A 562,988-nucleotide genomic window follows, 5' to 3' on the forward strand; every position below is an offset into this window, starting at 1 on the left:
CAAAAGTAGGGTGGGTCGTAGAAATATACACCCCAAGCATCCACAGCCAGGGTAAAACTGTATAATGATGTAACCATGTGCATCTCTGTGGGGAGGGAGTTTCACAAACAAGGGGCTGCCACAGAGAAGGCCCTCTCCTGGGCTCCCACCCCTTCCCCCAGTTTCTGAGGGTGGTAGAACTATCAAGAGGGCCTCCTCTGTTGATTTTAATACCTGGGGCAAGGTCTGTAGGGAAGGAGGCTATCTTTCAGATATTTGGCACCCAAGTTATTTAGAGCTTTAAGTACAAATGTTAGCACCTTGAATTGGGCCTGGAAATTAACTTGCAACCAGTGCAGATGTTTTAAAACAGGGGTTATGTGAGAGGAATCTGGGCACTGCTTTTCAGACTAATTGAACGTTTAGAGTGCATTGCAGTAATCCAATCTGGAAGTTGCCATAGCTGGAAAACCAACAGGAGCTGCAAATAGGCACTCCAAGCTACAGAGGCCAACTGAGTCTCCAGTGACAGGGCCGAATCCAGGAGCATCCTCCATCTGAAATAGGCTGTCTGCCCACCTCCTGGCCATTCTTTGGAATGTAGCTGTTCAAGTGACTTACAATGAATTCACAGAATCAAATGATCCAATACAAAAGAAAAAGGGCAGCAAGCAGTTGAAAATTCAGCCTGAAAGCAGCGCTGGCTGCTGCTGATTGGGAATGGTAGATCGGAAGACTGGAAGACCAACAGCAGGTGGCGCCAGAGCCTGTGAGAGGCCACCCACTGATTGGCTATAAGCAATAAGACAGGCAAGTGGGGATTGGCTGAAGGCAGAATGAGGTTGGCGGGTCATTAATCCATTTGCCCTAATGGACCAGCTTCCACCACCTAAAACCTACCGTATATAGGTAAAGGGACCCCTGACCATTAGGTCCAGTTGTGGCCGACTCTGGGGTTGCGGTGCTCATCTCGCTTTATTGGCTGAGGGAGCCGGCATACAGCTTCCGGGTCATGACTAAGCCGCTTCTGGCAAACCAGAGCAGCACACGGAAATGCCATTTACCTTCCCGCCGGAGCAGTACCTATTAATCTTCTTGCACTTTGACATGCTTTCGAGCTGCTAGGTTGGCAGGAGCAGGGACAGAGCAACGGGAGCTCACCCCGTTGCGGGGATTTGAATTGCCGACCTTCTAATCGGCAAGTCCTAGGCTCTGTGGTTTAACCCACAGTGCCACATGATGTTAAAACACTCTAATATTTTTGCTTGGTGAAAACCAGTACAGTATTTGCTTGCTATACTCCAAGCATATTGAAGCTTATTTGATTTTTAGGTTGCTTTGGGTCACCCTGGGCAGGATAAAGAGACTAGCAAATTTAATAATAATAATAGTAAGATAAGATCAAAGAATTGGTTTTGAATCTATGAAAACTCCAAATGTTTTGGAACTAGAATGCAGGCAACCCTGCATTTTGAACGGGGGTTGTGTTCTGGGACATCATGTGCGTCAGCAGAGCATACATAAGCCTGCCCCTTTCTGCCCATGCCCCGCCCCTGTTCTGGGTCCAAAAACGGCCCACGTGTGCATGGCTGCCAGTGCTTTGAATGAGTGGTAAATGGAGGTTGCTTGTTCTCACATGAACCTGCTCACCAGTTAAGAGTGGCCTCATACCCTCTGAAGTGAGGCAGGTGCTGATCAGAGACAGGACCTTCTCTGTTGTGGCACCTCTACCTTTCATTTACCCAATTCTTTAGGTCTTGTTTTTGTTTTGGACTTGTAAGGTAATAATAGCTTTCTGGGAGATGATATATAATGAAATGGGGAAAATGTTTAAAATAACCTTTGTTAAAAAACAACAACACAGAAGCTTTTTAATTAGGAATAACAGGTACCGACATTCCAAAGGAGAAGAAAAGATTTTTTATGTATGGAACAACAGCCGCCCAGATGTTACTAGCCCAGAGATGGAAAGTTTACCAATTTGATGGACTATGCTGAAATGGCAAAACTGACTGGAAAACTCAGAAACCAATGGGACAAAAACTTTATAAAACCACTATAAGCAGATAGAAACACTGGCATGATTTCAAGGACGTTTCTTTACTCATACATTGAATAAGTTGTAGGGAGTAACTTTGTTTCATTTAATGAGCCAGGCACAGGTCTGAAACATTTCCCCCAAGCGTAACATTCTCCTTCCTCCCATAGGAGTAAGTGAAAGGTAAATTCAGGACACTGCTGGGAATGGGTAAAGCATGCTGTTGTGCAGACCCCCCCCCAAATAATACAGCCATGTATCATGGCTAAATAGAACCTCCATATTCAGAGATGGTCTACTACTGAATTCCAGTTGTTTCCTACTACTTAGTCATCCTGCAGGGGCAGGCAACATGTGGCCCTCTGGTTGTTGCTGGGACTGCAATGGCCACCATCCCAGAATGTTGTTGTTGTTTAGTTTAGTCATGTCCGACTCTTCGTGACCCCATGGACCAGAGCACGCCAGGCACTCCTGTCTTCCACTGCCTCCCGCAGTTTGGTCAAACTCATGCTGGTAGCTTCGATAACACTGTCCAACCATCTCCTCCTCTGTCATCCCCTTTTCCTTGTACCCTCCATCTTTCCCAACATCAGGTCTTTTCCAGGGAGTCTTCTCTTCTCATGAGGTGGCCTCAGTAGCATGTTGGACACCTTCCGACCTGAGGGGCTCAACTTCCAGCGTCATAACTTTTATATGCCTGTTGTCTTTGTCCATGGAGTTTTCTTGGCAGGGATACTGGAGTGACTTGTTGGTTCTTGCTCCAGGTGGATCTCCTTTGGTCAAAACTCTCCACTAGACCTGTCTATCTTAGGTGTCCTGCTGGGCATAGTTCATAGCTTCTCTGAGTTATTCAAGCCCCTTCACCACGGCAAGGCAGTGATCCATGAAGGGGCCATCCCAGAATAGAATAGGATTATTGGCAACAGATACACAGGTGCAGTGTGAATTCCTTTGCACGGTTTACCCAAAGGTCTCACTGAACTCAAGGGGGCCTTACTCCCAAGCTCTAAGTAAGTGCGCATAAAGAGGACTGTGACCTTATTTGGAAGTAAATTCCTTGGAACAAAATGGGACTTGTTTCCAGCTAACCACAGATAGGGTCGAGTCCTAAGAGTATATATATGTTTTTTAAAATGGGCTTTTGCTTATTTTGGCCACAGAACTTTTGCTATTTTTTAATGCTCTGTTCTGCTCTCTTCTTTAGCAACAACACAATCGGACTTGCACAGTAGCATGCCAGGATACTTAGGCAGTGTTCAATCCCTTCGCGAGTTTACTCAGGAGTAAGCCCATCGAGTTCAGGAGGGCTCGCTCACGTCGCTTTGTAAAGGGCAGCGGGATCCTACGCGCATCGTTTTAAAAAAGACAAATTAAGGTTAAAATTTACTCCCAAGTAATCGCGCCTGCAGAGGATCGCACCCTTGCACCCGATCCTATGCGGGGGGGGGGGCTCTACGCCCCGGTGACTTCAGTGCGACTTCCTCCCGCGTAAATGCAGATATAGGATCTCAAGGGAACTTTGCGTATTTTCACAGCCGCTTGGGAAAGTGCCTTGGGGCGTGGGGGGAGCGCTTTTAAAAAAGAAATCATTCATCATCCTGCAGGCTTTCGCTTTACGCGGGGCCTTTTATTGTTCGCTTCCCACGTTGCTCTGGACCGGCGCGCGAACGGGTTAACCCCGGAGGGGAGCCGCGAGGGCGGCCAAAACAATGGGCAGAATCAGAGCATGAATAATCCCCGCGCGGCGGCCACTCCTCCTCCTCCTCCGCTCCCCCCGTCGATCCCACCCACCCCAACCCGCCTCGGATCCCGCTATATCCCCTCCTCCTGGGGCGAAACGGTGCGCCTCTCTCTCCAAGTCGCCAAGTTGGTGAGGCTCCAGCTGCAGGTTGATGCGTCGATTGCGCAGCCTCGTTGCTACTGGCTTGGAAACCGCCGCAGCCGGGAAACTTTTCCCTTTGCGTCCTGGCGCTGCTGCCGCCGCTGTCTCCTTTTCTCCTCGGCTTTGGGGACTTTTAGCCCTTTGATCCTCAGCCATGGCTCTCCGGGGGAAACCCTAGTTGCTCCTTCCCATTCCCCCCGATCCCAATTCCCTCCGGGATTTCTCCTTTCTTTTTTTGCTTTATTGCCAAACGCGAAAAAATGGCGAGGGCGCCGGGGAAGGTCCGCTGCGCGCCGCCAGTGGTGCCGCCGCCGCTGGTGCTGCTGCTGCTGCTGGCCGCGGCCGTGCCCTCTGGCTCGGAAGGGCAGCCGGTCTCCTTCCACGCGGATGTGAACGGCCACAGCCTGCACCCACCTTACTTCAACCTGGCCGAGGGGACCAAGATCTCGGCCACCGCGACCTGCGGCGAGGAAGACTCCGGAGCCAAGACTCCCAGAGCCGTGGAGGATTTGTATTGCAAACTCGTGGGCGGGCCGGTAGCGGGAGGGGACCCCAACCAAACCATCCAGGTACAGTATTTTCATCGGAGGCTTCCTGATTTCTAGTTTCCATATGGCCGCATCTTGCATTGTTTTTACTGTGGCTGTAATTAAGTGTTTTGTAATGATGAGCTTGAAATTATTGTAACCCGCCCCGGGACCTGCTGGCGACCTGCTTATATCACGAAACACGCGCGAATCTTTGCATCGTGGAGAGCGCGCAACTTGAGGATTCATTCCTGTGCCGCCTTTCCTGGGAGTAAGCCCCGTGGACCACGATGGGACTTTTCTCTCAGGTGGGCTGTTACAGGATGAAGGAAGAGGGTGGGGGGAAATATATATCCTGGCTTTGCAATTATTTATCACAGCGCATAACTTTGGGCTGGCTCCTCCGCCAGTGTGGGCTCGAAATCTCCCCTCCTCCTTCCTCTTTTGTTATCTCCCAAGTTGACTTGAGGTTGGTGGATTGATTCTCAGTTAATGGGGCAGGCACACAAAAGGTCTGGGGAGGAAGTGTCTCTCGCAAGTGTGTGTTTGTGTCTGTTTGCACACTCACAGAGCACATGTTTGCTCTGCGCTTCATAATGTGGACTTCTGAAAGGAGCATTGAATTTAGCAGACCTTTTTAGTGACTCTGGACTGAATGGCCGTGCCACCTTCCAGTTTTAAGGAGGGATGCAATTACTCTTCTTTTCGCCCCCACCTCCATTGACTGTGTACAGACAAACCATCTGCCAAGAGGTAACTTCTCAGCTGCTTGTTAAGCTTGGTGTGTGAGCTCCTCTGCCAAGTGGAAGTCATAAAGCACTTAAATAGCTGATCAGAATTCTAGTGTTGTGAGGGGGGCAGTAAGATTCTGTTCACGTTTGGCAGGACAACACACACACACACACACACACACACACACACGGTTAGCAAGTGGTTACTGCTGGGTAAATTGTGGCCCATTCATTTTACGGTTAGACCCAACGTGCTCAAACTTACAACAAAACTCTGATTTATGTGCTTTATTAGTATCCTCGAATGCAGTGGGTGCTCGCTGCTTCCCTCTACATAAAAAAATCAACTTCTGTTTTCTCAAGTTGAGGGTGCCCATTTGCCAAAAAATAATAATATTGCGATCATCCGGTCAAAGTTAAGCGTTGGCTTAAAGTAAAAAAACATCAATAAAGACTGGTTGATTGTAGTGGGGGAAAGTTTAAGCACTTATTTTTCGAAAATGCTGACCTTTAGACAATCCTGGCTTCAGGGTTGGGTGTTTTTTTTGGGGGGAGCAGTTCTTGGTCAAGATGCCACCCCCATACTCTCTGCTTTTCCTGCCCCTTTGGGCACAGTCCCTGCAACTTTCTAGGAGAGGGCAAAGTGAGAGATGGTCTTTCTTCTTGCTCACATGCTTAGAGGGGCCAGGTGATCAGGAAGCGTCCATGAGGAGGAGGGGCAGCAGGGCTGGGGGGGGCCTCTTGGATTTGACAGTGCACCCCATTTTGGGGCATGGGACTGAGCAGTTGCCCGGCAATGCCAACCTCTGATTGAGACTGGCCCTGAATACAAATGTGATTGGCCACTGAAATGCATTCTTTTTTTTGTCAGGCGTACAAAAGAATTCCAGTGCTTTTTTTAAAAAAACAATAGCAGAAAACCTGTGTTGAAGAAAACACATCAGCCTATTTCATGCTACGTGTGTGTGTGTGTGTGTGTGTGTGTGTGTGTTGCTCAGAGACCTAATGTTCATTTCCTTACAACCACCCTGTAAGGTTGGCCCAGTGTTGTTATCTGTGGGGGCTGAGGCATAGCAGCCTGCCTTAAGGTTACCGCCAGTTGAGTTCATGGCTAGAGACCCAGCTATGAATATTCCTCTTCATTTCATAACTATTGTGTTATGGGGCTTCCACATCTACAGCTCAATATCTGTGAAGTAAACCTGCTTTTCAGAGCGGCACAGTTGGTCTGCCCTTTTCTAAGCACCTTTTCTTTTTCCTTCCTTGCTCAGAATTCGGAGTTCTGTGTTTTCACTGGATCGGCTATAAAAAAAGATACATAGAGGAGAGAATTTAGGTAGCTCAGCTGGCAAGAGCGTGAGACTCTTAATCTGAGGGTTGTGGTGGGTTCAAGCTCCACTTTGGGCAAAAGATTCCTGCATTGCAGGGGGCTGAACTAGGTGATCCGATTTGTCCCTTACAATTCTATGATTGGCTTTTTTTTGGAGTTGCTTCTTTGTGCTGAAAACGTTTGACTGTTAAGAGGGATCTTTGCATTTTCTCAAAACAGGAGCTTCTCCAGTAAGTATAAGCAAGTCCTCTAGAGTTTTACCTTGGCTTGCCTAGGTATCTCCACTCATAGTTTAATGACTTATAAAAGAACAGTACAGGCAGTTGGAAGGCACCAACATTTTTGCTAGGATAGCACAAATGCAGCATCTGAAAGATGGGGAACCTTTTTCTTCCCACTAGGGCAGCATTCCCTACATGCTAGTGTTGGGCGTAGAGGCGGATTTTGGTGTGAGCAGTTCCACCAAACTGGGCGCCAAGCCTTGAGGCTGTTGCAGGGCATCGCGCCTAGGAGGCAGTGAATTGAGCCAGAACGGAAGGTGAGAGGCAGGAGTGCTGAATTTTAGTCTTGCACAAGGTGCCACTGAGACTTGAGAAAGGCCAGAGACTGCCCCGGAGGGTAGGTCCGGAAACAAAAAGTGTACAGGGCAATGTATATGAGTCTTAGTATAGTAGGTTTTCTAGCCATGGGGAAAATAAAATCGAAGGTTTCTAAACACAACACACACTCCCCCATTGAGCAAGCAAGAGGAATCGCCACAAGTTCAAGGACACATTCTGGTCATACAAAAGCACTCAAAGAGGTGATAGTAGAGCTAGAGGGGAGTGTGGCTTGGGGAGGCCTGAGGCCTGGATGGCTGCGTTTGGTCCCTGGGATGGAGGTTCCCCAACCCTGCTGTAAACATTGAGCCCAAACGTAGGGAAAGTTAGGTAAAGGTAAAGGTACCCCTGACCGTTAGGTCCAGTCACAGATGACTCTGGGGTTGCGGTGCTCATCTCGCTTTACTGGCTGAGGGAGCAGACGTTTGTCTGCAGACAACTTCCGGGTCATGTGGCCAGCATGACTATGCCACTTCTGGTGAAACACAGCAGCGCACGGAAACGCTCTTTACTTTCCCGCCGGAGCGGTCCCTATTTATCTACTTTCACTTGTCGTGCTTTCGAAATGCTAGGTGGGCAGGAGCTGGGATCGAACAACGGAGCTCACCCCGTTGCGCGGATTTGAACCGCTGACCTTCTGATCAGCAACCCTAGGCTCTGTGGTTTAGACCACAGCGCCACCCGCATCCCATTGGCAAAGTTAGTTCTGCTTAAATCCCCTGGAAAGTGACCAGGCAAGTAAGTTGCGGCTAATTTATTCCACGTTAATTTCATTCAGACTCTATGGTTTATTGTGAGAGGAATTTAGCTAGCCTTAGGAGATTGGCAGCTTTTCCCCAGTTTCAGTTAACAGTAATTTAAACACGACATCTAAACTTTAAACTATGGTTAATTTTAATTTTGTTGCCAGCTTCCTAAACCATAGCTTGAAGTTGGGTTGTTTTGGACAAACCATAGTTAAAATTAACCACAGTTTGTTGGACAACCCAGCAAGTTATGGCTAATCAAAAACAGAACCAAACCTTCTGAGCTTTGTGTATGCATTGAAAGAAGAGGGTGGGGTGGGGAGGCTGGGCTCCTTACTTTCACAATAACATGGTTTATTGTGACATCTGAACACACCCACTGGTTAATTCTCTTTTCATTAGGGCCCATATAACATCCCATACATGTTTGCCCTAACAATGGACATTTAAGGGAAATCATAATCTTAGAAGTAGCTGTTAGTAACTTGGGACATAAAGGTTATTCTGTATGACAGCTTCATAAACTCTTGAGACAGCATTAAACTTGAGTTGCCAAATCTGGATGTATGGCCACCCTAATTAAACAAAAAAAATACACAGATCGGGATGTAATGTTAACCCATAGTTTAGCTTTCCAAGAACAAGCCTAGAGTCTTGGACTGGTGCCTCTGGCATGGCCACAATGAAAATCCAGAAACTTTTGTTAATGGTTTAACTTTCCTGGACAAACTATGATAAATCTTAGTTCATGAGGTTGGCTTGTTTTCACTAACCACAGTTTAGGTTTTCAATGTAATGGTAAACTGTGGTTAATTTAAAAGTAAGCTGAAGCTTCTGAACTCCTCTGTGGATGAGAAGAGGGGAATACACAATCCAGAGACTTGCTGTGGCTTATATTTACAATCCTAAACTTTATGTTAGATCTGAACTGGGCTTCTAAATAAACCCTAAAATACAGAGGAACCACCTTTCGCTCTGCTTTGATAGCACAAACTTTGTTGGGTTGCTTCTCTTCGTTGGTGTGGACCACCAGGAATATTCAGGGATCAGTCTGTTACAAATGCTTCTATGCATATTTACTTACAGGTTTGGATCTGGTATTCTTCCAAACCATTTCAAAACAGATGTGCAGGTGTACACTACTTTGGGGATAGACAGTAAATATTTTTTATGGGAGCTGAAGGTGGTGTGATACAGGCATTGTGGTGTGTAGCAAATCAACAAGAGCTGGGAACAGAGAAAGGTTGAGTCTACACACCAGGCACAACAATGCTTCTGTTCTGTAATACCATGTGCAACACTTTGGAAAAAGTGCCTCTGTTACCCAACACTAAATGGAGAGTGTTGAATGTTGAGAATATAGGTGTGAATAAGTCCGCAAATTGTTTGAAGGAATGTGGGTGGGAAAGAAGGGTGTGTTAAGGATAAACAATTATTACAGGCTTATGTCAAAGTAAATGTCTGCTTAAACTGGGACCTGACTGAGAGGCCACATGCACCCAAGGCCAAGAATTTCCTAGGAATGTGGATGGCAAAAGTGTACCGCTGTTCAAAGTGACTTGTGCTTTGCGAAGTGCTTAACAACTGTGGACATCTGGGTTGGAGGGGAGACCAGTTGCAAGAGAGGATTTGCTAAAGGTTGGGGTGGGGCGGGGGGAGCAAGTGAGCTTTTACTTCCCTGTGTCCCAGGCCTGTTGTAAATCCTGCAAGGGCAACCATAGGAGTTGGAAAGCAAGTGGAATTTGAAACCTTCCCCAGTGTGCAAAGAAAGTCTTAAGACAAACCTTAGCAGCAGGGACCATTGTGGCTCGTGCTGGGTCAGGAAGAAGTTGAGATCCCAGTTCACCTGGCGCCCTTCCTCTGTGTAAGATTAAGAAGGATTAAATTCATACATTCGCAGTCGAAGACACTTGACTCACATAAGTGAAAAATTAGCACGGCAGAAACCATTTTGGCTTATGTTTCTGTTTTATGGTTGAATTTGGATATAGGTTTACGTATTCTGAAGGGTCAAAGCTTTAGCTGCTTGCAATCTCCAGCTAACAATCAACCCACCCATGTTTTGGCTTGCAAGTTTGTGTAGAACAGCGGTGGCCAACTCCCAAGTGACTGCGATCTACTCACAGAGTGATCTGGGGGTTCAGATCAAAGTCGTTGAGCTTTTTTTAGGAATGAAAGCCCTGTTTCTGTTGGGGGTGCAGGTGTTGAGCTTTTTTTTAGGCGAGCCAAAGTTGTTGAGCTTCTATGGGGGGAGCCAGTGATCTACCAGTGATCTACCGGTAGATCATGATCTACCTGTTGGATGTGCCTGGTGTAGAACATGTAAAGAACAGGGTAAACCCAGGGTAAACAAGAAAATTTTAAATCAGAAAAGGAAGCAGGCAGTTACCATACTGATGAGGAGGAGGGTATGCATGCATGAGGGGGTACCTGGATGCCAGGGTACCTGAAATGTTGGTGCTGATGCCTTATTCAGTTGACCTTGTTTGTTGGTAACTGGCACAGTGCAGCCCAAATTGTGTGCCTGGGGAGGGCACCTGGCCAAACACAGAATGGGTTGTGTGACGTGGCACATGCCCCAAGCACATAAGTGCACCATTGTGGTTTCCGAAGTGACAATCCCCCTTTGAGTCTGGATTTTCAAAAGGGCTTCTCTCCTTGTTGTCTTGTTTTAGTGTTAAGCTGAAATGAGAATCTGGGATTAGGTGAAATGTAGACACTAATAAAAGTTCAGCTTCATTGAAAACTATTCTTTTATTTTGGGGTGAACCAGCCACCCTTGAAAATGGGGCTTTGGATTTGGTCACCACAATTTATCCATTTGGTAACTTATTCATTCAATAAGCTGTTTTTTTGGGGGGGGGAGGCTTATTGCTTCCCAAGAACAAGGGCAGCCGATTTGTTTCTTTTATTTCAGTCTTTGCTGAACATACCTGATAGTAACCACCACCCTTGAATGCTAAAAGAGCGATAGCTAAGAGAGACTTGTTACATGTTAAAGACTACGTGTTTGACAGGCAATGCTTGTTTAACCGTGAGGCTATCATGCCAGATTCTCTATAACTAGCTATGTAATACCTGCACACAAGAGGCTTATGTCAAGCTCCCAAATTCTCATGACAACTCTTTATGCCTCTTTCACCAGGGCTGATTTGTGCCCTTCCAATTGCAGCCTTGCACCATTCATACGTCCTTTCTTGGATACTACCAGCAACTTCCAATTAAACAAGCTTTGGCTATTCATAATGCTGAGCTGGATTGTGGTTGCTGCTCCCCTTCGTGTTCTTCTGTATGGCTTTGATACTGCTGCCCCTTTGATGTAAGCCGTACTTCCTAGACTGATTTTTCTCTGGCCAATCTGTAGTGCTTTGGTAAAATCCTTTTGTGGCTGGTTCCTTCCCATAACAGTGGGCAGTACTGAAGGGGGGGAAAGGGAAGGCATAGGAAAGGAGGTATTAAGTTGAAAGGTCACCGTTCTTAGTTCATTATCTTTAGGGATTTCAACACTCCCTAGTGACTAAATCAACGATGAAGGCATGGAGAAAAAGAGGGGGATGTGTGTTCAATTTCCGTTGGCTGACGTAAACATAATGAACGCATGCGTTGGTTTGTAGAGTTCTCCAAGTTGCACCACTTAAACTTGCTCTCACCCTTTCACCTTCACTGCCTTGTATATTATTCCCCAGTGGGACACACCCACGGGCTGGAAAACTATGGAGAAAAACCATGGAAGAGCTAGAATAGTTGCTTCCATGTTGTTGTTGTTGTTTAGTTGTTTAGTCGTGTCCGACTCTTCGTGACCCCATGGACCAGAGCACGCCAGGAGCTCCTGTCTTCCACTGCCTCCCGCAGCTTGGTCAAACTCATGTTCGTAGCTTCGAGAAGACTGTTCAGCCATCTCGTCCTCTGTTGTCCCCTTCTCCTTGTGCCCTCAATCTTTCCCAACAAAAGGGTCTTTTCCAGGGAGTCTTCTTTTCTCATGAGGTGGCCAAAGTATTGGATCCTCAGCTTCACAATCTGTCCTTCCAGTGAGCACTCAGGGCTGATTTCCTTAAGAATGGATAGGTTTGATCTTCTTGCAGTCCATGGGACTCTCAAGAGTCTCCTCCAACACCATAATTCAAAAGCATCAATTCTTCAGTGATCAGCCTTCTTTATGGTCCAGCTCTCACTTCCATACATCACTACTGGGAAAACCATAGCTTTAACTATACAGACCTTTGTTGGCAAGGTGATGTCTCTGCTTTTTAAGATGCTGTCTAGGTTTGTCATTGCTTTTCTCCCAAGAAGCAGGCGTATCTCCCAAGAAGTTGCTTCCATAGGTGTATCAAAATAGCCACCTGAGGATAGAGTTTCACATCATGTGTTCTTTCTTTCTCACCTTCAGTTTGCCAGAGAATGGTTAAAGCACAAAGTTCTTACACAGATCATTTTAACTATAGTAGACAATGACACTTCAATTTATTTATTATTTTTACATCCCACTTTTTCCTCCAAGAAGCTCAAAGTAGTGTGCATGATTCTTTACAACCTCATTTTATTGTTGCATCAATCCTGTGAGATACATTTGCTTGAGAGAGAGAATGAATGGATGAAGATGTAAATCAGGGACTCCCAGGTCAACACTCTTGACCATGATACCTCATGGGTTCTTTATAGCCATTTATCTTTTTTATAAAAGTATTTATATACCACCCATTCACAAAACAGCAACATAAAAATGTTTAAAAGCAGTACAGAGCAAGCATCAAAATGAATGGCTACCTCGCGTAGGCCTGTCAACTTGTAGCATCCTTCTATTGTCCATGTCACATCATTGTTGTAAATAAATATATAAGGTCGGGGAAGGGGGAGCTATTTCAGTGGGAAGATACCACTGTGTGAAATCATGCAGAGGCAATACTGAACGACGTAAATCAATGGGTTGACTCAGTAAAAGACAATGCCCTATTTTTCCTAAGATTGAGGTAAACCCTCCCCCAACAACAGCTTATTATTGGGTTGTTGTTTTTAACCGCTACGGTATTTAGTAAAAAAACCTTAAACACTTCAATATTAGTAGTAGTAGTAACAACAACGGATCTTTTTATTCTTGTACTTCCAGTATAATTATTCGTGCGTTAATCTCAAGGTGGGCAATTCTTATGAATTCAGTGTAGCAGTAAGTGCAGAAATCCAAATTGAAAGCCATTTTTTAAAAAATTGAGAGGTTGCATTGCATCGTGCCCTCAGGGGTTTATCATATTTTCTGCCCTGCTCTTTACTACTGCCCTTTTTCTCCATTTCCTATACTAGTGGTTGGAATGTCAGTACAGTAACTGGGAGGTTTGTGTGTGCATGGGGTTGTTTCATTGGCTGTCTACTATGAGAGACCCATGAGAGACTAGTGTCTCTTACTCAAGAGAAAACTTAGGGCACATAGTGAGCGCTTTTAAGTCCCGTTGATTTCAGTGGGAGGGTTAAACTGAGCAGGTTTTGGACAAAAACCAGAAGCAGTTTGCATGCATTCCCTTTGATTCCCCAAATTCCCTTTGAGCCATTTATGAGTCATGGTGCCATGAGTTCTGTGCCTCTGATGGAGGGGCACTATGTAGCTGATAGTGGAAGTTTTAATGGCAGAGAGAGCTTGATCTTTCTCTCTGTATGATATTATACCTTGGGCTGTACTTTTCCATCCTTAAACAGTTGGCCTTTGTATTTTTATTTTTTTATATACTGTTGGTGAGGTATTCTGCTCCCTTGCAGGCTAATCCTGCTATAATGGTTGAACCAGCAGCAATTGGCACAGTTGATACACGGCTTATGAGTATTTGAAATCCTGGTTTGCCATTGTGGCAGTAAGCTGATCACTCCTAAAAGCTCTGTGCGGACTGGAGAAAGCAGATATCTGAAAGGCCATTCTGATTCAAGCACGTTGTGTTGAAAAAAAAAAATGCAATAGTAGCAGCACTATGTACAGTACAGTGTACAGTGGCCAATGTGGTTGCATGTTGTTTTAAATGGTTTTAATGTTCTGTTTTGAACTGGGACTTCAGGGTGAAGGGCATTTTATAAATAAAAATAATAGATAATAATAGTGCAGCACATTACAGTTGCTAGAATAACCTTTAAGTGGTCCACTAAGGCCCTCAGCATTTTTCAAGTGGGCCTAATCCATCAACTGATGTACAAAATGGACCTGTGTGGACAGTAGCTTTTGGACTGACACAATGCAAGAATGCTAGAAATTTGTCCCATCAGTTTTCCCGGTTCTAACGTACTTCCTCACAGGTTTCTATTACACCCTGCAAAGACCTCAACAATCCCTTTGCTTTAAATGGGAGATTTAAAATGAGAGAAAGGATTAGATTTGAGAGGAAGCTCTTCCATTCAAACCCGCTCCATTATCTCAGTTTGCTCTGATTGCCGAGGTATTAAATTCCACAACCCTTTTTGTAACTTCCTTGTCTGCTGCTGCAAAACCTTTCTAGGTCTCCCATCTCTTTTTCCTGAGAAAAGCCTATTGTTGCAATTTTAACCTATCGTTGCAATTTGCTTGGATCTACAAGGTTGATGGGATTTGTTTTCTCAGGACTTTCATAAACATGATGCGCAGTTTTATCTTGCTTGTGAGAAACCAAACACCACCTCACGCTCCCACATACATTTTTCCTTAATGGGAGAAATGATGTTGTTTATTTAATATGATAGATGAGCAGCGTTGGCAAACGTTTGATCTTGGTGGACTAGAACGGCTAGTGATCTTGGGACAAATCTCAACAACAACAGCAAAAGTTTTTGAGGTATTTTTAATGAAAATTGCCAAAATCTACACTACCAACATGGGATGCCATATGTCTGGATTTTCCCAGACATTTCAGTCATTTTCACCCGGACGTTGCTTAAGGAGGCTGAATACCGACTTGGTTTGGGAAAATTCCGGACGAATGGCAACCCTATTGCTGCAGCAAATCGATTGTCCCATTTTCCCCATTAAGTGTTGGCTTCATTTCCTTCACAGAAGAGCCAAAGGCCTGAAAGAAGTTGACAGTTCGGCCTGGTGTCATGCTGCCGTTACCATAGCAGCCACCGGCAGGCCTACATGGAGGCACTGATCCAGTCTACTGCTAGAGCAGAAGGCCATTAATCCTGCTAGGAAATTACGCCCCTGCTGAGATCCTACTTTTGACCTAATGCTTCACTTTTCCGAAAACATTTAAAACAAATAAACAAAAGAACTCTCTAGGTTCGATACAAATGTCACGCTTATTTTTAGACCAAATGTGCTTGGCTTGGCATTACTAGCAACATATTTATTTCAGCCCATCCTAACTCTAAGGCTCAGGGCAGGTTGCTTCATTTAAAAAACTCTCTCCAACCACACAACATGTTTTCTTCCATTTTTTCCACACGAGGAATACTCGGCTCCCAAGCTTGTTGCCCAGATTTACCCAGTCAGTCCATAGTTGTGCTGGACCGTTAACTTAGATATTCCATGTAACTCATATAGTTACTCTTCTACAGTTCATCTCTTTTATTTTATAGTAGCAGCAGCCTCATACCTGATGTTGCTCAGAAATTCTATTAAAAAACCCCACAAAAAAAATCAGTGCAGTTTTGAAATCGGTGGATAAAATCTGTGCAACTTTCAAAGGTTCAGCCCACTATTTTGATTCAAAATGGTGTCCAACTATATCTAAACAGATGCTTCTTGATTTCAGGAAACATCATGCAGAATTGTGTTACTGTTATTTTAAGAGGTGTCCAAAGAGCAAGCAAACAACTTCCTAAAATGCATAGCAGATATGACTGGTTCGGTTTATCTTTTGTTTTTCTCCAGACAGCAGGGATATCGTCACAGAACATTGTTGGAATGTATGCATTCTGCATTTCTAGAGACAGACTATGGGGAGGGTGGAAAAAGCTGTTCCTGAAGCCAAAGAGAATCGTAGAAGCCTTGTGGCCTTTATCTGGGTATAGGAGGAACTGTGAGAAGAGATATTGGAAAGAGTCCTGGTATCTTGTGACCAGAACTCAGAGTGGACCACAGTCATCCCTTAAGGAATAATCTACCTGGCTGTGCTGCTAGAGTAGGTTGCAAAGCGACACAACACTGGTGTGTGAAGTGGGATCAGAGTTTATGAGACAGTGTAAGAGAAGAGTTTTTACTTATCAATCGGTAATTGCCAGATACCAAGATGACACTTAAGATGGCTTAAGGTTAAGATCAGCATTTTGACTTTGGCCCCGTAGCAAACTGTTAACTAGCTAAGATAACTAACTGGACTGATGTACAACTGATGGATTTGTTTTCCCAGGACTTTCATAAATATGATGCACAGTTTTTTTTATCTTGCTTGTGAGAAACCAAACACCACTTCTCACAGGCCTTCGGACAGAATAACCTCTCCATTCTCTCTCTTTTCACTGTGGCTTAGCACTGCATGAATGAGATGCATGAATGAGCTTGCACATTCTCTCCATACCAGGGAGGAGAACTTCAGCAGCTTTTACTTTCAGTTTTTGTCACATTTTTCACTTTCTCTACTGTGCGCATATATATAGTGTGTGTACTGCGATAAAGGCCACGAGAAGATTAAGATGTATTTGTTCCATTGAGGATAAGGTCTGGGGAGGAAGTGTGCAATCTCATGGCCTGCTTTCAATCTACGGTAGTTATGGTTGAGAGCCTCCCTATTGCCCCTGGGCTGCTTGGAGCACTGAATATGGTCCATGTTTATGATCATGGGTGTGGAATGAGGGTGTGGATCCATAATCTTCCTGAATAAAAATTGAAACCTTTTCTCTGCTTTGTTTTTTTTTTACCACAGGGTCAGTACTGTGACATCTGCTCATCGGCCAACAGCAACAAAGCCCATCCCATCACCAATGCTATCGATGGCACCGAGCGCTGGTGGCAAAGCCCTCCTCTTTCACGAAGGCTGGAATTCAATGAGGTCAACGTCACCTTGGATCTTGGACAGGTAACTGCAGGAAAAGGGCCTGAGGTTTATACGGCATCCTCCTTGATCAAGAGACCCTTTTTACTTTGCAGAGATATCGATAGACAAGAGAGTACTTATTTGTTCATTGATTTTTTAGTTACACAACAGGACACACTGGAAATCCTGCAACTTTCCTTAGCTAACTACAGTCACTGTATTGTTTGGTGGCCCCCAAAGTCTTGTCCAGAAGACAACGGAATCATACAGAGCTGTAGCACTACATATATAAATAACAAGGTTACCTTGTTTGCAAAATACTTCAGATGTATGTGCAGTATATATATTGAACAGAATCTTACTACTTCAGCCTGCATGAGGGGCTGAGCTGCATATTTTACTGCTCTCCAATGTGAGGCATCTCTGCACCTAGACCAACAGCATTCCTGCGAGAAAGCTGTGCTTGAACCCTTCTCCTTGCAACAGGGCAAAGCTTTCATCTTGATTCTAGGGATAAGCCAGCCATAAGGGAAATTTCCATAATGGCCATCATACATATATTCCATATATTTAATTGGATGTATTTAATGGGTTTGAGACCTTGCGGTTGAAGGGAAGTCACAAAGTCAATACTGGCCTGTTCTTTGTTAGTGAGATCGTGTGGACATTTGAGCTTTCGAGATCTTTTTCCGCAGGCGGGATGAAGCATCTGAAAGGTGACACGCCACTTAAATACAAAAGAAAGCAAATAACTGCACTTTGAGAAGTCACTTCAGGGATTTTAAAGCAAATTGCTGATATCCTGTTGTTGAATGTTAGCTCAAACCTTTGGGGATCAGAGTTCATACTGGCCTGTCAAGACCAAGTGTAATGATTTGAATGTGAAAAGTATCTGGTGTCCAATAACCTTTCCTTCCTTTTGATAACCTGGTTTCTGGGTCACTGTTCATATCTTAAGAAACAGTGGTTCTCTCGGCCCTTTTGTGTGATATAGGCTGCTGGAACATTGTTTTATATTTTGAAGAAAAGTTTGATTTATGTTTGAAGTATTATATATATTTAAATGGGGACCCCTCCCATATTATCAAGAGAATACCCTTAAGAATAATACAGTGGTACCTCGGGATACAAACACTTCAGGTTACAGACTCCGCTAACCGGGAAGTAGTACTTCAGGTTAAGAACTTTACTGCAGGATGAGAACAGAAATTGGCAGTGGGAGGCCCTCAGGTTAAGAACAGTTTCAGGTTAAGAACGGACCTCCGGAACGAATTAAGTTCTTAACCAGAGGTACCCCTCTGTATCAGCATGTATCAGCAAACTGAACTGGATTAATCAGAGAGTATACACTGTATAACGATGCTCCTGGTTCTTTGTTAAACTTTTCCCAGACAAGTGGAGCATTCCAAGAAGCACAGTGTTTGACACCAGCATGCAAGGGATAACACAAATTCTGCAAAATAACACTGCGTGTGTACGATTGCCATATAATTTTTGTGCGTAGGAAACCCTGACTGGTTGTGAGCCTTTGGTTTTAATGGATCTGCCAATCTTATCTGCAAAAATCTCCACAAAGGAATAGTTAGACACTGTTTTCTCTTTGCAAGTGCAGGGACTCAGTAAGAAAGGTAATTTCCAGGTGCCTTTTGCAGTTCTATGACCTAGGGCCATGGGCTTTGCCTGTTTGTGGACTAGTTCTCGTTTCAAAGCAGGCAGCTTCAGCTTGAAACACTCTAGTTAAATATTTAAACAAAGTTCCAATACACGGAGGAAGGAGGGCAGCTGTCTAGAATGAATGCCTGGGGATGGAGGCAGTTGAATATCTCCTTGGAGAAAGCTTTTTCCATCGCTGAAAGGTCTGACAGTAACCTATATGCCAGCCTTTCATTTCAATTGCACACAAAATGTGACAGGCAAAGCGTCTGGGGGAGAACTAGCTTACCAGTTGCTTGCTGAATAGAATAGGCGGAGGAAGCAGTCTGTGTTGTAAACAATTCCCTCCTTGGAATTCAGTGAGTCGAGCATTCAGTTCTGGAGTGTGATTTTGATGATGTAGCATTTAAAGGACTATAGTGTCCCAGCAGGCAGACTGGAGGTTTACTGTTCTATCCTACTGGCTTCTGCAACATTTGGGTTCAATTTTCTAGAAAACACTAAATGCAAAGGCAGACACGACATTTCTTTTCTAACAGCCTGGTCTGTTTACTTGTGGCTTCGGAAATTCCACTTGTGTGTTGTTTTTCTCGTGCGAAGTTGATATATCAGAATTCTGCCCATTTTTTGTGGTGGTGTAATTCAAACTAGGTTTCAATGCCACTTTCCTGCCTGTAAGTTCTATGTACTGCGAGGAAAGTTTGCCTCTCTCCAAAGGTTGCAGGTGTATGGATCACTACGGTCTTCAGGAACAATTCGGTTACTTGTTTTATTCCTATCTGCAAACTGTTAACTAGGATAACTGGACTGATAACCGAATCGTCTCACATCAGATGAAAATGCTGCTATTGCATCCTGCACCGCTAGAAATAGGAAAATCAAAACCTGGAGGATGCAATGCATTTCTAGTATCAGTAGTTGAGTAAATTATGGGAGACGGCTTCTTAGCTCAATTGGTGACATCAACAGCTGCAAAATGGGACGCGGATGGCGCTGTAGGTTAAACCACAGAGCCTAGGACTTGCCGATCAGAAGGTTGGCGGTTTGAATCCCCGCAACGGGGTGAGCTCCCGTTGCTTGGTCCCTGCTCCTGCCAACCTAGCAGCTCGAAAGCACATCAAAGTGCAAGTAGATAAATAGGTACCGCTCTGGTGGGAAGGTAAATGGCGTTTTCGTGCGCTGCTCTGGTTCGCCAGAAGCGGCTTAGTCATGCTGGCCACGTGACCCGGAAGCTGTCTGTGGACAAATGCTGGCTCCCTCAGCCAATAAAGCGAGATGAGCGCCGCAACCCCAGAGTCGGTCACGACTGGACCTAATGGTCAGGGGTCCCTTTACCTTTTTAACAGCTGCAAAATAGTTGCTGTTGGGGTTTGCCGCTGTGCTATCACCACCTATACTTGTGGCAGTGGCTAAGATTTCCAAGGAAGGAGCTTGGCGTCCACATCCCACGATGCCTTTGAATGATGGGGATATGGCCAGGCAAAGCAGAAAAAGTTGCCCATCCTTGCATTTTGCAGTTTCTTTTCTTTTTTGCTGCAATTGATAAGGTTGTTACTGATGATGGTGATTCCTTTCTGTAGCCGTTTTCAGTGTACAAAGTGCCTGGCAACTCTTGCCTCGTTTACCCTCACGACAACCCTGTGAATGAGGCTGCTATTATTCCCCTTTAACAAGCTGTTCTTTTGTTTGTGCCCTTTCCTGTTGCCTGCCCATCTGTCCTGAGTAGCAGGGCCACAAATAAAGAAGCAAGGAGGAGCACTGGAATCCCCAGCCAGTGAAAGACAACCTGAAAAAGAGAAAAGGGAGGGGGGAAATAAAAATAAAAACTGAAGTGGCAGGCCACCCAGCCTGAGTAATTTATATAATAGACTCACATCATGTAGTGAATGGCCTGTGATGGCTTTAAGTTTACAGTTCTCTGGCAGGGGAGGTCAAGGAGGTTATGCGAAATAATGGGAAGGGCTATTCATTTGATTATCTATTTGGAGGTATCTGTTTTTGGGTGGGGGTGGGATTGTAACTGTTTCAGCTCAGCTGCAGACATTTGTGTATCATCAGCGAGAATGGTTGATGCTAACCTGTGATCATCAGAGGCAAGCTGTAGCCTGGCATCTTGATGTCCCCTGACTACTGGTTATAAAGCGAGCAAATTGGTTAGGAAACTCTCAGTGGATTGAGCAAAAAGAGAACAATATTTCGTCTTTGTAATCAGTAAAAAAGGTAAAGGTAAAGGTACCCCTGCCCGTACGGGCCAGTCTTGACAGACTCTAGGGTTGTGCGCTCATCTCACTCTATAGGCCGGGAGCCAGCGCTGTCCGCAGACACTTCTGGGTCACGTGGCCAGCGTGACAAGCTGCATCTGGTGAGCCAGCGCAGCACACGGAACGCCATTTACCTTCCCGCTGGTAAGCGGTCCCTATTTATTTACTTGCACCCGGAGGTGCTTTCAAACTGCTAGGTTGGCAGGTGCTGGGACCGAACGATGGGAGCGCACCCCGCCGGGGGAATTCAAACCGCCGACCATGCGTTTGGCAAGTCCTAGGCACTGAGGTTTTACCCACAGCGCCACCCACATCCCTTTGTAATCAGTAGTAAGCATTTAACTTTTGGTGTTGGTTAAATTGGTAGCTCTTAGAGCTTGTAAATGTTACAGATGTTTGGTTGGATCCCTGGTCAGTGGTTCTACAAATGCAGGATATTGTGGTAGTGGCTGCAGAATTTGAACCCTTGAAAACCTTTTATTATATAATTTAAATACAGGTTGCTATGTCTTAGAATGACAGATATATGGAACATGTCTGTGGAACTGGCCAACTGTTGTGTCCAGCAAAACGATATGTCCTTTTCTGACATTCTACTGTCTCTCCTTTGCTGGAAAATCTAAAATTGGGGGGGGGGGAGAGATGTACAGTTCTGAATAAAGAAAATGAACAATTTTGTGCCAACTGATATGTACTTATTGATCATTACTAATCTTATGCTAAACAAGGTGATAGTTAGGCCTATAGTTCAGAATTTCCTCACCCTTTAGGGACATATCCCCAAGATGATGGTGTTTAGGTACCCCTTAAATCAACATTAACTTAAGACTACTCTAGTGGTTATTCCCCCCCCCCTTTCTGTCAATGCTTGGTTATAGGTGAGGTGGGGATTCTTGCCTACAATGGTTGTCCTGATTTCAAAACGAACAGATCCAATAGGTATAAGGGAGTTGTGATGTAGCAGTTGTCCTTAGTAGCAAAGAGACTAAAGTGCTTTAAGGAATATTGAGGAGCTGGCTTCTTTCCAGATCCCTGACATCTGCTCCCATGAAAGTGATTCCAGGCCAGGACACCACAGAAAAGTTTATATGATGTTAGTATTTTGTGGATAGCTGCGTGAAGAGAAATGCTTAAGGGTCTTGGAAAGCAACAAAAAGAGAACATTCATGCCAGGACATGCTTGCAGCTAAGTGTTGTTGATTGTAGAGGCTGTTGCAATCCTCCTTAAAAGGAGGTATTGGTTGTGAGTTATACTGGCGAGACATGTGACGGTCCTTGCATGTGAAGATTGGGAGCCTATTTGGGCCACAGACTACACCACTTGGTGTGTGTTCACAGCCAGAGGGTGATAATGTTCTGAAGTACCAAATCCTCTTCTATTGTGACACACAAGGAAAAGTTTAGCCCAGAGCGATTTAGTGTTTTTCACATGCGCAAAGTGCGATTTAGTGTATCTGTGCATGCACGAGCATGAGCACCAAAACCCAGAAGTAACCCGTTCTGGTCCTTCCGGGTTCGGCACTGTGCACAACCTGAAATAGTGTCACCTGAAGCGTCTGTAACCCGAGGTACCACTATATATGTGTGCTACCATTCTGCAGGTACATCTGCAGATTGTGGTATTGGGCGTACGACTTCATAAGATCTCAGCTTGCAGTTTAAACATAAAGTAGGTTTCTAGCTCTTGTGGCTTTGAAGACATGCACAAAAGTGCACTGGACAATGCCTGCTAAAATGGCACAACTCGGAGGAATGGCACTTTGTACCCTACATAGACAGATTCCCACCCCCCCAAGCCGAAATAATTTGTGAAAAGCAATAAAAAATGGAAGTTATGCAAAATAAGCAGAACTATACAACATATGATTTTCATAATCATATGCAGAATTTAGCTTTTATTGGCAAGAATTTTTAATTTTTAAAGCATGGAGCTAACATAGTCCTGTATGCTGTCTGCTTGCACCTTCAAATCCTATATTTGTCTGAGAAGAGAAAGGTACGCAAAAGGGAGCTGCAGCAGTTACGCCTTCAGCACATGCAGCACTAGTTGTGATTAGAGGAGATAAAAGTGGTGCTTGTTGGCAGCTTTCAGAAAAAGAAGAAAGAACTAGTTTTCTTCCTCCAGGGTCAGTTTAATGTCGTTTCCCTTAGTGATTGTAATAAAATGGTGTTCTCTATAGAAAAGAATCATTTGTCTTCTTCCCTATGAAGCGTCTTTGGTTTTCTGAAAGCCACCACAGTTGAAATCTTTCAGGAAAAGCTCATCCATGGAGGCCATTGTGGTCTAACCTGTTAACTCCCCCCCCCTTGCTTTTAAGAACAATTACCAGTCTGTACGCTTTATGCTGTTTCCTTTCTGCCTTTCTATCCAAAGGAAAGTTTACTCTCAGGGTGAAAAAACAGTTTCTGGAAAGACGTGGCATTTGGGGTTCTTTCATATCAATATTGTCTTTATTCTTATGGAATTAAAGAACAATCTATCCACTTAGTACTAAAATAATACCACCCCCAAAATTAATAAATCCAATGCAGGCCATTGGAGGTCCAGCGCCGAGGGCCTTCTGGCAGTTCCCTCACTGCGAAAAGCAAAGCTACAGGGAACCAGGCAGAGGGCCTTCTCAGTAGTGGCCTCTGTGGTGGGACATCCCATCAGATGTCAAGGCAATAAGCAACTATCTTACTTATAAAAGACATCTGAAGGCAGCCCTGTTTAGGGAAGTTTTTAATGTTTAATGCTGCATTGTGTTTCTAGTATTCGGTTGGGAGCCGCCCAGAGTGGCTGGGGAAACCCAGCTGATGGGCAGGATATAAATAATAAATTATTATTATTATTTCAGTCTTTTTTTATCAAGGTTTTTTTAAAAAAATATAATATATTTTGCTTTGTTCAGTTATTAAAGGATGAATAGACTCCAAACTGCACCTGGGAGTTGCTAAGCATGGTTTCTCCCCCCCCCCTCACCCCACCCTCTCCCCAGGCCAGCCACTTCTGTTACACACACTTGGATTCTTCAAAGATTAGGGGCAAAGCACCCTGAGGTGAACTGTGTCCAGAGCAAGGTCAGACATGTCAGTGAAGCTGGGAATTTCAGGGGGCTAGGTCTGTAATTGTTAGGAAGATGTGAGCGATGTGCCGTTTTCTTGCGAGCTGCGTGATAACTGGCTGCTCTTGGCCTGTTTGAAAATGTCTGCAACTGGAGGAATGACGACAGCTGAGCACGTCAAAGCAGACATTTCCTTTTTTAAAAAAATATTTAAGTTTTCAAGATTATACATAATAACAAAAAAAGGGGGGGGAAACAACAATACAAAAATACAAAAAATTAAAAACAATTTAAAAAAACAAAAACAGAAAGACAGAAAAAAAACGTGTATAACTTCCATTTGCATTTTTTCTTTTACCTTACTTTCTAGACCTCCTCATACCACCCTTTCTTATATTCCATTTCAAAATTATTTATTCAGCAAGTCCTCACTGTTAGATCTTTTGCTTAATTCAAATCCTTATTTTCTATTTCTTAAGCATTACAGCTGAAAACCACTTAGCTACCATCCAGCATCCCTCTAACATTCCTTAATTTTGCAGTGTTTCTGTAAATAGTCTTTAAACTTCCTCCAGTCTTCTTCCACCGACTCTTTTCCCTGGTCTCGGATTCTGCCAGTCATTTCTGCCAATCCCATGTAGTCGATCATCTTCATCTGCAGACATTTCCTCTGCTGGACATTGTTACTGCTGAATCAAGGATCTCTGGACTTTCAAAGTTGGAGGAAGAATTCTACAGTAGTTGGTAGGGTTGGGCCAACAACACATTTGGGCGCATTCTCCCACTTGCCTTTGGTAATCAGAACCATGCTTCCCCATCTTAGAGAAAGGATGTGAAACAGTTTGTAAAAGAAGAGAAGGGGGAACATGTTCCTGTTGCCAAGGCGACCTCTGCTCCTTTGCAATGGGATGGACATCCCATTCCAAGTAATGCAGTTCAGAGGAGTGACATCAGTTGTGCATCTGAATGCAGCTGATGTTCCTTTCACCCAGTGTTCCTTTCGGTGGAATTCCCATCTTGATGTGTATCAGGGCGAGAGGTTGAATTTACCACTCTGGGCAGTGACAGGCTGGGAAACATAGTTTGCAGATGTGAAGGAAAAAAAATGTGCTAGAGAGTGGAAGGTTGGGGGTCTTCCCCCCCAAGCATTTTCAGGTCTCCTGATTGGCAGCTTTCACAGAAAAAGTCGAGCCTCAGGAAAATTTGGGAGAGTACTACCAGAGATGGTGCATTTTATTGTATATACAGTATTGATGATGTTCTAGGAGAGATAAATTTTTAAAAGTGCATTCTTCCCTGTGATCTGGCTTTCTGCATTGCCTGCCTTTTGAAAAACCATGTGAAGGCAGATCCGTGCTGAGTGGCGAACCCAACAACCATCTTAGGTGAGAAGAATGTTTGAACTGCAGTCATCAGTATGTCTGGATTGTCTTGCCAAAATGGGACCATGTAGTCATCTATCACTGCTTCCAGTGTAAGCTGCAAAATCAAACTTGACAAAGAGTTTTGTCAAGCATGTGTCCCTCTGTTTCAGAAGCATGCCTCAGGTAGTAGGAAGTTATTCTATATGGTGAATTTTCATAGTAAATCTGAATGTTTGTTGGCATGATTCTGATTGTTTGAGCAGCCACCTGTACAACTTTAAAAGAAAAGGCTGGCTGATCTCAGATCCTAGCAGAAAATGTGCCTAATTAAAGGCAATTTATTAACACAAGTCTCTTGATATAGAAATGTCTGCCCTTTTCTGCAACATATATGCATATAGCAGCTTGTATGCCTGGTCAAGGCAAATGAAATCTCTGACTTTTTGCGTTAAGCGATATTCACCTCTGAGTCACAGTCTGGGAGTGTTGTAAGACATAGAAGTCAGCACAAGAACTGGCTGAATGCAGCTGAACAGTCCCATTTATGGTGACCCTCTAGGTCAGTGGTTTTCTTGAATGATGGGGTTTCTGGAATGATGGTCAGGGGTGCCATGGGCAACACTGGCCTCTGTCCCTCTTTCCTTCCTTCCCTCCTCTGATTCCCTCTTGTGTCTGATTCACAAAGGCATGCACAGCTGTTTATTGAAGCAGCCCTGGCTATTAGCTCTGCAGGCGAATGGTGCCTCTGTGACTCACCTCTCTTTCTGGTGGGGTGGGCAGCTCAGAGACCAGGGAGGGCAGCTGTGGCTGCCTGGAGGGCTTCCAAGGAGAGGGGAGAGGAGGCTGAGGGAACACTCCACAAGGGTGGGTGTTTGAAAAAGGGTGAGAGGCTGCCAGCTTTGCAGGCAAGGGGTGACATAACTAGGCTCCTGAGCCCTACAAGGGTGCCACAGAAAGAATGTAGTTGGTGAAGGGAGCCATGGACTCAGAATTGTTGAAAACTTCTGCCCTAGGTGTTTGCTGTTTTCTGCCTTCTTGGGAATCCCGAAACCAGACTTCACAGGCCACAGCATATGGCTGTACCACTCAGGGCAAGGATGAAGACTCTGGCCCTCAATGTGTTTCTAGAGTTCAGTTCCCATCCTTACCCATTGGCCCTGCTGAGATTTGGAGCCCAGCAATATTGGGCAGGTTTGTTGGCTGAAGCAGAGGTTCCTCACCCTTGACTTTGGGCTTGTGCTTTGTCAGTCCCCGGACAAAACTGACAGTCCAGGGAGTATTCAGAATTCTGAATGTACAAATTGTGATGGTTATTGGGAAGGAGGCAGTCTCTTGTTCCAATGAATGAAGGGCCCAAGCTGATCATTTAAATACATTCAGAAATGTGCATGTTCTGTAATACATTGAACATACAGAACTGAGGATTCCTGGGCACATATTGTGGTTTGTTTTTGGCAGGGAGCTCACACAGAACTGCCAAAGCGGTCAGTCTGTGCCAGGTGATTCAGGTTCAGATAAATATGTAACAATATTGAGTTTTCCTAGAAAGGGGAAAGAGGCTTGCCCTTTCAAAGTCTTCACACATTGTCTCCAATTGCAAACACAGACTCAAGACTGCAAACATAGATCTGTTCTCCAGCTTCATCATTGCCTTGCTGTTATTGCTGCAAAACTGTTTGCTGCTTAATCTCCCTTCAGTCCCTCACAAAGGCTACACCCACCCAGGCTCAGTGCGAACTCTGGTCCTGGCCAGAATCCAGCTTGCCTTTTCAGGCCTTTGTGTAACTGTATGCGCTGCCAGTGAACCTGGGTTTTAAATTCTTCCTGAAAACACACCACAAACCTTTGTTTGCCTCCGTCTCAAGCCCAATTTCTGTGTAGCAGTCAGAGGCAGCAGCAAAATGATGATTTGTAACTCGTGTGCTTTTGAAATCTTGGGTTGAATTTGCTTTGAGCAAATCTGGTTGTTGCTTAAGTTTCATTATCATTTCACTGTTGCTAGATCAGGGAGAGGGCCTCTCCTGTGGTTATTCTGCAGCTAATTAAGTACCTTCAGGGTTTGTATCCTGCCTTTCCATTTTAGCAACAAAGTACCCCAGGTGTCGTAACATCAAGAGTGGAAAAACTAGTCATGGCAATATTTGTTGTTGTTGTTTTGTCGTATAGTCGTGTCTGACTCTTCGTGACCCCATGGACCAGAGCACGCCAGGCACTCCTGTCTTCCACTGCCTCCCACACTTTGGTCAAACTCATGCTGGTTTCTTCGAGAACACTGTCCAACCATCTCGTCCTCTGTCGTCCCCTTCTCCTTGTCCCCTCCATCTTTCCCAACATCAGGGTCTTTTCCAGGGAGTCTTCTCTTCTCATAAGGTGGCCAAAGTATTGGAGCCTCAGCTTCAGGATCTGTCCTTCCAGTGAGAACTCAGGGCTGATTTCCTTCAGAATGTAGAGGTTTGATCTTCTTGCAGCCCATGGGACTCTCAAGAGTCTATCTTAGTGAGGGACCTCTTGCAGTCCATGGGACTCTCAAATATAGCCATCTTTAACCAGTGGTGGAAGGCATGATTTGGCTGCACTGATATCATTGCCTCTGGTGACCCTGATTCCTTGATGCTAGCAAACTTAATAGAAGCCACGGACAACGAGGCAACATCTGTGTATATAATTTTGCCCATTACTGTACTCCCCTTCTGATTATGACAAAAATGACTAAATGTTGGGACGCTAGCAATGATGTATATAGAAGGTAATGGTCCATTAGCAAGATTCTCTCAATTTGGAGGTCACTGAAAATAGTTTTACCAAAAGCGTTAATTCCCCCGCCGAATCACTTACGGACTCCCTGTTAAAGACCGTGTTCATGGAAGACAATCTTACTCGGCTATGAGTGATCACCAAAGAAATCATTTTAAACCTAGCTTGGTTGGATTTTTGATTCCTTTGCTGACAGTTTTTTAATTGCAAATTTGTGATGGGGTCATGTGTGTTGGCATGCCTGGACCAATGTTGGGTGTTTAACAGGAGGCCAGCTGTTTTATAGGGGTATCATGGGTAAGTTCGAGATTTGATAGTTACACACACACACACACACACACACACACACGGGGTAGGGATGGAGAAAGACAGGTTTGGTGCATGAAAACTGTTTTTGCCAGGGAATTGTACCAGCTGTGCCTTAAGCTGCTAGTCTAATTGAGAGGATGATACTTGCTGTGAGTGAACTCATATCACATTGCCTAGAAAGACAGTGAGGGTTGCAAGCAAGGCAGCCTGGGGACGGGGTCGGATTGGTTTTATCTCACTTTCAATCTCCCATTCTTTCCTAGTGCCTCCTTTCTTCCAAGTTATTTCAGATGTTTGAAGTTTTTCACAAATACTTCCAGTGGCACATATGCACTGAGCAGCCTCTCCTGTTTTGCGCGCGCGCGGCGCACACACACACACACACACACAGAGAGTTCCTTGGAGCTAATTAGTTCACAAAGAGCCACTTCCATTATTTGTTCAGCAAGCAGCTTTTGAAATTCCAATCACCACCTAGTTTATCAGATCAGAGGCTGATAAGGAAATGCAGTCAGCCATTGCTTCCCCCCACCATCACATCCCCTCACTATTAAATGACACATTTCCCTCCCAGCGCTTTTTCAAAAGCCGCACCTTTCCTTCAGGCCCTGCCTTTGTTCTTCCTGAAGGAATCTCCTTATCTGGGTTCAGGCCAAGGGCTGGGGATGACAAAAGCAGGAGCCCTTCTGCTAGATTTTGAGCTGGTGTTTCTTGCAGTCTCCGTGGGCTAGATCACAGTTCTTCAACCTGGGGGGTCCCAAATGTTGTTGGACTACAACTCCCATCATCCTCAGCTGCTTCAGCCAGTGGTCAGGAATCCTGGGAGTTTTAGTCCCAACCAGTGGCGTAGCGTGGGTTGTCAGCACCCGGGGCAAGGCAAGTAATTTGCGCCCCCTAACCCGTGGATTTGCGCCCCCTAACCCGTGGATTTGCCCTAACCCCAGATGTTGCGCCCGGTGCGGCCGGCCCCCCCTGCACCCCCCACGCTACGCCACTGGTCCCAACATAATCTTGGGACCCAAGGTTGAAGAAGGCTGTACTTAGACGTATTGCATGGGATATGATATGTTATGGCCACTAGGCAAGGGATTGTTTTTTTGTTGCCCCCCAAAGCAGCATATAGCTGCATTAAACAAATACAATAACAGTTATGCAGCAGCTGCAGCTTAGAATGAGATGGACAGGACTAAAATATCATATATTACAAACATTCTCCTGAGAGAGATCTTCCAGTGCTCTCCATTCCCATTGTTGTCCCCTAATTTGAGGGTATTAAAAATAATCTTATTTTCTTACTTTTATATCCTGCCTTCTGCTATGGAACATATAGCAACATATAGGCAGTTGCTTATCCAGGCACTAGCTAAACTTAAACCTCCTTAGCTTAACCATGGCGGTGACCTCACGTGCCTTCAGACTGTATTCTGGGTAGACAACCTATAACCTGTCTGCTAGTTGCAACCCGCCCAACCCAATTTGGTAGTCTGATAAAGAATTTGTGTTTCCAACTTGGGTAGCTGGGGGTCATGTCAGCCCAGCCTGTGTGATGCTGAGCATTAGTCTGCTCATCATTGTCAAACCCCACAGGTTTATGTTGTGATAATCGCATTTTGCCAAATAGTCTGGGCTTGCTGTTAAAAGTTGCAGTCTCTCCCTCTGCAGCTCTCTTAAGAAGAAAACGGAGTGATTGCACATCTGGACCCATATCCCATGCACACCAGCTGCTTGTGCATGAGGGTCAGGCGGCCAGTTTTTCTTTTTCTTTTTTTAAAATGATATTTTATTAGATTTTACCAAGAAAAAGTTACAATTAAAAAAAAATACATACAACAAACATCAAAACACCAACAAATACCAACATTTAAACAGCAAAAACAAAACCAATAAAGCACAGCCAAAAAAAGAGAAAAAAGAAGAATATTACAAACATAAAAAACTTTAAAAAGTTGACATAAAAAAGAAAAAAATACCTCTTTTCAAATTCTTATCCTTCATAACCTTATTTTCCTGACTTCCACCCGCCTTCCTTTCTTGTATTCCACTTTAAAATTAATTTAGCAAGTTCATTCTTATTAATTTTATCCTTTAGAAATTCCTTCACATGTTGTACTGTTCAAATTTTCGTCCATTATCTATCCCTTCTTTCATACTCTTATTTACCTTATTCACTAGAACCCCTTCATTTCATTTCAATGTCCTCAACATTCAAAAATTTTACAATGTTTTTGTAGGTAGATTTTAAGCTTCTTCCAGTCTTCTTCCACCTGCTCTTCTCCTTGATCTCGTATTCTGCCGGTCATTTCTGCCATTTCCATGTAGTCCATTACTTGCATCTGCCATTCTTCCAAGGTGGGTAGATCTTGTGTCTTCCAGTGCTTTGTGATGAGAATTCTTGCTGTTGCTGTAGCATACATAAAGAAAGTCCTATCCTTCTTTTGCACCAATTGGCCGACCATGCCCAGGAGAAAGGCCTCTGGTTTCTTCAAGATGGTATATTTAAATACCTTTTTCATTTCATTATAAATCATCTCCCAGAAAGCCTTAATCCTTGGGCACGTCCACCAAAGGTGAAAGAATGTACCTTCAGTTTCTTTACATTTCCAGCATTTATTATCAGGCAAATGGTAAATTTTAGCAAGCTTGACTGGGGTCATGTACCACCTGTACATCATTTTCATAATATTCTCTCTTAAGGTATTACATGCCGTAAATTTAATTCCAGGCAGCCAGTTTTTCATTTGATTTGAATTTTTGAGCATACATGAGTGGTAATTATGGGCTGATGAAAGCCTGCCCATTTATACCTCTCGGTAGGCAGTTGTCAGATGTAAATAACGTGAACTTACCATATTTTTTGCTTTATAAGACTCACTTTTTCCCTCCTAAAAAGTATGGGGAAATGTGTGTGCATCTTATGGAGCGAATGCAGGCTGCGCAGCTATCACAGAAGCCAGAACAGCAAGAGGGATTGCTGCTTTCACTGTGCAGCAATCCCTCTTGCTGTTCTGGCTTCTGAGATTCAGAATATTTTTTTTCTTGTTTTCCTCCTCCAAAAACGAGGTGCGCCTTGTGGTCTGGTGAGTCTTATAGAGTGAAAAATACGGTAAATGTATGCTTTGGCTGCAATCCTGCTCCCTCAGACTCTGTACATGCTCAGAGAGCAGCAGTTCCTAACAGGAGCCATGCACAGTCCACCCCTCTCTCCATGCACCACTGTGCAAGGAAACACAACTTGCCATACCAGCTTGTTTCGTTGCAACCAGACAATATATTTAAAGCCAAAGCATTTCTGCATCTTGCATGCATGGGACGAACCAGTATCATATCCACTACCAGACCCTACATCTCTGCACCTGTTTCTTGTTATAGAGTATCCTTGTTATAAGAATTTTAAGGTCTTAGATATATAATAAATGTTCATAAATGTACCAACCAAGCACAAACATAGATATGTGGACCACATGTCTGGAGCAGCATAGGAAGACTGCCCTGAAACCATTTTGACTCCCAACAACATTCAAATTTCTGTTGTAGACCACCTTTTCTGTGATGTAGGTATGATGTTTGTGGGGGGTGGTCTTGGGTTATACCCCTTCTGTGATGTATGTATGATGTATGGAGGGGTGGTCTTGAGATCCAGGGCAGGGAATTTAAAATGTCTATATAAGGGCAGGCACACCTTTGTTCTGGTCCTCCTCCTTTCCTGCGTGTGAGGGGAGCACCCTGTTGCAACAGTTCAATAAAGATCAGGCTTACGAGCTGCTTTGCTTTTCAATATTCTCTGGTTGGCCTCTGTTATTTTCTCCGACCGATGGAGAACCTACAAAGGACTCGATAAGGGCTCTTGTGTTCCCCGTAAGGGAATAAGGGCAGATTGTTGTTTATTCCATCCTGCCAGCCTGGAACTGGGGCAAGAGCAATTTACTGAACATCCTATGTAAAATGCATAAGGGTTTCTCGAAGTACACCCTCTAGTATACTCTTGAAGTGCACTGCGTAGCCCCAGTGGAGTGCTCTGCCTTGGCGCATGGTGGGACTGGTGGTGTTTGGTTTTGCTTGACTCCTATCTCGAACCACTCCATATAGCCTGTTCTCTGTACGTGCACACAAGCACGATGAGAGCACGATTGTGCCCATAGAGTAGTTTCTCCTGCATGGGCCTCCCTGAATGGGCAAGAGCCACTTGTAGTATGTGTTCGTTTTGGAGATTGGAATGTTTTCTGTGCTCATGCAGTGCTATTTGTTTTAATGTACGGTAGGTGATGCAGGACAAGTTGGACCACAGGCTTTGTGTCCTTGGAAACTCAAGAGGCTCTGCATGAAACTCCAGTTGTAAGAGAATAGTGCATGGTGCTGGTTCACCTTATACAATTTGGCCAAAATTGCTGGAGCAAAGAATTTTGTAAGCGTTGCAAGTGAAGCATGTGAAGTAAATGTATGTTAACTTGTTTAAACATTCCAGGTGCAGGGTCTGATGTTTCTGGTAGTACAATTTGGGATATTTTCAGTGCAGAAGCACAGGTGTTCTGTAAATTCCCCAGTCTGGGGGTGAAGCATAGATAGCTCATTTACTGTTTCGTTTGTTACAAGACTCGCCAGTTTGGAGCATAAAGCCTTTTGCATAGTGCAGTTGTACTCTGTGCCTTTGACTGATGGGTAAGTAGCCTTGGATGGTATTACGTTTACTCAGTTTCTGAAGGCATTTGATCTTTCTTTTGTCAAATCTTTCAACAAACCAATTAAAACCCAACTAGGGACCACCCAGTGCCTGAATTTAGAGCCATCACTTCAAAGAGCGGGGGGGGGGGGAGGGCAGTGCTATAACCCTAGGTAACATATTGATTTCATGTGCTGTGACAGAAAGGTGGTTCTGAAGCTGATTTCTGCCTTGTTTAGCTCTCAGCTTAGCAGAATATGAGTATTTCCCTCTTGACAGCAGAGGCACCGTAACTTCTCTGAATAGATCTGATTGCTCAAGGCTGTGAATGTGACATATGCCCCGTGACAGTAAACTGAGTATTTGGTAGAGAAGGGGTAGTATTTGGATGTCATACGTAAGCAAAGCTGCTGTTGAAAAAGTCCAGGGAAAAATATCTGCCGCCCCCCATTCTTCCTGCTCTGACAGGCGAGCTGGAAGGAGGGAGGGTTGCTGTTAATTTCATATAATTTACCTGGTTACCAGGTGACTTCCCCACCTCCATTGTTAGAAGGGGGATCTACACAAGAATCCACACAAGAGTTGGAGAAATCGTTATTTAGAATGTGTTTTTTTCTTTTGCAAAGTGATCCAAAGCTGCAAAGAACATAAACAAAACCAGCCAATATCACAATGCCAAATAGCAATCCGATAGACAACAATATTGGTGCTAAAGAGAGCAATGTATAAAAGCGGTACTGGTGATAATGGACCTGTTATTTCACTTGTATGGTACTTGAAGTGTTGCTTATGACAGAGAATGTGGTCGATAAATTCTGAAGTGTGTCTATATATATTTAGTAGAGCGTTTCATTTGGATATGTATTCAGCTCCTTCCTGTTTAGCTTACTGGATAACTTTTAGCTTGCCTCTCAACTCTCCATGTGTAAATATGAAATATCATCTACCTTGCAGGTTTGTGCCGGCTGATATATGGAGTGAGAAGCACTTGGGTGTGTGATGGAGGTGTTACCTTTTCTCAGTCATCCTGAGAAAGGGATGATAGAACTTCCTGTCTTGTGCAGTTCCACCTTTAATCTTGGAAAGAGTTGCATGTGTACAAGGGACCAGTGGGATGCTGGGTGATCCAAGGAGAGGTGCTGAAGGCAGGGCATGGTTATGGCAAGTGTGGTGCAAGGAGTTGGCAAGTCTTTGCTTTGAGAACTTTATTAGCAAATGATTAAAATAATGGCTAGTGATATTCATAAAGCCTGTTTTATAAATCAGTGTGGTCCAACGCAATGTAATTTAAGTAACTTTAGTGATTTCACTGCAGTGGACAGCAAGATGAATAAGGAAGTTTTAGGCACAATGTGAGCTGTAGGGGAACTGTGCTACATATGATGGATAGAGGGTGGAATGGAAAAAAGATGCTGTCTTGCATCCCTACCAAAGGGTAGTAGTATTCTAAGGACTGTAGCAGGCTGTGCTTCTGATGCCAAGTGTATCCAGTGCGAGTGCTGCAGTGCAAATTCCTAGGCCAACTACTTAGCTGTTATGAACCCCACCTTGCTGAGAACTTGTTCATAGTCCTTTAAGTGTGAAGTGGCCTCTGGCGTGCTTTAATGATAGAGTTAAAACTCTGGAATGCTTGGCAGTTGGCTTCGCCAGGGTAGGTCAGGAGGTGAGCTTTGCTTTGCAGCGCTGGTGGTCGCAGGTTTCTCTGCTGTGGACCGAGGCCAGCTGCTCATGGCGTGCTGCGTGTTTTAATCCACAAAACACACACTGTATATGCATAGCGTGGTTTTGAATGGCTGTCCATTTTTCTTGTCTAGAAAGGTAATAAATCCTTCTGGGAGGAGACCGGGGCACGATGTTGGGCATTTAGGATCAAACGGGCCCTTTTTGAACGTTGCTACTTGGCTACAGTGAAGGGCAACCAAAGTTGAATTACAGTGGTACCTCGGGTTACATACACTTCAGGTTACACATTCCACTAAGCCAGAAATAGTGCTTCAGGTTAAGAACTTTGCTTCAGGATAAGAACAGAAATTGGGCTCCGGTGGCGCGGTGGGAGCAGGAGGCCCCATTAGCTAAAGTGGTGCTTCAGGTTAAGAACAGTTTCAGGTTAAGAACGGACCTCCGGACGGAATTAAGTACTTAACCCGAGGTACCACTGTATCGCTAGAAGTAGCAGCAGTGATTGTTCTTTTTTTAAAAAATACAAAAGCTCTGCCTACCTTTCCTCCTGCAATACAAGTTAAAAACTTGAGGGGACCTGTGTCCCCATTTTCTGTCCTGGGTGATAGACATTTTCCAGTGCACATGTTGCAATACATCTGTGTGTGCTACTCAGCACAGTCTGTGCCTGTGGGCAGGATGTGAGCAGAATAACTGTTCTATATAAGATTACTGAGCTGACAAGGGGAGACAGCTGCACCGAACGGCAGCCTCTGAGATTAGAGTGCCTCTGAATAGAAACTTCTTCCCTGGTTTAAAAAGCTCGACGGGACGTTTCACCTGAAAGTGTGCGCATTCTGTCTAAGCATTTTGGGAGATTTGCTGGACAGAGCTGGAAGTATCCTTCCAGGGGGTTAATTACACTGAAATGTGAATTTCTATCCATCAGGCCTCCGCTCAGGCTGGGGGCAAACAGAAGGGAGGCGTCCCAAAGCTGTGGCTTCTACTGGAGCTCATTTAATGCTTCTGTTTCTAGTGTCAGTGAGAAGAATTAAAATAGCAGGGCATGGAGCAAGAAGGGAAGAGGAACACAAGAAGCTTCCTTATACTAGGTCTACCCATCTTTCTAGGCCAGCCTACTTTGACTGGCATCAGCTCAACAGGGACTCAAGACAGAGGTCTTTCTTTTCACCTGCCACCTGAGCCTCTCAACCAGAGATGCCAGGGATTGGACATGGAACCTTCTGTTCGCAAAACATGTGCTCTGCTGCTTGAGTTATGGTCCTCCTTGTGTGTTCCTATTGGAAAACGGTAGAGTGACTTTGACCTTCTGATTGTAGCAGATGCAGCACATCCTGGCCATGCGGTGGAGACACAGCAAGGAGATGTGTGGGGTTACGTTTAGGCTGTCAGGCTGGTAGTGGAGCTCCACCCATAGCTCCACCTATCCATGAAGCTCAGTGGGTGACCTTGGCTAGTAAGAATCTGCCTTAGTCTAGGCCTACCTTTCACGATTCAATCAAATCAATCATTCTCCTTACAGTGGTACCTCGGGTTACATACGCTTCAAGTTACAGACTCCACTAACCCAGAAATAGTACCTCGGGTTAAGAACTTTGCTTCAGGATGAGAACAGAAATTGTGCTCTGGCGGCGTGGCAGCAGTAGGAGACCCCATTAGCTAAAGTGGTGCTTCAGGTTAAGAACAGTTTCAGGTTAAGAACGGACATCCGGAACGAATTAAATACTTAACCCGAGGTACCACTGTATTGGCATGCAGAGGAAACAAAAGTCAAAGCATAATATGGGTCTCTGTTCATAAAAGGAGATACAATGGTACCTCGGGTTAAGAACTTAATTTGTTCTGGAGGACCACTGTACTTCAGGATAAAACTAATACAGGGGGCCAGTGTGGTGTAGTGGTTAAGAGCTGTAGACTCGTAATCTGGTGAACCGGGTTCACTTCCCCGCTCCTCCACATGCAGCTGCTGGGTGACTTTGGCTAGTCATACTTCTCTGAAGTCTCTCAGCCTCACTCACCTCACAGAGTGTTTGTTTTGGGGGAGGAAGGGAAAGGAGAATGTTAGCGACTTTGAGACTCCTTAGGGTAGTGATAAAGCGGGATATCAAATCCAAACTCCTCCTCCTCCTCTTCTTCTTCTTCTACAGACATAGTAAGGTTAAAAAAGTGCCTTTCAAGTCTTATAGTGATGTAGTTTCATGACATCTCAGAAGTTTCGCTACTTTCTCCATAATTCCTAGGACTGTTCAGTACAAAGGAAACCCTGGAGAAGTCAGGACAATCGAACCTTTCTTTCATCATGGAGTTTAGATATTGATTGCAATTTTTTGCATAAAATGGGCCGTAAAATAAAACGCATGCAATGGTTCCAACCTGTTTTATACCTTGCAAGGTTGTTGCAGGGATAAATGGGGAGACCATGTATCCTGCCCTGAACTCTTTGGAGCAAGAGTGGAATTTAATTGACGATAGATGAGGTTTTCACCAAGGTTTGGGACTCCCGGTTAAATTCACATAACAACTGTCAGCCACCTCTCCTGCAGAGCCTGCTCTCCCAGGCCTCACGCTCAGACATTTCCTGTTGTTAGTTAAAACAACATAGGGCCTTTAAAAGCAAACTCTCACTAATTCTACCACTGACGAATACAAAGCTGTCATTTTACAAAGCTGAATTTAAGAAGAGGTTTTGTGTTTAAAGCGGAAATGTTCCTGGTACTTTAAGATGACGGGGATTTCTAGTGTTTATAAACTTTGTGAGATTCATTCTGAGCGCCTGCGAATGAGTGTTGGCAGCCCTGCACAACCCTTGATGAAATGAGAGCTGCAGGGTCTTCCTACAGGAAGGTTAAAAGCCGTCTTAAAATGTCAGACAGTAAGACGTTTTGGGTTGACAAGCTTTCCATGTTGGACCTGACATAATAAGATGCAGGCACACCCATTCTCATGCTTGTATGGATGTAATAGTAACAGAACGTGTTAATTTAACAGAGCTGGGTGACACATACAGTGGTACCTTGGTTTTTGAACACAATGCGTTCCAGGAGTTTGTTTGAGCCAGTGTGGTGTAGTGGTTAAGAGCGGTAGTCTCCTAATCTGGGGAACCGGGTTCGCGTCTCTGCTCCTCCACATGCAGCTGCTGGGTGACCTTGGGCCAGTCACACTTCTTTGAAGTCTCTCAGCCCCACTCACCCCACAGAGTGTTTGTTGTGGGGGAGGAAGGGAAAGGAGAATGTTAGCCGCTTTGAGACTCCTTAAAGGGAGTGAAAGGCAGGATATCAAATCCAAACTCTTCTTCTTCTTCTTCCTGAAACCATTTGAAACCACCGATTTTCGGTTTGGCTTCCAAAAATCGTTTGAAAACCAGAACACCCACTTCTGGGGGTTGATCGTTTGGGAGCCGATTTGTTCAGGAGCCAAGGCATTAGGCTTCCAAGGTACGACTGTAGGCACTTTATGCTTCTGGCAGGCAGAACATAGATTGGGATCTAGTAGCAGGAAATCACTGAGTGATTTGTAGTAGATTGACAAGGGTTCTTGTCTTCCGGTCGTGTAGCAATAGCTGGACTTACGTTAATACTGCTTATCCCTTCTCGCCACCTGGAAAATATCAGCATTAATGGAGTACTTTGTCACCAAGACTTTTTGCAGCTGTGCTGACCAGTTTTAGAGTTTTGTGTTGAAGTCTCTGGTCTGCAGGGACTCCGAGCAGTGGTGGAGAAAGGGGGGGTGGCTCTCCATGGGTGCCATCTCTGGGGGGGGGATTGACAAGGTGTCACCCCATGGGGGGCTCGCCCCGCCACCCCCGGGTGCCACCCCCGAGCTGCCACCATTGCACCACCACTGCCACAAGGTGTTTCACCATACGTAGTGGTACTGCACATGTGCTGTATGTAGTGGCACTGCGCATGCGCCCCTGGGCAGTTTGCCCTGCCCCGCTGCAGCCACGAGCGGTGGATCCCGCCACCGTCCGTACGGCACACAGTTCACCCCACCCCTTGATACTCTGCACAGGGTGCCGGAGGGCTTTCCTTCGCCCCTGACTCTGAGGTAGGTTCGTACTTGTGCATGCAGATCACCCTTAGTGTGTGGCTCAATGGGTGCAAGAGGACCCCCTGAGTTAGTATTTTGATCTGGGTCTGTTCCCAGCCACTGTTTTGCACTATCAAGCTCTTCTGTTAAAAACAAACACACACAAAAGTAGAGCCTGTGAAATCTTCCCACCTCAATGCTGCAGCAGCGAAGCGCTTCACATTTGCAACAACCCAGCAAGGCCCACCTAGTGAGTTCAACACTTGAGGCAAAATTCGAGCTAGGGACTTCTCAGCCTAAAACTCAAACAAAGTAATTAGAGAGACGTATTGCAATTTTCCAGAGCGTGTTTTTGCCAGGGAATTGTGTTTCGTGGGGCTGGGATAGGTGAGTTTCATTCTGCAGGTGTAGGACGGGGGCAAACTGAAAGAATACGAATTCCTTATGAGACTTTTTATGATATGCAAGTGATAGTTGAAGGAGCTGTGCCTGGATGTGTATAACGAATGATTTTGGCCCGGTAGTAAATCCTTTAGCATCTTGGGGCCAGTTTACTTGCAAGATCACCTTATGCCATATAGGACCACTTGACTTATTTGAACTGTGGAACTGGCACATTTGGAGGTGCCACATAAAAGTCATTCCTCATTTGGAAGAAAGCAATCTTTTAGTGCGGCAACACCCATTCCCTGCCCATTGACATCTCTGGACTCTCTTCAGCAACTGCTTAAAAACATTTTTATTGAGGCAAGAGTATCTAGACATGTAGAATGTTGACATATGTTTTAATCTGTTTTTAGCTGATCATTGACTTTAATTTTCTTTTTAAATTTCATTGGATTTTTTTTGGGGGGGGGTTTAAAACCTCTTTGAGGAGCAGTTGTTTTACGATCAAGCAGTATACAAATCAACTAGATAAGCAAATTGACTGCAACTGGCTTTAGCTTTCCTCAGAGTGGATTTGATTTAAATCAAATCAATTTAAATCGCTAGTCAGTAAGACTTGATTGAAACTTTTTTTTTTTTTTTTTTTTTTACAGAAAGACTCACTCTAGTGGGTATAGTCTTAACATTTACAACCAGATGAAGGTTTCATTTTTGGAGTATTAAATTTTCAGAGTATTTTTTACAGTTACATCAAAAGATACTGATTTGGTTATACTATTAGAAATGCATAGACAGATAATTATGAAATTATTGTGAGGTTTAATAAGTTAACTGTTTATATTTGGACAACCTTTCTGCTGTACTTTATTGGAAGGAGGAAAATAATCATTTCCTTAATAACACTTTAAACAATTTAATTAATTAAAGCAATAGCATTCTAGCATATGTATCCATGCTTGTTATCTGATGCGGTTAAACATTATAGCATATGTGTGAGTTTTAGCACACATGAAAAACTGAAAACAAATCCTTATTTCATGACGAATAGCCTTTGGACTATAATGTAACTTAAATAGAAAACTATGTTTAGAAAGATTTTTCCTCCAAAAGCATTTTATTCTAAAAATCTGATTTAAATAAAAAAATCTGATTTTATTTTTATTTTTTAAAATCATTGACTTTTACCCACCCTGGCTTTTCTGGACTTTAGCTTTTCCCAGAGCAACCTATGAGCTGAAATGGTTTTTAGGTAGGATACCTTCCTCCGATGGTCAGGAATGGGAAGGGTGTGCTCTAGCCTGGGAGCTCGCACTCCATCGTCGGAAATTAAACTTCCTATTCCCTATTCAGTATGAAAGATGGGATGAGAGCCAAAGCTGCAAGTCTAAAAAACCTTTTGAACTCCGGGAGGGTTTCAGTCACAAAGCTCGGAACGGCTTGGTGTGCCCAGTGCTCTGCAAGATTGAACAAATGAACAGTTAAAGAGCCTGTTGTTCACCTTTCCCCCACCCTTCCCAATTCACTTGCTCGCCACTTTTAAAGAATGGCAAAAGTACTACTCGCTCTTGGAAGCAATTGGGACGGATTTGGGGCCTGGGTACAAAAGCTGCCATGAGAATCAAATTACAGGAATTGGTGGAGACGGCTCAATTGACTAGCAAACTCAGAGGAATTTCAAAGCAAAAATTTGTGCAGAAAAATGGGGTGGTTATAGAAGATATGTTCAAAAATGCAATAATAGTTTTGACTGTGCTAGCATTTGAGTGATAAAGGAAATAAAGGAGGTGGACAACAATTAAGGACTTATGATGTTTTCAGAATGTGTTGGAAAATTTATATACAAAGGTTTATTGTTTTGTGTACATTTGATTGTAAGATAAAATATATGCAAAGGGACTTGACAGGAAGTCCAAGTTGAATAAAAGATTTTGTAAGATAAAAGGGGGAAAATATTTACTTTCATTATTATCATTTTGGGTGTGGGTGTGTGGGTGTCTGCACATATGTGTGTTTTTATTTCTTAATTATATTTAGTAGTGGTATGGTTGTATTGTTTTTTGTAACATAAAATCATTTAATAAAAATTATTTAAAAACAAAAACAAAAGCTGCCATGAGAATAAATGCAGAGCATGGTATGAAGGGTCTTGCCATAGTTTCCACAGAGGACACGTTCGCGGTGTGAAGAAACTTTTTATGGAAAGTATAGTCATACCTCAGGACACGGGTGGCGCTGTGGGTTAAACCACAGAGCCTAGGACTTACTGATCAGAAGGTTGGCGGTTCGAATCCCCACGACGGGGTGAGCTCCCGTTGCTCGGTCCTCGCTCCTGCCAACCTAGCAGTTTGAAAGCACGTCAAAGTGCAAGTAGATAAATAGGTACCGCTCCAGCGGTAAGGTAAACGGTGTTTCCGTGTGCTGCTCTGGTTCGCCAGAAGCGGCTTAGTCATGCTGGCCACATGACCCGGAAGCTGTACGCCAGCTCCCTCGGCCAATAAAGCGAGATGAGCACTGCAACCCCAGAGTCGGCCACAACTGGACCTAATGGTAAGGGGTCCCTTTACCTTACCTTTATAGTCATACCTCTTGTTACGTTTGCTTCATGATACATTTTTTCAGGTTATGTCCGGCAGTGGCCCGGAAGTACCGGAAAGGGTTACTTCTGGGTTTTGGCACTCACGCATGTGCAGACGTGCAAAACGACATCACATGCATGTGCAGAAGTGGCGACCCATGCATGCACAGACACACAGACGCGGATTGCATTCCTTTCAGGTTGTGAACGGGGCTCCGGAACGGATCCTGTTCTCAACCAGAGGTACCACTGTAATCCAATGATCCAATGATGCTATGTGGTTAGAGATTCAGGATGAACCAAAGGAAGTGGACTTCATCACGCAGCGGATAGGTAAACTATGGAATCCTTTGCCACAGGATGTAGCAATGACTGCGACTTGGAGGGCTTTAAAAGGGGATTTAAGAAGACTATCCATGGCTTATGTTGGCTGTATTGTCTCCATGCCGAAGGCAGTTTGCTTCTGTATATGAGATGCTTGGGAGCTCAAACTGGAGAGAGGTATTGCGCTCATGTCATGCTTGGCCACTGTTATACTAGATAAGGCTTTTGATTTGATCCAAGAGGGCTCTTCAGGTCTCCTTAGGAGGATTAGATTGGCTGAAAAGTTGGGAGCTAGGTCACTCACTCTCTCTCTACAGGTGCCAGTCTGGTATCTCTTCAGTCTTGGAGCAGGGCGGCAGCATTTGGGTTGCTCTAATGCAGGGGTCAGCAAACTTTTTCAGCAGGGGGCTGGTCCATGCTTTTGAATTATGGTGCTGGAGGAGACTCTTGAGCGTCCCATGGACTGCAAGAAGATCAAACCTATCCATTCTGAAGGAAACCAGCCCTGAGTGCACACTGGAAGGACACATCCTGAAGCTGAGACTCCAATACTTTGGCTACCTCATGAGAAGAGAAGACTTCCTGGAAAAGACCCTGATGTTGGGAAAGATGGAGGGCACAAGGAGAAGGGGAACACAGAGGACAAGATGGTTGGACAGTGTTCTTGAAGCTACCAGCATGAGTTTGAACAAACTGCGGGAGGCAGTGGAAGACAGGAGTGCCTGGCGTACTCTGGTCCATGGGGTCACATAGAGTCGGACACGACTAAACAACAACAATGCAGGGGTCAACAAACTTTTTCAGCAGGGGGCCAGTCCACTGTCCCTCAGACCTTGTGGGGGGCCAGACTATATTTTGAAAAGAAAAAAAAATATGAACAAATTCCTATGTCCCACAAATAACCCAGAGATGCATTTTAAATAAAAGGACACATTCTACTCATGTAAAAACACTCTGATTCCCGAACCGTCTGCGGGCCAGATTTAGAAGGCAATTGGACCAGATCTGGCCCCAGGCCTTAGGTTGCCTACCCATGCTTTAATGATTACTCTCCATCTTCCATGAGGAGCTGCTATGGAGGAGAGTGATCTGCAGAGTAACCTTCACGTAAGAGCTCCCAGACCATACCCGAACCTATGAGTCACGAAGAACGTAGTTCAGCTGAACTAAGTGTCAATAACCCGTGTGCAAGAGGGAGGCTGTGTGTTTTTACCATTTCTCTTGCTGGAGATTGTAGAGGGACAGAGGGGAGAGGTCATTCACCATCCTACAAAGCCTGGAATGAAGAGGGAAGATTCCTGGGTGTCTCTACTGAGGGAGAGGTAGGGCAGATATGAACAAAGGCCTTGCTGCTTAAGTCACTGTCAGAGACCATAATAAAGTGTTCTGTCTGTGGGAGCTGTAGGTTTTATTAAATCAAAACAGTCTTTTCTTTTCCTCCTCAAACTGAGAGGCCAGAACTAGACCGAGAAAATGCCGTTGATGTGATCTTATTGGGTCTTGCTTGCTAACTTCAACAAAGCGTAATTGGAATTTTCTGCCTTATCTCCTTTCCCTGCCCCAAACGGACTTTCCCAGATGTTTGAACAATTTTACACTGCAGAGTTTTCTTTGGCCAAGTTTTCAGCATCCAGCTGTTGATTATAAAAATACGGTTTTCATTACGCCCATGGGAGATGCATTTTGTCTTTCAGATCAGGTTTTCATAAATACCCCAAGTTCTTTTATTTCTTTTGCCTTGTAAATTAAATGTAGAGAAGTGTGTCTGTACCATTTTTTATCTCTGTGATGAGAGAAAGATGCTTTATGGGTTGGGGAGTCCCTAGCGGACAGAGCATTCCTGCCAAACATTTTGCAAGCCCTAACTAGAGCTGTGTATGTAGTACATGAGTTTGGGTCTTCTGCACCTGTGTGCAAGCGCAGAATCTGGTACTGGGTGCAGAATACAGCACCTGAAGCAGCTCTTCTTGTTTAAAAAGGCAGTGATTTAGAACTGGGAATACAGTGGTACCTCGGTTTACAAACTCAATTCATTCCGGAAGTCCGTTCTTAAACCAAAGCTGTTCTTAAACCAAGGTGCACTTTCCCTAATGAGGCCTCCTGCCGCCAGTGCCCTTCTACCGTTCGGCTTCCGTTCTTAGACCGAGGTAAAGTTTGCAAACCGGGACCCTGCTTCCATTTTGCGGAGTTCGTAAACTGAATCTTTCGGAAACAGGGCAGTTCTTAAACCGAGGTACCTCTGTATATTATGCAAAATGTGCATTTGAGAGCAGATCCTCAATGTTTCCAGTATGAGTGGAGAGTTGGAGGAACAGAACCTGATGTGTGCATGTACGCACATGTGTGTTTGTATGTGTGTGAGAGAGGCATTAAGCTTTGTATGCAGATAATATTTTCTGCAGACTTCCTTCTTCATGGCCTTTGTGTAATCCAGCATATGAATTTTGTACCTTCACAGAGTCAGCTCCAGAACTGTAACAGCTCTAGCTAAGTTAGTGTCATTCCTGCTCTTCTCTGAAGATCTTTTTAATCTATTTGTTCACCCTTGCAGGGTAGTGGGGGAGGCGCTGAGTTCTCTGATGAACCCCAAGGAACAAACACTAGCTACAATTTTCCTCTTAGGCAAATTGTTGTGTTTTTTAATTTGGTTGGGCGGCACTTTCTGCAAAGAAGACCTTGTCTAAAACTCTTCAAGCAGGTATGATTTAACTGATCTTGGTTAGCAATATGAGACAGAATAGTCTCCATGTGAAAGAAAAATCCCATTCAACTTGATTTCATTAATTTCTAGTTGTTGCTTCTGTTGTTGAATGCTGAGAAAGCGACAATTGTCTTCTTCTTATTCATTGTATTTTCTATTTGGCACATTATGACCCCCACAGTGGCTTTTAAAATCACATATTAAAGAATCACTCCAGAATTATCAATTTGAAAGCCAATAAATGAAGAAAGACTAATTTAATTACCATTTATACTTCAGAAAGTTTACCCAAAAGGAAAGTCATTGCAAATTTTCCAAACATGTTCCTCCTCCTCCTCCTCCTCCTCCTCCTCCTCCTCCTCCTCTTCCTCCTCCCCTTTTCAACTATAGAAGTGATGACCCAAACGGCTGCTGGTTTGCTCTGATCTGGTTCAGGTTAACCGCAGGATAGATCTGAGCCAATGCCCAGTCCCTCTTTTGACCTTTGCAGCGTTGCTGTAATTCGGTTATTCTTTTAACCATAAGGTTCCTTGTGCACCTTCTCAGAGACAGATAACCTCACAGTTTATGATAATGTACTTGTGGTATTCTTTTATCTCTAGTACAGTGGTGCCTCGCAAGACGAAAAGAATCCGTTCCACGATTCTCTTCATCTAGCGTTTTTTTCGTCTTGCGAAGCAAGCCCATTGACGGCTTAGCGGATTAGCGCTATTAGCGGTTTAGCGGCTTTTAGCGGCTTATCGGCTTAGCGGATAAGCGGATAAGTGGCTTAGCGGCTTAGAAAAAGGGGGGGGAGGTGAAAAAATCCGCAGGAACTCGCAAGACATTTTCGTCTTCTGAAGCAAGCCCATAGGAAATTCGTTTTGCGAAGCACCTCCAAAACAGAAAACTCTTTCGTCTAGCGAGGTTTTCCGTGTTGCGAGGCATTCGTCTTGCAAGGCACCACTGTACACTTAGAACAAAGTGCTGAGTACAAATGTCTTGGGAGAACATTTTAGGAGAACAAAGGAACAGGCCTTGATCAGGCCAAAGACCCATCTAGTCTAGCACCCTGTCCTCACTGTGGTCAACTTGATGCCTGTGGTAAACCTGCAAGCAGGACCTGAGAGCAACAGCACTGTTTCTCCATTATTTGATTCCCATCAACTTGTAGTCAGAGGCATACTGCCTCCCAACAGGGGAGGTGGAACACACTGTATTTTTCGCTCCATAAGACGCACCTAGTTTTTAGAGGAGGAAAGGGGGAAAGCCCCGGTTTTTTGAGGATCAGCTCACAGTTGTGCAGCTTCTTTTGCAAAGGGGAAAAGCCCCATTTTTGGAGGGGGGATCAGCTCACAGTTGTGCAGCTTCTTTTGCAAGGGGGAAAAGCCTCATTTGGGGGGGGATCAGCTCACAGTACAGCTTATTTTACAAAGGGGGAAAGCCCCATTTTTTTTAGGATCAGCTCAAAGTTGTTGAGCTTACTTTGCGAAGGGAAAAAATCCTGTTTTTATGGGGTTCAACTCACAGTTCTGCAGCTTCTTTAGCAAAGGAAAGGGGGGTGTTTCTACAGTTTCCAGACAGATAATCTAATCAGCCAGTCACATGTCGCTGGGGAAACAAACAGCCACCATCTGCAGAACATTCAACAATGGAGGCCTGGGCAAGGGGGCGGGGCCAGAAAGGGAGCCAACAATCGACCACACATTCGCTCCATAAGATGCACAGACATTTCCCCTTACTTTTTAGGAGGAAAAAAGTGTGTCTTACGGAGCGAAAAATACGGTAGCCACCGTGGTTATTAGCAGTTGATAGTGTTTGTTTAAGTCTTCTTTGAAGCTGCCCAAGTTGGTGGCCATCACTAGTGAATTCCATAGTTTAACTGTGGCCTGCGTGAAGAAGTATACTTACGTTTGTTTATCCCGATTCTTTCACCATTCAGTGTTATTGGATAACCTGGGGGTTTTATATTATGAAGGATATAGTGAGTCAGTATTAACAGGAATAAATAGCATTGTTGGTCAAGACCTCCCCATGGAGCCTATTGTAACAATATCTGGATAACGCCAAAGCATCATTCAATAGGAAAATCAAGAAATGGTATCCTGTTTATGAACAGCAACAAAACCAGAAAACTGGAAAAACCCTTTCCCACCATCAATAAATTCCTGGCTCCCTAGAGTTTGGGAAATAACCTTTACGGCTGCAAAACTAATACCAGTAAGTGTGAAAGAAGGTAGGCAAATAGAAGAGAACACCATTGAAAAGTAGAGTTAGTTTATACTGTACTGGAGTACTACTGCGCTCAGACTCCATGCAAATGCAGTGTTGTGATGTGGCACTACATATCCTCCAATGGGGGCTGTGTGACGACAACCTTGCATTTTTATGTATATAGGAGTATTTAAGTTATTTATACCTGTTTTTAGGTAGATTTTACAGCGGTTTACACAAGATTACTACAACATTAAGCACTGACAAGATGGCTGTGCAAAAACAGTTACTCTTGTGGGGAGACAGTTGCATTTTCAGATTTCTGTTGCCTGTTTCATTACCAGAATTTTTTGTTTTAAAGGAAGCTCAGCTGAGAGTATGAGATCTTTACTGGCTGTAATGGGCTTACTATAATCTCTTGTTTTCGTGAATAATTTTATCCTGAGCAGTGTGGAAACGGGATTTGCCTTGCAAAGATTCCCTAGATGATCTTTTCAGCAGTTGGAGTCCTGAAAAATTAAGCCCAGCAGCCTTGGAAGTTGGTTTGCATGTTACCATAAAGGAGGCAGAGTGGATGAATAGCCCACAGTGCATTCTGATAATCCTAACCCTCAGATTGATTTTTTTTGGATATGCCTAATTGGCTACTGATTTTCATTCACATTGAGGTTGGGCTATAGCCCCGTCCTCATCCTTTCTCTTTCTTGAGCATATTTCTTCCTTTAATGCAGAAATAGATATAGAGGACAGTAGCCCTTTAAAGGAAATTTTAAAACTTCTAATGTGGCCTATTATTTTGGTCCCAGGGAAAATTTATATCCATAACAGACCTCAGAATTTTCTTTAGTGAGTTGTATTTGGCCGGGTGCCATAAGAAATGATTTATTCTTGGTCTCTTCAAGCAGGCTTTTTAAAACTGACATTAAGAATCTTCAGAGAGGCAGTCCAGGTCTACATAAGAATATTCTTACAGCAGAGACTTTGAAACCAAGTAGTTAATAGTTCTTCTCCCTGTTCTCCTGAGTTTCCTAAAAGTTTACACAGTACTTTCTGCAGTGTAATCTGTGGTGTGTCGTACTTGTGTTTCTGTCATAGTAGAGGTCTCTGGAGATGCACTCATAGCTTGGGACTGAATCACTGCCTGTAACTCATCATTTATGAATTCCGTACATCTGGTGGCTAAGCTCTAAAACAGGCATAGGCAAACTCGGCCCTCCAGATGTTTTTGGCTTACAACTCCCATCACCCCTAGCTAACAGGACCAGTCTCTCCATAGTTTCTACCCAAATGCGATTTTGGTTTCAAACACAGTGTAAGGAGTCTCTATGGGAGTATATTGCATTTAAAAATGGGGTATCAGAGTTTTTAGGGGGCTAACCAGGTTGGGATAGCTGGGATAGCCGGCTTGTTGGGTTTTGAATGTTTTATGTAGATTTTTCAATTTCGTTGTTCTGTACGGGACAATGACAAAAAAAGATTATCGTATCGTATCGTTTTGTTTCCACGGAATAGGATATTAATAAGGGGTGCATGAGGTGATGGAAATGTTGGGTTAGCTTTAGGGTCTCAGTTCACACGTCTGGTGCTTGTCTTTCTGTGGCCCAGTTCAGAAATGTGAAAGTGGGCTCAATCCCCTCCATCCTCAATGTCAAAAATGTATTTGAACATAAGAGCCTGCTGGATTAGGCCAGTGGCTCATCTGGTCCAGCATCAAGTCCTCACAGGGGCCAAACATATTCCTGTGGGACAACAGCAAGCAGGACCCAAGCACAATAGCACTCTCCCCTTTTGTGGTTTCCAGCAACTTGTATTCAGAAGCATTGCTGCTTCCATCCATTGAGGCAGTACATAGCCATCATGACTAGGAGCCATCCATAGCCCTCTCCTCCATGAATTTGTCTAATCCTCTGTTAAAGGTAAAGGGACCCCTGACCATTAGGTCCAGTCGTGACCGACTCTGGGGTCGCGGCGCTCATCTCGCTTTACTGGCCGAGGGAGCCGGCGTACAGCTTCCGGGTCATGTGGCCAGCATGACTAAGCCACTTCTGGCGAACCAGAGCAGCACACGGAAATGCTGTTTACCTTCCCGCTGTACCTATTTATCTACTTGCACTTTGATGTGCTTTCGAACTGCTAGGTTGGCAGGAGCAGGGACCGAGCAACAGGAGATCACCCCGTCACGGGGATTTGAACCGCCGACCTTCTGATGGGCAAGTCCTAGGCTCTGTGGTTTAACCCACAGCACCACCCGCGTCCCATAATCCTCTATTAGAGCCATCCAATTGAAATGGAAATTGAACTGTGCTCTGAGAGAACTCATCTTTAAAGCTAGATTTTTCTCCCTCCTTGAGTTAAGAAGAGCTGAGCCCCACTTTTCTGCCATGGGTTCAATGGACCAGAGAGGATATGGGCCTTGAGCATTTGTGCCAGTGTGGTGTAGTGGATAGAGCTTCAGACTAGGGAGACACGGAGTCAAATTCCTATTTCAACTTCGGCTAGTTATGCTCTCTCATCCAAACCATGGTGGGGTCAACCAGGCAATCAAACAAAGCATGGCTTGTTTCTCCAAAGTTTGTTTCGTGTTTCAAGCTGCTCTTGCCTTTGAAGTTTGGTGAGCAAATGGGGTGGGGTGGCGAAAGAAACCAGGGTTAAAGAAAGGTGCAGAGTTGACATGAAATATCAAGCTGTAGTTTAAACAAACCAAGGTTTGCAGGCCATCAGCAAACTATGGTTTCGGATTGTAATTTGTTGGCAGTAAGCAAACCATAGTTAAGCCACTGGGCAGGGTTTGAACATAACACTAAGCCATTGTTGAATAAATCTCAAGAAAGTAACATTTTCTTCTGGCTGCCTTGAACTACCTCTCTCTAAGGAATTGTCCCTTTGATGTTCTGGGTTGGGGAAGCTGCTATGATATTTCATAGAATCATAGAATCCTAGAGTTGGAAGAGACCACAAGGGCCATCGAGTCCAACCCCCTGCCAAGCAGGAAACACCATCAGAGCACTCCTGACATATGGTTGTCAAGCCTCTGCTTAAAGACCTCCAAAGAAGGAGACTCCACCACACTCCTTGGCAGCAAATTCCACTGTCGAACAGCTCTTACTGTCAGGAAGTTCTTCCTAATGTTTAGGTGGAATCTTCTTTCTTGTAGTTTGGAACCATTGCTCCGTGTCCGCTTCTCTGGAGCAGCAGAAAACAACCTTTCTCCCTCCTCTATGTGACATCCTTTTATATATTTGAACATGGCTATCGTATCACCCCTTAACCTCCTCTTCTCCAGGCTAAACATGCCCAGCTCCCTTAGCCGTTCCTCATAAGGCATCGTTTCCAGGCCTTTGACCATTTTGGTTGCCCTCCTCTGGACACGTTCCAGTTTGTCAGTGTCCTTCTTGAACTGTGGTGCCCAGAACTGGACACAGTACTCCAGGTGAGGTCTGACCAGAGCAGAATACAGTGGCACTATTACTTCCCTTGATCTAGATGCTATACTCCTGTTGATGCAGCCCAGAATTGCATTGGCTTTTTTAGCTGCCGCGTCACACTGTTGGCTCATGTCTTTCCAGCTGTTCAGGAGGAAGGGGCTTCAAATTGTTCTGAAGCATTTTCTTCCTCCACTTTCCCCTTGCTTACCTGCCTTAACTTTTCCCATGAGCAACAAAGAGCGAGCTCAGTCAAAATCCTATTCCACCCAAGCAAATATGGAAATGACTTCTGTAGTGATTGAGACAGGAAGGCTCTGGAGATAAGGGAATGTAACAGGAGTTATTGTCAAGTTGTGGGAGCAACACGGGTTGTGCTAGACCATGTTTTCTGAAGTGTACAAGCTGCCAGCTTTCAGAGTTCAAGGAGAGTCCAGCTGTTCCCTGATAACGCTGACTTCCTCTTTAAGTCTCTATTCTCGAGTTTCTTTTTACCGGCTGGACATGGTGCTTGTGCTGTACAACACTGGGGTTGCATTGCAAGCCAGCAGTGTGATGCTCTTATGCACAAAAAGGGCAACTGCTGTTTTGGAAGGCATTGTTTACAAAGCACAAGTTAGACTGTATTCTGCTCTATCCAAAAGGGTGCCATTGAGAGGGAGAACATCACTGAAAGAACACGGAGCATTGGACCTAAATCATTGGGCACTTTTCCTTTGGGGAAGGAGTGTGTTCTTGTTGTTGTTTAGTCGTTTAGTCATGTCCGACTCTTTGTGACCCCATGGACCAGAGCACGCCAGGCACTCCTGTCTTCCACTGCCTCCCACACTTTGGTCAAATTCATGTTTGTAGCTTCAAGAACACTGTGCAACCATCTCGTCCTTTGTCGTTCCCTTCTCCTTGTGCCCTCCATCTTTCCCAACATCAGGGTCTTTTCCAGGGAGTCTTCTCTTCTCATGAGGTGGCCAAAGTATTGGAGCCTCAGCTTCATGATCTGTCCTTCCAGTGAGCACTCAGGGCTAATTTCCTTAAGAGTGGATACGTTTGATCTTCTTGCAGTCCATGGGACTCTCAAGAGTCTCCTCCAGCACCTTAATTCAAAAGCATCAATTCTTCGGTGATCAGCCTTCTTTATGGTCCAGCTCTCGCTGAAGGAGTGTAGCTCAGTAGTAAAGTCATCTGCCTTGAATGCAGAAGTTCCCAGGTTTAATCCCCAGAAGCTCCAGGTGGGGATGGAGAGACTACCTGTCTGGAATCCTGGAAAACCTCTGCAAGTTAGTGTAGACATTTCTGAGCTAGGTGGGACCAGTGAGACTGACTCGGTATAAGACAATTTCCTACGAATACAGGATAGAGCAAATACAAAATGTGGCTTAAAACAAAGGTAACTTGCTTGAACCATGAGAGTTCTTGTCTCTCCCCACCGCCCCGCAAAAATTGGTGCACTTAAGTGAATCTCTCTGCATCATTTAACCACTAAACCCTATCCGTTAGTCACAAGGTCTCTTTCTTAAGCCTCCCATGCATCTGCATTCCCATTCTGCTAATCTGTCTTGTGATGTCTAACATTCAGTTCTTCAAAGGGGAAAGGAGCCATCCGTCTTCTGCTGTGCACTTCAGTTTAGCTTCACCTTAATTTGTTAGGACATGCTTCACATCCGGAAAGAGGAATCTTAACCTGGGGAATTTGTTTTCAGGTCCCCACTCTAGTGACCGCCTGCAACCCCTTGACTACGTAATATATATTGAGCAGCCTGAAATGGAGTTGATTCTGCCTAGTGCATTTTTCAAAATAATATCTGGTTTAGCTAATATAGTGACAGTTCTTTTCGTCCACCTACTGCTTGCACTCTTCCCTGAACACTTCAGAACTCTATACAAATATTAAGCTGTTGTTATTAAAACCCGATGGAAACCAGAGGGCCAGATCTACTGCTTTGGCAACTCTTTCACCCTATTTTGTTACCATGGCAGAATCAATAATAAATAATAATAATAAATTTTATTTATATCCCGCCCTCCCCAGCCGAAGCCGGGCTCAGGGCGGCTAACAACACTAAAACAATACAACATTATAAAACATTATAAAAATGAGTTAAAAACAAAATTAATGGCAACCATAAGCTAAAGTCTTGAAAAGATTGCCAAAGGAGGGAGTCAGGCTGCGCCCTAACAAAAGGCCAGGTGGAACAGCTCTGTCTTGCAGGCCCTGCGGAAAGATGTCAAGTCCTGCAGGGCCCTTGTCTCTTGTGACAGAGCGTTCCACCAGGTTGGAGCCGCAGCCGAAAAAGCCCTGGCTCTGGTTGAGGCCAGCCTAACCTCTCTGTGGCTTGGGACCTTCAAGGTGTTTTTATTTGAAGACCGTAAGTTCCTCTGTGGGGCATACCAGGAGAGGCCTCTAGGATGCTGAATCATTATATGTCTCTAGAAAAGAAAATACAGCTTGCATCATAGACTGTGATATGCAAAGGGAGCAAGAAGGGTCGGGTGAGGTCTTGAAAAGTTTCCTATCAACCTACACTAGGGCATAAGGTTGTAATTTGTGCAGGTTTCCTAGGCAAACACGGCTGTTTGATTTGGCGCTAACATGTTTATTGTGGTTTGATCTCAAAACCACAGGCTTTTTTGTCTCTAAGCAGAACCAGGCCAAGTGGTGGAAATGTAAGGTGTGCAACAAAATCCCAAGCCAAGAACATTTTTGGGGGGTGATTTTTAAAAATCCATGTGCACTGTGTTTCAGCTATAGACAGCTGCTTACTTGGGGGCAAGGACTGAATTCCCTGTTTAGGGAAGTTTTTAATATTTAATGCTCTATTGTTTTTAACACTCGATTGGAAGCTGCCCAGAGTGCCTGGGGAAACTCAGCCAGATGGGCGGAGTATAAATAATAAATTATTATTAAATTATCATTATTTGCTAAATAGATGACCATTTCTGAAGCATTTGCTATCTAGGCCAGGAATCAAAGAGCTATTTTAGGTTTACCTACATGGTCCCTGTGGGATTTTTAAAGTAGGTTTTTTTATACCAAAAAATTAGGTTTAAAATTGGGGCTTGTCTTATATATGGGTGGGGCTGAGGGGTGTTTTCTTAATTTGGAGTCCCCCAAAATAGGGGGCGTCTTATACATGGGGGCATCTTACACATGGAAAAATACGGTACTGTTTCGTTGAACATCAGATTTCCATATATTTTCTTTTACTTTTTAAATATTTTTCTATTTATACCCTATCTTTTGTCCAAGGAGCTCAAAGTGATGTATGTGCTTTTCCCTGCCCTCATTTTATCCTCACAACCACTTTCTGTGGTAGTTTTACACTGAGAGATAGTGGCTGGCTCATGGCCGCCCAATAAGCTTCTTGACTGCCTGAGGTTCTGCTCCCGGATCTTCCAGGCCCCAGTCCAACACAATGAATCATGGTATCACACTGGCTGTCAGCATTTTTCTTCTTCTTCTTTTTAAAGATTGCATTGAAGGTAAGAAAAAGGGTAGAGCTTCATTCATTTGTTGCAAGCAGGAAGATAGGGTGGCTGCTGTTTGAGAAATTGTGATTCCAGCCTTCTAATTGGAACCAGCGTGGAATGGTTTATTTATTTCAAACACTTATCTGCTGCTGTCTTCCGATATTTTCCAGCCTCGGAAAATATTTTCGAGGCAAGTTAAGGTCAGGAAAATAAATATAAAAAACGATAAAAACAACCATTGAAGCAGCCTTCTCTACAGTATTAGTATTTTCTCTTCGACAGCAGTAAAATGATCTAAACATTTAAAGCCTTGGAAAACAATAATGTCTTGACCTAACATATAAGAGATGCCAGAATTGGCGCCTGTTGAACTGAAAAGGCAGGGGAGCCCCAGAGCCAAGCTGCAATCACTGTAAACATTCAATATTTGGTAGCTACCTACTGCACCTCCGAAGCCAGGGCACCCAGAATCAGTCCTTTTAGTAGCCAGGCAAGTTCATATGGGAATAGCTGACCTTTCAAATATCCAATGGCTAGACTATTTAGGGCTTTAAAAAATCTACCACTTTGAATTCTGCCTCAAAACCAATCTGGCAGCCAACTCCTGACAAGATACGTTGAGTCTTGCAGCTGTATCCTGGAGCAGTTGACATTTACAGTTTTTATAGGCACTCCAAATACATCACGTTACTTGTTTGGTTCTTTGGATCTTGGCCAGAATTATTACTGCTACCAGTTTAAAAGTTCCTTTGGGAGTAGAAGGGCTGCCTCTTTGACTCATAGTTTTTGCAGGAATTGGGGGTTACCTGTGACACTTTCCAGAGAGTGTCTACCTTCTCAAATCCCCATATAAGCTCCATGGCCTAGCTTCTCATTTTGACCATTTCTGAACAGGAACATGTTTAGGAGGTCAGTGATGATGATGATGTTATTTGTACTCCACCCATCTGACTGGGTTGCCCCAGCCGCTCTGGGGCACATGGGCCAAGACATCTCTTTGGGGAGGTTACTAGTCTAATAAATTAATGGCTTTAAATACTTCACCAACCTAATATCCTCCAGTGTTTTCAATTGCAGCTCCCCTTAGCTCCAGCCAGCCTGATCCTTTTGCTGTTGTGCAGGTGTGAGCTAAGCTGTGGTTTTGGCTTAGCGTGTCATGCAAACCCAACCTCATACTTTGTTCTTGGGTTTATGGTCCGTCTAGAGCAGGCATGGCCAAACTTGACCCTCTGGGTGTTTTGGGACTACAACTCCCATCATCTCTAGCTAACAGGAACAGTGGTCAGGGGTGATGGGAAAGGTAGTCCCAAAACATCTGGAGGGCCAAATTTGGCCATGCCTGGTCTAGAGGAAGACAAAACAATGGTTTCAGCTTTTTTTAAAAAAAATCTGGAGCAGGATAAATCTTTATTTCATAAATTTATATACCCTCTTTCATCTGAAGATCACAGGGGGGTTTACAACATAAAAAATGAAAAATAAAACATAAGATATATATTGCAATAGTAAAAACAACAACAACCCAATAAACCCATTAGGTTCAGGCGGCAAGCTACGCCCAACCATGGTTTTAGCTTGCAATGACTGGACAATGAGAAAACGGGCCACTGTTTTCTCTCTGGGAGCCTGCAAGCAATGCCAATCTCCCACTACCCACATTTTCATTTCATTGTGAGGGTTCAGCACCTCTTACCTTTCTACCTGGTAAGGTAAGCTGAATTATGAGCTGACTCATAATTCTCTGTTTGGTGTCTGCAGCACTGTGGTCAATTATAAAAATCCCCATTGTGATGTAAAGTGATGTAAAGTATTCTGAATCTATGTTGATCCTGGGGACAGGCCTTTCCTTACTGAAGCCCAGGGCTTACTCACTGTACAATCCAGCCCATTCCCTGCATGCAGCATTGCTACTTAGAGCACTGCCCATCTTTTCAGGTGGTTACGAATGAGTAGCTGCAGTGCATTGATAAGTTTATTTTGGTATCCTGCTTGCCCCCATCCCCTGACAGTGTTGGGTGCATGTGTCAAACCATGCTGGTGAACGGCATGCACAAGTTTGAAACCGCTGATGAGACATTTCCACTTGGATTTCTGTTGGGACTCTCCATCTCTCTGCTCCTTAGGGTACAAACTGTGGGTGTGAGGCATGTATGGTTGCTAGCTTATGCCTTTTGGGCTGGTTCTGGAGTCAGGAATCAAGGCCACGGACTGCCCTGCCAAAAGCATAGATATGGAATTGGACATGTCAAAATGTTAACTCCTTTTCTGACGAGTTTCATTCTTTCCCAAGCACATTCCAAAGATGACCAGAAATGATACTGCCAGTGGCGGAATCCTCTGCTGGAAAGTATTCTGGGGTATGTTAACTGCAAACAGACCTCTTGATTCCTTGGAGAATTTTCTTTCTTTTCTTTTTTTGTTAAAGGGGGTTGAAGTAGTATGACATCTCTCATTTGAAAGGTCAGAGTTTGAAATTCCTCATGTAGTTGCAGCACAGTTATCACAGCCAGTCGTTATCTTTCGCATTTAAAAAGATGTTCCAGGGAAGAAGGGTCAGTAGCAGCTGCCGTTCTAGACCTGGACCGATGTTTGCAACAGGCACAAAATACTACTACTACTACTACTACTACTAATAATAATAATTTATTTATACCCCGCCCATCTGGCTGGGTTTCCCCAGCCACTCTGGGTGGTTTCCAACAGAACACTAAAATACAATAACCTATTAAACATTAGAAGACTAGGAAACATAGATAGGGGGACCTGACACACATGACTGGTGGAAAATGCACAGGGATTCTTCTGACAGGGCTTGTTAGCTGAATCCTACACATTGTTTTTAAGACATCAAAAAAGAAGCGTCACATAACCAGATCAAACTAACAGCTGGGTTTCACATCTCTAAACCAAAGCGCAGGTGGATGGGAGCAAAAACTGTCTCAACCCTTGCGTTTCAAGTTGGCACCTTGCACCTGCCATCTGTTCTTGCAGATGTGTATCCTGCCAGAAATGAGCTAATGATCTCTGCCAATATGCTGCAGCAAGTGGCCCATTAAGCAGTGGCGTAGCGTGGGTTGTCAGCACCCGGGGCAAGGCAAGTAATTTGCGCCCCCTAACCCGTGGATTTGCGCCCCCTAACCCGTGGATTTGCCCTAACCCCAGATGTTGCGCCCGGTGCGGCCAGCCCCCCCTGCACCCCCCACGCTACGCCACTGCCATTAAGCATGCTTTATTGCTAAGAGAGTTCTCTGGACTGAGAAACAGGACAGCAGGCAGGGCTGGGTTATTCTGAAGAGAGATTTACATCATGAGTGAGTACAGGGTACTACAGATATTAAAAGCACAAGAGACAGTGGAGGAAAAAGCACTAAGGCTCCTGTTTATGAAGTGTTGCCTACCCTGCCCAGGAGAGCAACTCTTCAAGTTACACGCTTGTGCCAACAAGTGCGATCCTGGCAACCATGAATGCAGTCAGTAACCATTTTTGTGTGTTTGTGGGAGTGGGGCAAAGGACTCCTAAGTTGCCTACAGAAGTTGTTTCTGGCTCTATGAGATTCATGCACCGCACTTGTCCATAAAAGCACATTCCTGGAGAGGGCAGATCACACAAGCAGAAAATATATCATGCAAATTGGCTGTGTAAGTGTATGCATCTCTGAACAGAGAGATCGGGTTTGAGTTTCAAACCCAGAAAGGTTAGGCATGCCATTTCAAACTTATGGAAGGTAAGGCTTTCAATGGCTACTTTTCACAATGGCTCTGTTACCTCCAGTATGAAGAGGAGAGTGCCACTTCCCTCGCATCCTGCAGGTGGACTTGGTTGCCCACCTGTGAGAACAGGTAAAGGTGAAGGTAAAGGGATTACTGACCATTAGGTCCAGTTGTGACCGACTCTGGGGTTGCGGCGCTCATCTTGCTTTATTGGCCAAGGGAGCCGGCGTACAGCTTCCGGGTCATAGAATCATAGAATCATAGAATCATAGTTGGAAGAGACCACAAGGGCCATCGAGCCCAACCCCCTGCCAAGCAGGAAACACCATCAGAGCACTCCTGACATATGGTTGTCAAGCCTCTGCTTAAAGACCTCCAAAGAAGGAGACTCCACCACACTCCTTGGCAGCAAATTCCACTGTCGAACAGCTCTTACTGTCAGGAAGTTCTTCCTAATGTTTAGGTGGAATCTTCTTTCTTGTAGTTTGGATCCATTGCTCTGTGTCCGCTTCTCTGGAGCAGCAGAAAACAACCTTGCTCCCTCCTCTATGTGACATCCTTTTATATATTTGAACATGGCTATCATATCACCCCTTAACCTCCTCTTCTCCAGGCTAAACATGCCCAGCTCCCTTAGCCGTTCCTCATAAGGCATCGTTTCCAGGCCTTTGACCATTTTGGTTGCCCTCCTCTGGACACGTTCCAGTTTGTCAGTGTCCTTCTTGAACTGTGGTGCCCAGAACTGGACACAGTACTCCAGGTGAGGTCTGACCAGAGCAGAATACAGTGGCACTATTACTTCCCTTGATCTAGATGCTATACTCCTATTGATGCAGCCCAGAATTGCATTGGCTTTTTTAGCTGCCGCGTCACACTGTTGGCTCATGTCAAGTTTGTGGTCAACCAAGACTCCTAGATCCTTTTCACATGTACTGCTCTCAAGCCAGGTGTCACCCATCTTGTATTTGTGCCTCTCATTTTTTTTGCCCATGTGGCCAGTATGACTAAGCCGCTTCTGGCGAACCAGAGCAGTGCACGGAAACGCCGTTTACCTTCCCACCGGAGCAGTACCTATTTATCTACTTGCACTTCGATGTGCTTTCAAACTGCTAGGTTGGCAGGAGCAGGGGCCGAGCAACGGGTGCTCACCCCATCGAGGGGATTTGAACCGCCGACCTTCTGATCGGCAAGTCCTAGGCTCTGTGGTTTAACCCACAGCGCCACCCACATCCCTTGAAAGATTATAAAGCTTGATTAAAAGATTTAAAGATTATAAAGCATGATTAAATAGTTTCATTTGTTTATTGAACTAATAATAATAATAATAATAATAATTTATTATTTGTACCCCGCCCATCTGGCTGGGTTTCCCCAGCCACTCTGGGCGGCTTCCATAAAAACCAGTAATACATTAAAATATCACAGATTAAAAACTTCCCTGAACAGGGCTGCCTTAAGATGTCTTCTGAATGTCAGGTAGTTATTTATCGCTTTGACATCTGATGGGAGGGCGTTCCACAAGGCGGGTGCCACTACCGAGAAGGCCCTCTGCCTGGTTCCCTGTAGCTTTGCTTCTCGTAATGAGGGAACCGCCAGAAGGCCCTCGGCGCTGGACCTCAGCGTCCGGGCAGAACGATGGGGGTGGAGACGCTCCTTCAGGTATACAGGTATAATAGTACCCTCCTCAGCCCCTTTAAAGAAAAAGCTTATAGAAGCTTAGATGGGGGCTTCCATTTAGGCTCAGATCGGGTTCATACTTCCTTAGCATCACCAGGTGCCCATCTCCAGGTGTTCTCTGGCTTGTAGTGAGGAGCCAGTTGGTAGAGCATGAAACACTTAATCTCGGCATCGTGTATTCAAGCCCCACGTTGGGCGAAATACTTTCCTTGTACTCGCTCCCAGCTCTACAGTCCTATGATTCTAGTTTAGAGAGTTGCAGTGGCATAACTTCACTCATCAAATGTTTAGGCCCTCGGGGCATAATGAATATATGTAACAAAATAGTCACACGGTGGGTTTCATTGTCCTGTCACTGCACTGGCAAAGAACGGAAGGGTCTTTGACATTGCTTCAGGGCCCTTCATCTGAAAGTGGCAGTCTGAATGGACAACTGCAGAGGCTCCTTTATGTGCTACACCTCCCTCTGTTCGGTGGTCAGCTGATGGAATAGCTTGAACGTCAAACGCTTCACTAAGTAACCTAGGAGACACGACTTCTTAATTTCATGGAAAGACTTCATGCTGGTCCAGGCTCTACCAACTGAGAACTCATGGCACCAATCTGCCCCTGCTGAGCTGCATGCTTAAAAATCTAGTATTTTCTCCTGGTGGAATCAATTCTTCACCAAATGCCAGTAACTGATTTCACCCCCAGTAGAATCAGCAGTCGAAGTGGGTTCTGTCCAAGTGGGGGGTGATGTAGGCCATCAACAACGTAATTCCCCACCCGCACCACCTGAAATTGCACTACTGGAGTTAAGAAGGCTTAGGGTAGCCAGGAGTATATTTTTGTGTGAATGGACTATGACCTCCATTCTGTTCTGGTACTCAAAACAAAATCCTGGGCTCAGAATTCTCCTTTGCACCAGACTCTTTTTGATGGATCAGAGTTCTAATAAAAAGAGGGAAGTGGATTCTCAAGCCTGAAGTCTATTCTACGCTGGTGTAGCCTCTCCCCCCCCCTTGCTTGCAAAGTATTTTGTTTGTTTGTTTGTTTGTTTGTTTGTTTGTTTGTTTGTTTGTTAAGATCATTAGCATTATTACTATTTGTTGCCTGAGTCCTGACCACCCCTTTTACCTTCAGTTAGGCTTTAACATCATGTCTTGTTTTGCTCTCCCCCTGAAGTTTCAGCAGTAATATACAATGCAGAGAGGATCCCTTGTGAAAATAAAAAAGGGAGAGGCTTGATTTGTATTCCTTTCCAGCTGGATTCCTCCATAATTAACCTACTGTAGAAAGATAAGAGCAAGTTCACCTTCTCAGGAATGTAGGTCTGGAGATATATATGTGTGTTGTGTGGGTGTGTGATGAGGCTGGTGGGCATGAGGCACCTAGGAGGGTATTGTGTGTGCTCTCACACATGTAGATTGCTTTTGCAACAAAACTTAGTATTCAAAATGGATCTTTATGTGCTTTTCAAAAGTTAAATTATGCAGGGACCGTAAATCTTACTGAACAGGGAAGAAAGTTAAAATGTTTTAATTCTTATAAACTGGCCTTTAGCAAACTGCCTCACAGTCTGTTTTTTTTTGGGGGGGGGGTTATATATGTTTAAGAGAAACGTTGCGTTAGCCGTACCCATGCTGCATTCTCAAAATACAATGTTTAATGGGGAAACTGTTTGGGCTTATATTCTATCTGTTGACTGATGAACAAGTGAAGTTAAAGGAAAACTATCAAAAAAGCAAGACAGAAGTGGAGAAGTTCAGAAACTCTGAGATGATCTACCACAACTTTCTCCAACCAGGTGCCCCCAAAAGGTTTTGAATTGCAACTTTCATCATCTCCAGACACCACACACCTGGATAGCATGTGATCTCTCAGCACAGTCATGAGAAAGAAACAGGAACTCTTAAAATATGTGGATTAATAAGGTTTCTGCGTAAATATGTGCTCAAGGGTGTTTATATTTTTCTGGAAGAGTGCATAGTCAAGAAATGGCTATAGGAGTAACAGTGCTACTGCTGAACAAAAGAAATGACAAAGTCCTTGATTGATGGACACCTGCATAAGTGTTTTACTGTTTGAAAGGAAGTATAAATCACCAGTTGCCACCAGCAGCAATATATATAAACAGATACAAATAGACTCCATCCTTCGTATAGAACTAAATAAGTGCATGGACTGGTCTTTTCCCAGGGAACTGTTATTATTATTATTTCATGTTGACGGGCAGGCTATAAATATTATAATATTAAAAATAAATAGAGTGAGCTATCGTTGTAATACATGCAAATACACAAGAACTTGCTGGATCAGGCCAATGGACCAACTGGTCCAGCATTCTGTTCTCACAATGGCCAGTCAGATGCCCGTGGGAAACTCGCAAGCAGGATTTGAGCACAAGAGCGCTATCCCTGCCAGCAGTTTCCAGCAACTGATACTCAGAAGGATCCTGCCTATGTAAGTATATGAAGCCAAATAAATATTATAAAGGGACGCTGGTGGCACTGTGGGTTAAACCACAGAGCCTAGGGCTTGCTGATCAAAAGGTTGGCAGTTCGAATCCCTGCGACGGGGTGAGCTCCCATTGCTCAGTCCCTGCCGCTGCCAACCTAGCAGTTCGAAAGCACAAAGTGCAAGTAGATAAATAGGTACCGCTCTGGTGGGAAGGTAAACGGCGTTTCTGTGCACTGCTCTGGTTCGCCAGAAGTGGTTTAGTCATGCTGGCCACATGACCCGGAAGTTGTACGCCGGCTCCCTCGGCCAGTAAAGCGAGATGAGCGCCGCAACCCCAGAGTCGTTCGTGACTGGACTTAATGGTCAGGGGTCCTTTTACCCTTTACTAAATATTATAAAGGGCCATTTCCATGAGTCAGCTGAAAGCCAAATCACTGTGGCTGTCTGGGACGGATCATTTTACCCGTGTTTTCATCCCACTGGACCATTCTCACCACTCTGACGAACAAATATTTTCTCCTCCATTATGCAGTGGTTGGCATGGCCAAAAGCGCAGAATGCAGACTGTATGACGTGGCTTGCCCCCTGCTGCCATATATATGCTTTCTTCTCTTTGCCATATATAGCAGTTTATAGATTTATTCAAGTCTCCTCCTGCTTAACTGGCTTTGACATTTTATAATAATAGCAATAATAATAAAGATTGCTATTATTACTGTAAAAACAGCACCTATGAACTATGATATGCCTGACAATAACTCTGTAATTAGGGTAACGTTATTATCACCATGTTGCAGCCATGCCAATTAATTCTGCATGGGCAATTAGCTGTCCTCCATTTCTCTCTGTTGAGAAAATGTTTGCTTGAGTCTCCAGAGATATTGAGGAAAATATGAGCTAAATAAAGTTTCTCTCTCTCTCTCTGTGTGTGTGTGTGTGTGTGTGTGTTTGGAGGGATGGGTCAAAATGCAGACGTACTTCTTGCTATATTAGAGGTTGGCCAGAAAAGCAGAAATAGGCTAAATTTGGCATGCAAGAGTCTGCATTTCTTGCCAGTTCCCTCTTATTTTTAGTCTTTGGAGCCCTGTGAATTTTCTCAACATAAGCTCACTTGATAACAAGCATCCTGGCTTTATATCCCCATCCTCTGCCCTGTGAGTTCTGCAGGATGTGAAGGAAATAGAGAGTTCATTCCATGTAAAAACAGTGTTCCATCTCCATTCTTCACTTTATACCATGGGATACAGCCAAGTGCAGATAATAAAAGATTTGTATACTGTGTATATATATATTGCAATCTGTACAGTTGAGGACAGAGCAGGACAAGGAACGTGGGTGCGTGAGGGGTGGTAAGGAAGAGGAAATAGATATGGTCCTTACAGAATAAGACCATTAGTTCATATAACCCAGTATTTTCTACCTTGATTGACAACAAGTCTGAAACAGGGGTCTTTCCCATTACTAGCTTCCCAGTCCTTTTAGATGCCAGGGAGCGAACCTAGGAACTTCTCCATGCCAAACATGCACACCCCATGAAGTTGTGGTCCTTGACAAAACAGGGGGAAATGGCCACCAGCCAAAAAAAAACCCCCCACAGAAACATCAGTTTGGAAAGTGGTTTAGTTCCTCAGAATCTGCATAGGGAAGGCCCCATAGCTCAGTGGTAGAAAATCTGCTTTGCATGCAGAAGGTCTCATGTTTTGATTCTCAGCATCTCCAGCTGGGCTTTGGAGAGACTCCTTGTCTGAAATCTTGGTAGTACAGTGGTACCTTGGATTACAGACGCTTCAGGTTACAGACGCCGCTAACCCAGAAATAGTACCTTGGGTTAAGAACTTTGCTTCAGGGTGAGAACAGAAATCGGGCGGTGGCAGCGGGAGGCCCCATTAGCTAAAGTAGTACCTCAAGTTAAGAACAGTTTCAGGTTAAGAACGGACCTCCAGAACGAATTAAGTTCTTAACCCGGTACCACTGTAGACAGTACTGAGCTATATGGTCTGGCTTGGTATGAATTTGAAGAATTAAGTATGAAATGACTACTTAATCCCATTGTCATGTCGTACAGTCAGCCAGAAATAGGAATAATTAGTGCTTCGTGTGCTAAATCATGACCAAGAAATAATTTCCACTGGGGAATAGAAATGTGAAGGCAAGAAAAAGTTTTGGGAATCCTCTCCAGCACCACCCTCCTCCCCAACCTAGCATCTTCACCCAGTGGAAAAATTGGAAATCTGGGGGGTGGGGAGAGAACCTTCATATGAGCTGTGTTCTTCTCTACTGGAAAAATAATTGCAATACTTTTAAAGTCAAGGTTTCAAAAACAATGTTTTACCTGCGCTTTGCTATTTCAAATGTTTGGGTTTTTAAAAACTAACCCTGCCAGATTATGTACAGTATCGGGCGATTTCAATTTCTGCACACTATAGGCATGTGTGTTCAGCCATTCAAACATTTATTATAATATAAAGCACAATGCAAAGTATACAAAATCACAGCCTCGGTGAAACTGATTGTTAAGTTGTTGATCATGGCAGGGAAGGCAACACTCAGATACATTGTTAGCTGCTTGATAATGGATGCATTGATCCCCTTGAGAAAAATGCTCAGAAGGGTCCTTAAAGATTGACCAGGAAACCATCTGACAGGGGGATATATTATGTGTTCCTTAACATATGTGCAAGTCAAATCCTACCTGCCTTTCCCAAGCCAGCGTCATCCCACCAGCCCCAGATAACATGGCCAATGTTCAGGGATTCTGGAAGTTGTGGTCCAACAATATCTGGAGGGCACCAGGTTGGGGGAGGCAAGAGACAAACATTTTATGGGGTGGCTGGGGAAACCCAGCCAGATGGGCGGGGTACAAATAATAAATTATTATTATTATTATTATTATTATTATTATTATTATTATTATTATTATTATTTATACTTCTAAATTGAATAAAATATAGGAAAATATAGTTCTTTCTTATGACACAAAAAGAATTGTGTATAAATTAGCTGCCACACAAATTTCTACTAGTTTGTGTGGCAGCTAATTTGTACAAAATTCATTTTGTGTCCTAAGGGAACTAAATTAAATTTAGAACTGATAGAAATATAAGTTTTGCATATATTTTTCCTGAAATTTCCACTTATTCCAATCAACACTGCCTATCTTCCGATGGTGACTGTCTGCTGATGGAAGGAATCTGTCAGCAGAATGGAGAGGGGGGCACATTTTGCCAATTCCTCCCTTCCCCCCGCGACTCTCCCAAATCTGCCCCAGTGGGTCTCCAGTTCAAACTGTGGGATTGCCAAAAAACTGGCCTCTCTCTTTTTTTTGATGATGACTCCACACTCTTAGATACCATCCCATGTGTCCCACCTCATGGTGTCCAAATATAACAGGGTGGATTATTTTATATTTCACTACATGTTTATGGAAGTATTGTCACAACCCTGTATATGTTCTGGCCTGTTATTGCAGTGCTAATCAGAATTGCCAAGCAAGCCTTTAATCTCTGCTTGGAAATCCATTTTATTACTCTTACTAATACTCTGATTCTTATGAACTAAAGCATAGTTGATTGAAGCATGTTAAGGGGTGTCTAATCTGTATGAAAAGATCTTGAGAAAGTGCCTTTGTCTTTGGACACAGACCTGCCATGTAATTGTCACCCGAAAGAGACCACCCTGTACAAAGTCTCAGATGTTAAGAGTGCCAAGTTGCGTGTCGTTTTCCTCTCGGCCAGTGGATTTTGTGGGAAACTGAAAAAGGAATAGCGAATCCCATCATGCCAGAAGCCATACAAAGCTCTGGCAGGGATGTTAAGTTATTCCCCAAAGAGTGAAGCCATTCCAGGCAAGAATTTACAAAGCAAGAGAATGCATAACTTAGTGGGCTGGTATTTAGCCATGATTCCGTTGCCAAAAGAACAGTTGTAAACCAGTGAGAACTGAGTCCTCAAGGAAAGCAGCTGACTATAGAATCTGGCCTGGGCGGTTCAGCTTAATGAGTGGGTAGATGAGACTAATTAGGACCCTTGGCATCTGTTTGCATTCATGACATGATGGGCTTTGCAGCAGTCCTGTGGGTAAAAGCAAGGATGAAGTATTGCTTCTGTGATGTTCTGAAAAAATCAAGCAGCGATTGGAAGCCTCAGATTTGCTTTTCCTCTTGGTGGTTGACCCATTGTAGGAATGTTAAAGCTTTGGGGGGGGGGTTCCTGTTTTGTCTCTCTATAGCAGGGCGGTCCAGCCTCTCGGACCAAGTGGGCTGCAAGTGTAGTTTGACAGTTTTGCCTTGTTGCGTGTGCAAGCCCTAAATTTGATGCCCCCACCCAGCCCTTGCGCTGCCTTCCCAAAGCCAGGTAGGCAAGGCACAGGATTCTGGGAACGAGGTGCAAGACTCTGGCAGGGTCCTAGAGATGTCCTGCTTCCAGGGCCGTCTTAAGCATATCCTGCGCCGTGGTGCAAAGATCCCTCTGGCGGCTCCCCAGAAACTCAACAAGGGAGGGAGCGTTGGGAAATGTCCTCTGCCTCCCCCACTGTCCTGATCCCCGGTGTAGTGGTGGTGGACATGCTCTCTGGTGTCGGGACGCCTGGGAAGGCTGCATGCCATCTTTTGCCAGGAAGCAGGAGGAGGACAACAACCGGGAGCAGGGCCGTCTTTAGCAAATACAGAGGCTTGGGAGCTTCCCTCCTAAGCCTCTGCGGGGATCGCTTACCTCCTGCGGAGGCTTGGGAAGGAAGCTGCACGCCCGCCAGCCATATACAGTGGTACCTTGGGTTACAGATGCTTCTGGTTACATACGCTTCAGGTTACAGACTCTGCTAACCCAGAAATAGTACCTCGAGTTAAGAACTTTGCTTCAGGATGAGAACAGAAATCGTGCTCCAGCGGCACGGCAGCAGCAGGAGGCCCCATTAGCTAAAGTGGTGCTTCAGGTTAAGAACAGTTTCAGGTTAAGAACGGACCTCCGGAACGAAATAAGTACTTAACCTGAGGTACCCCTGTAGTTGGCAGGGCACAGCTGGCGGGTGTTTAGGGAAAGGGGAGGCTGCCGGCAAAGCCACGCAGCTCCCCCACTCACTAGGGCGCCCCTGAGAGGCCGGCGCCCTGGCGCAACGAACCACCAAGACCAATGGGAAAGACGGCTCTGCCTACTTCCCTCCCAAAGCTGGGGAAACACTAACTAGGCTTTGAGAAGGAGATGGGTGTACTCGCCTGTCCTTCTCAAAACCCAGCACCTTGCTTACACGCAGGGTGGATTTGCTTTAAATCAAATTGATTTAAATCACGATTTAAATCACTAGTCAGTAAGACTTGATTTAAATCTTTTTTTTTTTTACAGAAAGACTCATTCTTGCAGGTATAATCTTAATATTTACAACCAGATGAAGGTTTCATTTTTGGAATAATAAATGTTCAGAGTAGTTTTTACAGTTAGATCAAAAGTTACTGATTTGGTTATACCATTAGAAATACATAGACAGATAATTATGAAATCATTGTGAGGTTTAATAAGTTAACTGTTTATATTTGGACAACTCTTCTGCTGTACTTTATTGGAAGGAGAAAAATAATCATTTCCTTGATAACAATTCAAACAATTTATTTAACTAAAACAGTAACATTATAGCATATGTATCCATGTTTGTTAACTGATGTGGTTAAACTGTTTTTTTTTTTAAAAAAATAGAGTTTTAGCACACATGAAAAACTTAAAACAAATCCTTATTTCCTGATGACTATAATATAACTTAAATAGAAAAGTGTATCCCTCCTCCAAAATCATTTTATTTTTAAAATCCAATTTAAATTAAAAAAACTGATTTAAATAAAAATAATCCAATTTAAATTTAAAAACCATTTTTTATTTTTTTAAAAAAAAACATTGATTTTTATCCACCCTGTTTACATGGCTTTCGGAAGGCAATTCAATAGCTTGTGGGGGCGGGGAGAGGCATCAAATGTTGCCTTTGGGCAGTGTGTTTGACTACCCTGTTCTAGAGGATACCAGTTTTTGTATGGGTTACTCTGGGCTGGGGAATGACCATCAAAACTAGGATAATAGCTGTTGTCTGAAATTCTGTGTACAGTTTCCTTTGTTAACAAATATCAAATTCGCAGCCAACTAACATGTTCTGTCAATTCAGTGAGTTTTGCTTGAGCTCCCCAAATTGCTTTTGGTTTTCTCCAACCCTCCAGAACTGATTGGGGGAGGCATAGGATACATGCTGGGAGTAGACCATTGTGCAAGCAGAAATCTTTGTGCTGGCTGAAAGACCTCAGTTGGATACTGTTCCAGCCAGAGTACACCAATTAGCTAAGTTAGTAAGGTGCATTAATTTTAAATGGTCTGCTCTTAAGTAGGACTAGCATTAGCTACAACTCTATGAGGGCAGTTCTAACTATGGGAAGCCAGTGTAGTTTACGCCAGATCTTGTTGAAAGAGGAAAAACAAGCATTTAAAATACAGCTTGACATGCATCGCCCTTTTTGCTCGTGCAAATTCCACCAGGTGCCTATGTCATGGAGTTAGGATCAGAATAAGTCCTTTTCTGCTCTGTCCAGCCCCTGCTCACATGGCCAGAAGCTCCTTTTTGGAGGCTTCCATTGGTGTTGGCTGCGGTTGAGCTGAGTTAGGATGGGGGTTATACCCCAACAACAACTTCTTCTTCTTCTTCTTCTTCTTCTTCTTCTTCTTCTTCTTCTTCTTCAAGATTTTCTTGATTTACAAAAGTGTGTGCAATGTCTCTCTCTTGTATTTACCCCCCCCATGTAACATTTTTACAAATCAGTTTCATTTGTTGAGACATTAGGAAGAAAAGGGGGAAGGGGGGGAGCGTTGGGGGGTGAGGTCGGGTGGCAAAGTTTCTATTTTACTTACTATATGTAGTGTTTGGTGTCAGCATTGCTTGTGCAGGTTCTTTGTTGTTCCTTGTGTTCCTTTGGTGGTGAGAGAGGTTGGGGTTGGCCTATGGTGTGGTTATTCATTTGTGGTTGGCTGTGGTGGTCTTTGTTTTCATGTGTGAGTGAGGTGGGTGGGTGTTTTGGATCAGGTTAGCCATATTGATTTGTATGCTGTTGGTGGATTTTTGTCGTTGTCTTGTTGGGCTGTGTATGTGATAAAGGCGAGCCATACCGGGGCGAAGGCATCTTCTTCTGTTTGTCCCCATGTCAGTTTCAGTTTATTGGTTAATATTTCTAGTAGGGCTGTTTCCCATACTATTTGGTACCATGGGTCCATGCTTACTCCTGACAGGTCTCTCCAGTGTCTGGCTGTGATGCTTCCGGCTGCTGAGAGTAGGTGGGTTATGAGTTCTTTGTGGTGTAAGTGGGCGTTATTGTCTTGGAAGATGCTTAGTAAGGCCAGTTCTGGGGTGATTTCTAATACTTGTTTGGTTATTTTACTTATTTCATGTATGGTTGTTGTCCAGAATAGTTGGGTTTTGGGGCACTCCCACCACATGTGGAGGTATGTGCCTGTGGAGGTGCACCATTTCCAGCATTTTGGTGAGGTTCCTGGATGTATTAGAGCTAATTTTCTTGGTGTTAGGTACCACCTGTAGGTGAGTTTCAGAGTGAGTTCTTTTCATTGATTTACAAAAGTGTGTGCAATGTCTCTCTCTTGTATTTACCCCCCCCCATGTAACATTTTTACAAATCAGTTTCATTTGTTGAGACATTAGGAAGAAAAGGGGGAAGGGGGGGAGCGTTGGGGGGTGAGGTCGGGTGGCAAAGTTTCTATTTTACTTACTATATGTAGTGTTTGGTGTCAGCATTGCTTGTGCAGGTTCTTTGTTGTTCCTTGTGTTCCTTTGGTGGTGAGAGAGGTTGGGGTTGGCCTATGGTGTGGTTATTCATTTGTGGTTGGCTATGGTGGTCTTTGTTTTCATGTGTGAGTGAGGTGGGTGGGTGTTTTGGATCAGGTTAGCCATATTGATTTGTATGCTGTTGGTGGATTTTTGTCGTTGTCTTGTTGGGCTGTGTATGTGATAAAGGCGAGCCATACCGGGGCGAAGGCATCTTCTTCTGTTTGTCCCCATGTCAGTTTCAGTTTATTGGTTAATATTTCTAGTAGGGCTGTTTCCCATACTATTTGGTACCATGGGTCCATGCTTACTCCTGACAGGTCTCTCCAGTGTCTGGCTGTGATGCTTCCGGCTGCTGAGAGTAGGTGGGTTATGAGTTCTTTGTGGTGTAAGTGGGCGTTATTGTCTTGGAAGATGCTTAGTAAGGCCAGTTCTGGGGTGATTTCTAATACTTGTTTGGTTATTTTACTTATTTCATGTATGGTTGTTGTCCAGAATAGTTGGGTTTTGGGGCACTCCCACCACATGTGGAGGTATGTGCCTGTGGAGGTGCACCATTTCCAGCATTTTGGTGAGGTTCCTGGATGTATTAGAGCTAATTTTCTTGGTGTTAGGTACCACCTGTAGGTGAGTTTCAGAGTGAGTTCTTTTCATTGATATGGATTTAAAGGGGGGTTTAGACCATTGAGACCCCAACGTATTTCTGACAGAGCCAGGGTGGGGAACCTATGTGGATATCTGCCAGTTCCTAAGTTGCTCATCCTGTCAGATACTGGTCTTGATTGTCCTCTATAACTGGGACTTTCTTCTGTTTGGGGCTCAAGGTCCATAGGCTTGAATGACACTTTGAAGCATTTGCTTCCCACTGTGTGTGTCCTGCACAATTTAGTTCACTGTGTTGGACTCGAAAACGCACGCCATTGTAAGCATTATATTTCCTCTGTGTGTTGATCTTGCAGCGTTCTTACCAGTAAAAGAAGCTTCCCTCCCAACCCACCCTGCCTTTTAAATATCAGTTTTTGACAGGATGATAAAGTGAAGATTTTTGGAGAGAGCCAGTGCCAGCTTGTGAAGGGAACTTCTGTTGCTGAGTTTGTTTTTTCCTAGTGCTGACATTTTAAAGCTGTACATTTATTTCAGTCTTGGCAAGGACGTGGTTGCATAAATCAGCATTCAAACTAATTGGGAGCAGCTCAAGCGGAATGCTAAGAAGGCCTTATCAGAAGCTACTTGTTGCTCTTGCCTATGGAACTGGCTGGGTGTTTTATAGAGTGCATTCTTTCCTTTCCATCTGTCTGGACTGGCAAATGCAGAATTAACTGCACCAAGGAGTAGCTTATTTCAAGAGCAGGAGTCAACCCTACTACAAATTGATAAGCTGATATACAAGTCTCCAGAAGCAGAGGAAGTGGTTTCTAGAATTCTTCAAGGTTCTAGATGAGATTACTGAAACTTTTTTATTATTTTATGCCTGGCTTGTTGTAGTTCATGATTAAGCCCCCCTGCCTTTACCCCCTTAGCATGCAAATCTAGCTGTGTACGAAATTGCTCTCGCCTTGGTGGTCCACAGTGTTTTGAGTAACTCTGCTGTGTTTTTTCAGGTTTGATTTGTGACTTTTTTTTGCAGGCGGTACTGTTAAGACACTACCTTGTAAGCTTGTTAAACTTTTCAGGGCTCTTGAATAGAAACGCTCTATTTTTTCCTGTTGATTGCTGATTAATAGCTTCCCTAAATTGACCAAGCATCAGTTCCCTTGGGGGAGTGGGGCGGCATTAATTAATTATTTGTTCTTTGGTTGTTGTTCTTTTTGGAAAAATATAAGAGAAAAACAAGAGTTAATTAGCAATTAAGGGCTCGCTCTTTTTCCCTCTCCAGGAAGTGAAACTGGAACTAGGGCAGTCTTAGAATGAGCATTCAGGGGCAAATCAATCTATTACTAATTCACCAGCCCATATCTACAGGAAACAAACAGAGGTTGAACCTGCAACCAAAGGCTTTCAAGTAGCATTAAAGAGGAACTTTGCTGAATGGCAATTACTCATGAGTAGACATTATAGAAGGCAATTTGCCATGAGTCCCAGCGTTTCTGGATAACACAGCAGTATATTAAGTACTTGTGGAATCTCTATTTCAATTCTTCTCCCTGCATTTTATGTAATGAAAATTGCAAACGAATCTTGCAAAATGTCTGAGAAACACCACAAAGGAGGATAAGGCAGTGATACTCACAATCTGGTTTTGATTCATGATTAACATTGAAATAAAAGCTTGGCAAAAGTGTCTTCATCGTATATTCAAAGTGCTGCTCTGTGCATCTGTAACATAATGAAGATTTTGTGCACTGCTTTTTATCTCAGGCTGAAATTCACCTCTGTTTCTTCTTTCTCTCGCAGCTCTTCCATGTGGCCTACGTCCTGATCAAGTTTGCAAATTCCCCTCGCCCTGACCTGTGGGTGCTTGAGCGGTCAACGGATTTTGGACTTACATATGAACCTTGGCAGTACTTTGCCTGTGAGTATGAGAGAAAAGTCGAAGGGATGTGGGAGTGGAGCCACATTCACCAGGGGAGGGGAGCCTCCAGTCTTGGCCTGCCAGGGATACAGGTTGGCCTGCAAGGCCATTTCCCCCAACGGCACCCACCTTGCCCATCAGCTGATGTCTCTTATGATGTCATCTGATGGACAGCAGGGGGTGGACTAAGTTCTGTGTTGGCTGAGTGTGCCAATTCCCGGGGGGGGGGGGAGCAAGGTGTGCAGCCAAACTGAGCAGGATTTAACCCCTGATCATGAGCTATTGAGAGACGTGGGTGGTGCTGTGGGTTAAACCACAGAGCCTAGGGTTTGCTGATCAGAAGGTCGGCGGTTCAAATCCCCGCGACGGGGTGAGCTCCCGTTGCTCAGTCCCTGCTCCTGCCAACCTAGCAGTTCGAAAGCACGTCAAAGTGCAAGTAGATAAATAGGTACCACTCCAGCGGGAAGGTAAACGGTGTTTCCGTGTGCTGCTCTGGTTCGCCAGAAGCAGCTTAGTCATGCTGGCCACATGACCTGGAAGCTGTACGCCGGCTCCCTCGGCCAATAAAGCGAGATGAGCGCCACAACCCCAGAGTCGGCCACGACTGGACCTAATGGTCAGGGGTCCCTTTACCTTTTACATGAGCTATTGGGCTCAGTTTGTCAAGATTCCACAAAACCTCTTCCTGATTCCCTTTGCATTGGAATCCCTTGCTATAACAAAGGCTTCCCCCCTATGTTTCAGTAGGGTTTTTGATGGAGTTTACATTGAAAGCCCTGCTTAAACTGAAGCGAAAGCATTTGTTTTAGCAGCAACTTGTACCTGCTATCATTGTGACACCAGGTGATAGACGGGTGGGCATCCCCACCCACCCGCCACATTTGGCCGACGAGGCTGATCCTAGTAAGGACCTGGCCTGTGGAGCAAAAAAAAAGTTTCCCACCTCTGACCTACTCCAGTGGCCCTGGAGCGAAAAAACAGCCAGCATTTCAGGACGTAGGTAAAGCTCTGTATTATTTCTCCCCTTTGCTTACTTATTTATCATAGTGGTATATAGAATCTGCTGGTTCAATTGAATGACAGTTGATGGAGAACTACAACAGAAGAAGCTAGTGCTTCCAGTTCTTTCTTGTAGACTTACCAGAGGCTTCTGGTTGGCTACTATAGCAAGCAGGCCTGGATGAACCTTTAGTCTGAGCAATCAGGGCTCTTCTTATGTCTATATCCCAACCAGAATGCCCTTGCATCATACAAAATACCTTACTGTACAGTCAGCCAGATTTTCCACATTAACGATCTAGCATCTTGAAAAGGTGCATAGATGAAGGAATTTTGGCAGGTGTAATTTTCCAAATCAACACAGCAGAACTGTGACGTGACAAGTTGCTTCAAGTTCCTTCCTTAACTGTTGTGCAGAAGGTGCAAGATCCCTAAAACAGCTGCTTCTGACCTGGGGTGCAAGGGTTTCAGTGTGTGATAGGCTTTCCTGGAAGAGATTCCTCACCCGGCGCCTCTCAAAGTGGATTTTGGTTGGATCAGGAGGCATGGTTATCAACCCAAACTACCCTCTTGTACAGTGAACTGTTGGTTGTTTCATTTCCTTAAGATAATGTGACTGGTAGTCAGTTGATGGAAGGGTTCAGGCTGGATCAGACCTGCAAAGCCTCTACCTGGGCAGCCATAGGGCCAGGATTCACAAAGGCATTGGTAGGATTGCTGACATTTTTCTCGGATGACTCTTGTGCTTGTAACAACTGCATGACAAACAAAAATGCAGCAGATGGAGTATTTTGTGGCCTGCAGAAACAGGAACAGTGGAGGGAAAGTTACCGTATTTTTTGCTCTATAAGACTCACTGTTTCCCTCCTAAAAAGTAAGGGGGGGATGTGTGTGCGACTTATGGAGCGAATGCAGGCTGCGCAGCTATCCCAGAAGCCAGAACAGCAAGAGGGATTGCTGCTTTCACTGCGCAACGATCCCTCTTGCTGTTCTGGCTTCTGAGATTCAGAATATATTTTTTTCTTGTTTTCCTCCTCCAAAAACGAGGTGCGTCTTGTGGTCTGGTGCGTCTTATAGAGTGAAAAATACGGTACTTGTTGATTTTCTTGCATTATGCAGCTGTTAAAAGCAGAGGCAGCTAGCCAGAAAAAAAAATAGAGGAAATATAAAGTCCTATAAGTACCATCTGGACCTGTTCTGGCAGTTCAAGAGGTAAGGAGGTCTTGCAGCAATTAGTAGGTGAACATGTTGATCAAACAGCTATTAAATCCTCATCTACAGGGACTGGTTGAAAATATGGCAAGCGTATTTGAAACTTGTTCTTGACTTGTGTTCTTCTGCTCAAGAACACACTCTACATACACTTAGCATGCTGTATTTTTTTGGAAATGTATTGTGATGGGATAGTTGGGTGCCTAGTGAAGAATGTGTTTTTCATCACTGCTGACTACTCAGAAAACGTGTAATGATTGAAAAAATGAATTATGTTTTGAGTCTCAAGTGTGTTGTTTTTTTTTTACTTTATTTTTAACGAGGAGACTCAGAATGACTGAGGTCGATAATATCTGCAATATTGCATCCTTTCTGGAATGAGGGAAAGGAATGTTCCCCTGAAGCTAACAACAAAGGGGTTTGTTTGTTTGTTTGTTTGTTTGTTTGAATATACTGCTTGATGGTTAAAAAAACCCTAAACCTCAAGAAGAATAAATGAATAAATTTATTGCAGGTAAAACAGTTGAAAGCTGCAATATGAAATGTTCAAAAAATTAAAATGAGAAATAAACTCAAATAATATTAAAACACACATCAATGTTCTAGATATTGGGGAGGCTTGTCCAAACAACAGGTTTCTAAGCAGGTGCTGGAAAGAATACAGTGAAGATATCTCTCTACCTGATGTCAGCAGGCAGGGAATTCCAAAGTGTAGGTGTTGCCATACTAAAATAATGATTTCTTATCAATGTATTCTGGTTTGTGGAGTTGCCAAGAAAAGGTGTGGGCTAATGGTGCAAATGCAAGTGTAGAAATACAAGCCAAAATATTCCAGGTCCTGCATCTATACAGTGGTACCTCGGGTTACATATGCTTCAGGTTACATACGCTTCAGGTTACAGACTCCGCTAAGCAAGAAACAGTGCTTCAGGTTAAGAACTCTGCTTCAGGATGAGAACAGAAATCATGCCCTGGCGGCGCGGCGGCAGCAGGAGGCCCCATTAACTAAAGTGGCGCTTCAGGTTAAGAACAGTTTCAGGTTAAGAACGGACCTCTGGAACGAATTAAGTATTTAACCCGAGGTATTGTATTCTGATAACAGAAAGAGGGGTCCAGATACGTATAGTGAAGAGCTCATAAGGGAATGGTTTTTCATTGCTCACTCGTTTTATCTGTGTTGTTGTATCCTGGATGTAAAGAGTTTTATATATTTGCTTAAGGAAGTTGCTTTATAGGTTTGGTCCTGACATGATAAGCACCCAGACATTCGCCTTGTCTTTCCTAAATCTCTGCAGTTAAAGATTAGAGCAACCTGCAAGGAGGTTTCTGTGTATCTTTCTGTGGTCTCCAATTGTGATGTTGTCTTCTTCCTGCCTTTTACTTTCCTCATCCATCACTCCTAGCATTTATTGGAAAGCTAACATTTCAGCCAGAAACTCTGTGAAAGCTTGGGGGCATATCCTGACAGGAACAACTCGCCAGTTGTTTCTGAAAGCGGTCACAATTAGGAAGTGCCATTGCTCCTTAGGCAGAAAGAATCATCTTCAATCATTGAGCATCTGGGGGAATAAGAGGGATCCTCAAACTTTGGCTAGCCTTGGTCATGAGCCCAGATTTGTGGTTGCCACAACTCTGCCCTCCCACCAAATCAGGGGAGGGTCAAGAACCTCTCTCTGACCTTCAGAGGTGCGTGGAAAACCTCCAAAGAGCAGCACGAGGGGAGAGAAAATTCCCAGCTCCCCTTCTCAGGGCCAAGCTCTGGAAGATGGAGGGAACTCATATCTTTAGTTGCATATTGCTTTGGAGGTTCTCAAAAAATGCAGTGTGAGATGCCTCCAAGCCTGTCATTCTTGTCCCAGAGGTGATTCTCAGCAAGGCAAGTGTTATGAAGAACTTTGCAGGTCCTTGTGGATTTGGTGGTCTCTGTGATTATGTTAGTCTCTTTTTATCTCTCCTCCCTTCTGATAAGTGATATGGATAAGCAGCAGCAGCAGTAGTAGTAGTACAGTGGTACCTCGGGTTAAGTACTTAATTCATTCTGGAGGTCCATTCTTAACCTGAAACTGTTCTTAACCTGAAGCACCACTTTAGCTAATGGGGCCTCCCGCTGCTGCCGCACATTTGCAACCCTCAGCGTTCACATCCCGCAGCGGTGCTTCTGCACACGTGTGGGTTGTGATTCAGCGCTTCTGCGCATGTGCGACTGCCAAAACCCAGAAGCAACCCATTGCGGTACTTCTGGGTTTAGGTGGGTCCGTAACCTGAAAAAATGCAACCTGAAGCATTTGTATCCCGAGGTATGACTGTATTTTATATTCAGTTTATTTTATTTGAGTGAATGTTTTTCATCGGGGGCAGCTGTAGACATTTTTGCAAAGAATTCAGTCTTCAACAATGGATACAGAACACAGTTTTCAGATAGAAATAACAGTGGGCTCAAAAAACGCTATGCATTTCAAGTACAGTGGTACCTCAGGTTAAGTACTTAATTCGTTCCGGAGGTCCGTACTTAACCTGAAGCTGTTCTTAACCTGAAGCACCACTTTAGCTAATGGGGCCTTCTGCTGCCGCCACGCCGCTGGAGCATGATTTCTGTTCTCATCCTGAAGCAAAGTTCTTAACCCGAGGTACTATTTCTGCGTTAGCGGAGTCTGTAACCTGAAGCGTATGAAACCCGAGGTACCACTGTAATAGTAATACAGTCATACCTCGAGTTGAATGTGCTTTGGGTTGAGTGCGTTCGAGTTGCGCTCCGTGGCAACCCAGAAGTAACGGAGCACATTACTTCCAGGTTTCGCTGCTCACGCATGCGCAGACGCTCAAAATGATGTAATGCGCATGTGCGGGAGCGGCAAAACGTGACCCACGCATGTGCAGACGCATCGTCGCATCTTGCGTTCCGTTCGGGATGCGAATGGGGCTCCAGAACAGATCCCGTTCACATCCCGAGGTACCATTGTAATAGTGTAAGTTCTTAACATTCTTACATCTTGTCACAAGACTTCACGTCTGCTGTGTGAAGTTAAGATTAATACTAGTGTTCCCCCATCACTGTATCTGAATGTCACAAGTATATTAAATTTTGTATTTCAGAATTTTTTTAAGTCTAATGTGCTTCTGAATATCTCACTCATTTTCAGAGTAAGCTGGAGTAGTTAGCTCCCTCCCTCTCTGAACCCATAAGTATCTTTCACAAACACCTTCTTACTTTTGATCACAAGTTTTGCATGCTGTTTGGGCGTATGCTTTGAGTGGCGAGATGGTTCAACGCCTTGTCTTTGTTTTCACTCAGAAGCAGATTTTTCACTTAGCACAGTATCTCTCTTATTTGCACAAAATGGCCCTGTGTGGAGACGCACCCATCTTTGACCTCTGTGGCGCTAAGCCCAGCTGTGTCACTTCTTGGCAGACATTTTTATCTAATTAGTTGGCAGTGCCAAGACCAATTTGGCAGGACCGTAGCTATATCAATTTATTATAGGACATGGGAAGAAGAGGTGAATGTTTTTCTGAAGTCTCGTTTCCTCATTGTTTGTGGTCCCAAGTTGGCTTTGGAAGAGGAGGCTATTTCTGTTTCCTGCAGCCTAGACAATTGGTATTGCCGGCCAGACATTTAGGGCTGTCTGTTGTTCCTCCGGTAGTTCCCTGGGAAAGGGAAATTAAGGAAATTGGACAAGAGAATCTATTTCTAAGTTTGATGTTGCCTGCTGGTTTCCAGAGCAGAATCTGAGACATGCTTTACCAAGGAGCGCCATCTTGTTCTGCAAATATATCATTATGAAGTTCGCAGAGAGCAGCCAAGCTACTCTGAGCATGTCAGGCCCCAGGTTCTCCCGGGAGCCAAAACAGTAATTGGTAGAAGATGTGAGATGATCTTTACTGTGATCTTTTAAACAGAAAAACCTGGTGAAGGAGTGCCTGGAAAGACTATACGGTGAATTATCCCCTTGGGTGTGATTCCATCCCTAATTTCTATGACAGTGTGTATCTGTGAGCTCGTTAGGTTTCCTTTGTGGATAGGAGAACAAGAAGCATGTTTATCTTAAAATGAGTTTCCCTCTCCCAAATAGTAGCGGAATATTTTTATTTAATGACTCACATTTTATTCATTTATTCATTTTCTTCCTGTTTCAAAAAACCTTCTGCAGAAAGATGCCCAAGGGCTATCAGTGGTAGCTAAGGTGGTCCTTTCTCTTCTGTTCACTGTCTCTTAACTCTAGTTTCTTCTTTATGGTCTCTGTGCAGGTGCATTCATTGCATTCTGCACATGTGCAGAGTATAATTAGCCTTCTAGATCTTAAGTCAGTGCATTTTTGGTAGGAGGTACACTCAGAATTGTCTAACACAGGCTTCCTCAACCTCGGCCCTCCAGATGTTTTGAGACTACAATTCCCATCATCCCTGACCACTGGTCCTGCTAGCTAGGGATCATGGCAGCTGTAGGCCAAAAACATAGAATCATAGAATCATAGAGTTGGAAGAGACCACAAGGGCCATCGAGTCCAACTCCCTACCAAGCAGGAAACACTATCAGAGCACTCCTGACATACGGTTGTCAAGCCTCTGCTTAAAGACCTCCAAAGAAGGAGACTCCACCACACTCCTTGGCAGCAAATTCCACTGTTGAACAGCTCTTACTGTCAGGAAGTTCTTCCTAATGTTTAGGTGGAATCTTCTTTCTTGTAGTTTGGAACCATTGCTCCGTGTCCGCTTCTCTGGAGCAGCAGAAAACAACCTTACATCTGGAGGGCCGAGTCTGAGGAAGCCTGGTCTAACATAATAGAGGTGCTTCTATACTTATGGAATATTTCCTGTAGCAATGGGACAAACCCAAATCTAAGGTTACCAAAAGTTTTGGATTATGCTCCTAGGGTGTACAAAGTCTCCATTCAGTTGCAAACCAGTACAGTGGTGCCCCGCAAGACGAATGCCTCGCAAGACAAAAAACCCGCTAGACGAAAGGGTTTTCCGTTTTGGAGGCGCTTCGCAAAACGAATTTCCCTATGGGCTTGCTTTGCAAGACGAAATGTCTTGCGAGTTTTTCCGACTTCCCCCCCCCTTTTCTCCCCTTTTTCTAAGCCACTAAGCCACTTATCTGCTTATCCGCTAAGCTGATAAGCCGCTAAAAGCCGCTAAGCCGCTAATAGCGCTAATCCGCTAAGCCGTCAATGGGCTTGCTTCGCAAGACGAAAAAACCGCTAGACGAAGAGAATCGCGGAACGGATTATTTTCGTCTTGCGAGGCACCACTGTATTGGGTGTCATAGCCAGCAGTTAGCTTGCAAATGAATTTCACATGAGAAAGTCAATCATTTTAAATTGGCATTTTTTTGCTTAGCAATTTAAATCATGATGTTTCACATATTGTGGTGATCCGAAAGGTTTGTTGTGTGTTTGGAAAGAAGAGCCACCCGTCACAACAAAACCCCTCCTCTTCCTCCTCCTCCTCCTCCTCCTCCTCCTCCCCCTCCCCCTCCTCCTCCTCCTCCTCCTCCTCCTCCTCCTCCTCCTTCTTCTTGGATATGGCTCTGCAGACCCCATCAGCCCATGACTTTCCTTGCGCAATTGATAGGTGAACACACATCATTGGCCCAGTGCTCTCCAGCATCTTCCAGTCTCCAGAAACCAGAAGCTTATCTGCCCACCCACCACTCTCCCATTCCGTTCGCTAGCTGTTTCTGCCACAACAGAAGAGTCAAAGGCATTTGTCCTTCCTGCATCCCACCCTCCACTCCTTTCTGCACATTTATTTTCCTCTGCTATCAATTCTTCCCAGGGTGGTCTCCTTTGAAACCGACCACCAAACCTCCCTCTTAGCATGATAGAAGTTTGCATTTCAAAGGGGAACCAGACTTTTATAGAAAGTAACAGAGCCTGACCTTGCATTCTGCAAGCCCCCATTCCACCTGTCGGCCATGGAGCAGTGCCATGTGGCTGCCGGTTGCCAGGTGTATCTGGACACTTAACCAGCATGACTCGCAAGGAGGAGGAGAAAGAATTTGGCATGGTGGGGAGAGTGAGAGTTGGCAGCTGGTTCTCTCGTTGCCTCCTTGGCCGCTGCATTCTCCAGACATTAGTGCCTCTCAAATGCACAGCAACTGAAGTTTCAAAACACTGCTCCAGAAGGATGAGGTACCTCCTGGGCTTTAGCAAAAGTTGTGGCGCTAACTAGATGTGATGTTAATTGTGTATAGTCAAATAATGTGCACTTAAATATATAAGGGTGATTTTCTTCAGGGATGTTTGTGTGTGTTTGTAAGAGTTAAAACCATCCACACCATGACCCTAGTCCTTCTCCCTCTCATTTGCTATTTCAGTTTTTCATGTGCCCGCACACAATTACCCTCAGACCTAGCTGGAACCTCAGTTGCGGATTTTGAGGAAATGCCAGTGGTCACAACATCTCTTTTCAGCCAATTCAGGATATTTTGTTGTGTGAAGCTATACCAGCTACTTATATTAGGCCCTCTAAATCTATGTAGCCTACGCTGAAATGCTGTCTTTCGTGGTGATCACTTTACTTATTTCCCCCCCAATTTTTTTTATTGATTTTCACAAAATTATAAACACACTAACAACTAAACGAACAAACAAAAATCAAACCTTATTAAAACTAATCTTATTAACATTAAGTGACTTCCTCATATCCCCCTGGTTGAATTTCAATGCATATCATTTTAATGGTTTTCCAAATCAAAATTCTTATAAACTTAACTTAATCACTTAACATCATTCTTATTTATTTATTTATACCCCACCCATCTGGCTGGACTTCCCCAGCCACTCTGAGCAGCTATCTTCCATTAAAGAAGCACTGTGGTGTCAGTTTCAAGATTTGGAGGTGGGTGGTGGATGGGGAGTTCGAGGGGCACTGTAGCATGTCTTCCTTAGCGTAGCCATTCTTGGCAGGAATCAAAAGCTCGGTTCCTTCTGCAGCTGTTTCTGGACGGGCCTTGAGGGAGTGGGTTGGGACCTGTGCCTGGGATAGTAAGATTTCCAGCTCCAAATCTGCATGGGGCTTGCATTCTTGTAAAAGCTGCATGGATAAGGGAGACAGGTCCATCTTCCTTTGCACCAGCATGGCAGGTTTTCAGACGCTTTTCAGAGTGCCAACTAATGGCTCTTTTGCAAATGCATAGGAATCATAAGATGAGTCAAGCCATTGGTCCACCTTGCTCATTTCTGTCTACACCAGGGGTCTGCAACCCGCGGCTCCGGAGCCGCATGTGGCTCTTTTACACCTTTGCCGCGGCTCCGGGGCAGATACTAGCGAGGGGAGGAGGCGCATTGTGCGCCCCGACGCTCCCCACTGTGGCGGGCGCTGTACTGGCTGTGACGTCGCATGGGGGCAGTGCGTGCGTTAGTCACGCACCGTCCCGACGTCACCTTCCCGCCCGCCCGCCCGCTACATTGAAAGGGGGCATGTACGCTGGTCACTGTTTTGAAGGGGAGTGAAGAACACACACACACACAATGGTAACTTGTTAATTTAACATTTATTTCTATGAGGATGAATAATTCTGAGGGGTCAAACAAAGAAATAATAAAAAAGTGACAAAAAAGTTATTTTTATAATGACGAGTTTTGCGGCTCCCAGTTTTTTTTTCTTTGGAAACGGGTCCAAGTGGCTCTTTTTGTCTTAAAGGTTGCAGACCCCTGGTCTACACTGTCCGGAAGTGGCTCTCCAGAATTTCACACAGGTACCTGGAGATGCTGGGGATAGTATCTGGTACCTGCTGCATGCAAAGCAGATGCTCTCATTGCATTGCAACCCTTCCCCAAAGCAGCCACCGTTGCACTTTGTAGGATATTCCCTAAACAAATCTCACTGTCTGAGCTTGATTGAGCTTGATTATTGAGGGGAAGTGCGTGGAACAGGTCTCGGTGTTTCAATTTCTGGGAATGGAGTTGAGAGACGACCTAACCTGGGGAGAAAACAGCAAAGACCTGGTGAAGAGAGCACAGCAGAGGTTATATTTTCTGAGAATCCTCCGGAAAAATAATCTCTCAAAAGACCTGTTGGTGGCATTTTACCATTGCACTGTGGAGAGCGTATTCACTTATGGTCTGTGTGTGTGGTTTGGGAGCTGCACGCCCAGGGAAAAAACAATGCTGTCTAGGGTTGTAAAGACTGCAGAGAGAATAATTGGGTGCACTCTTCCCACCTTAGATCAAATCTATGCTGCCAGGTGCCATACGAAAGCTGCAGAGATAACGCAGGATAGTGCGCACCCCAGAAATGATCTCTTTCAGCTTCTGTCTTCTGAAAGAAGGTATAGGGTTATAAAGGCCAGGACTAGCCGCCTGAGAAACAGCCTCTACGCAAATGCAATTCTGGTTCTAAACGCAGCATAAGGGGTTTCTATAGTATAGTGTATTTTAAAATGGGGTTTCAGAGTTTTTAGGGGTTTTTGAATGTTTTATGTAGTTTTTCAATTTCATTGTTCTGCATGGGACTATGACAATAAAGCTATCATATATTGTATATCACTGTGAATCCCTAGTGCTCCATGTCTGTTTTCTGCGTTTGTCCTATCTTATGCTGGAGAGCTGGTGTCGTGTCCTATCAAAGAAATCAGGGAGTTCTTTTTTATACTTGCCTCTGCCACAAACTCACTAGGTAGCCTTAGGCAAGCCACTCTTCCTCAGCCTCAGGAATTATAGAATCGTAGAATTGTAGAGTTGGAAGGGACCCTGAGAGTCCTCTAGTTCAGCCCCCTGCAATGCAGGAAACTCAGCCAAATCATCCATGACAGATGGCATCTAACCTCTGCTTTAAAAACCCCAAAGGAAGGTTTTCAAATATACTAATATTGGAAGATAATATTGATCTGCTTTACAGGGATGACATGAGGATTACACTCAAGTAGATGAAGCGCTTTGAATATTTGGAAGTTCTAATACAATTGCAGAATATTATTAATATTTCATTTCACACAACTAAAATGTTCACCTCTTGACTTCTCTGCTCAATAGCTTCCAAGAGAGATTGTATAGAGAAATTTGGCCTGAGGACTCTGGAACGGATAACCAAAGACGATGACGCCATCTGCACCACTGAATACTCCCGAATTGTCCCCTTGGAGAACGGCGAGGTAAACTCTTTAATTTTTTGTCTGGCTGTGCATCAAAGCAGTGATGTGGGTTCTATTTTTCCCCTGTGCTTAATTTTTCTGCAAAAAAAAAAAAAAAAAAAAAAAATCTGCTTTGTAAGTTCAATAGTAACTATGAATGGATTTGACAAGCATAGCAGTTTGAAACTTTTTAGCATTCTATAATAAATACGAGTAAAATGAGCATGCTTAATTTGATCTATGACACCAGAAACTATGCAAACTGACAATTTTCAGGTGCAAATTAGCCTAATTTTTGTAGGATTTCTCCGCCCCCCCCCAAAAAAACCCACATCACCCAGTTCAAGTCCTGTATTTAAAATGATCAATGCTGAATTAACATAAGGTATGAAGGATACCCCCCAGGTTTCCATATGTTGATGTTTCTGAGAGCATGAACCTGTAGACAGAGTGTTGAATATTATTACTGGGTAACCTCGGACAAACCTATCTATACTATTGGAATTATAGAGTGGGAATAAAATGACTTGCCTTACAGGGTTGTTGTGATATCAAAGAGATGTCAAAGAGAGAAACAACTACCAGACTTTTAGAAGACATCTGAAGGCAGCCCTGCTTAGGGAAGCTTTTAATGTTTGACACACTATTGTATTTTCATATTTTGTTGGAAGCCGCCCAACAAAATATGAAACCCAGCCAGATGGGTGGGGTAATAATAATAATAATAATAATAATAATAATAATAATAATAATAATTTGTTGTTGTTGTTGTTATTCATGGGGGGGGGGAAGGCACTTCAAATAAAGAACTGTATAGAGCCTTACAAGCCATTGTAAGTTCTGTCTAGCCTTTGGTTTCTAAATCTCCTTCAAGCATTAGCTGTGCCTTTCCAAACCATATTCTGTGGCCATGAGACATAGAAATTATTTAAAAAAATGAAAGATTGGATTTTTGGGATCTCAAACGCTGTACCGTCTGTCCAATTCCATTCTTGCCCAGAAGAGTCATGGAAATGGAAGATAGGCTCTGCGGTGATATTCCTTTCTCTTGGGAGATAAGCAAGCTGTCGCCCTGTCCAGTGAACTTTACCTTTCTGAATGTTTCTTGAGTTATCCAAAGCTGATAATAGGCCATGGGATATTGCGCCTGGGAAACTCTGGCACATCCTGTTGCTAAATTCTGCTGTAATCTTGAGTCATGCTGGCGGAACTCCTCCAGCTGTGCCGATGCTGTGTTCCAGGACAGAAACTCTGCTGCAATTGGTAAAGGGTTGCGGTGGGGTGTAAAGAGTTCATTCAACCACAGACATGCTTGTCCTCAAAGCATTCTGTTTAAGCAGGAGGAGGGGCCGATTTATTGCAGGGGGGGAGGGACACAAGGTCTGGGAACGCAAGGAAGTGCAGAATTATTTTGGTTAATTTTTACCAAAGGGATTAATTCAATTTTTTAAGGGCATGTTTGCATTTTTCAGCACTGGGTGAAATAATAAAGAGAGATTTGATTAGCAGCTGCTCAGATTGGAATGGAGTGCAGCTCAGTTGAAACAGATTCATCCATGTATGGGATTTTGTTCGTTGCAGCTAAGGTCTCTGTTGCCTTGTGCCTAAAGATGCCTTATTCATTCCCCACATACCCTCTGAGATACCTTGCATTTGTGACAATGGCAGAATGTTTAAATGAAGAAATCCAGAATTGTATGTGATATTGGCATGACATGTTAAGTTTGCCATATCGAATGCTGAAGTGGATTACAGCTGAGATTTTTTTTCATTGCTTGGCGACATGGTGTATGTTGAATTGAATCCCTTTGGAATGAATTAGTGGGTCTTAAATCCTGACTAAGTTATCGCACTGATCTCAATAAGAATGTAAGAACATAAGAACCCTGTGGCATCAGACCAAAAGTCCTATGGACAGCTCACAAGCAGGACCACAGTCCAACAGTGCTCTTACCACTTGTGATTCCCTCTAGCTGCTGTTCAGAGGAATACCACCTCCAACAATTGAGATATCACATAGCCATCATGGTTAGTAGCCATTGACAGCAAATGTGAACCTTCAGCTAACTTAGCTTGGATCAACCTGGTTATACCAACCCCACTTACTTTTCAATGGCAAGCTATAACTGACTGGTCAGTTTACTCTTCTGTAGTTTGTACGTTCCTATTTTGTGTGCAGGAGTCAAGTTGATAATTGCTTACATTATTGAAAGACAATTTACAGAGAACCAGTGATATCTTTTGATACGAATGTTAGATCTAGACCTGGAAAGCTTTTGACATTTCAGTTGAGCCACGAGCATGGCGTTCCATGAGTCATAATCTTTTGTCCTCAATTCCTTATCTGTAAAATGGGAGCAGTTGTGACTTACCTCGGAGATTTGCTGCATGGAGGAATAAGATAAGAACATATTGGGCTGGATTCAGTTAACAGGTCCCACTAGCAGAAACCCACTTCTGCTAGTGCAATGGGGCTTCCTCCCTCTTCCCCCACCCCCTAAATTAACTCTGGGGGGGGTAGGGAGAATCCCTAGAACAGTGTGGTGTGGGAGGAGAGATTGTTCTGTTGTACAAGCAGAAATGCTTGTACTGATGCAGCATTTTTAACAGTGCGATGCTGAATTCCTCCCATTGTTACTTGCTCTGATCATAGTAGTATAGTGTACAGTGGTACCTCGGGTTACAGACGCTTCAGGTTACAGACGCTTCAGGTTACAGACTCCGCTACAGACTCCAGAAATAGTACCTCGGGTTAAGAACTTTGCTTCAGGATGAGAACAGAAATCATTCTCCGGTGGAGCGGTAGCAGCTGGAGGCCCCATTAGCTAAAGTGGTGCTTCAGGTTAAGAACAGTTTCAGGTTAAGAACGGACCTCCAGAACGAATTAAGTTCTTAACCCAAGGTACCACTGTAATTTAAATGAGTAGATGAGAATTGTATTGATCCACTGCTATGGTGAAGCATATTTCCGGACTGAGAAACACACACATTTTCTATCACCTAAAATATTCCTCTCTTTCTCACTCTGCTTCTACAGATTGTGGTCTCTTTGGTGAACGGGCGTCCGGGAGCCATGAACTTCTCTTATTCTCCTCTGCTAAGGAATTTCACCAAAGCCACCAACATTCGATTACGCTTCCTGCGGACTAACACCCTACTTGGGCATCTGATGGGAAAGGCCTTACGAGACCCGACCGTGACGAGGAGGGTAAGATGCTTCTAAGCTCCTCTTTGCTTATCAGTCAAATCTGCGTGGGAGCAGTAGCTTTTGGAAACATTAGAGAGATGAGTAAATGGTACAGAGTACTATGGTATCCTTCCAATGGAAAAGGTTCTACACATTTATTCATCTTCCAAATGACTACCGTGAATAACAGGGTTGTATCCAACTAAGTTTTAGCCAGAGTAGACCTACTGAAATTAATGGACCTTCATTAGCCATATTCATTAATTTCAGTGGGTCTTCTCTGAGTAGTTCCTGTTCAGGACAAGCAGAAAACAGTTAATCAATGTTGTTATTAGATTAGATTCACTAATGTTTAATAGTGATGATGATGATGATGATGATGATGATGATGATGATGAAAAATATATCTCAAGATTAAAGGTAAAATTAGGGCATCAGTAGACTGAGTGGTCTACAGGACTTGTTCCTGGGTGACCTGGATTTAAATTGCACTTTGCATGTTACCAGTTTCCCATACGGAAGTGAGGGCGTGTTGTAATAAATGGCAATACTATGTGCATGTAAATGGCTGCAGTATATAGAACAGGATTTATATATTGCATTTGGGCTTGATTTTCTCTGCTTGCAATAAAGTGCACATGGGGTAAAGAGAGTTCAACACAGGAAAAAATGTCAGGGCCGGCTTATTAAAAATAGCACGTAAAATTCATCAAAAAGATTTTAAAGTTCTGTCATGCACTGGATATCCCTTTGGAATATATGCTCAGTGGCACATTCATATATGAGTTTAAGCCTATTCTGAACCTATTAGGATCAAAATTATTTAACATATTATAAAAAGAAATTTAATAAAAATATTAAACTAAAAAAAAGTTCCTTGATCAACTAAAAAGTTCCTAACCCTTTATACATATGTGTGATACTTTGTTAGGTAACATTCCCACCCACAAACCCAATTATGCATGACCAACAGCTCAACCCTTCCTATGGAGAGACATTTTGGACTTTGAGATCATTGTTGCAGTCTATCAAACAGCGCAGTTGTGGAGAGTGTTATATGCAGATGTCTAGAGTAATAAATCTGCAATCTGCTTGGGGGTGGTGGGGAGAACGTTGGTTGCCAACAAACAAACAAAGCCACCCACCCAACAACACCCGAGGCATCTGCTGATTGCTACACACAACATCCTTGGCAAAGTCCAGCATGGGGGATATCCCAGTCTGCTTGTTTGTTAGCTCTGCAATAACCAGCAGGTGTTACTTACTGTAGCCTGCACTGAAGAGGCTTTAAGTCTGCAGTTGGTGCTGCCAGACGAAGGAAGAAATGCCCCAAAGTATTGTTTAAAGAAATAAAACCTATTGGTTCACCTTGGTAGGGGTGGGTGTTGTCGTGCTACTCCCACACAAAATGAGAGAGATTAACTAGGTCATTAAATATCTCCTCAGAGGCTCTGCAGATTTCAAAGCCCTGTATGCTTTTATCCAGGAATCCAGTATTTATTGATATTGTTCAGAATGATGGTGGTCTGCTCTTAGAACAGAGACAATAAAGAGCAAAAGTTGCAAATTGTTTAGCCTTGCCTGGCATAATGTCCTGGGCTGTCAGTTTTACTAAGCCAGGGGGATGGGACTTCAGCCCTAGAGGCTGAATGCCCTGAATGCTTTCTGTCTGGCCCTTGGAGCCTTCATTAGGCCATATACCACATTGGACCTGCTAGTGCCTCTATCTTGTCTGTTGCTCAGTACACAGCCCATGACGTTTCTGTGATGTCACCCTAAAGCTGCATTGTGATAAGCAGAGTTATGAATACTGTTGCCATGACACCGTAAGCCTTTGATCCTCTCTCACACCCTGTATGAGAGTGTGGGCAATTACCAGGCAGGGCAGAGGTGCTAATATTACTGTGCTCTTCCTGTAAGGAATACTTCTTTGACTGATGGATCCATCATTCAACAATAATTTCGTAAAGGATGTGTCAGATGGAATCCTATCACTGACAAAGTTTGAGTTATTTATCTTGAAGTAGCTGGGCATTTGTGTCATGAGGTTATTCCTTTGTATGGGAGAGAATATATGGCCGATGTCTGCAAAGTGACAAGGACAAACCATTCTGCGATCTTTTAGTATTACTACAGTATCAAAGATATCAGCATTGGAGGACGGTGCGTATGCCATGGTCACGCTGACGTCTGTGATGCCAAAGACCCTACGGATCCTTATAGGTAAGACTTCTGTTGGAAAACACCATGCCAAGATAGACTGATATGTAAAGAATTGAACTAAGAAGGATAGTTGGTGAAAGGGAAACAAGGTTCATCATGCAATGGAGGGACTGAAAGATGAATTTTGCTGTAAGTCAGCAGAGCCAGTTGTGTCGAAAGGCAAGGTGTAATGTGATAGATAGATAGATAGATAGATAGATAGATAGATTAGATTAGCTGCATTCTAAAGCAAGATTCTCCCCTTGTTAATTTGCACTTTACTCCATCACGACAACGGCTTCCTTGATTGCCAACATCACCTAGATTATGTTGTCCTACTGACCAAATACAGCGGCTCATGCAACATTCAAATATAAGTCAAACCAAATCACTTGAACCAGAGCCATGTGCTACCCAGAACGGCGGTCAGTTAGCTTTTAGTTGCAAACCCATAACTGTTTATTGAGCTGATATAAGAAAAAATGTTTTCTTAGTCCTTCAACAGAACTTAAAAGTCTCTGACAAGTAGAAGGAAAGAATACAGTGGTACCTCGGTTTAAGAACAGCCCTGTTTACGAACTATTTGGTTCACGAACTCTGCAAAACCGGAAGTAGTGTCCTGGTTTGCAAACTTTACCTCGGTCTAAGAACAGAATCTGAATGGTGGAAGGGCACCGGCGACGGGAGGCCTCATTAGGGAAAGCGCTCCTTGGTTTAAGAACGGTTTCAGTTTAAGAACGGACCTCCGGAACAGATTTAGTTCATAAACCGAGGTACCACTGTATAACATTCAGAACAGAATTTCAGTGATTCAGTTCAGTATATAAACCAGTCTCACATTGATCCAATTCTGAAGCATACAGGGTTGATTTCACAGTGTGTAAAACAAGGATTTCATGAGAAGATGTGAGTTGGGTGATCACACTGGCTGTCCAGAGCAAATAGGAGAAGATAAGAGGAGCCTTTCTGGGTCAGGCCAAAGTCCCACCTAGTCCAGCATCCTGTTTCCACAAACAGCAGCACTGTGCTCTCTCTCTTGCAGTATTCAGAGGCATACTGCCCTCCAATTGCAGGAAGCACATAGCCATCAAAGCCAGTAGCCTTCAAATTTGTGACTGTTTACTATTAATATAACAATTGGCCAGGATAGGCACCTTGAAGAACACTGCTAAATATGTTTACTTGCTGCAGACTGGCACTATAAATTTCCTGTCTGTTTTATCTGTGGCTTATTTGGAAGTTCCACACCTCCACAACTTCCCATGTGATCACGAGCAATAAATATTTCTTTGTGAACATCTACTATTTCACAATTTGCATTACACTTTGCATTATATATGTAGCATATTACATACCAGTTGCCTCATGCTTCCTTTCTTCTCTTTGATTGATCTAGTTCTACCATCTGCATTTGATTTCTTCCTTAAAGATGATAGACCATCACCCTGCTTTTATGTTTGGCTTTTAAGCATTTCATCTACCTTCTTCTTTGTTTGGTTTTCTAAGAACTTCAGCCTTAGGCTTCAATCCTAAATGCATTTACCTAGTAGGATTTACATCTGAGTAGATCACTGCAGATGGTGACAGCAGTCACGAAATTAAAAGACGCCTGCTTCTTGGGGGAAAAGCAGTGACAAACCTAGACAGCATCTTAAAAAGCAGAGACATCACCTTGCCAACAAAGGTCCGTATAGTTAAAGCTATGGTTTTCCCAGTAGTGATGTATGGAAGTGAGAGCTGGACCATAAAGAAGGCTGATCGCTGAAGAATTGATGCTTTTGAATTATGGTGCTGGAGGAGACTCTTGAGAGTCCCATGGACTGCAAGAAGATCAAACCTATCCATTCTGAAGGAAATCAGCCCTGAGTGCTCACTGGAAGGACAGATCCTGAAGCTGAGGCTCCAATACTTCATGAGAAGAGAAGACTCCCTGGAAAAGACCCTGTTGTTGGGAAAGATGGAGGGCACAAGGAGAAGGGGACGACAGAGGACGAGATGGTTGGACAGTGTTCTCGAAGCTACCAACATGAGTTTGACCAAGCTGTGGGAGGCAGTGGAAGACAGGAGTGCCTGGCATGCTCTGGTCCAGGGGGTCACGAAGAGTCAGACACAACTAAATGACTAAACAACAACAACAGATCTGCTTAGGATTGCATTGTTTATATCTAGAGTTCACTGTTGCAAAGGTGGCTTTGTGTTCTGCAGTATTGTTCCTTGGCCAGGGGGTAGTTTAAAATACGGTTCCCAAGAGCAATAGGGAAAAAAGTTTTCATTGGGCATTTTTAGCTCTCATAATACCTACTCACAGAAAAGCTTCAAAGCACATGATTAGCGGGAATCAGAGCCAAAACTTTGTTCTTGAGGACACAGGAGCACAAACTTGGTTCCAGTCCCTGGCCATCATCATGTCTGGATTTTTAGACACTCACATATGAATGATAAGAGACGGCTCATATCCCTATCACCTAAATTTGTCGGGAGATAATGAGAATGGAAAATGTTGCCTTATTCCTTGCATTTGGAAAACGAGTAGGGGCTGAAATGAGACTTTGCTTTTGTAGTTGCCTCCTTTTATGTTTTGCTCTTTCTCACTCTGCCTCCCTGTCCCTGTCCCTGCAAACGACAACAGATTTGCTCCCCTTTCTGCTTCCCATCAACACAGTTGTCTGATGTCTACTACGTTGTTTCTTTAACATCATGGTCCCAGATTGTGAACAAGAGCACGACTTAATTCTAGAGAGGAGAACAGTTGCCTTGAAAGCCTGAGAAGTTTAGTCATAGGTACTGCAGACTCATTTATTTGGTTTATAGCAGACTAAACATAATTTAGAATAGGAGAGACTGAACTATCCGTTTGTTGGTAAAGAATTCTTTCAAGGTCAGAGTTTTCATAAATAACTGCCACCATACTTTATAGGGTCCAATATTTCCACCGTGAGCCTGTCAAAATTAGGATAAGTGTTTGAGAATCCAAGTTCTGTAATATTGGGCACCGTGCCTGGCTATTCATTCAAGTGGACTCTTTCCGTTCATTAAGAGTGAACTTTGTCAATCTCCTAAATGGGAGCAAACTGTGAGAATTACAAACTCCTTCTTTAAATCCTTTCCTCTCCAGCATGAATCTCCAACTCCCCCATAAGACACACATGTAAGCATAACACCATCGTAGGCATATAACTGCAACTACCCCAAACCAAGGTTTTCTTCTTAACCAGTGTTTGAATCCAAGGTTTAACTAAGGACAGCTGTGCTGATCCACATCTCTAGAGCTAAATGGCCTATACTAGGGATGTGGGCAGGGATCTTCTCTGGTGCTGTTTTCTGTTGCTGGTACATTGAAACCCCAAGCACCCTGGAGAGAATGGGAGGGCTGTTCATTCCAGCTCTGCTTCCTGAGGTGAAATGTTCCTGTTCTCTGATGTCAGCCAGCTCATTATGCAGGAGTCCCTATTCCATTGCAGTGAATTGGTGAGAAGCAAGCCTCATTCCTTCTTGGTATGGATATGGCGGTCCTCAGCATGTATTTGAGGCCAAAATGGGAACACATCTCGTCTGTGTTTTGAAATAGCACAGAAAAAAACAGGGGGCGAAAGTTCCGCTCTCCTTAACACAATACAACTTCAAAAAGGCAGACTTACCTAAAACACTATGATGAAACATACAGACAAATACTAAGAATGCACTTCTGTATTCTACCTATAGGCCAGATTACATTTAGAAATAAGTGCTATTTAGATGAATCAGCCAGAAAGCTTTCGAAATAAAGTCCTCTTCAGGAGTCAAGCCTTTGTCATCCATGGGCTTCAATATTAAAAATTCATTAACTCAAGTAGATATAAAACTTGTCCAAATGGAAGAGATTTAAACACCCTTTGGTTTCTAATCCCAGTGCAAGCATCCAAATAAAGATGCTAATGCTTTTCAAACCTTTTTTAAAAAAACTCTTGCAATGTGTATAGATCATGAGTGTATAACTTTTAATTGGACATTTTACCGTAACTCTTTTTGAAAGCGCACTAAGGCAGGAATTCCTTGCATCTCCAGAAGGTTTAGCTCAGGACGGCACAGAACCTCCACCCTCTGTGTTGTTGATATGACCATACAGGCAAAGTGTTGGGTCAGGTGACTGTTCCAAAAAGGAGCTGTTAACTATGAAGTTTTTGGTCAGCTGTTTTGCAGGGTGCATTTTGGCAAGCTGCCCCCCCCCCTACTCTCAGACTTTGCCATGTGCTCATGATAATGAATGGAATTTCCCTTTATTGATAAGAAGTGTCTGGCTTTGTAAGTAAGGCCTATTGTCAGCCATAGCCCATAGTAGGAACCCATGTGTAGCATTCCAGGTCCGAAAACAGCCCGTGTGTGCATGGTTGCATGTTCTATGAATGCACACAAAATGGCTCAATTACTAGATTTTAGTACTTTTCTGGAGTTCAGTAGCACCCTGAAATTCTGTCGCCTGAGGCACACTCCCCCAGTCTGCCTAATAGTAGGGCCAGTCCTGACCAGAACTCAATTTCAGTCTAGAAACTCAAGAATTTCCAGACGTTTCTGCCTAACTATTGAGTGAATAAACTTCATTGTTTAAAGCCATAGGCCACCACAATACAAGTGCAGCAAACAAACGTTTTGACACATTCAGCAAATCTATATATAAAAAAGAAACAGAACAATAATACAATAAAAAAGAAACAGAACAATAATACACCCCCCAAGTGTAAATCATGCATTGCCCCTCTACAGTAAGCTGTCTAGGTATTCAAAATAACTATTGCCTAACTATTGTTTCGCAAAATTTTCATGGCCTTGTTATTCTAAGAGTTCAGGATAAGTTACCCAGTGAGTTTTTCAGGGTCTTCACGGTCTAGGCACTGAAAAGGCAACAAGGCTCAAAGGACTGCATGTCCCTTCCTACAAACAGTGGTTTTATTTTTCTCCCAGCCATCTTCTAACATACGAGTCTAGTGGTCTCCAGCCAATATTGAATCAGTAAAAAAGAAAAGAAAATGAAAATAAAGAGAGTTCTTGTCTGAGTTTGGCACCTCTCCCTAAACTGAAAGAATAAATAAAAAAAAGTATTGATTTGATTCCCCCTTGTGCTCTAGCAATGCTTGGATGTGTCTCTTAGCAATATTGTATAATGAAGCAGCTGCACCACCCAAAAAGATTTCTTGACAGGGAGATACCACACTTTACCTGCAGTCTGAAAGGCATTTTTTGGGGGAAAACTCCAGGGATTCCCTGCTGAACTTGGCAGAGGTTCCACTAATGACTTCAGCGAAATTCGGATGCTACTGTCTATGCATTCCCTGCCCCCAATGGGTGTGTCTAATCGCAATGTGAAAACGGACATTCTTTTGCGCTGTATTCACATAGATGCGGCAGGGGTAATACATGGATAATCAGTGCTGTGGGTGGACAAATGAAGGCATGGATTTGGGACACAGAGAAAGAGCGCCATCACCCAGCACGAAGATGGACTCAGCCAGTTTTGATTTCTCTGCATCCCAGTCCCCTTCCAACGCTGCCTACCTCATCTGACGATGGGGAGGGCACTGCTGATTCCAAGCAGCCTTCCTGTAGGGTAGCATATCTCTTTCCTGCTTCTTATGGGTAGCCTTTCAGTTAGGGAAGTTAAAGAAATTTTGGCAGGGGCTGTGTGTTTACTTCTTGAAAGAGATGTGTGGCTTATGCATACAGCTGTACAGTGGTACCTCAGTTTAAGAACAGCCCTGTTTACGAACTATTTGGTATACAGTGGTACCTCGGGTTACATACGCTTCAGGTTACATACGCTTCAGGTTACAGGCTCCGCTAACCCAGAAATAGTACCTCGGGTTAAGAACTTTGCTTCAGGATGAGAACAGAAATCGTGCGGCGGCAGTGTGAGGCCCCGTTAGCTAAAGTGGTGCTTCAGGTTAAGAACAGTTTCAGGTTAAGAACGGACCTCCAGAACGAATTGAGTATGTAACCAGAGTATGTAACCACTATACTTTTGTGAATTGTTATTAAGGAAATGATTGTTTTTCTCCTTCCAATAAAGTACAGCAGAAAGGTTGTCCAAATATAAGCAGTTTACTTATTAAACCTCACCATAATTTCATAAATATCTGTTTTTGTATTTCTAATAGTATAACCAAATCAGTAATTCTTGATATAACTGTAAGAACTACTCTGAAAATTTATTATTAAAAAAAATGAAACCTTCATCTGGTTGTAAATATTAAGATTATACCAGCAAGAATGAGTCTTTCTGTAAAAAAAAAACCGTATTTTTTCACCATAACACTCACTTTTGTCCTCCTAGAAAGTAAGGGGAAATGTCTGTGCGTGCTATGGAGGGAATGCCTATGGGTGGCATGCCTATGGATTTTCCTCCTCTAAAAACTACTTGCGTGTTATGGTCGGGTGCGTGTTATAGAGCGGAAAATACGGTAAAAAATTATTCAAATCAAGTCTTACTGACTAGTGATTTATATCTATTTGATTTAAATCAAATCCACCCTGAGCCATAGGTAGCAAATACTGGTAGTTATATCGGCCCGTTTTAGTGATTACTTTGCCAGCAGATTTGTTTAGCTCATTTGCATGATTTCCTTTGGCAAAAAGTGCAGAGAAAATAAAACTCACAAATTTGCAGAATATATTCAAAATAAAAATGCGGGTTCAAAATGACAGTAACATTATAAACTCATTAATACTGGAAACATTGGGGAAAAGACAAAATTTATTTGTCAGAATTTGAGCAAGGATGATGTTTGCAGCACAGAAGCGAATTGCCTTTAAACTGGGTGTGTGTGCTGTGCTGGCCCTTCAGCCTTTTAAAGCATTTTCATTGCTTCACAGAATGTTCCTGAGTCACATTTCACGTCAATGAGAAGGGCAATGGTTACAGTAAAGAAGTGCATTCCTGGTTTAGCCCACCAAAGTGTATATATTCAATCAATGAAATATGTAAACACTGAAGTAAGCACATTGATGTGTAATTCATTACACAGAGCACTTGACATATGAGGTGCTATGGAGTTTCAGTAATGGACACGCATGCTGGATGTCTTTGCTTATCTCCACCAGCAATGTAAACTATTTCTGGGTTTCTAGACTTCTAGGCATGTTCTCTGTGCTAAAGACACCAGTCCTTGGATTGAAAGGTAGGAAAGGTATCAGGACTGGCTATAGGTACCTCAGTAAAAGTATTTGGACTGGTTTGCTGCTGTTGTTGTTTAGTCGTGTCCGACTCTTCTTGACCCCATGGACCAAAGGACTTCCTGGCTCTTGCTTACAGGGTTGCAAACTATCTGATGTTGACTGCCCAAACAAGCTAATTTTCTTTGCACAAATGCTGTGAATTGTCAACATGGCAAGGTGGGATGGGGTTGCTCATGTTGCAGTAAGAGCGAGGTTTGTTATTAAAGGCATTCGTAGCCTTTTATCGGAGTGAATGTAGAGTTATAGCTTTGGTTCAGCAGCGAATGAATCTGCATCATGCAATGCAGTTCCCAAAGGCCCTTTCCAAATCTTCAGAGCAGAGTTTTGCAGAGTGCAATCCCCTCCATGCATCATTCTTTTCCTTATTTCTGAATAGGGAACTTCCAGCTCTTCTTGTTCCATTGCTAATGATGTGAGGCTATTAGCATGACCTTTGCATCCTGCCTGGGAGATTTAGAAGCTTCTGGTTTGTTGCTGCTAGAAACAGAAAGTTATACCTTGGCCAGATCCAGGAAGGTGGTGCATGTAATCTTAATTTCTCTCTCTCATGAAGCTCAAGAGTGTTTCTTTTGTCCCTCTTCTTTGCTCTTAAGGCTCACCATTCCTTTTTATAAACATTTCTTTGTGGTCCAGTTCATATTTATGGGAAATTTATAAATTGAGCTGGGCTCCTGCTTGAGGAGCCCACTCAGTCTGGCTATCTATTTTTCTCAATGAGCTCTCACACAGAACTTGACTCAGAGAATGTGCCGACTTCAGCTGTTCCTTTATTCTTCTTTACGTGGTTCCTGTTTATACAGTGGTGCCCCGCAAGACAAATGCCTCGCAAGACGGAAAACCCGCTAGACGAAAGGGTTTTCCGATTTGGAGGTGCTTCGCAAAACGAATTTCCTATGGGCTTGCTTCGCAAGACGAAAATGTATTGCGAGTTCCTGCGGGGTTTTTTTTTCCTTTCCCCCCTTTTTCTAAGCCGCTAAAAGCCGCTAATAGCTGCTAATAGTGCTAATAGTGCTAATCCGCTAAGCCGTCAATGGGCTTGCTTCGCAAGACGAAAAAACCGCTAGACGAAGAGACTCGCGGAATGGATTAATTTCGTCTTGCGAGGCACCACTTTAATAGGTAAGCACGTTTCTGCATATCCTCATTAACGTGTATGAGTTTGCAAAAGTTCTGCAGGTTTTACCAATACTGTTGTGTGCAGCTATTGTCTGAATTTTGGCCAGTGAAGAAGGTGCAAGACATTCAGCTAATGCAACATGTCAATGGAAAACTGCTCATACAATGGGGCCTTTCAAAATTTGTGTTTCAGTCTCAGAAGTGATAATCCTTATCCCACTTTCCTCCCACAACCAAACTGCTGAATCTTAAAACACACACTCACCACTTTTGGATATTACCGTAAACCCGGGATATTCATCATGGTGCCCTTCAGATGTTGTGAGCAACAGCTCCCACCATCACCTACTATTGACATTTCAGGTTTTAGCTGCATCCTCTGGTCTGCAGTGAGACAAGGCATGGTGCCAGGCAGCACTCAGGCTGGATGCAAGGAGAGGTTGAGCAAAGCAAGGCAAGACGTGAGGCAAGGCTCATCCTGTCCTATATGACTGCAGGGCTCTCTTGTTGCTTCAGCAACAAACTTCAGCTCAGCCCTCTACAGTGGCAGCATGCCAGAACCTTGTACTCCACAGTGCCATTTTACCCACCAAACAAAAATGCTGTCTGTTGTGTCAGACTGATGGGTAATACAGTTTTGTCCCGGCTTTTATCCATGCAATTACTCATTCCCCCCTCCAGGCTTGCCTCTCCCTCCTATGGCACACGCACGCACTGTTCTCTTGTTCAAAACAAACGGCTTAAAAATACATGCACTTTATTAAAGCTATCACAAATAGACAGGGAGGTATACAGCCTGCTTTAGATGCACGCTCATGTCTTTCCATCAAAGGCACAAATCACAGTTGTTAGCGCACGTTGCACTGGAAGGGACTTTTTCAGTTAAATAGGCCAACTGCAGTGGTCTCCCACTGTGATGGAGCAGCAGGGGCCTCTGATCTTACTGGGCCTTCTGCAATGGGCCACCAAGTCTGAGAATGGCAGTAGAATGGGCTGGAGGGATACTGGCTGCACAGGCTCATCTGGTGGAAGTGCTTCTGCGGCTGGCCCTGTGTGCCCTTCTACTTGTTCAGAGCTCTCAACTTCATCCCATGAAGAAGACAAATCGATTCTGGGGTTGTGACAGGTTGATTGGAACGGAGGGCACCATGTCTGCTATCCCTGTGCTAACCATAATTTGGCACAACTAGAATAAGTCTAAGTGAGCCTTGGACTCACATCTTCTGAGCTTGTGTTTCCAGTTTTCATCTGTTGTTGTTTAATCGTGTCCAACTCTTCGTGACCCCATGGACCAGAGCACGCCAGGCCCTCCTGTCTTCCACTGCCTCCCGCAGTTTGGTCAAACTCATGCTGGTAGCTTCGAGAACACTGTCCAACCATCTTGTCCTCTGTCGTCCCCTTCTCCTTGTGCCCTCCATCTTTCCTAACATCTGGGTCTTTTCCAGGGAGTCTTCTCTTCTCATGAGGTGGCCAAAGTATTGGAGCCACAGCTTTAGGATCTGTCCTTCCAGTGAGCACTCAGGGCTGATTTCCTTCAGAATGGATCGGTTTGATCTTCTTGCAGTCCATGGGACTCTCAAGAGTCTCCTCCAGCACCATAATTCAAAAGCATCAATTCTTCAGCGATCAGCCTTCTTTATGGTCCAGCTCTCACTTCCATACATCACTACTGGGAAAACCATAGCTTTAACTATACGGACCTTTGTTGGCAAGGTGATGTCTCTGCTTTTTAAGATGCTGTCTAGGTTTTTAAGATGCTGTCTAGGTTTGTCATCGTTTTTTTCCCAAGAAGCTGGCGTCTGTCACCCTCTGCAGTGATCACGGAGCCCATTTTTCATTAGCCACAGTTTATTGTGTCATCTGAACAAGAAACCCCTGTTATTGTTTTGTATGGTGTGCTTCCAAATTTCTTGTGAGTTTAGACAACATGACAAGACTTGATAAATCAGAAATCGGAAGCTAAAGCTTCTCCTCATGGTTGCACCAGAGGAGGGGGGTGTAGCATGAGAGTCTAACAATAACAACAGTTTTGTTACTTGCACCCCAGCCACTCTGAAGCTTAATTAGGCTTGTTCTTGTCACTGTAAACTGTGGTTTAGTGTGATGTCTGAGCATGGCCAATCAGAATACCAATGATTCAGTATTCTGATAACCAGAGAGAAATATACAGGATACAGAATCTTTACTAATTACTGTAGCATTTGTTCAGTCATGGTGGAAACTTAAAAGCTGATGCAGATTACCTTCCTCCACGGTTGGTGCGAGTGCCACGAAGTTGATGTTGGATGGTTATCAATTTAATAGTCCCATTTGCACCAGGATTAGTTTCCTCTATCTACTCATGTGCTATCACCAATTGTTCTTCAGGGGGGTGAGGGAACAGATTTAGGGGGCATGTGAAAGGAGGGGAGAGCATTCTGTTGTGAAATCCCTTGGGCTGATGGAACTGTAGCCTTGTTGAGTACAACCCATTGTCAGCTGCTACATATGGTGGTTGGAGGACCATCTTCTGCTCTTACCCCTACTGTCTGACTATCGGCTCTGCATGCAAACCCAGGGACTCAATGGAAATACATGGGTGTGTACCTGAAACAGGCTGTCTACCACAGCTCCCTGTCTATTTCTTACAGCTTTTATAAAAGCTGGTATCTGAAGAAGTGTGCATGCACACGAAAGCTCATACCAAGAACTGACTTAGTTGGTCTTTAAGGTGCTACTGGAAGGAATTTGTTTAGCTTTTATAAAATGCATCTATTTTTAAGCCCTGAGTTTTGAATGAGCGAACTGTACAGGCGTGTGCCATAGGAGGGTGAGGCATGCCTGGAGGGGGAAATGAGTAATTGCACAGATAAAAGCTGGAGCAGAACTGTATTATCCATCAGCCTGACACAACAGAGCACATTTTTGTTGGGTGGGTATAATGGCACAGTGGAGTGCAAGTTTATGGCATGATGTCACCTTACCTAATAAATCGGCACCATGGCCCAGTCAGGACAAGATTCTAAGTCTTGCCTGGCGCCTCTAGAGCTGCCTGTTTAGTCAGAGCAAACCTCAGCTAACAAAATCACAGGGAAGGCGTAATCCGCCAGGAATTTCTCCTGCAGATTTCCCATTGAAATGAATGGCATTTGTGCAGCAATGTACTGCTCCAACCACTGCTCCCACCCATCCTTTGGGCAGCTGCCACTCATTTGTCCTTGTCCAGGGGATATTCTTGGTATTAACATTCCAATGCTGTTAAACTGAAGTGCAGTGATACAATAGGGTTGTTGTTATTAATTCTTTAAAGAAGTCAAGTGGAAGTTTTTGAGAAGATGCAGTAAGAGAGGAGGAACACAGTTTTCTAGAGATAGTCCCAATACCAGTCATTAGTAGCATGCAAATGACTGTACTGTATAAAAGTATAGATGTGCCCTTAAAAGTTTTACTGACCAAAAATGAATTACACAGAGATCCTAGTAATACTTGTATTTCCTTTATGGCATTCTTCCTCATAGTTGTCAGATAGGAGCCCAATGCATTTTGCTTTTTGTGGCAAAGTATTTGGATCCTGCCCCTTCCCACTCCTTGGCAGTGTGCACCACATCAGAACTTACTGGTGCATTGTGAGACGCATTAAATAAATAGCCTCACACATCCACTGGGGGCTCTGTTCTGTAGTAATGCTTGTAAACGTAGGATACAGCATTCTCTGACACGCAGTATTGTGTGGACAAGCTGCCATTACTGTTCAAAATATTTAATTTCTGTGATGCCACTTGCAAAGTAAAGATGTAAGGCCAACGATACTGCTTAGGTTCATTCTTATAATAAAAAATCGACATGTTTGGGGCCATTCACTAACCTACTCCAAGAGTAATAAGCACGCTCTGTCTTCACTTGCCAGGTTACAGTGTGACTGTCAGCACAACACCTGTGGAGCATCATGTGATCGATGCTGCCCAGGCTTCAACCAGATGCCATGGAAACCAGCCACAACCGACAGCGCCAATGAATGTGAATGTAAGTTTTATCTTCCTATATACATAAAAATGTAAGACTGTCATCAGGCAGCCTCCATGGGAGGATTTGTATTTCCTCATCACAATGCTGGATTTGCATGAAGTCAGGGTGGCCTAGGGGAGTGGAAGAGAAGGCAGTTTGCACAACACCAGTGGGTGATTTAGACGTTTTGAGTAAAAAAAGGATAGAGAGAGCTGAGAGGAAAGTGGTGGTTTTAAACAGCAGAGATTGGAGTAAATAACCTTCATTCAGTGGAATATGTGAGGGGGAAAGGTTGAGTATAGCAAGAAGGGAGAGACACTAAAATGAAGAAGTTGCTTGTTTTAAACTGCCATTTTCCTCTTTCTCTGCCACTGCTTTACTCCAACTTCTGCTGTTGTTTAACTACAACAGGAAGGAAGGGATGCTGAAAGGGGAAAAAAAAGTCTGCTTTAAACTTTTCCCTCATGTGAGAGAGATAAAGGATGTGGAGCCCTCAAATATTCCATAGTACTTTCCCACAATCATGTATTCCACTCCTAGTATCATGTGTTGTCTTCAACATGAAGCTCCAGTTTTAATGTAGTAATTTGGATGAGATATGTATTGACAAGGAAACAGTTAGTGCAGTGTCCATCAACTGAACTTGACCTCCAATTGAACAAGCTAACTGGCAAGCTTGCACTTGAGATTCAGCTCATCTTCAAGATGCAGTAACATATATCAGCATGGGATGTGCTGTCAAAGTGGGCTGCAGAATAGGAGAGAGGAGGTGGCATGGAAATGGAAGGTTGGTCCATGTGCAAGGGAGAGTTAAGAAGAATGAGGAAGAGGGGGAAAGGGTGTTGTAGAAAAGGAGGGAGTAGAAGGCATAGGAGGGGGGGTTGAAGATGGAAGCAGGGCCATGAAAGGGTCTGAAGAACAGGAGGGGATGGTGGCTTCATAGTTGGGTGGAAAGTGAAAAAGGGAGCTCAGGAGCTGCTGTGTGCGGGCGGAAGACGATGCAGGAGGTTACCACGGGGGCGGTTTGTGTGCAAGGTGGGGGATTGCACAAAATGGGGGAGCAGCGTGGAAATGGAGCGAAGGTGAAAACAGGTGCAAAGCAGGACTGAAGAACAGGAGAGTGGATTCAGAAATGGGTTTGGTCAGGTGCAAAACAAGCTTAGTAGTTGCATGGGGTAGGAAGGGAAAGCTCCAGTGGTGTAGGAAGGGGGGTGCGGGTCGCCCCGGGTGTCATCACTGAGGGAGGGGTGACGAAATGGCAAAAATATGTGTTTTTGAAAAAATAACTCCTGCACGCCCCTTCCTACGCCACTGCAGGAACACTTACCCCTTGAGTGATTTCCAGAAACCAGAAGCATTGCTACCTCCAACCAGCCTTTATGGCCAGTAGCCTTCGACAGCCCTCTCCTCCATGAATCTGCCTAATCCAGAGGCGTAACTACGTGAGGCAGGGGGCACTGGGTGTCACACCGCGGGGCCTGCAGTGTGCCTGAGCCACGCTTCTCTCCTGAGGCGGGCGGACTGCCTGCAAGCTCTGCACTGCTTTTTCAAGCAGTGTGGGGCTTGCGTCTGCCCACCTACAGCTGAGAGGGAGGCTGCAGAGAGGCTCCACACAGATACGCCACTGGGAAGCTCTAGGGGAGTGTTTCTCAACCCGTGGGTCCCCAGATGTTGTTGGACTACAACTCCCATCATTCCTAGCCAGCATGATCAGTGGTCAGGGATGATGGGAGTTGTAGTCCAACAACATCTGGGGACCCACAGGTTGAGAACCGCTGCTCTAGGGGGAATGCAACGAGCACAGTAAGCACAGGTACAGCCCCTAGTAGAATTTTTTATATATAAAAAAACCCCCGAACTGGTTCATTCAGCTGTTTAATGTTACAGGCAGTTGCAGAACCAGAAATGAACGCACTTGATTTACCTGACGGTCGGTGTTGGCCTGCGTTTCACTCACATGCAGGGTTCAAAGAGAACGGAAATCTGACACGCTCATGCTTCGTTGGCTTTTGTTGGAGTGCAGTGGGGAGGATTCTGAAAACGAGTTTAAACTTAACATCTTGTTCACTAGCCTAGCAGTGTGCGCGCTTCGCCCAGCAGATGCAGCTGATTCATTCTGTACTTGAGTATTAAATTAAAACAGTCACAACGCAGAGTACTAACCACTATACAATCACTGCCAAAAGAAGAAGAAGCAGAGAGCGGGAAGAAGAAGAGGAGGAAGTTTTCACAATGGAACAAAAGTAAACAATGGGTTCGTGTATTGGACCCTGAGCTGCTATTTAAGTTATTCATTATACATTATCCCGAGCTTGGTAAGCAGTGAGGTAGCTGGGTTGATACAAAACTGTTCCAGCTCCAGGAACTTCTGCAATCTGGTTGAATGGGCAGAAAGCATCATTCAAAACCCAGCAGTTAATTTTACTACTGCAAAAGGAAGAATATGTAAATCAGAGGCTGCGTCAGTTCTAACTCCCCTTTTCTTGTCATCTCAGCCTGCAATTGCAACGGCCATGCCTATGACTGCTATTATGACCCAGAGGTGGATCTTCACAAGGCCAGCACAAATCGTGATGGTCAGCTTTCAGGTGGAGGTGTATGCATTGACTGCCAGGTAAGTCTTGGCTGGAAGTGCTGCAGAACAAAGGGCGTTTGTGTCTCTTGGGTTGCTGTTGGCGTTGCCAGTGAAACTACTGCACTGGCCGTGAGAAAGCTGAGACCTGTTAAGAGGAAATGTGAGCTCTTAACGTTATCAGATTATATCCTAGAGGAAAATAACTGGAAAGGATCTGAAAAGAATATAATACAGACTCTTACGGAGGCAGGATCCTTTAGGGATGGCCCATTGATCATGACATGCAATGCAGATTATAGCATATCTCAAGTATCAAGAGCTGCTTCACTCCTTATGTAATTAGTGAGTGAACTCTCACCTCGCTGTGAGCCAGTGTGGTGTAGTGGTTAAGAGCGGTGGACTCGTAATCTGGTGAACCGGGTTCGCTTCCCCGCTCCTCCACATGCAGCTGCTGGGTGACCTTGGGCCAGTCACACTTCTTTGAAGTCTCTCAGCCCCACTCACCTCACAGAGTGTTTGTTGTGGGGGAGGAAGGGAAAGGAGAATGTTAGCCGCTTTGAGACTCCTGAAGGGGAGTGATAAAGCGGGATATCAAATCCAAACTCTTCTCCCAAATGTACTGCTAGAGGACCCTGTAATGTGCAAGGCCTATATTAACACAGGCTACCTTTGAATTGGGTGACTGTCCATATGAACTCCAATCACCATCTGAGGCCCATCTTCATCCACCTCTCCATGAGAGATCTGGAGGGTGGCAACATGAGAACGGGCCTTTCCTGTGGTGGCTCCCCATTTGTGCAATGCTTTCCCTTGGGAGGCTCACTTGGCTCCTTCATTACATATCTTTAGGCGCTAATCTTCTCTGCACCATTCCAATTTTTAGTATATGTGCAGCCGAAGGTGAAAACATTTGTCTTCAGTCAGGCCTTGGGTTGCTTAATATTCTGTGATCCTTTAAATGTGTTTGTGGGAGAGGAGTTAGTCGTTCGTTTTTGCTTTATTATGTGTTTTGTGTTCTCGTTTTGCGTTTTTATGTTGTGAACCACCCTGTGATCTTTGGATGAAGGGTGGCACACAAAATTAATTCATCATCATCACTGAAAATCCTGGACTTATTATTTTTCAGCATCACACAACAGGTGTCAATTGCGAGAGGTGCAGCCCAGGATACTATAAATCCCCAGACCATCAAATAGATTCACCATACATTTGCTATCGTGAGTATGCTGCCTCATGTACATCATAGATACAGTCCAGTATCCAAAAGTGACATGTACAGTGTTGTGTGCATGAGTACCTTTGCCTACCCCCCAAATGTTGGGGGCTCTGCAGAGCAGAACCCCATAAAGTGCTGTTGAGGGAGGGAAAAACTGAGTTTCTGCTACGTCTTGTGTGCTCTGAAGCAGTTTTCTAAATCTCCATGTCTTAAGTTTCAGTTACACAGTGCCAAGGTAACAAGCTCTTCTTATGTTCTTACCTTGCCCATAGTTTCTGGATTGTATTCTTAATTGCTGGGGTTGATTATTTCATGCCAAATAGTGGTGGTGATGGGATTAGGATTTTTCAGAAACTGTATTGAGACGCATCTGCTGATATTGTGGTTTGACCAGAGTATGTTTTAGGCAATGCAGGAGAACGGGCAAGAAATCTTTATGGTTTAGGAAGGGTCAGGATATCATACACCAGACGGATGAGGTATAAATAATAAATTCTTCTTCCTCCTCTTTCTTCCTCCTCCTCCTCCTCTTCTTCTTCTTCTTCTTCTTCTTCTTCTTCTTCTTCTTCTTCTTCTTCACCTTAGCCCATAGTAAATGTGGGTCTCCCTTTGAAGAGCAGCCCTGCTAACCATACCGTGGACCAATGTTTACTTTCTGCCTCTGGTTTGAACTGGCAGAGGGAGTTCATTGTAATTTCTCCCCTTCTAGGTTGCAATTGCGACTCAGACTTCACAGATGGCACCTGTGAGGACCTCACTGGCCGCTGTTACTGCAAGCCGAATTACACAGGGGAGCACTGCGACTCGTGTGCTGATGGCTACATGGAGTTCCCGCACTGTTATCGTACGTATTGCTCTCACAGCCCATGAGGCCTTTCAGCATAAGCTAAGCGCTGTGAGTTTCCAGAGGCCAGCATTCTGGTCCTTGCCATGTTTGTGATGGAGCCTGCTTCAGGCTCTCTTTTTTGGATTACTGCACAGCAGCTTTGACTTCTGGCTTCCAAAAATCTGCTTCTTACAGTGTCTTGCTAAACCTTTTAATGGGATTACTGGTGGTGTGCGTGTGTGATTTAGAGAGCTACAGAGCGCTTAATTTCTGAACTGTAACAAAAGTAATATTTTGGAACCTGGAAGGGCTTATTTACAGAGGACTGGATTTATTTTAGACTAATGCATAGTGATGAATTTGTTATTTCTCTTGAGCATGGAACTAACACTTCCATTTTCTTTCCCTTCATTTAGCTGAACCAGTTTACTCATACAATGACACTGGAGAGCAAGTCCTCCCAGCTGGGCAGATAATAAGTAAGCCCGTTTTCTTGTCCCCCCATCCCTACTTTTAAGAAATGACTATGCCTCCTTTTACTATGGTTGGTCCCTTAAGATCATTGCAGCAGTAACTTGTTGGCAATTGGGAGTCCTGGTGTACCATGCACACATTTAGCTTAATCCTGTTTTCTTCCCTCTCGCCATTTTCCAGACTGCGACTGCAATGTTGCCGGGACAAGAGGGAACGCCTGCCGGAAAGATGCTCAAACGGGGTTGTGTTTGTGCAAACCCAACTTCCAAGGGACTCAATGTGACCAGTGTGTGCCTGGGTACTATGGACCAGGTTGCCAACGTGAGTAAACAAAGCCAACGGGTTCTGCTGAACTCATAGGCAGCCCTCCTGTTTTGAGAGTTGAGAGAGTAGGCTTGCTTTTGTCGTTGTGGTGCTGTGGTTGCAACAGAGCTCTCAGTTTGCAGAGCTTTTCATAAGCCAGGGGTGGCCAAACACCGCCCTCCAGCTGTTTTGGGACTACAACTCCCATCATCCCGAGCTAACAGGATCAGGGATGATGGGAATTGTAGTCCCCAAACATCTGGAGGGCTGAGTTTGGCCACCACTTTCATAAGCCAAAGTTACAACCCTTTGTCTCCAAGGAATGTATAGTCTAAAGGTGGGATGGGCAGGCTTCTGAGAACATAGGAGCCAACTCTTGGGGGCTTCAGCCTCCACAATGTAATATTTGAGGGAGCGGGACGACCCTCCCCCCAGTTGATGGACATTCCCATGCAAATGGTGTGTGTGTGCCACATCATGTGATTGATTATGTGGGACGGGGCTTACTTGGGCCCTCGCAATATTTTATTCAGGTTGGCCCTCCTGTCTGAGATCTACTTCGTTTTTCACCAGAACCACAGGGTCTACCGATCAGTAAAGGTAAAGGGACCCCTGACCATTTAAGTCCAGTCATGACCAACTCTGGGGTTGCGGTGCTCATCTTGCTTTATTGGCCAAGGGAGCCGGCGTACAGCTTCCGGGTCGTGTGGCCAGCATTACTAAGCCACTTCTGGCGAACTAGAGCAGCACACAGAAATGCCATTTACCTTCCCGCCAGAGTGGTACCTATTTATCTACTTGCACTTTGATGTGCTTTCGAACTGCTAGCTTGGCAGGAGCAGGGAACGAGTAACGGGAGCTCACCCCATTGCGGGGATTCGAACCACTGACCTTCTGATCGGCAAGTCCTAGGCTCTGTGGCTTAACCCACAGCGCCACCCATGTCTGAGATCTACTTCGTTTTTCACTAGAACCCCAGGGTCTACCGATCAGAGCCTTATGCAAAATACATTGTGGGCAATATCCAGCTAAGTCATACTCAGAGCAGGCTCTTTAAAATAAATGGACAAGATACTTAAGGCTATTTATTTCAATTGGCAACTATAATCCACAGTTTAGAATTCGCAGAGCAGGGTACCCCTTAGCCTAGGAATTCATTTTGAGTACCAGAAGTGAAATCTCAAGTTTTGTCCCTTAGGATGTGAAGAAAAACTTGGAATCAGATATGTCTACTAGTAGCTGTTTTACAGCGAAGTGCACCCAAATAACCGTTTGTTTGTGTTTTGCTCCCACAGCATGCCAGTGCTCTGGCCCTGGCTACTATGATGGCACATGTGACAGTGAGACTGGGCAGTGTCTTTGTCGAGCTGGATTTGAAGGCTACACGTGCGATCAGTGTGCCCCTGGCTACTTCAACTACCCACTGTGCCAGCGTGAGTTTTCAAACACATCACCACATTAATCACTGTGGGCTTTGGCAAGTGTATGTTCTGCAAATGCCTGCATCTTTCTCAGTTCTCACGAGTGTACAGTGAAATCTCTCTAATGCTCAGTGGCTGTACTTGTGCCCTTCCTCATCCTTTCACTAGAATCCTGTTTGGGTTTGTTCCTTCCCACTTGCTCTGCCACTATACCAGTATTAGTCAAAAAGCTGAACATTATTTGAAAAACACAAAACTGGAAGCAGAACAAATTCTGCTAAGCCAACTAATTATATGAAAATATTTTTCATTGTCTAATGCCAATAGAACGACAATATTTTCATTTCCTTAGTACAAAATTTGTGTTTATTTTTTAAATGCAGCATAGATTCTTGAGTATGGGTTGGTGGGTGCAGATCCCGATTTCATTAGACCTGGAATTGTTTTGTCCCTTGTGTGCTCCCAAACACCTATCCTGCTAGTCTGTTTGGCCCATACTTAACCTTTGCAGTGATGCTCAGGTCCTCTATTTGAGACCCCAAAGTTCTGAACCCTGGATATTATTTTCGTTGCAGTTTGTGGCTGCAGTGCTGTTGGGACATTGCCAGAAGGCTGTGATGCCTCTGGAAGGTGCTTCTGCAGGCCTGAATATGTTGGGCCTCACTGTGACCAGTGCAGCGTTGGATATCACTCATACCCTCACTGCCAAGGTATGCCAGGTTGTGAAAAGGCTAGCAGGGAAGAGGCAGATTCTGTAATTAATTGACACAAAAGAAAGAAGTCTCTCTTCTTTCAAATCGAGACCCAAGGCAAGGGTGTTATCTGCCGCTGTTGTGAAGAAAATCTCAGAAATGGGTGCAATGCATCTGCTAAAACCTGGGGTATTTCCCCTCCCCCCCCATGTGCATTAGATACCTCCAAGTGGAGCTAGTTTCCTCTATTGCTCAAAGGCAGAGAACTGTGACTTCAAAGGACACTTTAGGCTTTCCCTTCCTGTTGACGTCTGAGTTCACTTCCTGCCTTTGTTCGGAGCAGAACACAGCTCTCCAACTTAAGATCTGCCCTCTTTTCCTTGTGATTCTTCCTTTTGTCTTTCTGACTCCTGTGCTTTTCAGATTATGTATACCTTGCCATCCTTTCTGATTCAGTAGTATCGGTGTTCTCTTCAGAAACAGGAATGTTACCAAGCAGTATTTGGGGAACTCGTACCTGCATATTGCCTGTAATTTAAAATGGGGGAGAAGGTATCCGGACACATTAAAGCCCCCTAAAAGTATTTATGTGACTTAATGCCAGCTATCACATGGCCCTGCCACCTAATAGGTACAAAGGCTCATAAATGCTAGTCAGCTGTGTGTATGGACATGGCTATTGGAACCTGCTTGTTCTAGAACAGTGTGAGGAACCTTCACCCCTCCAGGTCTTGTTGAATGACAGCTCACATCATCCCAGGTCCTTGATCCTGCTTGCTGGGTCTGCTGGGCATTAAGAGTATAGAATAGAATCATGGAAGGGACCATGAGGGTCATCTAGTCCAACCCCCTGCAAAGCAGGAATCTTTCCCTCAACGTGGGGCTTGAACTCACGACCGTGAGATTAAGAGTCTCATGCTCTTCCAACCGAGCTGTGGTTCAGCAACATCTGGAGGGCCAAGGGTTCCTTCTACAAGGAACGATAGCTTGTCTCGGGAGGGAAAGTTCAGCTGCCTGTTAAGAGACTGTGGCATTTGGTTTGGAATGAAATAATTTTACAAGCAGACAAAATAATCAATTTTTCCAAGCGTGTGAAAAGCATGTTGGTGCCCTCGCTTATTGACTTCTACAACCTCTTTGTGTGCTTTCCTCCCATCCCCCACAGCTTGTTCCTGTGACCCCCGGGGTGCTCTGGACAACGACTGCAGCCCTGTTGGTCAGTGCCATTGCCACTCAAATTATGTAGGCCATACATGCAACCAGTGTGCCCCAGGCTTTTTTGGGTACCCTACCTGTACAGGTGAGTCATGTTGCTATACCAACTCTGCAGTTCTTTGTGTTCACATGGGTCTTTGTGGTGTTCTTTGTGTTCACATGGGCCAGTGTGGTGTAGTGGTTAAGAGCAGTGGAATCGTAATCTGGTGAACCAGATTCGCTTCCCCGCTCCTCCACATGCAGCTGCTGGGTGACCTTGGGCCAGTCACACGTCTCTGAAGTCTCTCAGCCCCACTCACCTCACAGAATGTTTGTTGTGGGGGAGGAAGGGAAAGGAGAATGTTAGCTGCTTTGAGACTCCTTTGGGTAGTGATAAAGCGGGATATCAAATCCAAACTCTTCTTCAATCCCTTTTATGATTTGGTTCACGTTGCAGGAGTATGTATGCTTTATTACATGAGTTTTTTGTGTTTGCTTCTTTGAAAATGATGTGGAAAAAAGGAGTAAGAGGTTACACAGGTAAATGGCTGGAAAGGTCATAGGATTAGGATGCTATTCTCCATGCATTATTAGCCATCCTCATTCCATTCAAGATGGTATACAATGCAAATATGCACACGTGGTTCCTCGTTAGATTTCATCGCTCGTTATCAAAGAATTGCTGTAGGATGCACTGTCCCTGAGTCACACAGCTGAGAGCTTCTAACACTTTTAATATTCTCTTCCTCTGCTAAATGTGGAAAACGTCATCTCTGGCCAACTGGCTTGGCATTAGCTTCCAGTGCTGATATTGGCAGTGTGTTTTTGAAGAGGCTGGAAGCTTAGATCTCGCTGACCTGGTGGAATAAGACCATTCATTTATTTTGTTCCTCATTTGTTAGCACCTAAAAAATGCATGGTGCAATAGAAACAAGTATTGAGAGAGGAACATAGGCACGATGCAGTGCAAAGTCTTAAAGGCCATAAATTGACTTACTATAATAAAAGAATCAAACAAGTTCTTTAGGTGTTAAATGTAAAAAAAAAATATTGCATGCCCATTTTAGAGTTTCATTCACTCAAGGCAAGGGGGAGGGAACCTTTCTAATCCCAAGGGCCTCATTCCCTTTTATGCAACCTTCCAAGGGCCACATGCCAATGGTGTGCGAAGCTAGAGGCAAAAGTGAGCAGAATATTAGATGCGAGTTATACCTTTGTCCTACAGGATGTGGGTGGCGCTGTGGGTTAAACCACAGAGCCTAGGACTTGCTGATCAGAAGGTCGGTGGTTCAAATCCCCGTGACGGGGTGAGCTCCCGTTGCTCAGTCCCTGCTCCTGCCAACCTAGCATTTTGAAAGCACATCAAAGTGCAAGTAGATAAATAGGTACCGCTCCGGCGGGAAGGTAAACGGCATTTCCGTGCGCTGCTCTGGTTCGCCAGAAGTGGCTTAGTCATGCTGGCCACATGATCTGGAAGCTGTACGCCGGCTCCCTCGGCCAATAAAGCGAGATGAGCGCCGCAACCCCAGAGTCGGACACGACTGGACCTAATGGTCAGGGGACCCTTTACCTTTACCTTTATACCTTTGTGTGGCAGGCTAGTTGCTTCACTTACACACATCCCTCTCTGTCTCTCATACAGGCAAATAAGAAGCATCATTAGAGTTCAAGGACACATTCCAGCCAGGCAGAAACACTCAAGGAGGGTACAAAGCAGGGTTGATGAGGAGTGTGATCTAGGGAGATTACTCAGGGCCAAATGGAGAAGCCTGGAGGGGGCTGCATTTGCCTCCTGGTCCTGAGTTTTCCATATTTGACTAAGGGTTTGCTTAGAAAGGAGAAGAGTCCAGCCTGCTGTCTTTTGTTAAACAACAGCAACAACCCCAAAACATTTGGTCCTACCTAGAGGACATGAGCTGCTCTTGGGTTGCGTAGTGTATACAACTGGAGTTGCAAAAATGCAAAAATGTTGAGTTCATTTATCTATACGCTTTTCCCAAGGGTGTAAAGCAATGCTTTGGAATGAAGAAAGTACTGTGCACAGCAGGTGCTGTTTTTAGATAATGTGCACATGAGTTACAGTATGCACCATGTTATAATAGACTTTCCCTTGTGCATGATAAAACAGGAGAGTGCCTTTTTTCATGATGGTGGAAACAAAGGGAAGAGGCACCTTGGATCGCCATAAAAAAGAGAGAAAATATCCACCAAGAAGGGGGTGGGAGACGTGCATTTAAGGTCTCTCCCCCCCCCCCCCACTTAAGAGCTTCTTAAGCCAAACAGCCCCTGAGCAAAGAAGTCATTATTGACATCCATTCCCGAAGAAGGAATGAATCCTTTCCAGAAATGTGTCGGCCACCCGGTGCTTTTTTTCCTAGAAAAAGAGGTGCCAGTACTCACCATGAACTTGTTATAGTAAGTGCCACACTTTTTAAGGTGCTGGTTTTGACCTTTAAAGCCCTCTGCGGCCTAGGACCCACGTACCTACAGGACCGTCTTTCTTGGTATGCCCTGCGGAGGACCTTAAGGTCCGCAAATGACAACATTTTGGAGGTCCCAGGTGGCAAGCTGGTTAGATTGGTCTCAACTAGGGCCAGGGCCTTTTCAGTACTGGCCCCGACTTGGTGGAACGCGCTGTCACAAGAGACTAGGGCCCTGCGGGACTTGACATCTTTCCGCAGGGACTGCAAGACAGAGCTGTTCGCCTGGCCTTTGGTTTGGACTCAGTCTGACCCTTATGATTCCCTCTCCTTACGGTTTTGATCTATGGGCTACTTTTAAAATGAGGCTGCATTTTAAAATGCATTTTAACCTGTATTTTAAATTGCCCCCCCCCCCATTATGTTTTTATTGTAATTTTACTGGTGTTAGCCTCCCTGAGCCCGGTTCTGGCCAGGGAGGGTGGGGTATAAATAAAAGTAGTAGTAGTAGTAGTTATTATTATTATCAACAACAACAACAACAACAACAAAAAGAGGTGCCGGTACTGCATTCCCTTGAGTACTTTCTGGGGGAAGCACTGCGGGCAGCTATATAAAAAACGGAAGTTCTTAAGAAGAAACAGTTGCTTTCTCTCCCGTTTTTGTGGCATTTTATGATGGTGCTGCCAACCATGGTTGACATTGGGTCCTTACTTTAAAAGTCTTACTGTCTGTCCTAACACTTCCTGGCCTCTTTTTTTGCATCCTCCTCAGCTTGCCACTGTTCCCCAGAAGGCTCTCTCTATGGCACCTGTGATCAGGAGACGGGGCAGTGCAGTTGTCGGCAGAGAGTAATGGGGCTGCGCTGTGATACCTGCATTCCTGGGGCTTACGGTTTCCCGCAGTGTGAAGGTAGCTCCGCCTATTCCACTTGCCGTGAAGCTTTCTGTGTCACACAACCATGAAATCTTGATGTGAATGTAGCTCACCCTTAGGAACCCAAAGCCCCAGGCAGCATCAGCATGGCTTGATTAAAAACAAAAAAAGTAAATAAACGTGAATAGTGTGGAAACGAAAAATTGCTAAAATTAACAGATTTTAATGCAGAGCTCATTTTAATGCAGATCAATTTGCTTTTCACGTTTTTTGTAATATTTTTTTACTGGTTTTCATCAGTGTATAAACAGAACAAGACGTTTCCCCCATGCTTTTCACATTGTTAAGTGCTGCTTAGAGTGGTTTTGCCTGACCTCTGATACCACTTATTCTTTTGCTCAGTGCCAATCACAACTCAGTAGCTGCCCCACCAGATCCACAATACAGTTAAAGTATCTTCCAGGAAACCTCTGCATTTCTTTATCCTATTTTATATTGAATTCATTTATATACGGCTTAACATTTTCAAAGACAAACAAAAACAAAAACATTTCCTAGGTGGTTTTACACCCCATGTTAAAAACAACAAATAGAACATTGGAAAATATTAGAATAAATGAAAATCAAATATAAAATTTAAAAACCCCACAAATTTAAAGCATTATAACTAACAAGAAAACAAAAAAAATATTTTCTTAAACATAAGGAACAATCAATACAAATAAACTCTAAAAACAAAAACACAATAGAAAATCCACGCATAAAGTATTAATAGTGACTAAACTGCATCTAATCTTTCCCCACTTAGCTGATTCCATTTGTTATATGAGTGCCAGCTCTTATTTGTGTGTGTGGTTGTTTTTCTTTCTCTGTTTCAGTGGGCTCTTGTAATCCTGCAGGGCTTGCAAATGCAGACCCTTCTCTGCCAGGGGTGAGTACTTCCTGTTTCTGTTGGATCTTAGTTTTGATTATTATTATTTTTATGCATCATGCTGAATTTTTAAAATTTATTATACACCTCATTGAGCGTCATGAAAACTGGCATCTCTGCATCGTCCAAAAGAGTGGATGCTTTGCATGCAGAAGGTTCGAGGTTCAATCTCTGGTGTCTCCAATTGAAAAAACAGGTAGCAGATGATGGTGAAGAAACTTTAGGCCTGATTCCTCTACCCAGTTCTGTAAGCAGAAACCAGTAAAAGAATTCCTTCTAGTGCATCAGGGCTTTGCTGCCACCAGAACCAAGCACAAGGGGAAGAGATGTGAGCCAGTGTGGTGTAGTGGTTAAGAGTGGTAGACTCGTAATCTGGTGAACCGGGTTCGCTTCCCCGCTCCTCCACATGCAGCTGCTGGGTGACCTTGGGCCAGTCACACTTCTCTGAAGTCTCTCAGCCCCACTCACCTCACAGAGTGTTTGTTGTGGGGGAGGAAGGGAAAGGAGAATGTTAGCCACTTTGAAACTCCTTTGGGTAGTGATAAAGCGGGATATCAAATCCAAACTCTTCTTTGTCTTCCTTTGGGCAAGCAGGCAGATCAAGGAAATGATCTCCTTAGCACAACGTTGAATTCCACCCTCTGCCTGAGGCTCTGAATGGTGCCACTGCCAGAGAGTAAACAATACAGGTCTAGATGGACATAAGGCAGCTTCCTGTGTTCTTAATCTGCATTGCCTTTGATTGTCTTGATCTAAGGCCTGGGGGCCAGATCCGGCCCATTCGCTTTTTAAATCTGACCTGTGGACGGTCTGGGAATCAGCCTGTTTTTACATGAGTAGAATGTGTGCTTTTATTTAAAACGCGTCTCTGGGTTATTTGTGGGGCATAGGAATTCGTTCATCTCCCCTCTCCAAAATATAGTCCACCCCACCCCAGCTGAAAAAGTTTGCTGACCTCTGGTCTTGATTCTCAGTACGCAATTTCAGATCTCTCTCTCTCTCTCTCTCTGCCTCCCCCTTTCCCCTCCTCCTCAGGGGTCCTGCGAATGTCGAGCCTACGTGGAAGGTGAAGCTTGTGATAGGTGCAAACCGCTCTACTGGAACCTGACTCCAGATAACCCCTTTGGATGCATGAGTAAGACCCTTCCCATGTCATTCTTCCAGGAAGCCTCTCATCCAAGCCGCTCTGGTGATTTAAGGAGAAGAGGGTCCCCATTTCTCCTCTTCATTTTCTGAACACATTGCGAAGGCGAAGCAGCTATGGGTCAGGGGTCTGGGAAGCCTTTGGGCGTGGGCCACAGCCAAACAGAATAGCTGAGGTGCTCTGGTATCCTTTAATGCTGAATGGAAACAAGGATCAGCAGAGCAAGTACAGGAAGCCAGCAAAACTTGTGCTATCTTAAATTAAGGTGGGATAAGTTGCCCTTATTTGAAACTCTATTCAGGAGTGCTGGCAGAGTTAAAACAAGATACTGCAATCAAGTTTGATTTACTCCACTCTTTTTGCCAGTTTCTCTCTCACTGGTTATATCTACCTATCTGTCTGTCTTTCTGTCTGTCTATATATCTTGGGGGAGCCACCAACTGTCCTGGGGTAGATTAGTACACAGCGTTAATTTAGACCATCTCATTCCAAGTTTTTGCTGAATGTCCTCTTTGCCCTTACATAGCAGATCAAGAGTTTACAACCACGACTGTGACTTCTGTTTGGGGTTTTTACTGTCCTGCCATTTTTGCCTGCCTGCCTGCCTGCCTGCCTGAGGATTAGCTGGCATCCAGCTAACTTCAAGTTAATTGCTGGATAGACTTGAGGAGTCGTCTAACTACCCCTTTCTGTTTCCCCTAGGCTGCCAGTGTGACACCATGGGGACAGTTGCAGGTGTTGCTGAATGCCAGCAAGTAAGTTTCACACCCTGTGATGAAATCCACTCTGAGGTCCCGGCTAGAACCCAGGTCCTGCCAGGAGAAACACTCGCCTTGATGCCTTTTTTACCTTGAAACATATCATCCCTAGTGGAACAAGCCATTATAAATCTCATCTTAACTCCTGCTCTACAGAGCAATCCTGCTGCTTCCTGACTCTTTACCAGAGTGCATTTTGGCAAATGCACAACAGATGACAAGAAGCATTCTGGAGATATTTTACTTTTCGTGCAACAGCTTTATTACAACACTGATTTATATAGAAATTTGTTGCCTGCTTTTCATTATCAAGTAATCCCCAAACAGGGCACAGTCCTAATAAAACACAATCTGATCGTACAACCAATCAGTGAACAATGAAGCCGTCAAAACAGGCAAGAGCACAAAGATATAAACTAAGTGTGGCGTCACAGATTTAATCAACAGCCTGAGTGAATATGTTGATCCTCACCTCACTTGGCACAAAAAGCTTATAACTTTGTGCCAACTGTCTCTAAGGTGGGAGTTCCATGATCGAGGTGCCTCTTGAATTATACTTGATTTATTCCAATGGAAGGCATGGGCAACAAAACAGGCATTGCTTTTATTTTCTATTGCTTTCATAAGGTTTCAGTAAATGACACAATGTTCTTCAAATATTTCTGTGAGCATTAGGGCTACAGCAGAGGTTTCTGGTTGTTGTTCTTAGGGCAAAACAGAGCAGCTGCTGTTGCAGTTCGCAGCCTTTGTCCCCTTTCTCATTCTTTCACTTCTCATCTTTCTTTGCCCATACAAGAAAAGCCAGCTAAGGACAGGGAGGTTAATTTTGGGGAGCTGCTGCAGACTGATTTTAACATGTGGTCTCCTAGGGCGACGGACACTGCTTCTGCAAGCCCAATACCTGTGGTCAGTTCTGTTCAACTTGCAAAGAGGGATACTACAACCTGGAGAGCGGGAATTACTTTGGCTGTCAAGGTGTGTTCTTTTTTTCCTGTATCATGCTGCTATCTGTTAGCCATTGGGTGGGGACAAAAGTCACAGAGCCCATTAGCTGGAACAGTTATCCTGTCAAGATGGGAAGCAGGGTTCCAGTGCAGGGGGACATATTAAGGGAAAGAACAGATTTACTCAAGACTTGGTCTCTGTTAGATTAAGAATAATGATAGAGTGAATCTTTCTCTCTCTCCATCCTTCTGAAATTTTGACTGGCTATATGCTGTGTTGTCCTTCCTCCCAGGTATTGCTTTGCATTTTGTGGGTTGGCTTAGAAATCGTTTCCCCCTCCTTTCCAGTTATTGCCAAATTTGTGCACAGCCAGTCATGCACTTCTTTTATATACAGATACATATATACACCTCCAACCCTCGTATACACCTTGCTCAAACCTCGTCAAGGTAGTTAAAAAAAGACGTGGGGGGGAGGAAGATCTTGACAACTTTTAAGGAGGTCAGCTGTAGCATCAGATCAAAAGAAAGGAAGGAGGTAAAGAAGTCTCTTTAGAGAAGATTGATGGAAAGGTTGGAGGTGTGGTCACTCAGGCCTTAAAAATCAATTTCAAAAAAGTCTAAAAGGTAGAGGAGAAAGAGCAAGTCCAGATGAGAGGAGTTGGAAAAGGTTTATTGAAACAGGCATTACTGAGAGACGTTGATTAAACTGGTACCTATTTTATGATATACGGTATTTTTCCGTGTATAAGACTAGGTTTTCCCCTAAAAAATAATGTCAAAAATTAGGGAGCGTCTTATACACAGGGCCATCTCCCCCCCCATTTTCTTAAATCTGAGTCCCCCAAAATAGAGGATGTCTTATACATGGGGGCATCTTATAGACGGAAAAATACAGTACTTTATTTTTAGACCAAGAGAATGGAAGTTGAGCTTAGATCAAAGCCGGACACTGTATTGGGTACAGATTGCGCAGCTTCTTGATGTACAACAGAACAAAGCGTGCTAAAATTGGCTGGGTTGTTGTCCTTCATCAGTAATACAAACAGATACATCTATGGCACTGAAAGGACCGGGAGTATCCATTGCTATCTATTTTTATTAACTAAGCAAGGCTGTATCCTTGGATGAGTTAGGATTATGGGGAGTGGTCTGCAAACGGTGATGGGGAGCCTGCCTGGTAGGGAAACAGCAGGCATAGGTTCTGAAATAGAACGGAGGCAGTGGAAACGGATCCAGGCAGGGCCAGAGGCCATCGCGAAAGCAGATACAATGGAATAAAAATAGTGTGTCATGCCACTGTAACTCCCTCTGGTGCCAGGCTATTTGGGGCCCATTAGCAACTGCAGAATGTAAAGACGTGTGCTTCCTATCTACAGGATGCCACTGTGACATCGGTGGGGCAGCCGGACCGGCGTGTGACGAGAAGACTGGATCCTGTCGCTGCAGGCTGAATACGCAAGGCCCCACTTGCACTCAGTAAGAGGCTGGCTACAGCTGCGATGAAGCAGGGCAAACCTGTGGCGTTAGCCGCCTTGCTGTCTTGGATTTATAACCCAACACTAGCATTCTGTGTATTCAGTGGGTGGGGTGGAGAATGTGAATGGGTCCTTTGGGGGAGCAGACTAAGTGAGATGGGCATAGATGATGCAGAAAGGTTCTTCGCCTATGTGTGTGGTTCTGCAGGTTTTTAAGTGGGGGCGGGGGGAAGCTGACTGAAGGGGAACATGATACAGTGGTACCTTGGGTTAAGAACTTAATTCGTTCTGGAGGTCCGTTCTTAACCTGAAACTGTTTTTAACCTGAAGCACCACTTTAGCTAATGGGGCCTCCCGCTGCCTCCACGCCACTACTGCACAATTTCTGTTCTCATCCTGAAGCAAAGTTCTTAACCCGAGGTACTATTTCTGGGTTAGCAGAGTCTGTAACCTGAAGCGTCTGTAACCTGAGGTACCACTACACAGGTTTATACAATTATGAACAGTGTGAAAAGAATTCCTCTCCCCCCCCCCCCCTTCCGCCAGCAATCCTGTGAAGTTGATTGGTTGGAGAGGTAGGGAGGGAGAATAGCCTGACGGTCATCTAGTCCAATCCTCTGCAATGCAGGAATGTGTCTGTGGCCTGTGTATAAAACATGAAAAGCCGCATGTCATTTATGTAATCATTCTGGGCAGATGATAGGTATATTCTTGGTATGGATGCAAATGTCCTAAGCTAGAGTGACTGACTGCATTGACTAAATACTAGTTCGAGTTTTTGCTTGCTTAGTTCATCCCAGACATGTTGAAGCTGAGTCTTTCCTACCTTGTGGTGCAGATGGAAACCCAGGCTGTTAAGAGTGTGCCTCACTTTTTATCTGCAGACCAGCAATAGACCATTATATCCCCGACCTTCATCACCTGAAATACGAGCTAGAAGAGGGAACTACACTGGAAGGACGACCAGTTCGATTTGGCTACAACCCCTTGGAATTTGAGAATTTCAGCTGGAGAGGATATGCACAAATGTCTTCCATCCAGGTAGGCCTTAACTCCCCACCTCTTTCCTTGGGCAGATAGTAAAGGCAGCTTCAAATGTTACGGATTTCACAAGAGCAAAGCACTTCCACATAGAGAAAAGGATAAAAAAATATATGCATGCTGAGAAGCTGCAGTCAGCTGCAGCTGCTCATCATCTGTACTCCGAACGTTCCTGCAATGAAATAATGCATGATCCATGCGTGAGTTTCAAGATTTTAATATGTGTAAGTGCTTGCACTATTGGAAATACGTGGCGTTTGAAGTGACTTTCAAGACGAGAGATCTCCTACGCATTTTACCCAAAGGGACTCCTAAAAACAGACACAGCCCAATGCAAGCGGTCGCTCCATATTTGTGTGCATATGCTTCTACACTGAAAGCCTTTTTGTGCTAATGTGCTCTTTAGGCTTAGGAAGAGAGCAGATGGATGATAGGAAAGGTCCCAAGTCCTGTAACCGCTTCATTATGTTAGCCTTAGTTCATTTAGGGGAAGATGGCCAAGCAGGACCTATATAAGGGGACTGCCAGTTAGAAAGACAACACACAAACAGGTCTCCTAAGGGGCTATTCTCCCTCTTCCTGTTGCAACTCTGCATAACATCTCCCTGCTCCTCAAAGGAAAGGAAAACCCTCTTTGCTTTTTCCTGTGCTGCATGTGGCTTTAGTTGCTCTTTCATCTGTTGAAGAGGGTGGCTTGTTTATTTCCAGGCTTTTGTATGCTTGAATGACAAGAGAATGAGACTGTAACATCTGCTGAGCTTGCTCCCACCTGAGATGTGGTTCCTCACTGAAATCTGGAGACCTCACAGAGAGAGTGTGTGTTTTTGTGTGGTCTATGTGGTTCATTTGAAACTCTCTTATATGACTTTATTCTTTAGGAGAGGGTTCTTAGATTAAAGATTATTCTTGTTTTATTTCTGCCCCTTAGGAAAATGTGCTCAAGGACAGACTTCCCTTGTTCTCTTTAGATTTTTTTTTTATGGTGCCTGCTCTCTCATTCCTTGTGCCATTGTTACAGTCCCACTCTTAGCCTTTAATAGCCAGAGGCTCACAAAGTGCTCATTCCACAATTTAGTTACTGTCTGAAAGGTGCAAACGAGCCTTTGTAGGTAGTCTTTTGTCTTGCTATAGAAACCCCCAGCTTTCTTGGATAGAGGTACATGCCTTGCTTAGCCTTCTCGGAAATGTCAGCTTGAACTGGAGCACCACAGCTAATCTGCATATTCTGTTTGCACGTGGTTAATCTGATTTGCATGGATTCTTGACGCCAGCCCATTGGTGTGGACAACTCCCAGTCTTTCCACTTGCATTTTCCAGTCAGTTAATGTCCCAAACATGGCAGTCTTTATAAATGCCAGGAGATACAAGAGCAAAATTAATTGGCTCATAATGCCCACATATTTTTTTATGATACAGTGATGATTTTGAGATTTTTGAAAGTTTGCATGCAGTCTTAGCATCACAGAGAGTTGTGTGTATGTGCACATCTGCCTTCAAGAAAGATACAGGCAGTGCCCCCCCCCTAAAAAAAATAGGTGCCGGAACTCACCATGAAGTTGTTACAGTAAGTGCCACACCTTTTAACCAAAAAGAGAGAGGTGCTGGTACGGTGTACTTTTGAGTACCCCCTGAATTAAAAAACCCACTGGATATATGTTTCCTTAACCACCCATGGGCATTCCTATCCACATCTTTCTCACAATCAGATTGATGTGTAAACTTTTCCCATGTTAGTGTTAGGAATTATTTGCAGGGCCATTTTTGTGATTTTTACTTGCAAAATGGGAAGCAGCCTTCCTAAGGACACCGGAGCCCTGTTGAATCAGACCAAAGGTCTAGTTCAGCATAACAGACCCTGTGATCTTGCCTAAAAGGTAAAGGGACCCCTGACCATTAGGTCCAGTCATGGCCGACTCTGGGGTTGCGGCGCTCATCTCGCTTTATTGGCCGAGGGAGCTGGCATACAGCTTCCGGGTCATGTGGCCAGTATGACTAAGCCGCTTCTGGCAAACCAGAGCAGCGCACGGAAACGCCGTTTGCCTTCCCAACAGAGCGGTACCTATTTATCTACTTGCACTTTGAGGTGCTTTTGAACTGCTAGGTTGGCAGGAGCAGGGACTAAGCAACGGGAGCTCCCCCCGTCACGGGGATACGAACCGCCAACCTTCTGATTGGCAAGCCCTAGGCTCTGTGGTTTAACCCACAGCGCCACCCGTGTCTACTCCCCCTTTAATGGCATCTAAGCAGCAGGCCATCACTGCACCTTGTGGCAATGGGTTATGAATTTTGTATGCACTCGGTGTGCTTCTCTTTAGAAGTCGTCATCTTCTCTCGTCTCTCCCTTTTCTCCCTTCAGCTCTTGACTATGGAATGTCTGTTTCTGGCTGGATAGATAGCCTTAGGTGGAATGTGCAGCGAGTGTTTCAGAGGCATCTTTCCAGGCCATCCCATTAAGAGCAGGATGGGGCTGGCCTGATTTCCTCACCTGCTTTTGGCATGCTGCTTTTGGGAGCAGGAATAGGGGAGTGCTGTGCTTGAGCTGGTGGCTGGTGGCAGGTGACGGTGGAGGTTTATTTAAGGTGTGCTCTGCTTCTCTCCCCTTTCTCTCCCACCAGCCCAAGGTAGTGGTGACCCTCAGTGTGACCTCCCCTGACCTGTTCCGCCTCGTCTTCCGCTACGTCAACCGGGGGCCTGCAAATGTGGAAGGGAGGGTCTCAGGCCTTGAGGAAGGAAAGTTTAATGTTTGTGGCAACTGTAAGTGCATTTTTCACTTCTAGACTAACCCCTTTCGAAAACCAGTTGATAAAGGAGCCGACCTTTGCTTTTTCTTGCAAAGCAGCGTTTTTCTTCTCCCTCCCCGAAAGCCACCACCACCACCACTCATTCCGTAGATTTTGGATCTCCTCAAGCAGTTTGCTCTTAGAAACCACAAAGGGTGGGGAACCTAGAGAGGCAAAGAGAGAGACAGAGACAGAGAGAGACAGGCAGGGCAGGCAACAGACTCGCAGTCTGCCCTGCAATGATAATGTGCCCGATGTGCTTTTTCGCCTTTTGCAGAACAAAGTCAAAGTCACAGTGCGGGTCAGAGAAGCGGAGATCTATCTCTTCCATGTCATCTTGAGATATATTAACTCAGGAAGTGCAACTGTGTACGGCAAAATTACAGCTTATCAGCCACGAAGGAGAGGTAAGGACCCCAGATTTCTCTTGTCCCCCCAATTCCATAATTGATCTGTTGTCACGGTTTCCATTCTCAAGCTGCTCTGTGTTGCGAAATCAAACAAAGCGTTTTCTGAAGCAACCTATTATATCATATACTGTTCTAGAATTGAGGGGAAAGGCCAATAATTGTTATGCTTTGTATTCATACCTCTCCTCACTCAGGCTTTTGCTTAAGTGTGCCTTCAAACCAGTCAACATCCTCAGCAATTCAGTTTGTTTTGTTTTCTGCAAATGCTTATTGTATATAAAACTGTGATAATTGATCATTGCGACCGGGAGAATATGATGGGGTAGGATTTTAGTGCTAAACTGCTAAGCTACAGCTTGAGTCCCATTTTTTGAGCCCATTGACCAGAGGATGTTAAAAGGAAATTTGTTTCTCATTGGTATTAAACAAGGCAAAGTAAAATTTAGATGGCTTTGATCCAGCAGGCTATTATTATTATGTTCTTAATTTTCTTCCAAATCATTACAATCATCATTCACAGTGAATTGCATTCTGAAGAGGTGAAGTACAGTCATACCTCGGGTTACAGATATGTAAGGTTGCGTTTTTTTGCGTTATGGACCCGCCGAAACCCGGAAGTACCGAATGGGTTACTTCTGGGTTTCGGGGGTCACGCATGCGCAGAAGCGCTAAATCATGTTTTGCGCATGCGCAGAAATGCCGAATCGCAACCCGTGCATGCACAGATGTGCTGCTGCAGGTTGCGAATACTGCAGGTTGCGAATGTGCCTCCCACATGGATCACGTTCGGAACCCGAGCGTCCACTGTATAGAGAGAAGACTTTAAAACAAATAAAATCGTCTATGGATTATATTCAATGCTCACAGTAGACCCATCAGAATTAATAGGCATGGCTGACTTAGTTTTATTGATTTCAGTGGGTGTGGTCTGAGTAGTTGGCTGCAATCCTGATAAAACAAACAAACTTAACTAGATCATATCTAGTACGTCTGGAAGATAAGGAAAATATTGTTTGAATCCAGTGCTTTGATTGCAGTAGCAGTCCGGAAGGATTCCACTGGCAGCCTCACAGCTTGTACTAATGGGATGTAGTTTTAATTCTTTGCTGCTTTAGCCACACTGTGGCATATATATGCAAATGTGGAATGCAAGAAAGCTGGTCAATTTTATGTCTAGCCTGGTGTGTGGTAACTCTTCCAGTTCCTCAGCTCACTTTCAAATCCTCATTCATTCTAACAGCAGAATTAACTGCAATTGCTACTGTAGTGCTAGCCTTGAAGTATTATGTTTGGGCAATTGAAGGCTTTTCTGAAAGGGGGGCGGGGAGGCAATTTTGTTAATGGAGTTCATTTTTAGCCATATAACTTCTACCTTCAGGGGTGCCGATTTTCACTTTTATTGATTCAGAAGGGAAGAAACTCTTATCTCAACAGGCAGCTGCAGTAGCTGATTTATTAAAAAGGAATTCACAATTTAGTCCGTGGAGCACTGCATTATAGCACTGTTGCTGGCAAAGTCTGCACAGAAGTGGCATTTCCAGGCACTGTTGGGAATGTTTTCACTGAACTTAAAAGGACATTTTTATGTCATTATAAAGAGGCGCTTTTTACATGCATTTATAAAACACAAGTTTATTTCATTAAAGAAATGTAGCTAACATATTTCAATATGAAATTTATGATATTATTTCAGGAAACATGCAAAGTTAACAAATAAAACATACAAATACCGTATTTTTCGCTCTATAAGACGCACCGGACCATAAGACGCACCTAGTTTTTGGAGGAAGAAAACAAGAAGAAAAAATACTGAATCTCAGAAGCCAGAACAACAAGAGGGAAAACTGCGCAGCGAAAGCAGCAATCCCTCTTGCTGTTCTGGCTTCTGGGATAGCTGAGCAGCCTGCATTCGCTCCATAAGACGCACACACATTTCCCCTTACTTTTTAGGAGGGATAAAGTGAGTCTTATAGAGCAAAAAATACGGTAAGTTGAGGCCCCCCACCCCCAGCGCTTCTAGAATTGAGTTTGGCCATTTTCTTGAGTGCTCAGGGACAGGATGCACAAGTCACCAGTGCTTCCTGTTCCTTCTGCGACGTCACCACATTGGAAATTGAAAATTATGTTGGTTCCTGAAGTGCCGACAACTTGCTCATCTTCTGGACCTGGGTGGGGAAAATGTGAAGTTTACCTTTTGATATGACGCTATCTGAACAGGAAGCATGAGAAAGGTGTGTAACAGTAGTGATTTTGATCAGCAGTGGCTGGTCCAATTTCAGTTCACCTTCAGCCAGCCCACCTTCTTACTTACAACCAGCAAAGAGTGATACTGCCTGTCAGCTTTCTATACCTTCGTCTCAGTGTGGCTCTTGCAGAACTCAGCAGGGAAGAAGATGGGATCTGCCTATCGATCGGCTGTAGCTCCAATTACTGTAGGGTCCCCCTGCCCTCTGCCCCAAAGGCACTAATCGCCACTGCTTTCTGATAGCACCCTCAGTCTGGGCTCCTTGCATGTGGTGGTCATTCTGACAAGGTATAAGAACTGGAATGTGAACACCTCTGGGGATCATGTGATACACATCTGTCGCAGATAGCTTCTGTGCCTTGAAATAGAAAAGCGGGAGTTAGCTTTTATGATGGAAAAGGAGAACATGTTATAAGATCTTCAGTGTTTTAGCTCTGCTGTGTTGACACACGTTTGGCCGCTGGTTGTTTTATTTATTTAGTTTTGCAGTTGGTTTCATGCCTTTTGATTTTTAGGGATTTTTTTTAAAAAAACCTTTTATTGTTATCTGCCCAGGGGAGAATGTTAATTGGGCCATATGTTAATGATTTAAATACAGTTTATCCCCATGTTTGCTGGCTGATTTGCTTTCCTTGTGGCCAGGTTGTGCAGTGTGATGTGTGCGATACACTCAGATGAAATGGAGGATGAGTGCATGCCCCACCCCCACCCCCAAAAGAATCCTAACTTGACAAATCTTTTGCTTCTTGGAAATAAACGGCTTTATTCTTAAGGCTATGTGATATGATAAGGATTGTTTGTGCAAGAGACCTCACCTAAATGCATTGACTTTGCTAACGTGGCCACTTATTTCTGCAAACTTTGATCATCCCTTAAATTTCCTTGAATATGTTTTCATTATTGACTGTTCTTTATTAATGATACTTTAAGGAACAGCGTACAGATTGGTCTCCGGCCTTTATTGTCTGTGCTTTTGCAGCAATCGCTTGTGCTAGTTTTTATTCTAGGACTGCAATTATTGTCAGTATCCCTTTACAGTCATACCTCAGGTTACAGCCGCTTCAGGTTGCATTTTTTCGGGTTGTGGACTGCTGAAAGCTGGAAGTACTGGAACGGGTTACTTCCGGGTTGCGGCGGTCGCACATGCGCAGAAACGCTAAATCGCACTTTGTGCATGCGCAGAAGCGCCAAATTGCAACCCACGTGTGCGCAGACGCGGGTTGCGAATGCTGTGGGTTGCAAACGTGCATCCTGCATAGATCACGTTCGCAACCCGAGCGTCCACTGTACTCTTTTCCCCTCATTTGCAAGATGAATATATACCACATCTCACTGACTGTTAAGGTTGCCCTACTTTGTGTGGGGGAAAGAGAGAGATGAGTGGAGACTGGAACTGGTTCTGAAGGGGTACTATCTCTTGTTCCTGTTGTATGTCTCTCTGCAAATGTTTTGTTTGTTTGTTAGATTTATACATCACAACATTCAATACAGCTGCTCTCAAGGCAGTTAGCAATACGATGAAATAATACAACCAACTGGTTAAAAAATAAATAAAACTGGAGAAGAATATCGCAAACCATGCAGGCAAAACAATTGTGTGGGTCTTTCTAATGCTATTCCTTCAAAATTCAGATCTTGGAATGTGGGTGGCGCTGGGGTCTAAACCACTGAGCCTCTTGGGCTTGCCAGTCGGAGGGTGGCAGTTCGAATCCGTGCGATGGGGTGAGCTCCCTTTGCCCTGTCCCAGATTCTGCCAACCTAGCATTTTGGAAGCATACCAGTGCAAGTAGGTAAATGGGTACTGCTATGACGGGAGGGTAAATGGTGTTTTCGAGCACTCTGGTACTTGTCACTGTCCTCCGTGCACTAGAAGCAGTTTAGTCATGCTGGCCACATGACCCGGAAAGCTGTCTGTGGACAAATGCTGACTCCCTTAGCCTAAAAAGTGAGATGAGCACCGCACCCCACAGTAAAATTGGACAGGACTTAACTGTCCAGGGGTCCTTTACCTTTTATCTTTACATCATTGGGAGAGTACGGCCCTTCCATCCAGCTTCATTTATGTACTGAAGGACAGCAGCAATATAAAACAATAACAAGTTAGGAGGCATCCAGGGTACAGTGAACATCAATTTTACTCATTTATTTTATATTCAGTTTATTTTGTTTTGAGTGAATGTTTTTCATCGGGGGCAGCTGTAGACATTGTTGCAAAGAATTCAGTTTTCAACAATGGATACAGAACGCAGTTTTCAGCTAGAAATAACAGTGGGCTCAAAAAAAGCTATGCATTTCAAATATACTTTGGCTGGAAGCTTCCTCCTTCCTTTGCGAAGCTGAGACACCTGGATGTTGCAAAGTTTGCAACATCAACCTGTTGATGGAATCTTTTGAGGGTGTGTTGAGACACAACCAGGGGTCAGCAAGGCTTACCGGGCATGGGCCGGATCACTCCCTCAGAGATCCTCCATGGGCCAGACCAGCGCAGCGCCACGCCAGAAATAGCACCTGCACATATCCGCGGTGCCAGAAATCGCATCTGCGCATGCCCAGACGCCTGAAATCGCGCCCATGGGTCTTAGGTTGCTGACCCCTGGTCTAGACAAATGAATGTAGAACATGGCAAGCTGCTCACCAGGTGCACATGGTCTCCTTTTCCATGAGGTAGATGAAACCACAGAGAATTAATTTGGAAACTCTTCCTCCGTTTGACTATGGTTGCAATTTGTGGGCAGTCATTTAATTTTATCCTGATTTTTAAGCTGTATTTTAATCAATTGTTTGATTGTGTTTTAATGTATTTGATATTTGATGTTAGCTGCCCTGAGCCCGGTCATGGCTGGGGAGGGCAGGGTATAAATAAAAATTTACTTACTTTTGAAACTCCTCGGAACCACTCCAGAAATCTCGCACGCCTTTTAGATGGAAATGAAAGCTGATTTTTTTTCCTAATTGCAGATACAGAACAGACAAAGCAGATTGTATTTGTGCCCACAAAAGAGCCGGCTTTTGTCACCGTTCCTCAGAACAGCTTTGGGGAGCCGTTTGTGCTGAGCCCCAATGTGTGGTCTCTGGTCATTGAAGTCGAGGATGTACTACTGGTAAGGGTGGCCGTCCTCCCCTCTTCTCCCCTTTTGGTCAGGACTGTGGCAAGGAGAACTAAGTCTTGCATTTCTACCCTTCCTTCCAGGATTACATGGTCCTGTTGCCCAGTTCCTACTACGAGGCTCCTATATTGCAGCTCAGAGTCTCAGATCCTTGCACCTACAGCCCAGCTCCTGAACAAGTTGGTCAGAAGTAAGGCTTCCATTTTCATCTTTGCTATAGGATTAGATCGTACTGGAGCCGATTTCCTTGGCTCAGAAGCTTTTCCTAAGATTTCCAGTACTTCATTCTAGCAGACACCTTTATACTGAGAGAGAGAAAAAAGCTATTCCTCTTCCTTTCTAGCTGCCTCCTGTATAAGTACGTGCCTGTGGAGCATTTCCCCTTTGGGTCAGGAGACGATGCTATATGTAAGGTGGACAACAGCTTGCCGAGACCCTGCCCGAAAGTGCGGGTTTTGCCTACCTACCCTGAGATGGTGGAATGCAATGGAAGAGATGTAAGTGGTCTTCACAGTGATGCTATTCTAAAAGCAACCCTGTTTAGGGAAGCTTTTAATGTTTAATAGGTTATTGTATTTTAGTGTTTTGTTGGAAGCCGCCCAGAGTGACTGGGGAAACCCAGCCAGATGGGCAGGGTATAAATTAATAATAATAATAATAATTTATTATTTGTACCTCACCCATCTAGCTGGGTTTCCCTAGCCACTCTGAGTGGCTTCCAACAAAGATTAAAAATACATTAATTGTATTAATTAAGAAGCATTGCACTCTTCTCCAGGTAGCATGAATTTCTTTCTCCCCATTGGTCACTTCGCGTTAATCTAAGCACTGTCCCTGATGCCTTTTGGGAAGTACTGGCCAGATCTGTTGATGATACATAATGGCCACATGAAATTTCCATGTTGAGAGGCAGAGCACCACTGAATTATGTACAGTTGGGGAGGGCTGTTGGCGTCATCTCCTGCTTGGGGGCTTCCTGTTTGGGAATCTTTAGATGCTGGACTTAGATGGACCCAGCTGGATCCAATCCAGCAGGACTATCTTAGGTTCTTGAGATGTGGGGAGTGTGCATCTGGGAGCCAGTGTGGTGTAGTGGTTAAGAGTGGTAGACTCGTAATCTGGTGAACCAGGTTCGTGTCCCCGCTCCTCCACATGCAGCTGCTGGGTGACCTGGGGCTAGTCACACTTCTCTGAAGTCTCTCAGCCCCACTCACCTCACAGAGTGTTTGTTGTGGGGGAGGAAGGGAAAGGAGATTGTTACCTGCTTTGGGACTCCTACTTAGGGTAGTGATAAAGCAGGATATCAAATCCAAACTCTTCTTCTTCTCTTAAGTTCAGACTAATAGCCATAGTCCAGACACTCCAGAGGCAATTGTTAAACATCTATAGATGCTGAAGGAGCGTCTCCACCCCCATCGTTTTACCCGGACACTGAGGTCCAGCGCTGAGGACCTTCTGGCGGTTCCCTCACTGCGAGAAGCCAAGTTACAGGGAACCAGGCAGAGGGCCTTCTCGGTAGTGGCACCCACCCTGTGGAACATCCTCCCATCAGATGTCAAAGAGAACAACAACTATCAGACTTTTAGACGACATCTTAAGGCAGCCCTGTTTAGGGAAGCTTTTAATGTTTGATGCATTACTGTATTTTAATATTGTGTTGGAAGCTGCCCAGAGTGGCTGGGGAAACCCAGCCAGCTGGGCGGGGTATAAATAATAAATTATTATTATTATTATTCTGCAGGAGTCCTTTCCCCCAGAAAATGCAATGCTGGAGTTGAAAAACATGGCTTCTGGCTTCTATCGTGTTCAAAATATTTCAGTTCTGGTTTAATTTCATATATGTGTCTTAATGCACCATAATTTTCCCCAAAACATTTCCTGGAACATGGAAGATGACATGCCAAGAGTTGACTTGTATGAGATTTCATAGTGTGCTTGTTTCAAAGCATAGATTTAGATTTATGTCAGGACCTCCTGAGCCCCAGCATAATGTGCTTTTCTCCTAATATCTGCTTATTCTTGTGTGCAGGTGGAAATACAGCTGTCAATTGCCCTACCCCAGCCAGGGAAGTATGCACTCCTGGTTGAATATGCCACTGAGGATACTCCGCAAACAATCAATGTCGCGGTCAGCTCACCGCAGCTTGCCGTTCAGCAGGGCACTCTCCTTATATACACCTGCAAGTACAGGTATGCCCTCAAGATGCAAGACAGTTAGAGTGCGGACCTAACGGAGGAACAGACACTCCTCATTATGTTGCACAGTTTGTGACTAGAGCTTTCTTGCTGTTTCATTCTACTGTTGTTATTGTGGGGGTTGTCTCAGAATTAGCAGTTAGTCTTCTTGAGCTGTAAGCATCTGTTAAATTTCATTGGTTATAACTGGGCCAAAACAAAGATCCATCCCATGCAATTAACTTGCATTATCTCTTTCAAAGCAGCTGATTGAAGGAAGACCGAGAGAGAGAGATCAAGGCTATGTGGATCTTCCACACACTTCTAAAGTGTCTGCTGGAGAATTTGCAGGGAAATTAACAGGGATTTAGTAAAGAAGCCACAATAATAGAGAGCAGGACAATGCAGCCTATGGTTATTGCTCAACTAGGGAGGGGAGGCAATGAGTTGATAGTCTGCCTGTCCTGTTACTCAGTATAATAAGTACTTCCTGCTTTGCAGAGCCAATGTAGCATATAGTGGTTAGAGTACCAAACCTAAGACTGGAGAGATGAAAGTTCAGATCCCCACTCTGGGTCAGTCACAGCTTTGGGTCAGTCACAGCCTCTCCGCCTGACCCACAGGGCTATTGTGAGAATAAAAGTGGAATGGGGGAGAGTAACTTATATGAAGCCTCTACCTCCTTCGAGGATATACAGCATGGGTCAGCAAACTTTTTCAGCAGGGGGCCGGTCCACTGTCCCCCAGACCTTGTGGGGGGCCGGACTATATTTTTTTTGGGGGGGGGAATAATGAACGAATTCCTATTCCCCACAAATAACCCAGAGATGCATTTTAAATAAAAGCACACATTCTACTCATGTAAAAACACCAGGCAGGCCCCACAAATAACCCAGAGATCCATTTTAAATAAAAGGACACATTCTACTCATGTAAAACACACACTGATTCCCTGACTGTCCGTGGGCCGGATTTAGAAGGCGATTGGGCCAGATCCGGCCCCCGGGCCTTAGGTTGCCTACCCATGATACTATACAGGATACAATAAGCAAGGACTGAATGGTCTGAAGTCAATTTGTGTTCCATGCAGTTGTGTGAAAGGCACGGGCTCTTAGTATTGCATATACCAGTGCCAGAAACCTGGACCAAGAGTCCATGTTCTCAGAAGAAGGAGGGGTGAAATTGAAAATAGCATGAGCCTCCTAAGCCTTGGTGCTCTATTTAAGCAACTAAACAGTATATTTATATAAATGACAGATTTATGGCATTGTCTGGGAACTCCTTCGACTTCAGCCCGTGACCTTAACGATAGGAAATGAAGACCTGGATATCCTTGGGAAACACCCCGATGCTATTACTCAAAGAAAGCAATTCAAAGAGTTACAAGGGAAACCACCAAGGGGGTGGGGTGGGGAAGAGTACTTGGCAGGATAAGACTATCCTTGAGCTTGACCGCTGCTTTTGTCTTGCAGTTTCCTCTGCCGTGGGATAGTTTTAGATTCGCTAAATCGCTTGGCAGCTTTCGATCTGGCCACCAAAGCTACGATTCAGTTCTCCGCAGATCAGGCCCACTTTTTCTTGGTAAGCGAAGCATTGCCAGACTGTGGCAAAATGTCTGCAGGAAACCTGACAATTCGAAGGTGGGAGCAAGTGGAAGAGGAGGAATATTAGTGGCTGTGGGGTGGGGAAAGATTGGAGATGGGAAGCCGGCTTTGGACACTGAAATATACTCGGAGTCGAGTGTGGATTTCATGCTCTTTATTCAGCTCATAGTAGTGAGGAATGGAAGTTCCCCCGAAATGTCTGCTTTATATACATTATTTACACAATGGGCCCCATGTGATTAGCTAGTTCCAGGATTCTCCTGTAGGCCAATCAGGTTGCGGATTCACTTCCACCTGGAGTTGGATTGGGTGGCTCCTGCGGACCAATCAGATGCTGCATTCTGGATCCTGTTGTTCTGGGACCAATCAGACTGCTGCATTCTGGATCCTATTCAACTCAGTACATAACAGACACAGTCTGAGCCAAGGAGTAAGAAGGCATGATGCAAGCTCTAAGATTTCTGCGTTTCTGTTCTCAGTTCAGTGACAGGAAAAGGTTTCATTTGGTCTTGAGAAGCAGTCAAGATGAATAATGCTTTTTGCTTTGGAGAAGGTATCAAACTTGGTGGGTCTATCCCACTCTTAGTCTATGGCCTTAGTCTTCCCATTTCCCCCATAATAGGAAGAGAATCTATTTATCCTGCCCTTTTATTTCCATATCATAGGTAGTACCAGAATTATTTCAATTTAGTTTCTGGGAAATAATTATGGAGTTTGCATCAGAATTATCTAGATCTAGTTTCTGGAGGAATATGGAAGTTCACTACGATAAAAAGTCACTTCCTTGCCAAAGAAGCTTTTACTAGGAAATGCTGATGCAAACATCACAGCATCTAGATGATATGAACCAGTAACCACTCTGGTAACATATCTCATGAGGACACAGAGCAGACTGCAGCTGTTAGTTCTGGGACTAGACAAAATGAGAAACAGATTTTGTCTCATCACACAGACACCTGCTGCATTCCTCCATATGTCTCTGCTTTGGATGTTTTGTTGTGTGAACAGCAAATGTGAGAGTTCTAAATTGTTCTAAATGTTTCTAAAAGTAATATTTGCAAAGACCTAGAAGCAAAAGCACGAGTGATTCTCCACTCCACCATGCCCAACCTTGTTTTCCCTCCTCTTCTGCCTTTAGCACAAAGTGTACCTCATCCCATATGAACAATTCACATTAGAGTTTGTGGAACCAAACGTTCACTGCATCAGTGTCCATGGAGCATTCTCACCAAACAGGTAAAGGTCTTTTAAAAATGTATTATGCTTAAAACTGGAGCTTCCATTGGTCTCTCGTCCAGGCAATTGACCAGGTCTAATTTTAATGGTTCTACAGTGCACATCAAATGCTTCAAAAACCATTCACTAGATACTGTTAATGGCTTAAAGAGTTCTCAAATGATTGAAGACGAACGTGCCCCAGAGTCACTGCCATGGCGCCTTGTGTTATGCCAGGTGTGGCAAACGGTTGGCCCTCCAGATATTGCTGTGCTACAACTCCCACCATCATCCCTGTCCACTGGCCCTGCTTGCTAGGACTGATGGAAATTGTCCAGAAACGTCTGGAGGTCCAGAGGTTTCGCACACTTGTGTTAGGCTTTATATGCCATCGTCTTATTTCAATGGGTTATGGGTGGTATGGTATTTTAATTAGTTAATAAGGTCAGCATGTATGGTGCTTTACAAGAGTTAACATAAACAAAAGACAAGTGTGAAGGACAGGAGAAGAAGCAAAGGTAACCTTGAATGATTGGATCAGAGCAAGTGCAGTCACATTATGCTTCATTTCACTTGCAGGTAGTATCTTGCAAGACAGTGTAAAGAGTGCTTGAGCACCATTTAACTACTATCAGGGTCTGGTGTGGGTGTCTAGGATTCTCCACAGCTAATTCTCAAATTCCATTAGAGAGTCCACTTGGAATGATCTGTGGAATTTTGTATGTGTGATATGTGTATGCTTTGGTCTGAACATTGTCATCAGTAGCCCTTGGTACAGTGGTGCCCCGCAAGACGAATGCCTCGCAAGACGAAAAACTCGCTAGACGAAAGGGTTTTCCGTCTTTTGAGGTGCTTCGCAAGACGAATTTCCCTATGGGCTTGCTTCGCAAGACGAAACGTCTTGCGAGTTCTTGCGAGTTTTTTTCCTCCCCCCCCCCTTTTTCTAAGCCGCTAAGCCGCTAATAGCGCTAATCCGCTAAGCCGCTAATAGCCGTGCTTCGCAAGACAAAAAAAACCGCAAGACGAAGAGACTCGCGGAACGAATTAATTTCGTCTTGCGAGGCACCACTGTATTTGTTGAATCTAGGTATCTCAGTGGGCAGCTGCAGTAGCTCATTTTTGCCAGGGATTGGAGACTATTTAATATTGGGAAGGTAGCTAGTACTTGGCACAGGAGAGTAGGTACTTGAGGCTATGAAGGAGAAGAGGCACCACGTATTTTCCTAAGGAAATATGGAGAAAGGTCCATCTAAGTGAGCATCCTGTTCCCAGTGATAGCTAGTCAGATGCCTCTGGGAAGCCTCTGAGCAGAACTTGAACCCAACAACTGATTCCTGGTGACCTACTTCCTCTGAACTTGAATGGTTAATAGCCATTGCTAGACCTACCCTCCATAAATATGCTTAGCCCCTTGTAAATGTATATTCCCACTCAGAACTAGGAGGACACCCTATGATGGGGGATTCCTATCATGCAGATTCTTAAACCTTAGTTCTCTTGTTGTTTCTTCAGCCTAGTGGATGAAGCTCAACTAAAAGGATGCAGTATCAATTTACAGTTGAACTCCTCCCTTCCCCATCTCTTATCCAGACTAGGTGAAACTTGACTAAGTTTTAGATTCTAGATTCAGGTAGGTAGCAGTGTTGGTCTGACACAGTTTGGGGGGGGGGAATTGTCTAGTAGCACCTTATAGACCACCTAAGTTTGTTCTGGTATAAGCTTTCGTGTGCATGGCATCGGAAGAAGTGTGCATGCGCACAAAAGCTTATACCAGAACAAACTTAGTTGGTCTGTAAGGTGCTGCTAGATAAGTTTTAGATTGTATATAGGAGTCAGGGGAAAGATGCTGTCCCCTATCTAATAAAGTCTTCCTGTAAACCTGTACAAGGCATGCTTTGCATTATGGGCATTTGAATTCCCTTCCTTGCTGTGTTCCCATGGGAATATTTGCCTCTTGTTTGACTCCAGAGCCCATAAAATTCTTCTTCTTTTCTGCTCCAAAGTAGTTCCTGTGTCCCATCAAGGTATCAGAAGATTTCGCAGTCCGTTGTCTTGGAAGAAGGGCAGTTACTACCAGTCGCTCCAGGCTTCCCCCTGATTCATGCCTTTAGTGTCCCCCCAGTGACTATTCCACCTGCAGCTCCACTTCAGCCTCCTACCTTATTAGACACCTCTGCAGAGCTCATCCTGCTAAAGGCTCCCCAGGTAAGTGCGACAAAGAGGAAATTAGAAACTAGCATTTGTTGAGATCAGGCCCAATTGCCTTCAGGATCCAGCCTGAGGACTGTCCGTGGATCGGCGTGGGGATTCTGTTTGTTTGGGCTGCGCCATTTCCCCCCCCTGCGCCATTCCATTCCCCCCTCACATACACCGTGCCTCCTCCCTCCGCACCTCCTCCCTCCCTCCTCCTGGCTTCTGCTCGCCCTGCCTAGAGGAGGAAGGGGCCTGGGCTGGCTGAGCTCCATTTTAAGCAACCTCTCTCTGGAGCCAGCCTTTTCGCGTTGTTCATCTTCCGTCCGCTACTGCCGCCACCACCATGGTGCTCCTGTGGGCCAGAGAGCGGAGCGGACAAGCTCACTCTGCCTACCCACGAGAAGCAGCGGTGGCAGTGGCAGCCCCAGGGAAGACATTATAAGCTAGACATTGTGGGAGGTATCCAGTGTTCCCGTTCTGAAGTATTATCCTCCCCTTTTCCCATGCATGCTGAACACCCTCAGAATCAACTCTGGATGGTTCGGGGACCCTCCAGAGAATATTTTGGGGGTTTGCAGGGCGGGAATGAAAGTGCCATTGCACCAGTGAAACTTGGCTGGTGCTGCTTTAGAGGCAACACAAAATCCATAGTGTAAGTCTTGTTGTTTCTTTAATGTGAAAGGAATATGAATAATTATAAGAATAAGAATAATTTATTATTTATACCCCGCACATCTGGCTGAGTTTCCCCAGCCACTCTGGGCGGCTTCCAATCAAGTGTTAAAAACAATACAGCATTAAATATTAAAAACTTCTCTAAACAGGACTGCCTTCAGATGTTTTTTAAAGATAAGATAGCTGCTTATTTCCTTCACATCTGAAGGGAGGGCGTTCCACAGGGCAGGCACCAGTACTGAGAAGGCCCTAGGACTCCTGTGCAGTGTGTCAGGAAGTCCATATGTGAAGGAGGTTTTGGTGCTGATGTTTGTTTGTGGGTATCACCCTCTTCCTTTAATTGAAGTTGGCCACAGCAGGTAGGCAGAGAAGCAGCAGAAGAGGGGAGTTTTCAAGCTGGCACTCCAGCTACCAAAGGCTTCCGCTTCCAGGGTGTGGTGTGGCATCAAAACAGAGATTACAGAGGTGGGCACAGAAATGTTGGCAGTGCCTCAGATGTAACAGGAGAGTATTTTGCAGCCTGTTCCCCTGCTGACTTAGCAGTCTTTTCTTGTGGATACAGATAGGTAGCCGTGTTGGTCTGCCATAGTCAAAACAAAAAATTCCTTCCAGTAGCACCTTAAAGACCAACTAAGTTAGTTCTAGGTATGAGCTTTCGTGTGCATGCACACTTCTTCAGATACGTATCTGAAGCAGTGTGCATGCACACGAAAGTTCATACCTAGAACTAACTTAGTTGGTCTTTAAGGTGCTACTGGAAGGAATTTTTTCTTTTTTCTTGTGGAGATACCTTTATAGGAAAATAAATACCAGCAGAAATTCTTATATCCCAGTCTTTTCCTTTGGAGTGGCTGGTTCTGACATAAGCAGGACCAAAGTAGCAGACGCATCCTGAAATTAAAACATCAGTGATAAAGGGAAACAATAGAGTTTAGGATTCCGCCCCTGTGCTTTCTTGTAGACAACTATTGTGTTGAATGGTCACATCCAAAGTCTGGGGCGTTATGCCTTCATCCTGCACTGTTACCAGCCCAGTCACCCAACTTTTCCTGTGGAAGTGTTAATCAACGGTGGACGTATTTGGCAGGGTAAGTGATCCTCCGGTTTGTGTTGGGGCTTGTAGGGCTTCAAGCTAAGCAGTATTAATAGTAAATTAAGGGTGGGGTTCAATCAATGAGTCCTATCAGCAGAAGTCTGTGCAATGGGGCTTTTGTTTAGGGAAGTTTTTTAATGTTTGATTGTTTATTGTGCTTCAAATTCTGTTGGGAGCCACCCAGAGTGGCTGGGAAGGCCCAGCTAGATGTGTGGGGCATAAATAAATTATTATTATTATTATTATTATTATTATTATTATTATTATTATTATTTATTCCATCCCCTGCACGCTCCCCCCACAAAAAAACTTGTCTTGGGGGATGGTCTGGAGAATCCCCAGAACTGTATGTGGGGGGGGGGAGAGAAAGTGGGGGTTGTTCTGTCTGGCAAGCTGAAATTCTTGCCCTGCTGGGACGATGGGCATAGCATAATGTTGACTTCCTCTCTAAGAGTGTTTTGCATATAAGCTAGCCAGACTCTGGGAGAATGCTTCCTACAGTGTCAGCTGCAAAAAGGAGCCCCATGACACCTTAAAAGACTGAAAAGAGTTATTGTGGCAGAAGGTTTCCTAAACTAGAGCCAACAGCATAGGAGCTGCCCTTAAATTAATAATAATAATAATAACAACAATAACAATAATAGTCATTATAGAACCAGCTCTTCCATTTTCTGCTCATGTTCTGCTAGGACTTCCTTCTGCAACCTGGTACTCTTCCAAGTGTTTTGGACTACAACCCCCATCAGTCGCAGCTAGCATAGGATAATAGGAGTTGTAGTTCAAAAGTTCTAGACGGTAATAACTTGGGAGAGGCTATTGTAGAACATTAAGCTTGTGTGAGATGACTGCTGTCAAAGCGGAATGCTTCCAAGGTATGAAAGCAGAATCTGATGAACTTAAGGTGACATGTACTCTCTGGCTTTTTTCAGGACAGGCTAATGCTACTTTCTGCCCACATGGATATGGTTGCCGGAATCTAGTAGTTTCAGAAAACCAAATTGTTTTGGACATTACGGATAATGACTTGAGTGTGGTCATTCGTGTGCCAGAGAATAGGTACCTTTGGCTGGTATGTTCCTATCTTAATTTTATGGCGTGTGTCAGGTCTGCAAGAATGACTGCAATAACTACCGTATTTTTCGCCCTATAGGACACACTTTTTCCCCTCCAAAAATGAAGGGGAAATGTGTGTGCGTCCTATGGGGCGAATGCAGGCTTTTGCTGAAGCCTGGAGAGCGAGAGAGGTGCGCACCGACCCCTCTCGCTCTCCAGGCTTCAGGAAGCTCTGCGCAACCCTTGGGAGACCGGCGCGACTTCGCACCGGGCTGGCTCCCGAGGGTTGCGCAGAGCTGCCTGCATTCCCGGGCTTCGCACAGCTCTGCACAACCCCAGGGAGCCCGACGCAAAGCCGTGCCGGGCTCCCCAAGGTTGCGCAGAGCTGCCTGCATTCTGAAGCCTGGGGCGCACTGAAGAGCACGCCCGGGCTTCGCGCAGCTCTCCGCAAGCCTGGGGAGACTGGCGCGGCTCCCTAGGCTTGCGGATAGCAGGCTGTTCTGGGGGCTGGGTCAGGGGTCAGGAGAAGCTCGGGCTTCCCCTGCGCCAGCCCCGTTCCTGGGGGGGAAATAATTTTTTTTTCTTTATCCCCCCCCCAAAAAAAAACTAAACTAGGTGCGTCCTATGGGGCGGTGCGCCCTATGGGGCGAAAAATACGGTAATGGGGAATTCTAAAATATGTTCTCTCCCACTTATAGAACAGCATTTCTCTGCCACCTTGTAAAGGCAGGGAATATGTGATCTTCTTTTGTGGTTTAACAAGGGTCATCTGACTCATCAGCCTCCCCAGTTTGTTCCCAGTTTGTTTGTTTATTTGCTGTTTGATCTTTTAGGATTATATCCTCGTGGTTCCTGAAGACAGTTATGGTTCCAGCTACCTTTCAGAAGAACCACTAGACAAGTCCTATGATTTCATCAGCAACTGTGGAGTCAACAGCTTTTATATCAAGTGAGATACAAAAAATGGGTGCCACTTTGCAAAACCATAATAATAATGTAGTAATAATTTATTATTTTTACCCTGCCCATCTGGCTGGGTTTCCCCAGACACTCTAAAATCTAAACCCTCTACTGGGCTTTGGGTAACTTGACGAATACATCCAGGATTTCATCTTTAACATCAATTCCCATTGGTGATGTGAAATTTATCATCATCGTCACCACCACCATCATTTTATTTTATTGCTGCCTTTCCACAGCCAAAACCACCATCAAGGTGGTTTACAATATGAAAAGGTTTATATAATTACAAAAATAGCAAAGTAGTTGTAAACAATAAACAACACACATCAAAAGTGCACAGCCGTAATTGAACAAATTCCACATTGATAATACAATCCGAAATAAAGATACAAAAAATTAACAGCAACAACCCCCCATAAATACCTCAGCCCAGTGGTTTTCAACCAGTGGGCCCTGGCACCCTAGGGTGCCTTGAATGATAGGGGTGCCATGGGCAACACTGGCCTCTGTCCCTCTTTCCTTACCTCCCTCCTTTGAGGCCCTCTCGCATTTCTGTCTCCCAAAGGCTTGCACAGCTGTTTGTTGCAGCAGCCCTGGCTATAAGCGCCCCAGGCGAATAGTGCCTCTGGGGCTGGCCAGGGGATGCTTTCCAGGTCCCTGTGGGGCAGTGTGAGGAAGCACCTCTCTTTGTGGCTGGTCGGGGGCAGCTCAGAGACCAGGGATGGTAACAGCAGCTGCCCAGAGAATTCCCAAGGAGAGAGCAGAGGAGAGGATATTCTTTTCAGGAGCCTCAACTTTTGTAGCTGGAGTCAGTCAGGAATCCACCCTTCTATGCCAGGTGGGAAAAGCCCTGCAAGGCAGCAAGCAGATCTTCCAGGTCTCACACCCAAGGTGGCTTCCCTTAATTTCCAGTTTCCCTTGGAGTCAGTGCTTGTGTGCATTTTGCATGTATTCAATATATCTGCACAGATGCAGAACCTGCTAATTGGTCCATAATCAGCAGTTTGGTGTCCCCAGGCTCAGAGTTCACGTCTTTCTGCTTCTAGCCCCCAGATTTGGAAAGAGAAGCTGTGGAATGGGGCAGGCTACAAATCATAACTCATGAATTAAATGTGTGGTCTGTGTACTCCTATGAGACTCAGTGCAGCAATCTATCCCTCTCTCTGCAGCCCTGCAACATCCTCCAAGTTCTGCCAGGACTCTGCCATATCTATCTCTCTTTTTTACAACAACGGGGCCCAGCCTTGCCTCTGCCACGAGGCAGGAGCCATCAGGAGCCAGTGTGAGCCATTTGGTGGCCAGTGCGCTTGCAAGTCAAATGTCATTGGGCGAGAGTGTTCCCGCTGTGCTACAGGCTATTGGGGTTTCCCCAGCTGCAGACGTGAGTCTCTTGAGAGATGTTGTGCCATTCATGGCTGATATGTACAGCATTCCAGGTCTGACTTGCATGCCATTCAGTTTCGCTTTCCAGACTAATTTACCCAGAAGCTGCTGGGTACCTGTATCAATATTATGTGAATGGAATACTGGGCTACAGGTTTTCCTTCATCCTTATGTTTCAGTGGCAGCCTGGGAACCTGTTTTGAATGCAGTGCTTTCCTTCCATAGAACTATTTTGGAATTATCTCCATGGACGACACTACGTCAGAATGAAAAAATGGATGCAAAATTTTCCAGAAGGAGGCATGAGTGGGGAATGGTCAAATTTAGTAACCAGATCACAAATGCTTCAGGCAAAATACACATGGCTATAGAATTCCAGTATAGCATATATGTATATTCAAGCATGGAGATTAATTGCAAGCCTATCCCCTGGCAGAGTAACTTTACAACAGAGCCTGCAAACATTCAGTTGCTCATTTAATGCATTGTGTTTCTGAGCAGTCGAGATTGTGGAAAAGGAACTTCGCTCATAATTCCCTGGCCATCCGTGGTCAATCTTTGTACATAGAAATAGAAGTCTCTTCCAGATGCCTTCCCTTGTTCAGCAGTGTTCCAAGCTGTTTCTCTCTGGCTGCTACCAGAAGAGACATTTGGCCTCACTTGCCAGAGAGCAGGAGAAGCAAGATGCTTCTTACCATTCACAGCCCCAATGGATCCTGCTAGTCGGCTGTTCACTGAGATGGTCTTTTTTATACAGAATAAATTAGCACAGCAGCTGTTGTTTCCTCAGCTCTGTTTCTACTTTAGATTTCATGGCTGAAAAATACGCACACGTGCTTCTAATTTCCTACAGAGTGCCTGTCGAGAATTTATGAACAAGGCCTGTGTGGGCAAGTGGAATCTTGTGCTACTAAACTTATTTATTGGCATGTAATTGGAAGTGTTTTGCAGATTCAGATACATTCCAGTATCCACTAGACAAATAGATATTCTGGGCTTAATATGTGGGGTGTGTGTGGGTGTGTGTGTGTGTGTGTGTGTGTTGCAATATGCACCTGCCTGCTTTCACTTGCAGCCTGCAACTGTGGAAGTCGCCTGTGTGACGAACTGACGGGGCAGTGCATCTGTCCACCACGCACCATCAAACCTGAGTGTATCGTCTGCGAGCCCCAGACCTTTGGCTGTCACCCACTGGTTGGCTGTGAGGACTGCAATTGTTCTAGTCCCGGGACCCAAGATCTGGCAGAGCCAGGATGTAACCTAGACAGTGGACAGTGCAGGTGGGTAATTATAGATGCTACTTCCATGCATAATTGAGCGCCAGCTTGCAGTGGCATCTGAATATCTTTCTGCGCTGCTTCGCTTTATAAATAAAACTCGTCTGGACATTGATGCTTTTGGCCAACCCTGGTTTTGGCCAGTCCCCAAAGTTGAGCTGCATGAGAATGTGAACTCTGAGCAAGGCCACATTTTGGTGGCCTCTTTCTCCCCCGCAGGGGTTGTCCTGGTCTCTACAGGACTTGTGCTTGTATATCATTGGTGGGTGGGTTTGGCTACACTTACCTTTGTGGCTTTCTGCCTCCCCAACACAGTGGGGGACATTGCCTGTGGTCCTCTATCTTCCTTGAGTGCTTATGTTTTATGGTGTTTTATATTTTGCTGGAAGCTGCCGAGAGTGGCTCGGGCAACCCATTCAGATGGGCAGCGGATAAATAAGAAAGTTGTTGTTGTTGTTTTCTGATATCGCTGAGCCCCATACTAGTCAGACCTCTGAGTGTATTTCCAGCATTTCATTTTGGAAAGGTTGATTGATTTGTCTACTTGATTATCCCTTTGATCTGTCTAAAAAGCCCTGAGTCATCTCTGCATTCAGCACAGTCCTTTGTCTCCCAAAACAGCAGCCACTCATTGTGTATTGGCTGCAGCATTTATTTCCTCTCTTTTCTGAATTCAGGAACACTGTTGTCCTTGGGGGGGGGGGGAGCAAAACAAACCATTGCTTGCTGGAGATTCATTACATTAGCTCAGTTAGCAGAACTTCACTAGGAGGCTGCTGGCTGTGCTGGAAGGGCAAATAAAAAGAAAATAAATATTTTAGGATCAAAAACAACAAAACTCATTCTGGATCTTTATGGAGTTTTGTAAATTTAACCTTAAATGTAGCACTAGTATGATGCACAGGGCAGGAGTCAAAGAGAAAAAGTTCCCCTTCCAAGTGTGAAGGCTTTGAATCCATCCTTGTTCTATTCTAGGGTGGGTACTTCTAGCCATCGTAGCTAAATAGAACTTACACCTTCGGAGAGCGTGTACCAGATGCTGGGGACAAACAGTAAACAGCTTGCCTTCGTATCCTGCTTCTGGGCTTCCCAGAATCATCTGGTTGACCTTTATTCAAAACAAAATGCTGATTTAGACGGAGCCTTAATCTGATCCTGCAAAGCTGTTCTTGTGTTTTCCTGTGTATGCTGCTGTTTGTTTCAAAGTGCAGGAGTCAAGAGATAGAGCCCTTGAGTGCCAGAAGTCTCATTTGTCTTGTCTGTCCCTAGAGGTGTCACAGTCATTACTACGATATATAATTGAGAGATGCAGCACAGGAGATTTGTAAGCCTTGCAAACAACAGGGCTTTGAATCACTTGAGTCACTTGATCCTTCCCCAATCTCGTGCCCTCCAGATGTTGGGCTCAACCCCTCCCCCATCATCCTGGCCCTTTTTTTTGGGCCATCCTGGCTGGGGATGATGGGAGGTGGTCCCCCAAACCTTTGAAGGGGGCAGCAGGTTGGAGAAGGCTGAACTGACTCAACTGGTTCAAAGCCGCATATCTGCAGGGCTTATAAAGGCTCAGCTGGTTCATCCTGAGTTAGAAGCTGGAAGGAAAGCAAAGGAATATGAAATTTGTCCCTTCCAGATGCAAACCCAACATAGTAGGACGTCAGTGTGATCTCTGCGCTCCAGGCTACTATGGCTATCCAAACTGCAGGAGCTGCAACTGCCACCAAGCAGGGACAAAAGCAAGTGTGTGTGATCCAGTCACTGGGCAGTGCCACTGCAAGGTAAGTCTGATACTCTGGTATTTGCTTGCCTCTTGGAAGTGGGCTTTTGGGTAAAAAGCTGCTGAAGGGGCTGGCATCGAAATGCAAGAGGCAACCTATTGGTGCTTTCAGTTCCCAGAATGAGATTCTCAGCAAGGTTAATCATGCCTTGTCTGCCACCACTTAGCTGTTCCCTTACAAACGACGGGGCTTTGCATCAAGTGCAGAGATTGTATCTTACTGGCTTGTGTGAATGAATGGGTGCCAACCAGCGCAACTCCACTGGAACAAGCAGTGCTGGAAAAGCAGTGAGTGGGAACAACAATGCTATTGAGGCACCATGCTCTGTCACGGAATGTGATTTTGCCTGGAGTCTCCTGGAGGTTTGATTTATATCACAGTCGGATGAAAATTGTATGCCTAAGGCACATCCTTTGTAGAACAGATCTGCAGGGCTACTTTGCAAACAGGCAAACTCACACCCACCTATGCTTGAGGGCGACAGCCGAAAAACACACCTCCGGTTCCCCCCACTCCCCAGCCCCACACATGCCATGGGGCAAACATTACTCACGTACAGTTTAGTTAGGAGTTGGTAGTCAGAAACAAAGTTTGTAGAAAGCCTTCCCAACCAGCCCCATGCAAGCTGGCTGTAGGGTAGGCAAGCCCTTAAAAAGCAAGCAAGAAGCATTTCAGGGCTGTATAGAGTGATGGTGACTGATACACAAAGCAACGTAGCCCCTCTTTTTGTCGCGGGCATGCCCTAATTCCATCCACATGTCATCAGAAAGTCCAGGATGGTGCTGCAGTGCTGCCCTCCTGGCAGTCGTGTCACTGGGAGGGTCTGGGGCAGCAGGCAAGGTTGGGGCAATGTGGTTGCACCAGCAGAGTCAATCCTGTGCTCCCACTTATGAGCCTGCGCAGCCCTGACTTTGCCACCACGGCTGTACTACTGCACCATCTTGGTAAGCGGCATTAACTCTCACTTGCGAGGGTGGCAGTGCAGCACTGGGCCAGCCGGTTTTGAAAAGGGTGGCATTTTCTTTCCTATATGAAGATTTTGCAGTCAGGTGAAACAGTGTCTCGTCATGAACAGCGATTTTGTGCTCCTCGGATAGAAGAACCCCGGGCTCTTCTGTTTCCTGCTTTCCTCCATCTTGGCCAGTAGGCCAGTGAACAAATGTGAACACGTCTTTTTTTATTTGTTTCGAACCTTTATAGGAGAATGTGGAAGGTGCAAGGTGTGACCAGTGCCACCTGGGGACGTTTTCTCTGGATGCCAGCAACCCAAAAGGCTGCACCAGGTGCTTCTGCTTTGGGGCGACAGATCGCTGTCACAGCGCTGAGAAGTACCGTGTAGAGGTGAATATGTGGACTGAGACTTTGGAGGGTGGCACCTGTAGCTGATGCTGAAGAAGGTGGTGGGATGGCACCTCAGCACCAGCAGTGACCTGAATGGGCAGAGTTTGATACCAAGTTATAAGAACATATGAAGAACTCTGCTGGGTCAGGTCAAAGTTCTGTCTAGTCCAACATCCTGTTTCCAACAGTGGCCAGTCAAGCTACAGTGGTACCTCAGGAAGCGAACGGGATCCGTTCCGGAACCCTGTTCACATCCTGAACAGAACGTAAGACGCGACAGCGCGTCTGCGTGTGCTCAGGTCACTTTTTGCCACTTCCGCCCATGCGTGTGACGTCATTTTGACCGTCTGCACATGCGCGAGTGGCGAAACCCGGAAGTAACGCGTTCCATTACTTCCGGGTCACTGTGGAGCGCAACCCGAAAATACTTATCCTGAAGCGTATTTATCCCGGGGTATGACTGTACAGTCCATGTTTATCTAGTAAGAAGATGATAAAAGAATGCTCTTCTAGCTCTTCATTGCCAACCTGTTATGCATTCTGAGAAACGTAATGCCATCCTGTTTCAGATAAATTGTTGGTCGCAGCAGTAACATTACTTGACAGCATTGCAGAGACCAGCTGCAAGTGTCTGATTTAGTCTGATATTTTTTTTAAGTGTTTAAAGTATATGGGCAGGCTTGCAGGCCTGCATTTTCTGATGTTGTTGTTGTTTAGTCGTTTAGTCATGTCCAACTCTTTGTGACCCCATGGACCAGAGCATGCCAGGCACTCCTGTCTTCCACTGCCTCCCGCAATTTGGTCAAACTCATGCTGGTAGCTTCGAGAACACTGTCCAACCATCTCGTCCTCTGTTGTCCCCTTCTCCTTGTGCCGTCCATTTTTCCCAACATCAGGGTATTTTCCAGGGAGTCTTCTCTTCTCACGAGGTGGCCAAAGTATTGGAGCCTCAGCTTCAGGATCTGTCCTTCCAGTGAGCACTCAGGGCTGATTTCCTTAAGAATGGATAGGTTTGATCTTCTTGCAGTCCATGGGACTCTCAAGAGTCTCCTCCAGCACCATAATTCAAAAGCATCAATTCTTCGGCGATCAGTCTTCTTTATGGTCCAGCTCTCACTTCCCTACATCATTACTGGGAAAAGCATTTCAGATACTTTTCTTTATTTGCCTCCTAGTTTATGGACATGAGTGGGTGGAGTTTGCTCAGTGGAGACCGCCAGGAAGTCCCCACCTTGGTCAGCTTGGAAAATGAGATTGTTCGTGCTGATCTCCGGAATTTCCCAGAGGCTTTCCAGGAGCTTCACTGGCATGCTCCTAGCTCCTACCTTGGAGACCAGGTGAGTGACACCAATGCTGGCTGGAGGCAGTCTCCTCTGGTCCTTTTTGAATGTGTTGGGTATTTATTTATTTTTGGCCAAATTCTTTTTGTGTGTGTGCCATATTCCTTACTTATTTATTAAATTTTTACTTTTCAATTAGACAGTTTTTTCCCCCAGACATAACAAACCACATAACTTCACGATAAAAAAATGTATATTTTTGACTTCTCCCCTTTTTGCGGTTTCTTTTGTTTGTTTTTTATATTGCATCTCCTAGTTTATTCCATTTATTAGTCAGAGGCCAAATTCTGATGTCTAAGGCAGATTTTGGGTTCTTGTGTACCATACATTTTAGCTGCTCATTTGTACCATATGTTGACAAATGTTGGGAAACTCCAGTCAAGTTCTAGACACCCCGGAGAGACTAGAAAATGTTAAATGTTGAGAAACATAAGGATCCATATTTCAGAGTGTTGTTGCATTTCTGTAGATTATCATGGAATTTTATGTTTAGGAGTTTTCAACTTGAATGAATGTGAATCTGGAAGACTAATCATATTATTAAAGGTTTCTTTTTTATAACCCCCCCCCCAAAAAAAACAGTTGCCACCGAGTTGTTCAGAACAATGGGTTGCTGTCCTCACCATCCACTAGGAGACAAGCTGTTTATTAGAAGAAAGACTTTAGGCAGTTACATTCAAAGCAAAAAAGAGACAGCCAACACTAGAGCAAAAAAACAAACAACAACAACACATACACAACCACCTGTTTTAAGAAGGTCACTAGTGTCATAACTTTTCCATCTTCCAGCATCATAACTTTTATATGCCTGTTGTCTTTGTCCATGGAGTTTTCTTGGCAAGGATACTGGAGTGGCTTGCCTGTTCCTGCTCCAGGTGGAGCTCACGTTTAGTCAAAACTCTCCATTATGACCTGTCCATCTTGGGTGGCCCTGCACGGCACAGCTCATAGCTTCTCTGTGTTATTCAAGCCCCTTCGCCATGACAAGGCAGTGATCCATGAAGGAGAATTTTGAATATTAGCAAGTGAAAATCCACCCAGCTACCTGTCACTCCCTTATGGCACTGAGTTGTATTCCCTTCATCCTCTAGTCGTTTAACAATGCTTGTATTGCTGCCTTTAAAAAACACGGGGGGGGGGGGGAATCAAATGTCAAATTCAAACTAATACATTTTAAGTACTCCAGATAAGCAAATTTGCACAAAGATAATTTTAAGCTCAAATTAACTTTAGCTTGGAGTCTTGAATTTTGTAGTTGGAGAAGGGGTATTCTTTTTAATCTAATTAATGTAGCACCATTTTGTGATTTGCCTCCAATTGCAGGTTTCTTCCTATGGTGGGTATTTACGCTACGAGCTGCACTCAGACACCCAAAGGGGTGACGTGTTCATACCGATCGAGTCCCGGCCTGATGTTATTCTCAAGGTATGGCTCAAGTTCCTTTTCCTCCTTGGACCCAATGACGCTCCATCAGCAAATGCTTCTCTTTCATGATTTATGTCTCTTTGTTTCTTCCTTTCCTAGGGAAACCAAATGAGCATTATGTTTCTTGAGAGCAACTACCCTGTCCCTGGGGACGTCTATGAAGGGCAGCTCCAGCTTTTGGGGGTCAGTTCAGATACAGGAGTTTTGCAGGTGTTGGAGTGAGAGGGAGAGTCTCATATAATAATAATAATAATAATAATAATAATAATAATAATAATAATAATAATAATAATAATAATAGAGCTCTGGTCACTGCAGGGTGATAGCGATTCTGTCCAGCGTGTCTTTTGGGGATTCGCTGTTGTGTCATCTGCCTTAGAATCTAGAAGTGTTTAAGTGTTTATAACTTGAAGAAATTCCACAACTGCATAAATAGGATGATTGTTTTGGGATGGGCTTGTAAAAAACCTATTTTTCACATGTGGTATGTGGGTCTAATGAGAAAGGTGCTCTGTGAACTAATTGCCATGCAGTTACCCATTTCAATTTTGATTGCTCAGATGGATAATAAGCTTGTTGGCCTTCTCTAAGAAAAAAAGCAAAAGTGTTTGCAGATGGCAAAGCACTGCAAAATGTAACTATTCAGACAAAAGGTAATAATTTTTCTATTTTGGGTGTTCAGTTGCATTTTGTGGCTTGGCTGCCTGCTAAGAACATGCCTTGTAACTGAAGTTTTTGGTAGGATTTTTCTTCTTCATGCCATCAGTTAAGGGAGTCATGAGTCCTGCTGATGTTGCCCTGTGACTCTTTCCTCTCCCATAGGATAACTTCAGACACAGCGAGACTCACAACCCTGTCTCCAGGGAAGAGCTGATGATGGTGCTGGCGAAGCTGGAGCAGCTGCAGATCCGGGCTCTCTTCTCCCAGATCTCGTCGTCTGTTTCCCTGCATCGGGTGACGCTGGAGAGAGCAACAGAGACTGGCGGGGGCCTCCAAGCCAGCAATGTCGAGCTCTGCATGTGCCCAGCCAATTATAGAGGAGACTCTTGCCAGGTAGGCGGAAACGCTCACGCCACTTTTCACGCAGAGCACTCAGAACTCTGCTTGTAGGGTTAGGGGTCGCCCCCTCCAAATGGCATTCCTTTAGCAGGTAAGCAGATCATGGGCACTTCACAATGCTTCCATTTACTGTATTTTTCGCTCTATAGGACGCACCAGACCACAAGACGCACCTAGTTTTAGCGGGGGAGAACAAGAAAAAAATTCTCTTCCTCTCTGCGCAGCGCCCCTTCAGCGAAGCGGCAGGAGAAACGGAGCCCCTTCCATTTCTCCTCCCGCTTCGCTGAAGGGGCGCTGCGCAGAGAGGGAAAGCTGTGCAGTGCCTCTCCAGCGAAGTGAAGCCAGGAGAGCAAGAGGGATCGGTGTGCACCGACCACTCTCACTCTCCAGGCTTCAGCGAAAGCAACGCGAAGCCTCTGGAGCACAGTGGGAGCTCCCGCTGTGCTCCGGAGGCTTCGCGTTGCTTTCGCTGAAGCCTGCATTCGCTCCATAAGATGCACACACATTTCCCCTTAATTTTTGGAGGGGAAAAAGTGCGTCTTATAGAGCGAAAAATACGGTATATAGGACAGGGGCTTGCATATAAAAACATCTGGATTCAGAAACAGTGTGCTACTGAACTTTAGCTTTCAGGCACAGATTGTCAGCTTCCCAGAGGCATCAGGCTGGCCCCTGTAGGATGCTGGACTCTGTTCTAGGTGTGCCATTGGTTTGGTTAAGCATGGCCATCTGTTGTGGATGTTTTTGTTGGAATTCCTACATTGCAGGGGGTTGGACTAGATGGCCCTTGGTGTCCCTTCCAACTCTACAATTCTCTGATTTTGTTCTTACATTGCAGCTCTGTTCACCTTGCTATGAATTGTGTGGGAAGGGCCTCCTTGCTCTTACACAGGGAGATCCCATGGGTGAAATTCAAATAAATGTAAAGGGAGTTAAAGGGTCTCCAGACCCTTTATCCCTGGGCACATGAGCGATGTGTGTGGTCAGTTATAAGGGCAGTAGTTGCGGACCCAGGTCCTGAAAGAAGATGGTTGAAGTTCCGAGGTTGTGTTGGCTAGGCACGCTCAGCCTAAGGGAAAACAATCTGTGTTGGATTCTGGGGTTCCTATTACTGTTGTCTTGGCTTGACACCACATCTTAACACAAGCTCCCGCTGCACCATTGCCAACCAACCTGTGCAAATTAGCAGGTTTTCTCCATATAATATAAGAGCCTTTACTCTGAATTTGCATCCTCTTGGTGCATTTCAAAATGGGGAACTTGTACGACAGTACAATTGCACCCATGTTGAATATGCAGGCAATGAGAGTCTAATCCTCTGTATGTTTACCAGAAAGTAGCCCTTTCTTGCGTTCAAGTGTGCACAGGATTGCAGCCTCAATACCACTGACAGCCGCTTTCTCTTGCACAGGTAGCAGCATATTGTGCATCTGAGCACATGCAGCATAGTTTGCATTTAACAGAAAATGCATTAATGAGTCAAAACAAAACAAATTCCTTCCAGTAGCACCTTAAAGACCAACTAAGTCAGTTCTTGGTATGAGCTTTCATGTGCATGCACACTTCTTCAGATACCACACTTCTTCAGAGCACACGAAAGCTCATACCAAGAACTGACTTAGTTGGTCTTTAAGGTGCTACTGGAAGGAATTTGTTTTGTTTTGACTATGGCAGACCAACACGGCTACCTATCTGTAACTGCATTAATGAGTGTTACTCTAGCAAAGCTTTCTAAAGCATGAGTAGGCAAACTAAGGCCCGGGGGCCAGATCCGGCCCAATCGCCTTCTAAATCTGGCCCACAGATGGTCCGGGAATCAGTGTGTTTTCACATGAGTAGAATGTGTGCTTTTATTTAAAACGCATCTCTGGATTATTTATGGGGCATAGGAATTCGTTCATTCCCCCCCTCCCAAAAAAAAATATAGTCCGGCCCCCCACAAGGTCTTAGGGACAGTGGACCAGCCCCCTGCTGAAAAAGTTTGCTGACCCCTGTTCTAAAGCTTTTCCGTGGCACACTAAAGGAAGAGTTTCAAGCACAGTTTGTTAACATCCTGAGAAATATGATGCAACAAGCCAGACAGGGGGAAAAAACTGTTTCGAAAGATTTTAGATAGGCATTGAGCTAAGTAATTCAGAGGAGAATTCTAAGTGACCCTTCAGCATCCTTGATACAAATATTTTATGTATGTTTAACGCACATTATCTCTTTTGCAATTAGGAATGTGCTCCGGGCTATTACAGGGACACCAAAGGCCTATTCCTGGGAAAATGTGTTCCGTGTAATTGCAACGGTCATTCCGACCAGTGCCTTCCGGGATCTGGAATATGCATTGTAAGTGGGGGGAAAGAATGCTTGTCAATTTACCTAAAATATTTCTCTTTGGGTAATTTAATATATCCTGGATTTGCTTATGTCAGGGGCGAGCATTGTCTCTACTTTTCACCATGCAGTGGTGCTCTTCCTCCACTAGAAAGTAGGCTATTTGAAGACAGGGGGCTGGGTTTTGCCAAAAGAGTTAGTAATATAGAGGGGTAAGAAGGAAAAGGAGATGCGGGTGGTGCTGTGGTTTAAACCACTGTGCCGCTTGGACTTGCCGATCGGAAGGTCGGCGGTTCAAAGCCCCGCAACGGGGTGAGCTCCCGTTGCTCGGTCCCTGCTCCTGCCAACCTAGCAGTTTGAAAGCATGCAGTGCAAGTAGATAAATAGGTACCACTCCAGCGGGAAGGTAAATGGCGTTTCCGTGCACTAGTCTGGTTAGTCATGATGGCCACATGACCTGGAAAAACTGTCTGCGGAAAAAAGCCGGCTCCCTCGGCCAGTAAAGCGAGATGAACGCCACAACCCCAGAGTCATTCACGACTGGACCTAACTCTCAGGGGTCCTTTACCTTTTTAAGAAGGAAAAAGAGAGAACAAAGAAGGGAAATTCTCAAGATGTTGAACCGAGTGTCAAGTACAATATTCTGCTTCACACGGCAACGGCTGCAAAGAATCTGCACACCAGATCAAGGCTGTGAACAATGCACAGCGAGGAAAGGAAAAGCCAGTAGAGCATGGGCAAGATTTAGAAAGCTATTAAGCCATTGAGGCTTCTGTTTCAAGCATGACCCTCTTTAGGGAGAACATGCCTGACCATATTCATGGCTAAAGTCCTGCTATATGTGGGAATAGAATGAGTGGCTAGGAGCTTCTTGGCTTTTTTTGAGATACAGTAGCCCTCTGTGTTACAGGGACGCAAGTGGTGCTGTGGGTTAAACCACAGAGCCTAGGACTTGCCGATCAGAAGGTCGGCGGTTCGAATCCCTGCGACGGGGTGAGCTTCCGTTGCTTGGTCCCTGCTCCTGCCAACCTAGCAGTTCGAAAGCACATCAAAGTGCAAGTAGATAAATAGGTACCGCTCCAGCGGGAAGGTAAACGGTGTTTCCGTGTGCTGCTCTGGTTCGCCAGAAGCAGCTTAGTCATGCTGGCCACATGACCCAGAAGCTGTACGCCGGCTCCTTCAGCCAATAAAGCGAGATGAGCGCCGCAACCCCAGAGTTGGCCATGACTGGATCTAATGGTCTGGGGTCCCTTTACCTTTAGCCCTCTGTGTTGCCATTCAGTTAACTTAGGTTATAAGTCGTCTCCCCCTGCTCTTCATCAGGGGTGGGGCACTTTTTTGGCCCAGCAGGGAGAGATAATGGCCAAGCAGTGGGAGACCTAATGTGCCAAATTTGGCCTGTGGTCCAGGGGTTCCTCACCCCTGCTCTAAATGGTTGGCATCTGTCGGTCTTTCAGAAAAACAAGTCTGCCTAATGCAAGACATTCTGTTGGCAGACCATCTACGTAAACTGCAAAGGCATAGCCAGATTCTATTCTATGATTTGCTCAAGGAAGCCAGGAGGACAAAAGCTAACTGTGGAATATGTCTTTCGAGTTTCATTTCTTCTCTGTGCAGAACTGCCAGCACAACACAGAGGGAGATCACTGCGAAAGCTGCAAAGATGGTTTTGTGGGGAACTCTTCACTTGATAGGCCTTTGCGGTGCATCGGGTGCCCCTGCCCTCTCTCGGTTGGGTCTAACAAGTGAGTCACTCTTGCAAAACTTTCCACTCTTGGTTTTTCTGCTTTGTGTTGGCTGTGTTTGAATGCGCTGCTAAATAAACCGTGGTTTAAAAGTACACAGACAAGCCTCGGTTGAGGCCAAGCTGAGTGCCGCTCCCCTATCTCCATGCCTCCTCCTGTACAGCTGGGAAGAGAACTGCCAATATTAGGTTCAGTTGTGCTAGATCTTTGCCTCGCATTACTTGGGAACTTGCTCTAAAACAAGCTCTGGTCCATTTCAAAAGAAGACACTGTCAGACTGAGCTGGGCTTTTAAACTAACCAGAATTTGATTTGCAGCTGCATTCAGGCAAGCAATTTCCCTGCCTACCCTCGGCATCTTGAACTGAGGAGTATTGTTTCCTGTGCCTTTTCTGAATCCATTTAGAATGTGGCTTTATAAGGATCCTTGTTTCTTGCAGAGCCTTGGCCTTATGTGCCCTTTCAGATCTCATTTGTTTTTGTAAAAGCTTTTTGGTGACCAAGTATTACTACATCTTGTCTGTGTTGCTCTTAGGAAATGTTGACAGCTTCTCTCTCCTCCTTTTCCACCTCAGCTTTGCCATTGGATGTGTCCACAGAGGCTCGGCTACTCAGTGTCTGTGCAAGCCTGGCTATGCAGGAGTCTCATGTGAACGGTAAATAGCATGGATCTCTTGGCTCGGGTTGCCTGGAACAATGTAATCTGGATCCTGAGGGTGTCATGGACTGGCTAGGTGCAAAGGAGTGGTGGGAGGCACCAGCTGGTGAACCCCCAGGAGAAGAAGGCTCAGAGCCAGGGGATTGGTGGTGGGTCGACAACAATGAGTGGTCAGAGGGAGAAGAAGGAGCATACTGAGAAGAGGAGTTGCGTGTCAAGGACCCCCAAGACACCCCCGAATAAAAACACGGTTCACACATCATTTTTGTTTTGGTTTTTGGCATAATGCTGGCCACAACTTTATTGAATTACAGTATGTGAGTGGTTGCTTAGGCATTGGTTAGGCTACCACTTGGAGGTAGGAACAGCACTGACAACCGCACCCCTGCGGAAGTCAGTAAGGGTAAACAATTTTGGGGAGAGAATAAAGCTGGGTGCCAGGCTCTCACCTCTCCCCAAATGCTCCCAGGGGCTCTTGCGTGGCCCTAGCCCTTTGCCAGGGATTCGGACAAAAGCATGGCAAGCCCCTGGATTCCTTTAATGGAATACCCTTGCAGCAGCAGCATTGGAGGGGCAGGCACAGCCAACGACATCCCCTCCACCAACCAAAAATTAACCAGTGCCTAACTGCAACCTTACAAGTTGTGACGATTTGCTATGCAGTAGGCAAAACCCAAATGGCACCAGCCAATCAGCCAAATGGTAACATTCCTACCAAGCCCCTGCCCCAAAAGCAGACGACTCCATGACAGGCATAGGAAGGTCAGCTCGAACAAACCCTAAATAAAGGGAGGGTGGGTAATCCGATGTGCGCAGCGAAAAGAGGAAGCTCAACGCTGCGCAAAGGGACCTATATAGCACCCCCATCAATCAAATAAAATTGCAACAACCGATTTCCCCCAGCAACAATTGAAGGTGTCCAATCAAATTCGTGGCCATCCAAACTAACCCACCCAGAAACAGGGGATGTCATGGTTGCTCCCACCGCAACACGTGCTCTCCAGTAAAGGAGAACCCATTGTGCCTGAATCGGAAAAGGTAACAGAGTTTGTTGAGCTGGAACAGGCTGTGACAGAGATCAATTCAGATTCTGAGGCTGAAGCTGGAGAGGAGATTGACCAAGAGGCAGAGTTGAGACAGGTCGTTGAAGAATCCAGAGAGTCTCCCCCTCCTGCTGCAACCAGCTCCCACCCCCCACACAGTCTCCTAGAATCCACAGAGAAATGAAAAGAGCAGAAATTGGTTGTGCACAGATGCAGTTTGCAACTGCTTGGGACAGACCTTGGAGAGGAGGAGCCTTAGAGCAGGCACCCCCAAACTTAACTCTCCAGCTGTTTTGGGACTACAACTCCCATCATCCCTAGCTAACAGGACCAGTGGTCAGGGATGATGGGAATTGTAGTCCCAAAACAGCTGAAGGGCCAAGTTTGGGGATGCCTGCCTTAGAAAGTGTTGGGAAGGTGGGGACCTTCAGTCTTTGCAACGGCCTCAATGCAGCAAGACTTACTGGGAAGAGTTGGTAGGATCACTAGCCCTGCACTGTTTTGGCTTCTTTGAATAAAGAATTAACTTCACTGACACCTTGTTTTTTTATTGCTGACCTGCACTTGACTCCGGCTCCTGACAGAGGGGCACGCAGAGACAGAATAGGGATGGGAAGGGGCTACCACTTACCTACCGACCACCTGTTCAGTGCAGTGGCGTAGCGTGGGTTGTCAGCACCCGGGGCAAGGCAAGTAATTTGTGCCCCCTAACCTGTGGATTTGCGCCCCCTAACCCTAACCCCCAGATGTTGCGCCCGGTGTGGCCGGCCCCCCCTGCACCCCCCATGCTATGCCACTGGTTCAGTGTTTCACTGAGCAGAGGAGCAGCGACCTCAGGCAACTGCAGTGCGAATGCATGGACTGTAGCTTCCTAAGCCCTTCCTTTTTCCTTCCAAAGGTGTGCTCCGGGTTACTATGGAAACCCTCTAGTGATTGGCAGCTCCTGCCAGCCTTGTGACTGCAGTGGAAATGCCGACCCCAACATGCTGTTCAGTGACTGTGACCCATTGACAGGATTCTGCACAGGGTGCATGTACAACACGGCAGGGCCCCGCTGCGAAGTGTGTGCCCCTGGTTTTTATGGAGACGCTGTGCTGGCAAAGAACTGCACTGGTAGGTGTGCCCCCAGAGCTGGTAACTAGCTGTACTCCTGGGTACCTGTGTGGGTTTCGGAAGCAAGCATTAGGCAGAAGTGCATTCTCACACACAGAACCGTAGAAAATTGGACTGATTTCTAATATCTCATTCCACAGCTGAATTACATTGAAACAAAATATGCTCCCCCTTCAATGGGTGAAATAAGATGCATTTTAGCTAGAAGTCAGATTGTCTTTAGCAGGCTTCCTCTCCAGATGTTTTTGGCCTACAGCTCCCATGATCCCTAGCCAGCAGGACCAGTGGTCAGGGATGATGGGAATTGTAGTCTCGAAACATCTGGAGGGCCGAAGTTGAGGAAGCCTGATCTTTAGCATGCAGTCTTTTTCTACTGTTATACTAATCTGTTATACTAAGGGACACGGGTGACGCTGTGGGTTAAACCACAGAGCCTAGGACTTGCCGATCAGAAGGTCAGCGGTTCGAATCCCCACAATGGGGTGAGCTCCCGTTGCTCGGTCCCAGCTCCTGCCAACCTAGCAGTTCGAAAGTACATCAAAGTGCAAGTAGATAAATAGGTACCGCTCTGGCGGAAAGGTAAACAGCGTTTCCGTGTGCTGCTCTGGTTTGCCAGAAGCGGCTTAGTCATGCTGGCCACATGACCCGGAAGCTGTACGCCGGCTCCCTCGGTCAATAAAGCAAGATGAGCGCCACAACCCCAGAGTCTGTCACGACTGGACCTAATGGTCAGGGGTCCCTTTACCTTTACTTTTTACTAATCTGCAACATAGAAATGCCCCCTAAATTATGTGACTGTCCTTTTTGAAATACATTTTTGCTTGCCTTGAATCTTTCAAGTAAAGGCAAACTATGAATGAAAATAAACGCCTAGTTCATAATTTTATTTCTAAATATTTCTACTGCTGTGTGTCGCCTGTTATAAAATTATTTGGGGTTGTATTTGTTTTTTGTTGTTGTTTTTTTTTGTATTTTCAATACAAGTAGACTTTATTATTTTTTTTAAAAAAATCCTTTAAAAAATATTTTCTTCTTCTTCCCCTTGTAGAATGCAGCTGTATGCCCTGTGGGACGGAATCATGTGATTCTAGGACTGGCAAGTGTCACTGTAAACCTGGAGTGACCGGGCAGCACTGTGACCGCTGTCAGGTAAAATGAATTGAGCTTTCAGTCTAAGATCAGTTTCATGTCCTATTGGGCAGAAAGTGTCATATCAAAAGTGGAGCAAGCCCTGGCGAAGTGAGCAGGGTTTTGCCTGCCTCTTATGAGCTGGAATCTTAACTCTGCATCTTTCCCCACCTTTAGGAAGGGCACTATGGCTTCGAAACATGCTCAGGCTGCCAGAGCTGCAACTGTGATATTGGAGCCGTGAGCGCGGATTGCCATGCCCACAATGGCCAGTGTAATTGCAATCCGGGTGTTAGTGGTTCCCGTTGTCAGCAGTGCTCTCCTGGCTACTGGGGGCTCAACACAAACGGCTGCTCAAGTGAGTCTGTTTCAGTCACTGTTAAGCATCCACTAATGTTATAAGAATTCCAAAGTCTCAAATATAAAATAAATGTCCATAAATGTACAAGGCAAACACATACATAACTATATAAACCGTGTGCCTGAATCGTAATCTGGTGAACCGGGTTCGTTTCCCCGCTCCTCCACATGCAGCTGCTGGGTGACCTTGGGCTAGTCACACTTCTCTGAAGTCTCTCAGCCTCACTCACCTCACAGAGTGTTTGTTGTGGGAGGAGGAAGGGAAAGGAGATTGGAAGCTGCTTTGAGACTCCTTAAGAGAGTGAAAGGCGGGATATCAAGTCCAAACTCTTCTTCTTCTGTGCCTTTTCAATTCATGTTTATGTGAAGGGTTTGATCCTCATCCAATGGCGATGAATGGATGTGGTCGTCACCCCACTCTGCATAATATGGGAGAGAAGGATGTGACTTCATGAGTGCATCTTGTTTAAGGTTGCTCTGACTTCTCCTGTTCTCTTTACAGAATGCCAGTGCAAAGGAGGCTCTTGTAACCCCCGGACTGGAGAATGCACCTGCTCCAACGGCCTGACGGGGAAGCAGTGCAGCACCTGTATTAAGAAGCACGAGATCCCTGTGGTGGATGGTCCAGACAGCATGAGATGCGAAGGCTAGTCTTGTTTGCTTTGCTCAGTTCCCTGTCCATGTTCTTTGGTGTTATCAGTTCAGCAAGCCTGCTTCTTTTTGCAAGTGTCTCTGTACTGGATGGCACTGATCCTACGAAATTTCAAAACTTTGCCTTGCAAGGAATTGGGAGGTTATTGGGGAATGCTACATGGATCTTTTGCTGGTGGTGGTGGTGGTTGTCTGGGGGGGAAGTGGGTGGAGGAAAAGCTGGCATAACTTGGGACCCCAAAGGGCATAGATTCCAACCTGCCTGTCTTAAAGCAAAGACACTCCATATGAGCTCATATGATTCAGACCAAAGCATACCACTACCAGACAACAAAAGTGTCAAGATTCACAGTAGTTGGCTAAGTGCAAAGCTATAGGGCACTCGTGCAAGGGATATGACTTGTATGCAGCATGTGGCTGTTTTAGTTTTTCAAAATAGGCTGCCGGGGGCATTAGCCAAATCAAATTAGTTTGAACCCGGGTGTTTGTCAGTTTTCTCCACGTTATTCTAGTGATTCACAGTATTCACATTCTTCTAGCCTGCAGTCAACCCTCAATAGGTTTCTTTTTACTACTAATAAATCACCTAGCAGTAGCCTTACAGCTGTTTTAATTGTTCCTTCATAAATAAAGTGCACAGTCCCTTAGAGATTTAATCACTTGCTAGATTACATAAAAGCAAGTGTCAGCTCACAAACGCCTGTAGATGTGCTTTTTGTTTTTATAATACCTTGTGTGTCCATTTCCCATTCATTCTCTCTCTCAAGCAGAGTCCCATTCACTCTCTTGCACTCTATTAATGTACCTCTCTCATATATAAACACACAATTATTGTGATAGTACTGCCGTTCCGTTTCCCACCGACAGCTTCACCTGGTCCCTAGACTGGTGTACTGACGGGATTGTGTTTTTATTGAATATTTGCAAAGTTTATGTAACAGCTCAGCTGCTAAGCCAATGGCTTTTTGCAGCCATCCATGACATCTCTCTTAGTCAAAAGGTGCTGAACCTGTATTTTTCAAAGTTTTCTTCTTTTTCTCCTGGGTTTCCTTAGTTTTCTTGTTTCATTCTGATGTTTAGGATAAGTTAGGGAGAACAGTTTTTGCAAATTTGTGTGTTTAGCATTCTAAGCAGAATGATTCATTCATCTTTCTTTGGCCCATAGTAAAGGCCTTATCATATCATTCACATGTGGCTTTGATTTGGCAAGCAGATAAATTTATACAAATTTATTAACATCCGATACAGAGCAAACTTGGCACTGTGGTTATTGGCAGCTATATATCAGCTCAAAATCACATCATGATGTTGGGCCGTGTCTTGAACTAAAACCACATGGGGGGGGGGGGGAGCCCACCACAATGTTGCTGGGAATTGCATCTTCTAACTATTTTATGTCGGTTGACCAAAGTAGATACTTGTCTGACTTTTGGGACCAACTGCTTTATGAAAATCTAAAGTTTTACGAATGGGTTGTAAAAATGATTGGGCAGATATATGTATGTAGGCTGTCAGTCTGGATGATCTAATAATATGGCCTTTTTTTCTTGGCTGCCCCCCTGTGGCACAGTGGGTCATTGTGTCTGACTGTTAATCAGAAGGTTGGTGGTTCGAGCCCACCCAAGGACAGCTGTGGGTAGGAATCCTGCATCTCAGGGCGTTGGACTAGATGGCTCTTGCGGTCCCTTCCAACTCTACAATTCCGTGATTCTGATTCTATCTGGGACTGCTGAAACATAGGTCTACCCTAGCTAGGCACTCACATCTAGACTAGTCTTACAGTTTCGTTACAGGCATTATCTAAGAGCTGTGCATTTAACTTCCCTCTCCCATCAACAGCTTGCGACAGCTGCGTGCTGCTTTTACTGGAAGACCTTGAGGAGATTGGAAATGCTTTTCCTGCGCTCAGGAATCAGCTGACAAGCCTCAACTCCACCTCCATCGCATGGGCCCGTCTGCATAGCATCAATGGTTCTATGCAAGCCATCACTGTATGTGGAGTGTTATACTACTTATTACTCTTACCTAGTTTTTCTGTAGGACTTTTGGATTCCAGTTTCAGTCCTCTTTTTCTTTTCCTCCTTACAGAACCATCTCCGTGACTATCAGAGATCCCTAAACAGGGCTAAGCAGCAGACCGATGAGTTGGAAGAGGAGAACACAGACTTTGTTCAGGATCTGAATGCACTTCAACACAAGGTGTGAAGTTTTTGTGTTTTCCCCCCCTTTATCTTCCCATGTCTAGTACTACAAAAGTTATATATTATACCAGAAGTCTGCCTTCTGTTCTGTGGAACGCAAGTGAAATGAAATGGTTCCTGTCCAGAGGACCTTGACTGTGTCCTCACTAGAATTCCTCCTTTCTTTACGTGCCATCACCCTTTGTTGTCCCAGTAGGTCTCTGTCCTGCTTTTCTGCATGCCTTGTTCTTATTTTCTCATTTCACAGCACCAGAAGTGCAGCATTAGTTTAGTAATACTTCCAGGGATTTGAGGAGGACCGTGTCGCTTGCACTCAGAAAACACCACAGTTTGTACAGTTGGCATGGGTGCCTCTTTTTACTTTGTATCAGATGGACAAGCCACAGTAAGGGCGATGTTGACAGTGACTGGGCATTCCTTGACAGCTTTTTTTGCCCAGAGACCAATGCAGTTATTTGAAATTTTCTTGAGTAGCCAGTTGTTTTCATTATTTCTCTGTATTGCTTTTAATGGTTTCTATATAAAAAAAGAAGTTTTTATCTTGATGTTTTTATTTGATGTTTTGCGACAAGGGCGGCCTGCAAATACTTTAAAAACAACAACAATAAATAATAATACAGCCTTTAGAAGAGGAGAAGCATATCAAGCAAATAAAGGCTGGTTGCTTTTTGACCAAAGACCCCAAAAGCTGCAGTCCTGCCCCCCACCCCGTGTTGTTGACATTGCCCGCTTCCTTGAGTCTTTCTGGACCTCCTCTAAACCAGCCTTTTGTTTTTGTTTCTGCTCTTAGGCAACCATGACCCACAGAAAAGCAAACCAAGTAACAGATGGCACAGAAGAAAACTACCAGCATGCTGAGACCCTTGTTCTGGATATCACTAACATTCGGTACAAACTTGATGGTGAGGCACGGCTGCAGCTTTTGGGATTTTGCATTCCTGATTTGGAAAGGCATCACTTGCGTTTTGTGTCTGTCTGTCTGTCTTTTTTTATAATATTTTTTATTAATTTCAACATACAAATTATATCTGTCTGTCTGTCTTTCGATACAGTTTGAGATTTGAGTACCCTTTATATTAGTGGTTGGGAACTGGTGGCATTCTGCATTGCTGAACTGCAACTCCCATCATCCACCGCCAGCATAGCTAGTGGTCAGAGATGATGGGAAATGTAGATAAGCAACATCTGAAGGATTCCACCCAGAATGTGGTCTAAACCCCCTTTAAATCCATATCAACAAAAAGAAAAGAACTCACTCTGAAACTCACCTACAGGTGGTATCTAACACCAAGAAAACTAGTGCTAATATGCCCAGGAACCTCACCAAAATGCTGGAGAGGGTGCATCTCCATAGGCACATACCTCCACATGTGGTGGGAGTGTCCCAAAATCCAACTATTCTGGACAACAGCCATACAAGAAATATGTAAAATAACTTAGCAAGTATTAGACATCACCCCAGAATTGGCCCTACTAAACATCTTCCAAGACAATAATACCCATCTACACCATAAAGAACTCATAACCCACCTACTTTCAACAGCCAGAAACATCATAACCGGACACTGGAGAGACCTGTCAGGAGTAAGCATGGACTAATGGTACCAAATAGTATGGGAAACAGCCTTACTAGAAAAATTAACCAATAAACTGAAACTGACACGGGGACAAATAGAAGAAGACGCCTTCGCCCCTTTATCACATACACAGCCCAACAAGATAATGAGAAAAATCCACCAACAGCATACAAATCAATATGGCTAATCTGAAGGATTCCAAGTTTCCCCTGCTTTAAATGGCACCTAGCCATGTCGGAGCCACTTTCCTTATTGCTAGAATTATATTTAAATTATTATTATTTAATCAGCTGGGGTAGCTCAAGTGGTAGAGCATGAGACTCTTAATCTCAAGGTCATGGGTTCAAGCTCCATGTTGGGGAAAAGATTCCTGCATCGAGGGGGGTTGGACTAGATGACCCTCGTGGTCTCTTCCAACTCTGCAATTCTTTGATTCTGTGATTACCCACCATTCAATGGCAGGTCTCATGGCAGGTTGCAACAATTTAAAACATAACATGAAAAACAGTCGAAACAAATCTCAAGGAACAGGAATAGGGGAAGTGACCCAGAGGAAAGCAAGCCGATGGTAGGGAAGATAAACCCATATAAAGCATCCTGAAACAAATGGGTCAGAATAATATGAAAGTGCTTTTCATTGGTTGTGTATAAAAGGACCAGGTTTACTCATTGGCTTCATTAAAATTACGAAACGAAACAGTGTGGCTTTTTGTCTAGAAATTGTATGCCAGATGCAAATCTTCGCTGCCACAAATGCCAGCACCACCACCACCACAGAGGAGTTCCGGCAGAAGTTGGCTGAGGTCGATGCAATGCTGAGGCACATGAAGGCCACGGATTTTAGTTTCCAAAGAGCAACGGCCAATGAGGAACACGATGAAGCCCGTAAATGTGAGTATAGTATTAATGGCAAACAAGGAGTGTGTCTGTATATGTGTTTGTGTGTGTAGGCTTTGGGAGTGCCAAGGTCTCTTGTAAATTCCTGGTTGTTACTATCATTGTTGTTGTTGTTGTTGTTGTTAATAATAATATTATTGTTTCAGCATGAATCACTTCCCATGAGGCATCCCAAAGTGATTTGCAATGTAATAAGAGCATTTGTGAAAAAGCAACCTATGTTAAAAACAGTTAAAGCAACTGCATACATAAAAACTTAAACACACACAGTGTGTTTAAGTTTTTATATATGCTGTTGCTTTAACTTTTTAATATAGGTTGCTTTTTCACAGCACATACCTAAAATCAGCTTAAATCTACTACAGCAGGTTTCCTCAACCTCTGCCTTCCAAATGTTTTGAGACTACAATTCCCATCATCCCTGACCACTGGGCCTGCTAGCTAGGGATCATGGGAGTTGTAGGCCAAAAACATCTTGAGGGCCGAGGTTGAGGAAGCCTGTACTACAGGTCCCAGCTGGGATAAAGGTTTCCATTTAGAAGCCTTGTTGTCTTTAGCAGGTGCTGAAAAGACAGTAGAGAATTGATAGGCAAGCTGACATTCAGTGGGAGTTCCAAAGAGCAGGTGCTGCCACACTAAAGACCCGATTCTGGCATCGCTTGGAACAGGCTGTTAGTTTCTGTTTGCCACTGTGCAGTGCGTTGGAGTCGCAAGACTCTGTTTTGCATTCCACACATTCCAGGTTGTTGGCAGTCTCGCGGAAGAAAGGACGTTACTGGTTTCCTCTTCCTTTGTTTTCCAGTTGCTCTCTGCTCTCACAGAGAGAGGATGTATTTTTCTTTTCTGTCTGTGTAGCTAGAGAATAAAGCATAGCGATGTAGCCATAAATCTCATCACTTCCGCGTGGCTCAGGTCGTTAATCACATCGGAGGGCGATTCCGGAAGATGAGCTTTATCAGCTTGGCGTAGCGGAGATTCCGACAAGGCCTCCTAATAGGATGGCACCTGAAAGTGTATCTAATTCTAGGTGATGAGATGACCTGTTAAGGTTCATGGTCCCAAATTTTCTGTGGCTTTCCACGCCAATCCCTGCACCCACTCAGTTTGGAGCTCTTCAAAATTTCTTTTCGTACTTTAAACAGCACCTGCGGTGCCTTCCCTGTGGCCTGTGCAAGACTAGTAGACACCGAACAGTTTTAACTTTTTTGAGCTCTTGTTCTGCCAGTGCTGGACCGTGTGAAAACCGAGCTCTTCAACAAGTTGGAGTCCAACCAAGAACTGCTGAACCAAATCAACGGCCAGTTGGATCAGTACAGTTCAGAACTGATGGACCTGCGAGATGCTCTGAACGAAGCTGTGAATAAAACCCGTCAGACAGAGGACCTCAACAGCCTAAATCGTAATCACCTGGAGGAGACCCAGGTACGAGGAGGGAGCTGGAAGTGCTGAGGGAGCCGCTCTACCAGAGGGAATTTCAGAGGGACTGCCACATACAAGGGGGTTCTGTATTCTAGCATTGGTGGCAGAAAGAGATGCATTGATAAGCCACTCAATGGGAAACCACTGCAGGGGAGACCCTGTCCTTTCCCCATACTCAGCCAGTGAAAACCAAATGCATGTTTCAGTACTGGACTAAAAATGCTGTACTGCATCCACAGGTTCCATTTTCAGGCTGCAGAAGAGGGCTAGCAGATTTGGGAATTCTTTCAGCAAATGGGGAAAACACATATTTTTCAAAGAGCAGAAGGCAAATGTTGGCAGTAGCTTTTTGTTTCCTCCCCTCTCAGTCGGTCATAATGCCTTTCTTTGAATCACACCATGACTTAGCAGCAGGGTGGATAAAAATCAATGATTTAAAATAAAATAAAATAAAATAAAATAAATCAGATTTTTTAAAAATTTAAATCAGATTTTTTAAAATTTAAATTGGATTTTTAAAATAAAGTGCTTTTGGAGGAAAAATATTTCTAAATATAGTTTTTTGTTTAAGTTACATTATAGTCCAAAGGCTATTCATCAGGAAATGAGGATTTATGTTTTTCATGTGTGCTAAAACTCAGTTTAAGTTTTTATTTTAAAAAAACCGTTTAACAACATCAGTTAACAAACATGGATACATTTGCTATAGTATTATTGTTTTAGTTAAATAAATTGTTTAAATTGTTATTCAGGAAATGATTATTTTTCGCCTTCCAATAAAGTACAGCAGAAAAGTTGTCCAAATATAAACAATTAACTTATTAAACCTCACAATAATCTCATAATTATCTGTCTATGTATTTCTAATAGTATAACCAAATCAGTAAGTTTTTATATAACTGTAAAAGTGACTCTGAAAATTTATTAATCAAAAAATGAAACCTTCATCTGGTTGTAAATATTAAGATTATACCAGCAAGAATGAGTCTTTCTGTAAAAATAATGATTTAAATCAAGGCTTACTGACTAGTGATTTAAATCGTGATTTAAATTGATTTGATTTAAATCAAATCCACCCTGCTTAGCTGCTCAATGGATCTCTGTCTGCACCAGCAAAGTGTAACTTTGCTTCCTGAGGCCCCTCAGTTGGCTTTCCAAATGCAGGTTGGATTTCTGCCTGCCGTGTCTTTTAAAAGTCAAGACTCCATGGTGCTAGTTTTTAATGTTTTGAGGTTAGCACTCTGAGGTGACTTGGCCATCTCACAGGTAATTCAGCGAGGGAGAGGGAGACTTGTCAGGACGTGCAAATGCAATTTCCCCCCCCACATAGGAGAGAAAATCTGTGTTAAAAATGTGATTCGGGTGAAGAAATTGTAGGTCAGGTGCAAATTGAGATTCGAATTATCCGGCGTCGTTTTCTTATAACATTCTAAGGACTGCCACAGGCCTGAAATGGCACAGGTGGCACATTAGAGGAAATTAACTGTGTCTGTTGGTCACATGCTCATGGAAGTTTTATGTGACCTCTGTTAATTACGAACAAATAGATGTGCCAGTTTGGTGGTGGAAACTCTTGGCTCATGACATTCCCAAGGAAGACTGCATTATGCATCAATTCAGTGTAGGGACTTGAGAGGAAAGGTGTTCTGGGGCTAGGCTGGTTCTGCATCCTGAAACAAGGGGGTGAGAATCATGGGGAAAAAATGAGAGGCACAAATACAAGATGGGTGACACCTGGCTTGAGAGCAGTACATGTGAAAAGGATCTAGGAGTCTTGGTTGACCACAAACTTGACATGAGCCAACAGTGTGACGCGGCAGCTAAAAAAGCCAATGCAATTCTGGGCTGCATCAATAGGAGTATAGCATCTAGATCAAGGGAAGTAATAGTGCCACTGTATTCTGCTCTGGTCAGACCTCACCTGGAGTACTGTGTCCAGTTCTGGGCACCACAGTTCAAGAAGGACACTGACAAACTGGAACGTGTCCAGAGGAGGGCAACCAAAGTGGTCAAAGGCCTGAAAACGATGCCTTATGAGGAACGGCTAAGGGAGCTGGGCATGTTTAGCCTGGAGAAGAGGAGGTTAAGGGGTGATATGATAGCCATGTTCAAATATATAAAAGGATGTCACATAGAGGAGGGAGAAAGGTTGTTTTCTGCTGCTCCAGAGAAGCGGACACGGAGCAATGGATCCAAACTACAAGAAAGAAGATTCCACCTAAACATTAGGAAGAACTTCCTGACAGTAAGAGCTGTTTGACAGTGGAATTTGCTGCCAAGGAGTGTGGTGGAGTCTCCTTCTTTGGAGGTCTTTAAGCAGAGGCTTGACAACCATATGTCAGGAGTGCTCTGATGGTGTTTCCTGCTTGGCAGGGGGTTGGACTCGATGGCCCTTGTGGTCTCTTCCAACTCTATGATTCTATGATTCTATGAATTGCAGAGCTGGAATTGGACCCCAAGGGCCATCCGGTCCAACGCCCTGCAATGCAGGAATCTCAGCTAAAGCATCCATGATAATCTGGGAAGTGTGTGCCATTATAGAACCACTCTATGCCATGTGATGAGAACCTTAGGAAAAGTGTTAAAATGATTCTGGATTTTAAAGTTAAGCTGCAGCAGTCAGTGTTATGGGGCTATCTTTATATTACAGCAAAAGAGCAAGGAACTGCAAGAACAGTTTGGCCTTGTCCGGGATACCTTGCGCATGGCTGAAGATTCCCTTGCCCAGGTCTCTGATTTCCTGCAGATAATAGAAAATGCCAAGGAGGTGAGTGGTGCAAAACTCGGGCTTCCCAGCAAGTCTGAAAGGTGTGTGTGGGCAGGAGATTCAAGATACTGCTGCTTGCTAGGCTGAGAAGAGGACGCAAATATGACAGACAAGATGATTGTGTTGTAGCAGACAGAAGAATAAGAGCAGACATCCTCTAACTCCAATATGGTGTCTGCCCTCTTAAGAACTACAGGACTAACTTTGTTCCTAAAAATGATGATTGCCTCTTGTGGCAATCCCAGCCAGCTCCCATTCCCTACTTTTCCCTTTGGGTTGTGACGAACAGGTTACTCTTGCCTGCACAGTTCAGCAGTAAGTCAAATTCTTCATGTTTGGATATCTTTTATAGGAGTCCTTAAGTTTCCACATAGCTCCAGCAAGCTGGGGTTTTTTGCACCTTAGCCTCCAGCGAGGCATTCCAGTTTGTTTGCTTCCTGTGTATTGTTTTTGAACAGTTTCTAGATACCATTTGGAGAACACCTGGGAAGATAAAATAGTGGTATATCATCAATGCACCCTGTGAAACCCATTTGCACACAGTGGGTTGTTTTTTTACTGAAAACAAGCAGAGTGGAGGAGGGCATTCAGATGTTTGATAGTGGTGGGGGGGGGGGAAGGGTCTCCAGTCCTACTGAAATCCATCTCCTGCCAGAGAAAGAAGGAATTGGAGAAGCAGGACTTGCAAGGTTAATGAATGCTGGCCAACCCCCCTTGTTATCCTGTAGGAATCTGAGAAGTTAGCAGCCCAGCTGGATGGTGCCAGATACCCCTTGTCAGAGAAGGCAAAGGAGTACTCTCTCGCTAGCACCAAGATCCCAGTCGTTGAGGCAGCTGAAGAGCATGCAAAGCTTCTGGATGAGCTAGCAAGAAACTTGTCCAGGTAAGGGCTCCTCCTTTGTTGCTGGGCCTTGAGCTCTCATTTCCTAGCTCACGTGGAGTCTCCTTCTAATAACGTTGATTAAGAGTACTTGCTTATACTGCATACCGTATTTTTCTGTGTTTAACACGCCTCCGTGTATAAGATGACCCCTATTTTGGGGGGACTCCAAATTAAGGAAATGGGGGAGGGGGAGATTGCCCAGAGCTGTTAAGCTTTTTTGGGGGGGGGATTGCCAAAAATCACTCACCTGCCTAATAAAAAAAACCAGTCTTATACACAGAAAAATACGGTATTACCTAGATCCGTTGCATAATATGAAAAAGTGGCACTATGCCAGATTACCCGTGTGGCAACAGTTGAGCCTTATATGTGTTCATTTTTCAAAAGAAGAGGTGTTCTTCTTACCTTTACATCAGGAGTAGGGACAGGATCTGGCCAACTGGCTATTTTGACAGGGGCTGCCCACCTGTTAGTCACTTATTGATTTTCTTCCTCTGTGGGTGCCTGCAGAAAGAACGTTCTTGATTTGCATTAGCAGCAAGACCCAAGCCCAGCAGCGTTTGCTGTAAGTGCCGATTAGCTGATCGGTACATACAGCAAGCCTGCTCTGTGCAAGGATTGGCCGGACTACAAAGTCCCCAGCTGGGAGCTCCCCGTAGCATGGCCAATCCATCCAGGGCTTACTGCCAGTGCCAATCAGCTGATCAGCACTGACAGCAAGCCTGCCTTGCCCAAGGAACAAGCAGGAGCACAATTTAAGGTTGGTTCCATTGTGACCGCATCTCTACCTGCCCCGTAACTTGGTAGTTTATATAGGAGGCCCTTAAATCTTTTCATTCTTCACCATGTAATGAGTTATTTTCTTTCTGGGTATTTAAAGGAAAAAATCTCAGCACTTCAGTTGAGGATTTGTTAAAAAATAAACAGATTCCTGAGATCATAGAATTGTAGAGTTGGAAGGGACTCTGAGGATCATCAAGTCCCCTGCGATGCAGGAATATGCAGCTGTCCCATATGGGGATCAAACCCGCAACTTTGCAGTTATCAGCACTGTGCTCTAACCAACTGAGCTATCCAGAGATGTTCCCAGTTCTGTAGCAGCTACCTGATCCTGCATTTCCAGGTTATATTTTGCAATTCCCAATGTGGTTGATATCAAAACTACTGGCGTCCTTCGTTTTTTGTAGCCCTTCATTCTCCCTCTCTTTCATAATACTGAATGTAAAGGAAGAATGAGAAGTTTCAGGGCCTCCAATATCTAGCAGCCAGCCTGTTAGTTCTGAAAAGCAAGGTTGGGACACCTGTTGTAGTCCAGCCACATCTGAAGGGCAGCTCCCTTCATCCCTGATCACCGACCGTGTTAGCTAAAGCTGGTGTGAGTTGAAGTCCAAAAATGTTTGGAGGGTCGTGGGGTTCCTCAGCCCTGCTCTAAAGGCTCAGCAGTTCTAAGAGAATGGAAATGGCCTTCAGGAAGTTCCATCCTGCCACATTTGAAGATGCTAACCAGTTCTCTGGCCAGGGCTGTAGGAAGGACTCCAGGCCACAGTGCCTTTGAACCACTCAGCCTTGATGCGGCAGGTGGGCTTCAGCTACGGTGCTAATGACAGACGTCCTCCCATTTACATATTTGTCCTCCAAAAACAGCATCATCCATGGCACGAACCAGGACGGATTCATCCAGCGGGCAGTCAATGCCTCCAACGCCTACGCCAGCATCATTGAGGCAGTGGGGAATGCAGAGCGAGCAGCCAATGAAGCTTATAATGCTGCCGGCGAAGCTTTGATGGTATGAGTCTCTTATTCCCCACCCCCCAGCAGACATAAGAAATCTTGGCTGCAGCTTGCACACCTGCAAGGACACTGGTGTCAGAGAACACAGGGCACCTTCACTCATCTGCTCTGTGCTTACCTGCTTAACCAAGACTGCGCCAGGCTCCCTTGTGCAGCAGCTGCGACTGGTGAGGAGGGCTGGCTCCTTTTCATGTGATTTGCTCCCTTTCCCCAGATGCCTTGCAGACAGACGGCTGTGTTTGCAGAGCTTGTTGGCAGGCGAAGGGAGAAAGAACCTGGCAAACTGACATCTCTTGCCTGGGGAGGGCTGTTGGCAGCCGGCATGCTCCTGCCTGTTTATGCACTTCTGAGCTTTGCGTATACACTTGGCCCTAGCCTGGAAAGCCAGATCATGCAAGGAAATCATGTAGCTACATTAACCAATCAATACATTGAATTGGGCTTGAAATGCTCGATTCAGTTTAGTTAGCAGAACTACCAGCCACTCAGTGACAGGGATTCAACAGTTGCGTTGTACTGGAGCTCTATATAAGCAGGCTGGCTGAACCCTTCAGTTCAGTTCTGTTCTGGCCTGTGAATAAACAAGAGGTGATTGAAGAATCGCTGTGTTGTCTGATATGTTCACCCACAACTTAACATAAATGACCTTTCCATGTGCTCTGGTTTACATCATGGTGTTCCGTTGTGCCAGAAACAGTTTAGTCATGCTGGCCACATGACCCAGAAAGCTGTCTGTGGACAAACGCCATCTCCCTCGGCCTGAAAGTGAGATGAGCGCCGCAACCCCAGAGTTGCCTTTGATTGGACTTAACCGTCCAGGGGTCCTTTACCTTTGCCTCTTAGGGACTCATGGTATAGTGGGGACATGGACCAGGGAGGACGTGGACCAGGTTCCATGAGGGGAAGTCCAATGGAAGTTAGAGGTGAGCCAAGGGTTCCAGATGTTCTGTGGGTTACTTGGCAGGTAAGGTGTGAACAGTTGTCTTCTGTGCTTGCAGAGTGTCATCTTAGATGATCTTGGGGCCGTGTCAAAAGAGATGAAGAAAAACAGCACTGCCTTGGGAGAAGCTGTGAAGAGGGAGCAGAGGAGGCTCAGTGGAGGTAAGAGAAAAATCAGCAGACCCTTTACTTGACCAATAACAGATTGAAGTTATTGTCCTCTTGTCTGAAACCCTGGACTGCTGTTGCCAATCAGTGTTGCCAGAACTGAGCTAAATGGACTGATGGTCTGAATAGGCAAAAGGCAGCTTCCTACGTTCCTATACTTAAAAGTCCATGACCCAAAGATTCATTTGTACCAGGCCTTTTCCACAGCACAACTGAGTAGAGACACCTCGTTTCAGCAACCCTGATTTGTAGATCTGTAACCCTGCGACTTTGTTTATTTTCATCCAAGACATCAAGGGAGCACTACAGGCGGCCAAGGACAGATTGGCTGGCATGCAAACAAAGAAGGAGCAACTTCTGAAACAGCTGCAGTTGGTGAAGAGCACTCTGGACACGGTCCAAGGTTTGTCCATGTTTCAGTCCCTTCATAAACACCCCTGTGAAGTCTCCTCTTAACATTCTGAGTGCTCTAACCCACTGCGGCCTCTTCTGCTGTTAGCACTAATTGTTCTGCACAAGTTAGCAAATCCATGTCACTTCCGAGCATGCATGTTCCAGGTTCCACCACCCAAAGCCAAGCAGTGCTTGATTCAAGGCCCTTTGCTTTATATCCTTACGATAAAACACTGAAATTACATAATTAACCAAATCCCGGCGTCTGTCTGATGATTCCCCACCCCAACCAAACGGTTTAAATGAAACATAATTTATTATTATCATTAGTGTGGCACAGAAATAGTCTGTGGGCTTCTTCCACGCGACGCTTGCCAACTCACATATTTGCTTTTCTGCACTGGTGCAGATGTTTGTGGCTTATCTTCTGTAATAATTAAGAATTTATTATTTATTACTTCTACCCCACCCATCTGGCTGGGTTTCCCCAGCCACTCTGGGTGGCTTTCAACAGAACATTAAAAACAGAATAAATTAAAAACTTCCCTAAACGTTAAAAACTTCGTTTTTTTCCTTATTAAAATTGTTTATTGACATATAGAACACATACATTAAACATTAAGAACTTTAGCATCAAAAACTTCCTTTCTCTTGTCTTTGTTTACAACTTACCTTCCTTCCTTTGCAAGATGGCACCTCAGAGGCCATCCAGAGTGCAAAAGACGCTGCTGCAGAGGCCAGTGAAACAGTGGCTAGGATGGAAGGTAGACTGAGCGATATGAAGAAGAATCTTGATGAATGGAAGGAACAATATGGGGACCTTAAAAGCAACGATTTAAATCAAGCTGTTCGAGATGCCAGGAACACAGGTACAAAACAGTCACGTTTAAATATATCTGTACTTTTTCGGGGGTGAGGTGGAGACTGGTTTGAAGACGATCAAAATGCTTTGGCTCCATTGAAAAGCAAACTGAACGAATTTCTAACTATTGTTATTTGCTTTTCTGTCCAATATCCAATGTGACAGGCCAAATAGACTCCTTTCATTTCTTACCTCCTGTACACTTTTTCACATTGTCCGTTCCACTGTTTGTACTTGATTTGTAATTGTGTGTGTCTTATGCCATTAATTCTTTTTCTGGCAGAGTGCTAAAGTGAAAAAAATATAATAAATTGTTCTCTTTTTTGCCTTCTGGCCTTTCGACACCGGCCATTTAGGTAATTAACCACCTGCTATATTCTTTCTCCCAGTCAGTAAATAATTTCAGCTTCTCTTATGCCCTGCTTTATTATATGTCGGTGACTACTGGGACAGGCAATCAGATTGTCAGAACACATAATTAATATGAGTCTATAGCCAGGAATGAAATCAGTAATTTTTCTGCAGTTGCCTCTGTGGCAATGACTTGACAGTTCAATGGGGATCTTGTTTAAGAGAGGACTGGAATAAAAATGGCAGTAAGAGAGCTTGCAAAAGGGGTTGCGGTGTTGTGCGAGGTTGTGTCTGCTTTTTACAGTCTGGCATGGTTGCTTTTAAGAGCATTGTTCCAGGAGAGCAGCTATCACTGAGCTTAAGACAATTTGGACAGTCAAAATTCCAAAGATATAACTTTCTACTTCAGCTCCTGAATTATAAACGTAAGACAAGCATGTGCAGGTCAGATTCACAATTCAAATTTAATTCAATTCAATTCAAAGTGTTGGTGCTGACCTTTAAAACCCTAAATGGCCTCGGCCCAGTATACCTGAAGGAGCGTCTCTACCCCCATCGTTCTGCCCAGACACTGAGGTCCAGCTCCGAGGGCCTTCTGGCGGTTCCCTTGCTGCGAGAAGCCAAGTTACAGGGAACCAGGCAGAGGGCCTTCTCGGTAGTGGCGCCCGCCCTGTGGAACGCCCTCCCATCAGATGTCAAAGAGATAAACAACTACCTGACATTTAGAAGACATCTGAAGGCAGCCCTGTTGAGGGAAATTTTTAATGTGTGACATTTTAATGTATTTTTAATCTTTGTTGGAAGCTGCCCAAAGTGGCTGGGGAAACCCAGCCAGATGGTTGGGGTACAAATACTAAATTACTATTACTATTACTATTAAGCTGAGAGTGGTAGCTCAGCAGGAGCTCAGCAAGCTTGCAAGCTACAGTCCCTTTTTTGAGGTGAGGCAGCTGCTGCTGTCCCGATCCAGCAGGCTGTTCTTATGTTGGTCCTACTTTTCAGGTGTCGATATCCTGCTTCCCAGAAATGTGTCTACTCCTTCTTTGAACTCCCTTTCTACTCTCAGCCGCCAGTCCTGTGCCTGTTCTCTAGCTTATGCTGTCCGATTGGGTTTGTTTTCTCTCCTGCCTTCCAGTCTCAAGCCTTGAGAGCACCCTCCCTTTGCTCCTGGGAAAGCTGAGCAGTCTGGAGAACAGAAGGAGCCACAACGCAACTGTTTCAGACAACATCCTGCGGGTGCGCCAGCTGATCTCACTGGCCCGGAATGCCGTCAGTAAGGTACAGACACAGAGACTCAGAGAGACAGCCGATAAGTCTCTTTGCTTCTACTCCAGGGCTCAAAAGCAGACCTCTACCTTGTAGAGGGTGGCGCTGTGGGTTAAACCACAGAGCCTAGGACTTGCCGATCAGAAGGTCGGCGGTTCAAATCCCGGCGACAGGTTGAACTCCCGTTGCTCGGTCCTTGCTCCTGCCAAACCTAGCAGTTCGAAAGCACGTCAAAGTACAAGTAGATAAATAGGTACCGCTTCAGCGGGAAGGTAAACAGCGTTTCCATGCGCTGCTCTGGTTCGCCAGAAGCAGCTTAGTCATGCTGGCCACATGACCCGGAAGCTGTATGCCGGCTCCCTCGGCCAATAAAGCGAGATGAGCACTGCAACCTCAGAGTCAGCCATGACTGGACCTAATGGTCAGGGGTCCCTTTACCTTTGCCTACCTTGTTCCAGAAACCCACGAGAGAAGGTTCCTGTTGTGACGTGGGGTTTGTGATTTCAGCTCTCTTGACATAATATGCTGGAGACAGTTCTCTAGTAACACTTCTTTATTAACGCAACAAGACTGAAACTTGAGGAGGGGAGAGCTACATTTATAGGGACAGGGAACTAGCTAGAAAGGATACATTTTGGAGGGAACAATATCAGGCAATCACAGTCCTGCCGTTTGGAGGCAACCAATAAGACAGAGGATCCAAATACAGCAGCTTAAATGAACCAATAGTAGCTGTACCCTCTGGAACCAAAAGGCAGTTACTTTACCCTAATGCAAATACAGACAATAATAATACAGATATCAAATCCTTTGACTCAATACACAACAGTTCCAGCTTGGCTTAGATGTTGCCTTGCGCCCAAGTAGGTTCACTGGCCAGGAATAGGAAGCTTGTGGCTCTCTGGGTTTGGCAGTCTGTGGCTGCCATCAGCCATGTTTTTGGTGGTGTCTGATGGGAGAGTTGGAGCCCAATGTCATCTGGAGGGCCATGGGTTTCCCCATTTGTGTCTTGCATCAGTCCTTGGATATTTTAAAACATTCAACCAGAAATGAGAGAACAGCTCTTTGCAGGGCCAGTGAAGGATTTGACTTAAAGAATTGGAAGGGACCACGAGGCTCATTTGGTGAATCTCCTTAAGTGCAGGAATCTTTCACCCAATGTGGAACTTGAACCTCAGCTTAAGTGTCTCATGCTCTGCCAACTGATGCTCATGCTCTCCCTTCCCCAAACAGTTTTATTCCAACCACCAGGAGAAGCTTTGACCCTATCAGGATGGCCAGGCATTCAGTGCAAGAAGTTTATGCAGTGAAGGTTTTTAAGGATGGAGATAGGGGTTGTAATCAATGAAAATTAGCATCAATGGTAGACCTTACTTTTGGGCCTGAATGGGCCTTACTGAGTGGTCATGTTCATTAATTTCAGTGGGTCTCCTCTGAGTGAAACTTAGCTGAATATTTCAAGTGCAACAGATTCTACCTTTTGGATCCCTTCTTCGGAGACAATGTCAGCCTCTGTTGGTTTGATTTCTTGGCTTCTAGATCAAAGTCCCAGTGAAGTTCAATGGAACTTCAGGTGTGCAGATCCGGACTCCCAGCAACCTTCAGGATTTGGCTGCCTACACCTCCCTCAAATTCTACATCCAGAATCCAGAGCCCAAACCGAGGCAGAGGCGTCAAAATGGAGATGACCCGGGGCGCTTTGTGTTGTACCTGGGGCACAGGAATGTAAGTACATTTGCTTCTGTGAGAGAGAATATGAGAAGCATGGCATTGGAGGTGGGGAGAGCAATTTCACAACATCTTTGCATGCTGATGTCACTGCTTGATAGCGGTGTGTCTGTGCTGCATGCAGATAAAAAGCCATTTTTTGGGCACAGAGTCACATCGAGTATACGATAACAAGTATGTTGACATGATTAAGGTGAGCAGCAAGCTGTGCAAACTCTTGAGTTTGTAAATCCAAAGCTGGCTTCGCAGTCCGTAACCAGCACCAAGAGAGTTGCCCAAGGGATGGCCTTGGCAAGGAGATGTCAAGCATTCCTGGTGACTTGTGCTTGTACTGTGCATATCCAGGGCACTGGTGACTACATGGGTGTCATCCTGAAAGACCGCAAGGTTCAATGGGTCTACAGACTGGGGGATGAGGAACCAACACATTTATCTGTTGATGAAGAAATTGGAGAGCAATTTGCAGCAGTCAGCATCAACAGGTATGGAAGGGAGAAGGTGGGAGAAATGAATGTGTATGTGTGAGAAAGAGAGAGCATTCTAATGCAGTATTTCTTTGTTTAGAATGTGGGACATTGCTTGTTGGGTAAGAAGACTTGGGCCAATCATTTCTGTTTGGGAAATAAAAGAAATTGCTCTGACATTTAGGATTCAGAGCTGTTCCGCTGGGAGGCCTGGCAAGTGTCCTTCGTGCCTGTTTTATTTAGCCTCTGCTCTTTGCATTGTTCACCCTATCTCCTTCCATCCTTCCTTGCAGGATTTTGCAGTACGGGCACATGTCTGTGACGGTGGAGAAGCAAACGTTGCACGAAACAAAAGGCGACAGCGTTGCCAAAGGAGAGCAGGGACTGTTCAACTTCAAGCCCCAGAACGTGGTCTTGTACGTGGGCGGCTACCCCTCCAGCTTCACGGTGAGATGGGCTGGCCACGGTGAGATGGGCTGGCCAGACTAGTAGTGGAGGGGGGCATGGAGGGGGGGTGCTCTTTCTGCTGTTATTGTAACACCAGATCACCAACACCAGTAGCAGCCATTTGTGGTTTGGGTCAGGCAAGCCTTTACTGTTGCACATGGTGTTTTCAGCAGGGACCGTCATTGAGCAATACTAAGCACATAGCCAGGTGTATATCAAAACATCTGTTTTAAATGTGTGCAACACTCCACAGGGAACACACTGTTGCCTTTTACTCAAATGGGAAAGTTAATGTTTTCCTGATAGAAAGCATGAAATGCCCCTAATTTCCAGCAAAAGATGATTAAATGATGCAAAGACTCCCCCCTACAATGTAAGGCTCGCTTCCCAGATAAATTCATATTTCAGCTAATAACACCGTCAGCTTGGCACATGTTATTAATAAATCTTGAGGGGTTGCATACGATGGCTGTAAGATACTGTTTCTAGCTGTAAGAAGAATTGGGCCAGTCATTTTTCTTTGGGAAATGCACTGCCTGAGAGAATGCTTTTCACTGTTTGTATAATGCTTTATACAATGCTTTATAATGTTTGGGGGTTTTAAACAGGTGTTGAATGGCCACCTGCCAGGGATTCTTTAGTTGTGATTCTGTTCTGTTGAGAGTCCGTCAAGGCTGCGATCAGCGGAACTGTTGTGGCGTCCCGTCCGCTTCCACTGTGCCAACCTGCTTATCCCAGCTTCAGCAGAGAATCTTGTGCAGCGATATGCCTATGTGGAAGGAATCTCAGCCATGCAGTAAAACTCTCGTACAACAGCTTCTATTCTACAAAGCTTTATTGTACAGCAGCAAAACAAACAATTCAGCCAGGAGAGAGCGAAGACATGATGCTTCTCCTTTCGCAGCCAAAACCAAAAGTAAAAACGTTCACATAACAAAGATGCGAACACACCCCCAGTGACAGGACGTCATTTCCCTTGAGCTGTTAACCCTGTAAGCTCTGGGTATCCTCACAGATTCCTGTACTGCAGAGGGTTAGGCTAGATGACTCTTGGGTTCCTCCCAACTCTGCAACTCTATGCCTGACATGTTTGCCGTGCTGTGCTCCTTTGGAAGGGAAGGTGGTGTTGTAAACAAAAATTGCCATTTTCCTTTACGGGGTATCCAAGAGCCCATATAGAGTGCTTCCATAGATTCCCTATTGGTAGGAGAGAATAACAGAGGCCAACCAGAGAAGCAAAGCAGCTAGTAAGATTGATCTTTATTGATCTGTTGCAACAGGGTGCTCCCCTCACCCGCAGGAGAGGAACCCAGAAAAATGGCGCGCAAGGCCTTATAAAGACTTTTGAAATTGCCACCCTGTAGATCAAGACCACCCACAGAAACATCATACATACATCACAGAAGGGGTGTAACCTAAGACCACCCCTCAGGTACATCATACCTACATCACAAAAAAGGCGGTCTAAAACAGAAATTTTGAATGTTGTTTATCTCCTGTCTGGCAAGTTACTTGATTGTACCGTATTTTTCGCCCTATAGGACGCACTTTTTCCCCTCCAAAAATGAAGGGGAAATGTGTGTGCGTCCTATGGGGCGAATGCAGGCTTTCGCTGAAGCCTGGAGAGCGAGAGGCGTCGGTGCGCACCGACCCCTCTCGCTCTCCAGGCTTCAGGAAGCTATCCGCAAGCCTCGCGTGCCCGGCGAGGCTTGGGGCAGCAGCCTGCAGCCCGAAGCAGGGGGCGAGCTGCGGAGCCCACCCCCTGCTTCGGGCAGATGTCCATAAGTCTCGCGCACCAAGCGGGAGGTCCCGCCGGGCAAGCAAGGCTTGGGGCGGCAGCCTGCAGCCCGAAGCAGGGGGCCAGCTGCGGATCCGTCCCCTGCTTTGTGCAGATGTTGGCAAGCCTTGCGCGCCCAGCGGGAGGTCCCGCCGGGCAAGCAAGGCTTGGGGCGGCAGTCTGCAGCCCGAAGCAGGGGGTGAGCTGCAGAGCCCACCCCCTGCTTCAGGCAGATGTCCATAAGTCTCGCGCGCCCGGCAGGAGCTCCCGCCGGGCGCGCAAGGCTTGGGGCGGCAGCCTGTTATGGGGGCTGTGGTATGGGGGCTCAGGCTTCGCCCACACCAGCCCCCGCGCCTTGGGGGGAAATAATTTTTTCCCTTTATTCCCCCCCCCCCAAAAAAAAACACCTAGATGAGTCCTATGGGGCGATGCGTCCTATGGGGCGAAAAATACGGTATTTCCTGGGGATCCTAGCTAGTCTTTTGTAATGATAAATACTTAGTTCCTGGGCCAGCTCACAGGCCCGCACCTTAAATGTGCCCTTAAGACAGGATTTGTGAGGAAAGAGACAATGGGGAGGTTTCCCACTTTGACCTTGCAGAGAAAACATTTGCTCAGTTTCGGAATCAAAATGGTTCCAGGTCAGTCTTCCTGTGCTGATCTATGTACGTGCTTGGTTGGTACACTTATGAACATTACCATATATCTTAAGACCTCAAAATTCCTATCACAGTGGGATATAAGTAATAATAACCCCCAAGCAACCTCATCATTGATTGTAACTGGTAGCAGAAGCCTGGCCAGTCAGCATACTTACTGATGGAGCTACTCCTGGGATGAAGATCAGGTTTTGTAGGTTCATTAGAAAAATCACAGATGGGAAGCCTGGGGCAGCAGACGGTCCTATGGGTGGGAAGAGGAGGCTGGGACTGCAGAATCGCAAAGGGTTTAGGCATCTTAAATGGGAAGTGAGTCCATGTAGAGATGGAGGCAACCAAGGAGCAACTGGAATACCCAGGGTACTGGAGGGGGTTGGTGGGGCTGCTGGTCTAGCCCACCAAATTGAAACAGAAGAGTCGCGCCTGTCCTGGCCATGAACCTGGACACTTCCTCTCTTACCCACAGCCTCCGGCACCCCTGCGCTACCCTAACTACAAAGGCTGCATAGAGATGGATTCTCTCAATGAAGAAGTCGTCAGCCTGTACAACTTCCAGCGCACCTTCCACTTGGACACTGCCGCCCAGAGGCCATGCACAAGGTGAGCTGAGCCCACAGCAAGGGACGCCAAGCCCACGCTCCTCTTTGCTTTGACAGTGGCTTGCTGGGGCAGTGCGAGGGGAGGAATGAGGTGGGGTTTGCAGAAGACGTTTCGGAGGCTTTAGGCACAGAGAGAGCAAAGGCGGGGATGCTCTCCACTCAGACCTCCTGCGCTTTCCACAAAGCCTAAAGATATGTCGCTTCATTTGCTTGAGAGATGCCGGCAGTTTGCTGAACTCAGGCACAAGCTTGGGCTGCACCTTTCAAGTAAACAAGCCAGCTAGTAAAAAGCCTGTAGCAGAATCTATCTACACACCCTCAGCTCCTACGGCCAGAAAACTTACTTTTAAAAATAAGTTTTTGTAAGTCTGAGATTTTCATGATCCAGCAGAGATCTTAGATTATTTGATTGTTTCATACGGAACCTGTACTTTCTTGAACTGTGCTGCTTACATGTCGTGCCCTGGCGTTTTATTTATTCTTACTCAGAGGGGTATTCAGCCTAATCGCAGCTTGCCAGCTCTTGCAAAGAGCTGCCGAGCTCTAGCAATATGCAACCTTTTGCTGATTTCCAGGTCTTTACCTCTCCACAGTATGAGACACCCCTGAAAGCAAAAACTACAGTCTTTCGTTTCAAAAAATTGTTTCCCCATTTTTGAGGCTTAGAATTTCTTTTTTTTAAAAAAAAAGAATAAAAGTAGCCGCGTGACTTCTGTGTTTCTAGAGCCCACTTGCATAGATTTGCCATGGACTTGGGGACTTTTTGTGTGAAAGAGAAAATAACTTGCAATATCAGGATTTGAAGATTGAAAACAATACAGATTTATGGAAGACAGAATGGTTGGGTTTTAAGGAATGAATATTATATGTAGCTGCAGGAGAGAAAGCTGGAAGTCCTTTTATTTTTATTTTTATTTCTTTCTGTAGTTTCCCTCTCTTTCCCCTTTTCTCTCCCTTTCTCCCTTTCTTGTCTTCTTTCTTTGTTCTTCTTTAGACTAAGTAGCTGTCTTACCTTAAGGTAAAAGGATCCCTGACCATTAGGTCCAGTCGTGACCGACCCTGGGGTTGCGGCGCTCATCTCGCTTTATTGGCTGAGGGAGCTGGCGTACAGCTTCCAGGTCATGTGGCCAGCATGACTAGGTCTTTTCTGGTGAACCAGAGCAGCGAACGGAAACACTGTTTACCTTCCCGCCGGACTTGCACTTTGACGTGCTTTCGAACTGCTAAGTTGGCGGAGCAGGGACCGAGCAACAAGAGCTCACCCCGTCATGGGGTTTCAAACCTTCTGATTGGCAAGTCCTAGGCTCTGTGGTTTAACCCACAGTGCCACCTGCGTCCCTATTATCTTAGTATATGATAAAAAGGGTGTGCATTCTTGTAGATCTATGAATAAGTATAAATAAATGTTAATTAAAAGAAAAGACTGGGCATTCTTCTTGTCAGCTTTTTTACTTCTCCATTCTTTTAGGTCTAAATCAACAGGGGACCCCTGGCTGACCGACGGCTCCTATTTCGACGGCACCGGTTATGCAGAGATCACATTTGAGGGCCAGAGCGGCTCCTTCAAGCGCTTTGAACAAGAAATGCGGCTGGTGTCACACAATGGGATCCTTTTCTTCCTGAAATTTCAGGCAAGCGTTGCTTTGAATTGTTGACCATACTGTGAGGGTGGGGCTTCCCAGCTGAAAGTCCTGTTTGGATTGTGAGTGGTGTTAGATGTAAGTGGAGGGGGAAGTGAATATTGGGGGGGGGAGAATAATAATGCACATGACCTGGCTCAGAGGAAGCATCAGGGAGCAAAATGGGCATCCTCTCTGCACTGGTCACCTCTTGATATCATTGCGCCATAGCCGAGTCCCCAGTTTAGATGGTTTTTTTTTTATATAGCTTACTTAGTGTCATGGTTAATTTACTTGGACCTTCCTGAGGGGGAAACTGCAGCTGAAACCTTAGGACAGAGTTTCCCACACTTGGTCACCAGTTGTGTTTTTGGACTACAATTCCCACCATCCTTAACCTAGCTAAGGATGATGGGAGTTGTAGTCCAAAAACAGCTGGAGACCCAAGTTTGGGAAACCTTGCCCCAGGGGTACACTGTTCTTGGATCTTGTTCTTCTTTCCTTGCTTTTAAAAAATTTTATTTCCCTCTTCCAACAAGTGGAGACCACCTCCTCTTTCCAGGGCAAGAACACTGACCATGTGCCAAGGGGAAGGCAACATTCAGGATCGATAGACTGAAAGGTTCTTCTCGCTTTTCCTCCACAGAGACAGCTGATCTGCTTGGCTGTTCAAGAAGGGAAGCTGGTGCTCTACTATGACTTTGACGGAGGCCTTAAGGTGGCCCAGGCCTCCAAGGAACCTGCTGCACTGGTAGCCAGCAGCAATACAGATAAAGTGGTAAGGCGGAAAGAGACCTCTGTACTTGGATTAGGCTAGGGGAGGGTCTCACACGCCCTTTCCCAGAGGGTCCCAGGGCAGGGGGCAGAAAGCCACACCATAAAGCTCCAGCTCCCTCACTGCCTTTGTGGTTTAGGAACTGGGCTTTTTGCATTTTCCATGCAGTGACCTATTTGCGGCATCGTAGAATGATTGTGGGCTATTCCCACCAGCCACCAAGATCCTGGTCTTCAAAACTATTCTGATTCTTGACCAGGCATCTTGTTGGCTATTGTTCACTGGAAGACGCCTTTGGGAATATAATGGAGAGGAATGTTCAGTGCTGGCTCATCCTCTTGGCTCAGGAAACTTGCTTGAGGACAATGTTTCAACTTCTGTATTGCTTATTAGAACAAAAAAAGGTACCTGAGCAGTTTACTGAACAAAATCTAGAAATGAACAACGTGAAAATTTAAAATATAACTTAATCAGGTCTTTTATATCAAAAAAGAACCACCTGCAACCCATGCTTTTATTTAAAATGCTAAAATAACATGGCTTGGTAGGCTAGATGAAACAAAAGGCTTTTAGCTGGTGATGAAAACAGTAGAGTAAAGGCACCTGCCTGAAATAAACGGGGCAGCGAGTTCCAAAGATGGGTTTAGCCACACCAAAGGATCCACTTCATACAAAAGCAGAAGGAGCTTTGTGCGTCACTTGCAACAGCCAGTCCTACATATCTAAGCAGCCAAGTGAGTGCTTAGGGAAGCTTTTAATGTTTGATGCATTACTGTATTTTAATATTTTGTTGGAAGCCACCCAGAGTGGCTGGGGAAGCCTAGCCAGATGGACGGGGTTTAAATATATTATTATTATTATTATTATTATTATTATTATTATTATTATTATTAATTACCACAGAGGGGAGGCATTCCTTCTGGAAAACTGGCCACAAGCTCTTAAAGGCTTTGTTTACTATCATGTTGAACTTATCCAGGTCACAAATCGATGGCCAGTGCAGATCTCTGAGTAGGGATGTTACCTGCTTGGACTCAGGGGTCAGGCTCCCATCAGCCATTGTGCCACAGAAGTCTTGCCTTAGGTAGCCGGGGCGCTTGCTGTCACAGCCACCCAGGTGGGTCCCAGCTCACGAGAGACCTTACTCCGTTATAGTTTACTTACAGGAAAAGTTTATTGAAGATAATTGTTTCTTTCACAGTTCAGCATTGTGGCTGTACGTCTGTCACGTCAGACCGCCGAAGTCCCCCTCTGACTCCTCCCCTCCTCCACACCAACTTAATAGCCTGGCTCTAGACCACCTCTTCCTCTCCTTTCTTTTCCGCAGGGTCTTTCTGCCCCCCTGGGTTCTCTCTTTCCGGGATTCGCCTGAGGCTGAATCCTCTGCCGCCTCCTGCCCCCTCCTTCTGGCTTTGGGGCCGGGCTCCTCCTCTGAACTTTCCCCACTTCCGCGCGCCTCTATGTTTGAACTTGGCGCGCGTACGTTGCTTTTGACCTTTCCTTCGTCCTCTATACTGCCCCCTGTTCCACTCTCTACCCTTTCCGGCTGAACACCTTGCTCCAACCCCCTCTCTCTGTTTTCTCCTGTTCCTCCTCCCTCCGAGAGGCTGACAACTCCACCCCCTTTACTCCGTTCCGGCTGAGACCCCTCTGACAGCGTCTGTGCTTCACTGGGCTTTCTCCCCTCCTTTCCTGACTTTCCACAGCTTCTCTCTTCTCCTGCTTTTCGCCTGATCATGCTAGCTCCCTTTTGGGAATCCTCTGACTCACTGCTTAGGCTCATAGATTCCCTTCGAATTCCGTCATCTTCTTCCTCGTCTCTCTCTCTCTCCTCCCACTCGCTTTCCGTCTCCTCTGCCATCTCCTCACTTCTCCCAGAAACCCTGACACTTGCCTTCCAACTTCTTTGGGGACAAGTGACCCCTAGTTCCAGCGGACATTACCCATCTTGTTTGGTTTGGTTTTTTTGTCCGATTCCAGATCCAAATATTCCTCCACAAAATGGGTTCCAAGGACCGCGTTTTGGTGCGCCTGGAGCAGTCGACCGTCTTCAATGTGGAGCAGGAGAACAAGCTGCAGAGTGCCACTTCCTACTTCCTGGGTGGTGCGCCCATCTCCATTCTGCCCGAAAGGTAAGGCTTTTGTGTCATTCAGTATACCTGAAGGAGCGTCTCCACCCCCATCGTTCTACCCAGACACTAAGGTCCAGCTCTGAGGGCTTTCTGGCGGTTCCCTCGCTGAGAGAAGCCAAGTTACAGGGAACCAGGCAGAGGGCCTTCTTGGTAGTGGCCCCCGCCCTGTGGAATGCCCTTCCACCAGATGTCAAAGAGAACAACAACTACCAGACTTTTAGAAGACATCTGAAGGCAGCCCTGTTTAGGGAAGCTTTTAATGTTTAATAGACTATTGTATTTTAATATTCTGTTGGAAGCCACCCAGAGTGGCTGGGGAGGCCCGGCCAGATGGGCAAGGTATACTTAATAAATTATTATTATTATTATTATTATTATTATTATTATTATTATTATTATTATTATTATTCAGCTCCCGGGGTACGCTTACGTTTCCTCTCTTCTGTCTTTGTCATCGTGTTTCCTTATGAGGACCACACTTTCATGCTCAGCACAAATGTACTGATGCTGAATTGTGGGTGTTTCTTCCCTCGCCCCCCCCCAAAAAAAACAACCTGATAGCCCTGATCAGAAATGATGTCTTCGTGTACAGCATTGCAGAGGCCTCTGGGTCAGACCACGATTTACAATCCCTAATAATAATAATAATAATAATAATAATAATTTTTATTTATACCCTGCCCTCCCCAGCCACGGCCGGGCTCAGGGCGGCTAACAAGCAATAATAAAAACAAGTTGAATGAATACAACTTAAAAACAAAATTAAAATAGGGTGTTTGGTTTTGCAAAGTGCTTATGGGAGGCAGGGATACGGTTTTACATCAGCTTACAAAAACCCCAAAACCACAGACCCTGTTTTGGGGTTCAGCATCTGATTTTGCAGTTTTCTCCAGGTCCGTTATTGCAGCTGTGAGATTTGGCTAAAGAGGAGCTTGGGTTGTGCTTGCCATGTTCACAGTAGACACATTGAAACTGAGGGACAGAACTAAATTGGGTCCATCAATTTCAGTGGGTCTGTTCTAAGTCGGACTTGGTTGCTTGCAATTCTCGGGTTCAGCAGCTTTCTTTATGCATCCTCCGCCTCCTTCAACTCTCTCTGCCATCAGACATTTTGTATGGAATCCCATACAAGCTCGTAGAGAGCCAAAACCGCTTCCCTCCCCACCCCACTTTTTCAGTATGACTTTTTTTTCAGCCTGAAGAAAATATTCCCCAAAGGCGGATCCATCCGTGGCTGCATGAAAGGATTGAAGGCTCTTGGAAAATACGTTGACTTAAAACGTATGAACACCACGGGAGTGAGTTACGGCTGTACTTCAGACCTCCTGGTGAGTAGGACATGTTCGGCCTGTTTGCTGTGCTAGACCAAAAGAATCGCACCATTACTGGCAGAATCCGAGACCAGGGAGAAGAGTCGGTGGAAGAAGATTAGAAGAAATTTAAAGTTTATTTACAGAAACATTGTAAAATTAAGGAATGTTAGAAGGAGGCTGGAATGAAGTTATGTTCCCTATAGCGGAAATATTATAAAGGATTAAGTAAAAATAGATTGTTAATGGATGAAAGGAGGAAAGGTAAAGTTACATTATATTAAGATAAATTATAGGATAAAAATTGGGAAAGTTGGAAAGGATTTGCTGAAATAGCTAACCGAACTAGAATACAAAAAAAGGGAGGTGCGAGGAGGTCAAGGAAACAAGTAAATGAAAGATAAGTTATGGGAAGGTTCGTTGTGTTTTTTAATTGTTTCTATTTCTCTGTTTTTCTGGTTTTTATAAAAAAAATTTCCTATCCTCCTCTTTTTTTATTGTGATGTGTTGTTAAGTTTTTGTTTAACTTGGAATTATCTCTTTTTCCTTTTGTAACATTTAAAACTTTAATAAATATTATTTTTTTAAAAAAAAAGAATTGCACCATTTTAAGTGGAGGTTCACACCTGCCTGAGATTCAATATTGTTTTGACATATGTGGTTTTTTTTATTGCTTATCATTTTGGGGTGGGAAGCAATTCAGACATGAAAATAAATCAGACATTCAGCCGTGCTCAGCCCTATGTCCCTGGGAAGCTCAAAAGCAGGGCTGAGAATGGAAGAATGCTTCTGTCAGGTACATTGGAAGGGACTTCCCCATATATGTGTCTACTCAGGGGCAAGTCTCATTGCTGCATGGGTTCTATCGGTATTGCAATCACTCTCTCCCCTTTGCAGGTGGCTCGCTCGGTTAAACTTCACGGCCACGGCTTCTTGACGATGTTGCTGCAGGATGTGCCCTCTTTGCAAGATTTCTACACTGGTTTCAGCTTCCGCACCACCCAAAGCCGTGGCTTGATGTTCCACCATGCGACAGAGGTATGCCCTTCCTCTTGGCTGATGTCCCACTATAGCACCCATCAACTCTCCTAAGTGGCTGATGGGCACGAATCGTTCCTAGCACTTCCTTCCTCCCACTGAGAACCAGTGTTAAGAGAACATTTAAGTGTCATGGAAGATACATGCCCTATTCTTTCCCTTTGTTAGATGCTCCACGATTTGTGTCTTCTTGGCGCAACGGGTGACCTCTGAAAGCTTGACTGCCACCTGTATTCCCAAGGGAGGAATGTTTTCTATTTCCTACTCAGTTGCTCAAAGCTCTGGCTGGATCTTCTTCAGGCTTTGTCTGTTGTGAGAAAAGTGTTAATTTGGGTGCCTTTGTGTTCTGTATGCTCTGGAGCAGAAAGACACATTGCTGCACCTGGAACCTCATTTCACCCTTGATATGGTGAAATTGCTCTGAGCTTGCTGAAGGTCTGTGACACACACACAAATTATTCTCCTCTTTGTCTTTCTAGGAGGGTACCTGCCAGGTCTCCTTGCAGAATGGCAGAGTGGCCGTTAGCGTCCTCTCTACAGAGCTCACCACCAAGAACGCATATGCAGATGACACAAGCCACTATGTCGCTATCTACAGTGACTCCGCAGGGTATACCTTTCAGAGCCACCCTTTTCTTCTGCATGTTGGTTCATTGCACACACACCCCTTCCCCAGCACAGGGGAGGAGGGACTGGCACAAACGAATCATGTCTCCTTGAAAGAAAATGTGTTTCCATTCCAGAGTCCGGCTTTATGTTGACGATCAGCTTCAAGGAACCCAACCAGGGTCTGATCGCCACAGGAGGCAGAAGCGGCAAGATGAGTTGGCTGTCTTTCAGCTAGGAGGCATGCCTGAAGCCGGCGAAATCAGCAACCTCACAGGGTGCATTGGGAACGTCTTTGTCAGGAGGTGAGTCTTGTGTTCCTCTCATACACAGGAAGAGTGGTTCCCCAGGAGGAGTGATTAGCAGTCATGGTGTGGAAAGTGGGGCTCCACCGGCTGCACTGACATCTTGCAATAAAGGGTTGGGCAGGAAGCACGGTGGCAAGGATGGGGACGCATCTGCACCCACGGCCATCAAGGGAGAAAATGTGGGTTTGCATTCTTTCGAGGCTTCTGGATAACCTGAAGGAAACAGCAAACGTGGGAAAGAGGCTAGGGAACAAGGTGAGAGAGGCATGGCGAGGAACTAATTAATCTACCCTCATTAAAGCCCTGTGAAGATTGAAAAGAGCAGTCTGAGTGAAGAAACTGCCTGCGAAGAATGAATAATGTGGTCTCTTGGAAACAATTAAAATTCTCTGATACCTAAGTGGGCTGGGGAGGGTTACTTTGGGCAAAAGCAATAGATTGAGACTGAGGCTACGTAAAGGCAAAAGATTAAGCAACCAGAAGATATGACAATGCAAGTTCGAAGGGAGCAAAGGTGACGGCCATGAGCCAATCAGGACAGGGTATCCAAAGTCCACATTATATTTGGGCTCAAGTGCCAGTGAGGTTCTGTTCAAAACCGAGGTGCAGGAAGCTGTTCTTAGAAGAGCAAACAGCTGTTTATTAGGTTACCAGTGGGACAGTGCCAGTTGGAAAGGGGGCTTTTGCCTCCCCAGGGCTAATGAATGACCAAATGCATGTTCTTGTTGGCAGCTGGCAAATAGATGAGGTGCCTAGCTGTGCATCAGCACACCTCTAGAACTCTTTCCCCTCTCAGATCCAGGTAGGTAGCCGTGTTGGTCTGATGCAGTCAAAATAAATAAAAAATAAAATGTCCAGTAGCACCTTAGAGATCAACTTAGTTGGTCTCTAAGGTGCTACTGGACAATTAAAAAAATATATTATTTATTCTACCTCAGACCCTGAGGGATAATTGGGTCTGCTGTTAATGAGCATAGCAAGTTTATATCAAGCGTAAGCCAAAGTTTGCTTCCTCTGTGTACTTATCTAAGATTCCCCTGTTGCACACCAACCTGTGGAAGAACGCCAAAGGAGTCAGGGAGTTCAGCCGCACTGCAGAACTTAATTAACTTCATTAATGGCAAATGCCTGCCCTCTTGTTCACTTTGCAGTGCCACCAGTAGCATCCAACCATAGCTGGCTAGTCCGAGGATTTGTCCAGCGTTGCTATCCAGGCATCCTAAAATGCACCTCTGTGTTACACTACTGACTCTATAATCAGTTTTCACTGCAATCATTCCATTTTGAATTCACACATCTTGATGGCTTTGAATTTCAGCTGGAAGCTGAAATAAAGCATAACCTTCTTTTAAAGCAACAATATTGATTTGGACTAAATAAACCATGGCAAGTTGGGCATTCTTGCTGGTTACAATTCTTCAGATCAGGACTGATGCCACGTCTGTACTTGGGTGTTGCCTGCTGAGTTCACCATTCATCTGCATTGAAGGTTCCATACTTTAGCATGCACCTGCTTAGGAATTGCTGCACTTCATCATGTGGGAATTGGCAGCAGTGCAACACACACACACACACACACACACACACACACACACACAGGGCTCTGATGGGGTAAAACTCCTTGCTCCAAGACATGAGCCTTGTTCTCCCTCATGTGGCCTAACTGTGCAAATACACAGATCCTGGATCCTCTAAACAGGTTGTGTTGCTGTTGTCAAAAGTAAAATTAAATATAACATTTGGGGCTCAGGAATGAGAACGAAGATGCAGACCTAAGATGATGCCAGGCAGGAACAGAGCAGGCGCAGTCTACAGTGTCCTTGAAGATCAGCTGCAGGCAGATACAATATTGCGGGTTAATGAAATAAGTGGGATTTGGTTGTTGTCCATACATGACAAGGACAATTAATCAACAAGGATCTGAGAGTTGCTTTGCTTCCAGGATGGGCTAATATAGTCAGAAAGGCCTCTCTGCCAGCTTCTTGCCATCTGGCTGTGGTCCTGGCTGAACAGCTGCTGAGCTCCTTTCCCTTTCTGCAATAGGAAATCAGACCCGCAGATGGTCGTGGACCTGCAGCAGAGCACCAAGAATGTCAACGTGACCATGAACTGCCCCAGGGATCGGCAGCCCCAGCAGATGAGGGCATCAGAGAAGAAGGGCAAGTGGAAACCAAAGGTGATGGAAATTGTTGCAGCTGCCCTTTCTGCTCCTTTTGGCTTTATCTACAGATGCAGTAGCCGTTAACTATAGGGACAGGGACAAGAGGTCCAGCCTGCAGCCTGTGCTTCATTTTGTTCTGAAATAGTCAGAAGCACCCAGGGAAATGTTCAGAGCAGCTCTTCCCCACTGCCTGTTAGGCCCGTTGCCCAAGCAATGACTCCTGTGTGTGGATTTCCCTTATTTTGGTTTCACAAAAGCGCATCCGTTCCACCCACAGAAGAAGTCAATACGAGAATGTGCTGCTTGGGAAGATGGCTTCTTTTGAGCTGCCCTCCCCTTTCTGGCAAGCATGCACTGTGTTCACACATGAGAGCCCCTGGACAACCCTCAATCAAGGTTTGGCTCAGGGTGAGGGATTCAAGAGAGCAGCACCAAACTTAGTGAAACACCTACAAACTTAGTAGGTTTGTACCTACAAGAATTTCAGAAACAGCTTACAGTATGAGCACCCCCCAATGCATTAAAAAGTTCATGTGTGGGCATAATTGCATGTGCTAACTCTATCGCTGGGATGCGGGTGGTGCTGTGGGTTAAACCACAGAGCCTAGGACTTGCCGATCGGAAGGTCAGCGGTTCGAATCCCCGCGACGGTGTGAGCTGCCGTTACGCGGTCCCTGCTCCTGCCAACCTAGCAGTTCGAAAGCACGTCAAAGTGCAAGTAGATAAATAGGTACCGCTCCAGTGGGGAGGTAAACAGCGTTTCTGTGCACTGTTCTGGTTCACCAGAAGCGGCTTAGTCATGCTGGCCACATGACCCGGAAGCTGTACACCGGCTCCCTCGGTCAATAAAGCGAAATGAGCGCCGCAACCCCAGAGTCAGTCACAACTGAACCTAATGGTCAGGGGTACCTTTAGCTTTACCTCTACTGCTGCTTGCCTCAAACACCTTATGCCTGTATGCATCCTTTTGAATGCACTAAGTGAGCTATTTTTCTAGAAAAAGGGGTGCCAGAATTCACCATGAACGCCTCCCTTCTTTTCTTATAATGGCAATGATGCTCACCTGAGAGGTGCCGAAACTGAGTTCCGGCGAGTTCCAGCTGAAAAAAAGCCCTGCATGTAACTTTGTCTCCTCTGCAGTGCCACCCATTTGGGGGCAGGGGTAGTATTGTGAATCGTAGCCATTCATGTCACCTGCTACTTGTAAGATTAGGATTCATTTTCTCCTTGAGTTTTGAAGCCAGGTGAGAGTCTTAAGGAGGAAGCCACATGCCGCATGTTTTCTTTATGGAGAATGAATTCTGAATCATTTCCCCGCAGGTGCCAAGCAAGACAATGCTGAGAGATATGAGCTGCCGGTTACCCAAACACCCCCAAGCCTTTAAGAATGCTTTCCAGTTTGGTGCGTACCCAGGGAGCCGCATGGAATTTGACGACATTCCAGCAACATTCCACCAAAAGTAAGGGGGGGGGGAAGCAAGTAGTTTTTCTGTTCCCTTCTTATTTAAGAAGTGCTATCCTACTTTCCAACATAAAAATAGAAAACTGAAAAACCTGAGAAATGTGTCTGGCTTAATGGTTCCTATCATCACAGGGACTCTGGATTAGGGTCCCCTGACTCAAAACCACTTTTGTGTTGGGCTGCAGTGGGTTCTGTGAGGTACTAAAACATGAGAAAACTCCTCTGTGGGGGGGGGTGGGGGGGTGTGGATGTGGGTGCATTTCTGGTTGTAAGTGATCTTACAACCTGAAAAGCTATTAACACTTTGCAAAGACTGCAGCCAAGATGGCAACAAATCCCCTTTTCTTGTTAAGAAATCATTGGAATGACGTGGAGCTTACTGAAGGCAGGTGTTCTTAACAGTTGCCTCCTTCTCCAGAGTGTCATAAAGAAACCGTATGGATCCCCAGAGGACACTTCCTGAAATGGGAGTTGAGAAGGCGAGGCAGCAGCTGCGGGCAGAATGTGCTCATTAATGGCCTCCAACCCTTCTTTTTCTGCAGGTTTCACTTCTCCATGGAGGTCAGACTGAACTCATCCAACGGCCTCCTCTTTTACATGGCCAATGAATCTCTGGGCTCCTTCTTCTCCCTCTTTGTCTCCAGCGGCCGCTTTGTGCTCTTGGCTGATATCAGCGGAAGGAAACTGAGAGTCAGGAGCAAAGAAAAGTACCATGATGGAAGGTGGCACACAGTAAGGAGCGGAGACTGGGATGGGGACACTGCCTTGCCTGGGCCAGGGGCTGCCATTTTGAATGTGTTTCCACATGTATGAAAGTACACCAGATTATCCTTGCTATCCTATCCCACAGTTGCCTACTTTTTCATTGGACTAAGCATCAGTCAGATAATTTGGTAGGGATCATTTCACCATAAAGAGCGTAAAACAAGGAGGCATTATGTATTGCATGAGGGATGTGGGTGGTGCTGTGGTTTAAACCACTGTGCCGCTTGGACTTGCTGATCGGAAGGTTGGCGGTTCGAGGCCCCATGACGGGGTGAGCTCCCATTGTTCGGTCCCTGCTCCTGCCAGCCTAGCAGTTCGAAAGCATGCAGTGCAAGTAGATAACTAGGTGCCGCTCCGGTGGGAAGGTAAATAGCGTTTCCATGCGCAGCTCTAGCATCACCAGAAGTGGCTTAGTCATGCTGGCCACATGACCCGGAAAAACTGTCTGCGGAAGCGGACAAATGCCAGCTCCCTCGGCCTGTAAAGCAAGATGAGCACCGCAACCCCATAGTCATTCGCAACTGGGCTTAACTGAAGGGGTTCCTTTACCTTTACGTTTATGTATTGTTTTCATGCATTGGGTAGACAGTCTGATGGATTCAGCACACCCCTCGGAGTACATTTACTCCCTTCATGAACATTTGAATAAGGCTTTTAGAAACATGAAATGTAAAAGTTAGTGACTTAAGGGTGGCATTTGATGCCAGTCCTACTCAGAGTAGACCCATTGAAATTAAAGAACACAGCCAATGAATTTCAATAGGGAAACTCTGAGTAAAACAAGACCCTTACTTGTTTAGATTGGTTTCATTCCTAATATACTCGTTCCAGAAAAACCGTCCCAATAGAACTTTGTGAATTTCCACAAATTGACATTTCCACAAATATAATGAGTCAAAAATGCACAGTCCTTTGTCTGAGGAAACAATGGTTGCCAATCTCCTGGTGAGAGCCACATCCTCTAATCCTGGCGGACTTGGCTGGGGGCTATGCTGTTAGCTTGAGAATGATGTTGTGCAACTGGGATTGCTGAGGAGTTTAGGGCCACTTTGCAAATGAGATTCTGTCCCTGGTGGAAATCTAAAAATACATGAATGGTGGGGGAGGGGGAGAAACCCACATACTTAGGCTACAACTATGCCAACAGCTGCATTCATAAGAGTGTCAGAACTGGCTGCACCTGAGTGAATAGTGCCAACTGCCTGTGGAATGAGCCTTATCTGACTGTAGAATAGAAATCTCAAGAAGCCTTATTTGAGCCAGGTGAAAGAGTAGATGTAAAGCTGGAAGAGGAAATACAAGAAGACAGCCAAAGGCCATCTCTGAAAAACTATAGCAATAAAAGCTTAATTACAGGCAGGTAGCCGTGTCGGTCTGCCGTAGTTGAAACAAAATAAAAAAAATCCTTCCAGTAGCACCTTAGAGACCAACTAAGTTTGTTCTTGGTATGAGCTTTCGTGGTATCTGAAGAAGTGTGCATGCACACGAAAGCTCATACCAATAACAAACTTAGTTGGTCTCTAAGGTGCTACTGGAAGGATTTTTTTTTATTTTGTTTCAATAAAAGCTTGCTAGTAAATATAAATCAGTGTAGCCCCAGTTGAATGAAGTGCTGAATGGACTCAGACCTTAGACAATCCATATTTATTTTTCCCTGTGCTTGGGACTTGCAGATGAACCTGGGGGAAACTCGTTGTTTCTTGGCCTCCATTTCCCCTCTGTAAAAAAGGGGATTGCAGTAAAATGTTTATTGTAAGACTGCACATGCTTAGTGCAGATACCCAAGGTGACCTTGCCAAGATTGTATCACGTTAAATCAAAGATGGCCTTTCAGATTTTGTCCCGATTCCAACTCACGTCAGCCCCAGCCAGCATGGCCAATGGCCAGAGATGAAGGTTGGTTGCAGTCCATCTGCACTTGAGGGGCCACAGGTTTAACCCCCCACCCCAGCATTAAAGTAAACAAGCTCTTGAGTGTCATAGACTGGTAAAAATGCCAAGAACCAAGCAGCTCTGATGTGCACCTCTTGCAATTTTCAGGTCTTCTACAGCAGAGACAGAAGCAGAGTCCAGCTCATCATCAATGGATTGAGAGCCCAGGAGAAGTCCCTGCCTATTGCTGGAGACTTCTGGATCCCTGGTCCTTTTTACGTTGGAGGGGCCCCTGTGGAGAAAGCCAAGGCGCATATACCAGTAAGGATCCCATGAACGTCATAGAACGTCCAACTGTTTGCCCATTTATTGTCTATCCTGGAAACAGCTCTCCAGCATCTTGGGGACAGATTGTCTACATGCAAAGCACATACTGTGCCTCTGACCTTGATCCTTTCCCCATTCAACACCTGGAGGATTTGTAGAAAGTACAGTGGTATCTTGAGTTACAAACACTTCAGGTTACATAACACATAACACCGGTCTTGAAAGACCTACATTGGCTCCCAGTACGTTTCAAAGTATTGGTGTTGACCTTTAAAGCCCTAAACGGCCTCGGCCCAGTATACCTGAAGGAGCATCTCCACCCCCATCGTTCTGCCCGGATGCTGAGGTCCAGCTCCGAGGGCCTTCTGGCGGTTCCCTCATTGTGAGAAGCAAAGCTACAGGGAACCAGGCAGAGGGCCTTCTCGGCAGTGGCACCCGCCCTGTGGAAAGCCCTCCCATCAGATGTCAAAGAGATAAACAACTACTTGACATTCAGAAGACATCTTAAGGCAGCCCTGTTCAGGGAAGTTTTTAATGTGTGGCATCTTAGTGTATTTTTTGTCTTTGTGGAAGCTGCCCAGAGTGGCTGGGGAAACCCAGCCAAATGGGCGGGGTACAAATAATAAATTATTATTATTATTATTATTATTATTATTATTATTATTATTATTATTACAAACTCCACTAACCTAGAAGAGTTACCTCGAGTTGAGAACTTTGCTCCAGGATGCTGCTGTGTGCCGGCAGAAATCGTGTGCCGGCAGCACAGCAGCAGCAAGAGGCCCCATTAGCGAAAGCATGCCTCTAGTTAAGAACAGTTTCAGGTTAAGAACGGATCTCCGGAACGAATTAAGTTCATAACTAGAGGTACCACTGTATTTGTAGATAGTATTATGCGTGGTACATACCACTGAGGATGGGTCTGGAGGATATATTCTGAAAACACACCCTCCAAGGACACATTTTACAAAACAAATTCCCTGGGATGTTAGGAGAGAGAGGCATCACGTACACTGGTCCCCTCTGAAAGTGCTGCAAGGCAGCCTTGGTGCCATTGGTCAGGAGGGACACCTTTGTTTCTGCCACCACTCTATAGATCAGCACCTTTCAGTAAACAAGAGCTGCATGTCTGGGGACCCTTGTGAGGACCCAGGGAGCAGTTCGTCCCCTGCCCACACGCTGCCTAAGAGCCAGCTGACACTATAGGCAAACTGAAAAATCCCGTACAGATGATGGAGCAGTGGGCCAAGGCATGTACCACCCATAATACAGGTCATAAGGTGGTATGCTCAGTCCTCACAGTCCTTCCTGCTAAATCAGGAGGGTAGCAAGGCTGTGAGAATTCAGACTATTCCCTGAATCACAAAGGTGGGTGTAAGTGTAAGTGGGAGGACACATGCCCACTGTCCCCCCCTCCCCCCTTCCAGTTTGTTGTGTCTGCAAACTGGTCCTTTGGTGCCACCGGTAACAGTTATGTAAACATGCAGAGGAGTTCCAGGGTTACATCTTGCACCAGTGACTAAAAGCCGTCAGCATCTACAAGAGGGGCCTTTTTCTGAGCAAGGGCTGAATCTCCTGGTAGCAAACCTTCTAGGGGCTGCATGCCCTTTAAAGGCAATGCCAGAAGCAAAAGTGGGCAAAGAAGTGGATGTGGCTCTGTATTTTTGTACAGGTGGCATCCTTCCACCCACAAAAGGCAGAACTTCCAACATAAACACACCCACCCTTTCCATCCTCTGTCCAGTAAACCAAGAAGCATTATCACAATTCTGAGACACAATCCAGGCAGGAGAAAACACCCAAGGATGGCCTAGGGCGGGGCCAGTGAGGAGGTGTAGCCTAGGAAGAGTCCCAAGGGCCAGATATAACAGTCTGGAGGGCCACATTCAGCCCCCAGGTCTGAGGCTCCCCATCTTCTCCAAAACAAAAATATATACAGTGGTACCTCGGGTTACATACGCTTCAGGTTACAGACTCCGCTAACCCAGAAATAGTGCTTCAGGTTAAGAACTTTGCTTCAGGATGAGAACAGAAATCGTGCTCCGGCGACGCAGCATCAGCGGGAGGCCCCATTAGCTAAAGTGGTGCTTCAGGTTAAGAACAGTTTCAGGTTAAGTATGGACCTCCAGAACGAATTAAGTACTTAACCCAAGGTACCACTGTATATACAGTCTTGTTGGGAATACAAAGTTGCTGAGCACTAAGAATGAAAGCCTGCCTTTTGGGCGGCCATTGCCTGGTATGCTAAGTATTCATGTGTTTGGATGCTGGCATTTTCTTCAAAAGATATTTTTCCTTCTTCAGGATGCTTCTGCTACCAGCTTTAAAGGGTGCATCCGGCACTTGAAACTAGACAGGATGCCTCTGGTCTCACCGTCCCGCCTCTTTGGTGTGACCCCTTGTTACGAGGGTCCTTTGGAAAGTGGAACCTTTTTCTCTGCTGATGGTGGATACGTGGCTCTAGGTACTGTATGCATCATCTTTCCTGAGCTTTCTGTACCCTGCTGGACTCCCCCACATGTTCCTCCTAGTTTGGCCAGTACATCCTCTTCTTTCCTAAGGCATAAAGACCCATGCGGTCTCTGTTGCTCTGACAGCTCTTTCTTTTCATCCCCCAGACAGGTCCGTAGCTATTGGGTTGGACTTTGAGTTGATGCTGGAAATACGCCCCCGGAGTGTGTCTGGCTTGGTATTTCACATTGGCACAAGACAAATGAACTACCTCAGGCTGTATACAGACAAGGAAAAGGTAACGTGATCAGACAGCAAGACAAGCACTTCGTATACACTGGAACTAATAACTTGTATGGTCTCTAAAAGGAGCCAGAAGAGAAATTTTAAAAGTCACACCTGCTTGGCTGATCCTGTTAAGACACACAGAGCACAAAAATGTACTGTTAGCCAGCAAGGAAAAAGTAAATGTCTTACTGGCCAGGAGTTGGGGTTAGGGCAGCAGACATTGGAGATTTGGTAAAGATAAAGCAACAGGAACTGTTAACCTTGAGGAGAAATTGAGACTGCTGGATCAGCCATAGCCTTTTGCAAACAAACATCAGGCTTTCCTATGTCTCACAGCTAGGAACCTTGAAAAGCAGAAGTTGAAATTCTCAGGAAGCTGAAGACCTGCTTCGTGAAATCAGAAAGGCAGGGGTCCATATGCTTAATATGCACCTGTTGTTCCATGTGCATAACTGGGGGGAAATGCAGCCGCAACAGGCCATGATCCTGGTTCTAGGAGCCCAGGTTGTTTGTTTCACAGGCTATTTTGCATCTCTCTATTTTGCATGGGAAAAGCTCTTGCTTATAAAGAACATGTGTATTGCTACAAATGTTATCAAGAGGGAAGCTGGTTGTACATGCAGAATTCCGTGAGTTAAATTTGGGGCTGTTGTTTTGCAAACTCATGAATTTGCTTCAGTTCCGTCCCACTAAATGCATTTGCCACCTATAAGGACATGACAACATCTCGAGTGGAACTGTGCAGTTCATTGATCTGATCCAGTAGATTTCAAGGAACCAGCAGCTCATACATCCCTATATTCTGGGCTGTACACTTGGGCATGCATTCAGGGCACCTATACAGCCTTGTACTTGCCTCCAGCTGTGCTTCCAGGAGCAGATCAGCTCAGATTATCACTTGCCAGTCTTCTCACTGGGGAATCTGTGTTCCCAGAGAGAAAGTCACCACTTCAGCTGAACCACGTTTGAAGTATGTTCAGGACTGTCCCCCCCTTCCCATCCTGATGGAAATTCTCTTAATCTTCTCTTTCTGGATTAGGTCACTGTGATTGCAAACACTGGTGCTGGGGAATTTGCCACCTCGGTGACCCAGCCTTCACTCTGCGATGGGCAGTGGCATACGCTAGCAGGTGAGCTCCCTTCCAGCTGTGTGATTTTTTCCTGCTGTGCTCTTTTTTGGTGGTGGGGGGGGGAGGATTAATTGCTTTGAGAACATCACAGCCCAAGCAGCATTCTTCAAAATCCAAGCCGTTCTCTCTCTGTTGTTCTGCTCAAACCGAAGTCAGTATTCTACAGCTGAGAAGCTGCATCTCACCAAACATGTCCTAGGAATTTGCCTTAACAAGCAACCGGATTATTGGTCCAGCAAACTCAGTATTGTCTGCACTGACTGACAGTGCTCTGCAGGGTTTCAGGCAGGAATATTTCCCGGTTCTGCCTGGAGACATGAGATTAAAAGTGGTCTCATCTGCATGCAAAGGATGTGCTTTATCACGGAGTCAAATCCCTTCATAAAATAGGTGTGGATGTTGACTGGTCGAAGTGTATGAAAGAGAGCTAGAGAGAAGGATAGAAATATCCATGCATGTGCCTCCAACACAACCCATTTCCTTCTTTGATGCTGATTAGATTTCATGTGGATCATTAGCAACAGCTACATCTAGGCAGAATACAAAGTACAGTGGTACCTCGGTTTACGAACTCAATCCATTCCGGAAGTCCGTTCTTAAACTGAAACCGTTCTTAAACCAAGATGCGTTTCCCCTAATGAGGTCTCCCGCCGCCAGTGCCCTTCCGTTTGGATTCCTTTCTTAGACCGAGGTAAAGTTTGCAAACCGGGACACTACTTCCGGTTTTGCAGAGTTTGTAAACCGAATCGTTCGTAAACAGGGCTGTTCTTAAACCCAGGTACCACTGTACACTTCTGGAAAAATCCTTCCGGCTATTTGCGCAATTGTTACATGCCCATATGCTAGTCCAAATTGACATGCCTCATTCATTTTAAGTTGTGCTAGACACTGAACCAACTCACCATTGTGTGGGAGCAAGGGCTGCTGCATGCATTGTGAGGGAGGTGAGGTTTCTCAGCATGTCTAGCTCTGACTTAGTTCCTCCCCTCTCTTTGCAAGTAATCAAAAGCAGCAACGTGATTCAGTTAGATGTGGACACAGAGGGAAATTATACCGTGGGACCCAACCAAGCCCATGCTGCTGCCATCAAAGAGAACTTCTACCTCGGTGGAATGCCAGGTGAGATCAAGCACGGATATTTGGGAGGATCCTGCTTACAAACTATTGCAGTTAATTTGTTTAATACCTCCATAGCTCGGCTGGTTCTTCTTGCATTTATGCCCCAGGCTTGAGATTGTCCATCTCTGGCCTCGCACAATGAATTTCAAACTCTTCCCAGGGAATCACATTTGTTTGCCTGCTGAAGAACATTATGCACCTGTCACAGAATCACTTTGCATTTTGGAGTGTTCCAATGTTGAGTAGCCATGCTTGCATTCCAGAAGATGCTCAGTTTATGCAGTACAAAATTTAAACAAGCTCTTTCTGTGTCATAGGGAAAATCTGTGTCACAAATTCTTCTTATATGTGGCACTAGCAAAACCATCTGTTCTGCCGTGCTGTGTATGTGCTTCCTCCATTTTTTTTATTTTGTACTTAGTGGAGTGCACTTCCCTGCTGATTAGACAAGTTAACCAATGGTCCTTAGTCACAATTAGCTTAAAGTGAAACTGAAGCCTAATTGACCTCTGGACTGCCTAGAATTGTGGTAAAAAAAAATATTTTGCTCTTCCTTCTACAGAACTCGGAGACACTGGCCCCCCGTTGGCTCATCTCCCCTCCTACATTGGCTGCATGAAGAACTTGGTGATCAACCGGAACCAAATTAACCTAAGAGAAGCTGGGACTGTACAGGGAGCGGTAGGGCTCACAGAGTGCCCACTTATGTAAAAACTATTTGTACGTGTTAAGTCAGTACTGCAGAAAGCCACACGACCCTTCAGGAAGCCAGCAGAGTCCCTCAAGCTTGAGCACACACAGCATTCCTTGCCGCCTGGGGATACAGTCCATATTCAGCACCAACAGCAGGTGTGTTGAGAGGGAAAGGAGGGCTCATCCGTTTTTATTTGCAATTGATGCTTTCCTGCCTTTACACATTGTCCACAGTAATGTTTTTGAAGAGGGCAAGGCCATATGGTATATTTATAATAGTACTGTTGAAGCATAAGGTTTTCCCTCTCTCCCCCCCCACACCTGGTAAGATGCTAATCAGGATGAATCTGTCAATGTGGTTTGTGAACAACTGCTTCAGCCAGCTGAAAGGCTCAAGGGACAGGATCAAAATTATTTAAGCACATCTAAATATGAAAACTTTATTGCTGCCATCATCCAAATTGTATTTCATCATTTCCAAGCAGCTGGCAGCATGAGAACCATTTGGTCGGGGGCCAGTATTTATTTACTGAAATAATGAAAAACTGTGCAAGATGCAGCTCTTCAAAGCCATTTTGCATTGTGCTTGTCTAGTCTCTACCAACCAGGCACTCGTTGTTTCAGAAAAACAGTATTTCATGTTTTTGGTGCTAAGTTAATGAGTAGAATTAAATCCATTGATTATGACTTGGGCAGATAACCTTTAACATATAAGGAAAGGATGACTCAACTACCGTATTTTTCGCTCAATAAGACACACCTTGTTTTCAGAGAAGGAAAACAAGAAGAAAAAAAATATTCTGAACGAAACAGTGGATGTATGATTTCTGTGGTTCATGCTGTGGCCACAGACATGCTATGTGATCTGATGGTGAATTTGGGGTGACCCAATGCAAAAATCCTGAGGATCCATGTGCTTTTACCTCCCCCATCCCAGGCAGCCTCCTTTATTGCTAGCGTCCCTTATCTCCCTCCTGATCGCTTGCCGATCAGCTGCTCAGCGGCTTCATTTCAACACCCCCTTCCTCTTTCTGGAAAAAAAAAGAGCACAATCTGCTTTTCGCCCCTGGGCAATTCGGCTCCAGGGACTACGTATTTGCTCCATAAGATGCACAGACATTTCCCCTTACTTTTTAGGAGGAAAAAAGTGCATCTTATGGAACAAAAAATACGGTAAATGTGCCCATGTTGCCTCTCCAACCATGTTATATACCATCTTGTCAGGTTGATTGTGCAAGCAATACAGCCCTATTTCCACGCGAGATAGGAAGTTTAATATGTCCCTAGTAAACTGTCTGCTTATTACCGTATTTTTCGCCCTATAGGACGCACTTTTTCCCCTCCAAAAATGAAGGGGAAATGCGTGTGCGTCCTATGGGGCAAATGCAGGCTTTCGCTGAAGCCTGGAGAGCGAGAGGGGTCTGTGCGCACCAACCCCTCTCGCTCTCCAGGCTTCAGGAGAGCCGCAGCGCCAGTCCCACAAGGTAGGGGGACAGCGGGGAGGCGGAACGCCGCCATACCGCTGTCTCCCGATGTGGTTTGGAGGGTGACGGCGGGGAGACGCGTGCTTCTCCCAGCTGCCAGCCCCGCAAGCTCCGGGGACAGCGGGGAGGCGCAGCTGGTCTGCAGGCAGGTGGTGGGGAGAAGAGTGCTTCTCCCCGCTGCCTGCCCCACAAGTGCCTGGGGGGGAAATTAAATTTTTTTTATTTATTTCCCCCCAAAAAAACTTGGTGCGTCCTATGGGGCGAAAAATACGGTAATTGCCCCGGGGCAAGAAGGCAGCAGAGGACTAAGCTGCCAGCTGCCACTGTGCTCAAAATTCAGTTCTTGTATGGGTTTAAGTCAGTTATTCTTTACTCGAGAGTAGACCCATTGAAGTTAAGAAGCCCATGTCCATTAACATCAACAGGTTTACTCTTGAATAGGACTGGTATTGAATACCACCCAGTGTTTCCCAACTTCCCCCGGCGCATTAACTTCACAATAACACCCTTCCCCTGCCCCCCAAAAAGTATATGGTGCACTTAGAGATTGCCTTATATATATTTGTGTGTATATACATCGTTCATCACATGGGTCAAGATACTGCTTTGAAAAGGACTTTATAACTTATCAGTATATTGGCTGTTTTAATGCTGGGGTACATATTGTAAAATGGGTTTTAACAATTATTGGTTTCACTTTCAACCACTGTAAGTATCTGTTTTTAAGCTGTACTTTTAAGGGATAATCTCTGTAAATCACTGGTACATACTTTTAATTCAAATAAAATTTTATGATCTATAATTCATACAAACAATATGGAGTAGTGCTGAATTTGTTAAGATACTCTGCCTGGGCCTCGATAGCTGCCAATAAACCCACAATCACTTTATATTAAACTCGTCTTTGCAACTGTTTCAAGCGCTATAGGGACCTCAGACATTCCTGCAGGTTTTTGTTTTGTAAAGTGAAGTTTAGAGGTCTAAATGCCTACCAAATGCAGAGTTCTCTTTATAGTTCAGGTATGGCACTTCCCAAAAGCTCTCCACCACCAAAATTCCTGTCACTGTATCTCACAAAAACAGGCATTGCTGTCAAATGCAGTGACATTTGGATAAGTCAGGTTGTTAGGCAAAGGGAGGTTTTCCCAGCTTCCTGCCAAGAGTGGCTGAGGCAACGCAGTCAGATGGGCTAAGGAACAAATAGTAAAAGTATTATTATTATTATTATTATTATTATTATTATTATTATTACATCAACATGCAAGGATTGCTAAAAGAGAAGCAAGGCTATGACAGGCAAGCCAGTTAAGAACAGGGAAAGGGAACCCTTGTTCCTATTGAGCTCAAGTCCCTAGAAGAGAGCTTTCCAAACTTTTCATGCTGGTGACATACTTTTTAGACACGCATCATTTCGTGACACAATTTTACTAGCAAACTGGAGGTTAAACTAACCTCTTTCCAGTCCCAGGGGGAGTGTCACAACAGAGTTTGGAAATCTCTGTCCTAGAAGATAGTTGAAGGCTACACACCATCTAAAAGTGGACTGGGCTCAGACTGCCCCTGCATAAAATTAGGCTGAAGCCCAGAGGATGCAACACTCCTGAGTGAGAAATTTGGGGACAGATTGCCTTGGAACCTTCAGAATTGCACATTCTTCTCATGAGAGGTCTTTTTTCGTTCCTACTGCCCCATGTCCTTCATAAAAACATGACTTGAGGGTCAGGATTACCTCACACAATGTAGGAGATGGAGAGGAGAATAAGTAGAAACAGGAGACAGCCTTCTAGGAACAAAGGGGACTTCTTACAAAAGAACTGTTAGAACCAAACAATTCCTTTAAATAGGTAGGGTTTAAAAGCTCAAAATATTCTGCTGAACACAGATAAGCCCTTGGATGGCTTTACAGCAACTCTTGGATATGGGTTGTAACAACAAACTAAATATAAAAATTACAAATGTTTCTGCCAAGGTGATGCCTTTACCTTATGAGAAACCCCAAGCATAGACCTGCAACTGGATTTGATGCAAGACTATAAATTTAATCAGGTGAACCAAACTTGTTTCCAAGGACAACAATAAGAAGCTGCCAAAGTGTACTTTAAGGCCACAAAGACAAACATCTGTTTGAAACTGCAGCAAGTGGGGGGAAAACCCAGTATACCCAGGATGAATTTGGCAGAGAGGTCCTTTACTTCCAGATTCAATACATGAAGTATGCTAGTTATCCTACTTATCTTAAGGTAAATATCTAGGAGTACCTGTAAGACACAGCTAAGAAACCTAATCTAAACTCATGTCTTCTTCCTCATCCTTCTTGTCTTTTGAGTCTCCTTCCTTTTGATCGGATTTGACGTTGTTTTGCATTGCTTTTGCAAACGCCTCGACATCTGAAAACAAGACACATCAAATTAACAACATGGCAGCATGCAATAGGAAAGCAGGCTACTTAATGCATGGCTCCAAGTGAACAGCATATGGCAAAAGGAATAAAACTACCCAGGATGAAAAGCCTGGAGTAGCTGGACAAAGGAAACATCTGAACATCTGTGCTCGTCTGTAATGGTCTAACCACTGGAAGGCCTGGAAATGATGCCTTATGAGGAACGGCTAAGGGAGCTGGGCATGTTGAGCCTGGAGAAGAGGAGGTTAAGGGGTGATATGATAGCCATGTTCAAATATATAAAAGGATGTCACATAGAGGAGGGAGAAAGGTTGTTTTCTGCTGCTCCAGAGAAGCGGACACGGAGCAATGGTTCCAAACTACAAGAAAGAAGATTCCACCTAAACATTAGGAAGAACTTCCTGACAGTAAGAGCTGTTTGACAGTGGAATTTGCTGCCAAGGAGTGTGGTGGAGTCTCCTTCTTTGGAGGTCTTTAAGGAGAGGCTTGACAACCGTATGTCAGGAGTGCTCTGATGGTGTTTCCTGCTTGGCAGGGGGTTGGACTCGATGGCCCTTGTGGTCTCTTCCAACTCTATGATTCTATGACCCCCCCCTCCATGTTCATTGCAGCTCAGACCTGTCATGTACTCAGCCTGCAAAATGACATTCCAGTCCATATTCATAATTGGACAAAAAGCACTGCATTAGAAGCAGTGTGTCACCATTCCACAGCAATCTTTATACTTCGCTGGCTTACTGAGAGCTGAGCCAGAGCTGCCACCTTTTACCCTGATTCTCTGCCTTCAAGAGGGCTTCAAAATCAAGAAGGACCTCTGACCCAGCAGGAGTTTCATTGCCTACTGCACAGCCACTGAGCAACACTGGGTTTATTGACAGAAAAGAACTCACCTCCTTTGTTTGCTGCATCTACTGCCTCAGCTGGTAGGCCAAACTGGCTCATTAGAGGTCCCAGCTGCCCAGAAGCCAAGGCAGCGCTGAACATGCTGAGTGCCTGCAAAGAAAAAAAGCTATGTCAAATTCCAAAAAGATTCTATACAGTACAGCAAAGGCTGAGCAGCCTTTTTGTTTCCTGCGGAGGGCAGCATTCCTTCAGGTGCTGCACTCTGGTGGCAGGTACAGCCAAAGATGATAGTATTTTGGATTAACTATTCCAGAAATAAAATATGCTGCTTCAGTTTTCAACATAGCTACTTGGAAGATTAGAATACCCACTCCTCCTATTGTAGGTGCACTCAGAAGTAGGCTGCACTGGGCTTGACAAGGTTAATTTCAATTATAGTTTTGTGGGGGTTTTTTAAAGCACAAAAAATCAATACAGCTACTGTTCTGAAAAGTGGAATTTACTTGCAAATTTAGTATGTCGCCAACCCCATACACAGAGTGGCAGCATAACAAATTGTTCTCAGACAGCTAAGGACCATACAACCAAGGGAAAAAAACAAAATACCATCCCTTCCTATTGTTTAGAAGCAGCATAGAATGAGGGAGCAAGCACTCGAAAGCAGGCATCCCCAAACTCGGCCCTCCAGATGTTTTGGGACAACAACTCCCATCATCCCTAGCTAACAGGACCAGTGGTCAGGGATGATGGGAATTGTAGTCCCAAAACATCTGGAGGGTCGAGTTTGGGGATGCCTGCTCTAAAGCCAGGGATGATGAGGAAAGAATTCTGGTAGCATGAAAACTCGAAGAGGCATCAAAGGCAGCAATAAAATGACATCCAAGGCTACATGCAACGCCCAGCTCAGTGATGGCCTTTCTGAGATTTATCACAACAGGCAAACTGAAAAGGATTCAAACAAGAGCTTCTTCCATTCTTGCCTAGCTGGGTTGTCTTTTTTTGGGGGGAGGGGGAATTTCTAGCCAACTTCTTCAATCTTCTAATTAAAAAACAGCTTTTCCCACTAAGATTACTGCTATCAGCATTGAATTAATTCAGCAAGTAATTCGAGATAAACTTGTGGGGTTACACCAGAGCAGTGCCATTTCAGCCACTCTAAAGGCAGGTTTATAAATAACAAATCACAAGACTGCATTTAGCAGACACAAACTTTATTTTATTGGTTAGAGGGAAATGTGGCACAGTATCCTGAAACAGGAGAAAAGACAACCCAAATGGCTGACAGACACCGTTGGAAAGACCGGCCAGCAAATTTGACAGGCTACATGAAGTGCAGTGTCTTGGTGTGCGAGAGAAATGCCAACACTTTTGCCCCTATATTGTAAATCCACACACGGGTTGCCTGGGGCACCACTTCCACCTCTGTGGTTTTCCCATCCTCATTCATCCATTTTTAAACTTGTAAAGACCTTAAAAGAAAAGTCAACTGCCTCATAACTAGACCTTCCTCATCACATAGCTCTCCAGATGATGCAGGGATTTGTCTTAAGATTTCTCCTGGTGTGCTTCAACCAATTCCACCCAGTATAAGTCAGTCCTCCTACTTAAACCAAGTAGCTGCCTCCAAGCGTATTTTCCAAGTATACCAAAACTTTTACCTGCTGGAACTGTGGAGAGGTCAGTGTGTTCTGGATCTCCTCTGCTGTCTGCGGCAGAGATTCCCCGGAAGGAAGGTAAGGCAGCAAGCGCTCTTGAACTTCTGTATTTGCCAGAATGGGTGCCATTATTTCCGGGGTCAGGACACTGGACAGGTCAACTGTAAAGAAACAAGAGCCAGAATGTCTGTGGCAGAAGTACCAAGAATTAGCAAAGCTGCTGCAGGACAGCTCTGCGAGACACAGCACAGGTGTATCACAGGCACCACAAAAGTTAAAGTACAACTGCAAACGGAAACAAGTAAAGGTTTATGTGATAAGGTGTAGTCAAGGACACAGGAAACAGTAAAAGCATGGAGATGCGGAAGAAATTATGGAGAAAATATGGGGGGGGAAATAATTAAGAGGAAAATTGTTTTTAAAAGTTATGGTATAATGGCATCTGACTTCTGCAATTATTGCAGCAATAAATAAATCATATTTGAAAATAGGGTGGAGGTGCAAATGGGAGAATGGAACTTTTTATCATTATCTGGTAGGCATGCAGTTACATGCAAAAATACTGGAAGATTATTATTAGAATAACAAGAAAAGAGTTTGGAAGATGAAGTTCCTTTAGATCCAGTACTGATATTGCTCAACTGTAAGTCCCCTATCCTAAAGAAAGACCATAAAGAACTTGCATCCTATTTGATTACAGCTGCTAATTGACTAAAAACTAGTTACATTACTTACTTCCTGGAAAGAATGACCTGGTAAAGTTTGGGATTTGACTATACTGTAATGGCAAAAATAACATCTCATCTAAGAGCAAGAATCACAAGTGAATATGGAAACTTGTTTTGGGAAGACTAGTTGCCCTGTATATTGTCAACAAAATAATGACCTCCTGTGAAAGCAAATTCAAGGTGGTTTTGGATTTCTGTTTAGAAGAAATACTCTAATTTTATGTCAAGTCATCTTTTTCTGCAGAATATTATGATATAAATTATTCCCCCTGTAACAGTGTTCTGTTGATTTTTGTCAACCAAATGATTAACTAACTTTTTTTGAAAACCTCAACTGATCAAAATTCTGGGCCTATTTACAATTAAATCTTAAGTACATATATATAGCATGGTAAACAGATTTGATTTGGGAGCCAGACTGTTTCAAAAACTAAGCATTTCATATTTTGACCCAGACATAGTGTCACACCATTTGCTTATCTTCTTTCTCACACACACAAATTGTAAAGGTAAAAGGGGTAAAGGACCCCTGGACGGTTAAGTCCAGTCAAAGGCGACTCTGGGGTTGTGGCACTCATCTCACTTTCAGGCCGAGGGAGCCGACATTTGTCCACAGACAGCTTTCTGGGTCATATGGCCAGCATGACAAAACCACTTCTGGCGCAATGGGACACCGTGACACACGGAAACGCTGTTTACCTTCCTGCCATAGCAGTACCTATTTATCTACTTGCACTGGCCCGCTTTTGAACTGCTAGGTTGGCAGGAGCAGGGACAGAGCAGAACTTGCGATCAGCAAGCCCAAGAGGCTCAGTGGTTTAGACCACAGCGCCATCCGTGTCCCTTACACACACTGTATTGCAGGATTGGGGAAACTCTGGCCCTCCAGCCACTATTGGATTACAATTCCGAACATCTCTGACCACTGGGCCATGCTGCCTGGGGTGATGGGAGTTGGAGTCCAATGACAGCCAGAGGGCCACAGGATGCCCATCCCTGAAGTAAACACAGAGCGAAAACCACTTTATTACATGCCCCTGTACAAAGACAAACAATATGATAAACAGCATGTTGCTAATACTGTTTCAGTAGGGAAAGCAGCTAGGAAGGAACATGGAAGCACAAGGCAGGATACATCTTTGGTGAGACCTCATTTTTTGTCAGGCTACAGAGGCTCCCACACCCCCTTTTTACCTTGCTGGCCTCCTGCTCCAGCCGGCACATTCATCGTTGCCAAGATAGTCTGGAGGTCACTCAACTGGATGGGCTGAGTAGGGCTTGTTGCTGTACTGGTCCCATTTCCAGAACTCGGAGCAGGACTGGGACTGGTGGCAGTGGCAGTGGCAGAGGCTGCTGCAGGAGCTGTAGGAGCTGGCGTTACCCGTGTGGAAGAAGTACTGGAAGATGGTGTCACAGCTGCTGACTGGCTGCGAGAGCTAAAAGGCAATTCGTATAGTTAGCCTCTGCAAGTACAGTTTGAAGTCGGGGATGTTTCCCACAGCTAAAGAGCAAGTGAGAGAATTGCCATTCCAGAGTACCAACAGGTCTTCTCCTCCCACAAAAAAGAAGCTCTGAGCTCACTCAACACAACTTAAGCAAGGAGGAGATGGGATGCCTCCTTCCTCAGTTTGAAATCCCAAACTTGTAAAATGGCAGTTTAAAAATGAGCCCTAGAATTACAGTGGTATCTTGGTTCTCGAACAGCTTAGTTGACAAACAAATCAGCTCCTGAATGCCGCAAACCCAGAAGTAAGTGTTCCAGTTTGTGAACATTTTTCAGAAGCTGAACATCCAACGTGGCTTATGCTTGAGTGCAGGAAGCCCCTGTAGCCAACTGGAAGCCGTGCCTTGGTTTTCAAATGGTTTAGGGAGTCAAATGGACTCCCAGAATGAATTACCATATTTTTCGCTCTATAACACGCACCTGACCATAACACGCACATAGTTTTTAGAGGAGGAAAACAAGAAAAAAAATATTCTAAACGAAACAGTGGATGTATGATTTTTGTGGTTCATGCTGTGGCCACAGACATGTGATCTGACGGTGAGTTTGGGGTGACCCAGTGCAAAAATCCTGAGGATCCATGTGGATCCATGCTTTGTAACCACGTTTTAAGTGGGGAGGGAAGGAAAAGCACTCAAGGGACAAGGAACACGCGAGGGGTGGGTGGAGAAGGATGCTGTTAATAATGCAGAAGAGGGGTATAAGAGGAGAAGGCTCCTCTCCTCTCCCGCTTTGCTCCTTTAAAGGCTCTGCTTCTCTGTCTCCTCCCCGGCTCGCTAAAAAAACAGCTCCAGACTCGTATAAGCGGCTCCTCTCCTCTCCCGCTTTGCTCCTTTAAAGCAAGCAGGCTCTCTGTCCCTCTCTCCTCCCCACTCAGCGGCTCTTCTCCCGCAAGCCACGAAGTAGGGAAGGAAGGGGAACCATGTATCTTCTGCTCACAACCGCAGCAGATCCCCCCGCCATCTGTAGGCATTCGCTCCGTAACACGCACAGACATTTCCCTTTACTTTCTAGGAGGAAAAAAGTGAGTGTTATGGTGCAAAAAATACGGTAGGTTCAAGAACCAAGGTACCACTGTACTACAAAAGCCAAAGACTTATTGTTTATAACCCTACTGACCCTTTCCGATCTCCCATCTTATCCCATTTCCCTTCTCTAGCCAAACCCCGAAATGAGGTTCCACCTTTCCCACACCTAGGAGAGATTTAAATGTTTAAACCTCTTTAAATGTTGGACAGATACCACAGGAGCTGCTTCCCAACAAGTTCGCCACACAGCACTGGCTGTTGGATCTGAAACACTGCAGCGATATGTAATAAAAACAGAAACCTATGAGAGAAATGTCCTCACTAAAATATTGTACAATTTAAACAGAGCCTCAGGTATTATTAAAGCAATCTGTTTCTTTGAAAAGGACAGTTATAAGCCAAGGTCCTCTTACCTGGAAGAAGAGCTGCTAGTTGGGGGCCCCCCACTTCCCAACAGACTAGCCAGACCAGGACCTGTCAGAGCACCGAGCCCACCTTCCATAAAGGAAAAAGACAGCATGTGTGTTAGAGACTTCTTTTAATAAACAGAAAGTTGGTTTAAAAATGTTGTACTGTGTAGACTTCTTGTTCCAAATAACCAAAATAACTTTACAGTTTTCCTCATCCAGAAACACAGATGTACAAGCTCATATTGCAAGACCAGATGCTTTTTTACACAAATTCAGCAAGGAGCTGGAGGACTTCTTTGGTCCATTTGAAGGCTCTCACTAATTAATGGTCCACCCAGGCTGAAAACATGCCTAATCCTGGGAAGGAATAGGAGACTCCTTTTTGCCATCATGCCAGCCTTTTCTTCATCTTAAGTGGTTTTTGTCCACTTTAGAGTATACAAACTTAAGCAAAAGCACACGCACAAAGGATTTATCTGTCTAGTTCTATGCCAAGTTTTGTTTGATAGTCCACTTTGATACTTGAAGCATTAATTCTAAGTCTCAATTTGTCATTTCTAAGCCAAACATCCTCAAGAGTATAAACAGTTGCCACAAACTAAGTTTGTGCTTCTGACATGCTTTGTGTTAATAGATGCTGGGAAACCTGTTTTTCTACATTCTCTGAAAATTGCCTCCTGGTGGAATCATTCTATTCTGGACCACTGGATGGCAACAAGCAGTGAGGATGCAAAGTGGCTACATGACCAGTCGCTGAAGGATTCGTGTATGCCATTAAGCAGCGGGTTTACCATCACACACACAGGGAAATCTTACAAAGCGTGCACTTTTAATGTTCTGACAACACTGTATCCATGTTGCAGGCATTTAATGAAAGAATAGAGGAAAGAGTGGATCACCTCATGTTACTTGGTACAACTTTCTGTCCAGTGATATTTGATTTATTATGAACACTGCAGGGAGCGTTAGTAAGAGATTAACCCAGACAAACACAATTTTAGCATGAATGCACAAAAGAAGCTTACCAAGTCCTCCTAAGCCTGTTGGTCCAATCAGCTGCATGAGCTGGTTATGGCTCATGTTTCCCAGAAGACTTTGCAAGCCACCTTCACCTAAACAGATGAGAGCGTATTATATTCACACATTTTTACAGCTCTCCATCTAAATGACAGGCAATTTAAAATGACAAAAGAGAACCACAGGTAAACCCTGGAGAATATCAAGAATATATCCACATGTCTCATGTTTCCTAAACATCTGTGTTTCCTAAACTTTTCCAAGTTAATATTTGAAATTGTTATGTTTGCCTTATAGTTTTATTTTTAATACCATTTTATTGTTCTACATTAATTAAACATCCAATTAAATCTGGTTTTGCAATGAAACAAACAAACAAACCCCCTAAAGTATCAGAACTGGTTCTTAATACTAAAGAACACACAGAAAAGGACTCATGGAAAAGGTCTATACCTCCAAGGGCAGACAACTCATGGCCTCCACTTCCACTACCACCCAGAGCTCCAGGCATTGGTGGGTTGTTGAGATACTCATTCACCTTACGGCAGTGCTCCTCATCTTTCTCAGTCTTGGGCTCCTGCCAGGAGAAGAAGAAAAATGCATTTTTGCACTCCATGACAGATGCCTAATCCACAGCTTCAATGTTACACAGCAACAACTAGCATCACTTATGCCTTGTTTCCCCTTCATCTGCCTAACAGCCACAAACCTGCATCCAGAAGAAGAGCCGCTTGGATCCAGCTTTGAATTTCAACACATAAACGCGGCCTGTAGTGCACTGAGGCACCCTCTTAAATTCACAGTCATCAGGGAAAATAATCAAGTCCTGGAGTGGAAGAAGATGACAACAAATTATTCTTTACTTTCCAAACAAAACTATCCAAGTGCATTACAATAAGCAAGAGATCACTAATCACTTTCTCAGTCAGGCTGCAGTTGAAAGTCTCTCCCATGACAAGCTTACAGGGGTGGCCAGGGAAGAAAGAAACCAATTTATTCAAACCACAGACCTCAATCTAGTACATAAATGTCTTTTAACACTCTCTTACGTACATTGATTTTAACCCCAAACAGCATTAAATCAATGCATACATCTTTAGGCTGCAGCATTCTACTTACATCCTCCACGTTCCCTGAAGTCCTGTCTTTCCAACAGAAGTGAATGAGGGAATCATCCGTTTGCTGGATATATACAAGACCTTTCCTCTTGTCTGGTGTAACAGTGCTGCCTTTCAAAGACATCTTTCCCGCACGGAACTCTACCAAGTATTTGCTAGATGAGCCCCGGGAGCCTGGCACCAGACTTGGAAATAAAGCACCAGAAGACATCCTGGAAAGAGATAATATTTCATAATAAGCACGTTTTCCCTTTCAAATATACAAGTGTTCTACCAGTGCCCAAATCCAGGGTTATGGCCCATAAGTGCAATGGGTTTCGAGAATTCAGTCTTTTAAAGGTAACTTAAAGAGCACCAATCTGACAGCCTAAATGGGCAGGGCCAAGCCAGAACTCCTGTACACCCTGAACAAGCAGACTCCCTGGGTGTGTTGAATCAATCACAGTATCCTTTCCATTTACAGGCAGGGGTGGACAATGTTTGTACAGGAGCAACAGTTTAAGCATCTCAGCAGTAATGATCATCTTCATTCAAGTCCTGCAGATAATTCTTCCTCTCTCTGTGCTTTGCAAACTGAAAAACAGCCTCTTCACTCAGATCTCTAGTACCAACCCTCCAACCTTCCTCTGATCCTTGGTAAGCACTTGACAGGGCTTGGGTCAGAATAGCATCAAGGATCAAAAGCCGTCTGGTTATAGGAACAAGCAATGATTGAAGGGAGCTTCCAGAGTCAGAATGCTTTGAGAGATATTTATGCAGAATCTGAAAACAGAAGAGTTAGAAAACCATTACTATAGTGCACCAACTGAAAAAAGTCCACCAACTTAAAGAATAGATACATAGAACTAACAGCTAACTATCACTAGATCCCTGAAAATATGAGCAACTTGGGGAGCAAAAGCAAAGCTGAGGACTTGGACCACCTTCAGAACAGCTTAGAGGCTCATTTACATCAGACCTGATGGGAAAACAGGGGCCTATTTTGAGGATGGAACAGCAGACTTCTGCTTGTGCTTTTTTTAAAGAGTGTAAACTACTTTTCCAAAGCAGAAAGTATAAAAAGCATTTTAAAAAACAACTAGAATGCACTTCAGTGAATAGCACTAGCAGTTTAATAGTTAAATCAAAATATATGTGACCTAGGGTCAGTCACTGCCTGTCAGCCTAACCTACCTCACAGGGCTGTTCTGAGGATAAAATGAGGAGGAAGAAAACCATGTATGCTACCTTGAGCTCCTTGGAGGAAAGGTGGGATATAAAATGTAACAATACAGATAAATCAAAAGGCCCACAAACTAAGGAGTATTATTGAAAGTGGATTCTTTAGGGAATTAGCAATCAGCTAGAATTAGCCTGTTGTGCACACATATATATCATGCCAGGAGATGCCACGGTCCAAAAAGAACAGCTATTTGTGCAACAGTTACTGAAGCAATACTCACCAATGATAACAGTACTCCTGGGCTCAGAGCGCCAAGAAGTCCTGTAGTCCTCTAGCACCATTCTCCTCTCCAAACCAGGAAAAGCATCGTTGCCTGGCTGTGGCTTTTCTTCAAGTCAGACTTCTGATCATTCTTATAAAGAGCTACTGAGTCTCTAGGGAGTGAACAGCCGCTAAAGAATTCTGGTGAAATGAATCAGATTGTACCCAAGAGGCAAACCCCTCTTGCATTCAGGTGTTTGTCTCCTGACAAAGCTTCTTCAGCTCTTAACTTACTGCTACGGGATCTCTCAAGTGAAATTGATTTTTTGCTGGCTATTGCTAACTTTTTAAATCCATTCTTGATCAAAAAAGCCAAGAACTCCCAGGTCAGCTTGTGGCCCCAGGCCATACCACAAGGCATTTATGACAGCAGCACTTCGGAGTGTATCAGGTGAGCCATGAGCAACAACAAGTGACGCAAGAGAACACAAGCATCATGAAAGAAATTTGAACAGAGTTATAAAGACTCTGTCATCAACATAGCTGGAGAAAAGAGGTAAAACACAATCCTGGACAAAGAAATATAGTCTTCTGGTGCAGGGTGTTACAGTCCATAGCATCTCAAAACCATGAATTGTTTAGCCACTCAATACCAGACACTCATGAAACTAGAGACACAAGGCAACAGCTGCTGGAAAACAAATCAAGCCTGGGAGAAACAAAACTGTGGCTTGCTTGCTTGGCAATGAGCCATCTCATGATTTGTTGAACAAACCATGGTTACAAACACAGCTACTGTAGGTACCTCTGCTTCCTCAGTGAGGGGAAATAAGTTGCCAACCGCGTCTTGGAGTAGGAAGACCATTTTATTAATTCTACTGACACAAAGCAGACTGAATGCTAGTGCTCTTTAGAGCATTAAGGCACCATGCATTCTGAAATAAACACTATACCAGTAGTTCTCCAACTTTTTTCTCCGGACCATACTTTCAGAATAAAAATTTGCTTGGGCCACACTGATTTTTTAATGGATAAGAAATAATACATTGGAAAACACAACTAGGATTGTCCTCAGCATCACTTGTTGCTCTTGTTCTCATTTTGAAAATATATCTATCCATATTCTGCAAAAAAATTGTTTTGATATTATACTACACTGAAATGTTTAAATGTTTATTAGAGTGTCCTTGATTCTTCCTGCCACACTTGCCATCCTCTCCTGCCACACCCTTTGAGAATTACTGCTCTACCCAAGAACTAGAATATTTGTCACAGTGACTAAAGGCACCTGTTATCACTCTAATTTCCTTGCATCACTGCAAATATGTTCACGTTAAAATGATTAGCAATAAGAACAATGTAATATTTTCACCAGACTCACATTTTTGAAGCTCACATGGCTGATTCCTAGCTAAACAGCATGAATAAACTACCAGATTTTTGAATCCCAGCCAATTACCATGTCACCTGTTGGGAAGCTTTCGGGACTATAATCCCTAACATCTCTAACCAAGAGAGCGTTCAAATCTAACAACTAGAGGACAACAGTTTCCCACCACTGAACAAACAATACACCAAATATTTGGAACAAGTCCAAATATTTGTGAATGGCTAAGGAAAAGAACTATTATAGGTCTATCAGTTCATAATACACAACCTTGCAAACTTCCAAGTTTGGGAAATGGACACAGTGAGAAGCAATTGTTAAATATAAATATAAATATAATGTTAAATATAAATATATAATGTTAAATATAAAGAAGGGCATCTGTAAAGTTTGAGAACAGCACCATATTAAAGGATATCAATTGTGGAGCTGTACTGTTTTGAGGATTAGGGTCACAAGGCAAATTTAAGGGATGGCAACCCTTGAATCCTATCATTACTACTAGTTTTCATATTTGTACATCTTAAGTTCAAACCCCAGTTTAGCCATTGACGTTGTTCAGCCTGAGTAGGTAGTTATGCTGAAGTTTATCACACCATGGAATGTAAACACTCCATGTAAACAACACAAGTCACTCCCCCCCCCCAACTTTCTAAAAATGGTACACGAGAGAACAAACAGCAAGCAAAGTAATAATAGGTTCCAATTTGCAAAATGAAGTGCTTTGCCAATTAAACACACAGCAATGGGGTGGGCAAGTGGTATTATGTACTGTGCATTTTTCCTTTGCTGTAAGTTGCTCGCAGACCTTCGGGTGGCAAGCAAGTAAAAAGGCTGACTAATAATAATACTAATAACATCACCAGAAACCCAACTGTCCTTGTCTTCTTGGGGAGTGCGTGGAACGGACGACCAAGAAAAAAACCGGAGGAAAGCAGGGGCAGAGGAGTGACATACCCCAGAAACGGGCAGTGCAAAAACTGTAGAGTGGAAAGGGGCACCCGCACAGGGCGAGGGTCATCTAGCCCAACCCCCTGCAATGCGGGAACATCCTGGCACTCTTCTAAGCTGCGGCGTTTGGCTGCTGTTCCCAAAAGGAACTTAGTAAAATTTATCAACGGTATGCCTTGGAAGCCAGGCCGCGGGGGGGGGGTGTTACGTTAAGCCCCCTCCTCCTCCTCCCCACGTGCGAATGGGGTCCCTCGTCTGCTCCCCCCTCCCCCTCCCCCCTCCATTTTCCTCAGGGACTTTTTCAAGTTGGGTCAAGAATGAACATTCAGCGACGGGGTGAGTCTCCCCCTACAGCCGCCGCCTCCCCCACCTCCGTCAATTCAAGGGCGCACACGCGAAGACCCCTCCCCCCCGCTCGCCCCTCCCCCACCCTTGCCTAATTAGCAACCCCCCCACTCCCCCCCCCCGGTGGTTGCGACCTCCAGGCCTCCTCACACACCCGCCGCATCCCGCCCCGAAATTACCTGCCGCCTCAGCTCGCCCCCCTGTCACCCGCCCCGTGTTCGCTCTCCCCCCTCAGACGCTACCGCACTTCCGGCCGGCTGAGGGAAGCGGGGGGAGGGGTAGCCATTTGCTCGTCACGCCGGAAGCCCGCCCTCTTCCCTTCGCTCCCCCCCCCCTCCACCGCCATCTCCCATTGGCTGGGAGGCTGGCTCCTCCCCGCCGCCGCGGTCCGAGCTAGCCGGATGGGACTGCCACTCGGAAGGAACGCCGCTCCGCCCACAAGCCCCCGTCGTGCACCGCGGCCTCCGCCCCGCCTCCCGGCTATTGTGCTGTGTCATGTCGGCCGGGCGGGGAGGGAGAGCGCGGCCTCTAGCGGCGCGCGGTGGAACTGCATGGGGATTGCGCCGTTTTGCGGGAGCTGAGGAGGAAGGGCTCTGTGGAGGCCGCAAGCTTGCGCAGTGCTGGGTTGGGTTGGGTGCGATAAAGGGGCCGAGAGGCAACCAGCTGCCTCCACAGCCTCCTCAGGCTATATTAGAGAGGGCAAAATTATAATTATTTTTAAAATTGACTTTCTCTAGGGTTCGCTTTGGGGTGTTTTATATATGCCAACAAAGGTCCGTATAGTTAAAGCTATGGTTTTCCCAGTAGTGATGTATGGAAGTGAGAGCTGGACCATAATGAAGGCTGATCGCTGAAGAATTGATGCTTTTGAATTATGGTGCTGGAGGAGACTCTTGAGAGTCCCATGGACTGCAAGAAGATCAAACGTATCCATTCTTAGGGAAATCAGCCCTGAGTGCTCACTGGAAGGACAGATCCTGAAGCTGAGGCTCCAATACTTTGGCCACCTCATGAGAAGAGAAGACTCCCTGGAAAAGACCCTGATGTTGGGAAAGATGGAGGGCACAAGGAGAAGGGGACGACAGAGGACGAGATGGTTGGACAGGGTTTTCGAAGCTACCAGCATGAGTCTGACCAAACTTCGGGAGGCAGTAGAAGCCAGGAGTGCCTGGCGTGCTCTGGTCCATGGGGTCATGAAGAGTCGGACACGACTAAACAACAACAATATATGGGGAGTGCTTCGTAAATCGAATATTCATCACTTAAGAGTATAAAATTATGTGTGGCATGCAGAAAGCGGGTAAAGGTTTTCTTCTCACACAATGCTAGAACTCATCAGCATCCACTGAAGCTGAATACTGGAAGGTTTAGCACAGATGAAAGAAAGTGCTTCAAGCAGAAAGTTGTTTCATCTGTGGAATTTTCTGGCACAGGAGGCAGTGGTGGCCAGTGACTTGGATGGTTTTAAAGAGGGTTTGGCAAATCCATGGAGGATAAGTCTATCAGTGGCTATTAGCCATGACGGCTATTGCTCACACTGAATACCAGTTGCTGGAAACCAGAGGAGGCAAAAGAGCTGCTGTGCTCAGGTTCAGCTCTCTGGTTTCGCACAGGGATCTGGCTGGCCACTGTGAGAACGGGATGCTGGAATAGATGGGCCATTTACCTAGGAATGCAGAGTAATTTATTTTCCCTCCCTCCTTTTTATGTGCACAACAGAGCCATGGTGTGGCATAGGACTGGGCAATATCTGGTTCTCAACTGCTAAACATTGCAATATACTGGTATATCATAATGTCTGAAATAAGGATGGAGCTATGCAGAGGCATTGCCTGGCTTCATGGCTTTCCCCACATTGTAATTTTTGCATAGCACACACACAGACACATCATGATTCGCAATATACTGCCAGGTCAAAAATTATGGATTTCAAACTGGTTTTGGTCAATATATCATCCAGCTTGGCTGTAAACCTCTCTGAAAATATTAAAATACCGTAATACATCAAACATTAAAAGCTTCCCTAAACAGGGCTGCCTTCAGATGTCTTCTATAAGTCTGGTAGTTGTTCTCTTTGACATCTGCTGGGAGGGCGTTCTACAGGGCGGGTGCCACTACCAAGAAGGCCCTCTGCCTGGTTCCCTGTAACTTGGCTTCTCACAGCAAGGGAACCGCCAGAAGGCCCTTGGCGTTGGACCTCAGTGTCTGGGTAGAACGATGGGGGTGGAGACACTCCTTCAGATATACTGGATAAGGGAAGAGAAAGTTCAATTTGCACAAGCTGAGAGACACTCCCTTAAGTTGGCATGTAGGTTGAGAGAAGTTATATGTTAATATATTACAGTGGTACCTTGGTTCCCAAACGACTTAGTTGTCAAACAAATCGGCCCGCGAACACCGCAAACCTGGAAGCAAGTGTTCTGGTTTGCAAATGTTTGCTGAACATCCGATACAGGTTCTGTTTGAGTCCAGGAAGCACCTGCAGCCAATCGGAAGCCGCGCCTTGGTTTTCAATTGGTTTCGGGAGTTGAACGGATTAAGTTCAAGAACCAAGGTACCACTGTACCTGGAAGCTTCATAGCTCAAGTTCCAACTGCCTCTAACATTATTCTGTGATCCATCCTACAAACAGTTGATCATATAAACTTCAGTGGACAATGCATTCCTCAAGTCAGGAAAATTTATATTCATCCCACTATGGACGTTCTGGAATTGAATTATCGGGGCATTTAGCAAACTCTTTGCTCTTTAGTGGAGGCAGTGTCCTGGTATTGAAATTACAGTCCTTACTAATTTCAACCTAAATACCCTTTTCAGTATCACAGGTGCTCAGTGGCTCAGAAAAGATGATAAGCAACCAAAACATAGTTGAAACCCCATCACTTTAATAATAAGAAAATATATTTTAAAATTCTAAAACAGAGCAGTATTAAAAATAAAAATCATAATAACCTAACACTTGGGCCCTCTGTTGTTTCCTCCACTGCATCACCCTTGTATCCAATACAGTGGTGCCTCGCAAGACGAAATTAATCCGTTCTGCGAGTCTCTTCGTCTTGTGGTTTTTTCGTCTTGCGAAGCACGGCTATTAGCAGCTTAGCGGCTATTAACGGCTTAGCAGCTTTAAGAAAAAGGAATCAAACTAGCAAGAACTCGCAAGACGTTTCGTCTTGCGAAGCAAGCCCATAGGGAAATTCGTCTTGCGGAACGACTCAAAAAACGGAAAACTCTTTCGTCTTGTGCGTTTTTCGTCTTGCGAGGCATTCGTCTTGCGAGGTACCACTGTATGTGTACCATCCTTCAAGCCTCCTACCAGTGTAGAGGCAATGGGGATGCGATATTTCTTTATCCCTCCTTCAATATGCTTGTGCAGGAGTTGGGTCTCACACATAAAGGATGCTCCACCATACCAATTCCAGGAGAGAACTCGATGATTTCTCTCCTCTTCTCAAGAAGCTGTGGAATGGGAAGAAGATGCATATGAACCACTTCTCCCACTGCCGCTCAGATGACAAAAGCACAAGAAGTCCAGGAAATCTAAAGTTGGCAACTTCATTACAGAAGCAGTTTGTGCAGTGGGAGGTACATGCAGGGGATGGCATATATGATTCCAAGTTTTTTTGGGGTTTTTTTAGGTCCTTGGGTCCACCATTGCGAGAACATTGTAACTACATTTCTCTACAAATGATAAACAATGTAATGGTATATGTGAGGGCACATCCCTAGGATCAGTTTAACTGGGTCATGTTGTTGTTTTCATTGAAAGCAGGATCATGCCACGCCACAGGATCAAGAGGTTTTTTTAAAAAAACTTGGCAATAGTGGGGGGAGGGGGTGCCATTGGGAGTCTAATTCAAGAAGGAAAGGGTTACTGGGCTGGCACTGAGCAGAGCTTCATCCACTCCAGCTGGGTCAATGCGGCAAAGGTGTTACCAGCTCTTATTTTGGAATAATTATCTGAGAATAATATTTGTCAAATGAGTCAGAGTTGGGGGAGGAGAGGAACCCTGCTAAGAATCAATGACAAAGCAAGAGTTGGAAATAACTTGTCTTCTCCAAAACAACCTTTATTCAGATTTACAGTTTTAACATTTATGTCCACAAACCTGTACAGACTTCTCTAAAAAGGTAAATATGATTTTTTTATATAGTTAATATAGATGGGTATTGACAGTTATTAAATATTATAAAAATAAATCCATTTCACTAAAGCCTCTTATTTATTATTATTATTATTATCCTCTGACGTTTTCATGCAATGTGGATAAGGCAAAAAAATACAGTGGGCACAATCTGCCAGGAACTGCTCACCGGTACAAACCCCATTGAAGGGACTTGGAGTTGCATATGCGCACACCATGCACAACTGGAGCTGCGAAATGCTCTCTTGCAAGCCCGTTTTGTTTCAAATGAGGTTTGGACGACAGAAATTCCAAGTAGACTGTGCCAGGTATGTAAATAATCATTAAGAGGGATACAGCAAAATAAGTAAGGCAAAATAGAACAGCAATAGCAGCAGCAGCAGAGAGTGGACTGGGAAACGGGAAATATATATATATATATAGTTTAATTTTTCCATGCTATAAAAATCATACTAAAAAATCAATTTTTCTGTGTTAGAACCGTTAGCTTTACATAAATTTAAATATTGCTTTATTTTACAATTAACCCGAAAGCACATGTGTATTTTGAGAGGCAACATTACAGTACATTATCAAATTAATTTTAGAATTAAAACACTACATAAACAGGAACAGCTACATTTTATCTGCAACATTAAAATACAGAATACAGTAAACAGGAGAAAGATTAAAGACCACACTAGGCACCTGACTGTTTGCATGATTACATCACAAAGTTTTTATTAAGTTTTTTAGAATCACAAGCTACCTGAATATTACAGTTTGTGATCTGAAGCCTCTTGCAACTTTTGTAGATTTGGGATGGAACTCTTGGAAGCAAAAATTGTATCAAAATTCTAATGAAACATGTTTGTGGCTCATATGTACGTGCTCATTAATTTATGATTACTCACTTCAAAAGAAAATGGATGTGACTGCAAATGCAATTGTGTGGAGATTTTAATCTAATCATGGTGCATCTCTTAATCTGTGCCATGGATTAGTAAATGTACCATAAGGCAAAATAAATGGTTGCAGCTGTACGTTGTTATGATCCATCCCAAATTGTAGGCAAGGTGCAACAGCTACAAACCCAATTATACTTATATCTCTTGGTGAAAATAAAGTTTTACCAAGCTCAATCTATCAGGAAGGTGCACTTTCCAGAGTTAGTTTCATTTTCAGAGTCAGAAGGTAAAACAAATACTTTCTTAGCAGGATCTCAAATATTTTGTTCCTTTAAAATAAAAAAGTATCTATACCTTTCAGTCAATGTCATCCTGCCAGAGGACTCAAATTATTCATAGTGTCATGCAAGTCTGGCATCCAGCCAAATCAGTTAAAATAATAATGTAGCCAATTCTACTGTGTGTGGAAATGGATGTGGGAGCGGGTGAAGACTATCAGAGGTTTGTGGACACATTATATTTCTGCAGAATTTATCCCTTGGCAATTGGCTTTATCCAAGATTAATGCTCTACTGCCATCGTGCTATGCCAAAGGTAGTCTAGTGTTACCATTCTTGCTTCTAATTGCATCTAACACAAAGTAAACACAGCTACCTTGGGCACAGCAAGAGGAAAAGCAACGACCCCAACCGAAGGCCCACAGAGCTATTATGTGCACAGGCAGCCTTGCGCCAGCAGAGCATCCCTGTTTACTTCAGTGTTAACTGACAGCTTCATACAAGCGTTAGGGATGTGCATGTGGGATTCTTGCCAACACTGAAGCAGCAGCAGCAGCAGCAGCAAGGAAGCCCTTCTTTAGAAAGGCAAACATCTGCACATCGAAGCCTGGGGATACCGACCGGCAGAGCTAATGTGTGCACAAGCCACAATTCAAACCAATACAACGGAAAGTGAGCAGCCAGGAAAATAAGTAACTCCACAAAAAATATTTGCTTTAAGTTAAAATCTACCTTAACATTTAACATAATTAATTTCAAAAGTGCTTTTTCGCATGGAGGTGTCAAATGGTCAACTTTGTAAGGCAGTGCTTAAGTTATGGAGGTGGTACCAATAACAAGTGCAGGTTAAATGTAAACAAGCTAGGTGACTATCTTTTTTTTCTTTAAAAGACAATTTAATATTACAGTTAAAGCTTTTAAGGGCCTCAAACTTTAGTGTGTATTTTAATCGGAATCTATTCTCGTGCATTATATTTATATAAATTCCTGACCTAGCAATAGGCAGGTTAGAAATTAAAGACAAAAGCGGGAAAATGTGTTTGCAGTTTTATAAACAAACATTTTCAGTGCAATTCATCATTTACAGAGTAGCAATTGCTAAACTAAACCTCCCACTATTTTCTCCAGGATAGGTGGCAGCTCAGACTTCCTCTGATTGGAACCTACCAACTTTTCTTCCCACTATGTGTTAAATGGATCTGTGCAGGCACCACCATTGTGGTCAGGAGTGTACCTGGGAAAGATGGGCAGGAGGTCTAACCTGTGGGCATGACTTACATGTACGTATACCAAATGCAGAATGGAAGTAATGGAAATTATTCCCTTAAAAATCAAAAATCAAATTGAGCATACGAATGGAAATAAAGCATGGATTTTAAACAGTTACATATTTAAAAACTGGAGAACGTCTTTCATCTTGAGATGCAAAAAATATCCCTTGCCAACTTATTTTTAAGCTTTAAGCTGGGGCAACTGCATTTCTTCTGCAATTCAAAATTAAAAGTAATCCTTGCAAGCATTAGTGTAGCATGCCACAACTTGTCTATATGCACAAGGTGGGAGTAGCTGTAACTTTTTAAAAATAAAGATATTGCCTTAAAATTCATTTTCCTCTACCACTGGCCAGAAGAGAGGAGAGAGAAATTGAATGTGGGCATCTTCCCTCCCTCCTTCCTGCCAGCTATGTTGGGAAAAGGGAGACAAAACAAAAAACTCAATGCTGTCAAGACTGGGACAAATGCTGGGCACAATATGAGCAACGCATTAATTGTTCATAAACAATTAACATAGCATTAGGAAGCAGGTGGTATTCATTCATTGCAAGGGGAAATGGGAAATATACAAACTACAGTGGCACGAGCTGGGTGGTTCAGATGACCTGAGGGAAGGGCTTTCTCCATACGTTTTAAGCCCTGCTGAAATAAAGAACATGAAGCTGCACTACTTGGCAGATTAATGCCCAAGGACAACATCAAGTTTAGTGCTAAAAACAAGGCACACTAGTCAAAGACAGTTCTCTCAGTAGTGTCTTTTATTGCCTTGAATGTTTTCATGGGAACTTCTTTGCTGGAAATATTAATGTAATGTGACTAAAATAATGCTGCAGTCAAATTTTCCTGCTCCATGGGCACTGCAACAAAATAGCTATGCAACCCCAACAGCTGTTTTTTAAATAAACGTCTCTAAAGCTTTACTTCTTTAGATGCACTTCAAATTTCAGGTCTTGGGTTGACATTTGCAAGTATAATGCTTCAAAATATATGTGAAAAGCAGATTGGACACCTTAAATATATAAAGTGGTAAGTCTAGAATAGCCAAAATGCTATAGCCCCTCATATTATATCCACATAATTGATCACTAAATTGTCCTTGCAACCCCTCCTGATGTCAGTAATTACAGTGAATTTCACAAGGAGCTTCTCTCTAATTTCATAGATTTCACAAATTTAACCATTTGTTTTTGAAAATGTTTTAAAATGGGTGAATTGCCCATCTGATTTTTCTTCAAGCCCACAACTAGTCAGTAATGTTTACCTGACTTCTAGAAATGTATAAATAACCAGAAAAACACTCCCCTGTCCATGACTCAAATAGCTCAGGGATTATATGGCTTTCCCAAAGTTTAAATCTGCAAAAATAAATCCACTCTCAAGAAAGTTCAATGAAAGCTTCCGTTAAAATCATCCAGCTTTAGCCAAAAGGTAGCAAGAAGGAATTGCTTTTCAAGAATCAGTCCTGACACAGTCAGTGCTTCAGAACAAGCATTAAAAAAAACCACACCAAATCATGACCTTTTTGCAGATACATTCCAAGTAAATCCAAAGAGAAAGGAGTGTGTGCCTAAAAGGAGTGAATAATGTCAACCTGCCAAAGCAGGTATGTCTGAACAGAAGCAAAAATGTTGTTTCTTACATGTTACACACAAAGCATCCTGGTCCTATAAATATTTCCAAAGTGTCATGTGTTTTAAAAGCAAAACATTCTGAAACTTCAAACAAGGAAGTGCCTGCTATGAACACCTACAAACCATGCCCAACATTCAATGCAGAAGTTTGTTTGGGGGGTGGGGAAATCACAGGTACTTCATTTCATTGATAAATCACAGTGCCCTAAAATTGAGGCAGAACAGAGTAACAGCTTCCGAAACTGCAAGTTAAGCCTAATGCTATATTTGTCAAACTTTTAAAATTACAGGCGATTCAGAAGACTCCCAATAATTCCAGTTGCTCCGATTCTCATTAGATACCTTTCCAATGGCCACAAGCATATTTCTATCGTACCGATTCACCATGGTTGCTCCAAGTTCAGAATACTTAAAAGGCATCTCTTACTGCTGACACTTAAGAAATTCCTTGGCTATCATCTTTATTTAAGAAGTTACACGTTGGAGTCAGTACTGCCTCCCCTCTGGCTACACTGCGTTAGTTCTGGCCAAAAATAAAATGACAAATAAGGGGGAATCAAACAAAAACGTGCAAACCACTTTCCTCTGAAACATGATAATTTCAGGTTGCAGCTTTAGGGAGACATTTTGGCAATGAAAATTGTGACAATTCCTTCATTGATGACTGATAATTTTCATTAAAATTTAGCTTTAGAAAAAGGATGGTTTCTGGTCATGGCGGTGCCAGAGTCACTGGAGTAAAGTCTGCCGAACCTGGGCAAAGGAGCAACTGCATTCAAGATTTCAGTATATATCTGGACAGTCAAAGAAGTTTCTATCAAAGTACCCTCCTGAGTATAACCAGTCAGGAGTCCCAAGGTATGGATTGGTGCCCTGATAAAACCATCTGTGGAAAAAAGGAGACAGTGGGTTGGGGAAATGTTAGGTGCAACCGTAAAATACATTAATAAAGCCTAACCTCTGTTGCCTAAGCTCTGGTAACCTCCAGGCTAAATGACTGTAATGCGTTATACATAAAGCTGCCTTTGAAGATGGTTTAGAAACTGCAGCTGTTGCAGAATTCAGCATCCAGATTGCCGACTGGAGCAAGACAGTCCAAGCATATAAAACCAATTCTAGCACGACTACACTCTTAGTCTCCAGGCTCAATTCAAAGTGCTACTTTTGACCTATAAATGCCTCAAGGGAATTCTGTGACTTTTATGGTTCCGCCTTACTTCATTTTGCCCGCTTTTGTTGCACTATAATGCAGGAGTGCAGATGGTCCAGCATAAATCTGCAGCTAATGCACCATTACTGTGTGAATGATGTGTCACAGAACACACCCACACAAATGCTCCAGTCTGGAGGGTCCCACAGCCATACCTTAACCTGTCAGAGAAGCATGGCCTCTGTCACTGGAGTATGATTAGAGTTATTACTTGCCCTTCACCAAAAGGTCCCCGTGTGGGTTACAGCAATATAAAATACAGCATTGAAACAAATCACAACTAGAGTAGGTCCTATCTATCTAGTGTAAAATGCCAGGGTAAAGAGTTATGACCCTTCACTGGCTTTAAGGAGAACTTGCAGGTTCCCACCCAGTTCCCCCTTCAGCAACCCATCTGAGCATTAGGTCAGTTGCCAGCACTATTAACATTAGTATTAATAACACTTATTGAGCACACTGCCGTAGTAGTACCAGAAAAGGCTGCACTGCTTCTCTCTACTGCTAATTAAGAAGGCGCAGGGATTTCTGAGGAGGAAAAAGACTGCACAAACCAATTCTACACTACTTTGATCCTTATACCAACCTCATCTAGTTTCTCTGTTCACACAAACAGCCTCCCTCCTCAGAGTAAGCATGTTACCAACAAACATGCACTTGTGGTAATCTTCATATGGCCATAACTGCAAACAGCCTAACTGCACAGCCAGTTTCCGTTTCCACCATTAGTTACCTTGTTCTCCATTCGGTTTCATCTTTTGCACGTTCCTTACGAGCAGCTCTCTGCTTCTCTTCTAGTCTCTCTTTCTCTTTGCTAGCCAGATCTAACAGACATTTTAATAGGGACTGATTACTTTATAAAATAAGGAGAAAAAGTACAAAGGAATGGAAGGTAGAGAAACAAAATCCAGATAGTTTTAAGAACACATTTAAGGAAAGCTCACAACACAAAGCAATTTTTTCTCATTCTACTCAGACCACCACCTTAAACTAGGTCGCTGAAAGATGCCCAGACTTTGATTTTAGCAAGTTGCCCAGAAAGGCAAATCCCATAATTGTGAGGGGTCTGCCAGCAGGAAGCAAAGCACCGCAATCCATTAACAGCTGCACCCTCCCATTCACCAAAGCAGCTCTACTAAAAAGTAACACAGCAGCATGACTGCAAGATTACAAAGGCACAACTGTCAGGTCTGAATTAAAGAGAAAGCCCTGCAGCCTGATCACTAGACGAAGCTGGGTGAAAGGTGGCTGGAATTAAGCCAACAGGGAGCTGTTCGGGAGTACAGTGGTGCCCCGCAAGACGAATGCCTCGCAAGACGAAAAACCCACTAGACGAAAGGGTTTTCCGTTTTGGAGGTGCTTCGCAAAACGAATTTCCTATGGGCTTGCTTCGCAAGACGAAAATGTCTTGCGAGTTTTTCCGACTTCCCCCCCTTCCCCCCCCCTTTTTCTAAGCCGCTAAGCCGTTTATCTGCTTATCCGCTAAGCCGCTAAAAGCCGCTAAGCTGCTAATAGCGCTAATCCGTCAATGGGCTTGCTGCGCAAGACGAAAAAACCGCTAGACGAAGAGAATCACGGAACGGATTCTTTTCGTCTTGCGAGGCACCACTGTATCATTTTATAATTTGCAGTTTTATTATAATATGTGATACCTGAAGCTTTAAGTAGTCCATAGGCAGTTACGTGGCTGACTACTTCCCCGCCCCCCCAGAGGCCCATTCTACCATCCACCTGCCTTGGGAACTTACTGAAGGGCAGGCTATAAATTTCTGCATTAACATAAATGAGAGGAAAGAGGCATGCAAAATGGCAGAATATAATGCTTGGAATTTTTAATCTGCAATGGCAGGCAGGCCGGCAGGCCCACTCCTAAAACCTACCCACTCACACATACCAATTTCTCCATTCTCCATGTATCTGATGTCTGGCCTCAATCGACAGTCAGTGGGAGCCAACACTTCTTCCATGCCTTTTTCTAGTTCGTTGAGACTGACGGCAAAATTGGTGAAATTGTACATCTTGAACGAAAACAAAAATGTGTTTATATTGTCAGGGTGCATTGACATTTGCATCCTATAAAGATGTGCTATGGCATTACCCACCAGTGCTATGCAGAGACAAGCGAGCAAGCCTTCCTCCTAAACAAAGTAACAGTGAGTGCTTGGGTAGAGATCCCCTCAGGGGAAGCACTGAATTGCTTTAGCCTTTCATGCAACATGATTCTCTCCCCCTCCCCTCATTGGAAACTGCTATTAGCTGCTATGGGGCAAAGAAGACAGCATTGCTTTTAAATTCCATATATACTTCATTCCAAAATGTGCTGTGCTTCCTCAGAGGGCCTACTTTTATCAGAGAGCTAACAGCACAATCCTAACCTAACTCAGAGGTAAGTCTTGTTTCATAAAATGGAGGTTATACTCAGGTAAGTGGAGTTAGGACTGCAGCCTACTATGCTAGGAGAAACTGCTGAGTCATTTGTCCGAGTCCTGTATGAACTGGTTGAACACTGAATTTGCCAAAAAAAGCAACCCAAAAATCAAAAACCCCTCCGATAGAATCATAAGCAACGTCTGCCCAGGAACACAGAGATGGCAAGGCAATCAGAGATGATGAAACACAGAACAAAAGCAATGTGAGAATGACCTGGAAGAGGTCATCTCTATTTTAGGGGGGGGGGCAAATTCACATCTCTCATAACAGCAAAAGCAGCACAAAAGGAAGCCCATTAACAACAGTCCTGCCATTGAAAAACACGCAGCAGCCAAATGGAATCCTTTCAGTCCACAAGGACAAAATGTGGGTTGATCATCAATATTAGAGATGTCTGCCCTGCTACAGGGAACGAGCACAGGAAACAGTCCAAAAAATGGAGTTTTCTATTGTGTCTTGTACAGAGATGATGCAAGAAGTGACCATCAAAGTGAAATATCAGTTTTGGAGATCAATACTGTTTGGTTGCTGTGGAATACTTTTTGAGCTCGGAAATATTGTCTTTGGCAACCTGCCACAGCATTTTTGCACAACTGAAGAATATGCTTGTGCATTAAGGCATTTTGGAAAAGCTTGTGTCTAATATCCAAATTTAAATCAGCAGAATTTCAGTTATCTCTCTCATTCTGCCATAGTACTACCAATCCTCGTTATGGCCAAACAGGAAAAAAGTACAGATAATGAAAAAATAATCTTGAGGCAGGTTGAGCCACATATATTATGTGGGTACATCAATAGGCAGCATGGCAAAATACTTAGCTTGGAATGACCTCAGAGTTAGTTTCCTTTCCCCCTATAGTTCCCACACTTTTAATGTAATATAAAAGAGTACTGGTAACCATCTCTACCTGGTGTTCCTTAAACCTTCCATGATAGGCAAAATAAAACATCTAATAACAACACTATTAATAGTAACAATACAGAGTCCAAAGGTCAAGATAGATTCTCTCTCGTTTGGTTGTAGCAGAGCTCGAGTAACAAAAGGTTTGTTTGTTCATTCTCTCTCTCTCTCTCTCTCTCTCTCTCTCTCTCTCTCACACACACACACACACACACACACACACACACAAATTCTTACAATGGTCTGTTGAATTATGTCCCTGCTCCCAATATACCAATTAATAAGCAACTTACCTGGGATGAATTTGGTGGTCTAGTGCTTATCCTCCAAAGTAGCTTACTGCCAGGTACAACTTGCACAGTCTCTTGGATCTCTGGCATATCATCTGCTTCATCATTATCAGGATCATCACTCTTGAAACAAAGACATAGTTCAGGGAAAATAAGAAGTATGTCAAGTTCAAAATGACACAGCATCTCTTCTCCTGCCCCCCTCTTGATTCTCATGCTTTATCAGGGCTTTAAATCCTGATTAAATGTGATATAGAGCAAGGCCAGGGAAGGACAAGACACAGCCTCTCCTTCCCCTACCTGCAGCATATGGTTAATTAGGTTTTGGGTTTTTTGTTTTTTTAAAGGAAAGATGTAAAATAATCCTAACTGAACATATGCCCTGCCTCTGAATTGATTTGGGGCCAGATTCCCAGGTGTTCCCCAGGTAGGTGGTGTTCCCCAGGTAGGTGGTGATCTGGCGCCCCAAATCAGGACTCCAGGACAAGTTCGGATGGGGGCTGTGAACAACCCTATTCATTGCTCCTTTTATATTCTATTCCAGCCTCTATTCTCTTTTCTTCTGTTTTTGTTCATACAAACAAGCAAATAGTCATTTCCCCCCAAGAACCGTATGTAAGCTGAGGCCCAAGAATGGGCCCCTCTCAAAATAACAGGTAGTAACTCCCAAAACACAAATACATCAAGAAAGGAGATTGGATATTGGTACATTAAAATCTAGCTCTTGATCCCAGGAGATTTACAATCCACAGAGTACAGAAGAAGCGGGAGACAAAATGAAAACCTGAGATTGTTCACAGAGGGGCTCTATTAAAGGGTTTATTATATGCCCAAAGAGAAAAAGTCGCAGAACAGCATAGCCTCAATTTACAGCTTTACAGCTAAAAAAACCCAACGCATCAGTAGCATTCTCATTTTTAACAATCTAATGTGAAGACGATAAGATGTGATTAAACTTGGACAGCAGCTTCTCCTAATGCTCATTCCAGGCAGATACTGAAGTCTGTGGGAGTTCACAAAACACTTTAATTTGGAAGATCTGGACCCTTGTCACAAAGATAATCAAGTATAAGCTTTACTCAGTCCACCTAATACTGCATCAGTTTGGTTCCTTCCAATGTTTCCTTTTTGAGGAACACCTCATTTAAGTAGAAGAGTTTAAGTTTAAGAGTTTAAGTCCTCCTCCTGCCATCACAACATCAACAAACATTACCGGCTTTGGTTTCCTCTGGTCACCACCTCTCCTCTCGTTCTTCTTGTAGTTTTCGTAAGTGGAAGGATCAACACACCACAAACATTCTGTCCATTTGCCATAGATCACTGCAAGTTTCTTCTTACTGTTTATTTTGAAAAATAATAACACTGAACATAACTAAAGCCCAGACTGTATTTAGTTCAGACCAAACTATGAGCAGAACTGCATGTTACTCTCAGCAAGGAGCTGATGCTAAAAATGACACCCTGTTGAGCTCACTGTTGCTCCTCTGTAACATGGAAGATGAGTCACTTGCATCTCAATATCATCAAAAAGTGTATTTATCCTTCCCACCATCAGAAGGCAACAAATGGGGGGGGGGGGGTTGGAAATGAACAATATGACACCACCAGGACACAGGAAGTGATCAAAACAATTGCAGGGGGAAGAGAGCAATACGAGGGTGTGTTTTTTGTAGAGTTCAACTTGAACTTCCACTCTAAGATTATATCTTCTGGTAAAATAAAATAAGGGAAGGGAATATTGCAGGTTTACTAAGCAACCTTATATTTACATTTTCCACCCAGGATGTCAGTAACATATTCTTCAAACAAATGTTTATTACAGAAGCTTGATTTACATCAGCTTCTGTGGCCAGGTATGTCTGCATACTCCCTCTCAAATTTTCCTCTAGCCGAGCTCAAACTAGAGTAGGGCAACTGAGCTCAATCCCTGAACACGTAAACAAGCACGTAGACTTACTTTTTGTCCTGAATGTAGCCCTCTATTCTGTGAAGCTCTTTCCCAAACAGACCGCATGGTTTAAAGTTAAGGATACATTTATCTCCAGTACTGCAAAAGGAAAACAAAGTGTAGTTAACAGATTAATTCCTTGGTGTTGAATCCTCACAAAGTTCTTGTAAAAGCCTTCTGCCTGACACCAGCACGATTTCGGTAGTCACTGTGTTGGGATCACTACAACCATACATGCAGAGTTTCAACAACAGGTTTAAGATACAATGTGATGCCGTACAAGTAAAAAGGAAAGGGGAAGGATGGAAAGGTATGCATGTACAAGAGGGATTGTGGCTGCTGTCTTGTGAAAAATGGCAACAGATCTCCATTGCTCCCCCTGGGCATGAATTTCAACTCCATGACATTTAAGTCATCGTCTGAAGGTTTGGTACAAGAGCTATTAAAAGGGAAATATAAGCCAAGAAGAGTGCACCAAACTTTCAGGCTTCTTTATGAAAGACAGGAAGCTTATAACTGGGTCTGGGAGCCACATTCTCCTTTGGCCAACTCTCTGGGGGCTGCATCCCAGCGGTGGGTGTGGTCACCCCACTCTCTCTCGCACACCTACATACTGGACACACCAACACAAGCTGCTCCTCGGAAGATCCATGCACATTAGCCAAGGAATGCAAGGTCCTTTCGGCTCATCAAATGGTCCATCTGACAATGGTATAGGGGATGATCTGCTTCCTCATTAGGGCACTGGGCTCCACCCTTCCCAGTGCTAGGTTAATTTTAATTTTTTTACCCACTGCTGCAAAAGTCAGTGGCATCGTGGGGGCCAAAAAATATTTGCTTGAGAGGTTGGACCCCACATAAAAATCCATACAGGCGAAATTGTCAAGGAGGTAATGCTCAGAAAAAAAAATTCCAGCAGAAGCAGATCACATACACGGACCTCCAAATTAGCAACAAATCTTTCAAACACAGGAACATCTCTACCAAACACAAAGGAGATAGTAGCGCACACCCATTCAAATCATTATCACTTAACTGCTCCCCAAGTGACCAGAAGAAAACTGGACTTCATTACAATTGTGCCACTTAATGGAGGTAGAAGTATTTTATTTTAATTCATTAATCTATACATACTGTAAGATAGGAGTACAGTGGTACCTCGGGTTAAGAACTTAATTCATTCCGGAGGTCCGTTCTTAACCTGAAATTGTTCTTAACCTGAAGCACCACTTTAGCTAATGAGGCCTCCTGCTGCTGCCGCACCGCTGCAGCACGATTTCTGTTCTCATCCTGAAGCAAAGTTCTTAAACCTGAAGCACTATTTCTGGGTTAGCGGAGTTTGTAACCTGAAGCGTATGTAACCCGAGGTACCACTGTACTCTGTTCCACTTTCCAGTTTTTAAATGACACATAGTGGCAAAAATTGAGTTCTGTGAAGGTAAAGAGTTGGGAATACAAATGAAATAAAATAAATAGAGGATACCTGTGATTTATAATTTCTACTGTTCCATACTGTTCTATCCAGAGATGGCCAATAATTACATTATGTACACAGCAAGTAGGATTAGTCCATGTGTAAGCTTCATTATGTCTGTGGGGGAGAGAAGAAAGGCCAATCAGATACCAGGGACGCTAAAAGCAGAGAATCTGAAAAGAGAATCCAAGCGCTCCAGATCATTTTCCAATGAATAGCTCCTGTTTTTGTAGCGGTCTCTGCAATGTTCACCCTCAGTCATTGTAATTGTGCAATGTTCTGAACAGATGGAAGGCGAATAAGCAATTGAATGAAAGAAAAGAGGCTTGTTTGAAGTTCCTTAATAATCTGAATATGTGGGTAGTATCTGCTGAGAGCCCTTGCTAAAAGAAGCTTGAGTTAAATCAGCAGACAGAAATGATTATTTCTGCTAAGGTGTTTATCGCCGGTGTCTGCAGAAGTGCAACTTCTGTCAAATCTCTCTCTTTTATAGTACTAAAAGCTCTTGAAGCATGTTAAATGTAATCAACATGCAATTTCACCTCTAAACATGCAGTAATTGAATTCAATATCTCATAATTTTACACCAAGTTACATATTATGCACATAACAGCAGTTTAGATACCCATTTAGATGACAGACATCACTACTTGTGAGGACAATCAAGAGTAGGTAGGTGGCAAGGAGAAAGAATTCTTAATTCTTTCCTCCAATACCTTTCCCATTTTCAATATCTCCACCTGCAAGATTTACCCTCCTGGGTTCCGAAATGCACGTTAATTTAAAACTGTGGGATGCATTGAGGGGACAGTATGGAATGAGGAAAGGGTTAATCACCCCCTCATCACTTCCTAGTCCCTTCACTGGAAGCACCTTTTCGTAATCTAAAATGGACTCATGGGCTACTGTTACATGCATTTGATTGTGTGTGCAGTGTGGACCTTTGATACTGAGGAATATGCCTCCAAAATGGTGCAACAACTTCATTCTGAGAAACTGGCTAATTGCCTGCCCTGGGCAGGGGTGCTTTTGGTTGCAGCTTTGTCACTGGAGGCCCCGGTAGCCTCCGTGACTAGAAGCAACTTTTATCAGCTATGCCTGGTGCAATAGCTTCAATAATTCCTGGACTAGGAGAGTACACACACACACACACACACACAATGTGTGTGTGAAAGATCAATAAATATGGCTGGAATATTGATTTCAGCAACAACATACAGGTAGCATGTGAGGGTTTAAATCTGAGTATTGAATGCTTAAACTGTAAAACGTGCTCTTGAGACAAATAGATTTCTGTACAGAAATACTTGCTGTTTGGCTCTTAAGCTCGTCTATATTTTCTATTTTGACTTTAGCTATTACATAAAGTATCATTTCTAAATTCTGTTTTCCATGTATGTCAAGCATCTCAGTAGTTTATTATCTTTTGTATCCCAGCAGTGCTCAGACTTATCTGTTTGTCCTTTATATTTTCTTATTGATATTCAACAAAGCAAACCACCAAACTGTTAAATCAATTGATGCCTATTTTGAACCAGTTGTTATCCAAGTCCAGGACAGCGATAACTTTGTGTCATGCATAATACAGCAGAGCTCTTGATCACATATCTCTTAACAGTTTAAGAAGAATTCACTTTTTTTGTTTCAGTAAATGCCAACTGCCTAAGGGTTGAGGGGTAGGGAATGAGGCCCAAATGTTGAAGTCATGTGATTGTGTCATCATCTGCAGAAGTCTCAACCAATTCACACACTGTAATTTATGTATATGTGTTTCATCTCCTAGTACACTGCAAAAAAAACCTCAAATTACCTAAGCTCAACTACTCACAGGCCTATGCAAACCAGAGAAAGATCACAATACACTATGCATTTACATGAGACAGTTTGGAGGTCATACATAGGTAACAAGAGAAAATATGTATACATACTTTAGGAGTTCCAATGTTATTGTTCCCCGTGGCTCTGCTTCTACACTCTTCCCCCAGAACTTCAGTTTAGGGTAAATTGATCCGTGAAAAATGAAGTCTTGGTTTAAGCCTTCTGAATAAAAAGCACTGATAGGTGGGTGATGACTGACTTGTTCAGAAATAAACCTAAATCCTAAATCCTCCCTACAAAGAAGAAAAGGCAATGATCAGTATAAATGAGACAGAATACCAGTTCTGAATTACTGCTGTACAATCCAACCACTCTCCCCTACAACAGCTGGAAATAACTCTGCCCCACTACCCATGTTACTTATTAGTAGATAAACCTTTTTAAGCACTGTGATGAGGTAGATACTTGAGTATTAAGTACCAATATCATCACCAGCAAACTATATAATACCATTAATACAACAAAAACATGTCTACATGGGAATTTATGGCATTCTTGGCTTGGCACTTGAATATAAAACAACACAACGTACTATCACATACACATGCAAATATTTTGGGCGGTATCGCACCCTGCCAATCAGAGTTCACTGAGTGGGCCCGGTGTGACATCCTGAAGAGCCGAATGCCCTCTGAACATTGAGGGGGCCAGCCTCCCTCTAAAAAACATAGGGGGCTCCAAAACTGCCTTTGCCCCTAGGAGCTGGGACATGCAAGGATTTTTGCTTGAGCAATGGGACTTTCTCCCTTATCTCTTACCCCCACCACCAAGGTGTGGAGCACAACAATGGATACAACCCTTTTCATTTGGTTTTCCACACCCTTCATCCATGTTTATCCACACCATGAGCTAAACAATGTAGTGCTAGAGAAGCCTGCGTGTAGTCAACATGGGGACTGGGATTTCAAAAATCCCCCACTCCAGAGCCCATACAGAAATGCCATAAAAGGACAGTAAAGATTCCAGTAGGAGATTATGGTGTAGTTCATAAGCAGCCCCAACAGTCTGGGGCCCTACTGAGCACCCTCTTTATACCTCAAGAAAATCTTCTTAACATTCATATTTTGCACAATTTCTAAACAATTAGACGGCTGGTCAAACAGCATATCTGATACAGATCAGAGAGTTTTAGCGAACATTTGAAATAGTTTACATTAACAAAGACCAAGCAGACTCCTAGAAAAACCCATTTTGTTCAAGCCAGTTGGAATTTGTATATCTCAAAGGAAAAACAAGACTCTGACAAAGTTGGTATTCTCACCTGATTAATTCGTATGTTTCTCCAAGAAGAGGGTTAAAGGGTTTGCCAGTTCTCTCCCACTGAGAGGCTACAGCAGAAACTGCAAAAGCAGCAACAGCCTGCAAAAAGCATAGTGGTAAGGAATCTTAATGTAAAACAAAAGGCAATCCCAAATGGGCAATTATGATTTTTATATGCTGTAATAACTTTTCCTTTACTATTCTCAAATGGTGTTTAAATGTTCCCTAAACAAAAAAGACCAATTGCTTCTGGAGATGCAATCTTCTCTCTAAGCCACAGGTGAGGAACCTCTTCCAGCTGGACCTTTTGCTTCCCCAAGTGTCAAGAGTTTGATCCAATTTGACAAGTGGATGGGGACACCAACTGGTTCATCACCTGGTGTCACCATGAATTAGGTGCATTTAACCTCTATATTTGTAAGAGTTTTTAGTGCTGTGAGGATTAGTCATGTCTAAATTATGAGTGCTAAAATTGTTGGGGTTTAATAAAGCAACAAGATCCTTTACGGGATTTTAATTTCTATACTGTTACCTCTGGGATCTGGTATTCTGCCATTTAGCTCAGTTCGTGACAGATTTACAATAATTTTGAAAAGGTGCTGCTTCTGCAATGGTTGAGTGACCTGAACGTAAAACCTTTTCATGATACTTACTGCAAATTGCTAAACACTCAAATAAGCAACTTATTAGGACATTCATATAAGCTTGCTTCCTATAAGCCCCCACAACTCTCTACGTAGGCAGCCAGCCAGCCATCTTAAATGCACGATGGAAAGAATTTGAAGGACAAAGCTGCATGATAGCTAACATTACCTGCATTCTTTCTACCGAGTTTGAATGACTGCATGCTTTATTAATGAGGTATGTGTGTTCCATATATTCTGTTATCCGCTGGAGGAAGCTCAAGGGTTCATTGAAGGCAATGGGCATGGTTATCTTAGACAGCTCCTAAACAGTACAAGAGAAAATGCATACAATAAGAATAAGAAACAAGGGCTTGAGCAACTATGATAAAATGCAGAGGCATGGTGTATAATGGAGCATGAGACATCAGCTAAAAATCACTGTCAGCCTCCTACTAAAGCAGCAGATATACAGAGAATGTGGTTAAAACAAAATTTAGAAAGCTTGCACTATCACAATAAGCATTCACGCCCCAGATGTCTTGTCATGTGTGCTAATGGCAAGAAAACACAAAAAGGTAAAAGAAATATTATTGTTAAATATCACCTGCTAGCTTGCCTCTCAATGCTGGGTCTCAATGGGACTGATCCACAGTAACAGACCAGTATCTTCAAAATATGGAATTATAATCACAGATACATAAATAATGTAATGTGAAAGCATAGTCTGAGGAAATATTTCAAATGTGTGCTCAACACGGAGCAATACATTAAGGATTTAATTTGTATCAGGACTACCTACCAAATCGTCACAAAAATCATTTAAAGAAAAAGATTGAAACTTAAAAAAAAAAACTTTAAAAGGTGGGGAATAAGAGAGAAAAGAGGAAAAATTAGCAATTAGGACCAGAAGAGTCAAAGTGCTGCTATTTCTTTTACAAAACTATCACTGCCTTCATTACCAGAACAAAGAGCAGTAATAATATTATGTATTTTTTGTACTTCAGTATGGATAACAGAACAAGCCAATTTCACTCTTTGTTTTCTGCATTGTACCACAACAGTTCTGGTACTTCTATTTTGCATCTGCAAACTTGACCTTTGCCCTCACTAAGCAATGCAAATTTTATCAAAAGCACCAGGTAAACTACATCAGTATGTAACAGTAACTCACCAGTCCAATGCATTTTTTTAAGATACTCCAGATACTGAAATCACTCCTAGTGAACATTGGTGCAGGTAATGATGTTCTGTAGAGGGGGGGGGGGGAGAGAGAATAGCAGGTTAAAACCACCATTGAACTCTTTTTGGTAAAAGCATCCATCTGCAACTGTCACTTCTAAGCCCCAACAATGTAGTCCTTACTCATGCAAAACTCCAATCAATTATCCAGGATTCCAGCACTTTGTCAAAACCACACAACTTTATGATGTTGCAAGAACAATCTTCTCACTGCTTACATGCATTTTTAAATACACCCAGAGGGAAAGACAAAGAAACTGATTCTAAGATTGTGATCTTAGGTATATCTACTTGAAATGAAAGATCCATTCAAAAGAATGAGACTGACGTACAAGTAAAATAAATGCAGGTTCTAGAACTAGTATTAACCATGCAGAAGAAAGCAAGAGAAAGTCTTCACAGTGAAATTAGGCTGACAAGGTCACCTGACTGCATTAGACTAGAATATGAGCACTCTATTTGAACCAAAGCTAACAGGCAGCAATCTAACCAAGGCCACTCCAGGCCAGTTCACATGACGTGGCAGCCTTGAGTTCTCACTTGCTTACATATGGCAAGTAACAAGTGCCTGTACACAACCAAGTGAGTCATCCCCATTTTATTTAGTCAAGGAGATTAAACAAACATACAAAACTTCATTTTGCTGCTTTCCAAAAGATGTGACTCCCCCATCTTCAATTTATCAATAGTGTTCTCAAGTGATGATGTGGGAGACAGCCTTTAAAACCAACAGTTGCTGCTAGTTTTGTTATTGCTGCTGTTGTTATAAGCTGCTTTGTTTTCCTCTTTTCAAAAATAATTAGGTCAAAGTTTTAGAGAGAGAATTATTTTTGTTAAAAACAACCAAACAGAAATGTTTCAGGCTGCAGTACCACCCACAAGTAAGCTAGCTTCTGCTCCCCTTCCCTATCATAATTCTTAGAAGCGTTTCCTTAAGTTGTGTATATACAGTGGTACCTCCGGTTGCACACAGGATCCGTTCTGGAGCTCCGGTTGGATCCTGAGGAATTCACAACTGGAGATGCCTGTTCTGCGCATGCGCGCGGTACAGCAATTTTGCGCGTGACGTAACCCAGAAAAATACTTCTGGGTTTGCTACATTCACGTCCTGAAGGATACGCAACCAGAGGTGTGCGTATCCAGAGGTACCACTGTAGATGTATTTAAGCTTCTCTTCCCAGGAAGTGGCAAGGTTGCTTAATGGATGTCCAAACAAAAGAACCTGCTATGATTTGCATGAACCAGATAGTAATTGCTGTTAGGCCTGCTTTGGAGAATACCTGTGTTTCTTGATTCCATTCTCTTGCACTGGTCCATCGCCATTGTGTCTTCCAGTTCTATTACTTTGGTGGGCATCCACATCGACTTTATGAATTGCTTCTGAAAACTCCCCTGAAGAATTATCAGAATCAAAGCCTGTGTAAATAAAGTGCAAAAATTTGTCTTTAACTAGGAACTAGGATGCTAAAGGCACGATCAATTTGAATAATACAAAGCACATGTATTTCTTCAAAATGATGGCACCTTATTTTACTAAGCTAGTACCCAACTGATTTGTGTTATAGTCACTAATGCAATTAACCCAAGTGTGGGGTATGTGTGTACATGCATGGCTGGAAGAACTAAGTTTTATTTTACTCCAATATGAAAGAGTGTGCATTTGAAACATTCCAAGCTACCTCCTGTGCTTGATTAATCCCCCTCCCTCGTAACTACCTGTACTTCTGCCAATCAGCTGCAATGGCCAGCTGGCTTACACACACAAAATATATTTTATTGGGAGGATAGTCATTCTGAGCAGAGAGCAAGCTTGGTATTCTAGAACACAGATGGGCAGTCGTTGGCCCAGAGGCTGTATGCAACCCTGCCCTTATTTGATGCAGAACCCAACATCTCCTGAAGCTGTCTCATTCTTCCTCTGTATTCCTCCCTCCATCCTTGTTTGGCCTGGCTTTTTAAAGAACCACTTCCCCCTTTCAATGTAGTTTCAGAAAAAGTTGAAGGGGCAGACTTAGGGAAAAGATGTCCCCTCCGCACATGAGCTGTCTGAGAACAAACTGGTAAACTATATGTATTATACATAACAACTTGCTTTACTAAGAAATAAATAAATCCTCAGTATACGCATTTAAGAGTAATCCCATCAACCCAATAGGGCTTAATTCTGAGTAGACTTGCACACATGTAAGCAAGGAGAGAAATGTCAAATAGTGCCCCAAGATAACAACATCATCCCTGATGTGAAGTAAGTGGCAGCACTTCATGTCTGCTCCACCACATCACTGTTAAAAGGAAAGTCTGGTGTTTGTAGCAATACTGTGGCTGAGATGGACATGCAACTTTCCTGATTTTGCACTGATCATATCAATATGGACTTCCTGGGGAGCCAATGTTCCTTAGAATTAATTCTGGCTCCTAAAAGTTGAGATATTTTCCCCAACACTGTCCATGAGTGACTAAAAGTAAAGTAGCCGAAACTAATCCTAATTCCACATATATGCTGATGGATGCTGAAATGACAGTGATTGTCCAGGAACAAGACCTTCAGTGCATAGGAGACAGCTCAATGAAGATGTTGACCCAGTGCATGGCAGCTGTGAAAACGACAAATGCCACGCTAGGGATCATTGGGTGTGGGGAGAAAATAAAGCTGCAAGTACATAATGTCATTATGCAAAGCTATGCTGCAACCACGTTTGAAATATTGTGTACAATCCTGGTCACCTGCCTCAAAAAGGATTTTATAAAAATGGAAAAGGTTCATAAAAAAGGAACCAAAATGATCAAGGAGATGGAGAATTCTCAATGGGGAACAGTTACAACATTTGGGGCATAATTTCAACGAACTGTTCCACAGGGCGGGTGCCACTACCGAGAAGGCCCTCTTCCTGGTTTTCTGCAACTTCACTTCCTCACTGAGAGAAGTGAAGCTGCAGGGAACCAGGAAAAGGGCATTCCTAGTAGTGGAACCCGCCCTGTGGAACACCCTGCCATCAGATATCAATGAGATAAAGAGCTACACAACTTTTAGAAGACATCTGAAGGCAGCCCTTCATGGGGAAGTTTTTGAATGTTTGATGTTTTATTATATTTTTATATTTTGCTGGAAGCCACAGAGAGTGGCTGGGGAAACCCAGCCAGATAGGCGGGGTATTATTATTATTATTATTATTATTATTATTATTATTATTATTATTAACTCTAAAGTGTTTAGGAAAAAGTCAAAAAGGATATTATAAAGGTGTACAATGTATGTACACAATGTGTACACAATGTATGCACAATGTGAACAAATTAGACACCATGTCTCTTAAAATACTAGAACTTGGGTAAATCCAACGAGGCTGATTGTTGAAAGATTTGAAACAGACAAAAAGAGCTAATTCTGCACACGGTATATAGTTAAACTCTAGAATATGCTAGCACAAGAGGTAGTGATGATCTCCAACCTGGATGGCTTTAACAGAGGATTAGACAAATTCAGGTATGAGAAGGCTACTAATGGCTGCTAGCCACAATGGCTTTGTTCTACTTACACAGTTGGAGACAGAATGCGTCTGAATACCAGTTTCTGAAAAGGCAAGTGGGGAAAGTGCTCTTGCACTCAAATCCTTCTTGCAGGCTTCCCATGGGCATTTGGCTGGGCACTGTGAGAACAGGATGCTGAACTAGACAGGTGTTTGGCTTAATAAAGTAGGGCTTTTATTATGATCTTATGATAAGACAGACTGGATCACATGTTTAAAGGTTAGTATAATCCTCCTTAGCTATCCTTTGAGCCAGGGATCAGCAAACTTTTTCAGCAGGGGGCTGGTCCACTGTCCCTCAGACCTTGTGGGGGGCCGGACTATATGGGGGGGTGAACAAATTCCTATGCCCCACAAATAACCCAGAGGTACATTTTAAATAAAAGCACACATTCTAGTCATGAAAAAACACCAGACAGGCCCCACAAATAATCCAGAAATGCATTTTAAATAAAAGGACACATTCTACACATGTAAAAACACACTGATACCCGGAATGTCCCTGGGCCGGATTTAGAAGGCGATTGGGCCAGATCTGGCCCCCAGGCCTTAGTTTGCCTACCCATGAGCTATACATTAGCACTGGGTGTGGAAATAACCAAGGGTGGCATTAAAAGCCAACAATCAAAGTTTAATGCAGTATACTTCCAAGAATATTCCCCAAGCTATTGCCAAAAACAACACAATTGCATCAAATCAAAAACTCAGAAATGTATTTTCCTTTTCAAATGTCTTTCTTGGCATAGAACATGTAAACAAAACCGAATTGCTTAGAATTTGTTCTTTTCTTAACAAAAATATTCTCCCTACCCCGGAATATTCTGTAAACTGCATAAGTGACAGCATTCTGAAATGAAGTTTCCTATTAATATATTCTATCAATTAACCCTATTCTCTCCCCTTCCCCACTTTGCACCCCCTTCCAAGTTTAGGGAAGACTGAGATACAGGATCTCATCCTTTGTCGACAATGGACATTTGACCCTTCTAGCATTTTACCTGGAGAGAATCTGGCAACAGATATAGGCATTCACTCCTAAACAGACAAATAAGCAGACTCGTGTACTCGTGTAATTCTTTCATTCACTCATCTGGCAGAGAAGCATATGTCAAAGTTGTCACTGCAGTGATAGTCAACATAGGCAGTGATCTATTAAGAAGCCAGTCTAGGCTGACTGATATACTGTATCTGCAAGCACAGTGGAAGCCTGGAATCCAGGCAGCACGAATGCAGTGTGCACTGCTAAAGTTCCAGTATGACTAGTGTCCTGTGTGCTACCAAAAAGTGAGAAGACATGCATGTGCTTTCCATTAGTATAGAACTAGGGAATGACTTTCCTCACTAGTGGATGTCAGGAAAACATGTTTTCAGGATGCAGCTTCTACCACCCCCCTATGATCCACACAAGAAATCCACAAGTGAGCAACCTATACAAGCTTTCAATGATGAATTTGCAAAACTGAACTATAGATATGTGCTAATACAGTTTCATAGGCAAAAAGAGCAGCCACTGGAAAAGTGTATTATGTAGCACTCTTAAGTGACCAGAAGATACTTTGGTCATACCTTTACCTTGCTAGAATAAAAATGTCATGGCTCTTTACAGCACACTAGTTGAGCATAAAATGATTTGAAGGTTTGATATGCAGGGCATAGTAGATGCTGCAAGTTCCATAGTTAAGAACCACAAGAATAGGAAATATACCTCCCCACTGACTTTATACATCAACTCATAACGTAGGGTGCATTTGAAACAAAGCCTATAGAGGTTCTAAACACTACCCATGTCAACAGAATTATAAACCTATTCAGCATTGGTAGAGAGATCCAGCCACAGAAACCCACATAAAAATTCAGCAGAACACTTCTTGTGAAATCTGAACAATAATAAAGATTAAAATATACCCCGTAATCAACTTTTTCTAAAATGTCCGTTTCAATTTATTCCATCATTTTGATTAATGTACTGATCTCTCTATCAAATCCAGGCAGGTTGTAATTCAACTGAACATTAGCTGGTCACTCAGAAAGTATCACACGCTCACTCTGTGCTCCTTTCTTCTTCTTGTGTGGGATTGCTGCAGCTTCTAAGGGCCATTCCATTCCAAGACAGAAAATTGAAGTTCACTCTTTTAAGGTGTACAGTCAACTAAAAAAACCACAGCCAACTGTAGATTCTTGATGTGTATGCCTGTACAACATACACATCACAGAACACACAGAGCACATTCATGTCTTGTATTTTTAGATGTACATTTTAAATGTAAGGCGTAAAGCTCCCCAATGACTTTATTTTAAAAACATCCACCTTGTATTGGTCTGAATAAATGCCACACACTCTATAAAAATCTGGCTTCTAAAAACCTTAGTGCAGCCTCTAACTGTTAGGGGAAGCTTTCACTTAAGATATCTCATTTTACAGTTGCAGCCTATGTTCAAGGGTGGCTTATATTCAGCCCAATACGTACTGTATTTGTTTGTTACAAAAAACAAGCAGCTGCATCTCAAAAGACAGCAGCTAAAAGCTTGGTAAAGCATGTGTTAACTGTTTCATCAATGCAGCATCACAGTCTTACATAAATATTATGACACTGAAGGTTAACCCATGAGTAAGGATGTTGAGATTTGCTATGTGCACTATCATTTAGGCATTGGAAAAGGTAGCATTAGTCTTCAGTAATGAACTCCTATAGCAACTGATGATTTGGGTTAGAAATCTACAGCCACATATTGTGGGAAAGAGAGAACAAACATACTGTAAAAGTTGCCACAAAAATCACATATTGATTTGCCCTCATTTCCCTGTTGTTGTTGTTTTAAAAAGACCACAAACAACCTTAAAAGCCTTTGCAAAAAACATATTTGGGATTCAGATCATACACAGTAATTTGCTCTAAATTATAGGCCAACTCCTATGAAAGCCAGTGGTGATTGGTATCCTGCTGAAAGTCAACAGGAACTCCATTTACTCTGCAATGATTTGATAGGCCCAGGATTTGCTCTTTCAACATCCTACTTTTTTCCTGCTTACAAGAAGGGATAAGCTATTTATGTGAGATAATGAGCACAGTAAGTGGAAGCTATGATACTTCAATGAAGAAATGATCCATGCCATTATGGTTGGTGCCAATACAACTACATCACTACCCAAGATTAAAGGTAAAGGTAAAGGTACCCCTGACCATTAGGTCCAGTTGCGGACGACTCTGGGGTTGCGCGCTCATCTTACTCTATAGGCCGAGGGAGCCGGTGTTTGTCCGCAGACAGCTTCCAGGTCATATGGCCAGCATAAGCCGCTTCTGGCGAACCAGAGCAGCGCACAGAAATGCTGTTTACCTTCCCGCCAGAGCATTTATTTCATTGCACTTGACATGCTTTTGAACTGCTAGGTGGAAAGCTGGGTCCGAACAATGGGAGCTCACCCCGTCGCAGGGATTCGAACTGCCGACCTTCCGATCAGCAAGCCCCAGTCTCTGTGGTTTAGACCACAGCGCCACCCACACCCAAGATTAGGAGCAACCTAATAAAATAAACACATTCAGCATCTTCTACTGACCACTGGGCAGAATAATCTGTAAATGAAATCGTAAAGAGCCAAATTTTCTATGTTGCTTAAGTAGGATCAGGTCGGAAGTAAGGACGTAACCTATTGGTAGTTAACACAGTACTGGGTAATTTGCCCAGGGCCAATAAATAATATATTGTGTGATGTGCCACATGTTTTAAAGAAATGGGGCAGGTGGTTGATATTACTAACCTATCCATGTAGTTTGCATTAGCTAGAGCCACAAGGAAAACCAATACAATCAAATGTAGTATCTGACTAGGCTTGAACTGGTTTTCACTTTGTGTGTTGTTACTTGGGTCTAGCCACCTAAAAGGGGCTCCATTTAGAAAAAAAGAAAGGCAGCCACACACTAGAGATAACATGTTTCAGACCCCATCAGAAGCACAACCCAGATTCTACACAATGAATTACTAAGATTATAAAAAAGGTTTTCAAACTGTCCTCTTTCAAGGAATCATTTCACACAGAGTTGATTGGCAAGAACTCCTTGCATTACAATGGATTCTGGGCAGGGTGGCCAGATGAAAAAGAAGACGTGCTGCACCTGCTGAAATTATACCTTCTCAATATCTATTGTCTCCCCACACCCCCAGTCCGGCCACCTAAGTTCTGAGGCATGTTTAAGCATGCAGAATCAGTTCACACTGAATGATGATCAGAGGCCTATTCAACCTCATCACTCTGTGTGTGTAAACTCAAAGTGCATCACAGGCTATATAGCACTTTGCTGTGATTGGCCATTGTAGGGGAAGATTGTGAGAAATGGGAAAGCTGTCTTTCAGGGATGATTGTCCACTGTTTCGGATGTTCTCAGTGAGGAACTTGAGTAAGCTTCTGAGAAATCTAGAGTTCCCTAGAATGCAGTTCAAAAAACAAAGATAAAGCATAAAGCAACACGTACTACATGGGTAAAATAAAATTTAAAGGCCTATCTTCCTTTTTTAGTGTGTGTCGTATATGCTGGTGGTAGCCGGTTAGGAACCAGGGCCCTACTCTTGACAATATCAATACTAAAGATGGATCTAACCGACAAAATATTGTCTGAATACTGATTTTTTTTAAAGTGTTTTTTTATATTTGTCTTGTTACTTCAGAATCACAAAGCTTACTTTTTCCTTTTCTTTCCCCTCTATTTAACTTACAAGAGGGAAAATAACCGTATACTGAAACAGAGGTAACAGGTGGTGTGATCCTGTTCTATTATTTCTTGGTGTAACTGCTAAAGGTGATGTCACTCATTAATCCACACTGCTGAATCAGAGCATTCCCCTAAGTGTAATTACCTAATGATAATCAGATCCCAAGGTGTCATAACACCTAAATTGGGAACAATAATAGTAGTGTTCATGGGGAGCTTGGGTGATTAATCTGAAGAGCTACTTTTAGCACATGTGTCAAACACATGAGAGGCACTCTCAAATGTGCTGTACAAAACAATAGCAAGTCTTTAACTGCCAATTCAAACAAGATACAAAGTTAAGAAGAAATGTTAAAAGTGTGCATTCTTGTGAAGATAGGATCACACAACTAAGAAAGAGCTGTAAGAATGATCTGTAAGGTTTTACTAGGACTTTAGATCCTGGGCAGCATAAAAAATTGGTGCAATGTTGTTAAATATCCTTTTAATAAAACTTCCAGAAGGGTAGGTGTGTTATTCTGTTGCAACAACAGAGAGTCTTGTGGCACCTAAAAATCTAACAAATTTAATATGGTAAGGATCACCAACATGGCATCCACAGGCACAAGTTTGCCCTTTACCTCCTATTGTGCTTGAGAAAGGAGTTTAAAAATATTCCCACAAAAATCCACATTGTCCCACCTACATTGAACATGCCTTCTTAAACCATGCTGACATTTAACTGGGCCTGAGCATTACATGCCCACCCTTCCACCTATTATTTCATTTTTATTTTACAAAATTTATACACTGCTTGATTACAGTAAAACTTCTAAGTGGTTTACAAAAAATATTAAAATTATTTTAAAAAAACAATTTAAAACATTTGAAAATAACTAAAATTAACAGTAAAAAATATTCAAAAATGACTGTATATGTTTCTGGATACGTTTTCCTAAACAAAAAAATTTCCCAAAAGTTTGCCTAACGAAAAACCAGGTACTGAAAAGAGTATAGCGAAGGCACCTGCCTGATGGCGGGAAATTTCAAAGTGTAGGTGCTGCCACACTTTCTTAGAACTGTGGAATGAGTATTATGTGGCAGCTGTAACAGCACCAGCTCTGCAGATGAAAGCAGTCAACTGGGCACATATTAGGTAAGGTGAAGCCACAAGTAAACGGTTCCTAAGCCATCAGGGACTCTACATACCACCAGTTACCACCCTGAACTTGATCTGGTAACAAATCAGCAAGTGATGCAGATCTCAGGAGCAGAGGGGATATATGCTGATAGGGTCTCACTCTTGTCAGTAATTGCACTGCACCATCCTGTATTAACTGTAGTTTCCAGGTCTAGCATAAGGGGAGCTCCACAGAAAGTGCACTGCAGTAATTCAATCTTGAAGTCACCAGGTTCCGGAACTACTGTGGCCATGCCCTCCGGGTCCTGGAAAGGCTGAAGTTGTTGTACTAAGCACAGCTGGTAAAAAGCACTTCTAGCCACTGGTTACTTGGGTCTCCAGTGACATAGCTAGATTTTGAAACATGCCTGCTCCTTCAGGGAGAATGCAAGCCCACCCAAAACAACAAATTGACCAGTTTTTCAGACATAGGAACTACTTGTCCACAGTGCCTCCAGGATTCAAGCTAGGCTTATTTTCCCCTCACCCATCACACCACTGCATCTCAGGTACAGTGGTACCTCGGGTTACAGATGCTTCAGGTTACAGATGCTTCAGGGTACAGACTCAACTAACCCAGAAATAGTACCTTGGGTTAAGAGCTTTGCTTCAGGATAAGAACAGAAATCATGTGGCAGCAGCGCGGCAGCAGCAGGAGGCCCCTTAGCTAAAGTGGTACCTCAGGTTAAGAACAGTTTCAGGTTAAGAATGGACCTCCGAACGAATTAAGTTCTTAACCCAAGGCACGACTATACTGGACAAGCAGCCTATCCTGATTCAAATGTTATAGTGAAACAAATCAAGAGTGTCACCAGCATACTGATAGCATATTGCCCTAAAACACCTAATGACTGCTCTATATAGATATTAATTAACACTGGAGATAAAGTAGTGCTTTGCAGGACCCCATGACATAATTACAGGGGGGGGGGGTCGTCAGCAAAAAGCACTCTCTTAATGTTACTCTCTGGATCTGGACCAGATTCACTACAGCACAGTGCCCCCAATTCCTATTCTATGGAGCTGGTCCAGGAAGATATATGGTCATAAACTTTTGTAAACTAGAGTATTATTATTATTATACATAATAACTAAATAAATATACAGACATTTAATACACTGCCCTCAAAGCCTGGCAACCACCATTGACAGTGCCACCATAATAAACTTTTGTAAACTAGAGTCCACATTATCAGATATTTATTTAGTTATTGTTATGTATAATGCATACGCATTCCGATTTAAAAGTTGGTAAACATTTCATACCAAAACTCTAGTCCATGGGCATAGCCAAGGGAGGCAGGGGGGAAAACTACCCCCCCCCAATCAAATAAATAAAAATACTTGACCAATTGCATCACAGGTAACTCAGTTCTGCCCCACCCCCCAAATAAATCCTGGCTACACCCATGCTCTAGTCAGGTGAGCTCAAGATGAATGAGTAAATTGGCAGCAGCTACATAAACTTAGCTAACTGAAAATAATCAGACAAAATGCCAGTTACCAATAACTACCGACTTAGCCAAGATGAGTTATTTTTACAGCAAAGCAGGATATTGCCCAAATTTCAAAAACAAACTTTGGATATTACAGTTTGTTTTTCATTTTGTTGAAGGATTTAATTCCAAAGCTGACTTATACTGAACTGTAAAAAAGCTATGTACAACACCATATACTTAAGCACATTTTACCCCTGAATAATTTTTGGCACTATGGCTTACCTTTCACAAATATAAAATCCTCAGCACCCTCAGCAAATTACAGGTCCCAGGATTTGAAGAGTGTGTGTTTTAAATGTATGGCATGTACACAGAACAGTGAGGAAAGACTGTGAGCATGATGAAAAAGTCAGGCTATTTCATAGCTAGAAACCTTATAGTAGATTTTTTTAAAAAAAGAAACACATAGAGACATCACATTAAAAAAAAATCTGAATCCATGGAATATGCAAACTGGAAAATGCTGGTCACTTGCAATTCTCAAAGCACCAGCTGGGCCTACTTAGGAAAGAGCATTGCTACTTATCTTAAGTTGGCACTATTGTTACACCTCTTCAGGAATATTTTGGGAGACTAGATAGAGAAAACAGAGCAGACACAGTTTTGTTTCTTGGGAGGCTTATCAACCATGACTAGGAGGACATTATTTAACTTCTTAACTTCATAATACAAAGATACAAGAAAATTTTAATAGCTTTTAAGAATGGATGAACTTCACCATAAGAAAAAGAGAGAAAAGGTGACTTACTAACAAATTTGTTTTTAGATGTCTTCTTCCTCTTCCACATCCTGTAAAGTAAACCTAGCTCCTCCTGACTAATCTCCACCTCCTTGAAATCCCAGAGGCAAACTACAGCCTGCGTCAGAATACAAAAGGAATAAGGCCGCCCTTTTTACATGTAACCATTTACGTAAGTGTCAGGTAAGCAGGTCAGTAAGATGGAGGCTGAATCATAGAAAATCAAACCAGGAATCTTTAGAAGAGGGCAACTAAGAAGGAAACCATATAGAAGAATCACCACAGTGAAAGGTGAATCCTTCATAGGCTGTTTGTCTCAAGTCACAACACACTGAAGACAAATATTTTTCAACAGATAAAATGTTAAAATCTTCCACACAAGATATGCCTTCTACTAATTATAATGCAATACATTTGGAATGCAAAATATGTAGAAGCCTACAAGTCATCAACAGAAGGCTCTATCCTTGAAAAATGTGGCATAACAGGAAACAAAAAAAAGGTATGGTGCCATTTGGCTATATAGGTTATATACCTGAGTTTCTAACACTGGCTACAGCTATCCCTCACAATAACCAATACCAAGGTTCTATTGAATTTTTTTAATGCTTTATTGAAATTAAAAGGAAACAACAAACAAAAGATTTTTCCAGAAAAAAGAAAAGAAAACGGTAATATTTGTTACATCGTATCACAATAAGTTCTTCCTGCATTTCTAACGACTTCCCATCACCCCATCTTACATCTACCACTTAATCTATCTAGGGCATTGTTTGTTTTCATTTTCTTTTGTTAATTTTCATCAGTAATATATTCTCTTATAATTATCCATCATACCACAGAAGTCATATTATTACAATAGTCCTTAAGATATTTTTGTACATGTCCCATTTTCTAATAAATGTTTGATCGATGTGACCTCTCAGTTTCTCTGTCATTTTTGCCAACTCAGCATATTCTAGCAGTTTACTTTGCCACTAGCAGTTTACTTAGTCGGAATTTTCTCTCCTTTCCAATTCATAGCGATTAGGTTCATATTGATAGGACCCCTAAGGCTTTCTAGTTCTGCAGGCCAAACACACTCAGTTTAATCAGCTTTTTCATGTTACACAGCTTTTTAGACATAGGATGCTGCCTTATACCAAGTCAGACCTTTGTAAACTACTTCAGTCTTGTCAGTCTTGCCTATGCAGCACACTCTCCAGGCTTTCAAATGGAAGCCATTTCCCAGCCCTACCTGGAAATGTCAAGGACTGAACCTAGGACCTTCCGCATTCAAAGCCGATGCTCCACCACTGAGACAAATTATGACCCCAACCCTTAAGTAGTATTGTAACTCTGAAGTCTTTTCCAATCTGAAAGGTCCTTCTTGAAACATGGCACTCAAAAGCTAACTCAGACCTTCAAGCATTGTACAGAATTGTATGAACCTGTAATACCACATGCCAACTCATGTGGGGTTGTTATTAACTACAACCCCACAAACATCTGGTCAATTACTAGCTATTTAATCATTGTCTTCCATCTTATATACATGGTTCCTCTACATCCCCGTTCAATGCCATTTTATTCCTAAATAGTAAGCCAAAACTAAATGGTGCAACTCAGCAGTCTGATGTTAAGAGGAATCACTGTGGTGAATTACGGTGCCAGCCATAAGATGGCACTTGGGGAACAATGCCCTATAAAAAAAGTCAGAGTGGCATTTCACTTGAGTTAATAGATCTTAGTCTCATGGACCATCTCATTCATATATATATATATATATATATATATATGCAGGTTTTGGTGTCCTCGGGTGTCTTCCCGTGTAAAAGTTGGGGTGTCTAGGCGACGTTTCGACGAGGTCTCACTCGTCATCTTCAGGCTGGTGCTTTCGGCTTCTTGTTACTGGAACAGAGCAGGATCTCAGTGTTTGAGTTCCTATAAATACTGTAGAGGGGGTGTGGTGTATAGCCTCCAATGTTCTGGGCAGAGAGGAAGTTCCCAGGCTAGTGTGCCTTTTCTTCTTTTGTTCCTTAATTACTTGAGAGATATCTTGAGTGATTTCTTGAGTGATATCCTGAGTACCACTTAGGTGGGTCATTAGGTGTGGATTAGTTGTTAAAGTCTTTGTGTCTTGACCTCTTGAACTTTGTGAAGAGTTTTCCTGAGAAGATGGCTGTACTGTACTTAGTTGTGCTCTGGCTTGGCTTCGTGTATAGGGGCGAGCTGTGGTTTTGTGGCTTGTGTCAGCCAGATCTGTGTAGGGATTGCAGGGGGGTGCAGCATCCGGAGGTGCCACCATGGATTGGCTACTGGATGGTGTCTGTAATTCATCTGTGGAGAGGGTCTGGGTTTGGGTCTGGTGTGGTTGATTGGTGTTGGCGTTCTGTGTGCCTCTGGATCTGGTGTCAGTTTTTGTGGGGAGGGCTAATTTCCAGATGTCTGGCAAGCGGGATGTGTCGTCACGCTTGTTCATGTTGTGAGGGTGTTTCTCTATCTCGATGGCTTCCATGATTATTCTCTTGTGGTGATGTTCCGTGTTAAAGAGCAATTTGGAATCTGCAAAATTAATTTCGTGTCCTGTTTCTTTCATGTGTTGGAAAAGAGAGGAAGTTTTTTCTTCTTTTTTGACGGCATTCTTGTGTTCTGCGATACGTGCATTTATTCGTCTGTTTGTTTGTCCAATGTACGTGGCTGGGCAGACTTTGCAGGGTATTTCATAGATCCCTTGGTTTTCCAACTGGATTTTATCCTTGGGGTTTCTGAGGATATTGGCTATTTTTTGGTTGGTGCAAAAGGCTGTTTTGATATTGTGTTTATGGAGGAGGTGGCACCTCCGGATGCTGCACCCCCCTGCAATCCCTACACAGATCTGGCTGACACAAGCCACAAAACCACAGCTCGCCCCTATACACGAAGCCAAGCCAGAGCACAACTAAGTACAGTACAGCCATCTTCTCAGGAAAACTCTTCACAAAGTTCAAGAGGTCAAGACACAAAGACTTTAACAACTAATCCACACCTAATGACCCACCTAAGTGGTACTCAGGATATCACTCAAGAAATCACTCAAGATATCTCTCAAGTAATTAAGGAACAAAAGAAGAAAAGGCACACTAGCCTGGGAACTTCCTCTCTGCCCAGAACATTGGAGGCTATACACCACACCCCCTCTACAGTATTTATAGGAACTCAAACACTGAGATCCTGCTCTGTTCCAGTAACAAGAAGCCGAAAGCACCAGCCTGAAGATGACGAGTGAGACCTCGTCGAAACGTCGCCTAGACACCCCAACTTTTACACGGGAAGACACCCGAGGACACCAAAACCTGCATTCCTGTACCCGTGAAAATCTACGAAAGCAAATATATATATATATATATATATATATGTTGTTGTTGTTGTTGAGTCCTTTAGGACTCTTCGTGACCCCATGGACCAGAGCACGCCAGGCACTCCTGTCTTCCACTGCCTCCCGCAGTTTGGTCAATATATATATAGTAACTGATCAGTTTATATCAGAGTTCTCAAAGCACAGCTAGGGCTTAGCTAAGATTGTGCAGTTGGTACACAGAAAGACATGAACAGAATTGTGTATAAAAGCAAAGGAGAGGTGTCAAATAAATGAATTCAACGTAACAAAATAAATAAATAGAAGCTTACATATCTCTCATGGTTGCCTCATACAACAAACAAACCAGGATCTAGAGACACTTGACCTGAAATGTTTAGTGAGTCAACCATCAAAGATTAACTCATCTCCTCAGTAATAGCTCCAACCAGTTAGAAACCAGGTAGAAACTAATCTCCACCTAGAAACTCAAGCACAAAATGTGTTCCATAAGCAACTGGGTGCCTCCCTGCTTGCTTTTATACACAATGCCATTCCCTTATAGGCAATATTAGGAAGAGCTGCCACAACATAAAACTGAGCCTCATGAAAATCGAAATCGCGTATATTTGAAACACAATTGGAAAAGCCTGCAAACACTCCGTTCTGCCCCCTTTTGAGACATTTTTGGGTCACTTCCGAGTTTGGCGCAATGTGTGTTTGTGCGGTTGCGCACATATCAGGCACACCTAAAATGGCTGCTACCTGTAACAGAGAAACAAAAGTGTGGAAAGGTTGTATGAAGTGCTGTTTTCAGAGTCAAGGAGAAGGTCTGTTAGGGGAGAATGCAAAAAGTACAGAACCGTGAGAACTGTAAGGTAAAGGTAAAGGGACCCCTGACCATTAGGGTCCAGTCGTGACCGACTCTGGGGTTGCGGCGCTCATCTCGCTTTATTGGCCGAGGGAGCCGGCGTACCGCTTCCAGGTTATGTGGCCAGCATGACTAAGCAGCTTCTGGCGAACCAGAGCAATGCACGGAAACGCCGTTTACCTTCCCGCCGGAGCGGTACCTATTTATCTACTTGCACTTTGATGTGCTTTCGAACTGCTAAGTTGGCAGGAGCAGGGACCAAGCAACAGGAGCTCACCCCGTCATGGGGATTTGAACTGCCGACCTTCTGATTGGCAAGTCCTAGGCTCTGTGGTTTAACCCACAGCGCCACCCGCGTCCCTGTGAGAACTGTAGTGTTCTCCTAAAAAGCATTATCATGGGAGTCTTTTAGGTTGTGACAGAGACAGTATCAGAAAAAGATAGCCCACTCTTTAGCCAAAGAGATGTCCAGAACCGTATTTTTAAAAAAAGACATGAAAAGTCCTTGCCAGCAATTTAAAAAACCATGATAAAGAAAGGAAATGGATTGATAAGTAAAGAAAGAAATTAGGTACACAGGTATAAATTCTTAGTTACAAGTTCTGTCAATGACCAGATGGGGTGGAAAAATTCATGGATAATATGCGACAAAAGCTGCTGGTCTCTTAGCCCCACCTATGGAGTAGCCCTGCAGTCCCTCCTCTATGGCTTCTGAGCAGAGCTGATGATGACCCTGCTGCATGCCTTCTGTTCCTTTGTGGTGGCTTTGTGCAGAAATGATCCTCCAAATTATTTGATTTGTGCAACCTGGCCCTACAGAATTTGACCTACCTCTCATATATACCCACATCTGTTCCTGTTAATCAAAATCAACCAAGGGGACTGTTTATTATCTAATCTATAAATTACGGTAGATTTGATGTCTGTTATTATTTCATGTATTGCAAACTGCTCAGAATGCTCCATTCTGGAGAACTATACGAGTTTAGAATTAATTATACCTTTCGCTCCAAATCTCATAACTGGTTTTAACTTCTCATGGCGGGACAGGGATTTATTTATTTAACTTTCAAGAAGATGAACTAATGCAGCTGGTGGCTAAATGCTGAGGCTACCAATCAATCTCAACTTTACCAGAAACTTACTAGATGACATTAGGTAAACTGGTCCCTCAGATCCCCACTTCCAATCTGTAATTTGATGATTTAATCATTTTTATTAAAGATTTTCTTGGTCTACAAAAATACGTGTTGTCAGGACTGGTCGTTGTCCTCTTCAGATCACCACACAAACGCTTCTTGTTCTTTTATAAAACTTTTTATTGCGTATTAACAAAACAATCTTATAAACAGTTCTTAAATATTATTCCTCAGAGTCACTTATTTCAGATACCTTCTGAGCTCTGCTTCTCCATGACCAGCCACTCTCAAAATGTCAAACGGGCCCTTCCCTTTGTTTTCCCACTTTTTTTTCTAACCTCCTGGCTAGAGCTGGCCTGTATCTCCCCTCCTCCGAATCTGAGCTAGAACTTAACCCTTGCCTTTCCTGGGAACAGCCGGTCCCTCCCTGTTGTTCCTCCTGTTCTCTTCTATTAGATTCACTGCTCCCCTCCCCCCTTGGGGAATGCTTTCTCCCTCTGGGAAACTGGAAACTTCTAAGTCTTCCCTGACACGTGCACTGTCTCTTTTGACATAATACTGACCTACCTTGTAACAGTTAAAACAAAGCAAGACACTATATAACATTTTATGGAACTACAACCTATCCTTAAAACTTGAACTTTATTCTAGTGCTCTGTGAAAAGAATTATTGTTAGTGTTGATAGCAATTAAAATTCCACTGGCTCTAGGAATCTAACACCTAATGCAACCTACAATGCTGCCAAGAGTGTAAAATAAGGTTACATGTCATTCGTAGGTTCTTGAAGCAGAGCAAAGTCAGTGGCTCACTTATTTTAGGAGATGAATACAATTAACAGAGCCACCTGCTGGCAATAAGTGCGGTGGAATTTGTAGATGACTGCCACAATTACGTAAGTTGAAATGGAAGCAAATTTACTGAGAGTCAGAGACAATTCCTTGATGCTGCTTTTATGGCTGCAATCTACACTCTTTACTGGAGTAAGATTCATTAAGCTCAACAGTACCTACTTCTGAGTAGACATGCCTAGGACTCTGGTGTAACAAACATGCCCAAAAGCAGTTTATTAGCAATCCTTTGGCTTGTAGTAAGTTGACTTTGTATTCATCCAAAATAACCAAACATTTGACATAAAATGGAGTGTAACCACATCAAGAGCAGGCAATCTCCCATCCACCAAAGTGGATCTTTACAAACAATATGTGGACTGGTATGGTTATGTCCCCCTCTGAATTCCCTGAAGCATAATTACTTATATAGACAAGTACAGTAAGAGTTGCTTTTTTACATATATACTTTTATTTACAGAAACAGTCTCACAAAGAAATAGTCAATGAAATATTGGGCGGGGGGGAGACAGACAGAGAGAGAGAGAGAGAGAGAGAGAGAGAGAGAGAGAGAGAGAGAAGAGGGAAGAACAAGACAGACCCTGACAGTCATTATGTTTGGCAGGTGACAACAACCACTGCTTCATGGTTTAAAGTCTGTATTCTATAGAGGACAAAAGTATCTGCAACTAGGAGTTTCCCCCAAAACACAAGCAATGTATTTCCAATTTTTTTAAAAAAAAATCTATTTGCCTTTTTTCTAGTAGTAAACATGTATATAATGCAGGTTTGCTCCTAGGTGTAGCCAGGATTCAGGAGGGGGGTAGGCTTTATGTTGGGGGCGCAGAACTGAGATATATGTGATGCAAATGGTCAGTTAGTTAAGTATTTCTATTTATTGCTTGATGGGGGGGGGCTGACCTCCCTGCCCATGCCCATAAGTTTGCGCTAGTTCTTAGACAGTAAGTTTCTAGTAAACTGCTCAAGTCCATGCCTTTCCCTCCGTTTCCAAACAGTTTTGGAAACCCCAGCTCCCTGTTTTTCCAGTTGTGTCTTCTCCTTCTAAAGCAATACTCTTATCTAAACCTTCTTATCTTCCTTTTATGAGCCACTATCATCATCAGCTATGAGATGGCCATTATAACTCAATTTTCCATTTTGGTAGAAAGGAAAAGTCAGGAAAATAGCCAAATTGAAAATATTTTATTAGAATGGTTGAATACATTTCTGTTTCTTTCTGTAAATGATAAGTGGGGCCTGCAGCTCCATCTCCCATCAGCCCTGACTACTGGAAATGCTGGATGGGGCTGATGAAGTCCGATAACAGCTTGAGAGACACAGTTTCCCAACCCTGTGGGAATGTCTACCCTCACCAGAATTCACATTTCAAGGTTCCAACCTACAATGTTCTTCCTCATGAACTGTAAGCTGTAAGAATCTCAACCAATACAATTCACTCTTATGCCTTTATTTTTAACTTTTCCTCTCCGACTGACTATAGATTCCACTGTGGAAACAACTTGCTTTTTTTCCTGGGGAGGATTGATTTTTGGAGTAAGGGTGGGAGAGGGAATTGAAATACTGTACGCATAAGCAACACTTACTTTGGAAAACCTAAACTTATTTTACTGCCTTAACCATCAAAACATGCATTTTAACTTACAATAACTTAAGACACAATATTAGGCTATGTAGCATATTCATGAAATGCACAGAGCAATTCTATGCACATTTACTATTAGCAAGTTTGGGTATTTAAGATAAAGCCACAAAAGTACAGAGATCTATTACCGCATTTTTCGCCCTATAGGACGCACTTTTTCCCCTCCAAAAATGAAGGGGAAATGTGTGTGCATCCTATGGGGCGAATGCAGGCTTTCGCTGAAGCCTGGAGAGCGAGGGGGGTCAGTGCGCACCGACCCCTCTCGCTCTCCAGGCTTCAGGAAGCTATCTGCTAGCCGTGGGAGACCCAGCTCTCCCGCGGCTAGCGGAGACCTTGCCGGCGCCCAGAAGCTTGGGGCGCGCTGAGCTCCACACGCCCCAAGCTTCAGGATTAGCACAGCGCACCTGGGGGGGGGGAAATAATTTCCCCCCCTTTATTTCCCTCCAAAAAAACTAGGTGCGTCCTATGGGCCGGTGCGTCCTATGGGGCGAAAAATACGGTATTCAAAACAGACAGGATTCCTTCTCAAACTTTCTCCAAATGTTTAATATATTAAAGTATAATTTCCTTTAAAAAGATAGAAATGCACCATTCTCTACTCACCTGTGACGGCATCATAGAATTCTTCTTCACTATTCATTGTAATTTTTCTTCTGCACCAGCAGGTTACTTTCCTCTAATGCATGTTGCTCTTGGTGAGAGATAACTTTTATATGAAAAATAAAATCCGTCCAGATAATCTGTTTGGAAAGGGGAGAAATATAGTGTTTCAACTTCTATTTACATAGGATAATTCAATGGACCAAGCCCACCATTCCCGACAAGTGAATATTAAGCACCCAAAGGCCTATGTTTGGATGCAACAGCATACAGCAAAAGGGGAAATATATTTTTAAAAAATTAAAAAATTGTCCAGTAGCACCTTAGAGACCAACTAAGTTTGTTCTTGGTATAAACTTTCATGTGCATGCACACTTCTTCAGATACAAAAGAAGTGCATGCACACGAAAGCTTATACCAAAAACAAACTTAGTTGGTCTCTAAGGTGCTACTGGACAATTTTTATATATATATATATATTTCAACTGCGTCAGACCAACACGACTACCTACCTGAAGCAAAAGGGGAAGGGGAGAAAAACCTGTTTCCCTTTTTAAGAAACATGTGGCACACTGTAATGATTCTTTTCATGTACAATGCCATTGAGATATTATTTAAAATATGTATAATCCTCATTCCATATTTAAAGCAGCTTACAATAAAATAATCATAACATTCCCTCAAGACAATTATTTCTATCTAGCATGAATGCTGCGGCTCTTTACACCAATATACCCACATAGATTGGCTATTATAACCCATCAGGTAGTGATCCCTGAAGGTGCAAGGTATCACAGAATCATGGAATCGTAGCATTAGAAGAGACCCTGAGGATCATCTAGTCCAACCCCTGTAATGCAGGAATCTCAACTAAAGTATCTGAAGAAGTGTGCATGCACACGAAAGCTCATACCAAGAACTGACACGAAAGCTCATACCAAGAACTGACTTAGTTGGTCTTTAAGGTGCTACTGGAAGGAATTTGTTTTGTTTTGACTATGGCAGACCAACACGGCTACCTATCTGTAAAGTATCCATGACAGTCATCCATTGTTTTCTAAATAAGTCAACAACTCTCCAGGCAAACTGGAGTCCCCCTTGTGTTCTCTCCCTTAGGGTTGATTCTGGAATCCCTTCCCCATTCCATAGGCTCCAGTGTCCTGCTGAGCTCCACACCCGTAAATTTCCTGTTCCCTAATACAGCCAATGGAGGAGACTCTTGAGAGTCCCATGGACTGCAAGAAGATCAAACCTATCCATTCTGAAGGAAATCAGCCCTGAGTGCTCACTGGAAGGACAGATCCTGAAGCTGAGGCTCCAATACTTTGGCCACCTCATGAGAAGGGAAGATTCCCTGGAAAAGACCCTGATGTTGGGAAAGATGGAGGGCACAAGGAGAAGAGGACGACAGAGGACAAGATGGTTGGACAGTGTTCTCGAAGCTACAAACATGAGTCTGACCAAACTGTGGGAGGCAGTGGAAGACAGGAGTGCCTGGCGTGCTCTGGTCCATGGGGTCACGAAGAGTTGGACACAACTAAACGACTAAACAACAACAACAAAAATACAACCAAAATGAACCAAAAGTTAGATTTCTCCCTCCTCTGATTTTTTACACACACACCCAACTGAAATTCCCCTACTTCCCTTGAAGCCAAAAGTCACATGGCACAGCAGCAGCATTTATCTCACAACCTCTCAGAAGCCTCATAATTAAACCATTTCACTGTTTGTTCCTTGTGTTATATATTCTTTTGGTAACATTCATTTTCTCAAAAAGTTCCAACTTGTCTCTGTCACCCTCCGAATGACAGCACTCTGGTAACCAGGCTATGTTACACAACCTTGACTCCAATGCATTTTGATTAGTGTGCTGGTTTGGACCAGCTCTTCTGAAGCAAGAACATCCTGTGTCACACTAGGAAATGCTTTCCCAGCACAACATTTGAGCCAACTTCTCCCAATGTTAAGAAGGGCTTATTGCCCAAACACAGAAAAGTAGTCAGAAGACTTGTTCAGAGATACACGTAGCAAGCAAGCATGGTAACAAGCATCTTGAAAATAGGCAGCCACCTGCAGCAGATTTTGCTGTGTTTATTTTTCCATAGAAGATAGCCCAATACCATGGTGATGACAGATTGTGCTAATTTATTCAGGCTTCACTGACTTCTTGTTACAAGATCATTATCTGACTTTCACAAGGCGAAACTGCTTAATTTTTGGCAGCAAACTGGATGGCTCAGGACATTTTACTATAAAAAGGTTCAATATCTGGAAAAATAAACAGTATACCGTAATTACTACTGCTTTAAGAGAAATCAATTTGCTACTTTTCATACTTGCAGGCTCAATGTTTCCTTTTCAAAATCAGAGGGGAAAGCCCAAAAGTAATGAAAGGCAGCAAACTGACCACTAAAAGCGGCAGGAATAATACTGCTTACTTTCTCATAGATTCCTTTCTCATTGCAGCTACCGCACCTCTAATAATTTGTTAAGCAACAGTTACAAGTATTTCTCTTACGACACCAACAGATCTTGTAAAGGCTTCAGTGCAAATGATTCTACTGCCTTGAAATCAAGCTATTTATAATATACCTTACACAGTATATTCCAGTGAACCAAAGGTAATCTAGAAGTTGTGAGCATGCTTCACAAGTGACATCCACAGTTGAATGTGGTGGTGATGAGGAAGAGAGAAAGGGGTTAGATTGCTCAAATTCTTGAGATAGCACTGAAGAGGGTGGCCTGAATATTTATGAAATAGTTCACTTTTTCTTGGCAAAATGCACTGTAAATTGCATACATCCCAAATAACTAGGTTTTTTACACACACACACACACCAAATACAGGTAATGGATCAGATCTCTCACAGCAGCACTAAATTAATTCTCATGGAATCTGAAAACCAGTTTCTCTTTCAGTAATAGTTCTGAATGCATGAACAAACAAGATAACAAATCTTTGAGACTTTCAGAGGTGCTCTACTGGTGCTACCCTTCCAGCTTGAGCTCTGAAGGCCATACCTTCTAAGCAAACATGAGAGCAGAAATTTATCAGAAGAGCATTTGAGATCCTCCCCCAAATAGCATACCTGATAATAATTTGCTTATTTCAGTTCCCTAGAAAAGCTACAGAAATAATTTGCAAATTAAGCTGAACATGTAGCTGCTAATTCAGGTCACAATGGGGTAGGTAACCCATATCTTTGGTCTGATATGCTCATTTTCAGGGTGGTATGTCCCACTACAATAGATGCCTGTTTAGGAATGACAGTAGTACCATCTTGCATGTTTACTCTCTAAGTTAGGATTTATATGGCCATGTCACCTCCACACATAAAGCCAACTCTTGCATTCATATAGACTGCACAGTCTATATGAAACACCTGAAAGGATCCAACATAAATTCATGACTTGCTCTACCAGGAAAGCACTCCTGATTGATCTATTTTTGAAGGAAGCAACGACTCAATAAACTTGATATGAGGCATTAATATCTGCAATTGCTTTTCAAAGTTACTGTTAAGATTAAATTTCTTTTCTGAACAAAACAAATGAAAAATGGGAAGAGATACAGCAAAAAAACACATTTAACCACCTGAAAGACATCCTGGTCAAAGATCTCAACAGAAAGGGGGAGGGGGCAGAAAAAGAATCAGCCACCTCCAGACATGAAGACATGATCAGTTTTCTTGTTTATAAACTGTTTTAACAAAACTAATAGAGCTTATGTAGCAGCCTTTTCTGTCCCACTTGACTAATCCCTGAAGTTTCATAAGTGTAATGAAACAGGTTGTCCAAGATGTTATAAATACCAAGATGCCCTGGAACACTGCGCAATGCCATTTGAAAATAAGATTTCTCAACCTGGCTTCTACAAGTCAATGAAATATTCAAATATAAACTTGTTGAGAGCTTGTGGATCAGAGACCTTACTTAAAAAAAAATAGCACTTCACCAAATACTACCTGATAAGACGTCTTAGGGAATACACATTATGAGATATATCCAATGCTAGTCCTACACAGAGTAGACTCATTGAAATTAATCAATAGGACAAAATTAGGTCAATTTTAATGGGTCTACTTTGAATAGGGAGGCAGTGGAAGACAGGAGTGCCTGGTGTGCTCTGGTCCAGAGGGTCACGAAGAGTCGGACATGACTAAACAACTAAACAACAACAAACAACTTTGAACAGGACTTAGGAAACAACTTGATGCTCCATGTGGGAATAAGATGAAAAGGTCTGTACAAAAAATGCCAAAGACATTCCAAAGGGGTATAAGAGTATCCTGAAAGTTAGTACATAGAAACAAAAGAGATGGGCCTTAAAGTGGCAAGCCAAACACTAGCCACCTGAACACCAAGCACAGAGTAAATACAATCCAAATTTCTCTTCTGTGGGTTAATTGTCATTAGTAAGTGATGTCACAATGATTTCAGTGGGTCTACTTTAAACATGACCAAGTCTGGATCCTACCCGTATTGTCCAATAACCTTTCCTTTACCTAATGTCTCACGAGTGAAGTAAAAATCACTTCAGGGTGGCTAGTTCAACCTTGACATTCTAGTAGATCTGAGTAACTGTGTGGGCTAGTAGACTATCTGTACTTTGTGCCATGCTTTACATTTGTTCTTATGTGAAGATATGTAAACACCTAGTAATTGAGTTAAGGGTTCATTCCCCAGTGTTCTGTATAAAATAATACTCTGTCATGAGTCTATGGAGGTGTCATGGAGGAGGTGGTCAGAACCTGAGGAGGAATGGTAAGGGCTCAGGGAATTGGAGTTGGATGACCCCAGGGAGCAGTTTGGGATAGAGGAGTTGAGATCAGGATCTCAAGAAGCATCAGAGTCCAAGGTAGGGATCAGCAGTTTGGGGAAAGGAGAACTGGATTCTGGGGAAGACCAATTGGGTTGGTAGTGAAAGTTTCCACACTTACAATGTCAAACTCTCCCAGTGAGAATGTGGAGGAGCCACCTACAGTGTTTCCTCCTGCCTATCTTTCTGTACTGGAGAGGCAAATGAGAGTAAGTCAGATTACTGACTGGGCAAGAAAATGACAGCTCTAGCACTTGCAGGTTCAACTCACTTGAAGAAGTGCCTGCTTGCTTGCCCAATCTCAAGATCCTGGCTACTTGCTATACAAACAGCATGTGCCAAAAGCTGTGCCTGCCCCATCTTTCAAAAAGACAAGACAGTTGGCTTGTCATTTGTTAGATATATGTCTTAACTTGTGCACAGCCATTATCTGTATCTCTTGCGTACCTGCTGTACCTTATAGCCTATGCCTTGCCAATGAACTGATCTGATCTGGACATTAAAGACTTTCGCAGAAACCGAACTGGGAGAGTTAATTGTCCAGCAGTGAAAGTCAAGGCATACCTTATGATTTCTATCTTCCAAATTCTTGCTCTATAAGCTTACACATAAGCCTTGTAGTTATAACTTCTCTCCACACCTTTAAAGTAAACACCAGCCACATATTTATCCTTGCACTACCCAAAGAGTGGCATTTATGTTAGTGTGAAAAATGCATTACTGCCACACCATTCTTCTGCTGAACACTGAGCATGAAAACATGGCCGCAATGAGACAAAACATATTATCTAGCAGTCCACTAATTTTGGCTTAGAACCCAGCCAACATTTTTGTTCATCAGTGACCCTGCCGCTCCTCCATGTTATCCAGTACACAGAAAATACACAAAAATGAAGCAGCAAACTTTTCAGTACATCCCCACCAAAACCCTCAAAATCAGAAGCAGTAGATGCCTCTTCCACTGTTTCTGATCTTCCTAACTATCTAGTATGAACTAACTGTCTCATCTCACACTCAACATTAGAAGGTAAAACAGTAGAAAAGACTCACACGGCTTCTAATTTTCTCCAAAGCACAGCAGAAAACAAGAGATGAAACCCTGCCCTTTCACAGTTTTAGTTTTTTTAAAAAAGGTATCCCACCGAACAGCCTATTCAGGCTCTTGTGCACATTCCTGAGAAACTTGGGAAAGGGAGGGCTAGTTCCTCCCACCTCACTCAAAGTGAAACCAACACCTCCCCTTTTCAGAGTCCTCTTCACATGCACACAATTACCTAAATTGTCTGGTTTACTACAGTTTGTTTTAACAGCATCTCTCGCTTTAGTCTTTAAGGCACCAAATTTATGGCTGGTATTGACAACCATCTTTGTGGGCCTCTGATTTTATGTATTAAACATATACAGCTATTAAGGAATAAACTTTGGGGGGGGGTAAATAGAAATTGGACCTGTAACAAATGTGGCAGTGTACCCTCACTACCTAGCAGAAGTGCTGTTCAAAGTTCCAGCCTGTCAGCCATGCACTCATCCAGGATACCATATTATTATTATACTATACAGTGGTACCTCGGGTTAAGAACTTAATTTGTTCTGGTGGTCCATTCTTAACCTGAAACTGTTCTTAACCTGAGGTACCACTTTAGCTAATGGGGCCTCCCGCTGCCGCTGCGCCGCCGGAGCACGATTTCTGTTCTCATCCTTAAGCAAAGTTCTTAACCCGAGGTACTATTTCTGGGTTAGCAGAGTCTGCAACCTGAAGCGTCTGTAACCCAAGGTACCACTGTATTATTAGAGACTCAAGCAGGGCATTCCACTCCCTCAACCCCAGCTTTGTTTTCTTTTCCAACTGACAGTCAACATTCCATTGTTACAGAACTCAATCCTTACTGGGCTGTTTTGGGGAAAGGGATCAACTGTCCCCTTATGTCTCTCCAGAAAACATTTTTGTACTTCTGCATGTCCTGAATTTCCCCTGAGCATGCCAGTAACTCCCCATTTGTTTCTTAATGATCCCACTGGCATTCACTACTTGGGTTCCCTAGTAGGAATAATCTCTCTCACTATTGCATAATGTCTGCTTGCTCTCATCAGCACACTACATTCTGTTCAAATGGTAAAATTTGAAATTTGTATAAAGATATTGGAACAGAGATAACACAACTAGTGCAGCACCTCAAGAAGCAAACATTCATTGGCCCTAGTGAACACTTTCCAAGACAATAATGCCCACCCACATTCAGTGTTTGAAACTCCCATTGTTCTAGGCGCATTTTGCGACAGGGAATTACATTAGGGAGAGCAGTTCTTTAGCTCTGGGCATAGTTCCGCGCCTAAGATTTCAGATTATAACTGCAGAGTGGAAGGAAAGGTGGACCTTTTTCTGCCTCCCCACTTCCAGCTACTCTCTGAAGACTGGAGAAGAGACCCTCCTAAGAATATTAGGGGGGGTGGGCAGGGGAAGGACTAGGCCATGTGAAAAATGAACATAATATATTAGCTGCAACTAAATTACAGTGGTACCTCTGGTTAAGAACTTAATTTGTTCTGGAAGTCCATTCTTCACCTGAAACTATTCTTAACCTGAGACACCACTTTAGCTAATGGGGTCTCCCACTGCCGCTGTGCCGCCGGAGCACGATATCTGTTCTCATCCTGAAGCAAAGTTCTTAACCCGAGGTACTATTTCTGGGTCAGCGGAGTCTGTAACCTGAAGTGTCTGTAACCTGAAGCATCTGTAATCCAAGGTACCACTGTATATGGCTGCAACAACTGAACGTCTAGGCATGCTTTTTCATAACAAAAATACAAAGCTGAAAATGAATGTTTTCTGCTTTATATTCTTGTTATAAAAAAGGATGCCTAGACGTTCAGTTGTTGTAGCCATAGCCTAGTTTTAAGGTGCCATTTAGCTCCTAGCTTTCATATCTCAGTTTCTAACACTGCTCACATTATAAAGGGCTTATAACGAACCTACTCTCAGCAGTCAGAAGCATCATAGCCAGACACCAGAGAGAAGTGTCATGAGTGAACATGGACCAGTGGTACCAAATTGTATGGGAAACAGCCTTACTAGAATGGTATGGCTCCCCTTTATTACATACACAGTCCAACAAGACAACAAGAACCCACTGACAGCATATGAATCAATCTTTCTTTGGCGAACACTCGTAGCCAAGTAAGATTGTCGGCCATGAACACAGTCTTAACAGTGAGTCTGTGGGGGAGGGAGATTGTTGGGTTAAGTCAGGCATATTGTTTCATATTTCCATATGAATCAATATGGCTAACTTGACCCAACAATCTCCTCCCCTTCCCCATGCAAACAAATCTCACTGCAGTCAACTAAAAAAAACTAAATGATGTCCTGTCAACTAAATGATGCCCTGGGCCCCATCCAATCTCTTACTACTGAGGAAATATAATAAATGAATAGACGGAGAACCTATCAAAGTGAAGCTGACATAAAACCCCCACATATGAACCAAGTATTATCACCCCTCCTTCTGCCCCAACTTTATGCTGTATACAACATTAGCATCTCACTTTAAATGTAAAAAAAGATTCTACAACCCAAAAAAAGAGACGAGGCATGTACTATTAAAGAAAATCTTTAACAAAAAATATTTCTTTAAAAAAAAAGGAAAGAAACAAGCATTTCTCTACTACACTTACTTAGAGGTAAGCCTCAGTAAACTCAAAGGACACATACTTCCAAGAAAAAAGTATTTAAGAACTGAGTGAAAATGATCAATCCCTACATTTGGCCACAGACCTTCCTCGGTGTTAAGGTGGCATAAAACTGGTCAATGTGAAGTTTCTCTCTTGCATAGGAACCGTTCAGGATCTCTTTACAATACACTTATGTCATTCTTGCTATATCATACAGCATTCTACAAAACTTGGGCAAACTACAGACTGGTACATCCTGATAAATATATCTATATTGCATTCAAGCATTATTACTTCTTCCAAGTACTCATCCCTCTTTCCTATTACACCATATACAAGCATGGTTTCATTCATGCCTTCATTTTTATAGGAGAAAAGCACTGTAACTTAATTAACAAGCCAATCCCATGAGCCTATCTGCATCTACCAGCTTTGCATTTTTATCTCTTTCACCACACTCCATTGCTAAACTCCTGGAAGAAGACTAACACTGGAATCCTATACATATCTAGTCAGAAGCAAGTCCTACTGAGTTCAGTGGGATTTTCTGCCAGGTAAGCAAATACAGGATTGCCTCACTGAAAGCCCCATAAAGATAAAGGTAAAGGTACCCCTGACCATTAGGTCCAGTCACGGACAACTCTGGAGTTGCGTGCTCATCTCACTCTATAGGCCGAGGGAGCCGAATTTTGTCTGCAGAGTCATGTGACCAGAATGACTAAGCCGCTTCTGGCAAACCAGAGCAGCACACAGAAATGCCGTTTACCTTCCTGCTGGAGCGGTACCTATTTATCTCCTTGCACTTTGACGTGCTTTCAAACTGCTAGGAGGGTAGGAGCTGGGACCAAACAACAGGAGCTAACCCCGTCGTGGGGATTCAAACCGTCGACCTTCTGATCGGCAACCCCTAGGCTCTGTGGTTTAGACCACAGCGCCACCCGCATCCCACTGAAAGCCCCCATAGCCCCTCCCATTTTGGGAGCCATATGTGCTTTCCAATTCCTGAAATGGCAGAACTTGCTCTGGAGAACTTTGTGTACTCACTGTAGAGCAGTTTGTGTCACTTTAGGAACTAGAAAATTATTCCACGCTCAAGAAGTTACCGTGACAACATCCACTAAGTTCCTGCTCCCATGTTATGGCTGCTTTTATGAACTCAGTGCATCTAGCAACACACTAATAAAAAATTAATTATTGTGACAAATGACCGCAACAACTCTCAGTGAAACACACAAAACAAAGCAGATAAAAGTCACTCTCTGGGGAAGCACTTTTCTGTCAGTGGAAACATAAGATGACACCAATAGTTGCAGCTAATTAGAAGAAAATGCAGCATGTCAAGAAGAGTCTCTTTTCAAGACAAAGAGACTGAGTAAATTTGAACTGCCCATTGTCCCAGAAAACCTGAAGCTAAAGCTACACATGGCAGTTTCCAGCTATGTTGTGTTATCATTGAGAGGGCACTTTCTTGGCAAAGTTAAGCAATTCTCCCCTTTCACTTCAATGGAATAGAGTTAAGCACATGCTTGACTCTCCTATGAAAATTAATAAAACTTAAGCATTTTAGTTCTGGCTATCTTGTGCTCAAAATGTATAACTATATTTTTATATAAAACATAAAGTCTTGACACCTTAAGTCTTAATCTTCAGATTCCTCAACTATTAAATAAATACATATATCCAAGGATGGCTAGTACCCCAGTTTTAAACATTTATGCAAACTTTTTTAAAAAAGAAATGTCATCTTTTTTTTCTTTGAAGCTTTGAGCTCCATCATTAAACAAAAACAAAAACCTAGTTTCCCTACTCAAAGTAGGTTCAATCTAAATACTGATAAGTTAAGACTTGTGAACTGATTCAGGCTACAATCCTATGCACACTTAACTAGAGGTGAACCTCAATAAACTAATCGCCTTTATTTCTGAGGAAATATGTTTAGAATTCCCCTGCACATAAGTCTCTTTCCTTATGGTTCTACAAAGTCTAAAATAGTTTCTGTAGCAGTCAGTAATGTCAAAGTAGAGTAGCAAAAGTTAAAGATCAACAAATAATCCAGAACAAGAAAAGTATATTGAAAAGTTGATATGAGTGTTTGGGCCAGGAAGGCATATTTAATTCCTTTAATGCTATTACCTAAATTGCATAAAGAAATTAAACAGATTTACAAATGTTTGGGCCCAACATTTAGTTAAAATGCCCTGTAAGTTAGTACTATAATCAAATTCAGACACATTTATTCAGGTTTAAAACCTTTTCCTATTTTTTTCTTTACATGCTAATGTAACAAAGATCCACCAGAATGACAGTGCAGCCCAGGGCAGAGTTTGATCAGCCTTTTATAATTACAAGTGAACTTGCATAAAGATAAAAATGTCAACGGACTTACATGCTCTCTCTCTGCTGCTGCTCCCAGTTGAAATTGAAAGAATAGTCAAATGTCATTGGCACATCCTTAAAGACATTCCTGGGTGTGTTGTGATTCCCTGTTTTACCAAACGACGCACTAGGTCACTGAGGGACATGTTGGTACACACAGATTTAAAACCTACACTTACACAACGGACCTTAACCAACTCTCCACGATGTTTTTTTAGATGTGGTCATTACACCTCATGTAAATATGCATTGCAGGTGAAAGAGTTTTCTAATAAAGAAGGCTTTAAGTTTGTTTTGCAATCATTTGCCACGTGCGCCACTTCACGCGTAATTTACGTGATTATGTGCAGTTGTGGGTTATTGTATGTAGGACCCGCCATTAGACCCATCAGGGTCAGGATATCTGAGCATCATTCCAGAATCAGAAACAGTGTTGTTGACGTGCCTTTGGTACAACACTTTACTCAAGCGTCACATTCTGATGAGGATCTAACATTTTTTGTCATCTTGGCACATCAGGGACCTATAGATTAGAACAAGCTAAAAAGATTCTTTTGCAGAAAGAAACGAGATTTATTTTTCTACTCAACACTTTACATCCTTCAGGCTTGAATACAGAATTAGATTACAGCTGTTTTTTATGAGTTATTACATGGTTAACATCTTAAAGGAATATTATCAATTTCTTAAAAAAATCATTTATGGTTTTTGATTAAAATATGGTCTCTTTAAGAAGCATTTATAGAAATTATAGCCACCTGTGGTTGTAGCCGATATTGCCTCTCTCTATATAAAGAGGCATTAGGTTAATGATCATGATGACTGAATCCATTATGTTCCATGTTTCTGATATACAAGAATACGGTATGTAAATTTATTGTTTAGTATGTGTGTTATGTTACTTGGTTTTGTATAAAATTACATCACATTATGTTCGTTTATATAATCCAGAGTATGCACAGTTGACGAAGCCCGGTTGGGCGAAACAGGGAATTATCATGGAATCCTTGTCTTATTTTCAGCATGTGCCATTCTTCCAAGTTTTTCTTCTGATACCTACATACAAGGAATGCTAGAATTCTTAAGCATCTTCACGTGGAACACTACAAGATTGGTATAAGAATTCCACACTGTGGATACTGCCAATATAAGAACTGAATAGATTGTATTTCCTGATCTATCTGATGGACTCTAATTTCTCATGTTTTGTTTATATAATACATTGGTCTATAGAACCATATATTTTGATATATGTTGAATCACATTTAAAAAGAATTTATATAGTTACATACAGCCGTTGTTTGTGCTGTTATCAGCTGCTCCCAGTTCGCCACCACAAGCAGAACTGAATGAATGGAACTACATTTCTTGGACACTATTATCTCCCTAATCCTGTAAAGCAGGGGTAGCACCTCTGGTGTGTTGATATTTTCACCCCTTCCATTGACAGACTCTCCTGATCTGATGTTTTGAAAAAGGAGGGGGCGGAAACTGCTCTTCTACTCCTGACTGACTGCTTGACTCTGTGTGTGGAGAGAGTCTCATCTATGTAGATGGCTGAGTGGGAGACGTAACACTCATGTAAGCCAATAGTTCGTTAGTTTGTAGTAGCTATTAGAAATAAAAGGAGTTATGCTTCACAGCTAGCTTCCGCGTTATTTATACTCTGCATAAGTCTGGTGCTCACAATGCACAGTTGTGGGTCCAATGCACTGGGACCTGCATTCCAGGATTGGAAGGTCTCTGAAAGTGCTCCAGTCGCCTAGCCCAGTCAGGTCAGAACCAGTTATTGGGCCCATTCACTGACATCGGTTGAAAGGCGTACTGACATGGAGTTCATGATGTGCTCCTTCTGAGGTAGTTTGTCCACCTTTAGTCCCCACCCCGCACTCAGCTCTCACCTGTGGCTCCTAGATGTTGAATGGTCTCTTTAAATGTGAATGTTCATTATTGTTCCACAAGATGTGTATGTCTTTAAGGGCCAGAGCAAATAACGAGACCCAGTTTTACAGCTGTGAAACAGTATAGCAGGTGCTGCTAAGTTGTGTTAATTAAGCTGTGTCAGCAATTGGGTATAGTATATAAAGAGCAGCACCTAGCTCGCTCAGTACCCTGGGGGATGGGTTGGTGGTTGGGTCATGCTTGTTGATATATTTAGCGTAAAAGGAGTTTTTGTTATTAAAACCTTGATAAAGTTATTTTTGAGTTCCTTGTAATGCGTGATCTCCCCAGCAAGCTTTCTGCTGCGCAACTAAACTGCAAATAGCCAACACTAGACAGTGTCAGCATGCAACAGTGGTCACATGCCAGGATCAGCTTCAACTGGCCGGGTAAACCAGGTGAGGGTAGCCAATGGGTCTCAAACCCTCAATGAGTTACGGACTTCCCCTGCATGTGTAGACAGGCTCAAGTGGATTGAGCAGATGAGACAAATAGTGGGTCCAACAGTCATGATGGTGGTTTCTGCACATGCTGCAGAGGGAAATGAGGGGCAGATGGGGCTCAACAACATAGGAAGGTAGCTCTAATCCTAAATCTCCTCTGCGTTGCGGGATATCTTCAGGAGAAGAAAAGGCTAAGGAGTACACCCAACACAAATCTGGAGTGGAGTCTCTAAGACAGTTGGATGGTGCCTTGCATGCCTCTTTCCAGCAACTCCTGCAGCAAAGTTGGTGCCATACATATGGATCTGATTTTCATTGAACCACATCAGCAAGGCTGAGAGGAGTCTTGTCATCTGGGCAGTCCAGAACCTCCACACACACTGCCCAGGCATGTGCTCTGGGGAGGTCACTTTAGTGCAGCTAAAATAGCAGTTCAACTTCACCCAAAAAGGTGCATTCTATTGCCTTTTGAGACAAATGGGATACCAATAACCACAACCTACACTTACTCCACCTGTAGCAAGAAGGAATTGTTGAGCCTCAAGCCCATTCTCAAATTTTCCTCAGGGCAAACCTCCTGAACAAGCAATGTTCCACATCAGCATTTTTGGAAAGCTTGTTTCCTAGGATACCTAAAGAACTCTAACAGTTTGAGCAGATCAATACATATATTCATAAGTTTTCTCCTTACAGCTCTGATAAAAAAACATCAAAATGTAGCTTTTCAACTCCAAATGACAGCTTCTCTTCCTATAAGAACTGATTTATGGAATTAGGTTACCAACTGCATTCATCTAACACAGCCTTCTCCAACCTGGTGCCCTCTGGAACTCTGGCCAGCACAGCCATACAATAAAATGGAATATGCACAAGGTACAATTGTAAATCAAATGTTCAATTCTTTCAATTCAATATATAGGCTGTGACAATACCGAAAGCAGCATGGTTAAACCAAAAGATACAGTTCTAGTTGATAAGTAAACCTTTTCCCTTCTCTGAACTGTTGCCCATATAACAATAATGTATTCTGCATCCAAAAAGTGCCTTGAGAAACTACACTAAATGAGCAAAAGCCTGTAAACAAGCAAAATACCTTGTTGTCTATATAAGCAACAGAAAAAAGGTTTAAAATCTAAGATGCCAGTTGGAAACAGAGACAAAGGATACAGCTACATTTCTTGTGAAACATTCTATCATTAATATTTGAAAACATTCTAAACCTTGCATCAAGTACAGTGGTGCCCCGCAAGACAAATGCCTCGCAAGACGAAAAACCTGCTAGACGAAAGGATTTTCCGTTTTGGAGGTGCTTCGCAAGACGAATTTCCCTATGGGCTTGCTTCGCAAGACGAAAATGTCTTGCGAGTTTTTCCGACTTTTTCCCCCTCCCCCCCCCTTTTTCTAAGCCGCTAAGCTGCTTATCCGCTTATCCGCTAAGCCGCTAATAGCGCTAATCCGCTAAGCCACTAATGGGCTTGCTTCGCAAGACGAAAAAACCGCTAGACGAAGAGACTCGCGGAATGGATTCTTTTCGTCTTGCGAGGCACCACTGTACAGTATAGTTCTGTGATTTCCAGTTTCATGGGTTTTTTTAAAAAAAAAAACCCTGAAAGATTATGTTCTGGGCTACTGATGCAGACTATTATGTTTCACCACCACTGCTGTACATACAACTATCTGATATGAAGCAGCAAACAGGAATAACGCAATCCATAAAATAAATCATTCTTCCAGGTTTCAAGCACTGGGAGACACTGTAATGCTTCGTGTAAATTTGTGGGGGCTGGGGAAAGCACCCATTCTCCAAATATGTAATGAGATTTGAATACAGTACTAGTATTAAAATCAATTTCAAATACAAAACAGACCCAGACTGGAATAAAAATATCCACTTAAAAAGCTTGTTGAAAAAGGAAAGTCTTCAATAGGCACCAAGACAACAGCTGTCTGATGTGCAGTGGGAGGAAGCTCTAAAAGGCCACCTGCTGTCACAGTAAACAAGATTCCTACTTCATACAGAATGGGCCTCTTGATGAGATGGTATCTGCAGGGTGCCCTCTCCTGCAGAGGACAATGATCAGCTGGGTATATAAGGGGTGAGACAATCTTTTAGGTATTCTGGTCCCAAGCTACAAAGGACTTTGTACACCAGTACCAGTACCAGAACCTTAAACTTAGCCTACTAGCTAACTGGCAGCAAGTGCAGCATTTTCAGCAGTAGCATAACATTACGGCAGTGACTGATCATTGGGCAGCCTACGTTAATGCATTCTACACAAGCTGTAGCAACTGAGCCCACAGAGAGTGCATTGTAGTAATCCAACATTAAGTTTACCACAGACAATCGAGCTATCCTGGTCCAGAAACAGTTGCAGCTATCTTTCCTGCCAAAGCTAGAAAAAGGCACTCCTAGCTACTCAAGTCACCTAAACTTCTAGTCAGAGAGATGGATCCAGGAGCAACCCAACTATGAGCACGCTCCTTCAGGGGGAGTACAACCCCATACAAAACAGGAAATTTCTCATTCTCCCTGTAATCCCCTGAAAAGCTGCTCTACAAGTTGAGGGATCCTTCAGAACAACATGTGAAGTGGTGCTTGGGTATGCAGGAGTGAGAAGGGGAAACTGGCAAAAAATCATTTCCCCTTCCTCTGGTGGGAGGCACCAATTGATCAGAGACCATTCTGTTCACAGAAGGGCATGTCTGGATCCAATCCATTATGATTTGAATGGGGTTTTTTTAATCACATGTTTCCATATGACCAATCATACTGAAGGGATGGGGAAACTATTTTGGTTGAGATGTTACCCACACATGCCAATCTTATAAGAGGTTTTTTTTTTTTTCCTCCTGAATGAGAAAGAAGGGGAAATGTCTCTTCTAAAGCAATTTCTGCCACCCATGGCTTTAATGTACCTGCATTAAGAACAAACAATGGCTGTGCACCATTTCAACTGATAAAGTGTGGTCTTTTTTTAAAAATCAACTAACTAAATATTGAACCCTAATTATTCTGCTTCATTAACTTTTTTACACAATGTGTACAAATTTTGACATCAGCTTGCAGTTAACCTGTGTACTCAAAATTCAAAACAACTGCCCTGAGACATTTTATATTCATTTGCCTTTGAACATTTCTAGCAAAAACAGAGGCGGGGGGAGTGAAGGGAGAATCACACCCTTTTAAAAAGCCTCTTCTTCATACCTTTCACTATGCAAACACAACTAAATTATCTACTAGTTCATTTAAAGCAGCCTGGACAGGCTAATTGACTTAACAGTACGGTATTTACAAAAAGGAAGAGGAAAGATTTCAGAAGTTCTGCCAAAATTTCTAGCTCTGGAAAACAGAGATGTTACCCAGAAAGATTACACCAGTTGGATACAATATTGGATACAACACTTGGCCACAAATTACAACCTGGGCAATCCAACATGACCACCAATCTGTCTTTATGTATTTTTCTACTTTGGGGAAACTTGCTATGAACCCAGTTTACCTTTGTATGCTTTGTTTAGGTTTATTTCACTGTACCTACATAAGGGATTTGCAGGTCGGAGTTAAACATTATAAACTTAAAGCCTTTGCAGATGACCTTGTATTGACATTACAGGAGCCAATAGCTAGCACTAAGAGGGCCCTAGAATTAATCCAGGAATTTGGTCAAGTGGCAGGTTTTAAATTAAATAAGTCAAAAACTAAGGTTTTGGAGAAAAATTTGATGCCGATTGAGAGGTTTCAGAAGGAGACAGATTTAACATTGGTAAAGAAGGTAAAATACCTGGGGGTGAATATGACTTCTAAGAATGTTAATTTATTTAAAGATAACTATGAGAAATGTTGGTCAGAAGTGAAAAAAGATCTAGAAATTTGGTCGAATTTGAAGCTTTCCTTGCTAGGTCGAATTGCTGTTATTAAGATGAATGTATTGCCGAGAATGCTGTTTTTGTTTCAATCTTTGCAAATTATTGACAAGATGGATTGTTTCAAGAGGTGGCAAAGAGATATCTCTAGATTTGTCTGGCAGGGCAAAAAGCCCAGAATAAAATTTAAGATACTTACGGATGCTAAAGATAGAGGGGGGTTTGCCCTGCCGGATTTGAAACTTTACTATGAATCAGCAGCTTTTTGCTGGTTGAAGGAATGGCTACTTCTTGAGAACACAGACATCTTAGATCTTGAAGGTTATGACAATGTATTCGGGTGGCATGCATATTTGTGGTATGGCAAGTAATGTATGGTCGAGATATAAAGACTTTCTGGAAAGTAAAACCCCAAGGTGGCTCTCACCTATGGAAGCGAAAGCTTTGAAAAAACTTAATATGGAGACTAAATGGCCAAAATATTGGGAAATTTTGGAACAGGAAGGTGACAAATTGAAATTGCAGAGTTATGAGAAGCTTAAAGATAAGGTGCGAGACTGGTTACATTATTTTCAAATAAGAGAGGCCTATAACCAGGATAAAAAAGTGAGTTTCTAGGTGGAAAAATCAAAGAGACAGAATTGTTAGAACCCAATGCTAAGATATTATCAAGAATGTATAATTTGCTGTTGAAATGGAACACTGAGGAAGAAACGGTAAAATCTGTTATGATAAAATGGGCACAAGATATAGGATATAACATTATGTTTGCTGACTGGGAGAAGTTGTGGACCACCGGGATTAAATTTACGGCATGTAATGCCCTAAGAGAGAACATTATGAAAATGATGTATAGGTGGTACATGACCCCAGTCAAGCTTGCAAAAATATATCATTTGCCCGAGACCAGGGAGAAGAGTCAGTGGAAGAAGATTGGAAGAAATTTAAAATTTACTTACAGAAATATTGTAAAATTTTTGAATGTTAATGGCATTGAAATGAACTGAAGGGGTTCTAGCAACGAGGTTAAAAATAAGATTGGATGGATAATCAGACAAATGAATTGGATATGAATTTGCTGAATTAATTTTCAACAGGGATTAAAAAAAGGGAGATGTGAGGAAGTCAAGAAAATAAGTGAATCAAAGATGAGAAGTAAAAAGAGGGATTTTTGTGTTTTTTTCTTTCTTTTTTTCTTAAAATGTGTTTTTTCTTTTCTTTTTTGAAACTATTTTTTTTCTTATAATTTTGTATTTTGTGTATTTGTTCTTGTCTTTTCTAAAAGTTAATAAAATATTTATAAAAAAAAAAAAACATAAGGGATTTGCTTTGTTTTAGTTATAGTGCAATAAATTTCCCAAGAGATATATAGGTCAAAGTTTCAGAAGTCTAATGTTTGACATTCTCACATTATGATCAATTTAAGCTATGATTAATTAACAATTAACTCTTAATCATTATAGTTCAGATATCGTATTTTTCACCCTATAGGACACACTTTTTCCCCTCCAAAAATGAAGGGGAAATGTGTGTACGTCCTATGGGGCAAATGCAGGCTTTCACTGAAGCCTGGAGAGCGAGAGGGGTCGGTGCGCACCGACCCCTCTCGCTCTCCAGGCTTCAGGAAGCTATCCGCAAGCCGTGGGAGAGCTGCTCGACTTCGCGCAGCTCTCCCACGGCTTGCAGAGAGCTGCCTGCACCCAGAAGCCTGGGGCGAGCTGAGCTCAGCGCCCCCCAGGCTTCGGGCTTCGCACAGCTCTCCCACGGCTTGCGGAGAGCTGCCTGCACCCCGAAGCCTGGGACGCGCTGAGCTCAGCGCCCCCCAGGCTTCGGGCTTCGCACGGATCTCCGCAAGCCGTGGGAGAGCTGCGCGAAGTCGCACAGGTCTCCCATCTCTTGTGGAGAGCTGCCTGCACCCCGAAACCTGGGGGGCGCTGAGCTCAGCGCCCCCAGGCTTCGGGCTTCCCACGGCTTGCGGAGAGCTGCCTGTTCTGGGGGCTGGGGTCAGGGGAAGCTCAGGCTTCCCCCGCCTCAGCCCCGCGCCTGGGGGGGAAATATTTTTTTTTCTTTATTTCCCCCCCCAAAAAAAAAACCTAGGTGCGCCCTATGGGCCAGTGCGCCCTATGGGGCGAAAAATACGGTACTTGTCAAGCACTGATATTTAAAAAGAGGAATATTTTCAACAAAAGCACCAAAACATTACCTAATTCATTTGTCAGGTCAATTCAAGCTTGGGTCAGTAGTCTTATCAACTACCTTAAAATGTTAAAGACACTAATAATCGTTTAATGGTCTTCTACCAAGTAGGGAATCTCCTACGTACATCAGTTGCTGAAATAATAAATTCAACAGATGGCAACTCAAATATATTAAAAGTTTTTTCCTCATCTCACCACGATCCCCAATCAATAATCAAATTTCCTTGGTTTCCCAATTGTGTGAACACTAGTACAGTTACTTCCACCTATTTGCAATAATATAAAGTTGATGGGGTAAAATGGCCTCTTGGGTCCCAAAACAGAAGCACATTGGTCAAGTTTACATCATCATTCCAGACTACATAAGTGTCTCTCTCCTTACTCCTGCTCTCTTCCCTTCCCTCCAGGCCTTTGTCCTGGCTTATTTTCCTGCTTTGGTAACTTGATGTTAAGCCAGAATTCCCTGTTTCAAACAAATGGAAGGCTCTGGATTGATACAAGCCAGAATCTTCTCACCAAAGCTAGAGAACAACGGAAGGAGGCAAAGGCAGATAAGCCTAATTCTCATTCTCAACTTTATAAACTAGTAACAGCTGGGTAAGAATACAAGTTCTTGCCCACTAAATAATACTGCTCAAAAATTAAACAGCCTAGTTAATACAAAGGACATGTGTAATAGGAATCTTACCTGTCAAATTAAATTTCACTGTAACATTGATTATATGATGGACTTGTAGACGGTCATTTGTACTGAAATACTTCACAGCTTTTGCTCAAGCTGTGAGTACCTAAAAATAAAAAATATTAGTATAATTTTAAAATGGTATTAGAGATGGCATTTTCCCCCACTACAAAGCCAAAGTTATTTGAGGCTGTTTACCGGCTTTTAAGGTGGTAATGGCAATTTCCTAGCCACAGAAGTGGGCCAGGAGACAGTTTCAGTATTTGCCCCTTCCAATGAGCTCTTATTTACAAATAATGTATGTTGCATAGATGAACTGACTGACAGTGCTGAAGGGCAATCAAGAATTACCACTTCCTCATTAGAACTTTGCCTAACTGTAAGCCCACTGGGTACCTGCATGCCCCAATTCCTCCATCCTAATTTGATCTTCCAAGTTCTGGAATTACTACAACATAACAGTACCTATGGAAACTTCCTCACTGTGGTTTCTTGACACAGGAAGGCTTAACAGTGCAAGCTTTTAGAATCTGTGTTTCACTCTGCCCAGTGCTTTACACAACAAAGAAAAGCTAAAAATTAAGGAAGTGATTGCATGCAGCTATGTCAACCAATATTTTTAACCATATCCATAAGCCCAATATGCTATATTTAGTGTCTTAATATGATTAATTATTATTTGTCTTTAAAAATGGAGCCAGAGAATAAAGCCAGCCCTCTTGTGACATCTCTTCTGCTTCTAAAGGAAACCAGGCTATTGTCCAAATATAGTTAGACTGAAGTGATAATGTGAGAAAAGCAGAGTCAATTGAATGGCTGTTAAGGATTAGAAATTAAAATTTATACTGAATGCAGTATTTATATTCTGGTTCCTTACAAAACAGACACAATTGGGCTAATCCCAAATATTTCACTAAACTATCAGCAAGCATATATGCACTAACTTTTCTCCCATTGCTTCAATTCACGTAAGATGTTTTTAAAAGAAACTTTATTATTTTTTTTTTAAGTAAAGACATAATGCAAACAACATCAAACATACTGATACAAAAGAGAGAGAAAAGGAAAACTATAATGTGGTAATCCAGACATCCAATATAGGAAAGTCAATTTGTTTACCTTTTTTTACATAATTTAAGATTCAAATTATGAATGAAAAGGGAAGTCCCCAATATGTTTCTTTGTTGTAAAAAAAAAAAGAGAGATACACATATATTTAAAACTTACTTTACAGACAGTGCTGAAGACTCTTCCTAACTTCAATTTTAGAATACTTGGATATCCACCATATCAAATTTCTTTCCAGGGTTGGGGTGCTCTCTGATGGCCCTTTTGCATTTATTTAAATATTTTTTTAAAAGACTGCTGATGTGGAAAAGGTTCCAGCAACAAGAGGCTTTTTTAATGTAAGTGGAATAGCTCAAGGGCAGAGTGCCATAAATTACAGCCTGATTTGCCAACAACAGGAGGCCCTGAAAAGATGCTAATCTGCCTGCACCAAGCAACGCTTGAACCTAATTGGCTGCCTTCTAGAGTTGACCCCCCAATCATACAACCACCAAGGAAGTACTACAGAGGGAAACATTCTAGGTCAGAGATGGAGTAACTCTGCACTGAGTGTTTTGCACACAGTGGAAAAGGCAAATGCTATATCAGACAACAACACTAGCTTACATATCTGGCTGATTTTATACCAATTATGAAAGAGCCAGGATATTAAACTGTATATTGATGGAAACACCACTACAAATAAGTATTTGTGTCAAAGTCTTTCCTTCAAACAAAGTGTAGGTTCAGTATGTTGGGTTGCATTTAACTAAGTTCTACACAGAGTAGACCAGGTAAAATTAAAGAACCTAAGTTAGACATGTTCATTAACTTCCATGGGTCTACATTTGAGTAGGACTAGCACAGAATACAACCCAATATCTGTTATTTATCATATCAATACCGTGCCCTTTCCCAAAGGAACTCAGGGCAGTGTTGTCAGGGAACCATGTTTCTCTGTCATTTTAAACATGTCTCTAGCAGCTCGATGCAAAAGGAACTCCATTTTGTCTATGAATGTATGACAGGCTGACTTTTAGATACCCAGGGTAAGAAAGCCCTCCAGTAATATAGATTATGAAGGCATAAGACATAAGAGCCCTGGAATATGCAGGTGCCTTCCTCCCTGCCTAGGTCTTAATGGAATCAAATCATACAGGCACATCCATTTATCAACAATCGATCTAGAGTTCAGACTCCAGGGAATTTCCAAGGAACAGGAAAACCTACTAGGAAACAGATTAACACCCATTAAACTTAGTAACAACCAGTGTTAGAAACTCAAGATAGGCTAGGGTGACTGTGGCTGATTATCAGTTAAACACCTGGTTAGTTCAGATTACAACCTCAGGAACAACACATCAGGTATTTTTCTAAGTCTAGTATTTGGTCAGGGCTACTTCCCATTCCAGGGACGTGGGTGGTGCTGTGGGTTAAACCACAGAGCCTAGGACTTGGCAATGAGAAGGTTAGCGGTTCGAATCCCCGCAAGGGGGTGAGCTCCCGTTGCTCGGTCCCACCTCCTGCCAACCTAGCAGTTTGAAAGCACATCAAAGTGCAAGTAGATAAATAGGTACCGCTCCAGCGGGAAGGTAAATGGTGTTTCCGTGCACTGCTCTGGTTCGCCAGAAGCGGCTTAGTCATGCTGGCCACATGACCCGGAAGCTGTACGCCGGCTCCCTCGGCCAATAAAGCGAGATGAGCGCCGCAACCCCAGAGTCGTTTGCGACTGGACCCTAATGGTCAGTGGTCCCTTTACCTTTACCTTTACTTCCCATTCCAAAATGAAACAAGGATTGCATTCAACTTTTGTTCAGAGTAGACCCATTAAAATTAGCAGCTAACTTAGGTCAACTAACTTCAGTGTGCCTACTCTGAGTAAAAGTTAGTTGGATATGACTGCATATCCCAACCTAACATTAATCCTAACTAACTGGCATCAGCATGAAATGTCACAAAACAAGCCCTTGAAAACAACCTTACAGTGCAGATGTGCTGATACCCTTGCAAAGATAAGAAAGATAAATTACAGTTGCATACAAGCAGCAACCCTGAAACAAATATCAGGTTTTAGTGTAAGCAGGACCAATGAAAAAAGTGCAAATGAGCCAATGCACGACAATATCAGTTGAGGACACTGAACAGCAATATTAAGGTATATTCATTACTACATTTGGTGGCAAATTATAAGCATGTGGCACATACCAAAAGACACACACACCACTCCTTTTATACTTTTCATAATCTTGTCTCTCAGCATTATAGGAAGTGCTATGCCTCCTCAGAGTATAAAACATATATAGGGGTTCAAGATACACACCAGTTCCATCACTGTGATCAACTAACCTTCTGTTGCATTGAAATGACCCTTTTTTCCTAATCTACTTGAGACAATCTCAGGTTGATTGATTGTGGGTGAAAGGAAAGAAAGAGAATTTTTTAGAAGGCATGTAATCCAGAGAAGTCAGAGAGACACTTGTAGTAGAATAAATATGTGCATTGCTAAGGACCCGATACTGTAGTTCTAAGGCTTGTAATCTAAGCCATGCTATGATGTGGGGTGGAAAAATAGCCATTTGATAAGTTCATTAGGAATAATGAATGGATACCAATTATAAATACAATATTAGGGAAGGTTGGCAGTAAGTTGTATTAAATGATTTTCATCTGATTATTACTAAGTATGTGAGAGAATAAATGTATAGCACTGTTTTGTAAATTGGAATGAGAAAAATAAAAATGGGAGGTCAATAGCAATCACTGATCCTCCCCCCCCACCCACTTAAATTTAAACAACACAAGAGAAATACATGATATTGTCTTTTAATTTTTTTAAGTATTTGAATAAGAATGTCTACACAATATAACATTTAACCACATTAAGTATGTTTTAATTTCCCCTTCCAATACTGTATTTCAAGTCAAACACTTGTGTTGTATTGGGACCAAAATAAAAACAGGGAATACTTTCAATGTTGTTTTCTAAATACAAATAAAACAAACATGTTGAAATAGGAAAGCAGCTAGTTTTCCAACGTAAACTGGAGCTTTTTGATGACAAGAGCTGTTTGACAGAGGAACAGACTACCTTAGAACATGGTGGACTCTCTGTTATTGGTGTTTTTTAAATAGACATTGGATGGCCAGCTATGAGAGATTTTTCAGTTACAGTTCCTGAATTTCAAGGGGTTGGAAAAGACTTTACAATTCTAAGAATCTATTATTTCCCTAAGAAATTAGTCTAATTTTCATTTTTCAATTCAAAATTTTCAAGAAAACACCACTAAAGCCATCTTCTTTTAAAAATGAATACAACCCACTTCTGTCCAAATATGCAGTTCAAAGCTGGAAAAATCATACATATGAATGAAACACGGTGAGTACACTTCCACAATAGCTCTTCTGCTTAATATATATATGGTTGCACATCCTTAAACTCAGGCTCTGCTAAGTATACAGATCGCCCAAGAGAAGCAGGCAAGTAAAACTAGCCCCATCAATAAGAAATAAGCAGAATGATGGAGATACCAGAAAAAGCCTCTCTGAAGTGAAGTTTATACAGATATAAAACTTGATGAGCTTTTCAAGCAATTTGCCTGCCTGCCCCCAGCACAGATTATGCAGAAATCCTTACATGAGGATTTAACTGCTCAAGTGTCCTTACTTTTCATTCCTCCTGATTTTAGTTATGCATACCAATTATCTTGTATTCTTTGTATATATGGTCCTTGATTATATGTAATATTTTATTGATTTATTAATTTGGGGTTGGGGAGGAAGAGTACAGAAATTTACAAATAAATAATATTGCGTAGATTTGTTATATTACACAGTGACCTTCCCAAAAGATATACCAGGTTCTTCAGTTTCACCCCTACACCTCTGAGGCGGGAAGGGTTCACACTACAGAAGATAAGATGTTCTCAGTTGCAACAATATTCCATACATAAGGGGTCAGCAAAGTTTTTGTGACTTGGGCCAGTTCACGGTCCCGCAGACGCCGCGGTGGGCCGGAGTGTGTGTGTGTGCGCACATGCGCAAACACTATTTCCTGCAGCCAATGGGAAGCCAGTCAGCATCGCAGAAGGCAGTCCCCACTCTGCTCTGTGCTGGTTTAGCACAGAGCATGGGAGCCAACTGAGCGGGCGGCAGGGGTCCCCAAGCAGGTGGCAGGGGTTCATGGGCCAATTAAACAAACCCCATGGGCTGCTTGTGGCCCATGGGCCTTAGGTTGCTGACCCCTGCCATACATCAATATCAAACACTTTGGGATGGCTGGGATTTGGCAGCAATAACTAAATCTAACACATATTTGCACAATTGCTTCTTCTCCTCATATGCCAAGCTTCAGATAATACATCAAAGCAAGCTGCAGTATACATACATTCTGCATTGCCCAGGAAGCCAACCATAAGAGTATTCATATTAGCTCCACAGACATCCTATACACTTTGGCCATATTAACTTTCAACAGAATTCAGAATCCCTAACTGCTGTCTAAAACAACTGAATTTTGCAATTGACACTGCACTGCAAAATCCAAGGTGTTGCTTGTCATCATAAAATATCTCACGTCATCTCCATATCTAACCCTTTCAACTGTACAGAATAGTTTTAGCTGTAAACCTCATTCATAGTCACAAACACACTGACTGCATTATTCTTGAAATGAAAGGCATAATAATAATAATAATAATAATAATAATAATAATAATGGTTTAAATTTTATGTGGCCTATGGTTTAAATTTTAGTGTTATGCAAATGAGTCTTGGGGTCCCTTGTTTTCCACTTCCCACTTCTCCTGCAGCATAACCATGGTCAGAAATTCAGATATGTAAGCTAGGTGCCAAATGTCTCCTTAAACCATGGTTACAGTCACCAAAATGGAATGTCTAGTTCCCATTTTGGGGCAAGCCAGCTCTAAACTCTTATTTTTCAAATGATGGACTGACTGTGATTGATTATCAGTTAAGCATCTGGCTACTTCAGATGACAACCTTGAGCTAGTTAAGAACTTTGAGAACTTAAAAAAGAAAAGTCACTTTATCCAGGGACCATCCACATATACATTGGCCTATTCCTACCTCTTTTTCTTAATGGTGACATGGACCATTCATAGCATAGGAACATTCTTCACAACTCAGACCAGGGTTTATGTGGTTTATGAAGCTGACTTGTTTCAATAAATCAAAGTTAGGTTTAAGCACATTTAAGTTTGGATGTTATACTACACTGTGGTTAGCTGAAAACAGAACCACAAGTTTCCAGCCTCATCCTCATAGCTGCACTAGAGGAGACCAGAACAAGGAGCTGATGAGCCCATGGCTCATTCAGCAGGCCACTGTAAATTAAATGTTATCATGTTCATGACATTGATGTGGCTAAGAGGGCAACTTGCACAGAACCTCTTTGGCGAAACAATAGCTAATCTAGGATTTGAACCCAGGCTCTAATTCAACACTGTCCAGGGATACCTTATCTTTCACATGGTCATGCAATACACAGTAATGGAAGTCTTGCATCTGTTATACAAACTCCTGTTGTCCCACAGATGTCGTTTTGATCGCTTCTATATGGCTAAGGGAGCAATTCTAATTATGGGAAGCCAACGTAATTCACACAGCCTTAAATTAAGCCAGTGTAAAGTACACCAGATCCATACATGGTTCAGGAGCAGGGCTACTGCCGGCAGAGCCAATCTAGTCCTGACAGAGGGGAAACAAGCCTTTAAAATACAGTTTGACCTATGCCACACTTTTTGCCAGTGCAAGTTCCACGGGGCTGGTAGGTCACATGACTGAGATGAGCCAAGTCAGGAACCAGCACAAGTTCCCTCAGCCCAGTCTCCCACACAACACCCATTTTGCAAAGTTTACGCCAGTGTAAATTATGCCAGTCTCAGCTCAGCCAACTTAGCCAGGGTTGGGGACTTATACCAGCTGAACTAGGTATCTGCTGACTAAACTGGAGATTCGACACATCCTAACTCACTCAACCCAGCGGATCTAGGGTGGCACCCTAAAGCAGTAGAAATAGGGGTGCATAATAGCCATTAACACAATCTATGGAGTCTATTCACACTTCCCTTTACTGCATAACTACAAAGATTATCATTGCTTGTGTTCATACTTTGCAACAGAGGTGGTCCATATAGTTCCAGTAAAGGTAAAGGACCCCTGATAGTTAAGTCCAGTCGCGAACGACTCTGGGGTTGTGGCACTCATCTCGCTTTACTGGCTGAGGGAGCTGACATTTGTCCACAGACAGTTTTTCTGGGTCATGTGGCCAGCATGACTAAGCCACTTCTGGCAAAACCAGAGCAGCGCACGGAAACGCTGTTTACCTTCCCGCCAGAGCGGTACCTATTTATCTACTTGCACTTTGACGTGCTTTCGAACTGCTAGGTTGACAGGAGCTGGGACTGAGCAACAGGAGCTCACCCGTCGCAGGGATTCGTTTCAGTAAGAGGTGTTAAACATTCACCCGACTGGATTTTAGTAGGGTCAACAAATCACAGCAGTTGGTTTTTCTCCCACTTCTAAATTCCAGGGTAGATTATCCCATTTGTAGGACCCACCATAAAACCCTTCCTTTACATACTCTTTTCTCCATTTAGGAAGATGAGCATCTATTTAGGAAGAGGAGTATCTTCCAAGACAAGGAGCATGTGATATATTAGGGTTTCTACTTTCATACCACATGAAAGCAGCCTCCTGTCTTATCTAAAATGCGGGTCTCTCCTTCATATCTTCAGGGAACAGAAGATCCAGATAATAAAGTTAAAGTCTAATCTCTAAACTAGGGATGAAGCAATTGTTCTATACTTTAAGATGGAACAAATCCAATCTGAAATATCAAGTGCATTTAGGATAATAGCCCCCTCTTTGATTTTCACCACCTTACCTATCCCTAAACGGGTGACTCAAAACCAAGTCTCACCATTTGATATTTTCAAATCTTCACATTTTCAAATATTTAGTTACAATTCAGATTGGAGGTGAAGCAGGAGGCATTATTTTCCTATTTCACCATCTCTACAAGAAGTAAACATATCCATTGCTGCCAATGGGTGTGTACTGGTTTAAAATCCTCAATTATGCCAGAGATATAGATGGCAACTACATTCACATGTTCCAAATAGTCTCACAAACTGCAGGAAGAGTGGTCAGCTATGCAATAAGGAACAAGATACAGTATCCAAATAGGAGGTCATTTCTGCTCCTATGCAAGATAGTCTCACTAGAGCCAGGGCAGTCTCCAAGTTAGAAGGGACAAGGGACTTGCCACACCCCAAGGTACAAGGAAGTAGTGTATCTCCAGTCTAAAGTGAATTAGTCGAAGGGACAGGGCAGCAGATGTTATAAACAAATCTAGAGGTCTATTATCCCCTACAGTGCTATAGGCTATTCCCCAGGCAAAAGTCTCTCCACCCAGTTCTCTTCAGAGGAAGGAAATGGTTTCTGTTGTCACTGATACATCAAGTTACACCCTGGAGTAGGCCAAGGCAAGTTGTCAGCAACAAACAGAAGGGCAACAAACCTAACCCCAGGAATGACTCCTGCCTCCAGGCAAGACTGTCTGACTATTAAACCCTTAATGATTTGGGGCCAGGGCTGTTTTTTTAAAGTAGTCTTCACTCATTCAAACCTACTCACGAATAAAATTAGTTTGGTTGATGGGTGCAAAAGATAGGGCTTTCTTGGTGGTGGCCTGGCAATTGTAGAACTCACTTCCTATTGCACTACTACACATTTAGTGCAAACCTTAACGCATGCCCAGAAAACTCGTATTCCAGACTGCCTTTAACAGTGTTTATGCTATTGATTCTTGATGCTCCATGCTTCTTCACAATTTTGCCTTCTTATGCTTTTGATACGTTAAATGTATCCTAATACAGTGGTACCTCGGGTTAAGTACTTAATTCATTCCGGAGGTCTGTTCTTAACCTGAAACTGTTATTAACCTGAAGCGCCACTTTAGCGAATGGGGCCTCCTGCTGCTGCCGCGCCGCCGGAGCATGATTTCTGTTCTCATCCTGAAGCAAAGTTCTTAACCTGAGGTACTATTTCTGGGTTAGTGGAGTCTGTAACCTGAAGCATATGTAACCTGAAGCATATGTAACCCGAGGTACCACTGTATATCTCATTATCATTGTTGTACGCCACATTGTGAGGGTTATACACTAAAAGGCAGCCTATATATACTTCCAGTAAATGAATGTTGAGGTCTATCCCCACAGCACTGGTAGCAAATTAGGTCCCACAATTACAGACAGGGATGTTCCCTTCCTTGACCTGTAATGAAGTACACACTTTTGGCTTTAGTGCCAAAATGATGTGAAATATTTGCTATTCTCCTTTCTCTGCTTTCTTCCTTGCATTGGGAAAGGTGCAATTCTTCCTCTAAGAAAAAATGTCACATCTTAAATGTCCAAATTCCAGAGGTGAAATTTCAGTTTTGATGACAATTAGAATCTGTTCACCACCTCAATCTAGTGAGTATAAACCCATCAAAGAAATATAGCCACACGTTCATGAAGGGGTTCCTCTATCCCCAAAAGGAGGGATGAATAGCAGGGTGCATTCAGGCTTATGATGAGATACCACATCTACAAACTTAAAATATCACATTGGGTTCCCTTTGCCTAAGGCAGTGTTCTCAAACCTGAAACCCCAGCTGTTGTTGGACTACAATTCCCATTATCCCTAGCAGCACCAATGGTCAGGGATGATGGGAGTTGTAGTCCAACAACAGCTGGAGATCCAAATCTGAGAAACATTGTCCTAAGGTAAATGGAGCAATGCAAACCAAGAACATTGAGGAAGTTTTAAGTCACAGTTGGGGAACATGCGGCCCAGAGGCTGATTGTTATCATGCAGGCCTCTCTATCCAGTTGTCAAAACTCTAACAGCCACACCACTCCACCAGTCCTACTTCATAACTCCTTCATTGTTTTTGTCTCATTAGAATGTGTCCTAGAACTTTTATCATGTTTCTTGATTGCCTGGACAGAGGGGCGTGTGTGCATGTGTAGAAACTGACTGTAGAAAGGTAAAATGTAAATTCATTGCTTCACCAACTTTTCCCTCTGGCACTGACAGAGCATATGTGCACCCCCCATCCCAGACTGCCCAGATGAGAATGCAGCCCTCCATCTAAAAAAGGTTCCTTACCACTGCCACAAGGCCAAATCATGCACTCAGTACCAGGATTATCAGCTGAGCTGAAAAAATAATTCAAAAACACAACCAGCCTCTCATGATGGCCCCAGGGAGTTGGCACCTATGGCCCACAGCAGTCTTGCGACCAGAACTACCTTATCTGCAGAAATCAGCAGGTGAAATTTTTCAATATGCAGAGATCAGCATGTACAGAGGTACTAATAAATGTCTGCAGATCAAGATGCTGTTCCGAGCACAGGAGCAGGAACCCCAGCAACGCACACACAAATAAGGAAGTTGGCAACCCAACTCAAAAGCAGAGAAGTGGAAATCAGATGTAGAAATGCTTGCTTGGACTTGAGGGAATGCGGGGGGGGGGAGGGCGACGGGGCTGAAATGTCGATGGATATGTGTCTGTAAAGGGCGAGTTTGAACCCTTCAACAACACAGGGGCCTTATGAGGGGGCAAAAAAACCCCTCCTCCCTCCAAATAACATCTCAACCTAGGAGTGGCAAACAGGAGCATAAGAAACTGCTTTACAGACCACTGGCCCATCTTAGCCCAGCCCAGGAATGCCAGCTAGGCCCCACGACCATGGGTGCCCAGGGCCGTGGGTGCCATGCCAGGATTTTTGTTAGGGTGAGCAGGCAGGCTTCTACTGGGGGTGAGTGGGCATAACCTCAGTTTTTAAAGTATTTTTATTGATTCTTGCTGACATTTGGGGCGGCTGGCCCCTACATGGGGAATTTTGCGTGTGCTCAGGCACCCAGGAAACTGGCACCTACATCCCAGCTCACACGGACTGGCAGCAGCAGCAGCAGCAGCAGCAGCAGCCACCTTACCTGCAGGCGCTGGGCCCCGAACCTGGGTCCTCCTGCATGCAAAGCAGATGCTCTGCCGCTGAGCTGCAGCCCGACAGGGAAGCTGCCTTGCAGCAAGTCAGGCAAGCGCTGGCCCTCGGGACAGTCCACGAAGAGGCCGGATCTCGTCGTCGTCGTCCCCCCCACCCCACCCGGAGCCCTACCGGGGACTGAGGCGCTAGGGACCGAGCCCACTGGATGCGAGGCACCTGCCCGGCCACGGAGCCACGGCCCTCCCTCGAGGAGGGAAGGCACGGGTCTGGCCCCTCACCGCCCCTCCCTCCCTCTCCGAAACGAGCCTGACGGGTCCGAAAAGGAAAGGGCCTCTTCTTCCCTCAGAGTGGCCCTGTGAGGGGAAGGGGGAGAGGCAAAGCCTCGACGCTCTCCTCACAAGTAGCTCCTCTGGCTCCCTCTCCTCAGGCGGGCCGGGAGAAGGTTGTTTTTGGGGGGCCCAGCCACCCCCCCCTCGCCCCGCTGTGGGGCTCCAGCTGTTTCCCTCAGTGCCAGGCGCCCAAACCGGGTCGGGAGGTGAGGGACCAGAAGGACGGCGGCAGCGGCGACGGTTGGTTACCTGGCACCGGCCTCTCGCGGCGCGCGCGCTCGCTCGCTTCCTCACGAGACCCGCTTGACACCAAGGCGGAAGTGGGACCCTCTTTTTCTTCGTCGTCGTCGTCGTCGTTTTCACCCCCTTCTCCCTCGCTATCTCCCTCGCCCTCAACCCCGCCCTCAACCCTCTTTTGACAGGCAACCGGGGAGCTTCCAATCGAGCCCCGCCAAAGGGCCGTGACGACGTTAAGCCCGCCCCGCGTCCCTCTCCTCCCGAAAGCCCACCAATAGGCCGCGGCCTATGCTAATGAGAGAGGGAGAGAGCGGCGCTGCAGACCCACAGGCATCGTCTCTCCCGCGCGCGCGCGCATACAGACACGCCCGCCTCAACGGCGCGCGCGCGCATGCCGCACGCTCGCTGGGGCGAAGGGGGCTTCGGCCAATGGCGTGCTCAGTACGGGGCGTGGCCATGCAAATAAGGGGGGGAAGAGGCGAGAGAGGGATGCTTTGCGAAGCATCCTGCGCGCTGCGGAGGGGCTGGCCAGGCATGCGGCGTTGCACATCCCTAATGTGTTGCACGGGGGTCTTTGCACGGCGTGGGGTGGGGTGCTTGGCTTGCATAGCCAGGGAAGGTTCAGAGAAGTCCGTCGAAAGGGTCAAGGGGATGGAGCGACTCGCCTACGAAGGAAATCGGCGTGATGCAACGTTTGCGGGGCGGCGGGGGAGGCGGCGCAGCATGGTAGAAGTTTTCAAAATCATGCATAGAGAAAGTGGACTGGGGAAAATTACTCTCCACCCTCCTCTCTCTCATTTTGTTATTTATTATTTATTTCGACCACTTATATACCGCTCGTAGTTAAGCAAAACTCCTAAGCGGTTTACAACACATCTTAAATAAACAGTAAATACCAAAACAAAAAGGAGATGATTTCTACGTTCTGTAAAGCTTAACTAAGCAGAACACCCTCGTCAGTATCAAAATAAACATTGCCACATAAAAACATAGCCGTCAACGTTTCCCTTATTCTGAATAGGATTCCTTGCAAGAAAAGGGAAAAGTTGACAGCTATGACATAAAACTCAGCTGCAAAAATAAAATAAAATAAATGCAAGAGCTCATATAACAGAAGATTTCCAAGTAAGCTGAATGTTGTAAGATTCAGGACATGGGAAAGAAGTGCAGAGTTAAACTGTGGAACTCCTTCCCCCAGGAGGCAATGATAGCCACTGACTTGGATGGCTTTAAAAGGGGATGACACAAATCCACAGAGCAGAGGGCTGTCAATGGCTAGTAGCCATGCATAGCTATGCTCTGCCTCCAGCAATGTTTCTGAATGCCAGTTGCTGGAAACCGCTGAAAGGGGAGGGGTCTTGCCCTCATGTTCTGCTCACTGGTTTCCCACAGGACCCTGTGAGAACAGGATGCTGGACTAGATCAGCCACTGGCCTGATCCAGCAGCCTATTCTTACGTTCTTAGGTTATGTTCACTCCTTTTCCTCCTCCTTCTTTTGCATTGCATTAAAGCCTATTCATCTCTTCCGTTTTAAGGTGGTGCAGCAGCTGTGCATGTGTGTTTGGAAGCAAAGCCCTCTCTTGTTTTATTCTGATTAACTCCCCCAGGTTTGCAAAGGGTTGCAGCCTTAACAGTGCACGTCTGTAATCCTAACTCTGGCTACTCGGCAGTAAGCCCTGTTGATTTCAATGGAACTTACACCCAGATAAGTTAACCTAGGAAACTCAAAATAAGCTGTACTATTGGTCCATCTAGCTCAGTATTGTCTACACTGACTGGCAGAGTCTTTCCCAAATCAGATTCTATTACCCTTCCCCAAGCAGAGTTAGGGTCACAATCTAAGCCTGTGTATGGATGTTCGAAAGTAAGCACCATTGAAGAAGGCTTACTCCCAGACAAGACTCTAGTGCTAACCCTACTTAATTGGGAGTATGCTCCAGTGAATTCAATAGGCTTACTTTTGAGGAGACACAATTTGGAATTGCACTGTGCATGCATGCAATTGCAGTCTTAACAGCACAATTGTGTGCATGTCTACTCAGAAGTAGTTCCTTACTCTCAGGTTAAGTGTGCATAGGATTGCAGCCAAACCTTTATCGCATCTTAGAAGTCTAATATTGCAACCCTGGAAACAAAACCAGCGGCAGTAGGGCTTATTTCTGAGTACACATAATCAGGAGGGTGGGTCTCTCTTTCTGTAAATGCAGAAAGTACCTCTTCATACAACAGGTAGACTTGCATTGTTTGTGTTCATTACTTACAGAGCTCACAATACGAGTTTGGCCTAGTTGGATGAACAGATATACCTAATCGTAGCCTAGCCTTATGCATGTATGCTCAGAGGTGAGCCATACCATTTTCAAAGGCTCTTCCTTGCTATTACTTGCTGGTAGGTAGGTATGCATAGGTTAGCTGTCCCAGGCAACAAGTAACCCCACCCCATTGAACACTGTAGAACTTCCTTCTGAGTAAATATTTATAGCGTTGGGCTGCAAACGGTTCTAGATACACGCAGATGTCTAATCTATTACTATATATTTAAGTTTCACATTCTACCAAAGTTCTTGATGATAGTTATCAAAGCAAATACTAAACAATTCACTGTTTTTAAATCCAAAACTACGGTATACAGATCCTGCATACAGTCAAGGCATGCTGACTCACAGCCTGTAGCTGCCATGTGATCATTATTATTATTATTATTTATTGAATTTACCGTATATACTGCCCTATACCCAGAGGTCTCAGGGCGGTTCACAGAACAAAATCAAAATATAAAACCACAAAATATATAATCAAAATAAAAACAACAACCCAATAACGCCCCCCCCAAAAAAACCACATTTTAAAAGGGCATGTGATTAACTTATGAAGAGGTGTGTGTGTGTATATGTATATAACACAACAGCACTTTGCCATAGTCATTGTATGACTCACACTCTCTGCTGGCATAGCTCTTTACATCTCGAGGATTCTGTTGATTCATTACAAGACACCTCACGCCTTCATTATGCAATGTTAAATCCACAAGCATGTGCTGACAGCACTTGGCTGTCCATTCTATGCCAGGCAATTAACTGTAATGAGATGCACGAGCTTTTGCAGCTTCAGAGGAAGATGAATAGACACAAATCTTTAAATCAAAGGTGGGGGACCTTTGTCAGCCTGAGGGCTGCGTTCCCTTCTAGGGAAGCTTCCGAGAGCCACATGCCAGCGGTGGGCGGGGCCAGAGGAAAAGTGGGTGGAGCCAGTGCCAGTGTGGTGTAGTGGTTAAGAGAAGTGGACTCGTAATCTGGTGAACCAGGTTTGATTCCCTGCTCCTCCACATGCAGCTGCTGGGTGACCTTGGGCTAGTCACACTTCTCTGAAGCCTCTCAGCCCCACTCACCTCACAGAGTATTTGTTGTGGGGGAGGAAGGGAAAGGAAGTTGTTAGCCGCATTGAGACTCTTGAGGTTAGTGATAAAGTGGGATATCAAATCCAAACGCTTCTTCTTCTTCTTTGTTCAGTAGGCAAATTTCTGCATGCACCCTTCTCTAACCTGCATCCAGGCAACTGAGGGTCATCATCACAATTTTAGGATGCATTCCAGCCGGGCAAAAACATTCCGGGTGCAAAGCAAACCCAATGAGGGGTACAGCTCGGGAAGAGTTTTGAGGGCAAGATTATGAGGGCTGCATTTGGCCCACCCAAATGCTCTAAATTGAAAAATAAATCCCCTAGAACAGCCTTTTGGATTCCTAGATGTTGGACTACAACTCCCATCATCCTGACCAGTAGCCAGGGATGATGGGAGTTGTAGTCCAAAAACATATGGAGACCCAAGGTTGAGAGAGCCTGCTCTAGAATAAGTAGTGGGGGGGTTAAGACTGAAAGGATGACTGCACAGACGTGGTGGTTCCCTCTTTTCTGCAGCAAATGTGATCAAACATAGATGTAAAAGCCACCTTTCTCCACAGAGCCTATGTAGCAAATAAGTTGCATTGCAGGCTGAAACTATTACAGCTATCCATTCTAGCAAGAAAAATCCCATGCAATGGAAGCTGAAATCCACTGAAAGCATGCTCAGGACAGCCATGCCAATACATATTTTTAAAAAGTGGGGGGAAATGGAAGTTCCAAATTTCTGATGAGGTTTCAGCTTAATTCAGTTTTGAAACTATTTTGTGCCTTTGGTAGTTCTAAAGTAGAGAATATCCTATATTCCATGCGCTCAAATCAATTAAAAAAGAAAACAGTTAATTGTCAGGAGGAAAGGTTTGCTTTTCCATACTGTTTCACACAGGTTCTTATATCCTAACTGCAACAGTTTTGCCTTGTTTCTCACAAGACAGGAATGTGCACTTTCCTCTATGGTGCTAATTTGCAAGGCATTTGCCATGTGCAATCTCTTCCTCTACATGCGCGCAAAGTTTTTGTGTGCAAAAGAACATAAGAAGAGCCTTCTGGATTACGCCAATGGCCCATTGAACCTATCATCCGATTCTAACTGTGGCCAGCCAGTTGTCTGCGGCAAGCCTGCAAGTAGGACCCAAGTAGAAGAGCCTTCTCTCCGCCTGCAGTTTCAACTGCAACCGGTATTCAGAAACTCTGGACACTGTGGCCCCAACTGAAATCAATGGCTTACTTTCAGGGAATCTTATAAACTGGGTTACTCTTTCCTTGTTGTTGTTTAGTTGTTTAGTCATGTCCGACTCTTTGTGACCCCATGGACCAGAGCACGCCAGGCACTCCTGTCTTCCACTGCCTCCCGCAGTTGGGTCAAACTCATGCTGGTAGCTTCGAGAACACTGTCCAACCATCTCGTCCCCTGTCGTCCCCTTCTCCTTGTGCCCTCAATCTTTCCCAACATCAGGGTCTTTTCCAGGGAGTCTTCTCTTCTCATGAGGTGGCCAAAGTATTGGAGCCTCAGCTTCAGGATCTGTCCTTCCAGTGAGCACTCAGGGCTGATTTCTTTAAGAATGGATCGGTTTGATCTTCTTGCAGTCCATGGGACTCTCAAGAGTCTCCTCCAGCACCATAATTCAAAAGCATCAATTCTTCGGCGATCAGCCTTCTTTATGGTCCAGCCCTCACTTCCATACATCTACTCTTTCCTAGATTCCCCTTGTTTTTAACAAGAAATATTTTTCAATGATACGGCTGCATCTAGACACATCAAAGAAGTGTTTCCGTTTAAAGCACTGTCAATTTAAACAGGGAAAACAGGTACAGTGGTACCTCGGGTTACATACACTTCAGGTTACAGACGCTTCAGATTACAGACTCCACTAACCCAGAAATAGTACCTCAGGTTAAGAACTTTGCTTCAGGATGAGAACAGAAATCGTGCTCCGGCGGCGCGGCAGCAGCAGGAGGCCCCATTAGCTAAAGTGGTGCTTCAGGTTAAGAACAGTTTCAGGTTAAGAACGGACCTATGGAACGAATTAAGTACTTAACCTGAGGTACCACTGTAGAGAAAAACAGGACCCCACATCACCATCTCTTGGTGCAATGTTATATCACACACATAACACACATAAATCACTTTTTCTTTATCAGGGTAGCTGAGTTCATGGTGTAATACACTTGCAGAATTACTGAATAGTGTGACATTTTCCTTTTTCTAGCTTTTCTTTTGATTCTACACTGCTCTGACAAGCAGCAGAAGAGCGGGGGAGATGGGACACACCATTTTTAATTCATTCACTGTACACACAATAACGCAAGTCCCTGCCCAGATGAATTTATAATCTAATCTTAGGGAAGGAAAAAACAGCAGAGGAATAAAAGGGACAGAGAGACAAAGGTCACAAAATACATTTGTAAATTCATTTTATACTTACTTTATCATCATTATCAGTGGGGAAGAGGGAAATTGTCTCTCTCAGCCTCGTCATAAGATCTGCTTCCTTTCATCCAGCTTTAACATTAACATTCAGGATCCGACCTGATCCGTAACTGAACCAGAGCCTGCATAATTTAAGCTGCTGCTCATCTGCAAGTCCACATGGTGTAAAGTTGGGTGGATGTGTCAAATTCAGATCCTCTCTTGTTAAATACCCTAAGTAAAGTTTGTAGAAGAAAGCAGCGATTCGTTTGCTGTAGCAATTAATAAAAACTTTTGCGAAAGTCAAATATAAATACACAATTTGCTTCTAAATTCAGAAAATAAACTAAGGGAATTCAGTTACCAGGCTTTGGTATAATGTTTCAAATAATGCAAGGTTCAGTGAACTTCACTGAAACCCTAAGAGAGTTTAATCTAGTTACTAAATCCAATCTGGAATCAATGCAGATCAAATTTCCTCACTGCCAGACGATCTCGTAAACAAATTGGGAAGTTGTTGTGAGCAAGAAACCCACAACTTAATTCATTATTTCAGTTTAAATCCTGAAAGAATAAATGAGCATGTCCCAAGCCAATAGTGTGGGACACGGGTGGCGCTGTGGGTTAAACCACAGAGCCTAGGACTTGCCGATCAGAAGGTTGGCAGTTCGAATCCCCGCAACAGGGTGAGCTCCCGTTGCTTGGTCCCTGCTCCTGCCAACCTAGCTGTTCGAAAGTACATCAAAGTGCAAGTACATAAATAGGTACCGCTCTGGTGGGAAGGTAAACGGCGTTTCCATGCACTGCTCTGGTTCGCCAGAAGCGGCTTAGTCATGCTGGCCACATGACCTGGAAGCTGTACGCCGGCTCCCTCAGCCAATAAAGCGAGATGAGCGCCGCAACCCCAGAGTCGGTCACGACTGGACCTAATGGTCAGGGGTCTCTTTACCTTTACCCTTAAGCCAATAGTATCATTCCATATTTGGTTGCTATCTCCTAGATTTGGTTTTTAAAACTTGGGCTTAACGCCCCCTATAGTGGAATTCATCTGCAAAAGTTCTGCAAAATGCAGCAGTATCAAGTCTCTTTTCCTGAATGAACCTACAGAGCAGGATCTGTCAGTTAAGTTAAATGTTCGCCTGAAGGGATAACCAACCGTCATGCCAAAGACATATTCTGGAAAGGATCTCTACCTATCTGCAGGCAAGCAATTACACCAGGAGATGGTACATCTGTGGTACTTAATCTTTTACAACGCTGGGTATAATTGCAACTTTCACACGCACACTGTGCTTCTTAAAACCTGGGGCAAGAGGCTCAGAGCTCCGTGTGTCTGTGATCTCATAAAAAAACAAAGACCAGGTTCCTTGTCTTTTAATAGCTGCTTAGTGGGGAGAGACTTGGGAGATGTCTCAAAAGTTGCAGATGTGAGAAAAGCAGTTAGAGGGCTAAATTCTTTCCTTTGCCCAACAAATGTTAAATGTTCAGGAGCTGTGGCCTGCTTTGTTTCTGGTTATCACCCAAAGAGTGACCCAGTTAGAGCTGCCAACTTTTGGGCTAGACCTTTCTCCTGTGCATTTGAGAGCAGCTCAGTCTGCAGGCACAAGGAGGTAATAGTGCTTTCCTCCCAGCTTTCAAAACCCGTTCCACAGATCAAACTGCTCTTAAAGACAAAGGAGCAGACAGACCGGACCGGGGTTTTTTCTTTTCTGTTTATCTGGCAACCCTGGGGCCTGCAAACTTCTTTGAGCGAACGTCAAATCATTTCTCAAAACTCCTAGAATGGAGATCCATGGTCAATGTGCCCTTGTGTGTTGTCAGCAAATAGTTCTCTCGGTTCATACACAGACCTTTTGTTTAAAAGATGCTCTGTCCCACTTCTCTTCTGCTGCGGTAAAAATGAAAAGGGATTGCACAGGGCTCTTTCAGAAGTGGGTCGATGCGCATTAAAATGACAAACGTGGTTCGATGTCAAGGTCTGTCAAGTGATGCACATGCGTGGCGGGGCGGGATAATACCAATTTCAGAAACATGCTAATGGGATTTGAAAGCTGGTGGTGACTGCCAAAGATCTTGGGGTCACGGTAGATAGTTTGATGAAGATGTCAATCCAGTGTACAGCAGGGACCCCTGGCCATTAGGTCCAGTCATGACCTAATGAGGCTGAGAGTGAGGCTGAGAGACTTCAAAGAAGTGTGACTAGCCCAAGGTCACCCAGCAGCTGCATGTGGAGGAGCGGGGAATCGAACCCGGTTCACCAGATTACGAGTCCACTGCTCTTAACCACTACACCACGCTGGCTCTCGCTGCCTAGGTTGGGCAAAAGATTCCTACATTGCAGAGGGTCGGACTGCATGACCCTTGTGGTCCCTTCCAATTCTACAGTTCTATGAGTCTATGATAAATAATCAAGACAATATCAAAACCAACATCATGATGAAAAGCAATTGACTTACATTAAACATGAAAGAAACATGATACTGCAATAATTGAAATAACAGTTAAAACAGATTGTTGGTTCAACTTCTCCCAAAAGCATCCTTCACCATGCACTGGGAAGCTTATACTGAGTGACAGGATCCGGAAGGTGCCTTACACCAACTAAGACCATTGGTCCATCTACATTAATATTGCCTGCACTGACTGGCAGCAGCACTTCAAAGTTTCAGACAGGATACATTCCCCAAACCTAGCTAGAGATACCAGGGATTGAATTTGGGACCTTCTGCATGCCTAGCTCTGCCACTAAGCACTACCGTATTTTTCGCTCCATAGGGCACACCGGACCATAGGGCGCACCTAGTTTTTAGGGGGGGAATAAAGAAAAAAAATTATCCCCCCCCCCAGGTCCAGGAGCGGTGGCAAGATTGCACGCAACCTCGCCGCCACTCCCGGAGCTTGCGGGACTGGGAACTGGGGGCGGGGAAGCCTGAGCTTCCCCCGACCCCAGTCCCCAGAACAGGAAGCTATCCGCAAGCCTTCTGAGCACAGTGGGAACTCCTGCTGTGCTCAGAAGGCTTGTGGATGGCTGCCTGAAGCCCGGCGAGTGCAGCGAGAGTTGGCGCAGCGCTCGCCGGGCTGCAGGCTGCTGTCCACAAGCCTTCGGAGCGCTCCGAAGGCTTGCGGATAGCTGCCTGAAGCCTGGAGAGCGAGAGGGGTCGGTGCGCACCGACCCCTCTCGCTCTCCAGGCTTCAGTGAAAGCCTGCATTCACTCTATAGGACGCACACACATTTCCCCTTAATTTTTGGAGGGGGAAAAGGGTGTCATATAGAGCGAAAAATGCGGTATATAAGAGGGCATTCCAGAGCTTGTGGTCAAATTTTGTGCTTCCCCAGCAGAAATCAGTTTTTGGAGGCACTCACAAGAGCTCAGATGCTGGATGTTGTGTATGGGAGAAAGGCAGTTCTTAAGCTATCCAGTCACAAGTAATTTCAGCTTTAAAGGGCAAGAAGAAGCACCTTGAACTGATCAAGGTATGAGCTGGTCATCGATGCAGATGAAACAGAACTGCAGTTATGTGTTCTGCCAATTTCAGTTAATAGTCTAGAAGCAGCATTCTGGCCCAACTGAAGTTTCTGGAAACTTTTCAGGGGCTTTTTGCCCAGGCATCATGTTCTATGCTTAAAATAGGCATCGTCCTCTGCATGCTGAGAGAAATAATTATCAGGCTTCCCCATGGAGCACTGAGGAATTATCAGCATTCACAGAACAGATTGATGATGTGCATTTAAGATATTTTGAACATTATTTTCATTTGTGTCTGAAGTGGAACTCTTAGGCAAAGCCCAGGTATTGTTCTCCCTTCAAGCCATTGTGTATTTATTGAATTCCTGAGACAAGCATATTCTTATCTATTATAGTGATAGAAATTCTTGAACCATCTATATGAATGCTAATGATACAGAAGTTTGAATTAAAGGGTTCCAGTGCTCGTGGGATAGCTTCTCCCTAGGCTGTGAAGTTCAAATTGTGTCTTCCTCGGTTTCCTGAAAAGTGAAGAACTGATTTTCCCCGTCACGGAGAAGCAAGCCAGAAAGTTGCTTTCTGGTTTCCCAAGTTACTAACATGGGGCACTATTCAGTGACCATATCCCATCACTGCATGGATTCCTCTTTGCTTCCCCCCCGTCTCCTCCCCATGTGCATGCCCTGTGCCCTCCCCAAATCTGCTCCAGAGGGTTCGGGGAACCCCTAGAAAAAAAATGGGGGTGCATGGGGGGAGAGAAGAGGGGAGAATGTCCTGATGCTCAATGAGAAATCCTTGCAAGAACCTTAGTGGTTCACTGGATTCCATCCACACAGAGTCTCTTCAGTTTTCAAAATGCTAGTGAGCACTGAGTGCAACACTATAGTAATAGTAATAATAATAATAATAATTGTTGTTGTTTAGTCGTGTCCGACTCTTCGTGACCCCATGGATCAAAGCACGCCAGGCACTCCTGTCTTCCACTGCCTCCCACAGTTTGGTCAGGCAAACAAACTGGAATGTGTCCAGAGGAGGGCAACCAAAATGGTCAAAGGCCTGGAAACGATGCCTTATGAGGAACGGCTAAGGGAGCTGGGCATGTTTAGCCTGGAGGAGAGGAGGTTAAGGGGTGATATGATAGCCATGTTCAAATATATAAAAGGATGTCTCATAGAGGAGGGAGAAAGGTTGTTTTCTGCTGCTCCAGAGAAGCGGACACGGAGCAATGGTTCCAAACTACAAGAAAGAAGATTCCACCTAAACATTAGGAAGAACTTCCTGACAGTAAGAGCTGTTCGACAGTGGAATTTGCTGCCAAGGAGTGTGGTGGAGTCTCCTTCTTTGGAGGTCTTTAAGCAGAGGCTTGACAACCATATGTCAGGAGTGCTCTGATGGTGTTTCCTGCTTGGCAGGGGCTTGGACTCGATGGTCCTTGTGGTCTCTTCCAACTCTATGATTCTATGATTCTAGGCTCATGTGTGTAGCTTCGAGAACACTGTCCAACCATCTCGTCCTCTGTCGTCCCCTTCTCCTTGTGCCCTCCATCTTTCCCAACATCAGGGAAATAATAATAATAAATTATTATTATTATTATTATTATTATTATTATTTCTTTGTACGCCGCTCTAGACTGCTTTCTCATCACAGCACTCCACAAGTTATCTGCTCAGGACCAGACACGAAAATGGGTAAAAGGTAAAGGTAAAGGTACCCCTTGTTAGGTCCAGTCGTGGACGACTCTGGGGCTGCGTGCTCATCTCGTTCTATAGGCTGAGGGAGCCGACATTTGTCCACAGACAGTTTTTCTGGGTCGCTTCTGGCGAACCAGAGCAGCGCACAGAAACGCCGTTTACCTCCCTGCTGGAGCAGTACCTATTTATCTACTTGCACTTTGGCGTGCTTTCGAACTGCTAGGTGGGCAGGAACTGGGAATGAACAACGGGAGCTCACCCTGTCGCAGGGATTCGAACCGCCGACCTTCCGATCAGCAAGCCCTAGGCTTATCCTGTGGAACTTTTCACTTGTAACACTAGCTATAAAGAAGGGCTGAGCTCTTGTGCCATTCCCACTTCTCAGCCAGGGATAGCTGCCACAGCTCCCCCAACTCTGCTGAGGTCTGCAAAATCTACCCCTTTACATATCTCCGTTGAGCATGGAGGAGCAAACAGAGCCCCACCCCCAATGGACGGTGCTAGTTAAATCTGCAAAGCAACATCTGTTGCAACATCTGTTTCCCCAATAGCAAGCAGCACCCCCAGCCAAATGCACACTCCTGTTTCTGAGTCCTTTGCTGGGTACATTCTGTTGCATTCCCATTTTAAAAAACCAAAAACAAATTACCTTGCTGAAAGTAAAAGACCTACAACCCACATCACCCCATGAATATAATCCTAAAATTAATTTGTGAGGTAGGGAAGGAAGACACACCATGAGTAGAATCTGAACTCGGGACATCTCTTCTTCCATTAGCTTTATGACAGGGAAGGTAGCCGATGGGGCTTTAATGCTAGGCGAGTTAAAGACTTCCCCTGCATGCAAAGACAGGCTCTGGCAGATTGAGCAGACAAGACCAATAGTGAGCCCAATCGTTAAGAAGGCAGTTTCTGTGGGATGTGACACATAGATAGCAGTCAAGTACAACATTCCTAGAGTGGACATGAAAGGGGATGTTTGCTCCAGTCAGTAGAAAACTTCCTGTTTCCTCCTGAGCTGGGACAAACGTCCTCTGCATGTGACTGGAGGTGGGCGTGACCTTACTTGCCCAGGTATCAAAAGGGGCAAGGCAAGCACCACTCTCTCTCTTCTCCATCTTGCTTTCGACGAGTGAACAGCAGTCACTGCCTATCTGCAGTAACTGGGACTAACTCCCATATGGGGTAGTTCCACGTGTATATACTTTGTAACATAAGTCTGCCTTCAGGGATCCATCTGTGAACTGAATGTGTGAGTAAACTTCTTTTATAATACTTCACACAAGACTGTGTCATGTCTATTCTTTTTAAGGGGGAGAAAAGGGGATTACCAGGAATCCTATATTGAAAAAGCTTAAACAAGCTTGCAACAAGCTAACCACTGTGTGCTTAAAAGGGGAATGCAAGTAAAGGGACTTGCTAACGCAAGTTAGGGAGAATATTATTAAACAATATATCCTCTCCTGCCTCCCTGAACATTCCCACAGTTTCTGCACATGCTGTCAAGGGAAGTGGGGGGGCAGATGGGGCACATCAACTTAGGAAGGTAGCCCTCTTGGAGAAGGAAAACTCTGATACTGAAGAAGAAGAAGAAAAAGAAGAAGAGGAGGAGGAGGAGGAGTTTGGATTTGATATCCCGCTTTATCACTACCCGAAGGAGTCTCAAAGCAGCTAACATTCTCCTTTCCCTTCCTCCCCCACAACAAACACTCTGTGAGGTGAGTGAGGCTGAGAGACTTCAGAGAAGTGTGAATAGCCCAAGGTCACCCAGCAGCTGCATGTGGAGGAGCGGGGAAGCGAACCCAGTTCACCAGATTACGAGTCTACTGCTCTTAACCACTACACCATGCTGGCTCTCACCTCTGCTGCCTTGCAGGATATCTTCAATAGAAGAAAAGGCTAAGGAGGAAGCCCTACACCAATCCAGAGCAGAGTCCCTAAGGCAATTGGATGACATCTTGCATGCCAGCAACTCCTGCAGCCAAGATGGCAAACATATTGCTCTGCTTTCCTTTGGACCACACCAGCAATGCCAAGAGGGGAGTCTTGTCATCTTGGCAACCCAGGACCTCCCTACACACTGCCCAGGCTTGCACCCCAGCGATGTTGCTTCAGTGTTGCTAATGCAGCAGGTTGACTTCACCTCCAGAGGTGCAGTCCATTGTCTCTCAAGGCAGAGACCGACAACAATGGCAGGGAAGTTTCTGACACTGACTGACGGAGCTGGTGCAAACAGTCCTGCTCACAAAGTCCAGAAAACAAGGCTGATCCCAGGGGAGACAGGGAAAGGAGACATGAATGACCTGAATAAACCACACAGCACTTAGGTTCTGGATGGGCTGTTTGCTGTGGTGGGCAGGCACATAGTCTATGGTCTGTGGTCCTGCCTTCAGAAGCTGTTTGGTGGGAGCAGGACAAAGCTCAGCGGTGCATGTAGAAGATCTCAGGTTCAATTCTCAGCATCTCCCCTAGAGGACTGCTGCAGGCAGTAGATACAGTACTGAGCTAGGTAGATCAATGGTCTGGCTCGCTATAAGGCAGTTTTGTGTATCCCTAACTCCAATCTTCTGATGGGAGCTGTAGTCCAACAACCATGAGAAGACCACTGGTTTCCCAATCCTGTTGTAGGTAGTCTGAATGAACAGAAATCCGCTAGTGAGCCTGCAGTGATGTCCCTGGGCTTGTCTAGCTAGCAGGTGGGCACATGAGGGAGAGACTCCATCAGGCAAGGCCTCTTTCCACCTGCCTTGCCCCACCCTCCGGCCCTAGGAGTCCTCAAAAGGGAGCTGTTCCTGGAGGAAGAACTGTGAGGGGAGAGACTCCATCAGGCAAGGCCTCCTTCCGCCTGCCTCGCTCTACCCTCTGCTTCTCAATGGGTATTGTATTGTTTTATCTACTGTCGCTTGCCATTGTTTTATTGATTATAGTTTAGATATTATTGTAACTGTTGAATGGATTTCTGTTCAACTTTTATATGTTGACATTATTATTTTATACTATTCTAATGATTGTTGAATGTTACTTTTTTGATGGAGGTTGCCTATTTTAAAGTTATGTTTTATTATCACATTTTTGTATTGCATTAGATTGTTATAAGATGTACATTTTTTTGTTTCTTCAGCTTGTAAACCGCCTTGAGTATTGTAAGATAGAAAGATGGTATACAAATTAAAAATGATAATGATAATGATGATGTGTAGAGGTGACACTGTTCTGATGAAAACAGAGCAGTCCCCCCCCCCCCCGATCCAGACTGTAACTGGGCAACAGCTCCTTCGAGAAATGCATAGAAGGGTGATTTTCTGAGTTGCGGCTTCCAGCGTCACAGCCTGTGAATTCCAACCCCAAGGGATCAAAGCAGGACAGGAATGTTGGATCCTGACCCAGCCCAGACAGGCACTGTGCTGCAGGATTCTAGAAGGTCTGATTGTTTGCCCAGTGAGCTACCATAGGGGCTTTGCATCATGCTTGTCGTAAAGATCTGGAGAGAGTTTACCTAAAGCCTACGTGAGAAGCCAGTAAGTGTCCAACACTCCCAAGTCCTTCACAATCTTGTAAAATGCTTTGTATTTAACCTGAGTATTAAGCAGCCCAGTTTAATCCTAGCTCCTAACTGCCACTGCCCCACCCCCTGCAATATCCTTCACTGCTTGTGAGGAGCTGCTGTCAAGCATCCAGTAATCCCAGGAGAACACATCACACAAGAGAAATATTGGCCTGTCATCCGTGGATTTAGCACTTATGCAACACCCCAGTGAAATAAAAAGATAGTTGTTATTTTTCTGCTCTTCGCTGGAATGTAAAAAGCTGCTTTTTCGAGAATCAAAACACTGATACAATGAATTCACTGCACACACACACGAGTTTGTAATTAACCTATTTGGACCATAGAATCAAAGGATTGTGGAAGGGGTTCCCAAGGGTCATCTAGTCCAACCCCTGCCATTAGGCTTTGCTCTTTGTGTATTTGCCCCTCCCAGAGTCGGCAGAATGAGATGAGTGCCTCAGGCAGCAAACGCTGGGGGCAGTGTAGCAGGAATAGCAACACCCTTCTGTTGGAGATCAGCGTTGTGTGTGCCATGTCCAGCACCCTTACCAGTGGAGAGCTACCTCACACAGCTGATCCCTGCCGAAGCTTCGGGCGTTTCAAAACACCGTGCAGGTGTTTCAAAACACCGTGCAGGCATAGAGCCCTGCACGGTGCTTTGAAGTCCCAGCTTCGTGACTTCAAAGCACACTGTTGCATGACGTCACTGTGATCTCAGGTGATTGACAAGTGGGCAGCCCCACCCTCCCTTCAGATTTGGCTAGATGCGATAAGGATTATGACTCGCAGCCCAAAGGTTCCCCCTACCCCTGCTATGCGGATAACAAAGCCCCATTTCCCCTACCCCTTTCTCCTGCGGTGTGTTCACAATCGCACATGCATTTTACCAGACTGTCACCAGGGAGACCTGTGTCCATTCCCCATATCCAGCTCATGTGCAATGACTGCTCGAGGAATGCAACTTCTTGTTCCTTGACCAAGGAATGAGAGCTGAAGAGGGGAGACAGTTGGATGAGGAGGCGCACAGAGGGCTCCTATTCCTTGCAATAGCCTGGAGGATGCTGGGAGTCTTCTTCTTTGGCAATCACTCGTAGCCGAGTAAGATTGTCTTCCATAAACACGGTTTTAACAATGAGTCCGTAAGTGACTGTAGAGGCCAATTCTGAATACACATGTCCTTCCACAGTGGGGACATTGGTTTCCAGGTGCAAGTTGATGACGGTGTGGATTTGCCAAGTGTGCCTTCCTCTTAGTACTTTTCTCCCTTGTGTCCTGAGTTTGAGTGTCTTCAAAGCCCATGACACCTTTGGTAAAGGCTGTTCTCCAATTGGAGCGCTCGCAGGCCAGTGTTTCCCAATTGTTGGTGTTTATACTACATTTTAAAAAATTTGCCTTCAGACAGTCTTTAAACCTCTTTTATTGACCACCAGCATTACGCTTTCCATTTTTAAGTTCAGAATAGAGTAGTTGCTTTGGAAGATGATAATCAGGCATCCGCACAACATGACCAGTCCAATGAAGTTGATGTTGAAGAATCATTGCTTTGATCTTTACTTCTTCCAGTACACTGCCATTAGTTTGCCTGTCTTTCTAAGTGATGTATTTTTTTTTCCCGGAGATACCATTGATGGAATCTTTTGTGGAACTGGAGATGGCGTTTATAAGTGGTCCACGTTTCACAAGCATACAGTAAGGTTGGTAGTTCAGTAGCTTTGTAATCAAGCATTTTGGTTTCCCTGCGAATGTCCCAGTCCTCAAACACTCTGCACTTCAATCGGGAGAAAGCCTCACTCACAGAGCTCAGGCGATGCTGGATTTCAGCATCAATGTTGGCCCTTGTGGAAAGATAACTGCCCAGGTAAGAGAAGTGATCAACATTTTCCAACATTACACCATTGAGTTGGATTTTTGGCGCTGCAGAGGGGTGGTTTTGTGCTTGTTAGTGCAGCACTTTGGTTTTTTGGATGTTGAGCAATAGGCCAAGCTTTTCGTAAGCTTCTGAGAAGATATTTAGGATGGTTTGGAGGTCATCCTGTGAGCGTGCACACACTATGTTGTCATCAGCATACTGAAGCTCTATGACAGAAGTTACAGTAACCTTACTCTAGGGAGTAGGGAGTTGAAGACAAACCTGTTCTGCAGCATGGGATTTCTCTCTACTTACAGAGGCTGCATCCATGATGCACTGAATCGAGCACATTAAATAGGCACACTCTTTGGATTTTTAAAATTTCAATATTTCTTCATTGATTTGTTTTCTCATAAACTTGCTTACCTAAAAACATCGTCAACTTATTATTATTATTATTAGCAATAATCCTTGTGCTTTTCTTCCTCCTCCAACTCCTTTAAAGGCCCCTGTCTTATTTTGCAAGTTCTTGTTGACTTTGCCTAGCTCCTCAGCTTGCCTTTTTAATATTTCAAGCCGAGTGCTTTCAGCCCCAAGATGATGGATCATCGTGACTTTCCTACAGCATCCATCCTCGATTCCATGTCTCCTGTGAAAGCTTTTCTAAAAGATAACATAATACTACCCCCCCACACTGCCTTTGGCTTTCCTTCACAATTGTATTTTTGCACACTCCTCCCAAGGTGTGACTTTTTCTGTTGCTCAGTGGTAGAAAGCAGGTACTTTGCATGCAGAAGGGGCCATTGCTCAGCTGAAAGAAGCTCTGGTTGCAGCTGTGGGAAATTTTTGCTGCTTGAGAGGGATGAATCTATCGCTTTCAGTTTCCTTCCATTTCTCCATTTTGCAGTCTTAAGTTCTGTTCTCCATATTTGCACATCAGTCTGTGATTTTCTTTTTCAAGTGCTCATGAAAATTGATCAGCATTTTGGTGCAAATTTCCCCTAATATATACAGTTTAATATGCTATTTTGCACAATATACACATGACTGAAAGCGTTTCCCCTCCAGTACAATTAATTTCCCTATGTTATTTTAGCACACACACATATATTTGTGTGTGTGTGTTTGTGTGTGTATTTATATGTATACATGCATTCTAATGCACATTCTACCCCAGTAAATGCAATTTTATAGACGTTACTGGACTGGAGAACCACCTTGCAAAATTCAGAGAAAGGCGAATTTTGAAGGGAAGCTGCAGTTCGGTTCAGGAAGTACAAATGATGTAAGATTGCCTCGAAATGCAAACTGATGTGATCTGTATCCCCCATCCCTATCTGAGTTGCTGTCACTCAGAGCAAATCAACCTCCCCCAACCTGGCAACCTCCAGATGCATTGGACTACAACTCCCATCAGCCACAGCCAGCATGCTGATGAGAATCGTAGTTCCAAAGAAGCAAACGGCACCAGGTTGGGAAAGGCTGGAGCAAACAATGCTGGACTAAATGGACAAATACCGTATTTTTCGCCCTATAGGACGCACTTTTTCCCCTCCAAAAATGAAGGGGAAATGTGTGTGCGTCCTATGGGGCGAATGCAGACTTTCGCTGAAGCCTGGAGAGCGAGAGGCGTCGGTGCGCACCGACACCTCTCACGCTCCAGGCTACAGGAAGCTATCCACAAGCCTTGCACACCTGGGGGGAGTTCCCCGAGGCGCGCAAGGCTTGCAGGCGGAGGACGCCCCATGCTTCGCGCAGGGGTCGGCAAGCCTTGCGCACCCGGGGGAACTCCCCCCGGGAGCGCAAGGCTTGCGGGCAGCAGCCTGCAGCGTGGAGCATGGGGCACCCTCCGGAGGACGCCCCGTGCTTCGCGCAGGGGTTGGCAAGCCTTGCGCACCCGGGGGAACTCCCGCAGGGCTCCCCACGCTGCAGATAGCAGCCTGCCGCCCGGTGCGAAGTGCACCCTGAAGCAGAGCACCCTGCGCTTCTGGCAGACATCGGCCAGCCCCACATGCTCGGGGGACAGTGGGGAGGCACAGCGCTGCCATCCCGCTGTTCCCCAACCTGGTTTTGGGGGGAAATAAAGGGGGGGGGGAAATTCTTTATTTCCCCCCCAAAAAACTAGGTGCGTCCTATGGGACGGAGCGTTCTATGGGACGAAAAATACGGTACTTTAACCAGGCTTTTCTTGCTTTCACTCTTGCACAGCACAGCATCTGGATCCATCAGTGTCCTCGCCACCTGCAGCACCATCAGACATGCTGTCCATCTTGGTTTTTTTCTTTTCAAGTGCCTTGCATGCTTTCCTGCTGAAACATTTGCTCAGTGCTCTTCCTCCCTGCCCGGTTTACCGATGCTCCAGGGAGAGGCTACTCGCTTAACAACCAACGCTCTGCACAGACCAGTTCTGGGGACGGAGGAGGGCGTGGCTTCGTGAGTGACACAAGAGGCAGCCAATCAGTGCTGCTTGAGCGCAGCTTCTGCTGGGAATCAAAAGAGCAGGATCCTGCCTAGCACAGTCTGGGGGGGAGAAGAAAATGGTTCAGGAAAATGGTTCACAGAATATCACAAGGACCCTTCTAGACTTGAATCACCACTCAGTTGATGCATGTTTGCCCCAGCTCACATCAAGCATGGTTTGGCAGCTGCTGTGTGAGGGCGGGACCATAAAGAAGGCTGATTGCCAAAGAATTGATGCTTTTGAATTATGGTGCTGGAGGAGACTCTTGAGAGTCCCGTGGACTGCAAGAAGATCAAACCTCTCCATTCTGAAGGAAATCAGCCCTGAGTGCTCACTGGGCTGAAGCTGAGGCTCCAATACTTTGGCCACCTCATGAGAAGAGAAGACTCCCTGGAAAAGACCCTGATGATGGGAAAGATGGAGGGCACAAGCAGAAGGGGACAACAGCAGACGAGATGGTTGGACAGTGTTCTTGAAGCTACCAGCATGAGTTTGACCAAACTGCGGGAGGCAGTGGAGGACAGAAGTGCCTGGCGTGCTGTGGTCCATGGGGTCACAAAGAGTCGGACACGACTAAATGACTAAACAACAACAAGTGGACCACACCTCACTGCCAAGAGCTCCTCCTCTTTACTCTTGCAACCTGCCTGCTGACCCAAATCTCACTCTGGCCCAGGCCATTGTAGTGGGAGAAGGTGGTCCAGTCGGTACGACTGCCTGCTTGCTGATTGGCTCTCTGCCTGGCAAGCAAATGGGTAGCAGCTGCTGGTGACAACTGCAGTAAGGAGGTAAATCTCCAAGAGGGAGGGTGCCATGGTTGCTGCCACCACCAATTTTATAAGTCGGCAATTTGCCATTTTCAATAAGCTGTCAAGAGAGTTTCATTGGCAAGGAAAACAGAACAGACACCTTAGAAACAAATAATAGAAAACAACTAGCAGGCAGTCTTTTATCTGTAATAATCCTGAAATACATAGGTGGAAATGGAAGATGAGAGTGAATAAAGCCCATCCTGTGGTGTTCTGGGGGAATATTGATAAAAATAAGATAAGTGAAGAGAACAAATGAAAAATATGCTGTGGGAATGACAGCTTACTTTTCTTTTCAACAAAGGTATAGAAATACCCATATTTAAGGAGGGGAGCCTAGATGTCATTTTTATTGTGCGCTTGTGATGGTTTGCTCTCATGATAGTACTGGAGCAGCTATTCTTGTATTGCAGGAAGGGGTTAAATTAGATCACCCTTGGGGTCCCTTCCAACTCTACAATTCTATGATCCAGGATCCCACTTTCAATAGGTTTCAGGGCAGACATCCTGCTTTGTTGCTTTGTTCATCGCTTCCTGTTGAAATCCTGCAACTGCCCTGCTTCTATTGTGCTATAGTGCAAGAGTGCCCCTCCAGGGGGCAATAAGGTGGCAATGCTGGGGAAGCTTTGCAGAACTGCTAATAATGTGGAATGATGTGTGTAGACAGTCCATTATAGATTCACCACTCATGCACTGTCAGGGAACTGACATCAGAGCGAGAGGCGGAGGCAGGGCTCCAGAGTGATGCCGGAGAGGGGGAAGGAATTCAGCGTAACACCAGCAGAGAAGGGAGGGAGATGGAGGATTCGGAGACAGCTCTCCAAGACCCTTCACCAGAGACTAGTGGAGAGAGCGCTGACACGCCCCTGCCTTCCCCTTACTTGCGCAGACGAGTTCCGCGCAGGGAAAGTAGGAGGAGACTAGGCGTCAAACAGCTCTTATGCTGGAAGAGGTTCAAGAAACGCCCACTGACAGATTCTGCAAGTGACTGACCGGTCACGGAGTGTGAGCTGTCAGCCAAAGCATGGTTGGCCAGGCAATATAACTAAAACTGGAGGCAATTTACAATTTACACACAAGTAACCCCCTTACAACCATTACATGCACTATTAGTGCATCAATGACATGTTGCGGGATGCACCTGCAAAAGGACAACACCAGCCAGGAGACCCTCCAAAAAAACCCACAATACACGAACAATGCTCCAAATGGGGATGGCTGCCTATGCATTTTTAGAAATGAATGGGTTTTTTTTCCTTGCAAAAAATAGAGAAGTGGTTTGAAGGAGATTCCTACCCCCCCCACCCAATAGTAAAGTTTCTGCTGATCATAGAAAAACTCTAGGTTATAAACTAGCCACCCTGACCACAAATCACATAGAAGGACTTCATAAAAAATAGAGGTTGATCTGAGGCAAAAGAGATATAGAGAAATAACACACCACATGGGTTTTCTTCACTGCTCCAAGCCATTCAGTTGTACAACTGTACAGCTAAATAAATGTCCACCCACATTAGTGCAATCCTATTGTTATGTACTGAGCTGAATCATAGAACAATAGGATCCAGAATGCAGCAGTCTGATTGGTCCACAGGAGCCACCCAATCCAGCTCCATGTGGAAGTGAATCAGCGACCTGATTGGCCTGCAGGAGCAGCCCAGAATTAGCTAGATGTTTTGGGGAAAGTTTCGTTCACTGCTACTACGAACTGAATAAAGAGCATGAAATTCACACTCGACTCCGAGTATATTTCACCTATATACCAGTACATGTTTACTCACAAGTACTGTGTTCAATATGGCATACTCCTATTTTTAAATAATAATATTTTATTCTTTTTCCCCATATAGAAAGTTACATTTGTTACTCAACCATTATATTCCAATTCAGCAAAACTAGTCACTTCTCGCTCACCCAACATCGATGTTTATAACAGTCAATGCCTCCCAAATCTCAGCAGTAGACATTGCCATGCAGATAACATCCCGTTTTCCTATGTTGTTGCCACATGACATTCTGCAGATCATAGTGTCATCAGCAAGGCCACTTCTGGGGAGTTCAGGGAACTACTAGGTGCTTTATATGGGGAGGCAACCCTTTAGGCAACCTGTGTGGCTCAGGCCTTTATATATTAACAACAACTTGAAGATGGCTCAGCAGCTAACAGGCCACCAGCACCAGGAAGTCCATTTAGTGTCTAGGCCAGCAAATTATGCACTTCCTACATCTTCCAAATCAACCTCAAGGGCAGCTCCAACAGAGCACAATATAGTAATCCAGTTGCGCAGCTACCAATGCATGAAATGACAGTGGCTAAGCTAGCACTATCCAGAAACATGGATGCACCAACTGTAGTTAGGAAGAGCTCCCTTCTCCTTGTTGCTTGTTGGCATATGAGCACTGAAGGGGAAGGTTCCACACAGCATCTTCTGGAAGATCAAACCTCTCCATTCTGAAGGAAATCAGCCCTGAGTGCTCACTGGAAGGACAGATCCTGAAGCTGAGGCTCCAATACTTTGGCCACCTCATGAGAAGAGAAGACTCCCTGGAAAAGGCCCTGATGTTGGGAAAGATTGAGGGCACAAGGAGAAGGGGATGACAGAGGACGAGATGGTTGGACAGTGTTGATCTATGGGCTACTACTAAAATGAGGCTGCATTTTAAATTATATTTTAACCTGTATTTTAAATTGGGTTTTTTATTGTAATTTTACTGGTGTTAGCCGCCCTGAGCCCGGCTCTGGCCGGGGAGGGCGGGGTATAAATTATTATTATTATTATTATTATTATTATTATTATTATTATTATTAGGGTGGGGTATAAATTATTATTATTATTATTATTATTATTATTATTATTATTAAAGCTACTAACATGAGATTGACCAAACTGCGGGAGGCAGTAGAAGACAGGAGTGTCTGACGTGCTCTGGTCCATGGGGTCACAAACACTCGGATACGACTAAATGACTAAACAAAAACAACAACAATAGTCGTCGTAAAAGGTAAAGGTAAAGGGACCCCTGACCATTAGGTCCAGTCGTGACCGACTCTGGGGTTGCGGCACTCATTTCGCTTTATTGGCCGAGGGAGCCGGTGTACAGCTTCCGGGTCATGTGGCCAGCATGACTAAGCCACTTCTGCCAAACCAGAGCAGCACACAGAAACGCCGTTTACCTTCCCGCTGGAGTGATACCTATTTATCTACTTGCACTTTGACATGCTTTCGAACTGCTAGGTTGGCAGGAGCTGGGACCGAGCAACAGGAGCTCACCCTGTCGCAGGGATTCGAACCACCAACCTTCTGATTGGCAAGTCCTAGGCTCTGTGGTTTAACCCACAGCGCCACCTGCGTCCCTAATAGTCGTCGTAGTTGTTGCTAATTTGATTCAGTGCAGCATTCCCCGTTCCCCAAATTGTTGGTCTCTAGGAACCAAGGCAGTGCTTTGTGCTTTTGTTCTAATTTTATTATGACAATGCAACATTACTGCCTTTCTCAGTACAATAATTCATTCCCTAAGCACATTTGGGGTTTGATCATGGATTGACTGGTCTTCCAGTTGTGTTCCTGTTGGTTTGCCTCTGTCCCTCTTTCAGTTGTTATCCCTTGCAGTCTTGCAAAGATGCAAAATATCTCCTAACTTGCTTGAGTCTCTGTGCTGTTCCTGTATTGAGCTTCCTCTGGTTTTTGCGGGGGACGGAGGAAGAGAACTGGGAGAGGGAAGAAGCTTGTGTGACGTCCGTGTGTGTGCTCTCATTACTATTCACAGCCCTGTCTCTCAAGTTCAGCCTTATTTTTGTCTGTGCGGCTTACTTTTAGAAATGTGAGGGGAAGCAAGTTATTAGACAGCAGAATGGTTGTCAGGAGCAAAGAAAGGAGTCTAGGAAAGAGCAGGACATCAGAGGCATTAATTAAGCTGTTAGGAGCCAGCCAGGTTAGCTGTCATGAGTGCATCCGGTGAAAAAGACAGAGGCAGCTCGTTAAGAAAAAAGGAAAACTTGATGGCTTAGCTCAATAAATTTACAGGACTAGGAGATTCTGGATTTCCTTTACAAGGGCTCCACTAGAACGACACAAACTGCTGCAGCCACAGCTAGGAGTGGGATTGCGTGCAATTGCAACCAATTACCTTTGCTCCCAGTCAAGGGCTGAGTGTTTCTGGTCTGACATTCATTAAACCACAGCACACTTTTCTCCAGAATGTGATAACACATTTGCAAACAGCTACTTGCCTTGTCCCCTGTGCTGAGTCATAATTGCCTCCAGGTTGAAGCGAAGGACAAGGAACTGATGACTTTCCAGATGTTGACGGAGCCCAGCTCCCAGCAGCACCAGCCAGTACTGCCAGAGGCCAGGGATGGTGGAAATTGTAATCCAACAACATCAGAAAGGCTGTGGGATGCTCATCGCTGTTCTAAATCCGCAGAAAGGAGAATCAGGTATGGGTGAACGAACAGTCTGGTGTTAGGTTCAGCCCATGACTGCACCAGGAAATTGATAGGCTTTTAAAAATAAAAATAGGTTGGCTTATAGTTTATATATACAGAATTTAAAAGATTGGAAGCAGGAGTTCCTTGGAGCTGTCTCATTCACACATCACTAGTGTTGCTTAAAAGGAAAAATAAAACACAGATTTAGAAGGGGGGAAAGGTTCTAATGGTTAATATTCAGAAGGATGGCTTTGGATTCTAAGCTCCATGACTAGAGCTGGTTTCATGGGATCCCTGTGCAAGAGAGGGAATTGAGAGAAAGCAAGGAAGGGACGCGGGTGGCGCTGTGGGTTAAACCACAGAGCCTAGGACTTGCTGATCAAAAGGTCAGTGGTTCAAAATCATGATGAAAAGGAACATTCATTTTTTAAAAAAACTTGAAATGAACTGAAGAACACGAGGGTACAGATGCTAAATAATTCAAAATTGATAGTTTCACAGATAGAGTAGAAATATTATTAGTTATTAGTTTCTAATTAATCCACAAAGTTATTAACCTCAAGAAGAGTTGGACACAACTAAACGACTAAACAACTAAACAACAACAACAACATTAATTTATATACCGCTTAATGCCAAAATAGGCTTCAGGTAAGTGGTCTACGAGGGACGCGGGTGGTGCTGTGGGTTAAACCACAGAGCCTAGGACTTCATAGAATCATAGAATCTTCCTTGTGGAAGAGACCACAAGGGCCATCCAGTCCAAGCCCCTGCCAAGCAGGAAACACCATCAGAGCACTCCTGACATATGGTTGTCAAGCTTCTGCTTAAAGACCTCCAAAGAAGGAGACTCCACCACACTCCTTGGCAGCAAATTCCACTGTCGAACAGCTCTTACTGTCAGGAAGTTCTTCCTAATGTTTAGGTGGAATCTTCTTTCTTGTAGTTTGGAACCATTGCTCCGTGTCCGCTTCTCTGGAGCAGCAGAAAACAACCTTTCTCCCTCCTCTATGTGACATCCTTTTCTATGTGACTTGCTGATCAGAAGGTCGTCGGTTCGAATCCCCGCAACGGGGTGAGCTCCTGTTACTCGGTCCCTGCTCCTGTCAACCTAGCAGTTCGAAAGCACGTCAAAGTGCAAGTAGATAAATAGGTACCGCTCCAGTGGGAAGGTAAACGGTGTTTCTGTGCACTGCTCTGTTTTGCCAGAAGCGGCTTAGTCATGCAGGCCACATGACCTGGAAGCTGTACGCCGGCTCCCTCGGCCAATAAAGTGAGATGAGCACCGCAACCCCAGAGTCAGCCACGACTGGACCTGATGGTCAGGGGTCCCTTTACCCTTTACCTTTAAGGAAGAGGAAGGGTGGAGCTTGGGAATTCAGAAAGGAAAAACCACAGAGTGTACTTTCCTTTGACTGTCTTTTAGTTTCTACTCTGCTCTCTACTGACTGGAGACATGCAAGGTTGCTTATACCCAACAGAAATCAGAGAAGGTAGGTTCCACCAGACTGTTTGAGGACCAAAACAGTGGGACCAAAAAAGTTTGCATATCCTGAAGGACACAACGAGGCTGCCACCTTGAGATGCTCACATGACCCTGTCATGTGTTCAAAGAATGGGGGAGCAGTGTCACACACACTGACCATGCCACTAAGCCGCTAAAGCGTGTTCTCCCTGAAATGAGAACGCGTGTTGCGGTTGGGACTACAAGCCACGTTACAGTTATTGATAGGGGAAAGTCTGATCATGAAAGGGTTAATGGTGTTACCAGGGTAAGTTGTATGTTGCCAATAGGGGAGGAGGGGTCAGAGGCTATAAATACAGGTCGCCTCTCCCTGGGCGTCCTCTTGGCCTCTGCACTGGATCACGGAGCAGTTCGCTGGAGCTGGTTGTAGACCAAACCTTTCCTTAGTTTCATTTTCTTACTGTTGGACTTAGGCCCTTCGTTCCTCCCTTCCTCCCCCCGCTTGATTCTTTTCCTTTTGCCTTCCCCCCTTCTCTGTTTTCCCTATTTATCCCTTCTTTCCATCCGTTTTCTTCTGTTTTGTTAATTAATTTAAGGGGCTGGGCTGGGAGCGCGGACTTTTCCCCACCCCGGCCCGGGGGGGGGAGTTTTTCCCCGGCCTTTCCCTCCCCCGCCCCCCCTCCCGTGTACTATAGCCCCCCCCCCATCGCCACACCGCGGCGGTTGTTTCCGATTTTCGGAGCCTGTACAAGCAATTGGGCACTTACCTCGGCCATTGCCTCGTACACCCCGGTCCTGGCCTCAACTGGGGCGGCTGCGGCGAAGCGCTGCTCGTTGTTGCGCCGTCTGCCGACCTCGCGAGCGGCGAGCCGCTTGTCGGCTACGCGCCGGCTCTCGCGAGGCCGCTAGGCCTGAGGGGCCTAGTCCGCGATTTCGCGCGGCGGCGGCGTGTGGCGCCCTTGGTTTGGGGGGGCTGTTTGTTAGGCCGCAGGGTTTCGCGCGGCCTGCCTGGCCTCGCGCCAGCGCGCGCGGGCCTGCAGAGACTCGGGGCCAGGTACGCGTGGTTGCGTGGCCGCGGTGCAGGCGCCCCCTATTTTCCGGCCTTTAAGGCCCCGTCGGAGCTTGTGCGGCCCTGCGGGTGTCGCGCTGGCCGGCTAAGGGGCCTGCAGTGACTCCGGGGTTTTCGCTAGCGCGGCGTGGCCCCCCCTTTTTTCCATTAACCTGGGGTAATATTGCTGCGTAATACCTGCGGGTGGTTTCTGGGCCTGCTGTGGGTTGGCGCCTGCAGGCCCGCTAGTGAGTTTTCCCTGTTTTGGCGCATAGGTGACGAGGGCTCCCTCTTGTGGCCCAGAGTGGCATTGTGCCTCTTATTGATTTTCGCATTGTCATTGGTTCCTTTAGGGGGCTAGCCAACGTCAGTTGCCTGGTGCTACCTGATTGCCTTTGGGACTGAAGTGAGGCCTGCCAGGTTGGCCTAGGCGCTGCAACGCGCGATTTGATACTGTTTTCACGGATTGTGTACAACATTTGCTGGATTGTTCTATAGTTAGATAGATTTAGATACCCATAATTGCATAGGGTTTTTTTGTTGTTTTTTTTTTTTTGCTGTTATTGTGATTCTGCAAGGAAACTGCTGGGCAGTAGTTGCTTAGGCCCAGTGGTGGTTAATTGGTTCAATTTTATTGGGGTGGTTTGGCAGCTGTGGTGATATTTGACATTTTAACGGTTTTGATCTTCTTCCTGTTAGCAGGTATGGCCCCAAAGAAAGTTGCTGCTCGTTCCGGTTTAGCCTCTGCCTCAAAACGGCCTATTAGAGGCCCGTCTCAGGCACTTCGCTCACCCTCTTCCAGCCAAACGTTGGGGAGAGTGCAATCCTTGGTGGCAAGCATGGCTGGAGATCCCGCGGCCCTCTCGCGCTTCGCAGCAGAGATGGATGGCGTCTTGCAGCGTTGTTCATCTCAACCATCCACATCTGGAAGGCAGCCATCTGCAGCATTGGTGTCATCCCCAGCTTCCCCATCATCTAGTGAAGATGAGAGAGAGGGTTCTTCATCGGGGGGCTTAGCTACGAACCCTCAATTATCCCAGTCCCCTGACTTACCAGCAATCCGGAGCCAGCCTCGGCGGTCGGGCCGACTCTCTAGGCGGGCCGCTGAAAGAAGTGCCCCTTTGGCGGTTTCCACGCGCCAGCGCACGCCTGCTCGGCCTCCAGCTGCTGCAGCTTCGGGTTCTGGCGTCTCACGCGTTGTCTCTATCCAGTCTGTTTCAGTTCCATCCCAGCGGAATCCCGACTCGGAGTCCTCTTTGGAAGACAGTCTCCCGGTCCCTGCCAGGAAGTCGTTGGGAGGAAAGCGTCGTCGCAGGAGGTCATCCCGGAAGCGGGCAAAGCGTAAGAAAGATGACTCTTCGTCTTCTGTTTCGGGTACGTCTTCATCTAGTTCAGATGACGAGAGTAGTTCCATGGAGCTTTATTGGGGTTTTGGCGAATTGGATTCCGGGCTTCCACGGTGGGCTTGGGAACGTAGATCCAACTCTCACCGGGCAAAATATGGGGCGGTTCAGGAATGTCGGGATGGTGTGTTGGTTCCTGACGTAAAAGTCTCAACTAACTCAGCCAGGGACATTATACCTGGCTCTCATTTGTCATCGAAATTGCGGTCCAGAATTCTAAATGGCCGCTACGTTGATATGTTTAAATTAGCCCCTCCTTCTGAAGATCAGGAAAAAGGTAGTTCTTCCACCAGGAGACGTTCGGGGACCTCGGCGGTTGACAGGACTTTCGAACGTTGGCTCGATTGTTTCCAGGTCTTTGCTGGCACAATTATGGCAGCTTATCCGCGGAGGTCCCTTCATTTGTTGGTTTATCTATCCATCGTGCGCTCTGCTTTCACCAAAGCTGGTGAAAAAGCCGCGATCAAATATGATGAGAACTTTAGACGTCGCGCGGCTAAGATTCCCTCGGCTCGCTGGGATCGAAAGGATCTTGACGTGTGGACCACTTACGTGGCCCCACTTATTGACATAAAAGTACCAGATCAACAGAAGTTGAAAAATTTTCCTTTTCGACCTGGCCGACGCCTGCCATGTTGGGACTTTAATAGGGCCTCCTGTCAGAGACAAAATTGCAGATTTGCGCACGCTTGCGAAAAATGCAACGGAGCGCACCCCGCTTCCTCTTGCTTCGGTGGTCGGCGGCCCTTTCGTGGGGGGAGAGGGGGTTCCCAGCAACCCCCCAAGCCCGCCCCATCAACCTCTGGAACCACAAAATGATGTATTGACTTCTTTGGCCTTTACTCCTGTTCGCTTACCGGTTTTGTTATGGTGGCTTCGACATTACCCAGTTAGGGAGTCGGCACAATACTTGAGTGATGGTTTTTCGGTTGGTTTTCGGATCCCGATTGCCACGCCTCCTGTGGCAAGGAATCCGAATAATCAAAAATCAGTGCGGGAATTACCAGATATTGCCCAAAGGAAGATTACAAAGGAGTTGGCTATGCATCGGATGGCTGGCCCTTTCAGTGCCCCGCCATTTCCCAATTTGCATGTATCCTCATTGGGTATCGTGCCTAAGAAGGTTCCTGGGGAGTTTCGTTTGATTCATAATTTGTCGCATCCCAGGGGTACATCGGTCAACGATGTGATCCCCCCGGAGCTTTGCTCCGTAAAGTATGCTTCCCTTGATCACGCGATCAAGATGATTCGGAAGTTTGGTCAGGCAGCATTACTGGCAAAATGCGATATTGAGTCGGCACTTCGTTTGCTGCCTATTCATCCGGAGGATTTTTGGCTTTTGGGTTTTCAGTTTGAGGGTAAATATTATTTTGACAAAGCTATGCCTATGGGCTGTTCAATTGCATGCGCTGCTTTTGAATCTTTTAGCACCTTTTTAGAGTGGGCCCTTAAGGAAAAAACTGGGCTGGGCGGAGTCACTCATTATTTAGATGATTTTTTACTGGCCTCAGATTGCTCTACTGGCAATTGCTCGGTGTTGTTACGTGCATTCGCCGCCCTTACAGAGGAATTGGGGGTGCCACTGGCGGCAGGAAAAACTGAGGGTCCTTCAACCCGCCTCACTTACTTGGGGATCCTGTTGGATACAGAGTCCCAAACTTCCAGCTTGCCAAAGGATAAGCTGGTTGCTTTGAAAAAGGTTATAGAAGAGTTGCTCCCACTAAAAAAGGTGTCCCTTCTACAACTCCAATCGCTTTTGGGTCACCTTAATTTTGCTTGCAGGGTGGTGGCCCCAAGCCCATTTTGCTCCCGTTTGGCTCACCTCACCGTGGGTTTGAAGGCCCCACATCATCGTGTTCGCCTCTCTAGTGAGGTGAAGGCCGATCTCAACATTTGGCTTGAATTCTTGGAGGAATTCAACGGGGTGTCGTTATGGCAAGACACGCTGAACTTGCATAACGATTTCCAGGTGCACTCAGACGCGGCAGGTTCTTTAGGCTTTGGTTTGTATTGGATGGGTAGATGGTGCGCCATGCGTTGGCCTCCAGATTGGCAGGGAGAAGCCATTACGCGGGACTTAACTTTTCTTGAGTTTTTCCCCATTGCAGTTGCGGTGCACTTGTGGGTCGATGATTTCAGGGACCGTCGTGTCTGCTTCTGGACTGATAACCAGGCGGTGGTGAACGTGCTGGCAAAGTTGTCGTCCCATTCTCCTAGGGTGTCAGCCTTGTTGCGTGATTTCGTTTTACATTGTTTACGCTTTAACATAGTATTTTCTGCCCGTTTCGTTCCTGGGGTGTCTAACGAAATTGCTGATGCTCTGTCCCGTTTTCAGATGGAGCGGTTCAGACTTCTGGTCCCAGAGGCTCGGTTACGTCCGGAATATTTCCCGGATCATCTCTGGAGCCTTGGCAGGAATTAGTTTTTCAGGGAGTAGCGGCTTCTATTTCCTCTTCTACTCTCAGGTCATACACTAAAGCTTGGTCCGATTTTTGGTCTTTTACGCACCAATCGGTTGGGAATGAGGGGTGGGCTTCGCCCTCCACTTCTCAGGTGCTAAAGTATTTAGCGCACCTGTTTCAGTTAGGACGCGCGCCTAAGACGATAAGGATCCAGGCTGCTGCCATTGCCTTTTTCTGTAAATCTTATTTCGGCAAAGATCCTTGCGCGAAGTTCGTAGTGCATAAGGCCCTGGAGGGGTGGGGTAGGCTATGTCCTTCTCAGCCAGCCACCCGGCACCCTATTTCATTTGCTCTGCTATCCAAGATGCGCAAGGAACTACGAAAGGTTTGCTGGTCCAGGTATGAGGCTCGCCTTTTTTCTGCAGCCTTTTCTATCGCATTTTTCGGTGCTCTGAGGGTTGGTGAACTTGTATGGGAAGAGCACAAGCATGGCCATTCTAGGGGTCTTTTGCTGCAGGACGTGCAGCTCCTCCCGGAGGAGTTAAGACTTATGATTAGGAGTTCGAAGACGGACCAAAGAGGAAAGGGTGCCCTTCTTCGCCTCCCTGCCACAGGGGGGGATGGTCCCTGTCCGGTTAAGGATGTTAGAAAATACCTGGCTATTCGTGCCCCCGGGGAAGGTCCGCTGTTGAGACATGAAGATGGGTTGCCCCTGACTAGGCGCCAGTTCGCATTGGTGATGCGGAAGGCCATCGTGGCCAGTGGTGATTCTGCGTATGGTTTTGCCCCCCATTCCTTTCGGATAGGGGCCGCCACGACGGCAGCGCATTGGGGCCTCTCTGCCAGCAGAATAAAGGATATGGGTCGTTGGAAATCTGATGCGTTTAGAGGCTACGTTCGTTAACATGTAATTTTTTATTGTCGTCTCAGGTGTAGCTGCAGTTCGTATCTGGATGGTGGGGCACAGCATCGTGCATTGGGCCGGCTTCGAGGCCAGGAAGCTTGGATTGGGACCAGGTCTCGGCCTTCCTCGTCATATACAAGTGGCATGGCTGGCCAGAAGGGGAATGTCTTGGACAGAGTTCCTGCCGTTGATTAGGAGGCAGTTGGGCGTGGAAGGGCCGCCTTCGGCCATTGTGGTGCAGCTGGGTGAGAACGACCTGGTTTCTATGGGCTGTGTTGCTTTACGTGCTGCAATCCTGAGTGACCTGGGGGTGCTGCGAGCATTGGTGCCGGCAGCAAAGATTTTCTGGTCCAAGTTTTTGCAAAGACGGGGTTGGAGAGGCAGTCGTTGCCCAACTGCCATTGAAAGGGCCAGGAAGCGTATCAACGCCGCGGTCTCCAAAAAGGTTTTCGAGCTGGGTGGTGCTGTAATTTCTCATCCTGAGATTCTCGCTAGGGATGAATCTTTTTACAGGAATGATGGGGTGCACCTTTCTGCCTTAGGGTTAGGGTTATTAGGGAATAAGGCGTGGTTGGAGGCTGTGGTGGCCGAGCTGAGGTCTTGGCTGGGTCTGTGAGTGGTTTGGCGGTGAGCTTAGGGCTCCATTGGCGGTTAGGCATTGGTTAAATTTGGTTGTAGAGGGGTAAGTGCCTACCCCTCCAATGGTGGTGTGGAAAGGGAATTCCGTTAAAGGAATCCAGGGGCTTGCCATTCATTTCGTCCTTGTCCCCGGAGTCGGACCTGGGCCGTGCAAGCCCCACAGGAACATGAGGGTGAGAGGTGTGAGACTGATACCCGGCTTCACTTTCTCACCCAATACTTGTTTCCCACGCTGGCTTCCGCTGGAATCCGGAAGGCCAGCTCTGTCCATGGGCGAGGACAGATAGTCATAACCAATGCCTAAGCAACCACTCACGTATTTGTATTTTAATAAAGTTGTGGCCAAAATTATGCCAAAAACCTTAAACAAAATTGATGTGTGAAGTGTGAGTTATTGGTGAGGGTGGCGTTGTGGGACTCAAAACGCAAAGCGTGTTCTCCCTGAAATGAGAACGCGTGTTGCGGTTGGGACTACAAGCCACGTTACAGTTATTGATAGGGGAAAGTCTGATCATGAAAGGGTTAATGGTGTTACCAGGGTAAGTTGTATGTTGCCAATAGGGGAGGAGGGGTCAGAGGCTATAAATACAGGTCGCCTCTCCCTGGGCGTCCTCTTGGCCTCTGCACTGGATCACCCGCCCACCCTCCCTTTAATAGGTTGGGTTCTCTGGTTCAATTGACCTTGCTATGCCTGTCATGGGGTCGTCCGCCTTGGTGCGGGGGCCTGGTAGGAATTTACCATCTGGCTGATTGGCCGAGGCCATTTGGGTTTCGCCTACTGCGTAGCAAATAAGTCACAACTTGTAAGGTTGGCGGTTAGGCATTGGTTAAATTTGGTTGTAGAGGGGTAAGTGCCTACCCCTCCAATGGTGGTGTGGAAAGGGAATTCCGTTAAAGGAATCCAGGGGCTTGCCATTCATTTCGTCCTTGTCCCCGGAGTCGGACCTGGGCCGTGCAAGCCCCACAGGAACATGAGGGTGAGAGGTGTGAGACTGATACCCGGCTTCACTTTCTCACCCAATACTTGTTTCCCACGCTGGCTTCCGCTGGAATCCGGAAGGCCAGCTCTGTCCATGGGCGAAGACAGATAGTCATAACCAATGCCTAAGCAACCACTCACGTATTTGTATTTTAATAAAGTTGTGGCCAAAATTATGCCAAAAACCTTAAACAAAATTGATGTGTGAAGTGTGAGTTATTGGTGAGGGTGGCGTTGTGGGACTCAAAACGCAAAGCCGTGCTTCGGAAGACGAAGAAACCGCAAGACGAAGAGACTCGCGGAACGGATTAATTTCATCTTGCGAGGCACCACTGTACTCACACGTTAAGGCCTTAACTCACAAATGCGGAACAGTTTTAAAATACAGCAGAGCTGCTGAGAAGTGGTTTGAACACCTCTGGAGACAAACGGATCCTTGGAAATGCCCATCTGGATTCCGTATCTAGAATTCTTAAGATTCCTATGGGGAAAAGTGCCAAACTGATGGAAAATCTACACCTCTGGACAAGACTGAGTTTAGAAGGCTGGAAAGAATAGAATACATGCATCAAATATGTAAATAAGTGTGGGGACACAGTATGCAAAACAACCTGGCAGTGTGGAAATATATCTTTTGTTTTACTCTTATTTGCATAAAAACAAAACTGCAATTTAGTGTAAAGTTGTGGTTTCAGTTACTTTTCAAGCTTCTGTTTTAAGGGGAAAAGAATTTAAATATATTTCCATTTACTGCTCCAGCCTCTTTTCTTTTGGACGCACTCCTAATTATATTCTTGACAGCAGCCAACTCCAAAAAGGAGAAAAGAAAGCTGGATTTCATTTCCTTGAAAACAAAAACTTAAACCATATTAATTTGAGCTTCTTTCAACCCTCTTTCGTGTAAATTAAACTCAGCTTATGCCACCCATTTGCATTTAGTGCCTCTGAAGTAAATCTTCTGAAAGCAATAAGAAAGATTTCGTATTATTTTAGTGTGGTGGGGCTGATTTGGAAGCCCACATTCAGCAATGCACCTTTCCTCCTTTAGAAACGCTCTGGAAAAACTGGTTTTGCAAGCTAACAGTACAAACTGCATATGGAATGCACTAATAATAAGCTACGATCTGCGATATCACCAATATGCTCCCGGCCCCACTACCCAGAGCAGTTTTTGCACTATTTTTTTAAAAAAGTTTGTAATTAAAATGAAAAAAATTAGATGAAGGCTAAAAATGGAAATAATCTTGCCTATGCTACTTCAGAAAGAATGAGTGTCCATTGTGAAGCCTGGACAGGCTAACAGCTGATTTAGCAACTGATTTCCTGGTGTGTATGTGTGCATAGCAAGTTGCAGGATCCCGCAGCAGGTGAAGATCCTGCTGTGACAACTGTATAAATATTACAATATTCCTAGGCATGCTACACTGGAAATGGACATCTAAAGAATTCTGAAGCCTCCGGGTTCACAGCAGTTGGTGGTTTTAATGTAGTCAGTGGAGGAAGAAGGGCAGATTCTGGTTCCTAAAATTTCACAACAACTACAGACAAGCAACGATTAAAAGTATCGATCAGTTATAAAACCATCACGAATAGCAGCAGTGGTTCAACACCTCCTGAAACCTAGAAATTCAATAGCCAGATGTCCAAGAGAACAGATGTATTTCAACCTGGTACTGGAATACCACCATTCCATGTGTTCAAGACAAGGGTGACTCTGAGCATTTAATTTCCCAAAGGAAAAGACAAGATGGCACCCTACAGTTCACTTACGGAAGCCGACTAGACAGGCAGTTCAATCTTACTTTCAATGGTACAGTGTCCTTTGTGGCACCCAAAGGTCTTCTGTTTGAAGGGTTGCCTGGTCCAAACCCATTTTAAAGATAAACATCAGGCAAAAGACCAGGTGCCTTGAACTGGTTGAGAATCTCACCCATGCAGTGGAAGTTGATCCCAGTAGCAGTCACCACACGGAAGCAGAAAAAGGTTCAGATAGTTTACTACTGCAGAAGATAAGGCTCAGTAAAACAGTTCTGGACATAGATAAGCACAACTTGTAGGCTTTTGCGGATACAGATATATACAAATACATACAAATATCTCCATTGCTCTAAATAAGTTCAGCAATTCAAGATGTAATACTGGACAAGTAACACCAACTAACAGACAGGCTAACTGCAGACTAACAAACTGACACACTGAGCTGACATGCATTAATCACAGATATAGTCGCGGCACTGGGCCATTACCATTGCAACTGGCTTGGCTGACCTTGTGCCTGTGATTAGTTCATCCATGGGGTGATTTATGCTCATGAAGGAAATTGACCCCTTCTCATGTCCAAATACTTCAACAGAAGTTGCTCACATGTTGTTAGCTCCTGGACGCAGATGAGCAGGCCTGTAGATTACCTGGTCACACTCCTGTCTATGGCATATTTTCATTTGAATTGTAGTACTCTAGTTGGCTGGTATTCAATACTAGGCATACTCAAAGTAGACCCACTGAAGCTGTAGACATGACCAGCTTAGGTTAATTAATGTCACTTGGTCTAGACTTAATAAGATTTAGTTGAAGACAGTGCAAAATTCCTGAAGATAGACCATGTCCTGCATGTTTGCTTGTCCCAGAGGTATATTCTTTTAAGGCAGTTGCTTTAAACATAAACAATATGGAGAAACTCAGAAATGTTGATTATCCAAAAAGGAAGAAAGGAACTAAAGGGAATATACATCTGTTGCATTCAGGATGTTGTTGTTTTTTATACCTCCTCAAGTAAAACCTCTCTGAACATCTTCTAAGCCTGAATAAAAGAGCTTTGGGAACATGTTCAGAAAAGTTCATTCACGAGAATGCACAATGCATATCCTACTAACTCAACTTATTGCTGGGAGGTCTGCTTTAAGGTACAAAGCAGAGGTACACACTTTTTTCTTTTTGCAGGGAGATGAGAGAGCCACCAAAAGGGCACAATGTGTGTGAGAGAAGGAAGAGGACCAAACTAGCAATAAACAACAACTGATGGAGAAATGCTGAAAGGAAGAAAGAAACAGATCACCGAAACGTTTTTATAATTCTAGAAGGAGCAGAATCACTCCAGCCCATTCCAACACAGAACTCTTCCTCAAGAGTCACACAGGAGTTCTTAGAAAATATTCAATTCAGTCTCATTAGTTATTTGGGGAACTTTTTAACTGGGAAGGAAGTGAATCTCAAAATGCACCAGGCATATGCCTTTTTGGATAATATAGGTTTGAGTTGATGTTGTTTCAAAATTCTGTTTCATATGACCTACCTAAGATGAGCCCTGCTGGATCAGACCAAAGGCTTACTGTGCTCCACATCCTGCTTTCCACAATGCCCAACTAGATGCCTACAGAAGCCCAAACAGGGCCTGAGGGCAGTTTTCTCTGCTACCACTTCTGTTCCTCAGCAACTGGGAGGGGCCAGAAGCAGATGCATAGCTTGTTGACCAAGGATTCATAGCCAGAAGGGAAAGGGAGCATGTGCTTAAGCTATGTGCTAACGCAAGAGACCAGTTGTGTAGACTGAGGAACAAGTTCCATGGGCAAGGCTTGATAGGCAGGGATTCGCTCATTTTGGAGTGTTAGTTGACAGAGTATTCAAAGCATAAACTTCAGTCTGCTAAATCTGCCTTGGAAAAAGAGCTGTGGTGATGCAGAATGTAACTTGACACACATAAAAGTGCTTTGAGAGTCAGAAGAAGGTGAGGGAATGGAGTGTTTGTGGGATAAAGAAGCCTCATATAACCAACATTGTTAACCCTAATGCATGAAGGGGTTAAGACCATAGAGTAAGCAGTCCTGCCAGGCTTAGCTAGGTCCCACGCCCTCATCTTGGGAAGAAGGGCTACCAAACTCTGTTCTCCCACTTTCCACATCTTTCCACCATGTGAACTCTTCCAGTAAGGATGTCTGAGCTAGATTCTCCAAGCCCAGACCGTGTGGCTTAAGCAAGCCATCTTTGTGTTTCTATAGAAATAATTTAGAAACTCTTACCATTTTTGAAGGTAAGTTGCACTGCCTGTGTTTTCTTGCTGCTGTGTATGTAAGCACACATGAACCTGACCTTTGAAGAATTTGTAAGTAAACCATTTTTAACTTTCCAAACATATGGTCTCTTTCTATGCTAAAGGGAAAGTGGACAATTTTGGAAGAAACTTGGAAGGGGGTATTTTAAAGGTCTAACAGTTTATATTTCCATGTTTTGTTGAAGGACATGCTTTATGACCTCCTTATCTGATGAGATCATTGGAGCAATAGAGATGCTTGAAAGAGTCAAAATGACAGCAGTAACAGAATCGCTTATTTTGTCATGACAAAAATGGTACAGACACGCTAATGCTAATTGCCTGCCCAGCCATAAAAAAGACACCCCACCCTTCTGGGCTTGCCAGCCTTTTTACACCCTCTGGGACGGCCTATCATCTGATTTCCCAGAAAACATGTGATTTACAGGAAATGGTATAGAATTTAGCTTTCGTTTCTCCATATTTGGACTTCCTTGTTTCGCGCATGTCCAGTCCCTCCTTTCCTCCTTTTTGAGCCCCCCCCTCCCATCTGGGGTTACAATAACCTCCATTCAACCTTGCTCTTTATCTCTACCCACCCAAGCCAGACATTCCTGAGATAGGCCTATTTTCACTGTAACATCTTGCTTAGAAGAAAAAGCCTTGTTCTTCTGGCTAGTGAAAAACCTCCCCACTTTGGGATAACACATGAGAGAGAAGAAAATGCCTTAAATTGTTTTTGGGACAATATATATAGAACAACATTTTAATGGCCCTTCATTGTGATTTTAAATCTCTGCTGGGGTGCTCTCATGAAAGAATACTTGCCCAGGGAATTCTTCTTTTATTTTCCCGTATTCTTTAACCAAAAAAAATCCATCAAAGTCATCATACCCTGGCTTGAGGAAATACCTTCAGAGGAGGGTCTGGCATGCATACCCATTCTGAGGAGCACAGCATGGAGAAACAGGTGGAGTCAGTGAAGCAGAATCTAGACCATTTGGCATTACAATCCCACAGCTATAGAAGGTCTGGACTTAGAAACTGAGGACTCATTCACAGTTCCACTTGCCCTGTGCTTCCAAACGATTTCCCCTAAGCAACCTCCCAGCTTCATGATTTAAACACCACACACTTCTTCTTACTACTGTAAAGGCATGCCCTCCAACATGTTGGTTCCCCAAACCAGGAAACTTCCTGCGTGAGTCATGTGACTCGCACCAGAACACAGAGCCCCAAAGATGCATTTTTTCTGTGGCCGTGCTTCTACGGAGCACAACAACGTGTGTTTTGGGGTGCTTCATGAGATCGCTGCCCCGAAATACAGTGGTACCTCTGGATACGAATGGGATCCATTCCAGAACCCTGTTCACATCCTGAGCAGAACGCAACCCGCGTCTGCACATCTGCGCGGGTCACGATTCACTGCTTCTGCGCATGCACATGATGTCATTTTGAGCATCTGAGCATGTGCGAGCGGTGAAACCTGGAAGTAATCCATCCCGTTACTTCTGGGTTGCCGTGGAACGCAAGCTGAAAACGCTCAACCTGAAGCGTATTTAACCCGAGGTATGACTGTAAGTGCTTCTTCAGGGCAAGATCTCAGTACGAAATCATGAGATCACAGCAACCCAAATGGGCACTGTGCCCTCGTGGGAAAACATGGCATGTCCAGGTTTTCCCCGGACACTTGTGGGGTATGTAAGGGCAGCCAAGAGTGAGTTTTGACTCCCTCATTTACAAGCACAGCCATTATTTCATGTGCTCACCACAAAAACTGGCCAACTCCCAGCAGGGTAATTATATACCAATTCAGTGCTAGGTAAATTATTAAAAGTGATACTCAGCACGACTGTTACTGCAAATGCTGGACTAGTTTATTCCCATTAAGGACGGTGTATTTTTAGGCCTCTAAATTACAGCCTTTGAATGCTGAAAGCTCTTCACTTTCTGCTCCAGCACTTTGACTTTAAAGTGTCAGTAAGTAAACTGCACTCAGGGTGCAAATCAGTGGAGAGGGGGCTCCACACTCCATCTTTTCGGGAAGGGTCTCTTGCATATATCTCAGGCAACAGCATATTTATTTTGTAAGCTGGAGTTTAATTTCACATGGAGACTGGTGAGAGAGGCACTATCTCTACAAGCTAAGACTTAATGTTCCCTCTCCTGAATTGAATGGTGTGGGAGAGGGGAAAAACTCCCATACAACCTCATCATCCTGAATGTTCAAGGATCTCCGTTTTGGGACTCTCTTCCCCCTAGCAGTAAGTCCCAAGACATGGGCTCAAAATATCACATCACCTTTCAGGTATGAAGTCTATGATGGGAAGGAAAGCTGTGGCTGCCAAATGTTGTTGGACTCTCATAAGTTCCAGCCAGCATGGCCAATGGTCAGGGATGATGGGAGTTTAAGACCATATATTTTAATCACTGTCATACCACAAGCCGGAATTAAAATTGCCGGAAGAAATATCAACAACCTCAGATATGCAGATATGCAGAGGTGGTTTGTACGTGTATCGCATGCAGGATATATCTTTATATCTATTAGTCTGCACTTTTACAAGTTTTCCACATTCACCAAAACACAAACAATACATTTAACATTTACTTCCTTTTCCCTGCTTCCGTGTTTCATTTTAGTTATCCTTTGCTGCTGCATATTCTAATTATTCCATATTCTTTATTTTTCAGTATTTTTAAAAAAACTGCCCTACCCCTGTTCCTTTAACAACAGCATGAGATCCAGAAATTAAGGAAAATACAGAAATTATTTGACAGTGTGACAAGGAGAGACTCCAAAAAGAGCCTCTCATCCTCGCTCAACTGCAACACAACAGTCTTGCAGTATTGCCAGTGGGGTCTTACTCTCCGGTAGTTGCTGCCAACACCTTCACACTTCCTCTTGCAGCCCAGATGGGGGGGAGACCTGGGCTACACCAAAGCAATTATTTTTTAAAAGGTTCTGAGTCGGTGCACCCAGCACTCTGCGGTCCAGCCTACACACAGATTGCTGGGGAAGCTTCCAGTTGTTTTATCCTAGTCCAAGATCAAAGCAGCCTGCTCATTGCCCTGGCAACCCTCCCTAAACTTTCAGTAGCATGAATGCCAAGTGTCAAGGCATATGGGGATTCTAAAACCCTGACGTTGGCAATCACTCACACCTCAGCGGTCAAGTTATGAAACTTTGTACAAAACAAGTAGTAGAGGAAAAGGAGGCAGACGGTCAAAACGGGACACAAAATAAACCAGAGAAATGTGGCTCTAAAACTGGACCAATCCTAGCTTAGGCTTATTTATTTCTGGTTTATGAAGGAGGAGGAGGACGAGGAGGAGGAGGAGGAGGTTTGGATTTGATATCCTGCTTTATCACTACCCGAAGGAGTCTCAAAGCGGCTGACATTCTCCTTTCCCTTCCTCCCCCACAACAAACACTCTGTGAGGTGAATGAGGCTGAGAGACTTCAGAGAAGTGTGACTGGCCCAAGGTCACCCAGCAGCTGCATGTGGAGGAGCGGAGACGCGAACCCAGTTCCCCAGATTACGAGTCTACCGCTCTTAACCACACTTACATAAGTAAGCAGCAAAGATAACTTCATGGGAAGACTGGTCTGGATTCTCAGAGTAATAGAATTCCAGAGTTGGAAGGTATCCCGTGGGTCATCTAGCCAGACCATGACAAGTACTTAGTGAAAAAACTTGAAGAAGGGACCAAAAGTTTGCACAGGTGTACAAAGTCACTCTTAATATTTTTGAGCTATATACGGTTCAAACATTAACTAGCGTAAAAATAAGTGTCCCCTGATTATTGATATGTACAGACTGATTTCACAAAGTTAAGTTGAGCTAAGCAGATATATAAGATTGATTGTTTAATTATTAAGATACAAATCTCAATAGTAAAGTTACAAAATAGTAACAAGGAAGTCACGCACGGGTGGAGGTAAGACAGAGGGCAAGAAATAAGAAATGGATAAATGTTGGTACATAATGAAATGTGAAAATGTGAATTTACGAATATAATTGTCAGGGGCTCAGGAGCAGAGGCACAGGAGGGGGAGGAAATGGAGAGCGAGGGGGAGGAATCCGAGCGGAGCGTAGGAGATGACAGTGGTCCGAGGGATTCCATGAGCCTCTCCAGCGAATCGGAAGATTCACAGAAGGGGGCGCCAGTGGCCAGGGGCAGGGGGTTCCCAAGGGGAACGCCCCAGGAGCAAGGGGGCAGCAGGGACTCCCAGAGCAGTAGTTGGAAATCAGGACCAGCTTCCCCACCAGAGCAGAGTGGGGGGGAAGAGTCCCAAGCATCGGGGCCAGTGCATTCCCCACCAGGGAGAGAAGACGAGGCAGAGCTGACCACGCCTCCATCGGAGAGTCGGACAATGGAGGGGAGGTCAGATCCGGCCAGTATCCCGGAAGAGGGAAGCAGTGACAGAAGTAGTGTAACGGTTAGGAGAAAGGTCACTGGGTTGGCGCGAGAGGCAAGTTCAAATGTACAGGAGCGCGGGACAGCAGAGAATGAGGATTGGGAACCGGGTCCTAAAGCCCGCCGGAGGCAGGGGGAGGAGCTAAGCGACTCAGCCTCGGAAGAGTCCAGAAAGGGCAATGCCCCAGCGGGCAGGAGGACCCAGAGGAGGAGAGAGCAGCGGAAAAGGTGGAGCAGGGCTAGGATCTTAAACTGGTGTCAGAAGGGAGGAGACTCAGACAGGACTTCGCTGATCTAGAGTTTAAGACGTAGGGCTGCACGCTGCGGCTTTGAAATGGAAACTGAACTTCAATAAAGACTTTTATACATTATGACAGCCTAGCGTTGGTCCTCTGTGAGCTGGGACCTAGAGGCAGCCCTGACAGTAAGTCCTGTCTCAATAAAACCTCGCAACGTCAGTGGGCGCAGCGAGGGGCGAAGATTGGTGCTTCGCGAGCTCACGAAAGCAGGGCAAGATGACTACCGAAGAACAAATGGCAGCCCTGCAAAATGCAGTGACACAGCTTAACGCGGAAATATTAGCTTCCAGAAAGAGAGAAGACGAAGCAGCCGCTGCCTGCCGAGATCTGCAAACCAGGTTGGAAATTTTGACTAAACAGGGGCTACCGGGAGCCAGACCAGAGGGGATTGGTCTAGGAAAGAGAGGAGGCAGCCTCGTGTCTCATTTCGATGGGAACCTGCAGCAGTATCCTAACTTCAGAGCAGACGTGGCTTTTGCGCTGAAGTTGCTGGAGAAGGACTTTAGAGATGAGCAGGAGAAAGTAGGCTTCATACTAACTCATCTCCATGGAGAAGCTAAAGCGTGGTTGTGCAATCTGTGGAGAGATAATGACCCAGCCCTCCGAAATGCGGATGCCTTCATTAAGGCGATGGATGCTTGTTTTTTATCAGCGGTAGATGTAGATGTCGCCAGAAAGGAGATACATGGATTGAAACAAGGCAGAGCCACTGTAAGGCAATATCACTCCCGCTTTTTTCAATTGGTCAACGCGCTGGGGTGGGAAAAAGATTCAGTTGCCGTCCGGGACCTGTTCTGGGAGGGGTTGAACGGGGCTGTGAAAGACGAAATTGCAAGGGGGGAGAGACCCCAGACCACGCAGGAGGTCGTCCAGAGAGCGCTCGCGATAGGGGTGCGTCTGGAAGAACGCCCTTGGAGCAAAGATGAAGGGCGTTGGGGACGCACACCAGCTAGAGCACCTCCTTTCTTTCCCAGGGACACAGCACGCGCTCAATCCACGCCTCCACTGGGAGGAGGAGAGGAGCCGATGGAGTTAGGTGGTGCCAAGGCTCAGTCAGCAGCCGGAGCCCTAACACCGGGAGCAGTCAAAGCGAAGCCTCCTAGAGGGAACAGGAAGTGTTACATCTGCGACAGTACTCAGCACATGGCGAAAGAGTGTCCCCAGAGGATCCACAAGCACACTGCAGCCTCAGCAACAGTAAAAGAAGTAGTGCAGCAGGGAGGACCACTGCAGGGAAACGGAGGAGTCTGGCTGGAAGCGGAGGCACTGGGGCCCAGCCAGACGAGTCAGTGAAGCAGTCCCCAGGAATTTTACAGCCCACAGATCCCCTCCCACCCAAACCAGTGGTGCAGCTCACCGCATCACTCCAGCTTCCCAATGGACTCACCATGGAAGTCCCTATCACCATTGACTCTGGCAGCAATGCAGACTTTATAGGAGTGGATTTTCTCAAGCAACATAACGTAGCGCTCCTACCAGCCACGATGCCCCTGAACGTCGTCACGGTAGACGGCAGAGAGCTACTGGGAGGACAAGTGGTGCAGCAAACACCGCCAATGGTGATGCGAATTGGAAATCACGCGAAGTCATCAGCTTCAACGTCACCCACCTGTCGGACACACCCATAGTATTGGGCATGAGTTGGCTGGACAGGCACAGCCCGGCATTAGCATGGTACCAGCGTCAATTGACCTTCTGCTCCTCCTATTGCGCAGAACACTGCATCCTCGCTAACCAAGAAGAGGAGGGGCAAGAGGATGGACCACAGCTACACTTAGGCATGTTGCAAGCGGTACCCAACAAGTACAAAGAGTTTTTGGAGGTCTTCTGCGAGAAGGAAGCGGACAAGCTGCCTCCCCACAGGCCCTACGACTGCAAGATTGACCTCCTGCCGGGGGCGACGCTGCCGACCGGGAAACTGTATTCCATGTCTGAGGATGAACTGCAGGAACTCAGGGAGTTCATAGATCACAACTTGAAGCGGGGATTCATCCGAGAATCCAAAGCAGTGGGGGGCAGTCCTGTGTTCTTCGTGAAGAAAAAAGACACGCCCCAAAAGAGGCTTGTAGTTGATTACCGGGTCATAAATTCGAGGACAAAGCCCACGGCATTCCCCATGCCCAAGATCGACGACCTGCTCGCGACGGTGAGGAAGGGGCGCATCTTCACCAAGTTGGATCTACGAGGGGCGTACAATCTTATACGCATGCGGGAGGGCGACGAGTGGAAAACGGCAATGTTTACACCCCTAGGCACCTATGAATATAGAGTTATGCCGTTTGGCTTCAAAATGGCTCCCACTGTTTTCAAGCCTTTATGCACCACGTCTTAGCGGGACTCCTCTACAAGAAGTGCGTCTGCTTCCTGGACGACATCCTGATCTTCTCGGAATCACAGGAGGCTCACGAGAGGGACGTCAAAGACGTTCTGGAGAGACTAAGGGAGCACAGACTTTACGCCAAACTGGAGAAGTGCCAGTTCGACATGACGGAAGTGGATTTCCTGGGCTACAAGCTGTCCGACAAGGGACTTGCCATGGACAGCGCCAAGGTCCGCTCGGTGTTGGACTGGAAGAGCCCTCGCAATCGGAAGGAGGTCCAGAAATTCATCGGCTTTGCCAACTTTTATCGCAAGTTTATCAAGGGATTCGCCATGCAAACGGCGGCCATCACTGACACCCTCAGCTCCAAGAAGAAGAAGTTCATCTAGACGGAGCAGGCGGAGCGGTCCTTTCAGACGCTCAAGCGTCTCTTCGCATCCGAAGAGCAACTGCTGCACGTGAACCCCAGCAAACCCATGAGGGTTGAAACGGACGCCTCAGACAGAGCCGTGGGGGCAGTCCTGTTGCAGCGAGACCCGCAAGGGGACTGGAGACCGTGTGCTTTCTACTCCAGGAAACTCAGCAAGTCGGAGCAGAACTACACCATCTGGGACAGAGAGTTGCTGGCCATCCATGCAGCCTTCAAGGCGTGGCGGCACTTCCTCATCGGAGCCAAACACACAGTGCAGGTCCACACGGACCATAAGAACCTGGAGCACTGGCGCACGGCGCGGTTCCTGAACCAGAGACACATCCGCTGGGCGGAGTTCTTTGCGGATTTCGACTTCAGGATAGAATACATCCCGGGAGACAACAACATCATGGCAGATGCGCTATCCAGGAAGCCGCAGTATCTCAAGGAAGAGGCACCAGCGGCGGCCAAGCACATTTTCGCGCCGAAAGCGTGGGCATGCGCCTCAGCCACGGTGGACCTGGACACGGTACGTCGCGCGCTGCAGACGGACTCCTTCGCACGCTCCAAGATGGAGGAGGTGCGAAGCGGCACAGCGAAGGACGACGAGTTCCAGATACGCGACGGGCTGCTCATCCGCAAAGGGGCCCTCTACGTGCCAGGAGACGACCTCCGTGCGAAGGTACTGCAGCAGTTACACGACGCGCCCAGCGCTGGGCACTTTGGCAAGGACAAAACGGTGGAATTAGTAGCCAGAGACTTTTGGTGGCCCAAAATGAGGGGAGAAGTTGCGGATTACGTCACGAGGTGCGACACATGCCAAAGGGCCAAGCCAGTACACAGACCACTGGCGGGACTGCTGGAACCGCTACAGACACCGCTTGAACCGTGGGAGAGGGTGGCCCTGGACTTTGTCACGGATCTGCCCAGCTCGAGGGGCAAAACAGCAGTACTCGTGGTCGTGGACATGTTCACCAAGATGGCCCACTTCATTCCGTGCGCGAAGGTGGCCACAGCGGAACAGACCGCCAAGCTGTTCATAGACCATGTGTTCAAGGTGCACGGTCTACCACGGTCTATCCTGTCCGACCGGGGGCGCCAGTTCATCTCGAACTTCTGGCAGAAGTTGATGGGCATCCTGAACGTCAAGATCAACCTAGCGTCGGCAAGACACCCGCAGACCAACGGACAAGCGGAGAGGGTCAATGCCATCATGCAGCAGTACCTGAGATGCTACACGAATCAGCAGCCTTCGACATGGGTGGACTACCTACCGCTGGCCGAGTTCGCCTACAACAACACGAAGCACGTGTCCACAGGGGTGACACCGTTCTTCACCAACAATGGGCGGCATCCCAGAACCTTCCCGGGATTAGAGAGAGTGGGGGAAGGGGAGCCACAGGGAGCAGAGGCCTTGGCAACGGAGTTGCAAGAGGTCCACAAGCAACTCCGAAGGCAGTTAGAACTAGCGAAACACGCCTACAAGATGCAGGCAGACAGATACAGAAGGGTTGGGGAAGACATACAGGTGGGAGACTGGGTCTGGTTGGCAGCCCAGGCAGTACCGACCAGATCGTTAGCTAAGAAGAAGCTCGGACACAAGCAGCTAGGGCCTTACCAAGTCGAGGCACAGATCAATCCAGTGGCCTTCCGGTTGACACTCCCGGAGGGATCCAGAATGCACCCGGTCTTTCATAGATCAGTGCTCACGCCCTACAAGGCACCTCACAGATATCAGGCGCCAGAGACAGCACCAGGCCCGCTTAGGGAAGAGCCCACGAAGGGGGGGTCACCGAGGGTGGAGCCACTCAACGAGGCCACAGAGATTTTAGACTCGAGATGGGGGGAGGAAGGGATTGAATATCTCCTCGCCAAGGAAGACACCCCGGCCAGCGCTAACAGGTGGGTACCGGACTATGCAGTGGAGGAGCAATTACTCAAAGACGAATTCCATGCACTTTTCCCGCACAGACCCATGCCGGCAGATTATTTCGACGAATATCTTTTCACACCCACACTCTCAGCCAGCACGTTCCAGGGGTTCTCTTCAGCTGAGGACACGACGCCGGAGACTAGCTCACCAGAGGGATCCCTCTCAGGGTTTGGCACAGGCGGATCTTATTGGTGGGAAGATCAACCTGAGGTGGGGTGGCGCAGAGAACTGCCGAGCGGGCCCTCGCAAGCAGCGTCACCCCAGGCGACAGGGGGAGAGGGAATCATGGTCGCGTTGGGGGAGGATCCAGGGTTCGAACACACCTCCAGAGAGATGGGAGCTGTGGAGATCGACGTCGACGAGCCCATTGAGGACTGTCCGGATCTAACCGGCTGGCTGCACACCACGGGGGAAGAACTGTATCCTGCACTCACCCCCACAACACTGGAGCACCCAGAACCCACACCAGAAGAGGGGGAGGGGGAAGGGGGGGCTTCGAGGGGGGATGGATGTCAGGGGCTCAGGAGCAGAGGCACAGGAGGGGGAGGAAATGGAGAGCGAGGGGGAGGAATCCGAGGGGAGCGTAGGAGATGACAGTGGTCCGAGGGATTCCATGAGCCTCTCCAGCGAATCGGAAGATTCACAGAAGGGGGGCGCCAGTGGCCAGGGGTAGGGGGTTCCCAAGGGGAACGCCCCAGGAGCAAGGGGGCAGCAGGGACTCCCAGAGCAGTAGTTGGAAATCAGGACCAGCTTCCCCACCAGAGCAGAGTGGGGGGGAAGAGTCCCAAGCATCGGGGCCAGTGCATTCCCCACCAGGGAGAGAAGACGAGGCAGAGCTGACCACGCCTCCATCGGAGAGTCGGACAATGGAGGGGAGATCAGATCCGGCCAGTATCCCGGAAGAGGGAAGCAGTGACAGAAGTAGTGTAACGGTTAGGAGAAAGATCACTGGGTTGGCGCGAGAGGCAAGTTCAAATGTACAGGAGCGCGGGACAGCAGAGAATGAGGATTGGGAACCGGGTCCTAAAGCCCGCCGGAGGCAGGGGGAGGAGCTAAGCGACTCAGCCTCGGAAGAGTCCAGAAAGGGCAATGCCCCAGTGGGCAGAAGGACCCAGAGGAGGAGAGAGCAGCGGAAAAGGTGGAGCAGGGCTAGGATCTTAAACTGGTGTCAGAAGGGAGGAGACTCAGACAGGACTTCGCCGATCGAGAGTTTAAGACGTAGGGCTGCACGCTGCGGCTTTGAAATGGAAACTGAACTTCAATAAAGACTTTTGTACATTACGACAGCCTAGCGTTGGTCCTCTGTGAGCTGGGACCTAGAGGCAGCCCTGACATATGTATATGTATCATTATGTAAAGATTTCATATATGTATTGCAACATTAATAATAAATAAATGGGGGGGGAATAAGTGTCCCCTTTGCTTTCTGAATTAACAGCTTTTCTGTGCTTTACGTTCAAGTGAATGATTTGATCAACGCATCCTCACCTGCTGTTTGGGCCAAGGCTGAGACTTCTTCCATTGACATCACATGTAGCTAGGGATTTATTGCTGCAGGGATGCCCTCTGCTCCTCTAAGGCTGGTGCCAGATTTGTCTGAGACGTGTGGGCATTGCTGCCCTGCTACGCATATGCAATGGGTACCCAAGGAAAGAGCTACTACCTCAGGTGTTGCATGGGAAGGAACCTATCTTCTCTTGTTGCTGTTGGTAACTCCACTTCTCCTTCATTGCCACCAGGTGCTCCTTAGCTATGGCTCTTTCCTCCAATGAGGACTCCCTCTCCCATGTGGCTCTCAGTACCTGGTGCAGCTTAGTTGCTTCAGTTCCTTCAACTTTCTCTCTGTGTGTTCTGTATCTCTCCATCAAAAAAATAACAATATATAGGTGGAGGGAGAGTATCAATGCAGGAAAAACGGAGGAGGAATATTAGGCCCAATGCGTTTCATCAAAGGTCTTCTCTAGGGGCACTGCCAAAGAAAATTGTAGACACAGCAACAGCAACACCACAATGCTTTCTGCAATCACTTATTTTCAAACAGGAGCCGTAGTTGGAAATAGAGTTGTCACTGTGCCCCTGAAGACCTTTATCAAAATGTGTTGGGCGTAATAAATGGCATCTTTGTGCATCTGAGAATTCATTTCTTCTCCCCCGTTTCCTCCCTTTCATACTCAGAACTAACAGCAAATGTTGCTTCTTGCTACCTCTAAGTCAAGGTTGTGAAGCCTCTGCATTCTGGGCCAGAAATAGTCTGTGGGGCCTAGGCACCTGCCCCATGGCCTTGCTTCCTTGCCTGCCCTCAACCCACCCATCCCTATCCTATGTATCAGTTAGGCTTGAAAACAGCCTCCTACTGGACTTCCGGGTTGGCGCCATCGCCGAATGGCGGACTCCCTCCGAGCTCCGGAGGGAGTCTGCTCGGCAGGGGCTGGGTCCTACCGCACCGGCGATGCGGGGACCCTTAAAAACCACGGCCAGAGGAGGCCGTGGACATGGAGACTCGGCTGGCACCGTTAGCGCCCTCCCGACTCGTGAAGGAGCCTTTTTAAAGGCTCCGGATCGGGTGCCGGGGAGAAGCGTGGTGCTTGAGTTCTCTGCTATCCCTGCCGAGCGCAGCCGCATGCCATCCGGCGGAGAGCGCTGACTTCTTCTATTGAAAATTTGGATCTAAAAGAAGAACCCATGAGTAATTGGAATATGGACTAAAAAAGGGGGACAAATTTTTAAAATTTGGAGCGAACGGGGGAGGTGGAAAAAAGGAAGTCAGCCCCCCCCCCTAAATTGTAGAAGAGCCAAAACAAAGGAATGGATAACTAAGATCGAGAGTAATCTAATTTCACCGAATTAGCAACTTCGCGAAGGAAATTTATAAGATTGAGCCGGAGGAGAAAAGTGGAATTTGTATTAAAAAGCAACACCCTCCCCCCGGAATCCCTGGAGCGATTCGTGAAAATGCCTGGAGAAGAGTAACGGAGGTTTTGACAGGTTTTGACAGCCGTCAAGGAGCTGTCAAAACGGAAGAATGTAACAGAGACTTGGTTATGGACTTTGCCGGTTACATTTGATATAAGTTGAGTATAAATTGTTTCAAATTGTTCAAATAAGGATAAACAAGCTATTTGGACTGGTGGATGGGCTTGGGAAGGGAACTTTGTTATGGGAATCCATCTAGAGGAGCTGAGGGATATTGCATGTGTTTTTGACAGGAAACTTGTGCAGTTGAATAGAACTTTTAATCTCCTGGGAAACTGCAGAAATGGAACATTATTTTGTCTACAGAGGTCTACACACTATAGGAAACAATGGAACTATCTGTTGGAAAATGAAAGGATCATGATGTAATGTTTTGTTCCTGAACAACAAGCCTCTGCAGGGATATTAGAAACTTTTGGAGAAAGAACATTTCTGTGGGAGAACAGAGAAACAAAAAGGAGGAGAATGGCCGACAAGAATAAGGAAACAACAAGAACTGGACAGAAATGGGAAAGGGGATATTTGGGATATCCAGATTTGACAAGCTTATGGAATTAAAATTGGAGTTTCTACTCCTGGATATAAAAATCTGGATAGAAGAAATGGACTCTCTTCTCGATAGACTTTTTTTAGGATTGGACATTCGTAATTAAATGATTGGACATTCGCAATTAATAAGACTGGCAAAGAATCAGAGGGATGTGGGTTTAATGTAATGTGGGAACTCCAGGAAGATATTAGAGATGGAGGGCTAGGAGGAACGTAACAGGGAAAAAGGGGAGGGAAAGTTGGAATCCAAAGGTTGTAAAATTATTATTTAATTCTATGTTGTTGTTTTTTATTTGTATTAAAGGGGGAAACTCGTGGAAGGGAATAGATCGATCTTAGGGGGATGGGAATTACGCTAAACTGGGTAATGGAGGATGATTGCAATTTGGGGATAAGAATTTGTTGAACCTAATTGTTTATTTGGAAGATTTGGAATACATGAGGGGGTGGGGAGGGGAAGTCCTAGTTATTGGAAAAAGTTTATAAATTGGATTTAATTTGTTTTAATTTGGAAAACCTTAATAAAAATTATTTTAAAAGAAAGAAAGAAAGAAAACAGCCTCCTACTGCACTGCAGCTACAAAAAAACCCCTCTCTTCTGATCCTGGGGTTGGGCTCACCTTCTTCAAGGGGTGAGGCCAGAGTTTCCATGTTGGAGAGGCCACCTGTCATGGATGCTTTAGCTGAGATTCCTGCATTGCAGAGGGTTGGACTAGATGTCCCTTGAGGTCCCTTCCAGCTCTGCAATTCTATGATTCTATGAGAAGTCCATTGTGGCAGCGCCTCTGTAGCCTGAAGATTTTGCTTTCCCCTCTGAGGACTCTGGTTCAGAAGTCTTGGAAGGACCACAGTCTCCTCTGCTCCAATGGAATCCATGACTGCTAAAGTAGACCAGGCCCCTTTAAATGAAGACTCTCCTCTCACTGAAGGCAGATCCAGCAAATGAGATAGAATCATAGAATTGTAGAGTTGGAAGCTACAGGCTATCTACTCCAACCCCCTGCGATGCAGAAATCTCAGCAGCAGCAGCTCCCATTTAAAGGCTTGGTCTGAGGATTGCTGCTGCTGAGACAACTTCTGAGCTCTGCTTCTGGGGCGTGGCCAGCCTGGGTCCTGTATGGAGCTGTCCAGGGAAGCTACACAAGCCAAGTCAAACTTCTGTACTGCTGAGGTCATTGCTCAAAACAGAACAAAGCTGCAAGCTACAAATATTGTGCAAATTCCACCCCCCCCATCTTTCAGAAACCAGTTATCAGATTACACCCACTAGCTTTTTCTATAGCTACTGCTTCAGATGATGTCAGAAAGCATGCCATGGTCGCACCAACTCCATTCAAACCCTGCACAGCAGCCTATCCGTATCTGCCCACCATGCCTCCCCAGGGGCAGTTCTACTATGAAATTCATGAAGCTTCAACTTCAGGGACCCTAATCCTGGAGTTGGCCCCAGAAGCAACTTTAGTCCACACTTCTTTATTAAAAAATGGGTCTAGTAGACCCAATTTGAATTTGCATGAATCAAAATGATCAAATTTTATTATTATTATTATTATTATGGCTGTATATATTTCAACAACTCCAACAGTCTGAGAGTCAGTAGCACATGTGTTGTAAAGGTTGTTGTAGATTACCCCATTGAAGAAGATAACAGTGGCTACCCAGACCTTGTTGCAAAGGGGCCCCCATGACAGTTCAAGCCTCAGGGCCCCCAAAATGTAGGTCCCCCCCATAGCAGAGGAGGACAGTCGGACTTCCCGCTCTGCATTTCAGTGTTACTCAGGCTTTTGACCCAGATCCACCCATATTCAGTGCTTGAATTAAAGGTGAGCAGGGCAGAGGGAGCCTTCAGCAGTTTTTGTGATGGCCTTCTTAGGTACAGTTTTTAGAAGGATCAGAGGGTGGTTTGGGTAAAACTGGGAGGAGTCAGTGGTGGTACTTGTGTATTTCACTGGTGAACCCTCTATCTTTCCTCTCATGATTCAAGCAGCGTACTAGATTGAATTTCCCAGCAATTCCAATGGCATCTTCTGCATCTCTCGATGTCGCCAGGCTACAGCTGTGCAAAGGGCAGGGTGGAGGGAGAAAGATGAATGAGAACATAAATGCAATTAAATCCAAGGTCCTAATTTCCACCCAGCAGCAAAATCAAACATAGCTTGAAGAAGATGAAAGGCAAGGCAACGGAAGGTTGACTTATGAGAGCATTGCAAAAAAAAAAAAAAAACCCAACCCCAAAAAGCACCAGATCAGAAAAGGCCCAAATGAGAATGGCTGAGTAATTCCACAATGAATAAAATTGCCTTTGTTTCAATATAACTTCCTCCCATAATAGCCCAACTGAAACTAATGATGCAATGTTAGCCCAGCTTACTATCTAGCTAGAGGTAGTTCTAGGGTCTTTGCAAAGAGCCTTTCATGGCCAACAATTGATCTCGCATCTAAAGCCCTTGTTGGGGGGTGGGGGAACCCAGTGGAATATGTTACTAAAGCTTAATCTCCTGTTTAGGAACATGGTCTTTTCCCATTGTGTGGTCCAGCTTCAAGTTCAGAGGCTGGACAAGAGTACAGAAAGTTCTGCCATCCTAGCTTGCTTCATAATAATTCTGGACACATTTTTTTGTATAGTCTGATTTGCAAAGCCCATACAATGGTAAGGCTTGTCCTAATCATCAGTGCCATTGTCTGTTATCTGATCAGGGCTGCCTAGACACATGAGCCACCAAGATCTGTCCGCTTGTGCATAGGCACCAAAGGAGTTCCATCTTCATTCTCTTTTTGTTGGTTTCTTTCACTGTCTCGCTTTCATCCAGATGTCACAGTTGCAAATTGCACATGCAAAAGGAGGGAAATGCTTTGTCTGTTCCGTAGGAGTGGAGGATATACAATCCATGGGGATTTTCTGGTAGCAAGATTTCTCTGGTTTCAGAATGATTGCAACTGCTTGTGTATCGTCCTGGGAATTCAAGGTCAGTTTGTGCCCATGAATAACTTGGTCTTAGGACAATCCATTTCCCTCAAGGGAATCAATCAGGTCTGTTGACAATCTTTTACATCTTTTGTGGTTGCTGGAGATGAGGTGTTCTGTATCGACACATCTTGGGGGAGTGCAGGGAAACAGAAGAACAAGCTGTGTATTATTTTTCCACACAATGCAGTGAAATAAAAGGTGAATTCACATAGTCAATATGATCAATATGGAACTGATCCATTCTTATCTTTGTTTGCCATTCATTCCTCCCCAAAACAGTGATCTTGTTAGATGGCGAACCAATTTATTTGGGTATTTTAAACCTGCCTTTTAGTCCATGGACACAGATACAGCATAGTTAGGTGGATCAAGAAAATCCAATTGCAAAGCAGAAAGAATAGCACAACCAGCCACCATAGAAATACATTACTTAAAAAGGTAACGCAGCCATGGGAAAATATAATAGAAAGAAGAATTGTTAACCAGTGGGACCTAATGGGAAAAGTTAGTCCTAAGTAGATTTCAATGGGACCTAAGTTCAGCAAATGGGACTCGGGTGGCAAAATGGGACTCCAGAGCAGCTTCATCACGCTGGCCACGTGACCTGGAAGTGTCTGCGGACAGCGCTGGCCCCCGGCCTCTTAAGTGAGATGGGCGCATAACCCTAGAGTCGGACACGACTGGCCCGTACGGGCAGGGGTACCTTTACCTTTAAGTTCAGCAAATTTAGTCTATCAGCAGAATTTAGTGCCATAGGCTGCTTCTAGACAACCTGTTTATTGAGAAGTCATGATGATTTGTTTGCACACAGTTTCTGGGGAGGTTAGACAATGCCAGCTATTTGTTCAGGATTCATTTTGATACATTTGCAGGGAGGTTAGATGACGTTGCACCAAGCAGTCAGTATCCCACGCTTTACAGGGCATTTCCCTCCACCTTATCACAAATCTGATTTTTTTCTGGAAAAGCAGGTTTGTTGTGCAAGAGTTCCAAATCCACTTTAACTGAGCAACCTGACTTTGCTGAATTCCATATGAAAATAGCAGTTATTTGGAAGAGCCCACTGGTAACCCTAATTCTGCACTCAGGGAAGCCTGACTCGGCTGCTTGCATAAACTATGCATATTAAACACGATTCACATGTTGTTTGCATATCTTTTCATAGTTTATTCTGTCTCATTTTTAAAAATGGAATTACAGTGGTACATTGGGTTACATACACTTCAGGTTACAGACTCTGCTAACCCGAGGGTTAGAACTTTGTTAAGGGTTAAGAACTTTGTTTCAGGATGAGAACAGAAATCGTGCGGCAGTGGCGCAGCGGCAGCAGGAGGCCCCATTAGCTAAAGAGGTGCTTCAGATTAAGAACAGTTTCAGGTTAAGAACAGACCTCCAGAATGAATTAAGTTCTTAGCCCGAGGTACCACTGTATGCAGTGGCATAGCGTGGGGGGTGCAGGGGGGGGCGGCCGCACCGGGCGCAACATCTGGGGGTTAGGGAAATCCACGGGTTAGGGGGCGCAAATCCACAGGTTAGGGGGCGCAAATCCATGGGTTAGGGGGTGCAAATTACTTGCCTTGCCCCGGGTGCTGACAACCCACGCTACGCCACTGACTGTATGTCAAGCACTGGTATCCTAACATGACTGTGTTCTACCTCCACTGTCAGAGGCAAAATGCCACTGGGTACCAGTTCTTGGGAATCACAGGCGGGCAGAGTGCTATTGCTCTCATATTCAGCTTGGGGGCTTCCCACAAGCATCTGGTTGGCCACTCTGAGAAAAGGATGCTCGACTAGATGGGTCATTGATCTGATCCAACAGGCTTGTCTGATGTCCATAAATATTCTTGATGCAATCATGTAGGTGTCATGATCATTCATGCGCCATCTGAGATTCCTGCATCGCAGCGGGTTGGGCTAGATCTCAGAATCATAGAACTGCAGCAGCTAGACTGGTAACTGGGAGTGGCCACCGAAACCATATAACACCAGTCCCAAAAGACCTACATTGGCACCCAGTACGTTTCCGAGCACAATTCAAAGTGTTGGTGCTGACCTTTAATGCCCTAAATGGCCTCAGCCCTGTATACCTGAAGGAGCGTCTCCACTCCCCATCGTTCAGCCAGGACACTGAGGTCCAGCTTCGAGGGCCTTCTGGCAATACCCTCCCTGTAAGAAGTGAAGCTACAGGGAACCAGGCAGAGGGCCTTCTTGGTAGTGGCGCCCACTCTGTGGAATGCCCTCCCATCAGATGTCAAGGAAATAAACAACTACTAGACTTTTAGAAGACATCTGAAGGCAGCCCTGTTTAGGGAAGCTATTAATGTTTAACAGACCACTGTATTTTAATATTTTGTTGGAAGCCGCCCAGAGTGGCTGGGGAAACCCAGCCAGATGGGCAGGGTATAAATAATAAATTATTATTATTATTATTATTATTATTATTATTATTATTATTAGCCAGAACCTTGGATTCATGCGGAAATCAAGCATGTCTCTCACTCCCAGGCTTCTTGCCTGCTTCTGGCCCAATTCTTTTTCACACGCAACTTTGGTCTTTGTCTTTCCTCACTACCAGCTAGGTGAGGGAGGGGACCTTCCTTTCTTATACTTCCTTTCTTATACTAATGACCCAGACTTAGGAATGTTATGGCCCTTGTCTGGCTAATTCAACAATGGGATCCTCCATTAGATTTTAAACCTTGCTGAGTCCAGGAATTAGATGGGACTCAGGAATTATACAGTTATACCTTGGTAGTCGAATCCCTTAGTTGTCAAACAAATAGGCTCCCGAATGTTGCAAGCCCAGAAGTGACTGTTCCGGTTTGCAAACGTTTTTTGGAAGTCGAACGTCTGATGCGGCTTCTGATTGGCTGCAGGAAGCTCCTGCAGCCAATCGGAAGCCGTGCCTTGGTTTTCGAACCATATCGGGATTCGAACAGACTACCAGAACTGATTAAATGCGAGAACCAAGGTACGACTGTACAGTCTACTCCTCTCCTTAGATGCACAATAAATCCATTTTAGCTCTCAAGTGAAACAATTGTAGAGCTGTATAATGCCCATGGCCCTATTGTTCTAGCAGCCCTAATGATAAGAGACAGCCCATTTCCCCCCTTTTAAGCACCAATCGGATACAGCACCTTCACTCAGCTAAAAGTTCAATAAGAAGCTAGACCTTTTTCGTTAACCCGGCAGATGTGCATTCAACAGCGACAAATCTCGCCTACCTAGAACAGTTACACAATTAGACCTTAGCAGCGCAGATACTTGGTTTAGCCTGGCACATTTCTCCTGTGAGAACGGCTGTGAGCTTTGCCATCCATTTCAAAAGCTGGTCCCCAGGAAAGTGGCACTGCCACCTCTGTTTCAAAGACTCTGGCACATTGCCAGCCTTTAATTATCTCTGCTGATCTTTCAGTTGCAGGCAGCAAGCTTCCAGAAATGCTGTCAGGGAACACAAATGTGTTCGGTATGACAGCGAGGAAGCAGGTGGCATCACAGGCCAGCGAGAAGTTTGATGTTTGGAGATAACATGCCAAATCCAGAAAGTCAATATTGCTTTTTCCTGCTGATCTGGACTGTGAAATGTTAACTGGAGCAGCGGTGATGAACAGGCACCCAGTAAAGATCCTTGCTAAGGTCCGTATAGTAAAAGCTATGGTTTTCCCAGTAGTGATGTATGGAAGTGAAAGCTGGACTATAAAGAAGGCTGATCGCTGAAGAATTGGTGCTTTTGAATTATGGTGCTGGAGGAGACTCTTGAGAGTCCCATGGACTGCAAGAAGATCAAACCTCTCCATTCTTAAGGAAATCAGCCCTGAGTGCTCACTGGAAGGACAGATCTTGAAGCTGAGGCTCCAATACTTTGGCCACCCCATGAGAAGAGAAGACTCCCTGGAAAAGACCCTGATGTAGGGAAAGATTGGGGGCACAAGGAGAAGGGGATAACAGAGGACGAGATGGTTGGATAGTGTTCGCGAAGCTACCAGCATGAGTTTGACCAAACTGCGGGAGGCAGTGGAAGACAGAAGTGCCTGGCGTGCTCTGGTCCATGGGGTCACGAAGAGTCGGACACGACTAAACAACAACAAAGATCCTTGCTGGGACATTTAAGATGTAATGCTTGGAGGACCTGAAGTTTAAGTCTTCTTTTCACACACATCATTACAGGAGGGTATCCAAAACACTTGGTCTGCTAGTGGAAGGATTTACACTTGTGCAATGAAACTTCCTCCCCTCCACTCTGTGGCCTCCCCAGATCTGCTCTGGAAGGTTGGGGGAACCCCTCAAACAGATTCAGGGGGTAATGGGGGTGGGTTCTATTGTGCAAACATGAATCCTTGCATTCACAGAATGCAGTCCTTAGTGTGACATTGGATACAACACAGAGAGGCCAACTGAGTTAAACTAGACAAGAGGCCAGGCCTTCATCTATTTGATGGGCTACCAAATCTAAGCCCGTTTTCAAGATAATGAACCCTAAGTATGGAAAGCAACAGGGCTTAACTCTGCTCCAATTGATGTACATCCTCCCGCTGTCTCAGGAATGAGTTCAGAGAGATTCTCCCCCTTACACTTTCCCATTTTGCTTCCTAACCTGAAAGCCATTGTAGACTCCAAACAAGGTGAATTTTGAGAGACTCAAGATTCAGGTAGGTAGCCGTGTCGGTCTGACGCAGTCGAAATAAATAAATAAATAAATAAATAAATAAATAAATAAATAAATAATTGTCCAGTAGCACCTTAGAGACCAACTAAGGTATCTGAAGAAGTGTGCATGCACACGAAAGCTTATACCCAGAACAAAATTAGTTGGTCTCTAAGGTGCTCCTGGACATTTTTTTATTTATTTTGAGAGATTCAGTACAGACAAAAGGAAGAACTTCTTTTTCATGGAGGACATAGTTAATCAATCGAAATTGCTCCCATAAGTTGTAGTATTGGCCACCAACGTGAATGGCTTTAAAATGGGATTAGGAAAATTCATGGAGGAGACAAACCTACCAATGGCTACCAGTCATAATAGCTTCATTGCTTCCAGTAGCAGAGGCACTATGCCTTTCAATGTCAATTGCTAGCATGTCCAACCCCAACTAAAGAATCATGGGAAGAAAAATTGATGGACTATGCAGAACTGGCAAGACTGACATACAAGCTATGGGACAAGGATAACTGACTTTAAAGATGAATGGGAACCCTTTACAAAGTATTTGAAGACACAACAAAGCGAACTGGACTCCTTGGCTGGTTTTGAATAAACATTCACAAACTTTTTATTGATAATAATCAGCTAAATAGTTTGAGGATCTATACAACTGTGTAACATGCAGCAAACAGCATTTTTAGAGAAATCAAAGACTGGAACTGAGGGAAGCTGCGGGGTGGGGGTGGGTGGGTTTTGTGTGGGAGGGTGGGGGGAGGGAGGAAAAATGGGGGCAGGGGGAAATAAGGATATGTTTCTGGATAATATGTTTTGTTTAATTTTGAATAAAAAGTTATTTTTTTATTTTAAAAAATTGCTAGCACGTCACAAACAGGAGAGTGCTATTGCCCTCAAATCTGCTTCTGGGCTTCCCATGAACAGCCATGCAGGAAAAGAATACTGAACAAGATGATCCTTGGGTCTACAGGGCTCTTACGTTCTTAAATTGCCAGATTATTACACCACAACAGTGGTTCTGCTGCCCTTTCCATTGATGTCCTATTATACAAAATGCTTAACACAATGATTCAGGCCTGGTTATCAAAATCCTGTTTGTGATTACAGGTTTTTCACCTTATAATGTTAAGTGCCATTAAGGTTCCATGTTCACTGGATATCCTAAACTACATGCAAGATACAGCGATTAATTCCAGTTGGCTGTGTTCCCTTTTTTCTTTGCCTGCCTGCCTGTGATGACCAACACCCCCAGTTTCAGACATTGTTATTCTGGAAGCCTCCTTGCATAATTCATTATCAGCAGATGGCATTATAGGTCAAAGGATGAAACAAACACAGCATAGTAGATGGCAGTATAGTTCGAAGAGTGACAGCTTCGCAATTTCAATTTGGCAAGGCAGCTTCCACTGGAACAAAACAGTAATGCGTTGGATTTGATGCTACAAATATTCTCTTCTTTGCCTGTGTGCTCTACAGTGGTGTAATACACAGTGGAAACTGTTATCTAGTGCAGTTATGCTTGGGCAATGGGAGGAGAATAGAGAAGGCTTATCGTTATATTCACCCACAAGATCTGAAAAGTTTGCTGCTATCCTAGGTGTTTGGAATAATATTATGAGAGCCTTCTGCCGGAGATAAGCAAGCCTAAGAAAAAGCTGCTATGAATGGGAGATAGGAGCTTATGAGATGAAGACACAGGAAGGAGAGTGATGGCCTGCTCATTCTCTGAAGGTGGCCGAATGTCCAGCTCTGCATGGAAAGGGCGGCAGCTCTGTAGAACATGTGCTTTGCATGCAGAAGGCGCAAGGCTCAATCTCTCGCAGATCCAGGTAGGGCTGGGAACCACCTCTGTCTGAAATACTGGAGAAATACTCTGAAATACTCTGTCTGAAATACTGGCTGCTGCCAGTCAGTGTGTAGACAATAGAAGAAGAAGAAGAGTTTGGATTTGATATCCCGCCTTTCACTCCCTTTAAGGGGTCTCAAAGCGGCTAACATTCTCATTTCCCTTCCTTCCCCACAACAAACACTCTGTGAGGTGAGTGGGGCTGAGAGACTTCAAAGAAGTGTGACTGGCCCAAGGTCACCCAGCAGCTGCATGTGGAGGAGCGGAGACGCGAACCCGGTTCCCCAGATTACGAGACTACCGCTCTTAACCACTACACCACACTGGCTCTATACAGAGGGAAGCTTGAGAGGGTGCATAGAAATGAGCCTGGAAAACTTGCATCCATTGCTCTGCCTACTTTTGCCTCTGACCGCACCTATCCCTGGCCTGTGGCCCCTGGGACGTTGCCCAGAAAGCAATGTGGCCCTTGGGCAGAGAGATGTTGCTTACCCCTGAAAATCAATGGCAACAGAAAATCTCTGTCACACAGACACATGCAGAAAATGAATATTCTGCACCAAATTCAGGGGAGTTTAAGGGTGCAGCAAACTAAGGCCTGGGGGCTGGATCTGGCCCAATCGCCTTCTAAATCCGGCCCACGGACTGTCCAGGAATCAGTGTGTTTTTACAGGAGTAGAATGTGTGCTTTTATTTAAAATGCATCTCTGAGTTACTTGTGGGGCATAGGAATTTGTTCAGTATTTTTTTCCAAAATATAGTCCGCCCCCCCACAAGGTCTGAGGGACAGTGGACCGGCCCCCTGCTCAAAAAGTTTGCTGACCCCTGAGCTAGACAGTCCCTATTCCATAGGCAGCATGGAGTAGTGGTTAGAATGGTGGGCAGTATCCCATAGCTGTGTGAAGCACTGGTTGTAGCCATTTCATTATAATTCCATACCCTCCAACATTTCACTGATGAAAACAGGAACATCCTATTCCATAATAATAATAACAACAACAATAATAATTTTACTATTTATACCCCATTCTTTTGACTCGGTTGCCCCTGCCATGCTGGGTGGCTTCCAACACATATAAAAACACAACAAAACATTAAACATTATAAAATTTCTGTATGCAGGGCTGTCTTCAGATGGCTCAGGGGTCAGATAAGTCCATACCCTCCAACATTTCTCTCCAACATTTAGTTTTGTCCAAGGTTGCTGAGGTTTTTTCACAAAATCTCAAAAAAAGATGTTTTTGACCTTAATACCCTCAATCAAACTAAGGGAAAGTGAGACATTCCAGGAGCAAATCAGAAACCAGGGCAGCGTCTGTAAATCCGGTACTGTCCCTGGAAAATAGGGACACTTGGAGGGTCTCTGATTCTTTGGAGCAGTACCTCATTTTGGGTAAAAGGGTTAGTGCGGGAAGGAAAAATCAACCCACACGCTAATCCTCAATGTCAACAGAAGCTTCTCTAGATCCCGGCTATAAAGTTTTATTATCAGATCACCCTACCTTGAGATAAAGGTTGAAGTGCAGGATAAAGGAGAGAAGCAATTTAATGGCAGGTGAAGAAGCACCTGCAGACACAAAGGCTGTTGTAAACTTCCACCCTTTGGCAAAAGAAATAATAATAGCAGCCTAGCAAATGAATCTGCCATGCAAGTTGCTAAAACATTAACCAGCTGTCCTGCCCATGCAAGTTGATGTTACTCAATTGCAGCACATTAGCAAAAGTGTGTATAGTGGTACCTCGGGTCACAGACGCTTCAGGTTACAGATGCTTCAGGTTACAGACTCCAGTAATAGTACCTCGGGTTAAGAACTTTGCTTCAGGATGAGAACAGAAATCGTGCTCTGACGTCGCGGAGGCAGCGGGAGGGCCCATTAGCTAAAGTGGTCCTCAGGTTAAGAACAGTTTCAGGTTAAGAACGGACCTCCAGAACGAATTAAGTTCTTAACCCGAGGTACCACTGTAAAGCAGACGTTTTCAACCTTTTCAGGTCCACTGCTCCCTTGACCAACTACATTCTTTCTGCAGCACCTCTGTGGGGCTCAGGAGCCCAGTTGGGTCAACCTTTGCCTGCTGAGTGTTCCCTCAGTCTCCTCTCTTCTCCCCTCTCCTTGGGAGTCCTCTGGGCAGAGGCAGCTGCCCACCCCACCCCAAAGACAGGTGCCTCCTCCCACTGTCCCACAGGGGCCTGGGAAAAAACCCCCTGGCCAGTCCAAGAGGTGGCATTCGTCTGCAGAGCTTGTAGCCAGGGCTGTTACAACAAACAGCTGTGCAAGCCTTTGGGAGGCAGAGACACGAGAGGAGGAAGGGAAGGGGAAAGGGACATGGGCCAGAGTTACCTGCGGCACCCCAACCATCATTCAAGGCCCCCCAGGGTGCCATGGCACACTGGTTGAAAACCACTGGTGCAAAGAATAAAACACTGTGAGCAGTGCAGAAAGAAATGGAAAACAGCCCCAGACTCAACCTTCACCACCCGTAGAGTTGGAAGTACAAAAACAGGGATCATTCGCCTAGGAACCCCAGGGTTAATACTGTTTGTAACTAGCCATCCAAGGGGTGGTGGTGGAGGTGTTGCCTAGCAACCAGGCAGCGTGGCATGATCCTTGCTGAGATAACTCAAGCTCTGAGTGGCTACATCAGGAGTTATGAGGAAGCCAAGAACAAGGCCTGTAAATGAGACAAAACCCTTCTGTATTATTTTTCCCCATATGGTGTGCTGTTTTTATTCAGTGTCCCGCAGTAAAGTATTATTGGTTTATTTTCTCTCTGGACTCTGTGTTATTTCAGTGCCTCTTCTAACAAGTAGCAGAGGCTTTGGGGCAGAAACAGCAAAGGAAAGCTCTTTGCCATTCCCTCCTCATGAACTTGCTGGGGGATTCTGGTTTATAATAAATAATAATAATAATAATAATAATAATAATAATAATAATAATAATATATTATTTATACCTCGCCCATCTGGCTGAGTTTCCCCAGCCACTCTGGGTGGCTCCCAATCAAGTGTTAAAAACAGTACAGCGTTAAATATTAAGAACTTCCCTGAACAGGGCTGCCTTCAGATGTCTTCTAAAGATAGGATAGCTGCTTATTTCCTTCACATCTGAAGGGAGGGCGTTCCACAGGGCAGGCGCCACTACCAAGAAGGCCCTCTGCCTGGTTCCCTGTAACCTCACTTCTCGCATTGAGGGAACCGCCAGAAGGCCCTCGGTGCTCGATCTCAGTGTCCGGACTGAACAATGGGGGTGGAGACGCTCCTTCAGGTATACAGGACCGAGGCCGTTTAGGGCTTTAAAGGTCAGCACCAACACTTTGAATTGTGCTCGGAAACATACTGGTTTGCCGTTTTCGGTCAAGTGTTTGTATTACTGGGAATTGTGGGGACAAAAGGGAACTCAGCCTCCATACTTTTTGCTACAACCTCCTTAGCTACTATTTTCTTAAAAGTATGGTGGCATAATTTGGTTAAAACTAGGAGCTTGTGGATTTCATGAAGGACTCCCATCCCCACTTCAAGCTCTGCTTTAGTCTGAGCCATAAAATGAAGCTCCTTTATTGCTCTTTAATAACCAGTACTTTTCCACCTTGTTCCACCACAGGTAGCATAAGGAAAACTCAGGGGTGGGAGAAGATAAATCCCTCCCTCCCCCAAGATTCCACAGTAACAACAACAGAAACTTCATTGCCCAAGCTGATTTTCAGTGTTTCCCATGGGAATATGCCACACCCATTTAAAATGGCAAAGAGATGAAAATGGAGTCAAGAAGCTTGCTTTCCAATCCTAGTCCCAGGTAGGGATGGTCGAATTGGTCGATTTCAGCTTCTTTCAATTTCTCATTTTTCCCATCTTAAGGCCAGTTCTTCACATTTCAACATCAGTTTGCACATTTATTTATTCTTAAAGTCCTCATGAAAATCCATCAGCATTTAATGCAAATTTCTCCGAATATATACATTTTTGTATGCAGTTTCGCCAAACTAATACGTATATGTTGGTGTTGTTGCTGCTGCTGTTGTTGATTAAACTTGCTAGCTGATAGTAATCCCAAGGTCTCCAAGTGTTTTACAATGCAACATCATTACATGCTATTTTCTCTGGTGTATTCACTGAAGGATTCTGAGAACTGTGAATTTCGAAGGACGGCTGTGATTCAGTTCCCTTATTGTTTCAGTAGCTATGAATCATTTTGCTCCATTTCTTCCAACAGCCTATCAAACCGAGGAACTTTCCCTTTTCACTTGCCTAGCGCTGTCCTTGCGCATTGTACACTTGAGCTGACGTTGTCCTTCGGATATTAATTCCAAGCATGCCCCGTCTCATGTGTCCTGTGCGAGAGAGGAAAGGAGAACGAAAGAGACAAGGAGGGTTGAAATTATATCCGCCAGCACTACTCCCGCCTAATAGGCAATGTTCTGCAGCACTGATTGAAGTGAGACATAAAGGAAATGACAAAATAAGTGTGGCTTGTTTTTGGAGGTCCTGGTCGGAGGTTATTGTTGGTTGTGTCTGTAGCTAAGTGGTTGCACTTCCCCATTGCTGAGGACTGGAACAGGTAATAATCACAAACGTATTCTTTTCATGTAGACTAATTCAAAGAAATTTGTGATTGTGCTGTGCTGCTGGTGGAGGCACACACCATTGCATGTTCATGCAGGAAGGAGCCTGAAGGAGCATCTCCACCCCCATCGTTCAACCTGGACACTGAGGTCCAGTGCCAAGGGCTTTCTGGCAGTTCCCTCACTGTGACAAGCCAAGTTTCAGGGAACCAGGCAGAGGGCCTTCTCGGTAGTGACACCCACCCTGTGGAACGCCCTCCCACCAGATGTCAATGAGAAAAACAGATACCAGACTTTAGAAGACATCTGAAGGCAGCCCTGTTTAGGGAAGCTTTTAATGTTTAATAGACTATTGTATTTTAATATTCTGTTGGAAGCCGCCCAGAGTGGCTGGGGAAACCCAGCCAGATGGGCAGGGTATAAATAAATTTATTATTATTATTATTATTATTATTATTATTATTAATCCATGGCATCAGCAGTGGAGCACCCACTTTTCACACAAAAAGTCCCAGGGTCAATCCCAAACATCCCCAGCTGTAAGATCCGCAGCCAGCTGGTGCTAGGAAATACATCTGCCTGAGGTCTAAAGAGCCCCATACCACCTGACTAGTAGAGAATACTGCATTAGATCAGGTGTGGGAAACAGCTGCACAACACCACATCACATGCAAACCCCTAAGTGTCACAGGAAGGGGGGGAAGGGGCTTGTCACAGCAGGAGGGGGAGACACCCGCGACTCTTCACCAACTGGACTCATCTCTGCCTCTTGGCCTCTCTCCTCCCACCCTCCTGCTTCAGTTTCTGCCTCTGATTCTGGACTGCTCTCTGTCACAGACTCTTCCAGCTCACTAAACCCTGAGATCATATAACACCAGTCCTGAATGATCTTCATTGGCTCCCAGTAAAGTGGTGCCCCACAAGACGAACGCCTCGCAAGACGGAAAACCCGCTAGACGAAAGGGTTTTCCGTTTTGGAGGCGCTTCGCAAAACGAATTTCCCTATGGGCTTGCTTCGCAAGTCGAAAATGTCTTGCGAGTTCCTGCGGGGGTTTTTCCCTTTCCCCCTCTTTTCCTAAGCCCTAAGCTGCTTATCAGCTGATCCGCTGATAAGCTGCTTATCAGCTGATCCGCTAAAAGCCGCTAAACCGCTAATAGCGCTAATCCGCTAAACTGTCAATGGGCTTGCTTCGCAAGATGAAAAAACCGCTATACGAAGAGCCTCACGGAACGGATTAATTTTGTCTTGCGAGGCACCACTGTACATTTCCAAGCACAATTCAAAGTGTTGGTGCTGACCTTTAAAGCCCTAAACGGCCTCGGTCCTGTATACCTGAAGGAGCGTCTCCATCCCCATTGTTCCACCTGGACACTGAGGTCCAGCACTGAGGGCCTTCTGGTGGTTCCCTCGCTGCAAGAAGTGAGATTACAGGGAATCAGGCAGAGGGCCTTCTCGGTAGTGGTGCCTCCCCTGTGGAACACCCTCCCAGCAGATGTTTGTCCACCGTGGGTCCCTGCCCTGCACTCAGCTCTCACCTGTGGCTTCTAGAAGTTGTCAGCATGCGACAGTGGTCACATGCCAGGATTAGCTTCAACTGGCCGCATAAACCAAGTGAGGGTAGCCAATGGGTCTCAAACCCTCGGTGAGTTTGGGACTTCCCCTGTGTGCAAAGACGGGCTCTGGCAGATGGAGCGAACGAGACCAATGGTTGGTCCAACGGTCAAGAAGGCGGTTTCTGCCCATGCTGCAGAGGAAAGTGAGGGGCTGATAGGGCTCAACAACATGGAAAGTAGCCGACTTGGAGAAGGAAAACTCTTGATCCTAAACTCTTAATCCTAAACCTCTGCTGCCTTGTGGGACATCTTTGGGAGAAGAAAAGGCTATGGAGTAAACCCTGAGTACTGTCCCTAAGACGCTCAGATGGTGTCTTGGATGCCTCCTTCCGGCAACTCCTGCAGCCAAGCTGGTGCCAGACATATTGCTCTGATTTCCTTTGGACCACATCAGTGAGGCTGAGAGGGGGGTCTTGTCATCTGGGCAGCCCAGCACCTCCGCACACACTTCCCAGGTGTGTGCCCTGGGGGGGGGTCACTGCTAATGTAGTGGTTTGATTTCATCCCTGGAGATGCACTCCATTCAGTGGTGTAGCAAGCCGTTGGGGCACCCAGGACAAGTTGCCCATGTTGGAACTGTGCTGCTGGAACTGTGCCCTTCTTAACGCCCCCCACCTGGAGGGCGGCTGAGGAGGAGACAGCGGGCAGATGCCAGCCCAGCGCTGCTTTTGCAGGCAGTGCAGGGTAGGTGCCATGGCTCAGGTGCACTGCAGGCCCTCTGAGGCTCGCGGGGCCAACGTGTGCCAGTTGCGACCTTCTCTGATGCCCTCTGGTGGGTGGGAGGGACGCACCACCTCAGTGCGCTGCAAGCCCAGCCCCGGGCTGTGCTGCTTTGGGGAGTGGTGTGCTGGGCTGTGGGGTACCTAGAGGTGTGTATCTCTTGGACTGCAGCGTGTCACCCCCGAGGTAAGTGCCACCCAGAGCGCCCTGCCCCCCCTAGCTATGCTACTGACTCCACTGTCTCTCGAGACAAATGGATGCCAACAGCAAAGATTGCTCGTCACAAGAGCACCCCCTACTGACAGGCAGAGAAATAAAAGCTCTGATTTGGTTTGTCAAAAAAGAAAAGGGGAATTGAGTTGGGGAAGGGCTGAGAACCATTACATTGATGTTTGTTTGTTTGCTTGCTTGCTTGCTTGCTTGCTTGTAGGCATTTGTCAAAATGGGAAAGAATAGTCAGCTCACTTCTGAATAAATCTGCTCTGACTTCTGCTTGAAGTCCTCTTCCCTTTGCTTATGCCCTGTCGTCTGCGTCCCTTTCATTCCCCTCAATTCTTTCCTTTCTGCTTCCAGGATGTGCATCGCTCTCCTTTGCTCTCAGTCTCGGCCCAGCAGGCCCCAGACAAAACATCAAAGGGGAAATCTAAATGGATGAGGAATCAAAGATTGCAACCCAAAGCAAGAGGTAATAGGGGAAACAAAAACAAAAACTTGCATTAGCAAAGGAAAAAAACCCATAGAGGCTCGATGCAATATAATTATCCATTCCACACACACACACCCTCAATTTGTTAGATAGATGGATCTAAAGCTGAGCTCCATGCTGCCATTAGCCGGGAGTGAAGTGGATTTGAAAGAGACTTCATTAAAGCAGCTGATGAACAAGAAAATCTCCCGAGGTAAAGAGATACAGATGCACAAACAGCATGGCTGACTCTGCACTGACAGAGCACCATCTCACATACACACGCATCGGAATAAGGCCGGGCTTTCTGAGATGCATTTTTCCTCTTATCCAACCTCTGTTGCAGCACAGACTGGGACCTGAAGGCACAGAATGAGACTCTTTACAAACAGATGTCATATTAAAGGTAAAGGTACTCCTAACCATTAGGTCCAGTTGCGGATGACTCTGGGGTTGCGGCGCTCATCTCATTTTACTGGCCGAGGGAGCCAGCGTACAGCTTCCGGGTCATGTGACCAGCATGACTAAGCCGCTTCTGGTGAACCAGAGTAGCGCACGGAAATGCTGTTTACCTTCCCACTTTCGAACTGCTAGGTTAGCAGGAGCAGGGACAGAGCAATGGGAGCTCACCCCGTCACAGGGATTCGAACCACCGACCTTCAGATTGGCAAGCCCTAGGCTCTGTGGTTTAATGATGTCATATTAGTCTGTTGCAAATTTATTGTAAGCTGAATAAGCCTTCACAATATAGTACAAACCATATAAACAGTGGTCAGCAAACTTTTTCAGCAGGGGGCCAGTCCACTGTCCCTCAGACCTTGTGGGGGGCCAGACTATATTTTGGGGGGGGAGGAGAACAAATTCCTATGCCCCACAAATAACCCAGAGATGCATTTTAAATAAAAAGGCACATTCTACACATGTAAAAGCACACTGATACCCAGAACATCTGCAGGCCAGATTTAGAAGGCGATTGGGTTGGATCCGGCCCCCGGGCCCAAGTTTGCCTACCCATACGTATAAAGATGTACATTATGTTGAAGAAAGGCAGATTAGGCCTAAAAACAAAAGAGACGTGGGGAAAGGAGGGGAAAGAAAAAATGTAAGCCTCTTTGGGAAGGGACCTGTTCCCTTGTACTTTGCATTGTGTACACTGATAGTACTAAGCATGGATGAGTTAATGATGCTTATATTTATTAATTTAAGATTCTTATATCTCACCTTTCCTCCGATTTGGAGCTCAGGGCAATATTCAAAAGAAAGCATCATCTAAAGTACAAAGTTGTAACAGCAACAATTCAGCCACAAATAATGCCAATAAAAGCGCACCACAAAATAGTTTATCGCTTTATGCCAAACACCTGGTCAGCATAAAGATGCCTGCAGCCTTCCTGTAAAAACAGCCTCCTTGGCCTCCTTCACTCCATCTCCCACAACCTTGATACATTTATAATTATAATTATTATTCTGCAGGTTGGATAACCTGGTCACCAACCCAGCTTCTGCTGTGTCTCTGTCCACAATGTCCTTTCTAAATTTAGCCAGCAAACTAAGTTTAGCCACTAACCCCGGGAGTGGTGACCCTTCGTGAGATCTTCTCTAATGACATATCAAAGGTCTGCAGTCCCAGAGAGTTGAAAGGAGAAGATGGATTCTAAACCAGACTCTTGAGTGATTTAACACTAACAGCTTGTATTTCACCCTTCTGCAGCTCTCAAGTTTCCTGTCTCCAAGTTTCCTGTAAGGACAGAGTTTGCATCTGAGTCAAAATGATAACAATGCCTCAGCATTGCAACACACAGCCCTGGGTGCAGCCTGGTTGGCTGGGTTTGCAAACTGAGCATCAACCGTCATGCAATATATTGAGAGACGTAAAAATAATAGTGGAGAGAGTTGGAGAAAGCCCTGGAGCAGATTTCAAGGGTGTGCAGAGAGAGGAGGGGAGAGGGACGTTACATTCTGCAGCTCAAGATAAATCTCCTTCAATTTTAATTTTATTGATAATTTTATCTTCCTTTTTCTTCTTTAATTGCAAGGCCAGAAGTTTGCCAGGTTTATTTGCAAACTCAAAATTTCTATGTCTCAACCATTTTATCTCCCATTCTATCTCTTCATTTATTATCATGGAGAATTGCATCTGTAAAATTTTTATACTTTGCTTAATTAGTTCATCATCTGGTTTTTGGAAAAGGATCCTTTCCTTTTTTCTAATTTCCTCCCAGATCTCCATTTTCTTCTTCTCCTTTATTTTCCTTTGGAATGTGTTTTGTTGTATAAAGAAGCCTCTTATGACGGCTTTACCCACGTCCCAAACCGTCTCTAGATCTACTCCTTGATTTAAATTAAACTTAAAATATTCTTCTAAGATTTGCTTGGCCTTCTGTACAATTTTTTCATCGTTTAGCATACTCTCATTAAGTTGCCACCTTTTAACCTTTTCTTCTTTTCCTTTAAAGTTAACCCAGACCGCGCTGTGATCTGAAATTGTCCTTGGATGGATTTCTGCTTTTGTAATATTATTTAATAAATCCTTTGTTGTCCAGATCGTGTCGATTCGTCCCGCTGATTTATGTGGCTCTGAATAATGTGTAAATTCTTTCTCTGTTGGATTCTTAAACCTCCAAGCATCGAACAAATTCAGGAGTTCTATTAATTGGAAAAATGTAGTTGGGAGTTTGTTCTGCCTCTTTTCTTTCTTCTTTATTGTTCTATCCATGTTTGGATTGACTACTCCATTAAAATCCCCTAATAATATAATTTCCCCCCCTAAATATTCTATGACTTTTTCTTCCAGGAATTGATAGAATTCAGATTTTCTTTTATTTGGTGCATAAATTCCAATAACTATAACTTTTTCATTATTGATCTTAACCTCTATAATCACTGTTCAGCCTTTTTCATCATTTTAAAGCAGTTTTGGCTCCAGCTGAGGTTTTACATAGATTACCACCCCTCTCTTTTTTTCTTTACTTGATGCAATATACTCAAGCCCCAATCTCTTATTTATTAATACTCTTTTATGTTTTTCCACTACATGAGTTTCTTGCAGACAGATTAGATCATATTTTTGCTTAACCAGAATATGTTCCACCTTGTTCCTTTTTGATTTTTCATATAAACCATTTACGTTCCAAGTAATAAATTTATAATCCATACTTTATTTCTTATGATACGTCAACGGGTTTAAAAAAAAATTTACACATTCAAGGTCTCAGTATACATTTAATAAAATCCCTTCTTAGATCTGTCTCCTAACTCTCAACTGTTTGTTCAATTTCCTCTGATTCTCCCAACAATTGCCTTTTTCCTCTGAGGTCTTTTCGGTACTTTCTCCAGAACTTGTCCGCATCTAATGCCAACAAGCACTTTCTACGTTTCCCTTTAAAGAAAAAGGAGATGCCTTCAGGATACTCCCACCTATAGTCCACTGCCTTTGCCTTTAGTGCCTTTATAGTCCACTGCCTTTGCCTTTAGTGCCTCGGCCAGAGGTCTATAAGCTTCTCTCTTTTTTATCAACCGATTTGGGATAATCTTGTGGACGATAATATCATTTCCTTCCGATTGGACAGTCAAGGAGGAGGAGGTAACAGTGGCAATGGTGAGGTGGTCCCAGGATTTTGGCCATTCAATAACCATGGCCCAATGGGAAAATTTATGGAAGATCAATTGGAAATTCACAAACTGTTACACGATTAGAGAGAACTTTCAAAAAATGCAACATTGATGGTATCTAACACCATGGAAACTTTCAAAAATGTATAAAAATGTGTCAAGTAATTGTTGGAGATGCAGAGACTCAGGAACATTCTACCATATGTGGTGGATATGTAGGAAAATACAGGTATTCTGGGAGAGTATACATGCAGAACTGCAAAAAATGCTAAAGATCTTTTTCAATAAAAACCAGAGGCCTACCTCCTGGGAATAACAGATTTGGATATTTCCAAAGAGGAAGGGTATCTTTTTATATGCGACGGTGGCAGCAAGAGTTTTGATCGCAGCAAAATGGAAGAGTAATGAAATCCCCTCTATACAAGAAAGCTGACAGAATATGCCGAATTAGATGGTTTATCAGAAAAAATAAAGAATAAATCAAAATTTGTTTCTAAATGGGAGGTTTTCAAAGAATATCTGAAAAATAAATATAGTAGTTTAAATTCTGTTGCAGCATTCGAGGAACTTCGGTGATAGTTGCTAGGTAGATAGAAGAAATTAGATTTATTGAGAATAAGTTTAATTATGAAAAAAATGTGTATTGGCAATAAGTGATATGAATTTGAAATATGGAATAGACGGGAAGTTGGGTCTTTAGTGTTAAGACCAATACATGTTTTATTGTTTGCCAAGAAAATTATGTGTCTATGGTAATTTTTGTAATTTGTGTGCAATTTGGTATTTGTGTTTTTTTTCTTGTTGTATAAATAAATATTAAAAAAAAGATAAATCTCCTTGTTTCCCATACCAAAGTCTCTCCTTGTGACGTTTAGGGAGATCTATACCATATATTAAAAAGGGACGCGGGTGGCGTTGTGGGTTAAACCACAGAGCCTAGGACTTGCCCATCAGAAGGTTGGCGGTTCAAATCCCCACGACGGGGTTGCTCGGTCCCTGCTCCTGCCAACCTAGCAGTCTGAAAGCACGTCAAAGGGTAAGTAGATAAATAGGTACCACTCCAGCGGGAAGGTAAACGGTGTTTCCATGCACTACTCTGGTTCGCCAGAAGTGGCTTAGTCATGCTGGCCACATGACCTGGAAGCTGTACGCTGGCTCCCTCGGCCAATAAAGCGAGATGAGCGCTGCAACCCCAGAGTTGGTCACGACTGGACCTAATGGCCAGGGATCCCTTTACCTTATACCATATATTTCAAGCAAATTCAGTGCACATTTAAAGCATTCTCTCCACCAAAGAATCCTAGAAACTGTAGTTTCCTTCCCACAGAGCTACAATTTCTTGACAAACTATGATTCCCATGATTCTTTGGGGGAAGTTATGTGCTGTATATACTGTATGCCTTGAATGTGCTTTAAATGTAGGGAGTGGATCTCAGTGTACACAACAAAAGGCCAGAGGGATGTTGCCATATCCAACATGCATACTAAAGATAAAAGGTAAAGGTAAAGGACCCATGGATAGTTAAGTCCAGTCGAAGGCAACTATGGGGTGCGGCGCTCATCTCGCTTCAGGCCGAGGGAGCTGGTGTTTGTTTGCAGACAGCCTTCTGGGTCGTGTGGCCAGCATGACTAAATCGCTTCTGGTGCAATGGGACACCATGATGAATACCGGAGCACATGGAAATGCCGTTTACATGATGATGATGTATTGAATTTATATACCGCCCTATATCTGGAGGTCTCAAGGGGTTTACCTTCCAGCAGCAGCGGTACCTATTTATCTACTTGTTCTGTAATGCTTTTGAACTGCTAGGTTGGCAAGAGCTGGGACAGAGCAATGGAAGCTCACCCCATCACACGGACTTGATCGGCAAGTCCAAGAGGAGCTGCAAGCCCTTGCTCCTGAGTCTTGCAAGGCAATAATCTTAAATTCCGTGATGGTATTTATTTCCCTTCCCCATCCTGAGTTTGCCGTGGCCTCATCTCTGTACAGCATCACCTCTGTACAGCATGTCTGCAGTGCGCAGATTGGTGGTTAATCTTCAAGACTGATGACCAGCATGATCCCTAATTTAGTGAAAGGGTTTAGAAAGACATCGATTGTCTTTCTTTTCATTTGTGTAGGTTATGAAGTCAGGCCATACAGCACAGACAACCAATGCTACTACTCCCTTCACTGAGTAGATCTTGTCAATTTTTCATCAATTGCTACTTGCCATAATTCCAGATGATATCAGTGAGCCAGGGTTAAGCAGCCAGCCACCTGCCAATTTTTTAAAAAAACCAAACACACAAAATATATTTATAGATCTACAGCAGCAGCTTCCTCCTCTTTCTGTAGCAGTGGTTTCATATTAAGGCTTCTATCACATAATGGTTGGCTGTCCAGTCTTAAATCTGAGATAGCAGTCACTGCAGAAGAGCTCATTGTTTCGGATCCGGACTTCAGTTCTGGCCTGAGAGCCCCCAAGATTGCACTCACAAGCATTGCACTTAAAACAACGTAAATGATAGCAAAGACCAAGAGGTTCGATGATCATGGCTGCTCCTTTGCCCAGAACATTTCTACAGAATGAGCACACTCACTTTCCACTGACCAACCTGCTGCGTTGCTGAGTTCCAGACTGGGAAGCAGAAGTTGGTGACTGAAGTCCGGATCTATAAATATATTTTGTGTGTGTGGTTTAAAAAAAATATTTTTGCCTATCTAGCTCATGTAGAAAATTCAGGGTAATCTTTCATTATGAGCTGTCAAGCAGCCAGTATCACAAACCTCTGCCATACTACCCACCCACATCTGGCCCATGACCTTTTAACATAGAATCATAGTTGGAAGGGACCTAAGCACCATCTGATAGTCCAATCACTGCAGGAAAAAGCAGTTGTCCCATATGGGGATCAAACCTGTGACCTTGGCATTATCAGCACCACACTCTAACCAACTGAGCTATCCAGGCTGGCCTGTCCTGGGGCCTCTTTTCCAGCTGAGCAGCTCTCTTGTCAGTGTATCCCACTGGGGCATCAGAGTGTTCTCCTGGAGTATCTTTCACACCAGTGGCACATCTCAGGGTTTGCTGGCATCATGGGGTTTCCACCTTAAATCCCCTCAGCCAGCAAGTCTCAAGTATAGAATTAGATCCTTAATTATATTCACTCCGACTTACACGAGGGCAAAGTGTTAATCCTCAAATTAGGTTATTTTCTCATTTACTCTGGCAAAAATAAATCCCTCCGACGATACACATCAAATTAAATTTCTTCAGGGCTGTATGGCAAGAGTAACAGCTCTGAGGATTTGGCCCACGGTTTTGAGTGGCGGCAGGAAATTACTCACAATTAAATTTTGATATGCGGAAGGGAGAGATGAGATACTATAGAAAATCATTTGCTTAATTGGTTCAGGAAGTCTCTTAAATATTTTATAAAGACAGTGATTAGGTTCAAGTTGCCAGGGATTCCTAGGGTAATGGATCTCAGGAGAAGGCAACTGACCTTTACATTATGTTTCCTATATGTTCTTTCCTCTCATTATCAGCTACCGAGTAGATAAAATGGGTGAAGTTTCAACTCTCAGAGTTCTAGTTTTACAAGTTGCTCCAAGTTTTGGATTAACTGTGAAGACATAAGCGCCATTCTTGCTAAGGAAGACTTACCATGTTCTAAAAGGGCCCGTTCAGATGTGTGTTTTTCCTCCTTGCAGTAATGTGAGACTCAAACATACCTATCATCGTTTGGGGGAAAGTACTAGGTAAAAAGCAGAGACAACACCTTGCCAACAAAGGTCCATATAGTTCAAGCTATGGTTTTCCCAGTAGTGATGTATGGAAGTGAAAGCTGGACCATAAAGAAGGCTGATCGCCAAAGAATTGATGCTTTTGAATTATGGTGCTGGAGGAGATTCTTGAGAGTCCCATGGACTGCAAGAAGATCAACCCTATCCATTCTGAAGGAAATCAGCCCTGAGTGCTCACTGGAAGGACAGATCCTGAAGCTGAGGCTCCGATACTTTGGCCACCATGACTCCCTGGAAAAGACCCTGATGTTGGGAAAGATGGAGGGCACAAGAAGAAGGGGACGACAGAGGACGAGATGGTTGGACAGTGTTCTCGAAGCTACTAACATGAGTTTGACCAAACTGCGGGAGGCAGTGGAAGACAGGAGTGCCTGGCGTGCTCTGGTCCATGGGGTCACAAAGAGTCGGACATGACTAAACAACAACTAGGTAAACTTGGAATATCCACAAGCTCTTCCAGGTGACATGTTTATTGAGCATTCATCTGGATTTGCTTACACAAAGTTGGGAGGTAATAGGATGGTTTTTGTGCACTGAGCATTCAGGGTGATTTGGCTTCACGGAAGTAATACAACATAGCATCAAGCTGTTGCAATTTCACCCATTCTGTGCATTTCCCCATCACTCTCCTTGCCACAAAATATCCTCTCTCTTTTTGGAAGTAGTCTTGTTGAGCAAGAAGACAAGGGGCTGTATTCAATGTAGTGCTAAGTTAAAGTCACTTCACCATATACTTATGTTGGTGAAATCTGTGCACAAGCAGAATGCTATTGCACAAGAGAGTGCATTAACAGTTTGTGGGCAACATTGTTGCACAATAGATTGTGAACTCAGTTGCATAATAAGTTTCTGCTAATGCAATCGTTGCATTGGATTTCTCTGTTGTACAACATTAAAACTCTTCCATCCACTAGTGTCCTTGCACTAGCAACAGAAAATGTTGGATATAGCCCAAGAGGACCACTTCCACTTTAATTGTGCCACTTCAATTTGCCAGTATGTTATTGAATTCCCACATGCAAAATACCAACAATCTGCAAGTGGACCAAGTTCACTGTTGCATATGACTGCAACAATTCCATGACTGCTGAATAATTGTTTGGAGTTACCATAATTGTGGGTGGTTGTTGCAATCCTATGTTCTAGTCTATGGAAGTACTTCTTCCCCTTTCATACCATATTTCAGCCATATGAATATGGATGTGCCCCAGCCCTGTGCCCTCCCAAAGAGGGTGATGCACATCTGAAATGACACCAGTATATTGTGTGTTCTTGCCAGTCAAACCCATGTTTGAATATAGATGGATCTGTGATGTGGAAGCAATATTGCCTGTCCTATGTCCTCGGTGGATGCAGAACCAGGCTCCTAGGATAATTTCATCCGCTCTCAAGCCTGACAAATTACAAGCCACTTGAGTCCTTTTTACTGGAACACTGGAGTTTGAATTTCAAATCAAAAGGGTTTAAAATAATGCCACTAAGATTTGTTTTATGTTATTGCCATATGTTGTTTTTTAAGAGCAGGTGCACAGTTCAGTAAATCATAGGGACAAATTAGAGCTGGCTTCCCACCCCAGTGATCCCAGTCAAACCAGTTCATGGCAACTTTACAAGTAGCATGCTGTTCCAGAAGATAAGAACTGTTTGGCTGGGTCAGATTGAGGAGGATCCATTGAGTCTAATACTCCCATTTCCAATAACTGCCAGCCAGCTGCCCCTAGCAAGCTCACAAGCTGTCCTTTACAGCCTTGGAGACAGTTCTGCAGGGCTTGAAGGGGGCTCAGCTGGAGCTATTCAGTGCCACTCGGCAATGGATATCAGATCCCCCCCAAAAAAACCCCATAATGTCAGGGACTTAGTAGGACCTGTTTGTGGCTGCCCCATGTGTTGAACTGCAGGTAGCAGACCTCTCAGTGAAGAACCCTCTTGATTGACTCCACTCCAGGATTTTTCTGACAGAAAGGTGTATAAACGACTTTCTGTTTCAGCTAAACCTTAGTGTTCCTGCATTCTTGGTCCTGTTTCATCCTTCTGACCTGCTTATTGGTGCTGATCACTGACTTGATCATGGCTCATCTCGGACTGATGTCAAGGTTCTGCCCTGCCATATAGAAGCTCCCCAGGACACAGGAAAGCCAATATAGGCATTGATCAGACAGGTCAGAATAGCTTAGTTGGTTAAAGTGTGGTGCTGATAACACCAAGATTGCTGGTTTGATCCCTGTGTGGACAGCTGCATAGTCCTGCATTGCAGGGAGTTGGACTGGGTGGTCTTCAGGGTGCCTTCCAATTCTACAATTCTATGATCCTTATGTAGGTTGCAGCATTCAACAAAGTCCCCTCAAGCCTAGGCTCACTCTACCCACTCAGATTGGCAATTGAACTTTCTTGGGGAGGGCAGGAAGGAGTATAAAGAGAGCTTCCTGTTCCAGTTGAGCAACAATGTTGTCCTGGGTTCTAGCACACCGCTGTGTCCTTGACTTGCCTTTGGGTTGTGCTGTGACTTCTGGCTCTGATTTCCTGGTGTGCAATTCCTGGCTCTTGGTTCCTTGCTCATCTCAAGCATGTGCTTCAGTCCTTTCTGTAGGAATTCAAAGACACAGATCCTTGGACCAAAGCCTAGCGTTCCAGCAAGGCTGTGTGTCGTGTCCTGTTTTTATGCCAGGTCCCACGGGGCAAGGTAGGTCAGGGCTTTCAGGACCACAGATAGCTCCAAGCGAGCAACTTGCTCCAAACAAAATCTGAATGCAAACTGAGCCTTTTGAAGCCTCTGCCCCCAGACCACCTCTCCCAGGCTCTGCCCCCACATGGAGAACTTTGATCCTTAAAGAGCAAACCTTCAGACCTGGAGATGGGTATTTCTCTGACATCCCATGGCCTCGTGTCTGGTTTTCTCCCTGTGCTGCTGGATCAGTGAGGTGTTGCAGGAGGTCCTGGCTTCCTCCAGCTCAGAGGAAGTCACCCATCAGGCTCCTGGCTCTGGCTTCACAGGCTGTGGTTCTGTGGGAGATAGTTCTGTGAGTTCTTGCCTGTCAGTGTCGAGTTCAATGGTCTTCTGATCTCTAGCTGTAGCCTGAAAGCCCTGCAGCTGCTCCAGCTGCTTAGTTGGTATCCATGCAGCTTCAGGTTCTGACTTGGACTGCTCTCTGGGGAGGACTCTCCCAACCTCCCTCCCTCCCTCCCTCCCTCCCTCCCTCCCTCCCCCCTTCTTTCCTCTCTCCAATTCCCCTAGCAGTACTTGCCGTTATGCCCAGTGTAAGCCACAACACAATCTAAGTCAACATTTCCTTTTTCTTTCACAATGTCTCTCTTCAAAAATGAATGACACTATTCATCTCCTCAGGCCAATCTGGTGCAGAGCTCCCATACTAAAATCCTCCACGTCCCCTCACCGGTGCTTAAGAGCCATCCACACCACTGTCATAGAAAGCTGACAGCCTGCCAGCACTTCAGAATCTCTTTGTATGAATGAAGAGTGACTCAGTCAAAATGCACTTTCACTGCCCTTTGGGCAATTCTTCGTGGCCCCTGTGGACCAAAGCCCCAAAGTGCTTGTCCAGCGTACCAGCAGTGATGACTGCACTGCCTACTCCTTCTTGGCACCATTCCCACCCACCTCCACCAAAGCCAGGATGGGTTAGAAGCATTGCCTTCACTCTGACGGCTTCGCGGTGATTTCACCAAGCCAGTGCAAAGTGAGGGCTTGGAGTATTACTTATTTATTTATTAAATTTGTATACCTCCCTTCAGGGAAGTTCACATCATGAAAATACAACATGAAAACACAAAATACATAAGAAAAACATGAAGAAAAACAAAACAAAACCATAACCATCGCTCCTTGCAACTTCCCTTCCCACAAACGCATTTAAAAGGATATAGGGTGTTAGGGAGTATTGCCCCAACTCGGGTTTGGCTTCATGATGACGCCACATAGTCAAGTCAGAGTGAAGCGAATGCTTGAATGTCATGCTGTGTAGAAGTCCGAAATTAGTTCCAAGAAAGAAATAATGGAATCGAGCAATGGATCATTGCGGTTGTCATCACTGTACTAGGATCACAAATGGGTGTTTTTATAGGGAGTGATGGAATATAAGCAGAGACTGTGAAACCTATGCACACACACACCCCAAAGAGCACCACCAAACTGTATAATATTTCATTACTGAATATTTGGCTCAGCCCTGCTGTTCCATTTGTTGGGTATCTCACTAGTTATCCCTCGAAGCACAAGCCCACTTTTCCCAAAGCAGTAATAACCACAAGAGTCAATAACTGGCATTAACCTTTCTTTGAGGTTTTGTGTGTGTTGTGTGTTTGAAAAGTGGCAGAACAAATTCTGCTCACGCTTTTCATTTTCCCCACTCAACCGCTTGCCCTGAGCAGATTTCTTCAAGGCTGCCTCCAAAATGATGAGCCAAACATCCACAGGCATGCTACTCAGCCTGGAAAAGACTTTGCTCCAAACAAGTTCCATTTAAGCCAGGTCAAATTATTGGTCGGGAATGAATCGTGGGGAGAAGCACTTGGGGGTGGAGTGGCAAGAGGATAACAGCAAGCAGGGATATTGAATACACAGGGGAGGCATATTTCTCCCATCCCTTTCTGACTTGAGATGTCATAAGAAGAAAAATCTGTCTGTCTGTCCATCCATCTACCCACCCATCAATTTATATGTTTCTAGAGGACAATGGGCATGTTGATACCTTGAAGAAAAGGAGGTAAGCCACACAGGAGGTACCTGTATCAGAAGAGGGATTGCAATCAGTTGGAGGAACCTCCTGAGATCTACTCCAGGTGTGAGGAAGCTTTTTTAGCCTGAGGGACACATTCCTTTGTTTGTTTGTTATTTATATCCCACCTTTTCTCCAATGAGTTCAAGGTGGGATATATGGTTCCTTTCCATTTGTGTGGGATGTGAAACACAAGAGCAGTCAAGTACAACATTCCTAGAGTGAACATGTTTACACATGGGGAGGAATGTTTGTCCAGCCAGCAGATAAACTTCCTGTTCACTTCTGGGCTGGGACAGACTTCCTCTGCATGTGACTAGAGGTAGGCGTGGCCTCACCTGTGCAGGTAATGACAAAAGCACAGGGCAGGGCAGCCATCTCTCTCTCTTTGACTACATGCATTGAAGAAGCAACATCTGCTTATCCTAAGATGCTCTCTTGGCTTCCAGCCAAGAGAGGACAAAGGGATTGTCTCCTTATGAGATAGTTTCCAGGTGTATGTTACTTTTCTAAGCTAAGTCTGCCTTCTGGGATCCGATTGTGAAAAGAATGTAAGTAAACTCTTTTTATACTTTTGTAGAAGACTCTGTCGTGTCTCATCTTTTATGAGGGAATAAGGGGAAAATACCAGAACAGTTATTATAGAGGCTTTAGCGAGCCTGAGCAAATGCATCCGCTGTAAATTTAAAAAGGGGAATGTTACTCTGCTAAATTGTGAACTTGTTTACACAAGTTGGAAAGGCCACAATCAAACAATATATCCTCTCCTGCATCCTTGAACATTCCCACAATTCTATCATCACAACAACCCTGCAAAGTAGGTTAGGCTAAGGTACTGAGACTGGCTTAAGGTCGCCCAGTGAGTTGCACAGATGAGCAGGGATTTGAACCCTGGAATCCCAGGTCCTAGCCCAATACTCATGTTTATGTCGGAATATCAAGCCCTTTATCAGGAGGAACTGGCAACAATCCTAGGCACCCGGCTTGATTCCCTGTTGACCTCCCTGGCTGCATTCCCCAGCAGGCGCAGGCAAGGTCTCGATCGGTGATTCTTCTCAAACGTGAGAAGAACACACCCCTCTTTCCTGCCCCCCCTGGCAGGGGAAAGAGATAGACAGAAACGTATTTACATGCCTTTATTTCTGTCTTTGCAGCATTACAAAAAACATGACTGCTCTCTTCAAGCTCCAGCAGTGTAGAGACAAACACTTCCTGGATAGGAATAAACGGAAGAGCTCATATTACACTCTGAGCTAATTCCGGTGCTTCGCACTGTGAATAGACTGTCCCTCTGATTCCCACGACAGTCCCAACATGTTTACTGTTTTGTTTTGTTTTTAAATGATATTTTATTAAATTTAATAATAAGAAAGATTACAAAGCAAACAATAGCGAAACACAAAAGAGAATACATAAACACAAAAATACAAAAATACAAAAAATTCTCACAATTAACATAAAAACGAAAGAAAAAACAAAAAACAAAGAAAAAACAAAAATCCCTCTTTTTTCCCCTCTCCTCTTTGATTAACTTATTTTCCTGACTTCCTCACGTCTCCCTTTTTTGTATTCCACTTAAAAATTAGTTCAGCAAGTTCATTAACTTCAAACTTTCTTCTAATATCAGTCCATCCTTACCTAATTTACCTTATTACCAGAACCCCTTCATTTCATTTCAGTGTCATCAACATTCAAAAATTTTACAATGTTTCTGTAAATAGACTTTAAATTTCCTCCAATCTTCTTCCACCAACTCTTCTCTCTGATCTCGGATTCTGCCAGCCAACATGTTTACTTTTCAAGCTAGCACTTTGCAGCTGCATTGCATCCATATCATAACAGTTTATACCAGTTTATACCAGTAGGAGAGAGACTGCTAAAGGGCAGCTTTCTTACCCCTCTGGGACATCACAATTACCTCGTAAAATTCCTTTTCTGCACAACTCTCTGAGCTAAAAGAGATTCCCCCCCACATCCTTTGCATTTCAGTTCTTCTATTATTTTATTCTAGAAGAGGAAGAGCACATGGACGGAATAATAAGCTACACCCATCTGGCCCTGGGGTTAGCCTGAGGGGGGAAAATATAAGCCTTCAGCCAAACTTTGTTCAGCGAGCCGAAATCATATTAAGCTGTAAGACTCATCTCTGAGCTTGCAGGAAGGAACAAATAAATCTGTGTGTGAGTCACAGGAGTGACCACTAAATCAAGTCATGCTTAGAAGGGGATTATCCGTACAAATGAAACCCCTGTGGGAAAGATGAACTGGAAGGACAGCAGAGGGAACTCAGTACCTGATCAAGTGAAAAAATAGTCACCCCCAACCTAGTGCCCTCCAGCCATTTTAGACTGCAGTTTCTATCAGCCCCAGCCAGCATGGCTGATGGGAATTCTAGTCTAAAATCTTTGGAGTGCTCAAGGATGGAGAAGGCTCACTAAAATAGGGTTTGTCCACACTTCGGATTCCCCTGTGCCTTGAAAGCACAGATCCAAGAGACTTTCCACTTGGGTGGGGTATTATTATTATTATTATTATTATTATTATTATTATTTCTTCCCCCACTTTCCCCAGGAAAAAGTGCAGCTGACTGATGTTTGTTCTGATTTGGCAATAAACAAGTAGGTTTCCCCAGGGGAATCTGGTGGGACAAGCAGAAGTGTGGGTGAATGCTTGGTGTGGGCTTGAAGGCTTTCCATTGCATGTGCAGAACTGCATGGTTGCTTGCACCAAATATGAAAGGGAAGGAGAAATAGATGAGTGGGGGGAAACAAAACTGAAGACAGTGTGATACCAATGAATATTTTTTTGAAGCGAGTCAGGCTCTCTAGAATCTGAGACAGAGATCTGTTCCAGGTTATTAGCGTCTTTTAACAGGAAACACTGGGGATTGAAGCAGCAGCACAAAGTTATCCCCCAAGCCTTTCTCGGCTCTGGCCAGGGATGTTAGCTTCTAGCTTCACTCAGGTCTCAAGCCTAACAAAGCCACTTTTTAAATCCTGCAGTGTCCACTGCCTGATTCCAGCTCTTCCAGGTTCCTCGGCTGCCCAACAGCCTCTCCCAGTAGTTATCTAGTCGTGAGTACTTGTCTTCAAGCTTTAGGGGTGTAGCAAAGCCAAGCATGTAGGGCACTTTTTAGGAAATAGGCTTTTAGGAAATAGACCCACACTTCCTTTCAATGCTGTACCTTAAGCATGAGCCTGTTCTACTTTAAGAGATGGAAATTTCTTGTAAATTTATTTGCATTCAACATCAAAATGACACAGGGTGGTGGTATCAGGTGCACCATCTCAGTAGAAAGAAATGTGGCTTTTAAGGTGGTAAATACATCGCCTGTAATTCAGCCATTGTTCATGTGAAATTTAATGCTGTATGGTAAAATATTAACGCTTTGGTTACCAAAACCAAAGCGTTCCAAAACCAAGATGCGATTTCCCATACAAAGTAATGCAAAACGAATTAATCTGTTCCAGACTTTAAAAAACTGCCCCTAAAGCAGTAATTTAACATGAATTTTACTGTCTAACGAGACCATTGATCCATAAAATGAAAGCAATAATCATTGTACTGTACTATAAAATAAATGAGACAGTATTGTAGAGGATTAATTTTTTTAAAAAAAATAAATCTTACCTGCACTGATGATAGTCATTGTTTGGATGAGGGGTTTTTTTTCCATTTCTGTAGTCACACAATCAATCAATCAGTAGCTGAACTGGGTTCCACACAGTCACAAAAACAAATTAACCAAAAAAGCCTCAAAAACAAAAATGCAAAATAAATAGCAAACACAAAAGCGCCAAATTTAATCCATACCGGAAGTCCGTTTCATTGTCAAAATGTTCAAAAACCAAGGTGCAGCTTCTGATTGGTGCAGGTGCCCCAGAAACAATAGCCGACAACCACATTGGGCGTTCGGCTTCCAAAAAATGTTCGAAAACTGGAACACTTCCGGGTTTTTGGTGTTTGGGAACCAAGGCATTTGAGAACCAAGGTACCACTGTGTTGATTTTTATGGGGGAAAGTGGACAAGTTTAAGAGTGGGCAGCACCTACTGGACTCACATCGCTGCCTGTTTAAGTGTGTTCACTTTCCAGCTGCTCAACCTGCAAAACTTCTGAATTATAAATAAAATGTGCATTATGAAAGGCCCTTGAAGACAGCACTCCAAGTGATGGGAAACTGACCCTGAAAAGCTGATTTCCCATTACTTGGAGAAGCAGAGAGGGGGAAACAGCACATTTGTTCAGTTTGCTGAACCCAGTGTTTTCTGTTGCTGAAGAATTGACAGGGAGTGATATAGTGGCACTAAGAACTGCACAAGTAAGGGAAAGCTAGTACTTTTCCCACAGCAGGGAGGCAGAAGAGGGTGGGCAATTATGAGCAGAGAGCTTGTGTGGAGGAAGAGGTAGCCATGTCATGCCAATAACTTCTCCCTAGGAATACAAGAAACTGTTTGCATGTTTAAATACATCTCTGCAATCTAGAAATCTGCTGTGTTTACTTTTGTTTCATGTCCTCCCTACAGGAAGGCCAGTTGTTGTTGTTGTTGTTTAGTCGTTTAGTCGTGTCCGACTCTTCGTGACCCCATGGACCAGAGCACACCAGGCACTCCTGTCTTCCACTGCCTCCCGCAGTTTGGTCAAACTCATGCTGGTCACTTTGAGAACACTGTCCAACCATCTCGTCCTCTGTTGTCCCCTTCTCCATGTGCCCTCCGTCTTTCCCAACATCAGGGTCTTTTCCAGGGAGTCTTCTCTTCTCAGGAGGTGGCCAACGTATTGGAGCCGCAGCTTCAGGATCTGTCCTTCCAGTGAGCACTCAGGGCTGATTTTCTTCAGAATGGAGAGGTTTGATCTTCTTGCAGTCCATGGGACTCTCAAGAGTCTCCTCCAGCACCATAATTCAAAAGTATCAATTCTTCGACGATCAGCCTTCTTTATGGTCCAGCTCTCACTTCCATACATCACTACTGGGAAAACCATAACTTTAACTATACGGACCTTTATTGGCAAGGTGATGCATTCAATTCAACAAATGTCTCCTTAAGCCATGGTTAGGCAAACTAAGCCCCAGGGGCTGGATCTGACCCAATCGCCTTCTAAAAACGGCCCGTGGATGGTCCGGGAACCAGCATGTTTTTACATGAGTAGAATGTGTGCTTTTATTTAAAATGCATCTCTGAGGGTTATTTGTGGGGCATAGGAATTGGTTCTATTTTTCTCTCCAAAATATAGTCCAGCCTCTCACAAGGTCTGAGGGACAGTGGACCAGCCCCCTGCTGAAAAAGTTTGCTGACCCCTGCCTTAAACCAATACATGCCTAATTCTACACCCATGCAACACCGCACTTGACCAGTGGCACACAGATTTTGGAACTGGAAATGCAGCTACTAAACCGATTCCTAGCTGTGTTATGGGGGGGGGGGAGAGAGAAATCCTTAAATCCAAAGCATAATTAAATAAAATTCCTTTCCTAGTTTATCAGCACATGGAAACCTTTGACTTATAAACATGCAACTTTATTCACCAGCAGCAATGGACTTCTTACAAGGTTTGTTGTCTCCTGCACATTTACATAAATCTACTCTCCCCCAGGCATTTTAAATGCCTTATCTCCCTGAACTGCCATAGTGGAAAGGAGACAGTGACACCCACCGTCCAAGCAGTAACATGACTGCAGATGTTTTGAGTTTTCCCACTACTAGTGCAGACTTGAGTTACTGCTTCTTCAGATATTTATTTGGGCTGATGGGCTGCCTTATGCTATGGGCTCAGAGCAGGTTTCAGAGCTTTATTTACCTTTTTCCAATATCACAGTTTCCTGTCCCTGAAGGATTCCCACACTATTCAAGAAATGCAAAAGAACATTCATTTAAAAAAGCAACTTGAAAGGAACTGAAGAACACAGGGGTACAGAAGCTAAATAATTCAAAATTGATAGTTTTACAGAGAGAGTAGAATTATTATTAGTTATTAATCTCATGAGGTTATTAATCTCAAGAAGAGTTGGACACGATTAAATGACAACAACAACATTAATTTATATACCGCTTAATACCAAAATAGGCTTCAAGTAAGTAGTCCACAAGTATAAGAACCAATTACACAAGCATTAAAAAAAGAAACATAATTAAAATACACAATTAAACTACGCAACAAAACAATCCAATTAAAATGATAAAATATGAATATTCATAATTAAAATATTAAGTAAAACAACACAGTAATTAGAATGTGGCTGCTACAACTTGCAGACTTAACATATAGAATAAGAGAACAAGAAGAACATACGTTTAAAGAAGATTGGAAAACGTTTATTGAATATATAGAAAATAATTGTGTGCAGCTGAAAATGCTGGCAGCATAAAGATAAATTCAACAGTGTGAATAAGTTTTGATGGGTGTAATAATGGAAAACCCATTGGTATAGTTTTTGTAAAATATGCAGGGATATAAGCTAAGTAAAATAAACCATGGAAAGAGACGAATGGAAGCCACTGATATCTTAAGTATGTAAAATGTTTATCTGAAATGGTAAAGCAGAAAATGTAATTAAAATGTTATTAAAGAATAGCCCCAATGATTATGTTCTGTTTCCACTGTCTGAGCTGATGTGCCTCTGAATTTCAGTTTCCCCAATGCAAGTGCAGGGGTTCGTGCAGTCCTTAAGGTATCCTGGACCGAAATTTCTGTATTAATACAAGAACTTTTAAGCTGGCCTCTAAGCATATGGGCAAAAGAGTCTTTGTTTTAGCAGAGCTGTCAGTCGTCTGCCCCCGTCAGCAGTCTAGCTACTGAATTCTGCACTAGCTAGAGCTTCCAGATCAAGGGGGAAAGGCAGCCCCACATAGAGCATATTATAGTCTGCATGCAATACGCGAAGTTGCCTTATAGTGAATCAAGCCATTGTGTCAACTAACCCAGTGCTGGCGTCAGCAGTCCAAGGTCTCAGGCAGGGGTCTTAGCCATCACCTGCTCCCTGAGATTCTCTTCAAAGGTGATGCCAGGGAGTTAACCTTTTGTATGTACAGCATGCCCTCAGCTGCTGAGCAGCAACTGCTCTCGTGAACTCGTGCTGGGAATAACTTTGTCTGAAACCCCACAGAGCCACTGACAGTCTGTGTAGACAACAGTGAGCTAGATGGATCGGTGGCCTGATCCATTGCTATAGCTCAGGTGGAGTCAACACACATATAAAAAAAAACCCTCTGAAAATGCTTTCTTTTTTAAAAAAATGTTTTGAAAAATATATTGAATTTCCCATAGCTTACCATCGCCATCTAGTGTCAGATTTGTGTATTGCACTTTGCAACACACTTAAAACATTTTATTTGCAGCTGCATAGCTGAGTCCTCAGTCTGTAGAGCAGGAGACTCTAAATCTCAGAGTCATGGGTTCGAGCCCCACACTGGGCAAAAGTTTCCTGCATTGCAGGGGGTTGGACTAGATGACCCTCGTGGTCCCTTCCAGCTATCTACAGTTCTATGAATGTTAATCTACAACCCAGTAGAATACAGCTTTCCGTGTTCCTATGTGTGCCCAGACTTTCCCTGTTGAGAAAAAGAATGTTCAGTTTTTGAAGTGGGGGCTGGGGTGGGGTAGAGAAACAAGGAATCCATCTCTGTCACTTCAAGTAATGTTTTTTGGGGGTGAGAAACTCAACAAAGCTGAACAATCCATCACTGTCACCACTATTAACTTTGGGGGGGGGGAGGAAACCGAGCTGAAAACCCATGACTGTCACACCTAACTATAGTTGGATCTGAAACTTTTGAATAGCGAATTCTCTTAAATTCCATGTACCATTTATATGTACCTGAGGGTGGGGGGGGGCAGGATGCAAGTCACGTGCCTAGCGTCACTGATGTATGCCTTTCTAGTGCCCTGAGCAAAGTAGATGAAGGTTTTCCTCCAAATGATGGAGGAAAAGCTAAAGCTAAAAATTATTGTTGTGGGGGGAATTATAGCATTGTAGATTTGGAAAGCACTGCGAGAGTAATCTAGTCCAACCCCTTGCAATGCAGGAATCTTTTGCCCAGTGTGGGGCTCGAACCCTGAGATTAAGAGTCTCATGCTCTACCCACTGAGCTATGGAGTCTCCGAGTCTAAGATGGGGTTATAGGATCCAGAAGCAGGATCTTAGGTACACAAAGCAAGGCAAGCCATGCCCGTCAGTCACTTAGCACAAAAGAGCCCCGATTGAATCCCAAAGGGGCTGGGCTTGGGCTTCATTCCTTAAAGTTTAAAGGGCCACTGGAGCTCACAAGATTGCATCAGTTGGTATCAGGCATTGTTGGTTCAATCATTCTGTTGCTGTGCCTCTTGGTATCTGACCTGGACTAATGACTCACTGTGGTTTATTGCCTTGGCTCTCAGCTATTGCAAAAGCGAGAGGAAATCATCTGAGCCATTGCTGCCCTTTCGTGTGAACACCTTTTGTTGCTTTAGTTACCTCTGTGATGATCCTCACCTGGTGCTCTGAAATCAGTGCCAGCCTGTCTTGGTCTTATCTCTTGCCTGTTGTTGGTAACCTGTACTTGCGTGCCAAACATAGTTAACAATAAGCACCATGAACAAACGGAACCTTACTTCCCTTGCTGCACCAGAGACCTGAGTAGCTCAGAAGTGTGCTCTCTGATCCACACACAGTTTCACCAATAAAACGTCACTTGAGATACCATTTCTTTGGATACCATTTCTCTGAAGTAGGAATCTCCATGTATCTTGATGGCAAGTGTGCTCCGGTGAATCAGACTTAAGTCTGAAAGACAGCGGTTCAGGTCCCAGATCTGTTGTGCGTTTTCGGATTAGAGACAAGGCATTTAGTCTCATTCTCAGTCCTCCACCTGTAAAATGGGAACAAACCAACAAACACCTGACAAAGATGCTGTAAAGTCGCATGCAATGACGTTTGTAATGAATTTGGCAGATTACATGCCATATAAATAAAAAAAAACTAGCTGGCGATCGTAACGCATACCTGTAGCACTCGTTATTTTACTTTCATTCGACAGAAATCTCTCTCTCTCTCTACCACACACACAGTGTGTGTGTGTGAGAGAGAGAGATTGATTGATTGGTTTATTACGGCCATTGGCCCATATCTAAAAACAATACATCAAAATTTATCCATAAACAATACAATTTAAACAGTTCCAAGTTAAAACACCCCTATAAAACCAATTTTACTTCAATTAAGTAAACTATACACAATAAGCTCCCTCTATGTCAACCGCAATTCAAATCCCTCAGCTTTTGGGGGATATGCGTCTTAGTTCTGGCACTTATTGATGGTTCTTAAGTTTGGCTAAGCTGTCAGAGTCATACAGTGATCCATTTGTGTGTGTGTGTGTGTGTGTGAGAGAGAGAGAGAGAGAGAGAGAGAGAGAGAGAGAGAGAGAGAGATTTGCCTAGGAAATCTTGCAAACGTAGACATTGATTATTCATGCAGTCTTCGCTAATTGTCCCAAAGTCAACAGTGCTGCCTCGTTGGCTGAGCTAATTGTATTTCGACCCGTGTGTGGATTTTACAAAGCGGCTTCTTAAAGGCAGAAACAAGAAAGCAAGCGGCAAGTGAGACGAGCGGCTTGCAGGTTTTTTGAGGCTGCTAGCCAATGGCTGTCCAGCATGGAACTGTCCACAGAGGAGCTGGTTCTGCTCGGACTCGCATCCAGCTCCAGGGTTAGATGCTTGGCTCCACCTTTCGGAGGCAAAGCTCCGCTTTCGCCCAGAGGCTAGCCAGACCCTTCGCACGCTGCGCGAGAACCTGCAGCCCCAAATCCAGCAGAGTTCTTCCCACTTACTCTCTCTTCGTGGTTCTGCCTCTCAGGGAAATAAAAACGCAGCAAGAAGAAAGCAGAGGCAGAGAGGAAAAGAAAAAGGACCCGCCTCCCCACCGGGGGAAAGAACTGGAGACCACAAGAACGAAGGAACAGAATCTGTCTTTTATCATCTCCACGAGAGCTATTTAGGAAACGAACCGCTGGTGGGACGGCGTCGCATCATCTTTCGGGGTGCTGCTGAGACTTGTGGGGTGCTGGGTGTGGGTCTACAATGCAGGGGCAGTTGTCGTTGAGTCTGCCCGGCAGGAGCCAAGCCCCGGCAGCAGGTGTGTCGTCCCGCTCCCGGCTGGAGGTGGCTCGGACAGTTCCCACCCGCAGCCTGAGCCGCTGAGCCGCGTGGTGCTGAAATGGACAGCTCCTCGGTGGCTTTGCCCCTGAATGGCTCCGGGAGCCAGGAGAAGGCCGCTGGGGACCAGCTCTCCGGGCGCTTTTCCACCATGTGGACCATAGTCCTGGCCGTCCTCATGGCTTTGTTGATCGTGGCTACGGTCGTTGGCAATGCCTTGGTGATGCTGGCTTTTGTGGTGGACTCGAGTCTGAGGACGCAAAACAATTACTTCCTTCTGAACCTGGCCATCTCCGATTTCCTAGTAGGTAAAGTACCACACCTCGGCTTCACCTCTCTTCCTCCGTGGCTCATACTTTCGTACGCTCGTCTGACCCCGTTAGGAAAAGGGATGGCGCGGTGAAGGTTTTGGCAGGATGCCGTGGAGAAGACGTTTAGTTTTATTCTGCAGGTCGTCAGGAGGAATTAGAGGGGAAAGGGGGTCTAAGGGAGACTTTCACCTGCCCCCCTCCCATTGGGGCACAATTTCAAGTTGTTAAAGATTACTCTTAGAAAGATTAACTCGTCTGCTTATGCCTTTTAGAGCCAGGAAGTAATTTTCCCAGGCTAAAGCAGCTCAAACAGCAGAGAGTCAAATGCAACTATATGTAACAACAAAAGGTGGACAGGGTTAAGAACTACTCTGGTTATCAAGCCAGTTTTATATAACTAATGTTTTCTTTCCACTGTGGAATCACTGCGTAGAAAAATGAGACTTTTTCTCCCTTTCGTAACTGATGTCTGCCCTGTTGCTTGGAACTAAGACAATTGCAGCATTGTTTTTGGTACAAAATCCCATGAAATGACATAAAGTTAGCCTTATCTGAGATCAAGGGGACTCATTTCCAAGTAAGGGGGATCTGCTTAGGTTCAAAAACTTTGGATTCACTGTGTTGCAGATGGCACTTCCAAGAATATCAAATGTACCTGTATGTATGCCCAAGAATGTATTAAATTTCCATTGAAAATTAATCACGCATGAATACATTGGGAGGGGTCAACCACTGCCATAGAAGGGGTCCTAAGGTGTGGATTGGATTCAGAGAGGCCATGGAGGGGAACCAGGGCTCAGAGGACATGCACCACAGATCATGTAACTTCCCAATTCCCTCTCCCCTTTTGCTCCAGGAAGGGTGTAGCAGAAGGTCCCGGGTTCAGTCCCCAGTGTCTCCAGGTGCTGCTGCAAAAGACTAGCCTTGCCTGAAAACCTTGAGAGCCACTGCCGGCCAGTGTAGACAATACTAAGCTAGATGGACCATTGGTCTGACCCAGTCTAAGCCGCCTTCTTATGTCCCTCTGTGCTGTAGAGAAACATGCCATAAACTACTTGCTTCATTCAGCACATCAGACTTCCAGCCATGGATGACTGGAGGTTTGTACCTGTTTTCTGTGTGCACACAGCTCCTGGGCCCTGCAAGTTTTTGTGAGGATAAAGCACAAATCACTCTGGGCTACTCCTATATTTCTCTAAGTGCAAAGCTTTCCCCTTTCTCTACCCTTAAAATGTAGGTTCCCAAGGACACATGGACAGCATCCAGCTTTAGAGAGATAGCTGCTTGAATAATGGTTTACTTGGTGGGTGCTGTTGACTACCTGTTACCATGGCTTCCCTTACTCAGACCTCTATCTATGTATCTATCAATACTGCTCAGAACAAAATCTCAGTGGGGACTACTATTTCCAGAGGAGCAGGGATGTTAACTTTTGTGGGCCCGTTTTTCAGGGAATGGGGGCAGGCACGGTCATCTTACAGAAAATGAAGATACTGGTAGACTGGATATATAATTCTACAAATGGCTGGTGAAATTATGCAGATATCCCTGACAATCAACCCAATATTGTGACTCATTCCTGGGGTGACTTCCAGTATTTCCAGATGTTGGTTGACCATGTATCAACCCTTTTGCCAACAAAGAGTAATATCTGTCCTCCAACAGCTCTCATCTCCCCAGTTTTTTGGGGGGTCAAATCCTGGATTTCACCTTACAGTGGCTAAGAGCAAAGGGGAATCTTTCTGGGCGTTGAGGCACAGTTCCATATGGCTGTGATTGTTCTCTAGATGCAAAACCTCTGAAATGCAAATTGATGGATATGCCAGGCAGCCTGGGGGCAAGGGGGATTAAGCAAAGTGGATGTCAGTGTAGATTTCTTACTGATGCCAGACTAGGTAGATGATGTGCCAAAATGGATTATATGATTTCCAAAAGGGTACAAGGTGGACTAGTCCCTTGCCAAATGATTTGCAAGCAGAAATAAACTCTGAGATTATCCCTCCAGAACAATAAACCTAACCTTTTTTTTTGCATTGTGGAGTATGATGTTAACATAGGGCAGATACGAAAACAGGATTATGTTTCTACATAGCAGGAACCTTATTTTTACTTCATGAAATGTCAGGACTGCTTCAAGAATTTGTCGGAATTTTCCATCCACACACATCTATTCCTAAATCACATAAAACGTTTTCCTGTGTGACTGCTGTGCACATGCAAGTATATAATGTGTGAAAACAGCTGTTGGAGTTAGACGGCAAAGTAAATAATTGGTTTTGGCTGCAACCCTGTGCAAACTCGGCTTCACAAATCCCCTTGAGGGAAAATAGGAATCAAGGTGCCATTTCAAAGTTCAGTTGCATGCTGCAGAGTGGACAGAGAGAGTCAGCAAGATTCAAACACACACACAGAGAGAGAGCTTATTTTAAGAATATGTGTGTTAAAACCACAACCCAAATAACTATCTTTACTTTCATATTTTTATCCCCTTTTTCAGGAAAACCTTTCAGGCAACTAACAGCAAAGAATAGCATATAATAACAGTATCTTTAAAAATGCAGGAATACAACATTAAGACAGAAATTAAAGCCACCATCTACTAAAAGCTAGGGAAAAGAAAGCCAACATTGTAGCTGCCAAGCGCCTGTCCTTGAGAGATTATTCTACAACTTTGGGTCACACTACTGAAATGGCCCTACCACAGGCCAAAACTCACCTTTCTTTCAAAGGCAGGGGTAAAGTAAGAGTCTCTGATGTAGGTCCAAATTAATGGGCAGGTTCACATCAGAGTGGCTGACCCTTTAGATATATTAATCCCAAGAGAAATGTGTCTTAGGTTATATTTGATGCTACAGAATAGAAGTGAATGAAGGGTGTTTTTCCCCCTTATATACTAGAGAGAAATGTTTTGAGCAACCTTCCATCTAACTCCCATGTTATAAACCATGGGTAGGCAAACTAAGGTCCGGGGGCCGGATCCGGCCCAATCGTCTTCTAAATCCGGCCCGCAGACGGTCCGGGAATCAGCATGTTTTTACATGAGTAGAATGTGTGCTTTTATTTAAAATGCATCTCTGGGTTATTTGTGAGGCATCGGAATTTCCCCCACAAAAATATAGTCCAGCCCCCACAAGGTCTGAGGGACAGTGGACCAGCCTCCTGCTGAAAAAGTTTGCTGACCCCTGTTATAAACCAACTGAAGTTTTGGGCTGGTCTCCAAGAGCAGCTCAATGAACAATGCACTGCAGTAGTCAAATGAGGGCATTTCTGGAGCATGGATTTCACCTGTTATCTCTATAGAGGTGTTATCAACATGCATTCCCCTTTTTTTAAACAAAAGTGTCCTCCGCCTGCTACCATTGGCATGTCTACCTAATACAAAGACAGTCCCATTTAACTGCATATAGAAAAAGTCACTGGATGTGCAGTGAGCAGACTAGAAATACAATAGTTTGAAACATCATAGCAATGCATCTCACCAGAGACAAGCTCCTGGTTTTACCTGTTTTGTTTGTTTTTTAAAAAAACAATTTATGTGTACACTTTCCTTTGAAAATATCAAGCCAGCTCTGTGTTTACTGATAGACCTGATTGTAGCAGAACTTCATCCAATACAACATCTTTCACAGGGCACTAATTTTTTCTCCTCTTCGTTTTAGATAACAAAAGCTTGTGTCTGATAGCACTGCTCTTTCTCTCCAAATCTGGTGCTAACCGAGCATTTGTTGCTCCTGAGATTGACCAGAAGTGCCTTCCTGGCAAAATGTCCTGACATACTCGGGTGATTTAGGAGCACAGGGGATTATTAATAAAAAATATTGTTATCATTTATCCTTGAAAGTAGGACTCTAATCCTTAAATCTTTAAATATCCATAGCCTTTTGCAAACGCAGGTCTCAAGTCTGCCAACTTTCCACTGTTCCTTTTTGCAAATGGCTTTGCAAACATGGGCAAATGAAGTAAGACTTGATCCAAACAAAACAAAGCAGCTGTCAGTTTGTCGGAAAGGGTTGATTTATTTATTTATTTATAGATCTAAATGTTGATAGACCCCCCACCCCCCAATCACATAAAATACAAGGGTGGTGCACAACAGAAGTTAATGTACAAAAGGCAATAAATAAATAAATAAATAAATAAATAAATAAATAAATACAATAGGATCAGAAACATGGCTGGCTCGTCTTTTAAAAGCTTAAACAACTGAATAAGCCTGCCAACACAAAAAAGTTCTCAAGGAAACAACAAGACTAGCTATGAGGGTGCCAGCCAAATCTCTGCTGGAAGACTATTCCATAGGGAGGAATTCAACATCATGCTGTTATGATCATTTCATCAACTCTAACAGGAGTGCCAACTTGGCACCATGATTGCCCAGGACCATGGGTGCCATGCAGCATGCATGGCCCCAGCAACAAAATGTGTTGCTGCTCGGCCCCTTCATGGAGAATTTTGTGGGTGCTTGGGCACCCAGGGCCCAAGGGAGTTAGCACCTATGAACGCGGATGTCAGGGGTTCAGGGAGAGAGGCGCAGATGAGGGAGGAGACAGAGAGCGAGGGGGAAGGATTCCAGGGTGACGAGGAAGAGGACGACAATGACCCAAGATTGTCCATGAGTCCGTCCAGTGAATCGGAGGACTCCCAAAAGGGAGCCCCTCTGGTCAAGCCAAGGGGAGCTAGAGGGGGAAGCAGTCAGGAGCAGGGAAAGGAAGGGGGAACCCCCAGTGGGAGTTGGGGATCGGGACCGGCTGCTCCGCCAGAACAGAGTGAAGGGGGTGGAGTGACCAGTGTGTCAGAAGGAGCAGAACAGGAAGCAGAGAGGGGAAGGAGATCAGGGCAAGACGTCCTGCCGGAAGGGGAGGAAAGTAGTATCGAGGGCAGTGTAACTGTCAAAGGGAAGGTCAGGAGCAACGTACGCGCGCCAAGTTCAAAATGGGAGGCGCGCGGAAGTGAAGAGAGTCCTGGGGAGGAGCCTGGTCCCAAAGCCCGAAGGAGGGGGGAGGAGGCGGCAGAGGATTCAGCCTCTGGGGAGTCCCGAAGGGAGAGAACACAGGGGGGCAGAAAGACCCTGCGGAAAAGGAAAGAGAGGAAGAGGTGGACCAGTACAAGCCTCTTAAACTGGTGTAGAGGCGGGACTGACTCAGAGGGGACTTCAGCGGTCTAAGCGTAACAGACGTAGAGTCACGGAGCTCGGCTGTGAAGCTAAGAATGTTCTTCAATAAAAACTTTTGTACATAAGCCGGACTGGACTTTGGTCTCTTGTGAGCTGGGACCACGGGTGACTCTGACAGCTAATATTTCAGCTTGCCAGATGGAACTACTTCCCCTCTTCTCTTCCTGTGTGCTGTTCTGGGGGTTCTCCTGACCCTCCTGAGTTGAGTTGAGTTGAGTTGAGTTGAGTTGAGTTGAGTTGAGTTGTGCACAGGACACACAGGATGAAGAGAGGGAAGCTCCATTGCACTAGCAGGACTTGTTGCGCTGGTTCCTGCCTGAGCAACTGTTTTGTTCAATCCGAGCCTGTGAGTTGTATCCATTGCTAGCTGTGATCAGTGTACACCCATTAGAATAGAATCATGAAATCATAGTGTTGGAAGGGACCCTGAGGATCGTTCTAGTCCAACTCCCTGCAATGCAGAAATATGCAGCTGTCCCTTACGGGAATCGAACCTGCAACCTTGGTGTTATCAGCACCATGCTCCAACCAACTGAGCAAGCCAGCTGATGCATTAAAAATGACTGAACCTAAGGTAATCGTGTTCATTAGCATTAGGGGGTCTAATGCTGGGTAGGCCTAGCACTGAATAGAATTCAATAGCATGGGGACTGGCGACACAAAAAGTCCAGCTTCTAGCTGAGGCTAGTCAGTCTTTGGAGACATGAGGCACAACTAGCCATGATAGCTGGACTCCGTTTGCACTGCCAGAGGCAGTATGTCCCTGAACACCATTTTATTGGACTCACAAATGGGTAGAATGCTATTGCACTTAGGAACTGCTTACAGCCTTCACATAGCACGGCTGGCCACTGTGGGAACAGGATATTGGGTTCAGGGTAGATGGGTCATCAGTCTGATCCAGCAGAACTTTCCTCCTGTTCTTACAGGTGGTATCCAACAAAATTTTACTCAGAGTAGATCCACTGAAATTAATGGACCTAACTTAGTCATGTTCATTCATTTCAATGGGTCTACTCTCAATCAAAATTACTTGAATGTCAACCTATGTTTTTAATAGTGTTCCTCCAGATTCCTTGGTGATTGAACTGAGATAATAGGTTTTAGGCAGTCCTTAAGGCACAGCTTTCCAAATTGGGTGTCATGGCATATTAGTGTGTCGGCTGCAGTGTGTAGGAGTGTCACACAAATGCTCCCTGCGCTCCTCCTGGGGTTGGAAAGGGGTTAGTTTAACCTCTGGTTTGCTAGTAAAACTGAAATACTGTGTCATGAAATGATGCATGTCTAAAAAGTGTGTCACCAACATGAAAAGTTTGGAAAGCTCTGCCTTAAGGTATCTGGAACCCAGGCTGTACAGGTTTAGGTTTGTAGCCTGTTCTAGATGGTGCTTCACTTCTCTTAAAGGAACAGGTTCATAGCTTGAAGGTGCTCACTTATCTGGTATATTTCCAGGATATTCAGGTAACCGCTGTGGCAAGCAGTGTCTTTGCACAGTTTCACCAGCTGTGCTCTTTCCTGAAAAAGGCAGACCTGGCCACAGTGACACAGGCCTGCTTGGACATGTCCAGATTAAATGAATGTAATACATTCTATATGGGGCTGCCCGTGAGAGTGTAGACAAATTTCAGAGTGTTACTTGGGTTAGCCTTTGCAGAACACACTGCTTTCATTTAATGTGACTTGTATTGACTTCCAGTTCTTTTCCAGGCACAATTCAATATGCAATTGTACCTTGGAAGCTGAACGAAATCTGTTCCGGAAGTCCGTTCGACTTCCAAAACGTTCAGAAACCAAGGCACAGCTTCTGATTGGCTGCAGGAAGGTCCTGCAGCCAATTGGAAGCCATGCTGGACGTTCAGGTTCCAAAAGAACGTTTGCAAACAGGAACACTCACTTCCGGGTTTGCTGTGTTCAGGAGCCAAAACGTTCAAGTGTCAAGGCATTTGGCTTCCAAGGTATGACTGCACCAGTTGGTGTGTATGTCCTTATCAGCCTGTCCACCCACTACTCCTATCATGAGGCCTTGCTTTGTGTCCCTCTTCCTTCAGAGGCTTGTTCGGCTGGGATGACAAGGGCCAGGCAGAGGACCACATTTGGTCTCTTGGCCTGATGATCTCCACTCCTGTAAAACAGTGGAAGGGATAAGAGGCAAGATCAGCAGCAACGACAATTAATTTATGATGATGGAAGGGGATTTAGCAGGAGTCGTCTATGTAACTTGAAGGTATAATCTGGGCATACTTCAAGACAGTATACTCTGTGTGGGGCTCTCTTTGAAGATGGATAAGAAAATGAAGTTGGCAGTAGCTCATCTTTCACCAGGGTATAAAAACACAGGCAGATTCAGTCAGCTCTTTGATGACTGCACTGGCTGTGAACTAGGCTTCAAACTCAATCTGAAGTATTGGTTGTTAATTAAAATAATTGCTAAATAGCTTGGTCCCAGCTAATTACTAAGGGAAACTTTCTAGTCATGCTGGCCACATGACCCAGAAGCTGTACGCCGGCTCCCTCGGCCAATAAAGCAAGATGAGCGCCGCAACCCCAGAGTCGGCCATGACTGGACCTAATGGTCAGGGGTCCCTTTACCTTTTTACTTTCACACATATCAATGGCTGTTTTGGAATACAACTTCCATCAGGCCTAGGCCAACATGGCTGACGTCCAAGGATGATAGGAGTTGTAGTCCAAAGCGTTTGGAGGGCACAACATTGTGTGTGTGTGTGTGTGTGTGTGAGAGAGAGAGAGAGAGAGAGAGAGAGAGAGAGAGAGAGAGAAACCGCTATATCCTTTGCAGTCCTTACTCAGCTTGAAGTTCCCAGAGTACAGTATACACAAGAAGCCCTTTAAAGGTAATATCAAGGCAATATATTTCTGAGAACTCTATCTCAAATGCATTGCTGAATCAAATGATTAGATATGTTTTTCATCCCTGCTAGTGGGGCTTTGTAGAAGCATCTGGCTGGCTATGGAAACAGAATGCTGTTTTAGATGGGCTCTGGGTCCCAGGCAGGAGGGCTCTCCAAAGAGAGAGAAAGAGAGAGAGATTCGCTTTAACAATGAGCTAAAACCTTTCATACTACAAATCTTTAATAAAGCAATGTTTCTTGCATAAAACCAAGGTTGTCAAGCATTTGCATATATGCTCCATTTCCCACCCCCCATTGTACTTTTTAGGAAGAAAGCACAGCTTCTATTCTCACTAGATCTCCAAAGGTAACATTTGGAAGATCTGCAGCTTTTAAAAAAATCATTTTTTTGTCAGCCTCAACCATAAGTTCCTTTTGTCACAGCTCCACGCCTGTGCCTCTGTAATGGTTGGAGACACTAATTTGACCCCCTATTGATTGGTGAATGCACTAATTATTGCTGCTTCTTCTTTAATCTTATCAGCAATATGAATGATCTGCACACACACCATTTATAATGGTAGCTCCTAAGAAAAGCGGAAAACTTGTCTTATTCTTGCTGTGTCTGCGGCTGCTTTGTCAGCAAGATGAATGATCTGCACACACTATTTACTTATCTTAAAACAGTGGCTCCCAAGAAAAGCTAAGAACTTGTCTTATCAGTTTTCCTTCTGGCTTCCCTTCATATGTACTATTGGCATGGCTCCAATCCAAGTAAAGTTAGGCATAACTGATAGTGCCATCCTAGCCATGTCTACTCAAAAGTACATGCCACACTTGAGGGTATGCATGCTCTCAATATGTACACTCACTGGGAAGAAACCCTACTGAACAATGTAAGTTCCTGTGAAAACAATGGGACCTCACCCAGTTATGGTTAATAATAATAATAATAATAATAATAATAATAATAATAATAATTTATTATTTATAACGTGCCCATCTGGCTGGGTTTCCCCAGCCACTCTGGGTGGCTCCCATCAGAATTAATAGCACAATAAAATATCAAACATTAAAAACTTCGCTAAATTAATGGGCTGCCTTCAGATGTCTTCTAAAAGTCAGATAATTGTTTATTTCTTTGACCTCTGATAGGAGGGCGTTCCACAGGGCAGGTGCCACTACCGAGAAGGCCCTCTGCCTGGTTCCCTGTAACCTCACTTCTCACAGGGAGGGAACCACCAAAAGGCCCTCAGAAATGGACCTCAGTGTCCGGGCTGAATGAAGGGGATGGAGACTTTCCTTCAGGTATATCTGGATTGCAGCCTATAATCTGAAGTACTCTTTACTGCAGTATTTGCCCATGTTGGACAATAATACTATAACGCCTTTTGGACTCCACAGGATACATAGAATCTTATCAGCATGTAGCAAGAGTGCAATAATTTCTCTTGGAGAGATGAAATTAATAACATTCCAAAATATCAGTTACATAATTAACATTAAAAATTGGAACAAACATGGCGAATTGATACAATTTTCCTGGCAAAGCGGTTTGGCTTTTGCTTTGTTGTTAGGATCACAACATGATTAACTTATTAATTGATTCAGTTATAATTAGGCTTCTGACCGTACATAACTACCCATTAATTGCTCTCGTTATTTATGTATTGGCTTATAAACGTTGCATTGGAATGAGTGTGTCTTGTGACTTTTCAAATTATTTATACTATAAACTGTGAGATTGGCACAGTACATATTGTTTGTCTTGCTGACCCTTTTTAAAAGTCTAGATGGGCTTTTTGGGATGAGGCCTATTCCCCAAAAAAGTTTGTACCAAGGTTGAGAAAGTAATGGCGCCTTGAGACATGTCGTGAAATAGGGGGGCCACTAGGTGGCGCATCAGAAGATGGCTGACAATAACATCTCTCCGACCCACAGGAGGTAATTTGGAGGCTATGATGGGGGTAATTAGCCTCCTTAATCCCCCCAGGATTATGGGGGGGATGGCCCTTGCCTGCTGTGCCCTATACCACCCCCGAATTTGTGGGGGTGGGGGCACTAGGCACAAAGCCCTCCTGTGGGATTTTCGGCACTCCTCGACGCCGTCCCCGATTCACGCCGCTGGTTGCAATGATCTTTAAAAGAAACAATTTGGACGTGATTAATTGCACATACATCAAGGAAAAAGGGGAGTAAATACTGCTGACAGAAGAGATCTCTGATAACAAGACAACAATAAAATACGAGAAGAACGTCAAGATACGGTATGACAAATGACTGAGGGGGGAGGGGGGGAAAAACCTGCCTCTACCTTTTTATGTGATTTAACAAGAATCCCCCTCCCCTAATGAGTCAGAAATTAAGGACTTACCGGTAAGCTGTGGATTTAAGGCTGTGTGGAGATAAACTTTCGATCCAAAGCAATGTTTCAAGATGAAGCTGGAAAGGTAAGAGTTTTGGAGTGTCGCACTCAGAAAAAAAATGCCGTCGCCATTTTGTGAGGCATTGTGGGAGCTCTTGGGTCTGGGAGGAGAAAGAGAGAAATAGAGTTGTTTACATATCGTGAATCAACTCCTCGGTGGGACTTAAGAGCGACAAATGCCAAAATTTACAATGGAAAAAGTGATGTTATCTACAAAGGAGATATATGGAAACCATCTGGACTTAGTGGAGGAACGGGAAATCCACACAGGATTATTACACTTGCTATCGGCTTAAGGAGACTAACAGAAGAGATCGTAAAGGAAAAAGAGAAATATACGAACAAGATATGATGTGGCAACACCAAGATAAGACTGGATAGAATTATGAACTTTGTTTGGACTGATTGGGACTGATTTGGACATTAACGCAGTAATAAGAAGATGATCTGAATTCCCCTTTGGATCTTGAAGTATGGGTTCCCCCAACAAAATTTAAAAATTTGGCTTTGTAATTCGGAATTTATATGATGTGATTTAATTTGATGTGATTGGCCAGTTAATAAAAATTATTTATAAAAAAAGAGAGAGAGACATGTCGTGAAATAATGCTCATGATGCTATCACCTGCAAAAGTTTTAGAGTGGTCACATTGCTTCATTTCCAATCAGTGCCTATCCTGTAACTTCCTGCTGAATTCCTGCAACGTTTTATATCACAAATGTTCTGGTTCGTTTTTGTTCCACCTTCATTCCTCTATTGTTTTTGTTGTTATTTAGTCGTTTAGTCATGTCCGACTCTTTGTGACCCCATGGACCAGAGCACACCAGGCACTCCTGTCTTCCACTGCCTCCTGCAGTTTAGTCAAACTCATGTTGGTAGCTTCGAGAACACTGTCCAACCATCTCGTCCTCTGTTGTCCCCTTCTCCTTGTGGCCTCCATCTTTCCCAACATCAGGGTCTTTTCCAGGGAGTCTTCTCTTCTCATGAGGTGGCCAAAGTATTGGAGCCACAGCTTTAGGATCTGTCCTTCCAGTGAGCACTCAGGGCTGATTTCCTTCAGAATGGATACGTTTGATCTTCTTGCAGTCCATGGGACTCTCAAGAGTCTCCTCCAGCACCATAATTCAAAAATATCAATTCTTCGGTGATCAGCCTTCTTTACGGTCCAGCTCTCACTTCCGTACATCACTACTGGGAAAACCATAGTCATTGCTCTATAGCCCATCCAAAAAGCAATAATGTGGAAGTTTTGGGTAAGCATCGCAGAACAAACTGAAGCAGAATAAACCCAATAGTAATGCGCTGTTATTGTGTCAAGACCATGCTGCAGAATACAGCAGCAATCTGGAGGTGCCCTTAACAAAAGTGATGAACAATAGGAAATCACTGTCCTCCCATTGCAGAATGGCTATGTTCGCCGTGCTGTGAGGAAAAGCAGTCAGCCTGATCAGGCCAGAACAGGGGTGGGGGCAGCGGTGCCAATTTGACTAAAATATTGTGGGGGGCAGGTAAGCCCAGCCCCTCATCATCGATCACATGACACGGCACATGCACACAATTTTAATGACAATGTGCACCCACTTTGGGGGAGCCCAGCCCTCTCAAATATTTTATTGGGGGGGTGACCAAAGGGACCTTGGCCCCTGGGAGTTGACTCCTGTGAGTGGAAGGTAGGTGGGCCAATTGGCATGGGTTTATGATTTTAGGGGTGCTGGCACTGTGGTCTAAACCACAAATCCTAGGGCTTGCCAATCAGAAGGTTGGCAGTTCGAATCCCCGCCACAGGGTGAGCTCTCGTTGCTCAGTCCCAGCTCCTGTCCACCTTTACTTTTACTTTTACTGCAAGTCTCCCTGGTAGAGGCAAAGAGGAACCCTTTGGCCAAGATTGGTGAAAAGACTCTACATTTCCCACCCAGCCTGGGTCTATAACCACCTTTGCACAGCCTGAGTCTGTTCTAGTCCCATCCCTGTCCCATAGGTCCAGTTGTGGCCGACTCTGGGGTTGCGGCGCTCATCTCACTTTATTGGCCAAGGGAGCGGCGTGCAGCTACCGGGTCATGTGGCCAGCATGACTAAGCCACTTCTGGCGAACCAGAGCAGTGCACGGAAACGCTGTTTACCTTCCCGCCTTGTTGTTGTTGTTGTTTAGTCATTTAGTTGTGTTCAACTCTTCATGACCCCATGTACCAGAGCATGCCAGGCACTTCTGTTTTCATATGCCTGTTGTCTTTGTCTATGGAGTTTTCTTGGCAGGGATACTGGAGTGGCTTGCCGGTTCCTCCTCCAGGTGGATCACGTTTGGTAAAAACTCTCCACTATGACCTGTTCATCTTGGGTGCCCGGCTTGACATAGTACATAGCTTCTCTGAGTTATTCAAGCCCCTTCGCCACGGCAAGGCAGTGATCCATGAAGGGGTACCTTAGCGGTACCTATTTATCTACTTGCACTTTGACATGCTTTCGAACTGCTAGATTGGCAGGAGCAGGGACCGAGCAATGAGAGTTCACCCCGTTGCAGAGATTCGAACTGCCAACCTTCTGATTGGTAAGTCCTAGGCTCTGTGCTTTAACCCACAGCGCCACCCGTATCCCTCTGTCCCATAGCACAGGGCTATTAATGGACAGAAAGGCAGTGGGGGAAAACCTTGTGTGGCAGGGGGCGGGGGGGGGGGGCGGAATGCAAAGAATAGTCCAGCAAATACACAGTTTTTCTTGCCAGTCCGTTACAAAATCCTGGGCTTATTCCCCAAAGCGACGACTCCATATGTATTTTTAGCTGTGCCCCACTCACCTTTGTTTCTCGTTCTCGCTGCACCGGCACATTTCAGCAGAGATTATCGCACAGTAGTGTAGCACATGCTTTGCATTCAGATAGTCAGATTCAATCCGCAGCATCTGGTGAAGACCGCTGCCTGAAACCCTGGAAAGTGGCTACCTGTTCAGAGTAGGCATTAGTGAGCTAGATGAACCAACGGTCTGGTTTGGTAAAAGGTAGTTTCCTCCTGTGTTCAGTTTGCTAATTGTTCATTAGTTCTGCCCACAAGTGAGCCAGGCAAAATAATGGGTGCCTGCAGGCTGCTGTTTGCTTTCTGTGGTTCAGTCTGTATGGAAATGATTAGAATGAGATTTAGCAAGACGTTCGCCTTTCACCCCTTCCAGCTCAATGGTTTTATGTATCGGTATTCTGTGAAACGGGAAATTTGTAATCAGTAGTTGTTGTTGCTGCTGCTGCTGCTATTTTTAATGCTGCCACAAACACGCAGACTCTCTGGTCCCTAGTCCCTGGATGAAGATCTTCTGTAGCCTCCTAATTCTTATCTTTCTTCCGTAGCCATCAACTCCTGCCCCCAAATAGTACGACTGCACATCGTTCTCTAAACTCTCTATGCATTTCCCCCTCTGCTGCAAATGAGCATCCACTTTCCTAACAGCAGTTTTGGAGTCGGTCAACATTTTGTGACTGATCCATCCCTATCAACATTTGTAATATCGCAGCAACTCATGGAATGGTTAAGAATCTGATTGGTGAGACAGGCAGCAGGCAGTGGAAGTTCGTGTTGTACAATACATACACTTTGAGCTGTACACAGTCAGCGCCCTGTTTGTGAGGCCGGAATGCAGCAGGGGAAGCATAAAGTTGTTGGCATCTGTCTGTCTCGAGAGACAATGGAGTGCACCTCTGGGGGTGAAGCGAAACTGGTTGAGAGACAATGGAGTGCACCTCTGGGGGTGAAGCGAAACTGGTACAATAGCACAAGCAGTGTGTATGGAGGTCCTGAGCTGCCCAGATGACACAACTCCCTTCTTGGCCTTGTTGATGTGGTCCAAAGGAAACATAAAATGAACTCTTTCATTTCAGGTGCCTTTTGCATTCCACTTTATGTGCCCTACGTGCTAACTGGCAGATGGACTTTTGGAAGAAGCTTTTGCAAGCTCTGGCTGGTGGTTGATTATCTGCTGTGCACCACGTCGGTCTTCAACATTGTGCTGATTAGCTATGACAGATTCCTTTCGGTAACAAGAGCGGTGAGTAGTGACTGTGCAAAAGAGTTGATTGTCTCTGATGGATTGCTGCTGTTTGTTTGCCTGTTCCCCTCTTAAATTTTGCCCCTGATCCTCTAACCTTATTACCTGCTTCTCTGAAATCCTGTGTAAAATAAAATAAAATGCAAGACTAGGAAGATTTAGGTTTCACACCATAGGAACATAGGAAGCTGACATATACCGAATCATAGAATTGTAGAGTTGGAAGGGGCTTTGCAGATCATCTAGCCCTCCAGATGTTTTGGGACTACAAGAAGAAGAAGAAGAGTTTGGATTTGATATCCCGCCTTTCACTCCCTTTAAGGAGTCTCAAAGCGGCTAACATTCTACTTTCCCTTCTTCCCCCACAACAAACACTCTGTGAGGTGAGGGGGGCTGAGAGACTTCAAAGACGTGTGACTAGCCCAAGTTCACCCAGCAGCTGCATGTGGAGGAGCGGAGACGCAAACCCGTTTCCCCAGATTAGGAGACTACCGCTCTTAACCACTACACTACACTGGCTCCCATCATCCCTCGCTAACAGGACCAATGGTCAGGGATGATGGAAGTTGTAATCCCAAAACATATGGAGGGCCGAGTTTGCCTATGCTTGATCTAGTCCAACCCTCTGCAATGCAAGAATATGCAGCATTGGACTTGCAATCCAGGCTTTATCAGCACCATACTCTAACCAACTGAGCTATCAAGCCAATGGTCCATCTACTTTATTACTGTCTACACTGACAGTCAGTGGCTCTCCAGAGTTTTAGGCAGAGTTACCTGGCGTCTCCCAGAGTTACCTGGAGACACCAGGGATTGAACCTGGGACCTCCGGAGAGCAAAGCAGATGTTCTGCCACTGAGCTGTGGCCCTTCCCAATGCTGTATCATGCTAGAACCAAACTCACAGGTGCGGCTGGCCACTGACCAGAGGCAGCTCAGCACAAAGAATGTTGAGGCCCGAGCCCCAGCAGGGTGGAGCACAGAGACAGATATTCAGGAAGGCAGAAGCCATTCCAAGCCAGGGTCTGAAACTGGCACAGCTAAAGAAGGTGGCAACTGCTAGGGAGTGTAGGGGCCAATATCAGGAGCAGCTGGTGCCTTTTGGAGGCATCTACAATTCCTTTAAAAGGACCTTGTGATTCTAGCCCCTTCTGACTGTAGGATAACCAGCTTTATATAACCAACATGCTTAAGCTTAATTAATGCACAAAGGGGTTAAAACTATAGAATAAGCTGTCATGCCAGGCTTAGTTCATCTTAAGAAGAACTCATCTTCATTCCCGTCAGACTACCAGAGAAGCTCAATGTGTGAGGATGTCTGAACTGGTTGCTCCAAGCTCAGACCGCATGACTCTCACAAGCCACTCTTGAGCTCCTATAGCAATAATTAGGGATTTCCACCACTTTGTAATAAAGTCAAGTTTTACTGCTTATGCAGCTTTTCTGACTGGTGTGTGGAAAAGCACATGAAACTGACCTTTGAAGCATTTGTAAGGAAACCATTTTTATCTCACCAAACGTGTGGTCTTTTCCCTATTCTGGGAGACGAGGAAAGTTTTGGAACTGACAAGGGCATATTTGAAGGTTCTAACAGCCTATATTTCCATGCTTTGCTTTGCTGTATATTTTGTGATTTTAAATCCCTGCTGGAGTTCTCTCACCAAAGAGAATGTGGACCAGGCTTGGATCTTGGCATCCAGAAATTCTCCTTTGTATTTATACCTATTTCCCCCTCTTGCAGTCAGAGGACATCTGTTTGAAGGACAATTGTTGGAACAGAGCAGAAAGTGTCCTGCTCATCAATGCTGTAACTTTCTTTCCTGTTCCAAGGAGAATACCCACACCATACATTTAAAGCAAACTGGGAACTGCAGTTTGTTAAGTGTGCTGGGAATTGTAGCTCTGTGAAGAGTAAATTACAGTCACCAAGATTCTTTGGGGGAGGCTATAGCTATTCAGATTCCATAAATGCACTTTAAATATGTGGTGTGGGTGAGACTGTAGGAAGGATCACTTTCAGAAATATTTGCTTGATGTCGTCTGCCCACTTGTGTGCACAGAATTCTGAATTCTTGCTACCCGGCATTTGATTAAAGCTAGCAGCAGCAAAACAAGTGACTGGTCAATGGTAATGATGCATAATTATCACTGTCTATACTTTTCTGCATCTCATTTCCTCCTGACCTCACTGCTTACCATTCCTGCTCCCCAACCCTATGTTTAAATATACCTTCAACTCAGGACAATACATCATGGATATGATGAAATGGACTGTAGTCCATGGAAACATAAAGCCATAAACTGTGTTCCTCTTTAAGGTGCCGCAAGACTTTCTGCTATCTTCTTACAACAGACTAGCATAGCTACCCTTCTGGAAATGCAATAAATAAATAAATAAATATGCAGCTCTGTACTTAAAGTGCAGGGTTTTGTGCCCGATTGTAAATGTTCGTATTTCCCCCCCCCCCCTTTTTTGGTACATGTATTTACACACACAAAAATGCAGATAGCTGGGTGGTAGGGGAGGGAAGGAGCACATGTGAGAGTGACAAATAATGAAATTGGACTTTGTATGAGCAGAACCATAGAGAAAGTCCTACCCTCTGATCATAAACCCTCCATCATGGCTGCCTTTCGTTTGATAGCCATTGTTGCACTCTCTACATGCTATCTTCCTGTTTTCAAAATTTTCAACACAATCATGAGGACTAGAAAGTTACTCTTAAAACTTCCAAAAGCTAGCAATAGCAGTATTACCAGAGGGAGAGAACCGGATTTTGTGCAAGAACCCAGATTTCATCCTTTTGCTGCAGAAAAATCTTTCAGTGGCAATGATAGCTAAGTGGGTAGGTAGCATGTCAAACTAAAACTAAAAAGAAGAAGAAGGAAAATAGGAGAGTGGTGTAGCTGAAACATTTCTTTGTAATAGGTTATCAGAGCTATGATGGAGCAAAAGACGAAGGAAGATTAAAAATACTAAAAATGGCATTTACGAAGGATTGCTGTGTACATGTTGCCAACTCCGTTTTCCCACCAGGTGACAAACAGAGATAAACCACATATAAAACTATGCGCACTATGCGCACAGCGGCAGAGCAAGCCGGTCAGGCGCCTGCCAGTCGGGCCAGGACCATAGCTGTCAACTTTTCCCTTTTCTTGCAAGGAATCCTATTCAGAATAAGGGAATTTCCCTTTAAAAAAGGGAAACGTTGACAGTTATGGGCAGGGTGCTCTATGGGGCCTCTGATGAGTCTGCCTGCCTCCTCCCTACAGCTGAGGGTCAGGCGGCGGGTGGACCCTTTGAGACAGAAGAGATGTGTGGCTCAGGTGTGCTGCAGGCCCTGCGGTAAGTGCCACCCGGCATTTTGTCACCCCCCTCAGTGGTGACACCCGGGGCGGCCCACCCCTACCGCACCCCCCTTCCTCCGTCCATGGCTATGCAGCAGTGAAATATGTGATCAACTGCCTGCCTTTCACTAGTTGTTATTGTTATGGTTGCATGCCATCCCAACCTGAAGGAGGGTCTCCACCACCATAGTTCTGCCCGGACACTGAGGTCCAGTGCCAAGGGCCTTCTGGCGGTTCCCTTGCTGCGAGAAGCCAAGTTACAGGGAACCAGGCAGAGGGCCTTCTTGGTAGTGGCACCCGTCCTGTGGAACGCCCTCCCGCCAGATGTCAAAGAGAAAAACAACTACCAGACTTTTAGAAGACATCTGAAGGCAGCCCTGTTTAGAGAAGCTTTTAATGTTTAACAGACTACTGTATTTTAATACTTTGTTGGAAGCTGCCCAGAGTGGCTGGGGAAACCCAGCCAGATGGGCGGGGTATAAATAATAAATTATTATATATATTATTATTAACCTCTGAGCTGCATGAGATCCCGGGGGTTTCCAGGCACTTCTCCAGGTTTTGGTTTCCTTGGAATGAGGGACAACAGAGACTATGGTCTTTTTAAGATATGTGGTTTATTTACACATATATACAACCTGAGCCTACAACAGAGGGGTTCACAGCATCACACCCCCGGAGCACTTTGTTTCTCCCATAGCTGCAGCCTTGGATTCAAACAGAAATCAGACATTGCTCCATCTCTCTCTAGTTTGTTGCTTTGCCTCTGCGTAGCTCACATCACTGCAATTCTCTGCCCTGTCTGTAGAGGGAGAGGAGTCCCCATCCATTTGCCATCTAGCGCCGAACCCCTTAATCCCCCATCACCTCACCAGGAAGCTGTCTTGGCTAATCTGGGAATTAGGAGTCTTGCTGGATCCAGGGATTAGAGGGGTCTGGCATAGAGTTTAACATAGGGTTACCAGACGTCCCTAGTTCCCAGGGACAGTCCCCAGATTTGCAAATCTGTCCCCAGACAAATTGTGTTCCCAGAATGCCCCCAGATTTGCAAATCTGTCCCTGGGAAACATGGCAGTGGCAGCCTCAGCAGTCCAGAGCCAGCCTAGTAGCGCAGTTGGCTCTGGCTGGCTTCAGGAGCTGCTCTCTGCCACTGCCACTATGAAGGGGAACCGGGGATGTCCGGCGGTACAGATCTCCTGCCCCCTTCCCCCTTTGACAGATTGGGAGAGGCTTGGGAGTTGCGGGCGGACAGCTGTTGCCTAGGAGGGATGCAAGGCACGCGGTTTCTCTGCCAGGCAAGGTGCAAAGCCCTTCTTTCACACCCTGTGAAACATAAATGCACAGGTTTTTTAAAAAAAACTGAGCAACGGCAGCCTGTCCGCAACTCCCAAGCCTCCCCGGATCAGTTGCCTATAGTAACCATAGTTTAACACACCAAACTCATATCATCATTCCATGTTTTTCATTTATGATATGCTTCTCTGGGCTAATTAGAAATTTTAGGCAGTTGGTTAGGCTGAGAAAGTGTGTTTTAGCCCATGAACGAAAATGTGTGCGGTTCAGATTTGGGTTTCCTCCATCCAAAGCTGGCATTTCAATCACTGCACCCCATTGGCAAATCAGATCATTGGTCTATCTAGGTCACTATTGTCCCTACACTGACCCTCAGCAGCTCTCAAGCAGGGAATCTTTCCCAGTCGTACCTGGAGACGTCGGTGAAGCAATTGCTCTTCCACAGGGCTATCACCCTTCTTCCCCTAAATGCCAGTTCAGGTATTATGCTGAGGCTAACCTCCAAGTGTTTGCCTAACAGGACCAGTCAATCAGGGCATACTTATATATGACATGTTTAGAGACATGTATTTATATTAGGGAAAACTACTCCTGGCTTTAATTAGCTTTGCATCTAGAATGCAGGCTTATTAAACATGCAAATTGCTTTATCCAGGGATTGGGCAGCTGAGCAGCATCAGGATTGCAGCGAGCACAGAGGGGAAATTGAACCATCTTATGGTTCTAGGCAAAAACATTCATGCCACGCTAGCATTTGCAGTGAGAAGAAATCCCTGCCAAGTCAGGGCAGAGCCCGCCATCATTTTCCGGCACACTCAGGAGCTTGGGGAGTTGCCTTGCCTTGAGTTAAACCATTGGCCCATCCAGTTCAATATTGTTGGCAGTAACTGGGAGAAACTCTCTCTCTAGGGTTTCTGGCAAGGGACATTCCCCTAGAGAGCTCAGTCGGTAGAACACGAAGCTCTTAATCCCAGGGCCACAGGTTCAAATGCCATATTGGGTGAAAGATTCTTGCAGTGCCGGGGATTGAACTAGATGATCCTCGTGACCCCTTGCAACTCTAAAATTCAATGATTCTATCTGGAGATGTGGAGGATAGAATCTGGGACCCTCTGCATGCAAGACAGGTGCTCTATCACATATCCCACAACTGTCCTGTTTTAAGCGAGACATGCTGAATCACAGAAGACTCATTGGATCCTGGAATGTCCCATTTTTGGGGTCCGGTGAAACAGAAGATGCTCACTAAGGCGCAAGTCATCTGGGTCAGGTCAGAGTGCTGAGACAGAAGGGGCTCTGGTGCGATCCTGCTGACGACTGCTGGAGCACTAGACTGGAAGCCACGCCCCTCCTGACATCCCAGTTTTGGGGATGAAAACAAGGCTAAAGAGCCTCCCTGCACACAAAAATCCACTCTATTTTCCTGCCCGGGTTCTATCAGCCAAAAAATATGCCATTTTTAAGTTGCTAGCCTAGTGGAAGGAAGCATTCACTTTTAAAATGTCCATCTTAATCCATTAGCGTGTGGTTGTCTAAGGCCAAAGAAATCACTTCCATTAGCCCAAGTCTCTCCTACCTTTCTCTCATCCCCATTCATTGCTGCTCACAGCGGTAAGTCTGGGAAAAGCAGATAGATAAAGCTGGCCATTAACATAAGTAGCTAATCTGCACGTAACAACAAGGCTTTTAATAGGAAAGTTCAGTGGGGAAACATCAGCAGATGCACTTAAAAGAATGTGTCCTCGCCTGTTTCTTTCGTTTGCCTTAGATCACATAACACATGCGAAAATTGCGTGTTAGTCTTATGCAGCAAAAAGAATGATGGTGGGTGGAATTCAACATTGGTGCCAGGTGGAAGGATCCCTCCTCACCTCCTGTCCCTTGTCCCACCTGGTGTTCTGGGGGTTCTCCCAACACACACAGGGAGCCAATTTCAGGGGGCATGGGGAGGAAATGAGAGAGGGAAAGTCCCATTGTGTAAGTGGAAGTTGCCACTCAGGGCTTTTGCTGATGGGGTTCACTAGGTTAATACCACCCAGAGAGTCCTACGGAACCTTAAAAACCAACATTATGTATTATGGTGAAAGCTTTTGTGGATTACAGTTCTCTTCATCAGATGCACAATGTGTTTTCCTGAGCTGCAGATATACTGGTATATGTGGAACGCACTCCCTGCTGAAATGCAAGAGACCGCCATCTGTATGGGCATTCTGTGGGCTTTTGAAAACACACCTGTTTACACAGGCGTTCCCTTGATCTAGCCACTCCCCTGTTTTACTTGCTGTTCTGTTTTCATGGGATTGTTTTATTGTACGTTTTTAACTATGGATGTTTATGCCAACGTAACTCCCTCATCCTGGCTCAACCTGGGCTATGCTGCTAGAATTTAAGCCAATGGAATTTACACCCACATAAGTCACCGAAAGGGGTGCATTATGGAGGCAAGACAGGGCCAAGCATTTCCTTATTTTTAACTGCAAAATCTCTTTGAGGACCTGTGAGGGTAAGGATCATCATGGCCCGAGATAGACTCAAATGCACTAATATTCATTTCATTTAGCACAATGCATTTCAGCACATGAGATAATGAACAAATTGATGGAGCGTCAAAAAAAAACAAAACCCACCTTCAAATATTAACACATGATATGTAGCAGGTTGAGAGACTAAAAGCCTTTTTATGCTTTTCACACTAATGATATAACTAGCATTGCTTTTATGCAAACACATTGAACATTTCTTTCTTTTTTTAAGTACAGAACATGTTCCAGAAATTCTGAGATTACTGCATAGCAGACTAAAACAGCTCTTCTTTTAAGCCATTTGTTCTGTCCAGATGATCGAGCAAACCTCCAGTGCTAATATGCCCCAGATGCTCTTGATGGGTTTACACTCCCTCTGAAGGAGTGGGTATGTAGCTTGGAGGGAACTTCTGGGTCCTTTGCTGTTGGTTGAGATTCAGGTGGCCTCAACAGTGCAGAGTGCCTTTAATCACCTACAGCTACTAGCCCAGCTGCACCCCCATCTGGGCAGGGATAGCCTAACTTCTGTCATCTATGCTCTGGTAACCTCTAGCTTAGATTACTGCACCACAATAAATGCGGGGCTGCCTCTGAGTACAGCATAGCTGTCAGCCTTCCCTTTTTTTGTGGGAAATTCCCTTATTCCAGCGCCGTTTCCCGCTGCTTCCCGCCACTATCCCGGATTGTTAGATATCCCGTAGACTGTCCCCGGGACAGGTGAGGCTGCTGATCCCTTATTTTCAAATCTGAAAGTTGACAGCTATGGAGTACAGTTCAGAAACTTCATCTGGTGCAGAATTCAGCAGCCAGCTTGCTCACCAGGGCAAGATGATTTGAGCAGATTAAGCTGATCCTGGCCCGCCTGCAATGGCTGCCAATTAGTTTCCGGGCCCAATTCAAAGTGCTGGTTTTGAACTATAAAGCCTTAAACAGCACAGGACTGCAATAATTCAAGGACCATATGAACCAACCCAGACCCTGCAATCATCATCTGAGGCCCTTCTTCATGTCCTTCACGAACTTCTCCTCCTTTCAGAATTTTGAATGGCTGACCTGAAATTTCTCACAAAAGTTTCCTGATAATGTTGAAGCCCCTCCCAATACAATGCCTGTAGGTGCAATGATACCCTTCAGCTCTTCTGTTGTTGCCCCCAAAGCCTCTCATCCACCCCACTCACTATCCCATTAACCATGAGATGAAGAAGTGACCCTTTTCTCCCTTGAGAAGTACATATTGCTGAAGGAGGAAGTTGGGAGAGAGACACTCTGTCCCACTTCCTCTTTTGGCTCTATGTGCTTTTCAAGGTTCGGACTCCTTCTGCTGGGTCTGACTTTTGTACAGATCACTTGGGAACGTGAAGTGTGTGCCTGCTTGCTTCCTCTTGCTGTGCCTTGGGTGGGGCTGGTCCAGGAGAGACGGACGAGGAGTGGTACCCACAGCACTTGGTCCAAAATCCAAGTGTGCCTATGTGCCTAAAAAGGTTGGTGATCTAAAGAAAACAACTGCATGTTCTCCCTTTACAGGTGTCCTACAGAGCTCAGCAAGGAGACACCAAGCAAGCCGTGTTCAAGATGGCGATGGTGTGGGTATTAGCCTTCCTGCTCTATGGACCTGCGATTATCAGCTGGGAGTACATATCCGGCCGAAGCATCATACCCGACGGGGAATGCTACGCTGAGTTTTTCTACAACTGGTATTTCCTCATCACAGCCTCCACCATCGAGTTTTTCACCCCATTCATCAGCGTGGCCTTTTTCAACTTGAGCATTTACCTGAATATCCAGAGGCGCACCAAAGCCCGCTTGGATGTGGTGCATGAGGCTCAGAACCAGAACTTTGTGGAGGAGATCGAAATGAGCCCTGAAGCCCAGCTCTCCATGAAATGCTGCAAGTGGGAGCAGAGAGACCTGGCAGAAACTCTGGGTGTCCCAAAATGGGACGCCCAAGAAGAAAGCAGCAAAGAGAGCACGAATGTCAAGTATTCGAGCACAGAGAGCTCTGGGTTTACCGGCAGCAAAGCAAAGCTTTTCATCAAAAAGAACTACAAACACTCAACATCTACTCTTTCTCTAGAGAAACGGATGAAGGTGGCTTCCCAGAACATGAGCCAGCGTTTTAGGCTCACCAGAGACAAGAAAGTAGCCAAATCTCTGGCCGTTATAGTGGGGATTTTTGGCCTCTGCTGGGCACCGTACACACTTCTCATGATTATCCGAGCTGCATGTCATGGTCACTGTGTCCCCGAGTACTGGTATGAGACCTCCTTCTGGCTGCTGTGGGTCAATTCTGCCATCAACCCTGTCCTTTACCCCCTCTGCCACCACAGCTTCCGTAGAGCTTTTGTTAAACTCTTGTGCCCCAAGAAACTCAAGATCCAGCCTCACAGTTCCCTCCAGAAATGCTGGAAGTAACCAGTTTCAATCTATTGTAGGCTAGAAAGGATACTTTCTGCCATATTGCTCTGCAGGAGTTTGCTTCTTTTGAGAGGTGTTGCTTTGAGAGGTGTTGAGCTGCTGTCCAGGGCTAGGAACCTACCAGGGTTATATAGACTGTAGGACAGGGATGGGGAACCTGGGGCACCTAAGGATGGGGAGGAAATTTGATTCCGGTTACATTTAAAGGCAAACCTAATTCACAGTTTCCAAAGCAATAGGAGAACTGAAACACAGCCACCATTTGAAATTCACTTCTGCAAATGACAGTCTCTGGCCAAGTTACATATTGGGGGGGGGGGAACACCCTGCATAGACAAGGGGAAAGTGTGGTGAAATATCCACGCACGAGTGAAAATAGCATAGAAACATGCATTATATTAGGGGAAACTGATTTGCAAAAATATGTCTATTGGGCAAAAATTCATACAAAGATACATTGAGTAGGAGAAATTCATGCTAAAATGCGGATAACTTTTCATTAAGATTTTTTTTAAAAAACGAAACAATTCACAGGTTGCTGCAAAATTGTGGAAAACTGAATTTAAGATTGGGGGGAAATGAGAAATTGAGGGAACTGAAATGGACAGGTCCATTCATCCTAGTGGCGCTCCAGATGTTGTTGGATTACAGCACATAGGAAGTTGCCTTACACAAAGTCAAAATATTGGTGAAAATAGCTCCGTATCTACTGCACGGACCCTGTTATACCTGGGGGTTGAACTTCGGATCCTGTGCCTGTAAAGCGTGGATGATGCCACTGAGCTGTTCTCCTCCCCTTCATGGCCAATCAAGTATTTGAATCTTAGCTTTGCCCAACCTGACTGGCACTAGCCAGGTCTTTTGTTTGTGCCCAGGAAGTTGAGTCTAACTCCAGCACAGATGAGGGGCAGCCTCACCCACTAAACCATATATATATATCCAACTTTTATGAAAGATTCTCCATGCAGAGGCTTCATTGCAAAAAGGCTTATGAAGGGCGACAAGCGAACATGATTTAAAACCATCTAAATCAGCCGCGCCATACTCCTACTACAGAGACATCACGCAAACAGCAAACAACCCAAGATAAACTAAACATACAGTAGCCGGACCATGGGCAGATTTCTGCAGCCCTAGGAGCCAACGCCTAGGGGCCAAGCTGAATATCTTAGGCTGGCCCTCCCTTCAGGAGCATTTTGCCACCGCAGAATGAACCAAACAAGAAGCAGACCCATCATGTGTGGTGCACTACTTGCTGGACCACACCACTTCAGACAGCACATGGGAAAATCACGTTAGAAAGCTTCTCCACCCCCATACACAAAACTCCCAGGCAGTGATGGTTTAGCCCTCTTGCTGCTGACTACATTCTCCCAAATGCTTCTACATCCGCCCTCTCTAGGGTGCCAGACCCATGTTTGAAAAAGGAGCCACGAGGAAATAACGGGCTTGCGTGCCTTATTTTTGATTGTTTTGCATTGCAAAAAAAGGGGGTGATTTGCACATACATAAAATCTAAAGAAAAAGTATAGGCCACATTTTCATACACACACACACACACACACACAGAGAGAGAGAGAGAGAGAGAGAGAGAGAGAGAGAGAGAGAGAGAGTATATACACCACGGCAGCCTGCAGCATACAAGATCACAATAACGTCAATTAAAATATCAATGAAAATTGGTTGGGAAAAGGAAATTCAAAGGCCTTTCTGAATAAACCAGGGGAGATATCCACAGGGAGTTCACCAAACTAAAGGTTCACTCAGAAGACTGACTGAATCTTTTGAAAAGCCTTTTTTTAAAAAAAACAACCACTACCAAATGGTCATTTAAAATGTGAAATATTGCATAACCACCATGTTAAGGATTTCCCAAAAAAAAGCACCCACATTTTGGCCTTCTAAACTGTCCTGAAAGTTCAAGACACATAAGAAAAAAAGAAAATCTGTATGATTTTTTTAAAAATAGGGGCTAATGAGTCTTCAATAAAGTTAATAACACTTAGCATGTGTTTTCATATTAATGTTAAAAGCATTCCACAGACATTAGTTCAGGCATCATTAAAATAACCCTGGAAGATAGGCAAGTTTTACTATCCCCCCATTTTGCACATGGGATGATATGGACTGAAGTTGAAAATTGACAACTCCAGCCCTTAGTCATCCTGTTAACAATGTGTGCAAGTTTTCAAACTGGGCCGGTTCTGAAAGCAACCTTCTTTGCTAAGCACATCCATACTGAAGGATAAAAGAGAGATGTTATTCCTTCTGGATGAGAGCCTAAGGATTTTGTTGCATGGCCTGCTTCTTATACATGAATGGGAAAGGAGCACGAACGAAAAAGCACCAATTACAGATTCATGATACTTACCATCTGGGGTGGGGGAAATGACAGTTCTCATTCGTCAACATTAATAAGCGTTTTCCCAATCTCAGGGTGCATTTTCACTCTGACAAGTCTGCTTTGATCAGCGGCAACTGTGAGCTTGTTTCCGTAATGGTTACATTTCAAAGCAGACGTTTTTCACAAAGGAGAAGTAGGGACAGAGAAAGGAGGATAGGAAACTGCTTGATTTCAGGTCGGACCACTGGCCCATCTAGTGACTCCGCAGGGTTTCAGGCAGGGGAGATTTCCAGACCTACATGGAAACATCAGAGAGTGGATTTGGTGGATTTGGTTCCTGCTGATGCTCTACCACAGGCATAGGCAAACTCCGGCCCTCCAGATGTTTGGGACTACAATTCCCATCATCCCTAGCTAACAGGACCAGTGGTCAGGGGTGATGGGAATTGTAGTCCCAAACATCTGGAGGGCCGGAGTTTGCCTATGCCTGCTCCACCACTTAGCTATGGCCTTGCACAACAGCATTGTCCAGAGGCCCTTGCAGAATATTGTGGCAAAGAAGTGATGGAAGAGGAGGAAGAAAGAGTCCCTGTCCTCCTTCGACACCCTATGTGCCTTTCTCACTCATCAGAGCAATGGAAACTGGCATAACCCAGGCCCAATCTGTGCTGTACATTTAACACTGTATCATGCCACTTTTAAAGTCTGTGGTTCCCCCCAAAGAATCCTGGGAAATGTTGTTTGTCAAGGGTGCTGAGAGTATTTAGGAGGTCCCTATTCCCCTCACAGTGGCAGAGCTACCATTCCCAGGCTGGTTTAACAAGCAGGAAACTCTGGGAATGGTAGCTCTGTGAGGAGGTTAGATGGGGTCTCCTAACAACTCAGCACCCTTTGCAAGAGACAGTCCCTGGGAATCTTTGGAAGAAGCCACAGCTGTTTGGAATGGCATGGCACTGCTTTAAATGTATAGTCCAGATGGGGACGCAGACTCATCCGATAGCAAAGACTAGGAGGGGTGGGTGCAGTTGAATGAGGGTTGCCTGGCAAATAGGATCTCAGCTCTGCTTCCTGGGATTGAATTGATCAAGTGTGAGCTTATCTATGGGGCTGAGCTAAAGCAAAAACATCACTAACAATGCAAGATACTGAGTCACTTCTCCCACCATCCCACCAGTCAAGGCCTGTTGCTCAGACCAGGTCAGCTGATACTATGGGGAAATGATAGTACTATTTGCATCAATTCAGAATGTGGGCATTTGCAGTCACCCGACTGGCACCCATCTGTCTTGGGAGACAATGGAGGAGTGCGCCTTTCGGGGTGAGGTCAAGCTGTTGTTGGGTGGTTGCAGCGCCTGCTGTGGCGGCAGAGACCGATGCAGGAGAGACATGTTTTGTTGCAGCTGGGGCAGAGGAAGGCACCCGGTTGAGCTGCCGCAGATGCACCGTGGCGTTTCTTCCCTCAGCAATCACCAAGTGAACGGGAATTAAGCAGAACGCTTTTATCCGAGGGGGTTCCAGTAAGGGGATGAACCGGCACGCCTTGACAAGTTACAAAAATCGACCTTGCCTAACAAGTGGTGGAACATAGGAGCCTAGTAGGAAGCTGCCTTATAGACAATAAGACCATTGGTGCATCCAGCTCAGTGTCATATACACAGAATGGCAGAAGATAGTGGGGGTTTAAGGCAGAAGTTTCATTCAGTCCTACCTGGAGATAGCAAAGATTGAACCTGGAATCTCCTACATGCAGAACAGACTCTTTACCACTGAGCCAAGGCCCTCCTCCTGGAGGCTGCAGAGTCTAAGGCTGTTTACACACTCCTGTTTACTCTGTATCCAGGGTACCCCCACTGCTGGTTTAAGTAAGCGGTGTACACATGGCATTAGATACAACCTAAACATCTCCTGTGGTTTCTTCAGTATTTTGATGTGTCTCTCTCCAAAGCAACTTCTGTCCGGTTTGAAAACATAAGGCATACAAAGACACCTGCACATCGCTATGCTCAGCCAGGGGGCTGATGCTCACAACCGCACGCAAATGCGATTTGCCATGCAGCACGGGGGCGAGGGGAGGAACAACCTTGCTGCGTTGTGAGCCAGCAATGTGTACACAGACTAACGCTCACTGGATCACTTGAGGCAACAGAATTCCACTTGATTCCCCAACCAGTCGGTGATGGAAAGTCAATGTTTGTTGAAGCAAAATAAATTAGTTATCTGACTCCCGTCTCTGTACATTGAGCTGTCTGCAGGGTGTTCAGACAGAACGCAGGCAGCTGCTGTTTATCAAGTCAGGCCGTTTGCCATCAAGCTGTGCAAAGTCTGCTGCACATGGGCAGGCAGCAGCTTGCCAGGGTTTCAGGCAGGGTCTCCGTCCGACCTGGGGACAGCACAAATTGAACCTGCAACATTTGCATGCTTTGCATGGGCTCTACCACTGAGCTACGCAGCCCTTTCCCTGACCCTGCTTCCAGGCATGCTTTAACACACAATGTGAAGGATCATGAGAAGCATTGCCACCAGAAGGAAGGTGCCGTTTGGCTCTGCTGAGCAGAGTCACTGGGTAAGTGCCAGGTGGAATAGTGACTGGTGCCCATTGGGGCTGGCAGGGCAAAGGGTGGGACAGGGGGCAATGGAGGGCAGAGCCAGAAGAAGCAATGGGTGGAGTCTAATTTTATCTCTGGTTTCCTCCGCACCAAGTCCTACAGAGGCAACACTGAGCCTAAAGAGGAGGAAACAGGCGGAGGCAGGATGTCAGGGACTGACTAGACAGGGAGGAATTGGTGGGGGGCTACAGCCAGGGAATGCTGCCCAGAAAGCATCCAAGTGGGAAGCCAGGAGAATGGCGGTGGGGTTCAGGAGACAGGTCAGAGGAGGAAGGGGGTGCAGATGGGTTGGAGGCTGAGCAAGCAACAGGTTTAAGTGAGGAGGAAGAGGAGCCACTTGCCAGTTCCACTGCTTCCTTCTCCCATCCTCCTCTGTACAATCATAGAACTGTAGAGTTGGATGGGACCCTGAGGATCATCTAGTTACAACTCCTTTACTTAGCAGGAATATGCAGCTGTCCCATGCAAGGATCGAACCTGCAACCTTGGTGTTATCAGCACTGTGCTCTAACTAACTGAGCTATCCATGCACTTTGGCAGAACAAAAGGCACTGAGAGCCCCCTCCTTGAAGGAGTTCACAACTGTTGGGAAGGCAGCAGGCTTAGGAGGAAGTGGAAGGCTCAGATCCTCAGTTCTGACAACTGCTTCGTGGGGCCAGTCTTGCCCCTGGAGTTCTCTGTGGGTTTCGTCTCTCTGGATAAAGAACCGACCTTACTGCTCATCTCTGAGTTTCTGTGCTGAACCAGCCCTGACACAGGATCCCCCTCCTGGACTGGCTGTATGTAAGAACACAGGCAGGTGCAGTTGGCTGAGGCTGTTGGATCAGGCCTCTGTTTGCCCTGATGCTCTCGTCTCCCTGGTGACATTATTCCCCGCAATTGTCAGGAAGATGGAATAAGTTTACCTGGGTTACAAAAATAAACTCCATGTTGTTTATGCTAGTACTGTGAACTTCAAGAAACGTCTGAGAAGCTACTCCTGAATAAGTGAACGATGCTTTTCGGGAGAACATAAAGTTCTCTCCTTAACGTGCTGTAAATGAAGCTACATGCTCCCTCAATGCCATTCCATCACAGACTGATAATACTAAGTACAGTTTGTACTCAGATCTAAAGAGCACTGAATTAGCAGCTGGTGGAAATAAAGAATTCCTTCATCTGATCATTGTAAGTACGTGCGATGAGGAGTGTCCTTGCTACAAAACTCTTCCTTTAAGTATAAATAAATCCAAAACTGCTTTGTTTGGTTGCCGTTACCATCACTGTGTTTCTTGATCTCTGCTAGAAATTAAGGCACTATTATAATAATCCAGTTTTCCCTGCGGCGTTTGTTGGTTAGATAAATATGCCTTTGGCCGTGCAGTGTCTTCGATGTCCTGTCTATTATGTGCAGTACTTTGCAGTATGGGCTCAGTCCAGTGAAGAATTGCATATTGATTAACAATGATACTTTTTTAAAAAAACAACAACAAACCAATTGTAATATGTAAAAAGAAACGAACACTGTGAGCTTGCAAGTTTGGCCCGTCTTGGTTATAAGCTTTTCTTGTTACATCGCCAATCTGTAAGAAACATAATAAAAAGTATTTTCTTAGATCGATGTTTCTTGCATGCTTTGTAGAAAGACAAAGGTGCAATTTCTTTTAAAGAAATGTACAGGTCAGCTTTCGGCCCTGTCTGTGTCTGAATGCTCCTGTTTAGCATAATTTTAAAACAGTTTCTAAACAAGCCCTTCTTTCCTTTGCAATAGGTAGAAAATTCAAACTTACAATGGGCTTGGCCCTGTCAAACTTAAAGACTTTTGCCTCATTTTGTCTCTTTTAACATGCAAAACTCTATGGCTAGCAGTAACTCTGGAATGAAAGGTATATGTGTGTGCATTCAAGCTGCTTTTTAACTGCCTTACAAGGATGCAGGGAGAGTCTTGCTAGACCATTCCAAAAGGCTCAGCATCCTGTTTCTGACAAGACTGTCTCCTGTTCTTACTGCCACAGACTAATGCAGCTACACCTCTGGAAGCTGATCATTTTGGACTGCAATCCTATACCCACTTGGCCCTGTTGAATTTATTGGGACCTGTAGTGAAATCCTGTACATGTCTCTTCAGAAGTAAGCCCCATTGAGTTGAACCGAGTTTCCTCCCAGATAAGTGAGCATTGGATTGAAGACACTGGGTGCTTCCAAACTGTTGCGATTTTCAGGTGTGATTCAATCACATGCTGGCAAATTCAGGTTGCTCCAGTAAAGTTGATTTGACACTCTTGTGCTAGAAACTGATTTCCCCATAGCCAGAGAGAGAGAGAGAGAGAGATGGGGAAATGCAATGAAAGGTGTGGAATAATACTTACCTGCTTCCATGTTGCATAAGCTCCTGGCAAGCAAATTGTCAATACACCACCAATGTCAGCTAACCTTCCTGCAAATTAAAGTTAATTTGCATGGTTAACCCACTTCCCCAAAAAGTTTGGGCTTTTAGTTATAGGGAAAGTGATTGGGTAGGCACAGGGAAAGTATAGGGGTGTTGTTGTTTTTAAAGTGGATTTGCTCCACTAGGGCAACAGAACATTTTTATCCATGTTCAATGTGCAAACCTAAAGTTAAATGCCAGCAGTCTGGCAGCACCCCTGTCTTTTTGCCCTTTCCCACCCTCTTTCATCTTTATAAAAAGGAAAAGTAATGGTTTAATTAAAACTGGGTGCTTGAAGGTGGGGGGGGTGGTTTCAGAAGCATTATCCTATATTCTTTTGGTTGTCTCAGACATAATGCTTCTGTAATATTAAGATTAGCATGTTTTGCTTTCTGTTGTTTTTTCCTGGAGGAAAAAACCCACAAACGAGGGACCTCAGGTGTGGGTTGTTAGCTTTCTCATCACTATAGCAAGAAAAAAACAACAAGCCAGATGTTTTCTCCTGCTGTCTCCCTTCTCCAGTGATATAATATACTTAACATTTTTCGTATTGGCTGTGCCTGTGAAACAGCAGTGTGAAAACCACCATATTTTTTCTCCTTTGAAGGTCATTTCAAAAGAATGAATGACTGATCTAGCAGCAGCATAATGTCCTATGAGTCTTCTTGCCTTAGGCAAATGGAGAAAGCCCACCAGGAAGGCAGCAGAGAAGTCTGTGAAAGGGAATCAAGATTGGATTAATCACAATGTTGGCTAAACTACAGTCTGCAGAGGATGGTTTCAGACAAGCAGCAATGCCTTTATTTCTAAATGGATAGGAACTGGAGGACAAGTCCACTGGAATGAATCACCCCCTGACCTGAAAAACCCTTCTGTCAATCCCAGATACAGTGATACCTTGGAAGTCAAACAGAATCTGTTTCAAAAGCCCATTTGACTTCCAAAAGGCACGGCTTCTGATTGGCTGCAGGAGTTTCCTGCATTCTTGTCAGAAGCCATGGAAACCATGCTGGACGTTCAGGTTCCAAAGAACGTTCGCAAACTGGAACACTCACTTCCAGGTTTGCAGCATTCGGGAGCCAAAACGTTCAACTCGCAATACATTTGGGGTCCAAGGTACGACTGTACAGTGGTACCTCAGGTTACATACGCTTCAGGTTACAGACTCCGCTAACCCAGAAATAGTGCTTCAGGTTAAGAACTTTGCTTCAGGGTAAGAACAGAAATTGTGCTCCAGCGGCGCAGCAGCAGGAGGCCCCATTAGCTAAAGTGGTGTCTCCAGTTAAGAACAGTTTCAGGTTAAGTACGGACCTCCGGAACGAATTAAGTACTTAACCCAAGGTACCACTGTATATGGAAACAGGCAAACATGAGAAAGAGTGGAGGAATCTGTACATGGAAATCAGCTTGATCTGTTTGCCACTGAATGCAGAAGGTAACTTGTTGCCTCTGGCATGAGACTGGTGTGCAAAATGGGCTGGATCCAGACCTAGCCGTTCTCAGAGTTCCATTGATTTCAATGGAGCTTCTCTAACTAAGTCTGGTTCCAGCCTTCTTTTTAGATTCTCTGAACCAAATCTGGCTGAAGCGTTGTGAAGAATTGCAGGAGGGGTACGGATGCCCCTTTTTTAGAGCTGCTCAGGTACAATGAAAGCAGAGAAAAGTGTTCTGCACTTTAAAGTCTAATGGCATAAGCTTCCATGGACCAGAGATGCATGGAGAGAATTGCACAGAGATTTTTAGTTGGCAGGTACAGGTTTAGGGGATGGAGGTAGAACTGTGAAGAGTGGAGTTAAGTATCAACGAAATGCACCACCTTCTTGCAGCAGAGGACAGGCCAGCCATTCACACCTCTTGCAAGCTGCAACAGTGGTAGAACAAAGATGGCGTTTGGGCTTTGCTTGCTAAAGTCTCTAGTTCAAGGATGGGGAACCAGTGACCTCTCTGACATTGCTGAACTACAACTCCCATCATCCCTTGGTTATCTGGCCATGGCTGATGGGAGCTACAGCCCAGGAATTTCCAGAAGGTCACAGGTCCCACCTCTGCTCTGGTTTGCAACTGATGTTATATATCACCTGCCTTCTGACATCATGCCTGCCCCTCACCATTTTTGCCCTCGTAAAGGTAAAGGAACCCCTGACCATTAGGTCCAGTCATGGACAACTCTGGAGTTGCGGCGCTCAACTTGCTTTACTGGCCGAGGGAGCCGGCGTACAGCTTCCAGGTCATGTGGCCAGCATGACTAAGCCGCTTCTGGCGGATCAGAGCAGTGCATGGAAATGCCGTTTACCTTCCTGCCGGAGTGGTACCTATTTATCTACTTGCACTGGCGTGCCTTCGAACTGCTAGGTTGGCAGGAGCGAGGACCGAGCAATGGGAACTCACCCCATCACAGGGATTCGAACCACCGACCTTCTGATCGGCAAGCCCTAGGCCCTGTAGTTTAGCAATTTCAGCAATGCAATGCATTTCCCATCATCCTGCTGTCAGCATTGGCTCACTGAACTGCCATGTCTTTCTTGGACTGCCTGAAAAAAGTATGGGCAAGTGAAAGTCAGTAACTGGAGAGAGAGTGAAGGCTTGTCTTGAAAGTTTACTGGTGGCATTTCCCAATGACAGCTAAATAGAAGCAGACATGGTCAATATGATTTAATAAACCCTAATGCAATTGCAGCGCTGGGCCTTTGTGGCAGCTCTCCTGACAGATGTAACATTCAGCCAGACTCTGCAAATAGTTCCTAAAACCAGAGGGCAGGTTAGCAAAGAAAGCCCATGAAGAAAGGGGGTTGGCATTGCTTTTCACATGAAATGTCATCCTCTTTTTCGTTTCATCCTTCAACACAGAAAGAAATTCCCACCCTGTAAACGCTACCTTTAAAGAAATCACACTGCATTGCCAGTTTGTTTGTTTTTTTTAATAAATATTTATTAAGGTTTTTTTATAAAAGAAATGCACAGATAATAGACAACATTAGTTATGTCATAACAAAATCTCATAACTTCTTTGGACTTCCTCACGTCTCCTGCTCCCACTTACATCGTTGAATGATTTTTTCAAGCAAATTATCATCTTATTTACCATCTTATTTCCACTCATTTAAAAATAGTCTAACAATTCTCCAGAGGGTTTATATTTTCCTTAATCTCAATTATCGTCAAATTCCGGTCTAATTTAGTGGTGGCCAATTATTTTATGAGCAAGCATCCTTCTTAACATTCAACCAAATTACAATATTTTTGTAGATAAATCTTAAATTTCTTCCAATCCTCTTCAATCCTTTCTTCTCCCAGGTCTCGGATTCTGCCAGTCATCTCCGCCAGTTGCATATAGTCCATCAGCTGCATCTGCCACTCTTCCAGTGTGGGTAGATCTTGAGTTTTCCAGTTCTTAGCGATGAGTATCCTTGCTGCCGTTGTTGCATACATAAAAAATGTTCGGTCCTTCTTTAACACCTTCTGGTCGACAATACCCAGGAGGAAGGCTTCTGGTTTCTTAGTGAAGGTATACTTAAATACCTTTTTCAGCTCATTATATATCATTTCCCAGAAGGCCTTCACTTTAGGGCAGGTGCATTGCCAGTTTGTGTCACAGTCCAGTTTACAGGTGGTCAAAGTCCTGTCTGAGGACATTGGGACCGGGGGCAAGATGGCAGGGTGGGAGCAGGAACGGGAGTCTAGAAGCCAGGAGTCAGGAAGCCGAGGGTCAGAAAGCTGTGAGTCAAGAAGCCGAGGGTCTGAGGGTCAGGAAACCAGGAGTCAAGGGTCTGAGGATCAGGAAGCAAGGGGTCAAGAAGCCAAAAACAGCAAGGCAAGAAGCGTGTTGCTGTGGCAAAGAGCCAAAGGGAAATGCTGACCTTATATCCCTTCCCGGCTCTTGCCACCAGGTGCTGTGAGTTACCAGTCAGCCTCACCTGTGCAGCTGCACCTTGCTTCTTCAGAACAAACTTAGGTAAGCCCCAGTCCTGCACACACTCCTGATAGTTCGGGATTAATAGGTGATACTCTCAGCTGACTGATTCCCAGCACAGCTGCACTATCTCAGCATAATCTTCACATCCCGGTTTAGCCAGATGTACACTGGCACAACTCCCTCATTCTGGCTCATCCGGGACTCCGCCAGCTGAGCCAAGACTGATGGATCTTACACCAGTGTAAGAAAAAAATAATGGTAGGCATATGATTGGGCAGGGGTCTTTATGCTGGATCCTAACTTGGTTTAGCTCAGTCACGGGACCTAGCAACCCAGCAGAACCCGGGCAGGCACAAAGGGTAAGTCAAACTTTTTTTTGCATTGGCCTGTTTTCCCTCTGCAAGTAGCCCTGCTGCTGAATGAATAAATAAATAAATAAATAAATAAATTTTATTTATATCCCGCCCTCCCCAGCCGAAGCCGGGCTCAAGGCGGCTAACAACAATCAACAATCAAACCATCAGATATTCACACATTCTAAAAATATTACATTATAAAAATCAATTAAAATCAAATTAATGGCAACTAATTAAGCAAGATTCTAAGCAGGTTGCCAGAGGAGGGAGTCAGGCTGCGCCCTGACCAAAGGCCTGGTGGAACAACTCTGTCTTGCAGGCCCTGCGGAAGGATGTCAGGTCCCGCAGGGCCCTAGTCTCTTGTGACAGAGCGTTCCACCAGATTGGAGCCGCAGCCGAGAAGGCCCTGGCTCTAGTTGAGGCCAGCCTAACCTCTCTGAGGCCTGGGACCTTGAGGATGTTATTATTTGCAGACCGTAGGTTTCTCTGTGGGGCATACCAGGAGAGGCGGTCCCGTAGGTACGAGGGTCCTAGGCCGTATAGGGCTTTAAAGGTTAAAACCAGCACCTTAAACCTGATCCTGTACTCCACCGGGAGCCAGTGCAGCTGGTATAGTACCGGTTGAATGTGATCTCGCAGCGAAGACCCCATAAGGAGTCTCGCCGCGGCATTCTGCACCCGCTGGAGTTTCTGGGTCAGTCTTAAGGGCAGCCCCACGTAGAGCGAGTTACAATAATCCAGTCTGGAGGTGACCGTCGCATGGATCACAGTGGCTAGGTCAGGGCGAGAGAGATAAGGGGCCAACTGCTTAGCTTGGCGGAGATGAAAAAATGCCGCCTTTGTTATAGCTGTAATCTGCGCCTCCATAGAGAGGGAGGTATCGAAGATTACACCCAAACTCTTAACGGACGGTGCTGGCACTAATTGCACCCCCGCAAGAGATGGGAGTTGCCCCCTCAATCCCATATCATCCCGCCCCAGCCAGAGGACCTCTGTCTTCGAAGGATTTAACTTCAACCGGCTCCCACGTAACCATCCAGCCACAGCTTCCAGGCATCTCGCCAGTGTATCGGGGGCCGAGTCAGGATGGCCATCCATCAACAGATAGAGTTGGGTGTCATCGGCATACTGATGGCAACCCAGCCCAAAACTCCGGACAAGCTGGGCGAGGGGGCGCATAAAGATGTTAAAAAGCATCGGGGAGAGAATCGAACCCTGAGGCACTCCACACACCAAGGAGTGGCGCGATGACAATTCCCCCCCGAGCGCCACCCTCTGTCCCCGACCAGAGAGAAACGAGCGCAGCCATTGAAGGACTGTGCCCTGGATTCCCACGTCGGCAAGGCGGTGGTCCAGGAGTTCGTGATCGACCATGTCGAAGGCTGCTGACAGATCTAGAAGAATCAGCAGCCCCGACCCGCCTCGGTCCAGCTGCCTACGGAGATCATCTGTTAGGGCGACCAGAGCTGTCTCGGTCCCATGACCAGCACGGAAGCCGGACTGGAATGGATCCAGAGCAGATGTTTCATCCAGAAACCTACCAAGCTGTTCAGCAACCGCTCTCTCAATCACCTTACCCAGGAATGGAAGATTCGAGACCGGGCGGTAATTGGATAGATCTAAGGGATCTAATGATGTTTTTTTTAAGAGCGGACGCACCACTGCCTCCTTCAGTTCCCCTGGGAATATCCCGGTGCCAAGGGACAAATTGATGATATCCCCCAGGGGGGCCCGCACCTCGTCTGGACACGCTCTAATCAGCCATGACGGGCACGGGTCAAGAGGACAGGTGGTGGGCTTTCCAGCTTGGAGGAGTCTGTCCACATCGGCTGGAGATATCCGGTCAAAATGGTCCAATACTGGACCCGAGGACAGTCGAGGGGCCTCCAGTTCCTTTATTGTATCCAAATTGGCAGGGAGGTCATGGCGGAGCAACAGGACCTTCTCCGCAAAAAAGCTCGCAAATGCCTCACAGCTGTGTGTCAGATTGTTATTTAAATTTGGCTGTCCATCAAGGGACGTTAAAGACCGAATTATACTAAATAATTGCGCCGGGCGAGAGCTAGCGGATGCAATGGAGGCCGAGAAGTAAGACTTCTTAGCGGCCTTCACAGCCATCTCATAGGTTTTCATAAAAACCCTATAAGATGTTCTTGAGGCTCCGTCACGGGCACCCCGCCATACTCGCTCTAGCCGTCTGAGGTCCCGCTTCATTTTCCGAAGCTCCTCGGTAAACCAGGGAGCCCGGTTTCTGCGGGGTCGCAGAGGGCGCTTAGGTGCGATCTCATCGATGGCTGCCAGGAGCTGGGTATTCCAGCCCTCAACAAGCTCAGTCAATGAGTCGCCAGGGAGAGCAAGGTCCCGCAAGGCTTGACGGAATCTATCAGGGTCCATCAGCCTCTGCGGGCGAGCCCAAATCGGCTCGCCACCTAAGCAGGGTGGGGGTGGAAAGTCAATCCTGGCTTTCAGAGCGTAGTGATCAGACCATGGCACCTTCATCGAAGGAGACATGATCACATCTATACCGGCACCAAAGATCAAATCCAGCGTGTGGCCTGCTTGATGTGTGGGGCCCGAAACAAACTGGGAGAGCCCTAGTGTCGCCATGGAAGACACCAGGTCCAGAGCCTGTGAGGAGGGAGCGGCATCAGCATGGAAGTTGAAGTCTCCCAATACCAATAGGTTAGGGAACTCCAAGGCCCAGCCGGCCACCGCCTCCAGCAGGCCTGACAGGGTGGCTGCTGGTGCGCTAGGTGGCCGGTACACCAGCCAGACAGCCAAGCTCTCCTCGGAGCCCCACACTAGGCCAACACATTCAATGCCGGGGATCGATGGCGATGGTAGAGCCCTGAAAGAACAATCTTCCCGGATTAATAATGCCACCCCTCCCCCCCGGCCCACAGTCCGTGACTGGTGGAGGACAGAGAAACCCGGGGGCGCCATCTCTCGTAAGGTAACAGTTACCCCTTCGCGCACCCAGGTCTCTGTCACACAAGCCAGGTCGACCCCCTGCGAGGTGAAGAAATCTCGCAGGGTGGCGGTTTTGTTGCCTATAGACCTGGCATTGCACAACACCAGTGAAGGAGGTGAGTAATCCTTGCTCACCCTACCCTCGTCTCTCGGGATGGGGCGCAGATTGGAAGGGGTACGAGCATATCCGTATCTCGATCCCCTTCGCCTATAACATCTGCCCCCACCGCCATACCTCCCTCGCCCCTCCACGGTAGCAATCCCAAGCCTCATAGTAACCTCCATTTACAAAATCGAAAAACAAAACAACCAAAAACAATTGTGCCCAAACAAAAACCAATCCCCACCCCACTCAATATCCCACCCCAAAACAGAACAAGATGGAACAAAACAAGAATACATAGATAAAAACCACCATTCATGGTGGTACAACAAAATAAGCAATAAAAACACGTTTAAAACACATTAAAATATATAAAACATCTTTAGCATTTGCTGCAGCAGCACCGTCCTTAAAACTATCAGGGAGGTGAGCCTGGGCCCCACCCCCTAGGCCAGATGGAATTAGCCTGGGGAGGGAGAGGCCTTACACTCCAAGCACTCACGATGCAGCAGCCGCAATGTGGTCATCTTAATTTAAGAGAAGTGTGGTCATCTTAATTTAAGACAGCAAAAAGGCAGCAACACAAGAAAAAGTATTTCTGTGCAAGGAAGGAGAGTCCACCACATCCTGAGGGAGCCCATTCCACTGTCAAACAGCAATCTTTGTTTGATTTGGGACCTACCCTCCAGAGCAGGAGAAAACAAGCTTGCTCCAGGTTCCATGTGACAGCCCTTTAGATATGTTGTCGTTATATTTAATGAAATTATAATTACTTAAATCATTTTCCCTCATTGCAAGAAGCAAAGCTACAGGGAACCAGGCAGAGGGCCTTCTCGGTAGTGGCGCCTGCCCTGTGGAACGCCCTTCCAGCAGATGTCAAAGCGATAAACAACTACCTGACATTCAGAAGACATCTTAAGGCAGCCCTGTTCAGGGAAGTTTTTAACGTGTGATATTTTACTGTATTTTTGGTTTCTATGGAAGCCTCCCAGAGTGGCTGGGGAGGCCCAGCCAGATGGGCGGGGTATAAATAATAAATAATAATAATAATAATTATTATTATTATTATTATTATTATTATTATTATTATTATTATTATACAGCTTTTTTCTTGTAAGCCGCTTTGAGGTTTTTTATTACAACCAATCGGTATGTAAATTTTGTTCAGTAAGTTAAATTTAAAAATAAGTAATATATGCATTTATATATCCCATCCCTGCCTACCCTACAGCCTAGAAAAACTGGAAGAAGGGCATAGGAGTCTTCACAGACCTTATCAAACTTGGAAACATGTTATTTGCTCAAGATTAGGCTCCTGCTATTCCTAGCAGCTGTGTTTGTACATGAGAAGTTGTGGATCAGCAATCCCTCTCCCCCCCCCCCCCCCATTTCTGGCTTTGCCTTAAGGAAAATGAAAGGCAAATATTTAGATGCCAGGTATCATTTGCCTATGGCCAGACAAATTCACATTTGGAATTGGATTGCAGTCTTCTTCTTCTTCTTCTTCTTCTTCTTCTTCTTCTTCTTCTTCTTCTTCGGTGATCACTTGTAGCCGAGTAAAATTGTCTTCCATAAACACTGTTTTAACAATGAGTCCATAAGTGACTGCGGAGGCCAATTCTGGATCCACACATCCTTCCACAGTGGGGACGTTGGTTTCTGGGCAGAAACCTGATTTTGAGTGTCTTCAGAGCCCATTACACCTTTAGTAAAGGCTGTTCTCCAATTGGAGCACTTGCAGGCAAGTGTTTCCCAGTTGTTGGTGTTTATACTACATTTTTTTTAAAAATTGCCTTGAGACAGTCCTTAAACCTCTTTTGTTGACCACCAGCATTACGCTTTCCATTTTTAAATTTGGAATAGAGTAGTTGCTTTGGAAGACGATAATCAGGCATCCGCACAACATGACCAGTCCAACAAAGCTGATGTTGAAGAATCATTGCTTCAACACTGGTGATCTTTGCTTCTTCCAGTACACTGGTATTAGCTCACCTGTCTTCCCAAGTGATGTGTAGAATAACAGTAGACTCATGGCTAAAGCATATGTATGGTCAAATTCTTAATCTAAAGTCAGTATTACAGACAAAGGTGAAACCCAACCCATACATTTTGAGTGCTCTGACGCCAGTTTAACATGCCCATTTGACTGCTTCAGTCTGTGGAACTGGCACTGTTACAGATACAACATAATATTCAGTCTGCACTCGTAAGAAATCATTCATTTAGTGCTGTATCTCTTGCTGTATTCTTTTTGGCACATTGCTCAAAACATTTATGTTTAGGCAAGCTTATCCAGACAGGTGTGTTTTATCACTTTTTCATCATCTTTTTGATGCTTCTTGGATACATTTTCCAACTGTTTTATAATCAAGAATTTTAATGTTTTGCTTTATATTCTTGTAAACTGCTTAGACTTTCTTACAGTCAAGTGGTCTGCCCATGGGCCTGGTGCCAGCTCCCCATAGAGTCCTGGAGAGGAAAAGGTGTTGTGGTAGGGGGCTTGTGGAAAGACCGCACAACAAACAACATGCGTTTGGGGTGTGCTTTGCAGAATTACCTTAAGTTTTCATGCTAATTAAAACTCTAGAAGGACAGGCGGATTTAAAAATATATACATATATTAGGAAGTTCCATGCAGAGCAAGCAAAGAACTTAACGCACCCACCCACACAGCAGAGAGAAATTTGAACAATGCACAATTATTCATTGCTTTAATATGTGATACAGCTACTGTTAAAGCTATCAGATTTGGCTGCCTTAGTACACTGAGATTAGAACAGATTTTCTCAGCAGCCAGCCTCCGCAGTCAAGTTATATCCCCCGCCCCACCCCTTTCCAGCTTAAAAACAGTTTTTGATTCAGGATGGAATTCACAATATTCTTCTGGCAGGCAAGAATAATATGAACACCTTTTACCTTGGGGAAGATGTGATTTCTAATTGAATTGCAGCAGATGATGACACTGACACCAATTTTTCCCCACTAAAAGGCCACTTTGATGCAAAGCTTAGAGGACCCATCACTTTATGGCAGTGCTTGAGATCCGATGCTGAGTAACTATTTTTATACAAAAATCCCCGCTCTCCCCCAAAGGGGAGGGAAGAGTTAAAAAAAATGGCACAGCTGAGTTTTGAAGTTCCTTCCAAAGAGGCTGGTAACTGACACACAAATACCCTAACGGTTCCTGCAGATGGTCTCAGTTTAAATTATGTGCATGTCTGAGTTAGTGGCTGGTAGAAGGAAACCCATGAGGGAAAAGAATCACAACATCTTCTCAAGGTACCAAACTGAAAGTTGTCAAAGAAAAGAGTTCCTTCCAAGTTACCCAGGCTGACATGCTTCACCAATGTAAAAAGCTCACTGCATGTATAAAAGCAGCATACAGTGGTACCTCGGTTTACGAACTTAATCCGTTCCGGAAGTCCGTTCTTAAAGCAAAGCCATTCTTAAACCAAGGTGTGCTTTCCCTAATGAGGCCTCCTGCCACCAGTGCCCTTCCACCGCGTGGCTTCTGTTTGTACACCGAAGTAAAGGTCACCAACCGGAACACTACTTCCGGTTTTGCAGAGTTCGTTTACTGAATAGTTCATAAACAGGGCTGTTCTTAAACCGAGGTACCACTGTATTAGGAAAAGGTATAGGTGGGGCTTGTCCACCTGGGAAGGTACCCCATCTAGGAGAAGGAAAACTCTGCCCCGAAACATGGGCGGGGGTGGGCTTTATGTTAGGGGGGCAGAACCGAGCTGTTAGTTCAGCATTTCTATTTATTTATTTATTTACTTGATGGGGGGGCAGCTGCCCCTCTGCCCCCACTTGGCTACTCCCATGCCCAAAACCTCTTTTGCCTTGTGGGACATCTCTGAGAGAAGAAAAGGCTACAGAGTAAGCCCTACACCAGGGGTTGGCAACCTACAGCCCATGGGCCGGATGTGGCCCAATCGCCTTCTCAATCCAGTCCACGGACGGTCCGGGAATCAGCATGTTTTTGTTGTTATGGTTTAGTCGTTTAGTCGTGTCCGACTCTTCAAGACCCCATGGACCAGAGCACGCCAGGCACTCCTGTCTTCCACTGCCTCCCGCAGTTTGGTCAAACTCATGCTGGTAGCTTCAAAAACACTGTCCAACCATCTCTTCCTCTGTTGTCCCCTTCTCTCTTTCCCAACATCAGGGTCTTTTCCAGGGAGTCTTCTCTTCTCATGAGGTGGCCAAAGTCTTGGAGCCTCAGCTTCAGGATCTGTCCTTCCAGTGAGCACTCAGGGTTGATTTCCTTCAGAATGGATAGGTTTGATCTTCTTGCAGTCCATGGGACTCTCAAGAGTCTGCTCCAGCACCATAATTCAAAAGCATCAATTCTTCGGCGATCAGCCTTCTTTATGGTCCAGCTCTCACTTCCATACATCACTACTGGGAAAACCATAGTTTTGACTATACGGGCCTTTGTTGGCAAGGGGATGTTTCTGCTTTTTAAGATGCTGTCTAGGTTTGTCATTGAGTAGAATGTGTCCTTTTATTTAAAATGCATCTCTGGGTTATTTGTGGGGCATAGGAATTCGTTCATTTTCCCCCCTCCAAAATATAGTCCGGCCCCCCACAAGGTCTGAGGGACGGTGGACCGGCCCACAGCTGAAAAAGGTTGCTGACCCCTGCCCTACACAAATCCAGAGTGGAGTCCCTAAAGCAGTTGGATGGTGCTCTGTAATCCTCCTTCCAGCAACTCCTGCAGCCAAGCTGGTGCCAAATGTCTTGCTCTGCTTCCCTTTGAACCACATCAGTGAGGCCGAGGGAGGGGGGGTCTTGTCATCTCTTCTATACACACTGCCCAGGTTTGCATCCTGGGGGAGTTCACTTTATTGTTGCTTATGCAGCAGTTTGACTTCACCCCCAGAGGTGCACTCCATTGTCTCTCGAGGCAGATAGATGCCAATGGCAGCAACTGGAAAAAGACTACACTAAACCTCCTTCTCTGATATACTTCTTTGCCAGATGCAGGGAGTTTGGTTCTTTCTTCTTTTTATACCTGGACGTACATGCAAATCAGAGTCTCCAACCTGCAGTGAGAAGAGGCATGGATCAGTGCTATTGAGATGTTCTGCATGCAGAAGATCCCAGATTCAGCTTCCATCGTCTTCAGTTCAAAGGATCTCAGAGAGCAGGCTGAGCCCATTTGAAGCTTCTTCTGCCCTGTCATCCTTCAGAGGAAAATGCCCAGACAGTTTTGTTTTCCAATTACTAGGGACCTCATATACTTGATGTTATTTTAATAGGAATGTGAAGCTGCCATTGGGCCTGTTCGAGATGCTTTTGCTGCTACAAAATGCTGATGGGGAATCACCTTGTCAACCTCTGTCTGCCCAGGCCCAAGGACTCCTCTTTGATGGGCCATCAAGACCCTTTGTCATGTTTAATAGATTGGCTTATACCACAGCCCACTGTGTGAAGCTGCTTAGGCTTGTGATTACTGGTGTCCAAACTTTTTTCAAAGTGGGCCAGATTTGATGAAGTGAAGGGCCATGAGTTGACCTTTTGTTAGGGTTGAAGTTGTTGAGGTTTTTTTAGGATTTTACCCCCAGGATTTTACCCCAGGAAATAAACTGCCACCGACTTAGGCCCCTGAAACAGACTTTGGACATGCCCGTCCTACACTGAATGCAACAGCACTTTGCTTGGTTTGAATTTACCAAACTTTGCTCACTTTGTGAATTTATGAGTTTGCTCATATTTCAGCTTTTTACTGACTAGAGATGATGGCAAGTCTGCCTCTCCCCCAAACTCATGACAAGATGCACACACAAGCATGCTGAACTCTTGTCTACCAGTTGAGCAGAACAAGAACATAGGGCGCTGCCTAATATCAGCATGTAACCATCTAGTGCAGCATTTTCTGCTCTGATTGACAGCCGCTCTCTGAGATCCCAGGCCTTTCCAACCTCCTGCTAACTGATCCTTTTAATGCTGCCAAGGGATTGGACATGTAGACTTTCTGCATGCAAGTTGTGTGCTGTACCACTGCATCATTGATCACTCCTCTGCCCAAAAGGCACCCAAAGAAATGCACCACTGATAGCACTCTGGTCATGGAATTCTTTTGGACACTTGACAACTTTGATAAATTCTGTTGCAAGGGCTTGCCATTACCAGTTCCTGCCAAGAATGGTCCAGTGGCCAGTTGCTAAGACACAAGTGAAAAGCGCTTTTCTTCATTTGCATGTCTCCTGGTATTCTTCTCTCCTCACTCACCCCATGTGCCCAGCCACATTGAATTTCTTTGTGAACCGGCTCCCTGTTTAGCTTTGTCATTCCTGTAAGCTCTTCTTCCTCCTTTATTAAAGTTTCTATTTCCTCTGGGAGCCAGTGTGGTGTAGTGGTTAAGAGCGGTAGTCTTGTAATCTGGTGAACCGGGTTCATGTCTCCGTTCCTCCACATGCAGCTGCTGGGTGACCTTGGGCCAGTCACACTTCTTGGAAGTCTCTCTTTTTTTTTTAATAATAATTTTTATTAACTGGCCAATCACATCAAATTAAATCACATCACATAAATGACGAATTACAAAGCCAAATTTTGAATTTTGTTGGGGGGACCCATACTTCAAGATCCGAAGGGGGATTCTGATCATCTTCTTGCTACTGCGTTAATGTCCAAATCAGTCCAAATCAGTCCAAACAGGGTTCATAGTTCTATCCAGTCTTATCTTGCTGTTTCCACATCACATCTTGTTCATATATTTTCTCTTTTTTCTTTATGATCTCTTCTGATAGTCTCCTTAAGCCGATAAACACCAATATAATAATCCTGTGTGAATTTTCCGTTCTTCCAATCCTCAAATCCAGATGGTTTCCATATATCATCTCCTTCATAGATAACATCGCTCTTTCCATCATAATTTTACGAAGCTGTCGCTCTTAATCCACAATATATCAACAGCTTTGTTTCTCTCTTTCTCCTCCCAGACTCAAGACCTCCGACAGAGCTTCCCAAAATGGCGACGGCATTTTTAACTGCGTCATTCCAAAGCTCTTATAACTTCCAGACTCGTCTTGAAACATGCTTTGGTTCGAAAGTTTATCTCCACACAGCCTTAAGTCCACAGCTTAAGTCCTTAAAACGACATTTCTGACTCAGGGGAGGGGATTCTTGTTTAATCACATAGAAAAAGAAAGGAGTTTTTTTTCCCCTCCCCCATCAGTCATTTGCCGTACCGTATCTTGACGTATCTTCTCATATTTTATTCTTGTCTTGTTTTATCAGAGATCTCTTCTGTCAGCAGTCTTTACTCCCCCTCCTTCCTTGAAGTATGTGCAATTCGCCTCGTCCAAATTGTTTCTTTTGAAGTTCTTGCAGCTAGTGGCGCGAATCAGGGACGGCGTCCAGGAGTGCCGAAATCCCACAGGAGGGCTTTGTGCCTAGTGCCCCCATCCCCACAAATTCGGGGGTGGTATAGGGCACAGCAGGCAAAGGCCGTCCCCCCCCCACAATCCTGGGGGGGTTAAGGAGGCTAATTACCCCCATCATAGCCTCCAAATTACCTCGTGTGGGTCGGAGAGATGTTATTGTCAGCCATCTTCCGATGCGCCCCCTAGTGCCCCCCCCCCCGCTTCTTGGAAGTCTCTCAGCCCCACTCACCTCACAGAGTGTTTGTTGTGGGGGAGGAAGGGAAAGGAGAATGTTAGCCGCTTTGAGACTCCTTCGAGTAGTGATAAAGCAGGATATCAAATCCAAACTCCTCCTCCTCCTCCTCCTCCTCTTCTTCTTCTGAATTCTTACTAAATGCTATTTGGTAATTGATTGGGTAGGTCCAGCGAGTTGATCATAGGCGCCTCTGGTCAGCTGTTGCTGAAAGTGACCACTAGCCCCACTCTTCCCCTTCTAGCCTTTCACTCTGGATCCCTCCCAAGTAGAGGGAGGCTGTGTTAAGGGGGTGAGCTTCTCCTCTGGGCCTGTCTGGCCCGTTGCTCAGCAAAGCGCAGGATTCTCCTCCAGTTGGGTGTCAGAGGGGAAGGAGAGCCAGCAGGACTGGGAGTGTCCTGCTGCTGTGTAGCAGGGTCAACCTCTGACTCCTCTCTGTCTGAGTCTGCACTCACATTGTGCCTCTCAGCTGTGGGGTGTGAAACACAAAGCAGTCAAATACAACATTCCTAGAGTGGACATAAAAAGGAGATGTCTGAACCAGCCAGTCGGAACTTCCTGTTTCCTCCTGGGCTGGGACAAATTTCCTCTACATGTGACCAGAGATGGGCGTGACCTCACCTAGGCAGGTAACAAAATAGCACAGGGGAGGCAGCCATCTCTCTCTCTGACTCCATTCCTCAAAGAAGCAACATCTCCTTAGTCTGAGATGCTCTCTTGGCTTCCAACCAAGAGAGGACAAAGGAACTATCTCCTTATGGGATAGATTCCAGGTGTATATATTTTGTAACTTAAGTCTACCTTCTGGGATCTTTCTGTGAACAGAATGTGAGTAAACTATTTTATATACAGTGGTGCCTCCGGTTAAGAACTTAATTCATTCTGGATGTCCGTTCTTAACCTGAAACTGTTCTTACCCTGAGGTACAACTTTAGCTAATGGGGCCTCCCCCTGCCACCGTGCCACCACCACACAATTTCTGTTCTCATCCTGAAGCAAAGTTCTTAACCCAAGGTACTATTTCTGGGTCAGTGGAGTCTGTAACCTGAAGCGTCTGTAACCCAAGGTACCACTGTACTTTTATACAAGACTATGTCGTATCTATTCTTTTTAGGAGGGAATAAAGGGGAATTACCAGGAAACTTATTTTAGAGGCTTATACAAGCCTGGCAAACCTATCCACTGTGAAAGTTTAAAAGGGGAATGTTACTCTGCTAAAATGTAGAACTTGTTAACACAAGTTGGGAAGGATATAATTAAACAATATATCCTCTCCTGCCTCCCTGAACATTCCCACATCAGCCTCTAACCCCGTCCTGGAAGACCCTCCTTCTTCTGACCCCCCCTTGATCACTCAGCCCCCCTGCTTCTAGCACCTCCCAGGTCATCCCATCTGCAGACTGCTCCTCATTGTCCCACCACCAGGACCCAGGATCTATGTTGTCATTTTCTGTGCCCTCCTTGGGATCCAGACACAAAATCCACATTTTGAAAAATTATGTCCAGGTGCCATAATTTTCGACAGACGAATTCCAGCTATGCCAGGAAATTCTGGATGTATGGCAGCTGTATCAATGGAGGGCTCTTGGGCAGATGGCTCCCACCATGCTTCCTCTGCCATCCAGTCCCTGACACCCAGTCTCCCTCAGCCTAACTTATTCCTACTTGCTAAGCACCCTCCCGGTCTTCTAGCTTCATGCCCTAATTCACTGTTCCAACCTGACTCAGCACCTGGCTTTAGACTGACTCTGCCTTTAGATTCGCTTTCTAGTGCAATGTTTGCATGGTTCCACTTCCTGCTTAGATCCTCTTGTTGCCTTTATCATGGTGCTCCATTCCCGCTCTGACCCTAATTCTACCAAGACGAATATTTTCAGCTTTCCAGGGGCCGGGCTGCTAATGATCCAGCCTTGATTTGACTCACTTTCATCTTATCCTTTTCCTCCATTAATGAAAAAGCAAATAAAGCAGGGAGTGCTATACTTCGTCACCAGTTTGAAGCACCAGAAATTCTTTGTTCCACGTGGCCACATTGCAGACTTTCAATGAAATGTTAAGGGATGAAAAAGCCAGAACAGGGAGGTCTTTGGTCCCTCTGCACTGCTGCAGCATCATATTCAAAAGCTATCAAAATACCCTTTGTTCTCAAAGCGCTGGGATACTTCCTTCCTAATCACTGATAATGAGGCATACTTCTTTTTTTTTCCTTCCCCCTTGGAAAGCGAGAGATGGATTTGCCCCCATGCTCTTCCCTTCGGCACCCTTCTCTCCTCTTGATTCTTAGTTTGTTCTTTCTCCTAACCCATCATTACTTAAATTGTACCATTGTTCTTAACACATCGTGGGGACTTTATGACTAGCTCCGAGCAGGAGGCAAAGGGAGAGGGAGCCGTGACAGGGTTTGCTTTTGTTGTAACACACCTGCTTGGGCTAATTAATGAGAGTTTACAGCGCAGGATGGTCTCCAAAATCAGGAAGATGTGATTATCTTTTGAATTGCCAGTATGCAACAGAGCCCTTGCTTATAAATGAGATTTCTCCTTGGAAGCCAAACCTGCAATAGAAGTGTCATTTCAATTTTTTACAAAATGGCTTCTAATAATATAAGTGGCATAAACCCAAAGAGCTCACCACACCGATCTGTCTGGCCCTCCAAACTCTTCCCAGCTCCCACACCTCATCAGCCTCCTTGAGTGTTTTTGCCTGCCTGGAATGCATCCTTGAATGGTAATAATCCCTCTTCTTTGCCTGGAGAATGGAGAGATATGTGTTTAAAGGTAAAGGTACCCCTGCCCGTACGGGCCAGTCGTGTCCGACTCTAGGGTTGTGCGCCCATCTCACTTAAGAGGCCGGGGGCCAGCGCTGTCCGGAGACACTTCCGGGTCACGTGGCCAGCGTGACGAAGCTGCTCTGGCGAGCCGGCACCAGCGCAGCACACGGAAGCGCCGTTTACCTTCCCGCTATAAAGCGGTACCTATTTATCTACTTGCACTTAGGGGTACTTTCGAACTGCTAGGTGGGCAGGAGCTGGGACCGAAAGATGGGAGCTCACCCCACCGCGGGGATTCGAACCGCCGACCTTACGGTCAGCAAGTCCTAGGCGCTGAGGTTTAGCCCACAGCGCCACCCGCGTCCCTGATATGTGTTTAGAAAGTCATAATTAGCAAGGCTGGAATTTAGTCCTCTACACAAGGGCAAAAGCCACATCCATTGCTCCACTCACTTGTGCCTTTGGCTATGCCTGGGGGCCACTAGCATGCAGACCCCCAGATGGCTTTCCATGAGGGAGTGTGGCCCTCCATCTGAAGAAGGTCCCCCACCCTTCAGGCCTTGTGTGTTTGCAATCAGAGACAGATGGTGGAACAGCCTTTTTGACATGCCAACTATTCCACAAGCCTTACAAATACTGTATTTTTTGCTCTATAAGACGCACTTTTTCCCTCCTAAAAAGTAAGGGGAAATGTGTGTGCGTCTCATGGAGCGAATGCAGGCTGCGCAGCTATTGCTGAAGCCAGAACAGCAAGAGGGGGAGCTGCGCAGCAATCCTCCTTGCTGTTCTGGCTTCAGGGATAGCCGCACAAAACCTCTTCAACAACATTTGATTCAGAATATTTTTCTTCCTGTTTTCCTCCTCTAAAAACTAGGTGAGTCTTATGGTCAGGTGCGTCTTATAGAGCGAAAAATACAGTACTTTTGTTGGAGGGGGTGAAGTCAAACTACTGCTTTTGCAGCACCAAAATGACCTCCCTGGGTCGCAAGCCAGGGCCATGTATATGGACACCTTGGGCTGCCCAGACAACAAGACCCCCCTCTCAGCCTCACTGATGTGGTCCAAAGGAAAACAGAGCAATATGTTTGGCACCAGCTTGGCTGCAGGAGTTGCTGGAAGGAGGTCTACAAAGTGCCTTCCAGCCATCTTAGGGACTCCACTGCAGATTTGTGTAGGGTTTACTCCATAGCCTTCTTCTTCCAAAGATATCTCACAAAGTAGCAGAAGTTTAAGATCAGCGTTTTCCTTCTCCTAGATGGGCTACCTTCCCAGGTGGACAGGGCTCACACAAATGGCTTCAGATTTCATGGGCTGAGGATGGTGGAGCGAACAGGAATCTCATGGCTCCATGAGGGTTGCAAAATCTGCCCTGCTCTTGCGGCTTTAATTATGGCTTGAGGCACACACAAAAAGCAGCAGGTGGAGCTTTTGATGGCATGGAGATGCTCTCCTCATGCTCTCCCCAGCCACACCCTCTTTCCCCAGGCCCCGCCCCTCACCTGCCTTGCTGCTCATGCTCTTGAGTGTTTCTGCCTGGCTGGAATGTGTCCTTGAACTCAGATAATGCTTCTTGCTTGCCTGGATGGAGAACAGAGGGGTAAAATAACCAGCTGCTCCCATAGATTAAACATCAGCCAGTGTGGTGTAGTGGTTAAGGGTTTCTTACTAGGACCTGGGAGTAAAAAGGTAAAGGTAAAGGTACCCCTGACCATTAGGTCCAGTTGTGGCCGACTCTGGGGTTGCGGCGCTCATCTCGCTTTATCAGCTGAGGGAGCCGGCATATAGCTTCCGGGTCATGTTGCCAGCATGACTAAGCCGCTTCTGGTGAACCAGAGCAGCACATGGAAACACCGTTTACCTTCCCGCCGGAGCGCTACCTATTTATCTACTTGCACTTTCATAGAATCATAGAGTTGGAAGAGACCACAAGGGCCATCGAGTCCAACCCCCCGCCAAGCAGGAAACTTTGACGTGCTTTGACGTGGAAAATTTGACGTGCTTTCGAACTGCTAGGTTGGCAGGAGCAGAGACCGAGCAACAGGAGCTCACTCCATTGCAGGGATTCGAACTGCCGACCTTCTGATCGGCAAGCCCTAGGCTCTGTGGTTTAACCCACAGCACCACCCGTGTCCCATTAGGACCTGGGAGACAAGGGTTCAAATCCTTACTTGGCCATGAAGCTCACTGAGTGTCTTTGGGTCAGTCATTGCCCCTAGGCATAACCTTCCTCACAGAGGTTGTTGTGGGAGTTAAATGTGGATGGAGAGAACCTAGAGCTCCTTGAAGAAAAAAGTGGGATATGAATGAAATAGACAAATGAGATCAGCCCTGGGATAGGAGACATTATATGGGAACAATCTTCCCCTGTGCTGCTTAAATCCTTGTGTACTCCCAACATCTACCACTGTGCAGCAAAACTGTATGTTATAATTAAATATATTGTCTTTCTGTCTGAAGACACACAAATTTGATTAATTTTTATTTCAAGAAATGTATGCTAATGATAAAATGGTAAGGACAATGGTAAAAAGTAAGTTGCATTTGAAAGGTGTCTGGACAATGTCCATTATGTCCAATACAATGTCCAATAGATGACATTTTCAATGGTTCTGTCCACTACTGAACTGTTGGCTTTATTTCAACCCAAATTGCATTTGGCTTTGGGTTTTTGGAGGAGGTATTGTTGTGCCTCAATAAAACACACAACATGAAATGGGTTTTTAATGCCATAATAGCCACAACTGAAGGACCCCGCAGACTTTTACACAGAGCGCCATTAAGAGTTAAGCAGTCATTTACATTCAGGCTGTGATATTAATGGCCATTTACTGAAATGAAAACAATACCTAGAGTTGCATGCTGAATTTTTCAGGCTGTAAGTTGAATATGAACCCCAGAGTACTTGAGAATTAATGGCAGCTTAACAAAGCGTAATCATCACTGTCTATGGACACATAATTTAGAGACTAATAAGTATGAACTGAACTGAATGTTAAAAGTGCATTTTAAAAAAATAGATCTGGGTGTTGCACCACAGATTAAAACACACCAAAGAAAAGCAGCACGCATAAGATTGTGCCATGAAATTTAAATCAACATCCCTTCCAGAAACTTTTATTTTATTCAAACCTTTTAGTGCTAAGTTTCTGTGCGGGGCTCATGCTAAACAGCTCCATGTTTTGCACCTCAGCATCTTGTATCCATGCAACAGGTTGTATTTAAGGAGATCCCAAAGAGCTTAATAATGTTTTGCAGAGCTAATGCACCCAGCAACTGCAAGAGAGTGAAGGAAAACCAGGGAGAAAACAACAAGTACTGTGGCAATCACTCCAGACCAGGCAGTGGGAAACAGGTTGTGGGAAGATCAACGCTGCTAAAAAGCACACAACTTTGCAAATTATCCTAATACTCTGTTCACAACTTACTGGTTACACAAGTTCACGGCCAGCCCTACCAGTGGCAGAAGCCAGTTTTACAGAGCTCTGCATTTCAGTGTTGTAAACAAAAATTGCCCTTTTCCCTTATGGGGTATCCAAAAGCCCATATAGAGTCCTTACATAGGTTCCCTATTGGTAGGAGAAAATAACAGAGGCCAACCAGAGAATATTGAGAAGCAAAGCAGTTAGTAAGCCTGATCTTTATTTCAACAAGGTCCTCACTTACCACACGAAGGAGGGAAGAGGAACCCAGAACAATGGCGCACAAGGGCTTATAAAGACTTTTGAAATTTCCACCCTGTAGATCAAGACCACCCCCAGAAACATCATACATACATCACAGAAGGGGTGCAACCTAAGACCACCGCTCAGATACATCATACCTACATCACAGAAAAGGCAGTCTAAAACAGAAATTTGAATGTTGTTTTTCTCCTGTCGTTGTTTATCTCCTGTCTGGCAGGTTACTTGATTGGATTTCCTGGGGAGCCTGGCTAGTCTTTTGTAATGATAAATACTTAGTTCCTGGGCCAGATCACAGGCTCACACCCTATTCATATCTTAAATGTGCCCTTAAGACAGGATTTGTGAGGGAAAAGACAATGGGGAGTCTTTTCCATTTTCCTTTGACCTTGCAGAGAAAACATTTGGTCAGTTTGGGAATCAAAAATGGTTCCAGGTCGGTCTTCTTGTGCTGATCTATGTACATGCTTGGTTGGTACACTTATGAATATTTAACATATAACTAAGACCTCAAAATTCCTATCACATCAGCAAACGCCGTACATATGGAACCAGCTAAACCTTTGAGCACATGTTTTGCCTGCAGTGCAGAAGGTCTCGGGTCCAATCCTTAGCATCTCCACTTGTCAGGATCAGTTGGCAGGTGATGTGAAGGACTCCTGCCTGAGAACATGGATAGGCTCCATCTGGTAGAGAAGGCGATGCTAAGCTAGATGTGTATATTGGCTGGCGTGCTCTGAAGCAGCTTCTTCTGCCCCATTTGGAAGAAACCATTTCCAGCATTGCCCCCCATGTTCTTGCTGTTAAGCATAATTTTTTAATTCACACTGAAATGGAGAATGCTTGTGTGTGTTACCAGAAGGGATTGGCTGGAAGGCTCCACCGAGGTTAGTGAAGAACAAGAAGAGTTCACTGAGCAACTAGATTGGCTGATAATGAACTGTTGTCCTTCCCATGGCTATTTAATGTGGACCAGTTCTTGTGAATGAACACAAGGTGGCATTCAACTAAGTTTTACTCAGAACACAGCCATTGAAATTAATGGGCATGGCTGAGTTAGTGCAATGGGTCTACACTGAGTTGCATACAATGTATTACAATGATTTTGCAAAGTTTTTTGCAGATAAAATCGCTCAGATTCGGGAAGAAGTAGACTCCACCGTGGGAGCAGGACCGGGGCGGGAGAGTGCTAGAGTTCTGTCTAGTCAAGTTGAGTGGGATCAATTCCAATCTGTTACCTCCGAGGATGTGGACAGGCTGCTTGGACGAGTGAAACCAACCACCTGTCTCCTGGATCCTTGCCCATCCTGGCTTATAAAAGCTAGCCGGGAAGGACTGGGCGATGGGCTTCATGGGGTGGTGAATGCTTCCCTCCGTGAGGGAGCCTTCCCAGACCCGCTGAAAGAGGCGGTTATTAAACCGCTTCTTAAAAAACCATCTTTAGATGCGGCCACGATGGCCAACTATCGCCCAGTCTCAAATCTTCCATTCTTGGGCAAGGTGATTGAGCGAGCGGTTGCCGAACAGCTCCAGGCACGCCTGGAAGAAGCGGACCATTTGGATCCCTTCCAGTCGGGATTCAGGCCTCATCATGGGACTGAAACTGCCTTGGTCGCACTGGTTGATGATCTCCGGCGGGCTAGGGACAAAGGTGAGAGCTGTTTCCTAGTTCTGCTGGATCTCTCAGCGGCGTTTGATACCATCGACCATAACATCCTTCTGGACCGTCTTGAGGGGCTGGGAGCTGGGGGCACTGTCATACAGTGGTTCCGCTCCTTCCTCCTGGGCCGTGTTCAGAAAGTGGGGGGGGGGATGAGTGTTCAGACCCCTGGGCTCTCACTTGTGGGGTGCCTCAGGGTTCTGTCCTCTCCCCCATGCTTTTCAACATTTACATGCAGCCGCTGGGAGAGATCATCAGGAGGTTTGGGCTGGGTATTCATCAGTATGCGGATGATACCCAGCTCTACCTCTCTTTTAAATCAGAGCCAGTGGGGGTGGTGAAGGTCCTGTGTGAGTGTCTGGAGGCGGTTGGAGGATGGATGGCGGCTAACAGATTGAGGTTGAATCCTGACAAGGCAGAAGTACTGTTTTTGGGGGACAGGAGGTGGGCAGGTGTGGAGGATTCCCTGGTCCTGAATGGGGTAACTGTGCCCCTGAAGGACCAGGTGCGCAGCCTGGGAGTCATTTTGGACTCACAGCTGTCCATGGAAGCACAGGTCAAATCTGTGTCCAGGGCAGCTGTTTACCAGCTCCATCTGGTACGTAGGCTGAGACCCTATCTGCCTGCGGACTGTCTCGCCAGATTGGTGCATGCTCTGGTTATCTCCCGCTTGGACTACTGCAATGCACTCTACGTGGGGCTACCTTTGAAGGTGACTCGGAAACTACAACTAATCCAGAATGCGGCAGCTAGACTGGTGACTGGGAGCGGCCGCCGAGACCATATAACACCGGTCTTGAAAGACCTACATTGGCTCCCAGTATGTTTCCAAGCACAATTCAAAGTGTTGGTGCTGACCTTTAAAGCCCTAAACGGCCTCGGTCCAGTATACCTGAAGGAGCGTCTCCACCCCCATCATTCTGCCTGGACGCTGAGGTCCAGCGCCGAGGGCCTTCTGGCGGTTCCCTCATTGCGAGAAGCAAAGCTACAGGGAACCAGGCAGAGGGCCTTCTCGGTAGTGGCGCCCGCCCTGTGGAACGCCCTTCCAGCAGATGTCAAAGTGATAAACAACTACCTGACATTCAGAAGACATCTTAAGGCAGCCCTGTTCAGGGAAGTTTTTAACGTGTGATATTTTACTGTATTTTTGGTTTTTATGTAAGCCGCCCAGAGTGGCTGGGGAGGCCCAGCCAGATGGGCAGGGTATAAATAATAAATTATTATTATTATTATTATTATTATTATTATTATTATTATTATTATTGCATACTACCTATGGTCTTAATGTGCTGTAACAACAACAACAACAACAATTTGATTTACATACTGCCCTTTATCAAAAGATTCCTAGGTGGTGAAAAAACATTAAGAACATAATTTATGGAGCATAACAATAACAATACAGAGCATAATAATAGACAGCATAATAATAAAATAATCATAATAACAGCCTCCCACCAGCAACACATTTAACAGGCCATATATTATTTAATGGCCGAAGAGAAATGTTTTTGCCTGGTGCCAGCCAGGAGAGAGCATTCCACAGATGGGGAGCCACCACAGAAAAGGCCTGTTCTCGTGTCGTCACCCTCCAAAATTCTTGGGGCAGAGGGACATAGGGAAGGGCCTCAGATGACAAGTGCAGGGGCTGGGTCGGTTTGTATGGGGAGAGGCGCTCCTTAAGGTATTGAGCAAATAGAGCAAAATACCTTTGATGAAACCTGGTCTCCCTTTTTTCATACATAAGGGGAAAAGAGGAATATAGCATCTAGACCTCTAATAGGAGTATAGCATCTAGATCAAGGGAAGTAATAGTGCCACTGTATTCTGCTCTGGTCAGACCTCACCTGGAGTACTGTGTCCAGTTCTGGGCACCACAGTTCAAGAAGGACACTGACAAACTGGAACGTGTCCAGAGGAGGGCAACCAAAATGGTCAAAGGCCTGGAAACGATGCCTTATGAGGAACGGCTAAGGGAGCTGGGCATGTTTAGCCTGGAGAAGAGGAGGTTAAGGGGTGATATGATAGCCATGTTCAAATATATAAAAGGATGTCACATAGAGGAGGGAGAAAGGTTGTTTTCTGCTGCTCCAGAGAAGCGGACACGGAGCAATGGTTCCAAACTACAAGAAAGAAGATTCCACCTAAACATTAGGAAGAACTTCCTGACAGTAAGAGCTGTTTGACAGTGGAATTTGCTGCCAAGGAGTGTGGTGGAGTCTCCTTCTTTGGAGGTCTTTAAGCAGAGGCTTGACAACCATATGTCAGGAGTGCTCTGATGGTGTTTCCTGCTTGGCAGGGGGTTGGACTCGATGGCCCTTGTGGTCTCTTCCAACTCTATGATTCTAGCTCTTCCCGCTGCCTCACAAACCTGTCCGCGGAGAACCTTTACAGATTGCAGTGTTTTAAGACCATGTAAAATGATGCCATGGGCTTGGTGCCATATTCTTTTCTTTGTTGTGACTGCAGTGTATAATAAATATTTTAATTTAAAAACCGAAACAAAACAAAAAACATATGTTATGCGGCTGATATGTTAAAAACTAGCAAATTCTAACAAATCCGATTCTAAGCAGAATCCAGTAAAAATTAGTCATGATTCAAGTCCCATTGGTTCCAATTACAGTTGTGGCCAAATCCCATTGCATTACTCTCAAGGAGAGCAGCATATTCACATGCCTGGAGATCCTTCCTTCAGTATGTATTACAACATTTGTAGTTTAATCAGCCGCAGACAAAAATAATTAGCTGTTTAAGGGGGAGAAAGCAAGAGCATAATAAATTCAAGAGGTTGAGGCTTTTTCTCCCCACATACAAACTCACAAATACCTTCCAAGCATTACAAAAGTTAAAATGGAGTGGATAATTTAAGCCCTGTGAATCATCTGCTGTTATACCAAAGTACTTCATCAGAGTGTTTTAAGCTTCAGTTAGCGGAGAGACATCTGGCATGCTTGAGGTTAAAGAACATCGTCTGATGGCAATTTGTTTAGAACAGCATCACTCTCATTGCCCCAGAGCCTCTGCAAAGTGCTGTGGGATCTAAAGGTGAAAACATGGGGCAGGAATTGCTGCTATTACTTATGGTAACGATTCTTCCATTTGGCAAAGTCATCCATATGTGCAGGAGTGAGATCCCACCCAACCCCCCACATCCACCTCTCCAGCCAAACCACAGAAAAAATTAATGAGCTGAGAAGGACAGACTACTAGTCTGTGAAGGTGCACATTGTTAAGTTGTGGGTGAACATATCAGACGACACAGCGATTCTTCAAAGAGCTCTTGTTTATTCACAGGCCAGAACAGAACTGAACTGAAGGGTTCAGCCAGCCTGCTTATATAGAGCTCCACTACAACGCAACTGTAACCACTTGCTGTAACTATCCAATCACTGAACGTCACTTTCAATCCCTTATTTGCATATGTGGACCTGAGTGAAAACTATCTACAGTATCCCCCTGCTGGCCCAGGGTGAGTACATAACACACATCAAGCAGGCAGAAAAGACTGTGGGTTTTCCACACCTCTCCAGCTCCTCACAGGGTGTTATGTACTGAGCTTGGATCCTAGAACAATAGATAGGCAGGATCCTAGAATACAACAACCTGATTGGCCTGCAAGAGTGGGCCAATCAGGCCCCAGGAGAAAGTTCATCAGCCTATTGTGGGATGTAAACACAGGAGCAGTCAATGACAACATTCCTAGAGTGTACATGTTAGAACATGGGGAGGGATGTCTGTCCAGCAAGCAGGTAAACTTCCTGGGGACGGACTTCCTCCGCATGTGACCAGAGGTGGGTGTGGCCTCACCTGTGCAGGTAATGATAAAAGCACAGGGCAGGCAGCCACTCTCTCTCTTGCCTCTTGCCTCTTGCCTCCTGCCATCTTCATCTTCTGAAGGAGCAACATGCCCTCTTGGCTCCCAGCCAAGAGAGGACAGTACTATCTTGCTACAAGATAGATTCTAAGTGCATGTAACCTTTTAAGCCTGCCTACCTTCTGGGATCATATTGTGAACAGAACGTGAGTAAACTCTTTTATACTTTTATAAAGACTGTGTCGTGTCTTGTATTTTAAGAGGGAACAAAGGGGAAATTACCAGAGTAATTATTATAGAGGTTCTAGCGAACCTGTGCAAGCGTTACCGTTGCGAACTTAAAGGGGAATGTCTATAAACTCTGCTGATATTTTGGGAACTTGTTAGCACAAGTTGGATAAGGATATAATTAGTCAATATATCCTCTCCTGCACCCCAGAACATTCCCACAAAGGGTTATTGGCCCCAGTATTGCATATTTCTGCGTATTTTTGAAGGATTGCATTGGATTGTGATTTTGAATTGAGTAGTATTTTTCTGAGTTAACTTCCTGGTAAGCACATGGTCCTTTGTTCCATTGTGCAGTGGGGATTAAGCAACCCCCCCCCTTCCCTCAGAGTTCACAGTGACCCAAGGCAGTGAAGAATTGTTTTGAATTTTGAGATTTTTGAGATTTTGATTTTGAAATTTTGAGAAATTTTGAAATTTTGAAGAATTTTGAAATTTTTGGATTTTAAGATGGCTAGAGCAGCTTTTGATAGTGATGCAAAGCTAGGAATGCCTGTGCTGAATGAACACAATTTCATACACTGGAAGCAGCGCTTGATAGCATGTTTAGATTATAAGCACATTTTGGAAGCTTTAAACCCTCAACCTACGGGATCGTCTGAGGAAGCTTTAGCCAAGATAAGTGCTTGGAAACGCATGAACAGCGAAGCTAGACACATAATTTTGAGTGGACTTCGCGATGAGCAGCTATCATTAATAAATACTACAGATGATGCATCTCAAATCTTAAGAGATATTGAGCGCGTGTATGGAGAATCTAGCATAAACTGCTTCAGAAACTTGGTGTGTAAATTAACCAGAGTGAGGATGAATTCAAAAGAGGAATTCACAGAGCACATCAACAAGTTTACTGAGATTATTCAAAGAATTGATCTGACTCCCAAAGCTTTTGATGAAGATACAAAGATAGCATTTTTGTTATCATCACTTGGACCACGCTTTAGCGCATTTGTAAGTTTGATGGATCATAGACAAGGTCTGACTTTTAAAGACTTGATTGGTTATTTAAAAGAAGAATGCAGAGATAGAGCTGAATCTCCAGTGAGAAATGCTAGAAGCAAGGACAGCAGTTATGCATCTAGGCAATGTACAAAGTCCAAAGAGATGCCTAAGAAAGTGATTTGTTTCAATTGTAACAAAGAAGGACACATTGCAAAGAATTGCAGGGCTCCTAAAGCCAAGAAACCCCACCCCTTTGAGCCAAAAGGAGAAAAGAAGGGGAAATGTGAATGCACATGGCTACTGCAAGAAAGGAATTTAGCTGTCCAGAATCGTGAAAATAGACGTAATAAATGGATAATTGATTCAGGTGCCAGCTCACATTTTTCATATAAAAAGGACTATTTTAATGAGATAAATGATGAAGAAGGATCTGAAATTGAGATTGCAGATGGCAACATTGTTAAAGCAAAAGGTGCAGGTTCCATGAGTCTGAAATGCAATATAAACAATGAATGCATTGAGAACACAATCTCTAGAGTTTTGTATGTTCCAGAGCTGAGCTGCAATTTAATCAGCGTGTCCACTTTGGACAAGAAAGGTTTCCAGATCACATTTGGAAATGGAGAATGTAAAGTGACTAGAAATGGCAAAGTGTTTGCTCAAGCAAAGCTAATCAATGGTGTATATGAGCTTGATTTTTCAGAGAATCAGTCTGCAAAGGTGGCACATTCCAGCCAGAAGGATGAAGCAGATCTGGACCTATGGCACAGAAGGCTTGGACATAGAGACACCAACGTCATTCTGGATCTACAGAAAAGAGATCTTGTAAGAGGTTTGCAGGTAAAGCAGAGCAACAAAGCTCCAGCAAAGTGCATAAGCTGTATTACTGAGAAGGCTGTAAAACCTTCATTTCCACGTTGTGCAGAACAAAGAAGCAACAAAGTGCTTGACATAGTGCACACTGACATATGTGGACCCATGAATGTTCCCTCACTGGGAAAGAATAGATATATTTTAATATTTCTGGATGACTTTTCAAGATTTTGTGTTGTGTATTTCCTCAAAGAGAAGAGTGAGACAGTGGACAAGCTCCAGGAATACATTGCCATGGTCAAGAACAAATTCCAGAGAGCTCCAGCTGTGTTAATGAGCGACAATGGAGGTGAGTACTGCTCAAATGAAATGCAGGCTCTCCTGGCCAAGGAAGGAATTGCACATGTAACCACAATTCCTTACACACTACAGCAGAATGCCATAGCTGAGAGAAAGTTTAGGTCCATTATGGACATGACAAGGTGCATGCTAAAGGATGCATGTTTGCCACAGAAGCTGTGGGCCGAAGGAGTGTACACGTCGGTCTATTTGCAGAATAGACTGCCAACTAAAGGTGCAGAGCGCACACCATTTGAACTTTGGCATGGGAAAGCTCCCAATCTGTCGCACATACGTGTGTTTGGAAGTCCATGTTACTTCCACGTGCCCAAGGAACACAGACACAAGCTTGACTCCAGGGCAAAAGCAGGTATCCTTGTGGGATACGCCTCTGGAGGCAAAGGATACAGAATTATGGACTTACAAACTGGTAAGACAAATGCATACCATGCGGTTTATTTTGATGAATATGGAAAAGTAGACACTAAGAACACTGTTGTGGATTCTTCCGATGAGTCAGAAAGGACTCAAGAATTTGTATATTTCCCTTTTGAGACCCCACAAAGTACTAATCTGCCTTCGAGTGTTACAGCGCCCCCTACAGGCGACGCACCAGAAGACGCAGAGGACCAGAACCCTGGCGGCACCAGAGACGAAGATGAGGACTCAGATGGGGACATGCCTGCGTTGGAGGAGGATGAGGAAGCTGATGCGGTCGCAGAACCAGAGGTCAGGCGCTCGTCCAGAACCAACAAAGGTGTCCCACCATTACGGTTGTCCTACTTTGCAGGGTCGGCGTTTCCACAAGAACCTTCCACTTGGGAAGAGATACAGGAGATGCCAGCTGCAGAAGCCAGTCTCTGGAGGAAGGCCGCGCAGGAGGAGATGGATGCACTGCATCAGAACAAGACATGGACACTCACTGAGCTGCCTCCCGGTAAGAAGGCCATTGGCAGTAAATGGGTTTTCAAGGTTAAGAAGGGGTCAGAAGGAGAAGTGCAGCGCTACAAAGCTAGACTTGTAGCACAGGGATTTTCACAGCGTTTTGGTGAAGACTATGATGAAGTTTTTGCACCAACCGTGAGGTACAGCAGCGTAAGAATGCTTTTAAGCATTGCAGCCTCCAAGAAAATGAGAGTGAAACACATAGACATTGCTACCGCTTTTCTACACGGGCAGATTTCTGAAGAAATCTATATGAAACAGCCCAAAGGTTTTGTGAAACCACATGAGGCACATTTAGTGTGCAAACTGCAGAAAGGACTTTATGGACTTAAACAGGCTGCTAGAGCCTGGAACCAGAAGTTGCATAAAATGCTGATGCAACTTGGGTACAAGCAAGGCGACGCTGATAAGTGCTTGTACAGTAAGTCAAATAATGGACAATTCTCATATATCTTAGCTTTTGTTGATGACCTGATTATTGCCACAGCAAGTGAGAAAGACTATACACAAATAGTAAAACACCTTAGCAAAGAGGTGGAGGTCAAGGAGCTAGGAGATGTCCAGTACTACCTCGGGATCCAGGTGGAAAGAGAAGAGGACGGCTCATTTCTTCTCAGCCAAAGACAGAAGATCCACGAGCTGATTGAGCACATGCAGATGCAAGACGCACATCCAGTTGCTACACCGATGGCTACTGACTTCCTGAAGAATCAGCAGGATTCGAAGCAGTTGCCAGACAACAATGACTACAGGTCGGCGATTGGTAAACTTTTGTATTTAGTTACCACATGTAGACCTGACTTAGCAAATGCTGTGGGGATTCTTAGCAGAAAAGTGAATTCTCCCACTGAGCATGATTGGGCAGGTGTAAAGAGGGTGGTGCGATATTTGAAGGGTACCATGAATTGTAAATTAAGGTTACCAGCCGTCAGAGACCCTAAGTTGGTTGGGTATACTGATGCGGATTGGGCTGGGGATAATGCTGATTATAAATCAACAAGTGGTCATGTTTTCATGTTTGGTGATGGACCTGTTTCATGGGGCAGTTATAAACAGAGCTGTGTAGCATTATCTTCCACAGAATCAGAATACGTTGCAGCAACAGAAGCCTGCAGAGAGATCGCCTGGCTTGATCAACTCATAAAGGACTTTGGGTTGGTGAGAAAAGGGCCTGTCAGCTTGCTAGAGGACAATCAAAGTTGCCTGAAGCTGACGCAGAGTGAGAAGTTCCTGGCCAGAACAAAACACATTGGGGTTAAATACCACTACATACGCCAGATGATCCAGGATGGACTTGTGGAACTATCCTACTGCAGCACCCAAGAGATGACTGCTGACATCCTGACGAAACCCCTACCAAGAGAGAGTTTCCAGAATCTACGTGTCAAACTGGGACTCTGGGTGGTTGAATAAAGTTGTTTATGTTTTGTGTATGTTGTATTGCCTGAGAAGGGGTATGTGGGATGTAAACACAGGAGCAGTCAATGACAACATTCCTAGAGTGTACATGTTAGAACATGGGGAGGGATGTCTGTCCAGCAAGCAGGTAAACTTCCTGGGGACGGACTTCCTCCGCATGTGACCAGAGGTGGGTGTGGCCTCACCTGTGCAGGTAATGATAAAAGCACAGGGCAGGCAGCCACTCTCTCTCTTGCCTCTTGCCTCTTGCCTCCTGCCATCTTCATCTTCTGAAGGAGCAACATGCCCTCTTGGCTCCCAGCCAAGAGAGGACAGTACTATCTTGCTACAAGATAGATTCTAAGTGCATGTAACCTTTTAAGCCTGCCTACCTTCTGGGATCATATTGTGAACAGAACGTGAGTAAACTCTTTTATACTTTTATAAAGACTGTGTCGTGTCTTGTATTTTAAGAGGGAACAAAGGGGAAATTACCAGAGTAATTATTATAGAGGTTCTAGCGAACCTGTGCAAGCGTTACCGTTGCGAACTTAAAGGGGAATGTCTATAAACTCTGCTGATATTTTGGGAACTTGTTAGCACAAGTTGGATAAGGATATAATTAGTCAATATATCCTCTCCTGCACCCCAGAACATTCCCACACCTATTAGGTCAGTAGGATCCTAGAATGCAACAACCAATTGGCCTGCAGGAGCAGCCCAACCAGGCTCCAGGTGGGAAGCAGTGTCAGCCAATCACGTGGGACCCATTGTATAAAAAATGTTTATAAAGCCTGAGGTTTTTTGGGGAAATTCAATCACTGTTCCTATGAGCTGAAATAAAGAGCATGAAATTACTACGCAACTCCAAGTATACTTCACAGGGGAAAATGACACCCACATGAAGATGACACCCACATCACACTTTAAAGCACATGGCTTCCACCAAAAGAAGAATCATGGGAATTGCAATTTACCCCTTGTACAGCTACAATTCCCACACCCTTAGCAAACTACAGTTCCCAAAATTCTTTGGGGAAAGCCATGCACTTTAAATGTATTAGCGGCTATTAGTCGTGTGAGCCTGCAGCAAAAACGTTCTCCCTTATCCTCCTCTCCATGACTTTGTATAGCCGCCTAAATCTTGATGCAATACATTGGAACAAATGAACGTCAGAAACTGCCTTGCAGAGAGCCAAACGAATGGCCCATCTCAGGGGTGCTAACCTGAATAAAATATCTGGGGGAGAGGGGCCCTGGTAAACCCTGCCCAGCACAATTGATTGCATGATGCTGTGCGAGCACAGCATTTGAAGGGCAATGCCAATCGACTTTGTGAGGGGCCGAAGCCCCCTCGGCCTCTATGAGCTGGCTTCTGTGGTCCATCTAACTCAGTTTTGTCTATACAGTGGTACCTCGGGTTAAGTACTTAATTCGTTCCAGAGGTACGTTCTTAACCAGAAACTGTTCTTAACCTGAAGCACCACTTTAGCTAATGGAGCCTTCCGCTGCCGCCGCACCACCGGAGCACAATTTTTGTTCTCTTCCTTAAGCAAAGTTCTTAACCTGAGGTACTATTTCTGGGTTAGCGGAGTCTGTAACCTGCAATGTATGTAACCTTAAGCATATGTAACCTGGGGTACCACTGTACTAACCAGCTATCCCAGAGCATAAGACAGGGGGTAAGCCCAGCAGCAGAGGTGTCTGGGATGGGACAGGGGGTAAGCCCAGCAGCAGAGGTGCCTGGGATGGGGCTAGCTGCCCATAGGGGCAGGGCGCAACGCGGGGCCTCCAGAGTTTGCCTGCCTCCTCCCACTCAGCCACCCTACAGCTGGGGGGGGGGAGAGGCAGCGGGCAGACCGTCTGGGCAGCGCTGAGCCTGTGGGCACCCAAGCCACCTCATCTCTCCCAGGAGAGATGCATGGCTCGGGCGCACTGCAAGCCCTGCAGTGAGTGCCGCTTGGCATTTTGTCACCCCACTCAGTGGTGACACCCGGGGCAAACCGCACCCCCCGCACCCCTTCCTCCGCCGCTGGGTAAGCCCAGCCCTGCCTGGAGACAACAGGGATTGAACCAGATGCTTCACCCCCAAACTATGGTCCTTCCCCAATTCCATAGATAGTATAGTGTGAAGGAAGTCTTTCGTTTTGCCTGTTCTGAATCTACAGCCTGTCAAAAGCATGGAAGTTCCCCATCCCATGCACAAATCGCAATAAAACACGGAATCCACAGGATTACAGGAGATAAATTGTGACTGTCTTATGTTATCCACCCTCCAGTTAGCTTAAACAAGAAAACTTGTTCAGCAGCAAGAATATTATTGGCCCAAAAATGGAAGCAAGAAGAATTACCGACGAAAGAAGAATGGAGGATGAAATTAATGGACTATGCAGAACTGGATAAACTAACAGGAAGGATTCGAAATCGGCGGGACCAGAGATTCAGAGGACTGGAGTAAATTTACGGATTATTTGAAAAGTATTTGTGAAGATCAGACGACGTTTGTAAGTTTACAAGAAGTTTTGTGAGGAGTATTATTGGAATTATTGCAAAAATGGATAAGGGGGAGGAGGATTAGTTAAGAAATTTAAAAGTAATATAAAGTTAAAAAATGCATAAGAAGTGATTAAAACAGTGGATCATCAGAGGTGCTGATGGAAGTCCAAAAAGATTGTATAAGTGATAAAGTTTTGTGGTACATATTATAATTTATATATTAAAATCAATAAAAAGCATTATATAAAAAAAATAAACAAGAAAACTTGTTGTGCCATCAAGAACTGCAGGCTAAAGCAGGCTTAGCGTTAGTGCTTGCGAATGTAAACTGCAGTTCCGATCTCCATATGAGAAAGAATTTTCTTGATTATTAAGAACAAAGGGGCATTTTTTTCTTTCTGAACAAAGCCGCTATGCAGCCCTACTTTTTAAAATCTGAAATTAATTTTTTGCATAGAACTCATGGCATATTATGCTAGAAAGCCTGTGGGGTGCTGGGATGATAAAACACACACACAAAGCATAGTATTAATTTTTTAATAAAAAAAATAAGCCAGCAAAAGGTCATTTTACTTAATAAAATGACATTTTACTTGCTTATTTTTTAAATGTGATAAATGATCAGCAGGCTTGGTTGGACAAAGGAGCTCTACAGCCTGGCTGAACTTTCTGATTTATATTATACAGGAAACAAGAGGAAATGAATGGTAGCAAAACAGTATGATTTTTTTGAATAAGATAATCAAAACATGGTTATTTCATCTATAATGTTGCAGATGTCTCCTCCACAACCATTGCTTTAGCAATTATATTATCTCATGCAAATAACACTTCTTCCTACTTGCACAAGATTAATCCACATTTAGGGAAAAGATTGACTCATCTGGATTTAAACAGTAAATGGCTACACTTCCGTCAATGGCTGATTAACATGCATGCAAGGGATGGAGGGTATGGCTATGCCCTTGGAAAGAAAGGCTGATTTCTTCCTTTCTTTTGCTTTAAAAGTATTTCGTTCTTTGCTGGATAAGTCATACCAGCCACGGTCATTCATGCAAGTTCTCAGGTTCTGTTTACAAGCTTCTCAAAGGAATTTGGCTGGTCACTGTAAGAAAAACAAAAATATGTATAAACATTTATTGAATATAAATTGAATTTATTGAATATAAATTCAATCAACAACAACAGCAGAGTGCTAGACTAGATGGGTCATTGGCCTGATCCAACAAAGCACTTCATAGGTTCTTATACCTTCTTAGGGTGTGTACATAGCATGTGTTTAAAGCACATGACTTCACCCAAACAATCCTAGGAACTAAAGTTTTTAAGGAGGCTGGGGAATTATAGATATTCGAGGGGCTAACTACAGTTCCCAGGCTTCTCTAGGAGAAGCCATGTGCTTTAAATTTATGGTGTGTGCACGGTCACATCCAGAATAACAGTACAATCCTGATGAATATTTACCTGTAAACTCTACTGTGCTCAACAGGGCTTTATCCAGAACAAGCATACATTGGATCATAGCCTAAGTGACTGCAATTCACACTGTGTGGGGTCCTCCCTATATCGTAATAGCACCTCCTTCTGGCATACCTCAGAGAACAATGGCCACCCATGCATTAAAGGTAAAGATAAAGGGATCCCTGACCATTATGTCCAGTCGTGATCGACTCTGGGGTTACGGCGCTCATCTCGCTTTATTGGCCGAGGGAGCCGGCGTACAGCTTCCGGATCATGTGGCCAGCATGACTAAGCCGCTTCTGGCAAACCAGAGCAGTGCACAGAAATGCTGTTTACCTTCCCACCGGAGCAGTACCTATTTATCTACTTGCACATTGACATGCTTTCAAACTGCTACATGGGCAGGAGCTGGGACCAAGCAACGGGAGCTCACCCTGTCGCGGGGATTCGAACCGCCAACCTTCTGATCGGCAAGTCCTAGGCTCTGTGGTTTAACCCACAGCACCACCCATGTCCCACCCATGCATTACGTTAGCTAAACACATCAAGATCGAGGCAATACATTTTCATGCTACAAGGTGCCTACAGTGGATCAGTTGATTTTTGAAATAGCAATTCCAAAGCAGACAACACTTTCCTGATGCTCGAAAACACACTTCACATTGAATATCACAAAGGCAGGTGTTCAAGCTGCCATACAAGATTGAAGTTCCAACATACTTTTTAAAAAATATATTCCAATGTATTTTTTGAAAGTGACTGGTCATTACAGGAACTCTGCAGCCAAGAAACAGTGACTAAGTTGGCGTTCCCTCTCCTCCTTCCTAGTACCTTGACTTTTTGATGATAAGCCTGCAAGGACATTCTCATCATCACCGACATTTGGGAGTCCTATGGAGGCTAAAGAGCAGGATAAAAATGCTTTAAACAAATAATAAATTAATTTTAAAACCTTTTTAACAGGGTTATATATCGTGTGTGTGTGTGTGTGTGTGTGTGTGTGTGTGTGTGTTTAGTTGTATCCATTTTAATTTATGCTGTGAGGCATGTTGGGTCCTGCACTAGGAGAACGGTGGATGAAGAAGAAGAAGAAGAAGAAGAAGAAGAAGAAGAAGAAGAAGAAGAAGAAGAAGTAGTTGCAGCCTTATTCCATGCCCTTGCCCTTCTTGGGTACAAGGTGGAAATCCCACATATGATGAGCCTAAGATGTAGTGTTGGAAAAATCCGACAGACTTAGCTTTCTTTGCAGGAGGGAGAATTGGAATCTTTCAGTGCCTGGGCGAAAATAAATGTATTCACACCTCCATATGTTGAAAAGGAATAGATCCTGGAGTAGATATAAGCAAAAGCAGAATTAGCACAAGTGATTTTGGAGCCAAGGTTGATAAGGTCACCGGAAGGCAAGGAGAAAGTTGGCTGCATGCTGAGCAGCTGTACATATAGCTCCATCATCCATTCCCCAACCCTGAAGGCTCAGCCTCCCTACACTTCTGCTCCCCATGGCTGTGGTCACTTGGCTAGCCGTGCGAAAGTTAGGGGGTTTCATCAAACTGGAAGTGGAAGGGTGAATTCAAGTTCAGACATCTCTATGAACAGATTTGGAGCACATGGGTGGGAAAACACAGGCACAGGGCCATATGCGGCCCTCCAGACTTCTCTGCCTGGCCCTTGGAACTCTCTCCAAGCCACACCCCTCTCCCAGGCCACACCCCTCACTGGTCCTCCTTGGTAAGCAGAATGTTTTTGCCAGGCTGGACTGAGTCACTGAACTCTGATAATGCCATCCAGTAATGGCTGGATGGAGGACAGAGATGGTGTGTGTAGCTTACTGTACAAAATTTAATTCACTGCTCCGCCCACTTTTCCCCCCCATGATCCCCACTTACCACTGGCATGTGGCCCCCAGACATTTGCCCCTGAGGGAATCCAATCCCCGGTTACCCACCATGACTTATGCAATGCATGAGAGGGCGCCTTGGTAGGAAGGCGTGCAATGCAAATGGTCAAGAGCAAGAAATATAACTAAATGGTAAGAACTGTTCTTAAAGAACTTGTGCTCGAGCTGGATGCCACTATTGAGGAAGGATGTTGACAAGCTGGAAGATTTGCTGAGAAGGGCAACCAAAACGGGTCAGGACACCAAGCCTTATGAGGGATGGTTTAAGGAACTGGATATGTTTAGCCTGGAAAAGAGGAGACTGAGAGGAGATATGATTATTGTTGTTGTTGTTGTTGTTGTTGTTGTTGTTTAGTTGTTTAGTCATGTCCGACTCTTCGTGACCCCATGGACCAGAGCACGCCAGGCACTCCTGTCTTCCACTGCCTCCCGCAGTTTGGTCAGACTCATGCTGGTAGCTTTGAGAACACTATCCAACCATCTCGTCCTCTCTCATCCCCTTCTCCTTGTGCCCTCAACCTTTCCCAGCATCAGGGTCTTTTCCAGGGACTCTTCTCTTCTCAGGAGGTGGCCAAAGTATTGGAGCCTCAGCTTCAGGATCTGTCCTTCCAGTGAGCACTCAGGGCTGATTTCCTTAAGAATGGAGAGGTTTGATCTTCTTGCAGTCCATGGGACTCTCAAGAGTCTCCTCCAGCACCAGAATTCAAAAGCATCAATTTTTCAGCGATCAGCCTTCTTTATGGTCCAGCTCTCACTTCCATACATCACTACTGGGAAAACCATAGCTTTAACTATACGGACCTTTGTTGGCAAGGTGATGTGTCTACTTTTTAAGATGCTGTCTAGGTTTGTCATTGCTTTTCTCCCAAGAAGCAGGCGTCTTTTAATTTCGTGACTGCTGTCACCATATGCAGTGATCATGGAGCACAAGAAAGTAAAATCTCTCACTGCCTCCATTTCTTCCCCATCTATTTGCCAGGAGGTGATGGGCCCAGTGGCCATGAGTCATTTTCAAATATCTCAAGGGCTGTCACATGGAAGAAGAAGAAGAAGAAGAGTTTGGATTTGATACCCCGCTTTATCACTACCCGAAGGAGTCTCAAAGCGGCTAACATTCTCCTTTCCCTTCCTCCCTCACAACAAACACTCTGTGAGGTGAGTGGGGCTGAGAGACTTCAGAGAAGTGTGACTGGCCCAAGGTCACCCAGCAGCTGCATGTGGAGGAGCGGGGAATCGAACCCAGTTCACCAGATTACAAGTCCACCACTCTTAACCACTACACCACACTGGCTCTCAGATGGAGCAAGCTTGTTTTCTCCTGCTCTGGAGGGTAGGACTCAAACCAACGGATTCCAGTTACAAGAAGGGATATTCCGACTGAACATCAGGAAAAACTTTCTGACAGTAAACACTGATCAACAGTCAAACATACTCCCTTGGGAGGTTATGGACTCTCCTTCACTAGAGATTTTAAAGCAGAAGCTGGATGGCCATCTGTCATGGATTCTTTAGTGGAGATTCCTGCATTGTAGGGGATTGGACAAGATGACCCTCGGGATCCCTTCCAACTCTACAATTCTATCTACACCCTGACCTCACTCTCTCCGTCCAGGCGGGTGAGAGGCATTGACACTGTTCAAGGACACATGCCAGCCAGGCAAAATCACTCGAGGTCACAGGGCAGAGCGATTGAGGGCTGTGGCGAGTGGGTGTGGCCTGGGAATGTCCTGAAAATCTAATAAGCTTCCTTAGCCCTCTCGTGATATTATACCTACTTAATTCATCAACAGCCACTAGGCCTTTTCCTTCAAATGCTGCCATTCCTCTGCACATCAAACCTTTCCAATTTTATACATTAGAGCAGTGATCTGAAAATTTTATTTGACCAGAAAAAAAGCAAGCATACCTAGCAGATGGAAGAGCTAAAAAAAAGCCAGTGAGTGAATGAGAGAATATTGGCTGCTAATAGGATTCACTTGGACAGTTTCGTTTCACACCTGAGAGCTGAATTTCCTATGTTGCAAGGGAAAAGGAGGTAGGGACAAGTTTGGGCTCAACTGCGCAGGAAAGGTGATGGAATACCTGTGAAGATTCTGTAATGCCACTGGGTACCGCGAGATGCAGAAGAAACACCGACACAAAGATGTTACTCTTCTAACTCAAGAGGGATGAGTTGCAATGAGAACTAAGTGTGCTCAATATCTCCAAAATGCTGACTATTGGAAGTGGAGTGGTTGGAGTGGAAAACCCAGAGAAGGGGAATTGAATGGCTAGATTCCTGAACTGCAGAACTCCACACTGCAACATATTATTGCTAGTTTCCCCCAACTTGTATTTACTTAAACTTTTCATGTATCTCTTTTTCCTTTTGGAAAGAGCAAAGCTGTTACCTTGATTCACTGGATATACTTTATCGCTTAATGAAAGCCCCGGTACTTCTTTTAATTCCATATTTTAAGTTGTGTTTTAATTACCAGTACCTAACAAGGCTGCAAAGCTTCTCTGCTTGGAAGGCCAGCGTTCCTTTAAACCGAAAGCAGAAAGGATTCTGAGAACAGCTAATAGCATCCAATACCGGACTGGAACAGTGACATTTATCGTTGGGAGAAAGCAACCATTTTGCTGTAGCGGGACCATGGTAATAAATACCTTCAAATGTCATTCCCCCTCCCCTATTTTCAGGACTCTGCAGAAAATTCAAGTAGCTATACCCTTTGCCTTCGGTTTTTTCGTCTTGCTTGCTTGCTGCTGAATGAATGGGAATGTTTATTTCTTTCCACCAGATGTTTCAATAAGAATCAGTGGTCAACTTTGGTTTCTCCATCACCGAGAACAGAAAACGTGGTTTCTGTGCAATCACCTTTGTGTATTTCTTTATTGTCTAATGCTCCAGCACCAAAAAGACAGAGGGCCAAAAGGACAGAACTATTTCCCACTCTGGCAGAAGCACGTTGTATGTTACAGAGGTTGATAATACATGGACTGAGATATGAAAAGGCCCTGATTGGTGGATATGCCCAAAACACAGGAGGCTGTTATTATCTCTGTGCAGCCGGAGTGTTGACTCACAAGTGGCCAAGCGTCAAGAGGAATGATTTTGTCTAATGCCTGCCATTTGCTTCCCTCCCTATCATTCATTCTAGCAGTTCACAGGGTGCATGCAAAGGTGAGAGAGGGCAGCTATGACGTTGCAGCAATCGCCCCATGAGATATGTATGCTTGACCAATCTATTTGGAAGCTGAACGGTGATTACAGAGGTTAGCACACCTATTGTGAAGTGTATCTAGTGAGTCCTGCACTCAGCCCTTGCTATGGTGACTACTGAGAAGGTCTAAGTGACCCTTCTGAACTCTCCCTGTTTGTAAGACTGTTGTTTGCAATATAATCAGCACAGGAGGACCTGTTTTGAAAAGCAACAGTTGCTTCCTCCTCAAGCTTTTGTGGAGCAGTTTGCCTGTTGTTCCAAGCATCGAGATGACAAATTGAAACTACCTTTAATTTGAAATCCCCACGGGATGTTTGCTTTTAACAGGCAACTCTGCCAAAATAATCATAACAATATTTTAAAAATCAGTAAGATTGATTTTGCCGCTATGCTGTGTTGTAAATGAAGTAAAAAAAATAAAACCACACACGCCACAGAACAGTCAGATCTTATTCTGTTCAACCTGCACGTCTTCATAGCAAGGCAAAAGTTGCATGGTTTCTTACCTGAGAAATGTTGTCTGTAGATGACACAGCCTTGACAGCACACTTCAGGGAAGCTTGACAGAGACCCATTTTGCTGGGCCCAGGGGTAACCCAAGTAACGCAGTCCAGGTCCGGTCCCGAATCCAAGGAGTCAGTCCGACAGGGGCAAGGCATGACATGAGGCAAGGTCAGGCACAGGATCACAGGCAGGTTCTAGCAAACAGCAACGTTGCTCCCACAACCTGGGGCAGGGTCCAGCAGCCTTTTATCTCTGTCGGGGTAACAGCCGGTCCTGATCCCCCGGTGACTCATCTCCCTGTCTCACCCAAAGGCGAGCACTCCTCCTGCGAGTACTCAGGTCTCTCCTTCTCTCAGACCTTAGTCTCTGCAGCTCGGGAGACCTTGGTGGGTTACTAGACCCAGGGGCCGCCTCAGCCTCTCCTGACCCAACTGGTAGTGGAGCAGCTGTAAGTGTTGGCCCAGCTGGAGGCAACGAGGTAATCCCCGCATCTGGAGCCAGGGCAGGCTCAGGCCCCTGACTCGGCTCAGCTGGTGCTTGTTGCAGGGGAACCTGTGCAGACGGGGGCTCTTCAGAATCAGGCCCCAGACTAGATTCAGCTGCCGCCTGAGGCAAAGGATCCACTGCAGACTGAGACTCCTCTGGTTCCGAGTCCGAGCCCAAGTCCCAGGCCATCACACCCATCAACCATTTTGCCCAAGCGTGCAGGGAGTTCAGCCTTACCACCAGCCTGACAAAGACCAACATCCTGGGTCAGGATGTCACCAGCACAGCACTCAGACATCAGCATTGGTGACCACACACTTGAGGAGGCAGATGATATTGTCAACCTGGGCTCCACCATAACCAGCAATCTCTCCATCGATGCTGAGCTGGACAAGTGCATTGGCAAGGAAGCTACAGCAATGACTCACCTCTCCAAAAGGGTATGGGAGAATGTGATGCTAATGACCAATACCAAGATGAAAGTCCACCAGGCTTGCGTGTGGAGCATGCTACTTTACGGTAGTGAGATATAGGCAGCTTACACCTGTCTGGAGCAATGCCTTGAGGCCTTCCATATACACTGTCAGGAGGATTTTGGGCATCATATGGCAGGACAGAGTCTCAAACAAAGATGTGCTCTTCAGAACCTTGGCTCTGCCCTCTCTGGTCCTGGAAGGATCCTTTTAAAAAGTGCCATATGCTCAGAGACTTTGCGCCTATTCATTGTGAGATATAGGAAGCCCAGAGAACTTTTCTTTAGATGACCCTTTTATGAAGAGGCACGTAAGTGAGACCATTGATCCCCTGCTGGTGAGGCTTGCTGACCTCCCAGAAAAGCAAAAATTTGACCTTTTCCTGTTAGGCAAAGATCATAAGACGACCTGGATGGTCGCCAGATTCTGTGTACAGATCTGTAGGGGCAGACCATCCATCGACCCAAACTAGTTTGTTAAGAAAATCCCCAAACTCAGTTCCATGCATGGCTCTGGGTCATCTCTCTGCGGTAAGGTAAAGGTAAAGGGACCCCTGACCATTAGGTCCAGTCGTGACCGACTCTGGGGTTGCGGCGCTCATCTCGCTTTACTGGCTGAGGGAGCCGGCGTACAGTTTCCGGGACATGTGGCCAGCATGACTAAGCCGCTTCTGGTGAACCAGAGCAGTGCATGGAAACGCCATTTACCTTCCCGCCGGAGCGGTACCTATTTATCTACTTGTATTTTGGCATGCTTTCGAACTGCTAGGTTGGCAGGAGCAGGGACCGAGCAACGGGAGCTCACCCCATCATGGGGATTTGAACCGCCGACCTTCTGATCGGCAAGTCCTAGGCTCTGTGGTTTAACCCACAGCGCCACCCACGTCCCTTCTCTCTGTGGTAGCTTATCTTAAAGTTTTAAGTGTCTATACGCTTATCGCATTTATAAATTTTAAATTTATTGTTGTACATTGTTTTAAATGTTTGTTTTCCTTCTGGGATTGTATCCCCAAGTGTGTTTTATAAGGTGGTCTCTGACCATAATAAATTATCCATCTATAGAGATGTGGTCTCCCGAGCCCAGATTCCCAGCATGTTTGCACTCCTGTCCCAGCGACGTCCACGCTGGCTTGGTCCTGTCCACAGAATGGAAGAGGGCAAGATCCCCATGGACATGCTCCACGGGGAGCTGGCTTCAGGCACCAAGCCCATTGGCAGACCAACTCCGTGCTACAAAGATGTCTGCGAATGTGACGTGAAACCTGGCAGCATCAACCCCGCTGTGTGGGAATCCCTTGTAGAGGACTGCAGTGGCTGGAGGGCATCAGACAGGTTTTGTATCCATTATAAATTGGACAAGAAAATAGGATTCCAGGTGGAAAAATCAAAATTAGAAACAGAATTGTTAGAACCCAAATCCAAGATTTTGTCAAAGATGTATAACTTGCTGCTGAAATGAAACACCCAGGATGAAACGGTGAAGTCTGTTATGATTAAATGGGCACAGGATGTTGGACATAATATTATGTTTGCTGACTGGGAACAGTTATGGACCACCGGTTTGAAATTTACGGCATGTAATGCCTTAAGAGAGAATATAATGAAAATGATATATAGGTGGTACATAACCCCAGTCAAGCTTGCAAAAATTTATCACTTGCCCGATAACAAATGCTGGAAATGTAAAGAGACTGAAGGTACATTCTTTCACCTTTGGTGGACGTGCCCAAAGATTAAGGCCTTCTGGGAAATGATCTATAATGAACTGAAAAAGGTATTTAAATATACCTTCCTTAAGAAACCAGAGGCCTTTCTTCTGGGCATGGTCGGCCAATTGGTGCTAAAGAAAGATAGAACTTTTTTTATGTATGCAACAACAGCAGCAAGAATACTCATCGCGAAGTATTGGAACACACAAGATTTACCCACTCTGGAAGAATGGCAGATGAAGGTGATAGACTATATGGGACTAGCAGAAATGACCGGCAGAATCAGAGACCAGGGAAAAGAGTCAGCGGAAGAAGACTGGAAGAAATTTAAAGACTATTTGCAGTGGCATTGCAAAATCAATGGACATTAGAGGGATGTTGGACAGAAATTAAATGGTTACCAGCTGTAATGTAAAGGTTGAGCAATAAGTTGTAATAAGTTATAATAAGTTATAATAAGGATTTGCTGAGTTAAGAATTTGAACTGGAATACAAAAGGGGGAGGTGAGAGGAGGAGGTATGGGAAACAAGTTAATGGAAATAAGTAATGGAAATTATATTTGTTTTAACTGTTTTTAAATTTTGTATCTTTGTCTTTTTGTCAATTTTTGTGTATTTCTGTTTTTTGTTTTTTGTATTAATTTGGAAACTCTAATAAATATTTATATATATATATAAAAAACCAGACAGGTTTTGCATCCACAGCAGTGACCAGAGGAGAAGTCACTGCTGGAAGGAGTGCAGAAAGAAGGAATGCCCTGGTGCATCTGCATCAGCACAACCAGATGCCTTCATCTGCCCCGGCTGCAACAAAACATGTCTCTCCCATATCGGTCTCTACAGCCACGGCAGGCACTGTAACTCTCCAACGGTTTGGCTTCACTCCCAAAGGAGAGCTCTTCCATTGTCTCTCAATACAGATGGATACCAACCAGATAGCACTTGCCTGGTAGAGGGGGAACACCTCTAAGAGGTTTACAGTTAGAAGTACTGATTAAAAAAACAATTAAAAACAGGTGTTAAAAATACTAAGATGGTTGGACAGTGTTCTCGAAGCTACAAACATGAGTCTGACCAAACTGCGGGAGACAGTGGAAGACAGGAGTGCCTGGCAAGCTCTGGTCCATGGGGTCACGAAGAGTCGGAGACGACTAAATGACTAAACAACAACAAAAATATTAAGAAGATGGTTAATATCAGCAGTGTCTTGTGGGCTGCCTTGAGATCTTTTGATGAAGGGTAGTATACAAATTGAAATATACTCAGAGTCTAAAGTGGATTTCATGCTCCTTATTCAGCTCATAGTGGTGAGGAGGAATGAATGTCCCCTCAAAGTATCTGCTTTATATACATTATTTATACATTATTTACACAATGGGCTGCACATGACTGGCTAATTCCGGAATTCTCCTGTAGGCCAATCAGGTTGTGGATTCACTTCCATCTGGAGCCGGATTGGGTGGCTCCTGCAGACCAATCATACTGCTGCATTGTTCTAGGACCAATCAGACTGCTGCATTCTGAATCCTATTGTTCTAGGACCAATCAGACTGCTGCATTTTGGATCCTATTCAACTCAGTACATAACAAAATCTAATAAATAAAAATAAAAGAAATAAAAGGCACCTAGTGTCTTCAAGTCTGGATAGCCTTACCTAAACAAAAATGTTTTAAGCAGGCACCAAAAGAAGGGAGGGAGGGAGTCACAAAGATTTTGATGCTGCCACACTAGAAAATAGATTTCTTACAAGTTGACCACCCTTTCTTACATTGACCGCCCTTTTTAAAAGAAGCAGTTGTGGATGCTTTGCTGATGACACACTGCTGGATCCTAGAGAGTTTGCTCACAAACTTCAACCAACCCCCCCCCCCAAAAAAGCACATTAAATCAATATTTACATGACTATCAATTTCCTGTCTACCGCGCACAGTATCTTTCTGGAAAGTCTGGAAACCATGGAAATTGGAAATCTGAGCAAAGGCTGGGGACTCTTGATAGCACAGAGCTGCCCCAAGTTGTCCAATTTGTGGGGTATCAGTGAGCAAAAATTAGCATTTCCATGGTTGGGTTGCTCACAGAAAACTGCTACGATTCTGTGTTCAGGGAGGCTTCATCGCTTCCTTAGCACCCTCCCAACGGGCTTACATATGGCAGAATAAAACTTTTGTAAAGAATAAGTTAAAATAAATTGAATTGTTTGTTTCCTTTTGTTGTGGTCTTTTCTCTCCCAGCCCCCAGCCCCCCTTCTCCTTAAAAGTACAGTGGTACCTCTGGTTACGTACTTAATTCGTTCCGGAGGTTCGTTCTTAACCTGAAGCACCACTTTAGCTAATGGGGCCACCGGGCCACCACCGTGCAATTTCTGTTCTCATCCTGAAGCAAAGTTCTTAACCTGAGGTACTATTTCTGAGTTAGCGGAGTCTGTAACCTGAAGCATCTGTAACCTGAAGCGTTTGTAACCCGAGGTACCACTGTATATACATCATTAAGAAAAATCAACAGATATATTTCATGGTATCTGCTATATTCATGCCCAAGGTTCCAGGTTCAATCCCCAGCTGGAGAGCTACTACCAGTTAGTGCAGGCAATACTCAGCAAGATAGACTCGGCATAAGGCACCTTTCTCTGTTCCATCTCCAAGCTTACAACCGTATTTTTTGCTCTATAGGACGCACTTTTTCCCCTCCAAAAATGAAGGGGAAATGTGTGTGCGTCCTATGGAGCGAATGCAGGCTCCTTGGCTTCAGCGATAGCAACGCGAAGCCTCCGAAGCGAAGAGGGAGAGCTCCCCCCGCGCTCCGGAGGCTTCGCGTTGCTTTCCCTGAAGCCGCCCGGAGCCCCCAGAGCACAGGGAACTCCTGCTGTGCTCCGAAGGCTTGCGGATAGCCGCCTGAAGCCTGGAGAGTGAGAGGGGTCGGTGCACACCGATCCCTCTTGCTCTCCAGGCTTCACTTCGCTGGAGAGGCACTGCACAGTTTTCCCTCTCTGCGAATGGAAGGGGCTCTGTTTCTCCTGCCGCTTCGCTGAAGGGGCGCTGCGCATAGAAGGGGAGAATTTTTCCCCCCTGTTCTGCCCCTCCTATGATCCGGTGCGTCCTATGGTCCGGTGTGTCCTATAGAGCGAAAAATATGGTAATTATTCCATGCCCCTTTAAAGCACTTTTGTATACAACGTTTTATTAGAAACTGCTCAGAGCTTTGCTGTGAAATTGTATATCTGCAGGCATAGGCAAACTCAGCCCTCCAGATGTTTTGGGACTACAATTCCCATCATCCCTAACCACTGGTCCTGTTAGCTAGGGATCATGGGAGTTGTAGTCCCAAAACATCTGGAGAGCCGAGTTTGACTAGGCCTGGTATATCCATTTAATGCACACACAAAAAGTCGTGAGAAGCCATGCCACTTAAATATCTTTCAATCTTTTCCCTGGAATAAATGGGGTGCTCTCATATTTAAACCAGGTCAAACTTTGGATAGCTTGCCTACCTCTAACAGCCAGCCTTCAACTTTTGTTGTTGTTTAGTCGTTTAGTCGTATCCAACTCTTCATGACCCCATGGACCAGAGCCCGCCAGGCACTTCTGTCTTCCACTGCCTCCCGCAGTTTGGTCAAATTCATGCTGGTAGCTTCCAGAACACTGTCCAACCATCTTGTCCTCTGTCGTCCCCTTCTCCTTGTGCCCTCCATATTTCCCAACATCAGGGTCTTTTCCAGGGAGTCTTCTCATGAGGTGGCCAAAATATTGGAGCCTCAGCTTCAGGATCTGTCCTTCCAGTGAGCACTCAGGGCTGATTTCCTTCAGAATGGATAGGTTTGATCTTCTTGCAGTCCATGGGACTGTCAAGAGTCTCCTCCAGCACCAGAATTCAAAAGCATCAATTTTTCAGCGATCAGCCTTCTTTATGGTCCAGCTCTCACTTCCATACATCACTACTGGGAAAACCATAGCTTTAACTATACAGACCTTTGTTGGCAAGGTGATGTCTCTGGTTTTTAAGATGCTGTCTAGGTTTGTCATTGCTTTTCACCCAATAAGGAGGCGTCTTTTAATTTCGTGACTGCTGTCACCATCTGCAGTGATCATGGAGCCCAAGAAAGTAAAATCTCTCACTGCCTCCATTTCTTCCGCATCTATTTGCCAGGAGGTGATGGGCCCATTAGCCATGATCTTCGTTTTTTTGATGTTAAAAATTTGGCGCTCTCCTCTTCTACCCTCATTAAAAGGTTCTTTAATTCCTCCTCACTATCTGCCATCAAGGTTGTGTCATCTGCATATCTTGTTGATATTTCTTCCGGCAATCTTAATTCCGGTTTGGGATTCATCCAGCCCAGCCTTTCGCATGATGAATTCTGCATATAAGTTAAATAAGCAGGAAGACAATATACAGCCTTGTCGTACTCCTTTCCCAATTTTGAACCAATCAGTTGTTCCATATCCAGTTCTAACTAACTAACTTTCAACTAGGGGTGTAAAAAAGCGTCAATTTCCCTTCCACTCTGAATTCAAGTGCACACAGCACTGTTTCCTTTCTGCTTCAGTTCATCTTCTGCCCAAAACTATGCTGTGTGCTGTGGTGAAATTACATAAGCTATGTAACTACGTAATTAATTGCATAAATTACATTGTCATTGTGTTATTCCACTCCATACTTTTCAGTGCAAAGGAAACATAATGCAAATGTGGGAAGACAACATAACCAATGACAAACTGATGGCAGATGGGAAGCTACAGCAACCATGAATCCCAATCCTATTCGCTGGATTGAATTTCCGCTCCCATTTCTGTTGAGAATTGAGAGCAAAAAGCCCTTGCTAATAACTCGAAGCATCTATGCATCAGTACAGGGCATCCTGCTGGTGAGGGCAGGTAAGTTATTGCTACAGAGATGGCTGAGAACAGTGTGTCTCACTTATTGCTTCAGGGAGAGACAACTGCATACCCTCCAACATTTCTCCGATAAAAATAGGTACGTCCTATTCCATAAAAACAATTTTATTATTTATACACCGCCCATCTGACTGGGTTGGCCCAGCCACTCTGGTTGGCTTCCAATATACAGTGGTGCCCCGCAAGACAAATGCCTCACAAGACGAAAAACCCGCTAGACGAAAGGGTTTTCCATTTTTCGAGGCGCTTCGCAAGACGAATTTCCCTATGGGCTTGCTTCGCAAGACGAAAACGTCTTGCGAGTCTTGTGAGTTTTTTCCCTCCCCCCCCCTTTTCTAAGCCGCTAAGCCGCTAATAGCTGCTTAGCCGCTAAGCCGCTAATAGCCGCTTAGCCGCTAATAGCCGCTAAGCCGCTAATAGCGCTAATCCACTAAGCCGCTAATAGGGATGCTTCGCAAGACGAAAAAACCGCTAGATGAAGAGACTCGCGGAACGGATTATTTTCGTCTTGTGAGGCACCACTGTATATAAAAACATAATGTAACATTAAACATTTTTTTATAAAAAACTTTCCTATACGGGGCTGCCTTCAGATGTCTTCTAAAGGTTGTACAGTCATACCTCGGGTTACAGCTGCTTCAGGTTGCATTTTTTCAGGTTGCAGACTGCCAAAACCCGGAAGTACCGGAACGGGTTACTTATGGGTTTCGGCGGTCGCACATGCGCAGAAGCACTAAATTGCACTTTGCGCAGAAGCGCTGAATCGCAACCCGCGCATACGCAGACGCAGACGCACAGATCACGTTCGCAACCCGATCGTCCACTGTATAGTTACCATATTTATCTCCTTGGCTCAGGGTCGCAAAACTCCGTTCCCTCCAATATTTCTCCAATGAAAATAGGAGCATCCTAAGGGAAAGCAGGACATTCTGGAATCAAATCAGAAACTGGGACAGCTTCTGTAAATCCAAGAGTGTCCCTGGAAAATAGGGACATGCATAAATAAGCATTATAGTATTAATGGAAAATAAGGGTAAAAATAAGTTAAGATATTTATATGACAGAAAATAGAGAAAGATGGAAAGGAATTGCTGAAACAATTACCGGTTAGAAGTGGAATACAAAAAGGGAGGTGAGAGGAGGTCGATGAAACAAGGGTATGAAAGATAGACTACTGAAATGGTATAATGTATGTTTTTAAATTGTTTTTGTTTTGTTTTGTTTAGGTTAATGTTGTGTTTTGTATTGTTTATATATTGTATTGTATTGTTTTTTCCCTTTCTTGTTGTTTTTTTTCTTTTTGTCTCTTTTCTTCTCTTTCCTTTTTGTAAGTTTTAAAAGTAATAAATATTTTTTTTTTTTAAAGGAAAATAGGGACATGGAGGGTCTGCAACTGTAGATTTTGGCCATCTCATGGATGCATTAGTTGAGATTCTGGGATTGCAGGGGGTTGGACTGGGTGACCCTCTGTGTCCCTTCTGAGTCTACAATTCTGCGATTCTACTTTCAACACAGCTTAAAATCAGAAATTGGCTGACAATGAGCCCCTGGCTATAGCGTAAGGCTCATGTAAACAGGCCCTGAGACAAAAGACAGTGTGACACTGTGGCACAGGAGGAAGTTTTACTTTCCCCCCATTATGCAAAGTGCTGGACTCCTTTGCAACTGCACTGACCAATACTAATTAAAAACATTAATCAGTCCTCCCACTCTGTCGTTTCCCCCCTTTAAGAAATGGAAGCAATGAGTAAACAAAACCAGACTTTTCTTGCAAAAGAGCAGTTGCTTAAAAGGGCAATCCAGTGAATAGCAAAGTGCACATTCTTGTTCCTTCCTAGCTGCACAGCATTTTGTATTCTTATAATGGGTAACTAAGGACTGCATTCAAAGCCTTGCAGCCGAAAGGATTAAGGCTTTTTTAAAAAAATAAAATAATTAAAAAAAGATATGCAGAAACCAAGTCAAGACATTGCCTGTCTGTGATTTTTTCAACTAACAACAAAAAACGGCTGCTTCTTGCTATTAGTTGCTGTAGATTGGATTGTGCTCACAATCTGTAGCTATGTGTGCTGAAGCACACTGAAAACAAGGGGCTTAAGCACACTTAATTCTGTACCGTTTCGTGCTTTGCTTAATGAATTACATTTGTTATATCAAGGAAGGGGGACCTGTGCCCCCCCAGCTGTCACTGGACTCTGTTACCGGAAAAATCCGAGGGCTCCCTTGGACAAAAAGTAAAGACACCAACCAGAGTAAATTGGAGCAAATCAGCAGCCTGTAGGCTTGGCCTTTATTGACTGTTGCAACAGGGTGCTCCCCTCACTTGCAGGTGAGAGGAAAGACACAGAAAAATGGTGTGCAAGACCTTATAAAAACTTTTGAAATTCCCATCCTCTAGGTCAAGCCCACCCCCAGAAACATCATGCATACGTTACAGAAAGGAGGGGTTGAGGGAGGAGTTGTGGTGGTAACCTGAGTGTCCTGTCACCTGGCTGGTTCCCTTCTCCTCCTTCCCATGAGTCATTTTCTGAAGACAAAAGGTAGTCGCAGTTTCCTGCCCCCTGAGGGAAGATCTGATCATTGTCCTTTGTTCCAGTCCATGCTGAATCCACTCCCATATGCAAGTTCTTTGTGATCTTGATTGTCTTCTGTCTAGGACCATCAGGGTTGGCATAGCAACTGGGCAGGGCTCCTGTGGATGTGCTGGGATGGTGAAGGGATTATGGCTGCCCTGTATCAAACCTTCCCCATTTTGTAGTCCTTCCTTCATGGAGTAAAATAAAAGTAGAACAGTGCAAATCCGATGCATGGTTGATTTTCTATGAATTTATAACAGAAGCGTAGCGTATGTAGTGTGTGAGTGTGTGAAGTTTGTAGAAACTGAATGATGGGGGGGGGGGTTTCCTGCTACAACTCCCAGCTCCCATCATCCCCGGCCAACGTGGTCAATGGTCAGGGCTGATAGGATTTGTAGTTTAACAGCATCTGGAGGTTCTGAGGTTCCAGGACCCTGCTTGCAATGTCCATTGGGTATTTCCATAAGTGTCTAGGCTGGTTGTCATGGGATAATTCTGCATGCCATGAAACCACATTCCTGTTAGTATAGAGTATTTCCATCACTTTACACGGAGAAGCCGGGGTCAGCATCCCTCCTGTCCCAAAGCCTCCCCTCCCTGATCCTGCCCAATCCTTGCTACATGCAGGAGAATACTGATACAGGTGTAATGGGCAGATGGGAGATGTTGAACTCCATTGAAGCAGACTCCATAGTATAGACTTCTGCTCTGTTCTTCAGCAGGATTCGGCTATTCTACCCAAGTCAGCAAAAACATTTCTATTTATTTGCAAAAGGCAGAGAGGCTGCAGGTATAACATGACTTTGCATCTTGGAAAAATGTGATCAAGAGAATAATTTGCAAGTACAGTGGTACCTCGGGTTAAGAACTTAATTCGTTCCAGAGGTCCGTTCTTAACCTGAAACTGTTCTTAACCTGAAGCACCACTTTAGCTAATGGGGCCTCCTGCTGCTGCCACACCGCCGGAGCACGAATTCTGTTCTCATCCTGAAGCAAAGTTCTTAACCCGAGGTAATATTTCTGGGTTAGCGGAGCCTGTAACCTGAAGTCTATGTAACCCGAGATACCACTGTATCTTGCAAAAGCAGGATGCACAGATAGTCACTCGCGTGGATAACTTAAACACATCTAAACAAATTTAGAACGAAACCTGAATTAAAAGCTGCAGCAACATGAACTGTTCAAACACGTCCAGGCAAGTCTTGCAAGCAGAAATTGTACTGGGGTAGCAACTTACACCAATCATTAACATCAGCTTGGGGCAAGCCAATATTCCATGTAGAAAGACCCATTTGCTCCTGGATTAAAACGTTACCCTTGGCCATTTTTTATCCGACAATTGTGGGAACTTACTGTTCTTTGAGGTGACAATGCCCTTATAGGACAAAGAGAAACACTATCCTCTTCTTTAGTGCAGAAAATGTGCACCTGGGACTGAAAATTATCCTTGATCTGAGCTTGAAGTTATTAAAAAATAATAAGCAAGGTTCTAGCACAAAGGATATATTCACTGGCATTGCACTGGCTGTTCCCACTCTTATATTTTGTGTCTTGTTGGGCTTATCCACAATTACCTTTCCTCTGCTCGTTCCACCTGTGTCTGAGCATCCTTTATTTTTTTGCTCCTGAGTTTTCCCCATGAAAACTCGCTGTTGACATTTGCTCCAACTGAGCACTAAAGAGCCGGATTTTGTGGGGAAAGCTCAGGGCAACCACCCCCCCCAAAAAAAAACCCCACCCACTCAGACACAGAGCATTGAAGAGCAGGGCAAAAAGTATGTGTGAATAAGCCTTTAGTAAGAATAGTGTTTACATAGGTAAAACTGCACATATAGGATCCTTCCCATGGGACTGGAAGTGTTTCCTAATCCACTTTGTAAGAATAGGCTTTGCTCACGATCCCCACTGTAGATTGAGGATAGAGGGTTGTATCCAACAAATCACAAGGACTTAACCTTTTTCCTCTCCAAATCTGCTCTGGAGCTTGAGGGAAACCCCAGAACTGATTTGTGTGGTGGCTGGGCAGGGGGAGAGGAAGTCCTACTGAACTAAGGAGACAACTTCATTGGATACAAACTTTAGATTGGCACCATAATGCTGCTGCTTCTATAAAACGTATTTCAGTGAATGTGTGGTTTCTGTTGTAGACAGGGCTAGTATATACCAAACATTAATCAAAAGTAGCGTGAAGATTAACAGTCCATGTGGCTTGCTGAAAAAGTTCACCATCATCACTGTCAATAAACCAGTTTTATAAACAAAAAATGGTTAGCATTAATTGCTGTGACATGGAAAAGCTGTTGGTGTGCATTTAAGGACATAATCAAAATACACAGGCAACATCCCTAGCTCAAGAAAGATCCAAGCATTAATGCACTCTAGAAACAAACACAAGTAAATCAAGATTGCAGCTTCCTAGTGTACCATACTTAATGTACACCTGAAGCATGTACCATAATCCTTCTGAAAAAGATGGAGAAATTTCTGGCTTGCGTATGATATGTTCACCATATCATTCTGTATTGTTTAAGGTAACATTTTACGTGGTTGGTTGGGAAGGAATGCCTCTATTCGTGGAACATGGATGATGGAATCACAAAAGCAGTCACATCACTAAAGAACAAGGTAACTTCAGAGGATACAGGAAGCTACCAAGTCTTTTGTTCATTAGAACCTGGGGGCTAAATTAGATATGGCATTTATGACATAATTCACTCTTGCATAGTTGGGAATGCCCAAGGTGGATGCAGATTATGGCATCAGGGGAAGAGATCTTTAAATTTTTGCCCTGCTGGAGTCCTGACTGGAATCTAATTCTTCCCAAGACTATTTGCAATGGGTAGCAAACTCCTGCTACTGCCATCAGGTTTAGAGGGTGCTTCTCCCTGAACAACACTGTCCCAATATGATTCAAGCACCTTCATTCCTCTGCCATTTTCAGCTTTTAAGTTAACTATGCAAGCACAAACCATGCGACAAAGACCATACTAGTTTCTCTCTCCTCTGATGCAAATTAGACACTGATTTTTATTTATTTTTTCTTACAGAGAGAAAAGCAAAGCAAAGCAAAGGATTCCAGTTCAGGCATCAATACCAAAATGAACACCACCACGATAAGTTTTAATTAAGTCACAAATCACAGGACACAAATTGGAATTTCAAGCTATTAAAAACAGGGACATCAGCAGCTGTTGAAGGCACACACATGAAGTAAATAAAACATGTTTTTAAATTACTTTTACACAAGAGACATTTATTTATGTAAATTTATTTCACATAGGCACATGGAACTAATTTTTACATTTTTATCTAGAAATTCCCGGAAGCTAGACGGTTATTTCCCTCTACATTTCTAATTGAAGGCCGTAGGAAAATACTCATCTTGCTTGGCAATATTTATCTTTTTAGAAGCAGAGTTAGCCACTGATTCTGCAAGCTTGGATCATTCTTCTAGAGAAGGTGGGGAGAAACCACTATGGTTAACTGCTCCAGAGAGACAGAGATTTATTCTGAAAGCAAAGTATTTTGCACTCACTCCTCCCACTTTCCACCTAAATATGGCCAGAGGGTCCCTGTGGCTAGCTACCACTTGACGGGTGCGTGGTTCTGTGCTTCTTCTGTTTTGACATACTCATCGTACAGTTCTTTCAGGTGCAAAAACAACTCCTCCAGGTTTTCACCTGTCAAAGCAGACAATGGGATGACTTTCTGTTCCACTCGTTCCTTGAGGAGAGACAAATTGCTCTTTGATTGTGGAAGATCAAACTTATTTCCAATGATGGCATGAGGTCTCTTTGACAAGCCTTCTTCATACTGCTCTAGCTCATATTTTAAGTCTTGCAGCTGAGTCCAGGGCTCAGATACCGAGAGATCTAACACAAACAGAAGAAAGCGGCAACGTTCTATGTGCCTCAGGAAGGCTAAGCCCAGCCCCCTGTTTCGATGGGCCCCTTTTATTATCCCAGGGACATCGGCAACTACGGAAACAAAGCAGAACCCAGCAAAAACATTCATTAGTATTCTGGTCATTTGAGCATGGTCACACAAACGTCAGATTTTGCCTGCAAGACTAGAACCAGAAAGCAGCATCATTCAACCACGCAAAAAACTCCATCTGAAAATTCAGCATGGCTACAAGCAGCCAGCAGGCATGAGTAGAAAGAGCTGTTATACATTTCCTCCTGAGCATCATACTACAGGGGTCCACAAATATCAGTGTGGCTTGTTGCTGTTTAGTCATTTAGTCGTGTCCGACTCTTCGTGACTCCATGGACCAGAGCACGACAGGCACTCCTGTCTTCCACTGCCTCCCGCAGTTTGCTCAAACTCATGTTGGTAGCTTCGAGAACACTGCCAGCATTTATGTGTGCTTCCTATTCACTCTTACCCCTTTTCAGATCCTCTAGCATTTGCAGTGGGCTTTGGAGAGACATGGGGATTCCATTAGTTTGTGCTACAGTATGAAGGAGGTAAAAAATAGCAATATATAACCAAGCCATGCCATTAGTGCAAGGACATCTGCCTGTGCAGCAGGACTTCCTCTCCTCTCCCCATGCGCGCCCCCCAAATGTTCTGGGGGTACCTCAGCCCTCCACAGCAGGTTGGGTGACTGTGTGCTTGGAGAGCAATGGGAGAGGTAGTTCCATTGAGCAAGAGGGCGTCCTTGAACTAACAAGACACCTTTGATGGATACAGCCCCAAGAGTCTCCCCTGCTGTTTCTTATTTTTCCAAACTGCTTTGCAAGCCTAGAGGGCTTGCCAGGGAAGCATCACTTTGCTTTATTCATGCTGGGGTTTGGATAAGATCAGAGACAGCGGAGAAACTGCAGCACTTGTGAGAGCTTGTTGGAGGCGGCTGACAAGCCGTTGCCCCTAACTGCCCAAGGCACATCCCTGGAGAATGGATTAGTGGATGCTTGCTCAAAGCAGATACTCATTCTGTGCTTGGGGATTTGAAAGAAAATGTTCTCGGCAACACCATTCAGTAGTTTCTATGTGAATAAAGCAGACCAATTAGAGATGACACAAGGCACTGCCTCTTCCAAAATGGTTAGCTTTAATACCCTCCCATAGGAGTTCACAGATACTGGGGTTAGCTTGGTAGACAAGCATCTATTTATCCTTGCTACCAACTCCCCCTTCCCCGCTCTTTTTCAAATCTTCAGGCATATGCAGAGGGGAAGAGGTAGTGCAGCAAAGTGACTACTCGACCTTTGCTTATTTTGGCTTGTGAGATCCAGCTGGGGAAGGACTGACAAGGAGGGTCCAGGGTTGATTTTCCATGGGTAATTCCCAATTCATGCACACCCAATTCATCGGGCTGTAAAGCCTAAGCCTGCTTTCCCTTGCCAATGCCCAATCAAGAAAGTACTTCCTGACTCCAATGGCATGATTTGGGCAAAACAGCCTCATGAGCCAAATAAATAATAATAATTTGAACCCCTGTTGCTTAGCCTGTAGACTAGACTCACCCCACAAATACTGCGGGACTAATGTATTTATTACCAAACAGGAGACAAGTATCTTAATGTTGTCAAGTCTCTTAGCTGTGCTATGATTTGTTGTTGTTGTTTAGTCATTTAGTCATGTCCGACTCTTCGTGACCCCATGGACCAGAGCACGCCAGGCACCCCTATCTTCCACTGCCTCCCGCAGTTTAGTCAGACTCATGTTTGTGGCTTCGAGAACATGATTAGCTCTGATTAGGTCTGTTTTAAGTGAGGTTGTGATTTTGTATTTAGGCCAGCTGATCACAGTAAGCACATGACTGCCAAAAGAAGGGGGGGGGTATTTGTTCTACCGCCCTACATCCGAAGATCGCAAGCCAGTTGACAATAGAAATACACGAAAATATACACCATGTGACTATGATACACAATTTTCTTTTTGCTCTTTCAAGAGGAAATGCGATGGAGGCTCAGTAAAAATATTAAGCACTTGAAATGAAGTCTTATAAAAACATACCTGCAACTTGCTCATAGTTTTCATAGTGAACAATGCCTACATGTGGATTTAAGGTTGTGAATGGGTAAGAAGCCACTGCTGGTTTTGCATTGGAGATGGCTCGCAACAGCGAAGACTTCCCAGCGTTAGGGAATCCTACCTGGAATAAAGAGCCCAATCTGAATTATTTAGAAGGCAGGTCTCTAGCCACACTGTTCAGACACGTCACTGTTTGGCTGAAGCTAGAACACTGCATTTTAATACATAGGTGCGCATAGACAGGGTTTGTGAAAATGCTGCACCCACATGCTTCTCCATGATACGTGTTGTTCATAACGGCTAGAGCCCAAGTTTTCCAGTTGTTGCTACCGTGAACATCATCAGCCTCCAAGTCAAGAGATCCAATCAGGAAAGCACATACACACACACCAGTACAAATCAAAGAACTACATTTTTAAAGTAATATCTCCCTCACTCCACATTATGGGTAAAGGTATTTAAAAAAAAGGTAAAGGACCCCTGGACAGTTAAGTCCAGTCAAAGGTGACTATGGGGTTGTGGCACTCATCTCGCTTTGAGGCTGAGGGAGCAGGCATTTGTCCACAGACAGCTTTCCGGGTCATGTGGCCAGCATGACTAAACCGCTTCTGGCGCAACAGAACACCGTGACGGAAATCAGAGCACATGGAAACACCCTTTACCTTCACGCCGCAGCAGTACCTATTTATCTACTTGCACTGGCATGCTTTCAAACTGCTAGGTTGGCAGGAGCTGGGACAGAGCAGTGGGAGCTCACCCCGTTGTGGGGATTTGAACTGCCAGCCTTCAGATTGGCAAGAGGCTCAGTGGTTTAGACCACAGCACCACCCGCATCCCTCCATATTATGAAGCTGTTCCTAACTAAACAATGAAGGTTTGTTCCTCCAGAGTCAAATGTTCTACCGAAAAAAGGCAGACTCACCATCCCTGCATGGGCCATGGTTTTAAGCTCCAAATGGAGAATTTTTTCTTGACCAGGTTCACCCTTAGTAGCAGTTGTTGGCGCTCGATTGTCATTGGCCAGAAAGAAACGGTTGCCTTTCCCTCCAGCTCCACCATAGGCTGCAACATACTCCTCACCATGATGGTTGAGATCAGCCACAATTGTACAGTCCTCTTTAACCACCGTACCAATGGGAACCTTGAAAGTAAGAAGAAAGTTAAGCAAAGCAAAGATGACCATTTGCAATGCGTTGCAATTTGCTTATGCCCGAGTGCAAGCAGAGATCCAAATAGTCCCAGGAAGCTCTCCAAACTCTCTCACATGGATGAAGTATGCCTGTAAGTGTTTAAAAGGCTGAACATTAGAGAAGTAAGTTGTGTTATGGGGCAGCAAACAAAGACAATTACTTTAAAAATAATAATGAAATGTATAAAACTTAAAATTAAAATGTTAGCTGCTTACCTTAACATAGATAGTTTTACCAGCAGCTCCATAACAGTTTTTGCTCCCTCCATTTACTCCATTGAAACCTCGATAGAGTGAAAGAAGAGAAGCCAAGGATCTGACTTGCTTATCCACTGTAAAGCAAGATTAAAAATGTTTGAAGTGTACAGTACTCTTACTAGATAAATTTTCTTGTCTGCATATGCAAATCAACTGATTCCAAGATGAGGACATATCATTAATGTCAGAGAATGTTGTGTCTGCACTACCCAGCAGAGGACACTGGGACAAAGCAATACTAGGAGTGATCAGATGTTCCTACTGCTCGCCTGCTTTAACCATATTAGAATGCTAACAGTGTATTAATGTACATTAAAATATTTTTGAAAGCAATGTCTTTCAGAAGGTAACTTCGCTTGTGATCACCAAACCAAAATATTTCAATGATCTTAGGAAGGCAACTTGAAAAATGCCAAAAAATAAAAATTGTTTCACACCACACCTTGTTCCTCACACTTTGTTTTCAGTAGTTAAAAACTGCCAAAATTCATTAATCCGTTCTGTCGATGATAAACACACTTTGGTTCATTATCCTTATTTTGGCTAGCTTAGATTATTGTAATTCTCTATTCCCATTTTAAGCATCCTATTCTATCTTGAATTCTGCCACCCAACTTGGGCTTTTTTTCTTGTATCCCCCCCCCCATACAAATATATTGTTGTTATTATTATTATTATTATTATTATTATTATTATTATTATTATTCTTATATACCACCCTTTATCCAAAGCTCACAGGGTGGTTTACAATATAAAAACACAAGCATCGTGTTCCTTTTCTTTGGATTACTTTATGGTGGTAATGTTACCATATTATGCTAAATTTCAGGTAGCATCTTGGATCAAATAATCCCACCATTCAAGTAGAAGGCACTTCTAAGTGCAGTAAATCTCTGTGAGCTGCCTTGATCCTGGCTCTAGAGGAGGGATAAAGAACCTCTGGTTCTCCAAAATGTTGCTGGAGTCCAGTTCCCATCAATCCCAGCCAGCACGGCCAGTGGTTAGGGATCATGGAAGTTGTAGTTGTAGTACAGAAACACTTGGAAGACAGTAAATTTCCCATCCCCGCTCTTGAGGGTCAGCAGAATGAGTGAAATGAACAAACCCTCGTGAGCACAAGCAAATTCTGCTTGACTTATAGGATCTTTGGATCAAAATTTGTGTTCTTTGTTCCGCCCTCCCACCTTTTTCTCCAATACATCTTCTTGATTATTTGTGTCCTCTTGATCATTTGTGTTCTCTTCTTTGATAAGTCTCATACATTTCCTTCTGCTTTGCACCTTTCTGCTCTTTCCTCTTTTTACTTCTTTTAATGGAATTCATTGCCAGCCTATAGCTGGTTAATTTATTCTTATTTCCTTATTTAAATATGGCTCACAGATTAAAGCTATAACAGAGTTATTATGGTTTACATTTTTACATTCTCCTTCTCTTCCTCTAGTTTCAATTATGTGTCTTTTTTGTCTATACTGTATGAGAAAACAAGCTATTTAGGCACAGACCTGTTTCTGTTTGTACTCAATACCACACCTAGTTTTTTAGGTGCTCAAATAATAATTATTATTATTACTGCAGCAGCTAAGCTGCTTAAGACAGTACTTTGCAAAAGATGGAACTGTGATTACCATGCACTTTGTATATAAGGCGCTTAAGAAAGTTTCTGGAATGCAAGTTAAGATGCAAAAATACCCCAGTGCCACAAAATAACCACCAAACATTTTACAGCTACTGATGCATTTGGTAAAGAGGTTCAAGCTACGTGTTTGTGAAGAATGGCTCTTCACGTGGAAGAGAGCATGTTCAATCTAAAATAGTTTACTTTTCATTGTATTAGAATTGCCTTTTCAAAGCTGCAATTTCAGCACAATTACTGAGAAGGAAATATACAGGAATTGCCCTATCACCTAATGTAGAGCTTGTCAAATGAGCAAAGGCATTACACAACCAGCACTGTGCCCATGCAGCCACTGACAGCTTAGTCTAGGCATGCTGTGGGTATAGGAGTTTGAAAATTCAGCAGCAAGCTTGGAAAAGAATGCAATCATATGCACACTTAGATATGGGTGCAAGCCCCAGTGAACACAGTGAAGCCTACTCAAGTGTAGGAATGCATAGAACTGAGCTGCATTAGGGCAGAACTCCCAGGATGACTTCGGTGTGCAATACTTGAGCAATCCAATCAGAGTTTGATCTGTTTAAGCACCATTCCGATCAATGGAGCATAAGCACACACACACTTAGATTCTAGTGGAGGCTGGACTGATTTATACATTATGAATCCCATAGATTGAAGATACTTTTATGCAGCAAGTCTGTGTGTCTGTAAATTTCTATGCAACTTATATATAGCATAGAAGTGCCCCCTTTAGACAATTCAAGTTACAAGAAAGGAGATTCCAGCTAAACATTAGGAAGAACTTTCTGACAGCAAGAGCTGTTTGACAGTGGAACAGACTCCCTTGGAAGGTGGTGAGCTCTCCTTCACTGGAGGTTTTTAAAGCAGAGGTTGGATAGCCATCTGTCATGGATGCTTAAGTTATGATGCCTGCAGTGCAGCGGGTTGGACTAGATGATCCTTGGGAACCCTTCCAAGTCTACAATTTAATGGAACACCACTAGGTACAAGCATTTAATCTGCCCATGTTTATTCTGGGCATCCACCAGTATAGGAGCTGCCTCTTCTTTCAGAGAATTTCTGCCTTGTGGAACACAGGTGCTAATATGCAGTTTCAAGGCTGTTTCTAAGTACCTTTAGTATGCACTCTCAATAAGGTTTTTCTATTCCACTTAGGTCATTATGCCACTCTCATCACCACAATGCTGAAGCACAATCCATAAGTATATTATAAGTGTGTTATATAAGTGTATTATTATGGTAGCTTTTGGCTTCAAGAGGGAAAATGGTATCGACTTTCATGCATAAAAGCAAGGTCAGAGAGATGTGCTTTCTATTATTTCCACAGAGTGAACCTTCTAGTATCGCTACAGCATATGCACATAATTCATGTCAAGTTGTCAACTAGCTGGATCCTCTCTTTACAGTGATTCATCCCAAATAAACTGAGCTATGCATAAAATGCTTTCTTGTTTTTGGAAAACTATTTTTAGATTAATTTCAGGCTGGTCCAGTTATATACTGCTTTTTGTTAAATGTAAAACATTATGTTGGATTTTGAGTTTTACATTACTTGCATTGAAATTATTTTATGTATTGCATTATATTTTAATTATTTTATTGATTTTTGTAAACTGCCCAAAGAACTTTGGTTGAAGCGCAGTCTAGAAACAAAATAAACCAATGTATCAAGATGTGTGCAAGAGATATTATCTCTTACCTTTCAGTATAATGTCTCCCCCATCTCCTCCATCTCCACCATCAGGACCTCCATATATTTTTCTAGGTTCACTGTGGAAACAGCTGATACCATCACCTCCTTTGCCTCCTACCACATATACCCTTCGATGATCTACAAAGTATCGGGTCTGAAATAGGGAGAAACACTATTCAGAAAAGCAAATCAGGACATTTAAGAAATTTTCAATTCTAAGCCTACTAGGAATTAAATTTCCATTTGATAAGCGAGAGGCATTTAAAGTCTACTAGGAATTAAATTTCCATTTGATAAGAGAGAGAGACATGCATATTGCATTTAAGGTACTAGCCAGATAAATTTATCTGGCATTTATTACCTAGCAAAAATTCTTATACTCAAGGCCACAGACTGGGATAGGTATATTCTGGAGGACTGATCCATCCCTTTGATGTTTTCAACATTTCTCAGAATTCTATCAGTTCTTCAGAAAAAAGGAAACTTGATTCCACATTCCAGTGTTCTGGGCAATTATTGCAAAGGCACTAGTATGGCCAACAAGCAATTATGCATCTATTTCATATAGTGACCAATGAAGGAAAAGGGGGCAGATTTTCCGTACTAGTATATTATGTTTTCCATGAAGTAGCTCTTGAAAAGCACTGATTCAATTGGTTCAAAATGCCATTGCTAGAATGTTTGGCGCTGTCCAGCCACAGCAGGTTCCGCTGTTGTTATAATTGGTCATACATTTCTTTTCATTCAAATTGCTCATTTTCACCTTTAAAGTCCTAAATAGCTAGGACTTTCCCTCCTATAGCTCTCCTTATGCACTCTAACAAGCCCTGATGGTACTGCCCTGGTTTCTCCTGCTGAATGAGAAGACATATGAAGGACTGGGTATTTTATTATGCAAGACACTTTGCAGGGAAATACACCTGGCCATTTTCATTCCAAGTGAAGTGGGAAGGTCTATAAGCTCAGGGCTTTGCATGCAAAAGGCTCCAGCTCGAGTTCCTGGCATCTCTAAGTTGGGCCAGTCATTGAAGAAAGAATACCAAAAGAGATGAACAAATGCTCTGACTTGATAGAAGGCAGCTTCCTATATTCCTAGTTGCACTCAGTCCCCATTTCTCAAGGGTATTCTTTTTCAGCTTATGATCAGAAGCGAGGAGCAAATACAGCAGGCAGTCCTCCTTCTCATACAGTGCCTCTTATCGGGATACAAAGTGCTTCACTGTTATCTAATTTATTCCAAGGCAGCAGCATTCAGTTTGTTCAGGGACCCTTGGAGACTTATCAGGGGCTCCTCTGTGAAAGGACAGACAATGACAGGTAAGTTTGCCTTAAAGAGAACTTGCTCACTGTTAGTGGACCTTGCTCTCCAATGCAGTGCTGCAAGGAAGAGGTGGGTATGTTCAAAAGGGCACTCTTGTGCTGCCAACAAGTTTGGACCAATGGCCTGCCTGAACCGCGCAGGCATCCAGAACATGTCCCCAAATGCTCCATGGTAGATTGGAGATCCACGGCAGACATGAAAAGCTTCCTCAACAGAGGTTGATGTGGAAAGTGCTCCCTGAGGTTACAGAGCTCAAAATACATTAATGTATCTGAACCAAGAAAGGGCAGAGGGAGGAAACAGTTAATTTATTCTAGTGCTCTCTAACACAACCCAGGTATGCTGTAAAAACAGCACTCCGCATTTAAAGGACATATTTATCTAGCATTTTCCCCTTCTTGGAGGAGAAAAGCTGTAGCTATCCCAGCAGCAATCTCATTGGCCCAGCAGTTACAATTCGTTTTTTATTTCACTTTTTAACTCTTCTTGCTGTAATATAGCCAAGTAATTGCTATGTTCCCTGTGAGTTTTTTAAAAGTATACTCTATAAATCAGTACAGAATTACTGGTAATATCTTAAGTCTTGTGATAACACCAAAGATTATAGTTTGTTTTTTAAAGCACAAGCAGCTGGAAGGGAATTGATTGCCACAAACATGGCCAGTTAGGCAAATGCTGCAGAGAAAGGTTCAGGACATTGAAAATAACGCAGGGTGAGTGCCTCGGCAAAATGCAGGTGGCTAGCTGTGTGCTTAAGTTGTGACAATATTTGAGGAAAAGAACATTTTCTGAATTTACATAGCATCACCAAGTGGTTAAAACAGCAAACTGCTGCCTTAAATTACTCAAAAGCAGCACAATAGTTGCCCTTTATCTGTGGTTTGTTGCTAACAGGATTTATAAGCTTGCAATCTCAAACACATTGCAAATTAAGTTGAACAAAAGAGCCCTTTCATCAACAGAGAGGATTATGCAGCCATATTTTTCACAAGATGAGTTTGTGATCTCACAATAAATAGCCAAAATATGTACTCCAGTAACCTTAGTTATCAAACGTATCTTCAGCTTGTGAGCTGATCAGTACTTGACAGATGCAGTTCTGAGCACAGACTATCTCGTGATTTGGCCTGGGGTTCATGCACAAAAAGCAGGATGAGCAGGGCAGGGCTATCCACCATTATCCACCAGGGCTATCCAACTGAAAAATCTACTTGAAGAGGAAAAATGACTGGCACATCTGCATTTTTAACACAAACGTGCCATGTAAATCTGAAGTTCCTATTGCTGTTGTTGTTATTATTATTTAATTTGTATATGAAATTAAGGCCAAATACAATCTAAATCTTACACAAGTATTTAATGCACAACCTCACAGTACAGAAACAAACAGAATTAGCAAGATATGAACACACAACTTAGCTTATTATTAGTCATTTGATAAAAGAAGCATTTTTGTTAAGGTCAGTGAACTATGGCCCCAACTACCTACAATTGTCAGAATTCTTGCAGCTGAATTCTAACTAACAAGAGGCTTCGAAGCCATTTTGCAGCCCCACTAAAAGCCAAATAATGAAGTGACATTGAGACCCCTTATTCTTACATGTATGCACAAGAGCAAGTATGATACAGCAAACAGAGCACTGAACTTGGAATGGAGAGAGATTGGTTCATCGAATCCTGTTCAGCCTTGTAACCAGCTAGCTGTCTACCACCTCCCATCCTAAACTCTCTATAAGATGGCTGTCAGGATAAGAAGGAAGTGGTAGCAGGGAGAAACTACATATGGTGTCTGGTACTCCTGGGAGAATGGGAGTGGGGAAATGGAAATTTAGTAAATAAACAAAGATAACATACAGTTCATTCCTACATATCTTTTCTTAGAGAAGTAAAGATTGCAGCCTTTTTCAACCTGTTTATAGGATTACAGTGGTACCTCAGGCTACATACGCTTCAGGTTACATATGCTTCAGGTTACAGATTCCACTAACCCAGAAATAGTGCTTCAGGTTAAGAACTTTGCTTCAGGATGAGAACAGAAATTGGGCTCCGGCAGCAACAGGAGGCCCCATTAGCTAAAGTGGTGCTTCAGGTTAAGAACAGTTTCAGGTTAAGTACGGACCTCCGGAACGAATTAAGTACTTAACTTGAGGAACCAGTGTACTTCTATGATCATGTAAGTCAGGATGTCTGCATCCTAAAAACACTTGCATGCAAAATTTCTGTTGTAACACAATTTAAAGAAACAAAGTAGACATTGCTAAGGGTTTTCAAACAGTATTTCTGCCTTATCATCCTGTCATCTTCACATGAAAAGGATGTAAGAAATAAAAATGCCAGAGTTCTTACCAAATGCTTACTAATAAATGTTTAGCTTAATGTTTTCTGGTTTTGTATTATGTCTTAAATTTACAAAGGCTTTTAAATCAATGTGTTATAGGAAAGTGGAAGTCAGGGAACTCCAAAAGCAAGTAAGAGAAGACAAGAAATATATTGCAGTACCACTAAATTTAATTTGCAGCTAAACTGAATATTTTTCAAGAGTTTACCAGCTTCTTTTCTGAAAGGTCTCTTTTATGTCCCCGTCGCCGAGACTTGGAACACCTTGCGCAGGTTGTGCTAAGATTCCTGTGCCAGCTCTTCTGAAGTAAGTAACTCTGTATGAGTGAATGTGTCATGCTCCATTGGCTTTCCAACCAAGCTCTGATGGGTATTTGTTGCATATTTGCCTATCAAGGGAGAAAAACAGTGCTGCCGAGATCAAGACATACTAAAGAGCAAACACTGAGAAAACAAGAAGTGCCAATGTATCAAAACTGAACACAAATTCCTTCTTGAAAAGACCAATTATGCACAGCTGCTTCCACTTCTGAGTTGCAGTGGTTGTGAAAGGGCTGGAAAATCAAGTACCCTTAACTGATGAATTGCTGCCCTCACAAGAGCATTCTCACAAACACTTTTGTTATTGCAGAACTCCCCCAGATCAGTCCTGCTATTCTCTGTAATAAAGGTACCTCAGTCATCGAAACACTTATCCTTGCACATCCCACTTGCACACTTGCAGAATCAAACTGGCATGTTGAGAATATGGAACAAATGCAGTCAAACTTTGTTAAATGATAGCACAACTGTATGGTTATTTTAACTTTTATAATATAAAATCAAGTCTCCAACATTCTGTCACATGTAAGCACAATTAAGAATCAGAACCCAGAATGCAACAATTCAGATGAAGGGGTAGGCTTGATTCAGGCGGAAGGCTCACCAGTGATAGGAAGCAGGTTAATCCCTCTCTTTCCTTGGAGGTTTTTAAGATGAGGTTGGTTGGCCATCTGTCATAAATGCTTTCCTTGAGATTCCTGCATATCAGGTGGTTGGACTTAATAATAATAATAATAATAATAATAATAATAATAATAATTTATTATTTGTACCCCGCCCATCTGGCTGGGTTTCCCCAGCCACTCTGGGCGGCTTCCATAAAAACCAAAAATACACTAAAATATCACAGATTAAAAACTTCCCTGAACAGGGCTGCCTTAAGATGTCTTCTGAATGTCAGGTAGTTATTTATCGCTTTGACATCTGATGGGAGGGCGTTCCACAGGGCAGGTGCCACTACCGAGAAGGCCCTCTGCCTTGTTCCCTGTAACTTTGCTTCTCGCAATGAGGGAACCGCCAGAAGGCCCTCGGCGCTGGACCTCAGTGTCCGGGCAGAATGATGGGGGTGGAGACGCTCCTTCAGGTATACTGGGCCGAGGCCGTTTAGGGCTTTAAAGGTCAGCACCAGCACTTGTGATGATCCTTGTGGTCCCTTCCAATTCTACAGTTCAGTAGTACAGTCTAACTGTATTCATTTACCTTCTCTGATATAAGAAAATAACTACCACTCAGTCCCGTGGGCATGTGTAAGAGATCTGCACTTAGGGACACTTTTGAAGCAAGGGCAAAACAAGCACTCCAACAGAGTGGCATGACAGTGATACTTGGAGGGTGCAATGGACTGCAGTGTGCACTGACACAATGCACCAGCTTCCTGGTATGTGAACTGTTGTTGCTTATAGGCAGAAGACAGTTTACCACAGTGCAAGCACACTAGCAAGAGCACCAGATTGCTTCTTCACCAGATTGTTTGGTGTTTTACTATGTTTTCATATATCCTGTAAGCCACCTAGAGTGGCTGGGAAAACCCAGCCAGATGGGCGAGGTATAAATAATAAAATTATTATTACTGTATTACTATTATCATTGTTGTTGTTGTTATTATAGTTAGTGTATTTAGCACATTTATATCTTCCTTTTTCTTCCAGCACAAAACCCAAGACATGGAGTTCTCAGATGGTCACCTTTCGCAAGTGCTGACCATACCCAGGCTTGATTGGCTTCAGCACAGTTACCGCACAATGTTTTGTGTTGTGAACAGCCACATAACGTGGCAAGGACCAGTAGAATGAAAAAAACAAGTTAGGCTGCCAACCTATAGTGACTTAGCCAATAGCAAGCCCAACTGAACACAGTGGGAGATTATTTCTGAGTAAACACATGCAGGACTGCACTGTTAGCCATCCTGGTGGGATAGGAATGTCTGAGACTACTAACCAGAATGATAAACACAGCACACGCCTATTTTTATTGTGTGTTTTAATTATGGATTTAATTCACACTTGTAAACCGCTTAGAAGCCTTTTATGGCATTAAGCGGATTAAACAGCAACAAGTCTTGGGACTAAAGCCTAGCCACAGTAGTTAATGCACTGGCTGCTTCAAAACTGGATTACTGCAATGCGCTCTGTGTGGAGCTTCCCTTGTGCATGATCTGGAAGCTGCAATTAGTGCAGAATTCAGTGGCACAATTGCTGGCGGAAGTGAGGCCTTGTCACCTGTGCTCAGAGACCTGCACTGGTTGCCGATTTGCTACTGGGCCAGGTCCAAGGGGCTGCTATTAGCATACAAAGCCCGTAACAACTTGGGACCAGCGTAGCTACGATATCGCCTTACCCTACATGCGCCCACTCCGCTACTTCGATCGAATCAGAATTGGCACTTACAGCAGGCGCCACACAACATCCGCAGCACATCTGCGTGAAGAGCTCAGGATCATTCCGTGTGGGAGCACCTGCACTTTGGGACACCCTGCACAAATGGAATCAAATCAACAACTGCACTCTTTTTCGGCGCACTCTTCTGTTTAGACAAGCCTACCTGGATGCTTACAGAGAGCTGAGGTCATTATCACCTGATTTGGCATTTTTAACTTCTGCGTGTTTTTAAAGCAGCATTGTGAATCTTTCTCGGTCTTATGTTTGTTTGTTTGTTTGTTTGTTTGTTTGTTTAATCTTTTTGTAACCCACTCTGGGGTGCTGGTTTCGTTTCTTTTCTTAACATTAAAGAAATAAATAAATTTATTTTAATTTAAAATAAATACACACTGCAGCAGCAGCAGCTCCCCCAGCCTGCCCAGCACATTTTCTGAGGCAAATATCTAGCTGCCCATGGACTTTTTCTTGTTTTCCACAGAAGGCCGGCCCCCCTCAGCTCAACCGCCTTTCTCACTGACACACACGCAGCGCATCTCGCTCCCCACTTCTCCGCCCTCCATATATATTCATATATATATTCATATATATATATTCATATATATATGAATATATATATGAATATATATATGAATATATATATGAATGAGATATATATATCTCACACACAATGATTTTATCGTGGTTTCTTCTCGTTTTTAGGCAACCAGGTTGTTGTTTTTGTAAGGTTTGTTTGTAAAAGAAGACGAAACGGCATACGCGTAAATAAAAAAAAAGTCTCACCCACCCCAAGCTTTTATCCTAGCTCCGCCATTTTCTGACAGGCTTTGCCCATCCGCGGGTTCAGCATCACACGCCTGACGTCACAGCCGCGCGCCGCGGGCGCGGAAAGAGAAAGCAGTGGCGAAGGCGGGTCCGGGCAGCAAAGACGTCAGCCACCCCTTTCGCTGCCTCGCGCCAAGCAGCTGCCGCGCAGACGCAGTTCTAGTGCCTGCTAGGCGCTGGAAGCGGCGGCCGCAGGGCTGCATGTGCGCCTGCGCACTTGCCGGGGCTGGCGGTTCAAACGTTGCGTTCGCTACGCTTCACTCCCCCTCCCCCTCTTTCTACTAACCGCAGACGTTATCGAACAGGATTGGTGGGAAGGCTTCGCGGGAGGGTTGTGATTGGCTGATGTGGCGATAGAGGCGGGAGAAGCCGGAGTTGAATTGGCCGTTGGGCGGCGAGGGACAGGAGCCGCTCCTGAGGTAGTTCCACGTTTGGGCCTGTCAGTATTTTCTCCTGAAAAGGCTCCTCCGTCGCTTCGACGACCTACAGTTATGCAGGCGGAACTTCATAGGGCCATTAAACATAACTGAGCGTACAATTGATAACTATTTTTTTATTTTTTATTTTTTACACATTGACACATTATATATTTATCTATATCCTGCCTTTTTCCCTCATGAAACTCAGGGTGACTTACAACGTGAACTCCATGGTTCTATGAAATACAACCAAAACGGCACAGCACCAGCCCTTTCCATTTCAAAGCAGCCATAGTTCCCAAGGACCTTTCATTAAAAGCAGCAGCAGCAGCAGCAGCCAGTTCACGTGCCGACGGCAGAAGGACCCAAGGAGGGAGCCAGGCTGGCTTCTCCGGGGAGAGAATTCCAGAGTGTGGGAACAGCCACTGAGAAGGCCCCTTTGGCAGACACACTTTGACTTGTTACCGTAAGCATCGTATAAATATACCAGCAATAAACTTAGGTGAGTTATGTGACATAATGTAACTAAAATAGCACCATATGACATACATGGCTAAAATGGCACCATTCACACAATCAGCAGGTACAGTGGTGCCCCGCAAGACGAATGCCTCGCAAGACGAAAAACCCGCTAGACGAAAGGGTTTTCCGTTTTGGAGGCGCTTCGCAAAACGAATTTCCCTATGGGCTTGCTTCGCAAGACAAAATGTCTTGCGAGTTTTTCCGACTTTTCCCCCCTCCCCCCCTTTTCTAAGCCGCTTATCTGCTTATCCGCTAAGCTGATAAGCCGCTAATAGCGCTAATCCGCTAAGCTGTCAATGGGCTTGCTTCGCAAAACGAAAAAACCGCTAGACGAAGAGAATCACGGAACGGATTCTTTACGTCTTGCGAGGCACCACTGTATATGCACAACCAGGGGAACTCTTGATATTCTGTTAATACAGGCAGCCGCTCACTCACACAAGGGCCTGCATGTGCATAAGTGAAATCACATAAAGTGGGGAGTACCCACTAAAAGGGACGCAGGTGGCGCTGTGGGTTAAACCACAGAGCCTAGGACTTGCTGATCAGAAGGTCAGCGGTTCAAATCCCCTCGACGGGGTGAGCTCCCGTTGCTTGGTCCCTGCTCCTGCCAACCTAGCAGTTCGAAAGCAGGTCAAAGTGCAAGTAGATAAATAGGTACCGCTCCAGCAGGAAGGTAAATGCTGTTTCTGTGTGCTGCTCTGGTTCGCCAGAAGTGGCTTAATCATGCTGGCCACATGACCTGGAAGCTGTACTCTGAGCACCGCAACCCCAGAGTCGGCCACGACTGGACCTAACGGCCAGGGGTCCCTTTACCTTTTACTCACTAAAAAGCATGTTAGGCAGGTAGGATGAGCAGCCTAAACAAAGTCCCGCTGTGCCTCTAGTCTCTTTGGGGCTTCGTCTGTCCTTCACGACGTCCTCTTCTGGTTCTGGGGAGGGTCTCCTCGAGCCATGAGGACTCTTCAGCTGGTTTTTATTTATTTCCTGGTTTCTATTTATTTCTCAGCACCATGTATATACATGGACATGTGTGAATAGATCACACATAAGATTCCTGCATTGCAGGGGGTTGGACTAGATGACCCTTGGGATCCCTTCCAGCTCTACAGTTCTATGATTCTATAAATATGGGGGTACCTGCACTTGGCTCTACTAATTTCCAGTGTCTAATCTGAGAGAAGATAGGCAAAGGTGCTGTTGGTTTGCATTTTCCCCAGTTTGAATGTATTCAACCTGCACGTGTCAGTGATCAAAACTGCTTTTCATCAGTTTTGAGTCCAACTGTTTTGCCAGTTACAGCCCAGTCTGGAAGAGGTATATCTAGCCTCAGTCACTCACACACTGGTTCAGAAACAATAAACTACAGTGGTACCTCGGGTTAAGAACTTAATTTGTTTTGGAGGTCCGTTCTTAACCTGAAACTGTTCTTAACCTGAAGCACCATTTTAGCTAATGGGGCCTCCCGCTGCCGCCGTGCCAGCACAGTGCGATTTCTGTTCTCATCTTGAAGCAAAGTTCTTAACCCAAGGTACTATTTCTGGGTTAGCGGAGTCTGTAACCTGAAGCGTCTGTAACCCCAGGTTCCACTGTACATTCAGCCCATGCAAAGGTAAAAAGATTTTTGACTTTTGTCAGGCTTCTGACACCCACCTATATTTCTGCCTTATGGAATGCAAAAGACATTGTCACAATTCAATGGCACATTCTTGCCATGCAAAGGCTTTGTGGAGGGCTTGAGAAAGGGCTTGTGAGAGAATGGCCTGGAAAGAGTCTCAAGGGCAACAGTTAACTCCCAGGCCTGAGGTTCTCTAACCTGGATTACACCATTATGAAGGCATTGCTCTCCAGCTCATCATTAGTTAAGGTCAGAATGGTGGTACCAGTGACAGGGCTTTTTCATTGGCTCCATAGTTGTGGAACACTCCCTAGAGAAATCCAACAAATTCTCTCTTACTGTTTTTAGACACCTTTTTGTTCCATCAGGCTTTCTATGAGGGGTAAGTATTCTTCTTTCTACGCTCACTGCTATATACTGTTTTAAAAACATTTTTTGCTGGTGTATTTTCTGCTCTGCCTGTTCTTTACTACTGTTTTTATTGCTACTAGAAATTATTTGGAAATATTTTATTCTGAAAGGCAGGGTATAAACAAATTAATTAATCTTAAATTCAAATTTATTAAATTGGATTCCAATAGCTTATTGGTAAATTACCCCCATGGTAGTGGATTGCCAATGAACCATTGGAATTCATGCGGCACTCTTTTAATTCTATGACTATAGCAGTTCTATGTTACTGTGTCATGCCTTCTAGTGAGATCATTGGCTAAATAGGAAACTAGAAAACCTGATCTTGAAATTCAAATGAGATTTGACATTTTGAAAACTGACATTAACACTTTTTCTCATGCAATGATCTTTACTTGAAATATTTCAGAATATAAATGAAGTGTGATTAATGTATTGTTTTCATTAAACCTGCAATTAAAAAAAGAACAGACTTCAAACATGATTACAGCAGTCCTTTTAAAAGTCTTTTCATCATACGAAAAAGTACCATTACTTGGCTTCACAATCAATTCATTTTAACCTAAAACATGTCCAAACATTCTGTATTACAAAACAGAAAATATGATACAATTAATGAAAAAAGTCAAAATGCTGGCATCACTGTTTTGTTTCCACATCAATACATAAAAATGGACAACACATTAAATATTTTGTTATTAACAGTTAGAAATATTAACACTAAAAATCATGTATAAATTAGGAAATAATGTACAAACTATTTCCAAAGCGCTCTTTCAAATACAGTATATACACAACATTCAAGAAATTCTTAATGTAAGACATTTCCAACTGATGCAATGTTGCTGTTTTACTTGTTAAAATGCTTGTGGTCTTTAAAAAATGATTTTCAGCAATGCTAAAAACCATACGAGAAGCAGATGTCAAAGCTGGTAAGGAGCAATGCAATTTTTTCTGGCTATCAGTAAACTCTAATGTGAAGGTGACCATTGTTTATTCTAACACCTCGATGTTCTAGGCAGGCAATCCATTAGTGTTTCCCACTGCACTGGTATGAGCCTCTCCTGCATCAGCACAAACAGCCAAGTCCTGACAAATGCCAGGAACATAGGAGACCCTACAGTGTAGTTGCCATGCAACAACTGCTGGAAATTTTGCAGTGGCTGTTGGCCAGGGTACTCTGCACCAGGGGCTCATGGCTTCTTGCAAAGGCCTCTTTTGATTGCTCCCTGTGAACATAACCACCCATTGTTGTGCAGTTACATGGGTTGTGAGGGTTCCTCCTGCAGGCATGACCAAGCAGGCTAGGCAGAGAGTTATTGGCCATCACCCAAAAGTGCTACATGGCACTGGCAGAGTTGTAAATAGAGCCATCGCTGTGCTTAGTGCTATGAAGGGTTCAGAAAAAGGAAGACAGAAATGACAATATAGAGAAAAATTCTTCTTGATGAACAACTATACAAATGTTGATTTGTTTGCTTTGGGCCTGTGTGGCTTTGTATTTTCACTGACTGCTTGTTAGCAATGCTAGGTATATTGGAGTTTTTCCCCCCTATGGCTGCCTTTAAAATTATTAAATAGTTTTCATTTATACCTTTATATGCTCTTAATTTATTTTAAGTGGAATAAAAGTTCCTAAATACATTTTGCAGAAGGGTAGATCTTGAGCAGCACTTTCTAGCAGCACTTTCCCTGACCCTCATATTTGTACAGTATTCTCATAGATCATTGGATCATTTTTTAAATAAATAGTAATATTGATATTTTTGGGGTCCAGTGTCTATTTTCTGGAGGTCCGTGTTTTTGAAAATTGGTATCTCCACACAAAATCTAAACCATCCAGATGTTTACAATATAATGATAAAATATATTATATTCTTAAATTGAGTAAACCTATGTACTCAAATTCATCTTAGATTATTTATCTAAAAAAAATCCCACCACTTTTTGAGAAATCCTGTAGTTTTGAACAACAAACTGAACATCTTGCCAATCTTTTACAGTTTAAATGTTTTAGAAGCTTTAAGTTTGGTTTATTTATGTTTAAACTGTATGTTGGGCAGCACTTGCATTCAGAGCTGAGTGGCATCTGACCCAAGGTATCATAGGGAAAGGGCTGTGTGGCTCCCTTTTCTGTACGCAGAAGGGAAAGGCTGTGCCAGAAAGCAGGAAGCGTGGGTGCCCCTCAGATACGCACCCCTGCAGAAATCATGGGGATGAGCAGTACTAGCTGAGGCAACTGAAGGAGAGGTGTGGAACTTGTAGCCCTCTAAATGCTACAAGGCCGCTGTCCCTGGGTTATAAGGATTTTACAGAGCAGTTTGTTCCTCCTGGAGTGATGATCTCTCTTAACCTACTACCCTGTATTGTCTTAGACACTGTCAGGCTGTACAGGAGCTTTGAGGGCTGAGCTTTATAACTGATAAAAAGGGCAGGCAAGAATTGTGAAGGAGCCCTGCAAAGATGAGGGGGCCAAAGACCTACTGACTTCCTTTCCCTCTCTTTTCTGCCCTCCCCGAGTAGGGATCCATGTGATACTGAATGCCTGGTGTGTACCTGCTCTCTCATTCCCAGCAGGTGATCAGCATAAGAAACCCAGTGTGACCAAAAGACACACCGTGAGCAATGATTTTTATAGCAACAGTGCCTTTTAAATGCTACAATGTTTTCTGTAGTTCCAAACAATGCAGGATCCAGTCAGTTAAATATAATAAACAGTCCGTGAATATACAGTGGTGCCTCGCAAGACGAAAAGAATCCGTTCCGCGAGTCTCTTCGTCTAGCGGTTTTTTCCGTCTTGTGAAGCAAGCCCATTGACGGCTTAGCGGATTAGCGGCTTTTAGCGGCTTAGCGGATAAGCAGATAAGATAAGCGGCTTAGCGGCTTAGAAAAAGGGGGGGGGAACCCCACAGGAACTCGCAAGACATTTTCGTCTTGTGAAGCAAGCCCATAGGAAATTCGTTTTGCGAAGCACCTCCAAAACGGAAAACTCTTTCGTCTAGCGAGTTTTCCGTCTTGCAAGGCATTCGTCTTGCGGGGCACCACTGTATCTGATTACTGGAAACAGAGTTTCCAAACTGCTACTGAAGCCAAAATACCAAGGAAGAGCTATCGTACTTAGAGTAGACCCACTGAAATAAATAGACTTAAGTTAGGCATGACTATCTTTTTGATTGATTGATTGATTGATTGATTGATTGAAGCAAATGATATTCTGCCCCTCGTTAAAAAAAAATGTCCAGGCAGATCATAAGGTTAAAAATACAAAAATCAAAACATTAAACTGCAATATATCAATTAGTCTAAATATGCTCATAAAAATATTGCCATTGTAATATATAGGTCAACGATCTTATTACAGAAGAAAGTCTTCAGTTAACTTGTCCGTTGATTTCTATCGGTCTACTCAGAGTATGACTTAGTTGAATGCAGCCCTTAAGTCTGTAACCTGATTTTGTTTATGGCTATATTTCTTGGTGGAAGGCTGAGTAAGTGGAAGGATCAGAAAATGAATTGGCAGCTAATCAGCTGCATGGGAAACATGCACTATCTCTAATGTGCATGATACAGTTACTTTGTAGTAAAGTCTGGATGGTCATTTATGCTTCTCAACAACTTGTGTGGATATGAAGCTATATTGACTTTTGACAGACTGAATCTTGGAGTTTGTTTTACCTACAGCTTGGATAACAAGATTAAAATGGTACTAGTGAATTTTTGCTTTGGCAGATAGACAATCCAGATCCAATTAGAGTTAAGCTGAGTTTGGTCCCACTGATTTCAAGCACACACTCACTGCTCTCCCAGTGAAATCAATGGAATTTTAAAGTGCTTCGCTTTGGCTGCATTTCATCATCCTACTGGCTAAATTTGTTCCGCAGTACATTTTATTGTAAATGGTCATACTGCAGATATTTAAATCAGGTGTAAGTCTTTATGGTAGCCGTCCTAAGCACACTCAATTGGAAATAAAACCCCACTGAATTGTTACTGAATGAATCATAGAACTTTGTTTTTACAAGAATCCCATTTTATGCCAAAGGCAACTATACTGGGTCTTCCCCACAGTGGTAACTATTTTGGCACTGAATATACACTATATCCTGCAGTAAATTAGTTATGTGAAGGAAATTCATTTTCTTTACATACTTGCCGCCTGAAGAAGGAAGGTTCCTTGTGGGGACACTCAGTAGAGAGAGGCAAATCTCTTCCCAGAATCAGGCAGCCCCATAGCAATGGAAGCACAGCTCTTCTGTTGCCCTTCATTATTAGTCCGGGAGCCTGTAATGGCTTTGCCTTCTTGATAAGGCACCTATTTTCCAAGCAATGCAACAGATAGACGTATACAAGAGATGCAAGTCTCATGAAGCAACTTGCAGACTTATTTTTGCTACAGGACACCACAAATGTCCCTTATGTTGATGTCATCACCTGGGCCAGGATGCATAAAAATGTGTCCTAGTACATGAATTCCCCAAGAACATTATACAATAGGTACAGAAGGAATCAATCTTTTCCTTTACCAGATTCTAGATGCCTTGGCCACACACTAACTGAACCCGTGGTCATATATCCAGGATAGCTGAAATAGAGTAGTCTTCTCTGGTGGTTTAATATAAATTCAGTGGAACTACTGCCCACATTTCAGCAGTTTAATGCTTCTTTGGTATTGACCTGCTATGGGATATAAGGGGATCTTCCCATAACAGGGCCAGTTCCCAAGTCAGCAATAAACCCCAATCATAAATAGTTGGTGGAAAGGTGACTTAAATAGGCCCTACTTACTGCTGTACTAATTTGTTGTTTCACTTTGAAAGTATCTAGCAAATCAAACTCATGCCCATACATTTCAGTATTTGCAGTTCAGAATAAAAACCAAGAAAATGCAATAAAATGAGCCTATCCCAATACCATCAAATTAGGATCTATTGATTTCAGAGGATAGTGGATACAAAATAATCTGCAGCACATCCAGGCTGTTTCACCTTGAAAACAATGCTAAGAGCAGTTACATGAGCAGAGCACGAAAAACTTAATTATATGTGTTTGATGTATTACAGAATATTGTAGCCTTGTAGATGACGAAGAAGAAAAATAGCTGGGTGTGATGTGGATACTGATGTTCAAGTAACCTCTAAAGCTAGACATCAAGTGAGGGTGGGGGCAGGAGAAGGAAGAACCTTTGCATTGTATCAACATACAGTATTATACACAGCACCAAAACATACCAAACCGTTAAAGCATTGCCTTGTTACCAGTAGTGCACTGCTTCATATCCAGCATGAAATGAATACTATTTCACAGACAAATGCTCCTTTGTGCTAAGGGGGTTAACCAACATATTACGATTAATCAAAAACTGCCCGTACATTCAAGTTCAAAAGACGGACATAAATATTGAAACAAATCTGACACGGGTGCTTGTCCTTTTATTGCTGATAGTTTCCATACTGGCTCTGTTAAAAATAAGAGAGAAAGAGAGAAATTAACACAGTCATTTCTACAGACACATAGGCCTGGTTCACATGCAACACTAAACCAAACTATGGCTCACCATGAGTGAGTGCAAATACTCAGGAAAAATTGGGCACTTTGCTCCTCCTCAGCTTTTGCTGCTGTCATGCTATCTGGAGCTAAGCTTAAAGTTACGTCCACACCAGGCCACATGGTTTGTCCTCCAAACAAACTACATTTTTTTCTTGGCTTATGGCTCATGATTTGTTTAGGGGAGCACAGGTTCAGACACACTCAGTTGTGTGGCAGCACCAGGAGCTAGGGAGGAGCAAAGCAGACACAATTTTCTCCTTGTGTACTAGCATGCTTACTTATTTATGCTAAGCTCATTGGAACAGCATCTGCTTTGTAAGGTCCATGTTCAATCTCCAGCATCTCCAGATAGAGCTGGGAGAAGCTCCTGTCTGAAACCCTGGAGAGCTGCAGGCATTCAGTGCCGGCAGTGCTGACCAACATGGGCCAATGGTCTTACTACATAAGGCACCTTCCTGTGTTACTATGTAACAATAGCACCTTGAATTGGGACCAGTAGCATGTTGGAAGGCAGCGCAAGTCCCATGTGATCAAAGTAATGTGATTCTAGCAGGATGACCCATTTAACAACCTGACCCACCACCACATTTTGACTAGCTGCAGCTTCCAGCCTGCTTTCAAGGGTAGCCATATATAGAGTTCATTACAGGAATCTAAATGGGAAGATTTACCTGCTCATAGCCGTAAGGCCTCTGTTGCTGTGCAGATGGTCCTGTCTGTGAAGCTCTGTAGCTTCCATACTGTTGCCCCTGACCCTGTTGGTAACTGGAGTACTGTGATGAGGCTCCTTGGGCTGGACCTGGGAATATAACAGCAAAAGTCTTGTCAAGAGTTCAAGAGTAGGTTGCATCATGTCCTTAAAAGCCTGGCAGCAGAAGAATATAAACATAATTTTGATACATGCATAGTAGACTACATACTTAAATTTCTCCTTCTGAGTTTGTTTGCATATTTGTTTGCATATTTGTTTATATCCCACTTTTTAAATTGACAGAGCAGCTACAATAATTTAACCAATAATTTCATAAAGGCAATCTAACTATAATTTCAGAAACAAGGCAGCAACTATTAAAAATAAAAACAAGCACAACATATAACAACAACCAGCACGGCTCTTTAACTGAAAGTTGACTGACATAGGAAAGTTTTCACTGGCCATTTAAAAGTTAACAAAGCTGAGGCCATAATAATAATAATAATAATAATAATAATAATAATAATAGTAGTAGTAGTAGTAGCAGTAGCAGCAGCAGCAGTAGCAACTCTGTCTCTACGACCAAGCAATCTTATTTATCCAGATTGCAGGCCTTCAAGGAGGGCTTGTGAAGCTGATTTTCACCCCCAGGCTGATTCTTTTATGTATGAAACCTGCTTTTATAGTGATAATAGACTGACAGGAGAAGAACTGTATGTATATTTTGTTGGATTTCAAAGGTTCCAAGGCAGTACTTACTTTTGCATTTAGTTTTGGTGTTTTTCTTATGGTAATGACTAATAAAAACTTGACAGCAAGGATGATATCCCTGAACTTACAATTAGGCTCAGAAGACAGTTGCAGACACAGGTCTTATTTGCATTACTGTCCACTCCTTTGCATGTTGACTCAGAAGTAAGTCCCACTATATCAACAAATCTTACCCTTAGGTAAGTGAGCATGGGACACTTCTGTGGTTCTTTTTGAATCAACAGGCTACTATAAAGAAAACCTGTGTGGTATGGTGGTTAGGGAATTGGATTTATACTGGAGAGACAAGTGTTAAAATCCCATTCAGCTACAAAGCCAGACTCTCCCCACAACCTCTCTCTCTGTCAGCCCAACCTGCCTTGCAGGATTGTTGTGAGGATGGAAGGGGTTGGGACTACAAATGCTGCCCTGAACTCTTGGAATAAGGGAGGACTAACATCTGAAGGACTATTGTATTTCAATATTTTGTTGGAAGCCGCCCAAAGTGGCTGGGAAAACCCAGCCAGATGGGTGGGGTATAAATAATAAATGATGATGATGAAGAAGAAGAAGAAGAAGAAACCAGGAAGAAAGAACTTTTAATAAAGACTGGGGAAAGTTTGTTGAATATTTGAAAAATAATTGTAAACAAATTAAAACGCTAGCAGAGTTGACATAAAATGAACAGTGAAGCTAAATAAAGGAAATTCTTAGAGAAAAATTAAGGAATTATTTTGGATATGCAGCAGTAAAGACAAAATGGAAGGATCCACAGATAGAGGGGGAGGGGAGGTTGATTTGATATGAATTATTGGTTTTGTTAAAGAATTTGCATGTTTTGTTGTAAAATTCAAAAAGGATAAATTTTAAAGAGAGGGAGAAAGAAAGAAAGAAAGAAAGCAAGAAAGAGAGAAAGAGAGAGAGAGAGAATGGGTACACAGTTGTGCAGAATCAAGCTACAAAGTAGAGCAAAGCAAGGCAATACACATTTTCTCACCATATCCTTGCTGCTGTCCTGGATAGCTCTGTTGATTTGGGTATTGCTGCTGTGAATACGTTTGCTGTTGTACAGTTCCCTGTTGGTATCCCGCCTGCTGCTGGCTATACTGGGAATTCCCTAAAGACAGAATATCAATAGGGTTGATTTGCAAGCTAACCAGCACCCTACATCCACATAGGGTTCAATGGGATACTCTAAATCTTCCATGGATGCAGCCAGTTTGAGAGAAGCTTATCCATAAAAGGCAGGCATCACTTCCAAGCACTAATCTGTGTGAAAGAGTGAGTAATGTGCCACTGTATTCACACCAGTTCTCAATAAGAAATGGTGCCTGCCAATGCAATTACTCCAGCTCATGCGTCAGTTCCTTCATATGGCTACACTCACAGGGTTGCATATGGCACAAAGAAGTGTGTGAAGTATCCCTAGGTGCCTGTTTTTGCAGGGCTCACACAATACAGATTTCTAGGATCAGAGGGAGCTTTTCAGTCACCTGCACCATTGAGCATGCATATAAGTAGCCTGTGTGGAAACTTTAAAAAATAGAAATTCAGATACTTCAAGACTTGTACTTAAAAAAAAGTTCTAGTTTGCCATGAAAGAAGGGGTTGTAGACAATACCATGCAAGGTTTTCCTTCCCTCCAGAAGCAGACGAGTATACATAGGTGTAGTTTTGGCACTTAATGCTTAAAGACTGGAGGTATGTGGCTGGACTCAACAGCTGATTGACTGTTCAGTCCCATCCATCTAATCTTAAGGTTGCTTCAGAGCATGCAAATAGACACAACATGTTTTGCATACTAAAGGTCCCAGGTTCAATGACTGGTATCTCCAGGAAGGACTGAGAAAGACCTCTGTCTGAAACACTGCTAGTCAGTATGGTTACTAATAAGCTAGATGAAGCAATGGTATAATGGAGGTTCCTTTATTCAGAGCAAACTGGGGGTAGTGGGCATGTTGTTGCTTACACTAACACTGCAACACTCTCCCCTTAAGTCTGAAGCCCCTCCCTGGGACATGGTGTGTACTATAAGAGAAGAGGGCCAATTCATTGCCCTGCTTAATGGACCAAGGAACCTTGCAGCTGGGCCTTTGTTGTCCCCAGCATTAGAAGTCAGTTGCTGCTGGCAGTTTCCTGGGAGGCACTTACCTTCAGCCCAATGATTGGGAACCTATAGCACACCAAATGTTATTTGACTACAACTCCCATCAGCCCTGGCCAGTGATCAGGAAGAACGGGAGATGTAGTTCAGGAACATGGAGGGCCACAGGTTCCCTATCCCTACTATACCTATTACCTAGATGGCGGCTGACATCTTCTTAGAGGAAGACGGAACAGCTATATCTTTGTATTGCTAGCAGCAGTAGAACACTGTGTGTGTGTGTACGTACGTACGTACGTACGTACACCCAACATCTGATGCGTTCTACAAGAACTGCTTCCATAACGTCTTCTTACCTCCTTCATAGTAGTGCTGTGTAGAATCTTCAAATGATCTGTCATAGCTTTGTTCAGAATAAGATGACTGCTGGTACGCATAATCACCGTGACCTATGACAAAAAGAAAGGTACATAAGAAATTGATATTTTAAAAATTGTGCATTTTTCAGATGCATGACAATTTCAAACTTGTATTACTATCAGTTGAGTTATGGCTCCTGCCAAATGTGTGATGTAGTGCACAGAATTCTGTTGACAGAACTACTCCCTTTGCAGAACTACAAGTCCCATTAGGAGGATGGGTAGTTAACATCTGCAATGTAAATATGACTGAAGTGTAGCTCACACCTGGATTAATCAAAAAACATGGGGAGAAAGATAGCAGCACTTAAATCTCTAAAAAGAGACATGCAAAGGTTCAAAACTTTGTTTTTATTTTTCTAAATTTTGGAGCTGTAAGGTTTATATCCCATGAGAAAGTTTCCCTTGAAACACTTCAAAGACAAAGGACATAGGGTTTTCTCTCCAGCTGCCTTCCTAGGTTTTTCTTTGGATACATTTTGCAGCTGTTTGACCCCTCTTGCTGCCTAGTTCCGTTCAGAGAGCCCACTGCCAAGAAGAAGAGTTTGGATTTGATATCCCGCTTTATCACTACCTGAAGGAGTCTCAAAGCGGCTAACATTCTCCTTTCCCTTCCTCCCCCACAACAAACACTCTGTGAGGTGAGTGGGGCTGAGAGACTTCAAAGAAGTGTGACTAGCCCAAGGTCACCCAGCAGCTGCATGTGGAGGAGCGGGGAAGTGAACCCGGTTCACCAGATTACGAGTCTACAGCTCTTAACCACTACACCATGCTGGCAATCCTGGTGCGCCTTAACCCTCCTACTTGCTGACACTGCTGGCTCACCTGGCCCATCTAGTTCAGCATCCTGTTTTCACAGTGGCCAACCAGATGCACATCAGAAGCCTGCAAGCAGGACCAGAGTGCAACAGCCACTGGTATTCAGAAACATTACTGCTTCTGACAGTAGAGGTAGAGCTAGTAGCCATTTATAGCCTTATCCTTCTTGAATTCGTCGAATCCTTTTTTAAAAGCCATCCAAGTTGGTGGCTATTACTGCCTCTTATGGAAGTAAATTTCACAGTTTAACTATGTGCTGTGGGAAGATGTATTTGTTTTTGCCTCCTAAATCCTCCCAATGTTCAGCTTCACCGGATGTCCACGAGTTCTAGTGTTAAGGGGGTGGGGGACAATTTGCTCTAGTCACTTTCTCCATGCAATGCATAATTTTATACACTTCTATCATGTTGCCTCTTTTCTCTAAATTAAAAAGTCCCAAGTGTTGTTACTTGCCTCATAGGGGAGTTTCTCCATCCCCTTGATCATTTTGGTTGCCATTTCACCATGTGTATGGTGGTCCTTATTGGCACTGAATCCTGATCCACCCTGCATATTTTCTTTCTGCCTTTTGTGGTCTGGGTTCTTTGCTGATATAACCCTGTCCAAACTTACCTCTTTTCCCTTGGTTCAACTATGCCACCTACAAACTAGTTTGCCTACCACCACCCACCCACCCAACCCACCCCTGGCACAGTGATCTCAGGCCTACTTGCTTGAAAATAAAGCTCCAATAAATATCGTAAGGTCTTATTTTCAGGTAAAGGCTTGGGAGCATTTGTGTGGATTGGCCTCCGTCTTTCAATTCCATTCCTGGGTGCCAGAAGCCTTCTGCAGGTCAACGGCATTATGGAACCATGTTCCCCAATACTCAGCAAAATTACCATCGGGATAATATTGCTGGTTCATGGGCTCTGATGAACCTTGTCCATGACTGTATTGTTCACTGTAGTATTCCTCCTGGCCCATGTACTGCTGAGAGGAACCTACAAAGCAGAGTGAGAGTACCGTTGTCAGTCTACAGTGCGATCAAAGGTGGATAACTGAAACAACCTCTTTAAAGGGAGTGATACCCTATCTGCCTGAATTGTAAGTCTGTTCTATACAGAGGAGGTTCTGGCCTAGCACTGTGGGCTTCAAGTCTTGCCTCTGCTGTGAACTTCAGTGTGAGAAACTGAGTTCTATTAGGACCATAGCACTGGAAGGTTGTTTTGGTTCACTCATCCGGTGCCATTTTTTGGGATCACACCCTCCCCAACTGCTCTTTGCCCTGCAACTACAAAAACTGCAGTGATGAGGGAAGAAGTGTTAACCCTGGTTCCCTAGTGCTACTTTCCACACCTGAGGTAGGCCTCTCAACAGTTGAATTTGCTATTTAAAAAGACCCAGCTCACATCCAACCATGGATCTTCCATCTCATACGGTCATGCCCTTTGAACACACACAACACTGCGGAGCTATACAGTTCTGAGTCCTTGGTTCTTATTTACCTTGCTGTGAAGGTCGGTAAGGGCCCATTGGCCGTTGGCCCATCATGCTGTTGCCTTGGTTACTCTGACTCATCATGGCAATGGAAGACTGCCCTTGGTAGTGTTGGCTCCCTGCTTGCGCAGTGTTGTAATGTGACGTTGCCGCTTGCTGGTGCATCATGGACACTGCAACACACACACACACACACACACACACATTTTACATTCTCAAATTCTCTACACAGTGCTCCACTACTACCACTGTAGCCCTGAGTAGAATAAACTTCAGTTTAAGAAATATATATTGCAACTGTACTTAAGTATATGTGAAATAACAGCATATGTTTACCTCCATCTCAATTTCCCACCCCTTTATCTATTTTTAGAATATAAACCACCTGGGGCAGGGATCTATCCTCTCTCTTTTTAAAGTACATCATTGATGCTAAAATGTAAGGAATCATAGGGTTGGCTGGGAGATCCCAAGGGTCATCTAGTCCAACGCCCTGCAATGCAGGAATCTCAACTGAAGCATCTATGGCAGATGGCAATTCAACCTCTGCTTAAAAACCTTCAATGAAGGAGAGCCCACAACCTCCCAAGGGAGTCCGTTCCACTCCCTTCTCTGAAAGAAGCTTCAGAAATATTTGGAGCTCTTCAGTAGCCGTATTCTGAACCTGATTCCTGCCACTGCCCACCTCCCCAGGTCTGACCCTGTTATAAGTGGTCACAGAAGCCAAGAGCCCCATGACACTTTAAAATGGCATATCTATCCAACAACAAAAAAGGCCAGGCCAAACTAAGCCAACCATACCAGGATTGGACTGCATGTTGATATTTGTTCGTGAGACGTAGTTGCCTATTGATCCCTGGCCTTGCATTGGTACATTCTGAGATGCAGGCACTGTATGGCTATAGCCGGTTCCGGTTCCGTGGCTACTGACAGTCATGCTCAGGGAAGTCGTGGGCATGGTATTCTGGCCTGACTGTTGCATAGACACGTGATTGGGACCTAGCAGAAAGCAAAGAAGGAAACAAGGGGCAGCAGTGAATATTGATTTTGAATCCTGTTCAGATTTTACCTTCCTTCACTCTCAAGTTGCCAGTATCTAAGCTTTCTACATCTCTGCTGCAGAAACTGTGCAGCCAGGAAGCTCAAAAAACTATGCTCACATTATGCAACTTTATATCTTACCTCTCCCAGTTCTTTTTAGATTCAAAATAAGGACTTTGAAGGATTGGAATCCCCCCCCCCATGTCACATTTGGGAATGGTTTGGAGTTTGGGAATGACATCCAGCGAGGAACCTAAAATTGCCACAAATATATAGGACAGAAGGAATAAATACTTGGGTCGGGTTGGGAGGGAAGAGAAGGTGAGCACGGAACCACGTGGGCTGTATAAAGTCAGGGGTAGCCAACACTGAGTCTTAACAACACCTAGAGGATCCCCAAGTTCTCCATCTCTGGGCAGGGGGCCTATAATTCTAGGTATGCTTACTTTAGGAAAAGGATACATCAGTACAGTGGGACTTACTTCTAAGTAAATATGCACAGGAACAGGCTGCATGAGACCTTAAAACAATTTGGCCTTTTGAGTGAAGAAAAGTGAAAGACCTTTTCTTCTGTGCCACATTTACATGCTCCCTCTTGGGCTCCCTTCACCCTTCAAAATGCTTGAAATTAGATCACTGGTGACACAGTGAGAATTTGATGCTGGCAACCAGTGCTTTTTATGCTACCCACAAAAGCCGCTAAAGCCAACATACGCTCAAGAACTTGAACAGCACCCACCTCAGTGTTCATGGATCAATTCCTCCTATTCCTCAATTCCATTGTTGCAGAATGCTAGTGGCAACTGTATGAAGAATTGTAACCGATTTGTGTGCATATTTAAGCCCATGCCGAGGTTTTCCACATGCCCGAGAGGCTAGTTAAACAGCCATAAAAGGCTCCTTTAGAAGCACGTTCGGCATTTGCGATGCAGTTGCCAGGCAACCATGGAAAGCTCACCATTGCTGATCTGACTCTGCATGAGGGAGGGAGGCGGAAGGCCTGTCCCGATTGCATCACTGAGGTTGCTCTGTGCATGAAGAGTCTGGTTGGATGCGCTCTGATTCATTCCTCCCGGACCGAGGTTCATGTTTTGCGTCGGTGGCTGCAGATGGCAAGAAGGAGAAGAGAAAAAAAATTCAGCAAGAGGGATTTGTTATAGGAATAAGCTATGAGGGGTGGGGATCCGACAGAATTCCTGCCATTATTTATTATTATTAGACATGATTAATAATGAATCAACGCAGCACTAAGACTTTTCAGTAATGAAAAAATCAACATCAATGATAATTACATATACCATCACCTCCTTCATCTAAGCAGACCGTGATGAAACAGTTTTTTGGTTTGTGTGGGAAATTATACGACTCTTGGATAAAAAGCACTGATATTTACAAAAGATTAACATCAGGTTTGGAGGTTAACACTGGAGTATGGAAATACATGAAAATATGTCAGATAATTGCAGCTCTGCTATTTTGTAATCCATTTTAATTACCAGACAGTTAATTAGAAAACAGTGAAACAAGTGCATGTACGCACACACAAAGCCCGAGCCTGTCACATTTAACTCCTAGATGAGCACTTCCAAAACAACATAAAATGTAGCTTAGTATCTTGAACATTTTGAAATATTCCAATTTTAACTTCACAAATGCAAACGATATATATTAGCTAAATAAATTCTGTGTCTAGTTTTCCTGTGCAGGTGAAGCTTCCTTTGAAGTCAATAGAGAATTTGTGCTGGGTCATTGAAGGGACATAGTCAACATTTTATATGTCTAAACCCAACCTTGACCTGGCCCAGTTTCATAACATGCATGTACATATCCAATGTTATTCAGTGTCAGTTAAAGACACCTCTTTTCCTTTGGTCTTTTAGGACATAAGGAGACCCACAAACTACAGTTGTACACCACTGCACTGTAATTAGACTTTTGGAATTCTTTATTTTAAAAAAATCATTATTTTAAATAGCTGTATTATATAGGATTTTGTGCATGCTGCCATGGGATCTTTTGGAATAAATGGCAGTCTAAATATAAAATTAAAATATTAAGGGGAAGGAGCAGCAGCAGAGGCCAATAACTTTACTAGATAGCAAAATAAAGCAACTCTCCCAATTGCATGTCTGCATCCTGAAATGAAACATGTACATATCAGCACATACATCCCACCCAACTAGGAATGAAGTCTTATTACCCATTCATCATCTAGCTCAGTATTGCCAACTTCCACCTGGGAGATGGTATCCCCTTTTTAAGAGCCTTCTCCAGGGCAGGGAGATATTTTGCTGGAGGAGTTTTCCTACTCCGTTGCCACAGGGGTCAAGCTTCTTACCCACCCTTCTTTCCCAACCAGTATAGAGCAGGCAAGAAAGAAGAAGAAATAACTAGACTAGGGATGGGGAATTTTTTCATCCTGAGGTCCGCATTTTCTTCTGAGCAGCCTTCTAGGGGCCACATGCTAGTGATTGTCAGGACTGGAGGCAAAAGTGGGTGGAGAAACAAATGTAAATTTGACCTTTCTACAGTAGGCTCATTTCAATATACATTCAGCCCCGCCCCCTGCCTGTCAGCTGGAGGGCCTGAGGTTCCCTACCTCTGTAGTATACAGTTGCAATATCAGAATAAGGCTTGCTGCATCTCTGCAACATCACTTCCCCACAACTCTTGAAAAGATGAAAAGCCACCCTCTCCAGGTAAGGTAGTGTCCAATTTGGTAACAAGGTACTGGAGTTCAGGCCTGTCTAGAAGTCACATACTGGATGCCCTTCTCTACAGCAGACTGGGCTAGGTGAATTCTGGCAAATACCGTTTCAGACTGTCTTGGAGGGGTGGTGGCATTTGTATCATTTCTACATGCAAAAAACAACAACTATTTGCTAATTAAACAACCTATATTACTTAGCTTTTCAGGGATAAAGATTTTTTTCAGCCCCCTTCCTTGCAAGGAGTACTTTTTGTTGTTATTTTAACAATTCAGAGGAAATTCTTAAATGCAATTCCCCACCTACAGTCCAGCATGGCACAATCCACTCCAGCTCTTCCACCCCAAGACTCTACCACTTCATGTGCAGACCAGTCCCCAGATACAGTGGTGCCTCGCAAGACGAAATTAATCCATTCTGCGATTCTCTTCGTCTAGCGGTTTTTTCGTCTTGCGAAGCAAGCCCATTGACGGCTTAGCGGATTAGCACTATTGGCGGCTTAGCGGCTTTTAGCGGCTTTTAGCGGCTTTTAGCGGCTTAGCGGCTTAGAAAGGGGGGGGAGGGGAAAAAACCCGCAGGAACTCGCAAGACATTTTCGTCTTGCGAAGCAAGCCCATAGGGAAATTCGTTTTGCGAAGCGCCTCCAAAACGGAAAACCCTTTCGTCTAGCGCAGTGTTTCCCAACCTTGTGCCTCCAGCTGTTTTTGAACTACAACTCCCATCATCCCTGACTAGCAAGACCAGTGGCAAGGGATGATGGGAACTGTAGTCCAAAAACAGCTGGAGGCACAAGGTTGGGAAACACTGGTCTAGCGGGTTTTCCGTCTTGCGAGGCGTTCGTCTTGCGGGGCACCACTGTATGTGCAGGCTAGCAATAAGGAAATGCACTTTCTATAACCATGGTATTGACCCTAGAATATGTGCAGTGGGAAATCAGCTCCAGGCATGCCCACATTGGGTTTGTGCTCATGTTGGCAGCATTGTTTATTTCCCCACAAAAAGCATATCTTTAGCTGCAAGTACTGGATTTCATTCAATCTCATCAGTCAGTACTTACAGCAGGAAGCAAGGACTGCATATTCTGGTTCGAGTCTGCTATTGTTGCCAAGTAGACCAAGTTTCTGTGCAAAATTTGTTGATATCTGTAAGCAAAGGAACATGACATTATCTTAAGGAAGTAAAGCTGGTTAGAAAAACACCTTTTCTTCTCTGGAGTGGCTATGTGCATCTGATCTAACTCACCTTTGCAAGCTCAGCAAAACACAGGTTTTGTGTAGCAACAGGAGTCAAGAGTTAACATTCACCTGTTTAAGCATGCAATGTCATCCTGCCCCAGGCCATGTTCAAGATCTTGTTATTAGCATAAATTTTTGAACTTCTAGAGATTTGGTTACCTGAAATACCACCTGGCCCCTGCTCAAACCTGCAACGTCACTTAGATCATTTGGGGAAATCCTGTCGGTGACACTGCACCCTACAGAATATCACAGGTCAAACCCAAAACCAGACATTTTCCACTACCGCCCTTGCACTATGGGATGCCCTTCCCTGTGCTATACATGAAGCACAATCCATCAGTTCCTTCATACATGTTTTAAAGATATATCTTTTTGCCCAGGCTTTCCTTGACCCATACGTTTAGACCCTATTACAACTAGATTCCTGTTTTTGTGTTGCTTTTCTGTTTTTATGACACTGGTCTATTTTTATGTGATGTTTCTCTATACTGCTTAGATGTTTTTAAACATAAAGCAGTTTAGAAAGGCTTTTAAATGAATAAAACAATAAACACATATATTTCAACACAACAACAAAAAATCATACTCACTGAGTACATTCTGCTGTTTTGCCCTTGCTTTGATAGTCCATAATACACTGTATTAGATGATGGTTTTCATCCAACATCTGAATTTAAAAACAGAATATAAAAGATCAAGATATGACTGACTGAAACATAGTCAGGGACCTTGTACATTCCCTCCTTTATTTAGCTAAAACTTTCTGTAGTCTTCTTTTTCCTTGCACGCTCTTTATGCACGTGCATTAATCATCATTAAAAGTAGATAAAGCAAGGTGAAAGAAGCAGGGAGATAGTTATTTATGATTAATATGAATGCAGCACCCCACCATTATGGAAATTAATACCTGAAGTTGTCTAATACAGAATTAGACCACCGGCTGGTACTGCCTACTCGAGGGCTCATAACCCTTTTTAGGTCTGTGAACAGATTTGGATTTTTTAGCTAGAGTGGGGCACACCACTCCTGGATCAGCTTCTCCATCCCCTTGCAGGTAAAACACTCTGTGCACACTTTGGTTTTCCATGGGGTCTGGGTAAAAGCTGAATCCAGTAGAATTAATCTGAGCCTTGAAAAACACATAGATCAGTGAAGAGGCCCTGCTGCATGATCAACCCTTTTATTCTGGAGAGGAACCCTTTTGGTTTACTATTTCTTTTGTTGCATCTATTTTCTTTATTTCAACAATTTATATACCGCTTAGCAGCATGGTTTCTAAACTGTGTACAATGAGTTTACAAAAGATAAACACTTATTAAAATTAACCAAACCAAATTTTGACCAAACTGTGGGAGGCAGTGAAAGATAGGAGTGCCTGGCGTGCTCTGGTCCATGGGGTCACGAAGAGTCGGACACGACTAAACGACTAAGCAACAACAACAACAAAATTAACCATGGAATCAGAAACTCAAAACACTTGCTAAAATAATAATTGAGAAGTCTGAAGTTCAGTGGGAGCCGGGGTCTGATTTCTGCTAGAAGGACGTTCCACAGAATTGGGCCCACAATACCAAACACACAGTTCCTGGTAGATGGAAGCCATGCATTAAATCCTATTCCACGGTAGAAGCATCCAAGCTGGTGATGGTGGTCTAAGAACCAGGGATGCAGAACTCGGCCTGAAATCTGCATCAGTGACTAGATTGAAGCAGCAGATTGAAGCAGGAGAGCAGGAAGATCCTCAATCCATTCTCCCTCCTAAGAGACGTTTCCATTCAGAAGGGGGATTTTGTGCAGCCACGCACCAGTGAAATGGCATTTAGGAGAAAATCAAAAGCAATGATTGACTGAACTATGCCTTTGGCTAAATTCTAGAAGAAGCCTTTCTGTTTCTAGGGAACACGACTGGGGAAAAGCATAAAGGAATGGAGCAAAGGATCCTGCCCACCCCCCACTCCCCGGTCACCAATTTAATTCATCTGGAAGAAGGTTGAAGTCCTGAAATAATTTCATTGCTGCTTTTTGTTGTTGTTGTTGTTGTTAAAAAATGACACAGCCACAGACTGCATCCCTTTGCCTAGGTTTTCGTAGCATTTCACATTTGTATATTAATCAGTGCAAAGGAACTGGAGGAAGCACAAACATTTCTTTGGTGTATATATTTCCAGTTTGTTCCGGTTTCTACCCCAAAAGCTACAGAAAAATATTTATAAATGCCCTATATAGCATTTCAAAATGTTCAGTCTAAGAAATAGAATATAAAATTGGGGGTAGGGGACAGGCAAACTTGGTTCTTAGCGAAGGGACATAGGCTCAGTGACAGAGCATTTGCTTTGCATTTTTGTTTATTTGTTCCCCGCACATCAGACTGGGTTGCCCCAGCCACTCTGGGCAGCTTCCAAAACCTTCCCTATACAGGGCTGCCTTCAGATGTCTTTTAAAAGTCATATGCAGAAGGTTGCTGGCTCAGTCCCTGGCATCTCCTGGTAGGGCTGCAAGTGAGCCTTGCCTGAAACCCTGGAGAGTCAGCGTGGGCAATGCTGAGCTGGGTGGACCAATGGTCTGACTCAGTGTAAGGCAGTCGGCTGTGTCTAGTGGTTCCCCAAAAGTTCTCTGGGGCAAGTTAAACCATCTGCAAACTGGGATACAAGAAAGACAAAGCACAATGCCTTGCTCAGCCATGGAACACCAGGGCAGGCAACTTGTTCATTCCTACCACAATGGCTCCTCTGGAAAATGCATCCGTTTGAATTTATCTCCTGCAAATGCATAGCTGCCGTGCACTTCCAAAGGAAACAGTAGTGCTGTACTGTGGTTGTGTGTTGTGGTCAAATCCTGCTCTCCATTCCTGGTATTTAGGGGCTTAGCCCTTACACACAAATTCTCGGGCTGGGGCTGGGGAGGACAGTGTGTCTCTGCAATGCTAGCTGCAGGTTTTATGGGTGGGGCTTGGTCAAGATACCCTGAGTAGTGCCACACCATCCTCACAACTGCTTTCTCCCCATTTGCTTGATCTGTCCCATTGGGCACGATCTGCAACTTCCCAAGAGAGGGCAAAGTGAGATGAAGTAAGATAAATAAAACATAATGACTGTCGGGGGCTTAGGGAAGTTGTTCAGATTTTTCCATATATAACACAGGCCCAACTGTGGCTCCCAGAAGAGACTGCAGGTGTCCACTCCTTGAGGCTCTTTCCCATGGCTCTATGGCAGATGTGAGGAACCTTTGAGCTGACCTGAGCTCAGCTTCCTCAGTAGCTCAGGCAGGACATCTGATTTGCATGCAGAAGGTTACCAGGTTCAACCACTGGCATCTCCCAGCAGGGCCTGGAATGTCAGCCGTCTGAAACCCTGGTAGGCCACTGCTAGTCAATATAGGCAATAATGAAAAAGATGGATCAACTATCTGACAGTGGAAGGGAGCTTCCTATGTCCCTGGGAATGTGGCATACAGATATTTGATCAAATCAAAAAGCAAATTATGCCAGGAGTGGAGGAACAGTTAGCAAATGAGAGATTGGCCAGGGGGTTACAGAGACCTGTGGGTAATGGGATCATGCCATTCAAACATTTTGGTCAGCCTACCTCTAGCCTTCCGTACACTTTGCCACTCCCAACTTCCCTTGGTCTCAGCTAGCATGACCAATGGTCAGGAATGATGGGCATTGGAGTATAACAGCATCTGGTCAGTCACATATCCCCCATTCCTGCTTTTTAAGGGGTAACTAATAATGTATGCCAGGGATGGGGAGCCTGATGTATTCCAGATGTTGTTGGATACTTCCCATTCACCTCAACCAGCATAGCCCCTGGCCAGGAATGATGGGAGCTGTAGTCCAACAGGAGATGGATGGAAATGGGTCTCTACCAGCACCATAAACTAGGTTGTTTTAAAAGGTATTGGATGTGTTTGGGGGTCAGAGTGTTCCATGATAACTAGCTCTCTCTTTCAACTCACTTCTGCCTTTTTTTCACCCCTGAAATTATGCCTGGGCACCTGAGGGGCTTATAACAGCACAACATCTGTAACAGCAGAGTATTCAAGATGCACCTCATACGCACGTCAGAAGTGGGGAATCTGTGGCTCTTCCAAATGTTCCCGGCACCTTCATTATACACCTTTAGGCACCAGGTGAAAACGTTCATCTTCAACCAGCGTTTGGCTGACTAACATCCTATGCCCTTTTAAATGTGTTTGTTCCTATTGTCTGTTTTGAGTTTTTATCTTTTGAACCACCCTGAGATCTCCAGAGGAAGGGTGATACACAAGTTTAATAAATTAAAAATAAATTTTAAAAGGGGAAACTAGATGGTTATCATTATCTGATCTGTTCCTGAATTAGGTCTTGGGGGAGGAAAGCAGGTGCTTCCAGAGAGGGGTTTCTCTCCAAGAAAGACGGAATTTGCGTAGAAAGAAATAAGATGGGAGAGAGAGTCCATTTCTTTGTGCAAGGAAGGCCTACGTGTGAAAGACTACCCCAAAGCATTATGTTTGTAAGCCACCCTTTACCATGCAAACAACTTTGAGAGCTTTTTGTTGGGCAGTCGTTCACCAATAAAGTGGCTATAGACATGAGCCAGCCACAGCTAGACTGTCACACTGAAATCTGGACTAAACCTCATGAACCTCCGGGTATAGGGCAGTATATAAATTCAGTAAATAATAATAATGCAAATAATTGTCACCTTGCTTATATTTATTACATATAATGCTGGAGTATTATTTTTGTTTGTTATTATGATATGTATTTTTGTGTTTTTATATTGTAAACCACCCTGCAATCATCAGATGAAGGGCAGCATAGAAATTTAATAAATATAAATATATTACTAATATTTATTTATTTATTTGCGTTTCTTTGTTGGTTTTTAGCTCTTATCTGTTTCAATTATTAGTTTTTTATCTATCCATTATCTGTGTTTAATCTTGTATTTTATTCAGATGTTTTATGCCTGTTTCCTTGTCCTCATTTGCCCTAACAATTATCGGTCAAAAATCCCAACTGCTATTTTATCTATATGCTTTTCTTAATCCTGGTCTGTGACCGTAATACAGTTCATTCATACTAATAATAGAATTAAATTTCTATGCAGCCCTTCATCTAAGTATCACAAGGTTGTTGTTATTACTTTCAATGACTACAGTGGCATTAAGACTCAGAATAGCATGGAGATGATCTATAATAGTAAACAAGGGGGTGTGGCCGAAACTCTGGAAGGGCTTTAGCTTAGTGTTGTAGCATCTGCCTTGCATGCAGGAAATCTCTGGTTCAATTCTCAGCATTTCCAAGTAGCGCTGGGAATGTCCCTGAATGCCTGAAACCTTGGAGAGCTGCTGCCAATCAGTGTAGAAAATGCTTAGACAGAGGGACCAGTGGTCTTGACTCAGTATAAGGCAGCTCCCTAAGTAGACAGGGGCCTAGGGATAACACAGGAACTGAAACACCTGCCTTATCTCAAGTCAGACAATTTGCCCTTTAGCCCAATATTGTCTGCTTTCACTTTCTGTGGTTCTCCAGGGTCTCAGACAGGGGTCTTTTGAACCACCTAGAATCACAGAGTTGGAAGAGACCCTGAGGGCCTACCACTGAAGAAACATCATCATCATCATCATCATCATTATTATTATTATTATCAACCTCTCTTGCAAGCCTGAGCTCATTCTGAGCTTTGGCCAACCTGACATTCACCCTGCGACTGTTGGCTACTCATGTATACTCCTCCTTTGTGATTTTCCCTTTCTTCCATTTCTTATACATGCCCTTCTTAAATCCCAGCTCATCTGTAAGCTCCTTATGCAGTCACACTGTTTCTTTAGAACTGCCTGCACCTGTGCCTTCAATATTTCACCTTTAATAAACTCCCATCCATCTAGGACTCTTTTCTCTTTGAGTATTACTGGCCATGGGATCTCACTCAGTAGCTCCTTGAGCTTTCTGCAACCGGCCTTCCTAAAGTCCAGAGTACATGTCCTGATTCTTTTAAACTTAGAGATTCAATGCATGTTTACTACTACCACTGAGCTATGGTCTCTCCCCGACAAGCAGTGGTTTTTTGCTTTATTATTACTACTAGTACTACTAATAATAATGAACAGGCTGAAAAGCTGCACTGTAACACAGGGAAGATTATATAGATTCCTATGGGATCACCTCAAAACCAGTATCAAATCATAGGTCACCTATGCATACACAGATGTTCTGGTGGTTTCATTGTCATGCTGTGTAACGATCACAAGGATATGCTTTGAGTTAATGTTTTTGTAGTGCTGACAAGCATCGGATCTGTGATTTTTAAATTTTTTTTTACTGAGTAGTCTACCACTGAAAGATTTAATTTGAAAGTTCTTGGGGATCCCTGTCGCAAAAGCATGCAAATTCAGGAAGATTTGTTTTAGTTCTGCTGGATCCATTTTTTTACCCAGTCCCCACGGAAAAGCAGCAGTTCTTGCATTCACTGAGCCTCTGGTTTTCTGTCTGACTCAGAAATGGGTGTGGGAGAGAAGCAATCTGAGGGGGGTGTGCCTATCACACTTTGAGAGAAAGTTCCCACTCTGCCCACAGTGTCCCAAAAGGTTGGCAACATCTGATGGCAGTCAATAAACCTATCAGTAGAACCTTCAAACACAGTGATAATGTATGTATCCCTGAATACAAGATGCTAATAGCAACCACCTTCATGCTCTGCTTGGCCTTAAACTAGTGATAATCCCGTGAATGCCAAATTAAGCATAAATAATGCCAACCAGGATTAATTAGCTCTCAGTCTTGGATTTAAATGTACAGTAGCAAGGAATCCAAATAAGCAAACAATTTCCACGAAATGCTTTGACAAAATGATTGCAAAAGAGTTGCAGTGCAAACGATAAGGGCTCACTTTTATATGAAGCACGCACCACAAAATGCCTACACCTTTTCCCACACATCGTGTTAAAAACCCAAATTAAAAACATTTTCAGAACTAATATTCAGAATATTTTATTTGAGTTGTTTGAGATCTATTTCACAGTATCACACCAGCCTACTAAACAGCTTTGTCAACTAAGCTCTGGTATAATCCAGTACCAACAAGCAACCTGTAAGAAAATCCAACACAGGGCATGTTTTAATATTTTGTTAGAAGCTACCGAGAATAGCTGAGGAAATCCAGTCAGATGAGTGGGGTATTATTATTATTATTATTATTATTAATCTGAGAGTGAAGGATGTGAAAGACCCATTTATTTCATTAAGACAATGACACGTATATTGAGATCTGTTTGCTGACTGTAAGCTCCTTGGGGCAGGGATTGATATGGGGAAGGACCCTAACTCAGTGGAAGAACATCTGCTTTGCATGCAGAAGGTCCCAGCTTCAGTCCTCAGCATCCCCAAGCAGAACTGGGAAGGACCCCAGTTTAAAATCCTGGAGAGCAGCTGCCAGTCAGTGTAGACAATACTGGACTAGATGGATCAATGATCTGACTCAGTATAAGGCAGGTTCCTATCTTCCCATATAAAACACTATAGTACTATATAAACAATCATCTCTCCCATGGAAGTCAATGTGACTTGCAGCCAAATGTTTACTCAGAAGTCAAATCACTTGCTTTGCTTCCTAGACTTGGAACTGTAGCCTTAAGCGTTTAACTTTGGCTATTTTTGTCCTACCCATATTGAGAGGGCAGGAGGTTCCTAACCTGCCTAATGTACACTTCCAGATCTACACCTGCTAGGGTGAGTTTTTAAACAAGCTATCTTGCATTTTTGCAAGACAGCGTTGTCTATGTGCTGCAGATTTGTGCTCCAACACCTCCTTCTTGCATTTTCCATCATCACTGACAAACAGATCTGTCATCAGATCTTTAATCCTCCTTGGCTGCTTCCAAGACCCTGGGCTAAGACTCCTGAACAATTGCTACAGTAAAGCTAGGAGCATGCCCGCTTCCAATGATAGAGGGAGGCTGACAGGCAGGCACTGGAAATAGCGTATTGTTTAAGCGTTAACAGATCTATTACTCATTATTGACATCTCCACACCTCTCCTATTATTTACAGCCCGTTCCCTGGGAAAGGGAGGCAGGGGGAGAACTTGGATGGTACATTCCCCTGCCTCTCTCCCTCTCAGGGCTTTCTCCTCTTCAGAAAGCGGCATTGCAAACTTGTACACAGGGGAGCACCTGCCTTGTTTTCCTTACAAAGGTTACAATTCTGCTCCCATTTAGAAATGAATTAATGAAAATGCCCGAACCTCCCTCCATCAAGCATTTAAGATTTTGCCTTTGAATCTGCAACGTTGTTGCTTTTCAGAGGATCTTACAGAATCGTTCCATGCCAAACACTTGACATCAATACACATTTTCTTTTAAAATAATAATAGTAATAAAAAAGAGAAAGCCTTAAGACGAAAAGCAGCGATAATCCAGTGTCACACTTCCTTAAGGTCCCCTTTAAAACCATGACGAGCCTTCCAAAACGAACAGGAAAATACAAAGATAAAGACGTACGGCCACAAATAGGCAGATTTCTCTTTCTGTGCTAAAAACGCTGCTATGCTGTCATATATAACACACAACAGTCTGTTTGCACTTTGGGCTATTTTCTGCAACGTACGCAGCAATGCAAGTATTTCCAAGCACGAAGATCCTGCAAGGAAAATATATCCGTCTCATTTTGCAACATTCTCCCTCGGCTCCTTTGATCCTTTCCATCTTTCCCCCTCTCCCTTTGCCATCATCTGAACACCTTTGCTTTGTTCCGCCTCCTCCTTCTCTTCTACAGCGGTCCATCTTCCCAAGCCCTTGCAAATTCACTACTTAGCGGGAGCATCTTATTAAATTACCCTTCCCCCTCCCCACTCCCTACGATGGAGACTTGCACACACATTGACACACACGCTTGCCTATATTAAAGCATGCTCTTAATTCCACCCCCCTCCCCCGGTTCTTTTTCTGTTACCTTCTGGATAGTTTGCTGGGTGACCTCTCCTTTGCCTCTTGGGCGAGCAGAAGCAAAGGCAACCGACATGGTGGGATGGTCTTTTTTAAAAAGATGTGTCAAATAATATAGTGGTTCCCAGGATGTAATAATATTGTTATTATCTAGCTGCTATTGCCGTGCACGGGCACAGCATTCGCCGCAGTGCATGAGGAGGGGAGCCAGAGCAGATGGTACAATCTGCGCCTTGCAATGAGCCAGGGGCATTGCACCAAGAACCTTCGTGCACCCCCTTTACCTGGACGCTCCTACTCCCAATGCAAGGCGGAGAGCCAGCTGCCGAGGCTTGGTGGTGGAGGAGGCAGCAAAGCCACCTGAGCTGCTCCGCTCACCCCCCCCTTCCTCCAAATCCAGCTCCTTCCCCTCCTCCCCCTTTGCAATGCACATGGTGCATCCCTGCTGCTGGGTTTCCTGTCGCAAGCGAATAGCATCTCTTCCCTGTCTTGGCCAACAGGAGCATCTCGGTGCGCCAAGTGCGTAGGGAAAGGAGGCCGCGGTACGCCAAGTGCGTGAGGGCGGCAGGTGGAGAGGCGGAGAGAGGAGCAGTCGTCGAGCTCGCGCGTACGTCGTGTGCGCAGCGCCGCTCGGCTCGCCGGCCGCCCGCGCGCTTACCTCACCTCCGCTGTTTGCGTACCAAGGCGCTCGGCTTAAGCTGGGGGGCGGGGCGGGGGGCTTACTCGACCAATCGCGTCGCCGCTCTGCGTCGGCCAAGCCGATAGACCCGAGTGGCTTGAGTGCGGCGGCGGCGGGTACGCACTCCACGTACGCTCCCTCCTCTTCCCTCGCGCGCTTCCCCTCCTGACTCTATGGTTGGGGGGCCGGAGTGTGCGCAGGGGCGTTGCGTGAATACCGTCTCGCGCGTGCGCGGCGAGGAAAGTGACGGTGCTCTTTTGAGGAGGAAGAGCGCCGGGAGGAGAGTTTCGGAGGCCGTTTCTGTTTCTCTCAGGCAGCGGCGGCCATGAGCTACGACCGGGCTATCACCGTCTTCTCCCCTGACGGGCACCTCTTCCAAGTCGAGTACGCCCAGGAGGCCGTGAAAAAGGGCTCCACGGCGGTAAGGCGGAGGAGGCAGGGCCGGAAGGCCGCGAGGGGGAGCGGGAGTCTTGGGCCGAGGAGCCCGGCTCGCCTCCTTGTAAAACCCTGTCCTTCTTTAACATTTTAATGATGCAGCTGTATATCTTTCTTAAAATTATTATTATTATTATTATTATTATTATTATTATTTTTATTATTATTTATTGGGGGTACAGGTCTCTCCCCCCCTTCTCCTCAGGCTCTTTCCCCCATCAAAGGGAGCCGCGCCTCAGCTCGCTTATTTAATTCATTTATAAGTTCGTCTATTTATAAAACATGTTTCATAAACATAAATAAGCCCGGTGTTTTTTGTGCGAGAGGGTGAACACGCGGAAGAGAGGTGCCAGCTCCCTTTGCTTCCCCCCCCCCCCAACTTGATGATGGGGAGGTGGTTGTTTTTATTTTGATTACCGCATATACTTTTTGGTTTTATATTTTGATTTTGTTCTGTGAGCCGCCATGAAATCTCCCGGTATAGAGCAATATATAAATTCAATTTATAATAATAATAATAATTAATAATTACCATTCAAATGTTGTGTGTGCACACCACATCATGAGAATATTTTATTCCAAGTTGGCACCCCTGACAAAGAGATGCTGGAGTCCAGATCTTTCGGAGCGCAGCCCTCGAAAACATTAAGAGCACATTTAAACCTCCTCCACTGAAGCTTGTGGTGGGGCTGAGGCTGTTCGGGTATGAAGGGGGTTTGGGATTTCTATCGTGTTCCTTCTTTAAATTTATCAGATATTCCAAGGAAGCAGCAAATTCAGATTAAGTAGGCAAACAATGTGGGGCAGCGTTTTGATGATGCAGGCGTGTGATTGTAACAAAAAATAATAGCCTTCAGAATGTGGCTACAGGCTTTTACAATATACAAAATAAAAATAAATTATTTTTTTATATATATATTTTTTATTAAATTTTCAAATGCATAATACAAGATCCCTACACCAAAAAACCAGAACAAATACACCAAGAAACCATATAGAAAGAAAGAAATAAAAAAGAAAAAAGAGAAAAATATAACCAACCGTTCAGTATAACTTTTCTTATATAACTAACTGGACTTCCTCACATCTCCTTACCCTGCATTATTTATAATCAAATTATTACCTTGTTCCATACCTTATTTTGTACTTTCCAAATGTTATACTTCTAAATTTAAAATAATTTTTATCAATTGCTAACCCTTAAAATTAAACATAGTGTTGCCTTAAATTTCGACCTTTTCTTACTTATAACTTAATTTTCTGTTTTACAAAGCCTATTTGCTGGAACTGGTGTTTTCTAAATCGTGCAAATACTTAACATTCATACAACTTATAATATTTTTGTAGATAGTCCTTAAACTTCTTCCAGTCCTCTTCCATTGTTTCTTCTCCCAAGTCTCGGATTCTGCCAGTCATTTCAGCCAATTCCATATAGTCTATCAATTGTGTCTGCCACTCTTCCAGTGTAGGCAAGTCTTGTGTCTTCCAGTACTTTGCAATAAGTATTCTTGCTGCTGTTGTCGCATACATAAAGAAACTTCTGTCCTTCTTTAACACTTTCTGGCCGACAATGCCCTACAAAATAAAAATAAATTTAAATCAGAGGCAATCAATTCTGATTTTGACTCCCCTTCTCCCCTTCTCCTCTTCTGCAGTTCCTTGTTTATATTTTAATTTACTGCATATCCAAATTATACTAATTTGTTATTCAGAATGTGGCACACATAGGAACTGTAAGGAAGTGCCAGTTCTAATCAGTGCCTTTGTTGAACAAAGGCAATCAGAATTTTATGCTTCAACACCTCCCCCACTAAACACATAATCCCACCACTCTGCAGGCAGAGAGCTAGCAGGAATATTCACCAGTTCTTTTACCCCATCACACTTGTTGTCTAACTAGTACATGCCAGGAAGTTTGTGTGCAAATACAGACATGTGCAAATGCATATGGCTACACACATGCATAATGGTGAAGATTAGGGAAGCAGTAAAGTAGTGTATTAGTTAAAACAACCTTCCTTAATATGGTGTCGTTCAGATGTTTAGGCATAGAACTCCAAAGGGTCTGAAGAGATAGCATGGTCAGAGTTGACTGAAAGGGCTGTGTAAACCATGGGGAAGAAATCTAGTAGCAACCATGCAGTTAGAACACAGGAACAAGTTGTCAGACTATATCTGAGAGATGGAGGTTTTATGACTGAATTCTGAAGGGTTAGGTTCCTATATAATGAATCGGGGGAGTGGGCTGGCATGTGAAGAATGAAAGTGCAACCATGTCAAAGTCTACCAAGGGAAATTAGATCATTGCAGAGTGTGGCTGAGGCCTCATCACTACCTAAATTGTGTGTATGATATTTGAAAGAGGAGCTGCATGGAAAGTAAGATGAAAGGCTGATAAGTGAGGTGGAAGGAAAGGAACTGTAGATGACGCTTTGGGTTACTTCCAATTCTACGATTCTGTGATGAGGTCATTAAAGCATTCAGAAGTTGCTCAATTTTCAGAGAGATGTGAGCATGAAAGGCAGAGGTTGGATACTGCTGAGAGAAATGGAATAGGTATGACTATGGCAGAAATTGAACATAAGAAAATTATAGATTATTTGGAACTTTGCTTAAAGTTTCTTCATCTATCTTAAAATTATTTAAAGCTGTAAAATATTTTCAGTTTTCTTCAGTTTAATGGGTGATATCCATTGTTAGCAGGTTCATTGTTTTCAGTGGGTCTGCACTGGGTATAAATGATGTAATTGGATATCACCCAATGAAATATGATATGCCAACTCATTATCACAAAAATACTGTTTATAGAGTCACATGTAAACAATTTCATGCTTCGTATGCAAGTCAGTGTTAAAGCACTGTTGTCTAGTCAATGTGGGTTGCCTTCACCTATTGTTTTTTGCTTCTGTCACACTTTATTATAGTTAATATTTGAGGGAGCTGTTTGAAAATGTCATCTCTAATGCACTGTGTAATATTTAAGGTTGGAGTACGAGGAAAAGATATTGTTGTTCTTGGCGTGGAGAAGAAATCTGTGGCAAAACTTCAGGATGAAAGAACTGTCCGAAAGATCTGTGCCCTTGATGACAATGTCTGCATGGCTTTTGCAGGTACTGTTATGATGAAGTCCCCTAAATACCAGGAATGGGGCTTTGGAGTAAAATTGAGTTGTTTAGTAGAACATTCTTCAGTACAGCAAAAATAAGCGGTTTCATTTTTTCTTTTCAGCTTCCAGGTAGCTCTTCTAAATACCTTAATTGCAAAGAAAAGCAAAAAATTAAATTCAGGTTATGTTATAGGTGAGGGAGAAGATTTTAAGTGAACCACCTTGAGACCCCTGGGTATAGGGCAGTACAGTCATACCTCGGGTTGAATGTGCTTCAGGATGAGCACGTTTGAGTTGCGCTCCGTGGCAACCCGGAAGTAACGGAGTGCATTACTTCTTGGTTTCGCTGCATGCACAGACGCTCAAAATGACGTCACACACATGTGCAGAAGCGCCGAAACGTGACCCGCGCAGACGTGCGGACGCGGGTTACATTTCCTTCTAGATGCGATCGGGGCTCCGGAACGGATCCTGTTCGCATCTAGAGGTACCACTGTATATAAAGTCAATAAATAATTAAGTGACTCCTCTGCTTTTTGTATTCAGAGTGTTGTCCTGGACAGCTCTGTTAGGAACTGCTCTGCTTCATTTTCTTGTACACTTGAGTTATAAACTTCTCATAAAACAAATGTGAAGTATTTGCATATGCTTAAAAGTACACTATCTAATTATGATTAGTTTCTAAAATTTGAATGCAGATAGTGAAAGTATCAACAATTGCGAAAAATGTAAATGGTAAAATAAAGGCCTGTTAAAACTTTCTTTAGCGGTTAATCTAATTATTCTAGGTATAAAATTAATAGCTTTCCTGATTTGTAGCCCAGTACTTAAACTCTAGGTTGTCAAACCTTGCCAATTTGTGTTCATAGCTCTAAAAAGAATATTTGGCAGCTGCCATGTAAGATATTAACAAAATAGGTTAACACAGAGTTTTCAATCTGTTCAAAACTAAGGACTAAATTTGATGCAGAATTCCTTCTCTTTTCTTTCCTCTTTAGCCAAAAGCAGCCCGGGTGGAAGAAGGCCAGTCAGGAAGAGTCTGCTTAAATCTTTTCAGCTCAAAAACCTTTTGAGCTTGATAACCAGTATGACTCTTAATACATTGCAGGACATACATTGGATGTTTCCTCTAGTTTTCTACCAACGTCTAATGTACAGAGTTAGATTTAGCCTTGCCCCTCTGAATAGAAGGGCTCTTTCCATTTGCAAAGGAAATTAACATCCATTGGAGATTCCTTGCTGAAGGGGACTGATTTTTTTTTTTTTTTTTTTTGCCAGTTCCCTTTGTAAGTCCTCAGCATCACCTTCAATGCTGTTCTGCAGAGTCCCTGAGCCCTCTGAAATAGCATTTCAGCAGGTTGCAGGGGAAAGGAAGAATCTGCCCCCTACCTCCAACACAAGTTGGAACTCTGCTTAGAGTAATGCTGGATGCAGCTCCCCTCAAAATTACAAAGTTTTGAACATACATATTTTATTAACCAGCACGATAAATGGCCTGTCATTAATCCTCTTTTCTCACCCATTTCTTTTGATTAATGTTTTCTAAAGCAGCAATGTTTCTCTATGTGTTGTATGCTAAATGGCACATTTTGCCCATTTATATTATTCGTAGGGCTCACAGCAGATGCCAGGATAGTTATAAATAGAGCTCGGGTGGAATGCCAAAGTCATAGACTTACAGTGGAAGACCCTGTCACTGTGGAGTACATTACACGGTATATTGCTAGCCTGAAGCAGGTATGTACAAAGAAAAAGCAATATAGCGCTTGTTAAAAGGTGGTTAATACCAGAGAATTCCAGAGAAACATAATGTAATGCAGCTGCTATATTTTATTGAACTTGCTGAGTAACAATGTATAGATGCCTCCCTAGTTTCTTCCACAGACAGTGAAAAGTAATATGAATTAGTATTTACCTGGTGTCAGTATTTGAAATTGTGGTTGTGGTTTCTGCCACTTTTTGCCTTTCATTTCCCAACTTTAGTAATTTCGTCTTAACTAAATCAGACAATAATGTAGGTCCACCAGACGTATGTATATTCAACATTTACAAGCAATGCACCAACAATGCATTTCAAAAATAGCTAAAATATGAAGTCATCTCCAATCTCTTATTCTCTGCTACTGCAACACCTGATAGCTATTAAGAATCAGTGGACTGATCATTAACACATTAATTAGTGAATGTATATTTTGACCATAAGTGAGTCAGGTATTCCTAGTAAAATTGGAAAAGAACTCTGGTTTACTACTGAAGAAGAATCTCTCTGTACAATCCATTAGTAAAAATTCCTAATTTTGTCAGGAGTGGGATGGAAAAACCAAAACCAGTTAAATTGGCCTTTTCTGATTCCAGCTTGTTCTTTTTTTTTCATACGCTTTAATAATAAAGTAACTCCTCAGAACACTTGCAATGGTTATGTTTTCCTCAGTCAATAAGTTAAGAAAAATATCCAGTGCTATACATGTATTTCATGAGAAATCTGTACTTCTTTAGGCTTACATTTATTCTAATCAACCTTTTTCTCTTCCTCCTCAGCGGTACACCCAGAGCAATGGCCGTAGGCCTTTTGGTATTTCTGCCCTGATTGTAGGATTTGACTTCGATGGAACTCCAAGGCTTTATCAGACTGATCCTTCTGGCACATACCATGCTTGGAAAGTGAGTTGGGTTTCTCTTGCTAAGATGGAATGAACAGAAGCACTTCATTCACATAAGTAAATCTATCTACAGTTTAAGTTTCTGGCTCATAGCAAGGGGGCAGGGGACACAGTAACGTATGGTCAACCCTCTCTCTCCTTGCCAAAGGATGTGTGGATCTGTCTTTGGTGGGCTGGAGTACAAAATTTTGGCTTTTGAGGGAATCTGACGATTAAATGACTGAAGTAAAAGTCATTTGTTTCTCTTAGTTTTAGATGCATCCAGAAATTTGCAAGCTAGTTCCCATTCTTCTTTTTGTTGTTGCTACTCTGGGTTTTATCCAACACTGCATGTTTCTGGAGCAGATTTTGAGGGGGCACAGGGGGCTGTAGGGGAAAGGAAAATGAAGCCTTATTGTTTAAATGGAAGTTCTGTTCTGCTCATGCAACAACTGCATTGCATACAACCCACAGGTTCTAAGTGTTAGAAAATTTAAGCAAGAGAGTACATTTTTCAGTTATGCATCTAGATTTTCTGTTGGCTTGCAAACTCATTTGTAATAAACTTTTAAAATTCCAGGCTAATGCAATTGGCAGAGGAGCGAAGTCAGTGCGTGAATTTTTGGAAAAAAACTATACTGATGAAGCCATTGAAACAGATGATCTGACCATTAAGCTTGTGATTAAAGCACTTCTTGAAGTGAGTTGGAACAACCAAGTCTTAAATTTGACTCTTCTTTAGTTAACAAGGCGGGTGGCTATTGACAAGTTTACATACAGTTTCCATTTCTTTTAAAGTTAAAGCGCTGGCTATTGAACAGGTTTGAGAAGCCAGATCTAATGCCCTAATAGTTGTAATATATTTTAATTTTCATTTAGCTAAAACAAGAATTAAAATGCCATTGGTTCTAATATTTCTGCAAAAATGCAATACTTTTGTGTTGCAGGAAAGTCTTTTCCTAACACTTTTGCTTAACTTCTTGAATTTAAGGTTGTACAGTCTGGTGGGAAAAATATTGAGCTGGCTGTTATGAGGAGAAACCAGCCTCTTAAGGTAAGTTTCCAGTGGCTTCTGAATTTCAAAAGCAGTGTCAATTTCTGCTCAGCAGCAACAGTGCAGTTTTAAACTCGCCTCCGGTTAAGACTGACTTGCCCCCTTCAGTTTCAGCATTCAATAGGACCTTCTTGTGCCTGTTTGTATCCAAGCCATGCTTCACACTCAACTTTAGGGTCTGTTGTTTTTTATTACTTGGTCCTGAAAAGTTGGACCTCAGTTGTTCATTTGGGGATTCCATTGTGATCGTGTTCCATACTTAGGAGAACTTTGAGCCTTAATTGTTCATAGCTGTTCCTCATCTCGTGCTGCCTCTCATTTGAGAGGTTGTCCAAAACCAAATTGGCTTGATAATTCCTAAATTAACCTAAATTCCCTATGTGGGGGACAGCATCCTAACAGTCCCATGAATGAGTGGAAAGCACATCTGTGCATACCATTGGGAGGGGGTGACACATTGATTTCTTCATGCTGCTCTGGATGACCACATGATCCTTAGCAGTAGAGGAGGCATAGAAAAGCCCTTGCATGCACATGGTACTCAGACCCACTACAATCTTGTCACTGCTGTTACAGATCTTGAGCCCTGATGAAATTGAAAAGTATGTTGCTGAAATTGAAAAGGAGAAGGAAGAAAACGAGAAGAAGAAACAGAAGAAAACAACAACATGATGTGTGAAACTCAACTGCCTAGCCGTTTTTGGTTTTTAAATCAATCATGAGTTTCTGTATAGACATGTAGGCATTCCATTTTCCTATTCACTGTCAAGTGGCCTATAATAAACCACCTGTGTTTTTTTAAAACATCTGTTAATGCCATGTACCTGATTTTTCAGTGTATACTTTAACTTGGTCATGGTACTACAACTTCTCTCATCAGTAAAAACCTTTTTCGTAAGTTGTGTATAAACCCAAAGTTTGAGGGCAAACTTGATTTTTAGTCACCCTTATTTGCTGTCTCTTTATTGTCCATGACTATTGCTGCCTTCTCTTTCCTCCTGTTGCAAATGATGTTTTTGTTGCCGTTATTATCAAAACCCCTAATTTGCCCGCATCTTTTGCAGTTGGTTCAAAACTTGAGTGCTGCATTTGGATGTAAAAGTCAGAAGTAAAACTTAAAACACATCTTGCAGTACTTGGGACAGCAGATAAAGGAAGGTAATGGTTCTGAAGGCATTCTTGGGGAATACAAGAGGTTTTCCGTTGACTTCAGTGGCATACTTCCAGAGTTTTTGCAATTTCAAGTATTCAATTAAGTGTTAAAGCTGCTAGTAAAATCTGGCACTTGAAAGCTCACAGCCCCTCCAGGTTTTTTAAGGCATGCTTCATTTTTGAGGATAGGAGTCTGCATCTCCAGATTGCACGATTGAGAACCTGAACTGTCCTAGGCAGATGGCATTTTCTTCATTACAGCCTTACCCTTTCACTTATATACAGGTGGGTTTGGTATGTATGTCATTAATGGGCAACATGTTTCTCCTGCTATCAAAACAGTTCTATGGTATAGATGCGTACCTCAAGTTCCACAAATACCTTTCCTTTCCCTGCAAAAGCAACTTCTAGCCTTAAAGATAAAGGGACCCCTGACCATTAGGTCCAGTCGTGACCGACTCAGGGGTTGCGGTGCTCATCTCGCTTTATTGGCTTCCGGGTCATGTGGCCAGCATGACTAAGCCGCTTCTGGCAAACCAGAGCAACGCACGGAAACGCTGTTTACCTTACCGCCGGAGCGGTACCTATTTATCTACTTGCAGTTAATAAAGGCAGGTTGAAAGAACAGCCTATTTTAGGGTTCATACAAACTAGATTAAATATGGACTTCCTCTGCAACGTAGGATAGTCTTGCTTCACATAATTATTAGACTGTAATGAAATATAAAGCACAATCTCCCCTCCATAGCAGTTGGATTTGTGCTTCAGTGTCACCAGCAGGTAAATGACACATCTACCTCTCTTCTGTGCAAGAATTCCAGTGCTTTCCTGTCCAGTAGCTTCCTTGACTCCGCTTGTGGCATTCCCTTATTTAATAAAATATGTACACCACTTGAAATGGGAAAAACAAAAACTTCACAATCCTCCTTTAAAGCATACAAAAGTTTAAAATTGCCTCAACTTTCTAAGCATCTGGGTAGGCTTGACTAAGCAAGAAAGTTACTAGCAGGTACCAAGGAGTAGTGACTGCACCTGCACCTGATCTCAATAGGTAGAGCGAAATGTAGGTGCTGCCACACTGATCAAATGACATTTGGCTCTCATGGTACCTTACCTGATCAGTGGTATACAGTCCAGCTGAACTTGTTTTAAGAACTCTTAGTTCAATGCCACTTGCATGCTACTTAATTTTAAGTCCAGGGTCAATGTCCCTCTGGTTGGTTTCATGGCAAACTATTCTAGGACACAGTAATGTATCTAGAAATTTTACTCCTGTCAGAACACTTATGTAGTCTGTATAAGGGCTGCTGCATTTCCTCATTTGGATGCTTGCTTGATTTCATTCTTCATTTCAAGATCTCTCCGAATATCTTGCTCAGGGGAAACACTAGCAAACCTCCGGAACTCAATTACACTTGGGACCCAGTACCACCACCCACAATGGTTCTGTGAAGTAGTCTTCCCTTTGTTATTTACTTTGCTTCACTCAATGCCCTCTTATGTACTGAGCACTCCTTCCCATAGTTTGTATCCGGAGTAAACTGTCCCACTGGCTTTTTCCATTCTACCAAGTTTCCATTATGACCACAGAATCAAGCACTCCAGTTTGCCCGTCTTGGCTTGGAGGCTTCTAGCATTAGTGGTTTTTTTTATATAGTATTTCTCTTCAGGTTCTCTTGACAGTTGTGTTTTGGCCTGCGGTGCTTTGGCCTCTGAATTGCCATTTGGCACTTTCGATGCCTAGGTTTATACCTTTACCCAGTTAAATTACCATTTTTTTCATCAACCCAGGCAGACAATTTGTTCCAAAGCAGACCCTCCTGGGCTCCTGTTGGCTTTCCTCTCCTCCCACCAGCAATCAGTTCAAAAGCTGCTCTGCCACCATTACTTCAAGCACCAACAGTTGGCTTAGATCCAGGTTTAAGTGGAACTTTGAGACTATAAAGCTCTGCCTGTGTTATCTGGTGCTGCATGGGGGGGGGGGGCAGAAGCAACATTTCAGAGAAGAGCTACCTTGGATGTCCTGGTTTCAACATCCTACCTAGCAACCTAACTTGCTTCCATGATCTCATGCATGCCAATGTGCACCAAGACTATTGGCTCCTTCCTAGCACTAGGCAGCGTGACAACCACAACCATCATGACAGGAAGGTAATTCACCCTCCAGTCTATACATTTCACACACCCAACTTTCTACGTTCCCAGTGACTGAATCACACTACCAAGATCTCTACTCCCTGAAGAAGAATCATTGGCACGGGAAGATAGTGGGTCATCATCCAAGGAATGTGTCCCTCCTAAGGCATCATTTCCCTCTTTCTCAGAGGGACATTCTCCTTCCCCCATGTCCCACATTCTCTCACCAGGAGGGGAGCTATCTTCCTAGAAATGGGGCATGCTGCAACGTCCCCAATGGCCCACTCTGCCAACTTCTCTATTCCTCTCAGCTTCTCAAAGTCAACAGCTGCTTAACCCTTACTTTCAGTTGGTATGAAGCCAGCTCTCATCCATGGTTACCAAGCTTTGCTAGTACTGTCAAGACATGCTGATGATGTTTCCATTAAAAGCAACAACCTTGCAGAAAACTGTTAGCCAACAAAACGAGGATTAAACATTTACATGTTTATTTGTAATTACAATTTACATGACTCCATAAAGCAGCCCATGATAAAGGCCTACAAAATAAACCCAAGCTTTTATAACAACGTAAGTGAATGCATGACCTAGGGAGGAACTGAAAAAGCTAGCCATGAAACAGGGTGGGAGAGAATAAATGGCACCCAAAAGAGGCCTTTTAACAAAACATTCCTATAGCTAACCAAAAGGGACACATGCCTATTACTACAGGCTTAACCCACTTTCATGCAAGAGTTTATAATCCCTCCTTACCCACCTTTCAACCCCCCAAAAAAATTCTTTTTAAAAACAAAAAAAAGACCTGAACTATTTACAGAGTTTGGGAAAGAGGGAATCGGTTGACGGACTTGGAACATGCTGGTTTCCTAAGTTCCATTTAGGTTCCCCTTCCCCATTTTGAGGATTCGAAGTCCTACTCGTGTTCCAAGAATACAAAGCATGTATTGCTCTTTCTCCAAGAAAAGGACTATTAACCAAAAGCTTAAACTTATTTTTTTTCCTTTAAGTAAGGGTGGGGTAAAATCTCAAATCTCCTTTAAGAGTTGCTGCATGGGTATCCCATAACGTGTAGCCTTCCTCACAAGGAGAAAGCTTCACTGCAGCATGGGAGGAGGAGGCTAATATTGGGAGGGGGCTGGAGAACGGCACTTGCCACTGGCCAGCTTAGTTGCTTAGCATTCCTACAGGAGGGGTGACCAGCACCTCAAGAAAATTTGTTGTACAGTTCCCCATAGAAACTATACATTTACGTGGTGAACCCAGAATTACAGATACATGATCAGCGACAATTCCCATCACCGCATTACATACAACTTGTTGCACTACAACTCGTTTCTAGACATCAAAATGATTTGTTTCAACCTGGAGGGTGAATGGTGAAAAGACAAAGAAAGAAAAAAGGAACAACAGAAGGAAGGAGACCAGCAGAATCTTTGTTCCACAGATTAAGAGGTTGCTGGTTTCGAACAAGCTTTGGTTCGCTTTTTCAAGAATTTAGAATTGTCTCATCTCCTTCAGGGAACAGATTAGGTGTTCTATGTGTTCAGCTATAGCAGCCTTTGGAACCTAGAAGCAGCACAAGTTCTTTGTGCTACCTTAAAGAAAAAAAAGAAGAGACTCCTGGTAAAGGTGTTTAGTGAGCACACATCTTTGTCCAAGTTGCTCCAGTGCGCCAATCCTGCTTTGACACAGAAGCAGCAGTGCCGTCAGGAGTACAAGCTTGTGGACATATCACTCCATTCACCCATGTTTTAAGTGCAGCAGGTCTGCTTGTTACCTCCTTCCTATGTACACGGCGTAACAGAACACGCTTGAGAACCTGGACAACAGAAAGAAAAACAGGCATTTTACATTTGCATGAGAACATTTTCCCTATTGCCTCCCAACCTGGTTCTCAAGATACTGGGGAAAATGAACTGAAATATTAAGATTCTGGACTTGATATTTAACATATATATATATATGCCACCCTGAGCTCATTGGAAATAGGAGCAGGTTAGAAGCATAGATAGCAGAGAGCTGCTTCTATGTCACGCTTCCCTTAATGCCAAGAGCTGAGCCAGAACCTGCATTTTATTATCCTTTCTCCAAAGAAATCACAGGACAAATACAGCTATACAGAAACAGTTTCGTGAGTTTCATTGCCATGAAGATCCTGAACTGGCTGGTTCTGATGGACAAACTCATTTTACCAGGTAGACAATTTGATTTACTTGATGCAGAGAATGCCCCAAAGCACTCCAGACCCAGAACCAAAGATAATTGAATTTTACAGCTTGCCTGCAAGGTTCACACTCTTCCAGTGCCCACTCTGGGAGGCGCCTGACTTCGCCGCACAGCTCCAGACCCCCTTCCGCCACGAAATCCCCCACGAAAGCTGCGGCCACGGAGAAACCGCCCAGACACACCAAACGTCTCTGTGTTGAGCTTCCGTTCTTCGGCCCACGTTGTACGCCTTGAACTAAGGAACAAAGGAACAGTTTTCCCAATCAGAATACAGTGGAACATCGGGTTACATACGCTTCAGGTTACAGACGCTTGGGTTAAGAACTCTGCTTCAGGATGAGAACAGAAATCATGCTCTGGCGGCGCGGCGGCCCCATTAGCTAAAGTGGTGCTTCAGGTTAAGAACAGTTTCAGATTAAGAACGGACCTCCAGAATGAATTAAGTACTTAACCTGAAGTACCACTGTACATGCCCCCTCCTAAGATGGTGTTGCAAACCGTTCCCTTGAATGATGTGCACGGTTAAGGACAGAGCACCAATTTACTCTTCAATATGATAACGATGATGATTTTAAACATTCAGCCTCAGGTCAACTTCACAAGCTCCCTGACCAGGGAGGGTGGGGAAAGGGATGCCCAAATGAATAGAACCGTGGACTTCTGATGACTATGATTAGAAAGCCAATGAAGCTATAAAATGGAGGTTCTAAGATCCATGAGTAACTAACCTTTGTTTCAGTTCTGATGAGATGTTGTCAAAGAAAGACTTGGATTTGTCATAGTAGCAGTTGGGCCCTAGGAGTTCTTCATCTGCATTGCCATCGCAATTCTCAGCAGCCACAGCAGGCTCCCCCTTTTCTTCTCCTGCCTCAACTTTCTCATCTGGAAAAACACATTCGTGCGCAATGAACAAGCCACGTTGCCATTTGTCCTCAGCCAGAGGCTTCCCTTCACCCATTGCTGGAGGAACTGGCATCCCAGATCACAACAAGAACACACATTAGCGAACTTGCAAACCTTTAAAATTGAGCTTCTTCTTGAATTCTTTGTCCAGCTCTTCTCGGTTGAATTGCGCATTTGCAGTTTCGAAGTCAAAGTCGCCCTCAAACTTTATTGTATTCTCTTTCACGGTAGTGGGTCGATTCTGCCCTCGGGAGCGATTCCTGGTTCTCCTGTTTCCTGAAAAGAAGTAGAAGAATACTTCCTAACTTGAGTTTCCTTGGCTCTAGACAGGCCAGGTTCCTTGCATGTGACCATGGAGTGATGCTACACCTGTCATTATAATTCTGTTGTGGAGATAATTATAGCAGCCCAGCTGCTCTGGTTATTTGCTACTTGAATGCCTATGAGTGTAATACTGGTGTGGAGCACCAGAACACCCAGTATTTGAATTTACCCTTCATAAACTTCTAGGTTTCAACAATTCAGGCCCCTTCTCAATTAAAGCTGTAACACAGTAAGACCTTTTGCTACTGAACTGCTATTGTGAAGTTTTCAAGTAACTGGAAATTAGAGTAGCCATTCAGGCATACTAATTGGCTCATAACTCAAGATATTTCAACTTGGATTTTGACATTTTCAAATGGACTCATGGTGGTCTGTGCTTTGGATTGCTTAAGTCGTGTTAACTAGACAGACCTCAGGGTCTTGTGGGTCAGAGATGTGCTTTGCCAGTTATCCACATGCTTTCCTTTCTAGACATGACATTATCGAATGTCATTTTGTTCTAGTCCTCTAAAACCAGTGGTGCATTAATCCATGTTCTTCTGCCTAATCTTACACATACAGAAGTAACACACAGGAAGGCAATTCAGTGTGGAAAAATCTACAGTCAGGTAACATACCTGATCTCCTCCTCTGAGGCCTTCTATTCTCATCATTCACTTGCCCTTGCATTTGAACAGGCGCTGGCTCAACTGTATCTAAGGCAAAATAGGAAAGTCTATTCAACTCAACAATATAAACCAACAAGCTGAACGGTATCAGCAAATGTTAGCTGAAGCAGACTTCAGACCTGTTTTTAACAGTGCTGACATATTTCTGAAAGAAAGCATTTCTGTACCACTTGTCTTGTTACTTTGTGGAATCTGGCGCATGTTCCGCTGGACCGCAGGAATGACTTTGATTGGAGGAGCTTTTTTGGGATTCAAGTTTTCAATGGGGCCCGTCTGAACAGCCTGCTCCACCATGGGACTTTTGCGCACTGAATGAACTGATGGAAAGGCAGCTCCTGTGGGGAAACCAAGGAATTGTCAGGATTCACGGTGGTGGTTCTGAACTGCAACTAGTCTCCCACATCCTGCCAAAAGAGTTTGGAACAGAAGGTTCTGCTGAAAAGGGGTTTCACCTAGAATACATTTCCTGCATTTGAGACTAGTTCAGGTGAGATGGCGGCTTGATTTTAATCTGGTCCAAGAAATGAGAGTAATAACATAGAAATAAAATACATATAGAATCTAAATTTTCTTTTAACTGATGTTGGGAAGTCAGATTAACCACTGAGAAGCATTCAAACTGACAGCTATCAGGTTGAACAAGATGGCCCCAGATGGAAATCTAGGCAAATGTTTAGTGAGAGTATTCACAGGCTGAAGTGAAAAAATGTAACTTTTACCTTGTACCGTAAGCTAGTTTCTACACAAACAAACCTCTCCATTGAGACAAGCAAGCTACATAAATTATCCAAGTTCAAGGGCCCATTCCAGCCAAGCAAGAACACTCAAGGAGGGTGTGGAACAGGGCCAATGAGGGATAAGGCCTGGGTAAGAGCCCCAAGGCCTGGAAGGTAGCGATTGGCCACAGGTCCAAAATTCCCCACCCTCAGTGTCAACCAGGAGTGTTCAACTAGTTTAAATTGCATGCAATATCACAGATGTTAGCCTTCTACATAGCCACATGGTTTACACATGTTCTGATCCTCATGCATAAGCACACATTTCAAAGAGGTACTTAGTAGCCAATAATCCACAGCAGACTAGCACACCTGCATAGTTTCTGCGGCCTATCAGCCCTTCACTTCCCCATGTGCCTTGGACCTCACATTGCTCTGAAAAAGTACTAACTTAAACAGGATTTTCCCCTCGCAAAGGCACACTGCTACCCGGCAGTAGCAAATCCACAAGAACTATTATTTGGTTAAGGTGCAGAATACGGCTGTTCATGGTACAGAAGAGAGACGAACAGTGAGTGGAGTTTTTTTTATTTACTTATCTAGCAAAATTTATGTACCGCTTGATTGTAAGAAAATGTTTAGGCAGTCTGTATATTTCCAATAAAGTATTTGGGTCTCCACTGAATCCCTGTTTGTGAAAACGGCTCCCAATGTCTCACCCGTGTTAACATAGCTTGAAACCAAGTTGACAGACACAGTGACGTCTGGAATCTTTGCAAGGCGGGGAAAGAAATTCAGCAGGAGTTTCATTAGCTAGCAGACATGTGGCACAACTCTGCAGGTACTAAACTCTGTACTAAACTCGTTACTCTATCTCATCACTTAAACCTCTTAACAGTGAGGAAATCTCGTAAAACGATAGTGAAAACCAAAGTTTGTCTCAAAAATGTGAAAATCTTTCGAAAGCCTTCATTCTTGAACTAAAAAGCACACCTAGTAGTTTGGGTGCAGAATTTTCTTTTTTGTTTGATTGTATAGTCCTGTTCCAACGTACAAAGCTCACCCTCTTGCCTCCCAGAATTGAGATTAAATGTTCCAGCACTGTCCCTTGTGCATATTTAGCTTTGCACTACAATGGCATTTAGGGGCTAGATCATGCTGTAACTAAAAGCAACTATGCAGGGTAAATTGCCACCAAAACGCAACCCAAACACTTCAGTGTAAAGTTTAGTCTCAGCGTAGTTTGACCAAATTGTTTTTATTAAGAATGCAGATTTGAACCTCTTGCTAAAGCAGCCAAGGGACAATGCGTACCATTAATTGAAGAGCCCTTAAAAAGCAAACTCGAGCATCACCAGAGGAAAATCTGATGGAGCCAACTACAACTTACCTCCTTCATGTGAAAACATTGCAACAAACCTGTCACAACTCACTATCCCCCTGAATGTATGATGCACGATATTCAGACAGCTTCTACTGTTAAGTCTCAAGCCACCTATAAGCTTCCCCAGAATCCTTGATTCAGAAAAGCAGTTTTGATTAGATTTGCAGCCAAAAGAGACATTTGCAGAGCCTTACACCTCTGTTCTAAAAAAAACCCAAGTTAATTCATGCCAAGGTAATGCAACCTGCCTAGCAAGCGTCAATTATGTTCTCAAGCTGGACAGACAATGCACAGCCACGGTCAAGACACATGCAAGAGAACAGAAAAGTAGCCACACAAAGCATAACATGCAATGCAGCCCTCACAGGCAAATTTTACTGTAGGAATTTTGAGTAGAAATTCCTTCATACAGTTTTGAACATTGTCCCATTCCCAGCAGGCACCCTCTCCCCGCCCCCCAAGCAGCTACTTGTCCTCTCCTCTTGCGAAACCTTGGCATCTGATATTTGTAGCACAATCTCAAACCAGAATCTCAAAAATTTTAAAAGGCCACAAGAGTAGCCCAAATCTTATCCAAGGCCAGCCAGTCATCCACAGACAAGACATTCTACTATACAACAGCTTGGTGTCATGCATGTCCTATAAGCCATCAGTATTCTAGGCTTACAGGTTCAATTCCTTGAACTTCAATTTGCATTGTGGTTTCTGATCATCATAGTTTTGCAGGCCCTCTTCCGGAAGCTCCATGGTGTAGCCTTCAAGGAAGGGTTTCTGAACTTAACTAGTGATCAGCCTCCTTGCTTCCTGGTCCCCACATTTCACTGGATTTCTCCTACGCCACTAGCTGCCTTCCCTCTAGCTAGTTCTGCCTCAATATTTAAAACACTACCCAGAACTCAAGCTCCTTTTCGTCCACCAATCAAATACCTGGAGCAGAAGCAAATGCACCAAGGTTTTCAGAAAGACTACTGCTGTAATCCTTGCTGAGGTTAACTCTGTTCAGGAGCAAGAAGGGGGGTTAAAAGACAAAATGGTTTTGAAAACACCATGCAGTTCTTCCAAATACTTGGAATCCTCAAGCTGCTGTTACCCTTAGAAGACAGCAGGTGTGGCTCTGATGACAAGTCAGGCTCTGAAACTGGCTGAGGAGACGAAGAAGAGCTAGGACTGGAAGCAGCTGCTGATGCTGGAGGGCTTACCAGTTTCTCTAAAAGAAAGACAGGAGGGGAAAAGACAAAGCAAAGAGGGATACCAATAAGACACAAGGCACTAGAGTTATCCAGGTGAGTTGGGAAAGAAAGATGGCTCAAGATCTGTGTGTGTTCTTACAGTTTTGAGACTGGGGAGAATTTAACCAGGAACAAAACAGATATTGGTACCAGAAGAACATTCTGCATCACACAACTTAAGCATCAGCCTATCAATGCCTTTAAATAACTTACATTGCTAATAAGCACCTAAAATGGAAGCAACTGTTCAAACATACTGCCTTGGATTCCTCCTCTCCAATTTTCAGCTGATAAATGGAAAGCAGTTATGCTGGAAACTTAACTGCTGAAAAATATATATATAGTTAAGAGTTCTTAAAACCCGGTACAGTTTCTTCTCACTTGCTGTGATCAGATGACACCCTTACTCTCATTTTACAGCTGAGGAATCACAATGAGTTTATGAATGAGCTGGGATTAGTCCAAAGGTAGCAGCTCTGACCCAGGGTTTGGTCTGTTGCACCACAGCATGAATGGCCTTTCCCAAGGTGGAGGACTCCTACAAGATTCAATTCATAAAGCTAGCTTGTTTCTAGTCAGCAGCTAAAGCAAAGAAATCAAGCTTAATTCCAGTAAGACATGGGCTGCTGAAAAGACGTGCTTTTAACAACTGAGGAATACACACAATATAAGTCTTCAGTTTAGTCCTCACTGCAGGTGGTAAACAAATGTCTGGGCTGTCCACTTTAGACAGCAGGAGGCGGCTCACGTGATGGAATTCTTCCCAACGGGAAGAAAAACAAAAACATCCAGAGCCTCTTCTCTCTCCAATCAATACCGAAGTCTCCTCCATGCTGGAAACTGAACAGCATTCCCTGCGAGTCTCCAGCTGGAATCTGGAGTGGAACAGCCCAGGCAGACATATCAGTTTATTGTTACAGTACTCACCTAAACCAAGGGAAGCTGCATACTGCTGGCTAATTAAAGAGCTGGCAGCAAGCTGGCTGTAGGGCGGCATACCTCGGAAGGGACTGTAAGGCACGTGTGGCTGAAAGGAAGGTGCTGAGGCAGAGCTCAGAGAAGACTACAAAATGAGAGAACACCATATTATATTATTTTATTATTTATTTGTACACCACCCTATACGCACAGGTCACAGGCTGACAGGATAAAAACAATATGAAAAAACAAAATACATAAATGCAAACAAAAACAACTCAATAACTCCCCTACCCCACACCCACAAACAAGAAAAATATTAAAAGGGCATTGGGTGTCAATCAGCCAAAGGCCTGGTTAAAGAGGAATGTTTTTGCCTGGTGCCTAAAAGTGTATAATGAAGGCACCAGGCGAACCTCCCTGGGGAGTGCATAAAGTTATGCTTCTAAAGTTAAAGGCTGCAAAATGAAGATGGACAGGAGGTAGGAAAATATTCAATGCTAGCACAGTTGTTTTTTAACATTCAGAATGTTTAGCATCACTACTACAAAATAGCACAGGTCCTTGTAGGTTAACAGCTATAATGCACAGGTTGTCAGCAAACAAAGCCAGACAAGGGCGGGGATGGGACAGAATTGACTGCTACACTATCATCCCTTTTGGGTGGGGGGTGAGAGCTAGCATGTGTGAAGGAATGAACACTCTTAATATAGGGGGAACAGCCTAACTCGAATCTAAGAAATGGCAGAGGGGCTGTCATGCTTGTCTGCTGTACCAAACAAACAGAACAATCTTGTGTCATCTTAAAGACTAAAAAATCCAATAGTCATAATTCAATTAAGAAGCTCAACTGCTGGATGAAGCCACCACTGGCATTTCAGATGAAATAACTTACCTGGACAATAGCAGGATCCTGGGGGAGATTATGCTGCGCTTTTGGAGGCTCACATACAGTGATATCTTTAATATCACTACCTCGAAAGATGATATATTCATAAACTTCTTCCCTTGGAGGGGCAGGACGGTCTGTGGGACGATCTTCAGTTCCAAAGGAGCGCACTTTGAACATTAAAGAAAAAGTACTAATGTTAATAATTGGAAGACAACAGGCCATTTTATATTGCCTTTATGAAACGCATTTGATAGCAGCGTCTCCCCTGATCTGCTTGAACTACAATTCTGAGGACTGGAGCTGGGACCAGGGGCGCCGACTTATAAAAAATATTGGGGGGCGGGGGCCCATACCGACTTATAAAAAATATTGGGTGGGCCCCAAGACCTCCAAACCGCTGCTGCTGGGGGAACGAAAGGGGCGAGCCCCGGGCTGCCCCAACCTTAAGTGAACCTGTGAGGGCCCGCCCTTTGCGGCAGCCGATTGGCTGCCGCCGTGGGCGGTGAATATTAATGAGCTAGGGGGAATCCCCGCTTCTCACGGGGCTGACGCCAGCCCCGCGAGATTGTTGATGGGTCGAGATCGGGAGTGGCTTTGTTTTAACTCATTACTGAATGTATTTTAAAAGGTAACTATCGTCAAACAAGGAAAAAAAAAATACCAACATAATTTTGTGATTTTACAAAGCATAATATAACTAATAATTTTCTTAAATTATTGGGGGGGCTGAGCCCCCCCAAACGAATTTTTGAGGGGGCTCGGGCCCCCTCAGGCCCCATGGAGTCGGCGCCTATGGCTGGGACGTCTGTTCTGACCTTGCCTGCTACATCCTAATTTGTCCAAGGGGCAAGCTCTCTTCCCTCCAACAATTACAGTGCAAGCAGCTCTTGGTACTTGTGGTGACTGATGCTGAAAACCACCTCCTGACTCCCCCTTGTTTGCACTGCATTATAGAGCAGGACTACAAACTGGCTGTTGCAAAACTATTACAGAGGAATAGATGGAAGTCCTCTGAATATGCAACTACTATTCCTCCAATACCCACTCTTTATCAGTATCTTTTTCACTCCAGGCAAAGACATTCCCCCCCCCCCCCGGCCTTTTAATCCTGATGAGGCATTTTATTATTTTGAATTCTGATCTATTGAGTGTTAATTCATTGTGTATTTGTTAGCTTTCCAAAATATGAATCACTTAGAAATATTGGAAAGGAGATCAGTCTTTAGTATCAAGGACAACAACATTTGTCAAGGTTCTAGAACACAGATGGGGAACCTTCAGATGTTTGCAGGCTCCCAACAGCTCCAAGCAGACTGGTCAATGGTCAGGACAGCAGCCCACAAATTTCTGAAAGGCCACAGGTTCCCCAACCCTGTATACCTGAAGGAGCATCTCCACCCCCATCGTTCAGTGCCTGAGATACAGCACTGAGGGCATTCTGGTGGTTACCTCATTGCAAGAAGGTTACAGGGAACCAGACAGAGGGCCTTCTCAGTAGTGGTGCCCACCCTGTGGAATGCCCTCCCATCAGATGTCAAGGAAATAAGCAGCTAGCCTATTTTTAAAAGACACCTGAAAGCAGCCCTGTTTTGGGAAGTTTTTAATATTTAATGCTGTATTGTTTTTAACACTCGATTGGGAGCCGCCCAGAGTGGCTGGAAAACTCTACCAGATGGGCGGGTATAAATAATAAATTATATTATTATATAACCCCATTGTGTTTGCTTTGTATAAGCAAGTTTGGCTCAGCAATTTAGTCAAATTGAGTCCACATTTCAATGCACAGGATTTGTGTTCCCCAGTAATTTGTAGAGCAGTAATGAGACCATACCACAGGGTTAAAAGGAAGCTCAGTTAAGAGGCAGGAGAGGGGGGACGGACAGAAAGCATTAACAGAGTCATACAAGACATCTATCACTTCATTCTCCCTTAAATTCAAGCCTTTCCCATCTCAGCAGAAAGGGCACAGGAATATAAAAGTTGTGTTGGTAAGTCCACGATGTCACAATGATTTAAAGGAAGCAAAGGGTATTTTTTTAAAAAAAGTCTCTCAAGCAGCCAAGAGAAAGAACAGTTACTCTAGAACAGTTGTCCTCAAACCAGACCTTCAAAAATGCCAGAGGGTTGTTGCATGAACACATTTGTGAACCCAACCAATAATGTTTTACACGTTTTAATAGTACCAAGTTTCCCTTTTACAGATCAGTTACATTTATGTTGGCGTGAGCTGAATAAATTCAGCATTTTCCAGATAGTTGTGTTAAGCTTCCGATGCAGCTATTGGCAGGCTTCCCATTTACATAAATATGATGCTGCAAACAGGATTAAGGCTGTCAGAGCTCTATTTACATGTTCATGATACTCCTCACTATACCATCCAGAACTATGCACAAGTCTTCTAACTAAGCCAATACTAGGCAGTCTTCTTCCCACTTCAACTTACTGAAAGAATCCCATTTTTGGGAGACAGTGAGAACTTGGTTTCTATATCCTTAGCTGCAGATAGCAGGCAGAGCTGAGAACTGAGACTGGAGCCTCAGAGATAGAAGATGTGTGTTTTGCTTGGCTACTGGTGATCAGAGAACAAGGCAGCACAGTAGCAACTGCAGCAAGGACTAAAATGATTCAATCAGAGAAAACAAGAAAGTAAAGGTAGCTGTGTTGCCAACAATAAAATCTCCAAACTATTAGGGGGAAACTTTTGTATTTAGCAGCTTCTGGGAGCTCCTGACAAGGACTTATAAACAGGGTCGTTTGTGAGGATGACCCAGAGTGCAGTATTGCGCTGTCTGTAGGACCAAGAGACATGGACGGTGGAGAAGCTGCTGCAGCAGCGACCTGCCATGTTTGTCTTCGTGCCCGAGAATGTGCAAAATAATTACACCTGCAGCAAGTGCAAGCTTAGAGCAGAGTAGACAGTCGTGGAACAGTGACATAGATGGGGTGCCCCCAGAGAGGAGGAAGATTGCGCACTGCAGGAGACAAACCCCTGGAGGAACATGACACACAGAAGCAGGACTTGTCAGGAGCCATGCTGTGCCACTGGAGCTGCAAAATTGATTCCATGCCCTCACCTCGGACAGATTCTAGGCCAGAGGAGCAAGGATAGCAGTTGCAGAACTCAGAATACACCGAAGGTGGCTGTGGAAGGTACAGCATACAGAACAATTCCTGCCTCTCCACAGAGTAGGTAGAGACCTGTGGTAGTAAGTGACTCCATACTGCGGAGGACAGAGGCAGCAGTGTGTGGAGGAAACAGGACGCCACAGGAGGTGTCCTGTCTTCCAGGTGCAAAGATTCATGTGACTGAAGTTGCCAAGTCTTATAAAGCCCACTGGCCATAACCTCTTCCTTCCGATTCTTGTGGATAAAAACGATATTGCCGGACACAGCCTTTGACGTTAACCAAAGAACTATGAGACTGAGCAGGAAGCCAAAATGCCTTAAGAGTACAGTGTGATATGGGGGGGGGGGGAGATCTAATGTTATTCTAGGCAGCTTCAGATCAAGGGAAGTACCAGTACTTAGTCCTGCTCTCTTCTTTCTTGGTCGGACCACACTGTGTCCAGTTCTGGTCTCCACAATTTAAGGATATTGACAAGCTAGAACTTGTGCAGAGGAGAGAACTACCAATATGATGAAGGGTCTTGAAACCAAGCCTTATGAGGAATGGGTATGTTTAGCTTGAACAGGAAACAGGATATAACCATCTTCAAATATCTAAAGGGCTGTCACATGGAGCATGCTTGTTTTCTCCTGTTCCAGAACCCAAACCAATGTCTTCCAAGATACCAGGCGATTTCAACCAAACATCAGGAAAAACTTTCTGATGGTATGAGCTGCTTGACAGTGGAACGGACTCCCTTGGAAGATGGAAGACTTTCCTTCAATGGAAGTTTTTAAGCAGAAATTGGATGGCCATTTGTCATGGATGCTATGGTCGAGATTCCTGCATTGCAGGGGCTTGGACTAGACAACACTCATTGTCCCTTCCAATTCTACAATTTTAGGCTTCTATGACCAGCTAAAACAGCATGAGTTTAATATTGTATCAACCATGAAGTTCACTGGGTGACCTAGGGCTGGTCACACACAGCATAGTGGATGTCACAGAGTTTTTTGTTTGTCTTTTTGAAGATAAGAAATAAAAGTCAGCACCATTCCGACCTTCTTGAAGAAACAAGATAAAAATATAACAAAATGTTAGTGCATAATTCTCTGCCAGCTGCCAATGGTATTATTGATATAGGAATTAAAAAAATAAGCAAGGACATATGTGGAGTATAAAAAGTATAAAATAATAGGTCAAGAAATGCTATATTTGTGTAGGCCCAAAATTAAGTCTGCTCAAGGGATTATGCTGGTATCAAGGATCCATTTATTCACACCAACTTATATTGGTAAGTATGTTTTGCTCTGCCAAGTGTTGTGTTTCTCTGTTTCTCAATGCTAGAAACTCAGATATACAATCTAATCACCAAATGGCACCTTTAACCTAGATTACGGCTGCCACAATGGAATGTCAATGCGCCATTTCCCCCTGCCACATGGAGTAATAATTATTTTCATTTCTACTTTGAAGAGAAAAAAATCTCAAAGCTGTTTACAACACATTAAAACATCAAATAAAACAATCCAGAATGAAGCAAATTCAAGCTTCAAGGAAAATATTTCAGATCCATATCTAAGTGACATTTTGCTTTCCCCGTATTTATTGACCTACTTGATTGATATAGCTGTCCCATAGCAGACATACTCTAGGAAGCTAATGTAGTTGTAGTGGTTAGTGTGTCAGAGTAGGACCTGTGAGATCAGAGTTCAAATCTCCACCGTCATGAAGCTCACTGGGTGACCTTGAGCCAGTCCGCAGCCTCCTAACCTACCTCACAGGTTCGTTATGGAATTAACTGGGGGGGGGGGTGAACCATGTACTCCTTGGAGAAAAGCCCGGGATATAACTGCAGTAAATAAGCTCTTCTGCTTACCTGCTTTAGAAAGCTGAAGGGACCAGCCAAATGGAGATGTCATTTGCCAACCTGGTGTACAGAGATCTCCACATGGGCTTAAATTGGACCTACAACAGTCACAAAACCTGTCTGGGGGGTTTCTGAACTGCCCCTTCTCTGTGTGAATCAGCATGTGGACACCCTCTTCCAGGTTTTCTTCAAAAGCACAGGGAAATGAAATGTGCTCTTACTGATGCTACACTAATTCTCAAAAGATACTTGCAACACTTCTTGCTGTTTTAGTCTTAGGGATATAAGCTCCCATCTCTCTTCTAAGCTGTGGAGAAAGGCACAGGCTCACCTGTTGCATTTTAGCTCAGCATTTATGCCAGAAGACACAGTTCTCCCCCTCTTGGGCAGTAGGCAGTCAGTCTACTAAAATGTTAATTTGAATAACAAAGCCAGCCAAGATTTCTTGACCATAGGTAGGCAATATTGAGGACTTTTTGAAGCAGGAGGTGGTGGCCAGCAACACTGCTGTGGATTATCTGCAGTAGACACTTCTTGGTGCTGCAGAAGCGGTGCATTTTCGCAATGGAAAGTTGTGAGTGTGGTATGTCCAAAATACAATGCAAAGGTTACCCAGGATAAGCCTCCCTAGGGACATAGGAAGCTGCCTTATGCCAGATCAGACTATTTGTCCATCTAGCTCAGTGTTGTCTACTCTGCCAGATCTTCAGAGCCTCAGACAGATTTTCCCTATCATCCGTTGCCTGATCCTTTTAACTGGAGATACTAAGGATTGAACGGGGTGTCCTACGCATAAAAAAAGTGAGTGCTCTACTATTACTACTAAGCTGTGGTCCTGCTATGTAAAGATTAAGAACAGACAATTGATGGCGCAGGAAGTGGGGAGCTAAATCCAGCCTGCCCCTCCTCTGTTAAGCACATGAGCTTCTTTTTCCAGACTAGCAAGCAGAGAGAGGAGTATAGATTTTCTTTTAATGTAGTCCAGTGTTAACTGCCAGACACTTTTGACACAAGTTCTCTCCTTAAGCACCTTACTTGTTCGTTTCCATTTGCCTAGATTTGTGGTGGTGTGTGGAAATCCACTGCCTCAAGTCAAAGAATCTGTTGCTGGTCAAACAGCAGAGGAAAATATTAAAGAGCCCTTTGCTGGTCTCTGCAAAAGAATATTCAGGTGAATCCAAATTGCTTGCCCTTCATTCCATGCAATATTCAAAATATGTTCTTGCAAAAAAATGAGTTGCTGACCTAAACTAGACACTACCTAGGATGTATGGTTTCTTAATCACCACGAGGACTAGTAACTGGCTTAAATTAAAACCAAGAAGGAATTCAGAAAATCTAGCCTAAGTTCAGGTTCAAAACACAACTGCTTGTTCTTGTGTGTCATCTACAAAGACAAGAATACTGTCAATCGAAGTGTTATTAATTCAGAAACACATTGCTTTTGATAAACAGATCTGAGGGACTAGGACTCTGCTTCAGCCAGCTACTGTTTCAACAAGATGCACATAAGAGTATTAATCCTATACTAGGGAATTGGAGAGGAGACAGAGCCTGATATTTAGCTAAACGCAGAAGACAGCAGTTCACAATTGAGTGCATATCAAATCTATAAAGAACGCAGAATCAGTCCTCAATCACACTTTATGTGGGCTGATGCAAGAGGCAGGAGCAGTGCAAGGCAGCAGGATGGAGGACCTTTAAAGGAGACAGACATACAAGCTGAAGGAGGTGGGGCTACATTCCAACTGCCTGCAAGGTAAGGGAAGCCAGACAGCATACAAAGCTATACAAGAGAACAATGGCTGGCTGCTGCAGACAGCCATCTCCCTCCTGAATCAAGCACAGCAAGATCAGGTATCAGATAAGCTGCACTAAAAAAGTTTATTTTCCCCTCCCCCAAATACTGCTGTTGCTTGGCTGCTGGGCTTTAGTATTAAGACACACAAGGGATTTCTTAGCCTTGGACAAGAAAACATAAGGCTAACATCTGGTTGACCATATTTCTTTAATTAAGAGAATACAGGAAGCTGGAGGGGAATTGAACTAGAATCGAGTATACGTGCAGCTCACTGCCCCCCCCCCCCAGTGCAGCCAGGTAGCCAGCTATTAAACCCTGCACATCCCAGCCAGGTTTGTCAAGCTCTCCTTCGGCTTTAGCAGCAGAGAAACATACATTGGGAGCCGACTATGAAGGGGCAAGGCCATAACAGAACACATGCAATTCTGCCCATCTACAAGGCCTGCCTTCTTGTTTCCTCAACCTAGAGACTTGGGCAGTTTGTAGTCGGGTCACAACTAACCATCTCAGCTGAATCAGGATAGAATCAGCCCCCCCACCAAACACTTGTCAGTTGCACACAATCTTAGCTTCTACATCATGTTCCAGAGAATACCATGCCTTATGAAAGATGTGGACAGCCCAGCACTGGCCTCCAAGGTGTTCTAAGCCCAAACAAATGCAAGGAACGAACAAACCCGTTTTCTTTACAGGTGTTGGGAAAAGAAAAGAAAAAATCAAGGGGTGAAGCCTCCAAACAAAATGGAATAAGCAGGGAGGAAGGGAATTCCCTTTGTGAGAAGAATGGTTTTCAGAGACCTTGCTATGAGAAAAGCCGTCTTCAACGTGGTATAACTGTCTCTTGCCAAGAAAGAAAAGGGATGAAGCTGGGGCCACCCCCAAGGCATGACCCACAAGCTAAATGCCAGTACCACCTAGTGTGCCAATCACCTGCAACAACCTACAACTGATCTTTTCCATTTACAGATTCCAAAAGCTGGAGAAATTGAAAATAACACAACAGAATGCTTTAGAGAATAGGAGGAGGCAAAGCAGCCCCTCAGACATCTGCTGCAGGAACCTAAGTCACTTTCATCATTATCAAGGCAAAGGTCCCGGAGAAGCTTTCCAGGCCCATGCTGTTAAAGCTTAGAATACAGGGGCCCCCCAACCCATTAAGTGAAGGGGAAACATGGAGACATTTCCCTGGCTCTCAAAAGTAGTGAGGTGAGAAAGAAAATATGAACCACACATCTTCCCCAAGTCAAAGACATGAGGGTCTCCAGGTGAATAAAGTAGTGCCCTTACATACTTGGCATTTTACAGAAGACTAGACATTCTCTTTTCTACTCTCAACTATTCATGCAAAGTTTTGAAAAATGACAAGATATGACAGGAAGAGAAATGACGATCCAGAGACCAAAGTGGATGAAATGAAGCTGCAAAGACCATCTTTTCCCAAGCATACCCTCAGAGACCTGGATTTTGAGGCACACTTTCCCCAAATAAGTCCAATTTGACCAAACTGCAGGAGGCAGTGGAAGACAGGAGTGCCTGGCGTGCTCTGGTCCATGGGGTCACGAAGAGTCGGACATGACTAAACAACAACAAAACCTACATATAGAAGCTACAAAGGCTGCAGAACACATTCTCCTCCTGGTAATGTGGGTTTTCCATAAAATGTTCACTCCTGATTTACCTATGCCCTAAACCAATCTGAATCAGATTAAACATGTTTAGATGATGTGTACTTTCCTTCCAGCAATTTACAGATAACCAGAACATGAGAATGGGTATTGCACATGGATTTTTTCCCCAAACCGGCCATGCTTCCTGATGAAGTTTCACAACACTGAAACTGTACAATGTAGCTGGCATCAAATTTCTCCTATCTATTCTCACAAAAAACATGGGAAAATTTTCCACAGAAAAATATAGGAACAGAAAATTTTCCACACCACAGCTGCTTCCCATAAAGTGAGCTTGCAAGACTGGAAAAAGGCAGCAGCCAAAGTTCTTCAGAGAGTATGCAACTTAAGGCCTCCAGTTTGTTCATCTTTCTCTTCAAAGTCAGAAGGACGCCTATGCAAGTAGAATTAAGAAGCTCGCCTACTCTTCTGTGAGAAACAGCAAGAGGTAGGAAGTGTGTCGTAAGGAGTTGCAGCATCTACAAAGCCTGTTTTTATAGAACAGACTTTCTCAACCTTCTGTCTCCAGATATTGTTGGACTACAAACCCCATCATCCCTGACCACTGGTCCCTTCTATCTGGGGATGATGGGAGATGTAGTCCCAAGGTTGAGAAAGGCTGTCTGTCCTATAGGGGTAGAAGATGCAGGTAGCCCAAGATTATATTCCTTACTTGTATTAAAGAACAAAGCATGCAGCATGCAAGGGGACCCTTTTGCTACCTAGGCACAAGTCTAGCCAAGAGCCTGGGAAACATGCACAAACTGTTTAAAAAGAAACGAAAAACCCCCAAGGCCCTCATGATTAAGGCACCCTCTTCCCTTGTCCAGACATCCACCCCCCTGCGCTGTCTGGCTTGCAATTTGCAATCTTCCCCACTAATGGCAAAGTGTATAAATATCAACGCTGCATTTTTTTCCTCTTTTAGCACCATGGGGTTTGCAAGAAAAGAAAAGGCAGTACTGCAAGCAAGCCATTTGCAGCCTCTCCGTGGGGAGGGGGCGAATGGGGAGGAAAAGAAGCAAAGACTGTTTGCAAAGGAGGCTGAAGCGTTGCTCTCCACCCCACTGCCTACCTCTCCTTCCAGCTTCCCACCAGGCCCTTCAACCTCAATTTCAAGAGCAGCAGCAGCAACAGCAGCAGCAGCTCCTCCATCTATGAGTAGCCATGTTTTTCTGGGTTGCTGTTTTTCTTTCCCCTCTCCCATTTTTTTTTAAAAAAAAACCCCCACTGCCGAGCAAATAAATTAGGACTATTTGGGAAGCACACGCCCCCTTTAAAGCTCAGCTGCCTCCCTCCTCCCCCCCCCAGCCGAAGGCAGACATCAAACCGCACCCCCTGCAAATGAAAGAAAGGAAAACGCTGGAGGAGGGAGGAGGAAGGGAGGGAGGGAGGGGGGAAAGGGAAAAGAAAGGAATTCGAGGTAACGCGACTTTCCCGACGTCGGACCCGCTTCTCTCCTTGGGGGGGGGGGGAGAAGAGCAAAAGGATGGGGGCCTCACCCACCGCCTCTCCTGGCGCCCCCCAACCCAGCCCCCGCCCCAAGCCCCCTTTTATTCCTTCTCTCCCTCACGCCCACCCGCGCACACGGGCACGCGCGCTCGCCCCCCCCCGCGGCTTGTGAGGGGGGGGTCTTCGGCGGCCCCCTACCCACCCTTGGCCAAGGCGACGGTGGAGTTGTCGGTGTCGATGGTGTAGAGGATGCCCTCGTAGCGGATCTGCGCCTTGGAGATGAGGCTGATTTTGCTCCCGATGTACGGCGTCCCCGAGCTCATGGCGTCGCCGGGCTGGGCGGCCGCGGGCCTCGGTGGGGGGAGCGCCGCAGGGCAGGCGCGGGAGAAGTCGGGGCTTGAGGGCGGCCGGGCCGACACCCCGCCAGGGACCAGCACTCTCGCTCGCAAGGCCGGCTGGCTTAGCCAAGGCCCAGCAGCCAGGCTCGAGTTAGCACGGCGGCGGCGGCGTCTTTATTGTTTACCGCAGCTCGACCTCTTTTTTTTCCTCTCTCTCTCTCTCTTTTCTCAATTCCTCTCCTCAGCTACGTCCGAGCCACTCGCCGCTGCGGCGGACTGAGGAAGGAAACCCCGGCCGGCCGCTCCTTTTATAGCCCCGGAGGCAAGGCGGCGATTGGGGGAGAGGGGCGCGCGCGCGAGGCAGGCGGGCGGGCGGCGTGAGGGGAGGAGGGAGAGAGAGAGAGAGAGAGGGAGGGGGGGGAAGAGAGCGTGCGGAGGAGGTGGGGAGGGGGGGTGAGTGAAGGGCGGAGCCGCGCAAGCGCACTTGGCAATGCGCGCGCGCCGGACGGCTCGCGAGGGAAGCGGGGCGGGGAGGAGGCGGTGAGGGCGGAGAAGGTCAGAGGGAGGGAAATGGGAGGGGAACGCGCAGGGAGGGTGGGGCGCGCGGCTCGGGCGTCACGTGACGGGCGGCCTGTTCCTCCCTCACGCGCACGTTATAAAACGAGCGCCCGTCAGTTATTGGACGGAGGAGGAAAACTTCGACGCTGCTGTTGTTGCTCCTCCTGTTTTTGAATAAAGGTCTTTACAGTATGGCCGACCCAAAAATATTTGTGCTGTCTTGGCTGAAGAGCCGCAGTTTTTGCAAATGGTGCCCTCAGTGACCGAGGCCAAAAAAGCTCCAGGAGCACTAGGTTAACCCGCGTCCCTGACAGTAAAAATATATGATAAATAAGTAAACGATGAATGTATCGCCTTTCTCAGGAATGTTAAGAGCTCTGCAGGATGAGGCCAGCATCTGCCGGCTGTTTGGTCATGTGATGGGTTGTTTACATAACCTGTTTTGATCCAAAAGCTCTCAAAGTGGTGAATAGCACAGTAATACAAATATATATATATATATGCAATCAATCAACATGAAATAGCAAAATGACAATATGTCCAGCAGTCAAACAGGACATGTGTTCTCGAGCTGCATTTGTGCTCTTGCTCGAAAGCCAGATTCCTCCCAGCTGCAAGCACATCTGGAACCGATTTACCCACATTCTTGCAGCGGGCAGCCTGATGCCAATGCAAGGCCTGCAAGCACAAGGGCACTCTCCACACCTGCAATTCCCAGCAAACTGGCATTCAGAGGGGCATGCAGTTTGCAGTATAATAGCCATCACGGCTGGTAGCCACCGATGGTCTCACACTCACCGACGACGGATTTGTGTAATCAAAGCCATCCCGACTGTGGCAATTACTACATCTTGTGCTAGCAAGTTCTATAGCTTGAACCATGAGCTCTGTGAAGACGTTAAATGACATCCCCAAATGGCTGCCTCGCTCTGCCAAGTGGTAGGGCCAACCCTGAAAGGCTCGTAGAGGCATAGTCAACGTCCTTTTCTGTGGCTGGTCAAATGGTTATGCACTGTTTAAGAATTATCCACAGGTTCTCTCCCTCTGCGATTGCTCTTTCTTGAATTGTTATTGAAACATGAGCATTCTGCTCACTGATATTTTTCCTTCCCACACCCCCACAAGATATTTTGGTTTATGCTAAGAGATAGAAGTCACATCCACATTGCGCATTTAAAGCATTCAAAAGATGCTGGGAATTGTAGTTCTGTGAGGGGACCTACCAAACAACTCTCAACACCCTGGCAAATTATTTGCACCAAAGATAGCATACTGTGGCATAGCCCACTATAAAATTAATATTTAAAGGAGGGATGGGGAACTTGTGGCTATGCAGATGTTGCTAGATGGTAATTCAAAACATCCTCAAACAGTTGGTCATGCTGACTGACGTTGATCAGAGTTCGAATCTTAACACGGACTGGAGGGCCACAGGTTCCTAACCCCTGATTTACTGCTAGCAATGGCAGCACATAAAGCTTTCTCTTCCATCACCCTAAGTGTTAAGTGACAGAGGGCAAAAGGTCTTGTTCAGAGTATTGTCTCTCCCTGATAAATTCCGTAGACCGTGCTGCGGGCAACTAACATCTCATGTTAAGCATGACTTGCTGGTCTTCTTTTGGCTAAAAACTCAGGGTAAGGAAAACTCTCTTGTGTCCAGTTTATATCAATAGTTGCCTACTGATCCATATATTTACTGGTTTGGAAAAATTGGGGCAGCTTAGAGTTGGATCGGTGCTTAAAATAGCTGGTAGAAACCAGTAAGGGTAGGTTAATATAGGACTACTTGTGGATCCTGAGGATTTTGATATGTATTGTCTGGTCCTGGGTCCTGTTGACACCAGCAACTACATAAGAAGATTCTGCAGGATCAGGCCAAAGGTCAGTCAAGTCTAGCACTCTGTTCTCACAGTGGCTGACCAAATTTGAGCATCACAGCACTCTTCCCACCTGCCATTCTCAGCAAGACCGCTTCTGACCGTGGAGAAGAATTCGAGCATAGTCATTGTCATATGAGCAAGCAATTGATAACCTTATCCTCTGTTAATGGGTCTGATGCACTTTTAAAGTTGGAGGCCATCACTCCCGTTCGTGGGAGAGAATTCCATAGTTTAACTAAGTGTGTGTGTGGAAAAGGTATTTTCTTTTTTTCTGTCCTGAATCTTAACTATCAGCCATCCATTTGGGGAGAGGGGTAGTAGAATATGTTGGTCATTTCACAGCTCACTTAGACAACATTGGTTTCCATGCTGAAAGAGATGATCTGATATACTTTGGTGCCTGAGAACATCCCAGTGGCATCTCTGTGGTCCTGGGTCCTGTTGACACCAGCAACTACATAAGAAGATTCTGCAGGATCAGGCCAAAGGTCAGTCAAGTCTAGCACTCTGTTCTCACAGTGGCTGACCAAATTTGAGCATCACAGCACTCTTCCCACCTGCCATTCTCAGCAAGACCGCTGTGGTTAAAAAATAATATGGTAAGTGAAACAAATGATTTAATTTTTTTGGTCCTTTAAGGATGCCTCAAATAGGCTACCTGAAGCGGGCTACCTCTCTCAACCTAATGGTAGGGCTAGGCTAGCCCAGTTTGCCAGAATTGCATTAGCTCTGGCATGGTGCAGATATTGCCTGTCACTGTATTGATTAACTACATCTGGAAACGAATGATGGAATTCTACAATCAGGCTAGGCAGGGATCTTTGATATCAATGATCAAGAGGTGTTAGTGATGCACCAGGAAAGCATAATCAGAAACTACCAGGGTATCTAGAGAAAAGGGGGCCTGAACGAGGTTCCTGCCCTCCTGCCCACAATTGCCATCATAATTGAGAATATGCATGCGTGCTTGTATATGCTCCCATTTTCTTTTGTGTGGCGTCTTCTGCGTAAAGTATGCAGGCAATTTTTCTTCATGCGGCATCCTGGGTTGCCCCAGGTGATGCAGGTGGTGTATGCGTTGCCATGGGGACCAAAGCCTGTGTCACTAGGTGTCATCATCGTTGTGGGTATTTTCCATCCACGTCCCAGTGAATGCTCTTGTGTATGTGCTGCATTCGCATGGCTTTGTTGTGGGTGCTTTTAGTGGTATCACTGGTGAGGCCTCATCTAATTCAGTCTGGGGATTTTGCAACTCCCCTACAAATTATGTAAAACAGAAAATGAAGGGGAACTATTGCTCTAGTGGCCTCTGATATACAGGGTATTTCTCTTCCCTACCTGACATTTAAGTTGCATGTCAGTGGTTTGAATTTCACTACAGGTAAGATAATTAGTTATTAATTATGCCCCCCATAATAAGATTTTTAAAACTAGATTTGGCTTGATATTATCAAAAATAATAATCTGTATTGTGTTTTTTAAAAGCATTCTTAATTATATTTCCAATCTTGCTACTTTCATAAACATTATTTCCTGTATTAAGTGACAGCTGAAATTCCTACAGATTTGACTTCTAAGCTAAGTTATTTTTATTATAAAAACTATTCATAATATTTATACAGCAAAGCACACCAACAGGGAACAATGGTTCACTCTTTTATTCTTTTTTTTAAAAAAAATGAACAAAAAACAATGCATTTTTTACATATCACCCAGCCATGTAATGCTCTGCAGCTGGAAGCAGTTATGGCAAATCAGAGACCTGTATCCAAAAAATAAATAAGGAGGTTCTGCATAATGATGCATAAGCAGTTTGTTGGGAGACCAGGAATGGAGATAAGTTCTAACTGTTGAAGCAAGTGCAGTAAGTTAATATTATATAAAATTATACTTCGGCAGCAATTTAATTTTGTAAGTGTAATTATATAATTTTGTCAGCTTAGTATGTCTAATACTTCAGCCTTGATTAGTGAAGACAATAGGAAAATATCATTTGTGATCGTTCTTAGACTCCGCTTTCTGAGCGAAAGGCTTTAGATCAGGGTGATATTTTTCAGGCTCCTCAGATCGACTTTGTTTTTTTACTGCAACCTCAAGATCTAGTAACCAGAGCCAGGTGCAAAAAGCTACATAATTAGAATTAAAGGGCAATGCTCCTCTGAAGACATTCTGCGTCTGTGTTGCACACTTACCCATTTGCAGTGCAAATAATAGCTTTCCTCAATATGGAATAATACCTGTTTGTCCTCAGTATTCCACTTTCAGTCCAGATTGATTCTGCATCCTATTATTTGGTTAATTGATATGCATTTGAAACCTCTCCACTTGGTTAGGTTATCTATGCCTCCCTCCACACTCCACATGCCCACAGCTAATTAAGAAGGAGGTGGCGAATGTGATCCTGGGAGCGGCCACCGAGACCACATAACACCGGTCTTGAAAGACCTACACTGGCTCCCAGTACGTTTCCGAGCACAATTCAAAGTGTTGGTGCTGACCTTTGAAGCCCTAAACGACCTTGGTCCAGTATACCTGAAGGAGCGTCTCCACCCCCATCGTTCTTCCCGAACACTGAAGTCCTTCTGGTGGTTCCCTTGGTGCAAGAAGCCAAGTTACAGGGAACCAGGCAGAGGGCCTTCTCGGTAGTGGCACCCACCCTGTGGAACGCCCTCCCACCAGATGTCAAAGAGAAAAACAACTACCAGACTTTTAGAAGACATCTGAAGGCAGCCCTGTTTAGGGAAGCTTTGAATGTTTAACAGACTATTGTATTTTAATATTCTGTTGGAAGCCGCCCAGAGTGGCTTGGGAAACCTAGCCAGATGGGCAGGGGATAAATAATAAATTATTATTATTTGTAGACTTCCCATAGGCATCTGCTTGGCCACTGTGAGAACAGGATGTTAGACTAGATGTGCCATTAGCCTGATCTAGCAGACTTTTCTATGTTCCAGGTACAATGGATAATAAAACAGCTGGGTGAGGATCACTATTCTGATCACCTGGTTGATGGCTGGAGGCCAGCCATCATGTCCTAGCTGCACTTGTCGCATCTGCTTGATCTCACATCTTGATTGCGAAGATTGGTCCATGAGGGTGAACTGTCCCATAGCCACCCTTCCTACTTGCAACCAGTCCAGTAAATGGAACCTTCCTCCTCTGTAATGGTTGCCCATGCAGAACTCAGCTGGGAGGAGGATGGAGATGATACACACCCAAAAGTTTCCATGGCATATAGTCTAAAATACGCTACTCGCAAGTCTGAAATATTGGACATTTTTAGGTCTAATAGTTGAAGTACACACTTCATAATAGGAAGCCAGTATTCTGGCACACAGCCAATGAAAACACACCTACTTATGAACAATAGTTTACAGTACTGTATTAGGTTAGTGCAGGGGTCTGCAACCCGCGGCTCCGGAGCCGCATGTGGCTCTTTTACACCTTTGCCACGGCTCTGGGGTGGATACTAGCAAGGGGGAGGAGGCGCATTGTGCGCCCCGACACTCCTCACTGTGGCGGGCGCTGTACTGGCTGTGACGTCGCATGGGGGCGGTGTGTGCGTTAGTCACGCACCGTCCCGACGTCACCTTCCCGCCCGCCCACCCGCCTGCTACATTGTAAGGGGCATGTACGCTGGCCACTGCATTGAAAGGGGGCATGTACACTGGTCACTGTTTTGAAGGGGAGTGAAGAACACACACACACAAAAAGGTAACTTGTTAATTTAACGTTTATTTCTATGAGGAGGAGTAATTCTGAGGGGTCAAACAAAGAAATAATTTTAAAAAGTGACAAAAAAGTTATTTTTATAATGACGAGTTTTGCGGCTCCAGTTTTTTTTTCTTCGGAAACGGGTCCAAGTGGCTCTTTTTGTCTTAAAGGTTGCAGACCCCTGGGTTAGTGCATTAAGATTGTGGGTTGAACCCCCGGCCAGGGGTAAGCGAGGAGTCTATGTATGAAAGGTCAGCTGGAAAGGAAGGCTACTAAGAGTCAGAGAGCTGAGTTTTAGAACTCGGGAAAAGACTAACAACATCTTGAGATGTTGGCTGTAACCCTGAAGATATGATGGGGGCACAGCAGATTTTTGGGGGCTTGTTGGAGTGCTATACTGTGAGTTTCCACCAGTGCTTAATCTGTATATGTTGTGTAAAAACACTATCCTCACATGTGATTCCAGCAACAAATAATCAGAAGTATACTGTCTCTGACAGCACAGGTGTAACATAGCCTTATCCCCCATTAATTTGTCTAATTAATTGGAAAGCCATCTAAGTTAGCGGCAACCATTATGTCTTGTGCAACTGAATTCCATAGTTTAATTATGCACTGTGCAAATCACTGCTTTTACCCGGCAGATTTGTCTGTAGTTTTATGTTGAGTTTATTCCTTGCACTTTTATTACTTTATGTTTTTACTGTAAACTAGCCTGGGTAATCTTTGTTTGAAGGGGCTCTGCGGAAATCAATGAAGCAAACATACAAACAAAATGAAAGGTTCCTAAGAGGTCCCTGAAACAATTGAATTCTAAGGACAAAACTAGATATTACATCTTTATAGTTAAGAGTCCAGGCACTGGAAAAATGCAAATAGCATGGGTGAGGGGGGTGGGGCATGATAACAATCAGGATCATAGCAGTTGTGGAGGGGGGAATTAACCCTTTCCTTCCCCGCTGGGGTCCTGAGAAAAATCCCTCTTCCAAAGCTTGCATTTGCCTGTGGAGTGGGGAACCCCCAATTTAGTGCCAATGGGGGATTTCCTCTCCTTGTAAATTGCAACCAGCATTAGATTTCCCACTTTGCTGCAGTCCTGAGGGAAAAGAATGAAATTGCTCTTCTACGCCTGCTGTGAATCTGATAATTACCATCCACTCCCCAGCTGATGCTATTTGCTTGTTAAAACTCCTGCATGTTAAATGCAAAGATACATTAATGTCAAGTAGAGATTCACTCTCACCTTATCAGAGCTGGGCTCAGGCAGTCCTGCTTAGGTGAAGTATTGCTGTGAGTTTGGGGAGTGGGGAGGACATAGGTTGTACGTGAGATCCTTTTAACCTCTGGATCCAGCAAGCCTTAAAATATAAGCCAGACTAGCTTCCTGTGTTGAGGTGATAGCTTGGGTGATGGGCCTTTAAGGGGCACAAAGAAAAGGGTCTTTGTGTGAAATGGCAAATGGGTGCCCCCACCCCTGGCAAGCTCATGACTAGTTAGAAGGAGGAAGCCAAAGTCTGGAGTTGAAAATGCAGTGATGTGACCTGGAAGTGTGTTTGCTGTGGTTATGGGAGAAACAAGACCAAGCCAGGGAGCCCCTGGAATCTCTCACCGCTCAGAGACTGGGGTGGCAGGTAACATTATTCCAAAAAAAGAAAAGAAAAAGGCTCTGTGACTCTGTGATTGAACTGGACAGAAGTGAGAGGTGCTCTCTTTTATTGGCTATAGCCTGTGCTCCTCCTCGTGATCTCCTCCCTCCACGAAGCTTTTAAAATACAGTACATGTTTTCATTTTTAAGGGGAACTTTCGCAGCCAGTCTCCTTGGATGCTTACTGATGGGTGGCTTCTGGCAAAACCCATTTATTGCTTTGCCATTGTAACCTACAATCAGAATTGCAGCTGAATCTCTGTAGCCCTTCAGATGTTGCTGAACTGCCATTCCCATCATCCCTGGCCATTGGCCATTCTTCCTAGGACCGATGGGGGTTGAAGTTGAGCAGCTACAGCTGGAGGGCCAAAGGTTCCCTGCTCCTCCTCTACACTAGCTTGAGTAGTACAGTGGTACCTTGGGTTACAGACGCTTCAGGTTACACACTCCGCTAACCCAGAAATATTACCTCAGGTTAAGAACTTTGCTTCAGGATGAGAACAGAAATCGTGCGGCAGCGGCGCGCGGCAGCAGGAGGCCCCATTAGCTAAAGTGGTCTTCAGGTTAAGAACAGTACTTAACTCGAGGTATCACTGTACCGTACTTCTTCTCTGTGTACATCCAGCTAAGTTCCTTCCAGCTACAAGCTGTGCAAATTCAACAGTACGGGCAGTATCTAATGTAGTTTGTCCATTAGTGCATGGGTTACTATTTGTACAACAGAACTTCCCCTCTCTCTCTGCTCCTTCTCCAAATCTGCTCCAGAGGGTTGGAGGAAACCTCAGAACAGATCAAAGTGGTAATACATAAGGAAATGAGAAGGAAAGGAATTTAGACAGCACAGCTGGAAGTCATTGCACTTAAGTTAAGTACAGTTGTACCTTGGTTTTCAAACAGCTTAGTTCTCAAACGTTTTGGCTCCCGAAAGCCACAAACCCAGAAGTGACTGTTCCGGTTTGCAAACTACCGGTATTTTTGGAAGCCGAATGTCTGATGGGGCTTCCATGGCTTCCGATTGGCTACAAGAGCTTCCTGCAGCCAATCAGAACTTTGGTTTCTGAACATTTTGGAAGCTGAACGGACTTCCGGAACGGAGTCCATTTGACTTCCAAGGTACAACTGTACTTCACTGGATACCACCCCATAGGGTGTTTTTTTTGGGGGGGGGCAGAATGTGTGCGCTAAATACCCAAGCCTTAAATTGTGAGGAGGAAGTATGTGGATCGCTGTCCCCCGGGATTGCTCTTGTCTGGCACATTCATTACATATCTTTAGGCACCTGGTAAAAATGTTTCTCTTCAACTATGACTTCGGCTGATTACAAAATTGATGGCTTTTAAAATGGGGGGGGGGGTTGTTACTTTTTTGCTGTCGTGTTATATATTTTGTGTGTTGGTTTTGGCTTTTGAAGGTTGTAAACTGCCCTGTGATCTTTGGGCGAGGGGTGGAATATAAATTTAATAAATAATAATAGTGTGAGAATGGGAACGGCATAGGGATTTGTACTGTAAAAGTGACACTGTTGCAGACAAAAGAGAAAGAAATAGGAGGGCTGTTTTTACAGTGTCACAAATTTCTCTTTCTGCTGCTACAGAAAGCTACCCTCTAGAATCTGGATACTGTGCGTTGCATTTTTTTTAAAGGGATAAACTTGGCAGGTGAGAGTAAAAACAAAGGAATGAGTTGGAGTGCATGCGTACACGTGGTACGTTAACCATTTTATTTTCAAAAGAGGATCCTGAATGGCAGTGGTGTGTAATTATAATTACAGTTTTAAAGGGGCAGTGGATAATGACAGGCATTTTAAGGACGGTAATTATTGTGTTAGGCTTCCTAGTGAGAGAGTGTGTTTCGAGAGCAGCTTCTCAGTGCCAAGGCAAACCTGAATTACGGTTTGACCCCCAATCAGACATTGCACAGATGCACCATGTGTTAGTATTCTGGTGGTGAGTGTTTCCGTATAGCAATTGCCAGGGCTTTTTATCAGCCGGAATTCGGGTCCGGCACCTCTCAGGTGGGCGCCATTGCCATTGTAAGAGAACAAGGGAGGTGTTCATGGTGAGTTCTGGCACCTCTTTTTATAGAAAAATAGCACTGGCAATTGCAGCCACTTTCTCACTGGGTTTTTTTTTTTTAAAAAAATAATGTTTATTAAAGTTTTAAATGTTACTGGTTTAAGGTTGCGCATCACCATGCTGGCACATAAGAGCAGACATCTCAAAGTAATAATCAGAAGTTGCATGTCGTATTATGATTTCAGGCCATGAGGATAATAACCTCTCACTCAGCCAATGCTGACATTGCAGGTCCAGAATCACCACACAGGAATGATTGGTATACTATTACCAAGTGTCTTTGATTAGAATCATAGAATCATAGAATTGGAAGAGACCACAAGGGCCATCGAGTCCAACCCCCTGCCAAGCAGGAAACACCATCAGAACACTTCTGACATATGGTTGTCAAGCCTCTGCTTAAAGACCTCCAAAGAAGGAGACTCCACCACACTCCTTGGCAGCAAATTCCACTGTCGAACAGCTCTTACTGTCAGGAAGTTCTTCCTAATGTTTAGGTGGAATCTTTTTTCTTGTAGTTTGGAACCATTGCTCCGTGTCCGCTTCTCTGGAGCAGCAGAAAACAAGCAGGAAGTCTTTACTTTCTGGGGAAGGGGACACATTTATCGGCCACGAAACTGTAGCAGCTGTTCCATCCTCTTAATTTCATAGATAATAGTTTCATAGAATCGTGGAGTTGGAAGGGACCCTGAGGATCATCTAGTCCAACCCAAATATGCAGCTGTCCCATATGGGGATCGAACCTGCAGCCTTGGCGTTAGCAGCACCATGCCCTCACCAACTGAGCCATCCAGGTGTTTTCGAATAAGCTGATGCTACGGAGTCAAAAACCCATATTCCAAACCAGCCTAGTAATCCATAGAAGTATGCAGCATAAAATTGTTTTTGTTTTTATGATGCATTTGCTGTTTTTTTAATACAGTGGTACCTCGGTTCAAGAACAGCCCTGTTTACGAACTATTCGGTATATGAAATCCGCAAAACCAGAAGTAGTGTCCCGGTTTGAAAACTTTACCTCAGTCTAAGAACAGAATCCAAATGGTGGAAGGGCACCGGCGGTGGGAGGCACCTTGGTTTAAGAATGGTTTCGGTTTAATAACAGACTTGCGGAACAGATTAAGTGTGTAAACCAAGGTACCACTGTATTGTGATTTTATGTTGTGAACCACCCTGAGATTTATGGGTTTAGGGCAATACAGCAGCAGCAACTTATAGCTGGATTATATAGCTTTCAGGCTTGGCGGGGTCTAAAGGTAAAGGTAAAGGGACCCCTGACCATTAGATCCAGTTGTGACCAACTCTGGGGTTGCGGCGCTCATCTTGCTTTACTGGCCGAGGGAGCCGGCGTACAGCTTCCGGGTCAAGTGGCCAGCATGACTAAGCCACTTCTGGCGAACCAGAGCAGTGCACGGAAACACCGTTTACCTTCCTGCCAGAGCGGTACCTATTTATCTACTTGCACTTTGACGTGCTTTCAAACTGCTAGGTTGGCAGGAGCAGGGACTGAGCAACAGGAGCTCAGCCCGTCGCGGGAATTCAACCGCCGACCTTCTGATCGGCAAGTCCTAGGCTCTGTGGTTTAAGCCACAGCGCCACCAGCGTCCCTTGGCAGGGTCTACATTTTGTTAAAGTGCGGTGAAAATGTGCTTTAGGATTAACTGAGCTCACAACTCTTTCTGACCCAAATCCCCTCTTGGTTGCCCCCCCCTGGACCTTTCTTTATTTCAGCTGCCTGATTCAGAAGAGGGAGGGAAGCTTTTTTGTTATTGTTAAATAATTGGGTGCCAGAAACCCTTTGCTGATTTGCTGCAAATTGGAAGTAAAAACAAGTAATGGATATGAATCTATCTTCTGCCTACCCGCTCCGCTTGAAGTATGGTATGGCAAAATTTCCCAGTTTACAAGAGGTTATTTTTCCATTGCTAGCAGTGGTTTCTTTTCATCTCATTCTCTCTCATTAGCTATTGACTTATGGCACTGTGTAGTTGTCAGTCAACCATTAGTGCAGGCCCAGTTCAATAATGTGAGATTTAATCACAACATATACAGACTGATCCTAAACATATTTACTTAGAAGCAAGCCGCACTCAGTTCAAAAGGACATAAAGGGCAATCCTAGGCATGTTTACTTAGAAGTAAGGCTCACTGTAGAGCTTGCTTCCAAGTAAGTGTTTATATAGAATTGCAGCAGAGATTCCTTGTAAGTATACTTAGGACTGCTGCTAGCATCAGTTAAAAAACCAAGCCAAAGATACCTGGGGTGAGCTTTACTTCCACGAGACCACTGAAATTAATGAGGATACCCAAAGTAATATCTTGCAGCCTGTGGACTGTCTTGCCAGAGTGGTGCATGCTCTAGTTGCCTCCCGCTTGGACTACTGCAATGCGCTCTACATGGGGCTACCTTTGAAGGTGACCCGGAAACTGCAATTAATCCAGAATGCAGAAGCTAGACTGGTGACTGGGAGTGGCCGCCGGGACCACATAACACCGTTCTTGAGATCTGCATTGGCTCCCTGTACGTTTCCAAGCACAGTTCAAAGTGTTGGTGCTGACCTTTAAAGTCCTAAATGGCCTCGGTCCTGTATACCTGAAGGAGCGTCTCCACCCCCATCGTTCAGCCCGGACACTGAGATCCAGCACCGAGAGCCTTCTGGCGGTTCCCTCATTTTGAGGTTACAGGGAACCAGACAGAGGGCCTTCTCGGTAGTGGCGTCCACCCTGTGGAACGCCCTCCCTTCAGATGTGAAGGAAATAAGCAGCTATCTTCTTTTTAAAAGACATCTGAAGGCAGCCCTGTTTAGGGAAGTTTTTAATATTTAATGCTGTATTGTTTTTAACACTTGATTGGAAGCCGCCCAGAGTGGCTGGGGAAACTCAGCCAAATGGGTGGGGTATAAATAATAAATTATTATTATTATTATTATTATTATTATTATTATTATTATTATTATTATTAACCACCGGTGTTGAAGGATCATGAATTTAACTCTCCAGCGAACCCCCGCCATGCATTCTTAAGACTCTACAAGAAATTTAGCAAAATGCTACTGTCTTTCATTCAGGCCTTGCCTTTGCTTATTGGCAGTCCATCCATGCTAGTTATAAGTCACCACTAAACAAAGATTCTCAAACAAAGACTCACCCCTAGATAGGGATGCTGTAAAAATGGGAGTGTAAATTGCCACAAACTGCATGTTCATAGGAAGTCTGGAATGGAAATCATGCAAGCAAATAGCAGTGGTATTGACTATGGTGTTTTTCCTTTAAATCTGCAACATTATTTATTGTCATGTTCTGATGTTTTCTTTCCATTCGTACATGATGAATTACATCAGTTCTGGCATTGACATAGGTTTTAGAAGAAGCAAAACTGTAGCAGAATGGCAACAGTGCTGATTGCGATGAACGCAGGGCAGTATTCACTGTCTCCTTAAGTCCCAACCCTTAGAACATATTTGCATACCAACTCTGCCTCCATACCTGTGCAGGGCAAATTGTAGGAGTGAATAGTATCAGTAAGTAGTATTAAGGACTTGTTATTGTCAATATTCAGTTGGGGCTGGTTTACACTTTGTGTGTTGTACTTCGGCTCTGTATACCTGAAGGAGTGTCTCCACCCCCATCGTTCAGCCCGGACACTGAAATCCAGCTCTGAGGGCCTTCTGGCGGTTCCCTCATTGTGGGAAGTAAAGCTACAGGGAACCAGGCAGAGGGCCTTCTCCAAAGTCGCACCCACCCTGTGGAATGCCCTTCCATCATATGTCTAGGAAACAAACTGAGTTTTAGGAGACATCTGAAGGCAGTCCTGTATAGGGAAGTTTTTAATGTTTGATGTTCTACTCCTACCATGGAGGTAAAATACAGTGGTGCCCCGCAAGACGAATGCCTCGCAAGACGAAAAACTCGCTAGACGAAAGAGTTTTCCGTTTTTTGAGGTGCTTCACAAGACGAAAACGTCTTTAATGTGCATTAAACAGCATAAATGTGCTGTTGCAATTTTACATTCATTCACTCAGTTTGGAGAAGTCCTTTTGGAGTTCTTTACAATCCCTTGTATCATTAGCAAACTTGGCTACTTCACTGCTCACCCCTTAATCTAAATCAGTTTGCCGAACTTTTCATGTTGGTGACACACTTTTTAGACATGCATCATCTCGCGACACAGTAATTCAGTTTTACTAGCAAACCGGATGTTAAATTAACCCCTTTCCAGCCATTGGAGGAGCACGAGGAGCGTTCACGTGACACACCTACACACTGTAGCCGACACACTAATGTGTTGCAATACACAGTTTGAAAAGCTCTGGTCTAGATCATTTATCAACAAGCTGAAAAAGGACTCCACTTTCTACATCCCTCTGGTTGGAGAAATATCCATTTATTCCTACCTACTCTCTTCCTGTTTCTGCAACAGTTACTGATCCATAAGAGGAGAGTTCATTTTCTCCCATGACTGCTAAGCTTACTCAGGCGTCTTTGGTACGGAGTTGATTACAGGACATCAACTTTTAAAAGCTTGAATCGGATCCCTTTCAAAACAAGAGACAATAATTGGGACCTGTTTATATTGGCAAACATGAAGCCATTATATCCACAAGAATTTTTAAGGACACAAGAATCAAGAAAACCACTTAGAGGATGAAACCAATATTCTTAAATGGCTGAAGATGAAGTTGAAAATTTCTTTTTAAATTTATATTTAGTTTGTTTTTTTTATTGGACAGTATGCTGAAAAGTTTCAATAAAACTTTTTTTAAAGAAGAAAGAAAATACCCAGCAGTAAGGGATAGGTTCTTGGCTATTAAATGAGCTGCGGTTTGGGGGCAGGAAGTAATGCAAAATTAGCAAGCACATTTGAAGAATAAAAATTGGAATAGTGTAAATGCAGCAAACATGTTTGCAAACACTTTAAGTACCAGAAACTTATCCAAAAGTTAATCACTTCTGTATCCTGGAATGGCACAAGAGGGGAGGAAAATGGGTATAAATTTCACACACCCAACATGGTTGGCTGTTAGTAACACAAGGCCCTCAAAAAGGTGAGATTTAATATGGAATTGGGAGCCAAGGTGGATAAGCTTTGTAGACTATCCCATTCCATTTTTGATTGTTTAAATGACTTTAAGAGTAAAAAGCTGAACTGTTTATCTGAGGCCCTTCTTTGTGTGCCTTCATGAGAGGGTGGAAGGTGGCAACACAAGAATGGACCTTTTCTGCAATGGCTCCCCGTTTGTGAGATACTCTACATATATTTAGGCAGTATTCTCTTCAACCAGGTGTTGACTGAACACCCCATGGCTTTTTAAAAAATGTGTTGGGTGCTATTGGTTTTTATTATGCATATTGTATTCTCAATTTGTATTTTTCTGTTGTGAACTGCCCTGGGATGTTCAGATGAAGGGTGGTATACAAATTTTAAAAAGTAAATAAATATTAACATGTTGAGGGCAATAAGAATCAAAATATGAGAACTCAAGTTTTTTTTTAGGTGTGTGTATTTGGTGCAAGAACCAAATTTGGCATTGGATAGTGACAGCTGGTAGTATCGGCAGCAATCTAGGCTATGGGCTGGATTCACCTACTTGGTCTTGTTAGTGGAAGCTAGCACGATGACTCCAGTAGGGCTTTCCCCACCCTTTCCTCCCATGTACCCCACAAATCTGCTCGGGGTGGGGGGGAGAGAAACCCCATAATAGTTTGTGGGGAGAGGAGAGGAGATGGTTTTATCATGCAATCAAAAATGCTTATGCTGACTGAACAACCTCCTTAGTGCCATGCTGATTTCTACCCAAAGTGTTTATCTAGAGACCAAGTACAAGTTTGATTCATTGTAATTGTGGTCACAAAGTGTTTGCAGTGACTTAAAGAACTGTGTAACCTGGCAATGTATCTTCAAGACAGTTGGAAGCAGCAGCAACCAAAACCATACATAAACTGTTATTCAGAAACGGGCTGCTGTAGAAAAGTAGCAGCTGTGTTGAGAAGTCCACTAGGCTCAATGGCTTGAGACTTACGATGCAATGCTTTTTCCTAGACCAGGCATGGCCAAACTTGGCCCTCCAGATGTTTTGGGACTACAATTCACACCATCCCTGACCACTGGTCCTGTTAGCTAGGGATGATGGGAGTTGTAGTCCCAAAACATCTGGAGGGCCAAGTTTGGCCATGCCTGTCATAAACTCTTTCAAACAGACTAAATGGCACAGTTGTAATAGTTACACGGAAGCAACATGGGGACAATACAGTTTTAATTGATTTGTAGCACTTTTCTCCCAAGTGTTGCATGACAAGTGGAATGTGAAGTCTATGAAACCCACAAAATTCAGTATGTGGTGTCTACGTTGCAATTCAATTCACATTTTTCCCATGCTGCAACTCAAACTTGTCACCAACATTCATGTGAACCTACACAAAAATCTGAACATTTCCACTCCAATGGAAATAGAAAATTCAGCCATACATAGAACTTGAAAGCTGGAGTCAAATTTCAAATCTGGATTTGGAATTTCAGAATTAGAATTTTGCATTTTTAATGATCATGTGCATATTTGAGCAAACACTTTGAAATTCATTTCAGCGCTACTACTGCTTTAAAAATCCTTCATTCATCCCTACCCTTGCCCAAGTTCTGTTCCTTGAAACAATAAAACTACTTTTTTTAAAAAAGGAAATATATTAATTGAACTCAGGAAACACTTCTTACGAATCAAAGGACTTGAGCAGTCCCATTTCCCCCTAAGGAATATTCCTTATCCAAACATACAAGCTTTGAATATGAACGTAAACAGTCTTCATTTATTTATTGCTTATACCATGTGCTTCCTCTAAAGACCTCAAAGCAACTTACAGATGGTTCCCAGGTGGTCTCCCATCCAACACAGCTTTCAGAGCCAGATTATAGCGTTTATTCTATCCAATGTTAGGGAAGGATAGCAGCTTTACTTAATAAAAAATTAAAAATCAACAGCCTACTCGAGGTTTTCAGAGAATGTAGTGAGAACTTATGATGGCACAATCTCTCCTCTCCCTTATTAATTGCAGAATTGTAATTCAGGAGATACTTTCTGCACTGCCTGCTCCAATGTCTTCTTTAAAGGGCTTTTCTGGATAATACACCTTCAGGCAAATGTACTGGAAGTTATTGGGCTTATGCTGAAAAATAGGCAAGGCAAAGTTGAATGCGCTTTTGAGACAACTTTAAAAGAACTAGGCAACAAGGCCTGAGGTTGTAGAATGCATAAACTGGTCTTTGGAACATTTTCTTTTTCAGAACCAGCTCAACCACATGAAGAAACAGGCTTTTTGTGCCTCCATTGCTCTTGGAATCTACTGTATACTGAGATGATTCAGGCAAAGATGTCTGCAATGAAGCATCTTGTGACTCCTTAAAAAACTAACACACCAATATTGTGCATAAGGTATTCTAGCCTAGAGTTCTCTTCCACAGACGCGTGAAGTGTTGTTCTCAGATGGCTGATAACTGCCAACTGAGGATAACATTTCATGCATCTAATGAAGTGGGATCTAAAAGCTTATGTCAAAACACCCAATTTGCACATAAGGAAATTTAGCACCAAGGCTGAATCTATATTATTATGCTTAACCACCCTTCAGCCTAAGGTCCCAGGGCGCGTCACAGCATAAAAACTATTTAAAACAACTATAGTTTTGGGTGCCATTAGATCTGTGATGGCTGTATTATGCATACAAACCACCCATTTTATTATGGTCATCAGGTGATGAAAATGTATTCTGAAACGCCCCTTTGGACAACAGGCAGACAAAGCGTGTTGAAAGCCAACTCTTTATTTTGCTGTAAAGATACAGTGGTACCTCGGGTTACATACGCTTCAGGTTACATACGCTTCAGGTTACAGACTCCGCTAACCCAGAAATAGTGCTTCAAGTTAAGAACTTTGCTTCAGGATGAGAACAGAAATCATGCTCCGGCAGCGCGGCAACAGCAGGAGGCCCCATTAGTTAAAGTGGCGCTTCAGGTTAAGAACAGTTTCAGGTTAAGAATGGACCTCCGGAACGAATTAAGTACTTAACTCGAGGTACCACTGTATCTGCATTGCAAGTATAAAGGTTAGAAATTATGGTGAACATATTTTAAACTACCATCTCCCCCAGTACTGTCTACTGTTAAACAGCTGTGGTTTTGCTGTGTTTCATCTTCTACTCTTGATGCCGAAGATCTATTTAGGCGGTGACATGGGTTTGTTGTGGGACCCTGTGCATGCATGTGCTCTACATCTCAGAACTCAATTCCTCCTCTAAATGGCTGGCAGATCATCAGCTATTTACCCGAAAATGTATTGGTGTGGTTAACTATTAAAATAAAAAACCACAGGCTAAAGCAAAAAACCCCACCCAAACCCCACAAATACAAAACATCTAGCTTGAAAATATATTTCATCACAATAAGAACCAATTAAAGACCAACCCGCAAGTTAAAGGGCAATATTGAGTTCACCTCAGACCAAAGGTTTGCCCCCAAAAGAAAACTGAACTCAAAATTCTTGTATGTGACGCGATTCATGTGTTATTTTCACCGCCTTCATGCTTGGCTGCGGAAATTTCTGGAGCAAGAAGATATACCTGTCAGTAAAGCCGTACACACTTTAACTGCTTGTAGCACAAAAATGTAGTGTTTCTCAATCCAGAAGCATTCATGCTTGTATTCAACATGCTGCTTTCCATTTAGATTGATTCTAGATCTTGCTATACCTAAGGGTGGATGTAGCTACTTGAAACATGTTCTAAAGCCCCACCCTTTCATTAGGTTTTCCATGCCTTTTGCTCTTTCACATGACTCAGGCAAATGAAGTGGTGATTGTGGCTTTTGTATATGTCCACCTACAATGTAACTGGGGCAGGTGTGGCTATGCCCCTCACTGACAGGGCCCTCCACATCTGCTTTCAAATGGATACATTTGGGGGTAGGGCAGACTCAATCTGCAATGAGCTTTTATTTTTAGAATGAATCCGGTTTCTCTAAAAGTGCTTTTCGGTGGTGGTGGTGGGGAATAGGGAGAAGATCTGGATTTTGTGTGTATACTACACAGGGGAAAATGTACTCAAGTCTCTATTATTCTATAATAAAATGTGTGCATGCAGCTGGAAAATGTTGTGTGTACGCAGCCTAGAAAGTTGCCTAGGCTTCCAAGGTTATAACAGACACAAAACATTAGCACAAAATGCCTCTATGTAAGAAAGCCACAAAAACAGCCCACAATTCAATTCAGCATGGAATAAGTTTAACTCTGCTCAGTCTGATAAGGTTAAGCAAACGTTAATGTTGAGATTATGGCTAGTGTGTAAATTGGCAGTTTGATGTTCTCACACTTCGCAAAAAAATTCTTAGAGATAAAGATCCCCCCCCCCCCGCCCCCAATTATGGTTCAATGAAGATGCCGTCTTGGATTTGAAAATAAGTTGTGGAAAAGCCAACTCCTTGAAAAATCCTGATACAATGACCTAATGTAAGGGAATCCAAAGGGAAGTCAAAAAATTGAAACTGAAAAGAACTAAATTATGGCCTCTTATTTTCAGCTTTTTGTCAGCTTGAAAATTAAATGAGGTTCTAAAGCTTTGGACTGTATCACTTCTGGCTTCATGTTGGGGGTTGCATATTTTAAAATAATTATTTCCCCATATATAACTTTCCTTGCTTATACCATTGTATCAGAGATATCCTTTGATGTGCAGGAGTCTTGTGTGAAAAAGCATTTAAGAACTATGACTCTCCCCATACCTACACTCTGAAATGCAACATTCCAAAATTTTACCCTCTTTATTTTGCATGAGGATATAAACTTTCCCCACTTATACTGAGAGCACGGGACCAAATACAGCAGGCTCCACAAACCGGATGCCTGCCAAATGTCTAAAGACAATTCCCAAGAGTCTCAGCCAGCAAAGGGGGCAACAGGTGGGTGAAGGGCTGCACTACAGCATGGCTCCTTTGTGTGAAGCTGGTATAGTGCAGCGTGTCCTGACCTATATAGGAGAAGCTCAGGGTTTAAAGTGCAGCAGCTGGATTTCTTCCATATATCTCAGGGTATTTGTATGGGAGCAAGCTACCGTATTTTTTGCTCTATAAGACTCACTTTTCCCCTCCTAAATAGTAAGGGGAAATGTGTGTGCTGCTTATGGAGCGAATGCAGGCTGTGCAGCTATCCCAGAAGCCAGAACAGCAAGAGGGATTGCTGCTTTCACTGCGCAGCAATCCCTCTTGCTGTTCTGGCTTCTGAGATTCAGAATATTTTTTTTTCTTGTTTTCCTCCTCCAAAAACTAGGTGCGTCTTGTGGTCTGGTGCGTCTTATAGAGCGAAAAATACGGTATGTGGCAGCAACGCACTACCAACATTAACAGAAGGCCTCAGAAGCCACGTTGCCCACCACTCTTTAAAATATTGCAAATTAAATATTTATCTTACTGGATTATCCTCAATTTGCAAAAAAAGTTTAAAGTAATTTTATGATGCAGCAAGATTATTTCAACTCAGCATATTCTTCTTTGCAAATACACAGGAAACCAGATTTGTTAACACATTTACTATATTTACATTTTTAGGTAAAACATCTTATGTGAACATCTGCACATATGAAGTAGCCCGTAAACCTTAAATTGAGTATTATTTAGAACAGCTTACTTTACTTGTACTTTTAGGGACATGGGTGGCACTGTGGTGTAAACCACAGAGCCTTGGGCTTTGCCGATCAGCAGGTTGGTGGTTTGAATCCCCGCAACAGGGTGAGCTCCCGTTGTTCGGTCCCAGCTCTTGCCAACCTAGCGGTTCGAAAGCACGTCAAAGTGCAAGTAGATAAATAGGTACTGCTCTGGCAGGAAGGTAAACGGTGTTTCCGTGCGCTGCTCTGGTTCGCCAGAAGCGGCTGTCATGCTGGCCACATGACCTGGAAGCTGTCTGCGGACAAACGCTGGCTCCCTCAGCCAATAAAGCTAGATGAGCGCTGCAACCCCAGAGTCGTCCGCAACTGGACTTAATGGTCAGGGGTCCCTTTACCTTACTTGTACTTTTAGGAAACTGCCTCAGACTAAGCCAGGGATAGGCTGACTGTGGTTATATATGGTCTACCGCTCTGTGTGTGTGTGTGTGTGTGTGTGTGTGTGTGAGAGAGAGAGAGAGAGAGAGAGAGAGAGAGAGAGAAGAATACATTTATTAAGGGAGCAAACAAAACAATTAATTAAAAAGCCCCTCTAAAAACAATCATATATACTCATAGTTAATATTTGTAAGGTTGCTGGGATCAACATATTTCAGCCTGGGTGAAGAATCTTGTTTTTAATTTCCTCCCAAATGTTAGATAAAGGGGGACAGATATATCTCACCAATCTGGGCATTCAGTAAATATGGAATTGCAACCAAGGCGGCCCTTTCACGTGTGCACACCTACAGTATTTCACAGCCCCCGGGAGGAGTACCACCAACAGGGCCCCGCCTGCAGATTCTAGAGCCCAAAATGGTTGATGATGAGGGAGATGTTGATTTAGGAACTTGGGCCCCAAGCTGTTTAGGGCATTGTACACAATGCTAACATTGAATTGGGCCCTGTAGCTCACTGGCAGCTAGTGAGGTGCTTTCAGGACCAAGTTACACATGGTTCCACTGGGCTGTAAATGTAGCAGCAATATATTTTGCTAGCAGCAGCTTCTGGACTGTTTTCAAGCGCAGCTCCTACGTAGAGTAAATTGGAGTAGTCCAGATGGGTGGTCAACAGAGTATGGACAACCGAGTCCAAGCCATCCGAGTCCAGGAATGGCCATAACTAGCAAACCAACCCAAGCTGTGTCAGGTTGGCCTGGGCAGTTTTGGTGCTAAAAGCATACCTGAAGCCAACTTGAGTCTAGATAATCTGCTTCTTCCAGGCACACCTGATGCCAGATGGCCACCTTGCCCCGGAAGGGAATATTAGAAACTGATAGTTTCCTCAAAAAACTGTATCTCAGGAAGATCTTTTCAGGAGGGGAGTCAAATGCTAGTCAAATGAGTTGGGATCAAGAGGACTATTGTCAGCCTCACTGCTGCAAGTGTTCCCTACACTTCTTCAGGCTATACAACAATGGAAATAGACCCCACAGGCTGTAACAAGATGATGGTCTAGAACCTCCAATGGAACTGCACTAATTGTGGCATCAAGTTTGGCACAGATCCGAGCAATTTTGATCTCAAAGTGCTTCACATACCTCTCACAGCTGGCTGAGTGGTTGGTTGTTAATTATGAGATACTGATCTGAGCCAGCCAACTTACTGTTTTACAAAGCAAGAGCACACTTAAGAAGTGCCTTGCAGCATGTTATTAAGGTCCACCTAGTCCAGGCCCTCCAGATGTTTTGAGACTACAATTCCCATCATCCCTGACCACTGGTCTTGCTAGCTAGGGATCATGGGAGTTGTAGGCCAAAAACATCTGGAGGGCCAAGTTTGAGGAAGCCTGACCTTCTCCATCAAGAATCCCAGGAACGAGCAGGCACTAAGCAGTGTTATCAGATATTGGCTAGCGGTCCACTGACAAGACCATATTCTACCTTGTTCCCATCTCTGGACTAAGCCATACTGGAAGTGACTTGCACTCCTGGACAGCAGTTCTAAGCATACACACTGGTAAGTACAGTAAAAGCCACTTAAATCAATGGTACTGCTTTGTAAACATGGCTATGATTGGTCTGTTTGTAAAGTAGTTTGCGTCACATAAACAGTGCATTTTTCCTCCTTGAGGAACTGTTTGAGATTTTAGTGCAAACTATTCTACTTGCTGCACAGATCACAGAAGTGGCAAGGTTTTTTCCCCTCCCTCAGAGGTGATTAGGCTCACTAGTAATTTTGCTGCAAGAGATAGACAGGGCAAAGGTAAAAGGAAGCAGCAGCACGACATAATAGGCAAGAATGACTAGCAACTTGTAACTATTGCTTCCTGACAACCTGGACTTTGGTAAGTAGCATGCCACCCCTTATTGCCATTGCTGTCTTAGAGGCATTGGGTGTTATGATTTAAAATATTAAGTCTTTTCTGTTTTGTAAGCTGCTTTAAGTTATTTTTTTTTTTTTTTTAAAAAAAGGCAAGGTATGTTATACATTTCTGCCCTGGCTCTTTCCATTTATTTTACTAAACAAAAAACCTCTACTACCTGTTGTGAAGGCAGTGATTACCAAGCAGTATGTGTTGCTATCCAAAAGACAGGCAGGATTTAGGGTAGGGTAGGGTAGTGTAAAATGGCCAGATTAAAAGGATAAAGGGACAATAATATGACGGACATGAAGTTAATTCATATTAACGAGTCTTACGTCCAAACTTGGGAAAACTGGGTGTCTGAAATGTGTAAGGTATGTCTCAGGCACCATCTCTTGCAGTGGTGATCAGAATCAAGGGCATGGCATGTGTTCCCTCTGTCAAGAGAAAGCAAAGCATGAAGCAGATTTATTTAGGTTCTTTTTTTTCTAGCCTACGTAAAGGTTTACAGCTTTTCCTGAGACGTGAGGGGTTAATGACTTAGTTATGATGCTCTCAAGCCATCCTTTCCCCCTGCCTTTTGCTGCTGAACTTTAAAGGGCAGTCTGAACAGCTACTGATCATTCCTCCCCCCTCTTTTCTTTTTCTCCCAAGGCTTTAATATAAAAAACCCTTTCTCTGTGTATTTACGTAGCTTGCATAAAGAATGGGGCTATCAGTTTGCAAAGTTTTCTAAATTCAAAATCAAGAATTTCATTGTCGTTTTTGTATAAATTCTTGACATAGGTTAGCAGCTTCCATGTATGCTACCCATTTTCAGTACTTCCTCAGCTAATCCTTAATTGGGAACAAAACCAGTTACCTGCTGCAAGGAGTGAAGAACCCTTCCAGTTGCCCAGAGAGGCACCTGAAATACCTGCAGTGCACTGACACTGACTGATAACAGGAAGGCTTAGCCTTCTTAACTCCTTAAAACCAAGATGAAATATGCTGTAAAGCAGAACATAACCCCTTTGTCTTAAAACTGGGAGTTGCTCAGGAGCTTGATGCCTGGTATTAAAAGCCTTGGTACTGGTGGATTCTTTTAATTGTTAGGTTTAAGTAGATGTTTCCATCCCCTCTAATTTTCACCATTCTAAAAGTCTCATTAAATTATAGAATAAAGTACTGCCACCCATCCTGAACCCTCAGGATGGGGTGGGCTAAGCACAGAAATAATTAATAAAGGGCAACAGCAACATAAGGTATCTCGGCAAGGGAGACAGTGACTAGCACAGCCTGATAGTACATGCTTTCCAGATTAAATTGGTTAAAGAAGGCAGGGAGAGGAACACAAAGAGAATTCTGAATGATTCCATTTACAACTGACTGGCGATAAATTGTGATATGTGGCGGCACACATAGCCTGCACCTCTGCCAATCTGAGGAAGGAGAGCACAGAGATCTTCACAGGCAGCTTTACGCTGCAGGCCAACCACACTATGACAAGGGCGGCACTAACAAATGTGACTTTGCAATGCAAAAGGACCACTATAGGAAGCTTCGGTGAGTTGTTTTGACCAAAAAACACACACCAATATCTGATTACAACTGACTTTAATCCATGTAAAGGTGGTGGTGGGGGGGAGAGATGTAAACAACATTAAGGCTAGCATTGTGGCGGGTTGGACTAGATGGCCCTTGGGGGTCCCTTCCAGTTCTACAATTCTATGAAGTGACACCGAAAGAGGAATTGTACCCACCCCCAGATTTGGGGGTGAGGTCCTACATTCCTTCAGTCTCTGCACTTTAAAGCCTCTATCTGCTACCCTTCTCCTTTCAACTTACTTTAGAAACAGGAGTTGTCTCCTTCAGAGAAATTCTTTACATGCAAAGTGGAGATCTCTCCCCCCTCTCTCTCAAATAGCAACTTAAAAACTGGAAGGTATGACGACATGGCTGCGATGTGAGCAGCCAGCTGCTCTCAGGACAGCATGAAATAAGAAAAGAAAAAAAAAAAAAGTCTGCGAGGATCAATTATACTAGAGAACTTCCTAAATGGAAAGGCGTCGGCTTGACGTGGTGGGGGGAAAAAAAGATTTCTTGCCGGCCTCGCAGAGAGAGTGTTAAGGAAGCGATTTGAAAAATAAAGGCGGGAGAGGAGGAGGGCGCTGATTTTGACACTGAAGAGGACTCTTTAAAAATATTTTTAACAATAGGGAGGGGCGCATTTCAACTGGGGCGGGGAAGCCTATGCGTGTGTCTGCAAAACGGGGAGCCCCATGACAAGGATTGGGGGGTGTCGAGAGGATGTAAAGGCGCCGGGGGGGGGGAGAGGGTCCCCCTCCCAGGTTGCCGTGTGAGAGATCTCAAACTCTGCTAGAAACCAAGGCTGAGGGAAAGAAAGAGGCGGTAGCCGGCATGGCCAGGAAGCGAGCGCGGGCCCTTCTTCCTCCAAAGCCGAGACCTCCCGTCTCCTCAGCTAAGAGGCGAGGCGGGCGGGCTTCCCCGGCGGGACGAGGCCCTTCTCACCCACAGACAGGCGGGCCGCCGCCGGGTCGAGCCCGGCCCTCGTCCTCTCCCCTCACCGCCGCCCCTTCCCGCGGGTGTATCGGTTACAGCAGCTGGCACAGGTGCGGCGGGGTTGCCCTTCAGACCCGCTCCGCCGAGGGAAACCTCAGGGGCGCAGGCAGGGAGGGAGAAGAGCGGGAGTCGCCGCCGCCGCCGCGGAACATGCAGCCATTTTGGGCTTCGCCAGACAAAGAACTGCGACGGCGGCTGCTCGCCTCTGAGGCGGCGGCGGCGGCGGCGGCTGTCAACAGTGCCACCTCCGCCACGCTCGCAAACCC

At 44.4% G+C, this 562,988-nt stretch overlaps 8 protein-coding genes and 3 long non-coding RNA genes across 21 annotated transcripts; 5 read left to right on the forward strand and 6 right to left on the reverse strand.

Annotated features, from left to right (window-relative positions):
- Nucleotides 1-3,845: 3,845 nt before the first annotated feature.
- LAMA5 (laminin subunit alpha 5) lies at nt 3,846-199,704 on the forward strand. The gene is made up of 80 exons (XM_081868208.1): nt 3,846-4,468; nt 16,643-16,795; nt 71,596-71,713; nt 82,900-83,018; nt 86,035-86,205; nt 88,310-88,407; nt 100,595-100,710; nt 103,188-103,306; nt 104,394-104,484; nt 105,193-105,327; nt 105,726-105,788; nt 105,964-106,104; nt 107,382-107,519; nt 108,083-108,217; nt 109,365-109,499; nt 112,588-112,725; nt 113,568-113,620; nt 114,656-114,755; nt 115,467-115,519; nt 116,392-116,497; nt 117,846-117,945; nt 118,829-118,985; nt 121,601-121,739; nt 127,379-127,521; nt 127,611-127,717; nt 127,871-128,024; nt 129,557-129,717; nt 131,175-131,283; nt 132,445-132,542; nt 134,525-134,726; nt 136,351-136,477; nt 137,412-137,551; nt 138,369-138,484; nt 139,668-139,879; nt 140,957-141,161; nt 142,789-142,933; nt 144,134-144,274; nt 145,450-145,611; nt 146,938-147,039; nt 147,139-147,222; nt 147,862-148,092; nt 150,319-150,432; nt 152,038-152,165; nt 152,740-152,820; nt 154,764-154,978; nt 156,027-156,127; nt 156,284-156,464; nt 156,969-157,112; nt 158,957-159,108; nt 159,206-159,316; nt 160,109-160,220; nt 161,613-161,786; nt 163,018-163,214; nt 165,862-165,978; nt 166,707-166,861; nt 168,506-168,647; nt 169,651-169,753; nt 170,049-170,162; nt 170,842-171,021; nt 172,501-172,643; nt 174,171-174,356; nt 174,705-174,841; nt 175,117-175,270; nt 178,173-178,306; nt 179,774-179,936; nt 180,571-180,702; nt 182,680-182,831; nt 184,027-184,159; nt 185,039-185,179; nt 185,659-185,789; nt 185,923-186,090; nt 188,137-188,269; nt 189,575-189,714; nt 190,259-190,448; nt 192,522-192,674; nt 194,985-195,144; nt 195,299-195,429; nt 196,459-196,549; nt 197,549-197,668; nt 198,231-199,704. Exons 1-80 carry the CDS (start codon nt 4,160-4,162, stop codon nt 198,377-198,379), a joined length of 11,088 nt encoding a protein of 3,695 aa, XP_081724334.1. The 5' UTR covers nt 3,846-4,159; the 3' UTR covers nt 198,380-199,704.
- A 391-nt stretch (nt 199,705-200,095) lies between these two features.
- LOC309345166 lies at nt 200,096-201,771 on the forward strand. Its single transcript, XR_014158045.1, has 2 exons — nt 200,096-200,823; nt 200,861-201,771. It is a non-coding gene; the product is annotated as an uncharacterized lncRNA (long non-coding RNA).
- Nucleotides 201,772-201,863: 92 nt separating this feature from the next.
- Nucleotides 201,864-214,980, reverse strand: ADRM1 (ADRM1 26S proteasome ubiquitin receptor). Its single transcript, XM_081867959.1, has 10 exons — nt 214,835-214,980; nt 210,551-210,761; nt 210,141-210,257; nt 209,885-210,008; nt 209,440-209,526; nt 208,418-208,499; nt 206,667-206,908; nt 204,748-204,905; nt 203,137-203,239; nt 201,864-202,232 (listed from the first exon to the last, which is right to left on the reverse strand). The coding sequence occupies exons 2-10, from the start codon at nt 210,758-210,760 to the stop codon at nt 202,126-202,128; spliced, it is 1,230 nt and encodes a 409-aa protein (XP_081724085.1). The 5' UTR covers nt 210,761; nt 214,835-214,980; the 3' UTR covers nt 201,864-202,125.
- Nucleotides 214,981-221,124: 6,144 nt separating this feature from the next.
- OSBPL2 (oxysterol binding protein like 2) lies at nt 221,125-287,958 on the reverse strand. 3 transcript variants are annotated; one of them, XM_081867866.1, is made up of 15 exons: nt 287,804-287,957; nt 276,169-276,268; nt 256,171-256,307; nt 237,401-237,536; nt 236,053-236,128; nt 235,069-235,203; nt 234,257-234,354; nt 233,046-233,228; nt 231,127-231,234; nt 229,653-229,742; nt 228,909-229,032; nt 227,699-227,818; nt 225,969-226,092; nt 224,808-224,898; nt 221,125-223,753 (listed from the first exon to the last, which is right to left on the reverse strand). In XM_081867866.1, exons 3-15 carry the CDS (start codon nt 256,205-256,207, stop codon nt 223,651-223,653), a joined length of 1,425 nt encoding a protein of 474 aa, XP_081723992.1. In that variant the 5' UTR covers nt 256,208-256,307; nt 276,169-276,268; nt 287,804-287,957; the 3' UTR covers nt 221,125-223,650. The 3 variants fall into 3 exon arrangements, with proteins under 3 accessions (XP_081723992.1, XP_081723993.1, XP_081723991.1); XM_081867867.1 differs by lacking the exon at nt 276,169-276,268 and having other exon boundaries at nt 287,804-287,958; XM_081867865.1 differs by lacking the exons at nt 256,171-256,307; nt 276,169-276,268; nt 287,804-287,957 and adding an exon at nt 247,760-247,884.
- Nucleotides 287,959-376,330: 88,372 nt separating this feature from the next.
- HRH3 (histamine receptor H3) lies at nt 376,331-401,590 on the forward strand. Its single transcript, XM_081867920.1, has 3 exons — nt 376,331-377,255; nt 391,566-391,732; nt 400,419-401,590. The coding sequence occupies exons 1-3, from the start codon at nt 377,009-377,011 to the stop codon at nt 401,304-401,306; spliced, it is 1,302 nt and encodes a 433-aa protein (XP_081724046.1). The 5' UTR covers nt 376,331-377,008; the 3' UTR covers nt 401,307-401,590.
- Nucleotides 401,591-463,204: 61,614 nt separating this feature from the next.
- On the reverse strand, nt 463,205-478,045 carry MTG2 (mitochondrial ribosome associated GTPase 2). Of its 3 annotated transcripts, none has more exons than XM_081867981.1 (7): nt 477,876-478,045; nt 474,606-474,785; nt 470,745-470,892; nt 467,368-467,483; nt 466,885-467,103; nt 465,945-466,083; nt 463,205-463,957 (listed from the first exon to the last, which is right to left on the reverse strand). In XM_081867981.1, the coding sequence occupies exons 2-7, from the start codon at nt 474,777-474,779 to the stop codon at nt 463,563-463,565; spliced, it is 1,191 nt and encodes a 396-aa protein (XP_081724107.1). In that variant the 5' UTR covers nt 474,780-474,785; nt 477,876-478,045; the 3' UTR covers nt 463,205-463,562. The 3 variants fall into 3 exon arrangements, with proteins under 3 accessions (XP_081724107.1, XP_081724106.1, XP_081724108.1); XM_081867980.1 differs by having other exon boundaries at nt 477,880-478,037; XM_081867982.1 differs by lacking the exon at nt 477,876-478,045 and adding an exon at nt 475,322-475,430.
- A 2,483-nt stretch (nt 478,046-480,528) lies between these two features.
- On the forward strand, nt 480,529-490,323 carry LOC309345200. Its single transcript, XR_014158087.1, has 3 exons — nt 480,529-480,737; nt 480,825-480,858; nt 489,057-490,323. It is a non-coding gene; the product is annotated as an uncharacterized lncRNA (long non-coding RNA).
- On the reverse strand, nt 486,297-507,462 carry SS18L1 (SS18L1 subunit of BAF chromatin remodeling complex). 5 transcript variants are annotated; one of them, XM_081867971.1, is made up of 11 exons: nt 507,273-507,462; nt 498,277-498,353; nt 497,506-497,590; nt 494,699-494,843; nt 493,501-493,698; nt 492,708-492,872; nt 492,102-492,203; nt 490,339-490,431; nt 488,876-488,995; nt 487,106-487,233; nt 486,297-486,343 (listed from the first exon to the last, which is right to left on the reverse strand). In XM_081867971.1, the coding sequence occupies exons 2-11, from the start codon at nt 498,351-498,353 to the stop codon at nt 486,317-486,319; spliced, it is 1,140 nt and encodes a 379-aa protein (XP_081724097.1). In that variant the 5' UTR covers nt 507,273-507,462; the 3' UTR covers nt 486,297-486,316. The 5 variants fall into 5 exon arrangements, with proteins under 5 accessions (XP_081724097.1, XP_081724093.1, XP_081724094.1 ...); XM_081867967.1 differs by lacking the exon at nt 507,273-507,462 and adding an exon at nt 506,622-507,105; XM_081867968.1 differs by lacking the exon at nt 507,273-507,462 and adding an exon at nt 506,409-506,589.
- Nucleotides 507,463-507,509: 47 nt separating this feature from the next.
- PSMA7 (proteasome 20S subunit alpha 7) lies at nt 507,510-515,331 on the forward strand. Its single transcript, XM_081868105.1, has 7 exons — nt 507,510-507,714; nt 510,712-510,838; nt 512,447-512,571; nt 513,373-513,495; nt 514,054-514,173; nt 514,465-514,527; nt 515,104-515,331. Exons 1-7 carry the CDS (start codon nt 507,619-507,621, stop codon nt 515,197-515,199), a joined length of 750 nt encoding a protein of 249 aa, XP_081724231.1. The 5' UTR covers nt 507,510-507,618; the 3' UTR covers nt 515,200-515,331.
- A 2,955-nt stretch (nt 515,332-518,286) lies between these two features.
- LSM14B (LSM family member 14B) lies at nt 518,287-537,674 on the reverse strand. Of its 3 annotated transcripts, XM_081867923.1 has the most exons (10): nt 537,174-537,669; nt 527,079-527,242; nt 526,193-526,328; nt 525,127-525,243; nt 522,104-522,271; nt 521,886-521,963; nt 521,059-521,220; nt 520,770-520,923; nt 520,096-520,276; nt 518,287-519,634 (listed from the first exon to the last, which is right to left on the reverse strand). In XM_081867923.1, exons 1-9 carry the CDS (start codon nt 537,292-537,294, stop codon nt 520,105-520,107), a joined length of 1,272 nt encoding a protein of 423 aa, XP_081724049.1. In that variant the 5' UTR covers nt 537,295-537,669; the 3' UTR covers nt 518,287-519,634; nt 520,096-520,104. The 3 variants fall into 3 exon arrangements, with proteins under 3 accessions (XP_081724049.1, XP_081724050.1, XP_081724051.1); XM_081867924.1 differs by lacking the exon at nt 521,886-521,963 and having other exon boundaries at nt 537,174-537,674; XM_081867925.1 differs by lacking the exon at nt 525,127-525,243 and having other exon boundaries at nt 537,174-537,671.
- A 15,687-nt stretch (nt 537,675-553,361) lies between these two features.
- LOC309345167 lies at nt 553,362-561,981 on the reverse strand. Its single transcript, XR_014158046.1, has 3 exons — nt 560,496-561,981; nt 555,632-555,767; nt 553,362-554,337 (listed from the first exon to the last, which is right to left on the reverse strand). It is a non-coding gene; the product is annotated as an uncharacterized lncRNA (long non-coding RNA).
- Between the last annotated feature and the right edge of the window lie 1,007 nt (nt 561,982-562,988).

Source organism: Podarcis erhardii (genome assembly GCF_964252035.2).
Source record: "Podarcis erhardii genome assembly, chromosome: 6".
Lineage (NCBI taxonomy): Eukaryota > Metazoa > Chordata > Lepidosauria > Squamata > Lacertidae > Podarcis > Podarcis erhardii.

Bases quoted from the DNA above. Each gene is read 5' to 3' on its own strand.
- SS18L1 (XM_081867967.1), bottom strand. From the start codon at position 506,690: ATGTCGGTTGCCTTTGCTTCTGCTCGCCCAAGAGGCAAAGGAGAGGTC. The intron at 497,591-498,276 runs GTGAGTATGATT...CTTTGCTTACAG, and splicing joins AAAACAGCAGAATGTACTCA to ATATCAACAAATTTTGCACA. The intron at 494,844-497,505 runs GTAAGTACTGAC...TGCCATCTGCAG, and splicing joins TGCAGTCCTTGCTTCCTGCT to CCACCGACGCAAAACATGAA.
- LSM14B (XM_081867923.1), bottom strand. From the start codon at position 537,294: ATGAGCTCGGGGACGCCGTACATCGGGAGCAAAATCAGCCTCATCTCC. The intron at 526,329-527,078 runs GTAAGTTATTTC...CTCATTTTGTAG, and splicing joins AGGATCCTGCTATTGTCCAG to TCTTCTCTGAGCTCTGCCTC. The intron at 525,244-526,192 runs GTGAGTACTGTA...TCTTTCTTTTAG, and splicing joins TGCAGCTTCCCTTGGTTTAG to AGAAACTGGTAAGCCCTCCA.
- LAMA5 (XM_081868208.1), top strand. From the start codon at position 4,160: ATGGCGAGGGCGCCGGGGAAGGTCCGCTGCGCGCCGCCAGTGGTGCCG. The intron at 131,284-132,444 runs GTAAGCGAAGCA...TTCTGCCTTTAG, and splicing joins ATCAGGCCCACTTTTTCTTG to CACAAAGTGTACCTCATCCC. The intron at 139,880-140,956 runs GTGAGTCTCTTG...TTTCACTTGCAG, and splicing joins GGGTTTCCCCAGCTGCAGAC to CCTGCAACTGTGGAAGTCGC.
- ADRM1 (XM_081867959.1), bottom strand. From the start codon at position 210,760: ATGTCTTCTGGTGCTTTATTTCCAAGTCTGGTGCCAGGCTCCCGGGGC. The intron at 208,500-209,439 runs GTAAGCTTCTTT...CCTTTATGGAAG, and splicing joins AACAGGCTTAGGAGGACTTG to GTGGGCTCGGTGCTCTGACA. The intron at 202,233-203,136 runs GTGAGTTCTTTT...TCTTGTTTTCAG, and splicing joins AGATGCAGCAAACAAAGGAG to ATGTCGAGGCGTTTGCAAAA.
- HRH3 (XM_081867920.1), top strand. From the start codon at position 377,009: ATGGACAGCTCCTCGGTGGCTTTGCCCCTGAATGGCTCCGGGAGCCAG. The intron at 377,256-391,565 runs GTAAAGTACCAC...CTTTCATTTCAG, and splicing joins CATCTCCGATTTCCTAGTAG to GTGCCTTTTGCATTCCACTT. The intron at 391,733-400,418 runs GTGAGTAGTGAC...CTCCCTTTACAG, and splicing joins TCCTTTCGGTAACAAGAGCG to GTGTCCTACAGAGCTCAGCA.
- PSMA7 (XM_081868105.1), top strand. From the start codon at position 507,619: ATGAGCTACGACCGGGCTATCACCGTCTTCTCCCCTGACGGGCACCTC. The intron at 514,174-514,464 runs GTGAGTTGGAAC...CTTGAATTTAAG, and splicing joins TGATTAAAGCACTTCTTGAA to GTTGTACAGTCTGGTGGGAA. The intron at 514,528-515,103 runs GTAAGTTTCCAG...CTGCTGTTACAG, and splicing joins GGAGAAACCAGCCTCTTAAG to ATCTTGAGCCCTGATGAAAT.
- MTG2 (XM_081867981.1), bottom strand. From the start codon at position 474,779: ATGCAACAAATACCCATCAGAGCTTGGTTGGAAAGCCAATGGAGCATG. The intron at 467,484-470,744 runs GTAAGAGATAAT...CTTGCTTTACAG, and splicing joins GGGAGACATTATACTGAAAG to TGGATAAGCAAGTCAGATCC. The intron at 466,084-466,884 runs GTGAGTCTGCCT...TCTTTATTCCAG, and splicing joins CCATGGCCCATGCAGGGATG to GTAGGATTCCCTAACGCTGG.
- OSBPL2 (XM_081867865.1), bottom strand. From the start codon at position 247,799: ATGTGGAAGAGGAAGAAGACATCTAAAAACAAATTTGTTA. The intron at 229,033-229,652 runs GTAAGTCTACGT...CAAAATAAACAG, and splicing joins GGCTACATTCAGGACAAAAA to TAAGAAGAAACTTGCAGTGA. The intron at 223,754-224,807 runs GTAACTAATGGT...TTTTTTCCACAG, and splicing joins GAAACCGAATGGAGAACAAG to ATGGTTTTATCAGGGCACCA.